The 499705-nt window shown below is 34.6% G+C and overlaps 1 protein-coding gene and 1 pseudogene across 8 annotated transcripts; both read left to right on the forward strand.

The window, feature by feature from the left end:
* Positions 1–18854: 18854 nt before the first annotated feature.
* On the forward strand, positions 18855–457158 carry Ca-alpha1D (Ca[2+]-channel protein alpha[[1]] subunit D). Of its 8 annotated transcripts, XM_074138318.1 has the most exons (43): positions 18855–19285; positions 61421–61449; positions 322211–322463; positions 325122–325227; positions 331059–331198; positions 334314–334420; positions 334521–334673; positions 338043–338245; positions 338340–338443; positions 340744–340910; positions 342481–342577; positions 342661–342806; positions 343436–343509; positions 343686–343837; positions 345722–345932; positions 346118–346238; positions 347243–347334; positions 347549–347670; positions 351174–351265; positions 358063–358186; positions 365660–365789; positions 368162–368328; positions 370478–370565; positions 377541–377648; positions 406337–406389; positions 409461–409607; positions 413613–413814; positions 415516–415785; positions 416306–416389; positions 419242–419430; positions 419635–419737; positions 419827–419981; positions 421644–421868; positions 423987–424191; positions 424740–424873; positions 424964–425065; positions 425770–425871; positions 427038–427100; positions 438538–438653; positions 440344–440454; positions 449709–449920; positions 451584–451714; positions 455980–457158. In XM_074138318.1, exons 3-43 carry the CDS (start codon positions 322276–322278, stop codon positions 456202–456204), a joined length of 5721 nt encoding a protein of 1906 aa, XP_073994419.1. In that variant the 5' UTR covers positions 18855–19285; positions 61421–61449; positions 322211–322275; the 3' UTR covers positions 456205–457158. The 8 variants fall into 8 exon arrangements, 7 of the variants coding, with proteins under 7 accessions (XP_073994419.1, XP_073994422.1, XP_073994416.1 ...); XM_074138321.1 differs by lacking the exons at positions 18855–19285; positions 61421–61449; positions 449709–449920 and adding exons at positions 74199–75449; positions 443545–443585; XM_074138315.1 differs by lacking the exons at positions 18855–19285; positions 61421–61449; positions 358063–358186 and adding exons at positions 74203–75449; positions 355694–355811.
* On the forward strand, positions 159709–159787 carry LOC141459601 (U4 spliceosomal RNA; annotated as a pseudogene).
* Positions 457159–499705: the final 42547 nt, after the last annotated feature.

The following is a 499705-nucleotide window of genomic DNA, read 5'->3' on the forward strand; positions in this document are numbered from 1 at the left end:
GCCTAATCCGTTTTCATTTAATTTATTTTTTTTTGTTTTTTTAATTCTAGAGGTTTTTAACCCATTTAAAGAGACACTGTAAATAAATTAGTATTTTAGATACTGGTGGGGACATAAATAAAATTGTATTTACTTCTTGGGCTTGAACGTTTAAAAATGTGAATATCCTCTAATTGTTATAATAGAAACTAAACTGGCGCTAATAACCCCAGTAGTTGATGCGCCAAAAAAATAAAAAAAATAAGACAAAAAACTATAAAAACTAAAACCCAATTCATTGCCACGAGAGTTGTACCAGAGGTGGGTAAAATTGTTTAAAACAATTGTTTTCTATTATTTTTTATTTACAAAATTGAATAGACAATAGTAATGGGTTAAGCTCAGTGGTTTTGCACTGGACTCAAACTGCGAAGGTCCTTGATTTGGTTTAAGTTTACTCCCTTTACTCAGAATGTTGCACCTCAAATCAGTGATAATACTATAACGTTAAATCGATGTATCAATTTTTATTTACTTCCTATTTTTAGATTCGCACCAACACGGCACAAAAAAAAAACAAAAAAAAAACTACGGACGAATAGTATCTCTTTTCAAACGTGGACCCACACTCCTATAGTTTAGCAATGAAATCAAACGGGAACTCTAGATCGGTTTTTTCTTTTTACAAATTTTCGGATCTCTGTGACTGTTGTCAGATTAGCGTTGATCTTAGTTATCTTGCTTTTTAAGGTAGGAAGCATTGATACTCATTCTGCTCTTTTTCTCTAAGTAGCTCAGCATTATTAATATTTTTAGCTTTAAATGTTGTTCGTCAATAAATCCCTAGTCATTAAGTGATAAAAAGAAAGACGAAGCTCACCTCTGGTTAAAGATGGCTCTAAAAATAAACAACCAAACGCCACTGAAGAATGTCCTTGGCTGCCCGTATATAAAATTTCATGGGCCTAAAACTTGTTCATGAAGTTCCCAAACCCCGTCTTCTAGTTCTGAGTTCGTAGTAATGAGGTTTGGTGTCACGAATCCCTACTGGCTGAAAACAGCCAAAATCTAACGACTCCCGCAAAATCTAACGGCGAGCTTGCCGAGGGGTTAACTTGAGATCTTAGGTGATATCTTGTCGTCATATAAGATTAAATCTTATCTCTGTCACCAATGAGATTATTTTATGGAACGCTTTTTTCCTTAATCAATCAGTGAATTTGCTATCCTAAGTAAGTGTTCTACGGTAAACAAAATTTAATTTTCAGAACCTGATTTCACAATTCCATAAATATTAAGGGAGAGTATAAGGGGTAATTTTGTTAAAAAACAGAAGAGGATTACCTTTTTAAAATACAAATCTTATGATATAATATTGAAAAGTTTGATTTAGATTCGTGTAGTCAACCTGTTTAAAAATTTCATCGGCCGCCCCTAGTATATATCTTTTAAATATTCATGTCACCCACCATATTTAAACAAAAAATATTAATTACATAATTTTGTTAAAAAAAACTCAGAATATTTATTGGATGGCTGTTTTATGCAACATAATTAAGAAAACAATGAACAAATGTTTTATAACGTGTGTGCCATATAAATAATGTAGGATGTAAATAAAAGAACAAAAACTCCCGTTCGTATTTTGTATTATTATATGTAAATAATTCTTGATATGCCTTCATCTAAACAGAAATTATTTAATAATTAGGGGTGCTGATATTTTGTTTTAATCGTGTATATTTACAAGAGATGAAATATTGTAAATACTACTATCAATTTTTTTGTTGTTTCCAAAAAACGCAACAAATTGTAATTTTCTCTGCTGCCATTTTTAATAAATAAAATTCTTTTTTTTTCTTAAAACGAAGGCGAATTCAAAGTGATTTATTTTATTTTATTTTTTAGCTCAATTACTGCCCTCTACTATCAATTTTTTTGATCAGGCAGATTGTACAACTTAAAAATATTTTACTCAAAGGAGAGAGTTGAATTTTAAAATTTTCCTATTTGAATGAACAAAAAATTATCATTTTTTTATGTTAAACGTCAATTGACTGAATACTAAGATAATAATTGGGAATTGATCTTTGAAAAAAAAAGTAAAAATTAAAAAATAATCTAATTGTATGTTTTATTGTTGTGTAATTGTTGTATTCCCCCCAAAAATGCCACATAACCCCTGAAAAAATAAAAAATATTAAAAAAATAAACACTAAGTCTATCAAAAATCCAAGTTGCGTGTTTTCTACGATTTTGCAACACCACATTCTTTTTTAAAAGATTATTTTGTATTAATTTCATATGTGTAATTTAATAATATTAATAAAAAAAAAAGTTATATGACAATTATTGATTGAAGTGAAATTATTCTATTTTAAGTATACGCTTAAAAATTTTCAAAGAGGGAATTAAAGCTTTATACGAAAATAGTCTTAGAATACAAAGTGATAGTCCTACTAGTGAATTTTTAGTATGTACTAAGTTCAGAAAAAATCACTCGCTGGTTCCTTTTTTGGTTTTCTTCAATTTCAGAATTTTGACCAATTGAATTATCGGTAGTGTAAATGATTGTTTTATCTTTATTGGTATAAATGCTAGTGATTCTCCCATTTTTGCTGCAGAAAAACGTCTGTGGATACATCTGAATTGTGAAACGTCCAGCCAGAGTTTTTCTGCTCCCAGAAAGAATTACAATAGATATTGTTTTTGATATTAAGTAAGTATATATTTTCCGTTCATGGCATTTAAACAAATATTAGGTGTAGATCATTTGGTATTCATTCTTTGATCTCTTAACTTAAATGACGGAGACCTAATTAAATTTCTGTTCAAACGGTTTTTAAGTCACAAACTACCATGCACTAACAATACAGTTATATAATAAAAACTACCTAATTTTCATACCCCAACTGGCTACAACTCTTACACCTAAACCACACAACTTATTATTGACGGACACTTGAAGTAAATGAAACTATTTTTTTGTCTGAAAAGACGCTTAAAGCAAATATTTTCTCTTTTCGATAAATATTTTGGGTATACTGGCAGCTTGATAGCAAGCAACGTCTCTGAATTTATTATTAATATTGAAACGATAGATTTAAATAAGTATGGTATATTACACGTCACTTGACTGTACAGAACCCTCGGTAAAAGTGACATAAAAACTTAATACTCGATACAGTTAAGTGCCATTTTTGGTTGGTATTTTTGACCTAAAGCTTTTTATCATCAATTTTATTGATTCATGAAACCTCAAAACATATATTTTGGGTGAAAACTCAGATTCGAAATTCTACAGCTTGACTTTCTTTATAGCTAAAATTTCTTACCGCAGCTTACATAGTAAAATTTACTTTAAGTTCAGACTTAATTCTAAAGTTTTTATTGATTTAATTCTGCATAAGTCACCTATATTAAACATTTGTTTGGACGGAATCCTACGTCTCAGCTCCCTTTTAAATCCGATTAAAATCATTGTTCTTAGAAAAAAGTTTTTAAAAAAAGTATTATACTATACTAAAAGAAAGAAAATTTCTAAAAGAAAAAAAAAGGAAAATATTCTGTAATCCAAATTTTTGGGGCAATTTACTTTATCACGAAGTTTCGAGAATACATTCGATTGTTAACAGCAAGGTCAAAAGCTGCATGTAGCCGCCTTAAATGGTCATGAAACAACAAGCTGAACATAAAAAAATAATAAAAGCATTTGAAAAAAATTGGGAGCAATCAGAGATAGGATCATACTAGGTTGCTATGCCAGTGTTACTGACCCTTTCATTTCTGCGAGACAAGAATTTATACTTACTGGATCGATATTTCGTAGAAGGAACATGTTGGAAGAAAATTTATCAATTGTAATTGTAATAATTAAAGTAAGAAAAAGACTTTTAAAAAAATATAATTTCACTTCAGTCAATTAATCTAGAAAAATTAAAGTATATTGGTGACTATATAATAAATAAAACCCCGCTCTTTTTGTGATAATTGTTTTTCTATTTTTCTCTCGCCTGATAAAAGTAAAATTTAAGATAAGTGCGCTAAAAATTAATATTTCCATTCACAACGCTGTGTAAATTATTATAAAAAAAATTATGCAATTTAACTGTAATATAGCAATAACGAAAATAAATAAAGTTTTGCATATTTGAGCAATTACTCTCCGAACTCTTTTAAAAATGTTCGTCCTTTTTGCTCATATTCGGTCCATTCCAATTAAAAAAATAAATAAATAAAGTAATGTGTTTCGACAATATTATCCATAGTTTTAATTGATGTACATTATATTATTATTATTATTATTATTATTATTATTATTATTATTATTATTATACTCTTTTTTCAAGAAATGATAATAATAATTTAAACTATATTAACAAATTATAAAATTATATGTTGTATTAATTTTTTTTTCTAATTACAATCTATGTTTAAACAAATGTGAAGAAATATGCCCATTGGACATAAGCCAAAAATTATGCTTACAAAACATGTGGGCAATACTAAAAGAAGTGGTTTCACTGTTAGTGGTAGTGATTTTTAACAAAAGATTATTTAAATAACATAATGACCTGCATTTTTACTATATAAATATTTTATTGTAATGGTGTGTTCGTTTAAAAGAGTTTTTAATATTTATTTTTTTCTACACTCTATTAATAACAAAACACAATGTCTAACGAGACACTCGCAAATCTTACTTTTACTGCAGGTCCTAAAGTTCTAACTTACACATTTTCTTTTAACGTTTAAGTTTTATTAAACATAATATTTTCAGTTTGATAAAAGATTCACTACACTAAAACGGTAGTTAATTAAGAGAGAAGCGTTAAGTGCCAGTTCCTCTACATTCCTCTTTTCCTGAATATGTTTTAAATAAGTGTCATGCCAGCAAGTATTTAGTGTGTCTGCAAACTTTAAAGACAGCTGTATCGAATTGTCCATCAGTTTGTTTGAAACAGTTTTCTTAGAAAGTTTAGATGGGTTCTTAGTGAAGTTGATATATTGTTTAAGGCTTTTCTCTAAAGTGCCACTATAGAACAATATTGTTTTTTACTTCCTACATGTTTGTATCATTAAATGCATTGCTGACCTTCTTAAACAAGGTAGCATAGATATTCTTTAAAAATTTGTTGGGTCCGCAATGCTGGATTAATCATTTATTTTATCCGACATAGCTCGCTTGATCCTTCAATTCTTGCAGATTTTGGATTTTCATCCATCAGCAGCGGCTATTTTTTAGTTTGGTTCCAGAAAACGTGACTTTCTCTTCTTTCGCGTAACTATGTGGATTTTTCTATTTTTGCGACTTTTTTTTTTTTTTTTCATTGCAGTAACATATACTTTCTTTATCTGCCAGTCTCATCTGTATTTAGGAAAACGTTTGAAGTCCTTATGCAGTCAGCAAGTGTAGTGTGTGGCAGAAGCTATACTGACAGTGAAATTTTCAATTCTGAAAAAAATCTCTAATGATGGATGACGATCATCAGAAACTAGTCATCTAGAAAAAAAAGGTGCTGAGACGGATAAACTCAACCATTTTCTTTTGAAATTCGGGACCACAATTACAAACTCACACATATTTTATTTTTTGAAAAAATTATGTAAAAAATAAAAGAATATCTTAGATGGGCTGGATTCTGATGAATTTATCGCTTAGATTTCAAGTGTTAGGAGGTGAGATAGGCTTTAAAACAATAGTGCCATAACATTTTGCTATACCGGCGAGAGTCTCCCAACTATCTAATATTGAATTAAAGTTTAAAAAACAGTTACAATGGTTCTGGCTAGAAAAAGTCTTGTGAGTGTTTCAATCAGATTTTCAATTTACCTCCAATTGAGCAGTCATGCCCAGCTCCGAATTGGCTAACTTTAGTGCATATAAGTGTATGTTACTGCAATGAAAATGAAAAAAAAGCAAAATTAGAAAAATCCACGCTATTTAAACTTAAATGGAAATAATGCAAGTTTTGCCAAATTATCATCAGCAACCTGCTAGATAGCTACAACGATAAGGACATTTTCCTCCAATAATAGTTGTTTTACAATAAAAGAGCAAATTAAAAAAAAAAAACAAAAAAAAACGCGCAATTTTTTGGACTCATTATGATAATAAGGTATTATATGTTTTCATTCATAATGAAATGCACAGTTTGACATATATTTGCAGGCAAAGGATATAACAAGAAGATAGCCTTAATCCTCGTTTTTTAATTATTTAAATCAGCTTTTTGTCTATTGCCAGTTACTGGCCATCAAACATAAATGAAATTGAATTCTAACTAAAAATCACTTTTTGTACTTTTTGAGAGTTACGTTTAAATCTTTTATCAGACCGGTGATTTCCGATAAATTAGTTACCTATCTTCTTTTAGTTTGTAAACAGTCTTCACATAGATTACATAGTTAGAAATGTCCATCTCACGATGATGACAAAAGCTTTAATGACGTTTTCTAAAATACGTACTAATAATTTCATATCTTATGTCGGCTGCACTTGTTTCCTGCTGAAGATTTCTTGAGGCTTTCCTTGCTTGTATGGTTCACTGTTTCACTTTCCTTTCGCTTTCTATCTTTATTTTCCACATCATTGAGGAGAAATTCAATTTCTCCAATCTCTTCATTCATCTATTAAGTAGCAAAATGTTATCATTAAAATATTTTAAATATGAAATCTGTTATGTTGCGTGCAGGTTTTGTGAAGCAGTTTCAATTCGGAGTGCAAATGGTGTTTTCTGCCGTTTTTTGGAACCTTTAATTATATATAAAAAAGAAAAATGATATAAAAAATATTTCCCAATACCTGCAATAAAAGGTCAACTACTAACTCACATACATTACAATATTATTTTTTTGTTTAAAGCCTTCTAACAAGCATTTATGATGGCTTGCCTAATCTTGCAACACCTTTCTAATGCTGCAGGAGTGGAGGAATATAGGCTGTTGCATCTATACTACTGGGCTTATCCTTAACTTTAGCATTCTTACCCTATCACCTAAGAAGCAAGGCTGTAGACCTATTTATTGCTAAACATCACTTCCATGCCGGATGCTCGCCGGTCAGCGGCCCTTATTTCGGCATCTCGATTACCAAATATACGGGTGAATGCAGGATTAAATTTACTCGGTTGTTCTCCTTAACTTCCATACTAAATGCGGCCGTATGGCCAGTACCCCGCAACGGAAGCAATGGCTTTTATACATTAACTCCGATTCTTTCCGTTTCAAAGTACATTCTTGGGAATCACGCTAGGCGATTATATCAGTAAGGTTTCTAGCTGTACTCGCGGAGAGGACTATTCTTTTCACCTCTGCCCTGGGATGCTTATTCTCCGAAAATGAGGGTAGTTAGTAAGAGTGTTATTATTATTAAAAGGCCCTGCATGATAAATTTGCAGCGGGATCTTCTTTTATCTTGCCAGTCCTATCCATAATAACATTCATAGTCCATTATTTCAACAGCTTCTTACAGCTCACTGCCCGGCGTTGCGACAGTGTTGTCTGTAACTAGAGGACACTGTCCAGAGGCTGGCGGTGCGCTGAAAAAAAAACTCCAGGCGCCTATAACCTCAGATTTTGACGCGCCTTAAATACAAAAAATAATAAAGAACGTAGTCCATTCTTGTAGTGCATTTAATCTTAACAAATCCACAGTACGCTATGTGTCACCTACACTGATCACGATGTCAATATCACAGATAATTTAAATATTTTCTTTCTTCGAAGAAATAAAAATAAACAAAAAAATGGCTTCATGAAAAATCTTTGGGCACATTTCTTAACAGGGCATTTTGTATGGATGGCTCAATATACCTTGATGTTACAAATTATTTTTTTCCTCAAGTGGAGAGCATGCTTGTTATTTATTACATAATATTTTGATTTTTTTTTTTTTTTTAAATTTAAAGAAACAAATTTAGTAAAAATAATTCCTCTGGGGAGGGGGGCGAATCTGCTTTACATAAATATAACCGCAAACATTAATTTGTTTTTTGTTTTGTTTTTGTTTATTTTTTTTGCAAGCAGATTTGATAGATTTAATTTATTTCATTTTATTGTGGAAGCCTTGTGTTTTTATGACACTAATGAACATGGCTGACTGCTTGTTACCAGTTGCATTTTATTTTAATACAATATGAATGTTCCATGAGCATATATATATATTTTATGATATATTTATATATATCATGCGTAATGAACTGTAATGGAGGCTAACTTAAGATATTTTCTGATGGAAATAAATCTGGGCAAAAGTAGTTTTTGGAAGTTTTACCATAACGTTGTACAATTTTAAATGAAGTTTCATTTTTTTATTTTTTTTTTACTCAAGAGGCTGAGTACCAGTTAAGTGAGTGGAATAATGAATCTTTCAACGCGAGTGGGAAGAACGAAACCAGGGTAACGGATGGATCGGAGACCATCAACCGGGCTGGGCATTAATAAATTTAAATTATTTTAATGTTATTAATTAATATTCATAACTAATTATAAGAATCCATTTTTACGAGAAAGACAAGACAAATTTTTCTTTACATTCCTTTGCCAGCCTTTCGTCGCCTCTTACAGTTGAAGTTTAGCTTGCATTTTATTTTTCGAGTTTTTTTTTTAAGCAGGAGAAAACTATACATGTTTAATCTTATATCTTCAGAGTAAGGATAGTCAGTATTACTGGCATCGCAGTCAGAATTGCTTGCCACGAGAAAATGAATGAAGTGCTACTACAGACTCAAAGCTCCAGTTTGGGGATTGATGGTAGTAGATCTTGGCTCCAATTGGTGAGGGCAAACTTATATCTCTCTTCTTCTTTGGGAAGCAGTGCAACAAATTTATTTGGCTCATGACAATGAAAATGTTAAATTAGGTTTTAAATTCAAGCGATTCCCTTTCCTTTTTTTTTTTTACTTTCATACACATAAATGCAAAAAATTGGAACACCCAATTTATTTGAAACACTGTACTAAGACGCGCATCGCCTTAATTGCTCTATTCTGATTTAAAAAACTTAAGTTGAATCTGTGCTCACGTCCAATGTGGATCAAGATGCTCATTACCATCGGAAAGTTCTTCCATTGAGCAAAGAAACCAACCTTCTTATACAAATTTTATTTGTTCACCTGAACGCCCATGGTTCTTAAGAAGGGAGTTTGCGATATCATACAGCAGTTAGAAAGGAACGATGAAGCGACGCCCAGATCCATTGACCTTTGCCTGCTTCTACATCCTTTTGCCCACTCTTCGCAAGTTAAATCATATTGTAACGTCTTGAAAGAAGGGGCGGGTGTTGGTCTAGTGGTCATGAGCGTGGCTTTGTAAGTGGGAGGTGTCCAGTTCGAATCCCGCGTTTGGCTACTTTTTATTTATTGGAAATAATTGTTTATAGTAAAGTATGAAATTCAGCCCTCCATCCACGACACCTAATTGGTAGTTGGGCGTTAAGCCCCGCCTGAAAAAATAAGCGATTACTTTATGTCTTGAAAGATACTGTCTTCACCAGAAAAATATGTTGGTAACATGTCTAATGTAAACAGTTTTCTTCAAGAGATGAATTAAATGTTTAATAAAGGGTTTAGTGGTCTCGTTTCTTTTTTTAATTTTAACAAAAACAAAATTAATAGTTTGTAGAAATATTGTTACTAGACTTCGACAGTCATTAATTTATAAAACACGAAATTTAGATGAAGCTGTTACACAGATATCTCAAATAAGCAAAAGGTGTTCCGCCATTAATTTCTCTCATTTTTATTTATTTAGTAATTTGTTTTGCACGCGAGTGTTTTCAATTCCGTCCACCTTAACCATAAATAACTTCGACTGCTGTCTATTTTACATCAATAACTTATGATTGTTAGCCTCCATTTTTTTTTTTAAATAATAATTTATTTTGTATATTTTATGAATTATAATTAATTTGTGTTACTCCTACAATGCCATAAATTTTTGATGCATGCGTGTATATGTTTATATATTCTAGTTCCTTCAAGCTTTTATTATTTTTTTATATTAATATATATTTTATTAATTTTTTGTTTGTGTAAATATTTTGTACTTAAAGCCATAATACGTCAGACACATAACTATGTCCAGAATAGCCTGACCTCAGTCCTTTTATTCTAATTAAGTTTTGTTCTCTCCAATTTCAGAGGCAAAAAATGTACAAAAAATGAATGAGACACTTTTTAAAATGCAAAACATAAAAAAAAAATCTTATTATTGCATTCTTTCAGAAATCAGAAATAAACAAAATTCTTATTAAATTGGTGTTTTTCTTTCTTTGTGTTTGTTTATTTATTTTTTGTTTGATCATATCTAGATTTGCTATTATTTTTAGTTGTAAAAGGAATGATTACGATTGTAAAATCTTCGAAAATGTGTTTTCTGCGTTATAAATATTTTCAAAACACTTGAATGCGAATTATGTAACAGATTATCTCAGAAGAGGAATGCTCAAATTTAGTATTCTATTTTTATGTTAATGTCATTGCGATTCTGAGGTTTTTATGCAATTATCATCCGGTTGGGCATTTTATTTTGTTCAAGATTTGTTCCAAAATCCTTTAAACATTCTTTTTTTAATTTGGTACAATATTGTCACTTTCTATCAATAGACCTATCAATAGATAGATAGGTAGGCACTTTCTATCAATTTTATTGAAAGCGTTTCCCCCTGAAAAATAGATTTTTTGTTTTTCTAGGTTTCCCAGGGAGCTGTAAATGAGGTACCTTATAAGGTGCAACTTCAGTATATTGTACGGTTTTACTACCTGTATAAAAGATATTAATAGCGTTGCTAGAATTCCAAACTTAAACAAAATCTGTTAACCGAAACTGTGGCTATGCCTATTCTAATTTTCCACTATTATTTTATTTTTATTTTTTTAAACAGCTTCAATAATTTTTATTAATTACGGCATACAAACTGCATAGTAAACATTTAATTTTAATGCACAAAATAATTTAGGCAAAATATGTAGAAGGACTTAGGAGTTCACATTAAGAATAAAATTGCTCACTAACACAACTTTGGAGTGGCACATCTCACATATTGTCTCTGACTTATAGAATGCTTGAATAATATGATGAATAAGCTCTTATTACATCATCTGCAACCTACTTGAGAGAGATCAGCATTTTAAAATGGAGACTGGTATACCCAAAAAGAGTTGGAACGGTCCTTAAACAAAACAAAAAAAATCATCGGAGCACCGGAATTGTTGAAAGTAAGTAGAAAAAAGAGTTTTCTTACTGCGTGTTGTACGAATCAGTGCTTTACTTGTAAAGCAGGGGTTTCAACCTTTTTTTTCACTTTTAGGAACCCTTGGAGCTCATGGTTTTTCTTGAAGGAACCTCATGTTTAAGTAGCAGATAAAATAGTTTATCAAAACTTTTTTCCACTCAAATTAGCGAAATTATTCTTGTATCTTTATTTAATTTTAATTCAAACATCTTAAAAAGGCAAAAGCTAGCGAATCAGGTTTTATTTACTTTATAGAATATTCATTTCATTGATTCATTTTATGAATAATAAACTATTCAATTTTGTAACAATGCGTCTAGATTGGTGTATTTGAAGCCCGGGCCTTTTACCGAATTTCAAGATTTTATTTGATCAATAAACTATTTATTTATTTCTTACAATCAACTGCCTTTTTATACCAAATCTATATTAATATTGTAATTTATTCTTAAATATTGTATTAATTAAATATTTTAATAAGACAGTCCACTACCCCGTTCCTACATGAAAAATTCCTTGTATAGATGATTTCCATTTTAAGTGCGTTTTAACTAAGCAAATAGTGATCACTTGCGAAACCCCTTTCAACGCTCCAGGGCTCCGCGGAACCCAGGTTGAAGACCCCCTGCTGTATAGTATTTTTTTTTTAGTGATTTAAGGCGCGTCAACATCTGAGGTTATTGTCGCCCGGAGCTTTTTTCAGTGCGCTGCCGGCCTCCATTAAAAACAACGCTGTCAATCACCAGATAATGAGCTGTAAGAAGCTCCTACTAAGAGAAAATCTAAGGGAAAATCTAATTAAATGAGTAGTTTAAGAAAAACAAAGTAGATGTATAATAGGAAAATGAAGATGAAAAAAGGTAAACCTAGTAAAAATAAATAAATAAAAATTACACGTAGTAAAATAACTATATAATTGAGGCTAATATGCATTGTGGTACTGGGTTCGATTCCCGGTCTTGGCCTTGGATTTTATTTAATGGTTAAATGAGAAATTGTAAAGTACGTTTGCTAGTTGCCTCCGTCCACGACACGTAGTAAATGATAGTTGGACGTTAAGCCCCGCCTGAAAAAATAGGCGATTACTTTACTTTACTTATAACTATATAATCATTTTAAAAACACGACACAAAATGAAAGATTAAAGATAGCACCAAGAATGAAACTTTTCATATATAGGTGAACATTAAAAAGAGAGATTGGAAATTTGTTTCTCCAATGAAATAGTAGAAAAATGAAGTAATAGAAAAAATGAAATAGTTTTATTCAGAGTTTGTATACCATCTTTTTAAGTAAAAAAAAACCTTATTATTTTGGTTTGAAGGTATTTTTTTATTCTGAAAATTGAATTTAAGAAGAGTTTGGAAACATGACGGGATTCCTAAAAGGGCCTTTTATTACATTGAACTAAATTGTAGTCAAGTAATATTTAGTCAGAGTTCAAAGTTCAAAGAAAACGAGAGTTATAGTTAGAATAATTCGTGTTCAATACCAGATTTTTTTCTCCCTAACCACATAGTGCTAGGATCAGTAGACCAAACCGTTCACTCTAAATGGTATATTTTGAGGAAGGGGCGCAAGAAAAGATAAGCTGAAGGATAAAAATATGCCCTTAAAGAAGGAAGTGTTTCGAGAGTTGCATTATTCTCAGACTGATCGTCGAATGTTAGGCTTAGCCGAATTATAATAGTACATTGGGCAAATTAGAAGCAACTCAAAGAGCTACAAAATAAATGAAGGAAGTTTTACGGTTGGAACCACAGTTATCAGGGACTGTGTTCTGAGATTTTCGAAGGACAAGCAAACATAGGAGAATTGTGATTATTCTCTATGGAATTATAATTGGCCTATCTGCTTTAAGAAGCTCCTAGGAAGAGTAAAATCTATGAGATACCAGCTGGATTCAAACCCGGGATCTCCATGTTGGAATCCAGTATACGCAAACCACTGGTCACTTTTGGTTTTTATTTTATTATTTATTTTTTTAGATACAATTTCTATTTATCTTTGGTATTAAATTAGTTATTTGCTAATGGCCCAATTATATTACGACAGAGTTTTAAGTTCACTTAAAACATTTTTAAGTTCACTTAAAACATTTTTAAGTCCACTTACTTTGGCGCTGTGATGTCTAATTTAATAAGTATGTAATAAGTAGCTACAAGTTTCTGCAGCAGAGAATCTATGGGGAAAAAATGTAACATAAAGTGATGTTTAATGAACAGTTCAATAATATGCAACTAAATATAATTGCACACAGGTACAAACTATGTATGTCTAATTAACCATAGATATTTACAAAAAAAATCTGAAATAATATTGATAATTAATTCAAAGAATAAAATATTAGAATATGACAATTTTATAAAGTAAAATCAAAGTTAAAAGATATCAAAGTATCAAAACCCAAACCTAAAGATCAGAGATGATTTGACAGAATTTTACTTGCAAAACACTGGAACTTGATTGTGGCGGAGTGACGGGTGTCTGACACTTTGGTTACGGCATGTCGTAAATTTCATACCCTTTTTTCTGTCCAAGTGACGCGATAATTGGCTGCCTAGTTGGAAGCTGCCACCTTTGGACTTCTCGCTAACTTATAAAATTTGCTTTTTTTTTCTTTTACCTTTCTTACATTTGATCTGTCATCAAATGCCCTTTTTTCTGAATTTATAAAAAAATAAATTTTGACTCATTAAGTTGCTATCCTCACACTAGACTGTAAAGAATGAACACCAACAGACGATTTCGCTAGCAATCAAGATCAGCTTGTAAAACGATCTTAACTTACGTTAAAAAACAAATTTAATTTACAAAAAAATTTGTTTGCGACATATATGAAATTATGAATTATTCCGCTAAGCATTCCAACCTTTAACCCAATCCTTACAATCCAAAATCTGGGCAGGCTGGATGTTGAAAGAGGTCTAAGGAGCGTCTTGGTAGAGCAGTACAGTGCTAGCAGTGTTTAGAGCAGTGTTAATTAGTGGGTATAACTGTTTTAGTCGAGTGTAATGCTTGTTGCAGTTTTGTGTTGATGTGCAGTCTGCAGGTCTTTTCGTCAGTGTGTTGCTAGCTGTAATCTCCAGACTGAGTAGGCTGGATGTTTAAAAGAGGTCTAAGGAGCGTCTTGTAGAGCAGTACAGTACCAGCAGTGTTTAGAGCGGTGTGTTTCTGTTAATTAGTGGGTATAACTGTTTCAGTCGAGTGTAATGCTTGTTGCAGTTTTGTGTTGATGTACAGTCTGCAGGTCTTTTCGTCAGTGTGTTGCTAGCTGTAATCTCCAGACTGGGTAGGCTGGATGTTTAAAAGAGGTCTAAGGAGCGTCTTGTAGAGCAGTACAGTGCCAGCAGTGTTTAGAATAGAATAGAATAGAAAAGAAATTTATTATTCTGGGACAATTGTCCCCTAAGAATAAATACAGGTACAAATAGAGGCCTTAATAGTTTGGCCTGTGATTATACAGAAATTAAATAAATAAATAAATATTTACAAAAGTGAAAATGAAAGTAAAAATAAAATAATAAAACAGCAGAAATTAAGGAAATGAATTAAAACAATTAGAATTTCGGAGGAAGCTGAATAGAAAGGAGATAACTGAATAGACGGGATTTAAAGATGGATAGGGTAGGAGCATGGCGGACAGATGAAGGCAAGGAGTTCCATAGAGAGGTAGCACGTATGAGGAAGGACTTGTCAAAGGATGAGGTACGGTGAGAGGGAATATAAAGATCAGATGAGCGAGATCTAGTGTTACGGGAATGGATGGAGGATTTAAACTTAAGGAGTTGAAAAATATAGGAAGGCCTTTGAGACTGGATGACTTGAAAAAGGAAAGAAGCCAAAAAATATTGGCGGCGATAGACAGGAAAAAGCCACTTCAACTCATCGTAGCAGTGCGAAATGCGAGAGTCTCTGGAAATGCTGAAAATAAATCTTATGAAGCAGTTCATGAGGCGCTTAAGCTTAGCTTCAATATCACCAGATAGACCGCCATACACTAAACAACCATAGTCGAAATGGGGGAATATAAGAGAGGAAACTAGGAGTTGCCGGGTCTTAATTGGAAAAAGGTGACGGGAACTATTAAACTGCTTAAGGATATGGATGGAACGGCGAGAGATTTGGGAAACATGGTTTTTCCAGGATAGGTTTTGATCGAAAGTGATACCAAGGTTTTTCACAGAGGAACAATATTTTATTGGGGTATTGTAAAGGAAAAGATTAGGAAGAGGAGCCAATGATTTAAGGAGTGGGTTGGAGCCAATAACTATAGCTTTGGTCTTTTCTACATTCAGGGTAAGCTTATTGTTCGTGGCCCATGCTGAGATGTTATTGAGGTCTTCTTGAAGTTTAAATACAGCTTCAAACAAATCCGACGGGGAAAAGGATATGTAAATCTGAAAATCATCAGCATAGAGGTGATACTGGGAATGAGAGATGGAAAGAGGAAGGTCATTGATGTAAATTGAGAAGAGGGTGGGAGATAGGGAAGAACCTTGAGGTACACCGCGTGACAAAGGAAGAAGTGAAGAAGGATTACTATCGGGAGTGACAACGAATTGGGAACGATTAGACAGGAAGGATTGGAACCAACGGAGGGTGCTATTGGAAAAAGAGAGGGATTGTAGTTTAGATAGCAGGATATGATGGTCAACGGTATCAAAGGCTTTGGAGAAGTCTAGGAGTATAAGGATGGTAAGTTTTTGGTCGTCAATAGCCGTCTGCAAGTCATGGGTAATTTTCAAGAGTGCAGAATGAGTGGAATAAGAAGGACGAAAGCCAGATTGGAGTGGATTAAGGAGATTGTTTTGTTCGAGGTAATTAGAAAGCTGGGATTGCACTAAACGTTCAAAGGGTTTGGAGAAATTTGATAAAATAGAGATGGGACGAAAATCAATAGGAGAGGTGGGATTTGAGATTTTATTTAGAGGACGGACTAGGGCTGTTTTCCAGCAGGATGGGAAAATAGAATTCTGAAGGGAGAAATTATAAATATGGTAAAGGACTGGCAATATCGCTGGGAGGCAGGCTTTAATTAATTTAACAGGAATGTTGTCAGGGCCATAGTCATTTGTACGGGATTTCAGAACTGAGGTTAGGAGATCTTCAGGAGTAATATGATGGAAAAAAAAATTGTTAGGATCAAAGGAGGGTAAAATGAGAGCAGGAACATTACAAGAGGCATTGGTTAAGAAGGAAGTGAAGTGGACGTTCAGGTCATCAGGAGATATTGAAATGGGGCAGGAGCGATTAGATCTACAGAGGGAAAGCTTACGAAGGATAGCCCATTTCGATTTGGAATCAGGAGCATTGGAGAGAGATAAGTGAATATGAAGGGATTTGGCTCGGCGGACAGAGGCCAGAGTAAGGTTACGCAGGAGCTTATACAGAGAGTAGTCATGAGGAGAACGCGTGCGTCTAAACCTCCTCCTGGCTGCCTCTCTTCTCCTCATCATGTCCTTGAGCTCCGGTGTAAGCCAGGGTGCAGGAGGACGTCGAACATGACAGGTTTTAATGGGAGCATGGGAGTCTAAGATGTTAAGGAGGTGATGTGTTAGGATTTCAACCTTGGTATCAATAGAGTCGGTATAAAATAAAGTTTCGAAAGGAAGGGTTTCAAGGTCAGTTTTTAATGGTTCAAAACAGAGGGAATCAAGATGGCGAAAGGAAAAGGTCCTAGGAACAAAAGGTGGGGTATGTAAATTATAAGTTATTTGAATGAGATCGTGAGCGGATAGGAAAGATACAGGGAGCTGCGACGAGGACAGAAGTTTATCTTGGGAGTCTATAATGAAAAGGTCAAGCCAGGTATCGGAAGAATATGTGTGATGAGTAGGAGAGTAAGGAACTACATAAAGATTCAAGGAATAGAAAAGATTTGTAAGGTATAACATTTCAGTGGACTCGACAAGCAGATTGGAATTGAAATCGCCAGCAAGGATTATATGAGAGTAAGCAGGGACAAGCTCAAAGAGGAGAGATTCAAAGGATAGGTCAAAAGGAACTCGGGGGGGACGGTAAACAACAACAAAAAGGAGGGGAGAAGAAGAAAGAGGAGAAGATATTTCGACAAACATATATTCAGGTTGGTGGGATTCGGAGGAAGGGGAATGAGCAAGGAGTCTAGCCTTCAGGCTATCATGAACAAAGAGACCCACACCTCCACCGGTACGGTCTTCTCTGTCACAACGCAAGAAGGTGAAATTAGGAATGGAAACTTGCGAGGAAGGAATGTAGGGTTTAAGCCAGGTTTCGGAAACTGCTATAATGTGATAGAAATTATCAAGGAAATACTGTAGGAATTCATCATAATGTGCAAGGAGGGATTGAGCGTTGACGTGGCAGGAGGTCAGGGCATTAGTCATTTAAGGAGCAGGAAGGATATAAATCAAGAGGGAAAACTGCTGCTGTACAAAAAAGAAGTGTATCTTCCACTTGTTTGAAAAATGAAAAATTGAAAATGATAAAAAGAACATAATAATGACACCATTGTAAATAGAAAGGTTCAAAGAAAAAAATTGCACATATAATATAAGAATAAGAACAAAAAAACCAAATAAAAACTACTTTATCAAAGGAATAAAAGAAAATTAGGTCTGTAAATGAGATTAAATCTACTTGTTTGAAAATTGAAAAATTGAAAATGATAAAGAACAAAATGATTAAAACATCTTTGCTATATAAAAAATTAAAAAGAAAAGATTTACATAAATAATGTGAAAATAGGTGCATAAAACCAAACAAAAAAACCACTTTATAGAACAAAATAAATGAAAATAAGGTCTGTAAATGAGACTGAATCCACTTATTTGAAAATTGAAAAATTAAGAAAGATAAAAAGAACAAAATAATTAAAACATCTTTGCTATATAAAAAGTTAAAAAGAAAAGATTTACATAAATAATGTGAAAATAGGTGCATAAAACCAAACAGAAAAACCACTTTATAGAACAAAATAAATGAAAATAAGGTCTTTAGAGCGGTGTGTTTCTGTTAATTAGTGGGTATAACTGTTTTTATGTTGATGTGCTATCTCAAGGTGAGGATCCAGGATTACTGCCAAGGTAGTGCACTCCTTGTAAAAAGCAATTCGTAGAATACTATATTAATTCGTCTTTCGATATGTAGATGGACAATGGTGAACTCATCTTGAGAGAACGTCTGGATTAAATAATTGATTGGAAGGTGCAGATCTGTTACATTTGACAGTTGCCAAAGGAGATCACTTAAACGTGGACAAAACGTGTGTTAGGCCGATCTATCAATCAGTTTGAAACTGCTCAGAGAATATAGATTGGTTTTGGGAGACCTATGGTTTCTTTGGGGCTATGACACCTTTCTTGCTATAATAAATTTTACTACAGCGAACATGTATAATAATTAAGTCAACCATTCTTTATTTTTATTTTTTAAACTAATTTCAAGTTATAAGAAAAAATTTAATCATGTAAATCGTGTTAAGATACTGTTTTATCCTCATCAGATTTCTATTCTAGCCAGATTAAATGCAATGCGAAGCTTAACGGAAGCGCTAGTGTGAAGACAGTCTAGCGCGTGCCGTACACGGCGACTTTTATAATAATAAACTAGGGAAGTCTTAGAGAGGGGATTGAAACGGGCCCAGTGCAAAGCCGGGCCTCTCTGTTCACTGTGATTAACGCAGAAAATATTGTGTTAAATTTAACAAAAGTTATTATTATTTTAGTTTATTTTAAAAATAATTATGTTAAGTGTTAAAAACGTAAAAAATAAAAATAGAATTTTAAACAAATGAACACAAAATATTCCTGTTAAATTTGTTCGCGATTATTATTATTTTTATTTTTTTAAAAATATCTTTAATTTTTGTGGAATAGTGCTTTTTATCTTGCAATTTAATTTTAAAAAATTGGAAAAAAAGTTAATGATTATCAAAGAAGAGGAACCCCCCCCCCCCAAAATCATCAATTTCTTGAAGGACTAGCCAAGTTATTAAAGTAGTATCTAGTGTGGTGAACTGCAAGACCTAAATCCGAATTCACCCTTAATTCAAGACTTATGTTCTGGTCTAGATTTTCCCACAGATGTGTAAGTAAATAAATAATTATTTTAAACTTTTTTTTTTCCTAAAATAAATCAAATAGAATAGAATAGAAGATTTGACTACAATTTGATAGTACAGAGTTAGATTTAGAATAATATAAGCAGGAAAAAATTGTTCATCTAACTAATGGCGCAATTAAAGATATGAATTAAATGTTTTTAAAAATCAATATTTTAAGAACATGATTCGATTTTCTTGGTCCAAAAATTTTTGGCGAACACAAATAATTAGAGTATAACTGAATAATATGTTAAACTTATTCACCTATTCACCCCTTTTTTTTTCTTTGTAAAATAATTTATTGTTAAAATTAAATTTGTAACATGGTTTTAACTTAATACTTTTGCTTGTATCAATCATTCATTAGAAAAGTTATGGTATAAAGTATCAGTAAATAACCACATTATAATCGGCTACAGATGTTAAGTGAAGTTCATCTTTTGAAGCAACCATACATTGCAATATACAGTAAGCATTTTGTTAGATTACCTTCTTTATTGCAGAGAACTATTCAGTTGTGTTTTTTATTTTCATTTTTTATTTTATGATTTATTTTTTCTATATCTTGTTCTGATTTTATTTTGTTTTATTTTTTACTTATGCTCAAAAAATTATTCTCCTCAGTTAATTTAAATAATACTTGATATCTTATTTCTTTACTAATATTTAATTAATTATTGTAATAAAGTATTATAATTTTTGTATTTATAAATTTGTAAGGTCAACCCTTGCTATGAGATCTGTATCTCTTTAAGCAATAAAGATTCATTCATTCATTCATTCATTCATTCAGTAAGCATTTTGTAACTTCAGTTTAGACTAGAATGGGCGATTCCTGTAATATCAAAATAAGATTATTGCAAGACAAAGCAGAAATATAATATATATTTTTAAGTCCTGTCAACATCACATTCTTCGAAGATTATCAGGAAATGATTGGAATCTTTTTTCTTGCTTATTTCCGGCCGTTTTGACAGTGTTCTTTTTATGACGGACAGCACTAAAATTATCGATATTTTTTAAATATAACAGGGTATTCATTTTAAGACGGCTCAAATGCATTTCATGCTTAAACGGTTAATCTGAGCGAAAAATGGTAGAGGTAAACTTTGTTGCCCGTCACCTCTATAGTTTCAGAATAAGGTGCCTCCTCTGGCTCGCAAGCCAGGTTAGCTAGGAGGTTATCAACTGCTCTCTGTATCTGAGGAGGCACCTTTGAAGGCACAGTACTTGCTTCACAAGCTGAGAAAGTGCATTATTTGATAAATTAAGGAATAAGTTTGATCCTTTACATGAAATATATTGATCACTTAAATATGTGGCAGGAGGTTTCCAATTTTTTTTAGTAAACGCAACTCTCCCAAAATTACCGAATAATTGTTAAACCTTCTTGTTTGTAACAGGTGTAAAATTATTTTGTAGCCATTTTGTGTATGCTTGAGAACATCTAAAGCTCCTAACATTTGATTTTTCTTAGAAAAATCACTCGGAAAACTACTTATTTCCCGATATTAAGAAAAACACTAGCTTTACAGCCTAGGCAATATTTTCAGTAGAAAGGGGATGAAAAAATACATAAAAATGACCGCGTGCTCTTCTTTCTCTTTGATAACAAGTAAAAAATTGAAATATGATTAATAAATATCAGATTTTGAAATGGTCTAGCACCTTTAATTTTGAAGATATCGAATTGCGGTTTCCGGTTTCTTTCATAACTTTTTATACTCTTTAAAACTGTGTATATGAAAATGGGGTCAACTGCGAACCCTTACTTTTGGACGCGCGTCTGCCGCGTATGCGGGCAGGAATCTAAAATCAAGGCACCTTATCTGAAACTAGAGATGACGGGCAACAAATTGTTTCCTCTACGATTTTTTGCTCAGATCAACCGTTTAAGCATGAAATGCATTTGAGCCGTTTGAAAAAAAAATCTTCTATCCATAAGTAAAATGAAAAAGCTTTTTACTTTGAAGCAGTTCATTAACTAAAAGAACAGAAGTGGTGGATGGTAAGGTATTTTGCCAGCTAATTACTCGTATTAGATTTGCGGATTATTCGCTATTAGACATTCTACTGAGGCCCAGTCTTTTATAAGCGACATACGAATGAAAATAAGACAAATTCTAAAAACTTCTCAAGAAATGAATTTCATGTCAAAAACCACGTAAATAAACAAATTAATGACTTAGTCCCCACCTCATGTACCTTGCGATGTAGAGGTACCTCTCATGTTCCAAGTTCCATTTCCTCGCCAAGTCGTTGCCATAAAAGAGAGTCTGGTTTTCCTTTTCTTGATTCTTCTAATCGGTTTGATTTTGGAGATGTGAGGGTATTTGCTCACAGAACAGTGTAATGGACGGGATTGCCTCTTTTAGGCCTTTACACTTGCCCTGAGCTCCTTCAGAGTTTAAACGCGGTCAACTCCTACTTCTTGAGGCAGTCTGATGGCTTATCCCATTCAGGTTGGTGCTCTGATGACCGTTTAGATTACGCAGGGGGCACAACAAGCAGGCAATCAACTTCACCCCTCTTTACAAAAACAAAAAAAAACCATACATACATAAGTTTGAATACTAAAGTATATTAGGATAAAAGTATCGATTATACAATACCAGATATTGCAAGAGAAGTATCGATGTTGGTATTGTATACGAGAAACTTATCGATTCAGTAGGACTATATGCCTCTTCGCAATCTGGTTTCGCGCCTGGCAGAAAGCTAGTGGGACACGTGTCTGTTATTTTACTGTTTTGTAGTAATTGTGCTTGCTTCGTTTTTGTTTCAGATTATGTCCTCCCAAAAGTAGTAAAATTTATTATTCCATTGTAAATTGAGCAAACAAAATATAGAAACAAATCTGAGCAAATAGAAATGAATTTCATGTCAAAAACCACGTAAATAAACAAATAAGTTTAAGAAATTTTTTTCTATAATAGAATTACTTATGATTTGAAGGCATATCTAAATGTGCAGTTCTCAAGTATTAAACTAGGTCTACTCTTCTTTTCATTCTATTATATAGTCCTGGAATTTTTAAGTATAAAGATGTTTAGCATTGTGGAATTGATGGAAGTTTAAAAGTGATTCTTAAAGAAATGTAAGTGACTTTTTAAGAAAAGAAAGTGTGTAAGTGATTTAAAGAACTGGAAGTGATTCTTAAAGATCTGGAAGTGATTTTTAAAGAGCTGGAAGTGACTCTTTAAGAAAAGAAAATTTGGAAGTGATTCTTAAAGATCTGGAAGTGATTCTTAAAGAGCTGGAAGTGACTTTTTAAGAAAAGAAAATTTGGAAGTGATTCTTAAAGAACTGGAAGTGATTCTTAAAGTACTGGAAGTGTTTCTTAAAGATCTGGAAGTGATACTTAAAGAGCTGGAAGTGACTTTTTAAGAAAAGAAAATTTGGAAGTGATTCTTAAAGATCTGGAAGTGATTATTAAAGAACTGGAAGTGACTTTTTAAGAAAAGAAAGTTTGGAAGTGAATGTAAAGGAAGTAGGGAAGTGTATCTTAAAGTGATTAAAAAAGAATGGATTCTTTGCATCCTGCTGACTTTTCCAAAATAAAGTACTACGGAATAGCCACTCGTTCAGTGGTTACTGGACCCACCCATGGTTTACTGGGAACCCACAAATACTGGGAGAACTGGACATTCAAGCCATTCACACTCAAATGACCAAACTAACAGACTACTTCTTCCTCACCCTTCACATTCTGCCATCTCATTATCACCTTGGCGAGCCTACAGCTTCAAGAAGACTGAAACCAAGACTGTATCAAGAATTTCATTTGGAATGTGTATCACAAATGTGTAAAGCTCTTAGTGAGCTGGCTCATATTTTATTTATAAATATAAATAATCTGATAAATTATGGAGTATTTCCATCTAGTGTTAATATTGATTTAGGTTGGGCAAAAATTTGACTTTCAAAAATAATACTTGTACATATGGCTTTGTTTTACCTTAAGTTAATAAAAATATATTAATTATTTGTCAGGCTTGGACTATGCATCAAATTTGGATTGCAAATTGTCATTTTTGCTGGATTTAAAGTATTCACTTTCAAAAGAAAGGCTTTGACAATGCTTTCTTTAGAAAGAGATTTCATCTTGAAGAAGAAAGACGAATGGATTTTCTTTTAAAGTAGGCTTTCACAATGCTTTCTTTAGAAAGAGACTTCATCTTGAAGAAGTTAGATGATTTCTTAAAGCTTAACCTTTAATTCTGCCTCGATGTTAGAAATATCAGCGAAAAACTGAATTCTGCTTTGTAGGCTTGCCTCCTACACATTTTATTGTCACCTATCGCCATTGTTTTAACGTTTTTCAGTTCAATAAGTTAATTGCTGATGTAATAGATACTGCAGCCCATTCTTCCGAGCCTTCTGTATAATATATTATTAAATAAATATTCAAAATTACTGAGATACATTCATAAAGAAATTTATGAAACTGATTCAAAATTTTAGTCTGCTTGTACCACTGTACTTTTCTCTACTAAAATATAATTTTGAGGTCCATGAACAAGGTGACTTAAGTTTATTATTATATAGGCAGCTGCAGCTAATTGCTGACGTGTGCAAATGGCGGATGTTTATGAAAAAAAGGCGTGTAAAACTGATACAAGCCAAAATATTTACATCGCGCGTTATGATTTTTTTTGATCAAGGTTTTTGTTCCGCCATTTGTATTAATGGATGGCTGTGTATTGGTGATGATATTCTCTTAATTGTGGATGATACTACTCATGATTTTCTGTTAAAGAAGGCTTTGACAATGCTTTCTTTAGAAAGAGATTTCATCTTGAAGAAGGAAGACGAATGGATTTTCTTTTAAAGTATGCTTTAACAATGCTTTCTTTAGAAAGTGACTTCATCTTGAAGAAAAAAGACAAATGGATTTTCTGTCAAAGTAGGCTTTGAAAAAGTTCGATAGTTCCTTAAAGCTTCTCCTTTAATTCTGCTTCGATGTTACATCATTCTTCATGATCTCGTATGTTCGTGTTTTTGAGGTAGAAAAATGAACAATTTAAGTCACTATGAACCCAAATATCAATTCTTCCACCACTAGAGTAATGCTACAACCAGCTGTCCATCTAGAATAAGAGTTAAGGTAGGGGATATCACTTACAGAACATCCTCACCTTTAAAAGGAAGAGATTTACTTCGATCTTTAAGGAGAAATAATTTTTCTTATTCTTACACGAGTAGCAGGCCGAACCATTAAATGTAAATGTGACTGAATTTTCAATCGTAATTCATGAAATCTGCCAGGGCAAGCCGATCACTGAACAGTGAGCTGTAAGCAGCTCCTAGGACGAGTAAATCTAAGGCTAGCCTATTATTATTTTACTTATTTATTTACTTATGATTTAAGGCGCATCAACATTTGAGGTTATTGGCGCCTAGAGCTTTTTTTCAGTACACTGCCGGCCTGACTGGGTTCTCTCGTTACAAACAATACTGTCCGGTGATGGGCAATGAGCTGTAAAGAAGCTCCTAGGAATAGAAAATCTAAGTGTCAGCAGCTGGGATTCGATCCCAGGACCTCCGCGTGGGAATCCAATACGCTAATCGCATAGCTAATCCTTACCCTATCGTCTGTTGTTTATTTTTTACTTGTTACAAGTTTAAATATTTAATTTTTTGATTTTTGCCGTTTAATTTACATTTATTTTATTCAGAATTATAATTAGAATGTCACTTAATTTCTTTGATTTATATTACTATTGAAATCAGGATTCTTAAAACTGTTAAACAACTCTGAACAATTCATTATTTTATAAGCTTTTTGTTTTCACAATAGACATTTATAAAATGTGTAGAATTATACACATTGCAAAAAACTGTCTAAATACGTATTTTTTCAAGTAACTACGTATTAGATAAAATGCAACGCTTAGCACATTCACGAAAAGTAGTAGAAATTTACAAATACACTCTCAAGTTAAGGGGGCGTGGTATGCATAATGTGACGCGTAGAATTTTGTATTTATTTAGCTTTACAGTGATAATTATTATTTTTTTTTAAAAAAAAGTATGCCAACTTAAGTTTGAATTGAGAGCCGGAAGTCATGAGTTTGTTACGCGCAGAACATAGTAACGGAAGTGATGGGTATCTGTGCGCAGACATAGTGACGAAATAATTTTTTTTTTTTTTGTCAACATATTCATAGTGTGTATACCAGTTGGCGGACCTGACATGGGTAGCACACAGGTACAAAAAGTAGATAGGCAAACCATATTTACACGATGCCCGGCCGAACTTCTCGAACTGTCAGCGTGCTGAATGTTATCAGTAAGTATTGTGCGTACAACCTGTACCACATGCTTCACACGTGTACCAACCCACTTTTCACTACCAACTTTTAACTGTATTTTGTCTCATTTTTATTTTATTTCCGTTATTAAAATGTAAAATAGGAAATAACACGATTGCGAGAAAAAAATAAATAATAAAACAAAGTAACTGCGATGTGCCATATATGTCACAATCAGCAACACTTTTATCATGGAATAATCAAGTTAGCGACATTTTTAAACGAAATTTCAAAAAAGTTGTACCAACTTAAATATAATAATAATAAAAAACATTCTGCCCATTTCACTACGAAAACAGCAGGTCGCAAATTTAGTATTTCCTTACCTTGATTACTGTTCGTTGGTGAAACATCTCTGAATTCCTTTGTTTGGTTTTATTTTGAATCTAAGAAGGGATGAACATATTACCTTCATATTTCATACTTCTTGGTTAGCTGAATGTAAAGTACAGAAATATTTCCTTGGTAACAATTTGTACAAGCTCTTCAGGAATCAACACCCTCAATATTTATTTGATATGTTCAGCAATAAGGGCCAAGTTAGATCTTAGAAACACTAGAAAAGTGTTGACTTTTCTACAAAGTGTTGACTCAGTTGTATATTTCTCAATTCAGAACAATCCTCTTCATTCTGGAACTCTTTACCGCCATTTTTAATCAATAAAACTATAATAACAACATTTAAAACTGAATTGTATATTTAATGCAGCTCCACAAAGATGAAGTCAACTGTTGTTTAATAATATTTATAATTATTTGATTTAATAGTTAATTATAGCCCAATAATTACTAAAAAGGTAAAGTAATTGCCTATTTTTTCAGGCGGGACTTTACGTCCAACTACCAATTAGGTGTCGTGGACGAAGGTGACTAGTAAACATACTTTACTGTAAATTTCTTTTATTAATTATTAAATAAAATCCAAGGCCTAAGACTGGGAATCGAACCCAGTACCACAATACATAGCTTTACTGGTATCGCCTCTTAACCCGCTCGGCTACCGCGGCGCCTCCAATAATCACTATTGTTAAATATTTAGTAAAAAATGTGTAAAAAGTTGACCGGTTTAGCACACAGAGCTTACGTTTAAATTCTTATATTTAATATATTTCTGTGGCTTGGTGCAAGAAGTGCCAATGTAAAAAAAAAAATGGATTACGAGTGTACGTCCTCTTTGGTTTACCTGGGGGGGGGGGGGGATATTGATGCTAAATTTTGACATTGGCACTAGTAAGTTTTAGTAACTCAGTTACTACTTTGAAATCGACTTCGGCACTCCTTGCAAGAAAAATTCTGATGGTTAATATATCAAAACAGATTTTTTTTTTACTCATTTTTACCAAAATCTGACATTGGCACTTCTTGCACCAAGCCACAGATTTATTTCATTGTCCTTGAGAGATACTACCACAGAACAAAAAGACAAGTTTGTTTCATTTTCTCTGGGTTTGTATCTATCCACCAAAACTCAGAAGCAAAAAACATCGGAGATATGTACGATGTATCGTATGTAGTTCTAATTTGCTGTACTATCAAAAGAGGCTACGATAAGAATTTGGTAAAAATTGGTTATCTGGAAGCAGTATATCGATTTTTTCATTAGATCTATAATTTTCAATCGAAACATTTTTTCAATCCCGATTAAGGGCAATTTTGGGAGAGGAGATGGTGAGGCTTCATCAGTAAATTTTAATGGGCAAACTACAGCCGGCGGGCCAACTCCCGCTAAAAGTATTTATGACTTAAAGGCAGTTGGTGGAGATTGCACTTAGAAGTATTCTACGAGTATTATATTTTAGGAATGGATCTATCAGGTAGCAAGCTAGTAAGGTTATCTTCCTTCTTTAAACTCACCACCCTGGCACATACTCTGGCGAAGGTGACCACCTAGATGACACCAGAAGCGTTCTTATTTTGTAATGTATGAACTGTGTTCCCAAAAAATTTCGAGTTGAAGTTGTAAGATCTAGACAGCCGCCAACAGTTGTATTTGAACTTAGGACTTGAGATGTACAACTTTTTTTTAAAAAAGAGAACAATGGTTTTTCAGTAATGAGGCTCAAAAGAAGCTGTATTGTACATGCTCTTCAAGAATATTGCAGTAAACATGTAAAACATTGAAGTCATTATGGTATAAATTCTAAGTTTCAATATATTTTTGTATAGTGTAAACTACGCCAAGAAAAAGTCGTATTTTTTTTTTCTACACCAAGTTGCATGCATTTAAAAGAATATTATATTAACAGATTCAATTAAGTGATTGACAAAGCAAACTGTAGCTTTGTATATAAATAAACCGAGCTGCTTCTATATTTAACGCGGTGCCAATGCTCGCACCAGCAGCTTCATCCAATGGGAAATTACTAGTAAGCAATGCTATCATCATACAAAGTTGCTTTAATAAACAGACTAAATTATTTAGGTAAGATGTTTCAAAACTCGGGTTTTTACTAATTAATTTTATATTTTTGTAGACAATGTAGGAATTCATGCAAGCTTGGCAATGTTGGAATTCATGCAAGCGTGGCAATGTAAGAATTCATGCAAGCATGGCAATGTAGGAATTCATACAAGCATGGCAATGTTGGAATTCATGCAAGCGTGGCAATGTAAGAATTCATGCAAGCATGGCAATGTAGGAATTCATGCAAGCATGGCAATGTTGGAATTCATGCAAGCATGGCAATGTAGGACTTCATGCAAGCATGGCAATGTTGGAATTCATGCAAGCATGGCAATGTAGGAATTCATACAAGCATGGCAATGTTGGAATTCATGCAAGCTTGGCAATGTTGGAATTCATGCAAGCGTGGCAATGTAGGAATTCATGCAAGCTTGGCAATGTTGGAATTCATGCAAGCGTGGCAATGTAAGAATTCATGCAAGCATGGCAATGTAGGAATTCATACAAGCATGGCAATGTTGGAATTCATGCAAGCGTGGCAATGTAAGAATTCATGCAAGCATGGCAATGTAGGAATTCATGCAAGCATGGCAATGTTGGAATTCATGCAAGCATGGCAATGTAGGACTTCATGCAAGCTTGGCAATGTTGGAATTCATGCAAGCGTGGCAATGTACGAATTCATGCAAGCATGGCAATGTTGGAATTCATGCAAGCGTGGCAATGTAAGAATTCATGCAAGCATGGCAATGTAGGAATTCATGCAAGCATGGCAATGTTGGAATTCATGCAAGCATGGCAATGTAAGAATTCATGCAAGCATGGCTATGTAGGAATTCATACAAGCATGGCAATGTTGGAATTCAAGCAAGCGTGGCAATGTAAGAATTCATGCAAGCATGGCAATGTAGGAATTCATGCAAGCATGGCAATGTTGGAATTCATGCAAGCATGGCAATGTAGGAATTCCTGCAAACATGGCAATGTTATGTTATAATCTAATAAATAAGTAGTAAATAAATTTCGATTTCAAACTTCTCAATCTGCTGGGAAAGTGAACTATCCCGCTTCTTCAAGGCGTCTTGTCATCCCTGAGGTTATCCCAATCTAACAACACGAACAAATACTCACCAAAGACACCCCTAACATTCATACAGTATGTGCAGAGGCAGTTTGCTTGGTCTTAGCAAAACTAGTGGCAAATTTACAAACATGGAGTCCATGAACAGACAAGACAGAAGACACACCAACACTGTAATGTAAACTATTACTTTGTAAACTAGGTAAATAATGTTTGTAAATTTCTTTACATTATACATATTCATTTTAATAGAATTATTGTTAACAATCTGTAAATATGTTCCACAGTCCTGAAGATGACCCTTGTCCCTAGGTCGAAAGCTCGGCAGAATAAATGTATCACGACTGAAATGGCAATTATTTTTTCATCCTATTAAAATTATTTAGATTGATTTGTTATCATTTATAGGTTAGTTAGTTGAACTTGTAAATATTATTTACAGGTTAGTTAGTTGAACTTGTAAATATTATTTACAGGTTAGTTAGTTGTTTGTACTTGCCAATATTATTTACCTGTTACAATTATTAAGTATTCTCTTAAAGGTTATTTTGTTTTGTCTAACTTTGTTTTGTAATAATTGAATGTAATTTAAAGTGACATTTAATTTCCCCTACTCCTTTTACATTCTATTAATTTACCCTATTTTAATTAATTCACCTATTATTTTGATTGATAGACTCACTTTTTCGCAATAGATAATCAATAAAAGGCGTAGAATGTACAAATTACGTTAACTACATAAAGAGAACATTTTACAAAGAAACGAAGTACTAGATAATATGTAATGCTTGCACATTCTGCAGGTAACAATGTACACTCAACAGCAAAAAAATCCGGACACTTAATATTTTTTATATACACAGTGATGTGTTTGTTTTTGTGGGTAATCTGGTTATTACAGAGAAGGAAGGGTCTAAGTCCATTGAAATAATCCCTTCAGGATCAGTAGGACATGAGATAAGACTCAGATGTGGCTTATTTGTCTTGAGGGCTGCTTTACCTGACGGAACCCTTCTAAACTGTAAGTAGGTTTTCGCACCTTTAAAGATCTTTAATTTATTAACCACGCCTTTCTGTCATTAATAGACGTGATTTTTTTTATTTATTTTGGTCCAGAATAATGGTTCTTTCCAATGTAGACGTAGCCCGAGCTGATGCCTTGGCAAGAGAAGGTCGGAGCGTCTTCCGATCTATTGCAGAAACGCTTGGAGTAGCGAAGTCCACCATTAATGATGCACTCCAGCGTTTCCGGGAGACTGAGACTGGCAGTGGCCGACCAAGGGCCACAACTGAAGTTGACGATCGATTTATCACGCTCTCAGTATTGAGAGACCGCCATATAACTGCTCCTGAGGTTCGGGACAGGCTTCAAGTGGCGCGAAATACGCATGTTAGCTCGGAGACTGAGGGAGCGTGGACTTGAAGCAAGGCGCCCCGCGACAGGGCCCCAACTCCTGGAAAGGCATGTTAGAGAAAGGCGATTATTTGCCGACCAGCATTTTCATTGGACTGTAGAGCAATGGTGAACAGCTTTATTCACAGATGAGTCTCGCTTTGGTCTATACCACTCAGACGATCAAGACAAGAGTGTGGAGACGATCAGGGGAGCTCAATGTACTCTTCGCGAGTCACGACCTTTTGAAAGGAGATCAGTTATGGTTTGGGGTGGAATCAATTTCCACGCCCGTACTGATCTGATTTTCATTGATAATGGGGGCTCTGTCTGCTCGGAGGTATACCTACATTGAGGAAGTGCTCCTAGAGGCTGTGATCCCGTTTGCTCCATTTATTGGGTGACCAATTCACTTTGATGCAGGATAATGTTCGCCCACATGCAGCCAGAATTGTTACCAAATACTTGGAGCAAGTGAGAATCACAGTTCTGGACTGGCCTGCACGAACTCCCGACATGAATCCCATAGAAAATTTGTGGGATAATTTAGGAAGGCGTGTTAGACATCGGTCATTCTCCTCCTAGTGACTTAAATCAGCTCTAAATTGCTCTTCGTGAAGAATGGAATGCTCTGCAGGTGGAGTACGTCCAAAATTTTATTTTTTTTCTATGCCTGACAGGATTAGGGCCCTTCGCCATAGAGGAGAGAGAAATACCCGCTATTAGAAGAACATCCTTTGTCAGAAAACCTGATAAAAATGAAGAATAAAGTTTAAAAAAAATGTGTTAATTTCTTATTTTTCTTTATTTTATAATTTTGTGTTAATAATTAATAAAACTTATTCATTTGTGGCAGATTTTGTGTAAATAACTTATAAATAAACCAATTCTTACCATAAATTAAAAAGATTAACGTATTTAACAAAATTATGAGACCAAATCCGAGTGTCCGGTTTTTTTGTTGCTGTTGAGTGTATATTTAAGCCATCTAAAAACTATTTAGCAAAAAATTCCAAGTCTGAAAAATGCTTATACTATATATCTTCATTATTATTATTATGAATATTTTTAGATGCTAAATAAATGTTCAATTTCACTTGACAGTATTTATAACGGCGCTTGGTGAAATAATTGGAGTGGCGCATGCGCTTCGCTTCGTAGTATTGTTTTATTTAATTAGTTGTTATTGTTTAGGCCAGAGAGAAGTGGGATGCGCCCTCAGATTGTCCAAACTACTAGCTCGTTCGTTCCCATTTATTTTTATATTAAGGTAAGCCGGAGTGGTTGGAACGTTCTGTCTGTAAATAGCTGCAGTGAGTCAGTTTACAGCCGCTAGCTAACACACGCTCTTAGAATTAATACCGCCGAAGTTATTTGGGCAACAATATTCCGGAAGTGTTTTAACAAAAGTTTCTAGTCATTTTTCTTATTCAAGCAATAGAAAATAGACTATTTTTCTTCAGTAAAATTCGACTCACAAAAAAGTATAGTTGTAATATGTTAGATTTCTTAATATCTCATATTCTATTTAGGTCTTGTAATACTAAAGATTTCATTTTTGATTTTGTGATTTCACTTGGAAAGTCCGTTTGTCTTCTGAGGAAGAGATAAAGTGTTTAAAGATACAAAATCTCTCTCACTGTCTGCAATCTATCGTGCGTAAATTTCTCTTTGCACAACGTACGAGGTCTGTAAATTAAGTAATGAGACTGATTTTTTTTAAATTTTTGTATTCAAAAAGAATTACAATTCTATGTATATTGTCACCTTCAAAATAACTTCCTTCTGAAGCCACAAAGCGCTGGAGAACTGTTTCTTCCACTCCTCATAGCAGTGCTCGAACTCCGATACTGGAATAGCCTTCAGCTGGTCGGTTACAGCCGTTTGAATGTTTTCGAAAGGTGCCTTGACTTTTTGGATTCAATTGAAAATGACCCCACATTTTCTGGAACGCGTCATTACTGGTGACGAGTATTGGGTGTTTCTGAGTACGACCCAGAAACCAAGCGCCAGAGCATGGAGTGGTACACTTCAACCTCTCCAAGGCCCAAAAAAGCAAGGATGGTGGCGAAGTCGAAGATCAAATGCATGCTGATTTGTTTTTTCGATATCCACGGAATCGTCCACAAAGTGTTTCTACCTCAAGGTCAAAACGGTCAATCAACACTTTTACCGAGAGGTCCTTGAAAAAACTGCAAAAAAGGGTCATTCGTGTGAGACCAAACATCAAGAACAAGTGGGTGTTGCATCACAGATAATGCTCCTTGTCACACAGCAATTTCAATAAACGGTGTTTTTGGCCAGTAAAAACATTCCTGTGGCTCCTCAGCCTCCTTATTCGCCTGACTTGAGCCCTTGTGACTTTCTTTCTCTTCCCGAAGTTGAAAAATCACCTCAAGGGAACTCATTTTGGGACAGTCGAAAACATTCAAACGGCTGTAACCGACCAGCTGAAGGCCATTCCAGTATCGGAGTTCGAGTACTGCAATGAGGAGTGGAAGAAACGTCTCCAGCGCTGTATGGCTTCAGAAGGAAGTTATTTTGAAGGTGACAATATAGAATTGTATTTCTTTTTGAATAAAAATTTTTTAAAAAATCAGTCTCATTACTTAATTTACAGACCTCGTATAAGAGAAATATGCTAACTGCGTCTATACAATTTTTTTTCTTTTTTCCTGCAGACGTTCTAATTTGTCTGTATAGATATGTGTCCAAGATTAAGTTTTTTTTAGCATAAAAAACATTCCGTTCACACTTAGTCCGTCCTTGTCTACTAAGACGGCCGAACCAAAATACCCTAGACTAAGGTTAATTGGGTCTATCAAGGCTAAAGAATTGTTCTAATATTTTGAATAACTCAGCTTATATGTTGGCTTAGTCTGCGGACAATCGATTTCTATGCGCATTGCTGCATTTAATATTTTTGAAAATTATATAAATATATTAATTCCAAAATCTGAAATGTATGAATGTGATTCATGTCTTTTTTGTCTAATTTATTGGTTACAGACTACAGTTCCAATTGCAGTTTTACAGTAGGAGTAATGTTGGGAGACACACTTTATTTACATTAAAACAAATTCATGAGTGATGCTGCTATAAGTTAATATTGACACAGAATACTGATCTATCCTTGAATAACAGCTATAAATATCCCATAACTGGTATCCCAAAAATCTTAACCTCAACTGGTATCGGGTCATCTTTGACCCGAAACTTTAAATGCACATTACTTTTAAAAGGCCATCGATATAATTAAAGTCGATTCAGTAGTTGTTAGAAAAATTTATTTAGCAAACGAAAATGATTGTTTTATAAGATTAGGCGTTTTCCACCATAAAAATGGCCGTAACTTTTCTATCCTTTATCCTACAACAAATCTGTTTATTCCAAACGAAAGAGCATTAAATTTCCTATAAATATGCTCAACCCAGAGCCTCAAAACATTTCTTATCAACAATGAAATTTTTACTTTAATGTCTAAAAAAATTCGTTCTCAATGATTTCTGTTAAAATTTTTAACTATATTTTTTCAATGATTAATGAATCAAGGAGTCACATAATTTCAGAAAAAGTTGCTCATTTATTGAGCTTCAAGATCATATGGATTTTGTTTTATTTTTAATAAAACCCTACCCCGAACAGAGGGGTGTAAATGCAGAAAACTGGGATTTTGCGTAACCGACTTTTCTCTGATATCAAATTATTAATTCACTCGTCCGTCAATTTTTAGAGAAAGAACAAAATGAGAAGTAACCATTTTAGTTTGGAACAATTATTATTGAATAAAACGGAAGTAAAAAATACGGTAGCAATAAAATACAGTAGTAAAAAAAGTACAATAGGCAGGTGCCTAGTTAAAATTGCTACAAAAATCGTTCGAACTATTCAAACAAGGAAGTGGGAAAGAATTGTGGCAAATTTTTAGTTTCTTGACAACCATCGCTCGTGTAAAGTGATCATTAATGACCTAATGGAGGTTTTTTTTTCCATCAAAGTTAATTAATAATTAAAAAATAAAATAAAATCGGAAAAACCTCCATTATATCATTTAGTTTAAGATAAGATTCTCAACAATATTAGACGTGTACATTGGGCAATTCGAATAATTTTTGTAGCGATTTTAGGTAGGCACCTACCCATTGTACTTTTTTTACTACTGTATTTTATTGCTACTGTAATTTTTACTTCCGTTTTATTAAATAATAATTGTTAAAAACTAAAATGGTTACTTTTCTTTTTGTTCCTTCTCCAAAAATTGACATACGAGTAAATTAATAATTTGATATCAGCGAAAAAGTCGGTTACGCAAAATCCCAGTTTTCTGCATTTACACCCCTCTGTTCGGGGTAGGGTTTTATTAAAAACCAAAAAACATCCATATGGTCTTGAAGCTCAATAAATGCACAAGTTTTCCTGTAATTGGTTGACTCCTTGGTTCATTAATCATTGAAAAAATACAGTTGAAAATTTTAACAGAAATCATCGAGAACGAATTTTGTAGACATTAAAGTAAAAATTTCATTGTTTATAAGAAACGTTTTGAGGTTCTGGGTTAAGCAGATTTATAGGAAATTTAATGCTCTTTCGTTTGGAATAAGCAGATTTGTTGTGGTATAAAGGATAGAAAAGTTACGGCCATTTTTATGGTGAAAAACGCGAATATCGACGGAAAAGTTAAAAAAAAATGCTAATCTCTTGGACACTATTGAGAATCGGCCTATAGTGAATAGAATATTTTTTGTTCCATTTGAGCAGCTGAATCACCTCCCAAAGTTTCCACCTTAAAAGGCGTTGTACATCTGCTTTCGTGATTGTCCAGGTTTCAGAGGCATACACCAGGACAGGGCGTACAAGAGTTTTAATATAAATTCTTAGCTTGGTTGCCCTGTCCAACAACCTACTTCTCATGTGCCTATAAAGGCCGAAGTAGCACTTATTCGCGGATATGATCCTTCTGCTGATCTCGCTCGAGACGTCACTACTAGCAGTTACTAGAGATCCCAGGTACACAAAGCTGTCGACCTTCTCCTTCTTTGAAGTGGGCCTTCAAACCTTCGTTAGTTAAAAATTTGGTTTTATTAATCACACTATCCACACTGACCTAAAAATCCCTTTGGTCCTTGACCTAGCCAAATCCCCCGTTACACCAAATTTCATTCCTAAACTTTCCCAACACTTCAACCAGCTCATAGACAACCTGCTCCAGACTACCCTTCCTTCGAATCCTCCCCGAAGACTGCAGAGCGTGGATGGATTCGCTATCACCTAATCTTATGATAGAATAGGGTATCCTTCGAATTTACTTCTTCGGTATCCTGAGTTAGCTGATGGTTACCATTAGGATGGCCCTCATTCAATTCATTTTGTATATTATACGGAATCATATTTACTTGTTGCCAATTAGACAGTTGTCAATTAATTAAAGAGAGTTAAAATGAAACAAAAGTTCTTAATTTCGAAGTCTTCAGTGCATCAGTTTGTCTCAGATAATTCTTTTATGCTATAAAAATTACAGAACATTATTAAAGTATTTTCTTTTTCTTAGAAGACTAAAAAAAGTCATTAGTGTGACAGAAGAAAATGAAAATTTACAACTTTAACTGAAAAAGATACTGAATAAAAGTCCAATACAGTTGATTAGAGATCATTTGTAGAGGTTGTTATCATTTTTTTTAATAAAAATAATGAATATTCAAAGGTCTGGTTTTCATTTACACTCTTTCCGGGAAATAGAATATTTTCTTTTTTCTGTCTCTAGTTATTATTTCAATTTTTACTTTTTAAATTTATTTTTTAAAACTTTTTCCTTAATACATCTTTTCCTCAACTGACAGGAAATTTTACAAAATTAAACTATAAGTTTCCACTGCTTACTAGTTACCAGTTCACTCGAGAAAGTGAGACAGTTATTGCCAAAATAAATTTGATTAGATTTCCTGTAATGTGGACAGAAAAAGCATCTTTTTATTTTTTGTGATCCATTTAAAACGCACCAATCGCTAATAACTTTTTAGGAAAGCGGAATTTCGAAAAAAACCCACGAAATAAACTATATGTTTTTTTTTAGTCTAGTTTACAAATTTTCCACCCCCCGATGCAGTATCTTCATTTTTGGTGTAGTTACGGCCAAAAAACCTGATCTGAGTTTCATAAGAACCACTGGTTTTGACAATGATTATCTAAACTACATACAAAATTGTGAAAAATTGCGTTGATTCCACTTTGGATATCCCTAATATTTATCGAGATATTTAAGATCAAAGTTACAATTTTATCTTATTCGTGAACGGTTTTCAATATTAATTTTCCACCAGAAATACACGTTTTGGAGGTCCTTTGACTGCAAAAAAATGTTATTTTGTGACGCAAAGAACAAAAATAATAATAATTGATGATTTAAAAAAAATGCAGAGTAATGTAATGGTTGTGGGAGAATCAGGATAAATTTGTTTTATCATCAACTAAAAGCAACCATCACATCATGTTAATGTACCCCCGTATGCAAGACTTCTTGAGCTATGATTACGGTAAGAATATCTTGCCAGGGTGTTGGTCTAGTGGTCAAGAGCGTGGCTTTGAAAGTGGGAGCTCCCCAGTTCGAATCCTGCGTTTGCTGTCATTCTTAATACTTAATAAATCATAATACTTTTTTTAATAAAATGTAGCCATTCAAAAGACATTAGGTCAATACGAGGGTCGTTTGAAAAGTCCGTGCAAAGTCAGAGAGATAGCACCACTGGCGCGTATCGAGGTTATGTTTAGTTAGTAGCATCTCTTGGAAGAACACACACCAAGTTTCAGCCAGATCGGTCTATTTCTTTGTGTTTGGCATTCGTTTGAATCGAGGAAGTCGAGTGATTTTCAAAAAATGGACGAAAAAGAATTTCGTGTGTTGATTAAACACTACTTTATGAAAGGCAAAACGCCTCAGGAGACTAAAGAGAAGCTTGATAAACATTATGGTGACTCTACACCTTCGATTAGAACAGTTTATAAGTGGTTTCAAAATTTTCGGAGTGGCCATATGGGCACAAGTGACGCTGAACGTTCTGGACGCCCTGTTGAGGTTACTACTCCAGAAATCATTGATAAAATCCATGATATGGTGATGGATGACAGAAGAGTGAAGGTGCGTGAGATTGCTAGTGCTGTGGGCATCTCGAATGAACGGGTACATAATATTTTGCATCAACATTTGGACATGACAAAGCTATCCGCAAGATGGGTGCCGCGATTGCTCACGCTTGACCAAAAACGAAATCGTGTGAAGTGTTGCAAGGACGGTTTGCAGCTGTTCCTGAAGAATCCGCAGGACTTTAAGCATTGTTTCGTCAGTGTGGATGAAACATGGATACATCACTACACTCCTGAGACCAAAGAACAATCTAAACAATGGGTTACCAAGGGGGAATCTGCGCCAAAAAAGGCGAAGACCGTTCCTTCGGCCGGAAAGATTATGGCGACTGTCTTTTGGGATTCGCAAGGAATAATCCTCATCGACTATCTGGAAAAGGGTAAAACTATTACAGGCGCATATTATTCATCGTTATTGGACCGTTTGAAAACCGAGCTGCAAGAAAAACGCCCACGATTGGCCCACAAAAAAGTCCTTTTCCATCACGACAACGCACCAGCTCACACCTCAGCAGTTGTGGTCGCAAAATTAATGGAAATAGGGTTCCAACTCGTTTCACATCCCCCCTATTCTCCAGACTTGGCCCCCTCGGACTACTATTTGTCCCCCAATATGAAGAAATGGCTGGCGGGAAAAAGATTATATTCAAACGAGGAGGTGATTGCAGAAACGAATAGCTATTTTTCAGACTTGGACAAATCCTATTATTCGGAAGGGATCAACAAACTAGAGCAGCGTTGGACGAAGTGTATAAGCCTAAAAGGAGACTATGTTGAAAAATAAAAAAGGTTTACCCCAAAAAATTAAGTAGTTTTAATTTTTGCACGGACTTTTCAAATGACCCTTAAATTCTTCGTCAATATAGGAAGTGAAGTATAAAATGTTGCTAATAGAGCCAAAAGTACACAATTGTGCAACAGTAGCCACCCTACACAAGCAATTAGTAACTATATACAAATTTAAGTGGACAGATGTTTGTATAGAATTCCGTGGGAGACCCCATGATTACAGATTCAGTAGAATCTCCAAATCCATGCATTTCATTCCCAATCTCGTCTGGAAATCGGAGGAGAGCTTGGAGATCACATCTTAGTATCAAAAACAAAGACTAATTGTTGATCCCTTAAAATCATTTGCTAATTGTGTCTATTGATTCAGAGGCGCCAAATTTAAATGAGCAGTTAGAGAAGAATGCTTAATAGGTATAAAACATTATTTAGGTGCAAATCGATTTATCGAGCTGAAGCTGTGACGCTTCATGGCTTTTATTATCTACTTAGAAGGAATTTGAGTTGCTTTAAGGTTGAATATAATTTAAAAAAAAGACAGTACCATAATAAAATGGAGAAGGGAACTGTTAAACCTTAATTCTAGACCATACAGTAAGGAGAGTTCCGAGTTATGTTCCTTGTGCAATTTGAATCAAAAAGAAAATGGTGAACATTTCCTTGCAGTCTGTCCTGTTCTGAAAGAAGTTAGAATCAGGTACTTGGGGAAAAGAGAGCTCACAGAGGTGGAAACTGATAGATGCGTTAAATGGTAAAGACTGGGACAGCCTATGTAAATATGTTAATGTAGCCAGTAGGTATAGAATTTTTTTAGTTTTTGAGCTTAATTATTAAGAAGTCAATGTTCATTTTTATGCAGCTTTTCTTTTCTATTATAGTTTTTTGTTTTGAGTTATTGAATTTAGTTTAATATAACAACTAATTGTTTAATATAACAACAAATAACAACTTGGCAGACCGTTTATTATACCATGTCTGTAAGCTGTAAGTTTAAATTTTGTAAGTTTTATGTATATATTTTGTATGTAAATAAAGCTGTCTACTCAATTATTTGCTATTAAATTGTTGGAATAATTCTGTTCTGTTTTAAAACATTCTAGAAAATAATTTTATACTCGCCGATAGTGAAACCGCAATTAAAGTTATTTGCTAAATATTGGCAGTATTGCAAAATTATATTCCTTTGTTTGTGTTTGTTTTAGATTAAAATTAGAATTAGAAAAGGGATGGGACTTATATCCCACAGCACCGCAGCCACTAGAGACTTAATAATATAATAGTATTGTTTTATTAAAAAATAATACAAATAAAAAAGAAAATAGCTAAATAACAACACTTAGACTTGGACACAAGGTACCGTCTGCCAAGTTGATTTTACAGTAAACAAAAGAGTTGCTCCACAAAATATATATTGAAAATATTTATAGGAAATTTAATGCTCTTTCGTTTGGAATAAGCAGATTTGTTGTGGGATAAAGGATAGAAAAGTTACGACCGTTTTTATGGTGAAAAACGCGTAATATCGACGGAAAAGTAGAAAAATGCAAATATCTTGGGCACTATTGAGAATTGGATCAAAATGAATAGAATATTTTTTTGTTGCATTTGAGCTGCTGAATCATCTCCCGAAGTTTCGACTACTCCTCCTTAATTTTTTTGCTATTGTAAAATCGAGTTTGTAGAAAATTCCTCTTTGCGGATCTTTATTCAATCGATTGTTCAAAGTTTCCAAAATTGCTCCTACGCTTTCCGTAAACTTTGTACATAAATTCCATCCATATACAACATGAACCAGTAAGTAATGTCTACTGTGTGTAGTACAATTAAAGTGGAGCTCAATGACGTATTGGCCAACTTCATATTTTCCACTGTTCTTGAGTGACGTCACTTTAATTTTTTTTTTCTAAAATCATTACTTTTTTCCAATAAAAATGTTATTACTCAGAAAGTTTTAGTCCGAATTCGATTCTGAAGACACGGTTAGAAAGACAGATAAATTTTCTAAAAATTGATACCATTTCGAATAGTGCTGCACGAGAAACGAGACAAATCTCGGTCTCGGTCTCGGTACCGAGACCGAGACCGAGACGAGACTTGAGCAACCGAGACCGAGACATGATATATATCTCGTCGAGAAATCTCGGTCTCGTCTCGGTTTTTCAAATATTAATTTTTAGCTACAAAATTATAAAATTGTGTACTTTATTAATAAATAATCATTACAGGTATTGAATTAATTATTAAAAGATACGATTTTATTATATATGTTCAATATTACTACATCTATTTGACTTCGAATTACATAAGTAAAGTAAGCAAAGTAAAGTAATCGCCTATTTTTTCAGGCGGGGCTTTACGTCCAACTACCAATTAGGTGTCGTGGTTGGAGGCGACTAGCAAACATACTTTACTGTAAATTGCTCATATTAACCATTAAATAAAATCCAAGGCCTAAGACCGGGAATCAAACCCAGTACCACAATACATATTAGCTTCGCAGGTCTCGCACCGCTCGGCTACCGTGGCGTCCCCCTTCGAATTACATAATTTTTACATAAATTCACTAAATTTCACTAAATTTCAGTATTCATATCATTCATTCATTCATTTCATAAATTTCACTATTAATAATCTAATACTTTGAACTTAGATATTATTTGAATTATATTTTAGAATTTTGGAATTAGTGAATTTGAAAAAAAAGACTTTCACCTAAAAAATATTGCCACAAATTTTCGTTTTTAAGATACACTTTGCCCAAGCATTGATACATAAAAGAGCTTTTACTGAGTCAGAAGTTAGAGCTTCTATTGGTCATTATCATCTTTCCGATGGCACTGAAGTTGCACAGATACTAAAAATATCTTTCGCCATTCTAGACAAATTTTTGAAGGAATTCTCATGTGTTTTCCACCATTCTAAAATGTCAACGTCTACTGGTGCTTGGTCTAATTTGGTGTAATTAATTATTTCTGTCTTCCATACTTCGGTGATATTTGCTGATTTTTGAGCAAATGGTGCAAAAATATTGATGCAGTCGTCGTCGTCGTCAAAAGGTGAATCATCAGATTCTTTATCTTCACCAACAGCCATAACTAATGGAGCGGGAAGTTTGTTGGGAGGTGTATTTTTTATTTCACGAATCGACTTGTTATAGGAGGCAGATATGTTATTTGGATCTTTCATTTGGCGCGTTTTTAACATCTTTTTGAAATTATATAAAGATATATAACAGTAATAGTAATATATGATGCATTGAAGTGTAAGTAGTTGTCTTCTTTTACACACATTTTCATTACCAATATATAAATTAAAATAATTATTAGAAAATAATAACATTTTTTGAAAAGATTATTAATAGCAAACCGCTTTTAATACTTAAACAAAAATTCAAAAAACCGAGACCGAGACCGAGATATCTCGACGAGACCGAGACCGAGACTTGAGCGACCGAGACCGAGACCGAGATCGAGACTGCATAAAGTCTCGCCTCGTCTCGGTCTCGTGCAGCACTAATTTCGAAGCATAAGTTATTCTCCAAACAGCCTCAATTTTCCTCCGGACGATTACTTTTATTTTTCCAGTATCCAGGATATAATTCGTTTCCGTATATAACACATAATGAGAGGTGTTCATGGGCAATCTAAACAAATTTTTTGTTAAGGAAAAAACGTATTCAATTTTTCTACCTCGTGAACCCACAGAAAACCTTCAATCTTGAGCACAGTAGGAAATTATAGGACCCGCATTACTGAATTGAAAATATTAAATTTTGCAGAGGGATATCGCTGTTATTGATTAAATCACTATAGGTTATCATCACAGCGGATTTTGATAACCTTATCGTTTCCTCGAAATGCTATAAAAGACTTATTGTGCCTCATTGTTGCAGATTCAATAAATGTGCTTGAATAAGTTAAATCTTTATAGGAACAAAACGATCATGTGTAAATTGAAATTGTAAAGGGTACCGCCTTAAAATTTATGTTTCAATAATTTTTTTTTTTTTTTGTAGTTTGTAGATTTGATTTCAATTGACCCGGCGAGAATGAAAGTGGCGTAAGTCCATTTTGAGCAGTTTTGTGATAAAATGAGTTTTGTGTTTTGCTCTATAAAAAAATGCAGATAATAAAAATAGCTTTATTACTTTTGTTTTTATTATTATTACATAGAATCAAATGTTTTGTTGCATACTAGAAAGTAATGGGATTTTAAATTATTTTAGAAAATGCAAAAATGTGACTTACTTCATTGTCATCCTCAACATATCTGGCGCAAGGTTAAACAAAGCGGCATTTCAAACCAATTTTAAGGGTTTTATTCCATAAACCAATGCTTCAAGATGCTGAAGACTCATCACTAGGGAACGGATTCGTATGTATTTACATATTTTTTTCTAGGCAATTTACAGACGTTTTTCAACTAGAAGTATACATACTGACACCTTTTAAGCCGTTTGAGTCTACTTTTATTTCACATATTTCCACATATTTGGATGTTATCGCATATTTATACGTATTTGATTAAAATAAATAAATATTTCTACATATTTAATCAAAATATGTACATATTTTTTCATATTTTTCATTTTGGGCATATTTTCATAATTGGGAGGTGGTTGACAGGAACTGTGAACCACAGACTGTAGGGCTGTGAATCACAGTGGGTACAATGGTTATTGTAATTTACACAGAATGCTGCTAAACAGTGACGGGCACTTGTTACTTCTTTGAAGTAGTCTGACGTTGTCTGTTCTTTCAGCTCGTTCGTTGAAGTGTCCAATTCATTTCGTTCGGTCACTTAGTGTATTCTTTTTTGGGTGAAATGCCACGAACATCGGCCTCAAACAAACAACTGGTTGCTAAATATCTTCGCGAGTTTCCAGCAGAACTTTTTCGAAGTGATGGAGACATTTTGTACTGCACAGCTTGTGACAAGCGCGTTTCTTGCTCTCAACGTTCCCAAGTCACCCAACATATTGCCACCAGATCGCACATAGAGAATAAAAACAGAAATAAAGAGAGGACGTCCTATCAAGCCTTCCTTACATCTCCATCATCAAGTAAGTCTACTCTGAGTACAGATCTGTGTCGGGCTTTGGTTAGAGCAGATATCTCTTTCCACAAACTTAAAAATCCTCATTTCAAAGGATTCTTAGAGACCTATATTGGGAAAAAAATGCCTGACGAGAGCACTCTGCGGAAAAACTACCTGGAATATATCTATAAAGATACACTAACCAAAATTCGAGAACATATCAAAGATGGACCGATTTGGGTGTCAATTGATGAAACCTCTGACGTTGAGGGCAGGTATATTGCCAATGCAGTTATTGGAAAACTTGACAGTGATGCTGATGTTCTTTGTTGTATAAATCATTATAACTTGTAAAAACAAATTATTTTGTTCCTAATAAATTATTATAAATTGTAAAAATGTTCTTTTCTTGTATAAATAATTATAACTTGCCAAAAAAAAAAAAATTCCATTTTCATAAAAAAAAATGTCCATTTTACTTAAATATTCCAGAAAATATTTTAAGAAAATCACATATTACTCATCAGCTCATCACAGAGACTCATTTTACTAGCAGATCTTATTTCAACAGAACTGATCACCCTGATGATACTGCCCATAGGAGGCACTGCAATTCTAATAGAAAACTGTCTTCAATACAATCTGATCCCAACTAATCCTACCAATTCTCTTCAATCAACAGTCATCTCTCTCCCAATAAACTGAACAGACGATTCAAACTTCTCTCTCTAGACTTCTCGACAAGCGATCTAAACTCACTACAGAATAAATGACTTATCTACACTATGATACTAAAACCTGCCTGGACTTCCTGGAATGGAACTTTGGGGCTCAGCCAAAGCTTCCAATATCTATAGAATCCAATCCTTCCAATCAAAAACACTCCGTCGAATCCGCTAATGCTCCTTACTATGTCCCTGAACTCTACCTCGCACCGAGATTTCCTTGTTCCTTATGTTTCAAAAGCTGTAAGATCTCGTTATATTAAATTCTACACATCAATCACCTCGCATCCTAATCCACTAGTATCCAAAACTTACTGCATTGCCTGGAAATCACTCCAAGACGGCTGAAGCGCAGGTGGCCACGCGATTTTCTAAATGAAGTAAGTGCCAGTGCACAATAGTGAACTCCTCTTTGGGAGTTTTCTTTGGGATTGGGTGAATTCTCCCCTCATGCTATTCATGTACTTATCTATTATCATGTTGTATGCATCAACTTCACTTATTGCAGAAATATATTGCAGTTGTGAAAGTAAATAAAGTAAAAAAAAAAAAAAATCTAAATTATAATTTGACTAATACCAACACCAACACTAAGGCTTATTTTCAGTTAACTAAAACCATATAACAATTTCACCAAGAAAACAAACAATCTGGTGGACTTACGCCACTGTCATTCTCAACAGGTCAATTGTTTCTTTAGTCTGTAACTACAAATGCTCCTCCTCATTTACTCGTAGCTCGTATATTATTTGCTGCACGTTAATAGTGTTTTTAAACAACAATTATGTTTAAATCAGTTACCCTTTTTCGTAACCGGAGTATCGCTCAACAAAGATTTTCGGTATAATGTTTAAAAAAAATTGAAATCTGCACGAACAACTATTACGCGAGAGATTAGAGGAATTGAAAAATGTATAGCTCAGCAATAAATCCACACTACCTTTTGTCGTTCAAATCGATAAAGATAAGTAAAGATGTGTTGATGGAAACGTGGTGGAGAGTGAGGCAAAACCGGGTGCTCCATCGTTACCTTGCTGAGCAAAGTATTGTTTGTGGAAGCCATTAATACAGGTTACCACATGCTATCTCAACTCGAGTGGATAGGCAAAAAAAAAAAAAAATTATTAAGGCGCTAATGATCATATCAGCCAATTAGCCCCTCTCCACCCCAAAACACAAACAACCTATTTTGTGGGTGACCTATTTTTTTTTTTTTAACAATACACAAGCAAATTTTCGAAAAAAAGGTAACAGATCTAACAGTTAAATCTAACGTAGGTCTGCAGTTAGGTTAAAAAAAATAGACCTGCGAATGGAATTTGATTTATTGTTCAATTCTTGTCTTTTTTAAAATAGAGTATGTAATTAATAAGTTATTTCAGAAGAAAAAGGTTTAAATTTGTATAAGACCGCAGAGTAATATGCTTTTTCCTTTTCTTTACACAATTAGTAAGAGTAAACTATATACAGGGTGAACCAGTAAGTATTGTCCATAGGTCTTCCGTGAGTAGTACATCTAAAGTGGAGTTCAATGACGTTAAAATGAGTTACTCAGAAAGTTTTAGTCCGAATTCGATTCTGATGAGACGGTTAGAAAGACAGATAAATTTTCAAAAAATTGATACCATTTCGAAGCATAAATTATTCTCCAAGCAGCCTCAATCTTCCTCCTGGATACTGGAAAAATCAAAATAATCGAAATTTTTAAGAAAACTCATTAGGCCCCTTATGTGATCATTATCAGACCTAGTTGCTGGCACTTTTTATAAAAAGTTTCCTTGTCTAATGTGGGCTTTCAAACGGTATATCATTTTCCAGGATTCCTTTTTATCTTCGTATGAGAAATTACGTTTGTTTTGCAAGAAAATGTGTTCACGAGTTTTGTTTATCAAGTTGTTTAATTCATTGAAAACTCTTTTAGATGGACCAGTAGTCAATTTTTAAAGTAGGCTGTCTTATAATAAGGAAGTCAAAGGTTACAAATTGCACTTTAAACATTTACTTCTCTCTGAAATATTTGAGAAAATCTTAGGAAATATTTTAAACACGTACTATCTTGGAAAAACCATGTTTCCCAAATCTCTCGCCGCTCCATCCATATCCTAAAACAGTTTAATAGTTCCCGTCACCTTTTTCCAATTAAGGACCCGGCAACTCCTAGTTTCCTCTCTTATTTTCCCCCTATTTCGACTATGGTTGCTTAGTGTATGGCCCGGTCTTTCTGGTGGATATTGAAGCTAAGCTCAAGGCGCCTCTCATGAACTGCATCATAAGATTTATTTTCAGCATTTCCAGAGACTCTCGCATTTCGCTACGTTGAGTTGAAGTGGCTTTTTCCTGTCTATCGCCGCCAATATCTTTTGGCTTCTTTCCTTTTTCAAGTCATCCAGTCTCAAAGGCCTTCCTATATTTTTCAACTCCTTAAGTTTAAATCCTCCATCCATTCCCGTGACACCAGATCTCGCTCATCTGATCTCTATATTCCCTCTCACCGTACCTCATCCTTTGACAAATCCTTCCTTATACATGCTACCTCTCTCTGGAACTCCTTAACTGCATCTGTCCGCCATGCTCCTACCCTATCTGTCTTTAAATCCCGTCTATTCAGTTACCTCCTTTCTATTCAGCTTCCTCCGATATTTTAATTGTTTAATTTATTTCCTTAATTTCTGCTGTTATTTTTATTTTCACTTTTTGTAAATACTTATTTATTTATTTATTTTCTGTTTAATCACAGGCCAAACTGTTAAGGCCTCTATTTGTACCTGTGTTTATTCTTAGGGGACAATTGTCCCAGAATAATAAATTTCTTTTCTATTCTATTCTACTATTTTTATATTCGAAGGTTAATTTGCTTAGTTTCAAATAGGGTACAATAGAAAATTTTGAAACCAAGTCTAACAGATAAGGGAAATTTATTTGTAAGACACCTAGTTGTATTGGTTAATACCTAATTCAGATATAAGGATTATCTGTTGGTGGGTTCAAAGGGTTGTTAAGGCTTATTCACATTCTTATCTTTTTCAACAGTGTAGAAACATTTTTTAAAATCTTCAATTATTATTATTTTTGTTCTTTGCCGCACAAATAACATTTTTTGCAGTCAGAGGACCTTCCAAAACGTGTATTTCTGGTGGTAAATTAATATTGAAAAACCGATCACGAATAAGATGAAATTGTAACTTTGATCTTAAATATCTCGATAATATTAGGGATATCCAAAGTGGAATCAACGCAATTTTTCACAATTTTGTATGTAGTTTAGATAATCATTGTCAAAACCAGTGGTTCTTATGAAACTCAGATCAGGTTTTTTAGCCGTAACTACACCAAAAATGAAGATACAGCATCGGGGGGGGTGGAAAATTTGTAAACTAGACTAAAAAAACATATAGTTTACTTCGTGGGTTTTTTCGAAATTCCGCTTTCCTAAAAAGTTATTAGCGATTGGTGCGTTTTAAATGGATCCCCCTGTAAATTGCAGTGATTTTGAGATCGTCTAGCATCATTACTGGTTTCTCATGGCTTGAATACCCGTTCTGACATGAAATTTCTACGAGAAATTCAATTTTAAAGCGTTTACTAATGGGGGACACTCATCTAAAACCCAGCTAGTTTCTATTTAGACGATGTGGCTAAGCTAGCTGAAAAGGCCATCAGAGTAGCTAACTTGCATAGCGCTACCCTAATTTCACCATATAACCAAATTAAACCGACTACACCTGAGGCAAGTCCTACATTAATACGATCTGCAAGAGTAGAATTAGATAGAAAATCAGCTAGAGTGAACTCCAGCGTTACAATAATTGGTCAAATGGTCGGCAAGGCCACAGGTAAATTAGTTAGTTATTTTTATTTACTCTGTATCCACAATTATAACAGAAGTTACGACATTCTTAGTGCAATAAGTGACCAGATGAGGAATAAGGATTGGTAAATAATAATTCGCCAGGGATGGTCCTTTTCAGAAGCGATGTTGAGTATTATGTGAACACTGGAGATTGGTATGCCGTAATTAACTATTATAGAATGGCAATAAATCCGAAGAATGAATATATTAAATCAATTTTTGCTTTAAATGAAGACAATTCATTTGTTGTAATTGATCTTTAAATAAAGTTTTGTCTATCATAAATATAAGGCAAAGTTGTTGTCTTATATTGTGTATTTCATAGACTATTTTATCATTAGAGTTTATATTTTAGCCCGTAATTAGGAACTGATGTAGTCTATAATTGTTAAATTTTTCATAATTATCTAAAAAATGTGAAGCAAAATATTAAGACTTAAATTTAGAACGTGCTTTAAACTACATATGCAAAGTTTAGCTACCATTATCTCCTAAACTAATACATTGTATGTGTTTACATTTTACTCATATATAGAGACTGTTATGGTCTATAATTGTTCAACATTTTATAATGATCTGATGAATGGGGAGCGAGATATTGAATGTTGAATTTTAGTTGCTTTGAACCTAGAGAAGTTTAGCTGCCATTATCTCCTAAACTAATACATTGCATGTGTTTACATTTTACTCATATATAGAGACTGTTATGGTCTATAATTGTTTAACATTTTATAATGATCTGATGAATGGGGAGCGAGATATTGAATGTTGAATTTTGGTTGCTTTGAACCTAGAGAAGTTTAGCTACCATTATCTCCTAAATTAATACATTGTATGTGTTTACATTTTACTCATATATAGAGACTGTTATGGTCTATAATTGTTCAACATTTTATAATGATCTGATGAATGGGGAGCGAGATATTGAATGTTGAATTTTAGTTGCTTTGAACCTGAAGAAGTTTAGCTGCCATTATCTCCTAAACTAATACATTGTATGTGTTTACATTTTACTCATATATAGAGACTGTTATGGTCTATAATTGTTTAACATTTTATAATGATCTGATGAATGGGGAGCGAGATATTGAATGTTGAATTTTAGTTGCTTTGAACCTAGAGAAGTTTAGCTACCATTATCTCCTAAACTAATACATTGTATGTGTTTACATTTTACTCATATATAGAGACTGTTATGGTCTATAATTGTTCAACATTTTATAATGATCTGATGAATGGGGAGCGAGATATTGAATGTTGAATTTTAGTTGCTTTGAACCTGGAGAAGTTTAGCTACCATTATCTCCTAAACTAATACATTGTATGTGTTTACATTTTACTCATATATAGAGACTGTTATGGTCTATAATTGTTCAACATTTTATAATGATCTGATGAATGGGGAGCGAGATATTGAATGTTGAATTTTAGTTGCTTTGAACCTAGAGAAGTTTAGCTACCATTATCTCCTAAACTAATACATTGTATGTGTTTACATTTTACTCATATATAGAGACTGTTATGGTCTATAATTGTTCAACATTTTATAATGATCTGATGAATGGGGAGCGAGATATTGAATGTTGAATTTTAGTTGCTTTGAACCTAGAGAAGTTTAGCTGCCATTATCTCCTAAACTAATACATTGCATGTGTTTACATTTTACTCATATATAGAGACTGTTATGGTCTATAATTGTTTAACATTTTATAATGATCTGATGAATGGGGAGCGAGATATTGAATGTTGAATTTTGGTTGCTTTGAACCTAGAGAAGTTTAGCTACCATTATCTCCTAAATTAATACATTGTATGTGTTTACATTTTACTCATATATAGAGACTGTTATGGTCTATAATTGTTCAACATTTTATAATGATCTGATGAATGGGGAGCGAGATATTGAATGTTGAATTTTAGTTGCTTTGAACCTGAAGAAGTTTAGCTGCCATTATCTCCTAAACTAATACATTGTATGTGTTTACATTTTACTCATATATAGAGACTGTTATGGTCTATAATTGTTTAACATTTTATAATGATCTGATGAATGGGGAGCGAGATATTGAATGTTGAATTTTAGTTGCTTTGAACCTAGAGAAGTTTAGCTACCATTATCTCCTAAACTAATACATTGTATGTGTTTACATTTTACTCATATATAGAGACTGTTATGGTCTATAATTGTTCAACATTTTATAATGATCTGATGAATGGGGAGCGAGATATTGAATGTTGAATTTTAGTTGCTTTGAACCTAGAGAAGTTTAGCTGCCATTATCTCCTAAACTAATACATTGCATGTGTTTACATTTTACTCATATATAGAGACTGTTATGGTCTATAATTGTTTAACATTTTATAATGATCTGATGAATGGGGAGCGAGATATTGAATGTTGAATTTTGGTTGCTTTGAACCTAGAGAAGTTTAGCTACCATTATCTCCTAAATTAATACATTGTATGTGTTTACATTTTACTCATATATAGAGACTGTTATGGTCTATAATTGTTCAACATTTTATAATGATCTGATGAATGGGGAGCGAGATATTGAATGTTGAATTTTAGTTGCTTTGAACCTGAAGAAGTTTAGCTGCCATTATCTCCTAAACTAATACATTGTATGTGTTTACATTTTACTCATATATAGAGACTGTTATGGTCTATAATTGTTTAACATTTTATAATGATCTGATGAATGGGGAGCGAGATATTGAATGTTGAATTTTAGTTGCTTTGAACCTGGAGAAGTTTAGCTACCATTATCTCCTAAACTAATACATTGTATGTGTTTACATTTTACTCATATATAGAGACTGTTATGGTCTATAATTGTTCAACATTTTATAATGATCTGATGAATGGGGAGCGAGATATTGAATGTTGAATTTTAGTTGCTTTGAACCTGGAGAAGTTTAGCTACCATTATCTCCTAAACTAATACATTGTATGAGTTTACATTTTACTCATATATAGAGACTGTTATAGTCTATAATTGTTCAATATTTTAAAATGATCTGATGAATGGAGAGCGAGATATTGAATGTTGAATTTTGGTTGTGCTTTAAACTATGCGAAGGTTAGCTGTCATAGTCTCCTGAACTAATACATCATCTTATTTTTTTGTACTCGTTTATAGAGACTTCTGTATAATGCAAAAGGAATTTAAAGCTGAAAATTCTTTGTAATTCCGTGATTCAAATCTTACATGGTCTACGCTAGTAGATCAACTCTAACTTTCTCTATTTTTATTTTAATTTGCTTGCGTGTGATGATTATTCAGAATGAAGAACATAATAAAGATAAATCAGAAGAATAATTTGGAATAGAGTTAAAATAAAGCCTGTTTATTACTACACGACCATTTATTAATTCTTACAAATTAAGTCTTTTTTATTGATTGACTTGATTCTGAATTCTTTCAAGAATGTGTACACGGCTACGAAGTAGAAAATATCTTTCACATTATCTGGCAGATTGCAAACATTATTCTTAGTTGTTTTGAATGAATATTTATGAAAATATAACAATTCATCACGAGATTTTATCAAGCAATTTTCGCGCCTATTTTAAGGTACAAACTGACTAAATGCTGCACAAAATGAAAAAACAAAATAAACTATGAAAAGACTAACGCTATACTCTTCACCAAACGCAGACCCTCTTTTAAAGGACAAATCAGACACAATAATTCTCTGATCCCGTGGTCTACCCACGTTAAGTACCTAGGCCTAACTTTGGACTAACAAACTGACAAAGTAAACTCAGGCAAACTGGACTACACGACTATTAGTTCCTCTCTACTCTCACGTGACTCCAAAATGACTGTGGACCAACAAACTACTCCTCTACAAAGTAGTCATCAGACCGATGTTGCTCTACGCCTGCTCCGCCTGGAGCCTGACCTCTATTTTAAAAGAACCTGAGTCTTATCATACATTTTGGCCATCCCCCAAAACCTGAGCCCTATTAAAAATGATCGCTTTTGAGACATCGCTGTATATCTGAATTTTAGACTAGATAGGTCTACTAATTTTGGCTCTAATACTCTGCATTAACTTTAGTGAACATGTGTGAAAGTGAACTAGAACCATAAAAAAAATTATAGCTACTAATAAAATGTCTTGAATTGTACTATACTTTTTAATAAAACATGCGAGTGAGAAACGGCGACTCGCGAAGAAAATCGAGATGATGGTGAACTTGAGTTGGCTGGCTGCCCAAATCTGATGACGCCAGTCAGTAGTAGATCTAGATAGTAGGGGAGCCGACTTATTTCCTACAGTGTCGACCATATCCACTAACCAGAGTAACCCCAATGGGTTGCCTAACCGGGCGACTTTTAATAAAAGGTTTTTTTCTTTTAATTTTTCTCACTCGACATTCGTCCACATCAGATTTTTCTTAATTTGTATTGATATAATTAAATATTATCTGATATTTTAAAGTCGACTTTAAAATAAATTGATAAAATGAAGTCCCTAATCAATTCACTAATTGATACTTTTTTCTTTTTTTTTACGGCGCATCGATTACTGGGGTGATTAGCGCCTGCACTAATTGATATTATCGTGATTAAATTTGAGTAAAAAATTGCTTTTTCGGTTGTTTCTAACTGGCTGAAATTACGAGCTCAAATACGATTGAAATGATGGGTACTTGCTGATTGTTGTACCTTTTGTCGTTTAAATCAACCCTTATTCTCAACTTTTTGAACTCTTAAGTTTTTTTTGTTAAGGAGATTAGCAATAAATATTTAATAAATGAGGTTAACTCCGCTTCCATTGCATGTACAGCTTTGAAACTTCAGAAAAGGCACATCTACTTGAAATTCCAATTTAAAGATAACTCATTCATGAAAATTTAAAATGCTGTTTTTGCTCATTTTTGGCTACTTTTTTTTCTCAAAATCTATTAAATCTGTGAAGTTCCAAAAAAAATTATAGTTATAAAGAAGGATTTGCCCTTTATTTTAAAGCAAATTTGGGAATTTTATGTTTTATAGAAAAATAGAAAAAAAAATTAGGGTTTTAAAGTAATATACATGATCTCGCGGCAAAAAAGGTTTCGAAACGCTGCTTTAGGGTACGTTCACAACGGAGCTGTGAGCGTAGATGATAGCAGAGATGATAGGAGTGATGCATCAGCGCTTAAAGAAAAACGTGTGAGCGTGCACAACGAAGTGACTCATACGCGCTACTATAAACGAGCATAGATGATAGAATTAAATTTTTCATTTTTCTGCTAGCTGAACTCCAGTATCGGAGCTTCAAAATGGACGTAGAAAAATTAATTAGTGCTGTCTTTACTCATTATTTTATTATTTACTTTTAAACAATATTTTGATTTCTAAATCGTGCTTACATTTATTTTCATGTGTATTTATTTGTTTTTTCTCAATAAAACCATTACTTACCTAAGAGTAATCAGTAGTTTTTCTTCTATTGTTATAGGATTTCCATGACAATTTTTCCGTTTTCTTAATGTTGACTTATTTATTCTAAAATATAGTCGAATGTGGGTGGACCCATCCTCACATATTCAAAAAAAAACGATCCGGATAATTTATAAGTTCCTTATATAAATGGTGAAATTCACCCAAAGTACTTCGTTTTTTATTTATGGGTTGTACATGATATTTTCTAAAGCGTTTTTTCTTTAAAATATACCATTTCGTTGCTGCTGAACATAAAAACTCTTCTTCACTACTCGGACATGTTGCATGTATCACAGCTCCGTTGTGCCCACTAATCAGCGATTATATTTTACTCAATCAGTTATCATCTCTGCTATCATCTATACTCACAGTTCCGTTGTGAACGTACCCTTAGGCTGGAAACATAGTGGAGCGGCGAGCAAAGCGGCCGATGATAGCTGCTTCAAATGAAAGAGACCGGCGAGCAATGAGTCGCATGCACATAGTGACCGAGTTTAGTCGTGTTTCTCCTTTCGACGAGACATGATGGAGGAATTATTTCTATACAAAAATTCTTCCTTGCAAAATTTGGTATTTACAGCAGCTGAGAAGCAGGAGCTGCAGTGTTCATGATATAAACAGGACTAGACCTGAACAGAGGTGAATTCCATCACTTGTTCCAACAACTTCGGGAGCATCCTGGCAAGTTTCATTCGTATTTTCGAATGTCTATTTCAACATTTAATCACACTCCTTAACAAAAACTTACAGTTTTAAAAGTTAAGTATAAGGGTTGATTAAACGCCAAAAGGTACACAAATCAGCAGTTTCCAACATTTCATTAATACTTCATTGATATAATTTAAGTAATTTTACTGCATTAACTTTTCCTTCACATTTTTTAGAATTTATTAGATGTCACAGACCCTTATGCTGGCCATTTCCGTCTACAAAATATTTACTCAAGTAGCACACCATTTAACTTAGATTGACTGTAATATCTATTTATCTATAATAATCAAACTATTAATCACAGGTGAAAAAGAAAACGTTATAAAAAATATAAAAAAAATAAGAGGCTAAAAAATTCATAAACTTTTTTTACATCAATGATTTTATGCATTTATTTTTATTTTTAAATAAAAATCATTGGTTTAAGTTCATTCTTCGATTAAAGTAATTGTTATTTTATGTTGTAGTCAAACGTTTGTAATAATAAGTAATAAATAATCTGGCTTTATCGCAAATAATATAGTTTTCTTCAATTACATTCTCAATCTAGGTGTTCTTCCCACAATGTTATATATATGTAATATAAAATAAAGAAAATAAAGATATGCATATTTTTAGGACAGCTAATTATTCCAGTATTTTACCATAAGTAAAATTAGGAGGACTAAATTAAATTACAATTGAGAAATGAGTAAATATTGTTGAATAATCTACTTGTTATTAAATGTATGTTATTTGTGCTCACGAATATTTCGGTAAGACGAATTTAAGACTGAAATATTGTTTTGAATCCTCCGTGATTGAAATTTAAAAAGTGGCCGACTCTAACTTTGTTTTTTTCTACTTTAACATGCATGTATATGTGACTACTCAGAATAATTCATCACTCATTTTATCATAATTATAATAAAAAAATATTATGAATGAACTGGCCAGCATAAGGGTCTGTGACATCTAATAAATTCTAAAAAATGTGAAGGAAAAGTTAATGCAGTAAAATTACTTAAATTATATCAATGAAGTATTAATGAAATGTTGGAAACTGCTGATTTGTGTACCTTTTGGCGTTTAATCAACCCTTATACTTAACTTTTAAAACTGTAAGTTTTTGTTAAGGAGATTTTTGTACCTTTTGGATAGATTTTCCTTTTTGTCTATTTGCAAAGTTACGTCTGCTTTACAGATTTTTTAAAATTTGGAATAAGCTATTCTATCATTATAACCTGATAAGGTGTTAAATCGGAACCGTAACTACCACTGGAGAGATCTTTTTAAAGATTGATTATAGTTGCGGTCCCCAAACCATCCTCAATAACCATTTTTTTGAGAAAGCGTTTTGAATAAAATAGGAAGGTATTTGTACGTAAATAGCAAAATTAAACTGCGATTTCAGTACTTCCTTTTAAGAGGAGCAAGAAAAATAAACTGCGATTACAGTACTTCTCCTTAAAAGGCAAAGATTTTGAATCGAACGACAATTCATTGATGTAAATCGGTTCACTCATTGATAATTTTAACGATTGCAGTACTTCCTCTTAGTAGGTGTAAGAGCATGATGGCACTTCACAGCCACGTAGAGGAGCTTTAACCACTTATTTGAGTTAAATTTTATCAAAATCGGACTAAGCTTTGTAGAAATATTGGTAATAATAGTTTTAGAAAGGGCCTTATTTGGGTGGGGCGAACTCCCCTCCTTATGAGGCATAGCGTCGAGACTTTTAAAGTACAAATCTGTACAAAATTTTGATTCGAATGACACTTCATTCATGAAAATCGGTTCACGTGTCGATAATTTGAAACGACTGCTATACTTCCCCTTAACAAGTGTAAGAGCAGATCGTCGCTTTATTGTTACGTAGGGGAGCCCTAACCCTATCATCCTACCAAATTTTATCAAAATCGGGCCAAGATTTACAGAGTAATTAGTAATAATAATTTTGGAGGGGGCCTTACATAAAGGGGGCTAACTCCTCTCCCATTAGATGTACAGCGTGGAGACCCCCAAAAGGCACATCTACATAAAATTCCGAATCGAATGACACCTCATTCATGAAAATCGGTTCACGCGTTTAGGCGCTACGTTGTTTACAAAAAAGGTAACAAGAAGAACAAGAAGAAGAACAACAACAACAAGAAGAACAAGAACAAGAACATTTTTTGAAAAAGCCGTTTTTGCTCATTTTCGGCAACTTTTTTCTCGAAACCTATTAGATCTGGGTGGTTGCAAAAAAATTACAGTTATAAAGGAGGATTTGCCCTATATTATAAAGAAAATTTGGGAATTTTATCTTTTATAGAAAAATAGAAAAAAATTGTCAAAGTTGGGTGTTTTTCAACGTTACACTTTTTCGTGCAGTTTTTGATGGTCAACCCTTATACAACTGTCCTACCGGACAGTTTTAATACTAACCAGTATTGAAGGCATGTTAATCAAGAAAAGGACGAATTTCAATGTTAACCCCATTAATCCTGTCCCATTTCTTATCCAACACAAATCGGTTGTGATGTAGAAGATCCTTTTGGCCTTACAGAGGTTTCTTTAAAGAAAAACTACTCCAATAAATGCAGCAATATCCATTTTAACCTTTGAAAATTGAGCGCGATGAGAGCGAAGAAATCAAACATGTCACAACGCGTTGCTCTACTCTCTCTCTTGGTAGCGTTGCTCTATCTTCGCTTTGCTCCCCCACTATGTGCGGTCCCTTGTTTTCACCGCTTTGCTCTTCGCTATTATCGCCGCTCCACTATGTTTCCAGCCTTAGAGAAAATGCTACCCAACTCCTCTTTAGAAGGACCTCTAATGGAATTTCCCTGGTAAATATGGACAATAATAATTGTAGAAAAACCTCATTAAAACATATATACTAGTTTTAAAGAAATTCTCTGGGGCACTTCCGAGAAAATCTCAAAAAATTTAGAAATTCAGTCTCTATAGGGGCTGAAAGATTTTTTCATCGTTAAGTTATAGTCAGATTCTCTCATTAGAGAAAAATATTTAATTTTTTTGTTTTGTTTTAATTATCCAATGTATACTATACTTACTTACGTAAGTATACTATACTTACGGTAACACATTAATTTCAGAAAATGAGAAAAGAGACAGCAAATACTTGAGCTGTCACAGCGGTAAGTGGTAGTAAATATCGACTATAAATTTAAAAACAAAAAAAAAATGTTAAGTAGTTTGCAAGGCAGGTTAATCTCGCACTATGGTGATACATGGAGCAGATACTAGCAGGTTACTTGGCACATTATATAACCTTCCTATCATGGTTAAATATATTCCATCAGGTAACGTTCTATCTACTTGATATAAGCCTGTCGGAAAGAGCACGCTGCAAGTTCCATTAGATATTCTAACGTTCCCAAATATCATTACCATATTATAATCTGTTATATAAAATAAAAACTATGTATGAAGAACCTTATTTAACTATTAAATCATACGAAAATTCTTGACGTAAATAGAACAGCACCTTTCTAAAGAAGAAGGGTCATGGGCTCTTTTTTTTTTGCATTCAGTAACTTATTTTGCTTTTGAGAGTAAGTAATGATGATTGTGTAAAAGTTTGAAATTTAGTAAAACAATTGGCAACTGGGGCAAACTATTAATATGGTGCCCATAATAGTTCTTTAAAAGTCTTTCTTTGACTTTACAAGGAACAGGAAAAGTAAAAAAAATGCCTGAATTATCATAAAAGATTTGTTTTTCTTATTCTTTTAACTTAGAATTCCTTCTCCCCAAAATGATGCAACCACTCGATTTGACAAAGAATCTATAGAATAAACAATTTTTAGAAGGAAGATTACTTTTGAAGAAACGTACTGGGCGTGTCCAGGAATGTTACTATTATTTTCATAACTATTGTAGAAAACTGCAGAGAACATGACTAGAGACAGGCACAGTTTTACCACTGACGTGTTAGCTAGAGCTGGAAATGTGAACAAATGGGACATAGGCTAGAGTGGTTAGCGTTGGTCTGTCACTGACTAGTGCAGAGCCGTCATTTTAATGAATCATCTAGCTCTTCTCCCCTGACCCTGTGTATCCATGGCAACTTGAAGGATGCACTTACTCCTATATTAACACAGTAAAATGTCATATATTCCAGATGGATGCAACGAAATTGTTTCAAATATGCAATATTGTCAAAATGATGTATCCGTCAGTTCATATTTATTTACTGCATTCGCATGGTCGTACATTATTTCAATATTTTTATTAATTCTATAAAGAGCAGCAATACGAGATGTGGGCTTTAAATAACGAGACCATTGCTGTAAAACATTTTATTTGTAAATTTATACATATTTAGTTATTATCACCTTCAATATACACCCCTCCCCAATCCCTACAACGCTCCATGCGAATTTACCATTGTTCGAAACAGTGCTGGCAGTCTTTTTCTGTGAACTCCTGCATGACGCGTGCCGCTTTTTCTTTCACAGCTTCAACGGACTGAAATCCGTGTTCCTTTTAATGCAGATTTGACTTTGGGGGAACAGATAAAAGTCACATGGGGGCCAGATCAGGCGAATAAGGCGGATGGCCTAAAACTGGGATGTTTGTACTTGGCTAGAAAGGTCTTGGACAGACAATGCAGTGTGAGCTGGCGCGTTGTCTTGATGGAGAACCCCGTGACTTATTCTTCCACAAATCGGGTCGTTTTTTTCCTTACTCTTTCACGGAGTTGAGCAAGCACCTCACCGGTAGTAATGTTGATTAATTATAATCGATATTTTCATCCGTTTTGGACGTGGAAGGGCGACCTGGGCGGTCATCATCTCCGACGTCTTCTCGGCCATCTTGGAAACGCTTGAACCACTCAAAAAAACTCGCGCAAGTGATAAACATTTATCGCCATAAACTTCTTTTAATAAAAGATAAGTTTCAGTAGCAGTTTTACCAAGTTTTGATGTGAAATTTCACGACAATTCGTTGCTCTACTACATGTGTAGTATCATGTTTTCGGCAAAACGAAACTAACACCTCTTACACAAACGGACGATTCCGGTCGGACAGATTTCTCTACAAAACACGTGAGACGCTGCAATCGAAAGAGAAGGCTTTACGCCGCACAGCTGTCGGTCGTTAGGATTTGGCGCATGCATAGTTCTTCTGTAGCAGCATCAGTCTCGTTATTTAATAGCCACATCTCGTATAACAGAGAGAATAGAATTTGGTCCTGTGAACTAGGATGGCAATAAATGCTTCAGGGCATTGCAGGAAGTTTCGCTCCTTAAAGAGTTAAGCAGAGAAGCCTAGTGAAGAATTTTTATAAAAAGTGTCTTAAGAAATGTTTGATCAGATTTGGTAACCTGTGCGCTCTCTAAAGGTAACTAACTTACTTTTCTAGGCCTCTTAAACAAATTAAATTCTTATAAAATTTTGAAATTTGAAGTCTAAAATTAATGGAAACTTGAAATATTATTCTCCCCCATGAAAACTTTAAAGTTTCGAAAACATGGCACTATCGCATCACTACACCCTAACACTAGAAATAAGACCTTTTAAAAAATTGGTAATTAACAGTTTTACGCATTGCATGCTTCACACTCGATGAAGTGATTCTGGCTGGGGATTGCCAGTGCAATCAAAATGGAATTCCAAGTTTGTTGGTCTAGTAATCACCTTTATGTAAATTTTGGGCTAACCGCACAATATCCGAGGTCCTTCCAAATCCTCGGACTCCTTACCCTATTACTAGGTATATACTAGGTAACTCAGAATATTGAGATTACGCCAAATTTTAGATAGAGTTTTAGCCAGAAAGATCCGTTTTGTTTAGATATGTTTTGTAATTATACTCTTTCGAATTGATCGGCGTAGGGTGTGTCTGTGTTAAGTGTGGTCAAATTTCAAATTTTTGATTTTATTTTAGGTACCCCCAATCGGACATGACAATAAGCTTTTGTAACAAATTAGCTGACAAAAACTAAATTAGTGAATTGCTTTTTCAGTTTATTGCAATTGGCAAAACAGCAAACTTCGAGATTTTATTTATACTTGGTAATACTTATTGCGCTTAATCTTTATTTGTAGCATTCCGGCGAAAATTTGACTTCCTCTTGAGGGGGACTTCCTCTTGAGGGGGATTTCCTCTTGAAGGAGACTTCCTCTAGAGGGGGATATCCTCTTGAAGGAAACTTTCTTTAGAGGGGGACTTCCTGTTGAAGGGGACTTCCTCTTGAGGGGGACTTACTCTTAAGGGGGACTTACTCTTGAGGGGGACTTCCTCTTGAGGGGGACTTCCTCTTGAGGGGGATTTCCTCTTGAAGGGGACTTCCTCTAGAGGGGGATTTCCTCTTGAAGGGGACTTCCTCTAGAGGGGAAATCCTCTTGAAGGAGACTTCCTCTAGAGGGGGATTTCCTCTTGAAGGAAACTTCCTCTAGTGGGGGACTTCCTCTAGAGGGAGACTTCCTCTTGAGGGAGACTTCCTCTTGAGGGAGACTTCCTCTTGAGGGGGACTTCCTCTTGAGGGGGATTTCCTCTTGAAGGAGACTTCCTCTAGAGGGGGATATCCTCTTGAAGGAGACTTCCTCTAGAGGGGGATTTCCTCTTGAAGGAAACTTTCTTTAGAGGGGGACTTCCTGTTGAAGGGGACTTCCTCTTGAGGGGGACTTCCTCTTGAGGGGGACTTCCTCTTGAGGGGGATTCCCTCTTGAGGGGGACTTCCTCTAGAGGGGGATTTCCTCTTGAAGGGGACTTCCTCTAGAGGGGGACTTCCTCTTGAGGGAGACTTCCTCTTGAGGGGGACTTCCTCTTGAGGGGGACTTCCTCTTGGTGAGATGGTTAGTTAAACTTTCCTATTAAATGTCGGTAAAGAATAAACGTGCAATTAACGTTAGTACTTGTACGAAAATTGTGACTTGTTTGTTGTTGAAGTCATCCATCTTTTTACTTCAAATTCTAAATTTTATTTAAATTTAATATTTAATAATTTTCCATATACTGCTAAAAACGAAGGAAATGTGAACTAGTTAGGCTAGGTAAAGGGTGTTTGAGAACACCCTTGATAATGAGAACAACGATACAGGCCAGCACTAGATGTTACAACTAAGATGGATTTATTTCAATTCATTCATTGTGAAAAACGATAGAAAAGTATTTTCCGTTAAGCTGCGGTTAGAGAATTTCGTGCTAATGGTTATTCCAAATTTGTGTTGATTTATTTTTTATATTCAGAACTGTTAAACTTCTTTCTTTCACTAATCTTTATTTTGTTTTGTTTCCAGATCCTGAATTCTGTTAAAACTACATTGAGGTAAGAATGATTATCTTTAACCTTCTTAAATTACTTAATTTCTAACACAGCAAATTTTGTTGCATTAACAAACAAAAAATTCAACACCAGTCTATGCAAGCAATTATTTAATTACTGCACTTTACAGTTACCAAGAAATAAGAATGCATCCAGTGGAGAAAGATTGCACTGAGCTCGGCGTGTTGTGTTTTGTTCAATTAGCGATATCTGACTCTAAATTATTATTAGCGCTTCTAATATTATTCATAGAATATAGCTTTGCGTGCAATGCAAACTGTCGAAACAAATTAGAATCCATCCACTATCTTTATCTTTTTGTTCTTTTAATTATCAACATTCAATATGCCATCAGAATCAATCAGCTAAAAATATGAAATGAAAAATTTGGTGTCACACTCACACGACTGTCTCTGGTTATAATTCTTAAAATTCTAACTTAAAAATTTTCGTCATATTTCGAACATTTAAATAATAATTTATAAATCTATTTATACCTAATCACTGTGCGAAGTTTAAAAAAAATCGTATGATCCATTTTTGGGAATGTTTCAAAATAGTGGAAAACCTAATTATTAAGTAGCACTATCGGTCAGCCATGGGACAGGAGCTGGAGTGTATGGGGTTAAACCTGAGATACTCACTGAGAGAGCAGAGTGATCTAGTAGGGCCACCGTCTTTCAGGCCGAGCTCTTTGCCATTAAAACTTGCGCTGGGGAAAATCTGTGAATGAATCTTAGAAATAGTGAGATTTGCATCTTTTCGGGACAGCTAAGCGGCCCTGAAAGATGTCCTTACTTCCTTCAGAACGACCTCTTCCTTGGTTTGGTAATGTTAAAAAGGCCCTAGAACTACTGGCTCGGCTCAATACAGTTCGGCTGGAATGGGTGCCGGGCCATGTGGGGATTAAGGGGGAATGAAATAGCTGAACTACTGGCCAGGAACGGAGCTAACACTCCTTTCATTGGCCCCGGAACCTGTCCTGGGGATCACCAAGGGTGCAGTTCGTTCTTGTGTAAGTGGTGTTAGTTTCGTTTTGCCGAAAACATGATACTACACATGCAGGGTCAGCTGCAGCTAATTGTCCCTGCTTTGGTTAATAACGAGTAAACCATGAGAATCTACCCAGGGCTAACCTAACCTAACCTAACCTGGCCTAATCGAACCTAACTTAATTTCTCTCACGGCGACACTCTCTGTCTTTTCATTTACTGCAAATGAGAACAAATATAGTTGGTATTCTGTGATAAGACTACTTTTTTCGTATACTTAATACTAAAGTGCCAGTCTTTGTCACAATTCTTGAATGTTTAGAATTCGTCTTTTCTTTAAGTACGAGGTGTGGCTATTAAATAACGAGATTGATGCTGCTACAGAAGAACTATGCATGCGCCTATCGACCGACAGCTGTGCAGCGTAAAGCCTTCTCTTTCGATTGCAGCGTCTCACGTGTTTGTAAAGAAATCTGTTTGACCGAAACCGTCGTTTGTGTAAGGGGGTGTTAGTTTCGTTTTGCCGAAAACATGATACTACACATGTAGTAGAGCAACGAATTGTCGTGAAATTTCACATGATACTTGGTAAAACAGCTACTGAAACTTATCTTTTACTAAAAGAAGTTTATTGCGATGAATGTTTTATAATGTGCGCAAGTTATTGAGTGGTTCAAGCGTTTCCAAGATGGCCGAGAAGAAGTCGGAGATGATGACCGCCCGGGCGCGCCCTTCCACGTCCAAAACGGATGAAAAATATCGATTATAATTAATCAAAATTACTACCGGTGAGGTGCTTGCTCAGCTCCGTGAAAGAGTAAGGAAAAAAACGACCCGATTTGTGGAAGAATAAGTCACGGGGTTCTCCATCACAGAAAACGCGCCGACTCACACTGCATTGTCTGTCCAGACTTTTATTAGCCAAGTACAAACATCCCAGTTTTAGGCCATCCGCCTTATTCGCCTAACCTGGCCCCCCCAAGTGACTTTTATCTGTTCCCCCCAAAGTCAAATCTGCATTAAAAGGAACACGGATTTCAGTCCGTTGAAGCTGTTGAAAGAAAAAGCGGCACGCGTCATGCAGGAGCTCACAGAAAAAGACTTCCAGCGCTGTTTCGAACAATGGTAAATTCGCATGGAGCGTTGTAGGGATAGGGGAGGGGTGTATATTGAAGGTGATATTAACTAAATATGTATAAATTTAAAATAAAATGTTTTACAGCAATAGTCTCGTTATTTAATAGCCACACCTCATATGCAGTACTTAACCTGTAGTATAATAATGTAATGATAATAATAATAATGTGTTTATTTTATCAAAGCTACACAATATTTGCAAAATAATAAAACCATTCTAGACGATACGAGTATACTTACGTCCGTTTGCCCAGTTAGCTTTTCGACTTCTAATTAAGCGATATTAAGCAAAAATTATTAACTTATATTAATCAAGCAACATAAAAAGGTAATAATGGAAACTATTCGAAACAGAAATAATTAAAATAATCATGGTTCTTTAATATTTAGGATTGAATTAGAGAGGATTCGATCAAAACCGACCTCGCTAGATCTTTTTTTAAAATTAATTTTAGGTAAAGTGACCGATTCCTTGCTATTTTAATTCTAGATATTAATAGTTGCGGTCACTAAAAGATAATACAAATTATGTTACTCCTAATAACCGCTCAAATTTTTATTCTACAAGAATAAATTTTCTTTTTCATTTTCTAAAATATTTACATTATGATACATACATACTCGTATATCCCAGCCACATTCACCAATTATTCATGCTATTATTCATACCATTGTACTGGGCAACAAGAAAAGCTCTGTGGATGCAAGCCTTAGCATACAAACAAAGCCAGTACCCCAATCCTTTCCGTTTAAATATTCTATTATTTCTTCTTTAGAGAAGTTGAATCTTACCCAAAATACCTCACTTGATTCTTCGCAAGAATTATGTTGGTACACAGCAAGAAAATGGTAAATTTAGTTTAAATAAGTTTTGAAAGTTTCTTCAAACTTTCCGTTAGCGTACGAGGGTCGTTTGAAAAGTCCGTGCAAAAATAAAAACTACTTGATTTTTTGGGGTAAACCTTTTTTATTTTTCAACATAGTCTCCTTTTAGGCTTATACACTTCGTCCAACGCTGCTCTAGTTTGTTGATCCCTTACGAATAATAGGATTTGTCCAAGTCTGAAAAATAGCTATTCGTTTCTGCAATCACCTCCTCGTTTGAATAAAATCTTTTTCCCGCCAGCCATTTCTTCATATTGGGGAACAAATAGTAGTCCGAGGGAGCCAAGTCTGGAGAATAGGGGGGATGTGAAACGAGTTGGAACCCTATTTCCATTAATTTTGCGACCACAACTGCTGAGGTGTGAGCTGGTGCGTTGTCGTGATAGAAAAGGACTTTTTTCTGGGCCAATCGTGGGCGTTTTTCTTGCAGCTCGGTTTTCAAACGGTCCAATAACGATGAATAATATGCACCTGTAATAGTTTTACCCTTTTCCAGATAGTCGATGAGGATTATTCCTTGCGAATCCCAAAAGACAGTCGCCATAATCTTTCCGGCCGAAGGAACGGTCTTCGCCTTTTTTGGCGCAGATTCCCCCTTGGTAACCCATTGTTTAGATTGTTCTTTGGTCTCAAGAGTGTAGTGATGTATCCATGTTTCATCCACAGTGACGAAACGATGCTTAAAGTCCTGCGTATTCTTCTGGAACAGCTGCAAACCGTCCTTGCAACACTTCACACGATTTCGTTTTTGGTCAAGCGTGAGCAATCGCGGCACCCATCTTGCGGATAGCTTTGTCATGTCCAAATGATGATGCAAAATATTATGTACCCGTTCATTCGAGATGCCCACAGCACTAGCAATCTCACGCACCTTCACTCTTCTGTCATCCATCACCATATCATGGATTTTATCAATGATTTCTGGAGTAGTAACCTCAACAGGGCGTCCAGAACGTTCAGCGTCACTTGTGTCCATATGGCCACTCCGAAAATTTTGAAACCACTTATAAACTGTTCTAATCGAAGGTGCAGAGTCACCATAATGTTTATCAAGCTTCTCTTTAGTCTCCTGAGGCGTTTTGCCTTTCATAAAGTAGTGTTTAATCAACACACGAAATTATTTTTCGTCCATTTTTTGAAAATCACTCGACTTCCTCGATTCAAACGAATGCCAAACACAAAGAAATAGACCGATCTGGCTGAAACTTGGTGTGTGTTCTTCCAAGAGATGCTACTAACTAAACATAACCTCGATACGCGCCAGTGGTGCTATCTCTCTGACTTTGCACGGACTTTTCAAACGATCCTCGTATATCAGTTTAGAACTGTAGACTACAAATTATTTAGGTACAAAATTTTTAAAAGAGTGTTGAGCTATTATTGAAAATTTGCTCAGATAAAATTGATTGTCTTACTGGAAATTATATCAGTTTTGCAAAAATGGCAACAATAATTCCAATTTTTGTCCCCCCCCCCCAATTTTGAGAACAACTTGGAGTACTATTTTTCTGAACTATTAAGTACATCTTTTTATTTAATTATCTACTACGAATTTAATCTTGGTCTGTAGTATTTCTTAGTTTCAATGTATTAATAAGAAATTTATATAAAGCATTAATTTGAATAAAATTTACCATTAGCTCTTCAGGTGACGCGCCATGTTTTAAGAAATTAACTAAATATTTATAACTTTGTGAAGAAAATGCATGACATTTAAACAGAAAAATGAGGAGAGTCATCTAAATGATTTTCACTGCAATACGAACAAAATTTGGGGGGGGGGGTAAAAATAATATTTTTTGCGCCTAAAAATGAATTCTACAAAATTTAGTATCTGAAAAACGAATTTGAGCTATAGCTCTAAGCTTTTCTATGTTGTAATTAAGAGTTAGATATGTTTCAAAGGCACCCAACTAGCTTTTATGTCTACAGGGTGAACCAGCAAGTATTGTCCATAAGCCTACTGCGTGTAGTACATCTAAAGTGGAGTTCAATGACGTATTGGCCAACTTCATATTTTCCACTGTTCTTGAGTGACGTCACTTTAATTTTTTTTTCTAAAAACATTACTTTTTTCCAATAAAAATGTTATTACTCAGAAAGTTTTAGTCCGAATTCGATTCTGATGACAGGGTTAGAGAGACAGATAAATTTTCTAAAAATTGATACCATTTCGAAGCATAATTTATTCTCCAAACAGCCTCAATCTTCCTCCTGGATACTGGAAAAATAAAAGTAATCGAAATTTTTGAAGAAAACTCATTAGGCCCTTATGTGATCATTATCAGACCCTAGGTGCTGGCACTTTTTATAAAAGTTTCCTTGTTTAATGGGCTTTCAAACGGTATATCACTTTTCCAGGATTCCTTTTATCTTTGTATGAGAAATTACGTTTGTTTTTGCAAGAAAACGTGTTCACGGGCACTCAACAGTGTTAGTTTATCAAGTTGTTTAATTCATTGAAAACTCTTTTAGATGGACCAATAGTCAACTTTAAAGTAGGCTGTTTTAAAATAAGGAAGTCAAAGGTTACAAAATACACTTTAAAAAAAAAATTACTTCTGACCTCTCTGAAATATTTGAGAAAATGTTAGGAAATATTTTAAACAAGTACTATTAAACAAGGAGATACTCATAGCCAATGGTTGTTAAGTAATGTTTTAATTTGTGTATACCAGTTGAAAGGCAAATTATTAGGTTCAAAATCTAACAATCTGGAGTAACAAAGTTTAGGGAGCCTCTCCTCTTCCATGGCTTGAATATTTGAAACCACCATCCTACCATAAGTTTGCAAATTTTAAGTTTACAAGGAATTCTTCCAGTCTCCAGTCGAATATACGCATTTGTGGGGTTGAGAGGGGCAATCTCAATAGAGTTTTGAAAAAAAATGAATTGCCCACGCTCCACTTCATTAGCATATTGACAGCCCCATACTTCAGACAGGTATAACAATGCACTTTCAGCGAGTGACTCAAACAGTGTAACCCTAGAACCCCCAGGAATCTGATTGTGTTTTTTTGAAATTGTTCATAACGGTTGAGTTAGTACACATAAATTTTCTCAGAAAGTGCTTTGTTGCAATTCTAAACACCGCTGAGGAAGAGAATGGAACTCCTAAATAAATGACTGAACTATTAATTACATGAATAGATATTTTTTCCCTATCAGAATACAAAACCTTAAATAATTTTTTATTATTATACATGGTTTAAGAAGACTGAGTATTATTACCTTTAAAGAATTACATAATTTTTTATTTCGCTGCAGTAATAAAGTATTTTATTAAAATAATAAACACAAGTTAGAGAAATGACAGAAAGAAAAAATATAATAATAATAATAATAATTTACGTCATGATTTATATTTAATTTCAGTTCTGTGGTTGGTTGGAACTAACTCCTTTTAGCCAATGAAGATATTTTATTTATTTGCATGTGATTTGTCTCAGAATTATTTTACATTATTTAGATTTAATATTCGGTCGGGAAGTAACAAAAAACAAAAAAAAATTCAATTGTGTATGGGAGCCAATCCAGTGAACTTGACGTAACATTTCGAATCAATATACATTAGTTACCATTTCAGACATGGATTTGGACAATCGTGATGAACGTGGCCTTCATGGATGGTTGCCAGTGTCGTGGCGGATATCTACATGGAGGATTTCTCTCGAAAGTACTCCCGTCAGTAAAAGACCGCTAACTGTTTTTAGACCTTTTTAGGCCGCCCTAAAACCTTTGTCTACTGGAAGATCGCAAACAAATGCCACAGAAATCTGTAAGGACTGGCGTGCTATAATAGTGTAAGATTGGTGGTTTTCCGGGGCCAATTCCAGGTATAGAAAGCCGATAGGATAGACTAAGAACCTTGTCGATGCTCTCTGAACTCTGAACCTTCTTTGGTGGGTGGCATTTTTTTTTTTATAAATTTGTCAGGAAATCATTTGGAAAATGGGTAACACAAAGGCCTTTCTTTGTACTGGAAACAGGGGGATGAAGTATTCCAAAGATCTTACTTGGTAGAACGAAAGTGGTGCTGAGAAAGGCTACCACGATAGCCACAGAACGTTACTCTACTTAAGGAAGATTCTTCTACACAAGTTGAGACAAGGCTGATTTCAGCAATGCCTATGAGGTGCACAATATATCCGCAGAGTGGTCTACATGAATGTTTTCGACTGTCCCAAAATGAGTTCCCTTGAGGTGATTTTTCAATTTCGGGAAGAGAAAAAAAGTCACAAAGACTCAAGTCAGGCGAATAAGGAGGCTGAAGGAGCCACAGGAATGTTTTTACTGGCCAAAAACTCTGGTTTATTGAAATTACAGTGTGACAAGTAGCATTATCGTGATGCGACACCCACTTGTTCTTGATGTTTGGTCTCACACGAATGACCCTTTTTCGAAGTTTTTTTTTCAAGAACCTCTCGGTAAAAGTGTTTGATTAACCGTTTGATCTTGAGGTAGAAATCGTCTTTGTGGACAATTCCGTGGATATCGAAAAAACAAATCGGCATCCTCCTTGTCACAAGGCAATTTCAATAAACGTGTCTTTGGCCAGTAAAAACATTCCTGTGGCTCCTGACTTGAGTCCTTGTGACTTTTTTTCTCTTCCCGAAGTTGAAAAATCACCTCAAGGGAACTCATTTTGGACAGTCGAAAACATTCAATTGGCTGTAACCGACCAGCTCAAGGCTATTCCAGTATCGGAGTTCGAGCACTGCTATGAGGAGTGGAAGAAACGTCTCCAGCGCCAGAAGGAAGTTATTTTGAAGGTGACAATATAGAATTGTAATTCTTTTTGAATAAAAATTTTTTTAAAAAAAAGCAGTCTCATTACTTAATTTACAGACCTCGTATTCTTACTAATTTATGGAGGCCCCCAATTCCAGATTGGATTATTTTATTCCATCTTTTATCCTTACTAAGTTGTACTATAATTCTAACTCCTGCGACAAGTTTTATTACGTACCACTCATAATTAATCATAATTCTCATTCCGTAAAATATGTGCAAAGGCGCTAAACTAATCCGTACACTTTGGACCACTCATACTTTGCCTAAAAGAAATTTTTACAAAGATAAAAAGAACCAAGTGAGAAAAAGTTTTACCTGACTTGAGTTAGTAGGTCTTAGAAATGGAGGAATGGAATATAGCTGAAATGACGTAGCTGCCTCGCTGCATATTTTATTCACCTGTCTAAACATGCAAACAGCTCTAAGTGCATTTCGGTTTAATAACATAACCGCTCCTTTTCTTCAATACTCACCTAACAGCGATCTACAGAATTCTGCTAGACAAACCTATTAACTTTTATATACACAAATTTGGTTTACTTATTTTTGACTTTATTACATTTACTGCTGCCTATTGGTTACAAGCAAATAGGATGATGTAATACTTGGATATTAGATTAATAAAAATCTGAACTACGATTTGTAGTTAACTTTATTTAGTAAAAAGGCAGCTAACTCTCTCAATAGCACTTGGAGCTTCATAGAGAAAGGATAGTTGGAAGATATTTACATTTACCATGGTTCACATTGATTATCCATCTTGAGGATTGTTGCCGGATGGAATGATAGATCTAAGGTATAAAGGAGAGTAGCAACAAAACTTCTTAGAGGAACTCCAGCGATGAATCGGTGTTATAGCGGAGCTGGAAGAAGCTAATTGGTTGTTCGAGTGAAAGCGCTTGTTCAAAAAATGATTTGAAGATTTGGCGATAAGAGTTAGTGATGGAATACGTTAGGCCAACTGTGTCCTGTGGTACGTTTCAGCTCCGTTAATTCAGATCTTGCGTTCCGCATAGAAAAATTAAAATAATATCCATAAATATTCCCAAATTTAGTAAAATTGTAATGTTATTCAGTGGTCAGAGGGTTTTCGTGGAGTATCGGTCATCTATCTGACTTCATCTTCATGATCACGGGATATAATTTGAACAAATATCGCTTTTCAGCAAGAGTGCACATTTTTTCTACTTGTTTTTTTAGTTGAATCAAAAGGTCAGGAGAAAATAAGCAGGTTACTTAGCATTTTTGAACTAAAGTAAGTAAAGTAAAGTAAAGTAATTGCCTATTTTTTCAGGCGAGCTTTACGTCCAACTACCAATTAACCATTAAATAAAATCCAAGGCCTAGGACCGGGGGAATCGAACCCAGTAACCACACTCATACATATTAGCATTACAGGTCTCGCCTCTAACCGCTTGGCTATCGTGGCGCCTCATTTATTAACTACGTATAAAGGAATTGCATAATTAGCAGTTTATCTACAAAATGAAAGAAGTATTAAAAACGCATCCTTCAGGTAGAAATGGTTTCAGCAATTATTATACATAGATAATGAAACTTCTTATCAAACTGAAAAATTGTTTAAAGAACTGGAGTTTTTGGACTATTTAAATGGCAAATGTTGGTGAACTATTGTAAAGCGGCATGGGCATATAGATACGAACTGGTGAAGGAATTTAATTATTACACTCATTTATCTATTATTAGTTGTATCTGTATCACCTTATGTGTCTATATCTCTATATACCGTAAGTAAATTAAATATTAAGTTGCCTTAAATATGATTTATTATTATAATTATGTTCATTATAGTTAAGAATATTTTGTTTTATTTATTTCATTTTTCTGCTTTTGTCTGTAATGAGTAGGGAACGGATTCGTATGTATTTACATATTTTTTTCTGGGCAATTTACAGACGTTTTTCAACTAGAAGTATTCATACTGACATTTTTTAAGCCGTTTGAGTCTACTTTTATTTCACATATTTCCACATATTTGGATGTTATCGCATATTTATACATATTTGATTAAAATAAATAAATATTTCTACATATTTAATCAAAATATGTACATATTTTTTCATATTTTTCATTTTGGGCATATTTTCATAATTGGGAGGTGGTTGACAGGAACAGAATCATTCCACCATTTCACGATTCTTCGATGCCTCAATGCATATCCTATGGCCCAGTGGAGTTTTGAACGAAAAAGTTCTTTTGTTTCTCTCTGATGCTGCCCCCAACATGATCAAGGCTGGGCAATCTATTCAGGTATTTTATCCTAAGATAATTCATGTGACGTAAGGGAAGGGATTAGCTATGAGGTTAGCATACTGGACTCCCACGCGGAGGTCCCGGGTTCGAATCCAGCAGCTGACCCTTAGATTTTCTCTTCCTAGGAGCTTCTTACAGCTCACTGTCCGGTGATGGACAGTGTTGTCTGTAACGAGAGAACACTGTCCGGAGGCCGGCAGTGCACTGGAAAAAGCTCCGGGCGCTAATGACCTCAGCTGTTGATGCGCCAAAAAAAAAAAAAAAAAAAAAAAAAAAATTCATGTGACGTGTATTGCTCATGCCTTGCATCGAGTAGCAGAAACTGTCCGATCTTTGTTCAGTGACGTAGATTCCTTAATCTCCTCGGTTAAAAAAGTGTTCTTAAAAGCACCAAGTCGCATTAAAATGCTAAAAGATCTCTATCCAGACTTGTGCCTTCCACCAGAACCAATATTGACAAGATGGGGTACTTGGCTGGAAGCAGCTCAGTATTACTATGAAAACTACAATAAAATCAAGAATGTCCTTTCACATCTCGAAGACGAAGCAGTAGCGATAAATACAGCCAAGTCTTTATTCGAGAAACCTAATTTAAGGAACGACCTTGCATTCATTTCTGACAATTGCGTATTTCTTGCACAAGCCATTACCCAACTTGAATCCCAAAATGTTCGACTGACAGAAAACGTGTCCAACGTTAAAAAAGTCATCGAAAAGGTGGAAGGAATACCTGGGAGTAAGGGAGATCTGATCAGATCAAAACTGGTGGAAGTACTGAGCAAGAACAAAGGGTGGGAGACCATCTGCCAGATTTCTGATATTATCAGTGGAACAGAAGTCACCTCAGAACATCGTGTACCCTTTACAACCAACGAGATAACTTCTTTCAGCAAGGCACCTATAACATCTGTAGATGTTGAACGATCTTTTAGTCGTTACAAGTCCATCTTACGCCCAGATCGTCGTCACTTTACGTTCCAACATTTGAAATTTCATGTGGTTGCAAACAATTTCGAAGAGTGAAGTTTCCAAAATTGAAAATTTAACCCATCTTTTTATAAATAGTAAAAATGTTCTTTTTTTTTTTTTTTTTTTTTTTTTTTTTGGGGGCGCATCGATTGCTGAGGTCATTAGCGCCCCTCATCATTTTAACCTTCTCTCTTCTTTTAACCACTCGAGCTGGGTCGGCACGCGATTCCTTCGGGCTTCCACATACTGCACCTTGCCCAGCAAGGTAGGGTGGAGCCCAGGTATGTTGGAGTATGTATCCCACTCCAAATGTTCTTTGTTGTATAAATCATTATAACTTGTAAAAACAAATTATTTTGTTCCTAATAAATTATTATAAATTGTAAAAATGTTCTTTTCTTGTATAAATAATTATAACTTGCCCCCCCCCCCCAAAAAATCCATTTTCATAAAAAAAATGTCCATTTTACTTAAATATTCCAGAAAATATTTTAAGAAAATCACATATTTTCCACATAATTGACGAAAATAAATGCATATTTTAATTAAATATTTGGCATTTTTAAATACATAAAAATCCGTTCCTTAGTAATGAGACTTTCTTTGTTTCTTTTGTAGCTTATTAAAATTTATTTGTTCTTTGTAATCTTCGATCATATAATAAGGGTGGAGATAAGTAGAGACCCAACAAAGAACCAAAGTGACTCTAGGTTTGGGCAGGAATCAGATCACTCTGATTACAGGCCTATTCACAGGGCACCGAAGGTTCAGGAAACACCTGCACAGGGTAGGGCTTATTAGCTCGGAACCGATGTGCAGATTGTGCCAGAAAGAGGAAGAAACGGCCTCTCATCTGCTATTCGATTGCGTTGCACTCGAGAGACTGCGCTACGAAATCTTTGATACCTTGAGACCAGGGGAGATTGTAGCGCAGAAGGAACTGGTAGGGAATGCCCTCTACCTTCTCAGAAGGGGAGGTTTCACCTACTAGACTCAAGGGAAGGCACAACAAGCCTCTTGGTGGCTGCAGTGCCGTGGGGCGTGGGTCCCGTCCCGCCGAGTAAAATCTAAGTAGAGACAACCCTCAGACGGTTCTTGGACCATGAGCATTTTTCTGTCACAATATAATTAAATAAACACATGTGTTGAAATTTTGCTATCATTATGCCAACGTATTCGAATATCGCGATATGTTATACATAGATTGGAATAGTGGAGAAGCTAGGCGGGAGTATTCTAGATGATTTCCAGATAGGCGTGTTCCGAACGCTAAGACAATTGTGGAGGTGTACAGGCAGTGAAGTATTCCATCCACCATTATTTAATTTGAGGATTAGAGCGAGTAATAATTTTTTGGCTTATTCATTAGCTCTCCACAACCTCCTGTTCTCGGCTTATTCATTAGCTCTCCACAACCTCCTGTTCTCGGCTTATTCATTAGCTCTTCTCAACCTCCTAGTTCCAAAAGTTTATTGTGCAGTTCAAGAAAATCTGAGTTTTATTCACATATTTAGCATATTTTTCTAATTAACAAAAGAAAGATTTAAACTCGTTAAACGAAACTCCTTTCTTTCGAAATTGGTACCTAACGCTCATTTAAACTCATATACCATTTTCTTTTTTTTTATTTTATTCTATTATTTTTAATGTAAATTTTATATTTTTGAATATAGTTCTTAAATAAATTAATTATTAAATTACACGTTAGCAAAAAATCGTACTGGATTTGATGATTCCGATTAATTATATTCTTATGGTAGGTGAATTCCTTTCATAATGCCGACGATGTTTTGAGGCCTACTTTTTTGCAATTAATCACAGATTTCTGCATCAATTTTTAACATAACCCCAATGCATTGTATACCTTTCGAAAGTTGATTGTGAAAAGTGCCAGCACCTAGGTCTGATAATGATCACATAAGGGCCTAATGAGTTTTCTTAAAAATTTCGATTTCTTTTATTTTCCCAGTATTCGGAGAAAGATTGAAGCTGTTTGGAGAATAACTTATGCTTCGAAATGGTATCAGTTTTTAGAAAATTTATCTTGTCTTTCTAACCGTGTCATTAGAATCGAATTTGGACTAAAAATTTCTGAGTAATAACATTTTTATGGCAAAAAAGTAATGATTTTAGAAAAACAAATTTAAAGTGAGGTCACTCAAGAACAGTGGAAAATATGAAGTTGGCCAATACGTCTTTGAAGTCTACTTTAGATGTACTACACATAGTAGGCCTTTGGACATTACTTACTGGTTCACCCTGTTTAGAGCCTAGGTAGAGCACTAGATCTGGACAAGGAAAAGGATAGTTGTTGAAGTGGACAGGTGCCAGTCCAATGTTAATTCCAAAAATTGCCTACATCGAGGCGAGACAGATAACTTAATTTTTGTATTTTGGTTTGACAGATTATTGAAATTCATAGCAGATACTTAACTAAGATTACAGCATCAGTTCAATATTTTGTTTTACCGGTAAAATAACCTCTCCCCCCTCTCTCCACAAAAAAAAAATTGATAGAAACTTTAGAAGAGCTAATGTAAGAGGGTAAAAAAAAAAAAAAAAAAATAGGGAGGTAAAGGCTTTTTTGAAGTGGTGATGAAGAGACTGTGAGTTATAGCTGGGCCAGAAGAGAGACGAGTTTGAACAGGACAGGTCCTGTGGCCGGAAGGGGGGGGGAGCTATGGCTGGAGTGAATCGTGGGGCGCCCACTTTGCGGACGCTGCGGGGGCGAACACACTGTTTTAGGGCGCACTATCGGGAAGGGAGCACCTTACCCCCTATTGACATATCCAAGGGGGTAGGTAGTAGGCGCTCCACTATAGGGGGACCTGCGCTCTATTTGTCTGGCCAAGCTCCAGTCATGTCGCGGACACAGGGCGTGTCGCAACTCGCCAGACAAGCTTCAGCCAGCACTCTGACACCGGTATGAACCGATGGATACTGCTCCGCCAGGTAGGAGATCTAATTCAACGTCTATCTTCAAATTGAATTTTCAATTTAAAGCAGTCATTCAAGCCAAAAAAAGGCCACTTACAGCCAGCTCAGGCCAATCCAAAAGATCGCAATAAATAAGCAAAAATAATAATAATAATAATAAAAAATGAAATCGGTATGTTCACACTTTAAGCTTAACGTTAACTTCTCCACTTATAAAATAAGACTCGAATAGAATTGTATTACATGAAATTAAATCAAAATAAATGAACCCTAAATAAATTGTATAGTTTTTTTTTAAGCCATTAAAAGAATCAAAAAAATTCTGGATCTGGTAAACTTGTATCTCGCACTTTCCCTTCACTATTTTACACTTCAATAAAGTATTATTTTGCAGTCTCCGTAGTGCGTAGGCAGAAGTGTAAACAAGCAGCTACGGGGGCCCATCTATGTCAACAAATCTCGCTTCCACTGTAACCTATAATCTTTTTATTTTATTTTATTAGGTAACCAATTTTACTATCTTTTACACTGATTAAGATAGCACTGATTATTTTGCAGCAATTGTATTTTTTTTTCCCCAAAATTGAGAAACGGAAAATCGCAGAGAATGTGTTTAAATTTGTCCATTTCGTATAGGTGCCACTAGGGTAGGTACTTAGGTATAAAGGTTTAGGTCGAAATAAGTAATCGGGTAGTGCCAACTTTATTATGGTCGATTTTTCGGGTTTTTTATTTATTTAATTTTTTTTTTCGAGATTTTCTAAAAAAAAAAAAAATTGTTTAACTGATTTTTCTGTAAAGTTTATACTACAATGTAGTAGGTTTTATATTTATTCCAAATTTTTCTAATTTTAAATTCAATTTAAGTAGCTAAAATTTATGCTATTTCTGTAAATTAAATATTCTACTCTGTGTGTATTAATAATAAAACTTAACTTCTGAAAAAAAAATATTATTATTTGAATAAAATCGGAGCCCCGGATGTAGTGATTTTAATAATATTTGATAAAAATTCAAGGTTCGAAAAACTTTTAAAAGTAAGAGCTTTTAGAATTATAGTAAGAAAAAGTTAAATTCTGTAATTTTTCTTCTTAATAATTTCTCTTTCAGTTCTTTAGAGAACAAAAATACCTCAATCTGATAACTTTAGTTTTAAAATAGAAAATGAATGACCTCTAAATAAATTTTTTATTCCACACTCAACTAATTCGAAGTGCCAATTTAATTGACCAATTATATTGCAGTTTAACTATTTATTTATTTTAAATTTGAGGCACCTCAATATTTGAGGTCATTGTCGCCCGGGGGCCTTTTACAGTGCGCTATCGGCCTCCCGACCGGGAACATTACTGTAATTATTTTACTTTTATTTTTTTTTACAATCATGATAAAGATCCATAATTTTGTTTTTTCCGTTTTGTGGATCCCCCTGAGTTTGAGAGTTAGTTTGTGGCTAGCATAATTCTATAAAGGAAAAAAAAAAAATAGTAGCCACTTCTAATAGTTTTGGTTTCCACTAACGGATCTGGCAGTAAGCCTTTGGTTAAAATCGACAATCTGAAAGTTACACAATTTTTCAGTCTTTTGAGAATTTCTCGGAAAAGGCTCCTACAATTTTCTCTACAATTTGGCATATTCATTGCTCTACGTACAGATTTAAAATTTAAACACCACTTAAATTTAAGATACTTACATTCATTTGAAAGTATTTATCCAGAATATTTTGTTTTATGAGCCTTGATATTTGGCTCCCTTAAAAAAAAAAAAAAAAAAAAAAATGGTATTTTAGATATTGTACGATTCTACTAAAATCTGCATAATATTTATTATGAAATGTCTAGCCAATGTCCCGCGAGTAAGAGCAATATCAGGAAAAGCGGAAACGGGACTTTACAGGAAGTCTTATGAACATATGAATAAGTTTTGGAAATCAACTTAATCCAATTCTTCTCATTGACGACTTTAATTTTAAAAAATGGTTATCACTTTTATCTAAAACATTTTACAAGGTTGTACTGGCTATCTTGAGGTTCAACATCTCATTTGTGAATATACAAGTTACTACAAAGTTGTTTGCGTGGTCACATATTTTCGTGAATTTCCGTATTTTATAATTATTTTATATTAAATTACTATTTGAATTAATATTTGGGAGGGAATTAGAGCTTATTGTAAATTTAATTTATATTGTACTAATAGAAGTAAAAACATTAAAATTTTCTAGACTATAGCCGAGCAATCAAATGCTTCACCCTCAAAGCTGTGGTATATTGCTTTAATGGAACCTCAGTAGTCTAGTTATACCCTCAAAGCTGTGCTATAATGGAACCTCAGTAGCCTAGTTAGACCAGCAAAGTTGTGGTGTATTGCTATACTGGACCCTCAGTAGCCTAGCTAGACCCGCAAAGCTGTGTTGTATTTCTATACTGGAACCTCAGTAGCCTAGCTAGTCCCACAAAGCTGTGGTATATTGCTGTACTGGGCCCTCAGTAGCCTAGCTAGACCCGCAAAGTTGTGGTGTATTGCTATACTGGACCCTCAGTAGCCTAGCTAGTCCCACAAAGCTGTGGTATATTGCTATACTGGACCCTCAGTAGCCTAGCTAGACCCGCAAAGCTGTGTTGTATTTCTATACTGGAACCTCAGTAGCCTAGCTAGTCCCACAAAGCTGTGGTATATTTCTGTACTGGGCCCTCAGTAGCCTAGTTAGACCAGCAAAGTTGTGGTGTATTGCTATACTAGACCCTCAGTAGCCTAGCTAGACCCTCAAAGCTGTGGCGTATTGCTGTACTGGATCCTCAGTAGCCTTGCTAGACCCGCAAAGCTGTCTTGTATTTCTATACTGGAACCTCAGTAGCCTAGCTAGACCCGCAAAGTTGTGGTGTATTGTGCTGTACTGAAGCCTCATTCTGTTCCTTCTTAAGCGATAAGCTATCAACATTCTTAAAATATTCTTCATTCAAATCCACTTTGTTTTTCTATTTCAAGTATTGGCAGTACAAAATACACCTTTTTTATCGGAAACTTGTGGCAACATGAAGTCAAAAAGGTGAAATTTGAAGAAGTGATAAGTGATAATATACAAATATTTAAAAAATTATAAAATAAAATAAAATCTGGTATTAAATAGCTTTAGACTATATAAGGTTATTTAAAATACTGACTCCATTCATGGGTACATGACTAGTAGTACGAAGATAGACTTTAGTGGGTCAAGCAATAGGACTAAATTATCTTTAGCTACGTTCCTCTCAATCGGCAAACAATTTAATTGCACTTCAGTAAGCCTGAGATACCTTTAGAGGACAACAAATACTACCTAATTCGAGTCATGACGTTTTAGAGAATGTTAACCGCGATAACGTAGCTCGTTGTTAAAACATCTTTAATAGTTTCATCTTTCCCAAATTTAGATAATTAATTTTTAACTCTTTTTTTTTTAGCTGGTGCAATTTTCTTTTTGGCGCACAGTTAATTTTTAAACCCTTTGAACATTTTTTTTTTAAAATATGCAAATGAGCAATCTCTCCTCTAACTGTGAGCTCTCCTAAGCTTCCGTGTAGACGCTTTTGGAAATAAATGAGTATTTTTTTTACTACAATATAAAATTTAAAAAAAGATTTGAAGTACTTCAATTGAAGGATTTCTTAATAAATTTCACAGGTTACTGCAATTAAAAGAATAGAGAGTGATAAATTCAAATTTTAATACACAAAATTTAATACACTTTTAAAGTGAAAAACAAAAATAGCTGTTCAATTTAATAATCGCTTGATTCAATTAAATTTGCTCAATTTCGAACTCCAATAAAGTTTTTATTATTTGTTTTTGTAGAAGATTGTAATAGTAAACTTTACAAATATTTTTGTAATATTTGGTTAGCTAACTTAAGAAATAGTAATGCAAAAATTTTATCCGAAATAAACTATTATTTTATTAAAATAATAATATAAATTATTAATTATTAGAAAAGACACGCACTTGTGCATGTACCAAACCTATTTTAATTACCGAAATAACTAATTGGTTTAAAAAAAACAAAACAAATTATTAAATGTTAATAATTATAATTTAATTTCCATCAAAAGTTTTTAATAAATTTTTGGCTAGCTTACAAATTATTTATATAAGTTAATGTTTTTAAGCTAGTTAAGTGTAATCGCCTATTTTTCAGGCGTCCAATTACTAATTAGGTATCGTAGACAGGGATGGAAACATGTACTTTACTATTAACATTTTTTTCTCCAAAAAAAAAAAAAAAAAAAAATTGCTACTTGCTGGAATCGAACTGCGGTGATCTCTCACTTACTAATCAATCCTCACTTCATTAAACGAAAGCCCACTTCACTTAAAACATTAATAAAATTCTTAATAAGAAATTAGTGCGTAATTACTAAATTCACTTATAAATTAACCGGACTATATTTTTACAGTTACTAATAACTTAAAAAATGACAAATCGCAGGATGTTCACTGTTAATATTTCGTTGAAATGGTACTATGATGACCTAAGAGGAACCTATCCGTCAAAGTGATTCGATTAACTTGACAGCTTTGACTCTTCCTAAACACGTTACTCGCATATAAAACCCTGTGGACTTATTATAAGAATATTTTTCTTCGGAGAAAGTAAATTTTCGGCGGGGTTTCTAGGAGAGGCGATGAAACTTCAAACGCCATTTTCGGCTGACATGAACATGTTATTTCCTGAATTACAAAATTACCCCCACTTCTATTAGTCGATTACTTTATAAATTACTTTCGTAAAAGCTAATTCGTGGAATTTGATCAACTTTCACCCCCACATACGCATCATTTCTTCACATTTCCCAGCTTGTTTGTAAAATTTTCTAATAAAATTGTTAAATTCTTAAAGAAAATTGGTGGTGTGTATATTTCACACTATATTTACACAAACACGGAACTAGGCTATGATGAGTTTGTCTTATGATTGTAAAGCCACACACAACGCTGCATGCATTTGCACATATAATGAGAATCAGCTGACTAGAATTTGCAATAATTGTACATGTAAACAAATCGTTACGCGAGATACGGAAGTTTAAGTTTATGTTTATTGAGTTTTGGCGCACAAAATTATTAAAACCCACACTTTTTGGGTTTTTTTTTTGGTTAACTTTTTCTTATACCTTACCGAGGAAGTATTGCAATCAAATTTGTGTATCTGAGTTATGGCTGGAAGAATTTGAGGTCTCCTGAAGACGAATATGTTTCTTTTTTTCAAGTATAAGGGCTATACAGGGTGACCAGAGTTACATGCTCCACCCACTTTTTTTTTAACGGCGGAAAATTTCGAAAAAATAAAAAACACGTATTTAATCATTTTTAGTCTAGTTTATTTACAGTGATTGACCCATTTTTTTAAACCCCTGTATCTCGAGATACAGCATCTAACTTTGTTTTTTCAAATGGAATGTTATATTTTTTTGTGCATATTTTTATAGTATTTGAGCTCCTAAAAAAAATTTTGAAATCGGTTAGGTTTTTCAAAAGTTATGGTAATTTAAAATATGAAAACAAAAAATTCAGTTTATTATCAAAATTACGTTATTTTTTTAAAGAATCTGTTCAAACTGGGCACAATCAACGGATAGGCAAGCCTAAACTCTGGACTCCCACGCTCTGTTTTGTAGCAGCACTTATGGTGGCGAAGTCAAGATCTAGGCAGGCTAGAGTTATTCGACGTTCCAGATCATCGACTGAAGCCACGGGATTAAGGTTACTGTACACTTTATTTTTTAGACATCCCCACAAAAAAATAGTCCATTGGGGTTAAGTCCGGAGATTGAGGTGGCCATTGGATGCGACAATGAGTCCCTAAGCACTTTTCATGGAAATTTCTGTCCAGGTAACTCTCGCATTATGTGCCGGGTAACCATCTTGTTGTCAATATAAATCTAGCCGACGTTGTAGATGAACATCTTCAAGCAGAACTGGCAAAATGTCTCTTAAAAAAGATACCTTGCACCAGTTAAGTTCTCTCTGTAGAAGTATGGGCCGATTAGTTCGATTTCCTAAAACTCCACACCAAACGTTTGTAGAAAAAAACAACCTGAACGTCGAATAGCTCTAGCCTGCCTAGATCTTGACTTCGCCACCATAAGTGCTGCTACAAAACAGAGCGTGGGAGTCCAGAGTTTAGGCTTGCCTATCCGTTGATAGCGTAATTTTGACAATAAACTGAAATTTGTTTTTCATATTTTAAATTACCATAACTTTTGAAAAACCTAACCGATTTCAAAAAATTTTTTTTGTTTTTTTTAGGAGCTCAAATACTGTAAAAATATGCAACAAAAAATATAACGTTCCATTAGAAAAACAAAAGTTGGATGCTGTATCTCGAGATGCAGGGGTTAAAAAAAATGGGTCAGTCACTGAAAATAAACTAGACTAAAAATGATTAAATACGTGTTTTCTATTTTTTCGAAATTTCCCGCTGTTTACAAAAAAAAGGGGTGGAGCATATAAATCTGGTCACCCTGTACATTTTTCTTGCTTTTCAGTTGCATCATATTATTTCTTTTGATTTATAGCATTTGTGCCAAATAACAAAACTCTCTTTTTTTTGTAACAGGTGTATAAAACTTTGAACCAAAAATGAATAAATAATATTTGAAAACCTTCAAATAAATAATATAAAAAATAATTGCTGATAAAAAACGCGAATTTTAAGATTATCAACCTTAAGTTCAAAACGCCGATTTTAGATCTCCCTTGAAGGCGACCTACTTATGTACTGACAGCATTGTGCTATTGTATAATTTGAAGACAGCGGCCAACTTTAATGTTGGCAAATTACTATGACTAAATTACTTTTCCATGAATAATGAGTACTCGATGTTAAATATATAATATAAAACTACGTATACTTTTATTATTCAGATAAATAATATTATAAGGCACAATTAAAAGTATTCATAAGAATACTTTGCATTAAATAAAAGCTATTCATACTGATCAGAAACTTAATTATTTCAACAAAGTTGTAATCCATCAATGCCGAATCTAGACATAATTCCATCCTTGGCTTTAGGGCATTTTAGCGTTATTATTGTAATTATATAAATTATATATGACGTATAATATGATATGATATACAGGGTGATCCATTTAAAACGCACCAATCGCTAATAACTTTTTAGGAAAGCGGAATTTCGAAAAAACCCACTATATGTTTTTTTGGTCTAGTTTTCAAATTTTCTACCCACGATGCTGTATCTTTATTTTTGGCGGAGTTACGGCTAAAAACCTAATTAAGGTTTCATAAAGACCACTGGTTTTGACAATGATTATAAAAACTACATAGAAAACTGTGAAAAATGACGTTAACCCTGTTTCGATATCCCTAATATTGGTCGAGTTATTTAAGATCAAAGTTACAATTTTATCTTATTCGTGAACGGTTTTCGATATTAATTTTCCATCAGAAATACACGTTTTGGGGAGGACCTCTGACTGCAAAAAAATGTTATTTTTGACGCAAAGAACAAAAATAATACTAATTGAAGATTTTAAAGAATGTAGTGTAATGTAATGGTTGTGGGAGAATAAATTTGTTTTATCATCAAATAAAAGCAACCATCGCATCAAGTTAATGTACTCCTGTATGCAAGACTTCTTGACCTATGATAACGTTAACAATATCTTTGACCAACGTTTGACTACATTTTATTTAAAAAAGTGTTATGATACGTTAAGTATTGTGAATGACTGCACCCGCGGGATTCGAACTTGGGATCTCCCACTTACAAAGCCACGCTCTTGATCACTAGACTAACACCCTCGCAAGATATTCTTACCGTAATCATAGCTCAAGAAGTCTTGCATACAGGGGTGCATTAAAATGATGTGATGATTGCTTTTATTTGATGATAAAACAAATTTATCCTGATTCACTCACAACCATTACATTACACTACATTTTTTAAAATCTTCAATTATTATTATTTTTGTTCTTTGCGTCGCAAATAACATTTTTTTGCAGTCAGAGGACCTCCCAAAACATATATTTGTGGTGGAAAATTAATATCGAAAACCGATCACGAATAGATAAAAATGTAACTTTGATCATAAATATCTCTACTAATATTAGGGATATCGAAACGGGGTTAACGTCACTTTTCAGTTTTTTACGGTTTTTAGCCGTAACTCCGCAAAAAATGAAGATAGTGAAAAAACTAGACAAAAAAAACATATAGTTCACTTCGTGGGTTTTTTCGGGATTCCGCTTTCCTAAAACGTTATAGCGATTGGTGCGTTTTAAATGGATCACGCATTATAATAAACCAAAACTATGACTAAAATAAGGTTGAATACAATAAATTTGATAGCAGAAAATTTACCAAAAGATATTGATTGAAATATTTTTAAAAAACGCACAAGTTCGTTAAATAATTAATGCAAAATAATATGCACGTACTTCTACCTTTATTTTGCCTCTTTGCAACGATAAATAGTCAATTATTTGTTTGTAATCAGTTTGATTAGTTTAAGTCTTTCTCGATTGATATATTGATTATACATTTTTTTTTTTCTTGGGCGAGTGATTATGATCTTAGGTACGTATTTATAAGCTTAAGTTAATTAAAACTTCTTTCTCCTGAGATAACGGTTTGTGTTAGACACTTTTTATTACGTCCATTTCCAGGGGTTATCATTGGAAAAAGTTAAATTCTAGGCTATTCGACGTAGAAAAATATTCGACATTTTCTGTTTGACATTGGTTTCAAGAATTCAAAGCTAATATTTAATAAAAGTATAATGAGACAAGTTATTAATTTTAAGATTACTTGTCAAAGAAGATGAATATAAAAAAGCAAATAAAACGTATTGCCAATTAATGATTCTGAATGTAAGAGATTTGCTAACACTGCATTAATATTCCTAGACGAGGGTAAACGTATCTACTCGTCAGAGCAACGAACTGTGTGGCGTGCCCGTTGTTTTAATAATGTAGTCAGTACGGCAGTAAATAATGGTGAAGATTTCTTTTTAACCTTTCATTCTATAACAGATTTTATCTTCTGTTTATGTGTAAGAAAGAGGGGCAGAGTCCCCAAATCGTGCCCAATTTTCGAAAAGGGTGATCCAGTGAAAATGACCACATTTATTTCTTTAATAACAACAAAAGTATTATAGATATAAAAGTAACAAAAACATCTTTGAAAAGTAGAAACATGGGAGATTATTTGTGGAATATTACATCCTTCAAATGATGACCGTTCTGGGCTCGTACATTCTTCCAATCGTTTAACGAAGTTTTTGAATACTTTCTTCAGCATGGAAGCCGAAATTTTTGCGAATTCGGCTCTAATCCTCGATTTTAAATCCTCTAGATCACGGGGCTTGGTTTCATAAACACGACTTTTCAAATACCCCCACAGAAAAAAATCTGGAACCGTCAAATCTGGCGAGCGAGGCGGCCAAGCGAAATCTGAAGAACGTGACAATAAACGAATTCCAAACGTTTCTTTCAACAACGCAAGTGTAAGAGCGGCGGTGTGACAAGTTGCCCCGTCTTGCTGGAACCAGGTTCGATTCAAACGACGTTTGCGGCGGAGTTGGGGGATGAGGAACAAGTTTAACATCTCCCTGTACCTCTCTCCATTGACGGTTCCGTCGAAAAAATACGGTCCGATAATTCCCCACGACGCTACACCGGCCCATACTGTAACTCGTTGGCTATGTAACGGTTTTTCTGGAATGAATTGGGGATTACCACTTGCCCAGTACCGAAAGTTTTGTTTATTTACCGATCCAGAGAGTTCGAAATGAGCTTCATCGCTCATTAAAAGATTATTTAAATCAATCTCACCATCGTCCGATTTCTTTAACATGTTTTAGGCGAAAAGTAATCTCTGTCGGTAATCAGTTTCTTTCAACTCTTGAGTGATCATCAACTTATATGGATGGTGGTTCAAGTCTGTGGTTAGAATTCGACGCACAGATTCCCTTGATAACTTTAAAGAAGCTGCGTGACGGCGAGCGGAACGAGTTGGACTAATTTTTATTGCTTGGCAAACTTTTCCGATGTTTTCCGGTGTACGAACTGTTCTTTTGGCACCTGGATGAATCTTATCAGTCGTCTTGCCACTTTCACGGAAGTTTTCAACCCACCTGAGGATCGATTTTCGCGTAGGAACAGATTCATTACTTTTAACTTTGAACTGTTTACGAAACGCTCTATGAACTTTCACAACCGATTTATCTCGAAAATACGCTTCTACACAAAATGCTCGTTCTTTTGGAGTGTAACGTTCCATGATTACTAAAATGTTGATAACAGGAATCTCCCAGGTCTCTACTAACCATAGAGCACGCGTTCGTCCCTGTAGCAGTGTTACCACCACAGTTATTCAAAAAAGAAATGTGGTCATTTTCACTGGGTCATCCGTATATAAAAATTTGGCTTGGACACACTCATAAGACTTTCTCCTACTGCTATTCTCAAGGTTATAACACACAAATTCCCTTCAAACTCCGAATATTTGACCCAAATTTAATTCTAACCAACCATACAGTTGTAATACAGTTTGTAATCGTACATTACACTGAAAATTTAACCTTCTAGAGAAGTCTATCCCAATCCCAATCCGAAAACTGCCCAAAAATAAATTTATCTACAAAAAAAAAAAGAAGAAGTTATGCGAGGTGTGGCTATTAAATAACGCGACTGATGCTGCTACAGAAGAACTAGGCATGCGCCAAATCCTAACGACCGACAGCTGTGCAGCGTAAAGCCTTCTCTTTCGATTGCAGCGTCTCACGTGTTTGTAGAGAAATCTGTCTGACCGGAACCGTCGTTTGTGTAAGGAGAAGTTTCGTTTTGCCGAAAACATGCTACTACACATGCAGTAGAGCAACGAATTGTCGTGAAATTTCACATCAAAACTTGGTGAAACCGCTTCTGAAACTTATCTTTTATTAAAAGAAGTTTATGGCGATGAATGTTTATCGCGTGCGCGAGTTTTTTTGAGTGGTTCAAGCGTTTCCAAGATGGCCGAGAAGACGTCGGAAATGATGACCGCCCGGGTCGCCCTTCCACATCCAAAACGGATAAAAAATATCGATTATAATTAATCAACATTACTACCGGTGAGGTGCTTGCTCAACTCCGTGAAAGACTAAGGAAAAAAACGACCCGATTTGTGGAAGAACAAGTCACGAGTTCTCTATCAAGACAACATCCCAGTTTTAGGCCATCCGCCTTATTCCCCTGACCTGGCCCCATGTGACTTCTATCTGTTCCCCCAAAGTTAAGACGGCTCAAGTGCATTTCATGCTTAAACGGTTAATCTGAGCAAAAAATCGTAGAGGAAAGATTTGTTGCCCGTCACCTCTATGTTAGTTTCAGAATAAGGTGCCTCCTCTGGCTCGCAAGCCAGGTTAGCCAGGAGGTTATCAACTGCTCTCTGTATCTGAGGAGGCACCTGTGAAGGCACAGTACATGCTTCAGAAGTTGAGTAAAGTGCATTATTTGATAAATTAAGGAATAAGTTTGATCCTTTACATGAAAGATATTGATCACTTAAAAATGTGGCAGGAGGTTTCCAATTTTTTTGGTAATTAAACGCAACTCTCCCAAAATTACCAAATAATTATTAAACCTTCTTGTTTGTAACAGATGTAAAATTAATTTTTACCCATTTTGTGTTTGCTCGAGAACATCTAAAGCTCTTAACATTTGATTATTGCTTAGAAAATCACTCGAAAAACTACTTATTTCCCGATATTAAGAAAAATACTAGCTTTACTGCCTTGGCAATACTTTCAGTAGAAAGGGGATAAAAAAATACATAAAAATGACCTATCGCGTGCTCTTCTTTCTCTTTGATAACAAGTCACAAATGATTAATAAATATCTGATTTTGAAATTGCCTAGCACCTTTAATTTTGAAGGTGTCAAATTGCGGTTTCCGGTTTCTTTCACAACTTTTTATACTCTTTAAAACTGTGTATATGAAAATGGGGGTCAACAGCAAACTTTTATTTTTGGACGCGCGTCAGCCGCGTATGCGGGCAGGAATCTAAAATCAAGTCACATATTCTGAAACTAGAGGTGACGGGCAACAAATGTTTTCTCTACCATTTTTCGCTCAGATCAACCGTTCAAGCATGAAATGCATTTGAGCCGTCTTTAAATGAACACCCTGTATACAGGGTGAACCAGTAAGTATTGTCCATAGGCCTACTGCGTGTAGTACATCTAAAGTGGAGTTCAATGACGTATTGGTCAACTTCATATTTTCCTCTGTTCTTGAGTGACGTCACTTTTAAATTTGTTTTCTAAAATCATTACTTTTTCCAATAAAAATGTTATTACTCAGAAAAATTTAGTCCGAATTCGATTCTGATGACACGGTTAGAAAGATAGATAAATTTTCTAAAAATTGATTCCATATTGAAGCATTAGTTTTTCTTTAATCAGCCTCACTCTCCCTCCGAATGCTGGAAAAATAAAAGTAATCGACATTTTTAAGAAAACTCATTAGGCTCTTATGTGATCATTATCAGACCCAGGTGCTGGCACTTTTTATAAAAGTTTCCTTGTTTAATGGGATTTCAAACGGTATATCATTTTCCAATTCAACTAGGTGTCTTACAAATAAACTTCCCTTATCTGTTAGACTTGGTTTCAAAATTTTCTATTGTACCATAACACTGTTGAGTGCTCGTGAACACGTTTTTTTTATAAAACAAACGTAATTTCTCATACGAAGATAAAAGGAATCTTGGAAAATGATATACCGTTTGAAAGCCCACTAAACAAGGAAACTTTTTTGAAAAGTGCCAGCACCTGAGTCTGATAATGATTACATAAGAGCCGAATGAGTTTTCTTAAAAATTTCGATAACTTTTATTTTCCCAGCATTCGGAGGAAGATTGAGGCTGTTTGGAGAATAACTTATGCTTCGAAATGGTGTCAATTTTTAGAAAATTTATCTGTCTTTCTAACCGTGTCATCAGAATCGAATTCGGACTAAAACTTTCTGAATAATAATATTTTTATTGGAAAAAAGTAATGATTTTAGAAAAACAAATTTAAAGTGAGGTCACTCAAGAACAGTGGAAAATATGAAGTTGGCCAATACGTCTTTGAACTCCACTTTAGATGTACTACACATAGTAGGCCTATGGACATTACTTACTGGTTCACCCTGTATACCAGTTCATTAATGGTCTAATTTTTCTTTGTTTTGATCTAAATGAATTTTAGTTTTGTTCAAGTCATTATAGGAATTCAGGAAATGTAAGCAATATTTATATATCACAGATCAGAGGGGTTAGGATTAGCTATAAGGTTAGCGTATTGGATTCCCACGCTGAGGTCCCGGGTTCGAATCCAGCTGCTGACTCTTAGATTTGTTTCTCTTCCTAGGAGCTTCTTAATAGCTCCATTGTGATGCAAGAAAGAACATTGACCGGAAGCTGTAAGTGCACTGAAAAAAGCTCCGGGCGCCAATAACCTCAGATGTTGAGGCGCCTTAAATCATTAAAAAAGAAAAAGAAAAAACACAAAAAACAGGTTAGATCATTATCAAAACAGATTGGTTAAGTAAGGTTCAAAAGAAACTGTCTAGTTCAGTGACCAATCTGTTTTGATAATGATGTAACCTGGGTTGGGTTATTATTATTATTCTTATTTTTGGGTGATAATTTCATCAAAGTTGATGGAATGTTTAGAAAAACCTGCTATAACTTATATACCTCGTACTTTTAATTTAAATGTGAATCTACATTATACTGAAAGAAACTAAAATTTAGTAAGAATGCGAAGTTTGAAGTAAATACGAGTATTTTGAGTTAGAAATTTTGAGGATTGAGGACAGTCTGTTATTATTTCTAAGCAATTATTTCACGAATTATCGGGAGAGTTTTGATGAACTAAAGACACATTAAGGAGGCGAGGAATATCTCAGGATATTGTGTAAGGTCTCGGTGAAAATCGCGCTAGTTCGGTGTCAGCCGGAACAACTACGTAGTCTTTATAATATAAATTAGGGCTTGCAGAAATTTCTCAATTTAAAATGTATATGATACTTTGACCTTAATGTGTCATTATTAAAACTCTAAATTTGACCCTTTCACCATTAATTTATTTGTTCAAGAGTTTAACTTCTGAAGTAACTCTTAAGAGGAGTTGTTTCATAGACTCAACTGTTCCGAGTCTTTCTATAATGAGACGTTGTAATATTAGGTTGGCAACTAAGTAATTTCGGTTTTCACTCACAGGGAGCGGGACCTTCATTTTTTTAATTAGTCGTGTTGGTGGCGTACTTTGCCTTATTATATTTAGTAAAGGTAATATTGAGGTTACTTTAGAGGCAAGTTGTGCGTGCTTTTTCCAAAACCCTTACTTGTTTGTCCATTTCAAATGGAGTGCAGAAACGAACATTTTCGGCATATTCCACTTTTTTATCTCCACAAAGGGGAAAAAAAAGCTGCTAAAGCTCACAAAGAGATATGCGAAGTTTATGGCATTGACTGCTTAACAGAGCGCACTTGTCCAGAATTGGTTTAAAACATTTCATTCTGGAGATTTTTTCCCTCAAAAGATGAGCAACGCTCCGGTCGACCTACAGAACTTGATGATGACCAAATCAAAGTCCATAATTGAAGAGGATCGTAATATTATTCACAGAGGATTACAGGCCTATTCACAAGGCACGGAAGGTTCAGGAAACACCTGCACAAGGTAGGGCTTATTAGCTCGGAACCTATGTGCAGATTGTGCCAGGAAGAGGAAGAAACGGCCTCTCATCTGCTGTTCGATTGCGTTGCACTCGAGAGACTGCGCTACGAAATCTTTGGTACCTTGAGACCAGGGGAGATTGTAGCGCAGAAGGAACTGGTAGGGAAAGCCCTCTACCTTCTCAGAAGGGGAGGTTTCACCTACTAGACTCAAGGGAAGGCACAATTGAAGAAGATAAAGTTTGAGAGTTTTACATTTCCTCCATATTTCGTATTGCTGTATCCCCTATCCTATTGGTGTAATCTCTACGAAAATATAGGCAATTATAGTACACAAAATCTAATCTAAATCTACCTGTTCGAGGGATTGCAGAGAAGTTAAATGTATCCCATACAATAATTGAAAATCACTTAAAGTGTCTTGGACTCGTTAAGAAGTCGCATGAACTGAAAGAGATTCACTTAACACAACGAATCAACATTTGCGGATATGCAACTTAAGCGCAATGAAACCGACCCTTTCTTGAAAAGAATCATAACTGGTGATAAAAAATGGGTCCTTTACAGTAACATATTGCGAAAACGATCATGGTGCAAGCAAGATGAATCAGCACTAACCACATCGAAAGCAGAATTGCACCAAAAAAAAAAGGATCATGCTGTCTATTTGGTGGGTGTTGTGTATTTTGAATTGCTTCCAAAGAAATCAGACGATCACTTCAGAAGTTTACTGTCAACAACTTATGAAACTTGAAGAAGCAATCAAAGAAAAACGGCTCTGAATTGGCTAAACGAAAAAGGAATTGTGTTCCTTCATGATAATGCAAGGCCGCACCACATCTTTGGCAACTCGTGGGAAATTATTGGAGCTTGGTTTGGGAAGTGATGGCACATCCTCCTGATACAGCCCTGATCTGGCTCCATCTGATTATCACTTATTTCGGAGTTTACAGAATTATTTGAACGGAAAAACTTTTACAGATGAAAATGTCCTTAAATAGCACTTGGAAAAGTACTTTGCTGATAAGGACCAAAAGTTCTATGAGCGCGGAATCATGAAGCTGCAAGAAAGATGGCAAAATGTCATTGAACAAAATGGAAAATATGTCATTGATTAAAAATTATTTTTTGTAATAAAAAGAATGAGTTTTATATCATAATTCAAAACCGAAATTACTTAGTTGCCAACCTATTAGTTTACAAATTACATTTATTTTGAACACAAAGTAAAAAATCTTAATTAAATACTTAGCATAATTAAATGATAGAGTTATCATACAAACAAAAATAGCACAGATCATATCATTATTACCAAAACAGATTGGTTAAGTAAGGTTCAAAAGAAAACTACCACTTAATGGAAATAGAATAAGCTGTGTGACTGTGGATGTTGAGGAATTGGTGGCCTCTATTCGCCATGCAGAAAGGCCAGGTTACGGTGTACAAAAACACTCTTTGTTAAGGGATAAAAAAAAACTTGCATGAATACCAGTTGCCAATGAGAATTCCTGCAGGCTTTTAGCACTTGATTCCTCTCAAGAGAGGCCATCATTCTGCTATGAACGAACGCTGTTTGTTGTGTACTATTAAAGGGAGGTTCTAAAAAATTCTCAAGTTGCTTTTTGTAGAAAATTTTTTTGACCACAAGTATCTCTTTACTCTATAAATAAATTCATTTACCTCAACATTTCTACAAACTTCGTATTTACATTGGCCTACATATAAATTTAGAACTTTTTCTACGATTATTCTTCTAGAAAAATTCATTTTTTTGGGAAAGAAATGGGTATAGGCTTTGCCGTAAGGTTATATTTCAGTATAATTTACAGTTAATAACTGTGTAATGTTGGTTACTAACCGAGATTAGCGGGCGAGGAATTATTAATTCTAAGGTCGTAATTTTTCTCGGATAGCCAGGCTGCTCTACGAGCTATAAGTACCTATCAGGTCAACTTAAGGCTGGTTTGGGACAGTCTGGGTGCCATGAAGGAAATTAGTGACCAAAATAAGGTCTTCCTGGTATGGGTACCTGGTCATTCAGGACATAAGGCGGAACGAAGTGGCAGATTTATTGGCCAGGGAAGGCTCTGCCAGGACACATCGTTGGCCCAGAGCCCTGTTTTGGGGTTCCGAGGTGTGTTAAGACTGCGACCTATGGGTGCAGAATAGGTCTCAGGAGTGGTAGCTTGCCACCACTGGGCAAGAGACAGGCGAAGGAGTTTATTAAAGGCTATTCGCCAAGGCTGACTGCAGAATTAATCCGTCAAAGCCGTGTGGGGCTATAAGGATAATTGTAGGCCAATGAACTGGCCACTGCAGGCTCAGAAAACACATGCATCGCACAAAGGCAGATGATAGCCTCTTTAGGTTCTGTCAGGAAGCACTTGTTATGTCAGTGTGAGGGGCTCGTGTGGCTAAGGATGTTACTTCTTGGGGAGGAAAACCCCAAGGCCTGGTGAGCTTTACCCAAGAGTCGCTCTCCAGCATTAAGAGTCTGATTAAAAGGACAGGTCTGGAGGATGAGCTTTAGAGTGAGGGGAGCCACAATAGATCCAAAGGGGTCGCAGTGGCGTAGGCCTTGAGGCCGCCTTAGTCTAATCTAATCTAATCTAATGTTGGTAACAATTAAATATAAATTAAACGATCGGAGTTTCGAGTAAATTTGTTAGGCAGCACTTTGAGTATAGTAGCCAGAACAAGTGACAGTAAGTATATTTTTATAAGTGCATCAACTACAAGCTTATTTTGGCCACGTTATGAGGGTTTAAAGCAAGTATCTCTAAAGTGCAACTTATGTATAATGTATGGTTAAACTAGATTTATTGTATATTGTAAAACCGACATAGATAAATACAACCTTTATATTATTGTTTATTCTTCATTATTATTTTTGGTGAATGATTCATTAATAAATATAGGATGAAAAAATAATGCCTATTTCAGTCATGATTTCATGTAAATTTCATTTCATGATTCATGCAAAATCATGACTGAAATTGCCATTGTTTTTTCTTCATCCTTTAATCTTTTAAATAATGAGGTTGCAGTGTAAGAACATTATAACCTGCCAAGTATTGTTTATTGATTTAGGTGACTGATTCATTAATCAAGTTGAAGAAAAAGAATAATGCCAATTCCAGTCATGGTATTGAAATTGGTATTATTCATTTATTTCTACTAAATTTAATACTACTACGTTTAGATAGGATAAGATTATATGTAGGGGAAAAGGATGGAAAAACCTGCACCAAGAGAAGAAAGATTAAAGAAGGACATGTTTAATTCTTTTGCGACTGTAGGAAATGAAACGATAGCGGCAAAGTGGGTTAGGATGACAATCTAGTGGGGAGAGGAGTTTCAGCAGCAGGATTTTGGATGAAATAATGCGCGGGAATGTTAGTTGACTTCAGTACGTTTAAAAGAGTCTGTCGCAAAACTGAGGAATTGGTTACGCGATATCTTTGTAAAAGAAGAGTTTGTTCTGTACAGGATAGGTGATACAGCAATTCGAAATATGAAGGAAATGTAAAACTCCCAAATTTTATCACTTTATATCTCCTTTATAAATGCAGATAGAAAGCTGGAATTGGGCACAATTATAGAGGTAGGCAAGTACTATAACTGCCCATGTTTTCGTAGAGATTACACCAATAGGATAGGAGATACAGCAATTAGAAATATGGAGGAAATGTAAAACTCCCAAACTTTAACACCTTATATCTCCTTCATAAATACAGATAGAAAACAAGAATTGTGCACAATTGTAGAGGTTGGCAAGTACTATAACTGCCCATGTTTTCGTAGAGTTTACACCAATAGGATAGGGGACACAGCAATTCGAAATATGGAGGAAATTTAAAACTCCCGAACTTTAACACCTTATATCTCCTTCATAAATATAGATAGAAAGCTGGAATTGTGCACAATTGTAGAGGTAGACAAGTACTATAACTGCCCATGTTTTCGTAGAGATTACACCAATTGGATAGAAGATACAGCAATTAGAAATATGGAGGAAATGTAAAACTCCCAAATTTTAACACCTTATATCTCCTTTATAAATACAGATAGAAAGCGGGAATTGTGCTCAATTGTAGAGGTAGATGAGTACTACAATTGAACATATTTTCATAGAGATTACAGCAATAGGATAGAAGATAAAGTAATTCGAAATATGAAGGAAATGTAGAGCTCCCAAATTTTAACACCTTATATCTCCTTTATAAATACAGATAGAAAGCGGAAATTGTTCATAATTGTAGAGGTAGATGTGTACTACAATTGAACATATTTTCATAGAGATTACAGCAATAGGATAGAAGATAAAGTAATTCGAAATATGAAAGAAATGTAGAGCTCCCAAATTTTAACACCTTATATCTCCTTTATAAATACAGATAGAAAGCGGGAATTGTGCTCAATTGTAGAGGTAGATGAGTACTACAATTGAACATATTTTCATAGAGATTACAGCAATAGGATAGAAGATAAAGTAATTCGAAATATGAAGGAAATGTAGAGCTCCCAAATTTTAACACCTTATATCTCCTTTATAAATACAGATAGAAAGCGGGAATTGTGCTCAATTGTAGAGGTAGATGAGTACTACAATTGAACATATTTTCATAGAGATTACAGCAATAGGATAGAAGATAAAGTAATTCGAAATATGAAGGAAATGTAGAGCTCCCAAATTTTAACACCTTATATCTCCTTTATAAATACAGATAGAAAGCGGAAATTGTTCATAATTGTAGAGGTAGATGTGTACTACAATTGAACATATTTTCATAGAGATTACAGCAATAGGATAGAAGATAAAGTAATTCGAAATATGAAGGAAATGTAGAGCTCCCAAATTTTAACACCTTATATCTCCTTTATAAATACAGATAGAAAGCGGAAATTGTGCTCAATTGTAGAGGTAGATGAGTACTACAATTGAACATATTTTCATAGAGATTACAGCAATAGGATAGAAGATAAAGTAATTCGAAATATGAAGGAAATGTAGAGCTCCCAAATTTTAACACCTTATATCTCCTTTATAAATACAGATAGAAAGCGGGAATTGTGCTCAATTGTAGAGGTAGATGAGTACTACAATTGAACATATTTTCATAGAGATTACAGCAATAGGATAGAAGATAAAGTAATTCGAAATATGAAGGAAATGTAGAGCTCCCAAATTTTAACACCTTATATCTCCTTTATAAATACAGATAGAAAGCGGGAATTGTGCTCAATTGTAGAGGTAGATGAGTACTACAATTGAACATATTTTCATAGAGATTACAGCAATAGGATAGAAGATAAAGTAATTCGAAATATGAAGGAAATGTAGAGCTCCCAAATTTTAACACCTTATATCTCCTTTATAAATACAGATAGAAAGCGGGAATTGTGCTCAATTGTAGAGGTAGATGAGTACTACAATTGAACATATTTTCATAGAGATTACAGCAATAGGATAGAAGATAAAGTAATTCGAAATATGAAGGAAATGTAGAGCTCCCAAATTTTAACACCTTATATCTCCTTTATAAATACAGATAGAAAGCGGGAATTGTGCTCAATTGTAGAGGTAGATGAGTACTACAATTGAACATATTTTCATAGAGATTACAGCAATAGGATAGAAGATAAAGTAATTCGAAATATGAAGGAAATGTAGAGCTCCCAAATTTTAACACCTTATATCTCCTTTATAAATACAGATAGAAAGCGGGAATTGTGCTCAATTGTAGAGGTAGATGAGTACTACAATTGAACATATTTTCATAGAGATTACAGCAATAGGATAGAAGATAAAGTAATTCGAAATATGAAGGAAATGTAGAGCTCCCAAATTTTAACACCTTATATCTCCTTTATAAATACAGATAGAAAGCGGGAATTGTGCTCAATTGTAGAGGTAGATGAGTACTACAATTGAACATATTTTCATAGAGATTACAGCAATAGGATAGAAGATAAAGTAATTCGAAATATGAAGGAAATGTAGAGCTCCCAAATTTTAACACCTTATATCTCCTTTATAAATACAGATAGAAAGCGGGAATTGTGCTCAATTGTAGAGGTAGATGAGTACTACAATTGAACATATTTTCATAGAGATTACAGCAATAGGATAGAAGATAAAGTAATTCGAAATATGAAGGAAATGTAGAGCTCCCAAATTTTAACACCTTATATCTCCTTTATAAATACAGATAGAAAGCGGGAATTGTGCTCAATTGTAGAGGTAGATGAGTACTACAATTGAACATATTTTCATAGAGATTACAGCAATAGGATAGAAGATAAAGTAATTCGAAATATGAAGGAAATGTAGAGCTCCCAAATTTTAACACCTTATATCTCCTTTATAAATACAGATAGAAAGCGGGAATTGTGCTCAATTGTAGAGGTAGATGAGTACTACAATTGAACATATTTTCATAGAGATTACAGCAATAGGATAGAAGATAAAGTAATTCGAAATATGAAGGAAATGTAGAGCTCCCAAATTTTAACACCTTATATCTCCTTTATAAATACAGATAGAAAGCGGGAATTGTGCTCAATTGTAGAGGTAGATGAGTACTACAATTGAACATATTTTCATAGAGATTACAGCAATAGGATAGAAGATAAAGTAATTCGAAATATGAAGGAAATGTAGAGCTCCCAAATTTTAACACCTTATATCTCCTTTATAAATACAGATAGAAAGCGGGAATTGTGCTCAATTGTAGAGGTAGATGAGTACTACAATTGAACATATTTTCATAGAGATTACAGCAATAGGATAGAAGATAAAGTAATTCGAAATATGAAGGAAATGTAGAGCTCCCAAATTTTAACACCTTATATCTCCTTTATAAATACAGATAGAAAGCGGAAATTGTTCATAATTGTAGAGGTAGATGAGTACTACAATTGAACATATTTTCATAGAGATTACAGCAATAGGATAGAAGATAAAGTAATTCGAAATATGAAGGAAATGTAGAGCTCCCAAATTTTAACACCTTATATCTCCTTTATAAATACAGATAGAAAGCGGGAATTGTGCATAATTGTAGAGGTAAATGAGTACTATAATTGCCTATATTTGCGCGTAGTTGACACCAATAGGATAGAAGATAAAGTAATTCGAAATATGAAGGAAATGAAAAATTCCCAAACATTATCACCTTATATCTCCTTTATAAATACAGATAGAAAGCGGAAATTGTTCATAATTGTAGAGGTAGATGTGTACTATAATTGAACATATTTTCATAGAGATTACAGCAATAGGATAGAAGATAAAGTAATTCGAAATATGAAGGAAATGTAGAGCTCCCAAATTTTAACACCTTATATCTCCTTTATAAATACAGATAGAAAGCGGAAATTGTTCATAATTGTAGAGGTAGATGAGTACTACAATTGAACATATTTTCATAGAGATTACAGCAATAGGATAGAAGATAAAGTAATTCGAAATATGAAGGAAATGTAGAGCTCCCAAATTTTAACACCTTATATCTCCTTTATAAATACAGATAGAAAGCGGGAATTGTGCATAATTGTAGAGGTAAATGAGTACTATAATTGCCTATATTTGCGCGTAGTTGACACCAATAGGATAGAAGATAAAGTAATTCGAAATATGAAGGAAATGAAAAATTCCCAAACATTATCACCTTATATCTCCTTTATAAATACAGATAGAAAGCGGAAATTGTTCATAATTGTAGAGGTAGATGTGTACTATAATTGAACATATTTTCATAGAGATTACAGCAATAGGATAGAAGATAAAGTAATTCGAAATATGAAGGAAATGTAGAACTCCCAAATATTAACACCTTATATCTCCATTATAAATAAAGATAGAAAGAGGGAATTGTGCACAATTGTAGAAGTAAATGAGTACTATAATTGCCTATATTTGCGCATAGTTGACACCAATAGGATAGGAGATAGAGCAATTCGAAATATGAAGGAAATGTAAAACTCCCAAATTTCTTACTTTATATCTCCTTTATAAATGCAGATAGATAGCTGGAATTGGGCACAATTGTAGTGGTATACTAGTACTATAATTGCCTATATTTGCGCATAGTTGACTTCAATAGGATAGGAGATACAGCAATTCGAAATTTGGAGGAAATGTAGAACTCCCAAAATTTAACACCTTATATCTCTTTTATAATTACAGATAGAAAGCGGGAATTGTACACAATTGTAGAGGTAGATGAGTACTATAATTGCCTATATTTGCGCATAGTTGACTCCAATAGGATAGGAGATACAGCAATTCAAAATATGGAGGAAATGTAGAGCTCCCAAATTTTAACACCTTATATCTCCTTTATAAATACAGATAGAAAGCGGGAATTGTGCTCAATTGTAGAGGTAGATGAGTACTACAATTGAACATATTTTCATAGAGATTACAGCAATAGGATAGAAGATAAAGTAATTCGAAATATGAAGGAAATGTAGAGCTCCCAAATTTTAACACCTTATATCTCCTTTATAAATACAGATAGAAAGCGGAAATTGTTCATAATTGTAGAGGTAGATGTGTACTACAATTGAACATATTTTCATAGAGATTACAGCAATAGGATAGAAGATAAAGTAATTCGAAATATGAAGGAAATGTAGAGCTCCCAAATTTTAACACCTTATATCTCCTTTATAAATACAGATAGAAAGCGGAAATTGTGCTCAATTGTAGAGGTAGATGAGTACTACAATTGAACATATTTTCATAGAGATTACAGCAATAGGATAGAAGATAAAGTAATTCGAAATATGAAGGAAATGTAGAGCTCCCAAATTTTAACACCTTATATCTCCTTTATAAATACAGATAGAAAGCGGGAATTGTGCTCAATTGTAGAGGTAGATGAGTACTACAATTGAACATATTTTCATAGAGATTACAGCAATAGGATAGAAGATAAAGTAATTCGAAATATGAAGGAAATGTAGAGCTCCCAAATTTTAACACCTTATATCTCCTTTATAAATACAGATAGAAGGCGGGAATTGTGCTCAATTGTAGAGGTAGATGAGTACTACAATTGAACATATTTTCATAGAGATTACAGCAATAGGATAGAAGATAAAGTAATTCGAAATATGAAGGAAATGTAGAGCTCCCAAATTTTAACACCTTATATCTCCTTTATAAATACAGATAGAAAGCGGGAATTGTGCTCAATTGTAGAGGTAGATGAGTACTACAATTGAACATATTTTCATAGAGATTACAGCAATAGGATAGAAGATAAAGTAATTCGAAATATGAAGGAAATGTAGAGCTCCCAAATTTTAACACCTTATATCTCCTTTATAAATACAGATAGAAAGCGGAAATTGTTCATAATTGTAGAGGTAGATGTGTACTACAATTGAACATATTTTCATAGAGATTACAGCAATAGGATAGAAGATAAAGTAATTCGAAATATGAAGGAAATGTAGAGCTCCCAAATTTTAACACCTTATATCTCCTTTATAAATACAGATAGAAAGCGGGAATTGTGCTCAATTGTAGAGGTAGATGAGTACTACAATTGAACATATTTTCATAGAGATTACAGCAATAGGATAGAAGATAAAGTAATTCGAAATATGAAGGAAATGTAGAGCTCCCAAATTTTAACACCTTATATCTCCTTTATAAATACAGATAGAAAGCGGGAATTGTGCTCAATTGTAGAGGTAGATGAGTACTACAATTGAACATATTTTCATAGAGATTACAGCAATAGGATAGAAGATAAAGTAATTCGAAATATGAAGGAAATGTAGAGCTCCCAAATTTTAACACCTTATATCTCCTTTATAAATACAGATAGAAAGCGGAAATTGTTCATAATTGTAGAGGTAGATGTGTACTACAATTGAACATATTTTCATAGAGATTACAGCAATAGGATAGAAGATAAAGTAATTCGAAATATGAAGGAAATGTAGAGCTCCCAAATTTTAACACCTTATATCTCCTTTATAAATACAGATAGAAAGCGGGAATTGTGCATAATTGTAGAGGTAAATGAGTACTATAATTGCCTATATTTGCGCGTTGTTGACACCAATAGGATAGAAGATAAAGTAATTCGAAATATGAAGGAAATGAAAAATTCCCAAACATTATCACCTTATATCTCCTTTATAAATACAGATAGAAAGCGGAAATTGTTCATAATTGTAGAGGTAGATGTGTACTATAATTGAACATATTTTCATAGAGATTACAGCAATAGGATAGAAGATAAAGTAATTCGAAATATGAAGGAAATGTAGAACTCCCAAATATTAACACCTTATATCTCCATTATAAATAAAGATAGAAAGAGGGAATTGTGCACAATTGTAGAAGTAAATGAGTACTATAATTGCCTATATTTGCGCATAGTTGACACCAATAGGATAGGAGATAGAGCAATTCGAAATATGAAGGAAATGTAAAACTCCCAAATTTCTTACTTTATATCTCCTTTATAAATGCAGATAGATAGCTGGAATTGGGCACAATTGTAGTGGTATACTAGTACTATAATTGCCTATATTTGCGCATAGTTGACTTCAATAGGATAGGAGATACAGCAATTCGAAATTTGGAGGAAATGTAGAACTCCCAAAATTTAACACCTTATATCTCTTTTATAATTACAGATAGAAAGCGGGAATTGTACACAATTGTAGAGGTAGATGAGTACTATAATTGCCTATATTTGCGCATAGTTGACTCCAATAGGACAGGAGATACAGCAATTCAAAATATGGAGGAAATGTAGAACTCCCAAATTTTAACACCTTATATCTCCTTTATAATTACAGATAGAAAGTGGGAATTGTGCACAATTGTAGAGGTTGATGAGTACTATAATTTCCTATATTTGCGCATAGTTGACTCCAATAGGATAGGAGATACAGCAATTCGAAATTTGGAGGATATGTAGAACTCCCAAACTTTAACACCTTATATCTCCTTTATAAATACAGATAGAAAGCGGGAATTGTGCTCAATTGTAGAGGTAGATGAGTACTACAATTGAACATATTTTCATAGAGATTACAGCAATAGGATAGAAGATAAAGTAATTCGAAATATGAAGGAAATGTAGAGCTCCCAAATTTTAACACCTTATATCTCCTTTATAAATACAGATAGAAAGCGGGAATTGTGCTCAATTGTAGAGGTAGATGAGTACTACAATTGAACATATTTTCATAGAGATTACAGCAATAGGATAGAAGATAAAGTAATTCGAAATATGAAGGAAATGTAGAGCTCCCAAATTTTAACACCTTATATCTCCTTTATAAATACAGATAGAAAGCGGGAATTGTGCTCAATTGTAGAGGTAGATGAGTACTACAATTGAACATATTTTCATAGAGATTACAGCAATAGGATAGAAGATAAAGTAATTCGAAATATGAAGGAAATGTAGAGCTCCCAAATTTTAACACCTTATATCTCCTTTATAAATAAAGATAGAAAGCGGGAATTGTGCTCAATTGTAGAGGTAGATGAGTACTACAATTGAACATATTTTCATAGAGATTACAGCAATAGGATAGAAGATAAAGTAATTCGAAATATGAAGGAAATGTAGAGCTCCCAAATTTTAACACCTTATATCTCCTTTATAAATACAGATAGAAAGCGGGAATTGTGCTCAATTGTAGAGGTAGATGAGTACTACAATTGAACATATTTTCATAGAGATTACAGCAATAGGATAGAAGATAAAGTAATTCGAAATATGAAGGAAATGTAGAGCTCCCAAATTTTAACACCTTATATCTCCTTTATAAATACAGATAGAAAGCGGGAATTGTGCTCAATTGTAGAGGTAGATGTGTACTACAATTGAACATATTTTCATAGAGATTACAGCAATAGGATAGAAGATAAAGTAATTCGAAATATGAAGGAAATGTAGAGCTCCCAAATTTTAACACCTTATATCTCCTATATAAATACAGATAGAAAGCGGAAATTGTTCATAATTGTAGAGGTAGATGTGTACTACAATTGAACATATTTTCATAGAGATTACAGCAATAGGATAGAAGATAAAGTAATTCGAAATATGAAGGAAATGTAGAGCTCCCAAATTTTAACACCTTATATCTCCTTTATAAATACAGATAGAAAGCGGGAATTGTGCTCAATTGTAGAGGTAGATGAGTACTACAATTGAACATATTTTCATAGAGATTACAGCAATAGGATAGAAGATAAAGTAATTCGAAATATGAAGGAAATGTAGAGCTCCCAAATTTTAACACCTTATATCTCCTTTATAAATACAGATAGAAAGCGGGAATTGTGCTCAATTGTAGAGGTAGATGAGTACTACAATTGAACATATTTTCATAGAGATTACAGCAATAGGATAGAAGATAAAGTAATTCGAAATATGAAGGAAATGTAGAGCTCCCAAATTTTAACACCTTATATCTCCTTTATAAATACAGATAGAAAGCGGAAATTGTTCATAATTGTAGAGGTAGATGTGTACTACAATTGAACATATTTTCATAGAGATTACAGCAATAGGATAGAAGATAAAGTAATTCGAAATATGAAGGAAATGTAGAGCTCCCAAATTTTAACACCTTATATCTCCTTTATAAATACAGATAGAAAGCGGGAATTGTGCATAATTGTAGAGGTAAATGAGTACTATAATTGCCTATATTTGCGCGTAGTTGACACCAATAGGATAGAAGATAAAGTAATTCGAAATATGAAGGAAATGAAAAATTCCCAAACATTATCACCTTATATCTCCTTTATAAATACAGATAGAAAGCGGAAATTGTTCATAATTGTAGAGGTAGATGTGTACTATAATTGAACATATTTTCATAGAGATTACAGCAATAGGATAGAAGATAAAGTAATTCGAAATATGAAGGAAATGTAGAACTCCCAAATATTAACACCTTATATCTCCATTATAAATAAAGATAGAAAGAGGGAATTGTGCACAATTGTAGAAGTAAATGAGTACTATAATTGCCTATATTTGCGCATAGTTGACACCAATAGGATAGGAGATAGAGCAATTCGAAATATGAAGGAAATGTAAAACTCCCAAATTTCTTACTTTATATCTCCTTTATAAATGCAGATAGATAGCTGGAATTGGGCACAATTGTAGTGGTATACTAGTACTATAATTGCCTATATTTGCGCATAGTTGACTTCAATAGGATAGGAGATACAGCAATTCGAAATTTGGAGGAAATGTAGAACTCCCAAAATTTAACACCTTATATCTCTTTTATAATTACAGATAGAAAGCGGGAATTGTACACAATTGTAGAGGTAGATGAGTACTATAATTGCCTATATTTGCGCATAGTTGACTCCAATAGGATAGGAGATACAGCAATTCAAAATATGGAGGAAATGTAGAGCTCCCAAATTTTAACACCTTATATCTCCTTTATAAATACAGATAGAAAGCGGGAATTGTGCTCAATTGTAGAGGTAGATGAGTACTACAATTGAACATATTTTCATAGAGATTACAGCAATAGGATAGAAGATAAAGTAATTCGAAATATGAAGGAAATGTAGAGCTCCCAAATTTTAACACCTTATATCTCCTTTATAAATACAGATAGAAAGCGGAAATTGTTCATAATTGTAGAGGTAGATGTGTACTACAATTGAACATATTTTCATAGAGATTACAGCAATAGGATAGAAGATAAAGTAATTCGAAATATGAAGGAAATGTAGAGCTCCCAAATTTTAACACCTTATATCTCCTTTATAAATACAGATAGAAAGCGGAAATTGTGCTCAATTGTAGAGGTAGATGAGTACTACAATTGAACATATTTTCATAGAGATTACAGCAATAGGATAGAAGATAAAGTAATTCGAAATATGAAGGAAATGTAGAGCTCCCAAATTTTAACACCTTATATCTCCTTTATAAATACAGATAGAAAGCGGGAATTGTGCTCAATTGTAGAGGTAGATGAGTACTACAATTGAACATATTTTCATAGAGATTACAGCAATAGGATAGAAGATAAAGTAATTCGAAATATGAAGGAAATGTAGAGCTCCCAAATTTTAACACCTTATATCTCCTTTATAAATACAGATAGAAGGCGGGAATTGTGCTCAATTGTAGAGGTAGATGAGTACTACAATTGAACATATTTTCATAGAGATTACAGCAATAGGATAGAAGATAAAGTAATTCGAAATATGAAGGAAATGTAGAGCTCCCAAATTTTAACACCTTATATCTCCTTTATAAATACAGATAGAAAGCGGGAATTGTGCTCAATTGTAGAGGTAGATGTGTACTACAATTGAACATATTTTCATAGAGATTACAGCAATAGGATAGAAGATAAAGTAATTCGAAATATGAAGGAAATGTAGAGCTCCCAAATTTTAACACCTTATATCTCCTTTATAAATACAGATAGAAAGCGGAAATTGTTCATAATTGTAGAGGTAGATGTGTACTACAATTGAACATATTTTCATAGAGATTACAGCAATAGGATAGAAGATAAAGTAATTCGAAATATGAAGGAAATGTAGAGCTCCCAAATTTTAACACCTTATATCTCCTTTATAAATACAGATAGAAAGCGGGAATTGTGCTCAATTGTAGAGGTAGATGAGTACTACAATTGAACATATTTTCATAGAGATTACAGCAATAGGATAGAAGATAAAGTAATTCGAAATATGAAGGAAATGTAGAGCTCCCAAATTTTAACACCTTATATCTCCTTTATAAATACAGATAGAAAGCGGGAATTGTGCTCAATTGTAGAGGTAGATGAGTACTACAATTGAACATATTTTCATAGAGATTACAGCAATAGGATAGAAGATAAAGTAATTCGAAATATGAAGGAAATGTAGAGCTCCCAAATTTTAACACCTTATATCTCCTTTATAAATACAGATAGAAAGCGGAAATTGTTCATAATTGTAGAGGTAGATGTGTACTACAATTGAACATATTTTCATAGAGATTACAGCAATAGGATAGAAGATAAAGTAATTCGAAATATGAAGGAAATGTAGAGCTCCCAAATTTTAACACCTTATATCTCCTTTATAAATACAGATAGAAAGCGGGAATTGTGCATAATTGTAGAGGTAAATGAGTACTATAATTGCCTATATTTGCGCGTTGTTGACACCAATAGGATAGAAGATAAAGTAATTCGAAATATGAAGGAAATGAAAAATTCCCAAACATTATCACCTTATATCTCCTTTATAAATACAGATAGAAAGCGGAAATTGTTCATAATTGTAGAGGTAGATGTGTACTATAATTGAACATATTTTCATAGAGATTACAGCAATAGGATAGAAGATAAAGTAATTCGAAATATGAAGGAAATGTAGAACTCCCAAATATTAACACCTTATATCTCCATTATAAATAAAGATAGAAAGAGGGAATTGTGCACAATTGTAGAAGTAAATGAGTACTATAATTGCCTATATTTGCGCATAGTTGACACCAATAGGATAGGAGATAGAGCAATTCGAAATATGAAGGAAATGTAAAACTCCCAAATTTCTTACTTTATATCTCCTTTATAAATGCAGATAGATAGCTGGAATTGGGCACAATTGTAGTGGTATACTAGTACTATAATTGCCTATATTTGCGCATAGTTGACTTCAATAGGATAGGAGATACAGCAATTCGAAATTTGGAGGAAATGTAGAACTCCCAAAATTTAACACCTTATATCTCTTTTATAATTACAGATAGAAAGCGGGAATTGTACACAATTGTAGAGGTAGATGAGTACTATAATTGCCTATATTTGCGCATAGTTGACTCCAATAGGATAGGAGATACAGCAATTCAAAATATGGAGGAAATGTAGAACTCCCAAATTTTAACACCTTATATCTCCTTTATAATTACAGATAGAAAGTGGGAATTGTGCACAATTGTAGAGGTTGATGAGTACTATAATTTCCTATATTTGCGCATAGTTGACTCCAATAGGATAGGAGATACAGCAATTCGAAATTTGGAGGATATGTAGAACTCCCAAACTTTAACACCTTATATCTCCTTTATAAATACAGATAGAAAGCGGGAATTGTGCACAATTGTAGAGGTAAATGAGTACTATAATTGCTTATATTTGGGCATAGTAGACACCAATAGGATAGGAGATACAGCAATTCAAAATATGGAGGAAATGTAGAACTCCCAAAATTTAACATCTTATATCTCCTTTATAATTACAGATAGAAAGCAGGAATTGTGCACAATTGTAGAAGTAAATGAGTACTATAATTGCCTATATTTGCGCATAGTTGACTCCAATAGGATAGGAGATACAGCAATTCGAAACATGGAGGAAATATAAAACTCCCAAATATTAACACCTTATATCTCCTTTACAAATACAGATAGATAGCGGGAATTGGGTACAATTGTAGAGGTAGATGATTACTATAATTGAACATATTTTCGTATGGATTACACCAATAGGATAGGGGATAATGCAATTCGAAATATGAAGGAAATGGAAAATTCCAAAATTTTATCACCTTATATCTCCTTTATAAATACAGATAGAAAGCGGGAATTGTGCACAATTGTAGAGGTAAATGTGTACTATAATTGCCTACATTTGCGCATAGTTGACACCAATAGGATAGGAGATACAGCAATTCGAAATAGGGAGGAAATGTTAAACTCCCAAACTTTAACACCTTATATCTACTTTATAAATACAGATAGAAAGCGGGAATTGTGCACAATTGTAGAGGTTGATGAGTACTATAATTGCCTATATTTGGGCATAGTTGACACCAATAGAATAGGAGATACAGCAATTCAAAATATGGAGGAAATGTAGAACTCCCAAACTTTAACACCTTATATCTCCTTTATAATTACCGATAGAAGGCGGGAATTGTGCACAATTGTAGAGGTAGATGAGTACTATAAATGACTATATTTGCGCATAGTTGACTGCAATAGGATAGGTGATACAGCCATCCGAATTATGGAGGACGTGTAAAACTTTCAAATTTTATCACCTTGTATCTCCTTCTAAAATGCAGATAGAAAGCTGGAATTGTGCACAATTGTAGTGGTATACTAGTACCATAATTGCCTATATTTGCGCATTGTTTACACCAATAAGATAGGAGATACAACAATTCGAATTATGAAGGAAATGTAGAACTCCCAAACTTTAACACCTTATATCGCCTTCAAAAATACAGATAGAAAGCGGGAATTGTGCACAATTGTAGAGGTAGATGTGTACTATAGTTATCAGTTTTTTCAAACATGCTGTGTGATTGGTAAATTTAATTGTCGTAATAAACGATTCACAGGAGAAAGTAGATCCAAATGCGTTCACAGCTTTTAATGCCAGATTCCTCAAATTTGTCCATTTTTCTTTTGTGACATACTATGTGTTATAAGAAACTATTATTGATTCTGATGTTTTTGAAAAATGTCTTTTAATTCATTATTATATTGTATGTCTGTCAGTTCCATTTGGAGATAATGATTAAGTTTTGTAAAATTGGGATGATTCCATGCGGGGCCGGCGATCCGCTGGAGGGTCACCGCTGCTTGGAATTAATGTGAAATTGTATAAGTTAAGGATATGATTGTAAGATTCTTTGCTATGTGATAACGTCTGAAGCAGGTAGTTTAGGTTTTAATAATTTTTTTTTTTTTGTGACTTATTATAATTTATTAATCCTACTTTGTTGATTAATTGAGTTAAAATGTGCTAGAAGATAATCAGAATCGCTAGTGCCAGTGCAGTGATGAGTTGGCAAAAAATCTTTAAGTGGAGGTATCGGGGCCAAGTGCTTCTTTACAAGATTGTCAGAACTCTTACTTCTTGGACTGGGATGTTTTGTACTTAACATTGGTTTTACTCATTCTGACTTTAACATTTCGCCTTTATGACGTTCACATATATTGCTGATAATTCTTTGATATTGACTGATATTTCTTGCAGATTTTTCCAGTATTAAAGTTTTCTCATTCTTTGAAGAACCTTTAGGGTTATACTTATCTGCTAACTGCAATGTTAATACTCTATCTTAGTAATTAATTAAGCTACAAACCGTGTCTCTCAAGTCTTCCACCATCTTTAGCTTCTCTCATCTGTAGTGAGTGTTCTTTTATTAAGTCAAAAAAATTGGTACATTCTGATAGCTTGCTCTATCTGCATAATCTCTACATTAAGTAGTAATAAGATAGTCCCCAGTGTCTGGCGCAATTATTTTATCAGTTTGTATAGTCCAGGCTGGGACGCTTCACCGATACTATGGGTGGAACCATCAGTAGTAGATCCTAGTCTTGACTGTACTTTTAAGGAGGAAGAACTTTCATTGGTACTGAGTCAGGCTAAAGATAATAAAGCACCTGGAACAGATAGAGTGCCAAGCGAATTTTTGAAAAATTCACCCAAAATATTCCAAGATTACCTGTTATATGCATTTAATGAATTCTATAATCGTGGTATAGTCCCAACGAGTTTTGTTGAGTCCATTGTTTTCCCAATTTTTAAAAAAGGAGATTTGGGGTCTCCTAGCAACTACAGAGGGATTAGTTTCTTAAATTCGGTCTGTAAGATTTATACTGCTCTCTTGCTTTTAAGGTTAAATGCATGGGTTGAAAGTAGAAATTTGTGGAAGGGAATTAATCAAGCCGGTTTTAGAAAAGGCCATTCTGCTATCGATCATGTTTTCTCGCTTGTTAATATTATTCACCTAAAATGGAAACAGCGAAAGAAAAAGGTATATGCTCTGTTTGTCGACTTTAAGGCGGCTTTCGACAGTGTGGACCGCAATGCCCTTTTATATAAATTGTACACTCTGGGTCTTTCTAGCAAGTTTGTTAATGCCATAAAAAGCTTATATTGCAAAACGGAGGCATCTGTATGGTGTAACGGAGGTCTCTCCCCAAGTTTTGTTACAGAGATGGGAGTTAGACAGGGTTGCTTGTTAAGCCCACTACTTTTCGCTTTATACATACTTGATTTGCCCGAATATGTTGGTGGAGGACTTATGGTTGGCCAGACTAAAGTAAATATCTTAATGTATGCTGATGATATCGTTCTGCTGGCAGAAGACGCTAAAGTTCTTCAAGTGATGATTCAGCGATTGGGTAAATATGCTGATTATTGGAATCTCCGTATTAATCTTGAAAAGACCAAGATTGTCATTTTTAGGAAATGTGGTCAGAGGAACTGTGCGGGTGAAAAGTGGTCATATAAAGGAGAGCCAATTGAGGTTGTAAGAAGTTACAATTATTTGGGTATTAACTTGAACTCGACATTAAATTTTAAACTGCATATAAAAGAGAAATTAATCGTGGGAAGACGCTGTGTTGGAAGTGTATGGTATAATTTTATTAAAAATAATCGGATCAGTTTACCCGCCAAGTATAAGATTTTCGATGCTGTAATTCGATCTGTCTGTTGTTATGGATGTCAAGTTTGGGGTTATGAACTATTCGAAGATGCGGAAAAACTGCAAAGATTTTTTATAAAAAGATTATTTAATCTACCGAGAAACTGTCCAACATATTTCTTGCATTTGGAAACGGGAAGGGGTACTCTCTTCGGTTTTGCCTTGAAGCTGCATTTCTCATATGTTTTAAACGTTTTGCTTAATCATTCGAAGGATCGATTAACGTACCTAGTTGCAATGCAAGTAGTAAAGAATAAGGTTTCTTGGTTTCAAAGTTGGTTGCAGTTGGCAGAGAGGTTTAATATATTATTGGATAGCTACCCTAGCGATATATGGAAACAACAAACAAACAATTTATTGTCTGCAGTTATGCAAAACGAGAAAGAGGAATTTCTGTTTCTTGCCAAACATGCACAGTATCATGAACAGTTTAAATTTCTGCAGTTTAATATTTCTTACATGAGTGAAAAATTAAGCTTGGAATATAAAATATTGTTATTTAAAATACGGGGAGAAATGCTTAATCTAAATTATAAGCCTTGGCTTACTGGAACTAATTTTACATGCTCATTGTGTAATTTAAATAAAATTGAAAGTACATTCCATTTTATTGCCGAATGCCCAATTTTCAATGATTATAGATTCCGTTATTTCAATAAAAGTTCCTTATCCGAACAAGAGTTTGTCTCCTTAATAAATGGGAGTAATTGGTTGAATTTAGCATTGTACACAAAATATGCATTAATGTATAGAAGCATGCTTGTGGCTGAATTCAATTACTAAGTTTAATTATAATACTAATAATAAAGAATCAAGTTGTGTAATATTTTAAGATAGCACTTTATTTTATTGTTATAATAATATACTTATTTTTATTTATTTATCAGGTTTATAGGTTAATTTTGAATACATATAAAGTGTAGACTCTGACAGACGGTTTAAGACCATGTCATATAGATGTCTGAAATATAATTTTGTATAGTTGTATTTATTTTGTAATAAAGCATCGTTCATTCATTCATTCATTCATTCATTCATTCATCTTAGTAATTAATTAAGCTACAAACCGTGTCTCTCAAGTCTTCCACCATCTTTAGCTTCTCTCATCTGTAGTGAGTGTTCTTTTATTAAGTCAAAAAAATTGGTACATTCTGATAGCTTGCTCTATCTGCATAATCTCTACATTAAGTAGTTTATCTTTAAGATTCGTGTATTCCCATTACTATTCTGTCACTCAAGATGTGTTTCATACTTATATGCATTTATATAGTGGAACAAATTGCAGAACAGAATATTTCTTTGTTGTATTAAAGAACAACACAGTGGTATGTTTTGGTCTTCAGCCTGCATCATCACAGTTACTTGATTGCTTACGGTTCGCAAATGAATACCATAAAGTTCATGAATACCACAATTTTCTGCAATCTTGAGAAAAAAAAAAACTGCCTTTGACTACGTTAACCACAAAGCATTAATATTTATAACTTGGGTGTACCATTAAATTAAAAAACAATAAAAAACACTCGTCTAGTTTAGATTGGAGAGTTATGATTTATGAGTTGTTTAAATTGAATTGGTTTTAGGCAAGACTGTATTTTAAGTCCGATCTTGGTGGTATGCATTAAACTTCACGACTTTTCCTAAAATATGAATACAATTGTTTTTTTAATATTCACTTCTTTTCCTAATATTTGATTTTTGAGAAAAATTTGTAGTCCGTCTTAACTACCGCGACAGGTCATTTGACCGGCTGAATATTTTCATTTTATTTACTTGTTTTAATATTTTATTTTATTTATCTATTTATTTGTAACAGAATTCTCTCGAAAACTCAATTTGATAATGCATTTATCGGTTTATTGTTGCATATGAGGCCAAAAATGTACGATATTGCCCTTTTCTATGGAACAAAAAATAGGGACGAGCATTCTTCTCAAACACTGTGAGCAGAAATGTATAGACGGAAGTTTTCGAGGTTTATTCGAGTGGATCAAAGAAATAATCGCTTACAAACCGATAAATTGGCTTTAATTTATAAATATTGGAACAAATTCTAGAGAAGAGTCAAAACTGTTCTAACCAAGAGCATATACATATCTCTTCGATGGACAATTGTTCTCTAAAATGTCAAGATGTGGATTTACTTAGTACACGCCAAATAAATCGGACAAATTTGGTATCAAATTTTGGCTAGCGTTCGATGTAATAAAAGGCTTTCCATAATTGGGAAACCTTGAAAATTATTATCTTAAATTCCAGGTATACATTACATACACTTAGATTAAAGTTTTTAGATCACCTTCCCGAAATTGGCTCCTAGGTTTATCTTAAATTTCTGGTATACCTCACATAAGATCACGTTCTCGAAATTGGCTTCTTGGTTTATCTTAAATTCCAGGTATTAAAACTGTCCGGTAGGACAGTTGTATAAGGGTTGACCATCAAAAACTGCACGAAAAAGTGTAACGTTGAAAAACACCCAACTTTGACAATTTTTTTCTATTTTTCTATAAAAGATAAAATTCCCAAATTTTCTTTATAATATAGGGCAAATCCTCCTTTATAACTGTAATTTTTTTGCAACCACCCAGATCTAATAGGTTTCGAGAAAAAAGTTGCCGAAAATGAGCAAAAACGGCTTTTTCAAAAAATGTTCTTGTTCTTGTTCTTCTTCTTCTTCTTCTTCTTGTTCTTGTTACCTTTTTGTAAACAACGTAGCGGCTAAACGCGTGAACCGATTTTCATGAATGAGGTGTCATTCGATTCGGAATTTTATGTAGATGTGCCTTTTGGGGGTCTCGGCCCTGTACATCGAATGGGAGAGGAGTTAGCCCCCTTTATGTAAGGCCCCCTCCAAAATTATTATTACTAATTACTCTGTAAATCTTGGCCCGATTTTGATAAAATTTGGTAGGATGATAGGGTTAGGGCTCCCCTACCTAACAATAAAGCGACGATCTGCTCTTACACTTGTTAAGGGGAAGTATAGCAATCGTTTCAAATTATCGACACGTGAACCGATTTTCATGAATGAAGTGTCATTCGAATCGAAATTTTGTACAGATTTGTACTTTAAAAGTCTCGACGCTATGCCTCATAAGGAGGGGAGTTCGCCCCACCCAAATAAGGCCCTTTCTAAAACTATTATTACCAATATTTCTACAAAGCTTAGTCCGATTTTGATAAAATTTAGCTCAAATAAAGTGGTTAAAGCTCCTCTACGTGGCTGTGAAGTGCCATCATGCTCTTACACCTACTAAGAGGAAGTACTGCAATCGTTAAAATTATCAATGAGTGAACCGATTTACATCAATGAATTGTCGTTCGATTCAAAATCTTTGCCTTTTAGGGAGAAGTACTGTAATCGCAGTTTATTTTTCTTGCTCCTCTTAAAAGGAAGTACTGAAATCGCAGTTTAATTTTGCTATTTACGTACAAATACCTTCCTATTTTATTCAAAACGCTTTCTCAAAAAAATGGTTATTGAGGATGGTTTGGGGACCGCAACTATAATCATTCTTTAAAAAGATCTCTCCAGTGGTAGTTACGGTTCCGATTTAACACCTTATCAGGTTATAATGATAGAATAGCTTATTCCAAATTTTAAAAAATCTGTAAAGCAGACGTAACTTTGCAAATAGACAAAAAGGAAAATTATCCAAAAGGTACAAAAATCTCCTTAACAAAAACTTACAGTTTTAAAAGTTAAGTATAAGGGTTGATTAAACGCCAAAAGGTACACAAATCAGCAGTTCCCAACATTTCATTAATACTTCATTGATATAATTTAAGTAATTTTACTGCATTAACTTTTCCTTCACATTTTTTAGAATTTATTAGATGTCACAGACCCTTATGCTGGCCAGTTCATTCATAATATTTTTTTATTATAATTATGATAAAATGAGTGATGAATTATTCTGAGTAGTCACATATACATGCATGTTAAAGTAGAAAAAAACAAAGTTAGAGTCGGCCACTTTTTAAATTTCAATCACGGAGGATTCAAAACAATATTTCAGTCTTAAATTCGTCTTACCGAAATATTCGTGAGCACAAATAACATACATTTAATAACAAGTAGATTATTCAACAATATTTACTCATTTCTCAATTGTAATTTAATTTAGTCCCCCTAATTTTACTTATGGTAAAATACTGGAATAATTAGCTGTCCTAAAAATATGCATATCTTTATTTTCTTTATTTTATATTACATATATACAACATTGTGGGAAGAACACCTAGATTGAGAATGTAATTGAAGAAAACTATATTATTTGCGATAAAGCCAGATTATTTATTACTTATTATTACAAACGTTTGACTACAACATAAAATAACAATTACTTTAATCGAAGAATGAACTTAAACCAATGATTTTTATTTAAAAATAACAATAAATGCATAAAATCATTGATGTAAAAAAAGTTTATGAATTTTTTAGCCTCTTATTTTTTTTATATTTTTTATAACGTTTTCTTTTTCACCTGTGATTAATAGTTTGATTATTATAGATAAATTCTTCTCTTTGATATAGAAACTAAATACCCTAATTGCTGTTATAAGATAATTGGTGGGGACTTCAATTCTAGAATCGGCAATTTAAACTCCTTTGACGAGGAATTATTTGAAGGCCTTGCCTTATGTGGTGAAAGATGTGCCTCAGATGGGAAAGTTAACGCTCGAGGTAAATTGCTTGTTGAAATGATGGAATCATATGGAATGTTTGTAACGAACGGCAGGAGCCCATCTGATTCTCCTGGAAACTTTACATACATCAGCCGAAGTGGTTGTAGTATAATTGATCTTGTCTGGACAAATTTGCACACTCTAAGTTCTATTATTGATTTCTCTGTGGTAAACTCATCTCTACATTCAAATCATTTATTGTGTTTAGTGTCAATAAACCTTAATAATACTTTAAACCAGTTTAAACAATATAAAGTAAATAAATACAATGAAATTATCAAATGGGATAGTAGCAAATTATATTTGTTTCAGAATGGTTTATGCTGTAATAATCTTTATTTTAATAGTCAGAATGTTGAAGATTTAAATGATAATTTATTGGTAGCAATTTATAAAGCTGCACTGGACAGTGGTATGTTAATAAAGAGGCGCTTTAATGACAGGCAGATTCAGTACTCTAACAAGCCTTGGTTCGGTGGAGAACTTAATGATCTAAAGAAAATTGTAAAAAATAAATATAAATTGTTCAAACGTGATCCAAGCAACTCCGACTTATTGGAGGGTTACCTGTTATCTAGGAAATCATATAAAAATTTAATATTTAAAAAGAAGAAAAGTTATATTGAAAACATGATATCTAAATTTTCTAATGTTAAAAATAGCTCGGATTTTTGGAAAACTGTCAAATATTTTAGTGTGAAGTCATTAAAAACAAACTGTATCAGTATAGCCGCATGGAATGGTTTTTTAAAAGCTAGCTACCCCCATAGAATTAGTACATGTAATGAATTTTATTCTGTTAGTGACCCTTTCTTAGATCGGAATATTGATTTAGCTGAACTGCAAGTAGCATTAAAATTTTGTAAAAATAGTAAATCTCCAGGTATAGATAAAGTTCCAAATGAAATCTTTAAACATTTACCTCCAGAGTGGGAACATTATTTATTAAATATGTTCAACACTATATTAGAGAGCGAACAAGTTCCCAAATTATGGTCAAAAATTAAAATGACTATGTTATATAAAAAAGGAGATATTCAGGAGCCAGAAAATTATAGAGGGATAGCTCTAATTAATACGGTTTGTAAATTATTTACTGGTATTGTGTCTAGAAGGATATATGACTGGGCAGAAGCAAACCATTTGCTACCTGAAGAACAAGCTGGATTTAGAAGAGGTAGGAGTTGTTTGGATCACTTATATACACTCTACTCAATGATAAACATACATACAAGACTTAAAAAAAGTTATTTTTTAGCAATATTTATCGATTTTAAAAAAGCGTTCGATAGTGTGAATCAGGAAAAATTATGGCTAAAGCTGTTTAATTTTGGGTTGAGTGGTAAATTAATAAGAATTATAAAAAATATGTACGATAGCGCTTGTCTTTTCTTGGAGGAGAACTGTGAGAGCACTGATTATATAGAAATTAGTCAGGGTGTTTTACAGGGCGATTGTTTAAGTCCACTCCTTTTTATACTCTATATCAGTGATGTTGTAGATTTCTTTGTAAAACATGACCATATCGGATTAAATATCAACAATAAGAAAGAATTAATGATGCTGCTTTTTGCTGACGATCTACTGATATTTGGAGAATCTTGGGTTGATGCAATCAAAAAAATCAGTACATTAAAAAAATACTGTGCAGACAATTCTATCACACTTAATACAGAAAAGACTAAAATAATACCTTTTTCTAAATCAAATAAATTAAAAAACTTGAAAAAAATTACGTGGAATGATAAGCCTCTCGATGCTGTTAAAAAATATACATATCTAGGTGTTCCATTTACTTTCAATTCTAAATTTAAACTCGCGGCAAACCACTTTGTTAGCAAGTCGACGCCACAGGTGGGCAAAGTATTAAGCATCTTAGCTAAGGGTAAATCTAATTCTTGGGAGTCCAAAGTAAAATTACTGGATGCCATAGTTTCATCTACCCTTCTTTATGGATCAGAAGTTTGGGCATTTAGATATTTATACGTAGTGGAAAGAACGCAAGTCAAATTTTTTAAGCAACTGATGGGTTGGGCCAAAAATACCCCAGATTATTTAGTGCGTTTGGAATCCGGTAGACCTCCCTTGAGTGTGCATGTGTTTAAGAGAACTCTGAACTATTGGTTGAGGTTATTAAAAATGAGTGAAGATAGGCTGCCAAAAATTTGTTTCCTCAGGTTGAGAGAACTACATAATTCAGGGTATAATAAAGTTGAATGGAACTGGTTCACACAGTTTTCTGAGTGGCTAAGTAACATTGGGGAGTTGGATATTATTCACTCTGATAGTGTGGAGTATATTACAAAGAATATCCCCGATTTAATTGAGAAGTGGACTAACCATGCGATCTCATTGGATGTGGAGAGAGCTATTCATTCCGGTTATAGTTACATTTACAGAGAAATAAGTTTGTTAGGAATTCCAGAGGAATATATTCACTATACATGTGCTATAGACAAACTCAGGGTGCTTAGTCAATTAAGAGTTTCTAGTGACAGATTTTTAAGAATAAGAAATAGAAATGGATACCATTCCATCGAGACAAGCTCTACCTGTACCCTCTGTAATTTGAACTGTAAAGAGAGTCTGGAACACATCCTCTTGGTCTGTCCAATATATTCATCTCTTAGACAGCATCATTTATCTGAATATATGTTTAGCGTAGATAATTACACAAATTTAACTGCTATTCTCTCAATCTGCTCAATCCGACAGCTGAACAGTGTGTACCAATATACTATAGAAGTACTCAAGTTAAGATCTTTTATAATAAACGAATAATAGTACAATAATAATGTTAATAATTGAAAATTTTGATTGAGCCTCAATTACTATCGTTTAAATCTAATTCAAAAGATAAATTAATTTTGTTAATCCTCTCCAACGTATACAGTCCGAATATGAAGGTAATATTTTAAGTTTGGTCAGAATTAATTAATTCATTTTTATTTTATTTACTTTGTCATGTCAAGTCGTGCGTTTAGTTAAGTATTTTATTGTTATTTTTCTTAATTATTTAATTAATTATTATTTACATTTTTTTTCTGTCACTAGATATTTTTATTTATGTATAATTTATTTTTGTAACGGAGTAATTAATTTTATTTGTTTACTAAACACTACCTGATTGTTAATGGAATTTAACACACAAACAGAATCCCCTGTAATATGTAAATACATAAAATACAGTATTTTATCTATCTATCTATCTAGATAAATAGATATTACAGTCAATCTAAGTTAAATGGTGTGCTACTTGAGTAAATATTTTGTAGACGAAAATGGCCAGCATAAGGGTCTGTGACATCTAATAAATTCTAAAAAATGTGAAGGAAAAGTTAATGCAGTAAAATTACTTAAATTATATCAATGAAGTATTAATGAAATGTTGGGAACTGCTGATTTGTGTACCTTTTGGCGTTTAATCAACCCTTATACTTAACTTTTAAAACTGTAAGTTTTTGTTAAGGTACATTACATACACTTAGATTAAAGTTCACGTTCTCGAAATTGGCTTCTAGGTTTATCTTATATTCCTGGTATAGTACATTACATACACTTAGATTTAAGTTCTATAAAGTAATTGCCTATTTTTTTTCAGGCGGACTTTACGTCCAACTACCAATTAGGTGTCGTGGACAGTGGCGACTAGCAAACATACTTTACTGTAAATTTCTTTTATTAACCATTAAATAAAATCCAAGGCCTAGAGACCGGGAATCGAACCCAGTAAACCAACAATACATCTTAGCTTTGCGGGTCTAGCCTATAACCACTAAAATTGGTTTTAGGGCAGTTCTCAGGATGTAGTTAGGTTAGGCTTCTCCCTAAAGTTTACATTTCAGTGAAATGCACAAAAAAAAAAAAAATGTATAATGTGGAATAAAAGATGATTTTAAAATTTAGATTTAAGATACATTTTTAATTTTGTTTTAATTAATGAAAAAACAAAAACAAACAAATTGTGGTACAAAATGATGTTCATGCGTGACCACAGTTTACAGCTGTGTTTGAGAACACCGTGTATATGACAATAATCCCCTGGCCACTCCTGCGTTTCTGTGTTTGTCACTGCCCGCTCCTTTGCTATAATTGAACTTGTCTGTAGCAGATAACCTGCCTGTATTATTAAGTTATAAATGCGTTTTAATTATGTCTTCTTTTTCTTTACGATATTCCATAACGTAATGGCTATTAATGATACTAAGTTTTAATAACGAATGTTTTTGCAATTTAATTAACCAATTTTTTGTTTAAATGAGCGTTTTCCAACCTGTGGTAAGCTAGTTGCTGGTTGGTGGTTCGCGAAAAATATTAAATAATGGCGGACATATTAAAAAAGTAAATCATAAAAATATAGAAACGTTTTTTTCCTATAATACAAAAAAAAATTATTTTAATTAATAATATTATACAGTAAAGTTGTTAATATGTACAGTAATAAGGTTGGTCTGTCTCAAGATATACGAGAAAATGTAATAGCACATTTATCAAGTATTAAAATTGTCTTTCACGGAGTATTTTCCCAAAACCCGAAAACACAATTGGATTTCAAACCATTTATATTAAGAAAATTTGAGAAAAAGCTACATGATAAAGATAAAGAAAATTTAATAGACTTATCATGTGATAGAACTTAAATGATAACTATGCAAAGATCTGCTTAAAGAGACTGGATTGTAATGAGTAAGCTCTATCCAAGCAACATTAAATTTAATTGGTACTTACAGGTAGTTGAATGCTTAAAAGAAATTTATTTAGAAGATTTGGGCACAAATATAATAATCCTAAAGAAGAACTTTGTAAATTAATTGATAATTTTGAAGAGAAAAATATGTACGCAATTTTTAATTATTTAAAAAAAGGTTTTAAAACTAAGATCTTACAATTACTGTTCATTATTTTAGGATAAAAAAATAACTGCCAGTTTCAGTCATGATAAACTTTATTATGCCGAGGTTTCGACCTAGGGACTAGGTACAGTCCATGAACAGACAAGACAGAAGACACACCAAACCTCTAATGATGTAAAAACAGTATATTGTAAATTAGCCCTGAAGATGACCTAGTCCCTAGGTCGCAAGCTGGGCATAATAAAGTTTATCATGACTGAAACTGGCATTAATTTTTCATCCTATTAAGTTCTTACACTTTACAAAGTTTATAAAGTGAACATGAACTTGAACTCTTTGTAACAGATACATTGTATCTCTATACAAATAAAGATAATAATAATAAAATAGCACTCTCGGAATAACAAAGTTCACGAAATACAATAATTTTTACGAAGTGGTACAATTTAGCATGATGTACTACCAAGTGGTTTCGCGAGCCAAAAATAGGTGTTGGGAAATGCTGGTTTAAATCAATATGATTTCTAATATCTCTGGACCTCTTGTGAAAAGAAATATTGCAATGGAGTAGATGTTTTTCCATTTTGAGATTGCATTCAATGAGTACGAAAGAGTGGTTTTCACAATTTGGTGAGCACAACTCAGGAAAAGTACAAAATTGGCGAGAATGAGTCTCGACAACACGCTTTTCGGCTCAATCAACTTACGGGAGGTGCCATTTTGCTGTATTGAGTTTCAGTGTTATGCCTTTTGTTTTTTCATAAAAAACTGCTCGTAGGATTTTCTTTGAACTTAGTATACAGGGTTTGTCCCAAAAGTAATGAGCCTCATTTTTTTGCCATGCAACTGTACAGCACACACTTGTGCGACCGGCTGGAAGTGATGGAAGGGACTCTAAGCTTGCCAGCGACTCCTGGTTCAGTTGCGTACGAGCTCTTGGAGCGGTGGGACGTCATTTTTAGTAAACCTCTGCGCAGAGCCTCGTCGTGGTTAGGATGGAGAGAACTTTGGAGCAACGCTATGCGATAAAATTTTGCGTCAAACTCCAAAAGACGGCGAAGGAAACGTTTGATTTGCTCACTCAGGCCTTCAAGGATGATTGCTTGTCGTACTCAAAGGTCAAAAAGTGGCACAAGTCGTTCAAGGAAGGCCGGGAAGAAGTGGCCGATGAGGCCCGTTCTGGGCGTCCATCAACATCGCGTACGGACGATAATGTCACTCGTGTGCGAGATTTGTTGAACAAAGACCGCCGAATGAGTGTTCGTTTGATGTCAGAACAATTAAATTTGCCGAAAACAGATGTTCATCGAATTGTTTCAGAAGACTTGGCCATGCTGTAATTGTTCTGACATCAAACGAACACTCATTCGGCGGTCTTTGTTCAACAAATCTCGCACACGAGTGACATTATCGTCCGTACGCGATGTTGATGGACGCCCAGAACGGGCCTCATCGACCACTTCTTCCCGGCCTTCCTTGAACGACTTGTGCCACTTTTTGACCTGTGAGTACGACAAGCAATCATCCTTGAAGGCCTGAGTGAGCAAATCAAAGGTTTCCTTCGCCGTCTTTTGGAGTTTGACGCAAAATTTTATCGCATAGCGTTGCTCCAAAGTTCTCTCCATCCTAACCACGACGAGGCACTGCGCAGAGGTTTACTAAAAATGACGTCCCACCGCTCCGAGAGCTCGTACGCAACTGAACCAGGGGTCGCTGGCAAGCCTAGAGTCCCTTCCACCACTTCCAGCCGGTCGCACATGTGTGCGCTGTACAGTTGCATGGCAAAAAAATGAGGCTCATTACTTTTGGGACAAACCCTGTACTAATAGCAGTGTTTTCTCGTTACAGACAATCCTGTCCATCACTGGACGGGCGAGCTGTAAGTAGCTCCTGGGTAGAGATACATTCTGTTACTTATGTTAGTTCTAGATTATCTTTATGCTTATGTTAGATTACGTTACTTCATAATTTCATTAGGTTACCTTTTTGGCCACTTTAATATAGACAATGTATTTTTCTTTTTTAAGTGATGGAAATCGCGAAACCAATCATACAGTTTTGATTCTACAAAACTGTAGAAATACAAACTTTTTGTAGCAGTTTAATAAAGAGGCAATTAGATAGAACTCATACAGTCTGGAGGAAGATAAATCGGTTACTCCACTTCCCCGCCATCTTTAGTTGGAAGAGGATCAGTGTATGAACGAGTGGGCGGATGTCAGAAGAGAAAATGAAGGGCTGATAATCCGAGCTCAACTGAATGCTAACCTTTAACTTAGATACCTGCGCACTGTATTTGCCCAAACTGAATCGTGGCTGTAATTGACATTTCGGGAATGCATGTCGTCATAGAGAAAATAAATTCTTAAATAAAGTCATAAATAAATTATCATGAAAATAATTTCAATTTTCAAATTTAAATTAAGTAAGTTACAATTTGGTAAGCACAACTCAGAATAAGTACAAAAAGAGTTCCAAAGATGGAAGCTAAAGCTGAATCCTTCTTCGTGGAAATGTAGACCTAAGTCTATTAATAATCAACACAAAACTGCAACAAGCATTACACTCGACTGAAACAGTTATACCCACTGATTAACAGAAACATACCGCTCTAAACACTACTGGCACTGTACTGCTCTACAAGACGCTCCTTAGACCTCTATTAACATCCAGCCTGCCCAGTCTGGAGATTACAGCTAGCAACACACTGACCGAAAAGACCTGCAGACTTTTCCGAAAATAAAGTACTACGAGTATCCACTGAACGCCCCTTATGGTTTACTGGGAACCCACAAATACACAGTGAACTGGACATCCAAGCCATTCACGCTCACATGACCAAACTAACGGACAACTTCTTCCTGCTCCAATCTACAACCACCTTGGCTATGTTTACAGCTTCCAGAAGACTGAAGCGAAGACTGTATCAAGATCTATGAAGAACTGAATTCCATTTGGAATCTGTATAACTACGTTTAAAGATCATAGCGAGCTGGCCCTTATTTAATTTGTAAATACGTATAAATAAATAATAATTACTGCGTTCAGGTCCTGGAGTGACGACTGTCAACTGAAACGAATTATGAAATTATGGTAGTTTTTATTTCTTGCCGAGTTTTTGTGAATTAAGCAAGTGAAACTCCAGGAATTCTGGCGTATCTTGTCTTTAAAATATCTTTCTCTTGTCTCATAGATTTTATAATTAATAATTATATGTGATCTTGAAGTGACATTTATTAACTAGCTGCCAGGACTTGGTTAGATTATCGTTGAAATGTTATCAGATTGATGTAGATTAGCTAGACCTTGGAGATTCCAGCCAACAATGGTTGGCAAGACGATAGAATTAATGAGCTTTTGATCTGTTATTATTAAATTATCCAAGTCTGTCCCGATTGTTCCAACTCTCTTACTCTGCTAAATTTAGCATTCTTCTTACAGCTAGCATAATCTTATTACAATTTTAATTCCTACTGATTTACTCTTTGAATTAGTTATTAACCATCTTTTATCTGAAAGATAGCGATGAATTTTCTGAGGCCTTTTGCCAGTTAAAAAGAGAAACCAACCATCTGGTGCAGTATGATTACTTACGAGTATTTTAGGACATCAACATGGGCACAAGCGGATAATTTATTTAAATGAATTATTCAAACTTATTCAGTTATTTATTAGTTTTATTTGTAGATAAATTTATTTAAATTGGAATAATACAAGCAATTTGCGAATATAAACTATACAACGTAATAATTACGTAGGTGTGGCTATTAAATTACGAGACTGATACTGCTACAGAAGAACTATGCATGCGCCAAATCTTAACGACCGACAGCTGCGCAGCGTAAAGCCTTCTCTTTCGATTACGGCGTCTCACGTGTTTGTAGAGAAATCTGTCTGACCGGAACCGTCGTTTGTGTAAAGAGATGTTAGTTTCGTTTTGCCGAAAACATGATACTAAATATGTAGTAGAGCAACGAATTATCGTGAAATTTCACATCAAAACTTGGTAAAACCGCTACTGAAACTTATCTTTTATTAAAAGAAGTTTATGGCGATGAATGTTAATAAATTGCGCGAGTTTTTGAGTGATTAAAGCATTTCCAAGATGGCCGAGAAGACGTCTGAGATGATGACCGCCCGGGTCGCTCTTCCACGTCCAATCCGGATGAAAATATCGATTATTATCGGAGCTTGTTCAATTTCGTCAAAGAGTAAGGGGGAAAAAAAAACGACCCGATTTGTGGAAGAACAAGTCACGGGGTTCTCCATCGAGGCAATGCGCTGGCTCACACTGCATTGCCTGGTAAGACGTTTCTAGCCAAGTACAACATCCAAGAAGAACTATGCATGCGCCAAATCTTAACGACCGACAGCTGCGCAGCGTAAAGCCTTCTCTTTCGATTGTAGCGTCTCCCGAAAACATGATACTACACATGTAGTAGAGCAACGAATTGTCGTGAAATTTCACATCAAAACTGGGTAAAAACGCTACTGAAACTTATCTTTTATTAAAAGAAGTTTATGGCGATGAATGTTTATCACGTGCGCAAGTTTTTTGAGTGGCTCAAGCGTTTCCAAGATGGCCGAGAACAAGACGTCGGAGATGATGACCGCCCGGGTCGCCCTTCCACGTCCAAAACGGATGAAAATATCCGATTATAATTAATGAACATTACTACCGGTGAGGTGCTTGCTCAACTCCGTGAAAGAGTAAGGGAAAAAAACGACCCGATTTGTGGAAGAACAAGTCACGGGGTTCTCCATCAAGACAGCGCGCCGGCTCACACAGCATTGTCTGTCAAGACATTTCTAGCCAAGTACAACATCCCAGTTTTAGGCCATCCGCCTTATTCGCCTGACTTTTATCTGTTCCCCCAAAGTCAAATCTGCATTAAAAGTAACACGATTTCAGTCCGTTGAAGCTGTGCAAGAAAAAGCGGCACGCGTCATGCAGGAGCTCACAGAAAAAGACTTCCAGCACTGTTACAGAACAATGGTAAATTCGCATGGAGCGTTGTAGGGATAGGGGAGTGGTGTATATTGAAGGTGATAATAACTAAATATGTATAAATTTACAAATAAAATGTTTTATAGCAATAGTCTCGTTATTTAATAGCCACACCTCTTATATTTGGTTTTTGAGTTATGTAGGATTCCGTCAGATAGACTCAAAATAAAAATCAAGTGCATGATTATAATAGCTTTTTTTACTACGAAAGTAAGTGGAAGCTAAAAGCTGTGGTACTTGATATTTTGACGATTTAAAATGCTAAAATTTACACCTGAGTCCCATTTAACTTTAAATGTTAATTTTTAAATTTTTGTTATGACCCTTTAGGGCTTGTTATTCTACAGCTTGAAATATTGTAATTAACTTGATTAAATATTTCTAAATGAAAAACTCTTCAACATAAATGAAATTATTTTAAATAAATAATACTAGAAATGTAATTGGAGGGTTAGGCTAAAATTAATTGTATTGTTTTACAGTTGAATTGGCGTGCCCACGCGAGCAAACAGTCTGGAGTATCTGGTAGCTCCAGGTGCGGACTAATGCTTGTGAAATTCGAGTATTCGGTTGTGACTAACATCTAGTTAAGGCGCATCCAGCAGTCGTTTTTAGAGAATTAACGTTTTCCTAGGAATGCAAATAATGCTTTAAAAAAATGCTACAAAACATTTAAATGCAACGTATACGAGATGTGGCTATTAAATAACGAGACTGATGCTGATACAGAAGAACTATGCATGCGCCAAATCTTAACGACCGACAGCTGTGCAGCGTAAAGCCTTCTCTTTCGATTGCAGCGTCTCACGTGTTTGTAGAGAAATCTGTCTGACCGGAACCGTCGTTTATGTAATAGGTGTTAGTTTAGTTTTGCCCGAAAACATGATACTACACATGTAGTAGTATAGCAACGAATTGTCGTGAAATTTCACATGAAACTGGGTAAAACCGCTACTGAAACTTCTCTTTTATTAAAAGAAGTTTATGGCGATGAATGTTTATCACGTGCTCACACTGCATTGTCTGTCAAGACGTTTCTAGCCAAGTACAAACATCCCAGTTTTGGGCCATCCGCCTTATTCGCCTGGCTTTTATCTGTTCCCCAAAGTCAAATCTGCATTAAAAGGAACACGGATTTCAGTCCCGTTGAAGCTGTGAAAGAAAAAGCGGTACGCGTCATGCAGGAGCTGACAGAATAAAATACTTCCAGCACTGTTTCGAACAATGGTGTTCAAGCTCATTCCTACTCCTTTTTGTCCTCCAATGTATGCTAACCGCATCGCACGCATAGACCTCGGCAGTTGTCGTGCTTACGACAGTTCTCGGCTGCTCTTCGCTCTGTGCAGTCACCTCTCAGTATGTGTATGAGTATGTGAGTGAGTCTCTCTTCGTCGTTTACCGCAGTCAGTTCGTAACGTTGGTTCTCTGGCGCTCGTACGGAAGTGTTTTTCGTTTTCCGCTATTCTCGTTACACCGCACGTTCACCGCAACTGTACGAGTGCTCAGTTTACTACTCTTCCTGTTACACCGCAATTTCATGTGTTATCCCGTGTTCACTTTCATTCGTTACACCGCATGTTCACGGGTACGCAGTTTTCCGCTATTCTCGCTACACCGCATGTTCACCGCTATAAAAGAATATTACGCCTATTTGGCCTTCAATCAGCTCGCCTTTAGTCAAGAGGACATAATCTACGCTCATAAAGGTATCTGGGGCCAGGGGGTGGGGGAGTCGACTCTCTTTTCCCTTTGGGGTTTCCATTTCCTTAGAGCTGTGTCACGCCAGTGTCCACATCTTGCAAGGTAAGCCTTATTATTTCATTCTATTTGTATAATTTCATTTGATTGCCCGCTTAACGAACTACACCCTATTCTATACAGTCCACTTACCGCGTTTGTTTGCAAAGATCAAACAAATGGTAAATTCGCATGGAGCGTTGTAGGGATAGGGGAGGGGTGTATATTGAAGGTGATAATAACTAAATATGTATAAATTTAAAATAAAATGTTTTACAGCAATAGTCTCGTCATTTAATAGCCACACTTCGTAGAATACATCTTATGTGTGCAATCTAACCATAATTTTCCAATCCATTAGATTGCTTGGAAGTCTGCCTATTCTATCGCGACCGAAGGATATGTTGTGACATCTTTAACATGTAGAGGATTTCCCTGGATAAAGATTGAAAGCACAAGTTTTTAGTGCCAAACTCAGGCCTTCACAGCGACAGGAAATAATAAGCGTAATATTGTTTCACACACTTCTTTGTCTAACCTGACAACTTTATCCATGCGATGATCTCCTGGATCGTGATATGGAATTACATACCGGCCTTGTTGGTAGTCATGCTTCATTAAACCTAGGCTATTCACGTGCATTGGCAATCAGGTTTTCATCAACGACTATTTCTTTTAATACAAAACTTTGTTGTCTGTACTACTGTGGTATTTTCTTGCCCAGTAAATGGCTGAAATCCATTGAGGCTACCGTGCGAATGGTCTCCGGGCCAGCCATACCATCTTCTCATTAGACTATTGATCCTTGAAGTAACACTCGCACACTTCTTTAGTTATCTTTGTAAGATTTTGATACTCAGTAGAGCTCATATGTCTTGTTCGCGAACATATTAAAGTTTTTTACACTCTTATTTTTGCCTTTTTTTTCCAAGCCGAAATATCCTTCTCTAAAAGTTATGCCTTAGATCGAAAGTATCTTGCTAACATAGAAGTTGAATTACTTCTTTGACTTTACTCTAACAATCCTCGATTTTTGCGAACATTTTTTTTCAACGACCACATTTATTTTTTTTATTCTAACCTTTTGACATTATTCTTTTTAGCGATATGCACAACATTTTTTTTAGCAGTACTTCATTTTTAATCAAATAATAAAGCATTTCCATTGTTAAATTTCAAGTCATAAAGAAAGCTCCAAATTTTCCAAAAACTAAATTACCCTGCCCTTTTATAAAGTAATTATTAAAAAAAGTATTTATTTAATTTTATACAGGGTGTACAGGCAGAAGGAACACTTCTGTGTTTTATTGCTACTTTATTTTTTACTTCCGTTTTATTTAATAATAATAGTGAAAAACTAAAATGATTACTTTTCTTTTTGTTCCTTCTCCAAAAATTGACATTTGAGTAAATTAGTAATCAAAAGTCAGTTCGCAAAATCCCAGTTTTCTGCATTTACACCCCTCTGTTCAGGGTAGGGTTTTATTAAAACCAAAAAAATCCATATGATCTTGAAGCTCAATAAATGCGCAACTTTTTCTGAAATTATGTGATTCCTTGATTAATTAACCATTGAGAAAATGCAGTTGAAAATTTTAACAAAAATCATCGAGAACGAAATTTTTAGGCATTCAAGTAAAAATTTCATTGTTATTAGAAACGTTTTGAGGCTCTGAATTGAGCAAATTTATAGGAAATTTAATGCTATTTCGTTTGGAATAAGCAGATTTGTTGTAGGATAAAGGATAGAAAAGTTACGGCCGTTTTTATGGTGGAAAACGCGAATATCGACGGAAAAGTTAAAAATGCAAATATCTTGGACACTATTGAGAATCGGGCCAAAGTGAATAGAATATTTTTTGTTGCATTTGAGCTGCTGAATCACCTCCCGAAGTTTCGACCACTCCTGCGTCTACATCTTGTATAAATTATAATATAAGGAAATATTTTAAATTATTGTTTTTAAATTTTTTTCAGTGAAACGATACGAATTTCTGAAGGTTGGACAGAATAAGGGGGTAGCGAATAATGGTACTGAAGTCCTTTACCTAGGTAGAGTTATTGTTATTGAAAATGTAAAGGAGTCGAAAGATGGTTTGGTTTTCGACCGTTGTATTTAGATTATCCTTACAAATTTTGAGGAGCGGTCAACAAAAGGTATACAATTTTTGTTTTTTGTTTTTACTCCGACGTTTACAATTAATTATTATTATTAATATTTTTTAATTAAGGCGCGTCAACATCTAAGGTTATTGGCGCCCGAAGCTTTTTTCAGTGCACTGCCGGCCTCCGGACAGTGTTCTCTCGTTACAGACAACACTGTCCATCACCGGACAGTGAGCTGTAAGAAGCTCCTAGGAAGAGAAAATCTGAGGGTCAACAGCTGGATTCGAACCCGAGACCTCCGCGTGGGAGTCCAGTACGCTAACCGCATAGCTAATCCCTTCCCTTCGATTAATTAATTTATTTTTTTTTTTTTCGGCGCATCGACTTCTTGGTCATTAGCGCCCACTTTCTTAGTTCTTCTTATTTCCTTATACTGCTGGAGCTGGGATGACACATTTGCAGACCCATAGCATCCAATCACAACACCTTGCTTAACAAGGTAGGGTGGAGCCTGGGTCTGCAAAATTGTTTCCACACATCCCCTCTTATTTCATCGACCTTGTCGACGAGGGGGAGTGTGGACCTTCGATTAATTATTATTATTATTTTTGCTCAGTTTGTATTTACACTAATGTTGAATTATTCCTTTGTACAGATCCTGAAGAACGTAATAAATTTGCCGTTATGTCGGTATACAAAAAGGAAATTTGTCTACAAAATTTTGTTGACCGCTCCTCAAAATTTCCAAGGATAAAGGAATAGATTTTTTTTTTTAAAAAAAAAAAAGGACGAGACAAAGGATATACTGTAGAGATCATTCTGTTGTGCAAAAGGATCAATTGTAAATGGGCTCAAATCTTAAATTCCTTACATTCACAGGACACTCATATTTTGTCTCTGACAATGCGAGCATATTTATCCTCTTCTTTAAAATAAATTATCTAAAATGGCGCTAATGACCGTAACAGTTGATGCGCCCTTTGATATTTTTTAATTGAATAAACTTTTCACGAAATATGTTCTTTTGAGATGATTGACGCACACTAACTGCAACACTTACAGATCTCAAATTTTCCTCAAATTTGATATTTAAGTGCAAATAAATATGAAAAAGACTTGAATTGAGTTAGAGGGGGCATGCGAGAGTAGGATTATAAGGTTTGTTCTGGGTCAGTGTTCCCCCTCTCTAAGACAAAGCCGTCTGAAATTCAGCGTCCATGATAGCCTACCAGTAACACTTTTTTTCATCGCACAGCCCTAGTTTCTAGCTTAATACATTTTCATGTATTTGAGATTCTTATAAGTCGATTTGTGTCAATAATAACTGGAACTCGATTAAGGAAAGAAAAAAAGCACCTCTTTATACCTCACTTTTCAGGAAATAATTATTTTTTGTGGATGCACTTTTTATGAATGTCTATTTGAAGCAAGTTCGTCTTAGATCAATGAATATGAATATTAGATGGCTAGCAAGAGCAGATCAGAAATGAGATGACAACGTACTGTTGTGCTAGAGACGGCTCTAACAGCTCAATCAAATATTTATGAATTTTTTTAAAAAAGAGAAAGTAACGAGCAAAAAATAAGAAAATAAACAAGATGGCCCTGCTCATGAATAGTATATTGGGAGCGTTGTTTATGCATATCTGCGAGATTGCAGTGGCACTGCTTGGTGGGTACCACGAACCAGATGACTGTGTCCTCACAAGGGTCGCAGACCGGATGTACGTAATCCTCCGGTAGTCGGCAAAATTATACTATTTTTAAATCCCGTGACCATTCACGCACTATTACACTGTAACTATTGCAGATCTAAAATTTTGGACATTTAAGTGCAAATAAATATAAAAGACTCGAATAGAGTTAGAGACGGGTATGCGAGAGTAGGATCATTAGGTTTGTTCTGGGTCAATGTTCCCCCACTCCAGGACAAAGTATGCCTCTAGGGAGAGCTAGTAGCTCCCTATCATGTTTCCTCATCTCCTCGTTCTTCACTTCCCAGAAGAAGTGTGGTCTTCCTTTCACCATGTTCCCCATCCCTTTTCTTTGTTATTCTTTCTCCTGGTACACTTTCCCCTTCTCCAAGTAGCTCTTCCTATTGTCTGCTTCCCCACGTTCCCCATCCCTTTTCTTTGTTCTTCTTTCTCCTGGTACACTTTCATATGTTCCTTTTCTCCGCCGTCTGCTTTCTCATGTTCCCCTTCTCCAAGTAGCTCTTCCTATTGTCTGCTTCCCCACGTTCCCCACGTTCCCCATCCCTTTTCTTTGTTCTTCTTTCTCCTGGTACACTTTCATATGTTCCTTTTCTCCGTCGTCTGCTTCCTCATGTTCCCCTTCTCCAAGTAGCCCTTTTCCTATTGTCTGCTTCCCCACGTTCCCCTTCCCTTTGTTCCTCTTCTACGCGTTCCATTCCTCGTATTCCTCTTCCAATTTTTTTCTTTTTTTTTTACTGTTGTTTCCAATTTCGTTTTTCCATGTTTTTCTGTGTGTGTGTTCCCTTGTATAGGGGCAAACTTCCTTTGTAGATTTTTTTATTTTACTCAAATTGTCTATATAATTAAAATATATATTTTTTAGACAATACGTTTCTTTAAAGAGATAATAAGTTATTAAACAGTAAATTCTGTACACTTATTTACTGAATACTTGTATTTATACATTATTAGTGAAAGGTTTTCTTTATAAATTTTCCATGTTAACGCACTCATTAATTAGTATTACATGTATATTAACATTTAATTAACCATTTATTACTTTCTGGCATAAATGAACTAAATAGAAAAAGAGAAAAAAAGAAAGATATAATCCCATACACCAAACTGTTGGTGATGCATAAATTCTGAAACCGATCAGAAATGGAAAATTACTTGAATACTATGAGAGGTAAAGTTAAAGAAATTCAATAAAATTTGATTAAGCGCGTTCGTGGGCTAGAGCAATGGTTGAGCTTACTTTAAACATCTCATTTCAGCGAATGTCTGAACTTAAAAGAGGGATTTCACCTTGGGCATTAGATAAATATTTTTTAAATTGAATCTACAAGGTGTGGCTATTAAATAACGAGACTATTGCTGTAAAACATTTTATTTTAAATTTATACATATTTAGGTATTATCACATTCAATATACACCCATCCCCTATCCCTACAACGCTCCATGCGAATTTACCATTGTTCGAAACCGTGCTGGAAGTCTTTTTCTGTCAGCTCCAGCATGACGCGTGCCGCTTTTTCTTTCACAGCTTCAACGGACTGAAATCGTGTTTCTTTTTATGCAGATTTGACTTTGGGGGAACAGATAAAAGTCACATGGGGCCAGGTCAGGTGAATAAGGCGCGGATGGCCTAAAACCGGGACGTTGCACTTGGCTAGAAACGTCTTACCAAGCAATGCAGTGTGAGCCAGCGCATTGTCTCGATGGAGAACCCCGTGACTTGTTCTTCCACAAATCGGGTCGTTTTTTTCCCTTACTCTTTGACGGAATTGAACAAGCTCCGATAATAATCGATATTTTTTATCCGGATTGGACGTGGAAGAGCGACCCGGGCGGTCATCATCTCCGACGTCTTCTCGGCCATCTTGGAAATGCTTTAATTACTCAAAAACTCGCGCAATTTATTAACATTCATCGCCATAAACTTCTTTTAATAAAAGATAAGTTTCAGTAGCGGTTTTACCAAGTTTTGATGTGAAATTTCACGATAATTCGTTGCTCTACTACATGTTTAGTATCATGTTTTCGGCAAAATGAACCTAACACCTCTTACACAAACGACGGTTCCCAGGTCAGACAGATTTCTCTACAAAACACGTGAGACGCTGCAATCGAAAGAGAAGGCTTTACGCTGCACAGCTGTCGGTCGTTAGGATTTGGCGCTTGCATAGTTCTTTTGTAGCAGCATCAGTCTCGTTATTTAATAGCCACACCTCGTATTTGTAATCTTCTTAAAATTTTCGATGAAAAAAGAAAAATAAAGAAAATAATCTTGTTTTCAAGAGGGAAATCGTCAATATTGTGCAGCACTAAGAACCTGAAACCCTTTTTCAATTAAAATACAAATAAATATTATATACATTAAGTCGTTTCATGTTCGCCTCTTAACTTGCGAGACCTTTTTGTTGTAGTTATTAATATATTAATTAAAATCTGTTTTATATAAATTTCAATTACACATACAATTGTTAAACAAGATTAATACGGGTAAAGCTGGAGTACTACGAAGCTACGCATCGAGTTAATGAAGTACCGCGACGACAATGTCTCAGTGAAACGCTTTGAATTCGTGTCTACATCCAGACATTCCGTAATATGTCACAGTTAAAACACAGTACTGTGTTCCTTTGTGGGTGAACTAAGGCAAGTCGCAAGTACAAAACATAACTTATGTAAGTTGGATAGAGTTCATTCGTAATAGGGATAATTCTAAACCGTTACTATTATATTAATGTATCCAGCACAAATAAAATACATTTCTTAGAATAAGTGTAGTTTTATTTTCTTCAAAAAGTCATTAATAATAAGTTTTTCAATTTTAATGAACTTTTCATGAATTTTAGGGTTCTTTAAAGACCCGTTTTGAGAAAGCAATCGTGCTAATATTTGATTTTGAGTTTCAATATAAATAACACGTTTGGAAGTCCACCAATTCATGTCTTAATATTGCTCTGTGGTGTTTTGTAAGCCATAAAGCAAAAACGGTAAAAGGCCAAAATGGTAAAACTGTAATTGTCACTTTACTGCGTCAATTGTTTTTTTTAGTATTTTGCTGCAATAAGGGCAAAAACAAAGTTGGCCCTTGGGTTCTGATTAATTGTACATTAACAATGCATAAAGAATCTAGATATACTCAGACGCCGGAAGTTAGATCTGAGATCAATAAAAGATTTTTAAGTTCGGAAAGCTCTAGGAGTGGAAGGAAGGATGATAAAGAAACTACCATCCGGTCATCAGAAAGAAAAAGAAAGGAAGATAAGCCGGAAGAACTAAAGGAAGATGAAGGAGAAGAAGATCAAGACTCCTGGGAGGAGGTATGCAGAGCTTGCAAGAAAAGGAAAGGCGGACGAAGAAAAGGTAGAGATGCCTATGTAAATGAGAAGCGAGAAAAAGGACAGACAAAGGAAACCTGCAATGAAGAGTCAGGCGCTAAAAAAGTGACGGTTAAAGAAAGAAGGAAACATAGAAAGAAAAAGCGTCCCATCAGAACCGAGGCAGTGGTGATAAAGCCCAGTGAAGGTAAAACGTATGCGGAGATGCTTAGTGAGATTAGAAGAGGGGTAAACCCGGAAGAGTTAGGCATAGAAGTCAAAGCAATTAGACAAACGAGAGCCGGTGAAATACTTTTTGAGCTGGATAAAAATGCCACAGGAAAGAATGAGCTGAAGAAAGTACTTAGAGAAACTTTAGGTGAAGATACCAAAATAAGATATCTTGAACCCACAGTGACGCTAGAGATCTTGGACTTGGATAGTTATACTAGTGAAGATGAAGTTCGAGAAGCTCTCAGAAGAACAATAGATGTTAAAGCAGAAGAAGTTAAAGTGTTTGTAAGCAGAACAAATTATAGAGAACAAAGAATGGCAATTGTTACACTTAACGAGCACAAAGCAAATGAGCTGTTAGAGTTGGGACATATCAAGATTGGATGGATAAACGGCAGAGTTCGTTGTAGAACTGAGGTAACCCGCTGTTATGCATGCTTTGGTTACGGGCACCGGCAAGTGGAATGTAAAGGCCCCAATAGAAGACAAGAAGGCATATGTATAAAATGCGGGGAGAAAGGACATTTCAAAAAAGACTGCTCGGCAGACCCAAGGTGTTTCTTATGCTCGGAAAATGGGCTGGAAGAACCGCTAATCGGACATATAGCAGGCACTGGAAGGTGTACTATCTTCCGGCAAGCGTTACAGAAAGCCCGAAAATGAGGATTTTACAAGGAAATATGCACAGAAGTAGAGTGGCGGACGCCCTACTTACACAGATAACAACAGAATGGAAAGTAGACATAGTTATGATAAGTGAACAATATAGAAATAAAGATAGCCAACATTGGTACACGGATGCGCTGAATACGGCGGCCATATGGATTCCTGATGCCCGTAAAGTACGGGTTGATGCATTTGGAGCGGGAAGAGGTTTCGTGTGGATATTGAGTAATGAAGTCCGATATATCAGCTGCTACTACACTCCGAACGAGAGAATAGCAGAGTTCCAAGAAAAGCTAGAGGAACTGGAAGATGCTCTAATAGAATGGGAAGAAAAATGTGTGATTGCAGGAGATTTTAACGCTAAAGCACCAGAGTGGGGAATGGCTACGGAAGATAATAGAGGAAGACTCATTCTAGAAATGGCTGCTAGACGTCATCTTAGCGTGGCTAACATAGGAAACACACCTACTTTTCAACGCGTGGGACAAAGAGGTACGATACCTGACATTACTTTGGTCTCAGAGAACCTCGTGCAACGCATAAATCACTGGCGAGTGTTGGAGGACTACACCGGCAGCGATCATCAATACATTGTATTTCAGCTAGGTGGTGGTAGCTCTGGTCGGACTAACAAAAATTCAAAACGGTGGAAATGGAATTTGAATAAACTAAATGAAGATGCTTTTTCACTGATGCTAGATTTTGGCAAAAAGAACTTAAATAGCCTGAAAGAACCGTCAGTATTGACGGAAGCGACTATGAATGTAGTGCAGCAGGCGTGTGCGGCGTCGATGCCAAGGAATAAGGTTATGCGAGGAAATAGAACTCCTGTCTACTGGTGGACGGACGAGATCAGTGTTTTACGAAGTGGTTGTCTACGCCTACGACGAAGATGTACCAGAATGAGAAGAAGAAGCGACCCTGGAGTGGAGGAGGCTCTGGCAGAATTCAAAGGCGCTAGGAAAGCACTGAAAGTAGCGATCATACAGAGCAAGAAGCGTAAATGGGAAGAACTGCGCCAGGACATTGATCGAGACCCATGGGGACTGGGGTATAAAGTAGTTACGCAAAAAATAGGTATGTATAAACCAGTACCCACATTAGAAGCTGTGGTTATGCAGGACATCGTTTCCAAATTATTTCCTGAGTGCCCAAGAAGAAAGCAGAAGAAGTGGGACTCCCTTACGGTACCAGTACCGTTTTTCACGAAAGAAGAGCTGGAGGAGGCCGTAAAGCAAATAAAGAATAAGAAAGCCCCAGGACCAGATGGCATACCAGCGGAAATAATGAAAATAACGGCAAAACTGCACCCTCAGATGTTATTAAATATGTTCAATAAATGCTTAGAAACAGGCGTCTTCCCTAAGAGATGGAAAATACAGAGACTAGTGCTTATCAGTAAAGGGAAAGGCGATCCAAAGTCGGCATCAGCGTATAGACCATTATGCATGTTAGATTCTGCGGGCAAACTTTTAGAGCGGCTTATAAAACACAGGCTGTCGGCAGCGGTGGATCGGGCAGGAGGATTATCAGAAAGACAATATGGATTCCGACAAGGACGTTCCACTATAGATGCAATCTATGATGTTATGAAGGGTATAGAAGGTGTTTTACAAGGGTACCGAAGCCAAAAACAGCTGGCAATTCTGGTCATGCTGGATGTGAGAAATGCCTTCAATTCCGTAAGATGGAAGGACATCATGAAGTCCCTGGAACAAGAGTTTGAACTGCCAGATTATCTCTTACGGATTATTGATAATTATCTGCAAGACAGAGTGCTTACCTATGACACCGTAGAAGGTAACAAAAACAAAAAGATTTTTGGAGGAGCGGCGCAAGGCTCCATTTTGGGTCCTGACTTGTGGAACATAGTCTATGATGGTTTCCTTCGTATGAGTATGCCACCGGATACCTATTTGGTGGGTTACGCTGATGATGTTGCGGCTGTTATACTGGCTAGAGACTTGGATGACGCACAGATCCGATTTGGGCAAGTGATGAGGCGAGCATGCCTATGGTTGGAAGAACATGGACTGAGACTAGCAGTAGAAAAAACGGAAGTACTGACTATCACAAAAAAAGAAATAGTCTATGCAGACAAATGCCTTTTAGAGATGATGTAATTAGGGTCAAAAGAAAGGTGAAGTACCTGGGAATTATTGTAGATGGTAAAGTAAAGTTCGGTGAGCACTTGAAGCACTCAGCAATTAAAGCAGCCAAGATAACTGCTAATTTAAGTCGACTGATGTCGAATATCGGAGGCCCGGCTCCATGTAAGCGCCGTATGCTGATCTCGGTAACAGAAGCTGTGGTACTGTATGGAGGTGAGATCTGGGCAGATGCACTCAGAAAAGATAAATATAGAAGGATATTAGCTGCAGTGCAGAGAAAAGGCGCCCTTAGAGTAATCAGTGCATATCGGACAGTATCGGAGCCAGCTGCCTTAGTTCTGGCAGGTATGACCCCAATAGATCTAATGGCCTCCGCAAGGAAGAAAGCTTATCTATTGAGAAAGGAAGAAGGCGTGGATGCAGGGACTGCTAAAGAATTAGCCAAAGCTCATGTAGAACAGGAGTGGACTGCCCGATGGGCCAACGAGAGCCGGGGAAGATGGACGGCCAGATTGATTGCAGATCCATTACTATGGGCCACAAGGAAGTTCGGTCAGGTCGACTTTTACATGACCCAAATCCTTACAGGACATGGCTACTTCATGGTATACTTAGCCCGCATGGGAAAACGCCCTGATGGTGCTTGTATATACTGTGACTCACCCAGGGACGACGCTGAGCACACACTCTTTGACTGCGTGCGGTGGAAGGTAGAAAGGAAAAACATTATGGACATTACAGGAGTTATTGTCCCGGAAACGCTGATGATGGCAATGCTAGGACGCAAAGAAAATTGGCATGTCATCGCCTTAAATATTAGGAGGATTTTAAGGGTAAAGAGGAAGGATCTGGAGAGGATCGAAAGATAGGAACTATCTGTTTGTAAAAGGTGACGAATAATATACGAGGTGCCTCCCCGAAGAAATACCTTATGGTGGTGCCGTGGAGGAAACTCACCTGGAAAAGAGGGGGTTTTTAGTGGGTGAAGCCCCACACACCCGCCTCGGCGGACGGTGCCTGTTGGCATTTTGCCCCTCTAAAAAAAAAAAAAAAAAAAAAAAAAAAAAAAAAAAAAAAAAAAAAAAAAAAAAAAAAAAAAAAAAAAAAAAAAAAAAAAATACAAGGCATAGACACTGGCTCGTTCATATTAGCATAAACACAGAGATTGTGTTCAAAAAAAAGTATAGGGAAATAATTGCTCCTTCCAAATGTTGTAAAAGAACACAATTTAGGTTGGTGGTGCTATCTATCAGCAGAAAAACAAACTACCGTCATCACAAGACAGATTACGACTTACTGCATTTAATCATACAAATCTTGTGTGAAAAATACTATAACTTCCGCTTACTTCTTGTTAAGAGGAAGTATCGCAATCGTGCCAATTTTTCCGTAATTCAGTTTCCGTAGGAAAATTAGTTTTAACAGCAGGATCCTCATATATTTGGTACAACCAGAGTATGAAATCCTGCCGTTTTACCTAATGTCCTGGTTATTCCATAAAATTTGTAAAAACCTATTACCTATTGTTTAGGTTCATTAGGAGATCTAGAAATGTTTAGAAAAAAATAAATAAAATAAATGAAAATTGCACAAGTAGGGAAATATTCAGGTATTTTTATTTTAGCTGAGTTGAGGTAGTTTAGTTTGAGTAAGCTAAAGTTCGCTCCAAACAACAGAGGCACGCACTGTGTGTGCGCGTGTGTAAATCGCTCCGCTTTTCTCTCTTCTCAATTTCTTTTTTTGTTTCACTTCATTAACTCTGTGCCTAGCTTCATAGTACTTCAGCTTTACCGTATTAATCTTGTTTTATAATTGAATGTGTAATTGAAATTTATTACAACAGATTTCAATACATTACTAACTCCTTAAAAAAAATGCTTCGTATAATTTTAAGGGGCAAACAATTAACAACTTGTAACAATTATGTATACGAGTATATTTTTTGAAAAAGTGTTCAGATTCGTAGTACAGTATAATATCGCTTATTTTCTTCATTTCTCTTTTTCATCCATTATCGGAGATTCTATCGATTAAAGTAAAGTAATGCCTACTTTTTTATACAGGTTTTACGACAAACTACCGAATTAGGTGTCACGGACAGAGACGATTAGCAAGCTTACTTTACTAGACAGTTGGTATATTAACCATTAATTTAAAAGTCCAAAACATAGATTAGGAATCGAACCCAGTACCCCAATACACTTTTAGTAATGGATTCAACTAAAAAAATTTTATTTCAATATGAGAAATTCATCAGCTCTTAACGTTGAACTTCCGCTTGAGAAATAATCAGCGAAGACACACAACTTTCTCTTACTGCAGTTTACGTAAAAATGTATTCTTGAAAGTTAGAATTTTCACTGAAAAATAGATGCTTTCAATGTTACAAGTTTTCACTTTAAAGTTATCATTTCAAAAAAAAATACTAAAAACAAAAGAAAAACAATCTATTGGAAGAGCAATTCCTGCACCGATTTTCTTCAAATTTAGAATTATTTTGGAACTATTAATTTAGAATTATTAATTTAGAATTATTAATTTAGAATTATTAATTTAGAATTATTAATTTAGAATTATTAATTTAGAATTATTAATTTAGAATTATTAATTTAGAATTATTAATTTAGAATTATTAATTTAGAATTATTAATTTAGAATTATTAATTTAGAATTATTAATTTAGAATTATTAATTTAGAATTATTAATTTAGAATTATTAATTTAGAATTATTAATTTAGAATTATTAATTTAGAATTATTAATTTAGAATTATTAATTTAGAATTATTAATTTAGAATTATTAATTTAGAATTATTAATTTAGAATTATTAATTTAGAATTATTAATTTAGAATTATTAATTTAGAATTATTAATTTGAAATTATTAATTTAGAGTTATTAATTTAGAATTATTAATTTACAATCATTAATTTAGAATTATTAATTTGAAATTATTAATTTAGAATTATTATCATTAATTATTAACTAAAATATTTCATCCTTATTAACACCAAAGTTATAAGTCAATTCAAGAGATAACTCCAGAAATTTGCTGAAATTTGACTTTAGAAGTAGGCCTAACTACTTACTCAAACCTAGCCCAAAAAGTGCGCTTAATCAAATTTTCCTGGCGGGAAATGTTATAAACCACAATTTTAGACTCAGGGGACCTCAAAACGAATTTTCTTGTGGAAAATGAAAATTTACCTAGTATTAGAGAAATTAGAAAGGAAAGTTTAAATTTATTTACCCATTCATTAAAATGGTCTGTGGGAAAATTAGCTAGACGGCGCCTTTATTAATATCATTAAAATTTTGGTACCAGTGACTTCTTCCATATTGCTTCTGAAGCCACTAATTTCGGGTATATATAGTTTTGCATTTTAAAACCGTAGTAAAATTTTGATGCTATTTTATGGTAAGTTTATTAAAATGAAAGGAATGTTCTTTACCAAAGTAATAATGCAATTAGGGATACATCCCGTTAACCTATATGAACGTTAAGAGTAATTAGAGCTCCAAAATAGATATTTCATCTACTTTTTCATAAGGGAGACCGGTGACCTAAGTTTCTTGATTTTTTCTATGTAAGTGAGAATAACTGTAGTATTTTTTTTAGTTTATTTATGGGTACCACTTTTGACGTGTGCTAAATTTTGTCAGACTGGTTATTTTCAAAAAAAAAAAAAAAGAGCGCTGCTTTTCAATTTTTGAAAAATAGTAAATCAGATTAATTAATTTACCTTGTAAATGAAAAGTAAAGTAAAGTAATTGCCTATTTTTTAAGCAGGCTTTACGTCCAACTACCAATTAGGTGTCGTGGACGGAACGCGACTAGCAAACATACTTTAACTGTAAATTTCTTTTATTAAACATTAAATAAAATCCAAGGCCTAAGACCGGGAATCGAACCCAGTACCACAATGCATATTAGCTTTACAGGTCTCGCCTCTAACCGCTCGGCTACCGTGACGCCTAATTTATCTTGTATTTTGTTCCGCTTTTATTTTTATTTATAAAAGTATGTTTCATCAAACTCAAACTCAACTTATAGTTAAAAAAACGTGTAAACTTTAACTAAAAAATAACAATAAATTATGGTTTATGTTGGTGAAGAGGTTATGAAACTTAGATTAGTAAATTCTATAAACTTCTTTTCATTAATTTGTTACAAATAGCATAGTATACGCTTCTGCTTCTGGAAAAATAAAAATACAGAGTTCAAAGAGACAAATAAGAGATAATATCCAAAATTGTAATTCAAAATAATTATAAACAAACTATAATACGTGTGGCTATTAAATAACGAGACTGATGCTGCTCTGTAGTCCAAGGCCTAAGACCGGGAATCGAACCCAGTACCACAATGCATATTAGCTTTACAGGTCTCGCCTCTAACCGCTCGGCTACCGTGACGCCTAATTTATCTTGTATTTTGTTCCGCTTTTATTTTTATTTATAAAAGTATGTTTCATCAAACTCAAACTCAACTTATAGTTAAAAAAACTTGTTCGTCTGTACGAACTATGCATGAACCAAATCTTAACGACCGACAGCTATGCAGCGTAAAGCCTTCTCTTTCGATTGCAGCGTCTCACGCTGTTTGTAGAGAAATCTGTCTGACCGGAACAGTCGTTTGTGTAAAGAGGTGTTAGTTTCGTTTTGCCGAAAACATGATATACTACACATTTAGTAGAGCAACGAATTGTCGTGAAATTTCACATCAAAACTTGGTAAAACCGCTACTGAAACTTATCTTTTATTAAAAGAAGTTTATGGCGATGAATGTTTATCACGTGCTCACACTGCATTGCCTGGTAAGACGTTTCTAGCCAAGTACAACATCCCAGTTTTAGGGCCAACCGCCTTATTCGCCTGACCTAGCCCCATGTGACTTTAGATCTGTTCCCCTAAAGTCAAATCTGCATTAAAAGGAACACGATTTCAGTCTGTTGAAGCTGTGAAAGAACTAAAGCGGCACGCGTCATGCAGGAGCTTACAGAAAAAGACTTCCAGCACTGTTTCGAACAATGGTAAATTCGCATGGAGCGTTGTAGGGTTAGGGGAGTGGTGTATATTGAAGGTGATAATACCTAAATATGTATAAATTTAAAATAAAATGTTTTACAGCTATAGTCTCGTTATTTAATAGCCACACCTCGTATTCTACGTATGTTTAATCTGCAATAATTATTATATTTTGTTCAACACGTAACATATTAGTGCCAACTCCACTGCAACATACAATTTGTATACAACAGATGAAATAAAACAAATAATTAAAAAATTTAGAAATAATTTAAATAAATCAATTAGAATAATTTATTTTGTTAGTTTTAATAAAATTTTGGGCTACAGGACGCAGAAAAATTACACGCGGTCCAAAAATTACACGATTCAGGGAATAAAATAATATGCTCTTGAAAGTAGAAAATAAAAAACGTACTCTACGGATTTGAGAATTAAATTTTCTTTACAAAACCAATTGAGAATATAATTTAAAAGGAAGCCGATGATGTGGGCTGTGGAATCTCCACCCCCCCTATCACACACCCTAATGGAGGGTATTCTGAGATTATGGTTCAAATAAATCTGTTTTCCTGTGTTACCACTCTACAGCACATGACTTCATCCTCCAACAGTTGGCAGGTTTTCCATTTATACAAATTGGATCATTTATTTTTCCATTTTTGTGAAATAGAATTTTTACATTTATCCTCTAATTGGTTTAATTAATAGTCCCAGTAATGGTCCACGTTTCACAACCTTTCTTTAGGTTAGGTAATTTTGATGTTATTCTTATAACTTATCTATTTTTTTAGCTTTAAGGCGGGTCAACAACTACGGGCACTGGCGCCCGGAGCTTTTTTCAGTGCACACTGCCAAGGTATATGGATAACGACTTTTTCTCGGAAACTAAGATAGCTAGAAAAAAACTAAAAAATACGTGTTCCCTTAGTTTTTTGTTAGAAATACAAATTTAATTTGTAAATTTTTTTCTGTGCTTTTATTTAAGAAATAGATTCCTCTATTTTTTTTAAGAAAAATTTACTTGAAGGGTGTTTTTCTTTGATCGATATTTTACATGTTTTGAATGAAAACATGATTCTTATAAGAAATTTCAAAATGATAATATTTTAACGGTTTTCTGATTGAATAAGTACTATTTTATTATAAATTTTACTCCTAATTAATATTACAGATCATGCTCGAACTGGCCTTCACCATTACAGATGCATAGACATGCTCTTTCCTGCCAATTGTCCCTTACTGCCAAAGAAATTGATTCGGCTTTAACCGAGTTACAGGCATCTATTATTCTCTGCTTTAGTTCATCTACAGTTGCAATCCCGGCTTGATTCTGATACACCTAGATTTAGAAATGCTTTTAGGTAAGCAGAAATAAGAAAAGAAAGAAAAAAGTTATGAATAATCACCTTGTTTTTCGGGTATCCCCAAAGGAAATAGTCCATAGGTGTCAAATCCGGTGAGAGAGGTGGCCACTGAATTCCTCCGTATTGATATAACACCATCAGGCATGTAAAGAGATATCTTGACAGGCAATTTGATGGGAATGTTATGAAGTTGGTGCCTGTATCTCGCTTCTGGAAGCACCGAAAAAAATTTACAAATTAAATCTGGATTTCTAACAAAAAACTAAGGGAACACGTATTTTTTAGTTTTTTTCTAGCTATCTTAGTTTCCGAGAAAAAGTCGTTATCCATACGTAGCTTGGGACACCCTGTATACAATCTTCTGCTCGAGACTGAACACATACCAAAAAAGACTACACGGAAAATTAAGCTATAAAACCACAGGCTAAGGCAACTTGGCATAGTACCTAATCCATTTACCAAAGAACGTGCATCCGACTTAGTAAACAGCTTAAATCTCTGCCTCAGCACAATTGAAACTAGACAGATTTGATGAATATACAGCTTCTCTTACAAAGGAAAATCAATATTGACGGACAACGTCTTCTGACCTTTAAAAGCACACCGTCAAACCACACCTTCAAAATAATGGATTGTGGGTAATATCTGAAACTTATGCCCAATACCTAACCTCCAGTTTTTGATCACAATCCTCTTGGATCACGATCTCTTCCAATAAATACATCTGAGGTAGACTTCTGTGAAGATTCATCACACCCTTTCTAAGGCATTTACTTCTTCTGGAGTTTCTTTTGTTATAAATCACTTACCCACCAAAAAAAAAAACAGGTTTTGACCAGCAACATCCAGTATTCTGTCCAATCTCCCAAAGAAAGCAATAGAACTCCTACTATTCAGAGTCTACAAATTCAGTTTTCCGAACAACCTACTTTCCTTTGGAAATGGACATTCTCCCAAATAAAAATGGTACCTAAACTCAATAAACTACACTCCTCAAGATAAATTCTTACAAAAAGAACATTGAACTTCCAAATCATCAGTATTGGATTTCGGATTTCACATTCCACTGTCCACCAACGTCATGGACGTTGTAGACGTCTCGCAACTTCTCTTGTGTGATAACAGTTTTGTTCCGGGGTCTTCTTAGATTTGCTTAATCATTTGATCGTGTATGGCAGGGGGTGTCAAACTCAATTAAACCACAGGCCATTTGGTGGAACAGGCAAGATTCACGCGGGCCACAACATATCTACAAATTTTTCCTAGTTTTCCAATATCTTGGATTCAGAGACTGAGAACAGACAATCTTCATTAAGGTAGATAGATGTTTATCCAGACAATTTTGATCTGTACGCCGTATTATTTAATCTCATAGGCGGAAATAGTTGCTCACACAAGGGCGTACTTCCAAAAATTACACTAAATTTGTACAGCAAACATTTTTGGATAATCCTCACCAAAATTCTTATATATTTTGGGAATTCCTACTTTGTCTTTTTTAAAACCGAATCATTTCTGGAATTCCACTGAGAGTGGCAGGACATATGGCTTCCAAATGTCGCTGGAACTATATCAGCGCGTTTATACATGTCCACAGGCCCCCAGGAAAGGCCCTGGGCCACGTGTGGTATACTCGTCTTCAGTAGTTAACGAAAACTGGGAATTGTGTGTACGATATTGCTTCGATCCTCCCCTAAGCGCTATTTCCTTCGTAAAAACTTTTTCTATTTTCATTTTATTTCAGTACATCGAGGGCCTCAAGAAATTACCTCGGGGACCGCATCCGAGATTGCTGTGGAAGCTTAAGAAGTCTTTCCCCTCACCTATTTACCTTATCCTTAAGTACAAACTTCAAAAAAAGAAAATACTCCGCTGTGTAACTAACATATCCCGCATAAAATCTATTCCGTCCTTCAGACTCCAAATCTGAACGCATCAATCGCGGATTCCACTCCCTTCTTGCACTTCATAGCAAATCTTTAATCCAGTAACTTTCCTAGTCATACATTCCAGTTAATCCTCTTCAACGACTGAGACGAGAATGGTCTCGCGATCTCTTATTTAGTGTCTACAGTGAAGTAGCGTAGTGTTCAGCAAAATTGAGTGGATTTTCTCCGTCTTTAGCATGTTTTATTGTATCTCCAACTGGTGTCAGACTTCCTTCCATTATCAGAGGTAGATTAAGCACTTGTTTCCGTCTCGCACTACTTTCTGAGTCAGCAAGACGGAAAAATAAATAAAGCCGGAAACTAAATAAATCTTACAATAATAGACGTTCGTAAATAGAATTTTTACTGTTATATAACTGAATATCCCTTCTGGCTACAGTCTACCCAGATAAATTAATCCACGCTACACTATTATACCTTAAAACTCTTATTAGACGTAACAAAAATAATTTTTGTGGATATTAATGTTCGTATTGTTATTTGAAGCTTCTGCCAGAACGGTTTCTTCTATTTGAGAAGTATCTGATGTAGATGTAACTCTACTTTGGGAGATATGGGGTTGAACAGTGTTAACAGTTGAGTGATTGGGCCATACGGTCGCTTCCTTGTCATCGCCTCATTACCTTTTCTAGCGAACTAATCGCTTGCCGCGCCTGCTGCGAAATGTTCAAAATCACCTTGTTTCTATTCATCTTATTAAAGAAAAAAACATTTATTATTGTTTGTTTAACCTACACTTTAACTTATTTTTAAAATCATCCAAATCGGGCTAAGATTTACAGAGTTATAGTATTATAATTGTTCTATGGGGGCCTTACTCGCGTGGGGCAAAATCCTCTCTTAAAGATGCGCAGCGTCGAGACCTCTAAAATGCAAATGTACATAAAATTTTGAACCAAATGACACTTCATTTTCGAAAATACATAGGAGCACCGGACGGTAATTTTAAATGATGGTAAAACTTCCCCTTAGTAGGTGTAAAAGCAGAAGGTCACTTTAACGCTACCTAGGGGAGCCCTAACCCTTTCATCCTGCCGAATTTCAAATCAAAATCGGGATAAGATTTACTGAGTTATTAGAAAATAATAATTTTGGAGGGGGCCTCACATACATGGGGCTAACTCCTCTCCTATTTATTGTACTGCGTTGAGACCCCCAATAGGCACATCTAAATGAAATTCCGAATCGAATGACACCTCAATCATGAAAATAGGTTCGCGCTTTTAGGCGCTACGTTGTTTACAAAGAAGGTAACAACAAGAAGAAGAACAAGAACAAGAACATTTTCTGAAAATTCTATTTTTGCTCATTTTCAGCAACTTTTGTTTCGAAATCTATTAGATCTGGGTTGTTGCGAAAAAAATTACGATTATAAACGAGGATTTACCCTATATTATTTACCCGTTATGCTTTTTCGTGCACTTTTTGACGATTACCCCTTACCGGACATTTTTAATTTCTAATATAAAAAGTTTTTCTCCGAAATTAAAAATTTTATTTAAATTTTGGTCAGGCTTATTAAAATATTCCGGTAGGGCAGTTGTACCAATTAAAATAAGGAGTACATCCTCGGTTTATAACCACACTTTTTTTGCAAGAACAACGATGAAATAGATTATCTAAAGTAACACAGTTGGTTGCAATGAGTTTCTAAAATCCTCTCTTGAAAAGTAATGTTACATAATTTTGTCTTTTTTTAATTTTTACTTTTTAGAAATTCACTTCAAATTTAGGTATTTATTTTTTAATAAATTTTGTGGTTTCCGTGTTTTAGAAAAAAAGATATTTCTCTCTGTCTTCTACAAACACACATCCAGAAACTTTACTTGAAACTAATATAACTTATACACACAGTTTAAAAAAAGCAAGAGTAGTGTTTATAAAGCATCTATAGTGCAACCTTTTCGCACCTTTTTTGGCGACATTAATCTTAGAAATACATTTTATACCACTTGCAAAATTGTTGTGAACGCTATTATACTATAGTACACAACAATTCGAGACGATTTCATCCGGTATCTGTTAGTTTGAATAGATTTATATTTTCTTCAATAATAGCAACATGGAAGCGGCATTGTTAGGGCTGTCAACCATCAGCTGCCATGATAGGGCCAAACAATGTGACGCCATGCAGATAGGAATGTAACAGAGTGGGTCAAAACCGTATCATTGCGACTTAACAATACGGAGGTGGAGTAAATACCTGATTCAGGCCCTTAGCCTTTATATATGTTGGCTATAATCAGAGTAGTCAAATTAATGGTAGTATGAATTCATTTGTTCGACTTGTCTTAAATTAAAAAATTAATAAATAAAACAATAATAATAAAAAAAGCTTTTTAACATTGTTAAAATTGCTATTGAACTCAATGGATCTTATCCTATAATCCTATTGGTTCCACAAACCGCCTACATTTTACATCTTCAATTCTGTAACATGATTGGTCAGTTTTTTATTGCCAATTATTTCTCACTGAAATACATCTTCAAATTTTTTAAACAATTTTCCTCCTATAGGTACTTGATAAATTACCAGAATACGCAATAAAAAATAAACAAAAAAATCATCAAAAATACTCAAAAAAAATTCTTTTAGAGATGTTTCTTACGTTAATTTTTCTGTTTTCTATTTCTTAAACAAGTGGAAATGGGAAAGTTTGGGTATATTGATTATTTTATTGAAAAATAAAGTAGAATAAAGTGCAGGTTGTTTGCTTAAAAATGCGCCATTATCTAACATGATTTGCATATGGCTGTCATTAAAAAAACAGAACTGATTTTGGTACCAGTGAATGTTTTTTTATTTCCCCCAAAATGCAATTCATTCCCTGGCAGACATGTTTAAGGAAAACAGTAGCGAGACCATTTAAGGTACAGTAACTCACAAATTTCACTTCATACACCCGAACATTTGAGACATATTTAGTTCTTTTACAATCTAGACAACTTCAGAAACTAAACTAGAATGCTTGTCACAAATTCAGTTCTCAGTTTAAGTCAAGAATGTACAATCTATGTCTATGTAATGTTGAAGGAAGTAAGCCCAACTTGAGTGGGGAAGATAGCAAGTCGCCGGCTTTTATCTGCAGACTCTGAACACATACAGATCTATGCACTATGAATATAAATCGGATATACTCGTATTCCTTAACCTGTGCAGTATCCTACATATGATTTTATTTCTTACTTTTACAAGCGCACGAATTGGATTCCATAGACCTTATTTACAAAACAAATATTCTGTTGATATTTCAGCCAAAGAGTTTAGAAGGATAGCTTTACAATTTATTCAAAGCCATTTCTGTAATGTACGTATTTTATTATCTATCGGATGTTATTTAGAATTATGTTACTAAAATTTATAATTTATAATTTAAAATCAGCGTAAAGAAGTGCCACTTTATCAAAAAGCAGTTGGAATTTTAGAAATTTAGTCTCAAATAACATAATTCTTACTTATATTATGCACGTGGCAAGACTAGAAAACATTTCGATCTTTTGTTGTCATTTTTTTGAAATCTGGTTGATGCTGAATCACAATATCACTCTCATATAGATTAGATTATCGGGGCGGGACCTGTGTCCCAAGGCACCGCAGCCGAAAGAGGCTTATGTGCCCTTCCCTTTGGATCTCGTAGACGAAACTTCCCCTACTAAAGAGGTTGAGGTCCCTACTAGTTCTTTTTGCGCTAATATCTCCTTTGGTCTCAAAGAGTCAAAGGTTTCATAACGGAACCACTCGATTGTAACGCAGCAATCGAGAACAACAAGTGAGAGGCCGTTTCCTCCTCTTGCTGACACAATCTGCACAACGGTTCCGACCTAATAAGCCCCCCTGCCATGCCTAGTGAATAGGCCTGTGATCAGAGTAATCTGATTTCTACCGTAAGACAAGAGTCTCTTCGGTTCTTTGTTTACACAGCCTAGACATGGTCTTGCTGTGTTTAACCCTAGGACACTTCACCAAGTTCTTTTCATGCTCTCTCCAGATCCAGTTTCTGAGAGCCGCTTATCAACAGACAAGCCAATCTCTGCACCCTGGTCGAGTTATCAAGGCTTCGTATGATGCCCGTATGTTGTTTAGTCTTCCTCCACCACACTACCTCACCGTAGGGCGATAATAGGAATGACTGTTCATGAATAGAGCTAGTGGGTCATTTTGGGGCGAAAACCCCAAGTACTCCCAGAGATTCTAGTAATACCACAAAGAGTCTTTTTTTGCCTTTAGTGCTACTTTGTCTAGATGATAAAGAAATGATTCTGGAGTCTAGGACCAACGCTTAGATACTTAACATCAGCCGACAAATCCAGAGTTTTGCCAAAAATTCGAAGATTTTTGTAACTCTCTATGTCACTTCTTCCAAGAAAGGGAACCAGAGAAGTCTTAGAAAGGTTCTCAGTAAGATCTACCCTTCTACAACAATTTTCCAGGATCTTGAGTGCTTCCTGCATGAGCTAAGCAATGATTATCTCGTGGCTGCCCCTGACCAACACAAGAAATATCATCTACGTAGCCAAAGACCGAGAGCCCACGGAGATCTAGCATCCTCTACGACCATGCACCACAGGAGCAAAGATAGGACCCCTCTGAGGTCATTCCTTGGCAGTCATTATTTCCAACATGAGGTGAGAGATCAACGGTCACCTGTGGCAGATCCCCACTACCACAGGAAGGGTACATTACAATGGGGTTTCGCCCGGTGACCCAAAGTGATCGGTACCACTCATTTAATTTTTCTACCCTGTACGCATTCCGCCTAGACACGAGTCCCCATCTCAGCTTGGGAATCCAGGGGGTCAAGAAAGGGATAGACAGGTTTAAAATGGGATAGAAGCAAGGATTAGCTGTTATATCACCACTAAGCCCTGTGTGTACTGTGTAAATGTACTGGGGGTGTTACAGTGTACGTTGCTCATGTTCATATTCTTAGACTGGAATACCCGCAGGTACGCCAAGCACCCTGAAAAAGTGGCTAATCCACATCCCACTACAGGGGTGCACTCCTCATATAAGAGTAATTACTTTCGTTGTTTTGGCAAAAGTATTGAGAAGTTTTGAAAGAGTGCTGGAAGGTGATTTAGTTTGGTAACCGTTCTGAATGGAGAGAGAAATTGTTTGCTATAAAAGAGACAGGAAATCAATGTGCGAAGCCAGCTAAAGTGAAATCATCCACGACATGTGTAACAAAGCCACTGGACTCCCAGTGTTGTGGGAAAAAATAAATAAATAATACAAAACTACGTGAGTATTACAGGTGAATAGAAGCTGATTATTTTTAAAGCACTATACCGCATTATGCAGACTTGTTCTTTTCACATTAAACTCTGGCAAACATTGTCTATAAATATGAAATTCTTAACATCCAATATGTATTACTTAGTAAAAATCACCTAATCATAGAATTTATTGCAATCAAGTCAAATTATCGATTTTGATTTACCACGGAAACAAAAAATGCAAGTTTTAAGACCCCTTGAATATAAAAAAGTGGGTTTTAGAGTAAGGAACTCTAAATTTTGATTGAGTCCCAATCAAGGGACTTGATTATAAGTTGGCGAAAGGAATTCTTCACCCAGAAGTGCCTATTTAAAAATTGAAATTTTCTTTTTTTTTCTAATCTTTTATAATTGTAATTCGTCCAAGAGTATACGAGTACACAGTTTTAAAGAGTATAAAAAGTAATGAAAGAAACCGGCAATTCGATATCTTTAAAATTAAAGGTGCTAGGCCATTTCAAAATCTGGATATTTATTAATCATATTTCAATTTTTTAACTTGTTATCAAAGAGAAAGAAGAGCACGCGATAGGTCATTTTTATGTATTTTTTTATCCCCTTTATATTGAAAATATTGCCAAAGCAGTAAAGCTAGTATTTTTCTTAATATCGGGAAATAAGTAGTTTTCCGAGTGATTTTTCTAAGCAATAATCAAATGTTAAGAGCTTTAGATGTTCTCAAGCATACACAAAATGGGTAAAAATTAATTTTACATCTGTTACAAACAAGAAGGTTTAATAATTATTTGGTAATTTTGGGAGAGTTGCGTTTAATTACCAAAAAAAAATTGGAAACCTCCTGCCACATATTTAAGTGATCAATATCTTTCATGTAAAGGATCAAACTTATTCCTTAATTTATCAAATAATGCACTTTACTCAACTTATGAAGCATGTACTGTGCCTTCAAAGGTCCTTCCTCTGGCTCGCAAGCCAGGTTAGCCTGGAGGTTGTCAACTGCTCTCTGTATCTGAGGATGGGGCTCAACTGCAAACCCTCACTTTTGGTCGCGCGTCAGCCGCGTATGCGGGCAGGAATCTAAAATCAAGTCTCACATATTCTGAAACTATAGGTGACGGGCAACAAATTTTTCCTCTACCATTTTTTGGTAAGATTAACCATTTAAGCATGAAATGCATTTGAAACGTTTCTGTAACTCAACCAACCCGCATAGCCACGCCCTGAAGAGGACAATATATTTGTCGAAACGTTGGCAAGAAGACGAGTTTGTTTTTTATTTTTACCAATTCCTCGCCAATCTTGAATCCTAAGTTAAAAAAAAAACTGTGTATCAATCAATATGTTAAATGTAATATAAGATGTTATGTTTTTAGAATAGCCTAATTTTAATTTTGCTAATAATTTGAATGTAGGCCTGTCTTGATCCTGAGGCCCTAGGCTGAAGCCTAGTTAGCCTATAGGTAAATCCGGCCCTGCCTACTGGCTAACCTAGCTTGCAAGCATGAAATGCATTTGAGCCGTCTTAAAATGAACACCCTGTATACAACAAAAATCACATTTACGAACTTGGGTGTAATTCTGGAGGTAGGATAGTAATAGTTACTGCTATCAGGAGTCTAGAAAGCAATGTTAGTATTTCATATGTTAGCTGTTTGGTAGAGTAAGGATATCAGGTCCAGCTAGAGCAGCTACGAGGGTCGTTTGAAAAGTCCGTGCAAAGTCAGAGAGATAGCACTACTGGCGCGTATCGAGGTTATGTTTAGTTAGTAGCATCTCTTGGAAGAACACACACCAAGTTTCAGCCAGATCGGTCTATTTCTTTGTGTTTGGCATTCGTTTAAATCGAGGAAGTCGAGTGATTTTCAAAAATGGGACGAAAAAGAATTTCGTGTGTTGATTAAACACTACTTTATGAAAGGCAAAACGCCTCAGGAGACTAAAGAGAAGCTTGATAAACATTATGGTGACTCTGCACCTTCGATTAGAACAGTTTATAAGTGGTTTCAAAATTTTCGGAGTGGCCATATGGACACAAGTGACGCTGAACGTTCTGGACGCCCTGTTGAGGTTACTACTCCAGAAATCATTGATAAAATCCATGATATGGTGATGGATGACAGAGATGGTGGTGAGATTGCTAGTGCTGTGGGCATCTCGAATGAACGGGTACATAATATTTTGCATCAACATTTGGACTTGACAAAGCTATCCGCAAGATGGGTGCCGCGATTGCTCACGCTTGACCAAAAACGAAATCGTGTGAAGTGTTGCAAGGACGGTTTGCAGCTGTTCCAGAAGAATCCGCAGGACTTTAAGCGTCGTTTCGTCACTGTGGATGAAACATGGATACATCACTACACTCCTGAGACCAAAGAACAATCTAAACAATGGGTTACAAAAAAGGCAAAGACCGTTCCTTCGGCCGGAAAGATTATGGCGACTGTCTTTTGGGATTCGCAAGGAATAATCCTCATCGACTATCTGGAAAAGGGTAAAACTATTACAGGTGCATATTATTCATCGTTATTGGACCGTTTGAAAACCGAGCTGCAAGGAAAACGCCCACGATTGGCCCACAAAAAAGTCCTTTTCCATCACGACAACACACCAGCTCACACCTCAGCAGTTGTGGTCGCAAAATTAATGGAAATAGGGTTCCAACTCGTTTCACATCCCCCCTATTCTCCAGACTTGGCTCCCTCGGACTACTATTTGTTCCCCAATATGAAGAAATGGCTGGCGGGAAAAAGATTTTATTCAAACGAGGAGGTGATTGCAGAAACGAATGGCTATTTTTCAGACTTGGACAAATCCTATTATTCGGAAGGGATCAACAAACTAGAGCAGCGTTGGACGAAGTGTATAAGCCTAAAAGGAGACTATGTTGAAAAATAAAAAAGGTTTACCCCAAAAAATTAAGTATTTTTTATTTTTGCACGGACTTTTCAAACGACCCTCGTATGTTGTAGATAAGTAAGCCGACCGAGCTATGAAGAGTTACCTGCTCGGACCACCTATTTCATATTCAATTAAAAGCCCTCGCCAGCACCATCGGTGATTGATTAAAAAAAAATACTAGAAAAAACCTAATCCGCTAGAGAGATTTAATAATTAGCTGTGAGAAAAAAAGTAATAAATTTTTCATGCACGCTCGAAGAGATTGCTCGTTAAGGCGCCGCCAGTGCGGGTACGTATGTAACTAACCCTTGACTCGGCCGGCTAGTTGTTGGCGAAATGCTAACGTGGCCCTTACAAGGGCTGTTCAATATATGCCCTTTGTTATCCTCACTAGCTGAAGTGAAAGGCTCTGGTGAAATTTACTCTTTCTCAATGCTCCTGTACATTTTGCTCATAATAATGTAAATAATTTTACTTTCAGTTTGTGATTACAATTCTACAACTATTAAATTCAACAATAATTATTACCTGGGAGATTAGCTATGCGGTTAGCATATCGGATTCCCACGCAGAGATCCCAGGTTTAAATCCAGCTGCTGGCCCTTAGATTTTCCCTCTTCCTAGGAGCTTCTTACAGCTCACTGTCCGATTTTTTTTTTGTTTTAACCTACGCTTTCACGGTCAATGGCTACTTCGGCCATGCGACGTCTGGCAGCCCAGTATAAAATATTATTTTTTTTGTGTGGGTCCGTGGGCATATTCTCCCGGACATCCTGCAGTTGAGAGCATGCTAGCAGTTGCGGACCGTTCATAACATCTCCTCCACAAAGCACACAGATACTACTGTCCTTAATGCCAATTCGGTGGAGATGCTTCTAAAGGTAATCATGCCCCGTCAATAATTGCTTCTTACAGCTGCACTGTCCAGCGATGGACAGTGTTGTCTGTAACGAGAGGACACTGTACGGAGGCTGGCAGTGGGCTGAAAAAAGCTCTAGAATAGCATAACCTCAGATATCAGACACGCCTTAACCAGTTAACCGTGTTTGACGTGTAATATTCGTTGTGAAAAATATAAAATTGCCATTAACTACAAAAAACTCGAAATTTTAATAAAATACAATAAGAATATTATTTGGTGGGATGTTTCCTTTATCTTACCAATAGAACTGCCAAGTATTTTATACGGAGGGAGAGGTGGTAGCCAGCCAAATGATAAGTGGTTGGTACATGTTTGGTCTCCGCATTAGAGATTGGGGAATTACGCACACAAATAAGAAGCTCTCCTTGTGCAAAGCCCGTTTTTACCTTAGATAGAGGTTCAGAGCATGATTTCATTTTGCAAAAAATTTCAAAGCTCTTTTCTTCCTTGTAAAAACTCTTGTGCGTCCCTCTAGTTAACTAGGCAATGCAACTATGGTGAAGCGGTGCCAAGATTTTTGAATGAGCACAGAATGCTGTGGTAATCTCAAGACCCCAGAAATTGCAGGAAAAAAGTCTCTTGCAGTGACTATTATAAACTTTTGTTTTTTTTGCCCTGCGTCACTGTCTGATTTTAATTCCGCACACTGTGGGGTATTTTCTTTAAAAGTAAATTCCAAATCTAAAACTAAATCGTTAAAAAAAATTAAATAAATATTATTTCCTAGTTGCTGTTCATTATTTTTAGTGACTGATTCATAGTTTCAATAGGATGAAAAAATAATTGCCATTTCAGTCGTGATACATTTATTCTGCCGAGCTTTCGACCTAGGGACTAGGTCATCTTCAGGCTGTGGAACATATTTACAGATTGTTAACAATGATTCTATTAAAATTATTATTATTATTTATTATTATTTTATTGAGAAATCATGTATATACATAGCCAAAGTAGATTTAAAAAATAAATAAAGCAATGGCAAAGCCGTCTGCTTGAGAGCACTGCTTACATATAAATTAAAAAATACGAAATATTCTATAAAATAAATAAAGTAAATTAATATAAAATGTAAATAAAATAAAGTAAATTAATATAAAATTTAAATAAAATAAAGTAAATTAATATAAAATTTAAATAAAATGAACTAAATTAATAATTTCTTTCCATTCCACTGAGATATAAAGAACAATTTTATATTAAATCAAATTCAATCAAACGCAAAATAAAGAGTGGGAAAAAACAAAATGAACAGAATTACATATCGGAAATCCAGGAGTACCTTGCCTTCCAAGCATGGCGAGCGTAACGGATAATTGGACGAGGATCTGATTGGCCAGTTAAAGAAGAAATAATATCCTCTCTGGAGAGTGTACTCTTACGGAAATAAACAAGGCGAAATTCTCTTAACAAAGGACACTCTCCAAGAAAGTGATACACCTCCTCTCGCGTACCACAGTTACACAGAGAACACTTTTCTAAAACAGGCTCTTTGTCTATCCAGGGCCTATAATTTAAGTAGAGAAGTTCTCCCCTTACCTTAAGAAACCAGCGCAATTCCAGGAATGTTAAACTTTCAGAAAACTCTGCCGTGGTGCTATGTCTGTATTCTGCGATTAAGTATCTGTACAGAACAAAACGCTCCGATTGAACCGCACGGTTCACACATTCCTCTAGATGAGACTCCTTAATACTTCTGGACAACAAATTAAAATGAATATGTATAATATAACGAAATTTACAAAAATTATTTACCTAGTTTACAAAGTAATATTTTTACATTTCAGGGTTGGTGGGTTTTCTGTCTTATCTGTTCATGGACTGAGTGTGATCGGTCCTGTGTGTGATATGTGTTAGGTTGTGTGGAAGTCAGTGTTGCCAATTGTAAAATATTTTGTAGCAAGTCCGCGTATAATGTTGTTTAAATTGTTCGTGTCTGTTTTGAAAATTTTTAACTGTTATCTAGACAGAAGGCACACCAACCCTTTAATGTAAAATATTACTTTGTAAACTAGCCCTAAAGATGACCTAGTCCCCAGGTCGAAAACTGGCATTTCCTAGACAATTCAATGTAGCCTATTCAATTTAGCGCAACCCACTCTTGTAAAATTGTATTCCCATAAGCTGAAATTTGTCGAAAAACTGATAGCTGAGATCAATACAAACATGGACTATGTGAAAGTTAACGATAAATAGCGATACAATTAATATTCTGAGAATAATCTCTCTTAAATTAATTTATTTCCTGAAAACGATCTAATTTATTGTATTTCAAGGAAAATCAAAAAAATGGTTACATGAATATAAATATTCAATATTTGAAGAATGGTAACAGGAAAAAAATTAATTATAATTTTGCAATATTGTGTACTTGTACCTAGTCAATACGTTGTGAGTTATGAATAAAATACCTACGCTGAATTTCTATCAAAATGCAGATAGATACCAAAGAGTTGGAACAAAATGAAAGCTTTTATTAAAACATAGAGATTTTTTTAAGCAAAAGCAAATAAGTAAAAAAGTGGAAAATATATACGTATTTAATACAAAATAAAATCGCGATAGTCGCTTCTGATGAACTATTATTTATTAAGGTAATTTAGTTTGCTTCTACTACCAACCCAGCCTATTACAAAAAATTTGCATTTTTTCTTTTTTTAAATCTTTTATTGAAATGTGCGACTGCAACGATTGTTGCAACAAGCAAACGTGATGTTATATAATGTCGGAATGAAGATTGGAGAAGACACTCTAGTGGCGTCACTCCATTAACATGAACCAGATGCACTATACTGCTCTTATGAGGAGAGTAGAGTTCGCGGGGCCATCTTCTCTTCAATCTCCTTGGAGGATCACTTGGTAATGTGGAAGAAGTTAAGTGTTCAATTAAAGGATTAGGATGAGCTGCTGTAAAGAAATAAAAAAATTTAAGAAATGAGTTTTAGTAAGGTCCGGTAATGAAAGAGATTTTGAGGTAATTATGAATGGTGAGGTTAGAAATATAGAATGGAGCGTTAAGTTTGCGAAGTATATTTTTTTGATTGTAAAGTCTGGATGTCGATCCCCATACTTCGATGCCGTATGACTAAATAGGTCGCAGTAACAACAGAGTCTTTCGTTTTGTAGGTTGAGTTTAGATCGTTTGTCAAGTAGTCTGGCGAGAAGGTTTTGTAGCGTTGGTTAGTTTCTTGTCTTTTCAGTCTAGTATGGGGGATTCCATGTCAACCGTTTGGTCTAGGTACAGTCCAAGGTAGCGTACTTTGTCCTTTGATTTACTTATTTTAAGACAATCTACTTTAAAAATTGACTACCATCTAAAAGAGTTTTCAATGAATTAATCAACTTGATAAACTAACACTTTTGAGTGCTCGTGAACACGTTTTCTTGTAAAACAAACGTAATTTCTCGTACGAAGATAAAAGGAATCCTGGAAAATGATATACCGTTTGAAAGCCCATTAAACAAGGAAACTTATATAAAAAGTGCCAGCACCTAGGTTGGATAATGATCACTTAAGGGCCTAATGAGTTTTCTTAAAAATTTAGATTACTTTTATTTGGAAGATTGAGGCTGTCTGGAGAATAACTTATGCTTCAAAATGGTATCAATTTTTAGAAAATTTATCTGTCTTTCTAACCGGGTCAACAGAATCGAATTCGGACTAAAACTTTCTGAGTAATAACATTTTTATTGGAAAAAGTAATGATTTTAGAAAAAAAATTTTAAAGCGACGTCACTCAAGAACAGTGGACAATATGAAGTTCGCCAATACGTCATTGAACTCCACTTTAGATGTACTTCTCACAGTAGGCCTATGGACATTATTTACTGGTTCACCCTGTATATTTTGATTGCGTAACGTTAGTTTTGATTCGCCATTTGATAAGCCAAGTCCTGTAAGTGGTTGTTGATGTGTGCTTGAAGAGCCTGTGTAGCGATAAGAGGATCGGTATGAGGAGATAAGATTGCAGTATCGTCAGCAAAGGTGGACAGAATAGTATTTGTATGTTGCGGTATGTCTGCTGTATATAAAGAGTAAAAAAGAGGACCTAGGACACCGCCCTGAGGAACACCAGTTCTGGCTAGATGGATATCGAGAGTCTGCTGCTCCACAGTTAACTCTGAAATATCGATCTTGTAGGTAGGATTCGAGGATAAAGTTATAGAATAGAATAGAAAAGAAATTTATTATTCTGGGACAATTGTCCCCTAAGAATAAAAACAGGTACAATTAGAGGCCTTAATAGTTTGGCCTGTGATTAAACTGAAAATATACTTAAGTATTTACAAAAAGTGAAAATAAAAATAACAGCAGAAATTAAGGAAATAAATTAAAACAATTAGAATTCCGGAGGAAGCTGGATAGAAAGGAGATAACTGAATAGACGGGATTTAAAGATAGAAAGGGTAGGAGCATGGCGGACAGATGAAGGTAAGGAGTTCCAGAGAGAGGTAGCATGTATAAGGAAGGATTTGTCAAAGGATGAGGTACGGTGTAAGGGAATATAGAGATCAGATGAGCGAGATCTAGTATTATGGGAATGGATCGAGGATTTAAACTTAGGGAGTTGAAAAATATAGGAAGGCCTTTGAGACTGGATGACTTGAAAGGAATGAAGCCCAAAAAATATTGGCGGCTGTAGACAGGAAAAAGCCACTTCAACTCATCGTAGAAGTACGAAATGCGAGTGTCTCTGCTGAAAATAAATCTTATGATGCAGTTCATGAGAGGCGCCTTGAGCTTAGCTTTAATATCCACCAGAAAGACCGCGCTATACACTAAGCAACCATAGTCGAAATGGGGGGAAATAAGAGAGGAAACTCAGGAGTTGCCGGGTCCTTAATTGGTGACGGGAACTATTAAACTGCTTCAGGTTGTGGATGGAACGACGAGAGATTTGGGAAACATGGTTTTTCCAGGAGAGGTTTTGGGTCAAAAGTGATACCGAGGTTCTTCACAGAGGAACAATATTTTATTGGGGTATTGTAAAGGAAAAGATTAGGAAGAGGAGCCAATGATTTAAGGAGTGGGTTGGAGCCAATAACAATAGCTTTGGTCTTTTCTTCATTCAAGGTTTTATGTATGAGGAAGAATATCGCTCAGCTTAAACAGTAGACCCTCGTGCCACATCCTGTCGAACGCCTGAGCGACGTCAAGGGAAACACTCGGGCAATACTGCTTTCGCTCCTGGGAATTAGCAAGTCAAAAAAATTCTTTTAAACTTATTTTATTTTCGCTTAAGTTTCCAAAAATATGAATCGATTACATTACTTCCTTTCACCTCAGTCAGAGAAAGTAATAAATGTAGAATTGCAGAAGAATAAAAAAAAAAAAATCCTTTTATACTGATCTTAACGAATCATATTATTACGGCTGTAAAATTGAGCTAATTTTAGAAACGGAAGTGCATAAAAATGTGAAATCCAGCTAATACGGCCCAAGTCCATAAACACGTTGTTTATCGGGGCACAAAGTTCCGCTATAAACTCTTGGCTCTGTGTATTTATGGGGCTCCAGAAAGAACAGAAAAAGTTTAAGTGAGAAGATATAGAGTGGGTGGTAACACTGGACTGTGTCGGCCTCCACCAACATGAGCATTGATCCGCGCCTCTCTAGCTCCCCTGCCTCTGCCGACCTATACTTATCGCCACCACAATCTCGGCCTTTAATATTATCTTCTATATTTTAAATATCCATGTTTTAACTATTTCTCTCAATGTAAAAAAAACAAACAAAATCATGCAATTAACAATCATGTATCACTACGAACAAAATTTAGTGCATTAATAAAGAGAATTAGCACCACCTAGTGTATTAATTAAAGAGATTTATGCATTGACATATTGTAATGCAACGTTCACTTCTTGACCTAGAAATTCTATGCTAATTCTTTTATCATTTTTACAGCAATAATTTTTTTTTTTTAAATTAATGCTGTAATTAGGATTAAAACTAGCGAGGATTCAGTCAAATGAAAAATATCAACTCCGTCTTTACGCCAACATTTCGACAAATTTATTGCCTTTCTCAGGGCCTGGATATTACAAGTAAAAAGTAAAGTAAAGTAATTGCCTATTTTTTTCAGCCAGGCTTTACCTCCAACTACCAATTAAGTGTCATGAACCGAGGCGACTAGCAAACATACTTTTAACTGTAAATTTCTTTTATTAACCATTAAATAATAATCCAAGCCTACAGACTGAAAAACGAACCCAGTACCACGATACATATTAGCTTTACAGGGTCTCACCTCTACCGTTAAGCAGTGGCAATATCGTAACCAATGAAGGTCTCCTGAGGTACGATTATTGGCTAGTTGAAAACTTTTACACGTTGTTAAGATAAGTCTACACGGTACACTAAAAAGTTGCTAGGCTATTTCTGTTTGCTAGAGCTGTGTCTCAGTTTTGTCCAGACGTGAGAGTTAAAAAGAGCTAGACTAAGTTGCTAGAGCGTTCTAGATGAGTGGCCTTCAGTCAAGTTGCGAGAGTAGTGTCAGATCTGTCTACATGGACATGATCTCTCTCCGCCCTGTACTGCTCTAGTGCAATTTAGTTGTTCGCCTCTTTAATATGGAAACAGACCTCGTGTAAATTGCTCGTGCGGCTATTGCCATAGCTGTACTTATTAAAAGAAAATGGCTACAGAGAAAGAAAACGCGAGTGTGGGTTACACGATGACAACGATTGGTCTTAATATCAGGCACCAACACAAAGACTGAAGAACCAAAAGACTTTCTTAACTAATGTCAAAGAAGTAATGGAGCGCCTGCGGACCCGACGAGCGCCTGAGTGGAAGAGAGGATATGTCCTCCGAACACCTTGACGTGTGTCCTTCCATCGAAGACAAGAAATTCTGTTAAATCGGACGATGTCTTCAGACGAGAATCATTTGTGTACGACGTCGGATGGCAGAACTACCGTGACTTACAGGTGGCGTAGATAAAAAAAAAAAAAAAAATGGCGGATTCCGACAACAGATCAGCTGAAAATTTTCTTCGGATGTCAACCTCTAATTTTCAAGAACTTCTGCAAAAAAAGTGGCACCACTGATCCAAAAAGAGTGTTCCATATCACGTGATGAGGTGTTCCATATCATTTGGGGAAAGATTTGGTCAGCGCCATTTCCGCTCTTCCTCTTCTTTCTAATTTTCCTCAATTCGTTGTCGAATTGAGTCCGAAAATTGTGTAATTTCCTCGTCACTTCCTTGTGATCTGTAGCTCTAGAGAAAAGCCCACACTTCCCGCAACTGGTGTGGGGATGCAACTCGGTCTAGGATGCTGCTCTAGGATCCGTCCACATTGCGACACCTGCTCTAGCTAGACGCTCTAGCTACTCTAAGTGTCTCCGTGTAGACCTACCTTTATGTGAGTTGGTTGTTAGTTACGAATTGTAATTGATATCATTTCTAATAATTTTTTTAATAAATGTTATGTACATTTATTCCTATGTGTTTCAATAGTCTAATTGCTGCGTTATGTATTTGTAATATCCAGGCCCTGAGCAAGACAGTAAATCTGAACTGTGTATTTTATTTTGACCGAATCCTCGGTAGTTTTAACCCTAACTATTAATAGTTTATGTCACTAAAATGATAATACAAATTAATTGTTGATATATTTATTTTCTTTTAATATACCATCACAGTACCACTATCGGATCAGAGAACACACTTTTGGAAAAAAAATGAGGTAATCAAAACATTTTTTTTTGGAGATTTTTTTGAAAAACCTCCGCTACGATTTTCTGTAAACAAGATATACTTAATGCACATATTTTATTAATTTTAGAGGGGAGCCCTAAGGCATAGGTCCTAGGGCCACAATGGGCCCCAAATCTAACTCTCGTATTGCGTTTAACATTCAATTTTTCTCACTAATTACTCTTAAACCCGCCATACTCGTTACATATCTTTCTATTCAGAGACATTTTCATGCATTTATCTCCTCTGAATTATTTACTACTCACTCCTAGATAACCACCTAGATAAAGGGCATTTCTCCCAGATAGTGGTACCACCGACCATGATGGACCAATCTTCCAATTCCACACTGTGGACATTGTGTCCCGCTAAATTACCGTCATGTTGAACTAGTGTGGCAAGCCACTGATGCATGGCCACTAATCAGTGATACAATGTTCTCCTAGATCTTTCTTGCGCAAATTTGATGATGTCCAAATTATACTCAAGCCAAACATTTGTTATAAATCTCTTCGAATGGGGCACAAGATTTAATGCGTTCAAAAATAAATACTAATGTAAGAAATATAAAAAAATAATACTAAAAAAATAGAAATGTAATTAGCAAAAATACAGAAGGAGCTGGTACTTTAACAAAATAATTGGACAATGTTGGCAATTAGGAATTGCACTCGTTATATTTAATTACTCCGCATTAATTAAGCTAATTCTTAAAGCTCATGCACTTATTTCCATCTTTCATGCAAAAGCTGCACTTTTTCATATGCTATTCCATATTATTTCAATATTTACCCTGAGATCTTTATAGTTAAGAGTTGTTAGTTATAAAATCTGTTATATGTTTAGTTTCGTGTACAAAATCTGGGACACTCTTAAAATGAATTATTAATAAATCTTTTATAGTAATTAAACATGTTGACTGCGTTAAATATTGTCTAGGACAATGCGAGACGATTTTTCATGAAATATTGCTTCTGTGTCCGAAATTTATTTTCGAAAGGAGGGATTTTTTTTTGCATTTTGTTCATATAAATGAATATATTATTTACTAATTGTTTTTCTGTGCATGAACGGCTAGAAAAAGTCCAAAATATTGCGCTTAGAAAAATTACAGGAGGTCCAAAGTGTACTCCTATAGCGGCTATGCAATTGCAATCAGAAATATAACCGCTAAGAGTTCGGCGAGAAATTGCAGCTCTAAACATGAAGGAGAGATTAGCAAGATTGAGGATTGATTACTGGAAAAAAGATAGACCACCTGAAGTCGCAAGGCTAAAAACTCAGGTGAAATTTTCAACCCAAGTAGATGCTATATTCTCCAAAAGTATAATTTATCCCTTGGCAGGAGGAGAGCCTCTGTACCATGAGTCGTACTGGAAAATGAGGAGAACACCTTTAGTACGTCCCCATCTCATGGGGCCTATAAAAAAAAAGGGCGTCAACAGTGAGACCAAGTTGAGAGCTCTAGCCCTTGAAATGCTTGGAGAATGATATCCATCTCCTCCTAGGACCCACATCTATACCGACGGTTCAGCAGAAGGTGCCACTAAAGCTGCGAGTGCTGGAGTGTATGGTACCAACTTCCAGTTCTCAGAAATTGTTAGAACGTGGGCATCAAATTTCGATGGAGAGATCCGGGCTATCCTGATAGGTCTAAAATATGTGGTTGAAAGGAAACTGGACCAAGTAGTGTTCCTCAGTGACTGGCAAGCCGTAACGGGAGCTCAGAGTGGAGTTTCCGCTGATGTAAGAGCGTGCCAGGAAATGGTTGACAAGATACTTAAAAGAAGGGAAGCCACCTGGCTTTCCAGTGGATTCCGGCACATTGTGGATTACCAGCCGATAACCTTGCGAAACAGGGAAGTCAATGTGATCAGCCCGACCACGCAATGTGTTACGCATCGGCTAAAAGATTTATAGGTAGCCACATAAAGGGTGGAAATTACACGCGGAACTCAGGAGCATGGCCGCTGAAAAGCAGTGAGCAACACTGCTAGAAGACAAGATGCCTGCCGGCCTCCCCAAGAAAAGAGTCTGTCGTGCACGACAAGACTAACGCTATACTCTTCACCAAACGCATGCACACTTTTAACCGACAGACCAGACATAATAACACTCTCATTCCGTGGTCTACCCACGTTAAGTACCTAGGCCTAACTTTGGAATAACAAACTGACTTTCACAACGCACGTACAAAACAAAGTAAAAGTAAGTGACCAACAAAATCCTTCTCTACAAAGTGGGTCATCAGGCCAATGTTGCTCTACGCCAGCTCCGCCTGGAGCCTGGACTTGTAGTAAAAACATCAAGAAACTCCAGGACAACCCAGAACAAATTTCTCAGACTCGAAACAGTCTCTCCACGAAGCACTAGAATTGACTTACTCCACGAGACTGCGTCCATTATCCCCCGGTACACTTCTATATCCAAAAATCGTCTGCTCAAACTCCTTTCCATCCTAGACTGCCATCCTAATCCACTCTGCAGCGGACATAGCCTCCTACAGATCCTTCTACAACATACAGACACAGAAGACTAAAACAGATATTCCTCTAACTCTTTACACTAGCTGCAGGTTTTTCCTCTCCTTTTTTTCCCTGCATTCCAATCCTCCTCACCTAACTTTTCTCTTTCTTCACTTAGTTAAGAAGGTTGAAATGTATAATACATTTACACTTCTGTATATATTTTATGTATATATTTATTGTAATAAATATTTATTCTATTCTAGTCTGTCGTGCTCTTCCGAGGAATTACAGGGCACGACTATCTATCTACAAGCACACCTCCACAAAATAGGTATTAGGGACTCACCGATTTACCCATTGTGTAATGACGGCGTAATGATATTTAAGCATTTGAACGAGTGCCCGTCACTACAGGGCATGACTACTATGTATAAGAGATGTCAGACAGAAAATGGCTTAACGCCTTAACTAATTTTTTGAAATTCGTGTGCGTGTTCAAAACAGATTTTCGTTTGTTTCCTTTAAATCGCGATATACCTTTTAATTTGCAAGATTTTTCTTTGTAAAAAAGATTTAGTTCAAAATTGTTAAGTTTCGCTTTTTGTTAATAAAAGTTTTTTTTTAAAAAAGATTTTGAGTAATAAAACAAGTTCACCCTTCATATAAGTTTTGCTTGGTTGCCTTCTTGATCAAGTTACTCCAGTTGTTTTAAGATACAGTTTATCCTTAGCGATTCTTCTAAATGCTCTATTTAATTAGACCTAAAACTCTGAAATTTCTTCTTTTCCAATAAAAGGAAGTTCATCTAATTAAATCTTTATTCAAGTCTCCTGATGCTCTCTTCTGATTTTAGTAAATTACACAATTATCAGTTCGCCATCAATTATTCGGAAATTGATGAGGACTTCAGTTAATTGATAAATAAAATCCTCAATTTCTTAATAATAACACCTGGTCGATCCATTTCTACCCAGTCTAATAACTAAAGCCAAGTAAATCCATAGATATTTTTAATTAAACCTCTGCAGTTTTCGTGAAATCTGGATCACAGTTTATTTGAGAAATAAAAATAGCAATGAAAAAAAATGAACAACTCAGTTCTTACCTCGTTAAAGCTGTATTTGTTGCTCTGGATTCACATCTGCGTCCACTTCTATTTTCATTCTACATTAATGATGTAAAAACTATCTTCTCTAATAGAATAGAATAGAAAAGAAATTTATTATTCTGGGACAATTGTCCCCTAAGAATAAACACAGGTACAAATAGAGGCCTTAACAGTTTGGCCTGTGATTAAACAGAAAATAAATAAATAAATAAGTATTTACAAAAACTGAAAATAAAAATAACAGCAGAAATTAAGGAAATAAATTAAAACAATTAGAATTTCGGAGGAAGCTGAATAGAAAGGAGATAACTGAAAGATCGAAACGGAAGGAGCATGGTGGACAGATGATGGCAAGGAGTTCCAGAGAGAGGTAGCACGTATCAGAAAGGATTTGTCAAAGGATGAGATACGATGTGAGGGAATATAGAGATCAGAGGAACGAGATCTAGTATTACGGGAATGGATCGAGGATTTGAACTTGAAGATTTGGAAAATATAGGATGGCCTTTGAGATTGGGTGACTTGGAAAAGGAATGAAGCCCAAAAAATACTGGCGGCTGTAGACCCAGGACAGGCTCTGGGCCGATGAAAGGAGTATTAGATCCATTCCAGGCACAGATAATCAGCAATCTCATTCCCTTCAATTCCCACATGACCCGGCACTAGGGGGACATTACATAGCCTACCTTTTCCAATTGCTAGTAATAGTGGCTCCCAGACAGCACATCAGTCTTAATTCATCTCTTTCTCAGTGTCAATTACTTGGCCAAACTTTACTCTTACCCTTACACAGTTAAAGCAAAATTTTGGATTGCAGTCACATCATAAAATTTTCTGATCACTTTGTTGTTAACTGCTGAAAGGCATTTTGTACTCGCGAACACTTTACTAAAAAAAGTAAAGTAATTGCCTATTTTTTCAGGCGGGCGTTACGTCCAACTACCAATTAGGTGTCGTGGACGGAGGCGACTAGCAAACATACTTTACTATAAATTTCTTAACCTTTAAATAAAATCCATGGCCTCTAGACCGGGAAACGAACCCAATACTACAATACATAGCTCTGCAGGTCTCGCCTCTAACTGCTCGGCTACCGTGGCGCCTCGAACACTTCACGAAAACATTGTGTTTATGATATTCTTTATTTCACCTAACATAGCACAACTTCCTAACCATAGAATTTATCAAAAATAAGTTTTAATATCTCTGATTTAAAATTTTAAGACCATTTATAAAAAATCATTACTGAAGTCCTACTCTACCCAGATTATTAGCTAAAATTGTTGCCTTTTTATCAATTTCATTTACAAATTTGAATTTACAAATCCGTTCATAATAAATTAAACTTCCCTGAGTCAGTATAATTTCTAAATTTGAATGTCCCATCTTATTTCACCCTAATGCTTACTCTTAAATTTTTAAATACAATTATTTTAAAAAAGCTGGCAGCTCTACTTTGATAGGCAACAAAGTCATTGGTTCTTGATATTTTTAACAGCAAATTAATGGATACTAAAAACCAAACTCTTTCAACCGTTGGTATAAAGTCATTGTTGAACGGAGTCGTAAAATGTATTTTATATGAATTTAAAAATACATTTTATGTTTTTATGTTTTATTTTATAGGAACCTTCTTTAACTTAAGACATAAGCTATGGCAGATTGCTAATAAATGCCGTTTATTTTGTTTTTTAGACTTGTAATTCTGTTTATGTTGTCTAATAAACTCCTAACATTTATTTGATCCGAGTATTCCAGTATCTATCGATACTGTAACGAAGTTGACCTGGGCGGAGAAGAAAGGCCTAGATTGTTCTAGAGGTTGAACGACCAAAGTCAGTAACAAGCCGCCACTGCATAAACAAAAGGGGCGGTATCTACCTATGGCAGAGAAGAAAGGCCTAGATTGTTCTAGGGGTTAAGCGACCAAAGTCGGTATCAGGCCACCACTGTGTAGACAAAAGGGCCGGTCTCTACCTGAACTAGAAAGGAAAGGGCTAGATTGTTCAAGGAGTTAGTGACCTGTGTAAAAGCCAGCTAAGAGAAAGGCCTCAGTTGGGGTGGTGGCATATGTGTTTTCCCAGCCAGTGATTGACAGGTAGGAGCGAGGCAGAGAGTAGGAGGAGGGCGGCCCCAGCTGAGGTGGTGGCAGTATGTTTTCTCCAGCCAATGAACGTCAGGAGGACGTGGAAACTTATGCTCTGAGAGTTGGAGGAGGGCAGTCCCAGTTGGAGGGAGGCACGCAGTTAAAAGGAGGCAGACACAGCTGGAGAAGTCAGTTTTAAGAGTTTTAAGGAGTTCTTAACGAGTTATTAGAGTTTTACAGTTGTTAATCAGTTTTAATCAGTTAGTTTTGAGTGAGTCTTGGAGAGACGTTAGTTTGGAGAGACACTTTGGAAGTGACAGTTTTTGAGAGAGTCAGTGTTGCGGAGTGCTTCAGAGATAGCTAGTCAGGCGGTTAGTCAGTTAGTGAGTAGAGCTTTGTTTGTGTAGCAGAGACTAGTGCAATTCAGTGCAGTGCGGACCAGTGGTCAGTCGGGAAACAGTTTGGTGGCGTTACGTAGTGAGTAAGTAACAGTAAACTGTTGTGACTGTTGTAAATGGTGACTGTAATGAATAGCGTTAGTTGCTGGTAAATGTTAATGTGAGTAAAGGTAATGTGTTAATAAATCAGGTTATTACTTACAAATTTAGCGAGTTTTATTATTTAATCAAACCCACATATTTAATATAACTAGTGGCAGGCACTAGTTGTGTAAGTAAAGTTCTTTCTTAGTAAAAGGACAAGAAAAACTTTACAATACATTACAGTCACTGTCGCCAAATTAAAAATGCACTATATTTCTAATTATTAGTATTTAGATTAGTAATTTACAACAGTACAGTTGAAATTGTGAATTCTATTATTTATTTAGGTGTCCTTTTTTGCTCATCTGGCAAATTTTACCAAACTTGTCACTACTTTATTTCTAAAGGAAAAGCCGCGGCATCTAAAGTTAAAAATATTTTAATTAACATGGGCTGAAAAGTCCCGGGCCTAACAAAGAAAACACGTTTTTTTTTTGTTCAAAATTAGCTTTATTCATCAACGTAATTTCCATCAAGAACAACGCAATCATTCCAGCGCCGCTCTAACATTTCTCAATACCACTTTTGTAGAACGATTTATCTTTTGCCTCAAAATACGCCTCAGTTTCAGCGATAACCTCTTCTTTTTAGGTCTGCGAACAGCCAGTAATCGCTGGGAGCCAAATCTGGCGAATACGGTGGATGTAGGAGAAATTCGAAGTTCAATTCATGTAGTTTAGCCATTGTTTTGATTGACTTGTGACACGGTGCGTTGTCTTGATGAAACAAAATTTTTTACTTTGCCATATGCGGTCGTTTTTTTTTGCAATTTCGGCCTTAAAACGCTCCAATAACGCTATATAATATTCACTGTTAATGGTATTTCCTTTCTCAAGTTAGTCGATGAATATTACACCACACACATCCCAAAATACCGAGGCCATAACCTTTCCAGCCGATTGTTGTGCTTTCAGCCGCTTTGGACGAGGTTCACTCAGTTGCTGTCCACTCAGATGACCATAGTTTTGATTCCGGAGTGAAGTGATGGATCCATGTTTCTACCATTGTCACATATCGACGCAAAAATTCCGGTTTGTTACGTTTAAACATGGCCGAACACTGCTCAGAATCATCAAAACGTTCTTGTTCTTTGGTCAACAGTGGGCAAACTCGGCACCCGCTTTGAACAGAGCTTCCTCTGTAGTCAAATGCTCATGCAATATAAAACCAACACGTTCTTTTGATATCTTTACGATGTCAGCTAACTCACGCAACTTCACTTTTCGATCATTCAAAACGATTTAGTGGATTTTTTTTTTATATTTTCTGGTGTTATCGCCTCATTTGGACGTCCACTGCGTTCTGCATCATCGGTATCTCTACGACCACGTTTGAAGTCAGCAAACCAACGTTTTATTGTTGTTTCTGATGGAGCAGAGTCCCCATAACACTTATCAAGCCATTGCTTCGCTTGAACGGTATTTTACCCATCAAGAAGCAGTGTAAAATTAAAACACGAAATTGTTTTTGATCCATTGTTTTGAAAATAACAAAAGTAGCGTCACTCTTGGCACAATAACTCACAAACTAATGAATAGAATATCACGAAATTTTAACAGCTGTCTTTTGAAGGTTAGTACTAACTGAAAAAGAGGTGAATGCAATAAAACTAGCGCCATCTATGTGTTAACGGGACTTTTCAGCCCATATTAATTCTGGAGCTAATTCGAACCAAGTTAGAATCAAACTTACAGATAGCTTAGTTAAAACCACCTTATTATATGCCTGTGGGATCTGGGCCTATAATTATACTAACCAGCTAGAAACTGTTGAACTTCAATCGTTTAAACAAATTTATCTACTTAATAGAAGCACTCCTACCACGTACGAGGGTCGTTTGAAAAGTCCGTGCAAAGTCAGAGAGATAGCACTACTGGCGCGTATCGAGGTTATGTTTAGTTAGTAGCATCTCTTGGAAGAACACACACCAAGTTTCAGCCAGATCGGTCTATTTCATTGTGTTTGGCATTCGTTTGAATCGAGGAAGTCGAGTGATTTTCAAAAAATGGACGAAAAAGAATTTCGTGTGTCGATTAAACACTACTTTATGAAAGGCAAAACGCCTCAGGAGACTAAAGAGAAGCTTGATAAACATTATGGTGACTCTGCTTCTTCGATTAGAACAGTTTATAAGTGGTTTCAAAATTTTCGGAGTGGCCATATGGGCACAAGTGACGCTGAACGTTCTGGACGCCCTGTTGAGGTTACTACTCCAGAAATCATTGATAAAATCCATGATATGGTGATGGATGACAGAAGAGTGAAGGTGCGTGAGATTGCTAGTGCTGTGGACATCTCGAATGAACGGGTACATAATATTTTGCATCAACATTTGGATATGACAAAGCTATCCGCAAGATGGGTGCCGCGATTGCTCACGCTTGACCAAAAACGAAATCGTGTTAAGTGTTGCAAGGACGGTTTGCAGCTGTTCCAGAAGAATCCGCAGGACTTTAAGCGTCGTTTCGTCACTGTGGATGAAACATGGATACATCACTACACTCCTGAGACCAAAGAACAATCTAAACAATGGGTTACCAAGGGGGAATCTGCGCCAAAAAAGGCGAAGACCTTTCCTTCGGCCGGAAAGATTATGGCAACTGTCTTTTGGGATTCGCAAGGAATAATCCTCATCGACTATCTGGAAAAGGGTAAAACTATTACAGGTGCATATTATTCATCGTTATTGGACCGTTTGAAAACCGAGCTGCAAGAAAAACGCCCACGATTGGCCCACAAAAAAGTCCTTTTCCATCACGACAACGCACCAGCTCACACCTCAGCAGTTGTGGTCGCAAAATTAATGGAAATAGGGTTCCAACTCGTTTCACATCCCCCGCTATTCTCCAGACTTGGCTCCCTCGGACTACTATTTGTTCCCCAATATGAAGAAATGGCTGGCGGGAAATATTCAAACGAGGAGGTGATTGCAGAAACGAATGGCTATTTTTCAGACTTGGACAAATCCTATTATTCGGAAGGGATCAACAAACTAGAGCAGCGTTGGACGAAGTGTATAAGCCTAAAAGGAGACTATGTTGAAAAATAAAAAAGGTTTACCCCAAAAAATTAAGTAGTTTTTATTTTTGCACGGACTTTTCAAACGACCCTCGTATGTACGTTCAGAATTCAATCTTCTCCCAGTTAAAGTAATTGTATTTCAGTCTATGCTTTCATTACTTATTAAAATTTTAGATATGCCTGACTTTCGTTTGTTCAGAATCTCTTATATCGCTCTCTTTAACTTAGATAATTCTTTTTCTAGTAAGGATAACAACTGGGTCTCCAATTTGAAAAATATCTTTCTCTCTGTGGGTTCGTTGGATCTCTTTCACTGTCAAGGTGCTGCTGTACTGAGAAAGGAATTTCACAACCTCATTAACAAATATAAAAATAATTGTGTCAGTGAGGATATTGATCTCATTCTCAACTCCAGATACAACTGTTTATATAGATCTTTAGCTACACTCGGATTGCCAGAGCCATAACTGGATTGGAAAGTCAATATTAAAAAAATGAGAGTAGTAGTGCAATTAAGACTATGCAATTTATCCAAGGCAAGGTTCTATATTAATGAAACCTATTATGAATTTGATGAAAACAAATCTTTGCCTCATTTGTAATTCATTTTCTTTTTGAATGTACCTCATTTTTACCTATTAGAAGTCATTTTCTTAACTCGTATCAGTCTTCAAATGATTCTTTAAAAGATAAGTTTCACAAATTGTTAGATATAAATAGTGTGAATCAGATTAATGAAATTTACAGTTTTATGTTCCAAGCTCTGAAGCTCAGAAGTTCTTTGCTCTTAGAGTGATAACTATTGAGTAATTTATGTCTAACTAATTAAGTTATGTTTCACTTACGTATGTCAATGAGTTATGTTTTAGTTTTCCACTTTATCATTTCGTAAAGAATAGTTTCATTTCCTTTATTTTAATACTGTATTAATTTTACTGTTTGTGCATTGTTGTTACAACTCCCAGTTAAAAGTATTTACCTATAAGCTAGTAAATAAATGAATAATTATTAGTATTTCTAGGCCACTTGTTAGTAAAAGTAATGTTAGCTAGTTTTAGAAGTAAAATTTCAGATAAAATGTTTAAAATAGGAAATTACTAAGCTCTAGGCCTTTGAACCATAGTTCTTTGATGGTATTAGTAACCATCTTTTTTATAAAATTTCTCTTTCAAATCAGATTCATATTCTGCTGCCCAGATTTTTAAGTACCTGGTTTGTAATCTTCTTAAAAAAAAAAATCTTACGAATTTTAAAAGTAAAGAATAAGGGTTTATTGAATGATAAAATATAAACAAATCATCAAATACCCAACATTTCATTCAAACTTCAGCTCGTAATTTCAGCTATTTAGAAACGTTCGGTAATGTTCTTATGTTTTACTCAAATTTATTTCTAATTTTCCTCTCATTTCCTTAAACAGATTTCCTTTACTCCAACTGAGGTTTTCTACTTTAAAATACGCCTGCGAACAATGTTTTCTGTAAATATTTACAGAAGATATTACAAACACATAAAAATCCATCGTAATTTTGGAATTTTTGTTACTATTGAGATAAATTTAAGTAATTTTTACCCTTTAAATTTTCATTACCTTTTTTTTAGGATTTATTAGATGTCACAGCCACTTATGTTTCATAAATAGTATTCTACTAGCCACATTTCAAAATTCAGAGGGCGCTACCTTTATATAAACAGCCACACCTATTTTCGACGCTATTTTTAGTTAATACGTTCACAATTTCCTGTCTTTAATGAAACGTCATCAGTCTTTCTTCATAGATAAATTAAAAATTGAAAACATATGTAATATTCAAGTTAACCAACTTTTTAGTAAAAACTGTTACGATACATATGGCAGTTGAATGACGTAAATTACCTAAAGAGGTTGTTATAGAAAGGGATGACCCCATAATAAGTATGTACTGTAGCGGCCTACATATCGCCTGCTTGCTTATTCGTCCATATTGTCCAATTTTATGAATGTGACTAAGTATATGTCGTATTACGTAAGCTTCTTATTTTCGTATCTCTAGTTATTCGAGATATTTTTGTAACTTGTAAGAGCAAATTTCTACTTAAAACTTTACTTATTATATATTTCCAATAAGTCACAAAAATGATTGAGCTCTCTTGATTCAGAAAAAGTGTTCAAAAAAATTTTTTGTGCCGTTATTTAAAGACGAAAAATTTGCGCTTACTTCAAATTTAATAATCAGGTTCATTCGGCAAATCGTCAACGCTCCTTATTATATATCCAATTTAACCCTCCATACAGTATCTCAATATCCCTTTTGTCAATGACTTGGCTTCCTTAATTTCCATAATAGCCTAACCATACATCCTAATCCCACAGCACAAGCTTTATCTGCAACAACCCATCCCGACAGTCCTCCACGACGTTGGCCCCGCGACCTTTTACCTATTTCCTAAACTTCCTTCCAACCTCTAGAGAGTTCCAGCATTGGCTAGCTCCTCTCAACATGCCTCCTCGATTGTAGCACTAGAATACGAGGTGTGCCTCATTAAATAACGACACTATTGCTATAAAACATTTTATTTTAAATTTATACATATTTAGTTATTATCACCTTCAATATACACCCCTCCCCTATCCCTACAACGCTCCATGCGAATTTACCATTGTTCGAAACAGTGCTGGAAGTCTTTTTCTGTGAGCTCCTGCATGACTAGCCGTTTTTTCTTTCACGGCTTCAAAGGGACTGAAATCGTGTTCCTTTTAATGCAGATTTGACTTTGGGGAACAGATAAAAGTCACATGGCGGCCAGGTCAGGCGAATAAGGCGGATGGCCTAAAACTGGGATGTTGTACTTGGATAGAAATGTCTTGACAGACAATGCAATGTGAGACGGCGCGTTGCCTTGATGGAGAACCCCGTGACTGGTTTTTCCACTAATCGGGTCGTTTTTTTTCCTTACTCTTTCACGGAGTTGAGCAAGCACCTCACCGGTAGTAATGTTGATTAATTATAATCGATATTTTCATTCGCTTTGGACGTGGAAGGGCGACCCGGGCGGTCCTCATCCCCGACGTTTTCTCGGCCATCTTGGAAACGCTTGAACCACTCAAAAACTCGCGCACGTGATTAAAATTCATCGCCATAAACTTCTTTTAATAAAAGATAAGTTTCAGTAGCGGTTTTTACCAAGTTTCATCTGAAATTTCACGACAATTCGTTGTTCTACTACATGTGTAGTATCATGTTTTCGGCAAACTTCCCACTCCTTATTACCAAATCCTTCTATCCTATTTGACAGATCGCTACTTCAAGGTTAGATGTGGCATTGAATTCTCTGATGCTACGTCCCGCAAGGAAGCATCCTTGACCCAGTCCTATATCTAGTGTACACTGCTGACATCCCCACGCGCCCACATACCTTAATAATTACCTATGCAGACGATACAGCAATATTATCCTCAAATTCAAACCCTTCTGAAGTCTCCTCATATGTCCAAGAACACCTTGACCTCATTTCCTCTTGGTGCAAAAAAATGGAGAATTAGACTAAACGAAGACAAATGCCAATAGATAACATTCACCTTACGTAGACAAACTGGCCCCCCTACTACTCATACACAACAGAGAAATATCGACCTCCACACAAGTATGCTACCTAGGACTCTATTTAGACAATCGACTGACATGGAACCCACACACTAGACTGAAAAGACAAGAACTCAATAGACGATACGGACAACTACGAAGACTGCTTAGGTCGGGGATCAGCCATGAACGTACAGAACAAACTGATTCTATACAGGACACTACTAATACCCATCTGGACCTACGGAGCTGAGCTGTGGGACTCTGCGAAACCTTCCAACATCCAAAAAATCCAATCCTTCCAATCTAAAGTTCTTCGGCAAATCGTCAACACTCCTTATTATGTATCCAAACTAAACAAGCAAAAAAGAGTGACTGTGGGGGCAGGTGAATCCCAATGCCGAATCCCGTGTATAACTACTTTTTATTGGTTAGAAAAAATTGTTTATAGTAAAGTATGAGCTTCCATCCCCGCCCACGAAACCTAATTGGTAGTTGGATGTTAAGCCCCGCCTTAAAAAAAAGGGGCGGTTACTTTACTTTACTTTTTCTTCTTAAAAACGTGTGAACGACGTCTACGTTTTTGTAAGTCGCCTTAAGTGGTCGCTTTTTGAGCTACTTCTGCAAAATATCTATTAAGATTTTGGAATTCTAATTATTTCAAAGCATTCTCTGCACAACTTGGTATTCCGTTGATGCTTTAAATTTAGCGTTATTCGGTATGGTACACCAACTATGTGTACCATAAGTTGAAATATTATATTCATTTTTAATAACAAGCAATATTAATAATAAAATTGAAGTACAATGTAAATTTTTTTTTTTTTACTTTTTTCATTTACAAAAATAAGATCAGGGCGGTGGCAGCAATAAGGACTAATTGTAGAGAAAATGTTTTTATAAATGTTCCCTTAAAATCTCAAAATAAATTATTTTGGGGGTTAAGTGTTTTTTAAAAAACTTTTCTAAAATAAGAATCGTTAAAGCCGTTAAAAAAAAAAAATCACAAAAAATTAAAGCAAAAGCTTGTTCTGTAAAGTGTAACTTAGATTAAGAGGTTTACTTTAAAATTGGAGTTATGGTAATGCTTTAAATATTACTTCATATGTGTAGGCAGTGGAACTATACAACTTGCTCTCGTGGGATATCCTTTTTTTTCAGATAGAGCCTAAGAGTTACTGCCCCCCTGAGGACCCTCCAAAAAAGGAAACACAGGGAAAACGTTTCAGATAAAAGTAATAAAACAGAATACAAATTTGCAAGAAAATTGTTACATTCATTTTTGATAAAATCGTAAAACACACACACACACACACACAAAATCTCTTTTTATTAAAGTGCCACAGCTATTTGGAGAATTCTGTTAAAAATGAATAAGTTAGGCAGGCAAATAGAATCAAAATAGATTAGTACGTTTAAGATTTCTGCAATTGTAGGATTTTGACTTAATCTGGCTGATCGCATAAAAGAAAAAAATGCTTTTATGTTATTAAAAATAACTTTTTCAACTTTTGGTACAAATAGTTGGTGTACCATACCGAAGTACGGTTGAAGATTAAAACAAAACGAAAACAACACTTTGGTTATAATTTAGCATTAACAGAATGCCAAGTTTTGCGGAGAATGCTTTGAAATAATTAGAATTCCAAAATCTTAATAGATATTTTGCAGAAGTAGCTCAAAAAGCGACCACTTAAGGGGCGACTTGCAAAAATATAGACGTCGTTCACACGTTTTATAGTTAAAAAAAAAAAGTAAGTAAAGTAATCGCCTATTTTTTTGCAGGCGGGGCCTGCAACGTCCAACTACCAATCAGGAGTCGTGGGCGGGGACGGAATCTCCATACTTTATTATAAACAATTTTTTTCTAACCAATAAAAAGTAGCTATACGCGGGATTTGAACTGGGATTCACCTGCCTCCACAGTCACACATTTTTGCGTGTTTATTTTAATTATAGTGTTGCATGTATTATAATCATAGTATTGCAACAACTTGTGGTAGTTTATTAAAGTAAAAAATGGATCTTAATTTGAAGCATAAGAACCACCTTTAAATGGAATTGAATGAATATAAAGCTGGAGTTACATTGGCTCAAAATAAATTAAATCATAATTGTAAAAAAGTAGCTCAAAATGCGACCACTTAAGGGGCGACTTGCAAAAACATAGACGTCGTTCACACGTTTTACAGTAAAAAAAAGTAAAGTAAAGTAACCGCCCATTTTTTTTTTAAGGCGGGGCTTAACATCCAACTACCAATTAGGTTCTGTGGGCGGGGACGGAAGCTCAAACTTTACTATAAACAATTTTTTCTAACCAATAAAAAGTAGCTATAACCGGGATTCGAACTGGGGACCTCCCATGTACAAAGCCTCATTCGTGACCACTAGACCAACGCGCGACCCACATTTACACCTTTTATTTTATTTTTTTCATTAGAAAGGGGGAATAAATATTTTTAGTGCAATGTGATAAAACGGAATGTACTATTTAGAATGTTTAATACGACGTTACCAGCTAGTTTCAACGGATTTATGTCGATCTATTTTTAGAAAAGAAAACTTTTTATATTTAAGTTACTAATAGTCAGGTTTATATAAAAGTATGCGTCAGCAATTCAATGATACACTCGTTAACTATTTCTACAAATTTAGTTATAGCTATTGTCGGAGGCAGCCCGATTTGCCGTCACATCCCCTTCTCACAAACTTTTAGAAGACCAACGCATCCAAAATTATGTTTTTGAGAATTTATAGAAGAAATACTTGAAAAAAAATCTAAAGGGTGAACACGAAGGTGATTCAGCAGCTCAAATGCAACAAAAAATATTCTATTCACTTTGGCCCGATTCTCATTAGTGTCCAAGATATTTGCATTTTTAACTTTTCCGTCCGATATTCGCGTTTTCCACCAAAAAAACGGTCGTAACTTTTCTATCCTATATCCTACAACAAATCTGCTTATTCCAAACGAAAGAGCATTAAATTTCCTATAAATATGCTTAACCCAGACCCTCAAAACCTTTCTTATAAACAATGAAATTTTGACTTTAATGTCTAAAAAATTCGTTCTCGATGATTTCTGTTAAAATTTTCAACTGTTGTTTTTTCAATGATTAATGAATCAAGGAGTCACCCAATTACAGGAAAACTTGTGCATTTATTGAGCTTCAAGACCATATGGATTTTTTTTTGGTTTTTAATAAAACCCTACCCCGAACAGAGGGGTGTAAATGCAGAAAACTGGGATGTTGCGTAACCGACTTTTTTGCTGATATCAAATTATTAATTCACTCGTTTGTCAATTTTGTGGAGAAGGAACAAAAAGAAATGAAGCCATTTTAGTTTTTAACAATTATTATTTAATAAAACGGAAGTAAAAAATATAGTAGCAATAAAACAGAGTAGTAATAAAATACAATAGGTAGGTAAGTGTCTACCTAAAATCGCTTCAAAAATTTTTTATATAGTTAATTTGGAGTTTGTAGACCCCAAACAAATATGTCTTTGATTAGTATAAGCGAATAAGTGCTTGAATGTGAGTATTTTAGACTTTTTAACTATAATATAAAATTTTTATATAAATAATTTGAGAAGCGGGCTTGGTTTTGTGGTTATGTGGACTGTTATAAGCCTTCTATTAGGCTATAAGGCTAAGCTTAGCCGAAATATTTTTAAAATCCAGTAGGCATTGTTTGTATTAGTCTTTTTTTAAAAAAATGAAAGTTAAATTCAGTCAATTTAGCATTTCCCGATTGGCTAATTTTGTTTATTTTCGTGTTTGTGGTTGGTACTTAAACCAAATAACAAAAGTTTAAACCATGAGATCACACCTCGAGATACAAAACAGATTTATATTCCCAATTTTGTTACCAAAGTAGATGTCGTGTTAAATTTGGAATTTCGCAATGGTTCTTCTATCTACCAAGACTTAAACCAATTAGTTATTGGTTTAACTAATCAAACAAAGTACCACTTTTAATGAAAATATTTTGCATTTAGCTGCTTAAGTATTTTCGAAAATGGAGCCTAAGATATTGTTTTCTTACTCGATGACTGGGGCGTCGATAGCCTCACGATGAACCTGGATATCCTTCGAATTCATTTCTTTCGGTATTTTGCATTAACCCACTTATGATGGTCATCCAATGATGACCCTTAGTTCTTCAAGAGATATTGTTTTATTATGATTTATGCTTTACCATTTGGTTTAAGCGTGGTTTATTCGATTTTTATGCTGTACTTATGTAATTTTTTTTTATTATTTATTTATTGCTACATAGCTAATTGCTTAAGCAATTAAGATGACCTATAATTTAATTTTTAATAATTACATATACATATTTTCTTTTATACGATCTCGTAAACATAAAGAATTGAGTAATAATTTATTGTATGCAAAAAAAGTATTCATACACTCAGTCTGAATGTTATAATTAACGCAAAACTAAAGACCTAATGTTTTGCAAGCAATCCCTTTGCAGTTGTTATTGCCTGAAGCCTCCTTGGCTTAGATTCCATCAGGTTTTCTTTCTTTCAACAGGATAACGATCCCAAACATTCAGCCAAAAACACTAAGGAATGGCTGCTTTATAATGCCCGGAAACAACTTGTCACCCCTCCACAGTCTCCGTATATAAACTCTATTGAAAATTTATGATCTTATTTGGAGAGGAAAATTCGAAAATTGAAATGTTCTTCCAGAAAAGAGCTCATAACCAATTTAAAGAAATCATGGACAGAAATCACATCTCAAGAGACACTAAACCTGATGGAATCTAAGCCAAGGAGGCTTCAGGCAATAATAAAGGCAAAGGGATTGCTTACAAAATATTAGGTCTTCAGTTTTGCGTTAATTATAACATTCAGACTGAGTGTATGAATACTTATTTTGCATACAATAAATTATTTTTCTGCTTTTTAATCAATTCTTTATGTTTATAAAAGAAAATGAGAGCATTAAATTCATTGTTACTATCTTCGATTTCAGTGCTGAAGAAATAGTCATCCTAGAAACAAAAGTTCAGTAGATAAAGTAAGAAAACTTAGTGCACGAATACTTCGGTAGTCGCGAAGTGTCCATTTCAAGTAATTTAACCAAAAGATTATCAGTACTTACGTAAATTCATCTTATTTACTTGTTACGTAAGTGAAATAAGCAGTTGCAAATTTCAAAGGTATTCTTTTTTATAATTACTTAAGGCGCGTCAACTTCTGAGGTTTTTGGCGCATGGAGTGCACTGTCGGCTTCCGGACAGCGTCCGTTACCGGACAGTGAGCTGTAAGAAGCTCCTAAGAAGAAAAAAACTAAGGGCCAGCAGCTGGATTCGAACTCGGGACCTCCGCGTGGGAATCCAATACGCTAACCGTATAGCTAATCCCTTCCTTTAAAAAAATATATATTGCTTAAACTTTTTGTACAAATTAAATGAGAGCATTGCTATAACTTTCATTTGAAATTTCAGGATGTTTCTAAAATATTGGTATATTATTTACACAATCCGTTTTCTACCTGAGTGGGTTACCGTCCGGTCACTTCCTGTCTCCAACGTTCTCTAACCCACCAATCTTCCGCTTTCAACGACCCACCATCTAGCCGCACAATATCCTTCTCTCATTTAAGCCGCTGGTATTCCTCTCCAGCTACATTTTACTTCTGCCCTGGCCATCATCCTTGAAGGCCAATTTCCTCTATTGCTCGTACTGGAGCTATTCCTTCTTCTTTAATCTGTCTTCCATGGTTTCTTTTACAATATTTACTTGTTTTCAAACTTCAGTTTGTCTTTTGGTTTGTTTGTTTGTTAAGGTTGAATACTCGATAAGTCGAAAATAATGATTTGTAAGAAAAAAGGTGGAAGGTGTGGGGGAAGCTGGGACTTTGATGGTAAAAAGATAGAAATTGTAAACAATTACAAGTACTTGGGGGTTCATCTTACTCCTACTTTATCTCTTAACTATCACTTGAAAGAAAAGCTCTCTTCGGCGAAACTCGGGATTAACTGTACTTGGCAGAATGTGTTTTGTAACAGTAAGGTACCTCTTTCCTCCAAGGTGAAGGTATTCAATGCAGTATCCAGGACTGTCATGTGTTATGCTGCTCAAGTTTGGGGGTATAATAGGTACGAACAAGTGGAAAAACTACAAAGATTCTTTTTTAAAAAATTATTTGCGCTTCCAAGCAATGCGCCAAATTACATTTTAAATTTGAAATTGAAGATTTCCAGTATGTACTTGTATACTTTGAAACTTCATTTAAATTATGTAGCAAAGGTCTTAAAATTGCCTAATTGCAGACTGCCACGAATTGTTGCGACAGAAGTAATTAAAAGAAATTTATACTGGTGTCAAATTTGGAAAAATTTGTGTAATCAATATAATATTAATACAGAGGCAGATGGTGACACTATAGGACAGTTTGGGAATCCAGTATAGGTGAACTAATTGGTAACATAAACCGGGAAGAAAGAGCTAATGCGGAGGTAAATGCAAGGCAAGGTGTTTCGCATGGATTATACCGCTTGTTAGATTATAATCGTTCTAGTTATATAGGTTGTTGGCCATTAAATGAGGTTAAGCTAATATTGAAGGCTCGGTGTGAGCTGTTAAATTTAAATTATAGACCATTTAGGCCAGAAGAATGTCAGCTTTGTTCTCTCTGTAACTGCAGGGAAATAGAAAATGTAAAGCACTTGATCGCTATTTGTCCCATATTGAAGCCATATAGATATAGATATTTTAATAAATATTCCTTATCAGAAAATGAGCTGCTAAACCTTCTGAACGGCCAAAACTGGACTGCCTTAGTCGGATTTTTGAAAGAGGCATTATATTATAGATCTCTATTAGTTAGAGAATTTAATTATAATTAATATTCATCAAAAAACAGAGTTTTTTTTTCCTTTAATAAGTGTTTTTTCTTGTTTTTTATTATTATTTTTAATTATTATATTTATATTTTTTTTTTATTTTTTTATTTTTTATTAGAATTTTACAACTGCACAAATATATATGCAACAAGTAAATGTGCTAAATAAGTATAGACATGGCGTGATTGTCGTGAATGACAGTCACCCAGTGGTGACCATCGTTAGCTCCTCAGGTGATCTCGGGGCCAGCGACGCCTGAGCCGTCGTACGGGGTTTCCGGGAAGTGATTGGGATGAAAGGAGTTGTGCGAGTGGGTTGGGATGGGATCTGAGGAGTTTATGGAATTTAGTGTAGCGGGATTTAGCGAGGTTGGTTACAAATGGAATATTGAGGTCGGTATGAAGGGTGAGGTTTGACACATAGAAAGGAGCGTTCGTAATACGGCGGAGGATTTTAGACTGAAGGATTTGTATGCGGTTAAGGTTGGATTTTTTGGCAGCGCCATAGAGTTCCAGTCCGTAAGTCCATATTGGCATGAGGAGAGAGATGTATAGTCTTCTTTTGTTTCGTAAAGTAATTTTCGATCGTTTGTCAAGTAGTCTGGCGAGAAGTCGATATCTGGTGTTGAGGTCTTTTCTTTTTAGTCGAGTATGAGGATTCCAAGTAACTCTTTTGTCGAGGAATAGTCCGAGGTATCTCACGTGATCTGCAGGTGGTATAGGGGTGTTATACATATAAACAGGAGGAGGGATTTTGCGGTTAAGTGTGAAGACTATGTTTTTGGATTTAGAGGGATTTATTTTAATTCTCCAGTCGGTTAACCATGTTTCTATGGAATTGAGATGGGTTTGAAGTGTACGGGTAGTGAAGACAGGATCAGTACCAGAGGATAGAATTGCCGTATCATCGGCAAAGGTGTACAAGGAAGTAGAAGGATGAGTTGGTAGGTCATTTATATTGATTCTTAAAATGTAACTTCGCATTTGCAACTCTGCTGACGGATAATATCCAAAGCAATAATAATGTTAAATTATTGTATATATACACCTATGTAAAAATATTCCTGTTAATAAACATTAATAAATAAAAATAAAAAAATTAAGGTTGAATAATGTTGTTAGAAAATATATGTTTTTGGCAAATTTGCATTACGGAAAATGTTAGTTAGCCGGATGTGGGTCTTAACTTGACGTGAAAGTAGTTTTTACAAATAGCAGTTATACAGGATGTCCCAAGCTATATGGATAACGACTTTTTCTTTGAAACTAAGATAGCTAGATAACTAAGATAACTAAAAAATACGTGTTCCCTTAGTTTTTTGTTAGAAATCCAAATTTAATTTGTAAATTTTTTTCGGTGCTTCCAGAAGCGAGATACAGGCACCAACTTCATTTTTTCAAATTGGGAGGTGTGGTTTTTATTTCAGAAATAGATTCCTCTATTTTTTTTAAGAAAAATTTACTCGAACGGTTTTTTTCTGTGAGCGATATTTTACAAGTTATGAATGAAAACATGATTCTTATAAGAAATTTCAAAATGATAATATTATAACGGTATTTTGATTGAATAAGAAGAAAAGTACTATTTTATTATAAATTTTACTCCTCATTAATATTACAGATCATGCTGGAAATGGCCTCCACCATTAGAGATGCATAGACATGCTCTTTCCTGCCAATTGTCCCTCACTGCCAAAGAAATAGATTCGGCTTTAACCGAGTTACAGGCATCTATTATTCTCTGCATTAGTTCATCTATAGATGCAATCCCGGCTTGATTCTGATACACCTAGATTTAGAAATGCTTTTAGGTAAGCAGAAATAAGGAAAGAAAGAAAAAAGTTATGAATAATCACCTTGTTTTTCGGGTATCCCCAAAGGAAATAGTCCATAGGTGCCAAGCCCGGTGAGAGAGGTGGCCACTGAATCGTCTCCCGTGTCAATATAACACCATCAGGCATGTAAAGAGATGTCTCGATAGGCAATTTGATGGGCTTTATGGACGATTCAGTGGCCATCTCGATGGATTTCTAACAAAAAAACTAAGGGAACACGTATTTTTTAGTTTTCTTTCTAGCTATCTTAGTTTCCGAGAAAAAGTCGTTATCCATGTACCTTGGGACACCCTGTATGTGTTTTTATCCACCGTAACTCAGTAACCCAAAACATAATATATCCCCAAAAGAAATCATTCTTTTCTGTTTTGAGGCGTCTACAATTTGAAATATCACCATTCTATTTATTTATCATTCCTAAATTTGGAGCGAGTCCAATGTTTACTTAAGATGTATGGAATGAAGGCGCTTTACTTGTGCGGTCAGAAAGTTCAGTCAGTGTTACTACCGCGACCTGTGTATACAACACACAGTTCGTGTATATTTCTAACAAAAATGTCTAGTGTAGAAATCCGAACAGTTTTCTTGACACAGTTTAAAATTTATATTCTTGAGTATAATACAGGTGTTGTGGTGGTGCTGGTATCAGAGCAAATCTAATTAGGAATTATAACAGGGTAAGAGCTCATTTATTTTTTTTATTAGTTTTCACTCCTGGTAAGAGGTAGTATCGTGTTTGTGTTGAATTTTAATCAGGAATTCATGTTTTGTTGTACTCTACGTACATGGAAAAAGGTTTAACGCTTAGTAAAATAGTCGCAGGAAGCACAAGCTTAATATTAATAAAAAGTAAGCTTTATTCAGACAAGATAAACTTTAAAAAATCCATTTAAAACAAAATAAAAGAAGTACCTTCATACAAAATTGAATAGATTTTTCAGGATTTTGAGATTTACTAGAAAACAATTCTTATTCTTTAAACTGGATGTTACTAAATCCATATTTGTAGACCTATAACTTTTATATAAATTAGATTCGAGTCCAAATAGCTGCTGTTCTACGGGCAGTATTCACTAAAGTTATAGACAAAAGTATCTTAACAGTTGTAAGAAGGTCTAAAGTAAAGACCTTCTTAATCTTAGATTAGGACCTGGGATTTCTGTGTGGGATTAAAATTTGCTAATCACTTGGTTAATCCCTTTCTTTATTATTTTTTATAGAGTATTGTTCATTTTTGGTTATTATTTTTTTGTAACTAGTTCATTAATCCAAAATAAATGAAGATTATTGCCAATTTCAGTCACATTTTTGTTTGCTTTTTTATGACCTAGTTCTTTAGATCGGGTAATCATTATTCTTCCTCATTATTTTTTTAGAGATTTAAGAGATTATTATAAGGATTAATAACTTTAATATCATTAAAGTTAATGATATTAATTAAAGATAATGATTAATATCATTTAATAATTAATAACATTAATTTATCACGAAGTGATAAATAATTTCGTGTTATAAAACTAATGACAAAAAAAGGGTCTCTCTTTTTCAAATCATCCACAAGTAATATAATCAACTCTTACAAAATTTAAAATTAAATTCTGCTGACAGTTTTAGAGTCTCGAAATTTTTAATATATTTCGCTTTCTAGATTTCACTGTGGCGCATTGTATGATTTCTCCCACGAAGGATTTTTTAAACTCAGATAATCGAGTAAAATGCTGTTTTAAATTTTAGGCTAGACAATATGTTATTAAATGAAACCACCAAACATTAATTTGACCTTTATATAGGTGGGAGACGGGGCCACATTTGAACAGAATTTACATTTTCTGTTCACAGAGTGCACCAGAATCGTATTATTGAACCTTTTTATTTTGTTTACTACAACTTTCAAGTATCCTGAACAGATTTATATCAATAAACAGTTGGTACTTTACATACATATCTATATTTTTTTTAATTTAAAATGTTGTGTCAAATGTTAATATCTGCCCCACTGGTGGGGTAGCTTTGAACACAATACAAAATAGAAAGAAATGATATTACTTTACTCTGAATCTACCTTCTATCAGTTATTTCTCTCGACTACTACATTACTTTCTCTTTTAAACCACTGAAATCTAGTTCGGGATGTTGTACCCGAAGTGATGGGTTTAGGAAGTTTGAACAAAATATTCGGTTTGTTGCGCTTCTTAAAGCACAGAAAAAAGTCACAAACTTGCAGGTCTTTAGGGGCACATTTTGACTGGTGATGTTGAAATGTGCCCCCTCTCCTTCCATAAAAGAAAATTTAGTATCCAACACTTTTTGCAAGCAAATAGACTTTTTGTAAATACTAGATTTAAAAATACGAATTCCAAATGTTAATTTGGACTAACAATACTTACACCTTGTCCACTACAATCTTCTACAATACACTTCCAAAGATGCTGCAAACAATTTTACTTCCACCTCACAAAATATAACATTCCTCAGTTCTGACTTTACCAAACAATGGAAACGAAGGGAAACTCTGTCACAATTATACAACAGGTCTACCACAACATATTGGAGAAAATTACCAACCATAAATGTTTTAAATATTTGGCAAGAAATTAAAACTGTTTAAAGGTTACAATAATTACAACTAATAATTCAAACTTGAAAGTCTGAGCGTATAAATTTACAACTTCTCGAAGATGGATACTTTTTAAGCACGTAGCTTATTAATTTGGCACTTCCATATTTACGTGTAATTTAAGAATAATAATTCTTAAGAATATTAAACGGGAGGAAAAAAAAATTATGTAATTAGAACTACGTAATTCGAGAAAAGTAGAGTACCATTCATGAGATCTCTTTCTGCGCCAGTTGAATAATACCGGTATTATTGTACTGAAACAAACTTTTACTTTTAATCTCTTGTGATTAAAAAAGTTTCACCGCTAGAGATTACAGGGTACTCTGTATGCTTTGCCCTTCTTTTCAATTTTATCAATTCTGAGCAAATTTTTAATTACTTTTATAAATTAAATGTTGGTTTTATTAATTTTTACAATCTCTTAAAATTTTTGGTAATTCATACTAGCCTTTAAGACTAATTTCATACATATTACTTGAATTTAATGTAACATCAATGCACATTTACAAACTTCGGAAGGTGATTCAGCAGCTCAAATGCAACTAAAAAATATTCTATTCACTTTGGCCCAAGATACTTGCATTTTTAACTTTTTCCGTCGATATTCCCGCTTTTTCCACCATAAAAACGGCCGTAACTTTTCTATCCTTTATCCTACAACAAATCTGCTTATTCCTAAACAAAAGAGCATTAAATTTTCCTATAAATCTGCTTAATCCACAGCCTCAAAATGTTTCTTATAAACAACGAAATTTTTTACTTTAACCACGTCCCAATTTTCTGCATTTACACCCTCTCTATTCGGGGTAGGGTTTTATTAAAACCCCCCCAAAAAAATCCACATGGTATTGAAGCTCAATAAATGCGCAACTTTTTCCTGTAATTGGGTGACTCCTTGATTCATTAATCATTGAAAAAATACAGTTGAAAATTTTAATAGAAATGATCGAGAACGAATTTTTTAGACATTAAAGTAAAAATTTCATTGTTTTTAAGAAACGTTTTGATTAATAAGCAAAATAGAGCCTCAGTTGGATTGTGGGTAATGTCGGTTACAAAAGATAGAGGACCTGGTACATATTCTTGTTGAATGCCCATTCTACAAGCCTATTAGAGAGTATTACCATTCTGATAATGTAGGGAAACATATTGAAAAACCCAGACACTGTCAATTCAGCTCATGTTTTGTATAAATACGAGTAACATCCATTTTGAAATTAAGACATTTTCTTTCAATAAAGGTATGAATGGTTTTGTAAAAACTTATCTATAACTCTGGTCTGCATAAGATAATTCATTTATTAATTCTGTATTTGTAATTATTAATCTTTGGTTTCTTTATAATTGTATGTTATTGATCTGTACACCATCACCTTTATATGGGGACTACCCCTATAACAAATAAATTAATTGAATTGAAGAAACGCTTTGAGGCTCTGGTTTAAGCAGATTTATAGGAAATTTATTGCTCTATCATTTGGTCAAAAGTGATACCATGGTTCTTCACAGAGGAGAAATTTATTGGGATATTATTATTATTTTAATAGGGCGCCACGGTTAGAGACCTGCAAAGCTAATACGAGGGTCGTTTGAAAAGTCCGTGCAAAAATAAAAACTACTTAATTTTTTGGGGTAAACCTTTTTTATTTTTCAACATAGTCTCCTTTTAGGCTTATACACTTCGTCCAACGCTGCTCTAGTTTGTTGATCCCTTCCGAATAATAGGATTTGTCCAAGTCTGAAAAATAGCCATTCGTTTCTGCAATCACCTCCTCGTTTGAATAAAATCTTTTTCCCGCCAGCCATTTCTTCATATTGGGGAACAAATAGTAGTCCGAGGGAGCCAAGTCTGGAGAATAGGGGGGATGTGAAACGAGTTGGAACCCTGTTTCCATTAATTTTGTGACCACAACTGCTGAGGTGTGAGCTGGTGCGTTGTCGTGATGGAAAAGGACTTTTTTGTGGGCCAATCGTGGGCGTTTTTCTTGCAGCTCGGTTTTCAAACGGTCCTATAACGATGAATAATATGCACCTGTAATAGTTTTACCCTTTTCCAGATAGTCGATGAGGATTATTCCTTGCGAATCCCAAAAGACAGTCGCCATAATCTTTACGGCCGAAGGAACGGTCTTCGCCATTTTTGGCGCAGATTCCCCCTTGGTAACCCATTGTTTAGATTGTTCTTTGGTCTCAGGAGTGTAGTGATGTATCCATGTTTCATCCACAGTGACGAAACGACGCTTAAAGTACTGCGGATTCTTCTGGAACAGCTGCAAACCGTCCTTGCAACACTTCACACGATTTCATTTTTGGTCAAGCGTGAGCAATCGCGGCACCCATCTTGCGGATAGCTTTGTCATGTCCAAATGTTGATGCAAAATATTATGTACCCGTTCATTCGAGATGCCCACAGCACTAGCAATCTCACGCACCTTCACTCTTCTGTCATCCATCACCATATCATGGATTTTATCAATGATTTCTGGAGTAGTAACCTCAACAGGGCGTCCAGAACGTTCAGCGTCACTTGTGCCCATATGGCCACTCCGAAAATTTTGAAACCACTTATAAACTGTTCTAATCGAAGGTGCAGAGTCACCATAATGTTTATCAAGCTTCTCTTTAGTCTCCTCAGGCGTTTTGCCTTTCATAAAGTAGTGTTTAATCAACACACGAAATTCTTTTTCGTCCATTTTTTGAAAATCACTCGACTTCCTCGATTCAAACGAATGCCAAACACAAAGAAATAGACCGATCTGGCTGAAACTTGGTGTGTGTTCTTCCAAGAGATGCTACTAACTAAACATAACCTCGATATGCGCCAGTAGTGCTATCTCTCTGACTTTGCACGGACTTTTCAAACGACCCTCGTATGTATTGTGGTACTGGGTTCAATTCCCCGGTCTCTAGGCCTTGGATTTTATTTAATGGTTAATAAAAGAAATTTACAGTAAAGTATGTTTGCTAGTCGCCTCCGTCCACGACACCTAATTGGTAGTTGGACGTTAAGCCCCGCCTGAAATTATTATTTTAATGTTATTTATTCCCTACTCTATTTTTTATACAGTTCTATGTTAGACTTGAGGAAACTTCGTAAAACCTAAGGTCGCATTTAAGGCCGTAAAGATGACGTGTGATTTGTGAATTTTAGGAGCGCTAGTATGTTATAGTGTTTGTGTACTTAGTGGTCCAACATCCTTGAAAAAAATGGCTAGTCTACTTCTTCCTACAGGTATCCTTTTATCTGCGTCTCTGTATTCTTTGTTTGGACTAATTTTTTTTTTGTAGGAGAATTAGTTTGAGGTAGTTTTGGGAAAAGATAGAAGTAGTGAAGTCGCCCACATCCAGATGCGAGGGGTGCTAGTTTTTTTTAGAGAGGGTTAGTCTCCTAGTGTTCTTAGTGCGTAAGCACCACCACTTCGTCAAGGTTGGACACCAAGTGGGGTCACGGCCGGAAGGGGCCAGGGCCGTAGAGAGGACGAAAAAAGAAGAACACCGGACTTACCCTAAAGCAGATATGCAGAAGAAAAGAAAAATACTATTGAAGATGAATGGAAGAGTAAAGGATACAGAACGACGGTTGTTGCTTTCATTCTTCTAGCCGATGAACGCTGGTGCACTGTCTGGTAGCCTGGAAAGAACAGAAATGAAGACATAGCAAAGGTTATAGAATGCGAGGTTACAGAACCAGAAGCAAGAGAAGGCTGTGAACGACTGAACACTGTAGTTTTCTCCTTTGAGTGCCATTCTGTTCTTATACCTGTATTCCATCTCTTTTTATCTTGCCTCAATTAATTCATTTTTTAATTGTTAAAAACTGAATATTTATTAAAGAAACAAAACTTTTTTAAATCAAATAGAGCAGGAAACACTTGCACGAGCTTCTTCTATCTCTATTATTATTGCTAGAAGTGCAATTTACTTCAGTTCCTTCCAAATACTCGTAATTGCAAGAAATAAAGGGATTACAGAGGTAATAGAACAGAATAACATTGAACAGAACAGCATTTTCATCAGAACAGAATAAGGTTACAGAGGTTAGGAAGGGTAACTCAACACCCCAAGTAATCTTTCATAAAGGAAAGGATGTTGAGGAGTTATCCTAAGAAGTGTTAGTACATTAGTGGTTAGTCAATACGTCCCAGCTCTCTACACTTCCTTGGGCATTACTCAGTAATATGAACATCTAGGTTTTTAATAGGATGAAAAAATAATTACCATTTCAGTCGAGTAAAATTTATTTTGCCGGAGCTTTCGACCTAGGGACTAGGTCATCTTCAGGGCTATGGAACATATTTACAGATTGTTAACAATGATTCTATTAAAATGAATATGTATAATGTAACGAAATTTACAAAAATTATTTACCTAGTTTACAAAGAAATACTTTTTCATTACACGGTTGGTGTGTCTTCTGTCTTGTCTGTCCATGGACTGGGTGTGATCGGTCTGTGTGTGATATGTGTTAGGTTGTGTGGAAGTCAGTGTTGCCAATTGTCAAGCATTTTGTAGTAAGTTTTTTTTTTTAAAGGCGCGTCAACATCTAAGGTTATAGGCGCCCGGAGCTTTTTCCAGTGCACTCCCGGCCTCCGGACAGTGTTCTCTCGTTACAGACAACACTGTCCATCACCGGACAGTGAGCTGTAAGAAGCTCCTAGGAAGAGAAAATCTAAGGGTCAGCTGCTGGATTCGAACCCGGGACCTCCGCGTGGGAGTCCAGTATGCTATCCTCATAGCTAATCCCTTCCCTTGTTGTAAGTTTGTTGTATATGTTAAATTGTTCGTGTCTGTTTTGAAATTTAAACTGTTTTCTGTCTTAGATATGTAAGTATATCATTTCTAGCACTTTCCTTTTTTGTGTGTTGATTTCTGATTTAAGTATCTTTGTGTTTGGAAAATCGAAAGTGTGATGATTTTCTGTGCTGTGTAGTCCCCTAGGTCGAAAGCTCGGTAAAATTTATTTTACTCGACTGAAATGGCAATTATTTTTTCATCCTATTGAAACTATGAATCAGTCACTAAAAAGAATGAACATCAAGGTTTTTGTTATCTGTATAATGGAAGTAAGAGTTAAAAATATTTTATAAAAAGGCGAACGTTAGAAATATGGTTATTGCAGTAAGATAGATTGAGTTCTGGGAGTTTACATGCCAGAGTTATTTGACATGTTCATTTCTGGAATCTACTCAAAATTATTGTGTGCCAGTTAACCACCATTTTGCGGCTTACTAAAGTTAATTAATCTAATTGTTTAATGGAACTCTCGGTATTAGAAGATTACTAATCAATGGATATGACGTAATTAATAATTATTAATGATATTAAAAATTCAGACGTGCTAATTGCCTTTCATTAGGCGATGGCATGTTGCGTCCTCAGACTTACCTAATAATGCCCAACCTTGCTCTGACAGATCATCCTTGCCATACGATTGGTAAGACTGAGGGTTTTAAAGTGTAATATCCAATGAATACGTTGGATCAAGTTTCTCGTAGAAAATCTATGATGAAACTTCACTATGAAACTCTCATAACGCGCCAACTGTTGTTTTTGTTTTTCTGCTTTCTGTAACTGAATAATTCGTAATTTAATATTTGCCTAACACTTAAAATATGATTTACTCGACATAACAAGCTTCTCCTAAAACTATTTAAATCGATTTTACTCATATGCTGCGCAGTTTAAAGAGGGCTTTGTTGTGAACATTGAGATGATGAAAAAGTTTTTCTTTGTGTTGGTATTTCTCTAATCGTTCATTAATGCCAACTTATTAGAGAAGGGATTAACTAATAGGTAGCGTAATGGATTTCCATGCAGATTCATGGATTCCATTCATTTTTAGAACAATTTAGGCTAGAATCTGACCTTATCCAGTGTTTATTAAATATACAGGGTGCGTTCCAAAAGTTATGCAATAATTTTTTTAAAAAGTAATTTAGTGAACAGATTTGAACAAACACTTAAAATTCTTCAAAGTACTATCCTTGAGCCTCTACACATTTTTTCCAACGACTCTGCCATGACCGATACGCGCCCTGGAAGGCGTCTTCGGAGACCTATCGCAAGGTCTTCGTCACGGCTGATTGGATCTCTTCCTTTCAGGGCTGCCTTAATCCGAGGGAACAAAAAGAAGTCTGCTGGGGCGACGTCAGGGCTATAGGGGTGATGGGGGCAGCGTTGGCACCTGGAATTATTGGCCAGGAACTCGCGGACTCGTAGCGCGTTGTCGTGATGGAGTTGCCAGGTAGCGGAGATGTCTTTTCTCGTCCTGATGACCCTTTTTCAGCGGAGTCTTTCCAGCACATCCACTGTAGTAGGCAGCGTTAACTGTCTGTCCTTGAGGAACAAACTCTTTATGCACCACTCCTTTACTGTCTAAAAAGACAATGAGCATTGTTTTCACTTTTTGATTTAAATCATTCTTGCCTTTTTTGGGGGCTTGGGGGACTGGTCGGTGTGGCTACTCAGAGCTTTGGCGTTTTGTTTCTGGGTCTTATTCAAAAACCTAGGTTTCATCACTAGTGATGACGTTGTCCAAATAATCAGGTTCAATTTCAGTACGTTGCAAATTTCCGCTCGGTTAATTTTTCGTGACACGGTTGGCTCGCAGAGGTTTACAATAACTGACGTCCTGCCGCTTCCACAGCTTGGAGAGCACTGAGACCGGTTTCGAGGCAAAGCTTAGCGTCCTGCCGACCTACTCCAAGTGCTTCGGTCCCACTCCAACCGATAGGAGCGGCGCGGGAAGTTCAATTGCATTACTTTTCGAACGCATCCTGTATAGTATGTTGGAGAAGACGTTTACTTCATACGAGAAACCAAAGTAAATAACGGTCACCCACAACAGAGCCTGGATACCATGCGAAGGCTACGATACAACTGGAGGTCGCCTGGTGTCCGGAGGGTACCGTTAGTAACGGCCAGCATTCGCGCCGCCAACTAACTCCTCAGCACGGTGGCTCACACCTTGATTTACGTCATTAACAGTGTACCACAATTGTGCATCTCTTCGTATGTCACTGTGAAAATATTCATGTTCAGTGTTCATCGTGCAAGGCTGCGCTTCTTAGGGAGCCGACCACCCTAAGAACAGCGAGTTACTTCCTCCTATAACCTATTAGTCGCCTCTTACGACATCCTGGATAAAGGAGCAGGCCTATTCTAGCCCCGGACCTGCAGGGGCAAATATACTATGTAACAATAACGACCAAGTCGGCAATACGCAGCCCAGTTTTGGTGATCAGTTTTTTAATAAATTGATTTTGAAGATATACTATGAAATTAGGACGACCCAGTATGTTAAATTCAGCCCTGTTCCAGTAATTGCTTATCTAAGATTAAAATCACTCTTTTTAGGACAATATAGGCGGGGAATCCGACTTTTTCTACTGTTTATTAAATATTTGCTTTGAAATAAGGACAACCCGTTCTGCTAAATTCAGGCCTGTTCCAGTAATTGCTTATCTAAGATTAAAATCACTCTTTTTAGGACAATATAGGCGGGGAATCCGACTTTTTCTACTGTTTATTAAATATTTGCTTTGAAATAAGGACAACCCGTTCTGCTAAATTCAGGCCTGTTCCAGTAATTGCTTATCTAAGATTAAAATCACTCTTTTTAGGACAATATAGGCGGGGAATCCGACTTTTTCTACTGTTTATTAAATATTTGCTTTGAAATAAGGACAACCCGTTCTGCTAAATTCAGGCCTGTTCCAGTAATTGCTTATCTAAGATTAAAATCACTCTTTTTAGGACAATATAGGCGGGGAATCCGACTTTTTCTACTGTTTATTAAATATTTGCTTTGAAATAAGGACAACCCGTTCTGCTAAATTCAGGCCTGTTCCAGTAATTGCTTATCTAAGATTAAAATCACTCTTTTTAGGACAATATAGGCGGGGAATCCGACTTTTTCTACTGTTTATTAAATATTTGCTTTGAAATAAGGACAACCTGGTCTGCTAAATTCAGGCCTGTTCCAGTAATTGCTTATCTAAGATTAAAATCACTCTTTTTAGGACAATCTAGGCCGGGAATCCGACTTTTTCTACTGTTTATTAAATATTTGCTTTGAAATAAGGACAACCCGGTCTGCTAAATTCAGCCCTGTTCCAGTAATTGCTTATCTAAGATTAAAATCACTCTTTTTAGGACAATATAGGCGGGGAATCCGACTTTTTCTACTGTTTATTAAATATTTGCTTTGAAATAAGGACAAACCGTTCTGCTAAATTCAGGCCTGTTCCAGTCATTGCTTATCTAAGATTAAAATCACTCTTTTTAGGACAATCTAGGCCGGGAATCCGACTTTTTCTACTGTTTATTAAATATTTGCTTTGAAATAAGGACAACCCGGTCTGCTAAATTCAGGCCTGTTCCAGTAATTGCTTATCTAAGATTAAAATCACTCTTTTTAGGAGAATCTAGGCCGGGAATCCAACTTTATCCATTGTTTTTTGTGCATATACTATGAAATTAGGACGTCTAAGCCAGTAAAATTCAGCTCTTTTCCAATAATTAGTCAGATTCTAGCCTAGACGATTCTAAAAAGAATGATTTCAATCTTTGATAACTAATTACTTGATCAGGGCCGAATATTACCTACTGGGTTAGCATTATTTTATGGTATATGCACAAAAAACAATGGAAAAAGTCGGAATCCCGGCCTAGATTGCTGCAATGAAAGATTTTAAATTTAAATAACAATAAACGCTTATTCTTAAAAAAAAAAGTATTCTTTTTACTAAATTTAAACACATAAGTAACTAAAGCAATACAGCAGTGGTTATTAGCCGTCTGCCAGGAGTCATATTACATCAATTCAAAAATTTGGTCACTGAATCTTAATTGTAACAGAACAGAGGCAAAACAAAATAGAAGATCCGATAAATACAACCCGAATTACAAATATAAATGCAGAAATACTGAATCTGAAACTATTATTAAATATTTTACTTACATAAATTAAATTACAAAGAAGCTATACTTCTACATTATATAATGTAGAATGTATATAATGTATATAATATACGGGGGTCGTTTGAAAAGTCCGTGCAAAGTCAGAGAGATAGTTATGTTTAGTTAGTAGCATCTCTTGGAAGAACACACACCAAGTTTCAGCCAGATCGGTCTATTTCTTTGTGTTTGGCATTCGTTTGAATCGAGGAAGTCGAGTGATTTTCAAAAAATGGACGAAAAAGAATTTCGTGTGTTGATTAAACACTACTTTATGAAAGGCAAAACGCCTGAGGAGACTAAAGAGAAGCTTGATAAACATTAAGGTGACTCTGCACCTTCGATTAGAACAGTTTATAAGTGGTTTCAAAATTTTCGGAGTGGCCATATGGGCACAAGTGACGCTGAACGTTCTGGACGCCCTGTTGAGGTTACTACTCCAGAAATCATTGATAAAATCCATGATATGGTGATGGATGACAGAAGATTGAAGGTGCGTGAGATTGCTAGTGCTGTGGGCATCTCGAATGAACGGGTACATAATATTTTGCATCAACATTTGGACATGACAAAGCTATCCGCAAGATGGGTGCCGCGATTGCTCACGCTTGACCAAAACCGAAATCGTGTGAAGTGTTGCAAGGACGGTTTGCAGCTGTTCCAGAAGAATCCGCAGGACTTTAAGCGTCGTTTCGTCACTGTGCATGAAACATGGATACATCACTACACTCCTGAGACCAAAGAACAATCTAAACAATGGGTTACCAAGGGGGAATCTGCGCCAAAAAAGGCGAAGACCGTTCCTTCGGCCGTAAAGATTATGGCGACTGTCTTTTGGGATTCGCAAGGAATAATCCTCATCGACTATCTGGAAAAGTGTAAAACTATTACAGGTGCATATTATTCATCGTTATTGGACCGTTTGAAAACCGAGCTGCAGGAAAAACGCCCACGATTGGCCCGCAAAAAAGTCCTTTTCCATCACGACAACGCACCAGCTCACACCTCAGCAGTTGTGGTCACAAAATTAATGGAAATAGGGTTCCAACTCGTTTCACATCCCTCCTATTCTCCAGACTTGGCTCCCTCGGTCTACTATTTGTTCCCCAATATGAAGAAATGGCTGGCGGGAAAAAGATTTTATTCAAACGAGGAGGTGATTGCAGAAACGAATGGCTATTTTTCAGACTTGGACAAATCCTATTATTCGGAAGGGATCAACAAACTAGAGCAGCGTTGGACGAAGTGTATAAGCCTAAATGGAGACTATGTTGAAAAATAAAAAATGTTTACCCCAAAAAAATTAAGTAGTTTTTATTTTTGCACGGACTTTTCAAACGACCCTCGTATAATGAGTTAAGGATAATAATTAAATTGTTCAATGAAAAAGGCTCGGTAATATCAAGCTTCTCGATTGTATTTATAAATATTCTGCCATCCATACTGACCATCAGGTGGTTAATAACCTTCCTCCGACCGATAGAGACTTTTTCTAGAAAGACCACCTCCTTTCAAGACAGGACAACATCTTCAATGTCTCTCGTGTTGCAGAGCGCACAAACCATACCCTCTCCCAGATCTACTGACATTATAGTTCGCAGATTATGTTTAGCAAGTTACTATTGCTAACACAATCACTTGCAACTAGATCTACTTTTAGTTTTTTATGGTTAGCTTAAGTATTTTCTCCTGTTTCTATCTAGCGAGACGCCCCAGGGTGTTCTGACCACCGCATAATCAGTATTCTGTCCCAACCTTCAAAAATTCCAATTTTACTTACATTCACTTAAAAAAACATAATACAAAATATTTAACTGTGTTACATAATTTATAAAACGAAATGGTGATTTTAAATAAATGATTTAAAACAAGATACACATTACGCCTCATACTGTTAAGTGGTTGTCTAATGAGTCTGTAGTTGCCACGTGGGTGGAAACCATTGCACTGTCTGTGCGAAGACTCAGGTGCATTTAGCTATTTCTTCTCTATTATCGTTACTTGTAGTTACTCTAGCCACTTTAATAGTTTTAGAGTGACATGGCATTTTCCAACTCACAAACTTTAGTATTATTAGTTCTAGACAGAACTTGTTCACACTAACTTATCAGCTGCGTCCGTTCATATATGGCTTTAGCATGTCACCTGATCGTAAAAAATCTTCACTATGACCTTTAGGTTATTTTTGGTTTTTAGAAGGAATACTCTTTAAACGGGACTACTGTCGAAGGAATCAGAAACGCTAGCGGTCGTTTGTTTCATTCCAAGGGAAACACCCCTCTATTGTAAAGTAGAACAGGCAACAGTTTGCACGTGCATGAAATAATGCAATCAAGAAAAACTGTTATGTTCAACAAACTAGGTATTCCCATCAGTACAACATTGTTGCTTATAACAAATGTTTCTGAGTTAAAATCCATCAAATGGCAAATTGTAAAATTTTTACATTTATAGGGCAATTTTTTGAAAGAAATTTTGGAAAATGCAATCCTCAGGCTAGCACTTTAAAGCTGCTTCTCTATCAGTGCAGAATATGTACTAAAATACGAGTAAATTAATAATTTGATATCTGCGAGAAGTCCTCAGTTTTCTGCATTTACACCCCTCTATTCGGGCAGGGTCTTATTAAAAACCAAAAAAATCCATATGGTCTTGAAGCTCAATAAATGCCCAACTTTTCCTGTAATTGGGTGACTCCTTGATTCATTAATCATTGAAAAAATGCAGTTAACAATTTTAACAGAAATCATCGAAAACAAATTTTTTAGACATTAAAGTAAGCATTTCATTGTTATAAGAAACGTTTTGAGGCTCTGGGTAAAGCAGATTTATAGGAAATTTAATGCTCTTTCGTTTGGAATGAACAGATTTGTTGTAGAATAAAGGATAGAAAAGTTACGGCCATTTTTTTGGTGGAAAACGCGAATATCGACGGAAAAGTTAAGAAATACAAATATCTTGGACACTATTGAGAATCGAGCCAAAGTGAATAGAATATTTTTTGTTGCATTTGAGCTGCTGAATCACCTCCCGAAGTTTCGACTTCTCCTCCGTGTACCCCCTGTACTATTGTTAAAGGGAAATCTATTCCTAAATCTATCATTAAACTATGTAAACTGCAAATAATTTTAAAGTATTTTCAAGTATAATTTGAGGAATTACGCCATCGTAGTGACGGGAGCAAATAAAGTTTAATGCGAGTCTTATCCCCCATCAATAATATAAATCCTTCTAAGGCTGTCCCATGAGCTCCAAATCCTCTAGATATTCCCTTGAGAATGCCTCTCCAGGACCAAATAACCCTTTAGAATATTATCCGAACGGTCAACTAACTCCCTTAATGATGTAACCAACTCCTTCATCATAATTTCTATTACCTCCACATTATCGTCTCAGAAGATCTATTTTCTTCCCCGCTACAACCTCTCTTTCTAAAACTCATCGGTTTTGATTTATTCAAGTTCACTTTAAGCTCTAGGTCTGAGAATACTGAACTAGTTCATCCGTTATGCGCTGCAAAAAGTTTTGGGTTGTCGGTTGACAGGTAGGTTTATAAAGAGAATGCTATCTGCTTGTAATAGAATTTTCAAATTGTAATATTTAATGCTTATACGCAGACGATATTTATGGCCGTTTGTAAAAACTGTAACGAATAAAGGGCTCAAATTACATCCCAAATTGATGAGAACCACCTCAAATACCACATAATGACAATTAAAATTTTGTAACTAATACCTAACTTTTACACGCATCATTTTAAGGAAGAAACTAAAAACTAAATTTTATTTGTAAACGCAAAATTTAGGGATACGTGACAGGGATATGTAGCGTCCTCAGGATCATTAAAATATTTCATTGTCATCAAGAAACCACCATTACGTTTGCGAGAAGTCGTTCCTGGTTCCTTAATTTCCATTACCAGAAGAATGGAGATCTTAAATATTCTACAACCGTTTCATTTTATTAAAATTAGCATTTATTTTTTCTTCTAACCAATCTAGACATCTTACAAATTGTAATAGCTCTCTAATATTCACACTGATTTTCAGCATAATTAAAGGTATCATGCAAATTTATATGTATAAATATCTTTCTTAAGTTTCCCCTATTCGTAGTGACACGAACTATAGTAATCGTGACAAATTTTCGGTGTTGCGATTAATTACTAACATTGTATAAGTAGTTGTGAGTCAGGAAAATGGCAAATAAAGTTTATACTTGGACTCAGTGAGCGCTTAAGTTGAAGGTATAATCGTGCACTATGGTACAACTTCAACCAGACGGCTAGTGTTTGATCAACGGGTGAACATCTAAGGTTATTGGCTCCCTTGAGCTTTTTTTCAGTGCACTGCCGGCCTCCGGACAGTGTCCTCTCGTTGCAGACAACTGAATTATTGCAACAATTTACATTAGAGCGCAGAAATATTCAAAATTATTTCTGAAATAAATTATTTATGGACAAAAAGTTTTAATCGTTTAATGGTATTAACCTTAATTATTTAGGAAATTTTTCGCAGTGAACGGCTCATATTGTAATACGAGGTGTGGCTATTAAATAAAGAGACTGATGCTGCTACAGAAGAACTATGCATGCGCCAAATCCTAACAACCGACAGTTGTGCAGCGTAAAGCCTTCTCTTTCGATTACAGCGTCTCACGTGTTTTGTAGAGTAATCAGTCTGACCGGAACCGTCGTTTGTGTTGTAAGAGGTGTTAGTTTCGTTTTGCCGCAAAACATGATACTACACATGTAGTAGTAGAGCAACGAATTGTCGTGAAATTTCACATCAAAACTTGGTGAAACCGCTACTGAAACTTATCTTTTATTAAAAGAAGTTCATGGTGATGAATGTTAATCACGTGCGCAAGTTTTTTGAGTGGTTCAAGCGTTTCCAATATGGCCGAGAAGACGTCGGAGATGATGACCGCCTGGGTCGCCCTTTTACGACCAAAACGTGGATGAAAATATCAATTATAATTAATCAACATTACTACCGTGAGGTGCTTGCTCAACTCCGTGAAAGAGTAAGGAAAAAAACGACCCGATTTGTGGAAGAACAAGTCACGGGGTTCTCCATCAAGACAACGCTCACAATGCATTGTCTGTCAAGACGTTTCTAGCCAAGTACAACATCCCAGTTTTAGGCCATCCGCCTTATTCGCCTGACATGGCCCTATGTGACTTTTATCTGTTCCCCCAAAGTCAAATCTGCATTAAAAGGAACACGATTTCAGTCCGTTGAAGCTGTGAAAGACATAGCGGCACGCGTCATGCAGGAGCTGACAGAAAAAGACTTCCAGCACGGTTTCGAACAATGGTAAATTCGCATGGAGCGTTGTAGGGATAGGGGAGGGGTGTATATTGAAGGTGATAATAACTAAATATGTATAAATTTACAAATGAAATGTTTTAGAGCGATAGTCTCGTTATTTAATAGCCACACCTTATGAGTACATTTCCTCTATCAAAAATAGTTAAAACAGAATGATCTATATTTTATTATTATTTAAGGCGCGTCAACATCTGAGGTTATTGGCGCCCGGAGATTTTTCCAGTGCACTGCCGGCCTCCGGACAGTGTTCTCTCGTTACAGACAACACTGTCCTTCCCTGGACAGTGAGCTGTAAGAAGCCCTTAGGAAGAAGAAAATCTAAGGGCCAGCAGCTGGATTCGAACCTGGGACCTCCGCGTGGGAATCCAATACGCTAACCACATAGCTTCCCTTTGATTAGTTACAACTATTTATAACTATAAACTGTTTCTACGTTTATATAAAATTTGTTTATTTATTTATTCACATGGTAACTAAACCTTAAAGGTTAATTCTATTTAATTTTGTTAGGACTGTTGCATATCGTACTGTTAGTTCGATTTTCGTTCCTACAATAGTCATTTTTTGTTTTCTATCGAATTTCGATTGTAATGCCTGCGCTATATAATATAAATCGCAATTAGACTTTGCTGGCCTTTTATTTTATTTATTTATTTTTTAATTTTTGGATTAAAATTGCAAAGGAACCAACATTAAGATGAGGGAAGGGATTAGCTATGAGGTTAGCATACTGGACTCCCACGCAGAGGTCCCGGGTTCGAATCCAGCTGCTAGACCCTTAGATTTTCTCTTCCTAGGAGCTTCTTACAGCTCACTGTCCGGTGATGGACAGTGTTGTCTGTAACGAAAGAACACTGTCCGGAGGCCGGCAGTGCGCTGAAAAAAGCTTCGGGCGCCAATAACCTTAGATGTTGACGCGCCTTAATAAAAAAAAATAATAATAATTTAAAAAAATAACATTAACCCTCAAACCACAAGATGAATTTTCTTGACACGAACACTAAGGTAGGGTCGGATCCGACCCGATACTATATTTTCTTGCTTACAGTGAAAAACTCAAATATAACTCAAAATAACACATTTATTTCTTTATAAAATGTATAAATTTTTTAATAAATTGTATAATTTTATGGCATTAGTCTATTTAGAATGGCCTAATAAGTGAAGAAATGAACTTGAAAAAGGAACTTTGTTTCAATAAAAACAAAACAGTTTACAAAAAGGTTGAATGAAAATTAAAGTAAAATAGTGGTGCGGTAACAAAATTATCACATTGTTAAGGAAAAAATCATTTGATTGTTCGCCATTATCAGTGGGAACAAGTAGGACATATTTTCCAATCGTAAGGAGTAAATCCTTTGGAAAACGCTCGTTTTTCAGTCTTTTTTCTTCTAGAGGAAGCGTCAAGGCAAACGCAAGATTCTTGAGAAACGTCGAACGTGCATCTCCAGAGTAACTTTCTTCATTTTTGTTCCACTTGTGCAGGACAAAACGTATAACGTTAATACCAAGGTCGGGTCGGATCCGACCCAGAATCTGACTTACTGAAAGAAATACAAACCTAGAGAGCGGATAGACCCTTACCGAATCGGCGGAAACAGTGTGGCCTCTTCCTAAGGACTCACAGAAAGGGTATACCGAGTCTAATCGCTAAGAGTTAATTGTGGGGGGAAAAATGGAAATTTGTTTTCGCCTCGGGTCGGATCCGACCCGCATCTTGTGGTTTGAGGGTTAAGATACAGTCTCATTACTGAAGATGTGTAAACACTTAGTGAAACTGCTAAGGTGTTAGAACAGTGGATTCTGATTCGAAAAATCAGAGTTCGATCCCAGCTATATAGTAAAGTAAAATAAAGTAATTGCCTAATTTTTCAGGCGGACTTTACGTCCAACTACCAAATTAGGTGTCGTGGATGGAAGCGACTAGCAAACATACTTTACTGTAAATTTCTTTTATTAACCATTAAATAAAATCCAAGGCCTGAGACCGGGAATCGAACCCAGTACCACAGTACATATTAGCTTTACAGGTCTCGCCTCTAACCGCTCGGCTATTGTGGTGCCTGATCCCAGCTGTATATTTTTTGAATTATTTTATATTTCATTTACTTTTATTATTAATTCTTTTATTTTCTAATTTGGTTTCCGCTTTGTCTTATTGCCTATCGTTCCTCATTTATTTTCTTTTCCTTGAATTCTAGGCTTTCGTCGTAAGTAGAGAAAAAAACCGACCTGACGCTCAACTTCTTAGTAAAAATTTTCTGTTCTTTCTTTAATCTATTCCTCTTCTCTAAACGCTGACAGGCACTGCCTATTTCTTGAATTGTAGAGGGCGTAGTACATTAAACAAAGAAAGCGAAGATGATATTGAAAGTGTGGTTAGGTCCAGAAGCAGTGTTCGATAATTTTATCCATTGTAACACGCATATTTATTTGTACCAGAGTTTCATCCATTATCAGAGGTAGAGGTAGAGATCCATTAATCAGTTTGGTAAAGAGATTTTAACTTCACTTATGTTATTAACTTGCCCTACACTAGCTGGACTTAATTAACATGCGTTCTTCGATGTATAAAATTAAATTTAAGCAGAGTGATAACGCTTGTATGGAATTTATTAAAGAATTTTCTGACGTGCCACTGAACAGTTGACAGATTACAAAATTTATTAAAATTTCCCAATTCATAATGACAACCTGATTAAAGCCGCGACTCATTTTACCCAACTCACTTCTCCTAGAGTTGGCGGAGGTAAAGAAAACGTATGATGCTAAGTAGTTGGTTAGATAAGATCAGAATGGCTGATTTAGTTTAATATAACATGTGTTTCGTTTGCGAATACGTAGCGTAGGATGGCGTTTAAATGGAGGGAAGGCCTTTCAAATAAAATACAAAATATACTGCTCCACAAAAAAAGTGGCGCACTTTAAAAATGCGTTATTTTTTTTTCTCTGTAACTTTTTTATTCTACATTTCATTTTAGTTAGCAAATAAAAGAAGTATAAAGTTACGGGAAGGCTAAAATAACATAAAAAAATGATCTAAAAGAAATGAAAACCTTTAATTTAACAAAAAAGTACTTCTCAGCAAAAAATGAATTTGAAAAAAAAAGTATTTCTTCCGATTAAAAAAGGAGAAAAAGAATTTTAGTGACGTGTATTGCTCGGCTTACTGCATCCAACATCCTCGGCATACTCCTTATTAAATTTCTCACGAAATCTTGTGTTAATTCCTGCCATATCTCCACCAGAGCTCCTCGCAACTCTTCTAAGCTCCTGGGAGGATTATTTCTCCATCTTAATCGCCTACCCAGCTCATCCCAAAGATGTTCAATTGGATTTAAATCCGGGCTGCGTGCTGGCCACCTCAAAACACGAATGCTAGTATCCTGTAGATATTGAACAACACAGGCGGCAGTGTGTGGTCGGGCATTATCTTGCAAAAAATAAAATTTTCCCCAATAAATGGTGCATAGGGTATCACATATTGCTGCAAAATTTCCCTCACATACAAATCTGCACTCAAGATTGCCCTGTTGAACACGTGGAGCTCAGTCTAAGCCCCCATAGAAATCCCAGCCCACACCATCACTGAACCACCTCCGAATGGTAGTCTACCAGAAATATTGCACGGAGCGAAGCGCTCCCCAGGCCTTCTCGTCGCCTCCCATCAGGTGCGTAGAGAGAAAAACGGGACTCGTCTGAGAAGAGAACGTTTTTCCAATCTTTCTCAGACCAGTTGCGGTGTTCCCTAGCGACTCTAGACGGGCTCTCCGATGGTCTACGGTGAGCAATGGTCCTGTGGCTTGCTTCCTAGAGCGTAAATTCATTTCAGCGAGCCTTCTTCGTACATTTTCGGCACTGACTGTAACTCCACGAACAGTAAGCAGTGTTTGAGCTGTTTCAGAAGCAGTTGATGTACGATTTCTCAGAGTGTGAATTCTAATAAATCGGTCATCAAGTGCTTCTGTGGCCCTCCGAGCTGTCGAACCTTGTCTGCGAGTGCAGAGGCCTGTCTCCCGGTAACGATGGATGGCTCTACGGACGGTGGTCTCAGGCAACCCTAACGTTCGTGCTGCGTACCGCTGACTCCGTCCATCCTCAACTAATGCAATAATACGGGCCACTTGCTCTGCAGTAATCACCATTTTCTGAGAATTTGCAATGCTTTCAGCTTGAAAAAAGTCGAAACGCAACTGTAGAGGTCAATAAATTTATTTACTGTTGTGGTAAAGTTCATGTTGTTGTTTACACAAAAAGACCGAAGGGGATTGATTAAACGAGGAATTGCTTCTCTATTTACAAGAAACTTTGGGCCTTGATTCGATTAATTGTTCCCTGACAGTTTATGAAAATAATTAAAACTAATAATCTTTCTCCAAAATGTGATAAAACAAAAATTAACGCTTTTTTCAAAGTGCGCCACTTTTTTTGTGGAGCAGTTTATATTGTGAATTTATGAGCGAGCTCACTGCACAAATCGATCAACTCCAATTTTTGAAACAACTTAAATTTAAGTGTCAAAGAACATGGTTCAGTCACAGCTTTTTTTTTACATTTATAATAAATTTCACCAAATAATAATGGTTAACACCATTAAACGACAAAACGTTTTTAGCTATTGAATAGTAAATAATTTATTTCAGAAGCCATATTGATTCATTCTGTGCTCCTATTGTGAATCGTTGCAATAATTCAACTCAAATACAGTAGAGGTAAATTTATTTGAATTTATATTATAAACGGAATTATAATAGACAATGTACATTATTTCATCGGATTTCTCCACTTTTTTGTTTTGTTTTATGCAGTTAATCGAGTTGTGCAGTGAACAGCTCAATTGATGCTACAAATTTTGAAACCTATTTTAGAGAGTTAAAGCATCGTACTAGGGGCACTACTTATATTTTGAGCCTTGGCAACATTGAGTGTTGTCAGGTACTATCTGACGTTTCCACTTGAAAGTTTAACATTTTTGACCATAACCTTCTTCAGAACGTTTTGTTATTTGAGCGCGATTTGTGTTGTCAACAGTCACTTGAAAATTGTGTCTCAGGGAAAAAAGTGGAATTAACTCGTGAAAATTTTCGTGCAATGATTTATTACGACTTTCGACGTGGATTATCAAGAAAGGAGTGCATCGATCAACTTAATTCCACTTTTGGCCATAAAGCCCCATCCTTTGCCATTGTGAAACGCTGGAGTATAATAAATTCAATCGTGATCGTCGTTCGCTCACCGACGAAAGTCGTGCAAGGTCGTCTAAAATCAGTTGTTGTGTCAGAAAACTAATAATGCAAGATCGTCATGTGACATACTGTGAGATTGAGGCAACCTTAGGCATTAGTACCACCAGCATATATAAAATATTGCTTGATCATTTAGCCGTGAAAAAAGGTTTGTTCTCGTTGGATCCCATATAATCTGACAAAATCTCAAAAAGATGCTCGTGTCAGGTGACGAAACATGGATATATGCGTATGAGCAGGAAACGTAAACAGCAGACGACTGTATGGGTGTTTCAAGATGAACCAAATCCAACAAAAGTTGTTCGCGCTCCAAGCACTTCGAAACAAATGGTCGCCTGTTTTTTCGGAAAAACTGGTCTTATTGCAACAGTTCCTTTAGAGGAACGTAGAACGGTCAATTCTGAATGGTACACAACCATTTGTTTGCCGGAAGTCTTCGATGAAATAAGGAAAACAAACAAGCGCCGTCGGATCATTCTTCATCAAGACAATGCCAGCTGTCACACATCTCGTCTAACAACCGACTATTTGAGCACTCAAAAAAATCGAATTAATGGGTCCATCCGCCGTACAGTTCTGATTTGGCACCAAATGACTTCTTTTTGTTTCGTGGACAACGATTTTCGTCGGCAGAAGAAGCCGTTGATGCATTCAAAAACCATGTTTTGGAGATGTCTCAAGTGGAATGGAAAAATTGCTTTGACAAGTGGTTCGAACGCATGTAGAAGTGTATAGATCATAAAGGAGAATAGTTTGAAAAAACAATAAAGTCATTTCCAATGACAAATTACTTTTATTTTATTATTAAGCTCAAAATATAAATAGTGCCCTCGTATTATAACCGTGTTGAATTAAGTCTAAAGGTAGACCTCAAAAAACCTTTAAGAAAAAATTTCTAAACTCAGTAAAAATTCGAAATAAAAAATCTAATAATAACTATAAAAAAAAAAAATAAAAAACATTATTTCAGCAGAAATAATGGATTGATAAGAAATGCCTAATCATTTTTCTGGCATGAACCTTAGTAAATATCCAGAAATAGCGACTGCCTCACCTAATATTTGGAAGGATGCCCAAAACTAGCAATTCTGTAAAAAAAAAAAAACCTATCAGTTTATGTGAAAATGAACATTTTAAGGTCAATCAAACATGCAAGTTATGTTAGAAAAGTTAGCCCTATAACTGGTAAAAATAGGAATGTTTTAGTGATACTAGTAATTAAGATATAACATAGAATGTTAAATTTTTCAGATTTTGTAAATCGTTAAAATTTGAAAACCTCTATATCTCTCTTTGTATTGTTCCGATTTTAATGAATTCTTTACCGAGTTGTAGAGAAAAGTTAGCTCTATAACTGGTAAAAATAGGAATGTTTTAGTGATACTAGTCATTGAGATATAAAAGGTTAAATTTGGGAGGATTTGCAAATCGTTCAAATTTTAAAACCTCTATATCTCTCCTTTGTATTGTTCCGATTTTAATGCACACTTTACCGAATTGTAGAGAATAGTCTGCTCTATAACTGGTACAACTAGGAATGTTCTAGTGATACTAGTTATTGAGATATAGAAGGTTAAATTTGGGAGGATTTGCAAATCTTTAAAATTTCAAACCTTTATTTCTCTTTTCATATTTATTAGATTCCAATTAATTCTATACCAAATTGTAGAGAAAACTCTGCTCTATAATTGGTATAAAAAGCAACATTTAATTGACGCTAATTATTGAGATATAGAAGGTTAAATTGTAAAGGTTTTGCAAATCGTTAAAATTTCAAACCTTGATATCTCTCTTTGTATTATTATTTTTTCATATTTGCTTATTTGTTTTTATCTATGCATTTTTAAATTATTTAATCTCTTTCATTGAAATGTAACCCAGTCCTCACGTGAAGAAGCATTTAGTGATGCGAAGTATTACTGATAGGACATTAATTATTTGAAAATTATTAGGCCCCATAATATTACATTACATAATAGAATTCCTTGTCTTGATGCGCCTGTGTAAAGTTGAATTTGATTGGTAAGGTGGTAAGTTTGTTCTGAGCAAGTCACTTAATTGCCTTTGATTCGCACCATTTTCTCAAGATACATTTATTTAATCTGCTAACTTTGAATAGCATGAAAAGTAATCTATCTCCGTATAATTTCCAGTTCTTGCATTAAGGAACGTTAAAACATTACTTGGACTTTCAATTTGAAGAAAAATCGTTGCAGTTATTTTAAAGAATTTTAGGAAAAACTAAAAACAAATACATCAGTAAAGTTTTACTTTTGATTGGAAGATTCCCATTGATATCTTGGAATCGGAAGCGACCATATACAGCATAATAATGGTGATCCTACAATAATTTCCGTTTGTTAAATATTCTCTTCACGTATGTACCCACAAACTGGCGACCGCTATTTGAACATGAAAAGAAAAGGATGCGAAATCGTAGCGACCATAAAACATTTATTTTCTGTGTGAACTCAATTAGGCAAATTTAAAAAAGAGCGCATAGCTTACTCTTATCGGAGTAGGTGGCTTGCCACCACTGGGCAGACAGAGACAGGCGAAGGAGTTCATTAGAGGCTATTCGCCAAGGCTGACCGCAGAATTAATCCGTCAAGGCCGTGGGGCTATAAGGATAATTGTAGGCCTAAAAAATTAACTGGCCACTGCAGGCTCAGGAAACACATGCATCGCATGGGCTGGCAGATGATAGCCTTTGTAGGTTCTGTCAGGAAGAAGAGGAAACGTCACTGCACGTGTTGTGTCAGTGTGAGGGGCTGATCTGGCTAAGTTAAGAGTCTTGGTTAAACGGACGGGTCTGGAGGGGCGAGCTCTAAAGTCGGGAAGCCTCAATAGATCCAAAGGGGTCGCAGTAGCGTAGACCTTGAGGCCGCCCTAATTTAATCTATTTCTATTTCTATTATCGGAGTAAAATAAAATTAAAAATTTCCGGTAGGACAGTTGTGTAAAGGGTTGATCATCAAAAAGTGCACGAAAAAGCGTAACGTTGAAAAACCCCCAACTTTGACAATTTTTTTCTCTTTTTCTATAAAAGATAAAATTCCCAAATTTTCTTTAAATTATAGGGAAAATCCTCCTTTATAACTGTAATTTTCTTGAAACAACCCAGAACTCATAGATTTTCAGAAATATGTTGCTGAAAATGAGCAAAAACGGCGTTTTCAGAAAATGGTCTTGTTGTTGTTGTGTTATGTTCTTATGATGAATGAGGTGTTATTCGATTTGGAATTGCTTGTAAAAGAGAACTAAAGAGGCAAAACGTTATTGATGCTCTCTTTATAGCAACTGAGGGACTTATCAAATATTAACTTTAGAGTTGGTTTGAAAGCCAAAGGCACCGAGATTAAAAGACACTTTTAGTATACTAGTTGCATTACTTATTTCTGTCCTGTCTATAAAAAAAGACTAGGAGACAGTAAAACGGTTGCTGAGTAAAGTTCGAAGGCACAAGTTTTTCGCTGAACTCAGAGCCGTACAAGCCCTTAGCACAATGCAAGTAAAGATGTTTCTTCTTCTTCATTCTAGATATGTAGCTAAGTACGACTATAGTGGCCTTAACGAAGTGTACCGCCATTACGAGGTGTGGCTATTAAATAACGAGACTATTGCTGTAAAACATTTTATTTTAAATTTATACATATTTAGTTATTATCACCTTCAATATATACCCCTACCCTATCCCTACAACGCTCCATGCGAATTTACCATTGTTCGAAACAGTCCTGGAAGTCTTTTTCTGTGAGCTCCTGCATGACTAGCCGCTTTTTCTTTCACACAGCTTCAACGGACTGAAATCTTGCTCTTTTAATGCAGATTTGACTTTGGGGGAACAGATAAAAGTAACATGGGGCGGCCAGGTCAGGCGAATAAGGCGGTTGGCCTAAAACTGGGATGTTGTACTTGGCTAGAAACGTCTTGGACAGACAATGCAGTGTGAGCTGGCGCCGGTTGTCTTGATGGAGAACCCCGTTACTTGTTCTTTCACAAATCGGGTCGTTTTTTCCTTACTCTTTCACGGAGTTGAGCAAGCACCTCACGGTAGTAATGTTGATTGATTATAATCGATATTTTTATCCGTTTTGGATGTGGAAGGGCGACCCGGGCGGTCATCATCTCCGACGTCTTCTCGGCCATTTTGGAAACGCTTGAACCACTCAAAAAACTTGCGCACGTGATTAACATTCATCACCATGAACTTCTTTTAATAAAAGATAAGTTTCAGTAGCGGTTTCACCAAGTTTCATGTGAAATTTCACGACAATTCGTTGCTCTACTACTACATGTGTAGTATCATGTTTTGCGGCAAAACGAAACTAACACCTCTTACAACACAAACGACGGTTCCGGTCAGACTGATTTCTCTACAAAACACGTGAGACGCTGTAATCGAAAGAGAAGGCTTTACGCTGCACAACTGTCGGTCGTTAGGATTTGGCGCATGCATAGTTCTTCTGTAGTAGCATCAGTCTCTTTATTTGATAGCCAAACCTCGTAGAATGGCCGCTTATTGGAATAAATCTGTAGTCCATTTTGACAGTTAGCTAATATTAATCTCTTTCGCCTGCCTCTAGGATCTGAGTAGGGTAACCACCCTTCAACTTGCTGTAGACCCATTCATAGATTGGCTGCACTCAGGAGGGTCTACATCCTGGCCAATCGATCTGCCGCCTTATTGTCCCTATATCCTTGAATGAGCACCCACTTAATAAAGAGAAATACTGCACAGTTTGTCGAAAAATTTCTTTATAAAAGTCACCAAGTTGTCCCATAATAACTTGTTTTTTTGGGTCAAACTCCCACAATATCCCTTCAGTTAGAGGTATCTGAGAAAAATCAGTAACTACGAGAGTTCAACAACACAGTTTTGGGGAATCCAGTCCTTTGGTTATTTGAGAATAGAGCTTGTTTGAGTTGGTAAATGGATAACTCAGTTCTAATCCCCGTTGAAACTGGGTATTTGAGGATTCACATCCGCGACAATTTTTATTTCTATTTTTCATTAATGATATTGTAACCTCCTTCTCTAAATGTTGAATTTTAAATGTAGGGCACAGCGGCTTCCCGGATCTCTTACTGGTTCCAGTTAACACCCTCCAAGTTAAGATATCTGAGAAGTGCAAGTATCTGAGAGAGTTCTGGTATTGGTTATGTTCTCCACCAGCATTTGGGAACTTCTCAGGAGTTTTGAACATTTCTATTGGATGTTAGCGTTGCAGTTACACAGAAGATTTTTTAGATTTCCATCCATCTTCCCATTGAATGTGCAGGTTTCATCATACTCCAAGAATTTTAAAAGATTCATACGGCATGAAATCACAGAATGAAAATCAGTAGGAGAAAGTAACAATTATATTCTTAGATTTCAAATTAAAATGCAATATATTATAATTCTACTTTTACTATTCAACATTTAATGCTAGAATAGTATCAATAGAAGGTATTAAATATAAAAAATATAAGCTGAAACGTGGAATATTTCTGATATATGCATAGTAGAATGTCCTAGAACGATTGACCTACATACAGAATTCTTTGTGTATGGAAAAAGCTATCATTACATTCAGAGCGCGAGATAAGATAAGCCCAAGTCTATCAGAGAATGGCTTCATCGGTGTATGACAGAGAAAAAAAATAAAGATCCACAGTTTAATAACTCCGAAGCACTGGCAACTTGCCAACTCTACTCTTTTACTATATTTAAAGCTTTTATTTTGTGAAATATAATTCTAAAAAAAAATCGTATAACAAATTCTAGAAGGCAGTGCTATGTCTGTTGTTCGCATAAAATGATTAAAATTTTAATTAAACCTTCCGGTTGTATCGTCAAATTCGGGAAAAATTAGTTTCAATTTTCGAATTGACCTTTCAACGGAAGTACAAATGTAGAATGTATATATTTACACCATGTATATATTTGTTTAAATGTTTTTTCATTTTCCTTTACCTGTACGAACGATATTAAATTTATTACAGAATATCGACCGAAGTTATAACTTGATAGACTAATACGAGGGTCGATTGAAAAGTCCGTGCAAAGTCAGAGAGATAGCACCACTGGCACGTATCGAGGTTATGTTTAGTTAGTAGCATCTCTTGGAAGAACACACACCAAGTTTCAGCCAGATCGGTCTATTTCTTTGTGTTTGGCATTCGTTTGAATCGAGGAAGTCGAGTGATTTTCAAAAAATGGACGAAAAAGAATTTCGTGTGTTGATTAAACACTACTTTATGAAAGGCAAAACGCCTGAGGAGACTAAAGAGAAGCTTGATAAACATTATGGTGACTCTGCACCTTCGATTAGAACAGTTTATAAGTGGTTTCAAAATTTTCGGAGTGGCCATATGGGCACAAGTGACGCTGAGCGTTCTGGACGCCCTGTTGAGGTTACTACTCCAGAAATCATTGATAAAATCCATGATATGGTGATGGATGACAGAAGAGTGAAGGTGCGTGAGATTGCTAGTACTGTGGGCATCTCGAATGAACGGGTACATAATATTTTGCATCAACATTTGGACATGACAAAGCTATCCGCAAGATGGGTGCCGCGATTGCTCACGCTTGACCAAAAACGAAATCGTGTGAAGTGTTGCAAGGACGGTTTGCAGCTGTTCCAGAAGAATCCGCAGGACTTTAAGCGTCGTTTCGTCACTGTGGATGAAACATGGATACATCACTACACTCCTGAGACCAAAGAACAATCTAAACAATGGGTTACCAAGGGGGAATCTGCGCCAAAAAAGGCGAAGACCGTTCCTTCGGCCGGAAAGATTATGGCGACTGTCTTTTGGGATTCACAAGGAATAATCCTCATCGACTATCTGGAAAAGGGTAAAACTATTACAGGTGTTTATTATTCATCGTTATTGGACCGTTTGAAAACCGAGCTGCAAGAAAAACGCCCACGATTGGCCCACAAAAAAGTCCTTTTCCATTACGACAACGCACCAGCTCACACCTCAGCAGTTGTGGTCGCAAAATTAATGGAAATAGGGTTCCAACTCGTTTCACATCCCCCCTATTCTCCAGACTTGGCTCCCTCGGACTACTATTTGTTCCCCAATATGAAGAAATGGCTGGCGGGAAAAAGATTTTATTCAAACGAGGAGGTGATTGCAGAAACGAATGGCTATTTTTCAGACTTGGACAAATCCTATTATTCGGAAGGGATCAACAAACTAGAGCAGCGTTGGACGAAGTGTATAAGCCTAAAAGGAGACTATGTTGAAAAATAAAAAAGGTTTACCCCCAAAAAATAAGTAGTTTTTATTTTTGCACGGACTTTTCAAACGACCCTCGTAGATGTAGATCTATCTATAAGTTGAATTTTGAATATTTTCCCACAGAAAGCTTTAATGGGCACTCATGGAAGGCTACGCTTTTCTCTAAAGTGCTATTTTGTGTAATGTACAACCTCATCACTGATATCAATATTTTTTTCATTCACGTTTTATATATTTTTTTTTTTTTTTAATGATTTAAGGCGCGTCAACAACTGAGGTTATTGGTGCCCGGAGATTTTTTCAGTGCACTGCCGGACTCCGGACAGTTGTTCTCTCGTTACAGACAACACTGGTCCATCACCGGACAGTGAGCTGTAAAAAGCTCCTAGGAAGAGAAATCCTAGGAAAAAATCTAAGGGCCAGCAGCTGGATTCGAACCAGGGACCTCCGCGTTGGAATTAAACTACACGCTAACAGCATAGCTAATTCCTTCCCTAAATACAATATTAATTTAAAAATTAAATATATAATTATCTTTTTTGCCGGCGCATCATCTGCCACTATCATTAGCGCCTTTAACGATTAATAAAATTACAAATTCAAAAAAGTTGATGAAGAGAATTTTTTTTTTTTTTTCTTCAAATATGGTTTTAATGAATTGTTATTTTTGAAACAAAATCTAGTTGTAATACCCGGGTGAAACATGGCGAAGTCCGTTGTTAGCGGTTTAATCTGGCGTAGATGGTTACTTTCTTAACAATGGGTACCCAGCTACTGGCGGAATTAAGAGGAATGAGATGGCTGACAGGGCAGCCAAAAGAGGGTAGCAATCTGTCACAGCTGGAGGAATTTCTTTTATTTCTAAAAAAAAAAAAATAATAATAATAATAATTTCGGACACTATTTAGGATTCATCTTTAGAATATTGATTAGCCACTTCCAGGGTAAATTTAAGAATTTAGTAAAGGACATGCACAAGATAAGCGTTTTAATCTCGATATAATGTTAGGGATACATTTTGCAAACAGTAGATGGGTCTAATAAAAAACAAAAAAAAAAAAAAATGAAAGTAAAAGAAGCCTGTTCTATTCATCGGCTTATCTTCAAGTTCCTCCAAACTTGAGTAATTATTATAATTGCCTAAAGACTCTAAAATTGGGATAGGTTAGATTAGGCGGGCAGGAATTATAGAACATTTCTAATCAAAGAATTTAACTTTGACCCATAACAATTTTGTAATCATAATTTCTTTTTGTGCATTACTGTGTATGTTTTGTCCCTTTTATTTATAATAAAAAGTTAATTAATGAGTTAATTTCTTTTTCATTATCTAATAGAAAAGTATGAAAAGCATTTTAGTTCTAATAGTCTTCTCACATGCGATTTCAAAAAAAAAAAGAAAAAAGTCGTTGTGGAAATACATTTCGTATAATACATTTGTTTTTTATATTCCAAAATTAATAATCTCATGATTTCAAAACTTCCCCTTAGTAGGTGTAAGAGCAGAACGTCGCTTTAATGGCACGTATGGGGAGACCTAACCCTTCCATCCTACAAAATTTTATTAAAATCGGGCCAAGATTTACAGAGTTATTAGTAATAATAATTTTGGAGGGGGGCCTTACATAAAGGGGGCTAACTCCTCTCCTATTCGAAGTACAGCGTCGTGACTCCCAAAAGGTACATCTACATAAAATTCCCAATCGAATGACACCTCATTCATGAAAATTGGTTCACGTTTTTGGGCGCTACGCAGTTTACAAAAAAAGGTAACAAGAACAAGAACATTTTTTGAAAAAGCCGTTTTTGCCCATTCTCAGCAACGTATTTCTCGAAATTTGTTTAATCTATGTTGTTGCAAAAAAATTACAGTTATAAAGGAGGATTTACCCTATATTATAAAGAAAATTTGGGAATTTTATCTTTTATAGAAAAAGAGAAAAAAAATTGTGAAAGTTGGGTGTTTTTCACGTTACGCTTTTTCGTGCAGATGATCAACCCTTATACAACTGTCCTACCGTACAGTTTTAACCTTACAAACATGGGGCTAACTCCACTCTCATTCTATATACAGCGACGAGGCCCCCAAAAGGCACAACTACATGAAATTCCAAACTGAATGATGCCTCATTCATGAAAATCGGTTCGCGGGTTCAGGCGCTACGTAGTTTACAAAAAAAGGTAACAACAAGAATAATTTTTGAAACTGCAGTTTTTGCCCATTTTTGGAATCGTTTTCCTCGAAAACTGATTAATCTATGCTATTACGAAAAAAATTATAGTTATAAAGCAGGGTTTGCCCTACATTTTAAAGAAAATTTGGGAATTTTATCTTTTATAGAAAACGAGAAAAAATTGTCAAAGTTGGGTGTTTTTCAACGTTACGCTTTTTCGTGCACTTTTTGAAGATCAACCCTTATACAAACTGTCCTGTCGGACAGTTTTAGTAAAGACATAATTATTATTATTATTCTTAAGCTAAAGTAAGTGAATCATTACTTGTTTCAGCCGAAGCTTAGCGTCCAAACTACAAAATTAGTATCATGATAGGGAAACTGAAATTCAAATTATTTATACTCGTATTTATGAAGTGTCCAAATTCAAGTTCTGAATTGGAAGAATATAAATACACCCACAAAGGCTTTTTGCATTTGAAGGTATTCTTTTGAACTTAAACATATCGTATGTTAACATGTATCTTTTACTTCATTTTTTCTTAAATGAAAATTGATTTTAGTAAATTCGGAGGAGTTGTAATGTCATACACCCTTCAACTGCATTATTTTATTACTAGGGATTCTCTACAAATATTGAAGTTTAAAAAAATCTGTATTTTAAGAAAATGTAATTGCTGTGTTGGGAAAAATTGTATCTTAAAATTTTTTGGTTTAAGAAAAATACTAGCTTTACTGCGTTGGCAATATTTTCAGTAGAAAGGGGATGAAAAAATACATAAAAATGACCTATCGCGTGCTCTTCTTTCTCTTTAATAACAAGTTAAAAAAGTTTGAAATATGATTAATAAATACCAGATTTTGAAATGGCCTAGCACCTTTAATTTTGAAGATATCGAATTGCGGTTTCCAGTTTCTTTCACAACTTTTTATTATACTCTTTAAAATTGTGTATTAAAACTGTCCGGTAGGACAGTTGTATAAGGGTTGACCATCAAAAACTGCACGAAAAAGCGTAACGTTGAAAAACACCCAACTTTGACAATTTTTTTCTCTTTTTCTACTAAAGATAAAATTCCCAAATTTTCTTTAAATCTTACTCCAAACCCTCCTTCATAACTGTAATTTTTTTGCAACAACCCAGATCTAATAGGTTTCGAGAAAAAAGTTGCCGAAAATGAGCAAAAACGGCTTTTTCAAAAAATGTTCTTGTTCTTGTTCTTCTTCTTGTTGTTCTTGTTACCTTTTTTGTAAACAACGTAGCGCCTAAACGCGCGAACCGATTTTCATGAATGAGGTGTCATTCGATTCGGAATTTTATGTAGATGTGCCTTTTGGGGGTCTCGACCCTGTTCATAGAATGGGAGAGGAGTTAGCCCCCTTTATGTAAGGCCCCCTCCAAAATTATTATTACTAATTACTCTGTAAATCTTGGCCCGATTTTGATAAAATTTGGTAGGATGATAGGGTTAGGGCTCCCCTACCTAACAATAAAGCGACGATCTGCTCTTACACTTGTTAAGGGGAAGTATAGCAATCGTTTCAAATTATCGACACGTGAACCGATTTTCATGAATGAAGTGTCATTCGAATCGAAATTTTGTACAGATTTGTACTTTAAAAGTCTCGACGCTATGCCTCATAAGGAGGGGAGTTCGCCCCACCCAAATAAGTCCCTTTCTAAAACTATTATTACCAATATTTCTACAAAGCTTAGTCCGATTTTGATAAAATTTAGCACGAAGAAGTGATTAAAGCTCCTCTACGTGGCTGTGAAGTGCCATCATGCTCTTACACCTACTAAGAGGAAGTACTGCAATCGTTAAAATTATCAATGAGTGAACCGATTTACATCAATGAATTGTCGTTCGATTCAAAATCTTTGCCTTTTAGGGAGAAGTACTGTAATCGCAGTTTATTTTTCTTGCTCCTCTTAAAAGGAAGTACTGAAATCGCAGTTTAATTTTGCTATTTACGTACAAATACCTTCCTATTTTATTCAAAACGCTTTCTCCAAAAAATGGTTATTGAGGATGGTTTGGGGACCGCAACTATAACCATTCTTTAAAAAGATCTCTCTAGTGGTAATTACGGTTCCGATTTAACACCTTATCAGGTTATAATGATAGAATAGCTTATTCCAAATTTTAAAAAAATCTGTAAAGCAGGCGTAACTTTGCTAATAGACAAAAAGGAAAATCTATCCAAAAGGTACAAAAATCTCCTTAACAAAAACTTACAGTTTAAAAAGTTAAGTATAAGGGTTGATTAAACGCCAAAAGGTACACAAATCAGCAAGTACCCAACATTTCATTAATACTTCATTGATATTATTTAAGTAATTTTACCGCATTAATTTTCATTAATATTTTTTAAGAATTTATTAGATGTCACATACCCTTATGCTGGCCAGTTCATTCATAATAGTTATAATTGTGATAAAATGTATATTATATCTTCGTATAAATAGGTACTTTATTTTAACTCTATTCCAAATTATTCTTCTGATTTCTCTTTAATGTGCCCTTTATTCTGAAGTTGTCACATATACATGCATGTTAAATTAGAAAAAGACAAATTTAGAGTCGGCTACTGTTTAAATTTGAATCACGGAGGATTTAAAACAATATTTCAGTCTTGAATTCGTCTTACCGAAATATTCGTGAGCACAATGACACACAGTTAATAACAAGTAGATTATTCAAAATTATATATTCATTTCTCAATTGTAATTTAATTTAGTTCCCCTAATTTTACTTATAGTAAAATACTGGAATAATTAGCTGTCCTAAAAATATGCATATCTTATTTACTTTATATTACATATACACAACATTGTGGGAAGAACACCTAGATGGAGAATGTAATTGAAGACAACTATATTATTTACGATAAAGCCAGATTGACTACTACATAAAATAACAATTACTTTAATCGAAGAATGAACTTAAACCGACGATTTTTATTTAAAAATAAAAATAAATAAACAAAATCACTGATGTATGTTGGTGTAAGCATTTTTTAAAAATTTTTTTGAATTTTTAAGCCTCATATTTTTTTATTTTTATAACGTTTTCTTTTTCACCTGTAATTAATAGTTTGATTATTATAGATAAATAGATATTACAGTCAATCTAAGTTAAATGGTGTGCTACTTGAACAAATATTTTGTAGATGAAAATGGCCAGCATAAGGGTATGTGACATCTAATAAATTCTTAAAAAATATTAATGAAAATTAATGCGGTAAAATTACTTAAATAATATCAATGAAGTATTAATGAAATGTTGGGTACTTGCTGATTTGTGTACCTTTTGGCGTTTAATCAACCCTTATACTTAACTTTTTAAACTGTAAGTTTTTGTTAAGGATATGAAAATGGGGGTCAACCGCGAACCCTCACTTTTGATCGCGCGTCCGCAGCGTATGCGGGCAGGAATCTAAAATCAAGTCACATATTCTGAAACTAGAGGTGACGGGCAACAAATTTTTCCTCTACCATTTTTTGCTCAGAATAACTATTTAAGCAAGAAATGCATTTGAGCCGTCTTAAAATGAACACCCTGTAGATAGATCGGACTACCATATAAGAAACAGCAGTTTATTCCTCTATGTGCAAGAGTGTATGCCACTGGGCGGCAACGTTTCTCACAAGTGGGTCATTTTTCAATTTTTTTCACAAAAAGTTTTGCTGTTGGGTCACATAATTTCTATTTTAGATTACATATTTTCTCACAGTACTGAAAATAAAAAAAAAAAATACAGATGGGATAATCTAATATATCTTAAATAGATAATTAACAAATTTATTATCATCAAATCCTTAATTAAGAACTCGAAAAATACATGTTGAAACGTGCACTCGCAGCGTAATATATGAATTTCATCACATTTTGCGACACACCTCATTGCAAGCACACTTTCAATTTTTTGGCAAGAATCCCTACCGATCGTCGTAATCAGTAATTGTTTACAGGGTCACTCGCGGATCTACACTTCTATTAATTTTTAAAAATAAGGCGTTTTCGATTTCCGAGGATTCATCTTACAGTCTTCATTTAAAACCTAGGAAATTGGTTACTTGAAATCCATTTTTTTTTAATCCAAAAGATTTTTTTTTTCAAGTGGTTTATTATACAGGGTGTTCAGCATAAGACTACGGTAACTTCGGGAGGCGATTCTGGGCATCATTTGCAACAAAAAATTCCATATAAACTATGGCTCGATTCGGCTCCGTTTTATAGATATTTTTAATTTTATGTTTTTTCAAGGTGTTACTACTTTTTAGCAAATAGTGGTCTATATTTCTCAAACTATTAAAGCTACAGTTATTTTAATAAACTCATTAGAAAGAAGGTTAAATTTCCTTTTAAATAAGCTAATTTATATTCCAAAAAAATAATATCAAGTATTTTACTTTGTGGCCCAAACATAAGAAATAGCAAGTTTCTAATTTTTTCCAAAAACTTTGAATTCATTTTTCTCAAAAATTTTTTATATGAAAAAACCGTACACTATTCAGGAAAAACATCTACATACGATCATCTTTCGAACGGTATACAATAATTGGGGTTATGTTAAAAATTGATGCAGAAATCTCTGATTAATTGCAAAAAAGTAGGCCTCAACAGAGAACAGAACTATATTGAACAGAATCATCAAATCCAGTACGATTTTTTGCAAACGTGTAATTTAATAATTAATTTATTTAAGTACTATATTCAAAAATATAAAACTTACATTAAAAGTAATAAAATAAAATAAGAAGAATAAAAATGAATATGATGTTAAATGAGCGTTAGGTACCAATTTCAAAAGAAAGGATTTTCGTTTAACGAGTTTAGATCTGTGTGCTATTCTTTAGTTAATTAAAGAAATATTCCAAATAATGTGAACAAATCATCATTTTGAACTACTCAATAAACTTTTGGAATTAACAGGTACTGAAGAGCTAATGAATAAGCAGAGAACTTACTTATCGCTCTGATCTCCAAGTTAAAAACTGACATGTTTTATCCTAATACGGCTTATAAAAACAAATAAATACACAAGAAGAAAAGATAGTTTAAAGTCTACATTTTCATTAGATATTTAGTTGTCATTTTGCTATCATTATGCCAACGAATTCGAATATTGAATATCGCGATATGTTATACATCTACGGTTTCGTAGATGGGAATAGTGGAGAAGCTAGGCGGGAGTATTCTAGATGTTTTCCTGACAGTGTTCCATCCACTATTATTTAACTTGGAGATCAGAGCGAGTAATAAGTTATCGGCTTATTCATTAGCTCTTCACAACCTGTTAATTCCAAAAGTTTATTGAGTAGTTCAAAATGATGATTTATTCACATTATTTGGAATATTTCTTTAATTAACTAAAGAATAACACACAGATCTAAACTCGGTTAACGAAAATCCTTTCTTTCGAAATTGGTACCTAACACTCATTTAACATCATTTTCATTTTTATTCTTCTTATTTTATTTTATTATTTTTAATGTAAGTTTTATAATTTTGAATATAGTTCTTAAATTAATTAATTATTAAATTACACGTTTGCAAAAAATCGTACTGGATTTGTTGATTCTGATCAGTTATATTCTTATGGTAGGTGAATTCCTTTCATAATGCCGACGCTGTTTTGAGGCCTACTTTTGTGCAATTAATCACAGATTTCTGCAACAATTTTTAACATAACCCCAATGCATTGTATACCGTTCGAAAGGTGATCGTATGTAGATGTTTTTCATGAATAGTGCACGGTTTTTTCATATAAAAAGTTTTTGAGAAAAATGAAGTCAAAGTTTTTGGAAAAAATTAGAAACTTGCTATTTCTTATGTTTGGGCCACAAAGTAAAATACTTAATATTATTTTTTTTGGAATACAAATTAGCTTATTTAAAAGGAAATTTAACCTTCTTTCTAATGAGCTTATTAAAATAACTGTAGCTTTAATAGTTTGAGAAATATAGACAACTATTTGCTAAAAAGTAGTAACACCTTGAAAAAACATAAAATTAAAAATATCTATAAAACGGAGCCGAATCGAGCCATAGTTTATATGGAATTTTTTGTTGCAAATGATGCCCAGAATCGCCTCTCGGAGTAACCGTAGTCTTATGCTGAACACCCTGTAGATAGTAGTTGACCATCTAGTTACTCTGGTCTCTCAGTTAAAACTAAATCTCTGTTAATAGATTTACTCCCTAGCCTATTGGCGTCGCCGACTTCTTAGCTACCGCGAGGCAGTTTAATTTTTAGTAAAGCTTACAGCAGAGGTTCGCAAACTTTTTTCATCTACCGCCCACTTTTGAGAATCAAATTATTTTCTATCACCCTCTAAAATTTATATCTTTACCACATCGGAGATGATGACCGCCTGGGTCGCCCTTACCGTCCAAAACGGATGAAAATATCGGATTATAATTAATCAACATTACTACCATGAGGTGCTTGCTCAACTCCGTGAAAGAGTAAGGAAAAAACGACCCGATTTATGGAAGAAGCCCACACTGCATTGTCTGTCCAAGACGTTTCTAGCCAAGTACAACATCCCAGTTTTAGGCCAACCGCCTTATTCGCCTGACCTGGCCGCCCCATGTTACTTTTATCTGTTCCCCCAAAGTCAAATCTGCATTAAAAGGAACACGATTTCAGTCCGTTGAAGCTGTGAAAGAAAAAGCGGCACGCCTCATGCTGGAGCTCACAGAAAAAGACTTCCAGCACTGTTTCGAACAACGGTAAATGCGCATGGAGCGTTGTAGGGATAGGGGAGGGGTGTATATTGAAGGTGATAATAACTAAATATGTATAAATTTACAAATAAAATGTTTTACAGCAATAGTCTAATTATTTAATAGTCACACCTCGTATTGTTGAAACAGTAAAGTAAGTAGTTCCTAGTTTATGGCATGTTATTAACCATTGTTCGAAATAATTGTTATCGCCAAAACTGCAAGTTGACTCGATGTTTACTTAATGGTAACAGACTTCTGCTTCGTACTAACCTCTGCCATCATCTTTCTCACACTAAAGGGTACTCCACTTCACTGGTAATGCTTAGCTGGGCAATCTTATCAGCAAAACCAGTTTCTTCCCCAATTTTATCGCCTTTCAAATTTAGCAAACGACAGTGCCTTCTAATTCTTCATTACTAATTTTTTTTCTGCTCCTATGTTAGGTATTAAAGCTCCAACTCTGCTTCTAGCCCTCAAAAAATGTTAAAAGCTTCACAATTTAGCTACATCTTTTAGGCTATTTGTCTGTGGTGAGATTGGACTTCTTTTTGGGAAGGTGGGCAATTATTTAGAATAAAAAAGAAGAGGCTAGTATAATCGCAAATGTGCACTTAATCAATTATTACAAGTACATCAACATTGCCTTCAATAAGGAAAACAATTTTAATCTTTCATGCCAGTAGTATACAGGGTGAACCAGTAACCATTGACTTCCTTATTTTAAGACAATCTACTTCGAAATTGACTACTGGTCCATCTAAAAGAGTTTTCAATGAATTAAACAACTTGATAAACTAACACTGTTGAGTGCTCGTGAACACGTTTTCTTGTAAAACGAACGTAATTTCTCATATGAAGATAAAAGGAATCCTGGAAAATGATATACCGTTTGAAAGCCCATTAAACAAGGAAACTTCAATACAAAGTGCCAGCACCTAGGTCTGATAATGATCACATAAGGGCCTAATGAGTTTTCTTAAAAATTTCGATTACTTTTATTTTACCAGTATTCGGAGGAAGTATTGAGGCTGTTTGGAGAATAACTTATGCTTCAAAATGGTGTCAATTTTTAGAAAATTTATCTGTCTTTCTAACCGTGTCATCAGAATCGAATTTGGACTAAAACTTTCTGAGTAATAACATTTTTATTGGAAAAAAGTAATGATTTTAGAAAAAAAAAATTTAAGTGACGTCACTCAAGAACAGTGGAAAATATGAAGTTGACCAATACGTCTACTTCAGATGTACTAGACACAGTAGGTCTATGGACAGTACTTACTGGTTCACCCTGTATAGTTATTATTTTTTGTGTTTGTTGCAAGCTATCCAATTCTTTTCTTATTTCATCTTTTCATGATTAATTTTTCTACAGCTCTAACAGAGGGGCCCCAGACAATGCTCAAGCACCAACACAGCATTTTTATCTTCAACAAGTACCTATTTTTCCCTTTGTTTTCTAAGTGCCTCTTAGTTTAGTCAATTCTATTAATTTGTCACTGATAGCTTAATTATTATTATTTATTTTTGTTGATTACCTTACTCGTTCTGCATTTTTAAGATAGAGAAGGTATGCAATCGTGCAGAATTGGGATTATAAGTAATTTAATATAAAAAAGAAAAAAATTAATTTTGCTACCAATTTTCTGAATCTATTTTTAATTTTTTTTTCTAAGATTTTCTCAAAAACCTAGCGTATTAATTTGCAGATTTGTAGATCTAAAGAAATAAATGCTTTCACCTATTAAGAATTGAATAAGAAGCTTTTAAAATATTATCTCATAATTTTGCAAAAAAGAAATAAGCTTTAGGCTTAATCTTTTACTCACTGGCTACAGCATCCTTTATCTTCTTATTTTAAATGAGAAAACGTTATGGTCAAAGTAAAACTTAAAACTAAGCCAAAAGAAATATTAATATTAACTAACTCGTTAAGTTACTATAGTATCTCTTCCAATCTTAGTATTACCTTATTCGCAAACATTCCTAGGTTGGAAATAATTTTTAGTAAAATACGAATAATAGGATTTGTCCAAGTCTGAAAAATAGCCATTCGTTTCTGCAATCACCTCCTCGTTTGAATAAAATCTTTTGCCCGCCAGCTATTTCTTCATATTGGGGAACAAATAGTAGTCCGAGGGAGCCAAGTCTGGAGAATAGGGGGGATGTGAAACGAGTTGGAACCCTATTTCCATTAATTTTGCGACCACAACTGCTGAGGTGTGAGCTGGTGCGTTGTCGTGATGGAAAAGGACTTTTTTGTGGGCCAATCGTGGGCGTTTTTCTTGCAGCTCGGTTTTCAAACGGTCCAATAACGATGAATAATATGCACCTGTAATAGTTTTACCCTTTTCCAGATAGTCGATGAGGATTATTCCTTGCGAATCCCAAAAGACAGTCGCCATAATCTTTCCGGCCGAAGGAACGGTCTTCGCCTTTTTTGGCGCAGATTCCCCCTTGGTAACCCATTGTTTAGATTGTTCTTTGGTCTCAGGAGTGTAGGGATGTATCCATGTTTCATCCACAATGACGAAACGACGCTTAAAGTCCTGCGGATTCTTCTGGAACAGCTGCAAACCGTCCTTGCAACACTTCACACGATTTCGTTTTTGGTCAAGCGTGAGCAATCGCGGCACCCATCTTGCGGATAGCTTTGTCATATCCAAATGTTGATGCAAAATATTATGTACCCGTTCATTCGAGATGCCCACAGCACTAGCAATCTCACGCACCTTCACTCTTTTGTCATCCATCACCATATCATGGATTTTATCAATGATTTCTGGAGTAGTAACCTCAACAGGGCGTCCAGAACGTTCAGCGTCACTTGTGCCCATATGGCCACTCCGAAAATTTTGAAACCACTTATAAACTGTTCTAATCGAAGGTGCAGAGTCACCATAATGTTTATCAAGCTTCTCTTTAGTCTCCTGAGGCGTTTTGCCTTTCATAAAGTAGTGTTTAATCAACACACGAAATTCTTTTTCGTCCATTTTTTGAAAATCACTCGACTTCCTCGATTCAAACGAATGCCAAACACAAAGAAATAGACCGATCTGGCTAAAACTTGGTGGGTGTTCTTCCAAGAGATGCTACTAACTAAACATAACCTCGATACGCGCCAGTGGTGCTATCTCTCTGACTTTGCACGGACTTTTCAAACGACCCTCGTATTCGTTTTATTAGAATATAATAAAAACATTATAACACTTTCTCAATATGATTTTAATGTTTAACATTTATTTTTGCCCATAACTATCACAAAAAAATGATGAAAAATATTTAAAAAATGTATATAAAAAGTTACTGTGTAAGACTGAAATTGGAGAATGTCTAAGATTCACTTGGTGAATGTTAAGATTCACCAAATTAATCGGTGAAAGGCCAAATATTTGGTTTAATTTGTTGCAATAAATAAGATTGATTAATGTCAATCACATAATTGAGTTTATTATTGGTACTTTTATTTTTTTAAAAAATGATTTAAGGCGCTTCTTCATCTAAGGTTATTGGCGCCCAGAGCTTTTTTTCAGTGCACTGCTGGCCTCCGTTACAACCAACACTGTCCATCACCGGGAAGTGAGCTGTAAGAAGCACCTAGGAAGAGAAAATCTAAGGGACCAGCAGGTGGATTCGAACCCGGGATCTACGCGTGGGAATACAATATGCTAACCGCATAGCTAATGCGTTCCCTTATTATTAGTATTATTTATTTTCTCATTTACAATATACTGTTCGTTTTAAGTTCAACAATTTATTTAAATGTGCTGTTACTTAAGCTTTCTCCTAGTTTTTTTGACATATATCATATGTTTTATTAATAAAGTATGATTTAAAAACCCAACCAAATTAATTCTATTCAGTACAAGGTGAATAAAGCAGAAATAAGGATATTTAGCAAATATTTTTGATATACACTAAGCGACTACTTGAATCTCAACATTCACCGATTTCGATCTTTAATGGTAACATAATGTAAGTAAAAATACTGAGCGATCCGACGGGTTAAGCAAATTTATAGGAAATTTAATGGAATAAGCAGATTTGTTGTGGGATAAAGGATAGAAAAGTTACGGCCGTTTTTATGGTGGAAAACGCGAATATCGACGAAAAAGTTAAAAATGCAAATATCTTGGACACTATTGAGAATCGGGCCAAAGTGAATAGAATATTCTTTGCTGCATTTGAGCTGCTGAATCACCTCCAGAAGTTTCGAACTCTCCTACACTTTGAACGTACACTCTGTGTAGGCATAATGTTTATTAATAAGGTTTATTGAAAGAACTACTTAGAACTACCAAGAATTATTGAAAATCCGTGTTGTCCGGAATGAAAACTAACTAAAGGTGGTTTATTTTGAGTTCTAAAAAAAATTGTGGAGCACCACTTTTAGTGTAAAACAAAGGGTAAAAACTATTTCAAAGATATTACAATTCGGTTATTTCGCTGTTTGTAATGAAATAGTTTTGATATAAATATTTACTTTAGCCGGTAGTTAGTATGTATTCGAAGTAGTTAGATTTACAAATAGTTTGTCTCAGTAGATAAACAAACACTGCACTTTAGTACTTCTTTACTAGCGGGTCAGTGTAAACAAGCTAAAAATGCGCTTTTTTTTCGATAAATTTTGATGTTTGTTATTTACATAAACAGCATAATTTAAGCAATTTTTTTATATTTATTTTAAAAGTTTATCTTTTAACTCAATCAATCGGTTTAATTATAAAAACGTGCCTCTCCAACTAAGGTGATTCATGGCATGAGATCTCTTAGCTCTCCGTATACTTTAGGGGAACAGTTTTTTAATTATAACTACCCTAAAAAATGTATCTTTGTGTTCTAGTTGGAAATAAGTTGTCGCTACTTTTCGTAGAAGGATTTTCGTCAGTGGTTGTTGCTTCAGGTGGTAATCCCACAGTGTGGGATTAAGCGCCTAAAATTTTTGATAGGGTTTTAATATCTCATTGACTCGTAATTTGAATCGATAAAGAGAGCTGTATGGTACCACTTCCTATGGATGCAGACTAGGTCTCAGGAGTGGTGGCTTGCCACCACAGGGCAGAGACAGGCGAAGGAGTTCTTTAAGGGCTATTCGCCAAAGCTGACTGCAGATTTAATCCGTCAAGGCCGTAGGGCGATAAGGATAATTGTAGGCCTATTGACCGGGCCACTGCAGGCTCAGAAAACACATACATCGCATGGGCCTGGCAGATGATAGCCTCTGTAGGTTCTGTCAGGAGGAGGAGGAAACGGCACTGCATGTATTGTGTCAGTGTGAGGGGCTTGTCCTGGCTAAGAATGTTTTACTTCTCGGGGGAGGAGAAACCAAGGCCTGGTGAGCTTTATCCAGGAGCCTAGAATTAAGAGTCTGATTAAACGGACGAGCTCTAGAGTAATGGGAGCCACAATAGATCTAAAGGGGTCGCAGTGGCGTAGGCCTCAAAGGCTGCCCTATTAGAATCTTATGGTACCACTTAATGGAGAGACTCTTCGTCAATATTGTAGAAGACGAATCACACGCATTTCGTCGTTTGATTTAATATTTAGAGGTTTTAGTTTTCTAATAAGGCAAGATACTTTTAACCAGTTAAGCGTGGAATTTAGTTTTTTTTAAATTAAAATCAGACAATGACGTGTATACACGTCGAACGCAGCAGGGCAAAACAACCAAAAGTTTACAGTAGTCTTAACAGTCAACTGCAAGCGACTTTTTCTGCAATGTCTGGGGGTTTGAGATTACCAGAGCATTCTGTGCTCATTCAAAAATCTTGCACCGCTTCAAGTATGCATTACCTCTAGTTAACTAGAGGGACGCAAGAGCTTTTACAAGGGAGAAAAAGAGCTTTGAATTCTGCGCAAAATGAAATCATGTCTGAACCTCTATCTAAGGTAAAAACGGGCATTGCACAAGGGTTGAGAGCTTCTTATTTGTGTGCGGTAATTCCCCAATCTCTAATGCGGAGACCAAACATGTACCAACCACTTATCATTTGGCTGACTCCCACCGCAGTTCTATTGGTGAGATAAAGGAAACATCCCACCAAATAATATTCTTAGTGTATTTTATTAAAATTTCGAGTTTTTTGTAGTTAATGGCAAGTTTATATTTCTCACAACGAGTATACACGTCGAACGCACCGTAACAGAGATTTGCTTTGACGTGTATACTCATCAAAAGCGCTTAACTGGTTAATATACAATAAAAATAATGTTCTATTTACGATTAATAACTAGCAAAACTAACTTTATTCGAATATATATAATGTCAAAATAGTTAGATGCAATAAACATGACGAATAAAGTGATATTGCATGAATAATGTTGACTTGGGTAGCGGAGCCCGGGTTCTTATGTAGTGAGTAGAGACAGAGATGGATTTTTTTAAATTTTATAAACCCTTTGCAATTAATTTTTATTTTCCTGATACCACAGTGCTAGCTCGTTGTAAGGTAGTATCATCCTCTTTAGCCGCTCATTATCTCTTATTCTGTAGTGGCTGTGGGCCCATGAGTGGAATAATTATCCATCTCTTCTCAATGGCGCCGCCCAAAAAACCAAAACAAAAACAAAAAACTCTCTGTTTGTACCACTCACTGACTCCTCGTGACCGCAGAAATCGATAGTGTTTTTCCTTTCTCTTTCAAGACGCGTCAGCACGCTAAGTTTCTTTTTTTTTCCAATACACTTCCGGCATCTGGACTGTGTTCTCGTGTTAAAACCACAACTGTCCATCACAGAATAGTGTGCTGTAAGAAGCTCCTAGAAAGAAGTAATCTAAGGGGCCTGAGCATCTTTTACACTAAACCACTAATGTAGCGATCAGTATGGCCATTGATTCAAATGTGTTTTAATAAGCACATACGAGGACTGTAAATTAAGTAATGAGACTGATTTTTTAAATTTTTTTTATTCAAAAAGAATTACAATTCTATATTGTCACCTTCAAAATAACTTCCTTCTGAAGCCACACAGCGCTGGAGACGTTTCTTCCACTCCTCATAGCAGTGCTCGAACTCCGATACTGGAATAGCCTTCAGCTGGTCGGTTAAAGCCGTTTGAATGACTGTCCCAAAATGAGTTCCCTTGAGGTGATTTTTCAACTTCAGGAAGAGAAAAAAGTCCTATACTTTAGTGCTAATATTGTACAATTGTATAATGCCTGCCAGTCGTTACCATTGAGGCACAATAGAAACTGAGCCCTGTCTATTACATCCATCCCATAGCATTGACGGATTAATTCTGCGGTCAGCCTCGGCGAATAGCCTCTGATGAACTCCTTCGCCTGTGGCAAGCCACCACTCCTGAGACCTACACTGCACCCATAAGTTAATGGCCACAGACTTAACAAACTTCGGAACCCCAAAACAGGGTTCCGGGCCAACGAAGTGTCCCGCAGAGCCTTCCCGGGCCAATAAATCTGCCACTTCGTTTCCCTTGTGTCCTGAATGACCAGGTACCCAAACTAGAAAGACCTTATTTTGGTCACTAATTTCCTTCAGGGCACCCAGACAGTCCCAAACCAGCCTAGAGTTGACAAGATAGGAACTAATAGCTCGTAGAGCAGCCTGACTGTCCGAGAAGATTACGACGTTAGAATTAATAATTCCTCGCCTGGTTACAGAGTTGCTTTTGGGGAAATCGCCAAAAACCCCCACCGCAAAAAAAAAAAACAGAAAACACTGCAGTAAAGTTTGTACCTTCAGTTGACTTATTTTTCAAAAAAAATTTTTTTATGGGTACCGTTAAAAAAGAATGCAAAGGAATATCAAGCAATGAAATATAGTTTCAAATCGAAACCTTTCTACAGGCTCAGGAGAACAGATCGAAACCTAAAACAAAAACCATCTGGACTGGCAAACAACTGGGCATCCAACATAACAGCCACCTCACCATCTCTCCAATTGTCACAGTCCAAAATCCTTGGCACATTGTCAACTATATCCTCCACAGTTGCTCGTATGTCCAAACAATCTACACTGACCTAGAAATACTCTGCTACGCCACCTTATCAAATATCGATATGATAGATAACGCAGAGGGGACCGTGGTGTCGTCTATCTCAAATCCTCTTTTATACAATTCCGTGCTCCGTCGCACCTTCACTGTTAAGTCTTCTTTCCCAATACTCTACCAACAATTTACCGGAAAGAGGATAAAAACAGGAAATAATTATTTTGAGAGCTTACGAATATTGGGGGTTTATCTTTTCCTAAACTATTTTCATGTGGGCACAAGTACCATATTTGTAATGGTCTCAAATTTTGAAAATCGAGTTAATGGTTTTAGAGCTGTCAATATTTGTGACCACAATCGTATGTAACAACCAAATGCGTGATTTTAGTAAATAGTTAATTTTTTAAAGAATCTGTTCAAACTGAGCACAACCAACGGATAGGAAAGCCAAAACTCTGGACTCCCACGCTTTGCTTGTAGCAGCACTTATGGTAGCGAAGTCAAGATCTAGGCAGGCTAGAGTAATTCAGACGTTTCAGATCATCAACAGAAACCACGGGATTAAGGATACTTTACACTTTATTTTTTTAGGTATCCCCACAAAATATAGTCCATTTGGGTCAAGTCCGAAGATCGAGGTGGCCATTGGATGGGACAATGAGTCCTTACGCACTTTTAATGGAAATTTCTGCCCAGCTAACCTCGAACCACTCTCGCCGGGCAACCATCTTGTTGAAAATACATATCTAGCCGACGTTGTAGAGGAACTTCTTCAAGCAGAACTGGCAAAATGTCTCTTAAAAAAAAAAGTTAGATACCTTGCACCAGATAAGTTCTCTCTGTAGAAGTATGGGCCGATTAGTTCGATTTTCCAAAAACTCCACACCAAACGTTTGTAGAAAAAACAACCTGAACGTCGAATAACTCTAGCCTGCCTAGATCTTGACTTCGCCACCATAAGTGCTGCTACAAGCAAAGCGTGGGAGTCCAGAGTTTTGGCTTGCCTATTTTGTTGATTGTACCCAGTTTGAACAGATTCTTTAAAAAAAATAACGTAATTTTGACAATAAACTGAAATTTGTTTTTCATATTTTAAATTACCATAACTTTTGAAAAACCTAACCGATTTCAAAAAATTTTTTTTTGTTGTTTTTAGGAGCTCAAATACTACAAAAATATGCAACAAAAAATATAACGTTCCATTTGAAAAACAAAAGTTGGATGCTGTATCTCGAGATACAGAGGTTTAAAAAAATGGGTCAATCATTAAAAATAAACTAGACTAAAAATGATTAAATACGTGTTTTCTATTTTTTCGAAATTTCCCGCCGTTAAAAAAAAAAGTGGGCGGAGCATATAACTCTGGTCACCCTGTATATTCATATTAAAAATTAGGTTTAATTATCTTGTTTTCTTCTTTTTATTTACTTTTTTTTTCCCTGCAATATAATATAACGTCCAAACTTACTTCACTTCATTAAAGTAGAAGAGATAATGGGGCCACAGATACATGCCGAAACCGTTTGGCATTTCGACGGAACCTAACAACCATGTGTTCTAATTATGAAAGGTTAAATGACTAATATCAATGCTCTTATAAATAATTCCTAGTTAGAGTTAGACCAATTACTACTCAAAAAACTTTTCTTTTTTTAAATTCTTACTATTAGTAAAAAAAACTATAAATTATAAAAGTTGAAAAATTCGTAAAGCAGTGGTAACAATTTTAGGTGCAAATTTTATAAACCATATATATATGTATATACAGGGTGTCCCAAGCTATATGGATAACGACTTTTTCTCGGAAACTAAGATAGCTAGAAAAAAACTAAAAAATACGTGTTCCCTTAGTTTTTTATTAGGAATCCAAATTTACTTTGTAAATTTTTTTTGGTGCTGCCAGAAGCGAGATACAGGCACCAACTTAATTTTTTCAAATGGGAAGGTGCGGTTTTTATTTCAGAAATAGATTCCTCTATTTTTTTAAAGAAAAATTTACATGAACGATTTTTTTCTGTGAGCGATATCTTACAAGTTATGAATGAAAACATGATTCTTATAAGAAATTTCAAAATGATAATTTTGAACGATTTTTTGATTGAATAAGAAGAAAAGTACTATTTTATTACAATTTTTACTCCTAGATTTAGAAATGCTTTTAGATAAGCAGAAATAAGAAATGAATGAAAAAAGTTATGAATAATCACCTTGTTTTTCAGGTATCCCCAAAGGAAATAGTCCATAGGTGTCAAGTCCTGTGAGAGAGGTGGCTACTGAATAGCCCCCGTGTCGATATAACATGCCCATCAAATTGCCTATCGAGATATCTCTTTACATGCCTCATGGTATTATATCGACATGGGGGACGATTCAGTGGCCATCTCGTTCACCGGATTTGACACCTATGGACTATTTCCTTTGGGGATACCTGAAAAACAAGTTGATTATTCATAACGTTTTTCTTTCTTTCCTTATTTCTGCTTATCGAAAAGCATTTCTAAATCTAGGTGCATCAGAATCAAGCCGGAATTGCATCTGTAGATGAACTAAAGCAGAGAATAATAGATACCTGTAACTCGGTTAAAGCCGAAACTATTTCTTTGGCAGTAAGGGACAATTGGCAGGAAAGTGCATGTCTATGCATCTCTAATGGTGGACGCCATTTCGAGCATGATCTGTAATATTAATGAGGAGTAAAATTTATAATAAAATAGTACTTTTCTTCTTATTTAATCAAAAAACCGTTATAATATTATCATTTTGACATTTCTTATAAGAATCATGTTTTCATTCATAACTTCTAAAATATCGCTCACAGAAAAAAACCGTTCGAGTAAATTTTTCTTTAAAAAAATAGAGAAATCTATTTCTGAAATAAAAACCGCACCTTCCCATTTGAAAAAATTAAGTTGGTGCCTGTATCTCGCTTCTGGAAGCACCGAAAAAAATTACAAAGTAAATTTGGATTCCTAACAAAAAACTAAGGGAACACGTATTTTTTAGTTTTTTTCTAGCTATCTTAGTTTCCGAGAAAAAGTCGTTATCCATATAGCTTGGGACACCCTGTATATATATATATATTTTTTTTTTTAACTATTTTACAGGAGAAATGATATGTTGAGGGTTAGAATAACTGGTTACAGACTACATGTATGATAAAATATAAAGTTCTTGGCGTGGCAACTTTTTAAATAAATCAAAAAAATATTTTATTGTAAGTTTTAGGATTTTTTTAAATAAAAAAAACAAACATGTTTTTTAGCTGTGTGACGAAAAGAGAGATGAAGCAGATAAAAATGGTGGAAATTTGTAGAATAAACGTGAGGACTACATACTGGCTTCCGTCCAGAGTCTTTCAACCTCGTAGCTATTGATTTTACGGTGTTTTAATCAGATTATCAGAGTAGTCTATCTTTTTTTTTTTCTTTTTTTTTTAATTTATTTTATCTTCTAGTGGGCTATATCTTCTAAAACGGCTTTATTTTCTATTAGGCTATTGGCTAAATTGAAATATTAGTAATTGTTTTATGTTTTAGCAATTTGAAAACATTTTTTAGTGTTGCTTTCTGTATAAATAAAACAAATAATTAAAATGAAGATCTTTCACTTACGTGTGTTTTGATTTTTATGCAAATAAATTTGACCGTTTATGAATTCTCAAATAAATTGGTTGTCCACCACGAATTTGTAAAGAACGAATTCTTTATTTATTTTTACTTCGAATAAAATGCGACCAAAAATGTTAAAACGTTCACTTGACAAACGCTCCAAGTCTTGGCTAACTCGTAACAAGAAGATGCTATTCATTTCCGGATAGCCCTCAATGCTGACATAGGAAACTGCTAAACTATCCAATCTCAATCGACACCAAACCCTACAATCCAAAATCCTGAGAACTCTTTGCCCAGAACCACACACTCTGACCTAAATATTTCATTCGCTCCCCGAATCTAACTCAATTTCGTTATAAAAGAAACCAAAAACTACAGAAAAGTATCCATTAATTGCAACCCGTACGCTACTATCTAGTGTTAAACGTAGACTGCAGCAAAGGTGGCTAAGTGAGGCGGGCCTCCTAGGACGGCTGTTGATGTCAATACAGTTGATATCTGATGTTTCCTCGAGCGGTAACAGAGGACGCTACAGAGAATGCTAGGGTTTTTAGTTAAAATCAGTCTATCGGAAATTCAACAGTTTTAATTTTTATAGATTTTCTCAAAAAAAAAAAGCTGCAACGATTTCTTTTAAACTTTATGCAATATGTAGATTTATAAAAGTAACAAAAAGTAATCACCAATTTTGTTAGGCGGGGCTTAACGACCAACTACCAATTAGGTGCCTTGGGCGGGGCCGTAAGCTCAAACTATACTATAAACAATTTTTTTCTAAAAAATAAAAACTATTCATACGCGGGATTCGAAGACCTTTTTCTTTTCATTCATTGCAAAAAACGATAGAAAACCTAGGAACTATCAGCTAGTTTGGACAGATAAAGCGTGTTTTGGGATAGTGCAATGGCTATTTAGGCCAACACTAAATGTTACAACTAGGGTAGACCTTATTCTTTTCATTCATTGCAAAAAACGATAGAAAACCTAGGAACTATCAGCTAGTTTGGGCAGATAAAGCGTGTTTTGGGATAGTGCAATGGCTATTTAGGCCAACACTAAATGTTACAACTAGGGTAGACCTTATTCTTTTCATTCATTGCAAAAAACGATAGAAAACCTAGGAACTATCAGCTAGTTTGGGCAGATAAAGCGTGTTTTGGGATAGTGCAATGGCTATTTAGGCCAACACTAAATGTTACAACTAGGGTAGACCTTATTCTTTTCATTCATTGCAAAAAACGATAGAAAACCTAGGAACTATCAGCTAGTTTGGGCAGATAAAGCGTGTTTTGGGATAGTGCAATGGCTATTTAGGCCAACACTAAATGTTACAACTAAGGTAGACCTTATTCTTTTCATTCATTGCAAAAAACGATAGAAAACCTAGGAACTATCAGCTAGTTTGGACAGATAAAGCGTGTTTTGGGATAGTGCAATGGCTATTTAGGGCAGCACTAAATGTTACAACTAGGGTAGACCTTTTTCTTTTCATTCATTGCAAAAAACGATAGAAAACCTAGGAACTATCAGCTAGTTTGGGCAGATAAAGCGTGTTTTGGGATAGTGCAATGGCTATTTAGGCCAACACTAAATGTTACAACTAGGGTAGACCTTATTCTTTTCATTCATTGCAAAAAACGATAGAAAACCTAGGAACTATCAGCTAGTTTGGACAGATAAAGCGTGTTTTGGGATAGTGCAATGGCTATTTAGGGCAGCACTAAATGTTACAACTAGGGTAGACCTTATTCTTTTCATTCATTGCAAAAAACGATAGAAAACCTAGGAACTATCAGCTAGTTTGGACAGATAAAGCGTGTTTTGGGATAGTGCAATGGCTATTTAGGGCAGCACTAAATGTTACAACTAGGGTAGACATTATTCTTTTCATTCATTGCAAAAAACGATAGAAAACCTAGGAACTATCAGCTAGTTTGGGCAGATAAAGCGTGTTTTGGGATAGTGCAATGGCTATTTAGGGCAGCACTAAATGTTACAACTAGGGTAGACCTTATTCTTTTCATTCATTGCAAAAAACGATAGAAAACCTAGGAACTATCAGCTAGTTTGGACAGATAAAGCGTGTTTTGGGATAGTGCAATGGCTATTTAGGGCAGCACTAAATGTTACAACTAGGGTAGACCTTATTCTTTTCATTCATTGCAAAAAACGATAGAAAACCTAGGAACTATCAGCTAGTTTGGACAGATAAAGCGTGTTTTGGGATAGTGCAATGGCTATTTAGGGCAGCACTAAATGTTACAACTAGGGTAGACCTTATTCTTTTCATTCATTGCAAAAAACGATAGAAAACCTAGGAACTATCAGCTAGTTTGGACAGATAAAGCGTGTTTTGGGATAGTGCAATGGCTATTTAGGGCAGCACTAAATGTTACAACTAGGGTAGACCTTATTCTTTTCATTCATTGCAAAAAACGATAGAAAACCTAGGAACTATCAGCTAGTTTGGACAGATAAAGCGTGTTTTGGGATAGTGCAATGGCTATTTAGGGCAGCACTAAATGTTACAACTAGGGTAGACCTTTTTCTTTTCATTCATTGCAAAAAACGATAGAAAACCTAGGAACTATCAGCTAGTTTGGGCAGATAAAGCGTGTTTTGGGATAGTGCAATGGCTATTTAGGCCAACACTAAATGTTACAACTAGGGTAGACCTTATTCTTTTCATTCATTGCAAAAAACGATAGAAAACCTAGGAACTATCAGCTAGTTTGGACAGATAAAGCGTGTTTTGGGATAGTGCAATGGCTATTTAGGGCAGCACTAAATGTTACAACTAGGGTAGACCTTATTCTTTTCATTCATTGCAAAAAACGATAGAAAACCTAGGAACTATCAGCTAGTTTGGACAGATAAAGCGTGTTTTGGGATAGTGCAATGGCTATTTAGGGCAGCACTAAATGTTACAACTAGGGTAGACCTTATTCTTTTCATTCATTGCAAAAAACGATAGAAAACCTAGGAACTATCAGCTAGTTTGGGCAGATAAAGCGTGTTTTGGGATAGTGCAATGGCTATTTAGGGCAGCACTAAATGTTACAACTAGGGTAGACCTTATTCTTTTCATTCATTGCAAAAAACGATAGAAAACCTAGGAACTATCAGCTAGTTTGGACAGATAAAGCGTGTTTTGGGATAGTGCAATGGCTATTTAGGGCAGCACTAAATGTTACAACTAGGGTAGACCTTATTCTTTTCATTCATTGCAAAAAACGATAGAAAACCTAGGAACTATCAGCTAGTTTGGACAGATAAAGCGTGTTTTGGGATAGTGCAATGGCTATTTAGGGCAGCACTAAATGTTACAACTAGGGTAGACCTTATTCTTTTCATTCATTGCAAAAAACGATAGAAATACTAGGACCTATCAACTAATTTGGATAGATAATGCGTGTTTCGGGATAGTGCAATGGATATTTAGGCCAGTGTTAAACATACGTTTGCTCCCAATTAGGCCGATATTTGAAACTAACCAATCTCTTCTTCAATCCTCTGAATTTTTGCTTGTTTTTTTCTTCTCCATCTACTCTGAGGTCCGACAGCTTGTGACCTCTTCTCAACTTGTTCTATACAGTATATGAGAAATACAGTAAGGATTTATCTAATAACTAGAGGTAAAAATGTAAAATACGTAAAACTATAATTGTAAGTGATGGTTCAGTTTTCGACTGTTGTTGATAGATTTTCCTTGGGATTATTGAGGAGCTGTCAATACAATTTTTTGTAGACAAATTTTTTTTTTCTATCAACTTTAGGACAGACACGAACTATCTTTCAAATTTCTTTAACAACATTCTTCAAGCCGTGACTTAACTGTTACTCATCACATATCTAAGGTTTTCTCAGCCCTATTTTTTACACCCATCCATTAACTATAATATTAACTATAATTGTAAAATTATAGGCGAACAATAGGCACAAGAACTTGGAATCAGTTAGTTTTTACACAAATATACACAGGAAAATCCAAGCCCAGCATATACAGAGTTCAATTACCCATGGAAATCACGTCTCTGGTTATAGCTCAAAGATCAATATCGTCAAGGAAGAGCACAAACACATCCAAACAGAACTTCTAAGAAACCAGTTTGTTGTTTTCCAAGAGGCCATTTTGTTCGCACAAGTTTATAGCTGGCTCTTTATCTATCCTTTACAAATGTTTTGTATATATAATTGAATAAAATGAGGTCTCCCAATTTCTTGAATTTTTTGTATTTTCAAATCAGTTACATATCGAGAATTATGGGAAGATCCAAGACAAATGAGGTACGACCATTTTTTTCTCATTACGTCTTAGAGCGTGTTTAAAGCATGGGATCTATCGATCATAAATAAGTTGTAGTCCGCCAATCACGAACAAAGCCCTTTGTTATCTGATTCAATTTCTCTTTGTATACTTCATTAAGTTTCTGTTCTGTTTTCTTTTACGTCACATTTTTCTTGATTGCTCAGTTTTTCTGTGGCATACTGTCTGAAGATTTACCTCAGAGAACTGCAAGTGCAACTCGTAGCTCATTGTTTCTAATATTTCACATTGAGAATTACCGTCACAGGTGCTCCCTCTAGCCTTAGATCCTTCTTTTCTTCAGTGCATTTTGCAATGCAATCTTTAATTAAATCTTATGTGCCCACTAGTACCAGGTGAGACCCTACAGCACCTCCAGTAATAAAACAATGCACCCAGATATTGTATGGATGTTCGTGGAAACAGGTAGCAAAGGTAACTTACTCTCTGGATAGGACTTACGTCTCCCCGTAAAGTCCAGCTTAAGAAAGTTCCCCCCTAGTGGATCTGTGTAGGGTAATTCCCATCTAATGTCTAGTACTTATGCACATTCCTAAAAGCGTGGATGTACTGCGACCACACCTGGTCTCCAGTGCTCCTCAGATATCCTAAAGATATCTTTTCAGCTTTCCCAGATCAAAAGAAAAACCAAAGTTCCGCAAGCAAGTTTAAGAAACGGGAGAGAAAGAAAGAATGTAATCCAGGTATAATCTTCCTGGTGAACCATGCGGCCATCCTCGCAAAGCCTTCTGCAGATTTCCAAAATTAGCTCTAAATTAAATGTATGGAGTTTTCTAAGATAGGTGTACACCCTTCTTACCCTGGCAACTCCCTAAGGCTGGAAACATAGTGGAGCGGCGAGCAAAGTGGCGAAAACAAACACAAGTTAACATATGGACCACGCATAGTGGGAAGCAAAGCAAAGATAGAGCAACGCTACCAAGAGAGAGAGTACAGCAACGTGTTGTGACATGTTTGATTTCTTCGCTCTCATCGCGCTCAATTTTCGAAGGTTAAAATGGATATTGCTCCATTTATTGGTGTAGGTTTTTTTTTAAAGAAACCTCTTTGGGACCAAAAGGATCCTCTACATCACAACCGATTTGTGTTGGATAAGAAATGGGACAGGATTAATGGGGCTAACATTAAAATTCGTCCTTTTCTTGATTAACATGCCTTCAACACTGGTTAGTATGTAATCAAATGTTGAAATAGACATTCGAAAATACGCGTGAAACTTGCCAGGATGCTCCCGAAGTTGTTGGTACTAGTGATGGAATTCACCATGTTTATGTCTATTCTTGTTTACATCTTGAACACTGCAGCTCCTGCTTCTAAGCTGCTGTAAATACACAAATTTTTCAAGGAAGAATTTTAGTATAGAAATAATTCCTCCATCACGTCTCGTCGAAAGGAGAAACGCGACTAAACTCGTCCACTATGTGCATGCGACTTTTTGCTCGCTGCTCGCCGGTCTCTTTGATTTGAAGCAGCTATCATCGGTCGCTTTGCTCGCCGCTCCACTATGTTTCCAGTCTAAGGTTTTCTATGGGAATCGTACAGTTCTGGGAGCCAGTAGATATGGATAAACATGATCTGGCGTCAGTCTCTATCCCCCCTCAATTCGCAAGGAAGGACATAAAACGCCTCGACACCTGTACACCTCCAAGGGTCTCTGGAGAACACCTAGAAGATAAGATTCTAATAGGGCGGCCTTTAAGGCCTACGCCACTGCGACCCCTTTGGATCTATTGTGGCTCCCCTTCTCTAGAGATCGCCCTCCAGACCCGTCCGTTTAATCAGACTCTTAATTCTGGAGAGCGACTCTTGCGTAAAGCTTACAGGCCTTGGTTTTTCCTCCCTGAGAAGTAACATCCTTAGCCAGGACAAGCCCCTCACACTGACTCAGCACGTGCAGAGTGCCCGTTTCCACCTCCTCCTCCTGACAGAACCTACAAAGGCTATCATCTGCCAGACCCATGCGATGCATGTGTTTTCTGAGCCTGCAGTGGACCGGTTAATAGGCCTACAATTTTATCCTTATAGCTCCACACGGCCTTGACAGATTAATTCTGCAGTCAGCCTCGGCGAATAGCCTCTAATGAACTCCTTCGCCTGTCTCTGCCCTGTGATGGCAAGCCACCACTCCTGAGACCTAGTCTGCACTCATAGTTTAATGGCCGCAGTCTAAAGAAACTTGGAGGCCCCAAAATAGGGCCAACGAAGAGACCCGCAGAGCCTTCCCGGGCCAATAAATCTGCCACTTCGTTTCCTTTATGTCCTTAATGACCAGGTACCCAAACCAGAAAGACCTTATTGTGATCACTGATTTTCTTCAGGGCACCCAGACAGTCCCAAACTAGCCTTGAATTGACCTGGTAGGAACTAATAGCTCGTAGAGCAGCCTGTCTGTCCGAGAAAATCACGACCTTAGAATTAATAATTCCTCGTCTCGGCAGTACAGAACCTTATTGCAACTAGTTCAGTCTGAAAAACTGTAGCTAGTTTTAGAACACCTAGAAAAAGAGGGTGGTTAGTCGACAGATTGAGATGACCACTCCCTAAAGAACCTTAATTTGGATACGTTCCTCCTCCTTCACTACCAGAGGTTTTCTGAGGTTTTTTGGGGGGAAGTCAAAGAAAGGCACCCTGAAGGTGAGCCTGGTACCTTTTTTTTCCAGAATGTTTTGAGGATGACCTTCTTTGCCTAACTTTTCAGTAAGATGGAGAGAACTGAGATTGAGAATTACCTCTGTACCGGCTACAGGACAAGAGCTTTTTATAAAAAAGTTTTATTGAGGAATCCCTTTAAGCTCAGAATTGAAACCATTGGAACAGTAAAAAACTTGTAAAGAGGAGGATCTATTTAATATTTATTTAATATTGCTTACATTAGTTACATTACTAATACCTTCTTTTTTTTTGTAATATTGAAATGCCTCAAAAAGTTTTTTGACGAATTCCAAGTTCGAAGAAAAGTTATTAGCCTGAACACGAGAAGAAGTTTTGCAGACAAAAGTGAGTCAGGTGAGTGCCATACCAGATTCTTTCATCCACAGTATTGGTGTTTACTAGAGGCTAATAGAAAGCAACAAGTCTTGCATCAATAAAGGCTAGAATATGGATTGGTGACTTCATTTACTGAGTGCACTCCATTATGGAGATTTATTGCTAGGGTTGGCCACGAAGTGAGTTTACCTTTAGTCACCCAGTAAGTACCAGAGTGAACATTTCTGGATGAATAGCGCGAAGAAGAATGTTCACTCGATTCTTGGGTGGCAAGTAATAATGATTTTGAAGTGACATGGAATTTTATATAGCTAGATTGAATGTGAACGCAATATTTGGATCGGTTTGAATTGCAGGGTTAGAGACGTTAAATGGAGTGTTTACTATTGTTTTTAAGATTCTGGATTGGGGAGTTCGAATTTGAAGGAGATTGGATCTTTAAGCTGTGTGGCGTACAGTTCGAGTCCGCATGTCCATATTGAAGCTAATAAGGCATTTGTCCAGCTTTCTTTTACTCCTGCAAATGCTGAGTAGTCGATTAAACATTTTGTATCTGGAGCTAAGTCTCACCTCTTATGTATAGGAATTCCAGATAAGTGGTATATCCAGATAAAGTCCAAGAAATTTCACTTGATTCGCAACTGAATGGGAATATTAACATATTAGGGTAAAGATGACTGAGAGAGTTTTTCGATATAAGATGGACACTATGTATTTCTAAATTTGTTCATCATTTCAAGGAATTGATTTTGAATATTTCGGACTACATCTTGACAAACGACTAACATGGAACCCTCACACGAAACTCAAATGAATTGACCTCAATCTGAGGTATAAAAAGGTTGAAAAGACTACTCGACAAACGTTCAAAAACTGACCCTGACGAATAAACGAACACTATATACCGCTCTACTTGCCCCAATATGGACTCTACGGAAGCGTCAAAAAATCGGACATCAACCGACTTCAAACTTTACAGTCTAAAATTCTAAGAACAATAGTTAACGCACCCTTTTACGTCTCCAATCATACTATACACTCTGATCTCAATATTCCTCTCGTCTCTGGAAATAGCCCCAATCTCGTTACCCAAAACTCCACTCAAATCTACACAGTCACTTACAACCCTCTGATCCCACAACATGTCTACTACAACACTTCCTTCAAAATCCACTTCGCAGACTATAGCGACGGTGGCCTGTGCGATCATCTCAACAAATATAACGCCGGATCTCCTAGGATGGTTGCTGTGTAAGCTTGCCAATCTCTGGCTAACTAACGGCTTCCATCACTGGATGGTCATCGTTCACACCAATCACGCCTCTTGGCGCACATGCATGTGTGCGTATATGTATGGAGATATACAGGGTGAACCAGTAAGTAATGTCCATAGGCCTACTGTGTGTAGTACATCTAAAGTGGAGTTCTATGACGTATTGGCCATCATCGTACTTTCCATTGTTCTTTAGTGACGTCACTTAAATTTTTTTCTCTAAAAACGTTACTTTTTTGCAATAAAAATGTTATTACTCAGAAAGTTTTAGTCCGAATTCGATTCTGATGACACGGTTAGAAAGACAGATAAATTTTCTAAAAATTGAGAACCATTTCGAAGCATAAGTCATTCTCCAAACAGCCTCAATCTTCCTCCTGGATACTGGAAAAAATAAAAGTAATCGAAATTTTTAAGAAAACTCATTAGGCCCTTATAGGGATCATTATCAGACCTAGGTGCTGGCACTTTTTATTTTCCTTGTTTAATCTCGTCGTTTTAATCGTTTCCTTGTCTAATGGGCTTTCTAACGGTATATCATTTTCCAGGATTCCTTTTTATCTTCGTATGAGAAATTACGTTTGTTTTACAAGAAAACGTGTTCACGAGGACTCAACAGTGTTAGTTTATCAAGTTGTTTAACTCATTGAAAACTCTTTTAGATGGACCAATAGTCAATTTTTAAAGTAGATTGTCTTAAAATAAGGAAGTCAAAGGTTACTTTAAACATTTACTTCTGATCTCACTGAAATATTTGAGAAAATGTTAGGAAATATTTTAAACAAGTGCTATTTTTATAATCGAAGGTTAATTTTCTTAGTTTCAAATAGGGTATAATAGAAAATATTTCCTTTCTCACTATAGCGAAGACAGAATTAACAGGGATTCAGAATAACAGATTAGGGAAGGGATTAGGTATGCGGTTAGCGTATTGGATTTCCACGGTCCTGGGTTCGAATCCAGCTGTTGTTCCCTAATATTTTCTCTTCCTAGGAGCTTCTTACAGCTCCACTGTCCGGAGGCTGGCAATGCACTGAAAAAAGCTCCGGGCGCCAATAACCTTAGATGTTGACGCGCCTTAAATCATTAAAAAAAAAAAAAAAATAGAAGAGGTTGTTCAATATTTTCTATATTTTCCAAAAAAATTGTAAACCAAACCAGATCAGACAGTGGTAATGCGAGGATTCACTTCTTCAACTGCTATCTGAAGTGATCAATTTAAGAATTAAAGAGAAAATTTTCCACCCAGGCCAACCCCCAAAAATGCTTAATAATAAAACATGAAAACAGTGATACGTCACTCTGTAATTAAACGAGTTTTCAGACTAGATCCTAGACAAGAATTTAGTAACGTATCTCGCTTAAAAATTTGGGATTAAAATACGCCTCTTTTCACCACTAACTGCCGAACGTAACCGAATAGTTAGCAATCGGATTCAATACTATCAAGTCGTAATCTCTATTGAAGTGGATATCAACAGGCTAGTTTATTTATAAGGGCGCAAACTTCAAAATGATTTTCTTTTCAAGTTGCATTTTTATGCTAAAAATATGGGTAAGTAATAAACGCCTAAAAAGAAGTTATGCCTCTTAAAAAGGCTCCAATTTACTCTTACTGCAAATTCTAAAAGTCCTAATTGTTAATCATATCCACCATTTACGTTAGCAGTGCCTGAGGACAGCAAATGGGAGTTTTTATTATATTTTTAGTTAGTTTTAAGTTTTAAGCACTTCAATTTTTTTTGAGATTATTGGCGCCCCGGAGCTTTATCGGCTCCCGGACAGTGTTCTCTCGTTACAGACAAGCATATCCACTCAGCACGCTAACCATTGAGCTAATCCCCCACCCCTTGAGTGTCACATTTGATGTACTAGTTATAGTTTTATCTGGTTGAACCGTACAATTAACTTGAAGACAACTAAACATTTTAGTAAAAAAAAAAAATATTGTTCATGCCTTAAGAAAAGCTATCAATTATTTATAGTAAGTAAAAGTAGTGTTCTTGTCACATCAGATTCTATGTAAGAAGTAAAATGGCTGTGTCACTTTTAAAACACTTTTAATTATAAAGTGACATGGAGTGATATGAAATTTAAATAAGTTATATTTAATAACTCTTCTTGATATAATAGAACACGATAGCCAAGAAGAAGAAGTTATATCTATTTATTTTATCATAATTGCTCTTGATAGTTAATAGTTTTGTTGTTATAGATAAAATATTGATGAAACATCACAGTAAAACTATCAGAATGAAAAATACTAGCATAATTTTTTTTAGTATCAGAAATATTGTAGATTTAATACTTTGATTCTAGACTTGTAGAAAGTGATATCTATGTTAAATATTGTGTTTGAAATTGTTAAAAGTAATTGACACATCTTCGTTTAAGACTGAATTTACTAAACGTTTAGTTGTTCTTCTACCTAGGTTTTCCACTAGGTTTTTTGTGCAACTAGTTGAAGCAATGTGGAAATATTGTCGCAAGCACCCGAGTAAGAAAGCGCTTCCATTATATCGTATAAAAAGAGGTAGTTACAGGCAAGGCTGTACGCTGGTAACCTGCTAGTACAACCCTTCACAACTGGTTTATTTTACTTTTAAGTGCGTTGCGACTAAAATAGATCCATTGTGCTCCTCCTCTACCATGTCAGGTGAGAAAAACCTCACTCAAACAGCAAGTGACACAGGTTATCCGCCAGAAAGTTGTAGGAAAAAGCAGGGTTAGCCGCCCTTATGTCACACATCCTCTACTCTACAAAGTCTTGCTCAGAATTCTGAAGAATAAATCCACCAAATGGAAGGATTTTGGTTAGAGAGCGTATTCTCCATTAACATCTGGGGGTAACTTCTTGTATACAACAACAACAAAAGATTCATGAAGTTAGGGGAACCTCCAATACGTGTCTTCAGATATTCTGAAGAACATTCCTTAATGTAAAAAAAAGGAGATGGACGCTAATTATGGTATAGTCGCTTCTAACACCTGGTAACTCCCCAGACACAAGAAGGAATGTGGGAAGTAACCGGTAAGTTAGGAATAGCCACTGCTCGAGTTAAAACAAACTGGGTGGATTATTCAAGAACTACAGCCCTAAAAAAAAAAAAGCACAGGCCTCCTTTGTGACTTGATTCGCTACACAAGACTCCTGCTAGGCCTCCATCTCCTCATACAGATCCTTCTTAAACCTTTCTCCTACCTCATCCACCTTCTTCTCAACCTGACTTTTTCTTCCACTTTTGCATTTATTCCTGAACACTTTTTGCTCAAACTAGAATTCGTACCCACTAAGTTTTACATTTTTCAAGCTAGGTTAGGCTTTTTCTTTTTGTCGAGTTTTGCATTTAAACCTGATTATTCCTTAAATTCCAAATTTGAATTGGGAGCTTTGAATACTGTTTGCTTGGTCCCCTAGTCACTCCGGGATTCCGGGTAATGAACTTGCTGATGAAACAGCAAAGGAAGGAGCTGTGATGATAACAATGTCTCCTCAGCCCAATTATCCCTAGAATCCTATCGACGTTGTAGAACAGAGGTGGAGCAGTGGATTTTGAAGGAACATCTGAAAACGGTGGAGATCCCGAGCTGAAACAGCCGCCAGGCTAAAGAAATTCTTGGCCTGACAAAAACGGCTATAGTTGATTTTAGCAAGTCTCGGATCCGCCAGTTGGTTCAGGTGTTGAGTGGACATGCTAATTTAGCGTACCATCTTTTCAAATGCGGGCCTTACCCAGTCTCGCCAATTTGCGCTGGCTGTGATGAGTCCAATGAGACTGTGCGGCACTTTGTAGAGGAGTTTATTCTAAAACTAGGAGTCCTCGTCTTCGGGAGGTTAAATGTTTCCCTTCCAGGAGATTGTGGCATCCGATAATCTTTACCAGAACTCTCTAGGTTTATTCAGTGCACTGGGCGATTGAGTCGCCATGCTCCCTAGTGTCCTGTTGCTACTTTATTAGTTTATAGTATTAGCATCTGGCAACTTTTAGCCGGATTTGTTGTTTTAAAGCCCCGGTATCTTTCATGAGATGAGGGGTGGTCGGGGAACAATGGGCAGTTTGGAGTGCGTGCGTTCCTTCCCTTTTTTTGGTGGAACCGCCATTTTAATACAATCTACAATCTAAATTCCAAATCTGGATATTCCATTTAGGTACAAACATTCACTATGGTTTTCGGGTCAGATTCTTGGTCCTCATCACCCGCTTCATGGTGAAAGAACATTGGGAATCTGCAACTAAACATTATTTCACTATTTATCTCTTTCTCTGCTTGGTAAATACAGATCCTAGGTATTCTAAGGTGTTCAAATTTAGTTCCTTCTTAAGCCGAGAAGATCGCAGGTAGAGTATATTCTTCCCCAACACTTGGCTGCTATCCAAGGTGCAAGGAACCCAGAAAAAAGAAAAAAAAACACCCAACAGTTATAGATACCAAACTTTCTACCAGTTCCTGGACCTACATAATCGAAATTTATTCATTTTGTTGCTTCCTACATCATTTTCCTTCTTCGCTCAGGTCAATTCAAGGCTGGTTTGGGACTGTCTGGGTGCCCTGAAGGAAATTAGTGACCCGAATAAGGTCTTTCTGGTATGGATACCTGGTCATTCAGGACACAAGGGAAACGAAGTGACAGATTTATTCCCCCGGGAAGGCTCTGCGGGACACTTCGTCGGCCCGGAGCCCTATTTTGGGGTTTCGAAGTGTGTTAAGTCTGCGGCCATTAACTTATAGTTGCAGAGTAGGGCTCAGGAGTGGTGGCTCAACACCACTGGACAGAGACAGGCGAAGGAGTTTATCAGAGGCTACTTGCCGAGACTGACTGCAGAATTAATCCGTCAAGGCCGTGGGGCTACAAGGATAATTGTAGGCCTATTGGCTGGCCACTGCAGGCTCAGAAAATACATGCATCGCATGGGCCTGGCAGATGATAGCCTTTGCAGGTTCTGTCAGGAAGAGGAGGAAACGGCACTGCACGTGTTGTGTCAGTGCGAGGGGCTTGTCTGGCTAAGGATGTTACTTCTCGGGGAGGAAAAACCAAGGCCTGGTGAGCTTTACACCAAGGGTCGCTCTCCAGCATTATGAGTCTGATTAAAAGGACAGGTCTGGAGGGGTGAGCTTTAGAATGAGGGGAGCCACAATAGATCCTAAGGGGTCGCAGTGGCATAGGCCTTGGGGCCGCCCTAGACTAATCTATTCTATTCTATTCCTTCTTCGCTAGTTTCCATGCGGCTAGACGGTATGTCACTCGGTCCACTACGTTTTAGTACCTTTAATTGTGCGATTTCCAAAAGTAGTGAGACAAATCTTTATAATTCACTTATTTACTGAGTACTTAAAATAAAAATACGAAGATTTCTTGGTGTACATTCAGCAACAGTGAATTAATGACTAAGTCCTGTTTGTTTTTTACTTTTTAGAAGTAGTTTTACTTTAAAAGAAAAAAGATTTTTTTCAAAATTAGCCCCAGAAAGGCCAGAATAAACCACAGAAAATTAGTCTAAAGTCAAATAGGTTTTTCGTTCAAATTAAGACAAAGTGTGAATCAGTTTAGTAACAGTGTCTTTACAATACCGATAGGGCAGTCAAATCCTCAATGTAATCAACTGATTATTGCTAATTAACTCTGATTTTACAGAGGAAACATTACCAAGGAGGGGGCCTAATTATATACCACTTTCTCGGAGGAAGGGAAATTGCATTGCGTCACCAATGGTTCCACTTTTACCACTACCAGAGAACATATTTTATTTTATTTCTTAATTTAAGGCGCGTAAACATTGTTCTTAGACATTGACTTTTTAAAGTGCACTGATGGCCTCCGGACAGTGTTCTGTAGCCACAGGCAACACTGCCAATCTCCGTAAATTGTGCTCCAAGGGGCTAGTCCCTACTCATTTTTATAAGCGGATTATAAACTTATTAGGGAAGATATTAGCTATAAAGGTTAGCATATTGGATTCCCACGCAGAGATCTCAGGTTCAAATCCAGCTGCTGGCCCTTAGATTTTTTTCTTCCTCGGAGCTCCTAACAGCTCACTGTCTGGTGGTGGACAGTGTTGTCTGTAACGGGAGAACACTGCACTGGAAGCCGCCGTTACACTGAAAAATGCTCCCGGGTGCCAATAATCTCAGACGTTGACGCGCCTTAATTAATAAAAATAAACAATTTACAATATATTTTTACAATTTTAAAATTTTATATTATATATTTACAATATCCTATTCAATAAAACGAATCTAGCGTATCGGGACCGCTTTACCACACAAAACAACGATCTATCGAAGTTTTGTGTTTTTACTCTCACAAATACATAATCGCAAACTAAAATAAAATCTGGAATTACATAGTGCTCGCATCTGTTTATATTTAATCTGTATTGTGTTAGCTGTCCCAAACGCACTATCGATTTGTAAAAAAAATAAGATGGATATTATAAATATTTAGATGAAAAATTGTAAATACATGGTATATATAAAGCAGTAAAAATAGTATACTATATAAATAAAAATGTAAATGTTCGTTTGTTCAAAAATCTTAAATCTTCGAAAGTTCTTCAATGATCGCTTTGAAAATTTGACCCAACGTTGTATTGGAATATGCGCGTGTTTTTATATACCTTCGATGATGTAATATCCGCTGAATTACCCGAGGATTTGCAAGAAGTTTTTACGAAAAATATGATACAATGGATCTTGTGGTACACTGAATTCAAATTCACCATGCATGATAAATGGAAAATGCTCTAAGCGATATGCTGGAGCATTAGTGTCCAACATAGTTACAGGAAACAATTGGATATCCTTTATACAGAAGAAGATCAGCAAAAGATGGCGATAAATTTAGCAAACCATGCTAAATGCGAAACGGTGATGACATCGTTGAAGATGGTTCATCGTTGAATGGATTCATGGTTCACCAAAAGCTGACCGTCTTTTAATCGACAAATCAGAGTCAATAATTCTTTGATCCCGTGGTCTACCCACGTTAAGTACCTAGGCCTAACTTTGGACTAACAAACTGACACTTTCACTATACACGTTCAGGACAAAGTAAACTCAGGCAAACTGGACTACACGACTATTATTTCCTCTCTACTCTCACGTGACTCCAAAATGATTGTGGACCAACAAACTCCTCCTCTATAAAGTGGTCATCAGGCCGATATTGCTCTACGCCAGCTCCGCCTGGAGCCTGGACTTATTGTAGAACAACGTCAAGAAACTCCAGGACAACACAAGAACCAATTTCTCAGACTTAGCAACAGACTCTCCACGACGCACAAAAAATTGACTTAATCCACGAGACTCTGCCTTCTATATCCACAAATCGTCTGCTGAAACTCTTTTTCCCATCCTAGACTGTCATCCTAATCCAGTCTGCCGCGGACATAGCCACCTACAGATCCTTCTATACCCTACAAAAGACTAAAACACATCCTTCTCTAACTTACTACACTAGCTGCAGGTTTTTCCTTCCTTTTCCCCTGCATTCTGTATCCTTCACCTTAACCTTTCTTGTTATCCTCACTTGTAATGAAGGTTAAAATGTTTTTGTACATTGATACTTCGAATATTTATTTATTTTTGTACATATTTAGTGTAATAATGATTTATTCCATTTATTCTGAACAATATGATATAACCGGTAGGTTGTAACAAAAACATTGTAACTCCATTAAATCGAGATATATGAATAAAGGCGGCTACATAGCAGTTTTTGGCGTGCAATCAGAAAGAAGTGATAGGAATGCAGTCATATATACTGAACCAGTAACTAATGTCCATAGGCCTACTGTGTGTAGTACATCTAAAGTGGAGTTCTATGACGTTTTGGACAAATTCATATTTTCCACTGTTCTTGAGTGACGTCACTTTTAATTTTTTTTTCTAAAATCATTACTTTTTTCCAGTAAAAATGTTATTACTCAGAACGTTTTAGTCCAAATTCGATTCTGATGACACGGTTAGAAAGACAGATACATTTTCTAAAAATTGACATCATTTCGAAGTATAAGTTATTCTCCAAACAGCCTCAATCTTCCTCAAGGATACTGGAAAAATAAAAGTAATCGAAATTTTTAAGAAAACTCATTAGGCCCTTATGAGATCATCATCAGACCAAGGTGGTGGCACTTTTTATAAAATGTATTTATAAAAGTTTCCTTGTCTAATGGGCTTTCTAACGGTATATCATTTTCCAGGATTCCTTTTATCTTCGTATGAGAAATTACGTTTGTTTTGCTAGAAAACGTGTTCACGAGCACTCAGCAGTGTTAGTTTATCAAGTTGTTTAATTCATTGAAAACTCTTTTAGATGGACCAGTAGTCAATTTTTAAAGTAGGCTGCCTTAGAATAAGGAAGTCAAAGGTTACAAATTGCACTTTAAACATTTACTTCTGATCTTACTGAAATATTTGAGAAAATGTTAGGAAATATTTTAAACAAGTGATATTTTTATAATCTAAGGTTAATTTGCTTAGTTTCAAATAGGGTACAATATTTTTTTTATTATTTATTTATTAATTTACTTCTGTTAAGGGCAACAAGACATACAGAGGGGGTTGGCCTATTAAAAATAGGGTACAATAGAAAATTTTGAAAAACCAAGTCTAACAGATCAGGGAAATTTATTTATAAGATACCTAGTTGTATTGGTGTCAAAATAGTGTCAATTTTTAGAAAATTTATCTGTCTTTCTAACCGTGTCATCAGAATCGAATTTGGACTAAAACTTTTTGAGTAATAACATTTTTATTGGAAAAAAGTAATGATTTTAGAAAAAAACTTAAAAGAGACGTCACTCAAGAACAGTGGAAAATATGTAGTTGGCCAATACATCATTGAACTCCACTTCAGATGTACTACACACAGTAGGCCTATGGACATTACTTACCCTTGTTCACCCCGTATAGATGAGATCGCACACAGTATCAGGCTACAAAATATGTAAGCAGCAATGAAGCTGTATGGCTCATATTTCTCACCAATGAACGAAGTCCTGCTGCTGTTCATGTTAGCAGTACAATCCAGAAAAGTGATTGTATGTACCACAAGCATTGTGAAGTTAAATATATTAGCATCGTGCGCTTTATATTTTGTTTTCCATTTAACCAGACTCAACCACAACAACGTGTGGTTGGGTACAGTTAGTTAATATTAACAATCAACACATTTTTAGTGCTATAGCTTTAAAGCAAGAGTCATTTTCGAGAATAACCCTGTTTGAACTAAGTTTTTCGCGTAGAAAAGTGGAAAAAAACATCTTGACGCTAGCCAGATATTCGATATTCTATTGTGGCTTTCTAAGTGTTAACCCCTTATAAAATACCCCTCAAAATTTCAATAATATGAGTTCTGAGGTGAAGAAAACAACAGCTGCTTTAATGAAATCCATTATTTGACCTGATTTTAATTAATTTATTAATTTCTTCAGGCTTCTTAAGCCCATTCAAACGAATAGCCGATACAGATCGACTAAATTTGCTAGTACAAAGAAATATCTTAAGAGTGAATCGAAATTAGTACAAAACTAGTCAGAGAGTAAGAATTTATCGGTAAAAAATTGTTCGCTTTACAATGGATTCGTTGGAGCAAATTATCATGTTGTGACAGATATGTCGTGGGTATTGTCTAAAAATGACATTTCACCCTCCAAACATTCATCAGAAACAAAAAAAAAAAATTCCACCATTGCTAAGTGAAACTTTTACCGAATCCATTTTTTCCCACTTCCTGACCCAATTCACAACTCACTTCAAGCAAGAGATTTACTGAAAACAATTTCTGGTGTAAAATAGTATTTTTTCTTTTTATACTAACTCTGGTAGATTTCTGGGGGACAGTATGGACGAATTCACTTATGTAAGTAATAAAGGCTGCTCTGTTAATGACATCTGCTCTGTTTCTTTAGGCTGTTTTGTTACGGGTCGAAAAGAAAATAATAAGCAGGTCGGTCACTCTGGTGGAGGAGATGGAGGCAGTAAGAGTTTGAACAAGCAAAACAAAACAAAATAATAAAAAAATTAATAACTAATTTTAGTAACCATGAGATTTATATATTTTTCGTTGAGGGGGCGTCAGTCATTTTTTTAGGCACCTCCTAACAAAGTGAATGTAATTTTGTTTATTTAAAAAAATTAGGCTTAGCAGTAGTAGGGAAAATAAAAGAATTAGAAGACAAAGAAAAATAACTAAACAAAAGAAGAGAGAAGATCAAGGATTGCAGCAGGCAGTGGAAGCTGGGAAATAAAATAAGAAAAAAAAAGGCTAATACAGAAGAGTTGGTTCTGACGCTTGGAACGACACATGTATTGAAGGAACAAATAATTTTGAATCGGGAATAGCTTGCTTTAACCACGCAGGATTAAGCCGGCAAGATTTCTTGCATCATACTACAACAAAAAGAAGAAAACACACGGAGTGAGAACCTGGTCTGTCAAATTCGAAGTTGATTTGAAGGAGAGCGGTACGTGTGGCAGTGACCCCAGCGCTGGTGGAAAGCTAGGTAAAAAGAAATTGGACAATTTGAGAAGTGAGCCAGTTTGGTTTTTGAACATTAGTTTTTTTTATTATTAATATTATTTATAATTGTTAGGAAACATATTGCATATTTTTGGCCAGCTGGGTTTTTGAATGTAATTATCAGTTTTTTTGGGGGGGTTAATATATTATTTCATAATCTATCTAGAATTTTATTTTATTCTTCCTTTTTGGCTATCAGTTGTATGAGGTCTTTTGCTGGTGCAACATAATTTGACTGATTGCCCCGTTAATTTGAACTAGATAGAATAAAATAATTATACTGCTTCTCCTTTTTCCTTGTCTTCTTAGTGACTGTCTGCCTATAATTGAGACATAGTTTTTCCCTTTTCAGCAAGACTATTAACGACTATTATACAACAGTGTACTTAAACCGATCTGGACTTACGGACTTGAGCTGTGGGGCTCAACCAAACATTCCAATTCACAAAGAATACAGTCCTTCCAATCAAAAATTCTCCGACATATTACGAATTCTCCATTTTATGTGTCTAACTCTACCCTCCATAACGATCTCAAAATCCCATACATAACTGACGAATCTAAATCTAAGTATAGAAAATTCTTTGACTCTCTTCCATTCTGTACCAATCCTCTTGTTCTAAATCTCGCCTCCACAACGATTCCAGATCGTCCTCCACGACGATTGAAACGCTGTTGGCCTCGTAACAATCTCCAGTAATGTAAGAAACTCCAGCGAGAGTGTTGCCGGTGGGCAGCTTCTCTCCTCAAGTTGATCCAGTCATGAAGACTTCTTTTATTGTATTCACTTATTACTAAGGAACGGATTTCTATGTATTTAAAAATGCCAAATATTTAACTAAAATATGCATTTATTTTCGTCAATTATGTGGAAAATATGTGATTTTCTTAAAATATTTTCTGGAATATTTAAGTAAAATGGACATTTTTTTTATGAAAATGGATTTTTTTTGGGGGGGGGGGCAAGTTATAATTATTTATACAAGAAAAGAACATTTTTACAATTTATAATAATTTATTAGGAACAATGTAATTTGTTTTTACAAGTTATAATGATTTATACAACAAAGAACATCAGCATTGGCAATATACCTGCCCTCAACGTCAGTGGTTTCATCAATTGACACCCAAATCGGTCCATCTTTGATATGTTCTCGAATTTTGGTTAGTGTATCTTTATAGATATCTTTCAGGTAGTTTTTCCGCAAAGTGCTCTCGTCAGGCATTTTTTTCCCAATATAGGTCTCTAAGAATCCTTTGAAATGAGGATTTTTAAGTTTGTGGAAAGGGATATCTGCTCTAACCAAAGCCCGACACAGATCTGTACTCAGAGTAGACTTACTTGATGATGGAGATGTAAGGAAGGCTTGATAGGACGTCCTCTCTTTATTTCTGTTTTTATTCTCTATGTGCGATCTGGTGGCAATATGTTGGGTGACTTGGGAACGTTGAGAGCAAGAAACGCGCTTGTCACAAGCTGCGCAGTACAAAATGTCTCCATCACTTCGAAAAAGTTCTGCTGGAAACTCGCGAAGATATTTAGCAACCAGTTGTTTGTTTGAGGCCGATGTTCGTGGCATTTCACCCAAAAAAAGAATACACTAAGTGACCGAACGAAACGAATTGGACACTTCAACGAACGAGCTGAAAGAACAGACAACTTCAAAGAACTAACAAGTGCCCGTCACTGTTTAGCAGCATTCTGTGTAAATTACAATAACCATTGTACCCACTGTGATTCACAGCCCTACAGTCTGCGGTTCACAGTTCCTGTCAACCATCTCCCAATTATGAAAATATGCCCAAAATGAAAAATATGAAAAAATATGTACATATTTTGATTAAATATGTAGAAATATTTATTTATTTTAATCAAATATGTATAAATATGCGATAACATCCAAATATGTGGAAATACGTGAAATAAAAGTAGGCTCAAACGGCTTAAAGAGTGTCAGTATGAATACTTCTAGTTGAAAAACGTCTGTAAATTGCCTAGAAAAAAATATGTAAATACATACGAATCCGTTCCCTAATTATTACGAATTTTATTCTTTGTAGATTGTGAATAGCAAATAAATTAAAAAAAAAAACTGTTAATTATTCTGATCACCTGCCTCTCTGTATCACATTAAGGTTCGCTCCCTTCTCAGATGTCTTAGTTTTGCCTTTAATGCCACAGTTATTTTGGTCTGAGGATATGGTAGATAAATATAAATCAAATTTGGATTCTCTTCTAAGTAGTGTTTGTACTTTTCCTACTGAGGTTCAAGATGGGCTAGACACTCTAACAAATGCTATTAAAAGTTCTTGTCCCACTTCTGAAACTTCCAATTTCGTTAGAAAAATTAAAAAGAAACCCTGTTGATGGGGCCTGCCTTCAAGCTAGAAATAAATCTTTTAAATTATTAAAACTTTTTCGTGCTACTAATTCATTTGTTAGAAATGCTTACCTAGTGTCTAATATGGATTATAAATCAGTTTGTTTGGACAAAAAGAAAGTGTATTACAATTCCCTTGTAGATTCTTGTAGATCAGTGCGGGATTCTACGGAACTGTGGCAAATTTTTTACCAATTTTAAAAAAAAAAAAATGTATGTGGAAATAATATCTTAATGTCCGACTGGATCTCTCACTTTGATAAACTTCTTAATCGTGTTTCAGATTTACTGGTTCATTATGCTGAGCCTTTTATCACTAATTCTTTTATTGATTCTCCTTTCACATTGGGCGAATTAAAGACAGTGGTAGCGTATTTAAGAAACAGAAAAGCTCCTGGTTTTGATCGAATCGCCCTCGGAATGATATAAAAATGCCCCTGATGTATTGTTTGAGAGATTATTGTCTTTTTATTAATTATATTTATGAAACTGGTATAACCCCGTCTTCATTTAGTAGATCTATTGTGTTTCCTTTATTTAAACGCGGTGAAATTAATGATGTGTCTAATTATAGAGGCATTTCCTGTATAGACTCTTTAACAAAAACTTACAGTTTAAAATGTTAAGTATAAGGGTTGATTAAACGCCAAAAGGTACACAAATCAGCGAGTACCCAACATTTCATTAATATTTAAGTAATTCTACTGCATTAATTTTCATTAATAAGTTATTTTTTAGAATTTATTAGATGTCACAGACCCTTATGCTGGCCATTTTCGTCTACAAAATATATGTTCAAGTAGCACTGTAGATTGACTGTAATATCTAGTTATTTATAATAATCAAACTACTAATTACAGGTTTAAAAGAAAAATGTTATTAAAAATATAAAAAAAAATATGAGGCTAAAAAATTCAAAACCTTTTTTAAAAAATGCTTACACCAACATACATCAATGATTTTGTTTATTTTATTTATTTATTTTTATTTTTAAATAAAAATCGTCGGTTTAAGTTCATTCTTCGATTAAAGTAATTGTTATTTTATGAAGTAGTCAAACGTTTATAATAATAGGTAAACAAACGTTTACAATAATTGTTGTTTAATAATCTACTTGTTATAACTGTGTGTTATTTGTGCTCACGAATATTTCGGTAAGACGAATTCAAGACAGTAGCCTACTCTAACTTTGTCTTTTTCTACTTTAACATGCATGTACGTATATGTGATTTATCATAATTATAACAAAAAAATATTATGAATGAAGTGGCCAGCATAAGGGTCTGTGACATCTAATAAATTCTAAAAAATAACTTATTAATGAAAATTAATGCAGTAGAATTACTTGACTATTAATGAAGTATTAATGAAATGTTGGGTACTCGCTGATTTGTGTTCCTTTTGGCGTTTAATCAACCCTTATACTTAACATTTTAAACTGTAAGTTTTTGTTAAAGAGATTTTTGTACCTTTTGGATAGATTTTCCTTTTTGTCTATTTTACAAAGTTACATATCTGCTTTACAGATTTTTTTAAATTTGGAATAAGCAATTCTATCATTATAACCTGATAAGATGGTAAGTCGGAACCGTAAGTACCACTAGAGAGATCTTTTTAAAGAATGATTATCGTTAAGGTCCCCCAAACCATCCTCAGTAACAACTTTTTTTGAAAAAGCGTTTTGAATAACATAGGAAGGTATTTGTGCGTAAATAGCAAAATTTAACTGCGATTTCATTACTTCCTTTTAAGAGGAGTAAGAAAAATAAACTACGATTGCAGTACTTCTAGGCAAAGAGGCAAAGATTTTTTAATCGAACGACAATTCATTGATTTAAATCGGTTCACTCATTGATAATTTAAACGATTGCAGTACTTCCTCTTAGTAGGTGCAAGAGCATCAGCAATGTAGAGGAGCTTTAACCACTTATTCGAGCTGAATTTTATCAAAATCGGACTAAGCGTTATAGAAATATTGGTAATAATAGTTTTAGAAAGGGCCTTATTTGGGTGAGGCAAACTCCCCTCCTTATGAGGCACGGCGTCGAGACTTTTAAAGTGCAAATCTGTTCAAAATTTCGATTCGAATGACACTTCATTCATGAAAATCGGTTCACGAGTCGATAATTTGAAACGATTGCTATACTTCCCCTTAACAAGTGTAAGAGCTGATCGCCGCTTTAATGTTACGTAGGGGAGCCCTAACCCTATCATCCTACCAAATTTTATCAAAATCGGGCCAAGATTTACAGAGTAATTAGTAATAATAATTTTGGAGGGGGCCTTACATAAAGGGGGCTAACTCCTCTCCCATTCTATGAACAGGGTCGAGACCCCCAAAAGGCACATCTACATAAAATTCCGAATCGAATGACACCTCATTCATGAAAATCGGTTCGCGCGTTTAGGCGCTACGTTGTTTACAAAAAAGGTAACAAGAACAACAAGAAGAAGAACAAGAACAAGAACATTTTTTGAAAAAGCCGTTTTTGCTCATTTTCGGCAACTTTTTTCTCGAAACCTATTAGATCTGGGTTGTTGCAAAAAAATTACAGCTATAAAGGAGGGTTTGCCCTATATTTTAAAGAAAATTTGGGAATTTTATCTTTAGTAGAAAAAGAGAAAAAAATTGTCAAAGTTGGGTGTTTTTCAACGTTACGCTTTTTCGTGCACTTTTTGACGATCAACCCTTATACAACTGTCTTACCGGACAGTTTTAATGTGGTTGCTAACATTTTTACTGGTTTACTTTTTTAGATAGTTTTATTGTTGATACTGATCTTTTGAGGGAATATCAGACGGGCTTTCGGCGTGGTTACTCCACTCTTGACAATTTGTTTGTTCTTACTAGTATTGTCAAATTAAAATTTTTAAAAGGTGTATAGCTTTTTTGTTGACTTTTCGGCTGCTTTTAAACGTGTTAATCGTAGGGCATTATTTTTGAAGTTATATAATTTAGGCGTGTCCTCAAAAATGCTTACTATTCTGAAATCCTTGTACGCTGTAACGGTGTCTGCTGTAAGGGGGAATAATGGGGTCTCTGAGTTTTTTTCGGGTATGTCAGATGCATTTTCTTTAAATGCTTAATTTCAAAAAGAAGTCTACACCTACAAAAAGTGATCACTTTATGTTTTTAAAGTTTTGAAATATTTTATTTACATTACTTGAATTACAAGAAAAATTATTTCAATTTGCAAGCAGGCCAGACGCCGGACAACGTTCTTTCGTTACAGACAATACTGTCCATCACCGGAAAATGAGCTGTAAGAAGCTTCTAGGTTCAGAAAATCTAAGAGACAGCAGAAGGATTCGTACACTGGCTCTCCGTGTTGGAATCCAGCATTCGCTAACAGTTGAGCTAGCTAATTTCCGCCCTGTTGGCCTTTATTTCAGTACATTCTACGGCAATTCTTCATAAAACACAAAAGGCTCTGAAGGGTAAACTAATGGAATTGTATTCTTTTTCCATTCCATCTTCGGAATCAACTAGAGATGCCCTGGCTCTACCCTGAATTCCGCACGCCAATACTCCCTTTTGGCTTTACTAAGGACTCGTCTCGTCACAGGGCATTCGCTCTTAAGCAATTTTTCGTTCATCTCTGCCCGGATGTTATTGAATGATACACTCGGATGATGTGAGTTGTTTTCCACGGAAGGTACATTGAGCCCACTGGTTGCATAAGTGCATACTTTACTTCTGAATGAAATTACTGATTCAAGATTAATGCCATTTCAATCCATTTCTGTTGCACAGTTCTGGAAATTTCAATTTAGTAAAATTGCTACAATATAGGTGTATACGAGGTGTGGATATGCATAGGAAGAACTATGCATGCACCAAATCCTGACGACTGACAGCTGTGCAGAGTCACACGTGTTTTGTAGAGAAATCTGTCTGACCAGAACCGTCGTTTGTGTAAGAGGTGTTAGTTTCGTTTTGCCGAAAACATGATACCTACACATGTAGTAGAGCAACGAATTGTCGTGAAATTTCACATCAAAACTTGGTAAAACCGCTACTGAAACTTATCTTTTATTAAAAGAAGTTTATGGCGATGAATGTTGAATCACCTGCGCAAGTTTTTGAGTGGTTCAAGCGTTTCCAAGATGGCCGAGAAGACGTCGGAGATGATGTCCCGCCCGGGTCGCCCTTCCACGTCCCACGTTCCACGATGATAAAATCGATTATGATTAATCAACATTACTACCGTGAGGTGCTTGCTCAACTCCGTGAAAGAGCAAGGAAAAAAAACGACCCAATTTATGGAAGAAAAGTCATGATGGGTTCTCCATCAACACAACGCGCCGGCTCACACCTGACCTGACGGCCCCATGTGACTTTTATCTGTTCCCCCAAAGTCAAATCTGCATTAAAAGGAACACGATTTCAGTCCGTTGAAGCTGTGAAAGAAAAAGCGGTACGCGTCATGTACGAGCTCACAGAAAAAGACTTCCAGCACTGTTTGGAACAATGGTAAATTCGCATGGAGCGTTGTAGGGATAGGGGAGGGGTGTATATTGAAGGTGATAATAACTAAATATGTTTAAATTTAAAATAGAATGTTTAATAGCAATAGTCTCGTTATTTAATAGCCGTAATTCGTAATTTGGTAGAGATATGAACATTACATAGTAGCATACAGAGAGTCAAAATTTTGGTATCTGAATGCTAAATGCAACGACAGACAGTGTTAACTTGAACACCTTTAACCTACAGCGCTTGCATGGCTAAATATAGTTTCTCAACGAACAAAAATTTTATGCAGCTCTGAACTTTACGGAGCTATTGAAAATATTGAGAAATATATTTATAGTAATGAGTAGGCGGGTTAGTTTCTTTTAATTTTACTCCCACACTTTAGCATAGATATTTGGCTCAAACCTGGTGTTTATTATTATTATAAACCATTTATCTATAACAAACTGCTTTGACTTTTTTTTTGAGACCTAGTTATTCCGATTTAGACGTATGTAGCTCGACTCTCTATCTTTGAACGCTTAGAGAGCTGGTTGACTCCGTTGCAATGTTGCTTCATACGGTGCTCAGCCCATTAGAACTGCTTTCTTTTTTTAAGCCCATCACATGTTTAGTATTATTCTTCAAAAATCTTGATCCTTAATCTATGCTTTATTTTCTGATTAGTATACTTCACTACAGATTCTTTGCTGCAACTGTATTTTCTTCTGATAAGTTTGAATTTTAGAACAAATTTGACAGCCATATGAATGTAGCTATCAAACGCACAATGTTTCTACCTTATATCTCTATAATATTTTTCATAATTTCCCTCATCGTCTAAAACTTCTTCCAAGATATAGTGGTTCTGAAATTTAATTTCGCAAAAGAGATAATCTCTTTTAAAACAGCTTTCAAAGTGCTATTTACCATGTATTAATTTCTTCTTTGTAAGAATCACTGTGAATCGAACCTACTAAACCAACAATACATATTAGCATTGCGGGTCTAGCCTATCGTAAAAACCACCTAACATACTTTACTGTAAATCTCTCATATTAAACATTAAATAAACTCCAAAACCTAGACTGGGGGAATCGAACCTACTAAACCAACAATACATCTTAGCATTGCGGGTCTAGCCTATAACCGCTCCGGCTACCGTGGCCCCTTCCTTTCAGTACAGTAGTTCTGTCAGTCTGCCGATTTTCTTTTTCCAAAATTTAGAAATTTATTTGCAAAATTTGATTCTTCGAGATTATTTATGCAACTAGCAAGACAGTACAATATGTAGTGTACTTACACAGAAATCCAATTGATTGGAATCCAACTGCTGACCATTAGATTTTATTCTATCTAAGGAGCTTCTTCTTTGATAGAGACTTGTCACAAACAAGAGAACACGGCCGGAAGTAGGTTGTGCACTGAAAAGTAGCTCCAGGCGCCAGTGACCTCAGAGGTTGACGCGCCTAAAAATTTAAACAAAAAAAAAAGCAGTAATGACCTAGAAAAAACTAGATACCCTCTCTTGCAGAAGTGCCCTGAATCAAAATAAGTCAATTAACATTTTATGATTAAAGAAAATATAAGGAACTAACTAAGAGAAAATACTTTTAAAAAGTTGGAAAAATCTGTCATAAAATAATATTTCAAGTTGATTGACACTGACCCAAATCCTATTGTGGCTTTCTCAATTAGTATTTAAACGAGAAATCAAATTGCAACGGCTTGCCAATTTTTGTGGTTTTTAAAAATTAATACTGACAGGAATAGAGACACAAATATACGAGTTTCGTTTGAAAAGTCCGTGCAAAGTCAGAGAGATAGCACCACTGGCGCGTATCGAGGTTATGTTTAGTTAGTAGCATCTCTTGGAAGAACACACACCAAGTTTCAGCCAGATCGGTCTATTTCTTTGTGTTTGGCATTCGTTTGAATCGAGGAAGTCGAGTGATTTTCAAAAAATGGACGAAAAAGAATTTCGTGTGTTGATTAAACACTACTTTATGAAAGGCAAAACGCCTTAGGAGACTAAAGAGAAGCTTGATAAACATTATGGTGACTTTGCACTTTCGATTAGAACAGTTTATAAGTGGTTTCAAAATTTTCGGAGTGGCCATATGGGCACAAGTGACGCTGAACGTTCTGGACGCCCTGTTGAGGTTACTACTCCAGAAATCATTGATAAAATCCATGATATGGTGATGGATGACAGAAGAGTGAAGGTGCGTGAGATTGCTAGTGCTGTGGGCATCTCGAATGAACGGGTAAATAATATTTTGCATCAACATTTGGACATGACAAAGCTATCCGCAAGATGGGTGCCGCGATTGCTCACGCTTGACCAAAAACGAAATCGTGTGAAGTGTTGCAAGGACGGTTTGCAGCTGTTCCAGAAGAATCCGCAGGACTTTAAGCGTCGTTTCGTCACTGTGGATGAAACATGGATACATCACTACACTCCTGAGACCAAAGAACAATCTAAACAATGGGTTACCAAGGGAGAATCTGCGCCAAAAAAGGCGAAGACCGTTCCTTCGGCCGGAAAGATTATGGCGACTGTCTTTTGGGATTCGCAAGAAATAATCCTCATCGACTATCTGGAAAAGGGTAAAACTATTACAGGTGCATAGTAATAACGGAGAACATACGTTATTGGACCGTTTGAAAACCGAGCTGCAAGAAAAAGCGCCCACGATTGGCCCACAAAAAAGTCCTTTTCCATCACGACAACGCACCAGCTCACACCTCAGCAGTTGTGGCCACAAAATTAATGGAAATAGGGTTCCAACTCGTTTCACATCCCCCCTATTCTCCAGACTTGGCTCCCTCGGACTACTATTTGTTCCCCAATATGAAGAAATGGCTGGCTGGAAAAAGATTTTATTCAAACGAGGAGGTGATTGCAGAAACGAATGGCTATTTTTCAGACTTGGACAAATCCTATTATTCGGAAGGGATCAACAAACTAGAGCAGCGTTGGACGAAGTGTATAAGCCTAAAAGGAGACTATGTTGAAAAATAAAAAAGGTTTACCCCCAAAAATTAAGTAGTTTTTATCTTTGCACGGACTTTTCAAACGACCCTCGTATGTTACACACACCATTTCTGCAAAAACCTCTTTTTTTGGTTTTTAGGAGACCTCAAAACCGATTTTCGGGATAAAAAATCAAAATCGAACATCATTACGATTACAATACAGTGAGAGAGATTAGAAAATAATTAATAGAAAGTGGATTAAAACGTGCTTATTGAAAGAGGTCGTCGAAGGAAAATAGAATTTCTTTTACAGTACAGATTACAAAAGAGCGATCAGTGAGCGAAAGATATTTACTGAGTAAATCAATATCTGATATTTGTTAAACGCGTCACGTTGGTGGGGATAGTTTAATGACTGTAAATATCATTAAAGTTGAAAATTTTACTATGAGAATATATTTCCTGGCCTAGGTCAGGGTCGCTTACAAGTACCTCTTAATATTTCCGAACTATAATCTCCAGCTAGATCCAAAACAAACGGGTTGGATATGAGACGTAAATACGCTCGCTTAAACTAACGGCACTTCTCTCGATACAAATTTGAATATTAAAGTAAATCAAAGTTTACAAGTTACACCTAAATCAATTAGAAAAAGTTCGCAAGTAGGCTTCTTTAAACGTTTATTGTGTTTGCCTAAAGATAGTCCCAATCATTTGAAACAACCTCATTTGAAATATAAAGTATTGAAGCACGCATTAAGATGGTTGCATAAAATACTTTGTGTAAGCGATGATAACTATTTAAAGATCTGCTTGAAGAGTCTGATTGTAATGAGTAAGCTCTATCCAAGCAACATTAAATTTAATTGGTACTTACAGGTAGTTGAATGCTTAAAAGAAATTAATTTGAAGATTTGGGCTCATTAGAATGCTTGCATTACAAACCTAATATTTCTATAATTTTAGAAAAGGTACAGGGAACATTTGCGCTTAACTGATTTAAATAAAGTAAGTAACATTATGTTTAATATATTTTGGAATTCTCAAAATACAGGGTGTTCATTTTAAGACGGCTCAAATGCATCTCATGCCTCCTCTGGCTCGCAAACCAGATTAGCCAGGTGGTTATCAACTGCTCCCTGTATCTGAGGAGGCACCTTTGAAAGCACAGTACATGCTTCACAAGTTGAGTAAAGTGCATTATTTGATAAATTAAGGGATAAGTTTGATCCTTTACATGAAAGATATTGATATGTGACAAGGAGAACATCTAAAGCTCTTAACTTTTGATTTTTCTTAAAAAAAATCACTCGGAAAACGACTTATTTCCCGATATTCAGAAAAATACTGGCTTTACTGCCTTGGCAATATTTTTAGTAGAAAGGGGATGAAAAAATACATAAAAATGACCTATCGCGTGCTCTTCTTTCTCTTTGATAACAAGTTAAAAAATTGAAATATGATTAATAAATACCAGATTTTGAAATGGCCTAGCACCTTTAATTTTAAAGATATCGAATTGCGGTTTCCGGTTTCTTTCATAACCATTTATACTCTTTAAAACTGTGTATATGAAAATGGGGGCCAACTGCAAACCCTTACTTTTGGTCGCGCGTCAGCCGCGTATGCGGGCAGGAATCTAAAATCAAGTCACATATTCTGAAACTAGAGGTGATGGGCAACAAATTTTTCCTCTACCATTTTTTGCTCAGATCAACCGTTTAAGCATGAAATACATTTGAGCCGTCTTCAAGTGAACACCCAGTATAAACAGTTCTAAAGAGAGAATAGGGTGAAGGGACCAGTAATTGACTGCTTAAGAAAAAATTCAAGTTTAAGATAGAATATCTTCCGTTATTTTGGCTCCAGGTGTAGGTTGTAAATTTGTACCGCACCAGTAGGATGTATTGTATTTTATTAATATTTTAAAAGCAGTAAATTCGATCTTTATGTCAACCAAAAATGATTTTTTTTGGAAGTATGTCAATGACCCAGTAATTGACATACCGAATTTTCGGTGGAACCAGTGTTTGACATGGGGTGGGACCAGTAATTGACATACAAATATATTCATGAAACGACATAAGGTATGCATTCAAAATCACTTTTAAATCTAAATAAATCACTTAAATCACCCAAATCACCTTTTCAATTGGATTTATAACAAAAATCGGTCTTATTCATAATTAATTACAATAGTTTTTAAATAGGCAAACCTAAATAATCTAATATTTTTTTCAACGTTACCCTTTTTTATGCAGATTTTGACGATCAACCCTTACACAACTGTCCTACCGGACAGTTTTAATTAAGTCCAATCCAAGACAGGTAATTTGAAGGACAGCCCTTACTTTCATTAGTACCAAGGAGATATTAGCTAACATACTAGTTAGATCGTACACAATGTCTTTCGGCTCGCTTTTATCTCTTTCTCTCAACTCTTCCGCTCTCTTATCCTTTCAAGTTTCCGCTAAATATTTTGTTACTTAAACCTTTTTTTGGGAACGTTTTTGGTTCTCACTTTACCAAACTAACCTCTCTACTTCCGATTAGACTATGTGGTCACATCCTTGTTTTATCCATTCCGCCTATAACGCTGCTACCGATGGCATCTACGCGTTTTTGTGTTCGAGTTGTTGGTGCTTTCTAGTGAACCAAATTTCTCCTACGCTTTCCTTCTTTTGGAGAGCTTCGCTAATATTTTCCACAATCTGTGCTGCCAGTGTCATTTGCTTCGAAACCAAACTATCTGAATGTAATTCATTCTTACTTTCTGCATCTATTCAGTATTTTATTGTTTATTATTACTGAGTTACCTCTTGGGCACATGTATATATACATTGTGTGCACGTTCATCGCGTCCCGCCACAGGTTGTAAGCATTCGCACTTATAACAGTAATAAATAAATGAAACGACAATGAAAAAAAAAAACTAGATTAAAAAATATATATCTGTTATTGACTCTTTAACGTGGAAAAAATAGGTATTAAAATACACATACCAACAAATAAACCACTGATATTCACATAACTAGGTAACCAATTGACAAAAATATGTGTTATTAAAATAGGCACACCATAAAAGAAAAAATGAATGAAAAAACAAAATATTCTTTCGGAATCCATAGGAAATGAACATCATAATATATCTTATGTAATTGATAATTAGCCACTTGAAATCACAAGCCATTTGAAAACCTCACACATCAACGGTTTTATTAAATTGGTAACGTTCTCCATAAAGTAGTACAGGGCGATCCAACCTTCATGTGTTTAGGAATTAAAAATGGTTTTCAAACCGATTTCATTTTTTTTAAATACAGTTTAGCCTATTTAGCCTATGGGATGCTATATATTCGTCTTCGGTCAACATGTTTGTCAATTGGTAAATACAATAGAACTTACAATCTTTTTTATGTTATTAATGTGTAACATCACAAAGTCACCAACTTCTCCACGTATATTTGATTTCGCACCTCGTACTTCTCTTGAGGGAGCTTCATTTTTCCTCTGGTCATTTTCTTTGATGGAATTCTATGGTTTAGCCATTTCCTCCCTTTCTTCTTTGTCTTGTGGCTAGGACCCAAAACTGAGGGAGAATGATAGATTTTCCAACTCCGATAAGTGGGCGTCGTTTTTATCAATCACGTAGGCCTCGTGAAGCTGTTCGGCGATCACGATTATTCCAGTTTGTTGTTCATACATTGTTGTTCTCTTCAGAATAATCATTCTGCATGCCCTCTTGAAATAAGGCGTACATTTGCTAATTCATTAATTTAAACATATTTTATATTGCCGATTTTTATCAATGATTTTATTTTACAATGATTGAATTTTTAATTATAATAAAATTTATCAACCTATCTTACCATTTTCCCAGGAAGTCAATCACTGGTTTCAAAAAAAAAGCTGTAGGACTAGTAATTGACATACATGTCAATTACTGGGCAAATTGCCGTTTCAAGGACCAGTGATTGACAGCCCCATTTTAATCCTCAATGCTTCTTATAATTAAAAAAAAAACTACATAAATGAACTCTACAAGTAATACTAATTATAACAGAACATTGATAATCACACGAATATATGAACAAATAAACGAAAAATAAGAAAAAAGGAAAATTATTTTCTTATCAATCCTCCTTAGCAACGGCTTGTTTTTTCCTTGATTTTGAACTTTTAACACAAATAACCTTCCACTGATACCAAGGAACCTTCCAATAATTAATATTTTTCTGGAACTGCTGCCCAAAGGCTTCTCAATAACGAAATTGAAAGAATCACCACTAAAAACGGCTCATATCCCTTATAATGCCAGTTTATTTCTGGTATGTCAATTACTGGTGCCCAGTCAATTACTGGTCCCTTCACCCTAAATGATATTTATTATTTTGCACTAGAAGCTTTGAAAATTTTTTAATATTGCCATAATAAGTTACGTATTAATAAATTTGTGTGTTTCTACTATTAATGTCATTATTATTATTCTTTTATCAATAATACAGTTATTTCCGTTCTCTGACCTCTGAAACATATACAATAAAAAATGTAAAATTGAATATCTTATAATAGTTTTGGTTTTTCGACCGTTGTTAATTGATGATTATGGACGAATGGCTGCTGGAAATAGTTGCTTATGGGCTCTTCAAACGGTGTTTAGAAGTAAAAAATGTGTCAAAAGCAGCAAAAATAAGGCTTTTTAAGACAGTGCTTAGGCCGATTGTCACCTATGGCTCAGAAACGTGGGTTTTGACACGAGCAGATGAGAAACTCTGGTGGGAAAGGAAAATATTAAGGAGAATTTATTTAAGGACCTGCGTGGACAGAGGAAGGCTTTAGAATCAGGATGAACTGTTTGGTGAGCCTGATATTGTGTGTTGCATAAATGGCAGGAATACTGCGATGGTTTTGGGACACATACACCGAGTGGAGGATATAAAGGGCTCCAAAGAGAGCATTGTATGGGCATCCTGGGCGGGAGAAGGCCCCCCCCCCCAAGGCAGACCAAGGCTGAGATGGCTGAGAGGGACATGGAGGATGATGTGGTCGGCCCTGCACGGTTGGAGAACGGCTACGAGGGACCGTGAACGGTGGAAAGCTGTTACGGCTGAGGTCCCAGGCCCTTCTTGGGCTGTGATGATGATGATATTGAGGTGCAGTCAATAAATTCAAAAACTAATTTTGTCTCTTCATACCAACGTTTCGGTAAATACAGGGTGATCCATTTAAAACGCACCAATCGCTAATAACATTTTAGGAAAGCGGAATTTTGAAAAAACTCACGAAGTAAACTATATGTTTTTTTTTGTTTAGCTTTCAAATTTTCCACCCCTGATGCTGTATCTATATTTTTGGCGGAGTTACGGCCAAAAACCCGATTGAAGTTTCATAAGGACCACTGGTTTTCACTAGAATTATGAAAACTACATAAAAAACTGTGAAAAATGATGTTGACCCCGTTTCGATATCCCTAATATTTGTCGAGATATTTAAGATCAAAGTTACAATTTTGTCCTCTCGTGATCGGTTTTCGATATTAATTTTCCACCAGAAATACACCAGTTTTGGGAGGTCCTCTGACTGCAAAAAAATGTTATTTGTGACGCAAAGAACAAAAATAATAAGAATTGAAGATTTTAAAACATGTAGTGTAATGTAATGGTTGTGGATGAGTCAGGATAAATTTGTTTTATCATCAAATAATAGCAATCATCACATCATTTTAATGCACCCAGTATACAAGACTTCTTGAGCTATGATTACGGTAAGAATATCTTAGCAAATTGTTGGCCTAGTGGTCAAGAGCGTGTTTTTGTAAGTGGGAGATCCCCAGTTCGAATCCCGGTGTCTAGTTCTTATTACTTAAAAAATCATAATACTTTATTTAATAAAGTGTAGTAATACGCGAAGGGATGAAATGATGTGATGATTGCTTTTATTTGATGATAAAACAAGTTTAACCTGATTCTCCCACAACCATTACATTCTTTACAATCTTCTATTACTATTATTTTTGTTCTTAGCGACACAAATAACAATTTTTTGCAGTCAGAGGACCTCCAAAAACGTGTATTTTTGGAGGAAAATTAATATCGAAAACCGTTCACGAATAGATAAAATTGTAAGTTTGATCTTAAATATCTCGACAAATATTAGGGATATCGAAACGGGGTCAACATCATTTTTCACAGCTTTTTATGTAGTTTTCATAATCATTGTCAAAACCAGTGGTCCTTATGTAACCCCAATCGGGTTTTTGACCGTAACTCCGCCAAAATTAAAGATACAGCATCGGGGGTGGACAATTTGAAAACTAAACCAAAAAAAACATATAGTTTACTTCGTGGGTTTTTTCGAAATTCCGCTTTCCTAAAAAGTTATTAGCGATTGGTGCGTTTTAAATGGATCACCCTGTATATTACCTTCTTCTGGGTATTGTAAAATTTTTGGAGTTAAGCTACATCATCATAACTGTTGATGATGATGTAGGAATACCATTTTCTTTAATATTTATTGTATTTTTTAATTTTTCTCTCTTTTTCCTTGTTTTATTTCTTTATCAGTTTTTCCCAATTTCCAGTTTTGTATAATTTCTTTTATAATTATTGCAGAAATTACTTTTATAACCAGTTTCGTGTGTAAAAATTTAAACCAGACCAATTTGTAAAGAGTATAGCTTTAAAAACAATTAAAATAATTCTAATTCTATTTTGATTGCAGCTACTTTGGCAGACATAAATTACAAACTCTGTGTGATTAGTAAGGGAATATATGAAAATATAGCCTCTTGTCTGTGATCAATTCAAAATGGAGGCACAAAAAAAATTGCATTAAATTATATTTAACCCTTACGAGGTTTGAAAAGATGTAATAAATATTAATATACATATTTCTTGTTTGTATAAAGAAGACATTCATCTAGCGTGATTAAGTTAGCAATGTTATCTGTGAGAGGGGACTAAGTTTTGACTTCATTTCTAAACTTTGAATTATGGCGGCGTCACGAAGTAGAGTAATCCAGGTGTTGAAAATGATAACTCCCACCCAGGGGATGCAGGTAAAGATATCTGGTTCAACTTGAACAAGAGGGCAGATTCGATTCCCAGGGTACGCTAACTCTTAGTGTATTTTTTCAAAAAAAAAAAACGTGTCTCGACTTTTTGGGGTCAGAATATTTCCTATAGAAAAATAAAATTGGTGTGAACAATTACAAGAAAACATTTCTCTTTTTAAAGTATTAACTCATAAAAATTTGTCTGCGATAAAACTAATGTTAGAAATTAAATATGGGCCAGCTCCACTAAGAGCTTTACACTTAGAGATACATATTCCAAACGGAGTTCAGTTCTTCATAGATCTTGATTCAGTCTTGGTTTCAGTTGAATATATAGTTTTCGTGACCGCAAATTGTTAAACTTAGGATGGAAGATTTGCGAGGAATCGGTCAAATAAAACAACTCGTCTTTTTGCCAACGTTAAATATATCAGTATGATTGTAAGACAAAAAAAGACGACAATTCCACGGCGCTACTTAGACACCACATTGACAACAAACACAATTTTGACTTTCAGAATGTGACAGTACTCGATAGGGGAAAAAACCAGTATGCCACATAGTAAAACAGAACAACACAGTTAACTTTAGAACAGACACGTCGAATTTAGCCAACTGTTACAATTTTATCATTAAAAAATAAATAGATATCCAAATTTTGTACATAATTATTGCTGGGTTTTTTAAAATTTACTTCAAATCTTTTGGTTATTTGTTATTTAGTGCATAAGGGTTATTTGGTTTCTCCTGTGTTCTGTGTTTAACGGTTTTTGGTGTTTAAAGAAATTTCCCAATATTTATTGTATTTACTCTTTTGTTTATTTACTCGATTCCTGTTTGTATAATAAGTGTAATACAATTCACTGAGAGGGAAGAGATTAGCTATGCGGTTAGCATACTGGACTCCCACGCGGAGGTCCCGGGTTCGAATCCAGCTGCTGACCCTTAGATTTTCTCTTCCTAGGAGCTTCTTACAGCTCACTGTCCGGTGATGGACAGTGTTGTCTGTAATGAGAGAACACTGTACGGAGGTCAGCAGTGTACTGAAAAAAGTTCCGGGAGCGAATAACCTTAGATGTTGACGCGCCTTAAATCATCATCCTTAATCATCATCATCAACCTTAAAGGTTGATCGTCAAAAAATGCACGAAAAAGCGTAACGTTTAAAAACAGCCAACTTTGACAATTTTTTTCTCTTTTTCTATAAAAGATAAAATTCCCAAATTTCCTTTAAAATATAGGGCAAACCCTCCTTTATAACAGTAATTTTTGTGCAACAACATAGTTTAAATAGATTTCGAGAAATACGTTGCTGAAAATGGGCAAAAACGGCATTTTCAAAAAATCTTCTTCTTCTTGTTACCTCTTTTTGTAAAGAACGTAGATCGAATGGGAGAGGAGTTATATACAATTTGTACAGAAGTTCACAAAAAAACAAAAACTAGCAACAGCAGGATTCAGGAAAATGTCAAATAACTAAAAACAGATTTTGTTATACGTATGGTTTTACCGGTCGACCAAAACCTTATTGTCGACTTTTGGATGGTATAATGTTAAACCTTTAGCAATTATTGGATTTTCGAGTTATAGTGGCTTCATTACACACTAATTTGCACTCAGGAGACCTGTTAAAAAAATATTTCAACTGCTCAAGCTTAAACTTAGGGATATTTGTTGGCACATACAACAAAAGATCTCCAGTGTTGCAATTTTGTACACAACACAATTCTACATCGAACAAATCTGCAGCAGATCGATTCGGTGATGGCATTCCCGATTGATTGAGAACTTAGATGACGATTTCTAAGCACAAATCTTCAATCATTATCAACGCTTCTTTGTAATTTCTACTACTCCATGTTCATATTTGACTTCTCCTTGCGTATTCGACCATGTGCGATTTAAATTTCTCTCATCACACTCTGTTGGAGATGAAGAAGAGCAGGCGGACAATATGATTGCAAACAATACACGAATTTGATTTGGATGTATTGCACGCGTCATTAATGCATCGTCGGTCGTTCTCCAATTAATTCAGAGCTTGACATGCACTGCGGAAAGTGACATCTGGTAACGCCGTTGTTCAAATTCTCAATTGCTGGAAGACGTTGGACCTTGGCACCTTTACCAGCCACAGCATGCGAAGAAAGAAGCATTCATCTTGATTGGGATGTGCACGGTGTACAGTCTGCTTATCGTAGTTTCTTTAAATATGCGCCAGGTTGTCCGTCGACTCGCTCTCCTCGTTTATGGTCGTTCAAATGATTTTCTGTTCACAATCCATGTGTAGGCACTTCCGAATACAGCAGTGTTTTCGTAAACAAAACGTGAAGAACGCAGTTAACGTTGTAGCCGGTGGATTCAGGGCTATTTGTTGCACATTGAAATCTATGAACATTCAATCAGAAACATCGAAAAGAACTCGTAATATATTTAGTATAGTGTTTGTTGCTTTTACGTCCAACAGATGGCGCTGTTTACCCTCCAAAAAAGCATGTTTTTACCTGTCACAGGTGAAACATCTACAGGGTGTCCCAAGCTATATGGATAACGACTTTTTCTCGGAAACTAAGATAGCTAGAAAAAAACTAAAAAATACGTGTTCCCTTAGTTTTTTGTTAGAAATCCAAATTTAATTTGTAAATTTTTTTCGGTGCTTCCAGAAGCGAGATACAGGCACCAACTTCATTTTTTCAAATGGAGAGGTGTGGTTTTTATTCAAGAAATAGATTCCTCTATTTTTTTTAAGAAAAATTTACTCGAACGGTTTTTCTCTGTGAGCGATATTTTAGAAGTTATGAATGAAAACATGATTCTTATAAGAAATTTCAAAATGATAATTTTGAACGATTTTTTGATTGAATAAGAAGAAAAGTACTATTTTATTACAATTTTTACTCCTCATTAATATTACAGATCATGCTCGAAATGGCCTCCACCATTAGAGATGCATAGACATACTCTTTCCTGCCAATTGTCCCTTACTGCCAAAGAAATTGATTCAGCTTTAACCGAGTTACAGGCAACTATTATTCTCTGCTTTAGTTCATCTACAGATGCAATCCCGGCTTCATTCTGATACACCTAGATTTAGAAATGCTTTTAGATAAGCAGAAATAAGAAATGAAAGAAAAAAGTTATGAATAATCACCTTGTTTTTCGGGTATCCCCAAAGGAAATAGTCCATAGGTGTCAAATCCGGTGAGAGAGGTGGCCATTAAATCGCCCCCCGTGTCGATATAACACCATCAGACATATCGAGTAAAGTCAAGTAAATTTTTCTTTAAAAAAATAGAGGAATCTATTTCTGAAATAAAAACCACATCTCCCCATTTGAAAAAATGAAGTTGGTGCCTGTACCTCGCTTCTGGAAGCACCGAAAAAAATTTACAAATTAAATTTGGATTCCTAACAAAAAACTAAGGGAACACGTATTTTTTAGTTTTTTTCTAGCTATCTTAGTTTCCGAGAAAAAGTCGTTATCCATATAGCTTGGGGACACCCTGTATATGTATAGTAGGTACACAAAAATATGCGCGTATTTTGTTATACTCATTACTACTTAAAGTGTACTTAGTTTAAAATATTGTTTCCATCTCCCAACACTCCTAAAAACAGTTATTTTGTGTTATAGGGAAATAAAATACCCAAAACCAAAGTGAAAATCACTTATTTTGTCTCAAGAAGACAGAAAACGTATATCCTAGTAAAAGTTTGAATATAAGCGCGATTGCTGGTAAGAATATAAATAAAATAAAACGTGTTTATAATAAAATGTATAACAAACTATTTTATAGAATTTTTTTAAATTTTATTTAAGCCTTATTCTTTTCTCTTTACCCAGCAAATCTGGTTGAGTTATCCCACTTTGTGAAAAAAAGGTTCAAGTAAGTAATGATAGTGCTTGTAAAATCTTTTTAATGTAAACACAAAGCTTCTTTTGTTAGAGGAGATTGTATCGCTGTACAAATACATTCCTTGTTCTGTCTGTTTACTTTGGCAAGAATTAGTGTAAAAAGCAGACCGCTATAACCCGGCCATATTCGCTTACCGTATTACCTTATAATTTTAGGCTGTACTTTTTTATTTATTTATTTATTTATATAATTTGTAAAATTCATGCATATTATTATTATGATTACCTCTTTTTCCTTATTTACCCCCAACTTTCCATAGAATTGCTTTAAATTATTAATTTTCCTTAAAGAAAACTATACAGGGTGACCAGAGTTATATGCTCCACCCAATTTTCTTTTTAACGGCGAGAAATTTCGAAAAAATAAAAAACACGTATTTAACCATTTTTAGTCTAGTTTATTTTCAGTGACTGACCCATTTTTTTAAACCCCTGTATCTCGAGATTCAGTATCCAACTTTTTTTTTCGAAATTTTCAATTTTCACCAGAATTATTAAATAATTTACAAAATACTTCTTTAGGATTATTATATTTGTTTATAAGGAGTGAGATTCTAAAACTTTCATAGACTGGGCAGCTGATTAACAATTAATGTTTCCGGCTCGTTCTTATTACATGATCTTTGGGGTTTGATTGTATAAATTACATTATTGATTTTCAAATTTAGTAACATAATGGCCACCCAATCTTATTTCGGAAAGAATTCTTATAACTTGAAAAGAAATTAATTCATCTACATATTGTTGACCAACATTTTGTTATATTGTATATTACGCAAATTTGTCAGATTAGTGACATTTTTACCAATATGTTTGTGTAGATATCTGCTCCAAGGTTCGTTATACATAGCACATTCCATTTAAAAAAATGCAGTAAACTTTCGGGTCTACATGAGTTACAAATCGGGCATATTTCCGAACTATTCAACTTAAAGTGTTCTTTATTAAACTTAGGATGGAAGATTTGCGAGGAATCGGTCAAATAAAACAACTCGTCTTTTTGCCAACGTTTCGACAAATATATTGTCCTCTTCAGGGCCTGGATATTACAAATACAAAACAATTTACAGAGTCAGTAACATAGAAAAAACAGTAAAAATCAGTAATACAAAAATAAACAGTAAAATACACTAAATTCTTTATAATTATTGAAAACTTACGTGGCTCTGCGGGTTTGTTGAGTTACAGAAATTAAGAGCCAGAAATGGAGAAGCAGGTATCTATATACAGATATAGCGGGACTTACACGGGAATTTTGGTAATTACAATTGGACAGATACAATAGACTAATTACAACAAAAGAGTAAATACAATAAATATTGGGAAATTTCTTTTAATACAAAAACACGTTAAACACAAAACACAGGAGAAACCAAATAACCCTGGTGAAGGGACCAGTAATTGACTGCTTAAGAAAAAATTCGAGTTTAAGATAGAATAACTTCCGTTATTTTGGCTCCAGGTGTAGGTTGTAAAATTGTACCGCTCTAGTAGGATGTACTTTATTTTATTAATATTTTAAAAGCAGTAAATTCGATCTTTTGGTCAACCAAAAATGATTTTTTTTGGAAGTATGTCAATGACCCAGTAATTGACATACCGAATTTTCGGTGGAACCAGTGTTTGACATGGAGTGGGACCAGTAATTGACATACAAATATATTCATGAAACGACATAAGGTATGCATTCAAAATCACTTTTAAATCTAAATAAATCACTTAAATCAGCTAAATCACTTTTTCAACTGGATTTATAACAAAAATCAGTCTTATTCATAATTAATTACAACTAGTTTTTAAATAGGCAAACCTAAATAATCTAATATTTTTTCAACGTTACTCTTTTTTATGCAGTTTTTGACGATCAACCCTTACACAACTGTCCTACCGGACAGTTTTAATTAAGTCCAAACCAAGACAGGTAATTTGAAGAACAGCCCTTACTTTCAATAGTGCCAAGGAGATATTAGCTAACATACTTGTTAGATCGTACACAATGTCTGTCGGCTCGCTTTTATCTCTTTCTCTCAACTCTTCCGCTCTCTTATCCTTTCAAGTTTCCGCTAAATATTTTGTTACTTAAACCTTTTTTTTGGGAACTTTTTTGGTTCTCACTTTACCAAACTACCCTCTCTACTTCCGATTAGACTATGTGGTCACATCCTTTTTCATTCATTCCGCCTATAACGCTGCTACCGATCGCAACTACGCGACTTTGTGTTCGAGTTGTTGGTGCTTTCTAGTGAACCAAATTTCTCCTACGCTTCCCTTCTTTTGGAGCGCTTCGCTAATATTTTCCACAATCTGTGCTGCCAGTGTCATTTGCTTCGAAACCAAACTATCTGAATGTAATTCATTCTTACTTTCTGCATCTATTCAGTATTTTATTGTTTATTATTACTGAGTTACCTCTTGGGCACATGTATATATACATTGTGTGCACGTTCATCGCGTCCCGCCACAGGTTGTAAAAGCATTCGCACTTATAACAGTAATAAATAAATGAAACGTCAATGACAAAAAAACTAGATTAAAAAATATATATCTGTTATTTGACTCTTTAACTTGGAAAGGATAGGTATTAAAATACACATACCTACAAATAAACCACTGATATTCACATAACTAGGTAACCAATTGACAAAAATATGTTATTAAAATAGGCACACCATAAAAGAAAAAATGAATGAAAAACAAAATATTCTTTCGGAATACATAGGAAATGAACATCATAATATATCTTATGTAATTGATAATTAGCCACTTGAAATCACAAGCCATTTGAAAACCTCACAAATCAACGGTTTTATTAAATTGGTATCGTTCTCCATAAAGTAGTACAGGGCGATCCAACCTTCATGTGTTTAGGAATTAAAAATGGTTTTCAAACCGATTTCATTTTTTTTTAATACAGATTAGCCTATTTAGCCTATGGGATGCTATATATTCGTCTTCGGACAACATCTCTGTCAATTGGTAAATACAATAGATCTTACCATCTTTTTTATGTTATTAATGTGTAACATCACAAAGTCACCAACTTCTCCACGTATGTTTGATTTCGCACCTCGTACTTCTCTTGAGGGAGCTTCACTTTTCCTCTGGCCGTTTCCTTTGATGGAATTCTTCTTTCTTCTTTGTCATGTGGCAAGGACCCAAAACTGAGGGAGAATGAGAGATTTTCCAACTCCGATAAGTGGGCGTCGTTTTTATCAATCACGTAGGCCTCGGAAGCTGTTCGGCGATCACGATTATTCCAGTTTGTCGTTCATACATTGTTGTTCTGTACAGAATAATCATTCTGCATGCCCTCTTGAAATAAGGCGTACATTTGCTAATTCTTTAATTTAAACATATTTTGTTGGATGTTTTACTATTTATTTTGCCGATTTTTATCAATGATTTTATTTTACAATGTATTGAATTTTTAATTATAATAAAATTTATCAACCTATCTTATCATTTTCCCAGGAAGTCAATCACTGGTCTCAAACAAAAAAGCTGTAGGACTAGTAATTGACATACATGTCAATTACTGGGCAGATTGCCGTTTCAAGGACCAGTGATTGACAGCCCCATTTTAATCCTCAATGCTTCTTATAATTAAAACAAAAACTACATAAATGAAATCTACAAGTAATACTAATTATAACAGAACATTGATAACCACACTAATGTATGAACAAATAAACGAAAAATAAGAAAAAAGAAAAATTATTTTCTTATCAATCCTCCTTAGCAACGGCTTGATTTTTCCTTGATTTTGAACTTTTAACACCAATAACCTTCCACTGATACCAAGGAACCTTCCAATAATTAATATTTTTCTGGAACTGCTGCCCAAAGGCTTCTCAATAACGAAATTGAAAGAATCACCACTAAAAACGGCTCATATCCCTTATAATACCAGTTTATTTCTGGTATGTCAATTACTGGTGCCCAGTCAATTACTGGTCCCTTCACCCTATGCACTAAATAACAAATAACCAAAAGATTTGAAGTAAATTTAAAAAACCCCGGCAATAATTATGTACAAAATTTGGATATCTATTTATATTTTAATGATAAAATTGTAGCAGTCGGCCAAATTCGACGTGTCTGTCCTAAAGTTAACTGTGTTGTTCTGTTTTACTGTGTGGCACATTTCAAGAAAATTTCGCTTATACTGGCTTTTTCCCCTATCGAGTACTGTCACATTCTGAAAGTCAAAATTGTGTTTTGTTGTCAATGTGGTGTCTAAGTAGCGCCGTGGAATTGTCGTCTTTTTTTTGTCTTACAATCATACTGATATATTTAACGTTGGCAAAAAGACGAGTTGTTTTATTTGACCGATTCCTCGCAAATCTTCCATCCTAAGTTTAACAATTTGCGGTCACGAAAACTATATGTTCTTTATTAAGGTAAAAAGAAGGCAAACAATTAAGTTGTAAATGCGTATTGTTTAAAACTGAAATTTATCTATTTACAAATATAAATAAATGCAGCACCAAAAGTTATTTGAAGGCCACTGTACTATAAATACTATTGTTTAAGTATACTTAACTTTTTTATTATACTAGAAAGAGAATATTTATTTAGTCTGCAGTCTGTTTTACAAACAACCCGCACGTACAACTGCAACAGATTATAAATACATTTATTTGTGTTCAGCTCTTAATGTCCCTTTATGCGACATAACAGGACATCAAAAACATAACTGCTACAATAAGTGCGGCAAGGCAGCACAGGTGTATGAAGACGTGCTTTGGGTAACAACAATCCTTTGCAAGCTTAAACGTTCCTAGATGGCCTGCAGTAGCCAGCTACTGTCACTCATAATACAAATGGTTGGCTTATAATAGCTCTAGTTGTAAAATTGATCGGCATTAAGTTCAAACTATTTCAGCTTATAACCTGGGTAGTATTTCCATCGCTTCAAAATTATCTGAGATTTATGGATTTGTTCCAAAATATCTTCCCATAGCTTCCATTTTTTTTAAAAAGTATATCAATAGTAGAATGTACTGCTGTACGTATAACCTAAATGCTTCTAGTACCACTTTAGCATACAGATGAGCAAAAATCTCATAAGAAATAGGATCGATGTAGCACAAAATGGTACTGTATAAACCCGACGAATAACAGAGTATACTAGTTACATGAAAAATGGAGTATCGCACCACTAACCAGGATATTGTATCTCAATTCGTTTTGTATTATTGGTGCCGAAAAAATTGTGACCTTAGGCCATAATATTGCATTTTCGGAGATTCTGTTGCATCTATTTTACATTTTAAACGATATTTACCATTAAATTTCATTTAAAGTAGATCTATTTTCAATTTATATTCAACCTCAATAAAATGTTTGATGTTGAATTATGTAGATTATCTGTATTTATTTGATATTAATTAATCAGATAATTTATCTGGGGCAGTTGATCTCTTTTAAAAATAGAACTTCTTCTAAAAGGGTTGATTAAACTCCAAAAGGTTACATAAATCAGCAAATACCCAACATTTCATTCATACTTCTAGTATCATAATTTTTAGAATGTATTAGATGCCACAGACCCTTGTGCTGGGCCTTTTATCACCCATAAATATTTTTCTGTTAGAATAATAAAAGATGTATCTCATCATCACAGTTAGTATTAAAAAGGCACTTCATTTTAATCTATTCCAAATTATTCTTGTGATTTATCTTCATACTGAATAATCATCACATTCACTCGCATATTAAGGAAGAAAATGGGAAAGTTGGAGTTGGTCTTTTACTGTTGTAATTTGAATTACGGAGTTAAAACGAAATTTCAGTCTTGAATTCGTCTTACGTGAGCAAAAATTACATAGTTAATAACAAATAAATAATACTTGTAATTGTTAATTCATTCATTTGAAACTTTAATTTAATGTAGTCCTTTGAGTTCTTGTAAAGAAGTTTTATAAACAACTAAAAATATGCATATCTATTTTATATTACACATATTAAAACTGTCCGGTAGGACAGTTGTATAAGGGTTGATCATCAAAAACTGCACGAAAAAGCGTAACGTTGAAAAACACCCAACTTTGACAATTTTTTTCTCTTTTTCTATAAAAGATAAAATTCCCAAATTTTCTTTAAATCTTACTCCAAACCCTCCTTTATAACTGTAATTTTTTTGCAACAGCCTAGATTTGATAGATATTGAGAAAAAAGATGCTGAAAATGAGCAAAAACGGCATTTTCAAAAATTGTTCTTGTTCTTGTTGTTCTTCTTCTTCTTCTTCTTCTTCTTCTTCTTCTTCTTCTTCTTCTTCTTCTTCTTCTTCTTCTTCTTCTTCTTCTTGTTGTTGTTGTTGTTACCTTTTTTGTAAACAACGTAGCGCCTAAACGCGTGAACCGATTTTCATGAATGAGGTGTCATTCGAGTCGGAATGTTATGTAGATGTGCCTTTTGGGGGTCTCGATGCTGCACATCGAATGGGGGAGGAGTTAGCCCCCTTTATGTAAGGCCCCCTCCAAAATTATTATCATTAATTACTCTGTAAATCTTAGCCCGATTTTGATAAAATTTGGTAGGATGACAGGGTTAGGGCTCCCCTACGTAACATTAAAGCGACGATCTGCTCTTACACTTGTTAAGGGGAAGTATAGCAATCGTTTCAAATTATCGAAACGTGAACCGATTTTCATGAATAAAGTGTCATTCGAATCGAAATTTTGTACAGATTTGCACTTTAAAAGTCTCGACGCTGTGCCTCATAAGGAGGGGAGTTTGCCCCACCCAAGTAAAGCCCTTTCTAAAACTATTATTACCAATATTTCTATAACGGTTAGTCCGATTTTGATAAAATTTAGTAAGAAGAAGTGGTTAAAGCTCCTCTACGTGGCTGTGAAGTGCCATCATGCTCTTACACCTACTAAGAGGAAGTATTGCAATCGTTAAAATTTTCAATGAGTGAACCGATTTTCATCAATGAATTGTAGTTCGATTCAAAATCTTTGCCTCTTTGCCTTTTAGGGAGAAGTACTGTAATCGCAGTTTATTTTTCTTACTCCTCTTAAAGGGAAGTACTGAAATCGCAGTTTAATTTTGCTATTTACGTACAAATTACCTTCCTATTTCATTCAAAACGCTTTCTCAAAAAAATTGTTATTGAGGATGGCTTGGGGACCGCAACTATAATCATTTTTTAAAAAGATCTGTCCAGTGGTAGTAACTCCGACTTAACACCTTTTCAGGTTATAATGATAAAATTAAATTTATTATTCCCAATTTTAATAAAATCTGTAAAGCAGATATGTAACTTTGCAAAACATACAAAAAAGAAAATCTGTCCAAAAGGTACAAAAATCTCTTTAACAAAAACTTACAGTTTAAAATGTTAAGTATAAGGGTTGATTAAACGCCAAAAGGTACACAAATCAGCTAGTACCCAACATTTCATTAATACTTCATTGATATTATTTTAAGTAATTTTACTACATAAATTTTCATTAATATTTTTTTGAATTTATTAGATGTTTCACAGACCCTTATTCTGGCCAGTTCATTCATTTTCTTTTTCTTTTTTTTATGATTTAAGTCGCTTCAACAACTTCAACAATCTGCGGTTATTGGCGCTCGCAGCTTTTTTCAGTGCACTGCCGGCCTCCGGACAGTGTTCTCTCGTTACAGACAACTCTGTCCATCACCCGGACAGTGAGCTGTAAGAAGCTCTTAGAAAGAGAAAATCTAAGGGTCTGCAGCTGGATTCGAACCCGGAACCTCCACGTGGGAATCCAATATGCTAACCGCATAGCTAATCCCTTCCCTTTGTTCATTCATAATATTTTATTTTTTGGTTATAATTATGATAGAATGTATATTATATTTTCGTAATGAAATAGGTACTTTATTTTAGCTTTATTCCAAATTATTCTTCTGATTTATCTTTATTATGCTCTTTATTCTGAATAGTCACATATATCGTATGTATGTACATGCACGTTAAAGTAAAAAAAGACAAAGGCAGAGTCGGCTACTATTTAAATTTGAATCACGGATTTAAAACAATATTTCAGTCTAGAATTCGTCTTTCCGAAGTATTTGTGAGCACAAATAACGCGTAGGTAATATCAAGTAAATTATTCAGCAATAATTATTCATTTCTCAATTGTAATTTAATTTAGTCCCTCTAATTTTACTTATAGTAAAATACTGGAATAATACTGTCATAAAAATATGCATATCTTATTTATCTTATTACAGTCAATCTAAGTTAAATGGTGTTCTACTTGAACAAATATTTTGTAGATTAAAATGGCCAGCATAAGGGTCTGTGAAACATCTAATAAATTCAAAAAAATATTAATGAAAATTAATGTAGTAAAATTACTTAAAATAATATCAATGAAGTATTAATGAAATGTTGGGTACTAGCTGATTTGTGTACCTTTTGGCGTTTAATCAACCCTTATACTTAACATTTTAAACTGTAAGTTTTTGTTAAAGAGTATTACATTGTGGGGAGAACACCTATATTAACAATGTACGAGGGTCGTTTGAAAAGTCCGTGCAAAAATAAAAACTACTTAATTTTATGGGGTAAACCTTTTTTATTTTTCAACATAGTCTCCTTTTAGGCTTATACACTTCGTCCAACGCTGCTCTAGTTTGTTGATCCCTTCCGAATAATAGGGTTTGTCCAAGTCTGAAAAATAGCCATTCGTTTCTGCAATCACCTCCTCGTTTGAATAAAATCTTTTTCCCGCCAGCCATTTCTTCATATTGGGGAACAAATAGTAGTCCGAGGGAGCCAAGTCTGGAGAATAGGGGGGGATGTGAAACGAGTTGGAACCCTATTTCCATTAATTTTGCGACCACAACTGCTGAGGTGTGAGCTGGTGCGTTGTCGTGATGGAAAAGGACTTTTTTGTGGGCCAATCGTGGGCGTTTTTCTTGCAGCTCGGTTTTCAAACGGTCCAATAACGATGAATAACATGCACCTGTAATAGTTTCACCCTTTTCCAGATAGTCGATGAGGATTATTCCTTGTGAATCCCAAAAGACAGTCGCCATAATCTTTCCGGCCGAAGGAAAGGTCTTCGCCTTTTTTGGCGCAGATTCCTCCTTGGTAACCCATTGTTTAGATTGTTCTTTGATCTCAGGAGTGTAGTGATGTATCCATGTTTCATCCACAGTGACGAAACGACGCTTAAAGTCCTGCGGATTCTTATGGAACAGCTGCAAACCGTCCTTGCAACACTTCACACGATTTCGTTTTTGGACTAGCGTGATTAATCGCGACACCCATCTTGCGGATAGCTTTGTCATGTTTAAATGTTGATGCAAAATATTATGTACCCGTTCATTCGAGATGCCCACAGCACTAGCAATCTCACGCACCTTCACTCTTCTGTCATCCATCACCATATCATGGATTTTATCAATGATTTCTGGAGTAGTAACCTCAACAGGGCGTCCAGAACGTTCAGCGTCACTTGTGCCCATATGGCCACTCCGAAAATTTTGAAACCACTTATAAACTGTTCTAATCGAAAGTGCAGAGTCACCATAATGTTTATCAAGCTTCTCTTTAGTCTCCTGAGGCGTTTTGCCTTTCATAAAGTAGTGTTTAATCAACACACGAAATTCTTTTTCGTCCATTTTTTGAAAATCACTCGACTTCCTCGATTCAAACGAATGCCAAACACAAAGAAATAGACCGATCTGGCTGAAACTTGGTGTTTGTTCTTCCAAGAGATGCTACTAACTAAACATAACCTCGATACGCGCCAGTGGTGCTATCTCTTTGACTTTGCACGGACTTTTCAAACGACCCTCGTAATTGAAGAAAACTACATTAACATTTAATATTATGGAACTTCTAAAGAAATTAGTGGAATAATTTCGTTATTTTGGAGTAAGTACTGTTCAATTGAAAACATTTTCAAGTCTTTTAAATGTATAGTTTTAAATATTACCATAAATAAGAAAATTTTCATTACTTTATTGATTTCTTGTCTAACCGCAAACGTGGTCCATGACCACAAAGAATCTACAAAGATTGAAAGTAGTACAGTAGGATCGCACTGTGCTTAATATAAAATGGTAAGATGAAGTAAAAGTTGAGGAGACAACGCTAGTTTTGTTCTATCAGCGAAAAATCTTCAAATGGAACTCGGCAGGATATGTGTGCCGCTTTGAAGTTACATGGATCACGCTGGTGACCGAATGGTATCCGGTAGGAAGAAGTAGAAGAAGAGGTTGGAAGTGCTTCTAGATGGACGACGAACTTTTAAGGCTTGGATCAAATGAGGACAAGGGAGGCGAAGATAAAGAGAATGTAAGAACAGTGGAGAGGTCTTTGCCCAAATTTAGGCTTAATTCCACTAGAAGTAAAACATTAATTTTATGTGTTTTTATTTCATCAGCGTTTTCATGTTATAATAACTGCTGAAGTAATAATTTATTTTGATCCTGTAGAGATGGGGATTTAGAATACATCTTCAGTACTCCCTGCTCGTCGTAAGAGGCGACTAAAAGGGTACGCCTACACCTGTACACATTTACAGATCACACTTACATAAATAACGAGACTGATACTGCTACAGAAGAACCAAATCCTAACGACCGACAGCTGTGCAGCGTAAAGCCGTCTCTTTCGATTGCAGCGTCTCACATGTTAGTAGAGAAATCTGTCTGACCGGTACCGTCTTTTGTGTAAGTGGTGTTAGTTTCGTTTTGCCGAAAACATGATACTACACATGTAGTAGAGCAACGAATAGTCGTGAAATGTCACATGATACTTGGTAAAACCGCTACTGAAACTTATCTTTTATTAAAAGAAGTTTATGGTGATGAATGTTAATCACGTGCGCGAGTTTTTGAGTGGTTCAAGCGTTTCCAAGATGGCCGAGAAGACGTCGGAAATGATGACCGCCCGGGTCCCCCTTCCACGACCAAAACGGATGAAAATATCGATTATAATTAATCAACATTACTATCGCGACGTGCTTGCTCAAATCCGTGAAAGAGTAAGGAAAAAAACGACCCGATTTGTGGAAGAACCAGTCATGGGTTCCCCATCAAGACAACGCGCCGGCTCACACTGCATTGTCTGTCAAGACGACGTTTTTAGCCAAGTACAACATCCCAGTTTTAGGCCATCCGCCTTATTTGCCTGAACTGGCCCCATGTGACTTTTTGATCTGTTCCCCCAAAGTCAAATCTACATTAAAAGGAAGGATTTCAGTTCGTTGATGCTGTGAAAGAAAAAGCGGCACGCGTCATGCAGGAGCTCAGAAAAAGACTTCCAGCACTGTTTCGAACGATGGTAAATTCGCATGGAGCGTTGTAGGGATAGGGGTGTGGTCTATATTGAAGGTGATAATAACTAAATGTGTATAAATTTAAAATAAAATATTTTACAGCAATAGTCTCGTTATTTAATAGCCACACCTCGTATTATTAGTAATTGGTAATCTTTAGTTTATAATATTAAAAAGGTTATGTACTAAAACAGCGTTTCCCAACCTGTGGTGGTACGCGAGTTGCTGGTTAGTGGTACGAGAAAAATAATCAATAATGGCGGACAGGGAAGGGATTAGCTAAGAGGTTAGCATACTGGACTCCCACGCGGTGGTCCCGGGTTCGAATCCAGCAGCTGACCCTTAGATTTTCTCTTCCTAGGAGCTTCTTACAGCTCACTGTCCGGTGATGGACAGTGTTGTCTGTAACGAGAGAACACTGTCCGGAGGCCGGCAGTGCACTGGAAAAAGCTCCGGGCGCTAATAACCTCAGCTGTTGATGCGCCAAAAAAAAAAAAAAAAAAATAATGGCGGACATAAAACATTTAAAAAACAACGTTTTTTTCCTATAATACATAAAAATTATTTTAATTCATAATATTATACAGTAAAGTGGTTAATATGTACTGTAATAAGGTTAGTCCGTCTCAAGATATACGAGAAAATATAATAGCACATTTAACAGGAGTGAAATTGTCTTTCATGGAGTATTTTCCCAAACCTGAAAACACAATTAGATTTCAAACCCCGTTCTATAAAGAAAAATTTAGAAAAAGCTACATCATTATCGATAAATGATAAAGAAAATTTAATAGAATTATCATGTGACAGAACTAAAATGATAACTATGTAAAGATCTGCTTAAAGAGACTGGATTGTAATGAGTAAGCTCTATCCAAGTAACATTAAATTTAATTGGTACTTACAGGTAGTTGAATGCTTAAAAGAAATTTATTTAGAAGATTTGGGCACAAATATAATAATCCTAAAGAAGAACTTTGTAAATTAATTAATAATTTTGAAGAAAAAAATATGTGCGCAATCTTTAATTATTTAAAAATAGTTTTAAAACTAAGATCTTACACTTTACAAAGTTTATTGAACTCCTTTGTAACAGATACATTGCAACTCTATCACAAATAATAATAAAATAACACACTCGGAATAACAAATTTCACGAAATACAATCATTTTTACGAAGTGGTACAATTTAGCATGATGTACTACCAAGTGGTACGCAAGCCAAAAAAAGGTTGGAAAACGCTGTATTGAAACGTCACTCAAATATTCTATTTTTGAAGAATATTAATGAGTCAGTGGGAATAGCTTTAGCTCAGTCGTTAGCCTACTGGATTCCATCGCAGAGATCGCAGGTTCGAATCCAGCTACTGGCCCATTGGCTCACTACACGGCCATGGGCATTGTTGTCTCTAACGAGTGGAAACGGCCCGCCGGGGACCAGCAGTGAACTGAAAAAAAATCCTCCGGACGCCGGTGACTTCAGATGTTGGCACACCATAAATTAAAATAATAATAATTTTTTTTAAAATAGTTGCCCATAAATTTTTATTTGAACTATCATTTGTTAATAAACATTTGTAATTGGTCATTATGTCATAAGTTCCGGAAACTTTTGTAAATTGTACTGACATGTTTAAATTAGGAGAGGCTAGTAGAATGTTAAACTAAACCATTTTGCATAGGTTTGCCCAAAGTTTATTCATTCAGAAATCAGGTTGAGTCTAAAGTCAACAAATCAGAACATAGTATTCACGTTCTTAAGGACTCCGGTTCAACACACTCAAAACTTCGGGGAGGATTTACTTTGTTAGTCCACTTATCAATTGAAATGTTTAATTTCTCGGCTATTTAATTAATAAAATTAAGTTCGCACGAAACATTTGATGAGGCAAAAATTGATTGATATGTTCAATCAACTTGATCAAATAGATGAGACGGAAATAACCGTCACCTGAGTGCCCAAAAAAGTGGGTTTGAAAACATTTTTCAAATTTGATATCCAGGTTTAGATGCAAGCATCGGATAAGCTTTGGATGACAACGAGTTGGAAATGCAACATTTCTAAGTAATTAAAAGTAAAAGTACGAGGGTCGTTTGAAAAGTCCGTGCAAAAATAAAAACTACTTAATTTTTTGGGGTAAACCTTTTTTATTTTTCAACATAGTCTCCTTTTAGGCTTATACACTTCGTCCAACGCTGCTCTAGTTTGTTGATCTCTTCCGAATAATAGGATTTGTCCAAGTCTGAAAAATAGCCATTCGTTTCTGCAATCACCTCCTCGTTTGAATAAAATCTTTTTCCCGCCAGCCATTTCTTCATATTGGGGAACAAATAGTAGTCCGAGGGAGCCAAGTCTGGAGAATAGGGGGGATGTGAAACGAATTGGAACCCTATTTCCATTAATTTTGCGACCACAACTGCTGAGGTGTGAGCTGGTGCGTTTTCGTGATGGAAAAGGACTTTTTTGTGGGCCAATCGTGGGCGTTTTTCTTGCAGCTCGGTTTTCAAACGGTCCAATAACGATGAATAATATGCACCTGTAATAGTTTTACCCTTTTCCAGATAGTCGATGAGGATTATTCCTTGCGAATCCCAAAAGACAGTCGCCATAATCTTTCAGGCCGAAGGAACGGTCTTCGTCTTTTTTGGCGCAGATTCCCCCTTGGTAACCCATTGTTTAGATTGTTCTTTGGTCTCAGGAGTGTAGTGATGTATCCATGTTTCATCCACAGTGACGAAACGACGCTTAAAGTCCTGCGGATTCTTATGGAACAGCTGCAAACCGTCCTTGCAACCCTTCACACGATTTCGTTTTTGGTCAATCGTGAGCAATCGCGGCACCCATCTTGCGGATAGCTTTGTCATGTTTAAATGTTGATGCAAAATATTATGTACCCGTTCATTCGAGATGCCCACAGCACTAGCAATCTCACGCACTTTCACTCTTCTGTCATCCATCACCATATCATGGATTTTATCAATGATTTCTGCAGTAGTAACCTCAACAGGGCGTCCAGAACGTTCAGCGTCACTTGTGCCCATATGGCCACTCCGAAAATTTTGAAACCACTTATAAACTGTTCTAATCGAAGGTGCAGAGTCACCATAATGTTTATCAAGCTTCTCTTTAGTCTCCTCAGGCGTTTTGCCTTTCATAAAGTAGTGTTTAATCAACACACGAAATTCTTTTTCGTCCATTTTTTGAAAATCACTCGACTTCCTCGATTCAAACGAATGCCAAACACAAAGAAATAGACCGATCTGGCTGAAACTTGGTGTGTGTTCTTCCAAGAGATGCTACTAACTAAACATAACCTCGATACGCGCCAGTAGTGCTATTTCTCTGACTTTGCACGGACTTTTCAAACGACCCTCGTATTTTCCAAGAGTTCAAATCCTCGATCCATTCTCGTAATACTAGATCTCTGATCTCTATATTCCCGCACACCGTACCTCATCCTTCGACAAATCCTTCCTAATACGTGCTACCTCTTTCTGAAACTCCTTACCTTCATCTGTCCGCCATGCTCCTACCCTGTCCATCTTTAAATCCCTTCTGTTCAATTATCTCCTTTCTACCCAGCTTCCTCCGAAATGAATTCATTTAGTGGAGTCTCGGTTATCCGTCATGACCGGGACCGGACACGTGATAATGGATAATGGAAAAAAAACAGGAAAATTTCCAGATTCTTTTGTTTAACGTGTATAAAACTTTGTATTAACTGGTATACATATTTTATACGTTTATACGCTTAAGCCTTAAAGGTCAGGTAGCTTTCATTATTTAATTCATTCTATTGTGTATTAAAATTAATGAATACAATGTCTGCGACATCTAATCGGTTTTGTGAGCGGTTTTGTTTGTGGTTGATCTTTTTTGGGAAAAAACCCACAAACTGTCGAATGATGGAACAGGTACCTATTATGATAGGATTTGACTTGCGTCCCGGTCATATAAACTCTTATAAATACTTATGCGTCTAGTCTTTGTTCCTATTGTTTCTATTTGTATATGTATTTGCTTTTATGTACCTTATCAAATGGGGTAAACCCCAGACTTTTTTTTTTTTAAGACAAAAGGACTCTTTTTTTTAAAGCTAAAGGACTCTTTAAAATTTCTGTACACTTAAAATAAATTTTTAAAAAGTTTTCTTTTTAAAATAATTTTTTGGGTTTTTTTTTTAAATTTTTAAATACTGAGAACAGTGATAATAGACGGATAAAAAGGTGACGGATAACCGAGACTCCACTGTACTGGCCTATTTTTTGTTAATAAATACCTGAAATACAGGCCAAACCAACAGGGCCTCCAACTGCACATGTTCTTATTCTAAGAGGACAATAGTCCAAGGATAATAAATTTATTTTCTATTCTATTCTAATTATTATTATTTTTAAATTATTTAAGGCGCGTCAACATCAAAGGTTATTGGCGCCCGGAGCTTTTTTCAGTGCAATGCCGGCCTCCGGACAGTGTTCTCTCGTTACAGACAACACTATCCATCACCGGACAGTGGAGCTGTAAGAAGCTCCTAGGAAGAGAAAATCTAAGGGTCAGCAGCTGGATTCGAACTAGGGACCTCCGCGTGGGAGTCCAGTACGCTAACCTCTTAGCTAATCCCTCCTCTATATATATATTTTTTTTTTTTTTTTTTTTTTTTTTTTTTTTTTTTTTTTTTTTTTTATGCCGGCGCATCGACGTCTATGGCCATTAGCGCCCACCACACATGATCTCTTTTCTTATTCAATGGCCACTAGAGCTGGGATGGTACCTATTGGCCTATCGGGTTACCACATACATATCTTGCATAGCAAGGCAAGGTGGAGCCTAGGCTATCGGATATCGGACCGCGCTCCCCTCTTACATCATCGAACTGGTCGACGAGGGGGAATGCGGTTTCGCCGGTGGTACCATCCCTTAATTCTTAAACTCACATTTGGTCAAGAATCAATCAATTAAAGTAAATTATTTGGGTTTAGCTTCAACTAAACATATATACTATATAATCACGATGCCTTATCCGCTTCAAGTATATAGTCTATCGTAAGGAGGCTATTTCCGTAGAATCTAACTTAAGTGTGCAGTACTTTTAACAAATGTTCCTGCACACTCTAAAAGTGACCTAATCCTAAATGAATTTAAACCTAAGGGGGGTTGAAATACTTTTATAAATTTCTTTCAACCCCGGATTAAAAGCCTAAATCTAACAGTCATACCAACATTCTCGCAATAAATACACTTATACTGATAAAATCATTCACACCAATAAATACATTCATGCCAATAAATACACTCACGCTAATAAATACATTCATGCCAATAAATACATTCATGCCAATAAATACACTCACGCTAATAAATACATTCATGCCAATAAATACATTCACGCCAATAAATACACTCACGCTATTAAACACAACATACTACTCAGTCATACAAGGGGAAAGTACTCGATATTCCTTTCCCCTTTAAAATTTCTAAACTAAACTAACCTAATCTATACCTAAATTTTATTATAATAATTTATGTTTTTCAAGAAATCAAATAGCCTCCTTACATAAGGAGAACCCTCTCGAAGAATTGCGCGTTTGTCATGTGGCAGGCCTGCTGATTCCCTCTGAATTCGCAGTGCCTGACACCCTTCCAACACGTGCGACACTGTCAGCCTTTCTCGGCATCGCGGGCACCTCGGCCTTCTTTCGGCAATGCCCTCCTCTATATTATTATTATTATTATTATTATTATTATTATTATTATTAATATAATTATTTTGTTTTGAAAAGGAAGAAATATTTCCTATTTCAGCAATAATTTGTTTATTTATATTTTGCTAAGCTTTGGATCTAGGACTTCTGCTCTGACTGTATAGATGCTGTATTTAAACCCTATACCTATAGCCCTGAAGATGACCTAGTTCCTAGGTCGAAGCCTAGGCAAAAAATAACTAAAAAATTAGAACTGAAATTTGCAATAATCTTTCTTCATTTTAGATTAATGAATCACTCACCAAAAACGACGAACTATACTTTATTATATCGATCGCTAAAGAAATAGCGCCAAATTATTATTATTATTATTGTTTGCCAATTTCATTTCCTATTTTTTAATTATTAGTATTATTTTCGACCAGTTGTTCCAAAATATATAGAACATTTTGCTAGGAAATTCACCTCAGATTCTGGGCTGAGATTTTCAGTGAAGATGCTGGTACATGTTGTGGATTAAAAGAGCAAATCGCTTTGACATTTAGAGGAAACATTAAGAATGTATTATACTTTCGACCAAAGCCGGATAGAAATACATGCTGTTTCTATAGTTTTACGTTAGACTGACAAACTTCATTTACAGAATGCATTCAAGACAGTTTGACAGTTTGGTATTCCCTTAAGTAATTGCAACTTTTTGAATTTTCATTGTTATAATATTGCATTTACGTATCTATTTTTACAATAAATGAATTATTTATTTACAATTTACAACATTTCGTATGTCTATTCGTTTCCTTGGCGAATGTTAAATTATGTTTTACTTTTTATAGCCTTTAGAAAATGGAAATATTGAATTCATGCAACAAACATTTCCGTAATATTTTGGTACACCTCTAAATACGATGGTTCTATATTTTTCTCCTTAAACATAAGTGTTAGCACTGATGTTGACTTTTATCGAAAACTTAAGAGAGCTAACTATAAAAATAAGGCGCCACGGTAGCCGAGCGGGTTAGAAGCGAGACCAGTAAAGCTAACATAAGTAGTATTGTGGTACTGGGTTCTATTCCCGGTCTGTAGGCCTTGGATTTTATTTAGTGGTTAATAAAAGAAATTCACAGTAAAGTATGTTTGCTAGTTGCCTCCGTCCTCGACCAATAATTGGTAGTTGGACGTTAAGCCCCGCCTGTAAAAAGTATCACACGAGTACTCTGGTTATTTTAAAAATCCAAATTTAATTAGTATTTTTTATATTTACAGTACAACCTCGATTAACCGGGATTCGGATTAACCGGGATCATGTTGAGTCATCATAAGAACATCTGGATCGGCGCCAAATGTTTTGTCTTCCGATGTAACATAATTGAAGAGCTTGGTGCAAAAAGGAGTTATCTATAGTTTTTTAAAATTTTTAGTAGGGACTAAAGACTAAATATGCTTTAAGATGTATTCCTTATGTTGTGTCTGCTGTAAGGATTAGTTAATATATTGTGATGGGGTCATTTGGGGCTCAATTTGAACTTTCTAGAGCATTTTTTAAGCTTGCTATAAGCAAAAGTTATTTTGCAGCTAACTCTTTTTTGCACCAAAATCATAATTTTCAGTAAAACTTGAGTAGATATTAAGTACTTTAGTCAACAAGATTTCTTGTTTTTGAGCTTTTAAGTGGCATCTTGTGTCTTGTCGAAGCGAATGTTAGATATATTATTACGCCTGTCAAATAGAAAAATAATAATATCTACCTAATATAAACATTAAATAGACCTAATATAAAAATTGATTGTGTCATCTTTTCTGTTTGGAGCAAAAGAAAGTTATCTGCTGTAGAAAGCTCATTTTTGCTCCAAATCTGGCCTAGGTTAGAGAATAAGTAATAATAAACGAGTCTGCATAAAGACTCAATTATGCACCAAAAGATGTAGAATTGAACATATAATAGGGGGCGTCACTAAACACATTTTCTGAAAAAAATGTAGATAACTCCTTTTTGCACCAAGCTCTTCAATTGTAGGCGTGGCAGCAACTCTATTATAGCTGATTTTCTAGAAATTGTATATACTTGATTTTTCATTATTATGAAGACGAACCGGAAGAAGGAAATGAAATCGACGAAGAAGAGAATGATTACCCAGGAATATCCCTGGATGCTGCCATCGAATTCAGTTGCTGAATTGATTGAATTTTTTCACGATAAGGACATTCCAACCAGTGGTAAAGTTGTGCTTTTTAAATTGCGTACACTCATCAGAGAGTGGTCGTTTGAGCAAAAAGAAAAGCAAACAACACTTGAAAAGTATTTTTCAAAAAGTTGAACGGCTAAAAAATGAAAAATATTGGAGAAAAGAGAAAAAATTGAATAATTTTATTTTTACCATAAACGAGATACAGGCGTTTACCTACTTTTTATGGAATTGGAAATTATAGTTTTTACATTAGAAACAGATTCAAATCGGGGAAGAAATAATTATGTAAAAAGCGAATTAATTGCCAAAGTTTGAGACTCCTATAAAAGTTCATGGCGATAAAGAGGTTTAAATTGACAAAGCGGATAAATTTCTAACAATTACATCATGAGACGCTACGTGAGATCCATAGCCTGGATTTGTTGCAATTACAAGCGACGGAATTCAGAAATTCTATCAACAGTGTGCAACACTAACCAAGACAAAATCAATATGCTGAGATCTAGTTTACACACGTTCGCACACATGAATACATAAACAACATCTACATAAAAAAAGAAAAGAAAAAGTAGTTCTATTAACTCGACCACTTGTCCCAAATAAACTGCTCCACAAAAAAAGTGGCGCACTTTGAAAAAAGCGTTTATTTTTTGTTTTATCACAGTTCGGGGAAAGATTATTAGTTTTAATTATTTTCATAAACTGTCTGGGAACAATTAATCGAATCAAGGCCCAAAGTTTCTTGTAAATAGAGACGCAATTCCTCGTTTAATCCCCTTCGGTCTTTTTGTGTAAACAACAACGTGAACTTCACGTCAACAGTAAATAAATTTATTGACCTCTACAGTTGCGTTTCGACTTTTTTCAAGCTGAAAGCATTGCGAACTTTCAATTACAGCAGAGCAAGTGGCCCGTATTATTGCATTAGTTGAGGATGGACGGAGTCAGCGGTACGCAGCACGAACGTTAGGGTTGCCTGAGACCACCGACCGTAGAGCCATCCATCGTTACCGGGAGACAGGCCTCTGCACTTGCAGACAAGGTTCGGGTCGACCAAGAGCCACAGAAGCACTAGATGACCGATTCATTAGAATTCACACTCTAAGAAATCGTACATCAACTGCTTCTGAAACAGCTCAAACACTGCTTACTGTTCGTGGAGTTTCAGTCAGTGCCGAAACCGTACGAAGAAGGTTCGCTGAAACGAATTTATGCTCTAGGAAGCAAGCCAGAGGACCATTGCTCACCGTAGATCATCGGAGAGCCGGTCTAGAGTTCGCTAGGGAACACCGCAAATGGTCTGAGAACGATTGGAGAAACGTTCTCTCTTCAGACGAGTCCCGTTTTGCTCTCTATGCACCTGATGGGAGGCAACGAGTTTACCGAAGGCCTGGGAGCGCTACGCTCCGTGCAATATTTCTGGTAGACTACCATTCTGAGGTGGTTCAGTGCTGGTGTGGGCTGAGATTTCTATGGAGGCTAAGACTGAGCTTTGTTTGTGAGGGAAATTTTGCAGCAATATGTGATACCCTATGCACCATTTATTGGGGAGCATTTTATTTTTATGCAAGATAATGCACGACCACACACTGCCGCCTGTGTTGTTCAATATCTCCACGATACTGGCTTTCGTGTTCTGAGATGACCAGCACGCAGCCCGGATTTAAACCCTATTGAACATCTTTGGGATGAGCTGGGTAGGCGATTAAGATGGAGAAATAATCCTCCCAGGAGCTTAGAAGAGTTGCGAGGTGCTCTGGTGGAGATATGGGAGGAATTAACACAAGATTTCGTGAGAAATTTAATAAGGAGTATCCCGAGGAGATTGGATGCAGTAATGCGAGCAATACACCTTACTAAAATTCTTTTTCTCTTTTTTTAATCAGAAGAAATACATTTTTTTTCCAAACTCATATTTTGCCGAGAAGTACTTTTTTGTTAAATTAAAGGTTTTCATTTCTTTTAGATCATTTTTTATTTTATTTTAGCCTTCCCGTAACTTTATACTTCTTATATTTGCTAACTAAAATAAAATGTAGAATAAAAAAGTTACAGAGAAAAAAAATAACGCATTTTTAAAGTGCGCCACTTTTTTTGTGGAGCAGTGTATATTATGTACCTTAAGTTCGGAAGAGTTGGGCTGCATATAAGTCTTTTTTGTAAAGGCAAATATTATGAATTTATAACAGTAATAGTGTAATTTGATTGCTATTGTAACTGCGCACAGTTTTATTAAAATATAGCCAATCTAATTACGATGAAATGCACCAGTATTTACCCACCAATGCAGCGTGGAATTATAACTATTGTTTTCTTACTACAGAATTCCCCGAGAAGGGAAATATTTGAATAGTTGAGTGAGTTTTACAATGTCAGTTTTTATTGAAATTGTATTTTTTTATACAGGGTGATCCATTTAAAACACACCAATCGCTAATAACTTTTTAGGTAAGCGATCAAACTTATTCCTTAATTTATCAAATAATGCACTTTACTCAACTTGTGAAGCATGTACTGTGCCTTCAAAAGTGCCTCCTCAGATACAGCGAGCAATTGATAACCTCCTGGCTAGCCTGGCTTGCGAGCCTTAAATGAACACCCTGTACGATATGAACGACCCTCGTATATGGCCGAAAAAATCTAAAATCGTTTACCTGAAATTTTTACTACACTTAGACACTTCCATTGATGAATTGAATAATTAAGGAAAATTGACAGAATTCTGTACCACTGCTTCTCTAAGAATAAAGCGAAAAATAAATTATATAAATAGAAGTAAAGTAATTGCCTATTTTTTCAGGCAGGCTTTACGTCCAACTACCAAATTAGGTGTCGTGGACAGAGGCGACTAGCAAACATACTTTACTGTAAATTTTTTTTATTAACCATTAAATAAAATCCAAGGCCTATAGACCGGGAATCGAACCCAGTACCACAATACATATTAGCTTCGCAGGTCTCGCCTCTAACCGCTCGGCTACCGTGGCGCCTTATTAAATAAATAAAAATATACAAATCTTACAATCCTCGGGCTCCGAGGATATTTACAGAGAAAAATTCAAAACCAATATTCTTCCCAATTAAATACTTTATTTCTTACAAAGAGTAAAGAAAAACTAAGGATTCAAGATTGGCGAGGAATCGGCCAAATAAAAACAACAACTCGTCTTTTTGCCAACGTTTCGACAAATATATTGCCTTCTTCAGGGCCTGGTTATTACAAATACAACAATACAAAACAATTTAGAGATTCAGTAACTGGCAATATTTTTAGTAGAAAGGGGATGAAAAAATACATAAAAATGACCTATCGCGTGCTCTTCTTTCTCTTTGATAACAAGTTAAAAAATTGAAATATGATTAATAAATACCAGATTTTGAAACGGCCTAGCACCATTAATTTTAAAGATATCGAATTGCGGTTTCCGGTTTCTTTCATAACTTTTTATACTCTTTAAAACTGTGTACGTGAAAATGGGGATCAACTGCAAACCCTCAGTTTTGGACGCGCGTCAGCCGCGTATGCGGGCAGCAATCTAAAATCAAGTCACATATTCTGTAACTAGAGGTGACGGGCAACAAATTGTTTCCTCTACCATTTTTTGCTCAGATTAACCGTTTAAGCATGAAATGTATTCGAGCCGTCTTAAAATGAACACCCTGTCTAAAAAGCTTTTTACAAATGTTAGTGTACAATGAGTACAAACATTCGATTCAGATTTTTGTATCGTGAACTTACCTTTTACCTTTAAACAAATGAGGATTTTCATTTACAAATACAGCACATTGATAGATACAATAGCAGGGTAATGTAAACTAGCCTAATTTCGGAAAAAAAGTACGAGACAGCTTGTAACTTTTTTTTCTTTTTTATCCTGTATATTATTCTAATTACTATCTTTTGTAGTCCTAAAAACGTGCATGGCCAGAAGTGCACTTTTCCAGAAGATGACTGGGTGGAACAGTGCATAATAAGCCGTCTTGAGTGCATCGATTGTCAGTAGGTCGGTTAGTAGCCTCATCAAATAAATAACACAGTCTACTCTTAACTTCTCATATTTTTCTTCAATTAATGCACTGTAATTAAATTTATCATCTCCATTATCGGTAATCACCATGTGCAATGTAGATTTTGTATATGTATTCACTATAACTGAAAAACAAAAACATTGTAAAAACTATTATTACGCAGCAAAGGGCGTGTGTGGTCTAGTGGTCAAGAGATTAGCTTCATATGTAGAAGTTCCTCAGTTCGAATCCCGCGTATGACTACTTTTTATTTGTTAGAAAAAAATTGTTTATAGTAAAGTATGAGCTTCCGACCCCGTCCACGATCCCTAATTGGTAGTTGGACGTTAAGCCACGCCTGAAAAAATAGGCGTTTTATTGTGCAACACGCTGAAATAAAGGCTTCCTCGCCAGGGTTACTTTAGGCGTAAAATACTAAATAAATAACAGAAATTAAGCAAGTCTTAGCAATAATTTGAATTATATATGATGATCACGCTAATTTTTGAGTAAATTGTATCCAAAAATCAATAAAAACTATTTTACTTTATTCTTTTACCCACAATGCATTAACTTATTAAGTTGATTGCAAGAAATTTATTGAGTTTTATCGCCAGCCATGAGCCACACATTACCAGCTTCCAACACATGAAGCGACACAAGAGCACCCTAGCACTTAGATCTTAAACTACTACTTTGATTAAGGACTTGGTTGAACTACAGAATGCAGCACATAACAAACGCTCAAACCTCTCACAACGTTCTGGTTCTATTATTTCTCCATGTTATGTTTTTGTATTACTCATCCTGCCAACTTATTCAACTGAAATCTTTAAGATTCTTTGAGTCTAAAAAAAAAAGAGAAGTGGTTTTTAAGAGAAAATGTTCTTGGTGTGGGTCTGTGTGTGAACAAAATATTTCAAAAATGAAAAAATAGCAGGAATTTGAAACTTTAGATTTCTTGTCGATGTCACCAAGTGGCCCCCCACAAATTTACATTAGAAATTAAAATCTCTCCACTATAAGTACCATTTTAAAGAATAGATTAATTAATTTTTTTTAAATTATTTATTTAATTCTCTTTAAATTATGTTTAGTTTAAGGTAACTGTTTTCTCTAAATTACCATTTCAGTTTAATTCATGGTTCTCAGTCTTTGTATTATAAAGGAGGCTTAAATGTATGGTTTTTGAAGGAAATTTCACTTTTAGAAGTTACCACTTCGCTGAATACATTATTCTTTTTTTCTTTTTTTTTAGACTTTTTGGGAAAACGACTCCCATAAATCTCTTTAAACTTTTCCATCGCTCTAAATGTAAACCAATTACCCGTATTTGAACAATTTTCCTAGAAATATTTGTTTTAGGGTATTCTAAGAATGGGTACAGGTTCTCTCTGGGTTTCTTAACCTTTGTGGTCCCCTCAGACTTCTTTGACAATAAGGTAAAGGAGCCATGGACCCCTTTTACAGAGTGGACTCCCTTCTAAGAATAATTAATTCTTGTGCACAAAGCATAAACTAAATTTAATTTATACTATTAATAGAATTTAGTGAGGAATGTATGCATTCTTTATTAATGCAAGTAAAACTCTAAAATTAAAAGATAAATTTTTATCGAAATTATCGCAAGTAAATTAGGGATAGGTTATAGTTTGGAAGCTGTACTTTGTTGTCTATAATTAACAAAGAATGCATTATTAAAATTAATAATATTTTACTCAATTTAGGCTAAGGTTACATACAAATTGCTGCGCTTGTATAAATCTATTATTATAGATTGCTTAAATATTAAATAAATAATTATGAAACATCTATTTTGAGGCTCATTCTTTACACGCAAAATTATAATATTCAAAAATATTAATTATATTTATCACCTTAATATCTCTACAGGTTTGTACCACTTAATTTTTTTTTTCTCTTTTTCTATAAAAGATAAAATTCCCAAATTTTATTTATAATACTGGGTAAATCCTCCTTTATGAGTGTAAGTTTTTTCGCAACAACCCAGATCTAATAGATTTCGAGAAAAAAGTTGCTGAAAAGGTTCTTGTTCTTCTTCTTGTTACCTTTTTTTTTTGAATACAACGTAGCGTCTAAATGGAAGAACCGATTTTCATGAATGAGGTGTCAATCGATTCAGAATTTCATGTAGCGTATGCCTTTTGGGGGGTCTCGACACTGTATATCGAATGGGAGAGAAGTTAGCCCCATGTATGTAAGGCCCCCTCGCTAATTATGATTACTGATAACTCTGTAAATCTTGACCCGATTTTGATAAAATTTGGCAGGACTTAGGCAGGTTTAGGGCTCCCCTACGTAACATTTAAGCGATGGTTCTTCTCTTACACCTATTAAGGAGAAGTTTTGCAAATTTATTTCAAATTATCATCGCGTGAACCTTTTTTTTTGTTTGTGAATGAAGTGTCATTCGAATCGAAAATTTTTATAGATTTGCCTTTTTAGAAGTCTCGACGCTGTGCCTACTTAAGCAGGGAGTTTGCCCCACGCAGGTAAGGCCCTCACTAAATCTAATATCTATTTTAGAAGGGTTTTCAAAAAGATTCTTTCACAAATTAGTACAAAACAACTATCGATGGAAAACTAATATGTCTTTACACGATACATAAGGAAAATGATGCGTGTTGAAAATGCCATTTTCCTCAACTATCTCAATCAATTTTTACTCTATTTTCTCTCTACTAGTAAGAGAAGGTAATCCTGTAATCGTACCGTTTTGCTATTTAAAGTTTTGACTGAAAATAACCGTTTTAATGTTCTTTTAATGCGAAAAACTGGTTCTAGCGAATTGGTTTCTGCTTTTGCGAGTCAATGAGTTTGTATCCACCTTAACTTAAAAATTGAAAAAAAAAATAAATAATAATAATAAAAAATAAAAACATACTAAGTTTTAATTTGATATAAAACTCAGGCGCTAACTGGAGGACGTATAAATCTAGATTTTAGCCCAATCAGGTCAACCGAAATTTCCTCATCATCGTTTTTCTTTTTTTTAAGTTTTTCAATGATTTCTAGATAACAGTTCCATATAAATGTATTACCCTTAATGTATTTACTTCTATAACGGGTTTATATTTATATCTATAACTTTTATTTGAAACATTTTCGCATAAAATTTGATTAAGGATAGAGAAAATGGGCGAGTAGAGAAGAGGAGCAGATTTCTTCTTAAAAGGTCATTTTCTGTAATGTCTGGTCCTCCTTCTATCCTTCCTATCCTTCTATCCTGGCCCCCCTATCTCTTGTGTACTTTTAAGGAAAAGTTGAAGTATTGCTAAAATCGAATTTTAAGAAATATTCTTAACTAGAAATAACCACTTCACTTAATGGATCATTCAATTTCTCGCAAATGGCTTCCAGGTTTATCTTATAAACTATTTGAAACAATAACTTTCAACCACTCAAACCAAAAATACGTAAGTATACGTATAGCATGAATATATAGGCTTTGTGACCGTAAATTATTAAACTAAGGATTCAAAATTGGCGAGGAATCGGTCAAATAAAAACAACAACTCGTCTTTTTGCCAACGTTTCGACAAATATATTGTTTTCTTCAGGGCCTGGATATTACAAATACAAAAATACAAACAATTTAGAGAATCAGTAACACTGAAAATCAGTAAAAATCAAACAGTAAAGAACCAATACAAACGAAATTTTCTAGAAATGTGCCACATAGTAAAACAGAACAACACAGTTAACTTTAGGACAGACACGTCGAATTTGGCCAACTGTTACAATTTTATCATTAAAAAATAAATAGATATCCAAATTTTGTACATAATTAGTGCTGGGTTTTTTAAATTTTCTTCAAATCTTTTGGTTATTTGTTATTTAGTGCATAAGGGTTATTTGGTTTCTCCTGTGTTCTGTGTTTAACGGTTTTTTGTATTAAAAGAAATTTCCCAATATTTATTGTATTTACTCTTTTGTTGTAATTAGTCTATTGTATCTGTCCAATTGTAATTACCAAAATTCCCGTGCGAGTCCCGCTATATCTGTGTATATTTACCTGTTCTCCAATTTTGGCTCTTAGTTTCTGTAACTCAACCAACGCGCATAGCCCTGCGTAGTAAGTTTTCAATAATTTTAAAGAATTTATTGAATTTTTACAGATTTTCTATGTTACTGATTCTCTAAATTGTTTGTATTTTGTATTTGTAATATCCAGGCCCTGGAGAAGACAATATATTTGTCGAAAGGTTGGCAAAAAGACGAGTTGTTTTTTATTTGTCCTCGCCAATCTTGAATCCTTAGTTTTATATGTATAACTTGAGTGCCAATATTTTTATTTAAGTAAACAAACTGACCACATCTATTAATCAGGAAGATACCTAGATAGTGGCGGGATACCTAGATAATTGACTGTACTGCTCTACATGATGCTCCTTAGACCTCTTTTAACATCCAGCCTGCCCAGTCTGGAGATTACAGCTAGCAATACACTGACCGAAAGACCTGCAGACTGCACATCAATACAAAATTGCAACTAGCATACACTCGACCGTAACAGCTATACCCATTAATTAACAGAAACACACCGCTCTAAACACTGCTGGCACTGTACTGCTCTACAAGACGCTCCTTAGACCTCTTTTAACATCCAGCCTGCCCAGTCTGGAGATTACAGCTAGCAACGCACTGACGAAAAGACCTGCAGACTGTACATCAACACAAAACTGCAACAAGCATTACACTCGACTGAAACAGTTATACGCACTAATTAACAGAAACACGCCGCTCTAAACACTGCTGGCACTGTACTACTGCTCTACAAGACGCTCCTTAGACCTCTTTTAAACATCCAGCCTACCCAGTCTGGAGATTACAGCTAGCAACACACTGCACGAAAAGACCTGCAGACTGCACATCAACACAAAACTGCAACAAGCATACACTTGACTGAAACAGTTATACGCACTAATTAACAGAAACACACCGCTCTAAACACTGCTGGCACTGTACTGCTCTACAAGACGCTACTTAGACCTCTTTTATAATACAGCCTGCCCAGTCTGGAGATTACAGCTAGCAACACATTGACCGAAAAGACCTGCAGACTTTTCCAAAATAAAGTACTACGGAATAGCCACTGAACGCCCCCATGGTTTACTGGGAACCCACAAATACGCAGAGAACTGGACATTCAAGCCATTTACACTCACTTGACCAAACTATCAGACAACTTCTTCCTCACCCTTCACCACCTTGGCGAGCCTACAGCTTCAAGAAGACTGATACCAAGACTGTATCAAAATCTATGAAGAACTGAACTCCATTTAGAATATGTAGCATCACGTGTAAAGCTCTAAATGGAGCTGGCCCGCATCTATTTCGTAAAGATAATAAATAGGGGTAAAACCAATCAACTTTTAAGATTAAGGTAATCATGCATATTTTGGGGAGCTTCAGAAGTTTGCGTGCGTGAGGAGAGGATAGCGGTACTATCCACTTAAGAGTTGATCATAATCTTAGAATAGGGAGAGCTGCTGTATAAATAGAATACAGGATAGGATCTAGACTATACATTGTGAGATGCAAGCTTTCACTGTTTGCAAGTCGCTGCCAGAGAACTTGGACTTTTGGAAAAAAACATATATTTGCTGGAAGGTAATTATTTTTTACCAAAATCGGAGTACTTGGGGGCCTCAACTTAACTAAGACTTGTGCCACATCAAAACTCTAAACAGATTCGCTCTTTCTAGAAGCTGGTGCCCATGTATTCAGACATGTTACAACTCTTTTATTAAAAAATAAAATTGCTTTCATTTAGAAAGAAACTAGAGATGGTATTTATTACACGGAATTTAATAGATTAAATGAATTTGAATGCCAAATTGATAGGAGGGATAGTAATTTTATCACCTTACTTACAAAAAATTGATGCATTTTACCGGTTTTAGAAAAATACTGTACAAAACTTGCACTTTCCAGAGAAAGTGAAATGCAGTTAGCTGATAATAGTTTATAATGAGAAGTGAGGTAGAAGTTTCTTTACGGTTGACCTAGTCGCACAAATAGTTAGTTATCAATAAACTACTAGCTCTAACAGAGTAGTTGAAATAGAGCTATCTATGGTACGTAAATCTGGACGTAGCGCTATGCGACAATAGTGCCCTTAGTTGTCACTCCAGATCGAACTTGTGACGGCTCTATCTATACGGCTGCTACTAAAACTAATATTAATTATCTGGAAACAGAGTCGCCCATAGACGACCACCACCACATCTAAGCCTTATCGATACAAACTATATTCTCTACAACTTGCTATTTAGTTGGCAGGGAATTAGTGAAATGGAGAGCCCTAGTAAATCCGCAATATTTCACTTAACTTCCGTTTACTCTAATGTAGTAACAGAAGATATTGTATTCCGGTGAATTAGGTTTCTTTCAAAAAATCGTTTCTGTAAGCATTTATCTATTTATTTATTTAGGGTTTTATTTAAACAGGGCATAGTGGTTAATAACAAATAAATTTCAAAATTTTATATGGAACATTATTGTTAACGGTAAATTTTATTAGAAGGGGTAACTTCTAATAAATGATCGCCGTAACATAAACTTCACACATGAATATGAGATCGACAGAACTGTTAACATCCTGGACATCACACTTACGAGGTGTGGCTATTAAATAACGAGACTATTGCTGTAAAACATTTTATTTTAAATTTATACATATTTAGTTATTATCACCTTCAATATACACCCCTCCCCTATCCCTACAACGCTCCATGCGAATTTACCATTGTTCGAAACAGTGCTGGAAGTCTTTTTCTGTGAGCTCCTGCATGACTCGTGCCGCTTTTTCTTTCACAGCATCAACGAACTGAAATCCGTGTTCCTTTTAATGTAGATTTGACTTTGGGGGAACAGATCAAAAAGTCACATGGGGCCAGGTCAGGCAAATAAGGCGGATGGCCTAAAACTGGGATGTTGTACTTGGCTAAAAACGTCGTCTTGACAGACAATGCAGTGTGAGCCGGCGCGTTGTCTTGATGGGGAACCCATGACTGGTTCTTCCACAAATCGGGTCGTTTTTTTCCTTACTCTTTCACGGAGTTGAGCAAGCACGTCGCGACAGTAATGTTGATTAATTATAATCGATATTTTCATCCGTTTTGGTCGTGGAAGGGGGACCCGGGCGGTCATCATCTCCGACGTCTTCTCGGCCATCTTGGAAACGCTTGAACCACCCAAAAAACTCGCGCACGTGATTAACATTCATCACCATAAACTTCTTTTAATAAAAGATAAGTTTCAGCAGCGGTTTTACCAAGTTTCATGTGAAATTTCACGACAATTCCTTGCTCTACTACATGTGTAGTATCATGTTTTCGGCAAAACGAAACTAACACCTCTTTACATAAACGAAGGTTCCGGTCAGACAGATTTCTCTACACGTGAGATGCTGCAATCGAAAGAGAAGGCTTTACGCTGCACAGCTGTCGGTCGTTAGGATTTGGCGCATGCACAGTTCTTCTGTAGCAGCATCAGTCTCGTTATTTAATAGCCACACCTCGTACTGTGAGAGACAACAACTTAGAATTCGGATTATTCAGAAAGCCCACGTCCACTGACACTATTATACACAACAGTACCTACCATCCTATATAACATAAACTAATCGCTCTTAGATTAACCTGGCACAAATTGAAAAGTAAACCTCTTGTACTGACCAACCATGAGTGAGAACTCAACGCCATTCGCACAATAGCCTCAAATAACAGTTATACCAACATTATTAATAAATCACTAAGTACAAATATTGCCCAAACCGAAGCCTAAACAATAACCCACCCAATATATTCGCCACTTTTACTTAAATCGGAAACGAGACCTACAAACTATGTAACCTTTCCAAGAAACTAGGTCTCCAAACCGCGCTTAGGATCAACAACAAACAGTGCAAAAATCGAAAATAACATTGGATATTTATGTATTCATTGAAATAATGTCGAGTTCGACAAGTTTATGTGCTAATAGTCAAGTTGTTAGCACTTAGACAAAATACCATCTAATTTAGGTTCAGGTCAGAGCATTTATCAATAACATCAAGTTAAGCGAGTAACTGAACATATCGCGCCTAAAGTAGAAAACAGAAAGTACACCAAAACAATGCGATTTATACCAGATATAGAGGTAACTTTTCTCTACAATTCGGTAAAGAATTCATTGAATTCTCAACTGTATGAAGAGAGATATAAAGGTTAGAAGTTAGAACGTATTAGCTCACCTTTAAAATTTAACCTTCCATATGTCATTAACTATTTACACTAAAACATTGCGATACATACAAGTTATAGAGCTAATTTTTCTCTACATTTCGGTAATGAAATCATTGTATTCTCATTGGTACGAAAGGAGATATAAAGGATTGAAATTTGAAGGTATTTGAAAACCTACAAAAAATTACCTTGTCGTAAATCGTTAACTAGTATATCAAGAACACTGCTATTTGTGCCCGTTGTACAGCTATCTATTCTCTACAATTCAGTAAAGAAATCATTAAAATCTGATAACTACGAAAAGAGATATAAACGTTTGAATTTTGTGCGCATTCGATTCAGATTTGAAAACTTGTAAAAATTCAACCTTGAATATCTCACAAACTATTATTACTAAAACATTGTCATTTATACTACATATAAAGCTTATCATTCTCTACATATCGGTAAAGAAATCATGGAAATCTGATAAATAGGAAAAGAGATATAAAGATTCGAATTTTGAACGTATTTGAAAACATACAAAATTTAACTTCTCGTAACTCGTTAACTAGTATATCAAGAACATTACTATTTGTGCCCGATATACAGCAATCTTTTCTCTACAATTCGGTAAAGAAATCATTCAAATCTGATAACTACGAAAAGAGATATAAACGTTTGAAATTTGAGCGCATTCGAATCAGATTCGAAAACATGTAAAAATTCAACCTTGAATATCTCCCAAACAATTGTCACTAAAACATTGCTATGTTTGCCAGCTATAAAGCGTACTTTTCTCTACATTTCGGTAATGAAATCATGGAAATCTAATAAATAGGAAATGAGATATAAAGATTCGAAATTTGAACGTATTTGAAAACATACAAAATTTAAATGCTCGTAACTCGTTAACTGGTAAAGCAACAACAATGTTATTTGTGCCCGTTATACAGCTATCTTTTCTCTATAATAAATACTTCTTTGCTCCATGGTGTTTATCTATTTTATTTTTTGTAATTTTTCTCGTGAATGGAATGCCATTCGGTTTTAACTAACTTTTTCTATACGAGAATTCGTTCAATAATTAAATAGACAAATAGTTGTACATGAAAAATGGTTTATTAAATCAATACAAATTTGGCTGATCTTTTTTCGAAAACCCTATGAAGTTCAATGCACTAGTCGCAACTTCTGAGGCCTCTTATACCGTTAGCAAAGAATGTTTAATCTCAAACTCGATGTCAGTTTTTTTTTTGTACTTTTTTCTTCATCTCTTTGTTGCCGTTGAACTTGATGCCACGCAAAGCTTCTTTAATGGTACCAAACGGAACTATTAAGTCCAAATTTTGGTTGTGAAGTGACTGTGGATTGTTATCCTAAGATAGTTCTGAAATAGCAGTTGATAGGATGTAATTTGTACAGATTGGTGGGCATAATAAATACACATATTTATTGCTCCTCCTCGGCAAAATTCAATTCTCTCATTTTCTAAGAAAATACATTTTATTTTAACAATATTCTTTTTTTGTGTGAAGATTTTGAAGAGTTTGAGAACCGCAATGAGAATAAGATCGTGTGTATGTTCACTCAGCATCATATTTTAAAGAATACTCCATATTTACTCTAATTAGGAAGATGTAAAGTTTGAACTGGTCGGTAGAAAAGTTATAATTGAGTTATTTTCTAATAATAGAGGTACTTGGCTAGTTCGTTAGCCGGCAGTAAGTACAAGCAGGTAGCACATGACGTCATTATCCTAAATGAATACAATACCTGCAGCAAAACTGAGTACTAGCAGGTAGTTAGTTACAAAGTTGCCAGGAGGATCCTACTTGAAAGTTTATCTTGCAACGAATTGTTAATGAACGATGTGTGGTAGACGCAGACAAGTCTTATGTAAGAAAATTTGCCAAGGAAGCCTGAATTAAAAAAGAAAAAAGGCAATTCTTGTAGCGGTAATTGGCCAACTATAGAGGCGACATGACTGCAGCTCATCCTACATTAAATAAGAATCTTCCAAGATCACTGACACGACAATTCTCTTATTACTGTACTCGTAGTTGGTTTGTTTTTATATTAAGAAGATTACAAATACGAGGTGAGGCTATTAAATAACGAGACTGATGCTGCTACAGAAGAACTATGCATTCGCCAAATCTTAACAACCGACAGCTGTGCAGCGAAAAGCCTTCTCTTTTGATTGCAGCGTCTCACGTGTTTTGTAGAGAAATCTGTCTGACCGGAACCGTCCGTTTGTGTAAGGAGGTGTTAGTTTCGTTTTGCCGTAAATATGATACTACACATGTAGTAGAGCAACGAATTGTCGTGAAATTTCACATGAAACTGGGTAAAACCGCTACTGAAACTTATCTTTTATTAAAAGAAGTGCGCAAGTTTTTGTGTGGTTCAAGCGTTTCCAAGATGGCCGAGAAAACGTCCGAGATGAAGACCGCCCGGGTCGCCCTTCCACATCCAAAACGGATGAAAATATCGATTATAATTAATCAACATTACTACCGTGAGGTGCTTGCTTAACTCCGTGAAAGAGTAAGGTATAAAAAGACCCGATTTGTGGAAGAACCAGTCATGGGTTCTCCATCAAGACAACGCGCCGGCTCACACTGCATTGTCTGTCAAGACATTTCTAGCCGAGTACAACATCCCAGTTTTAGGTCATCCGCCTTATTCGCCTAACCTAACCCCATATGACTTTTGTCTGTTCCCTAAAAGTCAAATCTGCATTAAAAGTAACACGATTTCATTCCTGTGAAACTGTGAAAGAAAAAGCGGCACGCGTCATGCAGGAGTTCACAGAAAAAGACTCTAATAACTAAATATGTTTAAATTTAAAATAAAATGTTTTACAGCAATAGTCTCGTTATTTAATAGCCATACCTCGTCTACTACATGAAAGAAGCTGTACCTAAACAGTTCTAACTTCAAAATTATTATAATTATTAATAAGCATAAGCCCTGAAGATGACCTAGTTCCTAGAACCTAGAAGCCTAGGCAAAAAATAACTAAAAAATTAGAACTGAAATTGGCAATAATCTTTCTTCATTTTAGATCAGAGGTCGCCAAAGTGGTCTATATAGACCCCAGGGGTCTATTTAACAAAAGTAGGGGGGTCGATCTGAGCCAGGGGGTCGAAGGAAAAACAATTTCGAACCCAATATAGCGGAACCTTGCAAAGAAACACCAGGCACACCCATCTCATTAATTAAGAAGCAATACTGTAGTTACTTTACTTACTTATAATTACTTATTATTTAATTTACAAAAAAGGTAATAACAACAACAAGAGCTAGGGGAGGGATTAGCTATGTGGTTAGCGTACTCGATTCCCACGCGGAGGTCCCGGGTTCGAATCCAGCTGCTGACCCTTAGATTTTCTCTTCCTAGGAGCTTCTTACAGCTCACTGTCCGGTGATGGACAGTGTTGTCTGTAACGAGAGAACACTGTCCGGAGGCCGGCAGTGCACTGAAAAAAGCTCCGAGCGCTAATAACCTCAGCTGTTGATGCGCTTGAAAAAAAAAAAAAAAAAAAAAAAAAAAAAAAACAACAACAAGAACAAGAACAATTTCTGAAAATGCCGTTTTGGCTTATTTTCAGCAACGTATTTCTCGAAATCTATTAGATCTGAGTTATTGCGAAAAAATTACAGTAATAAAGGAGAATTCGCTGTATATTTGCAAGAAAATTTGGGAATTTTATCTTTTATAGAAAAAGAGAAAAAAATTGTCAAAGTTGGGTGTTTTTCAACGTTACGCTCTTTTGTGCAGTTTTTGACGGTCAACCCTTATACAACTGTCCTACCGGACAGTTTTAATAAATATTAAGGTATTTAAATTTCAATAATAAAATATTTTTCATAAAACTATTGTACACAATGTAAAATTACTTTAATAAATGTTTAAAATCATAAAATAAATATACAAACACAGCATCTAATAGATAGAATAGAATAGAATATTAGATGGGACGGGACCTACGCCCCACGGCACCGCAGCCACAAAAGACTTATTGTGCCAGCCCCTTCTTAGTTCTAGTAGGCGAACCCTCCCCTCCTAAAGAGGTTGAGGACTTTCCCTACTAGTTCTTTTTGCGCTACTATCTCCTTTGGTCTCAAAGAGTCAAAGGTTTCATAGCGCAACCACTCGATTGCTACCTAATATAGATAGTTTTATTTTAATTAACTGAAAATTACTTTTATGGGGGTCGATGGAGATTTCGAAAAATTATATAAGGAGTCCATGATCAAAAAAGTTTGGTCTGATATCTAGATGGTCTCGTGGTCAACGTCGCTTCAGAAAAGTCTTGGTAGGCTAGTGGGGGTAGTTGTGAGGGCTTGGATGAGTCGATTGGAACAAGTAACTATAGTTTAAAATGGAATTTCAGGTAAAGAGAATTTGGCTAAATCTGTTTGGAAGGGAATGCTCAGGTCGACGTGAATGGTAAAGATTAGATACGTGAAAAAGGGAGTTTTGACTTTCGTGCGTAGGATTTTGGATTGTAGGGATTGAATGCGATATACGTTTGTCCGATTGGCAATCACGTTTAGTTCGAGTTCGCACGTCCATATGGGGGCTAGGTATGAAATATACCAGTGGACGGCAAATCTATGACCCACGGGTCACCTAGTGACCCAGAAACTATTCTTCTGGCTAGGAACGGAGCTAACACTTCTTTCCTCACCCTTACCTTGTACGCTGATGACGTGGCCTTTTACACGTCATCTTGCAGAATGGACACCATCACCAACAGACTTACTCTTGCAATAGACAGACTAACCAAATTCTGCACACAAAATGGAAAATTAAAATTAACCACGACAAGACTAACGCTATACTCTTCACCAAACGCAGACCCACTTTTAACCGACAAATCAGACATAATTATACTCTCAATCCCGTGGTCTACCCACGTTAAGTACTTAGGGCTAACTTTGGACTAACAAACTGACTTTCACTACACACGTTCAGGACAAAGTGAACTCAGGCAAACACGACTATTATTTCCTCTACTCTAACGTGACTCCAAAATGACTGTGACCAACAAACCCCTCCTCTACAAAGTTGTAATTAGGCCGATGTTGCTCTACGCCTGCTCCGCCTGGAGCCTAGACTTGTAGTAGCAACATCAAGAAACTCCAGGGCAACGCAAAACACATTTCTGAGACTCGCAACAGACTCTCCACGACGCACTAGAATTGACTCACTTCACAGAGACTACATCCATTATCCCCAGTACACTCCTATATCCACAAACCGTCTGCTGAAACTCCTTTTCATCCTAGACTGCCATCCTAATCCACTCTGCCGCGGACATAGCCTCCTACAGATCCTTCTACAACATACAGACACAGAAGACTAACACATATCCTACTCTAACTCTCTACACCAGCTGCAGGTTTTTCCTCTCCTTTTTTCCCTGCATTCCTATCCTGCTCACCTGACTTTTCTCTTACTTCACTTAGTTAAGAAGGTTGAAATGTATAATACATTTACACTTCTGTATTCATTTTATGTATATATTTATTGTAATAAATATTTATTCTTCTTCTTCACACTTCTTTTATTGGCCCGGGACCTGTCCTGTAGATCACCAAGGGTGCTGTTGGTGCGGCTCTCAGAGATTGGATCTGGAGAGAACATGAAAAGAACTGGGTGACGCTTCCTGGGGTTAAACACGGCAAGAGTATTATGCTCTTGCTGTGTAATGTATTATTTGTTCTTAGCTCTAATTGGTGATTGCATTTCTTTACAGTTATGATTTTTTTTAAAGAAAATTCAAGTGAGTGTTATATTTGAATAATGATATCCCTAAAAGAAGAATCATCTAGATTAATGTAGGATTTCAATTGTTTTAATTAATAATAAAAGCGTTACATCAGGCGATATTTGTTGGCCATATTGGATGAGCGACAATTTGATGGGAAGGTAATATGCAATTTAATGAGGCTACCCAGTCAGTTTGTAAATCTCGTTGGGCAAATAATAAAGGTGATTTACTGGCACACAAGGTATTTGTGTGACAATGTATTTAGGCCTTCGGTTTTACATCCGTAGCCGCACGGCTTTGATTTCCTGATCAACAAGTGTTTCATTACCATGGCGATTGTTTGTACTAGAGTTTCTGTACCATTTCGAAACTATTAACAGTTGTACATACAGTAATTTAGAAAACAAATGTACGTAAATAAATGTAATTTAATAAACTGGTGGTCGAGCTGGGTTTGAATTCAGATTTTTTTCTCTTCCTTGGAACTTCTGAACAGCGGTTATGGACAGTGTTGTCTGTATAGAGAGAACACTGTCTCTAGATAGTGCACTGGGGGGGGGGGAAAGAGTCTCCGATGCTGCAGTAATCTCAAATGTTGACGCCCCTTAATTTAAAAACCAACTACTCCGTCTTTACGCCAACGTTATGACAAATTTACTGCCTTTCTTCGAGGCCTGGATATTATAAATGCAATCAATCACTTTATTAGCACAAAAGAATTACATCTTTATGGCAAGGAGTTAAGGTCACTATACTAACAAAAAAAAATAAAACAGAAATAAATAACTATAAAATAAGAACACAAAACATAAAACCAATAAAAGGGTTTGAAATTAAAATAACTACACAAATAAATATGTAAAAAATTTAACTTACTACTTTCTACAACGAAAAATTTAAAAACCAAGAAATTGAAATGATACATTCATCTTATACGTAATTAGGCCGAATAGTTTAAACGTAATTTTCTTTCTTTTAGACATAAGAGACCATACAAAATATTATTAAGTTTAACTAAGTAATCAATTTTTAAACAAATTTTCGAAACAGTCATTTGGGGCATTAAACTATTCGCTTCGGCGGTACATATACCAAAATTGGATATTGTAAATACATAACAGAACAATAACACTACTGAAACACTGAAATAAAAATACAACATCTTATTAAAATAAAACTGTAAGAAATCATAACAGTTACAATCTTTAGAACTTACGTGGTTATGTGATGGATCTCCTCTTTGGATGATGGATTTCCTCTTTGAATGATGGATCTCCTCTTTGGAAGATGGATTTTCTCTTTGGATGATGGATCTCCTTTTTGGATGATGGATCTCCTCTTTGGATAATGGATTTCCTCTTTGGATAATGGATCTCCTCTTTGGATGACGGATCTCCTCTTTGGATAATGGATCTCCTCTTTGGAAGATGGATTTTCTCTTTGGATGATGGATCTCCTTTTTGGATGATGGATCTCCTCTTTGGATAATGGATCTCCTCTTTGGATAATGAATCTCCTCTTTGGATAATGGATCTCCTCTTTGGATGATGGATTTCCTCTTTAAGTAAAGAGTGTGTTGAACTAATTTTGATTGAAGTCTTAATGCCTAACTCTGTTTTATTGGTTGCAACTAAGCGCCACTGCTTTCTAACTTCGTAACTCCTGGACAAATTTACAAAATTATTTAAAGCTTCATCTATTCCTACTAATACTTAATTCACTTTTTTATTTTAGAGCTTTAGTACTAAATTTAGTACTGATAAGACTTAAATAACTATAACTAGTTATTTATTCCTGCTAGAGTAGCGAGTGTTGATTTAGTAGTCATGAGCGTGGCTTTTTTAAGAGGGAGATCCCCAGTTCGAATCCAGGGTATGGCTACAATTTATTTGCTAGCAAATATTGATACAGTAAAGCAGGGGGGTCTTCAACCTGGGTTTTGCGGAACCCTAGGGTTCCCTGGAACGTTGGACAGGGGTTCCGCAAGTGATCACTATATTTACTCAGCCAAAACGCACTTAAAATGGAAATCATCTATACAAGGAATTTTTCATGTAGGAACGAGGTAGTGGACTGTCTTATTAAAATATTAGATTAATACAATATTTAAGAATAAATTACAATATTAATATAGATTTGATATAAAAAGGCAGTTGATTGTAAAAAATAAATATAAATAAATATTTTATGGATCAAATAAAATCTTGAAATTCGATAAAAGTCACGGGCTTCAAATACACCAATCAAGACGCATTAATAATTATAAACTCTAAAAGTTAATTATTCATAAAATGTATTCTAGAAAATAAAATACCTCACTATACAATTGTCTTATTAAGATGTTTGTATTAAGATTAAGATACAAGAATAATTTTGCGAATTTGAGTGGAAAAAAAGCTTTGATAAACTATTTTATCTGCTACCTAAACATGAGGTTCCTTCAAGAAAGACCTTGAGCTCCAAAAGGGTTCCTAAAAGTGTAAAAGGTTGATGACCCCTGCAGTAAAGTATGTACTTCCACACCCTAATTAGGTAGCTGGACGTTAAGACTCGCCTGAAAAAATAGGCGATTACTTTACTATTACTTTTCACTTAATTCACTTTCAAATATTTTGTACGATTCAAGAGTTAATTAAAAGGAACAAACACTAAATTTATGGATATCTTAAAATATTTAACATGATTTGTGCAGCCCCATATTACCGGCCATATTTTGTGCTAGGCAAACACAATCTAGATAAGTGCACATATAAATAAAAATACAACCACAAACAAAACATGATCACAGAAAAATGAAGAATATTCCTCTTCCTTGGTTGATGTACTCGCTAAGAAGCTTTATTAGACGAAAGTCAGGGACTTGGTCTATAAGACATTTATGCTTTTTACCATATTTTACTTCTTAAGTAAAAACTGTGCTTTTCTAGTCATAGTCATTGTCCTAGTGTGCTAGCATGAATCAGCAGATCGTTGGAACATTTTGTTCTAACAAAAAATTTAAAATAAAATTTTCTGTTATCTATACGCTTTGAAACAGTGTCAACTTCAATTTAATTAAATTCTACGAATTTTCAAAACAGAATTATACGAGGTGTGTAAATTAAGTAATGAGACTGATTTTTTTAAATTTTTTTATTCAAAAAGAATTACAATTCTATATTGTCACCTTCAAAATAACTTCCTTCTGAAGCCACACAGCGCTGTAGACGTTTCTTCCACTCCTCATAGCAGTGCTCGAACTCCGATACTGGAATAGCCTTCAGCTGGTCGGTTACAGCCGTTTGAATGTTTTCCGACTGTCCCAAAATGAGTTCCTCTTGAGGTGATTTTTCAACTTAAGGAAGAGAAAAAAAGTCACAAGGACTCAAGTCAGGCGAATAAGGAGGCTGAGGAGCCAAAGGAATGTTTTTACTGGCCAAAAACTCTGGTTTATTGAAATTGCTGTGTGACAAGGAGCATTATCTGTGATGCAACACCCACTTGTTCTTGATGTTTAGTCTCACACGAATGACCCCTTTTTCGTAGTTCTTCAAGAACCTCTCGGTAAAAGTGTTGATTGACCGTTTGACCTTGAGATAGAAACACTTTGTGGACGATTCCGTGGATATCGAAAAAAGCAAATCAGCATGCATTACGATCTTCCACTTCGCCATCCTTGCAATTTCAATAAACGAGTTTTTGTAGTAGTATGTAGTAGAATGTTTGACGACTTTTACAGGTATTTAGATGCACCCATTCGCTACGAAGACATAATATTCTCCACCAACATCTATGTGCTTAAATCTGTAGCAGAGCTGGCTAAAAAATATGAATGTATTTAAAAAGTTATAACCGATTAGAATGAATGGAAGAAAATGATTAGAGAAGGATTACCTGATTTTAATTTTGGTTAAGCTATAAGGATGGCAGGAATATAGAGTACTGATCCATCCATTAGTTGTAGGAATAAGTACCTAGACGATGCTGGCTGTATGGCGAAAGCCAATGCCAAAAAAAAAAAAAGAAAAAATAATATAAGTTGTTAGTTAGTGTGATACATGTAGTCAATGAAACGCATTTCATTTTTGGTATGCCATTTAGGTACTAGCTTGCGATTCGGCAATAAGCTCTTTAGAACAGCCGTCAGTAGTTGTTTAATTAATTCATTTTTTCAAGGTTCTCTTTATTTAAGATTATTCTAAACTCATTTCGTACTTGTAGATATGTAACCCTTATTAGTGATTAATTGTGATTGGAATCTGAAGGAGTATTAGATAGATTTCCTGGGATTTGATCGGAAGGAGTACACCATTGCAGGCACCTCAGACTAAGATCCGAAAGACTATGATGGTTACTTCACCGAAGATACAAACCCTGAGCCATAGCACGTACAATGTGTTTTTACCCAGTCAACAATGGGCCACTTCTATCTATTCGAATGGGTCGGCCGGCCATATTACAATAATACTGTAGCTATGTTGCACGTTCCTAAGTAATAAACTCCTTCGCCTGCCTGTATCCTTCCACCATTCCAAAGACTTCACTTGGTTGGTGTCATTTTAATAAAGCAAACATTCTATGATAAATGAAAACAACTATATTTTAATATAAAATGAAAATTTGACTGCATAAATTTTAGTCGAAGGTTTACACGTTTTCATATTGCCTTATTCATCAAAATGCTCCTTGCTATATTAGTTTTAATATTTACGTCTTTTAGGCGCCAAGGTACGGTTAAGAGGCGAGACCTGTAAAGCTAATATGTATTATGATTGAGGGTTCGATTCCCCCGGTCCTAGGCCTTGGATTTTATTTAATAGTTAATGAAAGAAATTTATAGTAAAGTATGTTTGCTAGTCGCCTCCGTCCACTGACACCTAATTGGTAGTTGGACGTTAAGCCCCGCCTGAAAAAATAGGCGATTACTTTACTTTTTTAATTATGTATTATATCATTGAGAAGTTTTGTTATAACGAAGTAATATTTTATGAAACTTCTGCCCTTAGCGTCTGCACTGAATTCTCTAGATAGATATATGTATTGTTGGCTGTCATAGAGCTAGATCGATCAGTTGTTGCACATGCATTTACAATACATGCAATTGCAATCTATAATAACTAGAAGCTATCATCTATAACAAAGATGTCAACAATTTCATCCAACTGGGTTGATTCTAGCAAGATGCAGAATATTTGCAGTAAATAATGTTCTTTTGGGTGCACTAGTAATTTCATAACAGGGCTAGATGGTTTTTCTAAACTTAAATTTTAAATCCAAATTAAAAGACGAATTATTGTTTACGTGATTTTAGTATTGTGAACGATTATCATTGTTATGCACTATGTGCAATCAAAGAGATTGGCACGGCTTTCGACAGTTGTTTTCTTTGGGCCAACAAGGACAGCTTGCCTTTGCAATGCCATCTCATTTCCTCAAAGAATCTCCTTTGCCACCGGCGTTGTCAATCCTTTTAGCGCTTGTTATTGATAAAAGTAATCCTTACTGGGTGATTGGGCAGCTCAGATTTGTGTCAAGCAGTTCCACTGTTCGTTACTGTGGGATTTATGGTGTGTACAAGAACGTGCGACGGTACAGAAAGTTTGGAAACCATTATTTAAAGTCTTAAAGTTTGGAAACCATTATTTAAAGTCTAAAAGTTTGGAAACCATTATTTAAAGTCTAAAAGTTTGGAAACCATTATTTAAAGTCTAAAAGTTTGGAAACCATTATTTAAAGTCTAGACTATATAAAGCAACCGAATGTAGCAACTATATTACCAACATCAGTTACATTTTCTAGACCAGAAACTAAACGATAAACTAAGTACGAGCTTTTTTTCAAAAGTTGATTTCCAAAAATTACGTACGATTGCGTAATTACTTCCTCCTTTTGTCAGTGAGAGAAACTAATAAAACCAAAAAATTTTTATGAAAATCAAAAAAACTTTTGTTTGTACCAATATAGTTCTACCAGAGCATGCGTGGAATATATAGTATTCCAACCTCTAAAATTAAATTCCAATACCATAGTAGCTACGTATATAAACTATATATATGTGTATATATAAACTCCCATCCAAGATGGCAATATGTTACATTACGGCCAAAGTGACCCAATTCTTACCATTCAGTTACTCTAAAACATCATATTACATTTCTTAAACATCTTATATTTATTGTGAGCCTTCATAGACAAAGATACGATGTAATTTTTTTTTTTTCCGATAGTGTCGCTAGTCTCGCAAAACTACTTCAGTTATTATTGCTTGATTGTTCTTGTAGATGTTGAATGGCCACGGTACTTACGAGGGTCGTTTGAAAAGTCCGTGCAAAAATAAAAACTACTTAATTTTTTGGGGTAAACCTTTTTTATTTTTCAACATAGTCTCCTTTTAGGCTTATACTCTTCGTCCAACGCTGCTCTAGTTTGTTGATCCCTTCCGAATAATAGGATTTGTCCAAGTCTGAAAAATAGCCATTCGTTTCTGCAATCACCTCCTCGTTTGAATAAAATCTTTTTCCCGCCAGCCATTTCTTCATATTGGGGAACAAATAGTAGTCCGAGGGAGCCAAGTCTGGAGAATAGGGGGGATGTGAAACGAGTTGGAACCCTATTTCCATTAATTTTGCGATCACAACTGCTGAGGTGTGTGCTGGTGCGTTGTCGTGATGAAAAAGGACTTTTTTGTGGGCCAATCGTGGGCATTTTTCTTGTAGCTCGGTTTTCAAACGGTCCAATAACGATGAATAATATGCACCTGTAATAGTTTTACCTTTTTCTAGATAGTCGATGAGAATTATTCCTTGCGAATCCCAAAAGACAGTCGCCATAATCTTTCCGGCCGAAGGAACGGTCTTCGCCTTTTTTGGCGCAGATTCCCCCTTGGTAACCCATTGTTTAGATTGTTCTTTGGTCTCAGAAGTGTAGTGATGTATCCATGTTTCATCCACAGTGACGAAACGACGCTTAAAGTCCTGGATTTTTCTGGAACAGCTGCAAACCGTCCTTGCAACACTTCACACGATTTCGTTTTTGGTCAAGCGTGAGCATTCGCGGCACCCATCTTGCGGAGAGCTTTGTCATGTCCAAATGTTGATGCAAAATATTATGTACCCGTTCATTCGAGATGCCCACAGCACTAGCAATCTCACGCACCTTCACTCTTCTGTCATCCATCACCATATCATGGATTTCATCAATGATTTCTGGAGTAGTAACCTCAACAGGGCGTCCAGAAAGTTCAGCGTCACTTGTGCCCATATGGCCACTCCGAAAATTTTGAAACCACTTATAAACTGTTCTAATCGAAGATGCAGAGTCACCATAATGTTTATCAAGCTTCTCTTTAGTCTCCTGAGGCGTTTTGCCTTTCATAAAGTAGTGTTTAATCAACACACGAAATTCTTTTTCGTCCATTTTTTGAAAATCACTCGACTTCCTCGATTCAAACGAATGCCAAACACAAAGAAATAGACCGATCTGGCTGAAACTTGGTGTGTGTTCTTCCAAGAGATGCTACTAACTAAACATAACCTCGATACGCGCCAGTGGTGCTATCTCTCTGACTTTGCACGGACTTTTCAAACGACCGTCGTATACTTTTTAGAGTCACGCGTAATTATGATGAATAAATAGGTATTGTTTAAGTACCGAGCGAGTATTTTTATCTTAATAAGAAATTGAAGAAGGGGTTAATTAGAAATAATGATAGGAGTGCCTTTAAAACTTTTAATAATTAACTTTTAAGTAGACTACAACTACTAACTTACGATTTATACTAAAAAAAAAACTACGAACAAATAAATAAATAAATAAAGCCTTTATTCCCAAAAATTACAAAAAAATAAATTATAATAATATCATTTTTCCTTCCTTTTGTGTTTTTACCTTATTTTTCATTTTTATTTCTTTTATAAATCCTTATATATACTGAAATTAAATTAAATTCTGATTACATAGAAAAAAAAAATAATAAAAATAAAATAAAATAAATAAATAAAAATAAATAGAGAACAAAAATAGAACCAAATAACAAAAAAAAAAAAAAATAAATAAATTTCTGTTTTCGGAATTAGGCCCATTTTTGGGCAAAGGCCTCTCCCAATTCTCTCCATACCTCTTTGTCTCTAGCCCTGGAACTCCAGTTAGATCCCACGAATTTCTGGATCTCGTCTCTCCATCTTAAGAACTGCCTACCTCTATTCCAATTCTTATCCATTGGACACCATTCAGTTACCCTGTTTGTCCAGGTGTTTCTAGCACGAGATACGTGCCCTGCCCACCTCCACTTGAATTTTTTTGCTGTTTGCACTGCTTGTAAAAAGCCAGCTCTGCTCTGAATCTCGGTGTTCCTTACTTTATCACGAACAAATAACTTGGCAGTAAATAAATATTAGAAATGGCTTCAATGGAAGTAAAAATGAATACTAATTTCCAGATTCTGTTCTTTAGGATGGGGAGGATGGGTAGCCGAGCGGTTATAGGTAAGACCTGCAAAGCTGAGATGTATTGTTGGTTTAGTGGGTTCGATTCCCGGTCTAAAGCTTAGATTTTATTTTTAATGATTAATAAAAGAAATTTAGAGTAAAGTATGTTTACTATTCACCTAATTTGGACATGAAAGCTAGTCTGAAAAAATTAGGCAATTACTTTACTTTACTGCTAGAAATGGCTAGAAGATCGAACATTGAGATTTACTAAGAGTACTGATGCATAATAACTGTTCTTGTTATGATATCAGAGCGGATGTAACGCGTGTCCCTTGTATGATGACAAGTGAGAGGATTATCAGATAGGGGAGGTCTTTTCAGCTGTATTTGTCCTTACACAAGGCTGGTAATTTCAAATTTCATCCAATTCCATCTTATTTCCTGACATTACAAAAAAAAATAAAAAGACTGTTTTTTTGTGTAGAATCGGGGGTGTCAAATATTAATTCTTCTAACAGCCTGCTGAGGAGTAGAAAACACGACACTATCGTTTGCTTTGTAGTTGATATCCTGTTGTGGATTAGATCGTTTCTCGTATTGCCTAATTATTAATAAGATAGCCTCGCCGAATCTGTCTTTTTTCTTTTCTTTTTTACCGAGGTCATATCCCCATGATAAACGTTTTGTATGTAAATAAAGCTGAAGCAGTACATGCTGAACAAAGGCAACTTTCCCTTCGATTTCATAGAATCGATAGATCGAAAAGATTCAGCTGCTGCTCACCGCTTTGTCCAATAGTATCTCAGTGTTACTTTGCCTTATTTATAAAAATTAATCATAATACGTATAATTATTGAATACATTTTCATCTTTTCTTAAGGACTACAACACATAGTATGTTTTAATTATACAGTTGTAAAATTTTAATATCTTCATAATAATTAAACAGATTACGCGTCATATCTTATTAATGATCACTAGTTTTACTTTAATTAAGCGATTAGGTATTTGAAAGTGTCTAGTCTAGACACAGCCACGTTAATCTTAGAGAAAAAAACAAAGAGATTGCTTTAAGAAGGATTTTATGTTAGTGCTATCTAAGTGCGACAGAAGGCTATATGAATCGAATTTCACATTGCGCTATTCTACACATTAATCCAGACCATTGAAATGGATGACTTCAAGTAGGGAGCCCCGTCACGAAGAAGTCATACTTGCAAGATTAAGAATAGGCCATACGATGCTAACCCATGGCTATATCTTTAGAGGTGAGCGGCAACCCATTTGTGGGACCTGCAATATAGTACTGAACCGTCCATCATATATTCATGGAATGTACCTAGGCGGAATTTAATCATGGGTAACAGTGTGAAAGAGATACTGGACGATAATGAAGACAATACAAAGAAAGCTTTGCGATACCCTTAAGATTTAAATTTATATAATCTTAATATGAAACTAGGCTGGTCTTGTTTCTGAGCCGTCTTTGTAAATAGTTATGGTTTGTTTAGTGATTAGGTAGCAGACAGGATGAGTGATTGTGATGTTAATGAAGTGGGGGTGTCAATCCCGGAGCAGAGGTTGGCGTACTTCCGGTATCCTGCCGGCCACTGTATCCTGGAGGATGTATCGGGGTTGGCATCCCGACATAAGGGTGAATGGTTGTATGAATGTGGTGTAAATAATTATGGAAGTTTGAAATAAGTATTTATCCTAGATTAGGTTATTAATGTGATGCAAGCAATATCAAGTATTCCATCACAAATCGCGATTAGTACACGAGATAGAAGCTTGGTGCAGAACATGGAGGATTAAACTTAACACTACTAAATATATACAGGTGACATTCACATTACGAAGACAGACCTGCGCTCCACTAACTATTAACAATACTGACTTACCGACTTCCACACAGGTTCGTTATCTAGGGCTCTACCTAGACAGCCGTCTAACCTGGGAACCCTCACACAAGACTTAAAAGACAAGAACTGAACAGACGTTACGGACTACTAAGGATACTCCTTAGACCAAAATCCTCCATGAACGTACAAAACAAACTTACACTTTACAAAACACTATTACGACCAATATGGACATATGGAGCAGAATTGTGAGGCTCCGCCAAACCATCCAACATCCAACCTATCCAATCTTTCCAGTCTAAAGTCCTCCGCCGAATCGTTAACGCACCATTCTATGTCCTCCAACCGCACCCTCCATCATGATCTCAATATTCCGTATGTAAATGAAGTTAATCCACACCCGATTCCTGAAATTTCCACAGCAAACTCTCTCTGATCACCCAAATCACTATCCACATCGTCCCTTCCTGACAATCCTCCACGTCGTCTAAAGCGGCGTTGGCCACGTGACCCCACATTGCCTCCTAAACCCCAATAAGTTCCTAGAGAGTTCCAGTGCTGGCTGGTTTCTCTTATCCCGTCATCCTGGTTGTGGCACTGAGCCAGCTCTGTGGCACAATCAATTGTTTATCTGTAAATACACATTTGCTAGATGTATATTTTGTACGGTTGCAAATAAATAAATAAAAAGTACACGAGAAAATGTATTTTAGCTACATTTAATGTGTGTGATTGTATTTATTTGGATGAATGTAGTTATATGCATGAGTGTTTTTTAGTAGAGTGATTGCTTTAGTTTGGAATGAACTAGTGTAGTGTCATTCAGCAACATTGTCAGGTGCGAAGGACCTTAGATGTTGAGCACCTTTAAAAAGAACACAAACATATACATTAATAAATGCGTCAAATAATCTTTTCGTATCTTAATGTGGTAATTTCATAATTGCGAAAGAATGGCTCTGGCCATTACAAAAAAAAGAGTTTTTAGAAAAACAATGTAATTAATAAGATGTCTTGTGGTTTTACAGATCACGGAAAATAGATTACTGTTACACCAGTACAAGTATTTGGGGGTAACATTTACTTCACAATTATCGCTACAACCCCACTTCCAGAATAAAGTAGCCTCTTCTAAACTGGCTTTGAACGTTGTGTGGAAAAGATTGATCAGTGACTCTCTAGTAAATTTAAGCTCAAAGCTACAGGTTTTTTAATGCTGTCTCGCGATCCATTCTTTGTTATGGCGCACAGGTATGGGGTACAGACGAATTTGAGAGCGTTGAAAGGGTTCTTTGGTTCTTTGTTAGGTAGTTGTTCCAGCTTCCTAATTATACTCCTTTCGTAGATTTTACACTTGGAGACGGGACTAAATCCTCTTTTTGTACATACCTTTGAACTTCATGCCCGGTACATAGGAAAAGTTTTGAGTATGGATCTTCATAGATATCCTCGGATAGTTGCTGAGGAAATTATAAAAGAAGGTATCTCCTGGGTTGGTAGATGCGAGGGATTTGGCTGGTAAATATGGGGTGTCTATCAATTTTAGCACAACTGATGGCGCCACCCTCTGTTCTCAGATTGGAAGCTTGGCAGACCAAGTGAGGGTGAACGCAAAAAATAAATTTAAAGAAAGAGCAAGGTCTACTCATAGGTATACAATTTATAAATTGTTAGATCATGACGTGGAGATGTGCTAATTTACTCAGTGAGGGGTTAGACACTCTCAATGGTTTATCTTTTGTTCGTGGGCTCTAAAACTGAGAGGATAACTGATGAAACTTAATTATAAGCCTTATGACCTTCAACAGCCTGGAGTTGAATGCCCTCTATGTAATCTTGAGGAGAAGGAGGATACTTTCCACTTTGTTGCTCTACCTGCCCCTGCCGTGTCGCCTATTCGATTGGCAGTTCTCTCTAGAAAGATTATCGTGATGAATGGTATAAATTGGCCTCAAGTTCATCCATTACGCAACTCATTCATGGAAGTTTAGAGGAAAATTCCTCAATGAACCTGTTTCTTGATTTTGTAGTCATCTGAGAGAAGCTTCTGTACGTTCATGAAAGTGAATGAACTTTTGAAAATTCATGTATTTTCTCTCTTTTCCTGTTTTTCTTAGTCAAATCTGCATTTAAAATGTTTCTACTTACGTAAAATTATTAATTTCAACTTTTTTTTCTTAATTGTGTTAATATATGTTTCAAACTCCGGCAGACGGTAGAAACCATGCCGTTTAAAGTTTTTATTTGTCCTGTTTCAAAAATATTGTACCTTGTATTTTGTTTTTTTCATTTAAATAAACTTTATTACTACTAATAAGATGTCTTTATTGTTTCAGTGTCATACTGTGATGAGTTGAGAGGGGGTCCGGAAAGTGGATGGGACACAGCTCTAAACTCGAGGATGAGCGCCCCCAACATCAACAACATCAACAACAATAACAACAACAATAACAATGTGAACAAGCAGACTCCGAAGAGGCCGGTCAGACGTGGTGGCAAGCCACCACCTGATCGGCCACAGCGGGCACTCTTCTGTCTCACCCTCAAGAATCCTCTTCGTAAACTCTGCATCGACATAGTCGAGTGGAAGTATCCTTTAACCAAGCAAAGAACATACAGTTGGTTGTTATATAGCCAAAATGAACGCAAATTCTATATGATCTATTTTAAGAATTTAGCAGGAGTATGCAAATCCGATTCACTCTCTACAGGTGCTAGCTGAATGTTGAAGGTGTGTTAGGCTGGTATAACGAGGGCGCCAAGAGTTCTTAAGAAGTGGCAGAAGTTTGGCAATGCTTTAAATAAAATAAAGTAATGCCTATTTTTTCAGGCAGGCTATACGCCCAACTACCAAATTAGGTGTCGTAAACGGAGGCGACTAGCAAACATACTTTACTGTAAATTTCTTTTATTAACCATTAAATAAAATCCAAGGCCTGTGACCAGGAATCGAACCCAGTACCACAATACATATTAGCTTTACAGGTCTCGCCTCTAAAACCGCTCGGCTACCGTGGCGCCTAATGCTTTTTACACTGCATTGCTAATTGCTCGAACTTTCAATTTTATTGCTTTCTTCGTTGCGCTCATTGATTTGCAGCAATTCTAAACTCTGGGATTATTGACAATACCACTTTTTTTAACAACTGAATAGCTAGCTAGAAATTTCTAAGTTAGAGAGATAATAGAAGAGATGTATGTGAATAAGATGATTAATATTAATAAACCGTTTTGAAGGCATCAATATTAAGCCATAATGGAATCAGAAATTAGAACTAACCACTAAATTGCTGGATTTATAGCGAGTAGGAGGCGGATTGCTTAAATCCCGGAAAATAATAGGATTATAATAATAAAGCCCTTTATTTTTAGAAAAAGCAATAACCACAAAATAAATTTCATTCTTAAAACATGACAAATAAAAGACAAATACACTGCATCCAAAAGACCATCCGCGAGATTGAAGCCGACAATAATATAGTTAATTATCTCCAAAATTGCTTTTAACTTTGATTATAATTTAAAATCACAAAAATATTATAGAATATATTGTATTGTACCATTATTTATTAGAATTTGATTGAATTAGATAATTATGACAGAAGTTCCAAGCGTATTTACAAAAATTTATAATTGGCTTCCATTTAAGATAACCATTTAGATATGTTATTAGCTGCTCTTTTGTGAGACTCTCCTTTTTCGAAAAAGCGAATGCGAAACTCTTTAAAACTCTGCATTGTCAATGCTCGAACTTAGTCAGTTATTGCCAATATGGAGTCATATTGATTCCATAATTTATTTTTATCTTTTTTTTTTACATTGATTTCAATTTTAATAATAAAATTTGCAACAAAGGATGAGAAAGAATAGGAATTAAGGACGAAAAAAACAAATTTTGTCCACAAATCGGCTTTAAAACATTTCACGCAGAAGGAATTAACTTCAACTTAGGATCGCAGTAATTTCAGTATTTTCTAGAACCCTGACTAGACTGCCTTCTGATCAGGGACTTTTTCATTTTTTTTAATTACATTTACTATTTTTTCAATTACTGTGCGCTGTTCGACACAGATCGAAAATTACCCAATTCGCTGCAAGTTTTTGCTGCAATTCGGACAGAAAATCAATTCTAGAAAGAGGCTTTTTTTTTGGTGCCTTGATACTTTCTATGAAAATTGTGTAAATTTAGGCAATAATCTGGGTGTCAAGATAATAACAGAAAATCTACTTGTATTACCAATCAGGAGTCGAAATGACTCCGATATATTTACGTGTAATGCCAATCTGGAGTCTAAAATGACTCTTATGATTCAAGTAAACTAATCTGCAAAAAGAAACGTAAGAATTCCACGGTCTTCAGTCTTCAGCTCGTGACTATCGAATGGTGAGAGAGTGGGGATAACATATCTAAGAGCATTTTGGGATAGCTATGAGATGTGGGGGAAACAGAGACCATTCCTATTTTTTTTTGGAGTCAAATTGACTCCGGATTGGCAATGCTATGAGTAATGTTTCTTGATGATATAAGGTGGTACATCCGTGTATATACGATACTTTAGAGAGATGTTTTAAGTCACAATTCCCTATAATAACGGTTACTCGGTTAATTTCAAATAAAATCCAATCAAACGTAGTAAAATGACGCTTAATGACGCATTCACTTAATTATGTAAAAAAAGGGAAAAACTACAATTGAACGTGCCAATTCAGTTCCTCAAAGCCAGTAGTTTTATCGCGCATTGATTTAGATGGTACTTGCGTACAAAAGGTTTATTTTGCGATTTCATTTGAGGTCAGGGAACTGTACCTCTCCAGAAGGCGACTATACTTTTGTAAAAGCTAATTTTTAAATGGTTTCTCGGGCACTTTTGCACGAAACGCTGTATAAAGGTTTGGAGCCTAAGGTTAACCGCCAGGTCGCCTCGTTGTATCTATGAGATACAACTCTTTGTATCCCAACGTCCAGCCTTGTATCTATCATCTGACCCAAGATATGTACCTTTTGCTGCTCATGTTATTTCTATCATCGCCTTTCTGACATGCTGGTGAATCACGATGGGTACATTCTTTTTTGGTGAGGTCCACAGTCTTAGAATAGAACCAAGTGTGTCCATCAAGAATTGCATAATCTTGCGGAGCTTCAGTTGCACATTCACGGGCAGCTAATAATTATAATAATACATTTACTGTAAAAAAAACAACGCCACATTGTTTACTGCAGTTTATTCCTTATCAACAATTGTCAAGACCTTTTGAGTACCTGATTCTCCTAACAATATTTGCCAATTGCGTGGCGCTAGCCGTGTACACCCCTTACCCCAATGCGGATTCCAACAGTACCAACGCTTATTTGGTAAGTATATTTACATTATATTCCTCTATTTTGAGATATCAATTACCAAAGTAAAAGAATTTTGTCCGCCGAATGTACAGGTCGCTTACTTAGCGAATATCTAAAATTTCACTTAACCCTTGAGCCGTCACCTTATGTGAAGCGCCATAAGCCGTCACCTCGAGTCATATTGACCCAGCATTAAAAACTATTAAATAAAAAGGAAAACTAACTAATATCCTGTTATAGGGAATAGAAATCGAAGACAAAACATTTATTTATACTTTAATAAAACAGAAATACAAATTTAAAAAAAAAATCAATAACATAAAGATGTAATTTCTAAATGAGGTGCTGCTTAGCATGTAATGAAAAACAGAGAAAATATTTACAGTTCACAATTAAAATTAAAACAGTTAATTAATTACAATTATTTCTACAGTTAGTGCAAATAGTTACTGAGTGTATCTTACATATGTAATTTTTACAGTTACTGCAAAAAGTAGGATATTTATTGTCTCTTGTACTAGGGCATATGTGGCATCTTCTTCGTTTTTTAGGGTTAGGAATGTCTTCTCCATTTGTTGCAATCGGAAGAATTGTTGCGCCTTCTTCTTGCAGATACATATTGGTACTCACCTTCAAATTCCGTGGGATCACGGTGCTCAGCGACCTTCTGATAATGATGTTTCGCAATAATTGATGCCCCAAACTTTTGACGAAGGAGCGTCGGCCCATTTTGAAATTTATATTTTTACGTTGAGCATTATTTTTATATGTGATATACGCATTAAATCCTACCCCCACTCCCACTGGGGTCGCTCCCTTAGCTTTTACACAGTGGTGGACCGCGATAGACTTCGGTCACTAAACTCCCAGAACAATCTCCACGGACAATAGCTACATCCCCCTCGGCGGCAAGGCCACTTTGAACTCGAACCTTACTTCTCCGGCTCAGGTAAATCTGGCCTTTTGTTTATACAGTGGTGGACCGCGATAGTCTTCGATCCCTAAACTCCCAGAACAATCTCCACGGACAATAGCTACATCCCCCTCGGCGGCAAGGCCACTTTGAACTCGAACCTTACTTCTCCGGCTCAGGTAAATCTGGCCTTTTGTTTATACAGTGGTGGTCCGCGATGGACTTCGGTCGCTCAACTCCCAGAACAATCTCCACGGACAATAGCTACATCCCCCTCGGCGGCAAGGCCACTTTGAACTCGAACCTTACTTCTCCGGCTCAGGTAAATCTGGCCTTTTGTTTACACAGTGGTGGAACGCGATAGACTTTTGGTCACTCAACTCCCAGAACAATCTCCACGGACAATAGCTACATCCCCCTCGGCGGCCACTTTGAACTAGAACCTTACTTCTCCGGCTCAGGTGAATCTGGCCTTTTGTTTATACAGTGGTGGACCGCGATGGACTTCGGTCGCTCAACTCCCAGAACAATCTCCACGGACAATAGCTACATCCCCCTCGGCGAAGGCCACTTTGATACTCGTACAATATTATTATTAGCAATAACAATAAAAAAAATCCTTTTATTGAATAAAATTAAAGAATTACTTGCTTCGGAAACAGTTTTATTGGAGGAGAAAAATGTTACTCAAGGAATCACCTTGGGTCAAAACACTAAGAAATGAATGACACGAACCGTCACCTCGGGTCAAAATTGCTGGTTCGCGCCTGTACAGCAGGCGGCGGGAAAAATTCCTATGCCATCTCAATCAAAGTACGTCAAAAAGGGATAAATAAAAAAATTTCGCGAGCCCAGCCCTTATAGATTTTAAAATAGAAGACTTGAAAGTATGAGCTGGGTCAATATGACCCGACGTGACGGCTGAAGGGTTAAATGTTCTGGCTGCATTTAAATTCATCGAATATTGAGAAAATTCAATAACAAGATTTAATAGGCCGAGGTAACTGGTTGAAATGGACGCAAGAATTTTGAAAGAATGTAAAGACGGATGTCAACATTGCCGTTTCTTTTATCTCAACTACGTATAAGCGCTTCTCTGACATCTTTCTTTGACGTCTTCTCAAGATTTGACTGTATTTGGTGCGTCAATATTGATTGTATAGACGTGGCACTGGATTCATATCAGCACACAGAATGTCTGTGTCTATAAGTGACGACAGTATGATCGATAAAGAGACAATATCCTATCCCAATATATCCGGTAAAGGTAGTCTTTTTTTTTCATCGTCTGGGTCATTCATAAATTAGGGCTCAATGTCCATGTCAGTTCTCTCAGAACTATCCTCTACCGATTACACTGTCTCCGAAGCAGGGTAAGCCAGAGTCCTACATCTGGTATCTGCTTTTCCCCTTCATTAAAACCTAGTCCTCTTCCAGAGTTCCTGAAAGAGAATATTTGCAACAGCAATAACTCGGCTAATAATTTCGACAGAATACTAAATTTTCGTATGCAATACTGATAACATGGTACGCGTATGGTTGAACATTCAGGTGCATTGAGCTTGGACTTTCGCTTGCAAAGTGCCTTGCACTGGGTTCCAAATAGTCTGAGCAGATAAACAATACAGCTTTAATGACACTTTCATCAATCAAGATCGTTTAAAAAGTCCGTGCAAATATAAAAACTACTTAATTTTTTGGGGTAAACCTTTTTTATTTTTCAACATAGTCTCCTTTTAGGCTTATACACTTCGTCCAACGCTGCTCTAGTTTGTAATTGGTAAAGCGCAATCGGGTGTCTTGTAAGAATGGGTTGAAACGAGCAAGCCCTGTGAGAGGAGCGATGTGCCACTTTGCCTTGAGGTGGCTAGACGAGGTATAAAAGTATTTGAAGAACCTGGTTGAAAGATTCTTGAGTATTTTCCAAAAACCGAAAACACAAATGACAATTGGATTTCAAACCCCTTCTAAAAAGAAAATTTAGAAAAAGCTACATCATTATCAATAAAAGATGAAGTAAATTTAATAGAATTATCATGTGACAGAACTTAAATGATAACTATGTAAAGATCTGCTTAAAGAGACTGATTGTAATGAGTAAGCTCTATCCAAGCAACATTAAATTTAATTGGTACTTACAGAGGTAGTTGAATGCTTAAAAGAAATCAATTTAGAAGATTTGGGCACAAATATAGTAATCCTAAAGAAGAACTTTGTAAATTAATTAATAATCTTGATGAGAAAAACATGTACGCCATTTTTAATTATTAAAAAGAAGTTTTAAAACTAAGATCTTACACTTTACAATGAACATGAACTTGAACTCCTTTGTAACATATACATTGTATCTCTATACAAATAAAGATAATAAGTAAAATAACACACTCGGAATAAGAAATTTCACGAAATACAATCATTTTTACGAAGTGGTACAAATCAGCATAATTTACTACCAAGTGGTACGCGAGTCGAAAAACATTGGGAAACGCTGCCTTACATAGTTCGTAGTGATAGTTAAAAAAGAAGAAGGCTTTTTAATTGATTTAAAGTGGTTAGCCTCTGCGGTCTTATCAGTGCAATACCGGAACAGCGTTTTCTTGGTAAAGATAACACTGTCTAACCAGTAACGGCACATGGCAGTGATTTGAAGAGGCTATTTGTAGAAGAAAAATTCAGAATATTAAAGCTGAACTCAATCCAGAGATCTTTCATATCTTAAATTCAATACACTACCACTAAACTACGAGGGTCGTTTGAAAAGTCCGTGCAAATTCTGAGAGATAGCACCACTGGCGCGTATCGAGGTCATGTTTAGTTAGTAGCATCTCTTGGAAGAACACACACCAATTTTCAGCCAGATCGGTCTATTTCTTTGTGTTTGGCATTCGTTTGAATCGAGGAAGTCGAGTGATTTTCAAAAAAAGGACGAAAAAGAATTTCGTGTGTTGATTAAACACTAATTTATGAAAGGCAAAACGCCTCAGGAGACTAAAGAGAAGCTTGATAAACATTATGGTGACTCTGCACCTTCGATTAGAACAGTTTATAAGAGGTTTCAAAATTTTCGGAGTGGCCATATGGGCACAAGTGACGCTGAACGTTCTGGACGCCCTGTTGAGGTTACTACTCCAGAAATCATTGATAAAATCCATGATATGGTGATGGATGACAGAAGAGTGAAGGTGCGTGAGATTGCTAGTGCTGGGGGCATCCCGAATGAACGGGTACATGATATTTTGCATCAACATTTGGACATGACAAAGCTATCCGCAAGATGGGTGCCGCGATTGCTCACGCTTGACCAAAAACGAAATCGTGTGAAGTGTTGCAAGGACGGTTTGCAGCTGTTCCAGAAGAATCCGTAGGACTTTAAGCGTCGTTTCCTCACTGTGGATGAAACATGGATACATCACTACACTCCTGAGACCAAAGAACAATCTAAACAATGGGTTACCAAGGGGGAATCTGCGCCAAAAAAGGCGAAGACCGTTCCTTCGGCCGGAAAAATTATGGCGACTGTCTTTTGGGATTCGCAAGGAATAATCCTCATCGACTATCTGGAAAAGGGTAAAACTATTACAGGTGCATATTATTCATCGTTATTGGACCGTTTGAAAACCGAGCTGCAAGAAAAACGCCCACGATTGGCCCACAAAAAAGTCCTTTTCCATCACGACAACGCACCAGCTCACACCTCAGCAGTTGTGGTCGCAAAATTAATGAAAATAGGGTTCCAACTCGTTTCACATCCCCCCTATTCTCCAGACTTGGCTCCCTCGGACTACTATTTGTTCCCCAATATGAAGAAATGGCTGGCGGGAAAAAGATTTTATTCAAACGAGGAGCTGATTGCAGAAACGAATGGCTATTTTTCAGACTTGGACAAATCCTATTATTCGGAAGGGATCAACAAACTAGAGCAGCGTTGGACGAAGTGTATAAGCCTAAAAGGAGACTATGTTGAAAAATAAAAAAGGTTTACCCCAAAAAATTAAGTAGTTTTTATATTTGCACGGACTTTTTAAACGATCTTGATTGATGAAAGTGTCATTAAAGCTGTATTGTTTATCTGCTCAGACTATTTGGAACCCAGTGCAAGGCACTTTGCAAGCGAAAGTCCAAGCTCAATGCACCTGAATGTTCAACCATACGCGTACCATGTTATCAGTATTGCATACGAAAATTTAGTATTCTGTCGAAATTATTAGCCGAGTTATTGCTGTTGCAAATATTCTCTTTCAGGAACTCTGGAAGAGGACTAGGTTTTAATGAAGGGGAAAAGCAGATACCAGATGTAGGACTCTGGCTTACCCTGCTTCGGAGACAGTGTAATCGGTAGAGGATAGTTCTGAGAGAACTGACATGGACATTGAGCCCTAATTTATGAATGACCCAGACGATGAAAAAAAAAGACTACCTTTACCGGATATATTGGGATAGGATATTGTCTCTTTATCGATCATACTGTCGTCACTTATAGACACAGACATTCTGTGTGCTGATATGAATCCAGTGCCACGTCTATACAATCAATATTGACGCACCAAATACAGTCAAATCTTGAGAAGACGTCAAAGAAAGATGTCAGAGAAGCGCTTATACGTAGTTGAGATAAAAGAAACGGCAATGTTGACATCCGTCTTTACATTCTTTCAAAATTCTTGCGTCCATTTCAACCAGTTACCTCGGCCTATTAAATCTTGTTATTGAATTTTCTCAATATTCGATGAATTTAAATGCAGCCAGAACATTCACCTCCTGAAGTTTCCGAGCTCCCATAATGCTTTGCAAAAGAAATTGAAAAGCTATTTTTTGTTTGTCTTTTTTTTTGAGACTTTGAGAATCAGAACTCGAATCTCTAAATTGCAATTTATATTAATAACTTCAAAATTTATTATTAATTAATTTAAACTTTTTTTTATGTTTTCAGGAAAAAATAGAATACATATTTTTAGTGATTTTTACGGTCGAATGTGTGATGAAAATCATAGCGTATGGTTTCGTGGCACACCCAGGAGCTTATCTGAGAAACGGATGGAACCTTCTAGATTTTACTATCGTAGTTATAGGGTAAGTATCTATTATTGTATTTGGTATATCTGCGCATGCGTGTAGTTAAATTTGAAAGTCTTAAGTTTTAAGCTTAAAATCATCAATAACTTTAAGTGATACCATATAATTGATATTAAGTTTGTGGTTCTGTAAAAGGTTTTTCATTCTATTAATAATTTTAAATTTTTGGAAAAGTTGATATTATTCGGTTTAAGTGGAAAAAGCGTAAGGATATTGTCCAAAATTTTTAGCTCTGCAGAGCACGCATCACTAAGTGCGCCGAAATGTCCAAAGAAAATAAATTTATTATCCTGGGACTACTGTCCCCTAAGAATAAAAACATGTATAATTGGAGGCCCTATTGGTTTGGCTTGTATTTCAGATATTTATATACAAAAAATAAGTAAGTATTTACAAAAATAAGAATTAAAATTAAGGAAATCAATGAAATTCAATTATTATTTCGGAGGAAGCTGAGTAGAAAGGAGATAATTGAACAGAAGGGATTTAAAGATGGATGGGGTAGGAGCATGGCGGACAGATGATGGCAAGGAGTTCCAGAGAGAGGTAGCACGTATTAGGAAGGATCTATCAAAGGATGAAGTACGGTGTGAGGGAATATAGAGATCGGAGGAACGAGATCTAGTATTACGGGAATGGATCGACGATTTAAACTTGAAGAGTTGGAAAATATAAGATGGCCTTTGAGATTGGATAAACTTGGAAGAAGGAATGAAGCCCAAAAAAATACTGGCGGCGGTAGACAGGAAAAAGCCACTTCACCTCATCGCAGTAGTTGCGAAATGCAAGGGTCTCTGCGGAATGCTGAAAATAAATCTTATGATGCAGTTCATGAGAGGCGCCTTGAGCTTAGCATTCAATATCCACCAGAAAGACCGGGCCATACACTAAGCAACCATAGTCGAAATAGAGGTAAAATAAGAGAGGAAACTCAGGAGTAGTTGTCACGGATTCCGAGGATAACCGATATTTCTCGGATTTAAACAATGAAACAATTGTATTTCAGAGCATGTGCATTAGTTTTGTTTTATACCTGATACAAACTCCCTTACTGTTTGTACATAAGATTCTATCTTTAGACATTTTATTCAATTCGTAAACTTCAACTAAATGAATTATATAGAAAACATACACCGCCGGAGAAGGCTCAGAGGCTAAAGTGGAGAAGGACAGACATTTGGACAGACGGCAGAAAAGTAAAGAAAGGATAATACGAAATCGGTTGAATGAATGTCTAAACTTAAACTTAGCGCTACCTAAGTAAATAGGGTAGTCTCTTTCCACGCTATACCCCAGAAATGGCTGACCAGAAATTTCACTTTCGGGTCTTCAGCTGAAGAATTTCCGCTTTTTCTTGCCGGTAGTTGCTCTCCATTGAAGCTTTTCCGGCAATACCGATAAAAAAGGAAAAAAAAACAGAAAAAATACTTGAATATTTCCCTCCTTGTGCAATTTTCATTTATTTTTTTTTAATTTAATTTTTTCTAAACATTTCTAGATAGATTAGATGAACCTAATCTATAATAAGATTTACAAATTTTATAAAAAAAAAAACAAAAAAAACTAGGCATTTTATCAACTAGATAAAATGGCAGGATTTCATACTTTGGTGGTACCAAATATATGAGGATCCTGCTGTTAAAACTAATTTTCCTGCGGAAACTGAATTACGGAAAAATTGGCACGATTGCAATACTTCCTCTTAACAAGAAGTAAGCGGAAGTTATAGTATGTTTCACACAAGATTTTTATGGTTAAATGCAATACTTTTGCAGTAAATCGTATTCTGTCTTGTGATGACGGTAGTTTGTATTTTTGCTGATAGATAGCACCAGCAACCTAAATTGTGTTTCTTTTACAACATTTGGAAGGAGCAATTATTTCCCTATACTTTTTTTTGAACACAATCTCTGTGTTTATGCTAATATAAACGAGCCAGTGTCTACGCCTTGTATTAAGCACTGATTTATATGTATACTAAGTGAAGATTAATGCAAATGAAATGCACTGCTTCCCGAACGGCGACAGAATCAACTGTGTAACAAGAGGCAGTGGAAAGCTCTTTATGAAAGTTTGCACAGCTTACAGCACACACTTGCCCATGTGGTAGTAAATTTGACCGTCTTCGTACGGTCTTTTACCACAACACAAGCTGATGGTTCTCATCAGAACACCTTAGCCAATTTCCTGACAATTTTTTTGTCAAGACTTAGGTGTTTGTGTATATGTCGGTGTGCATCTTTTTTTTTTGCACATTGACGGGTTTGACCTAATAATAGGTCCAGCAAGTTGTCCTGTGCAAAAAATACTGAACAATATAAAGTAGGGACAGAGAAGGAGATTAGCTATGCGGTTAGCATATTGGATTCCCACGGGGAGGTTCCGTGTTCGAATCCAGCTGCTTGCTCTTAGATTTTCTCTTCCTAGGAGCTTCTTACAGTTCACTGTCTATCACCAGACAGTAAAATAAAATTAAAATTAAAAATTAAATAAAATTGAATGTATATAAATAAAATAAACAGGAATAAATTAAAAAAAAAAATCAAAATATATGTACATATCAATGAAATAGTTGTGATGCCACTTCCAACAAAGGTAACGCCACTTTTGAGGGGCAACTTAGCTTTTAGGCGTGCCCCCTCCAAAAAAAAAAACCCTAAAATGAAACATTGAAAAACGAAAGAAGAGTGGTATTACGATATTAAGTACTGCTATTTCTGTTGAAAGTATGGTTATGAACGCGGTTTTGGAAAGTATCGCAGCTTTTATCGGCCATAGCACGCTTTATGTTCCTGATCGGTTTCGAACTTTCATCCATCATTAGAGGTAGATTAGTCAGTATGGTTTAGAAAACTGACTTCAAACTGTGTACCCATCTCACACTGCACTTACTGACAACCAGTCAGGTGTACAAAAACCAAAAATTGCGTGTTATGACCAATAAAAGAAGCGATATTACTGTTTCTCTTCTACTAAATCATCTTCAGTAGGTTTCCAAATAAAACAAGTCTTCCAATAATATTGCCAATTAAGAAGTGTTACTAACTGCAATAATAAATGTTTCGCAAAATTTAATTATACATCGTTGTTTTGTTTGTTTTTTATTTTTTAGAATGATAAGTACGGTGCTCTCGAATTTAATGAAAGAAGGATTCGACGTAAAAGCTCTACGAGCTTTCAGAGTGCTGCGGCCGCTCAGACTTGTATCCGGAGTTCCGAGTAGGTACATTTCTCTACCAACTTTTTGCTAGATAAATCAAATTTTTTACAATTATTTTATTAATTTTAATTAATTAAATTAATTTTTTTTTTTTTACAGGTTTACAAGTCGTTCTCAACTCAATTCTACGTGCAATGGTGCCTTTGTTACATATTGCTCTTTTAGTGCTGTTTGTAATTATAATTTATGCAATTATTGGATTAGAGTTATTTTCGGGAACTTTGCATAAAACATGTTATGATAACATAACTCGTAAGTTAGATTTATGCATTGTGCGTATGTTTGACAGAGTGAGGGTATGTGCGTGTGTGTGTGTGTGACAGAAGCGTTTGTGTTTTCGGCGCATCAACTGTGGGATTTTTTTTTTTGCGATTTTTGTATTTCTCTTGGGATCGAAATTTTTTGTTTTTTTTTTTGGAACGACAGCCCTGTTAAACAGTCTTTTATTAAACAGTTGCTTACTCAATTTTTTGTTTTCTTTCTATTTCATAAAATCTCGTAAATTATTCGCCGCTCTGTGCAAACGTTTCGTTTATGTATACTAACAGAAAAGTTATAGATATTTTTTAGTAGGTACTTCACTAGAATAACCTGCAATATTTCGGTTATAGAGCATTGTTCATTGTTTTTGGTGACTAATTCATTAATTTAAAACAGGGGTCGCCAAACTTTTTCTGATCATAGACCCCCTATATAATTTTTCGAAATCTCCATCGACCCTCCCATGAAAGTTTTCAGTTAATTAAAATAAAACTATCTATTAGGTACTGTGTTTGTACATTTATTTTATGAGTTTTAAACATTTATTAAAGTATTTATATTGTGTAACAATAGTTTTATGAAAAATATCTTAATGTTGAAATTTAAATACATTAATAATTAAATACATGTCCGGTAGGACAGTTGTATAAGGGTTGATCGTCAAAAACTGCACGAAAGAGCGTAACGTTCAAAAACACCCAACTTTGTCAATTTTATTTCTCTTTTTCTATAAAAGATAAAATTCCCAAATTTTCTTTATAATATAGGGCAAATTCTCCTTTATGACTGTAATTTTTTTGCAACAACCTAGATTTGATAGATTTCTAGGAATATTTATTAAATAATAAGTAATTATAAATAAGTAAAGTAACTACAGAATTGCTTCTTAATTAATGAGAAGGGTGTGCAATGGTGTTTCTTTGCAAGGTTCCGCTATATTGGGTTCGAAATTGTTTTTCCTTCGACCCCCTGGCTCTATAACTAACTACTTTTGTTAAATAGACCCCTGGGGGTCTACATAGACCACTTTGGCGACCTCTGATCTAAAATGAAGAAAGATTATTGCCAATTTCAGTTCTAATTTTTAGTTATTTTTTGCCTAGGCTTCTAGGTTCTAGGAACTAGGTCATCTTCAGGGCTTATGCATAACAATTATAATAATTTTGAAGTTTGAACTGTTTAGGTACACCATCTATACAGTCAGAGCGGAAGTCCTAGGTCGAAAGCTTAGCAAAACATAAATAAACAAATTATTTTTAATGTAGACAATGATCCTTCTTCTTTTTAAATAGAGAATAATTAGTCCTTGGAGGAAATGCCAAATCCTTGCCTTCCCACTGATGCAGGCTACAGCTTTAGCTAGTACCTACTAACAATTTCCCCAAGAGCTTGAAGGAATTTATTATTTGATTATAATATATAAGCACGAAAAAGAATCGTTTTTTTGCATTAACTAAGAGGTTTTAGTTAGGAAGGTATCAATTTTGTTTCTTAAAAACCTTATGCTTTCACCTGGCCCTTTCTAGGAACATGCTCGACCATAAAAATTTGATCGGCATCTTCAGAGACTTTCATTTATAATTACCATCCGCAAACAAATTAAAAACGTGACAGAGACTGTAAACCTATTCTAAACCATAGATAGTTTACCATCAAAGGGCTTTCAATTCCTTTGAAAATAATAACTGGCTGCATCAACTCCAATAGGTGGAGTTTATTTCTGGAACCACTGCTGTCAACAAATAGTAATTATGTAGTAACAAACATCTCTGTTACTCAAAATGGGACACATGCTTATAATATTCAGCGAGAAGGTATCTTTTGGCAAATCAATTTTTTTTTTTTGTATTTATTCATTTTAGGAATAAAATCCATGGACACTTCTAGTAAGCCCAACTACAGTATGGTTCATATGGAACCAATCTCAAACATCGGGAACGGGTGGAGATCCCGAGCTGACTGCCGTCAGGCTAAAGAAATTCTTGGCCTGTCAAAAAACGGCTATAGTTGGTTTTAGCAGGTCCCGGATCCGCCAGTTGGTTCAGGTGGTTGAGTGGACATGCGAATTTAGCGTACCATCTTTTCAAATGCGGCCTCACCCAGTCGCCAATTTGCGCTGGCTGTGGTGAGTCCAATGAGACGGTGCGGCACTTTGTAGAAGTGTGCCCCGTTTATTCTAAAACTAGATTTTTCTTCTTCGGAAGGTCAAATGTCTCCCTACCGGAGATTGTGGCTGCTAGTAATCTTTACCAGGACTCTCTAGGTTTATTCAGTGCACTTAGGCGATTTGAGTCGCCATGCTCCCTAGTGTCCCGTTACTACTTTATTAGTTTATTGTAATGGCATCTGGCAACCTTTAGCCGGATTTGTTGTTTTAAAGCCCCGGTATAACAATGGGCATTTTGGATTGCCTGCGTTTCTTCCCCTTTTTGTGGAACCGCCCTTTTAATACAATCCACAATCTACAATCAATCTCAGGTAACAACAATAAAATAGAAGGCTTTTGCATCCATTACCTAAGCAGCCATTTTTGGTTAGCATTTTCTTTCAATTCCCTTCACAGATTAGGTGCTCTAGACCTGCCTGTAAACAACAGCCTTAGTTGTTCTAATTGCAATTGCATTGCAGCAGAAAGTCCCTCTGAGTAGCTTTCTTAATAAACCGAGCGGATAATTTATAAGAATACATTTTTTAGAAAGGGCTAGCCAAAACCAAATAGTTTAATATTAGGTTAAATCGCTAAAATTAACTGTACTAAACTGAGGTAACTAATTAATGAATCTTAAACGTAAAAGCCTAATTAGAAAAATAGCCAGAAATAATTACAAATACTAAAGTTTGATTGAGAAGGTATTTCCTATGTGGTTAGCGCTTCTTCGCTCAGCAACTGCCCCTTAGAATTTTTTTCTTAGAAGCTTCTAACAGCTCGTACGGTGATGGACAGCTGTTGTTGACCAAAGAACGCCAATGCGTTGTAAAAAGCTGTATACACCAGTGAGCTTAGAAGTTGACTTAAATAAATAAATAAATAAAAAAGTCAAAATACATCTACAGGAAACTTAATTAGATTCTATACATTCCATTTAAGGGTATTGGATATTTCTTTCTGTTGAACAATGTTAGTTCTACGTTTTGCTATAATGTTTGCAGTTTACTTGATTTTCAAAAACCCATTTTTAGCGGCTATCTATAGTTAAATTGGAACTTTGAGAGCCGAATAATAAGTTTTAGTTAGTCTTGTGGTTTTAAGGATTTCGTGATGTGTGAACGATTTTTTTCCCTATTTTATAATAATCGAAACTTATATACCAATATTTAAACAATATGATATCTGTTTTTAATAAATGATAATATGTTTAGGTGAGGTAATGGACGAACCCCATCCTTGCAGTGATATTGAAGGCTCAGGCTTCCAGTGTACATTTTATGGAAAGGATATGGTATGCGAAGACGGCTGGGATGGTCCTAATTTTGGAATAACAAATTTTGATAATTTTGGACTAGCTATGTTAACAGTTTTTCAATGTATCACCCTCGAAGGGTGGACCGATGTTTTATATAATGTGAGAAAACATTATTTTTTTTTTTTAAACCATTTTTTTGGTTTTGGTTTTTGATTTGTTTCTTAACTAATATTTCTATTTGTTTTTATTTCAGATAGAAGATTCATTAGGAAATACATGGCAGTGGATGTATTTTATATCAATGGTGATACTAGGCGCGTTTTTCGTCATGAATCTAATTCTCGGTGTACTTAGCGGGTAAATGTCCACATTTCTTTTAGTTTGTTGAATTAAAGTTTACAAAAAGAATCAACAAATGAGCTGTTATTTTTGAAAGTGGTATAAGTCCAATTTTTAAAAAAATGAGTTAATGGTAATTTCAGTAAGATATAGACACATTATTTCCATATTTATAATAATACGTTCAATGGAGTACGATTTTTTTTATAAAGTCAACAAAAGAATTTTGACTATAAAATGTTATCACAAAAATATTTTTTTTGAAAGTGGAATAAGTCCATTTCTAATAATTATAATTAAAACAACTTTCTTATTGCAATTATTTTTGATTATTGCTACTTCAGTGTACGCTGCTCGTTAGCAGATATTATGTACGAGGGTCGTTTGAAAAGTCCGTGCAAAAATAAAAACTACTAAATTTTTTGGGGTAAACCTTTTTTATTTTTCAACATAGTCTCCTTTTAGGCTTATACACTTCGTCCAACGCTGCTCTAGTTTGTTGATCCCTTCCGAATAATAGGATTTGTCCAAGTCTGAAAAATAGCCATTCGTTTCTGCAATCACCTCCTCGTTTGAATAAAATCTTTTTCCCGCCAGCCATTTCTTCATATTGGGGAACAAATAGTAGTCCGAGGGAGCCAAGTCTGGAGAATGGGGGGGATGTGAAACGAGTTGGAACCCTATTTCCATTAATTTTGCGATCACAACTGCTGAGGTGTGAGCTGGTGCGTTGTCGTGATGGAAAAGGACTTTTTTGTGGGCCAATCGTGGGCGTTTTTCCTGCAGCTCGGTTTTCAAACGGTCCAATAACGATGAATAATATGCACCTGTAATAGTTTTACCCTTTTCCAGATAGTCGATGAGGATTATTCCTTGCGAATCCCAAAAGACAGTCGCCATAATCTTTCCGGCCGAAGGAACGGTCTTCGCCTTTTTTGGCGCAGATTCCTCCTTGGTAACCCATTGTTTAGATTGTTCTTTGGTCTCAGGAGTTTAGTGATGTATCCATGTTTCATGCACAGTGACGAAACGACGCTTAAAGTCCTGCGGATTCTTCTGGAACAGCTGCAAACCGTCCTTGCATTTCACACGATTTCGTTTTTGGTCAAGCGTGAGCAATCGCGGCACCCATCTTGCGGATAGCTTTGTCATGTCCAAATGTTGATGCAAATTATTATGTACCCGTTCATTCGAGATGCCCACAGCACTAGCAATCTCACACACCTTCACTCTTCTGTCATCCATCACCATATCATGGATTTTATCAATGATTTTTGGAGTAGTAACCTCAACAGGGCGTCCAGAACGTTCAGCGTCACTTGTGCCCATATGGCCACTCCGAAAATTTTGAAACCTCTTATAAACTGTTCTAATCGAAGGTGCAGAGTCACCATAATGTTTATCAAGCTTCTCTTTAGTCTCCTGAGGCGTTTTGCCTTTCATAAAGTAGTGTTTAATCAACACACGAAATTCTTTTTCGTCCATTTTTTGAAAATCACTCGACTTCCTCGATTCAAACGAATGCCAAACACAAAGAAATAGACCGATCTGGCTGAAACTTGGTGTGTGTTCTTCCAAGAGATGCTACTAACTAAACATAACCTCGATACGCGCCAGTAGTGCTTTCTCTCTGACTTTGCACGGACTTTTCAAACGACCCTCGTATAACTGTAAAAGAAAAATAAATTTAAAATATCTTTTTTTTGCTTTAAAGATTTTAACGAAGTTATTTTCATTTTTATATTTTTAATATAACTGAAATTAAAAAAAAAATAAACTTGGTTATTCGTGTAGTTAAATGTCTTCATTTTAATTATTACTTTTTACATCTTAGAGTTAAATAAATTGCAAATTCACAGCTTTTTTAACTACACGGTACTTTGCATCATGTGCTATTAAAAAGATAACCAAACTGTGTACTTATTTATTATCCATTGGATCTTAAACTAATTTGGCAATTGGCTATTTGATGAGCGTCACTTACTTTGGAGGTTGTAAGCTTGAATTTTGTTACTGGCAGCAGAAATCGTCTCACTATTACCACTTTTTTTTGCCTTTTTTATTTTTTTGCATAATTTGGGACACAGAAGTTCCACGCACGGTTACCCCTTACATTTCACACATGCGATACTGTCATTGCTGCATAAATTGGAGCTATAATTTAATTTGAAACAAATTCTCCTCTTCTTGACCAAATCTGAAAAATCAAAGAAAATGTTTACTTTCTTAATTTTAATAATAATTTCCCACTTATTATTAGATGATCGCCGGAAAAAATATTCTTTCTAGTTCCATTTCTATAAATTAATTTGTTCCAGAGAGTTTTCTAAAGAAAGAGAAAAGGCAAAAGCTAGAGGTGATTTTCATAAGTTAAGAGAAAAGCAACAGCTCGAAGAAGATTTAAGAGGATACCTGGACTGGATCACACAAGCTGAGGATATTGAGCCAGAAGGGGAAGACCGACCACATAATCTTGATTCTAAAAGTAAGTTTTCTTTAATGAGACTCAAAATTGGCACTGGGTTATCCAATAAGTCAAGACAAAGATAAGACTACCATGGATGTTTATCTTTAATAATAATTTCCATATAATTAAACACCCACTCCTTAAATCATTGGCTCCTCTTCCTAATCTTTTCCTCTATAATATCCTAATAAAATATTGTTCCTCAGTGAAAAATTTTGGTATAACTTTTGATCAAAACTTCTGCTCCGGAAAAACCATGTTTCCCAAATCTCTCGTCGTCCCATCCACATCCTGAAGCAGTTTAATAGTTCCAGTTACCTTTTTCCAATTAAGACCCGTCAACTCCTAGTTTCCTCTCTTATTTTCCCTCTATTTCGGACTATGGTTGTTTAGTGTATGGCGGTCTTTCAGATGATATTGAAGCTAAGCTCAAGCGCCTCATGAACTGCTTCATAAGATTTATTTTCAGCATTTCCAGAGACTATCGCATTTCGCACTGCTACGATGAGTTGAAGTGGCTTTTTCCTGTCTATCGCCGCCAATATTTTTTGGCTTCATTCCTTTTACAAGTTATCCAGTAGCAAAGACCATCTTATATTTTCCAACTCTTCAAGTTCAAATTCTCAATCCATTCTCGTAATACCAGATCTCTGATCTCTATATTCCCTCACACCGTACTTCATCCTTTGACAAATCCTTCCTAATACGCGCTACCTCTCTCTGGAACTCCTTGCCATCATCTGTCCGCCATGCTCCTACCCTATCTATCTTTAAATCCCGTCTATTCAGTTATCTCCTTTCTATCCAGCTTCCTCCGAAATTTTTATTGTTTTAATTTATTTCCTTAATTTTTATTGTTATTTTGATTTTCACTTTTTGTAAATACTTACTTATTTATTTTCTTTCAATCACAGACCAAACTATTTGTACCTGTGTTTATTCTTAGGGGACAATTGTCCCAGAATAATAAATTTCTATTCTATTCTATTATATTGTATTTGATAAGTTTTTTACTTTAATACATCATTATACGTTAAAGCATACTTCATACTTGAATACTTAGGAAATTGATAGAAATTCATGCACTTTCAAAAATGTATTATTAATAAAGTTGATTTTCTTGTACTAGTTTGCTACAGCTACGTATACAACTGAATTCTTCGACCACTGGTGGAAAGAACAACACTTTAAAGTATTTATTAAGAAGTAATTACTGTGGCTGAAGTTCACATCACAGCTAATTTTTAATTGTTTTATTTATCACCTGAACATATAATGATGTACAAAAGGCACGTCAAAATATTTTAATTCTATACTCACACTAAAATAATAATAATAATGCTAACACATTTTTAAAATACTAGGATATAATTTACACATTGAACGTTGATTATTGGGGCCCGGAGATTTTTGCAGTGCACTGCCGGCCTCCAGACGGTGTTCTTTTGTTACTGACAACACTGTCCATCACCTGACAGTGAGCTGTTAGAAGCTAATCACTTCTCTTAATGTTAATGTAGGCTAAATAAACTGTTTTATTTAATTCTAAACATTATATTAAAATAAAGTTTTATTTTATGTTTGCCAGATAAGAATGCAGAGACTGAATCTACAGATAGACTGGAAGGTGAAGACAATGAAAAGCAGGATTCTTGGTTCGTAAAAAAAAAGAAGGATTTTGACAGGTTGGAACATGTTTGTTGATGAAATCGCTGTGAAGGTTTTTTTTTCATTAAAGAATTCATGGTAACAAAACTTTCTGTTGCAGAGTGAACAGGCGAATGAGAAGAGCTTGTCGTAAAGCTGTCAAATCGCAAGCTTTTTATTGGCTAATTATTATATTGGTATTTTTAAATACTGGAGTGTTAGCCACAGAACATTATCATCAACCTTCGTGGTTAGACCAATTTCAGGGTAAAATATTTTTAGTGATTGTTTAAATAATCAATGAAACAAATAACTATTGTGCAACATTGAGCTGTTCAGTGTTAAAACATTAAACGAAATTATCAAATTAAAACAATCAAAGTTCTCATATTATACATTAAATAAAATCTAAGTCCTCTAGACTGGGAATTGAACCCAGTTCTACAATGCATATTAAGCTTTGCAGGCCAACGCCTCTAACCGCTCGGCCACCGTGAAGCCTTGAAAGTATATTTTAGTTACATGCGTTAGTTTCATAGCCTAGTGTTGGGGGTCAATAAAATCCATGTCTCCTGACCACCGTTCTTAATGGCAATAATTCCCTTGACGATTCCTCTGCGTCCATTATGTACTTTTCTACCGAAACATAACCTTTTCATCTTAAGAAGATCTGTGGTTACATGTTTTTTACCCCATAATTGCGGCAACTGTTCAAAAGCATGTTGCTAGGACAAAAACCAATGAGCTGAGGTGTTTCTGGCTCTCTGCTGCATCTCAGAATGATAAAACTCCCCTATTACCTGCCATTTTCAGCTGGCCCATTCTTCTAATGATCTTTCACCGAGTCCCTACCTCAATTTTTAATGGCGTATTCATTTTTTCGTCTTATTTTTCAGAAATAACCAACATGTTCTTCGTTGCCTTATTTACAATGGAAATGTTAATAAAAATGTACAGCCTGGGATTTCAGGTAAGTTATTCTTATTATTATTATTATTTTTACTGTAATAATACAGTAAAAATATTTTATATAAATAAAATATACATAATTCATCCCATGCTGAAATGATGATCTCTACCAGTCTATTTCTTTCAGTCCTGTACAGTGCACTATATCAATGTATAATTGTATTTTCTTTGTTACAGGGTTATTTTGTGTCTTTGTTCAACCGTTTTGATTGTTTTGTTGTAATCGGTAGTATCGGCGAGATGGTGCTCACAAGGACAGATGTAATGCCTCCATTAGGCGTCTCTGTCTTACGTTGCGTTAGGCTGTTGAGGGTGTTTAAAGTAACAAAGTAAATTTTCTTTTTTAAACTAAACATTTTCAGTTTATATATGTACCTAGTGTTGCTACAAATACTGTCAAAAGTTTAATCAAGAATGGCTAAAGTTTCAGTACATACGATTAATTGCAAATCTTTAAATGAACTTATGTACTGTTTCTTTTTTGTTAATCTTGTTTTATTAGGATGCAGTCAGCATACAAATTCAAAGCGGAATTGCTTTTTTTTAACCCATTAACTGCCAAATTTTTTAAATGTATTTTTCTTGCTCTATCATGTTTAGTTTGAGTCAAAATTGTCATTCATAAGTGAAATTTATAAAATAATGCATTATATAAAAAAATAAAAGGTTTTTTTAAAAAAGTCCCATTTGGGGATCGTGGCAGATTGGATGTTCAAAACTGAGTACTAGTTGTTACGTCTTATTGAAACATCTATTTATTAGCTCTGTGGATTTAACGGGTTTTCTTATTTGTCAGTAATAGAAAATTTTAAAAATAAGTAATAGAAAATAGATTTGAAGGATTATCAATGATTGAAATATTTTTCAATATGACGGAAGCACCCTAATTTTCAACTTGAAACGCACCGTTTTGTTTGCCTTCGTATTATTCAGCACGAAAACAGTAACCGGTTGCACATGACCCCTTGCTTGAAGCCAAATCGTATTGGTTTCCCTCTTATAAACTGATTCAAAAAGTGATGACCGTAATATCGCACCATCTGTACATCCTTGATCTGATTTGGTGGGATATAACTGACAGTGTCTGGTTTCATAAAAGAGGACGCTACAGAAAAATTACTGGAATGAAGCTCTAATATCTCCGGGACATCCTTTGGCTGGCAATGAACTAATTCATTTTCATCAATTTCTTCAACATCAGAAACAATATCTAGTAAGTCCGGAGGCTGTTCAACAATATCTATTGTTGAATCAGTATCAGACTCAAAGTCAAACTGCTCTAAAAAGTGAAGGCCCTTTACTCCTTCTTCTAGTTCACTGAATGTATAAAATTATTTGGTTCCCATTTCTATAAATAAATACTAAAAGTATTCTATAACTCGGAAATTTGTTCACCCTATATGCCACGATCCCCATTTGGGGATCACTGTTCAAACTCCATTTTCTCTAATTCTCTAAAATATTTATGGAAGATAATATTGTTTCCTACAACTAGAACCTTTGAATTAACTGTGCTAAATCGCTTAGTTTAATTATTACAAAAATAATTGATAAAAAACAAACTTGAAAAGTAACATGGCTGCTATGAACGACTAACCTGGAAATTTTCACTTTGTTTTCTTATTGTCCAAAAACTAGACAAGAAAATGTAAATATTTACCATCAATACAGTTTACTACTTACTGCTCTAAATTAATTTGTTATTTGTCGCCAAAAAAACAGTTCTACAAATTTTTAAAAAAATATATAAAAAAATATCCCCAATTGGGGATCGTGGCAGTTAATGGGTTAAAGGCCAAATCAGATTCTCAGATTTTTATATGAACTTTTTGCCCATATGAGTTTTGGTTGATAACCCAAATCAGGATCCATTACCAACGATACTCTTACTTCAGAACAAAGTTCTGCAATCTAAATGGCGTTCGTACAGAAAACGTCATTCAATGACTGTGGATGGTTGGCCTAAAGCTCATAAGATGGATACATCTAAAGTTCTGTTGCAGCTTAATGCACATCTTATAAACAAAATTAAACCAACCAAAATCAGATATTTTCAACCTAATTGAATTTTATCAACAGTTAATTTTTTTGTAATGTATTTGTGGCAGCACTTTGTAGAATCCAAATAGTGCTACAATTCTACTTATTTTTGTATATACTATCTTTTTTTTTTAAAAAAAAACAATTTTTCTAATCTTGATCAATTTATTTAGGTATTGGCGATCATTGTCCAATTTGGTGGCTTCACTGCTCAATTCAATCCAGTCGATTGCATCGCTTTTACTTCTTCTCTTTCTATTTATCGTCATATTCGCGCTGCTCGGGATGCAAGTGTTCGGCGGACGTTTTAATTTTGACCAGAATAAAGACAAACCAAGGAGTAACTTCGACAGCTTTTGGCAAAGTCTGCTTACTGTATTTCAGGTATTATAACTATTATATACAATAGTTTTATTCTATTAATGCCTTCACATTAAATTTCATCTAAAGCTCCCTTTTCTGTTGTTCTCATTAATATTGTTTTGTGGCTTAAATAAACTGTTAATATTATTATGAACATTGATTTGGTGGAAAAATTACATCTCACTAATAAGGTTTAATGTTTGCAGATCCTGACGGGTGAGGATTGGAATGCAGTGATGTATGATGGAATACAAGCCTATGGTGGAGTATCGTCTCCTGGCATTTTAGCCTGTATATATTTTATTATTTTATTTATCTGCGGTAACTGTATCCTTTAATTTGTTTCGAGGAAATATTTTTGGTTTCTAATGGCATACCTTCCAAATACTTTGCGAATTATCTTCTTACAGTTTTATTTCTTGACCGTAAGAAAACTCGGTTTATTTTTTGGGTAGGATAAATAATTTTTACTGTTCCATTATTTTTGGTGACTGAATCATAGTTTCAATAGGATGAAAAAAATAACTGCCAGTTTCAGTCATTATAAACTTTATTATGCCGAGCTTTTGATCTAGGGACTAGGTCATCTTCAGGGCTAATTTACAATATACAGTTTGACATCCTTAGAGGGATGGTGTGTCTTTTGTCTTGTCTTCAGTCCATGAACAAACAAGACAGAAGAGACACCAACCCTCTAATGATGTAAACCTGTATATTGTAAATTAGCCCTGAAGATGACCTAGTCCCTAGGTCGAAAGCTCGGCATTATAAAGTTTATCATGACTGAAATTGGCATTAATTTTTCATCCTATTCAATAATTTTTCTTAAATCTAAAACGGTACTGCGGAGGAAAGCTAAGATATTTGTCTTTAAGTCGGCATTCCTTCCTATACTCCTCTATTCTTCGCCATCCAGCATGATTAAAAAGTCCAAATCATCTACTGCTAGCAAATCATCTACTGGAGCAAAAATAGTGTGGTAATGCTAAAGGAATTCCTCGTAAATTGCGGTGAATTCGGAGAGTACTTGCAGAAGCTAGTCCTATTGCGAATAATGAGTTTTGATAATTATGGGAAACTGCAATACCATGATTTAGAGAAGATTTAAAACCCTGTCTTTCTTTCAGATATAGTAGGAATAACTATCCTGTTTAGAACCTAGGTAAATTCAGATTTTTTTGGGGGGGAAGAGTCATTTAGTAAGAGAACTCATCTTGATACCAGGGTATAGACCCAGTTAGATATTTTTAGATGTAGGGACATTGTACTATTAAGAACAAATCTTCATTGCTAAAAATGTTACTATTCCTTAATATGTTGTATAAAACTAGATATATTGCTCAATGTGTTCTTGGCTATTGCCGTGGATAATCTGGCAGATGCTGAATCTTTGACTGCAATCGAGAAAGAGGAAGATGAAGAGGTGAGAAAAGCTCTGAAAAATAACAAACGTTTTATATTAGAGGTGATCTTCGAAGTCGCTAATTCAGTTAATATTCGATTAATTAATAGAACAGTTATAAGTTAAGAATGGGTATATCCGCGACGAAATTTTTTTGCAATTTGTGTAAAAAAATAAACAAATCAAGGCATATACATATTTGCTAAATTTATTGACCGATTTCTTTTTATTATAGGCTGAAAAACAAGCAAAATCTCACAGTGGTTCGCCGGTGGGTGACTGGGAAAGAGAAGAGCGCGGCGAAGAAATGGACGGAGTCGACGAGGAAGGAAATCTGGATGAGGATCAAGACCAAGGGTAAAGGTTTTTAGGAAATACTTTTATTTTATGTATTTACTGAATAAATTTGAAAAATTTGTGGCTGCCGTTAAGGTGAAATGGATTAGCCCAGATTTTGTTTTGCAGGGATCTTGTCAGATGGAATAGAAAAATGACAGATAATTTAAGATGGTTTGCTATCCCTACCTTATTAGGATCAAATATATTCTGTTTTTCCGCTTTTCCGTCATTTTGTACCACTTGTTGCTGAATCCATTTCCAATTTAATTCCGAACAAAAGTAAATTTTAAACTTTTAAAGAATTAATGCCTTACAATCTCCTATATCAGCGGTTCCCAATCTTTTTTCATTAGTGTACCCCTTTACCTGATTGTTTCCTTAGTGTGTACCCCTAACATATATATATATATATATATATATATATATATATATGTTATATATAATATAATATATAAATAAAAAAATAAATAATTGTATTCTTGATTTTACGTATTGTAATTTTAAATTAACAGCAAAACAATCTGAATATCATGTGTCTGGTAAAGAACATGTATATATGATGTGTTCCTATTAAAAAAATCATTTATGAATAAGTAAACATTTCAAACCAATAACTATTGCAGGGGACGTAAATTGAAACAGCAAAGCGTTAATAAAGGAGAAGTAAATTATATGCGGGCCATGTTTAATATTAGTCAAAACTAAGGCAACATTTTTTCGAATTTTTACATTTTCAAGAAATCATTTAATAATTTTTGATATACAAATATATTTACTTTTAAAAAAAAAAAATACTGCAGTATCGAATGAGTGTACTTAATTCTTGTCAATTTATATGTTATTCAGTTTTATTATAATAATTTTGTAATTAAGTTGTAGGAATCATTTATTATATAATTTTTTTCTCATTAATAATATATCTTCCGCCATAATAACTTTTTTTTTGCGTACCCCTAAACAATCTTTCGCGTACCCCAGGTTGGGAACCGCTGTCCTACATGAATTAAAACTGTCCGGTAGGACAGTTGTATAAGGGTTGATCGTCAAAAACTGCACGAAAAAGCGTAACGTTGGAAAACACCCAACTTTGACAATTTTTTTCTCTTTTTCTATAAAAGATAAAATTCCCAAATTTTCTTAAAATTATAGGGCAAACCCTCCTTTATAACTGTATTTGTTTTGTAACAATCCAGATCTAATAGGTTTCGAGAATAAAGTTGCCGAAAATGAGCAAAAACGGCTTTTTCAAAAAATGTTCTTGTTCTTGTTCTTCTTGTTGTTGTTCTTCTTGTTGTTCTTCTTGTTGTTACCTTTTTTGTAAACAACGTAGCGCCTAAACGCGAGAACCGATTTTCATGAATGAGGTGTCATTCGATTCGGAATTTTATGTAGATGTGCCTTTTGGGGGTCTCGGCGCTGTACATCGAATGGGAGAGGAGTTAGCCCCCTTTATGTAAGGCCCCCTCCAAAATTATTATTACTAATTACTCTGTAAATCTTGTCCCGATTTTGATAAAATTTGGTAGGATGATAGGATTAGGGCTCCCCTACGTAACAATAAAGCGACGATCTGCTCTTACACTTGTTAAAGGGAAGTATAGCAATCATTTCAAATTATCGACATGTGAACCGATTTTCATGAATGGTCATTCGAATCGAAATTTTGTACAGATTTGCACTTAAAAGCTTTGCCTCATAAGGAGGGGAGTTTGCCCCACCCAAATAAGGCCCTTTCTAAAACTATTATTACCAATATTTCTACAAAGCTTAGTCCGATTTTGATAAAATTTAGCACGAAGAAGTGATTAAAGTTCCTCTACGTGGCTGTGAAGTGCCATCATGCTGTTACACCTACTAAGAGGAAGTACTACAATCGTTAAAATTAACAATGAGTGAACCGATTTACATCAATGAATTGTCGTTCGATTCAAAATCTTTGCGTTTTAGGGAGAAGTACTGTTTTTCTTGCTCCTCTTAAAAGGAAGTACTGAAATCGCAGTTTTATTTTGTTACTTAAGTACAAATACCTTCCTATTTTATTCAAAACGCTTTCTCAAAAAAAATTGTTATTGAGGATGGTTTGGGGACCGCAACTATAATCATTATTTAAAGAGATCTCTCCAGTGGTAGTTAGGTTCCGATTTAACACCTTATCAGGTTATAATGATAGAATTGCTTATCCCAAATTTTAAAAAAATCTGTAAAGCAGATATATAACTTTGCAAAATAGACAAAAAGAAAAATCTATCCAAAAGTTACAAAAATCTCCTTAACAAAAACTTACAGTTTAAAATGTTAAGTATAAGGGTTGATTAAACGCCAAAAGGTACACAAATCAGCAAGTACCCAACATTTCATTAATACTTCATTGATATTATTTTAGTAATTTTACTGCATTAACTTTTCCTTCACATTTTTTAGAATTTATTAGATGTCACAGACCCTTATGCTGGCCAGTTCATTCATAATATTTTTTGTTATAATTGTTATAAAATGTATATTATATCTTCGTTATTAAACAGGTACTTTATTTTAACTCTATTCCAAATTATTCTTCTTATTTCTCTTTAATGTGCCTTTAATTCTGAAGATGTCACATATACATGCACGTTAAATTAGAAAAACACTAAGTTAGAGTCTGCTACTATTTAAATTTGAATCACGGAGGATTTAAAACAATATTTCAGGCTTGAATTCGTCTTACCGAAATATTCGTGAGCACATTAAAGAATGAACTTAAACCGACGATTTTTATTTAAAAATAAAAATAAATAAATAGTTGAAAATGGCCAGCATAAGGGTCTGTGACATCTAATAAATTCTAAAAAATAACTTATTAATGAAAATTAATGCAGTAGAATTACTTAACTATTAATGAAGTATTAATGAAATGTTGGGTACTCGCTGATTTGTGTACCTTTTGGCGTTTAATCAACCCTTATACTTAACATTTTAAACTGTAAGTTTTTGTTAAGGAGTACAGCTTAGATCTACCGTAGTTCTATGTGGGCTATCCAGAGCAAGCTTGCTTTCTTGGTTTTCTATTTCTTCAATTCCTCAATGAGCTCTTTGCCCGACAATTACTCGTTAGTCTCATTCCTTTTTTTCTCCTTCACAACTCTGTGCCCCATTTTTTTTTTGCAAACATTGGACATTTAAGATCGATCCTACCTCCGTCCTGGAAGGGTGCAACAGAACAATCCTCTTTGGGTTTCCTATATCTCACTGATATTATTAAGATGAGCCACGACTTTGTCCATCCACTAACCACATCATTTTGCCCAAATCTGGTCCAAGGCAATGCTCTCTTGTTTTTCTACACCTTTCTCCGGAAATACTTGGTTAAAACTGGTATATCCTACGTCTCGTAAAGGGCGTTGCAGCTGTATATCCGGCCATCTTCTTTTATCTTCAATACTGCATTTCTTCTGGCTCCTAAAATACCATTTCTTTATTATATTTATTGACTAAAACATTGTACCTGCAATGAATTCGTTAATGACATACTTTTTTCCTAATAGATCATTAAAGGACGATGGCTCGTGTACCAAAGTACGGTTAGATGAAGAAGAGGAGGAAGACTATAGGTACGACGAAAACATTGAGCCTCAAGGTATGTAATGGATAAATTTTTTCAAGACTACTCACAAAAGAAAAAACAAATAATAGTAATAAGTTATGTCAAACTATCTGCCTTTTAATATATGCATGTAGCAGGAACTCCAACTATAGCAATAAATCTAAATCTGTGCCTCTGTTAATCGATGTTAAGATCATTTTTAATGGATTAATCTCTTGATGGTCCAAGGAATTCTTAAAATTTGGAGTTATTATGTGGTTCTTATGATGATTCCAAAAGATCAGTTAGTGGGATTCAAAATAAAGGCTCTTGTGGACTTTTCTATTATGGCAGGATTTTGAACAGTTCTAGCTTATTTTTCTAAAATCAATATGAAAAATATCAAATATGAACATCAAAGCTAAAATTCGCTACAGAATATCTCGCCAAACTTAATGTTAAGGCGAAAATAGTGTCAGATTATTGCTAAATCTATACATAGCATTCTGCAGCAATAAATTTTGTTGGGCATCACATAGTCCCATGATATTTTCTTACATCTATCGTTAAAGTTCTAAATAATAACTTTATTAATTGAAATGTTTAATAAATTCTGTTGGTTGCCACATCATGTGCGACCGCTACAATTAAAATGACTAATGTAATATCACATCCACACTTGACCACCGTTTTTCTCTGAAAACAAAAAAAAATCCAAACCGAAGTGATAGAGGGGTCACACTTCTTTCTAGTTTGTATACCTTGTAAACGTGAAAATTGCTATAAGTAAAGAAAAGTCTAGTGAGGAATTGTCCTTGATTTTTCTTTTCTCGGAGCATCTTATAGCTCACTGGGGATGATAACTAAATTAGTGTCAATATCACTTGATTATCTTCATTATCATTATTTCTGCATTTATGTAGCCCTTGGGATTGTGCACTTCTCCCTTACTAACTTTTAAACCATTTTTAAATAGCCCATCTGTGTTTTGCCTAATTTTTGCTTTCAGCTATCTGTTTATGAAAATAACACACAAAATTCCGAAGTATTGATTAAAGTTCATCTCTGTTAAGGAAACCGTTTTTGAATCGTTTATTAGAACGACCAGCTCTGTTTAGTTGACATAAATTGAATGAGTAATTTACCGTCACTATTTCACTAGGCCTAATGAACTTTTAATACCATCTCTTCTAGCCAAATTCTCTAAGTAAAATCCTAGGTTCCAGCAAGATTGTAAAGTAAATATTACATTCTCCAACACCTAGTAATTCTTCCTATACCTTATTCAAAGGCCTTCTTCCCTAAGCCCGATGAAACCCACTAGCATGCTCATCCATTTTGGTTTAAACTGATGCAAGCCCTAAATAAGTCTTAAATCTACTTCATTGCTAAGCTTTTCTAACTTGAATTAACTAAACTACTAGCCAATGAAGTCAATGACACTAAATTAAAACTTATCAAAAGTAATTATATACTATATTAAAAAAAAATGCCCTAGTAGGCTCTTGCTTGTCCCAGAAGATGGAGCTGTCTTGTTTGTGGGGCTCTTTCTCCGTTCTTTTTCAGTGCCATCTTTACCTGCAGGCACAAAAACGTTGGCAGTAATCTATCCGAGGGTGCTCCTATACCTCTCGCTTAGAAAAGTTATATTTTATTTTCACTTTATTTTGTTAAGACTTTGAGTGGTAACTGGGTAACGAACTTAAAACACATATTGAAATATACAAAATATTTATTCGACTAGGTTTTTATCATATAAAATAACAACAGCTAGACGCAAGAAGTAATTGAACTAAGTACAAACAATAAAATAACATTTACCAATGAAGGTTGCAACCTTTAAGTATTACGCACATTGTAAAAACTCCGCTGGGTTATCTCCTGTTTACCACAAAAAGGGAGGTGGTCAACATCGATAGCCATTAACTATCGATGTGCCCTAGTCACTATTCACGGATTCCTCTGGGGAGCTAGACGGCATCATTGTTAGCGCTCTCTACAATATGTATATTTGCTTTTAACATTGTGAAGGGTTGATGAAAGTAATCTACCGGTCTTTACTACCCACATACTCCAAAAACGGAACGCTATTGGCCATATTTATATTAACTTAGCCCGTTTTATCTTCAGAGCACAAATATACTGATTCTTAAACTAGTAACCCTAACTGTAAATATGTATAATATATTAGTTTTATTGAGTCCAAGTTAGAATAATCTATCCATATTAAAAAGAGTTTTAAAAGAATAATGGCATCAGTTTTACTCGATTTGTCATTCTACTAGCATGGTAGCATGATGTAAGCCATATATTTTTTTACTGTTCTTATTTTACTTTTTTTGACATGGAATTTTTTCGAGTAGTTGCACGATTGCTACCAAACAAATAAATAAATAAACAAAATAAAAATAAAGCAGTTAAATAAAAAAGGTAATATATTTCAAGCCTTGCTCTATGATTAAATTAACGATTTGAGTTTTAAACCACCCAGAACAATTAATTCCATTAATTTTTGACTGTTAGCAACTTTAATCCATATTAAGTTGCATTCCAACATTTACACACTACGTTTTCCTTCAAGGCTCTGAAAGGTCCACACTGAAACCTCCTGTACCATCTGTAGTCCTTGCTTCTTCTTAGTTCCACGCTTCTTAAGTTGGTCTTCAAATCAGAGTGGCGATTTTGCTTTTCTTTTTCTAGCCACTCTAGGATGAAGTGGCATCTTCTTGGGTCTTAAAACATTCTACGTATTCTTTCTAAGTACCCCTAATCATTTAATCATATGGCTCATTATCCAACCCATTGTATGTAATCCTAGTTCACTGCCAATCAATTCTTTCACCTGAATCCGCTACTCTCTTTTACCTTTTTAGTGAACTTCCTTTTACAAGCATTTAACACTTGCCTCTTTTGTAGTCACCCACATCTTGCTGGAATACTTAACTAAGGATCTTGAGATGGACTTCAACTTTGCCAGTTTCGCTCCCTCTAGGGTGCGTTCCACTAAGCGCTCACAACGATCAAAATGTACCTTTAGCCGTTCCACTAGACGACCGCGGTCGTTGTGGTCGTGGCGAAAACGTCACTAATGACGTCATTATTTTCGCTCCACAAAGCTCACAACGCCCCACCTTAAGAGCTGGGTCGAAGTGGGCGTTCAGAAATTTGGTGCAATTTCTAAAAGCAAAGATGGCGACCGAAAACATTATCTCATGTAAATGAAAGTATTATCTCATGTAAATAATTGAATGTGTTTCTCGAAAGTCTAAAAAAAATAGTAAAATGAAAAATTACTTATCCCTTAACATACTAAATCACTGAATAACGACCAATTACACTTTGTTAGTTAATAATACGTGGCTTAAGTTTTCGCTTTTCACCACTGCGATTTTGTAAAATTGCATTCCACTTTTCATCGGAACTAGATGAAGAACTATCTAAAGCATTATTACGTTGCATTAATAAATATCCTTCTGTTGCCACAAAAGACATTTTAATTTTATTTAAACGTAAATTTTATAAATACTCCACTAAAATGTAATATAAAAATTGAATTATATATGTATATATAATTAATATAAGTGAACTTTACCAATAATTAATAAAGTTTATTATAACTGCTTATAAACGGGGTTAATATTAAAAAACAACCTCTTCAAACGTCTGACTTATTTTCGAGGTCGCCATTTGTAATGTTTACATGAACGGTTTAAACGCCCGATAGTCCATTCCACTTGGGTTTTCGATTGTAACACTCGCAAGCAAGTAGAACGGGCAAAACCGCGGTCATGAGCGTGATCGTTGTGAACGCTTAGTGGAACGCACCCCTAGTGAATTTTAACACCTTCTAAATTGCCCTCCAAAAAAGCACCTGTTCATTTAATTTCAAACGCCGAACTCATTTTTGCTAGGCTAAATACATATATTTGAAGTGCCTAAACTCACTGACTCACTGACTGGGGAAACATACACTGCCCCCATCCCAACTGGGGGCGCTCCCTTGGCTTTTACACCGTGGTGGCCGTTATAGGCTTCGGTCACTAAACTCCCAGAACAATCTAGGCCTTTCTTCTCTCCTCAGGTCAACTTCGTTGCAATATATATCTATAGAATTCTAACAATACTATTATCATTCCCTAAGTTTATGAAGTTGGTAGGTTTGTATTTAGAACTGATAGGTTATTTTAGAGGGATTTGTTGACTTTTTATCTCCGCTAGTGATTGAATTTCCAGGCTACATGCATAATATTATTAAGGTGGACACAGGAATGCTAGGCATGGTGCCTGAATTAATTGAAGTTACAAATAAATCTATTATGATTTTGGCTAGGAGGAATACAAATTTAATAAAATTAGAGCACCATGCCCGCTTTCCTAACTGTACAGCCTTGTATTGAGACATTGCGTGCGTACATTTAAAAAGACAAAAAAAAAAAACGATCCCACATGTGATTAGTTGAATGTACCTCCTCAATTTACAAGCTGTCAGGAAGCATCGGCCTTCTGTTGTCCCTCGAAGGATGTCGGACTCGAGTGATAAGATCCAAGCAAAACCTCTCCCAAGGCAGTCGGCTTTCTTTGTCTTTTCGAGAAACAACAGGTGGGTATCCAAGAGAGGAACAAAACTTGTCTAGCTACCCTGTATCATTTCAAAACAAAGGTGTAGCTTAGACAACTACTTTACTGTTTCCTTCTGTTATTCTCCAAATTTTGTCTGTGTTTATGCAATTTTTTTTACATAATGTAGAAGCATACTATTTTATTTATTTATCTTTCCGTAGACATAAGTGTAATGTAGTTTATATCTAAATTATGCTAGTGTTTTTTGTAGTTATTGTTTTTAATCTTGCTTACAAACACTTATCTTTAAACATAAACGAAATTATAACTTTTAAATGTATTCTTGTTCGTTTTTTAATTATATATTTTATTTTTCTAAGGTTTGTAATAGATTTACTCAGAAAATTTTGTGATTCACTCAGCTATTGCAGTTATTAGGGGTTATACGATTACAACTTATTGCGTTCAAAGTGGAGGTTTTAGTATCACAATGTCTGGCAATTTTATATTGTAATTTATTTCCAATACTCTTAAATAAATCAGCTTTTTACAATTTAATTTAAAATTACGAAAAACCATTTCTGCAAAATATGGTGAGATAAGATACATAAATAGTTTGGCACTTAAATTTAGACGTAAAGCTTCAGATATAAATTCAGAGAAAAACTATCTCCGCATTAGGGACAAAGAACATTTTTCGGTAAGGATTTTTTTATTTTTTTAAAAAAAAGTGAGCTTTTAGAATAATGAAGTGATGAACATAAAAATGTCTGTTATCGCAGACGGTTGGGAATGAGATAACGTTGCGTTTCTATAAATGAACGTACCAGTTCAGGAGTTCCATATAATGTTCTACTTCTATCGTCAGGCAAGGTTTTAGACGAGGAAGGTGGCGTATTCCGTCCATTCATCGCAAGAATTTATTTAAAAAAATGCATAGCCTGATTTTCCTTCTGATAGAATAGAAAAAGCTTATAGTTTTGACCACTCTTACAGGTTAAAAAATGGCCTTCTATTAGTTAACGATTTTAACGATGTTAACCTGATTTTCCTTCTGATAGAATAGCAAAAGCTTGGACCATTCTTACAGGTTAAAAATTGCCTTCTATTAGTTAAAGATGGATTCATTTGATTTGTAATCTGAAAATTATTTTAGATGTTTCACGGATGGTTCCAAAGGTCTGGAGTCCTTATATCTGCAATAGGGGGTATCACATAGTGCTTCTAGGAGAGAGAGCCATATGAGGTTTAGGGCTTGTCAGGCTGCATTCTAGGATTTCATCTCTAGGCTGCAGTTGAGATTTTCTACGAGACTCGAAGTGTTTTTATTAAAGATATTCTTATAGTCTGGGTGCCGGGTTATATGAGGATTTAAGTAACATCTAGGAGGTGATTAGGCTGGCTAATTCAAGAGCCTCTTTTTCACTCATCCTGTCCCGAACCAGCTGTTAGATATGAGCCCATAGTGTCTTTGGATAGCGAGGTTTCCTCTCTACTTTGAAGAACTATTAAACTATGTAAACTACACCGAGTATATGCATGCCAGTCAGTATAGCAGATTTCCAAAAGTTAAAGCAGAGGATAAGAAATTAGCTATATAAGAGCCGAGTGATTAAAGGCGCTAAAATTAAATATAATGTAAAACTGTTGTTTGACTCCACTGTCTTTGCCTGAACGTTATTTAAGGTTAATATGAGTAATTTACACTCAAAGAAACAATTACTATCCGATAGAAATTAAGGTCTTTTTTTTTTGGATGTGTAGCACTTAGGAAGGGGGAAGGTAAGAAGCACATTAGGCGAAAATCCCATAACGGTCTGACCTTTCATTAAAATTGACTTATTGATTTATTTTGGGCATGTTGATATTAAAAACGTTTGATGCAAACATTCTGGAAAAGGAAGAATAAATTACGAATGTTGACGGGTTTTTGCCCAATGGTATTGAAGACTCGGGAAGCATCTAAAAGTAATTGGAGAAGGAACTAGAATGTAAGGAGGCTAGAGTAAGATGTAGTCATTTTGCATTTATTTTTCGAGGCAGATTTTATATATATATATATATATATATAAATAATAACATGTTAGGTATAACATAAAAAATTAGTATCAGAAGGAAACAGTCTTAGTGCATGTAAGGAATGGATTCAAGGAAAGGAAGAATACAAACATTTAAAAATACATTTATTTATTTATTTATTTTAAAGAAAGAGCTTTCTGTAGCTAGTTTTGGATATACAGAATGGACTATATTGTAGATTTGGCCGTACTTAAATGTTTCTTGCATGGTAGATGAAGAAGAGTTAGAAGAAGGCGTGACCGCTAGGCCTAGAAGGATGTCCGAATTCAATATGGCAACCAAACAACAGCCCATACCGCCCGCATCGTCCTTCTTCATATTTTCCAGCACCAACAGGTGATTGTTTGCCGACATCATCAAGTACATAAGTTTTTTTTTTAAGAGAAAAGAAAAACATTAAAAAAGAAAAAAACAAGTGTGACTCACACGATTCTTTCTTACAGCAATTCTCGGATTTGTAAGTGACAAATTTGCTTCATTCTGAATTTTTGGATAAATATTAATTGCGTTCGGTATTTTGTAAAGGGAATAAGTACTTTAGATCATAACGTAACTATTGTAAAACGAAATAAGCGCATAAAATCATAACGTAACTATAGTAAAAGGAAATAAGCGCCTTAGACCATAGCGTAACTATTGTAAAATGAAATAAGCGCCTTAGACTATAGCGTAATTATTGTAAAACGAAATAAGCGCATAAAATCATAACGTAACTATTGTAAAAGGAAATAAGCGCCTTAGACCATAGCGTAAATATTGTAAAATGAAATAAGCGCCTTAGACCATAGCGTAACTATTGTAAAACAAAATAAGCGTCTTAGATCATAACGTAACTATTGTAAAACGAAATAAGCGTCTTAAATCATAGTGTAACTTTATATTTTTTAATAAGCGATTAACTTAAGATGATAGTATAACTCAGTACCTCTTCCAAAAAAACGCTTGGAATCAATTTAAACGCGTAAAGTTTTAAACCAAAAAACCAAAGGACTGTACATAAAATTAGTGAGTTACTAAATTTAAAGATACCACTGATTTGGTTTTCAAGAAACTCTGAAAAAAAAAAAAAACCTAGGCCACGTATACAAGAGGCTCATCATTCTGAAATAGCACTTAAGAGGCGTAACTCCTCTCCTATCCAAGAACTTCTCTTAAAATTAATTTTTACTAGGAAAAAAAAAAAATGCAAATGCATTTGAAACATTTTCAACATGTTATACATCTATATGCATATAATATTGTTAAAGAAATTTTTAGAAGTTTAGATCCAATCAAAATCTTTGAAATTCCAATAATTTTTTAAGGTTTTTAAGCAGGGAAACAACAGAAATTAGTAAAAACTATCTGAGCAAATTACAATTTAGTGCAAAAAAAAGGGAACACTTATTTTTTGAAATATTGCAAATAACATCGACCTGTCTTGGAAAAGGACTCTACAGGAAAAATTACAGGGTCCTGCCAATGTCATAATCTTTTCTTGTTCAGCGTATGATGAACACTCCAAAATATCCTTTTTGAATCTTTTTAATTAAATACATAATGAACTATAATGACTTTACATTCACCTTCAAGCGAGCTTCATTCATTTTTACTCTTTACAAAATTATTTATATTTACAAATTAAGTATAGACCAGTTCCCTGAGAGCTTTACACTCATTGATATACATTCAAAATGGTGTTCAGTTCTTTATAGATCTTGATACAGTCTTGTTTTCAGTCTTCTTGAAGATGTAGGCTCGCCAAGGTGGTTGTAGAGGTGGCCAGAGTGTGAAGAGTGAGGAAGAAGTTGTCCGTTAGTTTAGTGAATGTCTTGAATGTTCAGTTCTCTGGGTATTTGTGGGTTACCAGTAAACCATAATACGGTCAGTGGCTATTCGTAGTACTTTATTTTGGAAAAGTCTGTAATCTTTTTCAACACTTCAATTATTTTTTAATTCGAATTTTCTGCATTACTTTCATCTTTTCAATGCTATCCTCTCTTTGATGGTAATTTAAACATTAAATATCCCACCATTCTGCTTGAGGTACGATTATTGCAGTTAGTAAAAATTAGCACTCCAACCAAGGCCTTTCTATAAGCTCCAGAAGCGAAACGAAGTTGTACGAAATACTTTCACTGGCCACTGCTGATAATCTTTTCTTTGGCAGTATATTCACTTCTTCGCGCTGTTATTAGTTTATAATCAATCCACTCTTCTGCTTACAAAGATTAGTTTCAACAATTCAATTTTAAGAAATGTGCCCAGGGACGTAGCTCTCACTAGTTCCAAGTCTCGGCCTACCGAAATATTTTTTTGGAAAAGAACACGAAATTGCTTTTATTATTCTTTATATTGTATTTTTTTAATTTCAGTTAACACATGCTTCTTGTATTGTATTTGAATTACTTGCTCTACAAAGTCAAACATTCAAAAACAACAAACAAGTTCCCAAGTTATTTTTTTCCAGTCTCTTACGCTAAGTCTCTATTCCTGTGAAACAATTTGGGAATCATGAGCTTACGAAGACTTAGTCTTTCTTTAGAAATCGCTAGAAAGACGAGACGCGCTTTGAGCTGTCATTTTGAATTGAAAAACTTCACTAACTTTTACTTTACTGGACATCTTTTCAGTCAGACAATTTGTTCGATTTGTGACTTGGGTAACATTGCCTTTTTTTGCTGCATTAATGTGTATCTTTATTTTATATTTTTTAATCTTTTTTGACTGCGTGTTTAAATTTAAAATTACACTCAGATGGAAAATGAAAATTACTTTCTATTGAATTAATTGTGTAGGAACGTAACTTTAATTGAAGTCAAACACTATATCACTTTAAGTTAGAAGGAAATATTTGCGGCGAAACAGAAGTACAATTTCTTTAAGACAGATTTCTTTAATAAAATCTTCAACGGAAATTTACATGCCATTTTCCAAAATAGTTTTCCACGAATTTCTGCCTGGAAATATTTAAAAAAAAGTTATTTTGATTTGTCCACAAAATTTAAATTTTACTGAGATTCCTTGAACTATGAGGCAACTTCCATACTCTCAAGTCCTTTATTTTGGCATCGAAACATATTGTACTCCTTAAAGTGTAAATAAATAAATAAATCAAATATAAAAATAGTAATAATTACAATAATAATAAATACTAATAAAATATTACTTAATTTATAAATAAAATTGTTAGAAATTTTAACTACATGAGTTGGAAATATCAAAATCGAGCCAAGATTTACAGAGTAATTAGTAATAATAATTTTGGAGGGGGCCTTACATAAAGGGGGCTAACTCCTCTCCCATTCGATATACAGCGTCGAGACCCCCAAAAGGCACATCTACATGAAATTCCGAATCGAATGACACCTCATTAAAACTGTCCGGTAGGACAGTTGTATAAGGGTTGACCATCAAAAACTGCACGAAAAAGCGTAACGTTGAAAAACACCCAACTTTGACAATTTTTTTCTCTTTTTCTATAAAAGATAAAATTCCCAAATTTTCTTTAAATCTTACTCCAAACCCTCCTTCATAACTGTAATTTTTTTGCAACCACCCAGATCTAATAGGTTTCGAGAAAAAAGTTGCCGAAAATGAGCAAAAACCGCTTTTTCAAAAAATGTTCTTGTTCTTGTTTTTCTTCTTCTTGTTCTTGTTGTTCTTGTTGTTACCTTTTTTGTAAACAACGTAGCGCCTAAACGCGTGAACCGATTTTCATGAATGAGGTGTCATTCGATTCGGAATTTTATGTAGATGTGCCTTTTGGGGGTCTCGGCCCTGTACATCGAATGGGAGAGGAGTTAGCCCCCTTTATGTAAGGCCCCCTCCAAAATTATTATTACTAATTACTCTGTAAATCTTGGCCCGATTTTGATAAAATTTGGTAGGATGATAGGGTTAGGGCTCCCCTACCTAACAATAAAGCGACGATCTGCTCTTACACTTGTTAAGGGGAAGTATAGCAATCGTTTCAAATTATCGACACGTGAACCGATTTTCATGAATGAAGTGTCATTCGAATCGAAATTTTGTACAGATTTGTACTTTAAAAGTCTCTACGCTATGCCTCATAAGGAGGGGAGTTCGCCCCACCCAAATAAGGCCCTTTCTAAAACTATTATTACCAATATTTCTACAAAGCTTAGTCCGATTTTGATAAAATTTAGCTCAAATAAGTGGTTAAAGCTCCTCTACGTGGCTGCGAAGTGCCATCATGCTCTTACACCTACTAAGAGGAAGTACTGCAATCGTTAAAATTATCAATGAGTGAACCGATTTACATCAATGAATTGTCGTTCGATTCAAAATCTTTGCCTTTTAGGGAGAAGTACTGTAATCGCAGTTTATTTTTCTTGCTCCTCTTAAAAGGAAGTACTGAAATCGCAGTTTAATTTTGTTATTTACGTACAAATACCTTCCTATTTTATTCAAAACGCTTTCTCAAAAAAATGGTTATTGAGGATGGTTTGGGGACCGCAACTATAACCATTCTTTAAAAAGATCTCTCCAGTGGTAGTTACGGTTCCGATTTAACACCTTATCAGGTTATAATGATAGAATAGCTTATTCCAAATTTTAAAAAAATCTGTAAAGCAGACGTAACTTTGCTAATAGACAAAAAGGAAAATCTATCCAAAAGGTACAAAAATCTCCTTAACAAAAACTTACAGTTTAAAAAGTTAAGTATAAGGGTTGATTAAACGCCAAAAGGTACACAAATCAGCAAGTACCCAACATTTCATTAATACTTCATTGATATTATTTTAGTAATTTTACTGCATTAACTTTTCCTTCACATTTTTTAGAATTTATTAGATGTCACAGACCCTTATGCTGGCCAGTTCATTCATAATATTTTTTTATTATAATTATGATAAAATGAGTGATGAATTATTCTGAGTAGTCACATATACATGCATGTTAAAGTAGAAAAAAACAAAGTTAGAGTCGGCCACTTTTTAAATTTCAATCACGGAGGATTCAAAACAATATTTCAGTCTTAAATTCGTCTTACCGAAATATTCGTGAGCACAAATAACATACATTTAATAACAAGTAGATTATTCAACAATATTTACTCATTTCTCAATTGTAATTTAATTTAGTCCCCCTAATTTTACTTATGGTAAAATACTGGAATAATTAGCTGTCCTAAAAATATGCATATCTTTATTTTCTTTATTTTATATTACATATATATAACATTGTGGGAAGAACACCTAGATTGAGAATGTAATTGAAGAAAACTATATTATTTGCGATAAAGCCAGATTATTTATTACTTATTATTACAAACGTTTGACTACAACATAAAATAACAATTACTTTAATCGAAGAATGAACTTAAACCAATGATTTTTATTTAAAAATAAAAATAAATGCATAAAATCATTGATGTAAAAAAAGTTTATGAATTTTTTAGCCTCTTATTTTTTTTATATTTTTTATAACGTTTTCTTTTTCACCTGTGATTAATAGTTTGATTATTATAGATAAATAGATATTACAGTCAATCTAAGTTAAATGGTGTGTTACTTGAGTAAATATTTTGTAGACGAAAATGGCCAGCATAAGGGTCTGTGACATCTAATAAATTCTAAAAAATGTGAAGGAAAAGTTAATGCAGTAAAATTACTAAAATAATATCAATGAAGTATTAATGAAATGTTGGGTACTTGCTGATTTGTGTACCTTTTGGCGTTTAATCAACCCTTATACTTAACTTTTTAAACTGTAAGTTTTTGTTAAGGTTCATGAAAATCGGTTCGCGCGTTTAGGCGCTACGTTGTTTACAAAAAAGGTAACAAGAGGAAGAAGAAGAAGAAGAAGAAGGAGAAGAAGAAGAAGAAGAAGAAGAACAACAACAACAACAAGAACATTTTTTGAAAAAGTCGTTTTTGCTCATTTTCGGCAACTTTTTTCTCGAAGCCTATTAGATCTGGGTTGTTGCAAAAAAAAAAAAAAAAAAAAAATTACAGTTATAAAGGAGGGTTTGCCCTATATTATAAAGAAAATTTGGGAATTTTATCTTTTATAGAAAAAGAGAAAAAAATTGTCAAAGTTGGGTGTTTTTCAACGTTACGCTTTTTCGTGCATTTTTTGACGATCACCCCTTTTACAACTGTCCTACCGAACAGTTTTAATACACTACTGGCCACACACTATCCAGTTAAAATAACCACGCTACGCCACGATACAATCTGCCTCGGCAAAAATATATTTCGTTAAAAAAATAAAATAAAAAGTTTAACTAAAGACATTTAAGTATTTTGTGAAATATTTAGAGTTGCACTGGCTGTACAACAAATTTGAGCGTCTGGCTTATTGAGTTTGGTCACCAATTGGAATATTTTCACATGTTTTATTTAAACAATAAATTCTGTGAAATTTTAATTTAAAATTGAGTAAGTATAATTTTTGCGCGTATGTCATAAATTTGTTTAATTTTATATTTTTAATTTTTTTTATTTTATTTTATCAGATTTGTATATTTTTTTTACTAAAAAAAAGTAAAGAATAGAATAAAAAAGAAATGAAATTTAATATTGAATGTGGAATGTAGTAATAGATGCTTTAATTTATTTAAATTTGCTAATTTTAAGCGTGAAAAGTAGTAAGTTATCAAAAATTTATGACAACGATATGCCGAGTGCTGCATTTTATCTGTTGAATCGTAGAGTAGTAATAATTTTCTTTAAATATTTTATTTAATATTTGTTCTTTTTTAATTAATTGGGAATATATATTTCTAAATTGATTCCATACTTAGTTAGATATCCCTTGATACGAATTTAGAAAATCCAATGAAAATCTTTAATGCAGAGGTTTCTTTGATCAGAATGGCGATATCTTTTATTTGTTGAAAAATAAAATAAACGTAACTTTACAAATAATTATTGTAGAACATTGAGCTGTTCTATTTTAAAACATTAAACGAAATTCTCAAATTAAACAATCAAGGTTTTCATATTAAACATTAAATAAAAACGTAAGGAGTAAACCGGGAATCGAACCTATTATCAACAATTCATATTAGCTTTACAAGTCACGTCTTTAACCGCTCGGCTATCGTGGCGCCTTTAAATTACACATATTCATTCTAAATAATAAATTAATTTCCTATCAAAACCAATTTTTTAGTAACTAAAATAGACTATCTAAAATTTTGATCACAATTACAACATTTCTGTTTCTAAATTTCTGAATTTATTTGATAATTAATCGTGATTTTCGAGGGAAATCTATCTATGTTTCAATAATGAATGCCCTGTATGTTTATTTGTTACTAGTATATGTTGTATGTTTTTCTAAAATACTTCAAATTAAATTTTATAATCTACGTAATTTTTCTTTAAAAAATAATATATTTAGAAAATACGATTTTAAAAGATCAAATAATTTTGAAAAAAGTCTTCCAGGAAAGCCTTCTTTTTCATCAATTTAATGGGCCATCGTGGCCGGTTTTAGGCATTGGTCTTCATAATGGATATAGTTGAACCAATGTGTCTGATTATTGACTAGGCAACTTTAATAAATTGCTTTTTTTGTATGCCTAAATCTTATGATATTACACTGTTTATACAAGGCATCGTTTATTTTATCAAAACAAATGCCTAAAATGCTTGGGAACTAGTCGATAAAAGCAATATATGAAAGCAGGCTATCTCGGCAAGGTTAATTATAAAGCTTATTTGAAATGTTACTTATCACAAAGAAGAATTTTATTAATCTATTTCCTTCTGATAAGGTAGCATAACTTTTGAATGCAAACATGAGTTTAATTTTTTTTTTTAGTTTAATTTATGTTCTCTTTTTTGTTTTCTGTAGGATTCGCGTATTCTGTCATTGGTTATGCAACCACAGCCATTTTAGCAATGTGATCTTAGTGTGTATTATGGTGTCCTCAGCTCTGTTGGCTGCTGAAGATCCACTCAAGGCTGAATCACCAAGAAATAAGGTATTAATGGTATAATTTTTAGTATAAAGATAGTTGGGAATCCGCTACGTTATAAAATACGTTATCTTCAGTTTCTTCAAGACATTCTTAAAAATATTTGTTACTTCCTCACGTCCCAAGACCCAAGTCTTCTACTGCTTCTCTCTGTCTTCACATAGCCATGTACAATCCTTATTGTAGTGGGACAAACGCAAAAGTTATCACCAACTTTTGTCAATTTTCCAACATTTCAGTGAACAGCACTTTGATATATGTATAAAATATATATTCGTTGATTGCTATAAAGAATTTTAGGGATTCTTAATAATTGATGGATTCCTATATAAATGTAAGAAGAAGATTTTTAGACAATAGAGTAGTACAAAAGTTGGCTGAAGACATCTACACAGAGAAAGCATCATAATTCGCCCTGGCTTTTCAATTTAGCAGTTAGTCATGGGGTCACCTACGCTCCAGTGAGGGTTAGTAGGGACAGTTATGGTAAAGAAGGCTTGGATTAATGGAATTGAATGAAAGGTTAGTCGGGTAGGCTTGGCTTTGTATGTCAGAGACCACGGTAATTTTAAGACCATTGAGAATAGTCTAATTGAAAATGTAGAAGAGAGCGAATTGACTAGGGTAAGTTGGATTTTGGATTGGATGGATTTTATTATAAAGGTACGAATCTGTGGCTGTTCCATGAAATTCACATTCTTACGCCTATAATTGGACCAAAAAAAAGAGTAACAATATTTGTCATCTGACCCATTATGTCGGTTTAGAGTTTAATAATTTGTTTCTACTGTTTCCGTCTGGCGGATTTAATCTGTGCAATGAAGAGAGAATTTTACTTTTAGTCATAAGTTTGGTACCTTTTTGAATGGGGCATAGTTTACAGTAACGGGCCCTTACATCCCTTCTAAGCGATGGGCCTGTCACTTCTTAATGAAAAGAATTATTAACTGCAATAAATAAAATGGCCTCCAAATTAGATTTTTTGTGGCCCCTAAAAACCTTATAAAAAATAATTTTGTAAATTATTGAACATTAACTTCATAAACTCAATCACCAATCACATTGCATCACTTTTATGATTTTGGCCAATCACGGGCGTGTAACAAGGCAAATGACCTGGCACCATGCTGTATTACCAAAAAATCAGATGGTACTAAAGATATATTTTAGGTTGTAGTACAATCTTAACTGGTGCAACTTATAATGACAGTATATTTAATTCATTTAATTTTAATTATGTAGTAAAATTTAGCAAAATGCTTTTAAAACAATAACTATTTGAAAAGTATCGATTTGTTAAACATTACTAAATTATTAAATAATTATCTTACAACAGGGATTAGCTGTGCAGTTAGTATATTGGATTCCCACGCGGTAATCCCGGGTTCGAATCCAGCTGCTGGCCCTTAGATTTTCTCTTTCTAGGAGCCTCTTGTAGCTCACTGTCCGGTTATGGACAGTGCTGTCTGTAACGAGAGAATACTGTCCGGAGGCCGGCAGTGCACTGAAAAAAGCTCCGGGCACCAATTACCTCGGATGTTGACGCGCTTTAAATTAAATATATATATTCATGCGATAACTTTTCTTCGGTAATATTAAATAAATTATTAACTCACATATTATTATAAGCGCAGATTCCCCCTTGGTAACCCATTGTTTAGATTGTTCTTTGGTCTCAGGAGTGTAGTGATGTATCCATGTTTCATCCACAGTGACGAAACGACGCTTAAAGTCCTGCGGATTCTTCTGGAACAGCTGCAAACCGTCCTTGCAACACTTCGCACGATTTCGTTTTTAGTCAAGGGTGAGCAATCGCGGCACCCATCTTGCGGATAGCTTTGTCATGTCCAAATGTTGATGCAAAATATTATGTACCCGTTCATTCGAGATGCCCACAGCACTAGCAATCTCACGCACTTTCACTCTTCTGTCATCCATCACCATATCATGGATTTTATCAATGATTTCTGGAGTAGTAACCTCAACAGGGCGTCCAGAACGTTCAGCGTCACCCATATGGCCACTCCGAAAATTTTGAAACCACTTATAAACTGTTCTAATCGAAGGTGCAGAGTCACCATAATGTTTATCAAGCTTCTCTTTAGTCTACTGAGGCGTTTTGCCTTTCATAAAGTAGTGTTTAATCAACACACGAAATTCTTTTTCGTCCATTTTTTGAAAATCACTCGACTTCCTCGATTCAAACGAATGCCAAACACAAAGAAATAAACCGATCTGGCTGAAACTTGGTGTGTGTTCTTCCAAGAATGCTACTAACTAAACATAACCTCGATACGCGCCAGTAGTGCTATCTCTCTGACTTTGCACGGACTTATCAAACGACCCTCGTATCTAAGATTATTTTAATATTTTTCCAGGTTCTTATATATTTTGACTACTTCTTTACGTCTGTCTTCACTGTGGAAATATGCCTCAAGATGATATCCTATGGTTTCGTGTTGCACGATGGAGCATTCTGCAGATCGGCCTTCAATTTATTGGATCTGCTGGTTGTCTGCGTATCTCTGGTATCAGTTTTCTTTAGGTAAATGTTTCAAGTTATATTATATTCAATCAATAAACCTTTATTTATAATTAAATGAAAAAATAAACAAAAAAAGGAAATGCATGGCTTATAGCCATCTACAGTTATATTATATTTTAACTAAAGTATTTTATGTTAAATTTGGACTATTAGCGTTAGCACGATTATTCAAAATTTTCAATTTCAATTTTTTTTTTTAAATTGTATTTTCACCAAAAGTGAAAATAAAGACATAAAATATTTGTGGTTACAACCTTTAATGAGAAGAAACATAACCATTTTCCTTTGTCACTCGGTCAACTACGACCTGAAAACGCCGATGAATTGGAGTGAATGGATTCGCACTAAGTCTTCAGTTTCCTGCAGAGTAATTCTACACTGCCGCACTCACTTCTAACTACCTTGGGACTTACATTATAAAGCCAATGGAATTCCCAGACTTGAGGTATCGAATTCATGCTGGTGACAAATTGATCTTCACCGTTTTAAGTTAGAAGAAAATTAGTGAATTTTAATAACTCCGACATAACCAGAATTTTGTTAAAAAACTTTTCTGGATTTAAGGACAATAACTGGAGGCTTTCCTTTACTAAGGAAGTCATCTTTTCGTTTAAAGCGCCGCATTAAAGGACTTTTTTTTTTGGTTTTAAAGGCGTCATTGTCATTCTATTACTCGGCGGTTTTCATTCATTACGGCTTCACGAAACTCGAAATACCTTCACTGAAGTCACCACATCACTGAAATTATAATCATTAGTGAATTTCAATATTGATTGATTGGTGACTGATATTTATTTGTTGTGCCAAGCTTTCTACCTAAGAACTAGGTCATGTTCAGGGCTGTGGAACATAGTTTACAATGTGATTACAATAATTGTATTAAACTGAATCTGTGTACCATAATGTAGTTTAAAAAATGATTTACCTTTTTTGTAAATAAAATAAAATAAAAATTTTTGTAAACTACATTAGACCAACACTCGCCCCTCAACCAGAAATTAGTAACTAGTGATGGTAGTAAGTAGTAGTAATTGCCTGTTTTTTTAAGGCAGGCTTTAACGACCAACTACCAATTAGGTGACGTGGACGGAGGCGACTAGCAAACATACTTTACTATAAATTTCTTTTATTAACCTTTAAATAAAATCCAAGGCCTCTAAGACCGGGAATCGAACCCAGTACCACAACACATATTAGCTTCACAGGTCTCGCCTTTAACCGCTCGGCTACCGTGGCGCCTTAGGGTGCGTTCCACTAAGCGACCACAACGACCACGCTCACGACCGCGGTTTTGGCCGTTCCACTTGCTGGCGAGCGTTGCGATCGAAAACCCAAGTGGAATGGACTGTGGGCGTTTTAACCGTTCATGTAAACATTACAAATAGCGGCCTCGAAAATAAGTTAGAAGCTTGAAGAGGTTGTTTTTTAATTTTAACCCCGTTTATAAGCAGTTATAATAAACTTTATTAATTATTGGTAAAGTTGACTTATATTTAAAATATATATGTATATAATTCAATTTTTATATTACATTTTCGTGGAGAATTTATAAAATTTACGTTTAAATAAAATTAAAACGTCTTTTGTGGCAACAGTTGGATATTTATTAATAATGCTTTAGAAAGTTCTTTATCTAGTTCCGATGAAGAGTGGAATGCAATTTTACAAAATCGCAATGATAAAAAGCGAAAACTTAGGCCACGTGTTATTAGCTATCAGAGTAATTGATCTTTATTCAGATGAAGAATTTAAAAGTTATTTCAGGTAAATGATTTTGTGTTATTCAGTGATTTAGTATGTAAAGAGATAAGTAATTTTTCATTTTATAGTTTTTTGTAGACTTTCGAGAAACACATTCAATTATTTACATGAAATAATACTTTCATTTACATGAGATAATTTTTTCGGCCGCCATATTTTGTTTTAAAAATTGCGCCATATTTCTGAACGCCCACTTCGACCCAGCTCTATAGATGGGGTGTTGTGGGCTTCGCGTGAGCCACGACCACAACGACCGCGGTCGCCAAGTGGAACGCCTAAAGGTATGTTTTGATCGTTGTGGTCGCTTAGTGGAACGCACCCTTAGTGATAGTTAAATATGAGATAAAGTCTTACCATTGTTCAAACTACATTTGTTTTTTGTTTACAGCTCTGGAGCTATATCTGTAGTAAAAATTCTAAGAGTGCTAAGAGTTTTAAGGCCACTCAGAGCTATCAACCGAGCTAAAGGACTGAAGGTGAGTCAAATATTTTACTCTTATTTCTTTTTTTTTAAATAAAAATATTAATGATTATTTATTTATAAACTTTGCATTATTACTTTTATTATTTGGATGTGAAGAGAACTTCATTCAATGTTTTATATACTTTTGACATTCAGGATTTCGCAGATATTTTTATTTTACGTTTTTTACTATTAAAAATAATGACCACACTAGTGTTGAATTTCAAAAAATATATATATATCACTTACACGGTATCAATACAGGCTCTCTAAAAAATCACTGCATTAAATAATTCATTAGCCAATTTAATGTTCTTTTTTTATTTATTATTATTATTTTCATGGCGTAAAAGTAACTTATTTACAATTAATATATTCACTTATTAAATATTCCTCTTTTTTTCCTGCAACCAAATTAATTTTATTCACTTAAAAAAATCGAGAAAACAGACTCGCGACTTACACTTACTACAATTTTTTGAAGTTCCAACTTTCAAATTTATTTATAAATTTGAATTTTTTTGTACTAAATCGTAGTTGGCTTCATTTTTATCTTGGTTTTCTTTATTTATGGTATTTTCTAAGGAAAGGTGACGTCTCAAAAAAATAATGTTCTCCAAATTGTGGAAAGTTGCCAAAATTGTGTCCTTGGTTTTTTTGCCCCAGTGAGTTAATTCAAATGGTGTGAATAATTTGCTATTCGCGATACAAAATTTTGTCAGCCTTCTTATCTCTGTCTGCAATTTAAAACGTTAATTTAATTTTTAATTAAATCGATTACTTTTCTGTTTCCAATCAGTTATTTTCCGTGATATCAGATTTTATCAATACATCAGCTACTTACTTAATTTCGGTTTGTTCCCTTTTTTTTTTTTAATAACAAAGAAATTCCAGTTATTTTTGCTTAAAGCGATTTAAATCAGTCTTCTTTAACTTTTTAGTGAAAAATAAATAAATCTTTTTAACTGATTTCCTCAATTTTGTCAAAAATCAACCATTTCATTGCTCAATTGGCTGATAAGGAGCAAAATTAACATTATAGTCAACACATTTAGAATTGTTAGCTCATTTGAAGGAAATCCCGTAGAACTACTTTTGAGAAAATTCTCAAAAATAGAAAATTATATTCAGTAATCTACTTGAAGTTGATCAATTTGGATTACACGAATTTTGGTATGCCTTTCATGTGATTATTATTATTTGAATTCATTACTTGAACGTTTAGTTCAAACACTGAGATGAGAGATCCACCCCTATTTGTGCTTGTTTTTTTTTTTTTTTTTAAACCTCAAATTCGAAAAACCAGCACAAAATGCAAACCGGGTGGGAGTAAGTAAAAATTTGGATTTACACATGTGCGACATTCTCCTTCTTCAAATTTTTAATTTAGCGTGAGACAGATGCTGGTCCCAATGAGCCCTCTCTAGCTCATTGGGACCAGAATCTGTCTCAGTTTTTTTTTTGGGGCATGATCAGGGTTTTCACAACGGCCGATTTGCGCACCTTCTTTAGTCTCCAATTTTTCATGTTAAAACCAACCCAGAGAAATTTGTTAAAAATGATTTTTTCCCCATTTTAGTAAAAGTGAGGAAAAAAGGAGGCATCTTTTGTTTTGCACAAATTTATTGTCCGATTCCCTGATGTTACCTTTTGAAGCCTGCTAGATGCCATTTAGATGGTTTATATTCCCCGCTTCAAGCGATTTTCCAGCTATGCTACTCATTTAAGCACACATTTACGAGGGTCGTTTGAAAAGTCCGTGCAAAAATAAAAACTACTTAATTTTTTGGGGCAAACCTTTTTTATTTTTCAACATAGTCTCCTTTTAGGCTTATAATCTTCGTACAACGCTGCTCTAGTTTGTTGTTCCCTTCCGAATAATAGGATTTGTCCATGTCTGAAAAATAGCCATTCGTTTCTGCAATCACCTCCTCGTTTGAATAAAATCTTTTTCCCGCCAGCCATTTCTTCATATTGGGGAACAAATAGTAGTCCGAGGGAGCCAAGTCTGGAGAATAGGGGGGATGTGAAACGAGTTGGAACCCTATTTTCATTAATTTTGCGACCACAACTGCTGAGGTGTGAGCTGGTGCGTTGTCGTGATGGAAAAGGACTTTTTTTGTGGGCCAATCGTGGGCGTTTTTCTTGCAGCTCGGTTTTCAAACGGTCCAATAACGATGAATAATATGCACCTGTAATAGTTTTACCCTTTTCCAGATAGTCGATGAGGATTATTCCTTGCGAATCCCAAAAGACAGTCGCCATAATAATTCCGGCCGAAGGAACGGTCTACGCCTTTTTTGGCGCAGATTCCCCCTTGGTAACCGATTGTTTAGATTGTTCTTTGGTCTCAGGAGTGTAGTGATGTATCCATGTTTCATCCACAGTGACGAAACGACGCTTAAAGTCCTGCGGATTCTTCTGGAACAGCTGTAAACCGTCCTTGCAACACTTCACACGATTTCGTTTTTGGTCAAGCGTGAGCAATCGCGGCACCCATCTTGCGGGTAGCTTTGTCATGTCCAAATGTTGATGCAAAATATTTTTGTACCCGTTCATTCGAGATGCCCACAGCACTAGCAATCTCACGCACCTTCACTCTTCTGTCATCCATCACCATATCATGGATTTTATCAATGATTTCTGGAGTAGTAACCTCAACAGGGCGTCCAGAACGTTCAGCGTCACCCATATGGCCACTCCGAAAATTTTGAAACCACTTATAAACTGTTCTAATCGAAGGTGCAGAGTCACCATAATGTTTATCAAGCTTTTCTTTAGTCTCCTGAGGCGTTTTGCCTTTCATAAAGTAGTGTTTACACACGAAATTCTTTTTCGTCCATTTTTTGAAAATCACTCGACTTCCTCGATTCAAACGAATGCCAAACACAAAGAAATAGACCGATCTGGCTGAAACTTGGTGTGTGTTCTTCCAAGAGATGCTACTAACTAAACATAACCTCGATACGCGCCAGTAGTGCTATCTCTCTGACTTTGCACGGACTTTTCAAACGACCCTCGTAAACGCCCGAAAATGATCTAAAAATCACTTTTTTTCTGACTCAGAGGCTGTCAGCGGGACTTACCATTGACAAACTCTATTTCAAAATCTTAAACTTTTTTTTTTTAGTTGAATAATAATGTCACATTTTGTGTAGTGAAACTTGATACATAATTTTTTAATCAATAATTCCTTTATCAAACGGTTGCAGGAAAGAAAACAAATTTTATTATTTCACTGCATTTATGCTTCAAAAATTTTAATTATTTTTTGTTTTCTAATTTTCATTATCTATTTTTATTCTCGTAGCTTTATTATTAAACATCGCAGCAAATATATACTCATTATTACTAAACATTTTTTTTTTAAATTTCATCGTTCTGACATTTTCCACTTAGAAAATATATTGTAGTCAGCACAAGCTTATTTAGAAAACAAAAAAAATACAGCATAATTAAAAGATTTAATTTTTAAAATTGAAATCTATTAAAATAAATCTGCGACACCCTGGAAATTTAAATAAATTTAAAATTGAAGTTAAATTTAATTGTTGAGATTTCGGTTAACTGTTTAAAATATTTTTAGTAGACAAAATAAAGAATATTATATTTCAAATTTAAAGCATTTGTATTTCTCAAAATATTTACTAAGAAGTTTTGACAGTGAAATTCGTTTTATAGTTTTTGTTAAAAAAATAAAATAAATAGGGAGTGAAAAAAAATGCAAGTTGCATATTCTGAGAATGTAATAATTTTTTTTCTGCGGTTTTTGTTACAAATTTTGAATGTTCCTAAATAAAACTACGCAACAGCAATAATGGTTTATTTCCAATCAGGATAATTTAAAAATTAAAATGAATAATAAAATCAATTAAAAGGTTAACAAAATTATAAATAGCAATAATTATTTTTTATCAATCAGCGTAATTTTAAATGGGCATAAAAAATTAAATTAAAAAGAATTAACTATTAGGTTGCAGGGTTGATCTATGCGTTTGTTTTTTTTACCTTCAACTCTACTTTGGTTTTGTTTACCATGTTTACTGAAGCATAATATTAGGTACTCATTTTATTATGCTTATCAGCTTATGAAAATATTTTTACGATTTAAAACCGAGCTGAATCTAAAAATTTAAAGATGTTACTCTACTTTGTTTGGGTTCCACTCCTAAGAAAATGCTCAGGTTCAAGGGACAGGTACATTGTGCTCAGTATTAAACTCAAATCAACCTTTTATATCGATTAAAATCATAAAAAGAAAACAAAAAACTGAGGTGATCAAAGTTCTGATCCAGAATTTTGCCCAATTTTAAAATCAGAAATTGGTCTTCGAGTGGGCTTTTTATACACTACTAAAAGATATAACGGCGTTTTATAATACTGAACCTATATTTCCAATTTTTTGGGTTTAAAATTTTTAAGTATGCCATTTTATTACTTTATCTTTTAATTTAATTTGTGTGAATTTAGATATATTATATATTTTAAAAAATCGTATTAATAATTAATTAGAAAATATCAAATTATCAAGGATATAATTGATGTTAGTCAAACTGGTGAATAGTTATTATTTTTTCCAATTTTTTATTATTTTTATTGCGTATTTATTTTGTTTTGTTTTTTGCTTTTTTATATTTTTCATTTGCTTATGTTTTTGAGAAGAGAGTACTTTTTAGTGACTATCCAATCAGAAAGTTGACATAAGTAAAGTAATCGTCTATTTTTTCAGGGGCTTAATGACAAACTACCAATTAGGTGTCGTGGACGAAGGCGGAAGCTCATACTTGACTGCAAACAATTTTTTTATAACAAATAAAAAGTAGCTATACGCGGGATTTGAACTAGTGATCTTCTACACATAAGGCGACGCTCTTGACCACTAGACCAACACTCGCCTCTAGTTGATATAAGTACAAGAGAAGAGATCTTTTGTGCCTGACTTTTTCTGCTAGTGAGAGTCACTTCTGATTGATATTTGGTTGACTAACAAGATTTATACTTTTTGGGGGGTAAGAAGTTGAAAAACATTTTTTTAAAGTACGAGTATTTACGAGATGGTTTAAAACAATCTGGCACATATCTAATCGTTACGATTATTGAGGAAAATCTGAGGTTAATTAGTGAATAAAATGTTATAGGTTTTGATTGGCACTTGAAGGTCCAAACTCGAGTGCTTAAATTTTGATCTTTCTAGAATCCTCTGAATTAATTTTCTAAAGAACGTCTTGAAAGAATGGTTCTTTTTCTTCCTTTGACTTTAAAGCCCTTGCAGGCCATTGACCTCTTTAAGCAGATCCTCCAATCAACTTTGTCTTTTCACTGTCCAGCACCAAAGATTTCCAGCAAATCCTTCTCAAACTCCTGCACCCTCACTAGAAGGCTTCTACCACTTGCAGGTCCAGCAGTATTTCAGAACTTTCAAAGGACACGTTCTTCGCACATTTTGTGTAGGTGACGCAACCAGCCTAATCTTCCAAGTTTAAGGCAGCCACAAGTGTCTCTTTCTTAATTGAACTGACGTCATTCAGTAGTTTTTCTAAGTCGGTTAATGTCGGTACTAAACTTCTGGGGAATAAATTCTTAAAAATGCTTAACTCAGCTATTCAAACTTAGATAATCTGTTACAGTGAACATGCAAGTCTCCTAGCCATGTAGTACCGCAGAACTGAGAATTTTCTCGTGTGTATTGGTAACTTTTCCCTGTTTTGGAGACATGCTTATTATGGAGCCTACCACTTTCAGCTGTCAATCATTTGTTATAGAGTTTACAGGGAACTGCTATCAAGGCAAACTCACTGTAACCTAAAAGACCTTAACTGCTACAAAGACAAATTCGCCTTAATTGTTTTAAACACAAATTCACTGTAACCTAAAAGACCTTAACTGTTATAAAGACAAATTCACTGTAACCTAAAAGACCTTAACTGCTATAAAAACAAATTCACTGTAACCTAAGAGACCTTAACTGCTATAAAGATAAATTTACTGTAACCTAAGAGACCTTAACGGCTATAAAGACAAATTCACTGTAACCTGAAAGACCTTAACTGCTATAAAGACAAATTCACTGCAACCTAAAAGACCTTACATATCTAACTTAGTGCTTGGATTGCCAGAATAAATATTGTTAGGATGCGAAAATCACTGAAGAATTGGCTACATCCACTTCTCACAACGGGGTTAGACATCTGATGGCTTGACAGTTCACAATAGTCCGGTCCCGTTCATTCATATCCAACTTAAGAAGTGATTTTGTTGATTGTCAGTTTTGAATTTGTGATCATACTGGATTTTAGTCGTAAAAACCGCTTCCGTTGACTGTATCTTCTGTTCAGTTCTTGTCTTTTCAATCATATGTATGAATTTCCAAGTCGTATGGTGGCATGTCAAGGCAGTTTTGTCGTCTCTGAGTAAATGTTATTTATGTGCATTAATTAACTTTTAATTTTTCAACTATAAAGAATCTTTTTTTATTATTATTAGAAAGAGGTGGTTTTGCATATTTTGAATGACTATAGGAGGGGTCACGAAGTATTGAGGTATCATCAGCGTAAGTGGATAGTGGATTGTACCGGGATGTCCAGGATAAGAGCTAGAGATGCTACCGTGCAGGACATTCAGCTAGGATAGATTTTATTTCTAGAAATCCATGGGAAATAATAATATATGAGCTTTCTGATTGGATTTTTAAAAATGCTTCTTCTTCTCGAATTCATACTAAGTTCTTCAATCAACCTATCATATTCTGAAAATATATCTCAAAATCTTTTAGTTTAAACTAATATTTAAAAAACAAAATTACGTTTTTTATTTAAGAAAAAAAAAATAAATCAAGCATATTGTATAGATTCAGGGATGCTGATATAAATTCGATACGATCTCCATACTTCCTCTTACTGCTAGTAAGAGGTAGTAAAAAATAAATAAATTTATAATGAACATATCATTTTATTGGAGACTATTCTGCAATTGTTGGAATCATTTCTAGCACGTAGTGCAGTGTGTAATAGTAGCAGTGAAGACAATTGGCAACATAGTACTCGTCACCTGTCTTCTACAGTTCATGTTTGCAGTCATAGGAGTACAATTATTCAAGGTAACACGGCTACAAATGCCCTGCAGGTGTTGGTCTAGGACCCAATAATAAAAAATAAATAAACGAAAGAAAAACCAGCAAATATCCCGTTTAAAAAAAATGTAAACTGGATAAAAATGCATTGACTTTTACCTAATTCCCTGTATTTGTTCCTAATAAGCGAAGTGCTCGTTGCATTCTGTTGTTGAAATAAATTTAAACAAAAAAACAAAAAAAATCTAATATCCATGTATGATGCACAAACGACTACAAAATATCGTGTACTAACAAGTCTGAAATTACAATCATTTTACCTGTTTCTTCTATAATTTGAACCAAGAGCTTTAATTATTTCACCTATTTCAGAGTTAAACTAGACAATTTAATCAGCAAGTCCGCATTCAGTAAGTTTAGTGCAAGACGCTAAATAAGTCGAAAACTCTACACGAAATGTTCCTCAGTCCGAAACCGGTCAGGGATACGTATGATGGATAAAATGAAAGAATAAGTCCATCACTGCGGACTTATCCACATTTATAACAAATCTATCCATCATAGAATGATTGTCAGTTTAATTTTCTGTCCGATTTCGGTACTATTTCATCAACTTTCTCAAAGATTTGTTCATCAGGTTCGTTTATAGAATTTTGTTTTCAACTTTTACATTTTCCTTAAACGTGATTGATGATAAATTTAAAACTGATCAAACGCCAGTCTACTCTGTTGGTTTAGCATTATCACTGTCTGACTGTGGATTTTAGAAGACTTCTTGAATGCAAGAAGTTTTTCTATATCGAAGAGATGGTATTCACATTGTCACACAGTACGTGCAGTGCTATTTTTTTTTTTTTTTTTGCTTTTACCACCCAAAAAATTCTTTCCTTGATGCAATGCATTGTGCATTCCTAAATGTGCAATGGTTATCTGAGTGCTCTCTTATTGTGCATCCTTTTATGGCTGCACTTATGAGAAGTTTCGCTATATCGTAAAAGTGTACCACAACGGTAATGGTAACCTGCCGCCACATTACTCCCAAGTCCTGAAGGATTTAGAACAGTGAAAAATGGATGAAAATAAGTATTCAAGCAGAATTTTTAGGGCCTCATGCATACAGAAACAATTATTAAATATAATCCCAGCATTGGGCAAAGCCTCTCAAAATACCTCAGGTTCTTAGTGAGCTGAAAACCTGGCCAGAAATCACCATGGTCCATCTAGAGCTATTCTGTAATCTTCGGGTCTACCAGCATTATCCCACACTGGCTTAGGGTACGTACGCAAATACAGTGCTCTCAATCTGGCTTCAATGTCACCTGGGAGGCGTCTTTGTTACAATTCATCGTCGTGGGGCGATGCAATGTCCAGTTGGAGACATTGTGATTCTTGCCGTATTCCTGGCCATGGATCTTACCTCTTCCTCAGTTCTGCTATCGGTAGACCAAGTAAACTCGCGTTTCTGCACTCATATTTGGAGTAATCTCAACATTTTGCAAAAATCTCTTATTAAAGTGTTCATTCTAACATTCCAAATGTATAAATTAGTAATTCCCAATTTTCCAGACCTACTTTCCTAGTTATGTTTCATTACAAATTAGATTCTTCCCTTCTCCAAAGAGGTGTATTGTGAATGCGAATGATTTATTTCTTTTATGGCATAATCCCTCTAAAATAAGATACAAAATCTACAAAATAAGTACAAAAACTTTCCAGCGAGAATTGCATTCTGCTGTGGCCAAACTTATAACTAACGGTTTGCCTGTTGTTACCTTACTTTCTTAAAAAATAAAAATAAATAAAATCAATGGTCGTATTAAATTCTGTGTTTATGCAATTTTCGTTAACATATAATGAAAAACACTATTGGAGGAAGACCGTTCTTTTTCAGCCCCACTGAACTACATTATAATTAATGACTGTCTGAAAAGTAGGCTTAAAAGAAAAATGATAAGTTTTACTGCACGTTTAGGTAGTTTAGAAGACATCCCATGCCGCTTTTACCTGAAATAAATTAATAAAATCAGATTTGCCATCAACAACCATAACTCGATTCAAAGTATTTGAATGATATGCAAACAAGTTCTAACCTTATAATGTACAGACATGGGACATCGAAGGTTAATTATTCTTATCAAATATTTCATCCATCAGAATATGCTTGCTTCTGAACTTCTAGACCGGTTTCAGACAAATTTACTTCATTCACACATTTTATACTTTACAAACGTCTACCTACATCCTAGGACAGATCCGGGATTCTTTGGGGAGCCATAATAGATCTTTTAGACCGCCGAGGATACGGCTACCAGCCACTCGCTTTAAAATCTACTGACTAATAAAGTCTCTACTACACTTCTTTCTTAGAGAAACTAGGTAAAGAGTGAGGTAGTGAGTGACGTGTCACAGGAACTCAGAAAATGGGACTCAAAAGTTTTCCTCCGAAAATAAGATCTTATCTCTGAAGAATCCGAATGAATATCTCTGAAGCATCTCCGAAGATTTCTACTATTATGTAAAAATTCTTTGATAATGTGCAGCATGGTAGATCGTACCATATTTTTATTAAACAATCGTGAGATTGCTCCCATAGTGGCGCAGACCTCGCACGAGATATAGCAGAAAGGTTCAGGACTCTAGCGAATCCACCAAGTCTCCTCCTTTTGCTCTAACATCTGCCTGTTTTCTATCTAGTATTGTGCATTTGTGTCCTGGCATCCAGATTAGCTTCAGGCTATTTCAGTTTGCCATAGAATTCCCAGTTGCTTGCGACATAGCCTTCCATCTAACGTAGTAAGCTTCCAAAAACCTTTTGATGTCAGAAAACATCAAGTCTGAATCAAAATGTCAAAAAAAAATTCTTCTGCTTGCAGTGCCCTAATCATCTCTACATACTGGGTAGAGCTTAAAAAATGACGAAAGATTCCTTGCCCTGCAAGACTGATGAAATGATTCCGAAGCCGGCCGGCTCAAACGTCCTGGAAAAGGCTTCAATTTCATTTCTGCTCGTGTGTAATAAATTTTAAAGCAAATCACTTCAAATTATTAGAAATCTGTTCAATAAAAACCACATTTTCCAGTTGACTAATTGACCAAAATCTTCTTTGATGGGCACCCTGAAAGTATTTTAAAGATTTAGCAAATTTGATCTTTCTAGATCAATTTGTAAAAACCAAATTTCTGATTCAGTGGACTCCCAGATATGTTAAAAATCCAGAAAAATGCAAGAAATGTAAAATTTAATTATCTGAACCAAATTAACGTGGCACTTTTCTCCCAAAACACTACTCTCCTAAAAAAAAAACCCACAAGATACCTTCCCTAGAAACACCAATCAGTTTACGTACAATATTGAAAGACACCCCAGGGACTCCGCCGAACCTCACAAGTATATCTTGAAAGTTTACCATTCCAGAAAGTCAATAAACCTGGTTTACCAACTTCTTTAGACCATCCTTTCTTATTTTGTTCAAATAACAAAACCAAACGCTTGCATTCTTTGCACCTGTCAAAACTTGCAAAAAAAAAAAAAATGCATCCTACTAAGAAGAGCTAGGCGACATATTTATATAGCCTTGGAACACACTATCATGGCCCTCCAGCGATTTTCTTATCCCCTGATACTTCAATTTTTTAATGCCTCAGTCATGGATACTGCTTTGTGGCAGTTACCGCTGTATCTTTAAGTATAAAATATTTAAGTGTAAAATATCTTTAAGTATAAAATTGCATAAACATAAGGATATATTTATTCATACTTCACAATAAAAGATCTGAACGAATTTGAAAAGCAATATATATTCCAGTTATTTTCTGGATTCCAGATTTATGAGTGGTTTTGTGAATGCATGACAATCGCATTTTATTTTTTTGCCATTTTTCTTTTTATTTATTTTATCACTTATTTTATTTTTGAGTTTATTTTATTTGAGTTTATTTTTTGTTTAATTGTGTTTTGTGATACGTTCTCCTTATATTACATTTGTTTTTTTTTTTCAGTCAAAATTAAAAATGTTTAAGGGTAAATTTTAAGACAGAAAGATAAAATGGCATGATTCCTTTTTTTTATTTTATTTTGCAACTCAAGTTTCCCAATAGAAACTAAAAAATCGTCACCTTTAGTGTTTCTATTATGTGTATTTTCGAGCAGGCAATTTTGTTTGAAAGTGGTGCTAGAAAACCTGTGTCTAATATAGAAACATTTAGGTAAAACTATACAAAGTAATGATAATAATAATAAAAATAAAATAATGATAAGTTTATAATGATTGATAAAATTTTGTAATTTATTTACCAAAAATCATTGCGACTAGTTTTCTTTATAGCGATTTGCAATGTTATGTCTGTAGTTAGTTCAACCCGTAAATAAATATGAGTTAAATAAATTTAAGAACTCTGTAATATTAGGTTAAGTTGGGTTAGGTTATGTTATGTTAGGTTAGGTTATGTTAGATTAGGTTATGTTAGGTTAGGTTATGTTAGGTTGTGTTATGTTATGTTAGGTTAGGTTATGTACACTAGCAAATATATTGCGTTTTTTTTCGTAAATTTGTGTCGTGTTAGTGTTAAAAACATGTGGGGAAAGATAAGGCTAGAAAATTTTGTCCGCTACAAATGAATTCTCTATAAAAACGTATCTTCTATGAAGATAATTCATAATTTCTGGATAGCTACTACAGATTCTGCTGCGTAAACTGTTGTCTCTAAACGAACAGATCAATCAATTAATAAAAATAAGTTTGTCGAGCGATTAACGCTGCTGTTGCGATGAAGAGACAAGAACGAGGCGCAGCATTTTGGGCTAAGTGCTGTGGGAATCCCCTCATAAACCTTCAACTAGCCTTTTGCTTTTCACTAGACTTAAAAGCTTATGTTTGACCATGCTTTTACAAATTTGCAAGGCTGCTCTAGCTAGAGATGTATGTCAGTTTAGAAGGCAAAGTGTTTGTTAGGAAGGAGGGCCTCAGATACTTTTAGGGCTTACACTTTGTGGCTTCTAAGATGGGCTCACTAAAATATCGTGAACTGTAAGGTTCCATTGTGCAGTTTATTTTGGTGTGGTGTGTGGAAGATGGCGTCTACCTGTTTCATAGAAATTTAGTATGTGTGTCTTTCTTTTGCATTTATTGACCTTCTGATCATCAGTCTCTTTAGATGCGTTCCCAAAAAGTAGCATTTTGGCCGTTCTGAGCTAGGAGTTGAAGAAGATTTGGTAGGGTCACCTGTATTTTCTGTGAAAAGCTGGGCTGTAGAATTAGTGATACCCAATCTTATGATCTTATCAACACGAATGATTGTTACCGTTAACTCTGTCTGGGAAAGACTATGGTTGTCCTAGAGTCTAGGACACCCACCAATTCTTCTGTCATTGAGATTCAATGACAAAATAGTATCACCTGATACTGGGCAGTCCAAGCTAACAAATAACCTGTCTTTTCAAAGAACTTGTAAACAAAATTATCAAATCTGCAGGGTGTTCATTTTAAGACAGCTCAAATGCATTTCATGCTTAAACGGTAAAGCTGAGCAAAAAATGGTAGAGGAAAAATTTGCGGCCCGTCACCTCTAGTTTCAGAATATGAGACTTGATTTTAGATTCCTGCCCGCATACGCGGCTGACGCGCGACCAAAAGTAAGGGTTCGCAGTTGACCCCCATTTTCATATACACAGTTTTAAAGAGTACAAAATGTTATGAAAGAAACCGGAAACCGCAATTCGATATTTTCAAAATTAAAGGTGCTAGGCCATTTCAAAATCTGGTATTTTTATTAATCATATTTCAATGTATTTTAACTTGTTATCAAAGAGAAAGAAGAGCACGTGATAGGTCATTTTTATGTATTTTTTCATCCCCTTTCTACTGAAAATATTGCCAAGGCAGTAAAGCTAGTATTTTTCCTAATTTCGGGAAATAAGTAGTTTTCCGTGTGATTTTCTAAGCAATAATCAAATGTTAAGAGCTTTAGATGTTCTCAAGCATACACAAAATGGCTAAAAAATAATTTTACTTCTGTTACGGTTTAATACTTTTTTAAAGGTTCAAACAGACTGGCAACAAATTTTTCCTCTACCATTTTACGCTCAGATCATCCATTTAAGAATGAAATACATTTGAGCCTTCTCAAAGTGAACAACCTGTATATTTTGAAGCTGTCAATTCAGGTAAACTAATACTTGAGTCTGCCTCCACATAGCTTCTTAAACTGGTAGTGTCACTCAAGCAGTATTGCTCAAAATTAAGTGAGTGAGCAGACGTAAGGAAGCTGAACTGTGCAAAAAAAAAATAAAATAGGCAATGCTTTACTTTAAGCAATTAGCCTAAAGCCTAATCCACACATACTTTTTTTGCAATACTAACCTACAATATTATTTCTTAAAGATGGCCCTATCTCTTATCTACATCTAGTTAATTGTTGCAATTGTGTAGCAAGTTCCATGGCATTTAGGTTTTTGAAAAAAAAAGGTATTTGGTGGTATTTTTAGGAAGTGATAGATATTTACATTATTTCTTCATTTATTTCAATTTTTGAAAAAGTGTGTAAAAAATCAAAATTATATTTTGTTTTTTTCTAATTTAATAAATGTCAAAGTACGGATTTTCATTTTGGAATATCATAGAAGCACTCTTCCTTACATAGTGTAATACTAAATTATTTACAGGGCCAGGTAAGAATCATTATAATTATTATTTTAAATATTAGATAAGAAAATTAAAACATTTTATTGAAGAGGTTCTTAAAATGTATTCATCTCTGGATAAAATAATCTAGAAAAAAAGACACACTCGCCCAAATAAAGGTTCGTCGTTCATCTGCATTCAGTTTTCGGTTCTTGAAATGTTACTGACTAGCTCATCAATTTTAAGTGCACCACTGCGCCTGTGAATAACGGAACATAGAACAAATTTTTCCATCCAGAGCACAGTGAGACTATTAACATCTTTTTTAATGAGAATTTATCTCATTTAATTAGTAATTTTCTTCTTTTAAATCAGAAAAGCTTTTTTTTATTGAGGAAAAACAAGAAGAAAGGAAATTTAGTTAGTTTTCCTTTTGCTTTTGATTAGATTTTTAAAAAAACCTTACGTAATCAATTATATAACGCGAAATAAAAGGAAGGAAAAATCTCTTTGGACATTCTTTCAAAAGAATCGATCTCTTTTAAGCTTTCAATTTTGATTTTTAATCCCAAATAGTTCCAGAAATCGTTTAAGAAATGTGACAATTATCGATTTAATTAGAAGCTTATTGTAATTTTTTTAGATTATAAGGGTAGTGGCTGTAAGCCCCAAATCTATGACGACCCAGCTATTGGCAGCATTCGTGATATGAATTGGCCTAATGATTTTTACTTATGTGCCTGTCTGCTTCTATTTTCTTGAATAAAGCGGGTTGTCAGCAAATAGTGTCCTTTCTACTTATCCTCTCTCTAAACTGTGTATACTTGTCTCTCATAGCCGTAATTATTTCCCTACAATAATAAGAGTTTTGTTTTCTACCATTAAATATTATTTTACTTATTTATTTATTTGTAAATATCAAACAAGCTCATCGCAAACAATAGAAATTATGAAATAAACGGCCCTATTCTATTAAAATTATAAATATTTTTTACAAAAAAATGAGCAGTTTTTCACAATTCCATTTGAAGAATCTTTTGATTTCAGTTATATGAAGTCCTAGTTGTGCATAAACCATCTATAAGCTCAATTAATTCAATGCAGTATTTGTTAATAACCTAAATTTAAATTTATTAATTAATTATACAGGGTGTAGACGGAGGAGAGGTCGAAACTTTTGGAGGTGATTCAGCAGCTTAAATGCAGCAAAGAATATTCTATTCACTCTGGCCCGATTCTCAATAGTGTCCAAGATATTTGCATTTTTAACTTTTCCGTCGATATTCCCGTTTTTTTTACCATAAAAACGGCCGTAACTTTTCTATCCTTTATCCTATTAACTGTATCTTTTACTTCCGTTTTATTAAATAATAATTGTTAAAAACTAAAATGGCTACTTTTCTTTTTGTTCCTTCTCCACAAAATTGACATACGAGTGAATTAATAATTTGATATCAGCGAAAAAGTCGGTTACGCAACATCCCAGTTTTCTGCATTTACACCCCTCTGTTCGGGATAGGGTTTTATTAAAAACCAAAACATCCATATGGTCTTGAAGCTCAATAAATGCACTAGTTTTCCTGTAATTGGGTGACTCCTTGATTCATTAATCATTGAAAAAATGGCAGTTGAAAATTTTAACAAAACTATCGAGAACAAATTTTTTAGACATGAAAGTAAGAATTTCATTGTTTATAAGAAACTTTTTGAGGCTCTGGGTTAACTATATTTATAGGAAATTTAATGCTCTTTCGTTTGGAATAAGTAGATTTGTTGTAGGATAAAGGATAGAAAAGTTACGGCCGTTTTTATGGGGAAAAACGCGAATATCGACGTAAAAGTTTAAAATGCAAATATCTTGGACACTATTGAGAATCAGGCCAAAGTGAATAGAATATTTTTTGTTGCATTTGAGCTGCTGAATCACCTTCCTGAAGTTTCGGCCCTCTCCTCCGTATACAAGTGACTCCTATTTCCTTGATCGTAAATACTTTTCTTACCTAAAAATAGAAAGTACAAAAAAATTTGCTCCTCAGGTGAACTTGAAAACGAGAATTTCTGGTGCAAACTCAAAATTTAGAATGCACTTTATGATCACTTAGAACGGCTAAAAGGGGAGATAAATTGACAAACATGCACTTTAAGTTTGGCCCAAATAATTTAGATAAAAGCTAATATTATTATTGGGTTACAATGGAAAGGTGGCCATTGTTTTGTAATACAATTTTGAACTAATTACGATGGACCAGTCAGTTAGTTTGAACTTAGTTCTTCTTTAAGTTAGAGTTATGCCAATTACCAAAAAGCAAATGTAATCAACCTTTTTAAATAAGTTATTGAGTAAGGGGAACTAATCACAGATACTTGATCTTGATTGAGTTTGATTAAACTGATCTTGTTTAACCAAAACTGGAATATGAGAAAAATGGAAATGAATAGACGAATACAATGAGTGTATGAAAATAACAACCAAAAACATTTTACTGTTGTATCATTGAAACAAAATACGTAAACCTCTCATTTGGAATCCCTTGACCCCAAAATCCTCGCTTTACAATTTTGTTGCCAATTAAAACTTAAGCAAGTTGATTTTTATTTATTTATTTGTTTTCAACCACAATTTTGTTTATATTTTTATTTTGTTTCTTTAGTTTTCTTTATCTTGTTTCTTGAACTAACACTTGGCTGCTTGGATAAGGCACAGGAAGAAGACGCCAAAACAAAGAAATGAAAGTGTAATCGGCTTATTATATTTTATTAATCGGCTAACTGTATTTTAAGGTCATTGAAGTGAAATAATTTTTCACGTTTTAATCCATAAATCTATATTCATTTATCTGACCAGATGTGCCAAAAAAACAATAATGGAATTCTGTTGGCGTAAGATGATTGGAAATAATTGGTTTTAAGCCTTATATAATTGTGGAACATATCTTAATATTACCTTATTCCTTGCTTCCAAAAAAAATGATAAAAATTTATGTGGAATAACTTCTGTAACTTGGAACACAAAAGGGGCGGATTGAACAGGCGTCTATTTCAAAAACTATTTCATATTAACTTTAGAACGGAGTCATTGATGTTTTCTTGGAATATAGAATTCACTTGTTCCGCAGTTTTTCACTTTATCTGGTTGTTACGTCAATGCTGAACATTCACAATTTGACGCAGGTGAGAAACCCGATTTAGATCCTGAACTCTTTTACTGTTTAGCAAAATGCCCTTATACCATAGTCTAAATGATATAAACTATGTCTTGATTCGGCTCCGTTTTATAGATATTTTTAATATAATGTTTTTTTTCCAAGTATTACTACTTTTTAGCAAACAGTTGTCTATATTTCTCAAACTATTAAAGCTACAGCAATTTCAATAAGCTCATTAGAAAGAAGGTTAAATTTCCTTTTAAGTAAGCTAATTTATATTCCAAAATAATAATATCAAGTATTTCACTTTGTGGCTCAAACATAAGAAATAGCAAGTTTCTAATTTTTTCCAAAAACTTTGACTTCATTTTTCTCAAAAACATTTTATATGAAAAAACCGTGCACTATTCAGGAAAAACATCTACATACGATCACCTTTCGAACGGTATACAATGCATTGGGGTTATTTTAAAAATTGATGCAGAAATCTGTGATTAATTGCAAAAAAGTAGGCCTCAAAACAGCGTCTGCATTATGAAAGGAATTCACCTACCATAAGAATATAACTGATCAGAAACATGAAATCCAGTACCATTTTTTGCAATCGTGGAATTTAATAATTAATTAATTTAAGAACTATATTCAATTAAATGGTTAAATGTGGGTTAGGTACCAATTTCGAAAGAACGGATTTTCGATTAACGAGTTTAGAACTGTGTGCTATTTTTTAGTTAATTAAAAAACGCACGTTTTAAACTTATATAATATTTTTGAGAAAAATGAAGTCAAAGTTTTTGGGAAAAAATTAGAAACTTACTATTTCTTATGTTTGGGCCACAAAGTGAAACACTTGATATTATTATTTTGGAATATAAATTAGCTTATTTAAAAGGAAATTTAACCTTCTTTCTAATGAGCTCATTGAAATTGCTGCAGCTATAATAGTTTGAGAAATATAGACAACTGTTTGCGAAAATGTAGTAATACTTTGAAAAAAACATAAAATTAAAAATATCTATAAAACGGAGCAGAATTGAGCCATAGTTTATATGGATTTTTGTTGTTGCAAATGATGCCCAGAATCGCCTCTCGAAGTAACGGATAGTCTTATGCTGAACACCCTGTAGAAGACAAAGAGTCAGTAGTGGAAGGCGGCAACTTTTGCTCATGGGAGGTGATGATGCAGTCTGACTGTAATCCTTGATGATTTCAATTTACTGAAGTAATCCTTTATTAAACTTCTTCAGTATTTATGGTAAAATAGGAATCCTAGAACTAGATAAGAATTCTAGGTTATTCTTGGAACAATCTGAGACCTTGTTTTTTTCTGATTTCATAAAATATTAAATTATACAACAAATAACCGCTCAATCCGCCCCTGGATGGAAAGAATTTGTCTTGTAATCCGAAATCCACATGCATGTTAGAAATCCACATGAAAAAAGAAAAAAATGTACTCAATCAAAAAACTATTCCCAACATGAACATTATTATTTTTTTTTATTTCCTACAACATTATGGTATTTAATAGAGTCTTGTCCGGATGTTCTGTTTGTTTCCTTTATAGTACGTAGTGAAATGCGTGATTGTTGCGATAAAGACAATTGGGAATATCATGCTGGTAACATATCTTCTACAATTCATGTTTGCGGTCATAGGAGTCCAACTTTTCAAGGTAACTTTATCAAGAAAAAGTAAAAAAAAGAATGAACAAATAAATAATTAAAATCAGATAGAGAAAAAAATGAAAAAAAATTTACTAATTATTATTATAATTTTTATTATATTTCTCCCATAAATTTTTAGTAAATGATGGAATGTTGGGCCCCCCCATCAATGATCTAAGATTGAGGTTAACATACCTGTAAACGTTTAAAAATAGGAGCTAAACATAATATGGACACTATTTCATCTTTGCAGTGTCTCAGAAGTGGTTGAGCTCCATTATTTCTATCTGCAATCCTGGTATCTAGTTATTTTCCCCACCTTTGTCATTCCGCCATTCTAATATAGGAATAATTATTGCAACTCAAGTTTCCCAATAGAAACTAAAAAATCGTCACCTTTAGTGTTTCTATTATGTGTATTTTCGAGCAGGCAATTTTGTTTGAAAGTGGTGCTAGAAAACCTGTGTCTAATATAGAAACATTTAGGTAAAACTATACAAAGTAATGATAATAATAATAAAAATAAAATAATGATAAGTTTATAATGATTGATAAAATTTTGTAATTTATTTACCAAAAATCATTGCGACTAGTTTTCTTTATAGCGATTTGCAATGTTATGTCTGTAGTTAGTTCAACCCGTAAATAAATATGAGTTAAATAAATTTAAGAACTCTGTAATATTAGGTTAAGTTGGGTTAGGTTATGTTATGTTAGGTTAGGTTATGTTAGATTAGGTTATGTTAGGTTAGGTTATGTTAGGTTGTGTTATGTTATGTTAGGTTAGGTTATGTACACTAGCAAATATATTGCGTTTTTTTTCGTAAATTTGTGTCGTGTTAGTGTTAAAAACATGTGGGGAAAGATAAGGCTAGAAAATTTTGTCCGCTACAAATGAATTCTCTATAAAAACGTATCTTCTATGAAGATAATTCATAATTTCTGGATAGCTACTACAGATTCTGCTGCGTAAACTGTTGTCTCTAAACGAACAGATCAATCAATTAATAAAAATAAGTTTGTCGAGCGATTAACGCTGCTGTTGCGATGAAGAGACAAGAACGAGGCGCAGCATTTTGGGCTAAGTGCTGTGGGAATCCCCTCATAAACCTTCAACTAGCCTTTTGCTTTTCACTAGACTTAAAAGCTTATGTTTGACCATGCTTTTACAAATTTGCAAGGCTGCTCTAGCTAGAGATGTATGTCAGTTTAGAAGGCAAAGTGTTTGTTAGGAAGGAGGGCCTCAGATACTTTTAGGGCTTACACTTTGTGGCTTCTAAGATGGGCTCACTAAAATATCGTGAACTGTAAGGTTCCATTGTGCAGTTTATTTTGGTGTGGTGTGTGGAAGATGGCGTCTACCTGTTTCATAGAAATTTAGTATGTGTGTCTTTCTTTTGCATTTATTGACCTTCTGATCATCAGTCTCTTTAGATGCGTTCCCAAAAAGTAGCATTTTGGCCGTTCTGAGCTAGGAGTTGAAGAAGATTTGGTAGGGTCACCTGTATTTTCTGTGAAAAGCTGGGCTGTAGAATTAGTGATACCCAATCTTATGATCTTATCAACACGAATGATTGTTACCGTTAACTCTGTCTGGGAAAGACTATGGTTGTCCTAGAGTCTAGGACACCCACCAATTCTTCTGTCATTGAGATTCAATGACAAAATAGTATCACCTGATACTGGGCAGTCCAAGCTAACAAATAACCTGTCTTTTCAAAGAACTTGTAAACAAAATTATCAAATCTGCAGGGTGTTCATTTTAAGACAGCTCAAATGCATTTCATGCTTAAACGGTAAAGCTGAGCAAAAAATGGTAGAGGAAAAATTTGCGGCCCGTCACCTCTAGTTTCAGAATATGAGACTTGATTTTAGATTCCTGCCCGCATACGCGGCTGACGCGCGACCAAAAGTAAGGGTTCGCAGTTGACCCCCATTTTCATATACACAGTTTTAAAGAGTACAAAATGTTATGAAAGAAACCGGAAACCGCAATTCGATATTTTCAAAATTAAAGGTGCTAGGCCATTTCAAAATCTGGTATTTTTATTAATCATATTTCAATGTATTTTAACTTGTTATCAAAGAGAAAGAAGAGCACGTGATAGGTCATTTTTATGTATTTTTTCATCCCCTTTCTACTGAAAATATTGCCAAGGCAGTAAAGCTAGTATTTTTCCTAATTTCGGGAAATAAGTAGTTTTCCGTGTGATTTTCTAAGCAATAATCAAATGTTAAGAGCTTTAGATGTTCTCAAGCATACACAAAATGGCTAAAAAATAATTTTACTTCTGTTACGGTTTAATACTTTTTTAAAGGTTCAAACAGACTGGCAACAAATTTTTCCTCTACCATTTTACGCTCAGATCATCCATTTAAGAATGAAATACATTTGAGCCTTCTCAAAGTGAACAACCTGTATATTTTGAAGCTGTCAATTCAGGTAAACTAATACTTGAGTCTGCCTCCACATAGCTTCTTAAACTGGTAGTGTCACTCAAGCAGTATTGCTCAAAATTAAGTGAGTGAGCAGACGTAAGGAAGCTGAACTGTGCAAAAAAAAAATAAAATAGGCAATGCTTTACTTTAAGCAATTAGCCTAAAGCCTAATCCACACATACTTTTTTTGCAATACTAACCTACAATATTATTTCTTAAAGATGGCCCTATCTCTTATCTACATCTAGTTAATTGTTGCAATTGTGTAGCAAGTTCCATGGCATTTAGGTTTTTGAAAAAAAAAGGTATTTGGTGGTATTTTTAGGAAGTGATAGATATTTACATTATTTCTTCATTTATTTCAATTTTTGAAAAAGTGTGTAAAAAATCAAAATTATATTTTGTTTTTTTCTAATTTAATAAATGTCAAAGTACGGATTTTCATTTTGGAATATCATAGAAGCACTCTTCCTTACATAGTGTAATACTAAATTATTTACAGGGCCAGGTAAGAATCATTATAATTATTATTTTAAATATTAGATAAGAAAATTAAAACATTTTATTGAAGAGGTTCTTAAAATGTATTCATCTCTGGATAAAATAATCTAGAAAAAAAGACACACTCGCCCAAATAAAGGTTCGTCGTTCATCTGCATTCAGTTTTCGGTTCTTGAAATGTTACTGACTAGCTCATCAATTTTAAGTGCACCACTGCGCCTGTGAATAACGGAACATAGAACAAATTTTTCCATCCAGAGCACAGTGAGACTATTAACATCTTTTTTAATGAGAATTTATCTCATTTAATTAGTAATTTTCTTCTTTTAAATCAGAAAAGCTTTTTTTTATTGAGGAAAAACAAGAAGAAAGGAAATTTAGTTAGTTTTCCTTTTGCTTTTGATTAGATTTTTAAAAAAACCTTACGTAATCAATTATATAACGCGAAATAAAAGGAAGGAAAAATCTCTTTGGACATTCTTTCAAAAGAATCGATCTCTTTTAAGCTTTCAATTTTGATTTTTAATCCCAAATAGTTCCAGAAATCGTTTAAGAAATGTGACAATTATCGATTTAATTAGAAGCTTATTGTAATTTTTTTAGATTATAAGGGTAGTGGCTGTAAGCCCCAAATCTATGACGACCCAGCTATTGGCAGCATTCGTGATATGAATTGGCCTAATGATTTTTACTTATGTGCCTGTCTGCTTCTATTTTCTTGAATAAAGCGGGTTGTCAGCAAATAGTGTCCTTTCTACTTATCCTCTCTCTAAACTGTGTATACTTGTCTCTCATAGCCGTAATTATTTCCCTACAATAATAAGAGTTTTGTTTTCTACCATTAAATATTATTTTACTTATTTATTTATTTGTAAATATCAAACAAGCTCATCGCAAACAATAGAAATTATGAAATAAACGGCCCTATTCTATTAAAATTATAAATATTTTTTACAAAAAAATGAGCAGTTTTTCACAATTCCATTTGAAGAATCTTTTGATTTCAGTTATATGAAGTCCTAGTTGTGCATAAACCATCTATAAGCTCAATTAATTCAATGCAGTATTTGTTAATAACCTAAATTTAAATTTATTAATTAATTATACAGGGTGTAGACGGAGGAGAGGTCGAAACTTTTGGAGGTGATTCAGCAGCTTAAATGCAGCAAAGAATATTCTATTCACTCTGGCCCGATTCTCAATAGTGTCCAAGATATTTGCATTTTTAACTTTTCCGTCGATATTCCCGTTTTTTTTACCATAAAAACGGCCGTAACTTTTCTATCCTTTATCCTATTAACTGTATCTTTTACTTCCGTTTTATTAAATAATAATTGTTAAAAACTAAAATGGCTACTTTTCTTTTTGTTCCTTCTCCACAAAATTGACATACGAGTGAATTAATAATTTGATATCAGCGAAAAAGTCGGTTACGCAACATCCCAGTTTTCTGCATTTACACCCCTCTGTTCGGGATAGGGTTTTATTAAAAACCAAAACATCCATATGGTCTTGAAGCTCAATAAATGCACTAGTTTTCCTGTAATTGGGTGACTCCTTGATTCATTAATCATTGAAAAAATGGCAGTTGAAAATTTTAACAAAACTATCGAGAACAAATTTTTTAGACATGAAAGTAAGAATTTCATTGTTTATAAGAAACTTTTTGAGGCTCTGGGTTAACTATATTTATAGGAAATTTAATGCTCTTTCGTTTGGAATAAGTAGATTTGTTGTAGGATAAAGGATAGAAAAGTTACGGCCGTTTTTATGGGGAAAAACGCGAATATCGACGTAAAAGTTTAAAATGCAAATATCTTGGACACTATTGAGAATCAGGCCAAAGTGAATAGAATATTTTTTGTTGCATTTGAGCTGCTGAATCACCTTCCTGAAGTTTCGGCCCTCTCCTCCGTATACAAGTGACTCCTATTTCCTTGATCGTAAATACTTTTCTTACCTAAAAATAGAAAGTACAAAAAAATTTGCTCCTCAGGTGAACTTGAAAACGAGAATTTCTGGTGCAAACTCAAAATTTAGAATGCACTTTATGATCACTTAGAACGGCTAAAAGGGGAGATAAATTGACAAACATGCACTTTAAGTTTGGCCCAAATAATTTAGATAAAAGCTAATATTATTATTGGGTTACAATGGAAAGGTGGCCATTGTTTTGTAATACAATTTTGAACTAATTACGATGGACCAGTCAGTTAGTTTGAACTTAGTTCTTCTTTAAGTTAGAGTTATGCCAATTACCAAAAAGCAAATGTAATCAACCTTTTTAAATAAGTTATTGAGTAAGGGGAACTAATCACAGATACTTGATCTTGATTGAGTTTGATTAAACTGATCTTGTTTAACCAAAACTGGAATATGAGAAAAATGGAAATGAATAGACGAATACAATGAGTGTATGAAAATAACAACCAAAAACATTTTACTGTTGTATCATTGAAACAAAATACGTAAACCTCTCATTTGGAATCCCTTGACCCCAAAATCCTCGCTTTACAATTTTGTTGCCAATTAAAACTTAAGCAAGTTGATTTTTATTTATTTATTTGTTTTCAACCACAATTTTGTTTATATTTTTATTTTGTTTCTTTAGTTTTCTTTATCTTGTTTCTTGAACTAACACTTGGCTGCTTGGATAAGGCACAGGAAGAAGACGCCAAAACAAAGAAATGAAAGTGTAATCGGCTTATTATATTTTATTAATCGGCTAACTGTATTTTAAGGTCATTGAAGTGAAATAATTTTTCACGTTTTAATCCATAAATCTATATTCATTTATCTGACCAGATGTGCCAAAAAAACAATAATGGAATTCTGTTGGCGTAAGATGATTGGAAATAATTGGTTTTAAGCCTTATATAATTGTGGAACATATCTTAATATTACCTTATTCCTTGCTTCCAAAAAAAATGATAAAAATTTATGTGGAATAACTTCTGTAACTTGGAACACAAAAGGGGCGGATTGAACAGGCGTCTATTTCAAAAACTATTTCATATTAACTTTAGAACGGAGTCATTGATGTTTTCTTGGAATATAGAATTCACTTGTTCCGCAGTTTTTCACTTTATCTGGTTGTTACGTCAATGCTGAACATTCACAATTTGACGCAGGTGAGAAACCCGATTTAGATCCTGAACTCTTTTACTGTTTAGCAAAATGCCCTTATACCATAGTCTAAATGATATAAACTATGTCTTGATTCGGCTCCGTTTTATAGATATTTTTAATATAATGTTTTTTTTCCAAGTATTACTACTTTTTAGCAAACAGTTGTCTATATTTCTCAAACTATTAAAGCTACAGCAATTTCAATAAGCTCATTAGAAAGAAGGTTAAATTTCCTTTTAAGTAAGCTAATTTATATTCCAAAATAATAATATCAAGTATTTCACTTTGTGGCTCAAACATAAGAAATAGCAAGTTTCTAATTTTTTCCAAAAACTTTGACTTCATTTTTCTCAAAAACATTTTATATGAAAAAACCGTGCACTATTCAGGAAAAACATCTACATACGATCACCTTTCGAACGGTATACAATGCATTGGGGTTATTTTAAAAATTGATGCAGAAATCTGTGATTAATTGCAAAAAAGTAGGCCTCAAAACAGCGTCTGCATTATGAAAGGAATTCACCTACCATAAGAATATAACTGATCAGAAACATGAAATCCAGTACCATTTTTTGCAATCGTGGAATTTAATAATTAATTAATTTAAGAACTATATTCAATTAAATGGTTAAATGTGGGTTAGGTACCAATTTCGAAAGAACGGATTTTCGATTAACGAGTTTAGAACTGTGTGCTATTTTTTAGTTAATTAAAAAACGCACGTTTTAAACTTATATAATATTTTTGAGAAAAATGAAGTCAAAGTTTTTGGGAAAAAATTAGAAACTTACTATTTCTTATGTTTGGGCCACAAAGTGAAACACTTGATATTATTATTTTGGAATATAAATTAGCTTATTTAAAAGGAAATTTAACCTTCTTTCTAATGAGCTCATTGAAATTGCTGCAGCTATAATAGTTTGAGAAATATAGACAACTGTTTGCGAAAATGTAGTAATACTTTGAAAAAAACATAAAATTAAAAATATCTATAAAACGGAGCAGAATTGAGCCATAGTTTATATGGATTTTTGTTGTTGCAAATGATGCCCAGAATCGCCTCTCGAAGTAACGGATAGTCTTATGCTGAACACCCTGTAGAAGACAAAGAGTCAGTAGTGGAAGGCGGCAACTTTTGCTCATGGGAGGTGATGATGCAGTCTGACTGTAATCCTTGATGATTTCAATTTACTGAAGTAATCCTTTATTAAACTTCTTCAGTATTTATGGTAAAATAGGAATCCTAGAACTAGATAAGAATTCTAGGTTATTCTTGGAACAATCTGAGACCTTGTTTTTTTCTGATTTCATAAAATATTAAATTATACAACAAATAACCGCTCAATCCGCCCCTGGATGGAAAGAATTTGTCTTGTAATCCGAAATCCACATGCATGTTAGAAATCCACATGAAAAAAGAAAAAAATGTACTCAATCAAAAAACTATTCCCAACATGAACATTATTATTTTTTTTTATTTCCTACAACATTATGGTATTTAATAGAGTCTTGTCCGGATGTTCTGTTTGTTTCCTTTATAGTACGTAGTGAAATGCGTGATTGTTGCGATAAAGACAATTGGGAATATCATGCTGGTAACATATCTTCTACAATTCATGTTTGCGGTCATAGGAGTCCAACTTTTCAAGGTAACTTTATCAAGAAAAAGTAAAAAAAAGAATGAACAAATAAATAATTAAAATCAGATAGAGAAAAAAATGAAAAAAAATTTACTAATTATTATTATAATTTTTATTATATTTCTCCCATAAATTTTTAGTAAATGATGGAATGTTGGGCCCCCCCATCAATGATCTAAGATTGAGGTTAACATACCTGTAAACGTTTAAAAATAGGAGCTAAACATAATATGGACACTATTTCATCTTTGCAGTGTCTCAGAAGTGGTTGAGCTCCATTATTTCTATCTGCAATCCTGGTATCTAGTTATTTTCCCCACCTTTGTCATTCCGCCATTCTAATATAGGAATAATTATTGCTATCTACATCCTCCCAATCCTTTTAGTTAATAGAATGAAGTGTTGCCGACTAATTCTGTTACCATAAATTATTGTTTAAAAACATGGTGGCTTTAGTGGCTAATAAGTATTTAAAAAAACTTATTGGTATTTCTTTATAGTTATTGTATTGAGGTTAGGTTATTGATGGAAATTAAAGAATTGAGTCCGTAATTAAAAAAAACCAAGCACTTCTTCTTTTCAAGGGGTAAGATAAGCTACTTCTCATCCAAGTTATCATAACTTGAGACTTCTCAAGTCTAATTCCCGATATCTAGTCCCAAAATATAATAGGACTTTTTAGTGACAGGTGAATCTGTACCTATAAAAATCTAGTAACAGGATAAACTTGGCAAGTTAATGTACCCTTTCAAGTTGGTCCCTTAGGAGCTAGCTCTGAGCAGAAAGGTGTTGTTACTCACTTTTGGGTTCAACTAAATCCCAAATGACTTGCCCAAACCTATTTTTATCATTATTATTATTATTATTTAAATTAAACAATAAAATATTTAAATTAAATCAGGCCGAATTTAGTATTCTTGCACGAGCTTCAAAAACGTTAGCAACTCATATTAAATTTAGTGTACTAGCAGCTATGAATAGAATAAAAAACTATATAATTCTTTAAATATTTTTTAATTGTAATCTTATACCTTTATATTATATATATATATATTAATTTATTGTGAGGGGAGATTGTTGTCTTTTTATTCACATTTAATATGAGTTGTATTCTGTCATTTATTATTATTTTTTTATTTTTTTTCCTTGTACAAATTCTTAAACAAAAATTCTGCTTGAACTCATTGCCACAGTGATTTCGCATCGAACTTGAAGCATGCCATGGCGATGCAGTGTGTAGAAAGATAATTTTGAAAACAAAAATACAATTTAAGAAAAATCGGGTTAAAAAGAAAGAAAAAAAAAATAACCGAAACAATTTAAGTTCTACAAATTATAAATCATAATATACATATTTTTGTTTATATAAAATACAAAAACTTTTGCACAAATATCATTCTTACAAATTCGTAAGTTTTATTTAGATATTAAAAGGAAATCTTGGACGAGTGTTGGACTAACCTTTGCAAGGTGAGAGATCACCGGATCGAATCCCGCGTATGACTACTTTTTATTTGTTAGAAAAAAATTGTTTATAGTAAAGTATGAGCTTCCGCCCCCCCCCTGTCCACGACATCTAATTGGTAGTTAGACGTTAAGCCCCGCCTTAAATGGGCGATTACTTCATTTTATTTATTCAGAAGAAAACTAGAGGCGCGTTTTAATTAATTGAAATTAGGTCATTTCAGTTTTTAAGCTTAAACTTGTGTTCGAATTGAAAGTCAATAATTGAGCTCTAATACAAAGAAATAAACAAATTTTGTTTAAAGAATGTATTTGATAAATGACTGATTCTTTAAGAATGCTTATTATTGGTTCAAGTAATTTTTAGTAAATATTTTAGCGATGAATATGATTGGTTAATTACGAATTTTTAGTAAACCCGCTTCGCCCTAAAGATGTGGCCATCGGTAAAAGAGTTTGTCCTACCGTTTACTAGAAAGTCTTTTGTTTCAGTATCCATTTGACATCCCCCTAACCCCCTCATCCATTTGGATCACAAAATTTGGGCGAGGGGTATGTCTTGTTACGTCATTATGATGCCATGTGACGTCACTTCCTGCTGCACAAAACTTCGACCCAGAATCGGCGAAATCATACTACTTCTACCTTTTTAATTTTTTTCCCCATTCTTACTACAAATAATTGAGACGTTTCTGTCGTTCCATGAGTATTCCGCGCATTCTAAAAGCATACAATTGTACCAAGAGTTCTGTACTCCTGTTAATAATTGGATATTTACGAGTAGTAAATTGATTGCAGCTCTAACAAATGCTTGAGAAAGATTTGAAAAAAGATCTAAGAACTAACTGTAAAGCTTTAAAATCCACAAAAAGGCTTTAGATCGGTAAAAAAAAAAAAATGGAGTCACTGCAGGGAATTCACGGAAATGAAGATGATAGTATTTTCGGCTCTGGAAGCTTTAATAGATGCACTAATTAGTCCTGTCCCCAGGAAGAAATGCTAGATGAGCGAGGACTCATTAGTGGGAGATCCCCAAATTTTTAACTCTGCCTGAAAAAAATTATTAAAAACAAAAAAAAACAGGCGATTCTTTTACATTTTCAATGGCAGTTCTACCTAGTTCAGTACACATTGCCTCTTTCAGGCTGTACTCTTTCAGCCATATTCTGACTGACATTGCCTCAAATTAGGATTAAAAACAAAAATGTCTGCCTTATATTGGGCTGCCAGAGAGAAAGGAAAAATCGGCATTGGTATCCAAATTGAACACTAAATTTAAACTTAATCATTAAGATAAATCTCCCGTGAGTACTTAATCCAAATAATTTATACAATCTTCCACTAAGCCATGTATTCACTAACTTAAAAGAAAATAAATTAATGCAAATTTGTAAGAATGATTTCAAAATCAAAATAATGGCAACTAATAAGCAAAATAAAACAATTTAAATACTAAGTAGCGCGACAAAATTTAATATATCAAGATTTTTTGCGCATTTTAAATTAATTTCTAATGATTTTGTTTGTTTTGAATATTTCACAACTTTTGAAAGATATTTTATCTCTCTAAAAAACATAAATAATACACTCTATTTTTAATACAGAAAAGGAACACCTTGGTTATTAAAGATTTTATTTTATTTATTTAGATATTTTCTAAAGTTAAGTTACTATTATTGGGGGACTGTTCAAAGTACTGTTAACGTTAGGCTTATACCAAAACATATTCTTATGATCTTATACTTCACAGTTTTTCACTGGGTGAAAAATATTAATACAGTAAATTTCTCTAAACTTTACAATGTATTTAATATTTTACAAGTATAGCCAAAGTTTTGGTCGTAGTTGTGTAAAGACAAGAGTTCTACATTAATTTGACGAAGGTTTGTGATTTTAGTATCCCAGATTTGGTACTATATGGACTGGTAAAATGCTATTGGCTGTCAGATACGGCTGTGAATTTCTCAGTTAGTTTTTTTTGTTTTAATATTAATTTGGTGACTTTTTTTTTGGAAGAGAGGGTTGATAAAAATACCTGCAGGACAAGATGCTTCAGTGAGCTTGCGTTCAGCATCCCCTGCAGCTAAACAGGATGTAACCCAGGTCCCTACTAGAATCACTTATAGAAATTTAAGCAAATTTCTTTTACTCCCAAAAGTGCCAATCTTGTTTTCAGTCATCATCGACGGCAATTGTCCAGAAATGAGACGAGGAGACTGATTTCCCTTTTCTACACCATAAAAAGTCACTTTCCAAAGTGTTTTGGAAAACTTCCAAAGATAATCAGGGTGTTCCTTTTTCTTAAATTAATAAAAAAATATAATAAAAACCACCACAAGAATACCCCTTAAGGCGTTCACAATAAAAGAATGCCTATTACTTTTAGTTTCAATAGATTTATTCCATGCCCCATACCAAATTCAAACATAGCAACTAAGCAAACAAAGAAGTACGTTTTTTTTTTAGAGTTATTATACTCTAAAGTTACCCTCACAGATCATATAATAAAATTATAATACCCAAAATATTTTTTAATTTATGCCTATAAATATAATTATTTAGAAATTAATTTTTATGCTTGCGAAAAAATCTGTTAATTACATGATAATTTCAAAGCATGATGTGCATGGTAGAGAGCATGGAACAATTAAATTTAGAATAATGTATTAATTTTTAGTTAAAATATTATATAGTTAATTCAAATATTGCTATATTTATTTTTAAATCTGCCTTTTTGAAAATATTATATAATATAATACCCGGTGTGAATCAATCACACTATTTTCTATTACTGTAATTTATTACGCAATTCTAAATTTACAATTTTTCTTCTAAAACTAAGTTTAAGTTTTTTTTTTCCTAAATAAAAGGAATCAAATACAAAAAATATAAGTGATGAGGTTTGTTGTTGCATAAATTGTTACATGTTTGAACATGATTGAAAGACATGTTTAAACATGATTGAAAGACATGTTTGAACATGATTGAAAGACATGTTTGAACATGATTGAAAGACATGTTTGAACATGATTGAAATTTTATTCAGAAAGATTTTCATAAAACAAAGATTTCATTTATTTTAACTGATTTTTTTTTTTTTTTTTTTTTTTAAACAGTTTATTTCATACTTTATAGAGTCGGTTTACAAATGATTCAACAGTTTCTTTAAAGTCAAGAAAACCCACTGTACATGCCACTTACACCAATAATCGTAGTATAATTGTTATAATAAGAAAAACAATAACATTTTTTCTAATATCGGCAAAGTTAACCAAAGATCTCTTTTAATTTTGATTAATGTTTTATTTATGCAATGACTCTTATTAAATATTCCAATTTTATTGTTCATCCAAGCCATACTTTTATAGCTAAACAAAATCGCCAACAATCGTCATTTATTTGGTTACCATTTCAATTTATTTTTCATAATTTGTTGGAGATTTTTGTCTTGCCTCTTCTATATTTTGTATCATTTATGTAGAACCAGAAGAATGTCAAGAATTTTAAAGAGAAGTCCATAAAACAAGAATTTTTCATTTTCTGATAACTACTCAATACCTTAATTCTAAATTATGACGTGTAATTTTCATCGTGTTTTCATTCAGGAGAAGTTGCGTCGCCTTTCGATTGTTAGTAAAGATATGATGGATATCGGTTGAAGTTAAAATTCCAAATGGGAAAAGAATATACAGTTAAATCCATGGTTATATGAAAAATCTATTATTACTTCCATAAGTGACCGATTGTTCTTGCAATGTTTTGGCGTCTATAAGTGTGTACGCGAAATAATGATCTTACGGGTAGGATAAACCCAAACTAATTGTACACATTTATCTCTGTAGGCTTATTATTGTAATTACACGAGCTTGAAGTTATGTTAGGCTAACATTTTTGCAGAGACCCCTTTGATAATAATCCCTGAATAAGTAAGGCTACAGGTATTACTTGAGGGATTGAGAATTTAAGAACAAAAGATAAATGGTGAATCTCTTACAATACTTTGTCCATACTTCAATTTATCATTGATTAACAATAAATAAAAAGATTTTGGCGATTCTTTGGTTATTCTGTGTGTTCGTGGTATCCACTGTACGCGTTTTTAGGCTAGGAAACCCTAGCCAGAGACTAGAATATTCTGTAGAGAGGCGAGCGTTTAAGAACAATATGTTAGACGAGCGTTCTTAAACCCTTTACTTTCATCTGCGGCTATAAGAAGGTTTTTAAAAAAGACACACAAGAAATGTGCGTGCAAAAAATCTTTACCCACAAATGCAGTTATTTTTTAACTGTTGCCTGACTAATTTCCATTTATTTAAGCAAAGCACTTGCTTCGAGAATCATTTCATCAACTTTTTTGCAAGTTGAATTGCACTAGAACCAAAATAGCTCTATCCGACCCATTCGTTGTGTAAGTCCGCTAGGTTGTTCAAGTAAAGTTTTTTAGCAAAAGCGGTGAGAGCTGGTCATACACCACAACTCGCTGTGCCATCAAACCTTTTTGCCCACTAAGTTATTCTGAAGAAGGCCAGGCACAAAATCAAAAGAATCTAGGAGTATGTTAGATACTCTCCAATACCTGAGAACTACGTAGACCCACCGAAGGGTGTGCAGGCTGGCAATTAGGGGAAAAAACCCTAAAATACGAGGTCTGTAAATTAAGTAATGAGACTGATTTTTTAAAAAAAATTTATTCAAAAAGAATTACAATTCTATATTGTCACCACCAAAATAACTTCCTTCTGAAGCCACACAGCGCTGCAAACGTTCCCTTGAGGTGATTTCAACTTCGTGTCATTGCGTGTCATTACTGGTGGACGAGTCTTGGGTGTTTGAGTACGCCAGAGCATGGCACACTTCAACCTCTCCAAGGCCTAAAAAAAAAAAAGCAAGGATGGCGAAGTCGAAGATCAAATGCATGCTGATTTGTTTTTTCGATATCCACGGAATCGTCCACAAAGAGTTTCTACCTCAAGGTGAAACGGTCAATCAACACTTTTACCGAGAGGTTCTTCGAAAAACTTCGAAAAAAAGGGTCATTCGTGTGAGACCAAACACCAAGAACAAGTGGTTCGTTGCATCACGATAAAGCCCCTTGTCACAAAGCAATTTCAATGAACCAGAGTTTTGGGCCAGTAAAAACATTCCTGTGGGTCCTCAGCCTCTTTATTCGCCTGACTTGAGTCCTTGTGACTTTTTTTCTCTTCCCGAAGTTGAAAAATCACCTCCATGGGAACTTATTTTGGGACAGTCGAAAACATTCAAACGGCTGTAACCGTTATTCCAGTATCGGAGTTCGAGCACTGCTATGAGGAGTGGAAGAAACGTCTCCAGCGCTGTGTGGCTTCAGAAGGAAGTTATTTTGAAGGTGAGAATATAGAATTGTAATTCTTTTTGAATAAATTTTTTTAAAAAAATCTATCTCATTTCTTAATTTACAGACCTCGTATACTCATGATGCATTCTCCTTTACTAATATTCATGAACTCAAGAGTCCTGCCACTCAAAGCTAGACCGATTCCCCGCATTTAATTGGATTCAATTTAAAATTAAAACTTATTTTTGCTCAATAGTCAGGCTACGCTACTTCTTGTTTGCTTACCTGAAAATTTGGAGCCAGAATACTAGGAGGGCTATTTTTTTAAAAATAAAGATGTCCTTTTGGAGCAGGCTTTATAAAATGGATTTAGGGAATTAGATGGTTGAAAGGTTCGCCAACAAAGGCGCCTCAATCCCCTATTATTGGTTTCAAAATGGAAAATTAAATAAAGAAAGTTGTATAGATTCGAAACTCTAGAAAATGTTTTTCAGACAAGAATCAGACTCAAAGACCCTAATGATCACTTTGCGAATCTAAAACACTTAGGGAAATAAGCAAACCGTCAAAAAAGAGGAGCCATCGAAAGAATGGAGAAAGTCGAGGCACGAAGGAATGATCTTTCTCTGAATTGTCCTCAAACATTAATTGCAACTGGCAGTTGAATGCAATTAACTGTGTATATTATATAATATCATATGTAGTTGAACGAAGTCAAGATGATAGCAGGCGTTGATAATGTGGGTCGGTATCCAACACTTTTATTTACACCGGGCATAGCGGACATAACTGATTGGGGAGTTGACGCCTGAATGTAATCCTATGTCCTAATAGATTTCAAAATTGACTGTGGTAATTTTCTGTAGAAGTTTGATAGTGTTGTTATTTTTTTGGTCTATAATTGGACGCTCTAGTTTTCATCTAGTTTTACATGTTGCACAAGCCTAAACTTGATTGCAAGCAAGGTACGCTCCCGTCAGCGTTTCAACAGGATGGTTTCCATCAGTGAGTTGTAGACATTTGGAAAATGAAAATGAGTACGTATTTGAAAAGCATTGTGTATGAAAGAGATTATAGCTTTAATTGAAAATACGAAGCCTGTCTAAAAAGTATCCGAACTTTATTTTTCCCTCGCAAAATAAAGACGATAGCGCGGCGCCACTGTACTCAGTAAAGGAAGACACCTTCATGCGCATGTGTGAATTTTGTCACCGCCTTCCAGCGCGTCAGTCGCTGCCTGTGGGTCGCTGAGTGAGGTGCTACACAACGTGTTCGTCGGATTACCGATTCTCTCAAGATGACTGAACGAAACTGAGACTGTGCGAAATTTGGTGATGGCAGATCGTCGCTTGACCGTGCGGAAGATTGCTCAAGAGGTTGGAGTTAGTAAAAAAGATTCCGCACATGCAATTTTGCGTCTTGATTTGAACATGGGCAGAGTGGCTGCGAAATTTATTGACCAAGTTGTTGTCGCCGGAACAAGAAGGACCTCCGTTTTGAAGTTTGCTCTAACTCCATCCTCTTGGGCAATCTCCTGCACGTTCTAGCGACGATCTGCCATCACCAAATTTCGTACAGTCTCAACAACGGCTGCACTCCGAGCAGTGTCTGGGGCCTGCCAGAACGCTGGTCACTCTCCGCTGATGTGCGGCCATTTTTGAAAATGGTTGAACCACACCTTAATTTGTGTTACACCCATCGCAAACAAAAAAAAATACAAAATTTGCCTTTGCTCAACACGTTCAGTCATGTTGAGAGAATCGGTAATCTAACGAACACGTTGTGTAGCACCTCACTCAGCGACCCACAGGCAGCGACTGACGCGCTGGAAGGCGGTGACAAAATTCACACATGCGCATGAAGGTGTCTTCCTGTACTGAGTACAGTGGCGCCGCGCTATCGTCTTTATTTTGCGAGGCAAAAATAAAGTTCGGATACTTTTTAGACAGGCCTCGTACTATTTAAAATTTACTATTATAGAATGATCAATTTTCTTCACTGATTTACCTTAAGAGGAATAGTAAAAAATCAGAAACGAAATTTTTTTTTTTTTTTTTCTAATAAATCTGGATGATAAATTTACTCGTTATTTCCAAAAACGGTTTTCCATGCTTTTCTGCAAGAAAATTTAGACTACTCCGCCTTTTTATTGGTGTCCATCAGTTAGGAGAGATTTTATTACCACAAAAACTGAAGTGTCATCAGGGGGACAATGTCTACTCAGATAAAATAGCGCGCGAAGCTACTGATTTCATCATCTTATTTTCTCATATTTTGTATATTACTATAATAATATTTATATATCATAATATATTCTTAAATCTTGTTCATCCCTTATTGTATTTAGTCTCTGAATGCGATGGGTACTTTATGTTTAAATATAATTTTTTTCATTTTAAAAAATTTAAATTTATCTATAATAATTCCTGTGCCTTCTCTTCAAAGCATTTTTTTGGTTTATTTCTATTGTTTTGTTTCATTGATTTGAATCAAACTGCACGCTTTCTAAAATTAAAGAAAAAGAAAAAAAAAATGCATGTTATGCATGTTACAAAAATAAAAATTCGTGTGTGTGTGTGTAATGTGTGTTTTCGTAAAAATTTTATTTTTAAAAATTGTCTTGTTTTTTTGTTCTTTTTTGGTTTTTAATTGATTTTGCTTTAAGGTAGTATATTATTATTATTTCTTTTACTGGTTTCATTTTATTTAATTTAAATTGCTCAAAAGAATTTTAAAATATACAAAAAAAAAACAAAAACAGAAATTATAATCTTCATTTATTATTATTTCAGGGTAAATTTTTTAGATGCAATGATGGTTCAAAAATGACTGAAGATGAGTGTAGGTAAGCAGATCTGATTTTAAGAATAATTTTGGATTAATTTGGTCAATTAAAAAAAATAAATAAACTGTAAAATGGTGTATATCATTTTGAACTCTGTTTTGTTACTTTGGGGCTTCTAATATCGTCATTTATGTATAATATAAAAAATGAAGTTTCGCTAAAGAATGATTGCTTACTTCAGAGACTGTTATGATTATGATGGTATGTCAAAAAGTACCATATCAAAAGTGGCCAAAAATTACCAAAATAAACGGAAGAACAATGAATAATCTTTCTGCTATAGTGTAGATGAAGTGATGGTAATATGGAACCCTTCTTTGTTTTAGGCTTACCAATGCTAGACTTGCCAAAAAATTTGCATTGCTTTCTCTGGTAATTATTAGCTTTATATATTAGTCTTGCACTATTGTCCTCAAATTTACTCTCCTCCAAACACCAGATGGAGCAGTGGTGCCTCTGTCTTGAGGTGCAGGTAATATGGAACAACTTATTGCAAGTCGCCGGAGAGTTGGTTTTAGGTACAATGAATATTTTTGCAGCTCATTTTAGCCCCATTTTAGATTTTTCTTCTGTTTTTTTTTCCCCCAGAAATATAAATGATTTGCTTGTAATGCTTGCAATATGAAATTTTTCTACTGCGAGTGTATGTAGTGTGGAACAGGGTTCCATATTACCAGCATCCCTACCTTGAATTTGATATGTCACCACAAATGGGAGACACATAAACTAATCATTCACAAATGAAAATCGCTGCAATACATCCCTTTGAACCAATATACAGGGTGTATACGGAGGAATGGTTGAAACTTGGGGAGATGATTCAGCAGCTCAAATGAAACAAAAAATATTCTATTCACTTTGGCCCGATTCTCAATAGTGTCCAAGATATTTGCATTTTTAACTTTTCCGTCGATATTCGCGGTTTTCGCCATAAAAACGGCCGTAACTTTTCTAGCCTTTATCCTACAACAAATCTGCTTATTCCAAATGAAAGAGCATTAAATTTCCTATAAATTTGCTTGGTATAGAGCCTCAAAACGATTCTTATAACTTTTTACTTTAATGTCTAAAAAATTCGTTCTCGATGATTTTTGTTAAAATTTTCAACTGCATTTTCTCAATGGTTAATGAATCAAGGAATCACATAATTTCAGAAAAAGTTGCGCATTTATTGAGCTTCAAGATCATATGGATTTTTTTGGTTTTTAATAAAACCCTACCCCGAACAGAGGGGTGTAAATGCAGAAAAGTGGGATTTTGCTTAACCTACTTTTCACTACTAATTTATTCAAATGTCAATTTTTGGAGAAGGAACAAAAACTAAAGTAACCATTTTAGTTTTTAACAATTATTATTTAATAAAACGGAAGTAAAAAGTAAAGTAGCAATAAAACGCAGTAGTTGACTACAATTGTTGGTGCAATTTATTTTAATGACATAATGGAGGTTTTTTTAATCAAAGTTAATTAATAATAATTCAAAAATAAAATGGTTATATTCTTTTTGTTCCTTCTCCAAAAATTGATTAGTTTTGAATTATTATTAATTAACTTTGATGAAAAAAAACCTCCATTTTGTTGTTAAAATATGTTGCACAAACAATTGTAGTCTAGAAACTAAAAATTTGCCACAATTCTTTCCCACTTCCTTGTTTGAATAGTTCGAACGATTTTTGTAGCAATTTTAACTAGGCAACTGCCTATTGTACTTTTTCACTTCTGTGTTTTATTGCTACTTGATTTTTTACTTCCGTTTTATAAACTAATAATTGTTCTAAACTAAAATGGTTACTAAAATGGTAAAAATTGATATTTCAGTAAATTAGTAATGAAAAGTCAGTACGCAAAATCCCACTTTTCTGCATTTACACCCCTCTGTTCGGGGTAGGGTTTTGTTAAAAACCAAAAAAATCCATATGATCTTGAAGCTCAATAAATGCGCAACTTTTTCTGAAATTATGTGATTCCTTGATTCATTAACCATTGAGAAAATGCAGTTGAAAATTTTAACAAAAATCACCGAGAACGAAATTTTTAGACATTAAAGTAAAAATTTCATTGTTTACAAGAAACGTTTTGAGGCTCTGGGTTAAGCATATTTATAGGAAATTTAATGCTCTTTCGTTTGGAATAAGCAGATTTGTTGTAGGCTAAAGGATAGAAAAGTTACGGCCGTTTTTATGGGGAAAAACGCGAATATCGACGTAAAAGTTTAAAATGCAAATATCTTGGACACTATTGAGAATCAGGCCAAAGTGAATAGAATATTTTTTGTTGCATTTGAGCTGCTGAATCACCTTCCTGAAGTTTCGGCCCTCTCCTCCGTATACACCCTGTATAGTGCAGATAACTACCACTATTTTGATAACAAAACAAAAAGTAAACAGTTTGAACTTGCCTTCTTAAAGTTTTCAAGAATCGATAAAAACAAAATTGGAAATTTCAAGATGAACATACAGTAGCAACTGAACCAACCCACCTGCTTTGCACACTACCGCTATCAAGCTACAGTTTGAGCCAGATACTGTTAACACAAGATCACTTGCTGCCAAAAATATTATAGTGTTCCATAATACCAGCAGGGTTCCACATTACCACCATTTCCTCTACAATTTGACTCTTCGTCTCTGAAAGCTTATTTTATTCGCGCAGAAAATACATTAAAAAAAACAAAAAAAAAACGTCTTTTTCACAAATCACGAGCTCTTAAAAACAAGAAACGATTGCAAAAATCTATCAGGAGAAATTGAAATAAATAAATACAATTAAAATGGCCGTCACAGCGCGATCATTTAAATAAAATCTCTACAGAACATAAGATTAATCTTTTCAGACATAAATCATCATATTATAAAAGTTATGGCAATAATTATATAAATATATTTATAATTAAATAATTTTGCAAGAAATATAACCAATAATGGCGCAGAGTTCAAAATGAACAAAGAGAAACTAGTAATAGTCAATAAGATATTAAAATTTTAATTGTTTAATTAAATAATTAATTCAGAAACAAAAAAGAAAAGAGCTTAATTAAAATTAAATTAAATTAAAATTTGCGTTAATTTTTAGTGGGTCATTTATAGTATTTGAACAAGGTGATTTCAACAAGCCAAAAGTGGAAGAGAGAGTCTGGATTAAGAACAGATTTCATTTTGACAATGTGGCCGAGGCGATGCTCACTCTATTCACAGTGTCCACCTTTGAAGGATGGCCAGGGTAAGCTTTAAATAGTAAACTATCAAATCATATTTCAACACAGAAACTCTAGAAGACACTTAGTGAATGGTCCCGTGATCAGTTAATATATACACTCAGCAGCAAAAGAAACCGTACACTTAATATTTTTTTATATTAAAAGCTGATTATCAGTGATGTGTTCGTTTTTGTGGGTAATCTGGTTATTACAGAGAAGGAAGGGTCTAAGTCCATTGAACTAATCCCTTCAGGATTAGTAGGGCATGAGATAAGACTCAGATGTGGCTTATTTGTCTTGAGGCTGCTTTACCTGACGGAACTCTTCTAAACTGTAAGTAGGTTTTCGCACCTTTAGAGATCTTTAATTTATTAACCGCGCCTTTCAGTCATTAATAGACGTGATTTTTTTTTATTTTGGTCCAGAATAATGGTTCTTTCGAATGTAGACGTAGCCTGAGCTGATGCCTTGGCAAGAGAAGACCGGAGCGTCCGATCTATCGCAGAAACACTTGGAGTAGCGAAGTCCGCCATTAATGATGCATTCGGCGTTTCCGGGAGACTGGCAGTTATGAACGGAGGGCTGGCAGTGGCCGACCAAGGGCCACAATTGAAGTTGACGATCGATTTATCACGCTCTCAGTATTGAGAGACCGCCATTTAACTGCTCCTGAGGTTCGGGACAGGCTTCAAGTGGCGCGAAATACGCGTGTTAGCTCGGACACAGTATGGCGGAGACTGAGGGAGCGTGGACTTGAAGCAAGGAGCTCCGCGACAGGGCTCCAACTCCTGGAAAGGCATTGTAGAGAAAGGCGATTATTTGCCAACCAGCATTTTCATTGGACTGTAGTGCAATGGGGACCAGTTTTATTCACAGATGAGTCTCGCTTTGGTCTATACCACTCAGACGATCGAGACAGAGTGTGGAGACGATCATGGGAGCGATTTGTTCAATGTACTCTTCGCGAGTCACGACCTTTCGAAAGGAGATCAGTTATGGTTTAGGGTGAAATCAATTTCCACGCCCGTACTGAACTGATTTTCATTGATAATGGGGGCTCTGACTGCTCGGAGGTACATTGAGGAAGTGCTCCTACAGGCTGTGATCCCGTTGGCTCCATTTATTGGTGACCAATTCATTTTGATGCAGGATAATGCTCGCCCACAAACCGCCAGAATTGTTACCGAATACTTGGAGCAAGTGGGAATCACAGTTCTGGACTGGCTTACACGAACTCCCGATATGAATCCCACAGACCATTTATGGGATAATTTAGGAAGGCATGTTAGACATCGTCATCCTCCTCCTAGTGACTTAAATCAGCTCCAAATTGCTCTTCGTGAAGAATGGGATGCTCTGCCGGTGGAGTACGTCCAAAATTTAATTTCTTCTCTACCTGACAGGATTAGGGCCCTTCGCCATAGAGGAGAGAGAAATACCCGCTATTAGAAGAACATCCTTTGTCAGAAAACCTGATAAAAATGAAGAATAAAGTTTAAAAAAAAATGTGTTAATTTCTTATTTTTTCTTTATTTTATAATTTTGTGTCAATAATTAATAAAAATTCGTCATCTGTGGCAGATTTTGTGTAAATAACTTATAAATAAACCAATTCTTACCATAAATTAAAAAGATTAACGTATTTAACAAAATTATGAGACCAAATCTGAGTGTCCGGTTTTTTTTTGCTGTTGAGTGTATTATAAAAAGGTCACGTAGGAAAGCATTAATCGCTTCTTCATGCTAAATTTTAGCAAAATCGGACTAAGCGTTGTAGAAATATTAGTAATAATAGTTTTAGAGGGGGGCCTTTCTTGCGTGGGGGCGAACTCCTCTCCTAAAGATACACAGCGTCGAAACCTATAAAAATGCATATCTACATCATTTTTTGAACCAAAATAACACTCTTCATTCAAGAAAATAGTTTCACGAAACGATAATTTTAAATGATTGCAATAATTCCCCTTAGTAGGTGCAAGAGCAGAACGTCGCTTTAATAGTACGTAGAGGAGCCCTAACCCTTTAATTCTGCCAAATTTGATCAATATCGGGCTAAGATTTACAGAGTAATTAGTAATAATAATTTTGGAGGGGGCCTTACATAAACGGGGCTAACTCCTCTCCCATTTGAGGTACAGCATTGTGAACCCTAAAAGGCACATCTACATGAAATTCCGAATCGAATGACACCTCATTCATGAAAATCGGTTCGCGCGTTTAGGCGCTACGTTGTTTACAAAAAAGGTAACAAGAAGATGAAGAAGAAGAGTTTTTGAAAATGCCGTTTTTGCGCATTTTTCGGCAACTTTTTTCTCGAAATCTATTAGAGCTTGGTTGTTCAAAAAAAAAATTACAGTTATAAAGGAGGGTTTGCCCTATATTGTAAAGAAAATTTGGGAATTTTATCTTTTATAGAAAAAGAGAAAAAAATTGTCCAAGTTAGTGTTTTTGAACGTTACTCTTTTTCGTGCAGTTTTTGACGATCAACCCTTAGACAACTCTCCTACCGGGCAGTTTTAATAACAATTCCACACTTAAATTGCTGGCTGTGTATCATAGATCTCAGTGGTAGAGTGCCCTCTGGAGTGTGAAATCCAGTTGATTGATGATTGCAAAGATAGACACCGAATAGGAAAGAATTGCCGGCAAATGCTGCCAATTGATCCCCCTGTTCATCACTCACCACTGAAGATGGGACCCGGATCGTGTAATAGAAGAAATCCAGAGGGAGTTGGATTTCGAAGTACCACATTTCTAGTAAAAGTGAGAGACATAGTGAGTTCAGTCTTCTAATGCTTTAAATGAACCTTTGAGTTTACTTTATTTTCCAGTTTCGACTATCTTAGAAACGGAATCCTTCACCTCTCCAAAAGATGAAGAATATGATTCAAGCATAAACGCATCATCCATCTACAAAGTGGCGCTTAGTTTCATTAGACTCACCATAGGAAACGCAATTGAATAGTGATGTCCACTCATAGACTTTCTGGCGAATCCAAGACCTGTTAAATTAGCCATCCTATACAGACCAAATTAAAAAAGTAGATAACATAAGATCAAGATGAAATCGTAGACGTTCATTAGTGTTTGGACGACAATCCATTAAAGAATATTTTTCTTCGTGCAACATCTTTCTCAATTCCTTGGACGTCTTCCCTTTTCCTGGTTTGATAACTTCTTATTAGATCCCCTAAAGCGATCATTAAATTAGTATTTTTGCGTCGATTTTTTTGTTTGAAAAATCCAAATTTAAACAATGCGGCTAAAATGTTCTGTAGATACGTTTAAGCCAACCTAATGACTTTAATTAATAAATAGTAATGAGAGACAAATGAAATAAACAAAATGCCAAAATATAATTAAATACGATAAACCAACGTAATTTTTAAAAGTGCTTTGGGAAAAATTAGGTTAATCGTTTTGCAGAACATTGGAATAGTATGTTAACTTTTAGGCGTATCCGTGTTTATTTCATAAAATATTAAGAAAAGTAATGCCTATTTTTTGAGGCAGGCTTTATTATCAATTTGGTGTCGCGGATGGAGGCGACTAGCAAACACATACTTTACTGTAAATTTCTTTTTATTAACCATTAAATAAAATCCAAGGCCTATAGACCGGGGAATCGAACCCAGTACCACAATACATATTAGCTTTACAGGTCACGCCTCTTAACCGCTCGGCTACCGTGGCGCCTTATAAAGAATTAATTTTTTTTTTTTTTTATATTTATAAAATCTAAAATCCTACAGTTTTTGTGTATTATTTTTGCTCCCAATTGGATACCATCTAACAAGCAATTGTAACCACTTTTTGCTGTAATGTATTTGCTTATAAGCAGATATAACAACTTTACTCGAACTCTAGATTGTTTTTTGCACTTCTATAAAAGATTAACTTCCCTGCTCCATTTTAAAGACCAAAAGTTATAATATTTTTTATTCCTTCTAGTTAATAGATATTAATTGCTTATTAAGTAACAATTCTTATAATTGTACACTAAATTAAAAATAACATTTTGTTTTCAGACTGTTGTACGTATCTATCGATTCCAATGAAGAAGACATGGGACCAATTCATAACTTTAGACCGATCGTTGCAGCGTATTATATTATCTATATAATTATCATAGCCTTCTTCATGGTAAACATATTCGTAGGTTTTGTTATTGTTACATTTCAAAATGAGGGCGAACAAGAGTATAAAAACTGCGAGCTGGATAAAAATCAGGTAAGTCCTGGAAGAATTAATCGATATAACTCAACGAAAAAAAAAATTCTTCCAATTTAATCGATACAATCGCTATTAGCTATTAGCACAAAATCGAATCATCAGTAATCTTTCCAAAATAGTCAATCTCCGGGCACTTAATCCATGATTCACCTCACACTCCGCATTTGTGAATACAGTCTTTCTAGGAGATAAATAATGCCCATACATTAGAAATTTCAGGAAGATCCTGACCCACTAAGGGTGCGTTCCACTAAGCGCTCACAACGATCAAAATGTACCTTCAGCCGTTCCACATGACCGCGGTCGTTTTGGTCTTGGCGAAAACGTCACTAATGACGTCATTATTTTCGCTCACTCGAAGCTCACAACGCCCCACCTTAAGAGCTGGGTCAAAGTGGGCGTTCAGAAATTTGGCGCAATTTCTAAAAGCAAAGATGGCGACCGAAAAAATTATATCAGGTAAATTAATGTATTAATCTCATGTAAATAATTGAATGTGTTTCTCGAAAGTCTGCAAAAAAATAATAAAATGGAAAATAACTTATCCCTTTACATACTAAATCACTGAATAACGATCAATTACACTTTGATAGTTAATAATACGTGGCCTAAGTTTTCGCTTTTCACTATTGCGATTTTGTAAAATTGCATTCCACTTTTCATCGGAACTAGATGAAGAACTATCTAAAGCATTATTACGCTGCATTAATAAATATCCTTCTGTTGCCACAAAAGACATTTTAATTTTATTTAAACGTAAATTTTATAAATACTCCACTAAAATGTAATATAAAAATTGAATTATATATGCATATATATTTAATATAAGTCAACTTTACCAATAATTAATAAAGTTTATTATAACTGCTTATAAACGGGGTTAAAATTAAAAAACAACCTCTTCAAGCTTCTAACTTATTTTCGAGGCCGCCATTTGTAATGTTTACATGAACGGTTAAAACGCCCACAGTCCATTCCACTTGGGTTTTCGATCGCAACGCTCGCAAGCAAGTGGAACGGGCAAAATCGCGGTGGTGAGCGTGGTCGTTGTGATCGCTTAGTGGAACGCACCCTAGGAGTTAAATAATGCCCATACATTAGAAATTTCAGGAAGATCCTGTCACACTAAATCACGCGGAAACGAAACCGTTTTAACGCATAGTTTTCAATTAGAATTAGAATGGGCCTACGCCCCACGGCACCGCAACCCCCAGAGTCTTTTCCAAAGCTTATTATAATTATTATTATTGGTTATGGTCTTGGAAAAAGAATTTAGTGAACTCAGTTTTGTCCAACCAAAGTCCAGAACATTTTTGATTGTTGTATGGAATCCGATGTTCATAAAAAGTTAGGATTCAGTCCAAATATGGATTATTTTTGTTATTTAATTGTCGCGATAACAACTTTCTAGTACAGTCATAGTAGTCGTAGTACAGTAGTGCACTGAAGAAACTCAAGAAACCCAGCCAAAGTGTTAGTACAGGAAGGTATGATATTATTCAAGCAGAATACGAAGCAGGAGAACAGAGAGATTTCTCGTTTTAATGAACAAACACACATCTATCTACTCTGAAAAAACTCATTTTTTTGGACTGTAGAATTTGTTTTTTTCAGTTAAATACTTATAACTGCATCAAACTTCCTAAATTTAGAAGAAAGTACTTTATTTAAAGCAAAATAATACTAAATAATTTACAGAGAAATTGCATCGAGTTTGCGTTGAAGGCGAAGCCGGTTAGGAGGTACATACCTAAGCATCGTTTCCAGTACAAAGTCTGGTGGTTTGTGACATCACAGCCGTTCGAGTATACCATCTTCACGTTAATCATGATCAACACGATTACACTGGCCATGAAGTTCTATAATCAGCCGGATTTTTACACTAAAATTCTGGACGTGCTCAATATCGTCTTCAGCGTGGTCTTTGCGCTTGAATTCGTCTTTAAACTAGCAGCATTCAGGTTCAAGGTGAGTTTTTTAAAATTTTGTTTTGTGTTGCTCTTATTAAGTATCAAGAACCAAGCTAAGAGCGATGCTACTGTAATTTCATAGATCCTTTAAAAATCTGTCCTAATGACCCATGACCACACGATGAACCAAAAAAGACCTAGTGACGCCTTCCTATAAGCCTCACTTCGGATCATTCAACGTCTTGCTAGAGTAATCCCGCATTATTTGCTGTCTCAAAATGATAAAGAGACCAAGGTGCCACATCCCTTATGAATCGAACTACTGTGGCCACTACTAGAACTCATATCTGCAACGAACCCAGCCCGTCTAAGGTTCATCTCTAGGACACTTTTCTCTTGAAAAAGAAAAAATTCCTGTGATACAGAGGATTCTTTGAATTTTCAATAACCATATTTTAATATTTTATTCACACAGAATTAAAATAATTTAATCTTCCTGTTCTGTTTTAATTATTTTGAATTTTAATTGTTTTTAGCCGTTATTCATTAAACGCTAATTCTTATGTATTTTCTTCTAGAATTACTTTGGCGATGCTTGGAACGTTTTCGATTTTATCATCGTTTTAGGAAGCTTCATCGATATTATATATTCTGAACTAAATGTGAGTACAAATTACTTATAATTAATTAATTATAATTTTATCTAGATGTATAGTTTGTACGTTTGAATTCTACAACGTTTAGCAGGAAAGAATGCCATGTTTTATTTTATTTATTTGCCGCATCGACGCCATGATGTATAAACATTCATTTTCTGCTTTCGATCTGAGAGAATCACTAACATTGAAAAAAAAAAGTGATTAAGAAGTCAACCTTGGCACCACGATAGCCGATAGGGGCTTGAACCTCAAGCTAAGATGTATTATGATATTAAGTTCGATTCATGATTTTATGCTGTAGAAAAATATTATTGTTAAGTATGTTAGCTATTCGTCCACGATACCTGATCGATAGTTGGACGTAAAGCCCGCCTGAACACACTATATTTACAGTCAAACCAACTGTTACTTTAACACTCCTTAACAAAAACTTACAGTTTAAAATGTTAAGTATAAGGGTTGATTAAATTTTGGCGTTTAATCAACCCTTATACTTAACATTTTAAACTGTAAGTTTTTGTTAAGGAGATTTTTGTACCTTTTGGATAGATTTTCCTTTTTGTCTATTTTACATAGTTACATATCTTCTTTACAGATTTTTTTAAAATTTGGAATAAACAATTCTATCATTATAATCTGATAAGGTGTTAAGTCGGAACCGTAACTACCACTGGAGAGATCTTTTTAAAGAATGATTATAGTTGCGGTCCCCCAAACCATCCTCAATAACAATTTTTTTGAAAAAGCGTTTTGAATAACATAGGAAGGTATTTGTACGTAAATAGCAAAATTAAACTGCGATTTCAGTACTTCCTTTTAAGAGTAGTAAGAAAAATAAACTACGATTACAGTACTTCTCCCTAAAAGGCAAAGAGGCAAAGATTTTTAATCGAACGACAATTCATTGATTTAAATCGGTTCACTCTTTGATAATTTAAACGATTGCTATACTTCCCCTTACCAAGTGTGAGAGCTGATCGCCGCTTTAATGTTACGTAGGGGAGCCCTAACCCTATCATCCTACCAAATTTTATCAAAATCGGACCAAGATTTACAGAGTAATTAGTAATAATAATTTTGGAGGGGGCCTTACATAAAGGGGGCTAACTCCTCTCCCATTCGATATACAGCGTCGAGACCCCCAAAAGGCACATCTACATAAAATTCCGAATCGAATGACACCTCATTCATGAAAATCGGTTCACGCGTTTAGGCGCTACGTTGTTTACAAAAAAGGTAACAACAAGAACAACAAGAACAAGAAGAAGAAGAACAAGAACAAGAACATTTTTTGAAAAAGCGGTTTTTGCTCATTTTCGGCAACTTTTTTCTCGAAACCTATTAGATCTGGGTTATTGCGAAAAAATTACAGTTATAAAGGAGGGTTTGCCCTTTATTTTAAAGAAAATTTGGGAATTTTATCTTTTATAGAAAAAGAGAAAAAAATTGTCAAAGTTGGGTGTTTTTCAACGTTACGCTTTTTCTTGCAGTTTTTGACGATCAACCCTTATACAACTGTCCTACCGGACAGTTTTAATTAAGTTATTGCGTCGAAATTGACGACAGTGTTTGATTATAGAATATTAGTCATCTGTAAAAAAAGGTACAATGAATGGTAATGATAATGAGCTATAGTTTGGCTGTGGATTCGCAAAAACTTATTGTAAACATCAGATCACCTTCGCACTGTATGTATTAATAAAGGTAGAGTTGTCAAGATCCCAAAGATGTGGCTAAATCCATCATTCACGACAGAGATTTTGAGACAAATTCTTTGATTCAGACGGAAGACGGGATCTATGACATCGAATACCAATGAAACTGAGAATCTACGGAATTGGATTGGACAGACCACTTCTTATTACAGGAATAAAATTATACACAAATTATAGACACATCAGCCACTAATCAATAACGTGGCACTTGATGTGAGTTTTAGGTCGCAGTTACCTAGAAGAACGATACGATTATTCAGTTAATTAAAATGAAATCTTGCAATCAATCTTCAAGAATAGGAGTGGTTGATTGTACACTAAAATCCACTGCAACCTGTGAATCCTGTATTGTGTCGACCTTATTCACACGTCAAACCAAATCTCTATTACGGTGCGTTCGACGTGTATACTCGTGAGAAATATAAAATTGCCATTAACTACAAAAATCTCGAAATTTTAATAAAATACAATAAGAATATTATTTGGTGGGATGTTTCCTTTATCTTACCAATAGAACTGCGGTGGGAGTCAGCCAAATGATAAGTGGTTGGTACATGTTTGGTCTCCGCATTAGAGATTGGGGAATTAAGCACACAAATAGAAGCTCTCAGCCCTTGTGCAATGCCGTTTTTACCTTAGATAGGAGGTTCAGACCTCAGTATGAGCATGATTTCATTTTACACAGAATCCAAAGCTCTTTTCTTTCTTGTAAAAACTCTTGCGTCCCTAGTTAACTAGAGCAATGCATACGTGAAGCGGTACAAGATTTTGAAAGAGCACAGAATGCTCTGGTAATCTCAAGCCCCCAGAGATTGCAGAAAAAGTCGCTTGCAGTTGACTATTGTAAACTTTTTGGTTGTTTTGCCTCCTGCGTTCGACGTGTATACACGTCATTGTCTGATTTTAATTCCGCACACTGTGGGGAATTTTTTTAAAACTAAATTCCACGCTTAACTGGTTAATTTGGAAAACTTGCGGATCGCTTGGAAGAAGTAATTAACTCATTTTCATCCACAGGATTGCTATACTTCTAATCTTGATGTTCATGTTCTCTTCAATAACTTGCTTGTGGAAATATTTTCACCTTTTTTACTATAAATGCAATAGTGCAATAAGAACTAATTTATTTTAATTTTCCAGCCAGGATCTAGTCTGATATCAATCAATTTCTTCCGGTTATTTCGTGTGATGAGGTTGGTCAAACTGCTAAGCAGAGGAGAAGGTATCAGGACTTTGTTGTGGACCTTTATAAAGTCATTCCAAGCGCTTCCATATGTCGCACTTCTCATTGTCATGTTGTTCTTTATTTACGCCGTTATTGGAATGCAGGTAATTCATGTTATTACACATAGATCATGGTATAATATATATATATATTGCCGACAATCAACCATGCTTAAGCATTGGGATAAATACTGTTTGGGAGCTAGACTAGGGATAAGAGACATGCCAGCAGTAGGTTTAGGGCCGTGAATTGGATATCATACATCATAATTATTTATCATTTTCCAATATAATCTTTTTCGCATTCAGGTTTTTGGTAAGATAGCACTCGATTCTGAAACAGCTATTCACAGAAATAACAACTTCCAAACATTCCCACAAGCGGTGTTGGTGCTGTTTCGTTCAGCCACAGGTAATATTTTACACTTTGAGGTTTTTTTTCTTACTTAAAGACAAGTTTTTACTTAAAGGTTTAATAATTTATAATTAACTATTTCTCAGGTGAAGCTTGGCAAGACATCATGTTGGATTCGTCAGCTAGACCGGGAGAAGTGCTATGTGATCCGCAATCTGATGACGCTCAATCTCAGGCCGGCTGTGGTTCTGACATTGCCTTTCCGTATTTTATTTCGTTCTACGTACTTTGTTCATTTTTGGTAATTTCTTTCAAATATGCTAATGATATTCCAATCAACGGTCACCAGATCTACTGAAGTAGCTCATCTAACCATGGATACGATACAATAAATAGGGAAAAGATTAAATCCAAATTTTGAACACCTTACATTTTGTAATCTAGAACTCCACCTCTTCCCGATAGTATCGCGATCTGAGTAGAAAACACTTATCACTCCACTGTCTGAAGAATCAGGGCCCCAACCCAGATTAAATACCCATAAATCAATATTTAGTCGATTTTTAGTATCGGAAAGTTTGCTATAAAATCTATTGGAATTCTTTTCTTTCCCGTAGTTTAGATTAGATTATCGGGGCGGGAGCTATGCCCCACGGCACCGCAGCCAAAAGAGGCTTATTGAGATGAAACCTCTCCTTCTAAAAAGGTTGAGGACTTTCCCTACTAGTTCCTTTTGCGCTACTATCTCCTTTGGCCTCAAAGATCCAAAGGTTTCAAAGCGCAACCACTCGATTGCAACACAGTCGAATTGCACGTGAGAAGCCGTTTCCTCCTCATCCTGACACAGTCCGCACAACGGTTCCAAGCTGATAAGCCCTTGTACAGTTGACTATGCCCTATGTGTACTGTGTGAATGTATTGAGGGTGTAACGGTATCTGTTGCTAATGCTCATATTATTAGGCTGGGATACCCGCAGGGACGCCAAGTACCCTGAAGAAGTGGCTAATCCACTTCCCTCTACGGAGTTCTTTCACGTAAGTGAATCTATGAAAAAAAACAAAATTGTTGAAAATGGATATTAATAAACTATCGGTCTCTTTTAACGAGTGAAATTTCTATTACGACTTATAATTTACTTGTTACCTATATTTAGAAATTCAATAGGGCCTTTACACTTAAGAGCTATATAAATGGTGATACATATTCTAAAAGGGGCGGGTGTTGGTCTAGTGATCAAGAGAATGACTTTGTGTGTGGGAGATCACTAGTTCGAATCCCGCGTATGACTACTTTTTATTTGTAAGAAAAAATTATTTATAGTAAACTGTGAGCTTCAGCTCCCGTCCACGACACCTAATTGGTAGTTGGACGTTAAGCCCTGCCTAAAAAAATAGGTGATTTCTTTGCTTGTAAAAGGAGTTCAGTTCTTCAAAGATCTTGATACAATCTTGGTTTCAGTCTTCTTGAAGCTGAAGGCATCGCCAAGGTGGTAGTGAGATGGCAGTGTGTGAAGGGTGAGAAAGAAGTTGTCCGTTAGTTTGGTCATGTGAGTGTGAATGGCTTGAATGTCCAGTTCTCCTGTGTATTTGTGTGTTCTCAGTAAACCATAGGGGCGTTCAGTGGCTATTTGTAGTACTTTATTTTGCACTGGTTACTTAAAATCAATTTTGTCTTACAAGATGAATAAGTGGAAAGGTAGCGATTGCAAGATAGCCTTAGATAACCTCCGTCAAAGTATTTGGCGAGATAATAAACAAAATTCACCAAGCGCTTGGCTTGACGCTTAACGTTTTTTATTTGGCCCACTTATAAAGGAGGGCTATATTAAGTTACTTGAATAATCCCTACCTCCTTCATCTTATAATAACGTTAATTTAAATGTGTTAATTCTGTTCTTCTTTTTAATTAAAAAACTTATCTTCCCATCACATTCACTAATCCTTCTTTTACTATTTTTAATAGATTATCAACTTGTTCGTGGCGGTTATCATGGATAATTTTGATTATCTGACAAGAGATTGGTCAATATTGGGTCCTCATCATTTAGACGAATTTATCCGGCTATGGAGTGAATATGATCCTGACGCTAAAGGACGGATTAAACATCTTGATGTTGTCACTCTACTAAGGAAGATCTCTCCACCACTTGGCTTTGGCAAACTGTGTCCTCATCGAGTCGCCTGCAAGGTCTTTTTTTTTAACTTTAGTATCTAAAATGTTTGCAATTCATTTAATTGGGATATATAATGTGTATACATAATACAAAAGACTAATATAGTGAGTGACTGCAGAACGATATCGTCTGCGATATGAAAGATCTATCTTGGATCCCTCATATGCTACCACTTTGGTTTAGATATACAGGGTGAACCAGTAAGTATTGTCCATAGCAAAAAAAAAATAAATAAATAAAAGTTAAGGTTTATTCACATTCTTTTCTTTTTCAAAGTGTAGTTGTGTGTGAATTTGTAATTTGGAGTAAGTACATATGAATTTTTGTTTATAAAAATAGTACTTGTTTAAAATATTTCCTAACATTTTCTTAAATATTTCAGAGAGATAGACCAGATTTTTTTTTTTTTTTTAGTGCTATTTGTGACCTTTGACTTTCTTATTTTAAGACAATCTACTGTAAAAATTGATTACTGACCCATCTAAAAGAGTTTTCAATGAATTAAACAACTTGATAAACTAACACTGTTGAGGCTCGTGAGCACGTTTTCTTGTAAAACAAACGTAATTTCTCATACGAAGATAAAAAGGAATCCTGGAAAATGGCATACCGTTTGAAAGCCCATTAGACAAGGAAACTTTTTATAAAAAGTGGTCAGCACCTAGGTCTGATAATGATCACATAAGGGCCTAATGAGTTTTCTTAAAAATTTCTATTACTTTTATTTTTCCAGTATTCGGAGGAAGATTGAGGCTGTTTGGAGAATAACTTATGCTTCAAAATGGTATCAATTTTTAGATAATTTATCTGTCTGTCTAACCGTGTTATCAGAATTAAATTCGGACTAAAACTTTCTGAGTAATAACATTTTTATTGCAAAAAAAAGTAATGTAATTTAAAAGTGACGTCATTCAAGAACGGTGGAAAATATGAAGTTGGCCAATACGTCATTGAACTCCACTTTAGGTGTACTACACACAGTAGGCCTATGGACAATACTTACTGGTTCACCCTGTATAGACTTCAGTAATTGTAGGTTTGCTACAGGCTTGTCAGCTTTTTTCCATTAGTACAGACATGAGTGAAGGTTGATACGGAGCAAAAAACCTTTTGAATTACCTTTTAATGTTCCCTTACTTGGTTTATTGTAAGGTATTAAGTTAAGGCCATTTTTTGAACTGCTGAATCACATTTTAATCAAGTTCTTCTTATAAATAAGAAAATTAACAAACGAAATATATCAGAACAAAGAAGTAGGCCAAGATTCAAAATGTCAAAATTAGATTTCTGTCAATATTTTTCTTGGCAAAGTCATGTATCAAGTAAAGATTTCCACAAAATTTTCTTTGTATAAAAAGCAACGTTAAATTAAAATTTCTTAAATGTATCATAGATGAAGTTTTCATCAAATCTATGTTTGATTAGCAAGGTCTTTACGAAGTCATAAAAATTGTTGGTAAAATTCTCTGACAACACTAACATTTACAATGGAAAAATTAGTTTAGCAATTATATACTTTTAAATATAGTTTATTATTCATGTCCATTTTTCCACTAATTTTAGTACTAGATCAAAATCCACATTAAAAAAAATTACAGAGGGGGGCACATTTGAATAAAATTCACATTATCTGATACAGAGTGCATAGAATCGTATTAATGAACCTTTTTATTTTGTTTTCCACAACTTTTAAGTCTTTTTAAGAGATCTATATCAATAAACACATGGTACTTTACATACATATCTATATTTTTTTAATTTAAAAATGTTATGTAAAATGTTAATATCTGCCCCACTGGTGAGGTAGGTACCTTTGAATACAATATAAAATAGACATTTCACATTTCAACTGTCTGTGTGAGAGTTGTGGTGTCATTAGTTAGTTTCTGTTATTAGGCTACTATACCTCTGTCTTCGTCAAGATCCTGGTAAAATTGGATAGCCAAGTTTCACAGACAGTTCAGCGTAGATACAGATACCTATTTATTGTTATATTAATATTGTTAATTATCTTAAAAGATTCTAATTTAAGCCGAAATGTCTACTACAAAACATTTGTTAACACTATAAGGCAATGTTAAAAGGAGGTGCAAGTTGATAATAAATTTACAAAAATATCCTATGCATTTCAGAGGCTTGTCTCAATGAACATGCCGCTAAACAGTGATGGAACAGTACTGTTCAATGCAACGCTATTTGCTGTAGTTAGAACCTCGTTAAGGATTAAAACTGAAGGCAACATAGATGATTGTAATGCAGAACTTCGAGCTGTCATCAAGAAAATATGGAAACGTACCAGTCCAAAGTTATTGGATCAAGTAGTACCTCCGCCGGGTGGTGAGTTGTAATACGTTCTTGTCATTTAATTAATTCCATTACTTCCAAGTGGATGTCCGCTAAGTGATGTACTCATGTCCCAAAACTCCTTCACTGGTAGAGAGACCTGCAAGCATTATCTAGAGATGCTTGATCAATAATTTTTGGTGTATAGATCGAAATTCAGAAGAGCAATAATTCCTCGCAAATAAGGTGGAATTTAAAAGCTATTAGTTTCCATCAAGACATTTGGATGCTAATTTGATATATCGAGTTCATTTGGGGTCTAATTTGGACCTTCGATGGCATGATACTTTGCGCTTGCTACTAGCACCATCCACTTATAAAGTTTAACTTACTTAAAAAATATAGTGAGTACAAGTCAAAAATAGCAGTTAGTGAATCTCTTGGGTCCTTACGAGTTTGGCTTTGCGATGAGAAATACTGATTCAATTAATCTTTACCCACCCGAAAGCCTTTCTTCTGACCCCTTAAGTCAATACAAAAAGGCCTAGCCTTAAATGAATAACGTGAATGGGGCTGCTAAAATATGTTTGTTTATATTTCAGTTGATGACGAAGTAACTGTAGGAAAATTCTACGCTACATTTCTTATTCAAGATTATTTTAGAAGATTTAAAAAACGAAAAGAACAGGAGCTTAAAGATGGCGATAAAGAATCCCATAACACTGTCACTCTGCAGGTCAGCTTTAAGTGCTCTACTTTTTTTGTTTTTGTTTTTATTCTGTTATATAAATAATTTATATGATTTATGACTTCTTATTTTTGATAGGCTGGTCTTCGAACACTGCACGACGCAGGTCCCGAATTGAAGAGAGCCATTTCAGGTAATCTGGAAGAACTGTTAGACGATAATCCAGAACCTATGCACAGAGTAAGTGTACATTGTTACAGAAAATCTTAATATTAAATAAATTGACGCTGATTTGATAATGTGATCCACAATCTGCTGCTGCAAAAATGCTAGCTGGATGACCGTTGACGTTGAATTGATGCTGCGTGCTTTATACTTTCGTAGCCTATTTGGTCCCTATTTTCTGAGGACAGAAACAAATCACTCTTTATCTCTGGAAGTTAGGGTACAACTATTTCAGAAAGAATAAGGGGTCATTTCTTCTTCAGTGATGCAATAATCTATTTCGAAATCAAACTCTTGCATTAACAAGAATGCACTGTGGTGGCCATTAGCGCCTCACAACTGTTTTTCTTTCTCATACTGAAGCCACCTAATGTTAATTAACATATGTTAATCATATTTGACTTCCAGTTTATAGTGCTCTGCTGAACAAGACATTTTGTTGTTTTTCCTAACAATTTAACAAAAGCATTTTGTATCCAGTGTAATTGTTATCTTTGTCGTAAATTGGTTTATAACAGTGGCAATTTTAGATGCCTTTTTAATGCGTTGATCCACAATCTTAGGAGAAAGGAAATATTCAGCAAAACAAATCTCCATAATCAGTTGTAATCATTAGATGCTATTGTATACTTAGATTTACAGAGTTATTGAGTAACATTTTAGCTGATGGTAAGGAATCTGTGTCTAAAAGTTCTCTATACAATTTTGCTTATTTCCAGCGCAACCATTCACTGTTCGGTAGTGTTTGGTCGTCAATGCGTCGCGGACATGGCAGTTTCAACAGGGCACGCTCACTTAAAGTCACTCCTTCCAATGTTAAGGTAAGTTTATTCTCATAGCATGTATAAATTTATTTAAGGGCTGTGAATACATATATCATACTTAAAAATGATTGACAATTTAGTATGTCTACGTTAGATTTCAATAATTAGATAAGAATGTGAACATGAAAGAACTTGTTTGTCTCCCACTCCTACTAAAATAAAATGGCCACTATTTTCTTTGTACTAATTCGGTTTTTGTTCTTCTTTTTTTTACCAAAATTGTATTTTTAGTGCCGGTACCAAACATTAAGCATTTGGTAGTGAAGATTAGGACATTTAAAAGTTATTTAAATTAAGGATGAGACATCCTTTTGAACCATTATTTGTACTACAAAATAATACTCTCTTCCAACATATCTAAGAAATATCCTAGACATCTAGGAAGATCATCTAGAAGAATATTTCTTTTTCCACACCTAGTTGCAGTCCATCAATACGAGTATTACAGTTTTCTTCACTGAATCTCCTAGACTATCTAAGCTTATCGCCTCAGATAGTTTTTCTTTTTTTGGTCATAGCTGCCCGAGACATGGCTTAGCCAGCCTTAGTGATCTTTGAATTCTTCAGAGCTCAACTCATAGGCTGTTCACTTATCCTACAATTAGGTACTGGTCTCTTAAATAGGGTTATTGATCCCTCTTTTCCTCATGATGTAAACCATCAAATAAATCATTTTTTCTCCAAAAATTTTATGGCCTCCAAAATAGGGATACATATTCTTGCCTAAAACATTGAACTTGCCGCTAGGCGCTGCTTTTTCTTTAGAAAAAACTAGTAAATATCCTGCATCTGAATATCATAATCCAATTGGTAACAGGCCTATTGCCTAAATAAGTAGTAAGCCTGTTTGCGGATGATGGGGCAACCCACTCGTCCATCTTGGGCTCTGCCTCCTGCCATTAATCACAGCCCCAAATCTTGTTACCCGGATCTTTTTGCTACAATGCTTAGATATTGCTATTTTGACCTAGAATAATAGTAATAATAATCACTGTTTATCACTGATTTGAATTAGATTTCCACGAGAAGAAATCAATCGTACCCCAAATCACCTTTATAAAATTTTTCGTGGTACCTACCCAATCTGTCTTAGATATAACGCACATTTTTTTTTTTTAGAATGTTCCATTTTTGTCATATATAAATGATTTTTCTCCTTTTAGTACTCAATATCATTAATACCTCAGCTGAGTCATCTGGATGTACCTGCAAGAAATCTTAGAAAGGTAGCTCAAATTTACTGCAGTAGGCCACAGAAAGTTTATTGCATACCTTTTATTCTTTATTTTAGTTGATTGTGGTATGCTACATTCAAATTAAAAACTGAAAAAAAATATACAGGGTGTACACGGAGGAGTGGTCGAAACTTCGGGAGGTGATTCAGCAGCTCAAATGCAACAAAAAATATTCTATTCACTTTGGCCCAATTCTCAATAGTGTCCAAGATATTTGCATTTTTAACTTTTCCGTCGATATTACGCGTTTTTCGCCATAAAAATGGCCGTAACTTTTCTACCCTTTATCCTACAACAAATCTGCTTATTCCAAACGAAAGAGCATTAAATTTCCTATAAATCTGCTCAATATAGAGCCTCAAAACGATTCTTATAACAATGAAATTTTTACTTGAATGTCTAAAAATTTCGTTCTCGATGATTTTTGTTAAAATTTTCAATTGCATTTTCTTAATGGTTAATGAATCAAGGAATCACATAATTTCAGAAAAAGTTCTGCATTTATTGAGCTTCAAGATCATATGGATTTTTTGGTTTTTAATAAAACCCTACCCCGAACAGAGGGGTGTAAATGCAGAAAACTGGGATTTTGCGAACTGACTTTTCACTACTAATTTACTCAAATGTCAAGTTTTGGAGAAGGAACAAAAAGAAAAGTAACCATTTTAGTTTTTCACAATTATTATTTAATAAAACGGAAGTAAAAAATAAAGTAGCAATAAAACGCAGTAGTTGACTGCAACTGTTGGTGCAACTTATTTGAATGACATAATGGAGTTTTTTTGATCAAAGTTAATTAATTAACAATAATTCAAAAATAAAATAGTTATATTTTTTTTGTTCCTTCTCCAAAAATTGATTGGTTTTGAATTATAAATTATCAACTTTGATGAAAAAAAACCTCCATTTTGTCGTTAAAATATGTTGCACAAACAATTGTAGTCAAGAAACTAAAAATTTGCCACAATTCTTTCCCACTTCCTTGTTTGAATAGTTCGAACGATTTTTGTAGCAATTTTAACTAGGCACCTGCCTATTGTACTTTTTCACTTCTGTGTTTTATTGCTACTTTATTTTTTACTTCCGTTTTATAAAATAATAATTGTGAAAAACTAAAATGGTTACTAAAATGGTAAAAATGGACATTTGAATAAATTAATAATGAAAAGTCAGTTTGCAAAATCCCAGTTTTCTGCATTTACACCACTCTGTTCGGGGTAGGGTTTTATTAAAATCCAAAAAAATCCATATGGTCTTGAAGCTCAATTAATGTGCAACTTTTTCTGAAATTATGTGACTCCTTGATTCATTAATCATTGAAAAAATGCAGTTGAAAATTTTAACAAAAATCATAGAGAACGAATTTTTTAGACATTAAAGTAAAAATTTCATTGTTACAAGAAACGTTTTGAGGCTCTGTATTGAGCAAATTTAATGCTCTTTCGTTTGGAATAAGCAGATTTGTTGTAGGATAAAGGATAGAAAAGTTACGACCGTTTTTATGGTGGAAAACGCGAATATCGACGGAAAAGTTAAAAATGCAAATATCTTGGACACTATTGAGAATCGGGCCAAAGTGAATAGAATATTTTTTGTGGCATTTGAGCTGCTGAATCACCTCCCCAAGTTTCCACCACTCCTCCGTATACACCCTGTATACTACTATGAAAGCCCGAAAATAGGTAAATCCTGGATTTTACCATTAGATTCTGAAGATGTGGCAACTTTACATAGAGTGCAAGCAAGCATTATACTGTTTCGACGACAATATATTGTCCTCTTATCAATCCATAATGGATCGACGTCATTACAAACTAACCTCAAGAGGCTATCCAAAGATGGTTATCTGAATTAAAAGCGCCACTCCTGGTCAAAATACTTAAGCTTCGTCGTTCTTACGTTAAAATTCTCAGCAAAATCTTAGTTTAGAAAAGGGATGACCTCAAGAAGAGAAATTGAGGAGAGCAACGATCTACATTTAGGACTGCAGAGTAGTCAGGAGAAACTGCAATGTCAATGAGAGGAAGTTCTGTGCGTCCTAAGGGCGGGCATGGTCACGCTTTTTGATGCTGATATCATTTGGGACAATGCTTTAAGCAAGCTTCATTGGTTGAATGCAAAAGAAGACTCTTCTGCTCAGAAGAGTTACACACCTTGGACATAATATTTGTGGGACCCGGAACGGATCTTATTTCCAAAGGCCAATTAGCCAGAGAGGCTTATTGTACCATCCTCTTAAAAGGTCTAGCACAGTGGTCGGCAACGTTTCTTACTAGTGGGTCAATCTTCAATTTTTTTCAAAAAATGTTTTACTGGTGGGTCACATCACTTCTATTTTAGATTTCATATTATCAGAGTACATACAGAAAATACAAAACATTTCCAGATGGGATAATCCAATATACCTTAAATAGATAATTACAAATTTATTATCATCAAATCCTTAATTGAGCTGTTATTTTTGAAAGTGGTATAAGTCCAATTTTTAAAAAAAATAAGTAAATGGTAATTTCAGTAAGATATAGACACATTCTTTCCATATTTATAATCATACGAGGGTCGTTTGAAAAGTCCGTGCAAAAATAAAAACTACTTAATTTTTTGGGGTAAACCTGTTTTATTTTTCAACATGGTCTCCTTTTAGGCTTATACACTTCGTCCAACGCTGCTCTAGTTTGTTGATCCCTTCCGAATAATAGGATTTGCCCAAGTCTGAAAAATAGCCATTCGTTTCTGCAATCACCTCCTCGTTTGAATATAATCTTTTTCCCGCCAGCCATTTCTTCATATTGGGGAACAAATAGTAGTCCGAGGGTGATCCACAGTGACGAAACGACGCTTAAAGTCCTGCGGATTCTTCTGGAACAGCTGCAAACCGTCCTTGCAACACTTCACACGATTTCGTTTTTGGTCAAGCGTGAGCAATCGCGGCACCCATCTTGCGGATAGCTTTGTCATGTCCAAATGTTGATGCAAAATATTATGTACCCGTTCATTCGAGATGCCCACAGCACTAGCAATCTCACGCACCTTCACTCTTCTGTCATCCATCACCTTATCATGGATTTTATCAATGATTTCTGAAGTAGTAACCTCAACAGGGCGTCCAGAACGTTCAGCGTCACTTGTGCCCATATGGCCACCCCGAAAATTTTGAAACCACTTATAAACTGTTCTAATCGAAGGTGCAGAGTCACCATAATGTTTATCAAGCTTCTCTTTAGTCTCCTGAGGCGTTTTGCCTTTCATAAAGTAGTGTTTAATCAACACACGAAATTCTTTTTCGTCCATTTTTTGAAAATCACTCGACTTCCTCGATTCAAACGAATGCCAAACACAAAGAAATAGACCGATCTGGCTGAAACTTGGTGTGTGTTCTTCCAAGAGATGCTACTAACTAAACATAACCTCGATACGCGCCAGTAGTGCTATCTCTCTGACTTTGCACGGACTTTTCAAACGACCCTCGTACATTCAATGGAGTACGATTTTTTTTTGTAAAGTCAACAAAAGAATTTGGACTATAAAATGTTATCACAAAAATATTTTTTTTGAAAGTGGAATAAGTCCATTTCTAATAATTATAATTAAAACAACTTTCTTATTGAAATTATTTTTGATTATTGCTACTTCAGTGTACGCTGCTCGTTAGCAGATATTATGCTAACTGTAAAAGAAAATAAGTTTAAAATATCTTTTTTTGCTTTAAAGATCTTAACGAAGTAATTTTCATTTTTATATTATTAATATAACTGAAATTAAAAAAAAAAATAAACTTGGTTATTCGTGAAGTTAAATGTCTTCATTTTAATTATTACTTTTTACATAAAAACCCATTTCAGTAAAGCTATAATGTCTATAAAAATATGGACTTAAATTTACTCCTGTTTTCATTTCTTGTAATATGTTATTTTTGAAAGTGGTATAAGTCCATTTGGAGCTAAAAAAATCGTTTATTTTTTTAAGAATTGTAATAATTATTATTTAATAATAAAATTAAAAAGGTGTATAGTGTTAATAACATCACTTGAATAGATTAAGGTTTACGAATATTTTTAAATTAATTCAAATGCAAAACCTTAAATATCTCGATACATGGAAAAATGGACTTATACCACTTTCAAAAATAGCAGCTCAATTATAACTTGAAAGAAATCATAAAATGATAGCAGAAAAGTACATGTTGAAACATGTACTCGCAGCACAATAATAGAATTTCATCACATTTTGCCACACATCTCCGAAACAAGCACACTTTAATTCGATGGCAAGAATACCTACCGATCGTCGTAATCAAGAATTGTTTACTGGATCGCTAAAATTTTCCCAGTGAGTCACTAGGTGATAATAATAATAATAAATAATTCCAAGGATTTACCAATTTTCTGATGGTTACAGCTATACTTTTTTTTTTTGGAAATGAGCTTCCAATATTTTTCCTTCAAGCACCGAGTTAGTTTGATTTATTTCTTGATTATGCTTTCTACGTAATAAAACAATCTTTAATTTAATTTATTTATTTTTTAATTTGTTTATAAAAAGTAGTTAAGCGTCATGCTGAGTGATTTTTCCGTAGAAAGAATTTTTTGGTTTATAAAGTGCGCCTAAATTTTGGGCAAATTCAAAATATATTATTTTTTATTAAATGCTTCAAAAAATAAAAATGTTAAGGCGCTAGGCATAATTGATATATATAATGATTACATTTTTTTTATTAGAGTTTGTCTTTTTATTATTTTTTTTTTTTGTTAAAATTAGTTCAATAATTTAGCTCTAGAGATTCTGCATGTAGATTAAATTTCTTCAAATGAACATCTCAATTTTTATTTTTAATTTTTCTTCTTAAAATGTTAAAGAGTAGTTAAGTATAATTTTTAGATGCGAATTGATTTTTTTTTTTTTTTTTTTTTAAACTGAGATGACATCTAGTGTTTTCTAATGACTTCTAAAATACTGTAATGACTTCTAGAGGACTCTAATTACCACTAGTGTTATTTAATGACCTATAAAATACTGTAATGAGTTCTAGAGGACTCTAATAACCACTCTAATTACCTCTAGTGTTATTTAATGACCTATAAAATACTGTAATGAGTTCTAGAGGACTCTAATAACCACTAGTATTATTTAATGACCTCTAAGGTACTGTAATGACCTCTAGAAGACTCTAATTACCACTAGTGTTATTTAATGACCTATAAAATACTGTAATGAGTTCTAGAGGACTCTAATAACCACTAGTATTATTTAATGACCTCTAAGGTACTGTAATGACCTCTAGAAGACTCTAATTACCACTAGTGTTATTTAATGACCTCTAAGGTACTGTAATGACCTCTAGAAGACTCTAATGACCACTAGTGTTCTCTAATGACCTCTAAAATACTGTCATGACCTCTAGAAGACTCTAATTACCACTAGTGTTATTTAATGACCTCTAAAATACTGTAATAACTTCTAGATGACTCTAATAACCACTAGTATTATTTAATGATCTCTAAAATACTGATATGACATCCAGAGGACTCTAATGACCCAAGTGTTCTCTAATGAAAATCTGCTCCACTATTTAACTGGATAGCCTTCATTTCGATGAGTATCATTTTTTAACTTTTACAATTACTCTAACGACTGCTTTATACTGATATGATAGCGAAAATATAGCGTTATGCTCAAAGAGCAATTATATTTTTTAATGTGTACATCTATATTCGTAGGAATTAATAACTTAACATGTTTTAAATTTCAATATTAAAAAATATTTTAAATTATGCCTTTGAATTTAGTTTCGAAATCTCGGCCACGTTAGATTTATGACTTTTACTTAAAATAATGGCATTCCCGATTGATTGTTTGCGATTTCTAACCACAAATCATCAATCAGATTCCTTGTAGATTTCTGCTATGAAATCCATGCTCATATTGAGATTTCCCTTACATATTCGACAGAAAATATCTTTAGCCATATGCGATTTATATTTCTTCCATAACTCTGTTGGAGATGAAGGAGAGCAGGTGGTCACTATGATTGCAAACAATGCACGAATTTGATTTGGATGTGGATTTTTCCCTATTTTCTGAACTACTGGATCCAAATATAGCCGACCCAATGTGTACAATATACGGTTGGCATTAAAGTACAATGTTAGAAACAGATATTATGGAAATTCCAGTAAAACTAATGAAGATTTTGGATTTTTCCCTATTTTCTGAACTACTGGATCCAAAACCAGTCGACCTAATGTGTATAATATACGGTTGGCATTAAAGTACAATGTTCGAAACAGAAATTATGGAAATTCCAGCAAAACTAATGAAGATTTTGGGTTTTTCCCTGTTTTCTGAACTACTAGATCCAAAACCAGCCGACCTAATGTGTATAATATACGGTTGGCATTAAAGTACAATGTTAGAAACAGAAATTATGGAAATTCCAGCAAAACTAATGAAGATTTTGTATTTTTCCCTATTTTCTGAACTACTAGATCCAAAACCAGCCGACCTAATGTGTATAATATACGGTTGGCATTAAAGTACAATGTTAGAAACAGAAATTATGGAAATTTCAGCAAAACTAATGAAGATTTTGTATTTTTCCCTGATTTCTGAACTACTAGATCCAAAACCAGCCGACCTAATGTGTATAATATACGGTTGGCATTAAAGTACAATGTTAGAAACAGAAATTATGGAAATTCCAGCAAAACTAATGAAGATTTTGTATTTTTCCCTATTTTCTGAACTACTAGATCCAAAACCAGCCGACCTAATGTGTATAATATACGGTTGGCATTAAAGTACAATGTTAGAATCAGAAATTATGGAAATTCCAGCAAAACTAATGAAGATTTTGTATTTTTCCCTATTTTCTGAACTACTAGATCCAAAACCAGCCGACCTAATGTGTATAATATACGGTTGGCATTAAAGTACAATGTTAGAATCAGAAATTATGGAAATTCCAGCAAAACTAATGAAGATTTTGTATTTTTCCCTATTTTCTGAACTACTAGATCCAAAACCAGCCGACCTAATGTGTATAATATACGGTTGGCATTAAAGTACAATGTTAGAAACAGAAATTATGGAAATTCCAGCAAAACTAATGAAGATTTTGTATTTTTCCCTATTTTCTGAACTACTAGATCCAAAACCAGCCGACCTAATGTGTATAATATACGGTTGGCATTAAAGTACAATGTTAGAATCAGAAATTATGGAAATTCCAGCAAAACTAATGAAGATTTTGTATTTTTCCCTGTTTTCTGAACTACTAGATCCAAAACCAGCCGACCTAATGTGTATAATATACGGTTGGCATTAAAGTACAATGTTCGAAACAGAAATTATGGAAATTCCAGCAAAACTAATGAAGATTTTGTATTTTTCCCTATTTTCTAAACCTGTACTTGCGAGACTAGCCGGCCTATTGTGTATACATTGGCCTAGTGGCTGTTCCTAACATTGTATTATTTTATTATAATACACGCTTTTCCAATATCTCAATTGCTGGAAGACGTTATGCTTATTTATGAAAGAAGCATTCATCTTGATTGGGATGCACGTTGTACAGTCTGCCTTTCGTAGTTTCTTTAAATATGTCAGCTTGTCCGTCGACTCGCTCTCCTCGTTTGCGTTGTTCATTCAAATGATTTTCTACTCGCATTCCATGTGTAATATGTAGGCACTTCCGAATACAGCAGTGTATTCGGCAAACGCAACGTGAAGAAAGCAGTTAACATTGTAGCCGGTGGATTCAGGGCAATTTGTTGCATGTTGAAATCTAATGAACATACAATTTAACAATGCAATCGGAAACATTGAAATGGAATCGTAAAATAATTAGCATAGCGTGTGATGTTTTTTCGTCCAACAGATAGCACTGTTTTTTACCTGTCACTGGTGTGTCATCTACATAATAGGATCATTACACGCCCTTATTTGAGTGAAACATTGTGTCAAAATTTCAAAGCAACCGGTACAGAACTTTCAGAGATTTAAGATTTTGAACAAATGAACGTTTACATTTTTATTTATATAGATTGAAGGTGTGTCAATAATATATACAATGTATAGTAAAATTGTTATTGTGATAATAATAAATCACATAAATAAATATATGCAACAGTATCTAAATGTAAAAAATTAATTATTTTTCTCGTAGTTCGATAAACAATTATCTACACTTAAATTTGAAAGTGAATTGTTTGAAACTTGGTCTTTAAACTGAATATAAAGAAGTTCTTGATTTACTTAATGCTCAAATTATATAAATAATGTGTGTGTGTATATACGTACGAGGGTCGTTTGAAAAGTCCGTGCAAAGTCAGAGAGATAGCACTACTGGCGCGTATCGAAGTTATGTTTAGTTAGTAGCATCTCTTGGAAGAACACACACCAAGTTTCAGCCAGATCGGTCTATTTCTTTGTGTTTGGCATTCGTTTGAATCGAGGAAGTCGAGTGATTTTCAAAAAATGGACGAAAAAGAATTTCGTGTGTTGATTAAACACTACTTTATGAAAGGCAAAACGCCTCAGGAGACTAAAGAGAAGCTTGATAAACATTATGGTGACTCTGCACCTTCGATTAGAACAGTTTATAAGTGGTTTCAAAATTTTCGGAGTGGCCATATGGGCACAAGTGACGCTGAACGTTCTGGACGCCCTGTTGAGGTTACTACTTCAGAAATCATTGATAAAATCCATGATATGGTGATGGATGACAGAAGAGTGAAGGTGCGTGAGATTGCTAGTGCTGTGGGCATCTCGAATGAACGGGTACATAATATTTTGCATCAACATTTGGACATGACAAAGCTATCCGCAAGATGGGTGCCGCGATTGCTCACGCTTGACCAAAAACGAAATCGTGTGAAGTGTTGCAAGGACGGTTTGCAGCTGTTCCAGAAGAATCCGCTGGAATTTAAGCGTCGTTTCGTCAATGTGGATGAAACATGGATACATCACTACACTCCTGAGACCAAAGAACAATCTAAACAATGGATTACCAAGGGGGAATCTGCGCCAAAAAAGGCAAAGACCGTTCCTTCGGCCGGAAAGATTATGGCGACTGTCTTTTGGGATTCGCAAGGAATAATCCTCATCGACTATCTGGAAAAGGGTAAAACTATTACAGGTGCATATTATTCATCGTTATTGGACCGTTTGAAAACCGAGCTGCAAGAAAAACGCCCACGATTGGCCCACAAAAAAGTCCTTTTCCATCACGACAACGCACCAGCTCACACCTCAGCAGTTGTGGTCGCAAAATTAATGGAAATAGAGTTCCAACTCGTTTCACATCCCCCCTATTCTCCAGACTTGGCTCCCTCGGACTACTATTTGTTCCCCAATATGAAGAAATGGCTGGCGGGAAAAAGATATTATTCAAACGAGGAGGTGATTGCAGAAACGAATGGCTATTTTTCAGACTTGGACAAATCCTATTATTCGGAAGGGATCAACAAACTAGAGCAGCGTTGGACGAAGTGTATAAGCCTAAAAGGAGACTATGTTGAAAAATAAAAAAGGTTTACCCCAAAAAATTCATGCCAAAACAAAAAAAAACAATCCTTTTCTTTTCAAGTTTGGTTAACAGGATAAAAAAAATGTCTGCAGAAATTATTCTCCGCCTCTCTGACGGGAATGTATGCTCCATGCAGGGGCAAAAAATAACGTAGCTAAAACTAATTCTCTTAATTTTGACACTGCAAGGGTGACACGCACTAGATAAGTCCACAAATTTCTCTTTCTCTATCTGCTTTTACTTAAATGTGTTTAAATCTAGCAAAATTTACTATCCTTGCTGGCGAGCTCTGAAATCTTTAATTAACTAGCCAAGGCCTTTTCTTGTGGATCTCATAGTGCTGTAAAAGTACTCTGTTGAACGTCCGAGTGGCATCGCTTCAGTCTGTATGAGAGGAATTTTGGCTACATATCTATGCAGCCGGGATATTCAACTTTTATATAGGTGATCCATTTAAAACGCATCAATCGCTAATAACATTTTAGGTAAGCGGAAATCCGGAATACCCCATTAAATGTTTTTTTATCTAGTTTTCAAATTTTCCAGCCCCCCGATGCTGTATCTTCATTTTTGGCGGAGTTACGGCCAAAAAACTGATTGGGATTTCATAAGGACCACTGGTTTTCGTCAGCGTCATTTTTCACAATTTTTTTATGTAGTTTTCATCATTGCCAAAACCAGTGGTTCTTATGAAACCCCGATCAGAAGTAAAGTAATTGCCTATTTTTTCAGGCAGGCTTTACGTCCAACTACCAATTAGGTGTTGTGGACGGAGATGACTAGCAAACATACTTTACTGTAAATTTCTTTTATTAAACATTAAATAAAATCCAAGGCCTACGACCGGGAATAAAATCACAATACATATTAGCTTTACAGGTCTCGCCTTTAACCGCTCGGCTACCTTATACAGCAAGTTTTAAGTCATACTTTTGCTTAGTACTTTTATAAAGTAATAAGATTATTTCTAGATCATTTTAACATAGAAAAATGCTAGATGAAGAGAATAATGACACCTAAACCTTATAATTATAGTTAGAGACGATCTCAACTCACATAATAATGCAAGAATCTATTTCTGATAATTAATATTTAATCTAAAACATCCTTATATTTTAAAAAAGATGGACAAAAAAAAAGAAAAGAAAATTAAAGGGTTTTGAAAAAATCAAAACGTTCCTTTTTGAGTTTTGTGTTTAAAATTTTTCATTTTGATTTTCTGTGCACATAAATATATTTTTACTGAATATTGGGCTAAAAGCATTTAATTTTTTTTTTGTAAATTTTATTCAAGCCTGGAAACCTGTATTGAGGTGTTAATTTCAAAAATGAATGTATAGGTTTTGTGACCGTAAATTATTAACTTAAGGATTCAAAATTGGCGAGGAATCGGTCAAATAAAAAACAAACTTGGTCTTTTCGCCAACTTTTCGACAAATATATTGTCTTCTTCAGGATTTGGATATTACAAATACAAAAAATTTAGAGAATCAGTAATATATAAAATCAGTAATATAAAAATAAAATACAATAATTATAAAAAATTTATTGTATTTTATTTTATTTATTTTTATTATTATACTGATTTTTATATTACTGATTCTCTAAATTGTTTGTATTTTTTGTATTTGTAATATCCAAATCCTGAAGAAGACAATATATTTGTCGCAACGTTGGCAAAAAGACGAGTTGTTGTTTTCATTTGGACCGATTCCTCGCCAATTTGAATCCTTAAATTAATTTCAAAAATTTTAGATATAAGAGAAGTGGGAGAAGAAAAAGTTTTGGCAAATGATCTGTATATTAGTATTAATTTAGAATCTTAGGAGTATGAAATGTTAACTTAAGTAGAAATGACTGTTGTTTTTTTTTTGTAAATCACGTAAAACGATTTGATTGCAGGTGTCTCCGACCAATTCCACTGATTACTTGCCGTTTTCTTTACAGAAAACCGTTACAGAGGGCATGAATCATATAACGAATTTGACAAGAAACACCTTACTTCCACAATTTACTAGGTTTGTTTGCATTTTTCTTTTAAATTAAAAGAGTTTTTCATTCTTTTTGGTGACTGATTCATAGTTTCAATGGGATTGAAAAAATAACTGCCATTTCAGACTAGAAAAATTTATTTTGCCGAGCTTTCGACCTAGGGACTAGGTCATCTTCAGGGCTGTGGAACATATTTACAGTTTGTTAACAATGATTCTATTAAAATGAATATGTATAATATAACGAAATTTACAAAAATTATTTACCTAGTTTATAAAGTAATTTCAGGGTTGGTGTGTCTTCTGGTCTTGTCTGTTCATGGACTGAGTGTGATCGGTCTGTGTGTGATATGTGTTAGGTTGTGTGGAAGTCAGTGTTGCTAATTGTCAAGTATGTTGTAGTAAGTTTGCGTATATGTTGTTTAAATTGTTCGTGTCTGTTTTGAAATTTAAACTGTTTTCTGTCTTAGATATGTATATCATTTCTAGCACTCACTTTCCTTTTTTGTGTGTTGGTTTGCTTAGAAATGATATATGTACATATCTAAGACGGAAAATAGTTTAAATTTCTAAACAGACACGAACAATTTAAACAACATATACGCCAACTTACTACAACATACTTGACAATTGGCAACACTGACTTCCACACAACCTAACACATATCACACACAGACCGATCACACTCACTCCATGAACAGACAAGACAGAAGACACACCAACCCTATAATGTAAAAATATCACTTTGTAAACTAGGTAAATAATTTTTGTAAATTTCGTTATATTATACATATTCATTTTAATAGAATCATTGTTAACAATCTGTAAATATGTTCCACAGCCCTAGGTCGAAAGCTCGGCAAAATAAATTTTTCTAGTCTGAAATGGCAGTTATTTTTTCAATCCCATTAAAAGAGTTTGATGACTTCTTTTAAAAATATTATTGTATTGAATTTGGTCATAATTGATCTGCTGCAGAAACAAATTTTTAAAAAATACAGGTAATTTCATAATATGCTTTTAAGATTTTTGGACAGACTTTCCGGACCCATTCTGAGTTTATCTAAAAATGGCGACAACATTGACTAAAAAAGAGGTTTTCCTGTTAAAAGGGTTGTATAAAATACCTTATTAACGGCTTCTCTCTCTTCCTAGATCTTTACTGAACAGCTAAGTTCCTTTTGATTTGTAGGAGCTATCCTTAGAAAATTTGGAGAGCGTTGGGAAGTTCCTGGTTAAGCGGCTGGGGTTGTCACTAGTTATAACAAGCTGGACAGGTTACTTAAGAAGCTGTGTGTATGTGGAACGTGTGTCGCCTGTAGGCAGTTGGAAGGAACTCCGAATACACCTTTCAACTGTTTGCTACGCCACCACCATCATCCAACGAAGAATAAGTACAATTGGGAAGTTACCAGGGGCTGGAGAAAGATATAATACTCTTCCTAGAGTTCTTACAATTTCTTGGTATCTTGGACTAGAAGCGAAGATGTACGGTTTGGCATACCACCATTCCTTCTTAGGGTACGGTTAATAAAATGTATTAAGATATTTTTAACCATTGCAATGCCCAGCGGTGCATCTTCTACCGCTTATCTTTGGACATCCAAGTAGATATTCATCGCTTTGGGGGAGAATAACGTCGATAATTTAGAAAAAATTTGAACATTAAATCAAAATATAGAACAAACATTACAATGATATTCTTAAATCTGCTTAGTGCGCCGCCCATACAGGAGCAGACAAACCCGAACGGGGACACTAGCATACCTTTACGCACAATAGGCAATGGAGATGCTGAACGTCCTTACCATCATTATCAATTAGTAGAGTAAGTCAGCAATCATACTATCATTCAATCATGCTAAAATTTGTAACATTTTAATTCAGCTTTTACTGTGCATTATTTTAATTATTATGTTCAGATTTATTTTTAGAACTATAAACGTTTTTTACTAGATGCAAATAATTTAGGCATCGTAAACAAATTATAAGACGGATATTATCTTTCGTTCTCTTAACGCCTGGATTGTTAGTGGATTTGTGGATTGATTATCTGGGACCGTTTGTTGGTGTAATCTAAACTTTGCTAGGCTGTTTTTTTTTTAGGATAGCAATCTGGATTTATCTGGATTACGAAAAGTTTTATCCTTCAAAACATGAAACAGCCAAAGAGTCATTGACTGTTTTCGGATAAGGGTGTGATTTCTTAAACAGTAACAGTAATAGATCCACCAATATGGATTAAATGAAACAGAATTGCATACTTTACAGGAAAATATTTTTAAAAAGAAATAAATTCTTTAACACTAAACCTACCACGACCGGTCAATTGACTTTTTTTTAAATTTGATTTAAATTTTCTAATTACAGCGTCATCATACCGCCATTAAACTTCACGACTTTTCCTAAAATATGTATACAATTGTTTTTTTAATATTCACTTCTTTTCCTAATATTTGATTTTTGAGAAAAATTTGTAGTCCCTCTTAACTACCACGACCGGTCATTTGACCGGCTGAATATTTTCATTTTATTTACTTATGATTTAATATTTTATTTTATTTATATATTTATTTTTGTAACAGAATTCTCTCGAAAACTCAATTTGATAATGCATTTATCGGATTATTGTTTGCATGTGGTGCATATGAGGCGAAAAATTGCCCTTTTCACTGGAACAAAAATAGGGACGAGCATTCTTCTCAAACACAGTGAGCAGAAATATATAGACGGAAATTTTCGAGGTTTATTCGATTGGATCAAAGAAATCATCGTTTACAAACCGATAAATTTGCTTTGATTTCTAAATTTTGGAACAAATTCGTAGAGAACAGTCAAAACTGTTCTAACCAAGAGCATATATCTCTTCCAAGGACATTTGTTCCCAACAAAGTCAAGATGCAGATTTACTCGGTACATGCCAAATAAACCGGACAAATTTGGTATCAAATTTTGGCTAGCGTTTGATGGGCTTTCCATATTTGGGAAAATGTGAAAGCAGAGAACCTTCAGTTCCGCTTAGGGAGTTTGTCGCTCTGAAATTAGCAGAAATGTATACAGCTCGTGGAAGAAATATAACCGTGGAAAATCTCGGAGATGACCTCAACAAATAGTTTTCAATATCCTAGACTTAGTCCCGGGATAAATGCATGGATTTTGTATCAAAAACTACCGGAAGTGAAATTTCAAGGCAAAATTTGTGTTACCATTGCAAAAGCATGACAAATACTAGTACAAGAACAAATGGTCGGAAAATAGCCAAATAAGATACTGCAAAGGCAATAAGACTAAAAAATGCTGTCTAAACTGTAAAAAATACGTATGCGGGAAATATGCAATTGAGAAGCCTGTAATTATAAAAAATGGTGCAATAAAGAGTAAAATCTACGAGATTTATTTTTAAACAAAAGAAACTATGCTTTTTCGTAGTTAAATAATTATTATCTTCATTCTAAAATAAGAAATTTAAGTGATTTTAAAGTGCGGTCATTTGACCGGTCATGGTAGGAATAGTTATGCATAAATGTCGGTAGATTTAGTGTTAATATCAAAGTTTGTTCTTGTATAATGCAGCACATTTGTGAGATTTCTTCCACAAAGTACCGCAACTCCCAGTGCAGCGATTTTTTTCAAAATAATTTATCGATTGGACGCTGTAAATATTTTCACTTGGCGTGATTTTCATTTCTTATCTCGTTTTGATTTGTGTACTAAATCAAATTAAAGACGTTTATCTTGACAACTACTTAGTTATGTTGGCTGATTTTCCCCTACAGCCAACAGGGTGTCTCCTCGCCTTTTCTGGGGCTTTCATAGACAAGAAACTGGATTTGAATTTGTATGCAGGAAAGTCTTTTTCAGAATACTTTGCAAGGATTTGTGAAGGAGATTGGTTTTCTTTTCTTACCTTGAGATATTTGGCGTCCCTTCTTCCTTAGTGAGATTAGTTTCCTTCAACTCCTGAAGCCATCCTCAAAATTTCTGGAGCGCGTTAGAAGTTGGCATCAGAGACTCATTGTTAACAACTACTACCATCTCCTTGCCATTCCTGGGACTTCCTTGCAAAGCCCTAGGCAGCTATCAGGCGGTAATACATCTTATCCTAGTTTCTTTCAATTTGGAGGAATCTTTTTCCCCCAAAGTTGATGTTTATTTATTTTTTTCTTCCTTTGCCGAATCTCACAAATTATTTTAAAGTTATTACATGCAAAATTAACGTAATTTAAGATGACGTACAATAAAGTTTAAAAATTATTTTTTACATATCAACTTAAATTATGTTAAACATAGATATAATCTTTTCTTATAAATGTATTTTAAAGTTCGTAAAAATGGCCAAGTCCCTAGGTCAAACAAAGCAAAAAACGAAATCAAACAAAATAAAACTAAGACTGAAATTATCCAAAATTTCTCTTACTACTTACATTAACCAATAAAGATAACCAATACTTGGTAATACTTATTGAACATTGGTAAATATAACTTGGGACAGTAGAAGTACTTACGTATGTGTTAAACAAAAGCATAAAGGTTATACCCTGGTATGTACTCCTGTGTCGCAGAAACGCCACCATCAACTGCTTCTGCTTTCTTAAGGTTGTGCATTATCTAATGCTTTACAAATATTACAAAGATGATTAAGAGCCTAATTTATTTGTATTATACGATAATCTCAAATTATAATTTTTTTTTAAAAAAAGTCAGTGTATTATCCAGTCATGGGAAAAAAAGTAAATATAATTTTCAACCCTCGTATAATCACTTTGTGACAATGTAAGGAATATTGTTGCTTATTTAGTGTAGATAGTCGAACTTTGAAAGATTGACTAGAAAAAATTCTCTCTTTTTTTAAAAAAAATCAAAAATCATTTATTAATATCTTCCAAAAATTAATTTCAATATTAAAATACCTTTTCAGAAAACGACCAATGAATTACCTCCAACTCCCTGATGGTTACGGTAAGATAGGCCAGAACAAATTATCATTTGGCTTTGAATAGTGTTTGAAGTGTGGTTTTTCTTTGGATATATAAGTAAATTTGATAAATTTTCTGAATTTCGTGCATTTGAATTTCATTTTATTTTTGTTTTACTAACGATAGATTTTTTTTTTATTTTATTTTGATTTTTCTGTTTTTGTTATGAAATGTTATTTTAATTTGAAGACTATTGTTGCTCAGGCGTAAGACCCACTGCAGCTAAACACAAAAAGTATAACGTAAAATTATCACCTTGACAAAAAACATATGATTTAAAATGTTAAGTGTATAAGGGTTGATTAAACGACAAGAGGTACACAAATCATCTAGTACCCAACATTTCATTCATAGATCAGCTTGTAACTTCAGCCATTTAGAAACCTACCGAAAAGCTTGTTTTATATGAGTCATTTTAGTAATTTGACTGCATTAAATTTGCATCAGAATTTAATCCATTCTATTTTAGTGTAGCACCCATTTAATTAGATTAATTGTAATAGGAGGTATTAAACTATTCACACACTTCTTATTCTTTCGCTATCTCCTTTGTGCCATGAGGCCCATCCTTCTAATCCCCGCAAGAGATTCTCCTCTAGCTCGGCCGAGACTTTCAATGTCCATAGTAAGAGGTCTGCCTCTTGCACTCTTGCCAATGGGTCTGAGCATCCAGCATTTGCTTGGCCTTCTGTCCATCCTCCATTCTCAAAACATGGCCAAACCATATCCCAACTGTCGGGCCTCAAAAATTTACCGCGCTGGCTGTACTTGTAGGTCTTCTCTAATATGCGCATTCCTGATGCAGTCTATCCTAGTTTTACCCAGGATGTGCTCCCAGGAATCGCATTTCAGCAGGTTACAGCTTACTGGCTTGCCTATTCCAGCATCGTCCAGCTTTCAGTACCGTTGAGGAGTTTGATTATAACACCGATTTAGCATCAAGACTCAACTCCTGCTTTCCAATCAGTGTGGAACTTATTAGGTAGAATACGCCGTTAGCTTTCTTTATCATTATTAATACCTCCTGATCAATTGTGCCATCCCGACTGAACCAGTGGTCAGTGATCAGATATTCAAAATCATTGACTATCTGCAGAACTTTTCCATTGCATGTAAATCGGAATGAATTCCTCATGCACATTACCTTACTTTTGGAGGTATTAATGATCAAACCTTTACGACGCAGTTCTTCTCCCCATTCTGTTACTGCTGTCTGGAGTTGCTCTTGTGTATTGGCTATTAGTACTATATCATCGGCTTAAATCAGAGCCTGTGTGCTTGTACCGACGTCGTATTTCGGTATCCGATTAAGGTTATAGGAGTCATATTTTCCAAATCTCGTGCTAACTTTTTCTACAATTTGGGACCGTTGGGAGTCCCCAACACTTGGACCACGTAACGTGTAATTATCCTCATCGCCGAATTAAAAACTTTAAATTTAGCATTCATCGCGACATTTTTTTTTTTTTATTATTATTATTATAAAATGCTTAAAAGTTGTCAGAATTGCAGTTTTTGAAGCGCATAGCTTTTCCTTAAAGTGTACGCTTCCTAAATAATTAAATGAAAAAAAAAGTTCTAATCAAGATCAGTTTTAAAGCGGTGCTTCAGAGTTGCAAGAATCTGCGAAATTTCCTGCTTCCCTGTGTCATCCTGTGTACATGATTGGTTTTTACATATGCAGTTAGCACTCCACCTTTATTGAAGATTGCATTTTGCGCTGGTTATATACATACGAGGGTCGTTTGAAAAGTCCGTGCAAAGTCAGAGAGATAGCACCACTGGCGTGTATCGAGGTTATGTTTAGTTAGTAGCATCTCTTGGAAGAACACACACCAAGTTTCAGTCAGATCGGTCTATTTCTTTGTGTTTGGCATTCGTTTGAATCGAGGAAGTCGAGTGATTTTCAAAAAATGGACGAAAAAGAATTTCGTGTGTTGATTAAACACTACTTTATGAAAGGAAAAACGCCTCAGGAGACTAAAGAGAAGCTTGATAAACATTAGGGTGACTCTGCACCTTCGATTAGAACAGTTTATAAGTGGTTTCAAAATTTTCGGAGTGGCCATATGGGCACAAGTGACGCTGAACGTTCTGGACGCCCTGTTGAGGTTACTACTCCAGAAATCATTGATAAAATCCATGATATGGTGATGGATGACAGAAGAGTGAAGGTGCGTGAGATTGCTAGTGCTGTGGGCATCTCGAATGAACGGGTACATAATATTTTGCATCAACATTTGGACATGACAAAGCTATCCGCAAGATGGGTGCCGCGATTGCTCACGCTTGACCAAAAACGACATCGTGTGAAGTGTTGCAAGGATGGTTTGCAGCTGTTCCAGAAGAATCCGCAGGACTTTAAGCGTCGTTTCGTCACTGTGGATGAAACATGGATACATCACTACACTCCTGAGACCAAAGAACAATCTAAACAATGGGTTACCAAGGGGGAATCTGCGCCAAAAAATGCGAAGACCGTTCCTTCGGCCGGAAAGATTATGGCGACTGTCTTTTGGGATTCGCAAGGAATAATCCTCATCGACTATCTGGAAAAGGGTAAAACTATTACAGGTGCATATTATTCATCGTTATTGGACCGTTTGAAAACCGAGCTGCAAGAAAAACGCCCACGATTGGCCCACAAAAAAGTCCTTTTCCATCACGACAACGCACCAGCTCACACCTCAGCAGTTGTGGTCGCAAAATTAATGGAAATAGGGTTCCAACTCGTTTCACATCCCCCCTATTCACCAGACTTGGCTCCCTCGGACTACTATTTGTTCCCCAATATGAAGAAATGGCTGGCGGGAAAAAGATTTTATTCAAACGAGGAGGTGATTGTAGAAACGAATGGCTATTTTTCAGACTTGGACAAATCCTATTATTCGGAAGGGATCAACAAACTAGAGCAGCGTTGGACGAAGTGTATAAGCCTAAAAGGAGACTATGTTGAAAAATAAAAAAGGTTTACCCCAAAAAATTAAGTAGTTTTTATTTTTGCACGGACTTTTCAAACGACCCTCGTATATCATCTTTAATGACACTAAGAAATTCACCATCGACTTTTTAATTCTGAATCCCAAAATCGCATCTTCATGTTAAGGCCAGATTTAAGTTTGTCGGCTCCATTCATGAAATCATATCTTTAAATTGTAAAAATTATCGCACAAAACAAGCTTAATTTTTAATCGAAGCAATAGTTTTTCCATGACTGGTTTTCTTTAAAAATTCTATATATAATAACTTACACTAATGAAGAGCATGGTGTTTTGTTCAAATTTCACAAATAAATCACGCATGATGAGTTTTATCAGGACGCTTATTATTGAGAATTGTATACAAGAAAACTAATTAATTTACGTTATAGTTAATATACAGGGTGTTCAGCATAAGACTACGGTAACTAAAGAATAACACACAGATCTAAACTCGTTAAACGAAAATCCTTTCTTTTGAAATTGGTACCTAACACTCATTTAACATCATATTCATTTTTCTTCTTTTTATTTTATTTTATTATTTATAATGTAAATTTTATATTTTTGAATATAGTTCTTAAATTAATTAATTATTAAATTACACGTTTGCAAAAAATCGTACTGGATTTGATGATTCTGATCAGTTATATTCTTATGGTAGGTGAATTCCTTTCATAATGCCGACGCTGTTTTGAGGCCTACTTTTTTGCAATTAATCACAGATTTCTGCATCAATGTTTAACATAACCCCAATGCATTGTATACCGTTCGAAAGGTGATCGTATGTAGATGTTTTTCCTGAATAGTGCACGGTTTTTTCATATAAAATGTTTTTGAGAAAAATGAAGTCAAAGTTTTTGGAAAAATTAGAAACTTGCTATTTCTTATGTTTGGGCCACAATTTGAAATACTTAATTTTATTATTTTGGAATACAAATTAGCTTATTTAAAAGGAAATTTAACCTTCTTTCTAATGAGCTTATTAAAATAACTGTAGCTTTAATAGTTTGAGAAATATAGACCACTTTTTGCTAAAAAGTAGTAACACCTTAAAAAAACATAAAATTAAAAATATCTATAAAACGGAGCCGAATCGAGCCATAGTTTATATGGAATTTTTTGTTGCAAATGATGCCCAGAATCGCCTCCCGAAGTTACCGTAGTCTTATGCTGAACACCCTCGTATGTCGGTACCTTGTTGCCTTTATTTAAAAATAATAATAATAATAATAATAATAAATGTATTTTGAAGGTTTTTTTGCTTTGTGTAAATCCTGAAAAAGTGTATTTATGGTAATGCCAAAGGTTTGATTAGCTCTGTTGGGGTACAAAGGCGTAATCCACTATAATTGCGTGAGGCAGTGTCAGTACTGACATTGCTGCGGCCATCTGATTATATTTTTTGATAGGAGTTGAATATTTGATTTCAGTTATTTGCTTCTTTTCTCTTATTAATTTATTTAAAAGGTAGTTTTGGTTTTCGACCGTTGTTGATTGATGATATATTGAAATGCGGTCAATCAATAAATTCAAACACAAATTTTGTTTCATCTCACCAACGTTTCGGTAAACTTACAGTGCAAAATTTGTGGAGTTTAACTTTAAACTTGTCTTTAAATAGTAACTTTAACTATTACTCACCCACATACCTAAGGCTTTCCTTAGCCCTATTGTTTGCACCCATCTCTGACTTCTATACAGGGTGAACCAGTAAGTATTGTCCATAGGCCTACTGTGTGAAGTACATCTAATAAGGAGTTCAATGACGTATTGGCCAACCTCATATTTTCCACTGTTCTTGAGTGACGTCACTTTAAAGTTTTTTTTCTAAAATCATTACTTTTTCTGCAATAAAAATGTTATTACTCAGAAAGTTTTAGTCCGAATTCGATTCTGATGTCACGGTTAGAAAGACAGATAAATTTCCTAATTTTGAAGCATAAGTTATTCTCCAAACAGCCTCAATCTTCCTCCGAATGCTGGAAAAATAAAAGTAATCGAAATTTTGAAGAAAACTCATTAGACCCTTATGTGATCATTATCAGACCTAGGTGCTGGCACTTTTTATAAAAAGTTTCCTTGTTTAATGGGCTTTCAAACGGTATATCATTTTCCAGGATTCCTTTTATCTTCGTATGAGTAATTACGTTTGTTTTGCAAGAAAACGTGTTCACGAGCTCACAACAGTGTTAGTTTATCTAGTTGTTTAATTCATTGAAATCTCTTTTAGATGGACCAGTAGTCAATTTTTTAAAGTAGGCTGTCTTAAAATAAGGAAGTGAAAGGTTACAAATTGCACTTAAAAAAAAAAAATTTTAAACTCTGAAATATTTGAGAAAAATTTGGGAAATATTTTAACTATTTTTATAATGGAAGGTTCACCCTGTTAAATGTTAATATAATAAAATATGTTATGTTTTTAGAATAGTGTAATTTTAATTTTGCTAATAATTAGAATGTAGGCCCCTCTTGATCTTGAGGCCCTAGGCTGAAGCCTAGTTAGCCTATAGGAAAATCCGGCCCTGGTTGCTGATATTAAAGAATCGTTAGATTCTGCGTGGCATGTAGTATGACTAAGGCTCTGTTTTACGTTTTGTAATTATGTACATATATGTATTATTATTCTATTTGCTCACTCTTTAATTTTCACAAATGTTGCAAAGACTGTTCTGTGCAGTAATTTCGATATAGTGTATTTCATCGCGTATTGTATCAAGTAAATATAGTTTCTAAAAGTTTTGTTAGCTGCTTTCGATAGGTTTTTTTATTAAGAGAACACGGTCAGGATGGCTGCATCAATGTGCCAGCAGTGACCTGATTATTAGCAGAACACAGCAAAGCACACCAATTGGCAATTATATAAATAACAATTTAATAGACACACCAAGATAATAAAGTTCAAAATTATTATTAACGCCTTCGGTTTTGTGATTGTCTGTATTCGTTAACATACGTATTAAACATGAACTTGATGTAAAAGAGTGTTCAACTTGACTCAAACAAGAGGTTACTTTTATTTTATTTTATTGTCTCTACAAAATGTTTTTTTGAATTTGTCTTGCAACTAACCTTTGCTGGCATTTTGTTGTTTTTTTTTTCCTGCTTGCACTTGTACATTCGGCCAGGCCGAATGAGAAGAAATCGGGCACACGTTTAGTCTGCATCCCTGGCGGAGACGTTGAAGACGGTGAGGATTCACCTACTTCGGCACATTTGCCGAGAATAGCCGGAGGTCTAAAAGTTGCACAAACACAAGCAATGGCGGTTGCTGTAGCTGGATTTTTGCCACAGCCGAAAAGGTCGCCGTTATTGCATCGAGCGTCCTTCCATGGTCGTGGTAGGTACACTACACTGCACCTTGCACCGGGAGTCAGTCAGCATTATAGCACAGGATTTACTAATTATACCATAATTGAATTTGCATTAAACTATGTTGTTTTGTCCTAAAAATCTGATTAATAATTTTAAATATTCAATTATTACAAATATCTAAGTTTGAGAGTAAAGAAAAATTGTTTTTTTCAAGAATCTGTTTAATTTTTCAAAATCTTATGAAAACTTTTTCAATATTTATTTTACATAAATATTGAAAAAAAGAAACTACTTTTAAACAAGAAAGTAAACATGTTTGTATCACAAGATTTTGTTACACTGAATGATATTATATTTTTCAAGAATGCTCTGCAAAAGATATAAGTGAAATATGTTATAGAAAACAAATCGTATCTCAAAATTTCACTAAATAAAAAAGTGGCAAAGAGAGACATTTGAATTTTAGGTAAGATAAGATAAGATAATAGATGGGACGGGACCTACGCCCCACGGCACCGCAGCCGCAAGAGACTTACTGTGCCAGCCCCTTCTTAGTTCTAGTAAGCGAACCCTCCCCTCCTAAAGAGGTTGAGGACTTTCCCTACTAGTTCTTTTTGCGCTACTATCTCCTTCGGCCTCAGCGTTCCAAAGGTTTCATAGCGCAAACGCTCGATTGCAATCGAACAACAAGTGAGAGGCTGTTCCTCCTCTTCCTGACACAATCTGCACAACGGTTCCGAGCTGATAAGTCACCACCTTGCGCAGATGCTTCCTGAACCTACCGTGCGCCCCGTGAATAAGCCTGCAATCAGAGTAATCTGATTTCTACCCAAGCACAGGATCTCTTTGGTTCTTTGTTTACACAGCCAAGGCATCATAGTCTTGCTGTGTTTAACCCCAGGACACATCACCCAGTTCTTTTCGTGCTCCCTCCAGATCCACTGAGAGCCGCACGAACCAAAAACCCGTGATGATCCCCAGGACAGGCTCCGGACCGATGAAAGGAGTGTTAGCTCCGTTCCTGGGCCAGTTGATCGGCTGTTTCATTCCTCCTTGATCCCCACATGACCCGGCACCCACTCCAGTCGGACTTTATTGTGCCGAGCCAGTAGTTCTAGGGCCTTCCTGCATTCCAAAGCCAGGGAAGAGGTCATTCTGAAGGATACAAGAGCCTTCAGTGCAGCTTGGCTGTCGGAAAAGATACGAATCTTCCTATTTCTAGGTTCCATCCGCAGGTTTTCCTTAGCACATATTTTAATAGCGAAAAACCTCGGCCTGGAAGACTGTGGCGTATCTCCCAAGAGATCTCTCAATGAGTACTTCGGGTACTCCATACTATACACTCCAGACCCAGTCCCACAGTCCATCTTGAAGCCATCGGTAAACCAAATGCCTCCCTTCCGGTATTGGTCCGTCCAGTTCACCCTCCATTCAGTCCTCGGTTTAATACACACCTGAAATGGAGTCTCGAAACTGTATTTAGGACAGATACTGACCCCTGCCATGTCAATAACCGGCCCAGGGTCGACCTTAGCTGAAATACCCATATGGCCAATGCAGGAGCTGATACACCCCATTGCCCATTGAATTTTAGGTATATTTTGGGCCTACACGAAGTTCTTTCTTCTTATATTTATGATTTTCAATTTAAATCAATAATTATTAATATTCAATATTTTCCTTTTCAGGCAACAAGACTGGGGAGTCGAACGGTAGTCTGGCGACAGAGCGATTGTCTCATTCCCTTCCAGGCAGCCCTGCTGATAGGAGGCCAAATTTTGCGGAAGTAGTCGGTTCCGCTGAAAGCCTTGTTGGCAGGGTAATTACAACAAAATAATAAATATTTAATAATTAAAAATGCATACACCAACATACATCAATGATTTTGTTTATTTTATTTATTTATTTTTATTTTTAAATAAAAATCGTCGGTTTAAGTTCATTCTTCGATTAAAGTGATTGGTACTTTATGTAGTAGTCCAGCGTTTATAATAATAGGTAATAATTAATCTGGGTTAATATTAAATAATGTACTTTTCTTCATCTACATTCCTAATCTTAGATGGGTAATATAAAGTAGATAAATATATGCATATTTTTAGGACAGCCAATAAATTATTAAAGTATTTTACTACAAGTACTCAATTAAAAGGACTACAGTAAATTACAATAAAGAAATCAATAATTATTGTCAAATAATTTACTTGTTATTAACTATGTGTGATTTGTGGTCTCGAATACTTCTGTAAGAAGAATTCGAGACTGAAATATTGTTTTAAATCCTAGATTCAAATTTAAACAGTTACCAACTCTAACTTCGTCTTTTCCTATTTTAATGTGCATGTAGATGTGATTACACTGAATAAAGGGCAAAATACAATCAGAAGAATAATTTGGAATAGAGTTAAAATAAAGTGCCTATTTATTTATGAAGATGTAATGTACATCTGATCATTATTATAGCAAAAAATTATTATGAATGAAATGGCTAGCATAAGGCTCTGTGACATCTAATAAATTCTAAAAAATGTGAAGGAAAAGTTAATGCAGCAAAATTACTTAAATTATATCAATGAAATGATGGGTACAGGAGATATTTTTACCTTTTGGATAGATTTTCCTTTTTGTCTATTCGGCAAAGTTACATATCTGCTTCACAGATTTTATTAACATTTGGAAAAGGCAATACTTTCATTATAACCTAATATGGTGTTAAGTCGGAACAGTAACTACCACTGGAGAGATCTTTTAAATGATGGTAAGAGATGAGGTCCCCAAAATATCAACAAACAAATTTTTTCTTAAGAAAATGTTTCGAATAAAATTGGAAGGTATTTGCACGTAAATAGTAAAATTGAAATGCATCCTTCCTTTTAAGAGGAGAAAGAAAAATTAAGATGCGTTTACAGTACTTCTTCCTAAAAGAGAAAAAGAAATTAAACTTCAAATACGCACAATTGCAATACTTCCCTTTAGTAGCAATAGGATGGCACTTTAATGAATGGATAGATTTGAAAAAACTTCCTCCTGCCAAATTTTTATCAAGATCGGTCGAAGATTACTAAGAGGGGCCTTACTTAAGTGGGGCAAACTGTTTCTAATGTTTTAGACGTCGAGACCCACAAAAACTAGTATCCACATAAAATTTCAGTGGCCACTGGTTAATGTTTTTTCCTTGTTTTCTTCTTCATATGTGAACTCCAATTAGAGGCTTCCATATTAATTAATTTTAAAATGGTCTATCATTTTTAGAAACCGTAAGCCACGCCTTACCATAGGTAGAGAAGGTTTGAGGACATTTTTAGTCGTTTTACGAGCCCTGGTGATGAGTACTTAATATCCAGATAGATTTTGCTACCTGCCTTGTCTCTGGGCAAGACTATATTAATTAAGTACCTGGTACTAGTACAACCTTCTATTGGATAGCCTTGTTCAGACACTGTTTTTTTTAATGCCTAATGTTGTTCAGCATTTAGGGTGAAGGGACCAGTAATTGACTGCTTAAGAAAAAATTCGAGTTTAAGATAGAATAACTTCCGTTATTTTGGTTCCAGGTGTAGGTTGTAAAATTGTACCGCTCCAGTAGGATGTATTTTATTTTATTAATATTTTAAAAGCAGTAAATTCGATCTTTATGTCAACCAAAAATGGTTTTTTTTGGAAGTATGTCAATGACCCAGTAATTGACATACCGAATTTTCGGTGGAACCAGTGTTTGACATGGAGTGGGACCAGTAATTGACATACAAATATATTCATGAAACGACATAAGGTATGCATTCAAAATCACTTTTAAATCTAAATAAATCACCTAAATCACTTTTTCAATTGGATTTATAAAAAAAAATTATTCTTATTTATGATTAATTACAATCAGTTTTTAAATAGGCAAACCTAAATAATCTAATATTTTTTCAACTTTACCCTTTTTTATGCAGTTTTTGACGATCAACCAAACCAAGACAGGTAATTTGAAGAACAGCCCTTACTTTCAATAGTACCAAGGAGATATTAGCTAACATGCATGTTAGATCGTTCACAATGACTGTCGGCTCGCTTTTATCTCTTTCTCTCAACTCTTCTGCTCTCTTATCCTTTCAAGTTTCCACTAAATATTTTGTTACTTAAACCTTTTTTTGGGAACTTTTTTTGGTTCCCACTTTACCAAAATACCCTCTCTACTTCCGATTAGACTATGTGGTCACATCCTTGTTTCATTCATTCCGCCTATAACGCAGCTACCGATGGCATCTACGCGTCTTTGGGTTCGAGTTGTTGGTGCTTTCTAGTGAACCAAATTTCTCCTACGCTTCCCTTCTTTTGGAGAGCTTCGCTAATATTTTCCACAATCTGTGCTGCCAGTGTCATTTGCTTCGAAACCAAACTATCTGAATGTAATTCATTCTTACTTTCTGCATCTATTCAGTATTTTATTGTTTATTATTACTGAGTTACCTCTTGGGCACATGTATATATACATTGTGTGCACGTTCATCGCGTCCCGCCACAGGTTGTAAGCATTCGCACTTATAACAGTAATAAATAAATGAAACGTCAATGAAAAAACAACTAGATTAAAAAATATATATCTGTTATTTGACTCTTTAACTTGGATAGTATAGGTATTAATATACACATACCTACAAATAAACCACTGATATTCACATAACTAGGCAACCAATTGACAAAAATATGTGTTATTAAAATAGGCACACCATAAAAGAAAAAATGAATGAAAAAACAAAAAAATTCTTTCGGAATACATAGGAAATGAACATCATAATATACCTTATGTATAATTAGCCGCTTGAAATCACAAGCCATTTGAAAACCTCACACATCAACGGTTTTATTAAATTGGTAACGTTCTCCATAAAGTAGTACAGGGCGATCCAACCTTCACGTGTTTAAAAATTAAAAATGGTTTTCATACCGATTTCATTTTTTTTAATACAGTTTAGCCTATTTAGCCTATGGGATGCTATATATTCGTCTTCGGTCAACATGTCTGTCAATTGGTAAATACAATAGATCTTACAGTCTTTTTTATGTTATTAATGTGTAACATCACAAAGTCACCAACTCTCCACGTATGTTTGATTTCGCACCTGGTACTTCTCTTGAGGGAGCTTCATTTTTCCCCTGGCCGTTTTATTTGATGGAATTCTATGGTTTAGCCATTTCCTCCCTTTCTTCTTTGTCATGTGGCTAGGACCCAAAACTGAGGAAGAATGAGAGATTTTTCAACTCCGATAAGTGGGCGTCGTTTTTATCAATCACGTAGGCCTGGGAAGCTATTCGGCGATCACGACTATTCCAGTTTGTTGTTCTCTACAGAATAATCATTCTGCATGCCCTCTTGAAATAAGGCGTACATTTGCTAATTCATTAATTTAAACATATTTTGTTGGAAGTTTTACCATTTATTTTATGTTGCCGATTTTTATCAATGATTTTATTTTACAATGTATTGAATTCTTAATTATAGTAAAATTTATCAACCTATCTAATCATTTTCCCAGGATGTCAATCACTGGTTCCGAAAAAAAAGCTGTAGGACTAGTAATTGACATACCTGTCAATTACTGGGCAGATTGCCGTTTCAAGGATCAGTGATTGACAGCCCCATTTTAATCCTCAATGCTTCTTATAATTAAAAAAAAAACTACATAAATGAAATCTACAAGTAATACTAATTATAACAGAACATTGATAACCACACGAATATATGAACAAATAAACGAAAAATAAGAAAAAAGGAAAATTATTTTCTTATCAATCCTCCTTAGCAACGGCTTGTTTTTTCCTTGATTTTGAACTTTTAACACAAATAACCTTCCACTGATACCAAGGAACCTTCCAATAATTAATATTTTTCTGGAACTGCTGCCCAAAGGCTTCTCAATAACGAAATTGAAAGAATCACCACTAAAAACGGCTCATATCCCTTATAATTCCAGTTTATTTCTGGTATGTCAATTACTGGTGCCCAGTCAATTACTGGTCCCTTCACCCTAATTGTTGTTATTTATTTATTTTTTTTAATAGTTGAAAATAAATTTATATATCTTTATTTTGTTACAGGTATTAGTTGAACAAGGATTAGGTAAGTATTGTGATGCGGAATTTGTACGATACACTTCTAGAGAGATGCAAGAAGCGTTGGATATGACACAAGAAGAAATGGATCGTGCAGCACATAGGATATTATTACAAGAAAGACATGGCCCGCCAATTACTTTCCGCAGTGACCCGTCCGAATCGGCGGCGCCTAACAACAGAAACTATTCAAACAATCCGCAATTATAGCGACTCCCCAATCCAAAAAGAAAAAAGTGCCTAAACTATTTCTTCCTGGTCCAAATTATAACTGACTTTAGGATCTATTGTTGTTACTTCTATATATAATAAATTAAATTTAAAAAAAAAAAAACATAGTTTTTTAAAAGCACTGAAAAAAGAAAAAATTTAAAAAAAAAAATGGAAAAAATAATTAAAAAAAAAAAATAATAGATTTTAACTTGGTGGATTGTTACTTTATGACGTATAAACCTGAAAAAAAATTATATATGTATAAAAAAAATTAATTTTCTCGTAAAGATCCTTGTCTATATGCCTTTTAGTATTACGCTGGGATTTGGGTGAGGTATCAGCTCTGATTGTACAGAAGCCAAATATATGATTATATTTTAATTTGCTAAGTGATATGCATTTTATACTAAAATATACTTTAAAAATACTTCTAACTGGCTCAAAAAAACAAAATATAATTACCAAAATTAAAAAAATCAAATCAAATAAAGATGCCAAGTTATTCTATAAAATAAAGGCAAAAGTGGTGCATATATGGAAAATAAATAAATAAATAATAAAAATTGTATGAGTGTTAAAGAATGAAATTGAAAATGATAAATTATTTCATTTACTACACTTATTGTGGTGAGCACAGTGATTTATTAAATATTGTAAAGGGAAGGAAACATTTTAATTGGAGGTAACTTTTAGTTAGCCAGCTATCGAGTTAATTAGTAATATCTTGTTTTATTTTATCTCTTTAAATTGAGAGAGTATCAACATCTTAGGTTATTGCCCCTAATATTTTTCAGTTCGCGACCAGTCTCCGAAAAGTATTCTCTAGTTATTTTTTTAAAAAAAGCCCATTCCCGGAGTGAGCTAAAAGAGGCTCCTAGATAGTGGAAATACAAGGGAGTGAGAGTGAAAACTTCGAAAAAATAAAATATTATTGACGATAAAAATAATAAACATCAATTGGTGCTAATGGCCATAGCAAATGATCAGCTATATACAGGGTGTCCCAAGCTATATGGATAACGACTTTTTCTCGGAAACTAAGATAGCTAGAAAAAAACTAAAAAATACGTGTTCCCTTAGTTTTTTGTTAGGAATCCAAATTTAATTTGTAAATTTTTTTCGGTGCTTCCAGAAGCGAGATACAGGCACCAACTTCATTTTTTCAAATGGGGAGGTGCGGTTTTTATTTCAGAAATAGATTCCTCTATTTTTTTTAAAGAAAAATTTACTCGAACGGTTTTTTTCTGTGAGCGATATTTTAGAAGTTATGAATGAAAACATGATTCTTATTATAAACGTCAAAATGATAATATTTTAACGGTTTTTTGATTAAATAAGAAGAAAAGTACTATTTTATTATAAATTTTACTCCTCATTAATATTACAGATCATGCTCGAAATGGCCTCCACCATTAGAGATGCATAGACATGCCAATTGTCCCTTACTGCCAAAGAAATAGATTCGGCTTTAACCGAGTTACAGGTATCTATTATTCTCTGCTTTAGTTCATCTACAGATGCAATTCCGGCTTGATTCTGATGCACCTAGATTTAGAAATGCTTTTCGATAAGCAGAAATAAGGAAAGAAAGAAAAACGTTATGAATAATCAACTTGTTTTTCAGGTATCCCCAAAGGAAATAGTCCATAGGTGTCAAATCCGGTGAGAGAGGTGGCCACTGAATAGCCTCCGTGATGGATATAACACCATCAGGCATGTAAAGAGATATCTCGATAGGAAATTTGATGGGCTATCAAAAAGCATTTCTAAATCTAGGTGCATCAGAATCAAGCCGGGATTGCATCTGTAGATGAACTAAAGCAGAGAATAATAGATACCTGTAACTCGGTTAAAGCCGAATCTATTTCTTTGGCAGTAAGGGACAATTGGCAGGAAAGTGCATGTCTATGCATCTCTAATGGTGGACGCCATTTCGGGCATGATCTGTAATATTAATGAGGAGTGAAATTTATAATAAAATAGTACTTTTCTTCTTATTTAATCAAAAAACCGTTAAAATATTATCATTTTGACGTTTATTATAAGAATCATGTTTTCATTCATAACTTCTAAAATATCGCTCACAGAAAAAAACCGTTCGAGTAAATTTTTCTTTAAAAAAATAGAGGAATCTATTTCTGAAATAAAAACCGCACCTTCTAATTTGGAAAAATGAAGTTGGTGCCTGTATCTCGCTTCTGGAAGCACCAAAAAAAATTTACAAAGTAAATTTGGATTCCTAACAAAAAACTAAGGGAACACGTATTTTTTAGTTTTTTTTTCTAGCTATCTTAGTTTCCGAGAAAAAGTCGTTATCCATATAGCTTGGGACACCCTGTATAGGGTGAGCCAGTAAGTATTGTCCATAGGCCTACTGTGTGTAGCACATCTAAAGTGTGGAGTTCAATGACGTATTGGCCAACTTCATATTTTCCTCTGTTCTAGAGTGACCTCACTTTAAATTTTTTTTTCTAAAATCATTACTTTTACTGCAATAAAAATGTTATTACTCAGAAAGTTTTAGTCCGAATTCGATTCCGACGACACGGTTAGACAGACAGATAAATTTTCTAAAAATTGATACCATTTTGAAGCATAAATTATTCTCCAAACAGCCTCAATCTTCCTCCTGGATACTGGACGAAAATAAAAGTAATCGAAATTTTTGAAGAAAACCCCATTAGGCCCCTTATGTGATCATTATCAGTCCTAGGTGCTGACCACTTTTTATAAAAAGTTTCCTTGTTTAATGGGCTTTCAAACGGTATATCATTTTCCAGGATTCCTTTTATCTTCGTATGAGAAATTACGTTTGTTTTTTACAAGAAAACGTGTTCACGAGCACTCAACAGTGTTAGTTTATCAAGTTGTTTAATTCATTGAAAACTCTTTTAGATGGACCAATAATAGTCAATTTTAAAGTAGGCTGTCTTAATATAAGGAAGTCAAAGGTTACAAATATTTTAGTTTTTTTTTTTTTTTAAGTGTATTTTGTAACCTTTGACTTCCTTATATTAAGACAGCCTACTTTAAGAGTCTAAAGAGTTTTCAATGAATTAAACCACTTGATTAAACTAACACTGTTGAGTGCTTGTGAAAACACGTTATCTTGTAAAAACAAACGTAATTTCTCATACGAAGATAAAAGGAATCCAGGAAAATGATATATGGTTGGAAAGCCCATTAAACAAGGAAACTTTTTATAAAAAGTGGCCAGCACCTAGGGTCTGATGATCACATAAGGGCCTAAAGGGGTTTTCTTAAAAATTTCGATTACTTTTATTTTTCTCCAGTATCCAGGAGGAAGATTGAGGCTGTTTGGAGAATGACTTATGCTTCGAAATGGTTCTCAATTTTTAGAAAATGTATCTGTCTTTCTAACCGTGTCATTAGAATCGAATTTGGACTAAAACTTTCTGAGTAATAACATTTTTATTGGAAAAAAGTAATGATTTTAGAAAAACAAATTTAAATTGACGTCACTCAAGAACAGTGGAAAATATGAAGTTGGCCAATACGTCATTGAACTCCACTTTAGATGTACTACACACAGTACGCCTATGGACAATACTTACTGGTTCACCCTGTATATATATAAAAAAAAAATAATCAAATTCGGTAAGCGCAGAACCCCACTCATCTAGCTGTCCATAGAATTTCTGTTCCTAGTAGCATCAACGTAACCCCAGTTTATTGTGAAAGCTATGGACACCTTAAATGTTCATGCGCCTTAAATAATTATATAAAAAAAAAAAATAGGTAGTAGCCTCCAGTGATTAGTGAATTTAGACTCTCACGCAGAGGATAGCAGCTTGTAATGAGAGAATACAGTTCGGAAAACCAGGCGGCAGTTGTACTGAAAAAGGATAAGGGAGCCTAATCACCAAATAAATGTTGACGCAACAGTAACGCAAGGGGTCTTATAATGTGATTTTTCTCCACCAGACAGAAAACTCGAATGACTAATTGTTTTTTTTTGAAACAATGGCAATAGTTTCTTTTTACCATCAGTTCTAAGGCAAGAAAAAGGAAAACTGATCCTGCAAACAAAAAAAAAGTAGCTAAAACTCTTGCATAACACTCTGAAAAATTAGTTAGTCATTTGATTCAGTAGCTTTTTTATCCAAGAGTGGATACACAACTAAAATCAATTATCTCCGTCTAGTTAATATGGGATTACTCGAGAGCTCCACCAGCATTGTTAACAATTCGCTCACACAGTTTGGCAAAAAAACATTTTTATTTTGTGAAGTAAAATTACAAAATTTTAATTTGCTAACAAATATTGGAAGTACCTCGTTTTAAAGAAGAAAAGTAAAAATTGATTTAATTAGGAGGACTAATTTTACCTCTTTAAAAGCTGGCATATAATGTACATAAACCCTCTACCATAAGAAATAAACTTTAAAGTAAACATTAAATAAACATTTTAAACATAAAAGTATTAAATATATTGCCCACGTTAAATATAATAAATGGACTTTAAAATTTAATTTGAATTTTTTGAAAATTGTTAATAAAAATAATATAAGGAAATAAATGAACTATTTTTAAAAATGCTGTTTTGTGGCATGATGAAATTTTATATTTGTACATGTTCTGGTGTATATGTATTGTAATATAAGATGTGTCAAATAAAATTTTAATATTAGAGTTATATCGAATACATTTTCATATTGTTGACTTTGCAAAAAAAGGTATGCGAGTGGAATCAGATTGATAGTGATCTCGTATAAATTTTTCTCCCAAAGGGATATCATAGTTGAAAATGGATGAAAGCTTACTGAGATTCATTCAGAGTACACATGCATAACTAGTTAATGTTCATAAGCAAACCTCGCAAAACCACCTAGTAGACCGCGTCTATAAAGACCGTCGCCCTAGATCTATGACTAAAGGAGAAATATCGCTGTTGCCCACATCTCGCAAAGAAGACTTGGGGAGGTAGTGTCTCTTTATCAAGTCAAACAAAATCTGCATGTCGCCTTTTGTTTTTAGCTTTTAGGTAAGCTCTAATATACTATATCATCTATTTGGACATTAAAACTACCACTAAAACTTTAGATCCAATGGAATCCAGATCTTTGTTTAAAAAACTATTTCCTCACAGCAAAAAAGGTCTTTCACATTTGGTTATATCACCCCCTTTGAACCGATCATCTCTTACAAGACAAGCTCATGTAGGTCTCTAAAGTAAATAAATCTGAAAGACTGTATAGCTCAAGAAGGAATTTCTAGCCACACCCTCGCTATAGATCCTTGAGGGCATAGTTTTTTTTTTGACCTTCCTTGTTCTTTAGATGCTATGCTCAAGTCGAGCGTTGGGTTTAATCATCACTGTAACAAGAACCTATTAAGGGTTTTCCTGAACAATAATGAGGTGCTCTTTCTGAACTATTGCAGCAGATTTTTTAACCACCAAGTTCTTTGGTTTTCTAGCACTTTTGTCAATTTTTTCTTGCAATATGTTCTATAGCAGGAAGTATTTGTCCTTTCTCATAAACTGTACGAACTAATGCAGTTACCTCTTGTTGACTGTGCATACAATTCCTTGTCAATTCTTTCTTATCATTGGCGACCTTTCCCATCGATGAGAGCTTCCAAGTCATTCGGAAAGTCCGCATTTCAATGGTGCCGAGCTAGATCAATTTAAGCACCTACATCCAACAAATTATCTTCTTCATTTTCCACAGTAGCCTAGGTACTATCACTGGAAGCACTTGATGTGTTCTCTTCCTCATTCAGGAATCTCTTCTATGGGCCATCTTTTTTGGTTTTCTTCAGCTTCAATGTTAGACCCGATTCGTTGTCTTTACTACAATAGCTTTTACCACCTTGGATCTTATAAGTTCGAAACGAATAAATACCTGTATCGCCAGGTAATATATAATAATCATTACCACGCAGTTTAATGACAGTTCTCAGTCAAACCGTTCAGAGCACCCTGGAAAAATGGCATCAGATTCAAAGTGAAGAGCAATGGCGACAGGATACTTCCACCTCAAGATGCTACCTTTTAAGACAGCAGTGTCAAACAACCATTCGCCTTCTTTTCTTTTTTTTAATGAGACATTCTTTGACGGGCTATTATTCAATCAAAGCAGTATCTGCAACAACTTTTTATCCATCAGATACAAATCCAGATATCAGTCCCACTCTCCTAGAAGCTCGCGTTCTGAGAAAATCTTTCTAAACTTTAGCGAGAGTCCCATAAATGAGGTTCACCAATAGTTGTGTTAATGAATCAGCGTCAATGCAAATGAGTGTTATCTTATTTGCTGGTAAATAGGTTTTCATCCATTTTTAACAATTCCAAGAAAAAGACATGAATGAAGATCTTTTTCCTGAATGGCCAATCCATTGCCATAAATATGTCAACTAATTAGTAGGTATTTTGAAGTTTCTTAAGGTAATTATCAAATTATTTTTTTCTTTTCTTTGATATTATTATTTTTTTTTTTTAACCTCGAGTTTTTTATTTTTAGAGGGCAGTGGATTTTGTATGATGCTGCGAACTGTTTATGTTTTATGAATTAATAGTATTGTTCAATTCTTCCTGCATCCTTTGGACAATAAGTGAGAGAGAATTGTATTTAAAAGAAATAATTATGGTTGTCAAAAACATTTTGGAGAGAGACAATTATTGTATTTTTTTCCCTTTAATATTCTTTTTTCTTTGGCAAAATGATTAACAATTTTCAAACTTTATACTTAATTGAAGAATGTAAATATTTGTATTTTTGTTTTAATTAAAAAAAAAAAAGCTGTGAAAATCACTCGGAAAACTTTGTTTTACTGTAATTTTCTTTGTGAACGTGACAAATTTTCTTTTGGTTGAAATTTTCCCCCAGTACTAAAAATTAAATTTACACCTTAAAATAACAATGATAGTTTTTGTTTTCGGCCGTTGTTAATTGATGATTTTAGGGAATATTTGAAGTGCGATCAATAAATTAACAAATTTTTGTAAAATTTATAGAGTTTAATGTTAAGCTACATTATCATAACTTGACAGTTATTTTTTAACAGTTATGATGATGATTAAACTCCACAAATTTTACAATGCCTTGAAGAAGATAATATTTTTTTCCGAAACGTTGGTATGAAGAAAGAAATTTGTAAGTTAATGTATTGATCGCACTTCAATATTCCCCAAAATCTTAAATGACAATCTGAAAATACTAACTTCTTACGCCGAAATCTCCTTATTCCCGTAAAAATTTTAAGTAACTACTTAAAAAAAAAATAAATAAACAGTTAAATCCAACTTCTGGACAAACTCAGTTTTCCTGAAACTCGTATTTTCAGCGACCTGTTTACTTCTTTTTAGAATTAATTATTACAGGGGTAAGAAACGTACACTGCGACTGAAACAGTACATTCAAATAAATCCCTTACAATCTCCTTTAAAAATGAATTTCGCTTGAAAAAGTGTTACAAAAATCATTTGTTCATCTATGTGTAAATAATACAAATAGAAAAGATAAGAGAAGCGGTTAGGCCAAACGATCTGTAGTCACCGCACACTCTAAAATCTATTGTAACAAATTCCTTACATTGTCTAACCGATTGTACCAAGCACATTGCAAGACCAATGCTCTCACAAGCAAATCTCAAAGCTGCCTGAGAGAGGCGGCGCCTCCATACAGTTCTAGAAGGATATTCAAGGGAACTCACATTTATTATACCCCTGCAACAGAAGAGACATAGACAGAAGAAAATCTCAGTCAAAGCAATACCTAAGATTATGAAATAATATGAACTATTACGTTTCCTAAAAAAGACTATCGGTGCATTACGGTAGTTTAAAAGCAATGAAAATCTCCTCCCCTCCGGAAAAGCACCTATTTTATAAAATGAAATAAAAACTTTTGGTTGAAGGATTTTCATCCAAATTTCCGGCAGGATCCGGTGGTGAATCCAACACGTCAAAATTTCCTGTTATTTTTCATTTTTGAGCTACATATTATTTTTCCTGACTCAGGAGGAATCAAAATGCTAAATGGTGAAAACATCATTTGGAAAATTTGTCACGATCGTGTTTTCTATATTTAAGTGAAATAAAAATTTATGTGGGATCATATTTTTTTTATGTACAAAGTAAACTTAAATTACAGTTATTTTAAATTGTTCAACTCAGAACATTATAAAATAAATTATGATGTAAATTACAGCAATATTGCCGAATTATAGGAAATAAATAATATTTATTGGTATTTTTAAAAAATTAAGTGAATATCTGCCTCTAAACATTTCAAAATACACAATTCATATGGGTGACGAGGGTTGGTCTAGTGGTCAAGAGCATGGCTTAGTGTGTAGGAGATCAGTAGTTCGAATCCCGCGGATGACTACTTTTTATTTGTATAAAAAAAAAAGTTTATAATAAAGTATGAGCTTCCACCCCCCGTCCACGCCTCTTAATTGGTAGTTGGATGTTAAGCCCCGCCCGAAACAATTAGCAATTACTTTACTTTTCTTTACAAAAATCATTGAACCCTTGAAAATTAAATTAGTTGATTTCTATAAAAGTATTTACTGAACTATAACATCCCAACTGTTTTGGAGATATGTCAAAGATGTAACAAACAACTTTCTCTTACTGCAATTATAATAAATTATAATTTACAAAATTAAAATTTTTTAATAGGACATTTAACGTTCATGAAATTCCCACCGAAAAATCTTGTTCTTTGAAAAATGGAAAGTGTAATGGTAGAATGAAGAGGAAAATTAAGAAGCTAAGATTTTTGAAACCATATTAGCGGTGAAAGCCGTTGCGAGAAGTGTTCCAATTCCAGCTGAATGTAAATAATGGTTAACCGCATTTACATAGTTAACAGTGAACGGATCACTCAGATTCATGAACCGACATCTCTTTGACCAGTCCAAAAATGGAAATACCGCTGGATTTGTGGACACAAAGAGGTTGATCTACGAATTGAAAAATACAAGACATTGAAATGTTCTTTAGAGGATCTATAGATATAGTGCAATTAGGAGAAACTGGCCAACGAAGATCCAGAAATGGCGTAGGGTTGTCTTTGCCGATCGATTGGGCTAAACAGAATAGTGCGTTTTTGTTTCTGAAATCTGTAAGAACACTATAAATAAGGCAAAAAACAAAAAAAAAACGTTGGTATGCCTTAAGAGAGTCAACTGATCGAATACTTAAGTTATTTTGTTGGCCACTTCAAAATCTTCCACTTCTTCGATGAGCAACTACATCAAATAGGTGTTGAATGTAGGAACAAACGAAAATCTTTAGTTTCGAAAGCAACAATAGTATCAAACACCACAAAAAGTTTGTGCTTCATGTGACTTCATACATTTTTAAGTTACTTATTTACACGCCATTCACTAATATATACAGTATATTTTCAGGAGACATACTGGGGAACTCAATTTAAACATTTTCACATGATCGTGATAACATTTTGCGAGCAGTAAGTGAAAGTTCAACAAAAATTGTGTTAAATACTTAAATATGCCCCCCAAAAAAATCCACATTTCTTGATAATATGTTAAGTTTTAACCGCCCAGTAGAGTGCTTTTTCTCAAGAATCTTGTACGCTTTTGGGATTCATTGTTCGAATCTGATTATGAAGAGTCTATGAAAAAAAAGGTCTTGATAAATAAAAGCTACGGTTAAAGTTGTCGATCCTAAAAAAAAAAACAAAAACAAAAAAAAATTGTTAAAATAAAAATATTGAATGTGAGTGTACTGCTGACCGTTTTTGGAGTTACATTTAATTTCGAAAAATTGAATAATTTTTGTAGTAAGTGAAATTTGACAGCTATTAATAAAGTATTCCAGAAAGAACACATCCACTTATTGAATTTAACAGATGAAAGTCCAAAATCGGTCCAAATTACGAAGAAACAAACATTTTCATAACGGATGAAATTACTGGAAGGAAAATAAATAAACAATTATTCAACAAGCCATGAGCAAAGAGACCACATCTTTATAATTCAAGTACTGAGTGTGTGAAAAATAAAAATATTTTTTTTTTTAATTAAATATTGATGTATTCCATTTTTGTATCCACATTAAATCGGTTCTTAACTTAATATAAACCACATAACAAAAAACTTGCAAACACTGAGAACTACGTTTTCCTTTAACCTTGTGATTTATATGGCAATTAAAATGAAAAGTAAAGGCTGAAGTTATGTACTGAATCACAAGTGATTAATAGTAGAGTCCATTCCATGTCAAATCAACACGGGGGTCTGAACCTCACCATCTCGGATTTTCTTGAAATTTGGCACATGTCTACTATTGGTATAGACTTTGAAAAATATGAAATTTTACTGTGATATGTCAACTGGTTTACGAGTTACAGGGCTGTAAAGTTGCCAAAAATGGGCTGAAAAACAGGGAACCACGTGTTTTTGAATTACTGTAGAAGCTTTCCTAATTGAGCCACAGACTTGGGATTGGTGTCATTTTATAGCATATATAATGCCATTTCCTGTGATATGCGACACCATATGGGTTAGGATTAATAAAGTTTGTTAAATTTAAATTTAAATTTTAAATTTTTTAAAAAGTACATATTTTAAAATTTTAAAATTAATTCCATGAATAGCTAGTAGTGTTATGAATCACTGGGCAAAATATTAATTTGGGACGACAATGGCTTCATTGTTAAAAAAATTTAAGACTAAAGCTCCAATCCGATTAATTCAACTCTGAATTCATGTTAATACAATAATGCTAATAATAATTCCACTAATAAGTCCAAAGTGAAACATACTGTTAAGTAATAGGATCTCTTTATTATTTTAAGCTTGAAAAGGCTTCATTTGTTTGACATGCATCACTTTCTAGTAGGACATATGTAAGTTCTTCCAGTCAGAGTCACAGGATCAATTTTTTCAAAACATCCACTACTGAGACCCAAAGAATATCGGCATTTCTTGGATGCGAGATGATTTAGAGGGTCCAGCTGGATGAAGAAAAGTTACTTTTACTTCATCAAGTTCTTCATTTTTCTCTAAAATATATCCAAGCCACCAGTTTCTTTATAGACTACACTGATATAACCTGATATGTCGGCTAATTTTAGTTTATCAGGGAATTTTGAAACTTCCATTTCGCAAGCTTCTGAGTTCATAGAAAAGTTTTTAACCAATATTTTGGATTTACTTCTGGGAATGGAAGCATGGTATTGCTGTGTTCCTTTAATAGCCAATGCTTGAGCAAACCGATTTTTTAAAAAACGCTCAGATTCAACATAGTCTTCCTGGGTTGAATATGCAAAGTCTATGTTGGTGATGTTTTCTACTGCCCACTCAAGAAGTTGTAGTGAAGTTTGGATTTGATTTTCATAGGGTCGTTGCAAACTGGCACGAGCTGCCTGTCTCTTTACCGAACCCCCTACGCCATCACAAGGCCCTTTGCCGACTTAAACCAACTTAAAGAGGCTGTTATCTCAGCCAAAGAAGACTGTTCTTAAACAAACATATTAAATTGAATTATTTTTGTATTATTATTTGTATTATTATTATTTTCTACAGTAATTCAAAAACACGGGATTCCCTGTTTTTCAGCTCATTTTTGGCAACTTTACAGCCCTGTAGCTCATAAACCAGTTGACATATCACAGTAAAATTTCATATTTTTCCAAGTCTATACCAATAGTACACATGTGCCAAATTTTAAGAAAATCCGAGATGTTGAGGTCAAAATGGTCTTTTTATGTGTTGATTTGACATGGAATGACCCAGTAGTGTCAGACACATTGAATAACATTATTCATTCAGCTCTAACTAGACCGACATCTAATTAAGACATCTAAGTTTTCTGAATTATTTATTTATAAAAACTGAAGAAACATTTGCCGCATAAAAGGTATTTCATTGATTAAATCAGCATTTCCCAACCTTTTTATTTTTTGGCTCGCGTACCACTTGGGGTGTGTTCCACTAAGCGCTCACAACGACCACGCTCACGACCGCGGTTTTGCCCGTTCCACTTGCTTGCGAGCGTTGCGATCGAAAACCCAAGTGGAATGGGCTGTGGGCGTTTTAACCGTTCATGTAAACATTACATATGGCGGCCTCGAAAATAAGTTAGAAGCTTGAAGAGGTTATTTTTTAATTTTAACCCCGTTTATAAGCAGTTATAATAAACTTTATTAATTATTGGTAAAGATGACTTATATTAAATATATATATGTATATAATTCAATTTTTATATTACATTTTCGTGGAGAATTTATAAAATTTACGTTTAATTAAAATTAAAATGTCTTTTGTGGCAACAGTTGGATATTTATTAATAATGCTTTAGAAAGTTCTTCATCTAGTTCCGATGAAGAGTGGAATGCAATTTTACAAAATCGCAATGTTGAAAAGCGAAAACTTAGGCCACGTATTATTAGCTATCAGAGTAATTGATCTTTATTCAGATGAAGAATTTAAAAGTTATTTCAGGTAAATGATTTTGTGTTATTCAGTGATTTAGTATGTAAAGGGATAAGTAATTATTTATTTATTTTTTTGTAGACTTTCGAGAACACATTCTATTATTTACATGAGATAATTTTTTCGGTCGCCATATTTTGTTTTAAAAATTGCGCTATATTTCTGAACGCCCACTTCGACCCAGCTCTATAGATGGGGCGTTATGGGCTTCGCGTGAGCGAAAATAGTGACGTCATTAGTGACGTTTTCGCCACGACCACAACGACCGCGGTCGCCAAGTGGAACGCCTGAAGGTATGTTTTGATCGTTGTGATCGCTTAGTGGAACGCACCCTTGGTAGTACATCATGCTAAATTGTACTACTTCGTAAAAATGATGGTATTTCGTGAAATTTGTTATTCCAAGTGAGTTATTTTACAATTATTACCTTTATTTGTGTATAGAGATACAATGTATCTGTTACAAAGGAGTTCAAGTTCATGTTCACTTTATAAACTTTGTAAAGTGTAAGATCTTAGTTTTAAAACATTTTTTAAATAATTAAAAATTGCCTACATATTTTTCTCTTCAAAATTATTAATTAATTTACAAAGTTCTTCTTTTGGATTACTATATGTGTGCCCAAATCTTCTAAATTAATTTCTTTTAAGCAACTCGCTTACCACCAGTGTTCCCTCTAATTTTTTGTGACCTGTGTGCGCACTTTTTTCCAAAATAAATAAATTTTGGGCGGCAATTTAAAAAAGCGCAAAAAAGACAATACAAGAACAGTATTAATATTCAGCCAAATTTTGTACCTACTTGCTACTTATACGCATTGACTCGATCTACAGCATACCACACATTACAACGGAACACAATGAAAAATCTACCCTAAAATCAAGTCAAATCATTAGATCGTGGAGACAGAATTTAGCTGATTACTGTGGCTTCCCTTTTACATTCAAATCAAAAATAAGAAAATTTAAATACTTACAATGTAATAACGTTGTCTGCTTCTAATTTTTTAAATTAACACATTCGTCAAAACAAACAAACAAGAGGATTACATTTTTTATGAATGGCATTTATTTTATAACTTCTCTCTCCAGCCTTTTGGTTTTAACCATTCTGCATAAATTTAACTTAAATTTACATTGTTTCCGTCATTCATATATCGTATGATTTTACTCTCATCAGCATATCCATATGTTCCTGCAATCGATTTCTTTGTTTCGTTTTAATCAAAACATTTTTGTGCGCGCAAATATTTTTCATGTACGCTATGTTTAAATTTATGTGCGCGTGTGAGCTTAGAGGGAACACTGCTTACCACAGGTTGGGAAACGCTGGAGTAACTGGTTAAGTAAGTTTCTTATTCAGTTGTCCCTGTTTTTGATTCAAACTTATCCTAATAATAAATGAAATTCATTTTGTTTTATACTTCTACAATCTAACAAAGAACCAATTTAATGCTGCTACAGGGGGGAAAAAATTACATTTAGCGCTTGAGAATAGTATGTAAAGGATTGATTGCTCACTTGGCAAATAAATTGAATGGACATAACCAATAAACACTTTATTGATTAGCATCTTTTACAATCTTTAAGAATAAACTGATCTCTTTAGAATAATCTCTATTCCGTTGTGAAGAAGACTTGGAAGTTTTAAGCGTTGTTTTCTTTAACACATTCCCGCTATTTGTTCGGCTAGTATAACCAAACACTATAGTTACTTTCTGTAACGAGAGGAGAAATAATAGCTGCAATCTATTTAAGCTTTAAATTTTACTTGTGATTAAAAGACGCTGAAAGTGTAACTACTATAAACTGTTAATTTAATAATTGTAACATTATTACCCGATTGCTGGAATACATATATATATTTCAATTAAATTTAAAGCGTGCTGGAATCTCCTAAATTTGAATACATTTAGAAATATCGACTCAATTTAGAAAAAAATCAATTAAAATTTTGATTAGTATGGACATTATTTCTATATGTCCTGCTTTATATTAATATCATTAAGGAAATAAAATAAAAATAGGATTAAGCCCCCAAAAAAATTAGTAATTCAAAGTAGTAAAATATTGGAGTTAGTTTGCGTTGAAAAGAACTATTTTTATACAAATATGGAAATGTTTCTATTGACCAAACTTTGCTGAAAAAGGACAAAAAAAAAATTGTATTTGTGTCTGTTCTTTGACGACTTTTCATTTTTTATGTTTATTTTGAATTTTGTATTGTTGGTTGTTGGTCTTTGATAAATAAGATTTTTCTAGTAGAAAATCTAGAAAAAATGAAAACACCATCTCTCTATATTTCTGAAAGTTTTAAGACATTTTCTCGCAATATAATAATTTTTATCATTTTTCTTGCTTTTACAAGTTTGTCTTGTAATTTAGTTCAGTAATACTGTACAAAAAGTTTTATTATGCTGAAATAAATATTGTAAAGTTTTTCTATCTTTTTACTAAAAACTTTACTTACACAACTAATGCCTGCCACTAGTATTTTAATATGTGGGTTTGATTAAATAATAAAACTCGCTAAAGTTGTAAGTAATAACCTGATTTATTAACACATTAACATTTACTAACAACTAACGCTATTCATTATACAGTTACCAACAGTCCCAACAGTTTACTGTTACTTACTCACTTCGTAACGCCACAAAACTGTTCCACGACTGACCGCTGGTCCACACTGCACCGAATTGCACTAGTCTCAGCTGCACTAACAAAGCTCTACTCACTAACTGACTAACTGCCCAACTGGCTAACACTGAAGCACTCCGTAACACTGACTCTCTCGAACTGTTACTTCCAAAGTGTCTCTCCAAACTAACTCAAAGACTAACTACTCAAAACTAACTCAGAACTTGACTAAAACTGACTAAAAACTCTAATAACAGACTTGAAAAACTAACTTCTCCAGCTGTGTCTGCTTCCTTTTAACTACGTCTGCCCCACTCCGTCTGTGTTACGCCCACCGGCTGGTCATTGGCTGGAAAACACGTACTGCCACCACCCCAACTAGGGCCGCCTCCTCCAATTCTCTGTCTCTCTCCAACTCCGTCTGTCTCACTCTCACCTGTCAATCACTGGCTGGGAAAACACATATGCCACCACCCCAACTGAGGCCTTTCTCTTAGCTGGCTTTTACACAGCGGTGGACCGTTACAGGCTACGGTCACTAAACTCCTACAACAATCTAGCCCTTTCTCCTTTGGCTCAGGTAGAGACCGGCCTTTTGTTTACACAGTGCCGGCCTGTTGCCGACTTTGGTCGCTTAACCCCTAGAACAATCTAGGCCTTTCTTTTTCTGCCAAGGTCAACTTCGTTACAATATATTTCAATTTTTAAAAGAGGAAGAGAGTTGTGAAAATTTGGGATATTTTAAGGAAAGAAGAGTTTGTAGCAGTAATCTTGAAAGACACATTCTTTTGAAGACCTTTGTCTTCATATTCTTTTTTTTCCTCAATCTTTTTTAGCGCCGTTCAGTAAAAGCTACGTTAACGATGGATCCAATTACCTCAATCTGGTCATCTATCTTCTAACCAGTCCAAATCCTTCTTGCTAAATTCTTTTTATTTATTTCAATTTTTGTATTCGTGAAGGCTTTGTAATTTTTTGTATGTGTTGTCTTTGTCTTTGTAAACGTTTCCATACTATCTACAACAAATCACTGTAGTAACTGATACTAATAACATGTGAGAAATTACCATCTTATAGTAAGTGGCTCTCCAATTAATCATTTGAATAAAAGGCACTTGTAAAACCGTTAGAGATTTGGTATAAAGCAATTGTTATAAGAGGGAGCAGAATTTTCAATTTACCGTTCAGAATGTTTGATTGAACTTCACAATTCGTGTCTAGAACCCCAAATTGTTCTCAGCAACGCTCTGCAAAATAGCTGCTTTGTTGTTTAGCGTCAATTCATCTGTCAAGGAGCCCTGTCAGTTTTTGAATTCGATTTTAGAATAACGAAAACATTCTATTTTGAGATGATCTCAATACTTTGTTACAGAAACCAAAAAAGGGTTGACAATAAGGTCGAAATTTTGAAATATCACTCTCTATTCACGACCAAGAACACCATTAAATAAATTTTTCTAAATACAATTAATCGTTTATGATGAAGAAAATTTCAACACAATTGAAAAGCCCAAAAATTAAGTAGTTTTTCTGGATGGTAGATTTTGAGCTATATGTGATTATTACATTCTTTGGTAGCGATTTAAGAAAAGATAATTTTTTTAATGCTTTTTTTTAGCGAATTTACATCTAAGAACCCATCCAGCTGCACTATTAGACAGATAACAGATTAGTACAAATAACCTATTTGTACTTGAATGTATTTCCAAAGACTAGTTCAATCTTAGAACGACACGATTGCAGTAGTCTCACTTGAGAGGATAAGAGAAAGTAAAACAGAATATTTTTCCTACTCAAAACCTAAAAACAAAAAAAAAAGAAACCAATAAAACAAAATTCAAAAAAAAAAAAAATGAGAAACTCTCCTATTTTGAAATTATTGTGTTAACTTACTCCATTTTGCAATCAAGAATTAGATTTGAATGTGATATAATATTAGTTATTAATCTAGCAGTAACAGAGTATTGTGTGCCAATGTGTAACAATAAAAAGAGAAAAAAGATGTTAAAAAAAAAAAAAAATGGCTTCAGAGTCAATTCTGCACCAGAGCTCATTTCTCACCCAAGCTGTAGTGGTCTGTAAAAAATATATACATACATATATAAATATAAATATACTTTTAAAACTAAATTGTTGAAAATAAGTAAAAAATTAAAATAAGTAAAAAAAAAAATCTAGCCATTGGCTGTCTTTTATACCTTGTGTAAATGTTTGTGTAATATTTAAATTAAATTGAAAGAAGAACTGTTCTTATTCTGGCGTCAAAATGTGATAAAAATCTTTGGAGATATGTTTATAGTAGAACCAAAAACTCCCGATTTCAAATTTATTCCGTTTTATACAGGATGTTCAGCATGAGACTACGGTAACTTCGGGAGCCGATTCTGGGCATCATTTGCAACAAAAATTTCCATATAAACTATGGCTCGATTCGGCTCCGTTTTGTAGATATTTTTAATTTTATGTTTTTTTAAGATGTCACTACCTTTTTAGCAAAAAGTGGTCTATATTTCTCAAACTATTAAAGCTACAGTTATTTTAATAAGCTCATTAGAAAGAAGGTTAAATTTCCTTTTAAATAAGCTAACTTGTATTCCAAAATAATAATATTAAGTATTTTACTTTGCGGCCCAAACATAAGATAATAGCAAGTTTCTAATTTTTTTCCAAAAAACTTTGACTTCATTTTTCTCAAAAACATTTCATATGAAAAAACCGTGCACTATTCAGGAAAAACATCTACATACGATCATCTTTCGAACGGTATACAATGCATTGGGGTTATTTTAAAAATTGATGCAGAAATCTGTGATTAATTGCAAAAAAGTAGGCCTCAAAACAGCGTCGGCATTATGAAAGGAATTCACCTACCATAAGAATATAACTGATCAGAATCATCAAATCCAGTACGATTTTTTGCAAACGTGTAATTTAATAATTAATTTATTTAAGAACTATATTCAAAAATATAAAATTTACATTAAAAATAATAAAATAAAATAAAAAGAAGAAAAATGAATATGATGTTAAATGAGAGTTAGGTACCAATTTCGAAAGACGTTTGCAAAAAATCGTACTGGATTTGATAATTCTGATCAGTTATATTCTTAAGGTAGGTGAATTCCTTTCATAATGCCGACGTTGTTTTGAGGCCTACTTTTTTGCAATTAATCAGAGATTTCTGCATCAATTTTTAACATAACCCCAATTATTGTATACCGTTCGAAAGGTGATCGTATGTAGATGTTTTTTCTGAATAGTGCACGGTTTTTTCATATAAAATGTTTTCGAGAAAAATGAAGTCAAAGTTTTTGGAAAAAATTAGAAACTTGCTATTTCTTATGTTTGGGCCACAAAGTAAAATACTTAATATTATTATTTTGGAATACAAATTAACTTATTTAAAAGGAAATTTAACCTTCTTTCTAATGAGCTCATTGAAATTGGTGTAGCTTTAATAGTTTGAGAAATATAGACCACTTTTTGCTAAAGAGTAGTAACACCTTGAAAAAACATAAAATTAAAAATATCTATAAAACGGAGCCGAATCGAGCCATAGTTTATATGGAATTTTTTGTTGCAAATGATGCCCAGAATCGCCTCCCGAAGTTACCGTAGTCTTATGCTGAACACCCTGTATAAATATATTATATAAACAAAATTTATTTATTTTGTCTTATAACTGCGAAACGCATATAATATTATTAAACATATTAGGTATTCCAGCTTAAAAATCTCACAAAACTTATAATATGAAAATGCTCTGAAACAATCACACGTTTTTCTCATTTTCAGTAGAATAACGTGGTTATTTTAACTGGGTAGCTTGTAGCCAGGCATAAATAACTCTTGTAAAAAAACTTCTCTAAAATGGCTAAATTAACTTTTTATTTTCTGGAAAATGTTTTAGAATAGAAATTATAGTTTTAAAGTACCTGTAAAATTTTCATTTTCTATTTCGTACAAAAATAATATAAATAATTCATTAATAACTAATTTTAATTTCCTGAATGACTGCATCTATTGCATCTGAACCTAAAAGAAAGATAAGAAAAAAATTAATTAACAAATTAAAAAAGATAAGAATATTTAGTTTGTCAATTCAAAATGACCGTGTAATAAATTCAATAAATTACCGAAGTTTTCCGGAGATAGCCGAAGGCTAGTCTTCGTACTTCAAGAATCTTGTGTAGTCATTTAATTGGTGTGTAGGATGCTGAAAAATTGGCTGCTTTTATTTGTGCTCATAGCCTTGCTTATTTTTAATACTCACAATTGAAAATAAATTAACTGATTAAAAACTGCTGAAAATAGGCGAACAAAAAATAAAATTAATAATAACTGTTTCCTTTTTTGGAAAAATAATTTGGATGGAATTAATCTTGGTTCACTGAAAAAGCTCATTTGCAAAACAAAGTGCAGATTAATCAAAAATATCTTTAATCATTGATGAATTATTATTTCTTGCTTTAAATTTACTTAAAAAGAAAAATTGGGACTCATATAGTTTTACGTCACTGAGAAACATGCAAAAAATACGAATTTGGTACATTTTCAAATAAATAGACCTTAATGAGGATCTGAAACGAAAAAATTACTTTAGGAAGGTTTCCTTTATCGGATGTCGAAGTTCATTCTTAAAAAAATAAGAAACTTTATATCAAAACTGATTATGAAATTTGAGCTTTTTCAATGGTTCAGAATTTGGGATATTCAAAGCTCTTATTCTTACTGCATTTTTTAATATCGTTAAACATCAATAAGAGGTCTCTACTTCCTTGCAGCATTCGTTGACGATCTACGAACTGAAGTAGTACGCTTTTAAATCACTTAGGTTTAGAACTTTTTGACAAAAATTCATGTCAAATGTATTTACTAACATTAGCTTTATGAATAATTCAATTGACGGTAATCTCAATAACTCGCAGTTCATAGGTTTGGCTTCAATAAGCAAATCCTGAGGCGTCACGATAGCCGAGCGGTTAGAGGTTGAGACCTGGTTAAGCTAATATGTATTTGTGGTACTGGGTTCGATTCCCCGGTCCTAGGCCTTGTATTTTTATTTAATTGGTTAATATGAGAACTTTGTAGTAAAGTATGTTTGTTAATCGCCTCCGTCCATGACACCTAATTTGGTAGTTGGACGTAAAGCCGGCCTGAATAAAATAGGCAATTACTTTACCTTAACTTTTATAAGTAAATATTTACGTAAAACAATCGATTAGGTGGCAAATATAATCTGCGATAAATTCCTTTTATTAACCATTCAATAAAATCCAAGGCCTTAACCGCGAATCGAAGGCTTAACTTCCAAATCTTTAGCTTTGCGGGCTTCGCCTCTAACACGGCAATCGTTTAACTTCGTCTTTTTTTTGTGTACAGTGTTACTAAACTGAAACTTTTCATGCAGAATATCTCAAATTTTAAGTGATGGAAACAATGTGAATGTCTTACTTGACATAAATAGACGTAGATTTTCGGAGTAAAACTGAAATTTTTAACATACACAATAACAAATAATACACACTCATATGATAATGTAGAAACAGTTATACTGCTACTGCCAACCAAGTGCAAAAACAGTTTATACTTCTTTATTATATCTTCCTTGCTTTCTACAACTAAACGCCGAATTACTTAGTTTGTTCCTAAAAATATTTTATTAACAGTTGTGTGATTTTTGAGCTGGATTAAGTCTACAAAATTGATCCATTTATTTCCTAAAAAAAATTATTTATTTATTTATTTGCTGTCTGTACGTGTACAAAACTTTTATAGAAAACGGATTGAATGCATTTTACTTTATTATTTTTTAAATAATTATAAGTAAAAATATATATATATATAATAAATAAAAAATATAACTATCTATGCTTTGATGTTTTGTATGTGTGTTCAGTCTTTGTTAAATATTTTATTTTACAAGAAGAGATGCCTAGAGGAATTGTACATTTTTATAAATGTCCGTTTTCAAAAATGAAAAAAAAATAAGTTATTTATAAAGGTGCAAAGTTTTTTATTCGGAAATATTCCCTCATGTTTTATATTTTTTGTAAAAAAAAAAAAAAAATATATAATAAACTATAGCCTATTTTTTTTTAAGGCTGGGCTTTACGTCCAACTACCTAATTAGGTGTTCGTGGACGAAGGCAATTAACAACCTTATTTTACTTGTAAATTTCTCATGTTAACTATAAATACGTATGAATATACAGGGTGACCAGAGTTATATGCTCCACCCACTTTTTCTTTAAACGGCGGGAAATTTCGAAAAAATAAAAAACACGTATTTAATCATTTTTAGTGAATGGCCCATTTTTTTGAACCCTTGTATCTCGAGATACAGCATCCAACTTTGTTTTTTCAAATGGAACGTTATATTTTTTTTTGCATATTTTTATAATATTTGATCTTCTAAAAAAAACAAAAAAATTTTTTTGAAATCAGTTAGGTTTTTCAATTTAAAATGTGAAAAACAAATTTCAGTTTATTGTCAAAATTACGTGATTTTTTTTAAAAGAATCAAACCGGGCACAACCAACGGATAGGCAAGCCAAAACTCTGGACTCCCACGCTTTGCTTGTAGCAGCACTTATGGTGGCGAAGTCAAGATCTAGGCAGGCTAGAGTTATTCGACGTTCCAGATCTTCGACTGAAGTCATGGGATTAAGGTTACTGTATACTTTATTTTTTAGATATCCCTACAAAAAATAGTCCATTGGGGTTAAGTCCAGAGATCGAGGTGACCATTGGATGGGACAATGAGTCCCTAAACACTTTTCATGGAAATTTCGGTCCAGGTAACCTCGAACAACTCTCGCAGTATCTTGTTGAAAATACATATCTAGCCGATGTTGTAGAGGAAGATCTTCAAGCAGAACTGGCAAAATGACTCTTAAAAAAAAAGTTAGATACCTTGCACCAGTTAAGTTCTCTCTGTAGAAGTATGGGCCGATTAGTTCGATTTCCTAAAACTCCACACCAAACGTTTGTAGAAAAAACAACCTGAACGTCGAATAACTCTAGCCTGCCTAGATCTTGACTTCGCCACCATAAGTGCTGCTACAAGCAAAGCGTGGGAGTCCAGAGTTTTGGCTTGCCTATCCGTTGATTGTGTCCAGTCTGAATAGAATCTTTAAAAAAAATAACGTAATTTTGACAGTAAACTGAAATTTGTTTTTCACATTTTAAATTACCATAACTTTTGAAAAACCTAACCGATTTCAAAAAATTTTTTTTTGTTTTTTGCAGGAGCTCAAATACTATTAAAATATGCAAAAAAAAAATATAACGTTCCATTTGAAAAAACAAAGTTGGATGCTGTATCTCGAGATACAGGGGTTTAAAAAAATTGGTCAATCACTGAAAATAAACTAGACTAAAAATGATTAAATACGTGTTTTTTAATTTTTTCGAAATTTCCCGCCGTTTAAAAAAAAAGTGGGTGGAGCATATAACTCTGGTCACCCTGTATATTGGTTTAGTGACCGTAAAATATTAAATTAAGGATTCAAAATTGGCGAGGAATCGGTCCAAATAAACGTCCAACGTCTCGACAAATATCTTGCCTTCTTCAGGACGTGGATATTACAACTAAATCAATACAAACAATTTAGAGAATTGAAACGCAGTGATACAAAAAATAAATAAATAATATGTGTCTGTTCTAAAGTTTACTGTGTTGTTTTGTTTGACTATGTGGCACATTTCTAGAAAATTTCGTTAGTACTGTTTTTTTTCCCTATCGAGTACTGTCACATTCTGGAAGTCAAAATTGTGTTTGTTGTCAATGTGGTGTCTAAGTAGTGCGGTGGAATTGTCTTCTTTTTGCGTCTTACAATCATATTGATGCTGGTACAACCTGGGCTTGAGATACTGACTTGTCTGGACATAACAATTGTGTCACAGTCCTGGCAATTTATTTTGTAAATTATATTGGATAGTTTGTCTGTTTGAATTTTGCTCTTTGTTTTGGTGAAAAATTGTTCAATGGTGTTCCCCGATTTCCATGCGGGGATTATGTTATAGCTGTGAAGTAGTTTGTTAATTTTTTTCCGACAAGGTGTTAATGTAAGGGAAAGCAATGTAATGTTTCGTAGGAGGTTTTTGACAGTCGGAGGGAAGCGTTTTTAGTAAGTTAGTGTTCGGTCTTCCATTTATTAAATTAGGGAGACTATAGATAAGGCTTTTGGGATAACCATTGCTGGTTAAGGTAGTTGTGATTATCTTTTTATTCCTTTCTTTGAATTTATCATCGCTGATTGTCATAACTTTTTTATAGTAGGAGATAACAAAGTTCAGTTTTTGGGAAAAGGTTTTTTTGGAATGGTAATGTAAGTATCTGTCAGATCTGCAAGGTTTGGTGTACCAGTCAATGACGATAGTGTCATTGTCAGTTCGCGTTAGTAACAGATCTAAGAAAGGGATTTGACTATTTTGTTCTATTTCAACTGCAAAGTTCCAAATTTTCTATTTTGTGCAACGACTACAGCCCACAGCCTATTTGACTTTTAGATCCCTCAGTATACAGCACCTGTAAAAATTGTCCTCTACTTAATATTTCTTGTAAATATTGTATATATTCTACTTCGGACGTTGTGCTTGTTAGATATCTCCGGTAAGACAATTGTATAAGGGTTGATCGTTAAAAAGTGCACGAAAATGCGTAACGTTGTAAAACACCCAACTTTGACAATTTTTTTTCTAAATTCCCAATAAAATTCCCAAATTTTTTTTATAATATACAGCAAATCCTCCTTTATAACTGTATTTTTTTTTTGTAACAACCTAGATCTAATAGATTTCGAGAAAATAGTTGCCGCAAATTAAAAAACAGCATTTTTCGTCTAAATGCGTGAACCAATTTTCATGAATGAGGTGTCATTCGATTTGTAATTAATAATAGTGTAATTGAACAAAGTGCTGCAACTTTGTGGCTGGTGTCTAAAACCTCCATTTGGAGGTTATGGAATAAATACTCATTTACAGAGATTTTACTTCTTATTCCATAAGATTTGGTTGTTGTTGCAACCCTTTCATACTTCTGTTCTAAATGTCATTATGCTAATTTAAGAATCAAGACTTAAGTAAAACCACAAAATTGAATATATTATTGAATATAAATAATTTAATCAATAAATATTTAATCAAGAAACTAGTTCTTGTCATCATTTGATGTGCCGTTTTTATCGTAATATATACTCAGTCACTGGAAATTAGGCACATGATAATTTAAATAAAACATATACCGCAATCATTCATAAAACGTAGTTGCTGGTGTGACGTAAAATAAATCTACAAAATAAGTAATTTTTGTTTTGCATAATTTTATTCTTTATTAAATACCTATGCAGGAAAAAATAGTGAAAAAATTCTACAGTACGTTTTTGATACAAATAATTATGCTAAAAAGTCTTAATGGTGGAACTTAGGTATGTGGGCGTGTAATTGGACGTGGTTTACCATCTACCTAACTACGATTCTATTGGCCAGTATACACGCCCACTGGGCCACGTTCCGCCCACGCCCACGTTCCGCCATTAAGATTTTTAACGTTTATTATTTCTATTAAAACAATAGTTATAATTTTTTTAAATATTTTTTCCTCCGTAGGTATTTAATAAAGCATCAACTTATGCAATAGAAATTTTTAATACAAAAATTAATGTAATTTTTAATTTAACTGTTTTATTGTGACAAAATTTGACAAAAAGTTTAAACGTCTTTAATTCGTTATCAAGGTATGAATAATAATTCATACTTTAGACCAGTGATGGCCAACTCCGGCCCGCGAAAGTATTTAATCCGGCCCGCCGAGGGTCCATCAACATGGATAGTCAATGGCCCGCTATAATTACGTTTTGACGGTCGAGAAGTATAAAGTACATTCTACTTAGTAGAATAATAGATGCATAACCTATAGGTGAAGCTAAACTAGCCGCGTAGTTACACAAGTGTGTAATGCTGTAATGTTTCTATAATATTATGATTAAAAGCTTTAACACAAAATGCATTTTTTCTATAATTCTGGCCCTCCTCTAGAATTTCTTAAACTTTGTGGCCCCCCATTAAAAAAGTTTGCCCACCACTGCTTTAGACACTTTATGTTTTGCATCATGCTGAAATAAACGCTTTCTGTTTAGAGTTACTTCGATAAGGTAGAGAAGTAAGTGAAAGTCATATGTATGTTCACACAAATATATGTATATAAATTAATTTACAGAGTTGGAAAACGTGAACGAGATAAACGGTTCTACGTCGGTTGCTTTGTTAGTAATCGCAATCAATTTATCATTTGAGGTAAACAAAGAGTATTTGTTTACAGAATGAAAAGAGTTTTTAAAAGAGAACAGAAGAGGAATACTATAGAGGGTGTAAAATATAGTAAATTAGTTGGGTTCGCCATTTGGGTTCACTTATGCCCGTAACATGTGTAAACTACAAATGTTTGGACAAATTCATCATAGAATTTACAATTTATAGCAAAATTATAATTGAGTAGAAGCCAATAAATGGTCAGCTAAATATTATTGAGCTACCAAAATCTTTGAACATTACGTCCAAAACAGTTAGACCCTAATTTATCTACATGATAAATTGATTTTTTTTCCTCCCAAGACTTATCACTTATCATTTTAAGAGAGTTATGCCTGCATATATTTTAAAATATCTCCATGATACAGCATTTAAAAAATAATAAATTAATTACCTTCATTAATTTAATAAATAAATACTACCTTCAATGTTTTAAAATTGTCTAAAAAAAATATTACAATTTTATATTGAAAAATTTGTGAAACACATAGATATTGAAAAGTGATAGTTTTATAAGAAAACTACATATTCTAATGGGTGGGCGTGGTTCATAATAAAAAAAAAGATCACGCCCATATTAATATTGCAAGATACAAAATATATTAGCTGCAACTTTCTGAACAGATGCAAGAGAGGAGCGAAAAACACTAATTTAGCAACGTGTGGGTGCACAACTATAAAACCATTGTAGACATAATTCACTACAATTATCAAGAATAACTAAAAGAAAACCTTAAGATGGATCAGCTAGCTCAATCTGGAAAAAACTAATTCATTTAAGTTATCAAGAAAAACGAAAAAAAGTTTTTAAATGTAACAGCTGGATAGAAGCGGAGTGTTTAGTGCCATATAAAATAGCCATTTAGACTAATTCACAATTCAACTGGAATGGAAATTAATTATTTCTTACTTTGCGGAAAATGGAAATAGTGATCTGTGCATAAGAAAATAGTAATTGGGAGGTTATAGATTAAGGCAACACCTATATAAACCAGAAAATTATTTTACAACGGATCTAGACCTAATTCATTTCACTAACAACGAAAACTAAGAAAATTACAGGACAGCCCTAATAGGTCCCTAGTAGGTGTGACATAGTTCAGTACACATATCGTAGAAAATGAAGGAATTAAGGGATCTTAACCTTGTTTAGACACTACGAGAGTGTTATGTGATAAGGACAAAAGCAACACAAACCAATACTGGATTTTACAATTGATGTACACCTAATGCATTTCACTGTCTATGAGATGCAAGATAATTTTGGGACAGTCCTAATGAAAAGTAGGTTTGACATTATTCAGTAAACATATTGTAGAAAATGAAGGAATTAAGGCACTTTAACCTAGTTTAGACACTACGAGAGTGTTATGTGATAAAGACAAAAGCTACGCAAGCCAATACTGGATTTTACAACTGATGTACACCTAATGCATTTCACTGTCTATGAGAAGCAAGATAATTTTGGGACAGTCCTAATGTAGGTTTGACATTATTCAGTAAACAAATTGTAGAAAATGAAGCAATTATGGGACCTTAACCTAGTTTAGACACTACAAGAGTGTTATGTGATAAAGGCAAAAGCTACGCTACCCAATACTGGATTTTACAACTGGTGTACACCTAATGCATTTCACTGACTATGAGATGCAAGATAATTTTAGGACAGTCCTAATGACAAGTAGGTTTGACATTATTCAATAAACATATTGTAGAAAATGAAGGAATTAAAGGACTTTAACTTTGTTTAGACACTACGAGAGTGTTATGTGATAAAGACAAAAGCTACGCTACCCAATACTGGATTTTACAACTGGTGTACACCTAATGCATTTCACTGACTATGAGAAGCAAGATAATTTTAGGACAGACCTAATGACAAGTAGGTTTGACAATATTCAGTAAACATATTGTAGAAAATGAAGGAATTAAAGGACTTTAACCTTGTTTAAACACTACAAGAGTGTTATGTGATAAAGACAAAAGCTACGCTACCCAATACTGGATTTTACAACTGGTGTACACCTAATGCATTTCACTGACTATGAGAAGCAAGATAATTTTAGGACAGCCCTAATGACAAGTAGGTTTGACATTTTTCAGTACACATGTAGAAAATGAAGGAATTAAAGGACTTTAACCTTGTTTAGTCACTACGAGAGTGTTATGTGATAAAGACAAAAGCAACGCAAACCAATACTGGATTTTACAACTGATGTACACCTAATGCATTTCACTGTCTATGAGATGCAAGATAATTTTGGGACAGTCCTAATGACAAGTAGGTTTGACATTATTCAGTAAACATATTGTAGAAAATGAAGCAATTATGGGATTTTAACCTAGTTTAGACACTACAAGAGTGTTATGTGATAAGGACAAAAGCTACGCAAACCAATACTGGATTTTACAACTGATGTACACCTAATGCATTTCAGTGTCTATGAGATGCAAGATAATTTTAGGGCAGCCCTAATGACAAGTAGGTTTGACATTTTTCAGTACACATGTTGTAGAAAATGAAGGAATTAAGGGACCTTAACCTAGTTTAGACACTACGAGAGTGTTATGTGATAAAGGCAAAAACTACGCTACCCAATACTGGATTTTACAACTGATGTACACCTAATGCATTTCACTGACTATGAGAAGCAAGATAATTTTAGGACAGCCCTAATGACAAGTAGGTTTGACATTATTCAGTACACATATTGTAGAAAATGAAGGAATTAAAGGACTTTAACTTTGTTTAGACACTACGAGAGTGTTATGTGATAAAGACAAAAGCTACGCTACCCAATACTGGATTTTACAACTGGTGTACACCTAATGCATTTCACTGACTATGAGAAGCAAGATAATTTTAGGACAGCCCTAATGACAAGTAGGTTTGACATTTTTCAGTACACATGTAGAAAATGAAGGAATTAAAGGACTTTAACCTTGTTTAGTCACTACGAGAGTGTTATGTGATAAAGACAAAAGCAACGCAAACCAATACTGGATTTTACAACTGATGTACACCTAATGCATTTCACTGTCTATGAGATGCAAGATAATTTTGGGACAGTCCTAATGACAAGTAGGTTTGACATTATTCAGTAAACATATTGTAGAAAATGAAGGAATTAAAGGACTTTAACCTTGTTTAGACACTACGAGAGTGTTATGTGATATAGACAAAAGCAACACAAACCAATACTGGATTTTACAACTGATGTACACCTAATGCATTTCAGTGTCTATGAGATGCAAGATAATTTTAGGGCAGCCCTAATGACAAGTAGGTTTGACATTTTTCAGTACACATGTTGTAGAAAATGAAGGAATTAAGGGACCTTAACCTAGTTTAGACACTACGAGAGTGTTATGTGATAAAGGCAAAAACTACGCTACCCAATACTGGATTTTACAACTGATGTACACCTAATGCATTTCACTGACTATGAGAAGCAAGATAATTTTAGGACAGCCCTAATGACAAGTAGGTTTGACATTATTCAGTACACATATTGTAGAAAATGAAGGAATTAAAGGACTTTAACCTTGTTTAGACACTACGAGAGTGTTATGTGATAAAGACAAAAGCAACGCAAACCAATACTGGATTTTACAACTGATGTACACCTAATGCATTTCACTGTCTATGAGATGCAAGATAATTTTGGGACAGTCCTAATGACAAGTAGGTTTGACATTATTCAGTAAACATATTGTAGAAAATGAAGCAATTATGGGATTTTAACCTAGTTTAGACACTACAAGAGTGTTATGTGATAAGGACAAAAGCTACGCAAACCAATACTGGATTTTACAACTGATGTACACTTAATGCATTTCACTGTCTATGATATGCAAGATAATTTTAGGGCAGCCCTAATGACAAGTAGGTTTGACATTTTTCAGTACACATGTTGTAGAAAATGAAGCAATTATGGGATTTTAACTTAGTTTAGACACTACAAGAGTGTTATGTGATAAGGACAAAAGCTACGCAAACCAATACTGGATTTTACAACTGATGTACACCTAATGCATTTCACTGTCTATGAGAAGCAAGATAATTTTAGGACAGTAGAATAATGGCAAGTAGGTTTGACATTATTCAGTACACATTTTGTAGAAAATGAAGTAATTCATCTAGTTTAAGCATTACGCGAGTGTTATGTGGTAAAAAAATTTAACTAGTTTGAAGAGGAAAAACTTATTTCTTTTATTTATTAAGAGAAACTAAAAAAATATAGAATTTTTTACTATTTTAGACGGAAAAGAGTGTTTTGTGTCGAATAGAAAAGTATATTTTAAAATAGTTGGAGACACTTTAGTTTTGGAAAATGGCAACTGACATATCGGAACCCAAATTAAAGGTTTAAATTACTAATTTGAACCTAAACTTTATATTCTTTAATAATCGATAACTATGGACAGACAGTTTTTTTTTGAAATAGCTATGATAATGTATTCCAAATATTGCTACACGCCAATAATTCTAATTCAACTCTAATTATGAAGAAAACAACCTGTCCCCCTAAAGACTCAATTTAAGCAATAAATGATTAATACAGTTTCGTGTTTCTAACGATGTAGAACTATAGAAAGCTCAGACGATTGACGAATCAATCTACGAATCTAGACGGTGCCTATAGATCACATAAGAGCTTGTAAAATCGCAGAGTCTTAAAGGCGGGTAAAATGCGGAGTGTAAATCAAGCACGTTTTACATATATCTCCTTAACAAAAACTTACAGTTTTAAAAGTTAAGTATAAGGGTTGATTAAACGCCAAAAGGTACACAAATCAGCTAGTACCCAACATTTCATTCATGCTTAGTTCATATAATTTAAGTAATTTTGCTGCATTAACTTTTCCTTCACATTTTTTAGAATTTATTAGATGTCACAGACCCTTATGCTGGCCATTTTCATCTACAAAATATTTGTTCAAGTAGCACTGTAGATTGACTTTAATATCTATTAATCTATAATAATCAAACTATTAATTACAGGTTAAAAAGAAAACGGTATAAAAAATAAAAAAAATTACGAGGCTACAAAATTTAAAAACTTTTTTAAAAAAATGCTTACACCAACATACATCAATGATTTCGATTATTTTATTTTTAATAAAAATCGTCGGTTTAAGTTCATTCTTCGATTAAAGTAATTGTTATTTTATGAAGTAGTCAAACGTTTATAATAATCGGTAATAATTATCTGGCTTTAGCGCAAATAATATAGTTTTCTTCAATTACATCCTCAATCTAGGTATTCTTCCCACAGTGTTATATATTTGGAATATAAGATAAATAAGATATACATATTTTTTAGGACAGCTAATTATTCCAGTATTTTACTATAAGTAAAATTAGGGGGTCTAAATTAAATTACAATTGAGAAATGAATCATTATTGTTGAATAATCTACTTGTTATTAACTGTGTGTTATTTGTGCTCACGAATATTTCAGTAAAACGAATTCAACACTGAAATATTCTTTCAAATCCGTGATTCAAATTTAAACAGTAGCCGACTCTAACTTTGTCTTTTTCTACTTTTGCATATATATATATGTGACATCTCAGAATAAAGGGCAAATTAAAGCTAAATCCGAAGAATAATTCGGAATAGAGTTAAAATAAAGTACCTATTTAAAAACGGATATAATATACATTTTATCATAATTATAACAAAATAATATTATGAATGAACTGGCCAGCATAAGGGTCTGTGACATCTAATAAATTCTAAAAAATGTGAAGGAAAAGTTAATGCAGCAAAATTACTTAAATTATATGAACTAAGCATGAATGAAATGTTGGGTACTAGCTGATTTGTGTACCTTTTGGCGTTTAATCAACCCTTATACTTAACTTTTAAAACTGTAAGTTTTTGTTAAGGAGATTTTTGTACCTTTTGGATAGATTTTCATTTTTGTCTATTTTGCAAAGTTACATATCTGCTTTACAGATTTGTTTAAAATTTGGAATAAGCAATTCTATTATTATAACCTGAAAAGGTGTTAAGTCGGAACTGTAACTACCACTGGAGAGATCTTTATAAAGAATGATTATAGTTGCCATCCTCAATAACAATTTTTTTGAGAAAGCGTTTTGAATAAAATAGGAAGGTATTTGTACGTAACTAGCAAAATTAAACTGCAATTTCAGTACTTCCTTTTAAGAGGAGTAAGAAAAACAAACTGCGAATACAGTACTTCTCCCAAAAAGGCAAAGAGGCAAAGATTTTGAATCGAACGACAATTCATTGATGTAAATCGGTTCACCCATTGATAATTTTAACAGTTGCAAGACTTCCTCTTAGTAGGTGTAAGAGCATGATGGCACTTCACTGCCACGTAGAGGACCTTTAATCACTTCTTCGTGCTAAATTTTATCAAAATCGGACTAAGCGTTATGGAAATATTGGTAATAATAGTTTTAGAAAGGGCTTTACTTGGGTGGGGCAAACTCCCCTCCTTATGAGGCGTAGCGTCGAGACTTTTAAAATGCAAATCTGTACAAAATTTCGATTCGAATGACACTTTTTTCATGAAAATCAGTTCACGTGTCGATAATTTGAAACGATTGCTATACTTCCCCTTAACAAGTGTAAGATTAGATCGTCGCTTTAATGTTATGTAGGGGAGCCCTAACCCTATCATCCTACCAAATTTTATCAAAATCGGGCCAAGATTTACAGAGTAATTAGTAATAATAATTTTGGAGGGGGCCTTACATAAAGGGGGCTAGCTCCTCTCCCATTCGATGTACAGAGTCGAGACCCCCAAAAGGCACATCTACATAAAATTCCGAATCGAATGACACCTCATTCATGAAAATCGGTTCACGCGTTTAGGCGCTACGCAGTTTACAAAAAAGGTAACAACAACAAGAAGAAGAAGAAGAAGAACAAGAACAACAACAATTTTTGAAAATGCCGTTTTTGCACATTTTCGGCAACTTTTTTCTCAAAATCTATCAGATCTAGGTTGTTGCAAAAAAATTACAGTTATAAAGGAGGATTTGCCCTATAAGTTAAAGAAAATTTGGGAATTTTATCTTTTATAGAAAAATAGAAAAAAATTGTCAAAGTTGGGTGTTTTTCAACGTTACGCTTTTTCCTGCAGTTTTTGATGATCAACCCTTATACAACTGTCCTACCGGACAGTTTTAATTTAACACCAGAGCATTTATAATTGAATCATAAATTTTCATTACCGGTAACTTAAGCACATTTCGTTTTAAATTCGCTGAATCTTTAATTTGTTTTCATTCAGACTTTTAGAGTTCTTAACACAGATTGATATTAACACCGATTCGTGTGTGAAAACATTTTTGACGAATTGAAACATTGGTAAAAAACATGTTTGATCTTATGTGCAATAAAAGGAAGATAAGAAAGGCTTTAAAGATGTTTTGGGGCATTTCTAAGGTAGGGTGTACAATCTGGCAACATACAGTCGAATGGCTGACGATGGAGAAAATGGAGCAGGTTAATAAGTTGACGGTATAAACAGTAGTAACTGCTTGGCAAACCTTTTGACTGTTAAGTTTAAAGGCTGCTCAGGCACCTTGAAAAATTTAGTAGATTTAGGAACTGGCTCTGTTAGCCTGCTCATAGGAGCAGTTTCCCGGGGGGCACCACTAGGAGGTAGAGCTCAGATTTTTTGCCCCCCAAAGATTACCATTCTTACCTTTATTAAACCGCAATCCAGCCAGTTTTGACCCCCTATACAGCAGGCTTACTAGCAAATGCCAATAATATTGGCAACCATCACCTGCGAAGGTACGGGGTGAAAACCAGTGATTTTGGAATACGGTTAGACGCGAAAAAAATTGGCATGAATGGTGGAAAATAGATAATTCGCGTTTGGGGGGGAAACAAAAGAAATAGAACAACAAAAACCAACAACAACTGAAAATCAAAAAACGAGAAGAATGGAACAACAAACAAAAACTGAAAAAAAACCAACAATCACAACAACAGCAAACCTAATAAAATATAAAAACCTGAAAATAGATAGTAAAAATACATATACATAATATAAATAAATAACATATATAAAAATAATATAAATATAAATAGATATTTAAAATATTCATAAAAAAACATGCTTAGTAACGTGCAAAATTGTCCACCTGAAAACCCTAACTAAGAAACAAATTTTAAACTTTAATTTTGATATTACTTTAACTATCTAATAAGTTGTATTGGTCCACCTGAAAACCCTAACTAAAAAGCAAAATCTAAACTTTAATTTTGAAATTACTTTAAATATCTAACTAATATATTATCCATTTCCAAAGTGTCTGGTTGATGTGTAGCTGAAAACCCTAACTAAAAAGCAAATTTTAAACTTTAATTTTGAAATTACTTTAAATATCTAACTAATATATTGTATTTGTCCACCTGAAAACCCTAACTAAAAATCAAGTACTAATCTGTAATTTTGAAATGACTTTAAACTATCTAATATGTTGTATTTCTTCAATATCTAAATACATAAAATAAATAGAAAAATAATCATGCTTAGTAACATGCAGAATTGACTTACCCCTCTGCTCTACTTGGACTTGAAGTTCCGAAGAAGGATATTAATAGTGGCCATATAAATGAATAATTATGATTCAATTTATTTATAAAATGACTAGTGTCATTTTGTCGTACACTAAATATATATCATGCACTAAATAGGTGAAGAGTGGCTGGCTGGTTGATGTGTAGCTGAAAACCTTAACTAAAAAGCAAATTCTAAACTTTAATTTTGACATTACTTTAACTATCTAATATGTTGTATTGGTCCACCTGAAAACCCTAACTAAAAAGCAAATTCTAAACTTTAATTTTGAAATTACTTTAACTATCTAATGTGTTGTGTCATCCTTCTTCTTGAAGTTCCTAACATGCCCTAATAAATTGAATCATAATTATAAATAAATCCGAAGTACGTATTTGTCGTTGACGGAAAAGATAGTTCGCCAAATACCTAGTAACAACTAAGTAAAATTTGGCCAACTATAAAAATCTTAAAATTTTTATAAAGAGAGTTTAGAGTGCCTCTCGCTCCAGGCTCGCCTAGAGCGAGAGGCATTCTACTAATCGAGCCCGAACGTCATAAATATAACCACTAAGAATTCCCCAGCCTACCTTTATTGCTGTAGGTTGGGATATGTAACAATATCTTGCAGTTACATATCCATCGATGTTGCTTCTTCTTCTTCTGCACCACATCAGAGTAACGCAAAAATATAACGCAAAACATTGTAGCGCATGACATTGCGGAATTTAGAAAAATAGGAAAAAAATAAATAAATGAAAATAGAATTTAAAATGGAATGAAAAGAAAAAAATTGAAAGTAAATCCCGATAAAAACACTCCCGGAATTTTAACACTCCCGGAACTCTAACACTCCCGAGCTGAAAAAAAGTAGCCTCCCTTTGGAGGAGTCAAGTGGTTTGTGATATGTCTTTAGGTGTAAATTACTTTTGTTATAAATAGTGCATGGTATTTTGAGCTGGGGTAGCCGTGGGGTCGCTACTCCCCAGGTAGCTGCATGCATCAGTTACCCCTTGCGGCATTTTTTGGCAATGTTACCGAAATTAGGGGAAAACTGCAGGAAAGTACCAATAGTCGTAAATGAAGAATGAAGGTTTTTTTTTTCAATCCGCTACTTTACCGAAGAACAAGTAATAATCTTTTTTAACCGGACGATGCAAAAAAAAATGCGAAATTAATATTGAAGAATGTATATTCTACTATTTCCGGTCTGCAAGAGTTGGTTTAAAACAGAATATTGGCGACATGAACTCTGAAAAGCTAATGTGTGACCTTTGTTTATTCACAGCTCTTCTGTTGGCAGTCCAAGTTGAAATTCCAGGACCAGGACTTGAGGCCTTTACCGTGTTATAAAAAAGAAAACCATTTCTTTTACCTATCCGACCAAACCCACCTAATTCAGATCAACTACTTGCTTAATGTTAATCAATTTATGGTCGTACGATTACATCCAACTCTTTGCTTTGAAAAACACAAGATACAAACAATGAAATTCCTAACAAGTTTAGTATCAATATAATAATAATAATAATAATATATATTTTGTTTTATCTTAAAAAGATAATTAGAATTGTTAATATGATTTTCTTATTTTATAATGCCTTCTAAATTATACATTTACTTTTAATTTCAAATTTAGAGTACAGAACGAATAATAATGGGTTTAATTGCTAGATGTTTAATTTTAGTTTGAAATGTAAAAATTCTAAAAGCGTTTTGATACCAAAGCATCAAGGCCCTTAAGAAATGGAATAAAATAGCGCTTAAAAAAGTGTTTCTCAGAAATCTGTCATAGAAAGTGTGGATGAGTTAAAAAGAATTCTGTATCTTTTAGAGAAGAGCTCAAAAGAAGACAAAGAGACTTCAATTCGAAAGGAAATAGCTTTTTTGTACTACGATATGACAAAAGATACTCTGAACAATTATTACCATCTCATCTACTCCAGTACATCTATCCCATCTAATCCAGTTCATCTATCCATCTAATCCAGAACGTCTATCCTATCTATTACAGTACATCTCTCCCATCTAATCCAGTACATCTATCCCATCTAATCCAATTCATCTATCTAGTACATCTATCCCGTTTAATCCAGTTCATTTCTCCCATCTAATCCAGTACATTTATCCCATCTAATCCAGTACATCTATCCCATCGTATCCAGTACATCTATTCCATCTTATCCAGTACATCTATCCCATCTTATCCAGTACATCTCTCCCATCTAATCCAATACATCCATCCCATACAATCCAGCTCATTTATTATATCTACTACAGTACATCTAGTCCATCTAATCCATCTACACCTACCTAACCATTTTATACTTCAATCAAAAATTTATCAGAATTGGCAAATCATTTAAATGAGAAACGATTATATAAAACTACACGCAGTTGAACGTAATATTTAGAATACTAAGATGTTATTCTTCAGTCTTGAATGAATTAAAAAATCTTTGTAAAAAGCAAAGCATGAACTTTAACATTTGAGTCTTTATGAAAATAATAAAGGCAAACATTAATGAACACAAATTCCGAAACAGAACACAATTTCTTAAATTATGTGAACTTCAAAATAATTTAATTATTGTAGTTATTGCATATTTTCGGAGCAGTTAGTCTTTTTTTTTTGAGTTCTTTCTGTCCAATAATGTAAAAATTTATATCTTCTGGATATGTTGGGCAATATTAACATAAATATTTGTCCGTGATCTTCTATTTCATATTTAAACCAAACTTTGCTATTGCTACAATATTGAAACTTGTATTGAATCTTTTAAATAAAAACATCACAGAATTTTTCTTACATGCCTTCTTATTTAGTCGGGTCTAACAGAACAAGAACTATCGCGATGAGTAAGTACGGAAAGGAAGATCGCAGAACGGCGTATAATAGTAGTACGCTACCCGAGTGAAACCGCAGATAAATTACGAGGAAATAAAGCGACTAATACCATGCAACACCATGCAATACCATGCAAATCGACCGCCCCTCTACTCGAGCGACGCGCTTTTCTCCGACGAGCTAAAAACCGACGCGGATTATAATCGTCGTTGTTTTAAAGGTATCGCCGCACGCGGCAAATCACAAAGTACGCGCAGTATCTCGTCCAATGATAGACCCAACTTTAGGTTTACAGAGATTTCTCAATTTCATTAACTTTAAATTCGTTCTCTGAATACAACATTCTCCGAGTTCTATGATTACATACAGAACAGTGAAATCAGATCATATGAGAAGTTTTAAGACTTGGTTTTTCTAAACTTATTATTACTGTTCATGATTTAGTGATGTCCAACCCATCTTTAAGAGAAAACTAGCTGAATAAAACGTTTCTCAATTCAAAACATTTTCAAAATGACACAGCTTTAGAACAAAATGGTTCAAAGCACAACTTTATCTCTCACCGATTTTCCTAGAGCTTGAAAAATTTATCCATACTACTCGCAAAAAGGTGTGAAAAACAGCTCGCGTTAAACGCAAATCTGTTTCTGTAGAAAATTTAACTGATTTCCCGGATAGACAAACTCTTTTGAGCTAACTTGGACTACGATAAACAGTACAAAGATAAAACAAAAACTATACAAATGATAGATTATTTTAGAAAATACGGTTGTTAAATAGATTCACTTAAATATATTTGTATCAACTTTAATAACTTAAACAATACTTCTTTTTTTTTTTAAATTAAACTTGTAAGCGTTTATTACTCGTAATTATATTGCAAACTATACAAGTGTAGACTTCTAATAGCCTCTAAAAGACTAAGTCGAAACGGACAATACTTGTAGACTGGCGTTAAGACTACAATATTGTGATCTTGTATGTATTTAAACTATTCAAATTTAATTAGGTTTAACAACAACAAAAAATAGAAAACTATAAGACAGTGATTAATAGAAACACAATAACATTAAATAAATTTTAATAAAATAAATTGAGCTCATTTCATCGACATAAAACTAAAATACAAAATTAAATCAATAATTGCATTTTATCAAGGCGAGCTTTGTTTGAAGTTAAGTGATTTTAGGTTAATCTTTAATGAGGAATTAAAAGAATGGATATTAGTTAGAAAAAGTGAAAGATGCAAGCATTGAGCGATCTTCTGCTGGTAAAATTAAATGTTTGGCTCTCTGTTGAGTATTATTTTTTTTTTATTAAGTTGAGTAAATTCTACTGAAATTGTCAAGTGACTTGTTCAGTTTTTGTTAAGTATTTTCTATTTTGGTAAAATGTTTACCATTGTTTTATTGCATAGACTTGAGTTCATTCAGAATTGTAAATTTATCGGAAGTAAATTGCGTGCCCAAAAGGATATTTTAAATCTCAAATTTGTGTTTGAGTATTCTAATTTTTAAATATTGTTACATCTCACCAACGTATACTGTGAACAATTATCAGAACATTTTTTTCAACAATCATTCTCAGCTCAACGGTACTGTTTAGATTTCATGTTACTAAAGACAAAGATAATACACATTCCAATCTTCAAACTCCTAGCAACAAACATCATCACAATCAGTCTTTTAGCTAACAATATCCATAATCAACTTTTCTTTTTTTTTTTCTATCAAAACATCTTGAGCACCTCGTATCTGAGATGACTCAGGGCTGGCTGCAGTCCAGCTTCTACAGTTACCTCTGATACAGGTCTGTAGTTTTGTTAGCTGATAAGAAAAGTGATATTTGATATTTGCAGCGTAGACTATAATTGTGACGTTTGTTGTTTTGGTTTAATTGAAATAAAATTAGGTAACATGAAATAAAAAAGTCCAATTGAGTGAAACACTTAAGATTGTATGTCCTGATTGTTCTATCATACGAATGGCCACACATAGTATATATTTAAAAATAGAATATATAGTCACAAAATTTGCTGTTAAAATAAATAAACCTTTTGTAAAAACCACAATTTTACTTTTCCCAAGTAATGAACTCATAACTACACAGAATGTAAAGAGCAATGGTGAACAATAACCAATCAGAAACACTAGACAAACCAAAGACACTTGATCGTCTCAGCAGATTTTGTCTTTAACAATTTCCAATTTAAATAATACAAAACATACAACCACACATTTACATTTATATAATCTCTTCTTGCTTGCACATTCTTTTTTCAAATACCCAAAATATACCATTTTTAATTCTTCTCTTGGAAAGATTAAACCGAAACCTTTAACACAAACTCAGTCCTCCTCTTTAAAATGTAATTTGCAATTTTAGTAATGTATTTAAAGTTTTTACAAAGTAAATAAACTCATCTTTTTTATTATTTTATTCTATTAAAATGTATTTGTATTAAGTGTAATTTAGTTCACTAGTTATAGTTTAGTATAATTTTGATATTTTATTTTATCTCAAAATATTTATATACGTTATCTGAATTTTAGCAGCATATTTTTCTTTCATGCTAAATATATTAATTTATTGAATGTAAACACTTGACATAAATATAAGATCATTCAATTTTTATCTAATGCCAAGTTAGAAGAACTGGCAATCTGTATTTATATAGAAGTCTACAGTTAAGCAGTTATTGCAATTATCTCAAGTAATGAACTTTAAAGTTTAAATAAAGTTGTGTTCAAGTTAATATGGTTGATATAAATTAATTTAATTTCAGAAAAATCTATCATTGCCTCAGCATTCACGGTACTGTTGAATAAAGTAAGTAGTAATATAATGGGAATTACTCTGTACTGATATTAATCAAGGGCACGAGCTAAATTATTCAAGCAAACAATGGGAATCAAATAAAGCTTGAAAAATAATAGTAGATCACTATTAGGTAATTTTACTATTGTTATTAGTATTAGAAACAAGTAATTATAAAAATTAAATTTTCTAAAAACAGATGTTCAGTTTCTCGCGAGCTGTGTTACGTTTAGAAGCGAATAGTTTAAAGCTCTAAATCTACAATGTTGAGAGATGACTCTATTGAGTTGTTTTCAGATTGTTGGACTTCCGGTAGAGCCCAGAAAATGGTTTATGAATTGAGAAAATCGATTATACTCTCTAGTTTCCCTAACACCATGCAGGTAGAAACAACTAAACTAAGAACAGTAATAAATTTAAATCGTAAGACTTGATAAAAAACAAAGTATTAAAATTCACAAATTTATACGATTTGCAGTTCTGCACTTCACATAGATCAATGAACGTTTCTAAGATCAAAAATATAATGAAATTAAGACTTCTTCCTCCAACTTAAGATGACAAATAGAAATTCAGTAATATTTATCATTTACAACTAAAGTTTCAGACTTGAACAGTTTTAAAGTTTGGTTTATTACTGTAAAAGATCACGTACTACATATGCAATAAGGCCTACTCAGAACTTAAAAATTTAAACAAATTCAAAAAGAAATTCCATGCAAAACAAGACTAACTGATTTGGACAGTAGCAACGGAACTACGACTAAGTTAAAGTGATTCTGTGTTTTATAAATTGTTTACGTAGTCAACATGAGTTCACAGTTTGGAATTTTAGTCAATGTAAGTTTAACCTTTTTTATTCCTAAATAGCCATTTTGTCATTCTAGTAAGTTCGTCAAATGTTAATCAACTACGAAGTTTTAGAATAATCGTTTAAAATTTAACTAATTGCCCATACCACGTAAATAGCAAGAAACTTGACTCGAACTTGTTGGTTAGGAGGTCAGAAAATTGAAATGAAACTTACTTATTGCAGAGGACTTGTAGAAAAGTTGGATCTTGCACAGGTTTTGTTTATGAGCTGAGGAAAGTTGAGGAACAGTCATGTGAATCTTGCTTTTTTGATCTCTTCAATAGTGGTAATGATGATTATTGCGTCGAAATTAATACTTCCTAATTGAAGAAGTGGGCTGAGATAAGTTGGATCTTGTTTATGAGTTGAGGCAAGTTGAAGAACAGTCATTTGAATCTTGCTTTCTTGATCTCTTGTAGAGTGGTAGCAAAGATTATTGCGTCGAAATTAATCCTTTCTGATTGAAGAAGTGGGCTTGAGATAAGTTGGATCTTGTACGGATGATGTTGACTTGTGAGTGAGGTGCGGATAATTTTTGCGACTTCATGTATGTATACATAAAACAAGGATTGCCAAAAAAAAAAGAAGCATAGGAAGGCTTTCGAAACGTTGGAAACCTACTACGAAATGATTCGATGAAGCGTTATCGACGAACTAACTGATGTTAAGAAGAAGCAGAAAACCACAGTTGGTGTACAATGTGTGCCTTGTTTGGGTTATTGACAGCAGGAATTGAACTAAAATCGCTGGATCTCTGTAAATAACTAATCCACACCTTCCTCGATTAAAGTGAAGCACTAGTTTAAACTATTATTTTATTGTTACTTTATGTTGGCAAGATTTATTATTATCAAAGTTTTTAGACTAATTTTAAACTAAGAGTAGGCAACGAACACGTAAAAACCTATTTCATTTCGATCTATGCCCTAAATTTGCTAGAATTTAATATAAAATTTAAAAAGCATTAATTATTTAAAAAAAAATACTTTAATAACTTTCATTACTTTTTATTTGTTAAATATTCCATTTTTTAATATAGTGATATTAACTAATGTTACTAATTTCAATGCTTATTATGCGAAAGAATGGTTAGACTGCTCACAAATTTCAAAGAATCCTCTGCACTTCTCAAAAAAGAATTAGCGTTTCTTAGTATTGAAATGCAACATGGTTCTCCCAATAAAAAGATTGAAATGTTTGGATATGAAAGAAACAATTAACAAAAGGATGTGAAGAAGGAATTGAAGTTCGTCCCCGTACTATACTGATGTATATAAAATAAATAATCTTTGATCGTGGACTAGTTCTTCAGGAAACCAAATATTTGTGGATTCGTCTTGCTTAGGCAGGTTAATAATTCATCGAAAAACAACACATCCTATCGAATTACAGATCTGGCACAGATATTTGTTCTCCCACACAATAACAACTGAAAATATTTTGTCTTAATCCAACTATGCAACAATTTAGAAAAAGAAGACTCTTATCACAAAGAAGTTATACAAATCGCAAAAACTAACTTAAACAAAAACAAAATATTTATTCGATAATCTTTGTCCATCGCAGTTTACGCGCTGCCAAGGGACAATACCGAACTTGGCACTTAATATTTCATATAATGCTTGCAACCACCGAAATAGTGAATTTTGTAGAGATCCCGAAAAAAAGAACCTTCACACCTAAGAATCAAATTAAATTTAAAAATGTATTAACTGAAAATTTCCCACAGACAAAGAATTATGAAACCAAAAAATTTAATGACATATCTACTTCTGGATTTCTCAAGACGTTCACTGTTTTTATATAAGATTGAAGTGTTGTTTTGGTTATGTTGTTTTTGTGATTATTGATATGGTGTCAGTGTCTGAATGTTGTTTGTGTAAATCATCAAGAGCCTGAAAGTACCTGAAAACCCTAACTAAAAAATAAAATTTTAAACTTTAATTTTGATATTACTTTAACTATCTAATAAGTTGTATTGATCCACCTGAAAACCCTAACTAAAAAGCAAATTTTAAACTATAATTTTGAAATTACTTTAATATCTAACTAATATATTGTATTTGTCCACCTGGAAACCCTAACTTAAAATCAAGTTCTAAACTGTAATTTTGGAATGAATTTACACTATCTAATATGTTGTATTTCTTCAATATCTAAATACATAAAATAAATAGAAAAATAATCATGCTTAGTAACATGCAGAATTTCCAAAGTAACTGGCTGATGTGTAGCTGAAAACCCTAACTACAAAACAAATTTTAAACTTTAATTTTGATATTACTTTAACTATCTAATAAGTTGTATTGGTCCACCTGAAAACCCTAACTAAAAAGCAAATTCTAAACTTTAATTTTGAAATTACTTTAATTATCTAACTAATATGTTGTTCTCCAAAGTAGTTGGTGGATGTGTAGCTGAAAACCTTAACTAAAAAGCAAATTCTAAACTTTAATTTTGATATTACTTCAACTATCTAATAAGTTGTATTGGACACCTGAAAACCCTAACTAAAAAGCAAATTCTAATCTGTAATTTTGAAATGACTTTAAACTATCTAATATGTTGTATTTCTTCAATATCTAAATACATAAAATAAATAGAAAAATAATCATGCTTAGTAACATGCAGAATTGACTTACCCCTCTGCTCTACTTGGACTTGAAGTTCCGAAGAAGGATATTAATAGTGGCCATATAAATGAATAATTATGATTCAATTTATTTATAAAATGACTAGTGTCATTTTGTCATGCACTAAATATATCATGCACTAAATAGGTGAAGAGTGGCTGGCTGGTTGATGTGTAGCTGAAAACCTTAACTAAAAAGCAAATTCTAAACTTTAATTTTGACATTACTTTAACTATCTAATATGTTGTATTGGTCCACCTGAAAACCCTAACTAAAAAGCAAATTCTAAACTTTAATTTTGAAATTACTTTAACTATCTAATGTGTTGTGTCATCCTTCTTCTTGAAGTTCCTAACATGCCCTAATAAATTGAATCATAATTATAAATAAATCCGAAGTATTTGTCG

The sequence above is a fragment of the Rhodnius prolixus genome, unplaced genomic scaffold, assembly GCF_049639745.1.
Source record: "Rhodnius prolixus isolate KJV_2025 unplaced genomic scaffold, Rpr scaffold_11, whole genome shotgun sequence".
Lineage (NCBI taxonomy): Eukaryota > Metazoa > Arthropoda > Insecta > Hemiptera > Reduviidae > Rhodnius > Rhodnius prolixus.

Coding starts and splice junctions, on each gene's coding strand:
- Ca-alpha1D (XM_074138314.1), top strand. Junction 334,421..334,520: donor ACTTGTATCCGGAGTTCCGA/GTAGGTACATTT, acceptor TTTTTTTTACAG/GTTTACAAGTCGTTCTCAAC. Junction 449,921..451,583: donor AGCGTCCTTCCATGGTCGTG/GTAGGTACACTA, acceptor TTTCCTTTTCAG/GCAACAAGACTGGGGAGTCG.